The sequence below is a fragment of the Mesocricetus auratus genome, unplaced genomic scaffold (assembly GCF_017639785.1).
Source record: "Mesocricetus auratus isolate SY011 unplaced genomic scaffold, BCM_Maur_2.0 Super-Scaffold_100028, whole genome shotgun sequence".
Lineage (NCBI taxonomy): Eukaryota > Metazoa > Chordata > Mammalia > Rodentia > Cricetidae > Mesocricetus > Mesocricetus auratus.
The window spans coordinates 6910446-7487161 of NW_024429209.1; the positions used below are offsets into that span (position 1 = coordinate 6910446).

Consider the following 576716-nt stretch of genomic DNA (forward strand, 5'->3'; position numbering starts at 1 on the left):
GGAGGCCGAGTCCTGAGCATGATTGATTAGCTCCGCAAAGCCTGTTGAGCGGAGTTCCATCAAGATTGATGCTTTCTCCTCATAACAGCATTTCCAAAAAGTTTCTATTACATTTTGATTATGTTTATAGAATCTCGCTGGTCCGGGGGAAGATGCAATCTCGTTCCTTCCCAGTGTGTGTCTGCGCGGGCTGCCACAGTGCCTCGCCACGTCCGGCCTGCTTGGCCTCTCCACAGTGACCTTCGCTCACTGGGCAGCAGAAGGGACCCCCGGTGGCTTCCCAAGAACAAGTTAGAGGGAACTAATGTACACTCTCCTGGTGCCTAATGTCCAGCACTGCAACTCTGGCCTTGAAGGGCCAAAGGTCTAGAGGGCTCTATGGCTTAGGCCTGAATTCCTCAGATTTGAGGTGGTAACAGAAACTGCAGGGGCCTCATTTCCCAAGGACACGGCAAGGCCGTGTCAAATGTAATAAGCATGATGAAATACATGTTTAAATATTTATATGAGTGTGTATGTGTGTCCATTTTATCCCACAAGGGATTTTAGTGATGCTCAGGGCATGGTGAAGACTGAATAAAGGAGAAGAATTAGGAACAGAGAAATGCAAATGAGGCAAGAATGTCAAGACCAAAAGGGGAAATTGAAATATATGCAGCATGTAAGCTGCTACACCGTCTTTATGTTTAGACCTTTAACTTGGTGTGAGTTTCCTAACAGTCAATGTGAAAAAGGAAATAAATCAACTATTTAGTCCTTTTCTTGCTGTCGTTAGTAAGAAAATTTTTTTCTTAAGTTCCTTGGAAGAATTTTAGGATTTCCCCCCCAAATACTAAGGAATTTTTTATATTAGATTGGGGAAAGTTTACGCTGCTTATTTGCTCCTTAGTTTATTGGGAGGGAGTCATGAGCATGCCAAGGTGACAGGGGAGGTCAGAGGACAACTTCTACAGACACAGGTCTCTTCCTTCCACCACGAGGGTTCCAGGGATTGAACTCAGATCTTCGTGTTTGCTGGCAGGTGCCTTTACCCACTGAACTGTCTCTCTAGTCCTCTTCTTAGGTTTGTTATTGTTACTGTTGTTTCCTGGTGCTGGGGAACAAACTCAGGGCCCTGCGCATGTCTTCTGTGTTGTATTGTTCCTTAGCTGTAAATTTCATTGTGATATACCTTGGAAATAAACGGTACACTTTTCAAAAACAAAATTCAAAGCTCTAATTGAGAACTTCTGAGTTAAACAGGGTCCTCAAATCAACCTTTAGGTAATATAGTAAAGGGAGCTTCCCTTACGGAACCTAAAGATAGTTCTATTGAGGGCCTGACTTCACAATATATAGGCCAACACCTGGTATCTACCTCTTCCCACTTTATTTCCAGATGGGAGCTCTCACTCAACTTGGAGTTCATTTCAGCTGGGCTGGCTAGCCAGCAAACCCCTAGGCTCCTCCTGCCTCCACCATCACTGCCGCTCCGGTGCTGGGGTCACACACGCCCCTGTGTTCAGCTCTAACATGAGTTCTGGGGATCTGAACTCAGGTTCTCATGTTTGTGCCGCTACCACTTTACCCACTGAGCCATTTTCCCAGCCCCAAGGTTAACTTTTTAACAAATATTCTTTGAGTGGTTTCATGTATTTAAAATGCATGTGCTAGTTTTCCAGAATGAAACCAACATCTTTTCTGGCAACATCAAGAATATACAGTGAAGGCTGGAGATGTGGCTTAACAGTGAACAACACTGCTCTGTAGCTGGGTTTTTTGGGTGTCTTGTTTGTTTTTATTCTTTTGCTCCTTGGTGAACCCACCACTCAGCTTCCAAATAAATATACACACACAGACTTATTCTTTCTTATGAATGTCTGACCTTAGCTTGGCTTGTTTCTAGCCAGCTTCCTTAACTTAAACTGTCCCGTCTATCTTTTGCTTCTGGGCTTTTACCTTTCTCTATTTCTGTATACCTTTCTTTCTTATGCCAGCGCTGGTAGTACAGCTGGGTGGCTAGCCCCTGATGTCCTCCTCTCCTTCTCCTTGTTTTGCTCCTTGATCATCTCTTCCCAGATTTCTCCTCCCATTTATTTTCTTTGCCTGCCAACCCCGCCTATCCCTTTTCCTGCCTAGATATTGACTTTTCAGCTCTTTATTAGACCAATCGGGCATTTTAGACAGTCAAGGTAACACAGCATGGAAGAGTTAAACAAATGCAACATAAAAGAATGCAGCACATCTTTGCATCATTAAACAACTGTTCCACAACATAAACAAATGTAACACATCTTTAACTAATATTGTAAAACACTGACCACTCTTCCAAAAGACCTGTGTTCAATTCCCAGCACTCACATGCTGACTTACAACCAGTAAACTGTAACTCTAGTTCCAGGGGATCTGATTCCCTCTTCTGACTTCCTCAAGCATCTAATACACATGTGATCCACATACATGCAAGAAAAATACTCATACACGTAAAAGGAAGTAAATCTTCTTTTAAAATGTTTAAGACAGGCATGACTAACAGGCATATGAAAAGGTGTTCAGCATCACTAATCATCAGGAATATTCAAACAAAAATCACAAAGATGCATCACTTAACATCTGTTAGAACGGCTGTTACCAAAACAAAAAGGGTAACAAATGTTGGCAAGTAAAGTAAGTGGTAGTGAAGAAACTGGGACCCTTGTTTCTGAGGTAGGAATGATACTCTGATGTTAGCAGCCATGTTCTCTGAGTCATGTTGTCACTCAGGGTTTGAAAGAGAACAAGCCCCCCCCCCAACATAGGCTCAGATGTTTGAATATGTGGTTCCAGTTGGCGGTGCATTTAGAGAGGCTCAGGAGGTGTAGCCTTGTTAGAGGAAGAATGTCCCTGAAGGCAGGATTTGGGAGTTTAAAAACTCCCACTGTTCTTAGGTCTATATCTCTGCCTCCTTTGGTTGAAGATGTGAGCCCTCAGCATCCTGCCCTTGATGCTTTGCTTTTATTTGCAACCATGGACTCTAACCTTCTGGAACCAAAAATCCAAATAAACTTTTTTTCTACAAGTTGCCTTTGTGATGGTGTTTTATCACAGCAAGAGAAAAAAACAGCTAATGCACATACATTTGCAAAATATTTGAATGTTTTCTTATTCATACTTGTATGTATGAATATGTATGTAATCCGTATTTCACATGGTAAATTACTGTTTCATAATTTTAAACTATTCAATATTATATAAAAAAAGAAATAAATTTCCACTGGCCCTATGCTAAGATGAATGTCAAGTTTCCTCAGCCCTCATTACATGTTCTGTTTCTAGGACCATCATTCAAGGTGACCCCACCTCTCCTGATCACATGATCCCACTTTAACCAATCAGGATCATTTAAAGGATATTGTGTTTCAAGTGGGTGATGGAAGAATAAGAAGGACAGCGTCCCCTTGGCCCCATTGGTTATTAGAAATGAACTAATTGCACTGAACTATCTTGTTGACCACATAAGCACCCATACAATACTGATTTGGCTTCTTTTATGGAGACCTTGCTCAAGGCCTGCAGCTGAAGCTCACTGTAGAACACTCATCTAACATTCTCAATACCCTGTGTTCAATCACAGTTTAAACAAAACAGAGTATGCTCAGTTTAGCTAGCAACCAAAACATTCTTCTGAACAGACTAGTAACTATGACACCCACAAAAAAAAGAGCTCTCAAATTCAAGAATAAGACTCAAAAATTATCAGAAAAGTATAGCAAATCAAACTTAGCAATAGGTGAACAAGAGGTACCTAACACAGAAGTCAACCAATGTAATGTACCATATTAATAGAAAGAACAAAAAAAGGGGAAAAATCACACTATCTAATCTGAAGCTAAAATAGCCAATAAGATATAATTCCATTTCATAACTTTCTGTTTTGGTTTTTTTTTTTTTTTTGGTTTTTCGAGACAGGGGTTTCTCTGTATTGTTTTGGAGGCTGTCCTGGAACTCGCTTTGTAGACCAGGATGGCCTCGAACTCACAGAGATCCGCCTGCCTCTGCCTCCCAAGTGCTGGGATTAAAGGCGTGCGCCCCCAACGCCCGGCTTCATAACTTTCTTAAATTAACAAGTCAGATGTACAAGGGAACTATCTCAACATGATAAAGGTTACCCATTTTTTAAAATGGCCATCATCTTACCTAAAGGAAAGAGACTCATAACTTTTCTCCTAATATCAGACCTATACATTTACAATGAACAGCCAAAACATGAAATTAGGAAAGTAGTTACGTTTATAATAGTATGAAAAAAGAATAAAATACTTAGGACTAAGTGTATGTAGAAGACAATGAAAACAGCAAAACATTGTAAGACATTAAATATGATCTAAGCAAGAGAAAAGATATCCATAAAGCAATATTTTTGAGATGACTTTACTCTTTATATGAATTTGCAAAACTATTGCAATCCCCACCAAGGTTTCCATTGCCTCTTTTCATAAGCTGATAAGCTGATTGAAACGTGCATATATAAATTCAAAAATACACAGTAAAGCATAATAGAATCATCTGTGATGTAGCTCAACTGAGTTTTTGCCTAGCATGCAGGAAGCCCTAATTTCAGTCCACCAGCACCATATGAAACTGGGCTTGGTGGTGCACACTTGTAATCCCAGCACTCAGAAAGCAGAGGCAGGAAGATCAGAAGAGCATGTTCATCCTTTACATCATGAGTTCAAAGCCAGTCTGTGAGACATGACACTTTGTCTCAAAAAAAATTAGCAAAATAATCTTGAAAAAGGAGGCTCATTGGCTTCTTTTCTTGTTGTTCTGATAAAATACCCAACAGAAGCAACTTTAAAAAGTTTATTTTGTCTCATAGTCCAAAGAAGACTACAGTCCACCATGGTGGGAAAGCCTTCACAGCAGCTTGAGGCAGGTAAGATTGCACCCATTGTCTAGAAGGTGAAAGCTGTGAATGCTGATGGTTGGCTAACTTTCTGTCTTATTCAGTCTAAGACTCAAGTCCTGTGGAAAAGCAATAAGTGCTCTTAACTTCTGAGCTATCTCCCCAGCCTCATCACAACACTATTAATAACAGCCCAAAAGTAAAACAACACAAATGTCCATTCATTGATGAGTGGCTAGCAAAATATAGTATAGCCACATAATAGAATACTATTCATCTGTAGAAAAGGATGGATTTCTGAACAGTACTGCAATTTGAATAAAGCTTGAAAGCACACAAAGTGAAAAGGTCAAGTTTACACCATCATGTAGGACATGATCTCACTTGCATAAATGTTCAGGGGCCAGAAGCATTGCTCAGTAGCAGTACTATGCATCCTTAGAGTGCATGAGGCCTCAAGTTCAACTCCAATACAAAAAGAAAATCTAAATTTCTTAAACAGGAAAATTCACAGAATCAGAAAAGACATTAGTAGCTGCCAGAGGTGGGGGGGGGGTTGACGGAATGGGAGGTTACTGTCACAGGTTGTGGGTTTTCATGATGAAGAGATGAAGCTAGATCATGGGGATGGACACGGACTCCGTGAGCATACTAAAAACCAGCCAGTTGTACATTTGTAAAGCTTGAGCTTTATAGTATGTGAATTTATGTCCCAATAAAACTTATTTGAAAAAAGAGGGAGAAAAAAACACAAAAAAATAAAACCTAAACAGTAAAAAGGCAAACAACCCAATTAGAAAACCAGCAAAAGGCGTGAAGAAATGGTCCATCAAACAAACATGAGAAGATGGTAAATATCATTAACCAGCAGAAAAAAATGGCACTAAGAGCCTGAGGCAGGACAATAGTGAGTTTGAGACCAGGTGAGCTACATAGTGAGGCCCCGTCTTAAAATAAATGAGAATTCAAGAATGACTAAATTAGGTACCTGCAAGATGGATCAGTGTGTAAAAACAATTGAGTTTGACTCCTGGAATCCACAAAAAGGCAGAAGGAGAGAACAAACTGCACATAGCAACCTAAATGTCCTCTAATGAATGAATAGTTAAACCTGTCCTGATATATCCTTGCATAGGATAGTATTTAGCAGTAAAAAAGAGTAAATTATTAATGTTCGCCTTCCATGAACCTTCAGGGAATTATTTTGAGTAAAAGTCAATCCTAGGATTGGAGGAATGGCTCGGAGTTTAAGAGCACTTGCTGCCCTTCTAGAGGATGCTGGGTTTAGTTCCCGGCACTAACATGGCAGTTCACAACCTCTATGACTCAAGTCCAGGGGCTCTGATGCCCTCTTCAGGCCTCTTGTGGGTACCAGTCATGCAAGTGGTACACAGACATACATGCAGGCAACACACACACACACACACACACACACACACACACACACACACACAAACATTTGGGGGGAAAAAAGAAAGTCTTAAAAGGTTGCAATTATATGACTCCATTTGAGAAAATATGTTTTTTAAAACAGAGATGGGAGGTTGCTAGGGACTGGAGTCTGGGGCTTGGAATGCAGGAATAAGACAGGCATATCTGTCAAAGGACAGCATGAAGGAGCCTACTGTGTGTATGTTGACTGGTGGTAGACACACGACTCCATGAATGATATTAAATTGCATATAACTAAATTCACACATGCAAGTGCAGGCAACACTTGGGGAAATATGATGAGATTCACAGATTGCATAGATTACAATGTCCTGTTTGTGACACTGTGACCTTTAAGACAGCCCCACTGGGGAGTTCAAAAAGGACACACAGTATCTATTCTTATTACAACTGTGTATGATTCAAATATTCTTCAAAAATTAAGTTTTTATTAAATTTATGCATGGTCTGATCAAGAAAGAAGGGAAAAGGAAAAAGGGGATGTGGGAGGGAGGAACAGGAGGAGTCCATAGGGGTAAAGAGAAGAACATTCACCATGAATATATCATGTTCCAGAATCCAAGCTCTCTACCACCTAACTATTTTTGTTACAATTATTTATTATGTGTATGTGTGTTCACACACTCACCCCGGCATACACATCACAGTGCATGCATGGAAGTCAGAGGACCACTAGTTGGAGTGGGTTTTCTCCTTCCACCATACAAGTCATTAGGCATGGCCTCAGAGATAGTTTCTCCTTCCACCATACAAGTCATTAGGCATGGCCTCAGAGATAGTTTATCCCCATTTTATAGATGAAGAAACTGAGTTCAGGGAATCAGTGTCCCGTTCTGGAAGACACATTTTGAGGAGTCAGGACTCAATCCCTACACTCCGACTCTCCCCTCTGCTCCCATCCTTTAGCCAAACACAAGTATCAATCAAATGTAGGCAATGACTGCATTACTCAAGAGGAAATTGAAGCCAGACTGTAAGATGCAGTCCACAAAATTCATGATTTCTTCCTCCCACCCTGGCTCTTCTACTTGGTCCCTTTTTCATATGGATTGGTTTTTATTTCTTCATTTATTGCATACGCAAATTACAGATGAGAGCATCGACTACACAAGTCATTACTCAGAGTAGTATCTCCCCAACTGCCACTGGACGAGGACCGAACAGCTTGTGGTTAATTTGCTATATAATCACTGCCTGTGACAGGGGGGCAGGGCTGTGCCTGTGCTAATATTAGGAAAGGGGAAAGTGAGCAGAGAGGACCCCTGGGGTGTGGGAAGGAAGGGTGGTATTGAACCAGAGAGAAGAGAGGAGGGCTGCTAGGGTGGCAGTAAGGAGGCCTGCCTCACTTAGAGGCTTCTGGAAGGGCTGACTCCATTGCCAGATGACAAACGGATTCCTCCCATTCACCACTCTGTGGAAGAGCTAACCAGATCCCCATTGTCCTAACCTCTGCCATTTCCTAGTCAGTGAGGCTGCTGCCAACCCTCAGAGCAGGGTGTCTGTATGCACAGGCTGGAAAGGCCAGGATGGATGCCTGCAGAACGGGCCGTAGGCAGGAGGAAATTCACCAGCAGACAGGAAGTAGTCACCAATATTAGCGCACTGACAATTCAGAAGGAAAGAAGACCATCAAGCCAACTTTTAAAAATGAGAAAAGGGTGTGAACAAGCAGATCTCAGGTCTGGAAACTTAATTATGAGCAGACAAAAGGATGCACAACTGTAATCATAATGAAAAGGAATTCTCAGTTCAAACCACGGTGAGGCTCTTTTTTTTTTTTTTTAACCTGCGGGACTGACCAAAATCAAAGTGTTTGATCCAACATAGTCTGCTAGTCAGGGAATGAGAAAGCCAGCCCTCTAAAGGTTGCAGGGAGTGTAAAACAGCAGTTTGCATGGATGGCAATTCAGCACGCTCCATCAAAAGTTTTGACTCACGTGCCCATTGACCCATAAATCCCACTGCTCTGGAATGGATTCCACAGACATACTCGAATATATGTATGCAAAGTTGGATGTACAAGGCTATTCACTGCAGCATGGTTTATAATAACAGAAGATTGGAGACAGTCTGAATGTCCATCAAGAGGGGACTGCTCAGACAAATTGCAATACATCCTTAGGATGGAAATCTTTATGGCTGTTAAAAAAGAATGAGGCAGCTCTTTATGTACGGATATGAAACAATCTCCAAGATATATTGTTAAGTGAAGAAAAGCAAAGTGCTGAACAGTGTGATTAGAATGCCGCTGTTTGTGGGGGGAGGGGACGGTTATCTATACGCATATGCATCTCTACTTATATACACAGAGTGGCAGATATGTGCTTCTGTTGTGGGGACAAGGTCCTGGTGGCTAGGGTCAAAGGAGAGAGGTTTGTTAGTCATTATTCCTCTCTTTGCCTTTGGTTGATGGGGCCTGTGTGTACATGTCACCAGTTCTAATGGATTAGTAATAGTTGTGATAGTGCTGTTTCATTTTTTATTACACTGTATTGTGTATGTGATATGCATGTGGGCACACACATGCCATGGCACATGTGGAGAAGTCAGAAGACAACTTGCAACAGTCTGTTCTCTCTTTCTACCATGTGAGTGCTAGGGATCAAACTCGGGTCATCAGGCTTGGTGGCAGGCACCTTGTCCTGCTGAAGCATCTCTCCAGCCTGTGGTCTTTTTAGCCCTCTGTTGACTCGTCTTACTCAGGAATTAAACCTGGTCCTACCCTCAAGGCCTTATATGTTTGACCTGGCTTATTCCTCACTTCCTAAGCGCCATACCAGGCATGCTCCTGTCTGGGCACACGGAATTTCTTCCTTCTCCACAAGGCATGTTTTCCTACCTCACAACTCTTGTACTGTGTTCTGTGTCTAAGATGTCCTCCCTATACTCATTTGTTTCATGTACTCTTGCTCATCCTTCAAAGAAAGGAACCAGAATGACCCCCACCGTGTGGCCTTTCCTGGCTTCCCTCCATGCTCTGTGTCTCCATAGCACCGTAAAGGCCTCTGACCCAGAATAACTGGGGTGGTGCCTGGACAAGAGTCACCTGTATCTGACCCAGTTTCAAAAGACTCTTCCCTGTTTGGTCTGGTCTCACTAGATACTAGTACCTGCCAGCAAGGGTTTACCCAGTGTGTACAACGTCCCCAGTGAGTGAGAAACAGTTCAGAGTCTCAGAACACATCCAGGATGCCCAAAATGCCTCACCTGGCCATGCCTAGTGAAAATGATGATTTCAACGACAACAAAAATGATGGAAATTGTAATAATAACCAATGCTAGTGATGATAGTAATAATAACTACAGTACAAAACAAGCACTTCCTATGGCACAAGCAGTGTTCTGAGAACTTCCCAAGTGTCATGCAATCCAGTCTTCCATCATCCCTATGAACTCGAAGACTTCTATGTTGTCAGATCCTTCTCCATTTCCCCCATAGTCATCCTCGCTGCCATAATCAACTCTTATACCTATGACAGACAGGTATGGTGGTGACCCCACCTCCAGGCTATGAAAAAGAAACACAAAGGTCACTTAAGGGAACTAAAACCCAGTGTGAGAGAAAGATAGCTCCCTCAGTAAAGTGCTTCTATGCAAGCATGAGAACCAGAGTGCAGATCCCCAGAACCCACATAAAAAGCCAGATATGACTGCGTGCACCTATAATCCCAGCACTAGGAAGACAGAGATAGGAGTATCCAGGGGTTTGATGACCAGCCAATCTAGCTAGATCGGTGAGCCCCAGGTTCAGTGGGAGACCCTGTCTCAAAAAATAAACTGGAGGACAATCAAGGAAGGCACCCAGTGTTGACTTCTGACTTCTGCACATACACACAGATGCACACACACATGTACACATGTAAGTACATATATGTCACACAAAAAAATCAGAAATATGGTATTATTACCCATAAGCAGTTGCACTATTATTGCGTGTCAGTTAAAATGAAAGGATGGGGATTTTTAAAAGAATATTTGAAGCCAGACATGGTGACCCACACCTGTAATTCCAGAACCCAGGAGGCTGGAAAAAGATTGCCATAAGTTCGAAGTCAGCCTGGGCTATATAGAAAACAGTCTAAAAAAGGAGTGGGGTGCAGAGGTAGCTGAGTGATCAAGATGGTGACTTGCCTCTACATAGGAAGTCCTGGGCTTCCTACTCAACAGTATTGGGTCTACCCTTCCCAGAATGATGGAGAGAGGTGGGATATGTTCTGTGTTCTGTACCTAAGAAGCAGCTGTACAGGCAGGCAGATGCTAATAGTTGCTTCTCATGTGGATTTTTATCACATAGGTTTCTTTTCCTTCACATTATAATTTTTCACTTCTGAAAGCATGGGTGTCCCAGAAACTCGGGTATGTATCTGCTTTTCAGGGGACCAGGACATTCAAACTGGCTACACTACATTGGCTTCTAGAGCCTGAATGCAACTCGCCTACTTGCTGAGTGAGACTGGAGATGTACTGAGAGGGTCTTCTGGGCAAGTAGGAGTCTCAGTCTGAACTAAACTTTGAACTATCAAATTCCCTGGGCCTTCCATACACCAGCATCAAACTTGGTGGAGTCCCCCCAATAATCTAGTAATCTGAACTCTATGATCCCTGTTTCAAGGAGAAGGAAAACAAGTTCAACGAAGTGGAAAACCTCATTCATTCAATCAATCAATCATTATAATATCACCACCTAAAATGTGCCAAGCACAGTACTAGACACTGAAGAGAAAAAAATGTAAATGGGAAGAAAAGTTGGTAGCAATGAGACAAATGAAAATATATTGATAATAGTTATTCGGTGTATCTCTGAGAAGAATGTGGAGAGTGAATGATTGACTACTGCTCTCTGTAGCAAGCCTTTGCCACATAATACTGCAGTCCAGCATATATACCCAAAGACATTGGCCAATGTGAGTGTTGCTTTATCCATCCTGAACTGTACTTGCATGGTGAGCCTGTCCTCTGACCCTTGAGCCACAGTCATGAGCCTTGAGATCCTACTAATCCCAGGAGTCTGGAAGGACATAGATGGTAAGTATTGGATAGCTGAGCCACCAACTTATAAACAAAATAAACTTTTGATGCTGAATGTCCCTGCTAGTGTTATTATGCAGCAATAGTTCATTATTGAGCAATATGAAGGCTGAAAGTTAATGAATTAGTAAATCAGGCAATGAAGACTACATTTAGATGAAGAAGGGAGGAAAGGCAATATTGGAACAATATAAGTCCCAAGGGGGAAGGAGAGTTTTCCCAGGAAAAGGTGCAGCATGTGCACAGGCTCTGGGGTGAGGAGAAGCAGGGAGCAGAATGAAACCCCCCAGGATTCAGAAAATGACAAAGAGTAAGGAGAAGGGGTGGCAGAGGGAGGTAACCACAGAAGTCAAGAAAAAAACCTACAAGTGCAAGTAGTAAAAGTTCTCATTTCACCAGTCGGGGAGGAGCAAACCTTTAGTCCCAGCACTTGGGAGGCAGAGACAGGTGGATCTCTGAGTGTGAGGCCAGCTTGAACTACATGATAGTTCCATGATAGTCAGGACTACACAGAGAAAACCTGTATCAAAATGCACACACACACACACACACACACACACACACACACGTTCACATTTCAAAGGTAGCAGGAGTCTAGTGACAAGTGCTGAACATGGAAGTCACCTAGGGAGATCCTTTCTGATCATTCAATGAAGAACAAACGTGAGGCACAAGAGAGAAGAGGGGGTCGTGGATGAGGCTGCTACATTTGTCCAAAGGCTGATGGTGGCCCAGACTAAGGAAATAAAGAGAAGGGGACAAGTTGAAGGAGCATTTTAATGATAAGATTGGTAAGGCTTGGCAGACACGAAGGCACACACCTACAATTCCAGCACTCAGGATTCTGAAGCAGAAGGAGTGAAGGCTGGGACAGCCTGGGCTATATATAAAGACTTACATTTTGAAAAAAATGCTGGAGAGATATATCCGTGGGTAAGAATGCTGGCTGTGGCCAGGCGATGGTGGCGCACGCCTTTAATCCCAGCACTCGGGAGGCAGAGGCAGGTGGATCTCTGTGAGTTCGAGGCCAGGCTGGACCGACAGCCTCGAAAACAATACAGAGAAACCCTGTCTCGAAAAACCAAAAAAGAAAAAAAAAAAGAATGCTGGCTGGAAATTCCCCGGCTGCAAGTCTGCTAAAAATAATGAACTCCCAGTTCAGTGAGGGGCCTTGGCTCAGGGCAATAAGATACCTGATATCTTCCTCTGATCTCTGTGTGCACAAGCATTGCACCCTCCATAGACACACATATAACTCCAGTATGTTCAGTATGCTCACACACACACACACACACACCATATATACACAATTAATAGGACTTTTTTAAAAAAACAAGTATATGTGTGTGCCCATTGATTTTCAGAAAAAAGTATCAAGTTCTGTGGAGAAAATGAATTTTAACATTTTTTTAAAATCTTAATCTATATCTTGTATCAGGATCAAACATTAACTCAAATGTGATCAAAGAGTGAGGTTCATCAAACTTTTAAAAAAATCCTACTTCAAAGAATTCTAGTAAGAAAGTGGAAAACTAGAAGTGGGCACTGATGACAATTATCTGGGTGTGAAACTGTGACTAAATTTTTTAAAATGGAATTTCATACTTTTTAGGCACAACTGGGGTCAAACCCAAGTCATGAACTGAGTAATATGTCATATCCTCAGCCCCAAGTTGTTCACTTTGAAGGGATAAACTATAGATTATGTGAATTTTATTTCACTCTGTCATTAAAAGAGAGGCAGAAGTGTAGAAAACTAACACCATAAAACATAAGAACTATGTTATATATTTCTTCCTACAGTTGTTGGAGAAAATCTTTATAACTTTAGGTTAGACATAGTCACATGGGTATGACGCTCGGGGACAAGAAAAAGGCAAGGGCAGGTAAGAGCACTTGCACCACGCCTGAAACCTATGTCTGACCCCCGGGACCCACATGGTGGAAGGAAAAAACTGGCTCTCCCAAATTGTCCTCTGACTCCACACTCGTGAAGTGCTAACCACACACACTCTCACACAGAGACAAGCAAATAATAAAGGATGTTTAAAAGAATAGTTCCTATAAGAAAAACACTCGATGAGTTACATCTCATTAAAATTTACAACTTTTACTTTTTGAAAGACACTTTAAGGAGAATGAAAAGACAAGCCATAGGCCAGGGGAAATGTTTTCAAAAGACATACATGATGCAGACTTCGTATTCCAAATATGTAAAATCAATCCAAATTCCATCATAAACAAATGGTGCAAAAATTTTAGATAGGTAAATTGTAAACAAACACTTGACAAATAAGTACTTCAAAAATGTCCCTGTTATTACCTAAGAACACATCAAAACCATATCAGAAACTGTCATGGTCCTATCAGCATGACCAAAACTTAGTGGACTCCACATAAAATATCGCCAAGGACAGGGAGTGCCTTAAACTTGCGCATGATGACAGTAAGAGCATATACAATATGACACAACTAAACAAAAAAAAAATCAGCAGGTTTTCCAAGTGGTGGCGGTGCACACCTTTAATCTCAGCACTCAAGAGGCAGAGGCAGGCGGATCTCTGTGAGTTCCAGGCCTGCCTGGTATACAGAGTGAGTTCCAGGACAGCCAGAGCATGTTACACAGAGAAACCCTGTATCAAAAAAATAAAATAAAAAATAGCAGGCTTATTTTTGGTTTTGCTTTTGTTTTTGAAACAGGGTCTCACCCTGCAACTCTGGCTGGCATGGAACTCTATGTAGACCAGACTAGCCTAGAACTCACAGAGATCTCTACCTGCCACTGCCTCTTGAGTGCTGAGATTAAAGGTGTGCACCGCCATACCCAGCTTGGCAGGTTTTTAAATGTTTAACATCCACCAACATATGATCCAGACATTCCACTCCTGGGAAAATCAAATTATATATTCACACAAAGACTTGTACAGCAGTTTCCATAGCATCATTAGTTGTAAGAATCCAAAACCAGCCGGGCGTTGGTGGCACACGCCTTTAATCCCAGCACTCGGGAGGCAGAGGCAGGCGGATCTCTGTGAGTTCAAGGCCGGGCTGGACAGATAGCCTCCAAAACAATACAGAGAAACCCTGTCTAGTAAAACCAAAAAAAAAAAAAAAAAAAGAATCCAAAACCAGAGCAACCCAAATGTCCATCAGCGACTGATAGGTTAAACATGTTGTGCTATACCCACACAATGGAATACTGTTCAGCAATATAAAGGTGTCTGGCAATACTGGGACAGTCGATAAAGTGGGTGATAAAAGAATTATGAATGGGAAGTGTAGTGGGTCATCGCTCTGCCCATGACCTTGGGTTGTCTGCACCAATAGAAACAGTACTTCTTGTCTGTGATAGAGCCCCCAAGACATGCAGTCTCACTCTTGCTCTGGCTGGTGTTTGGCATGGTCTGACACCAAGTGGCTGAGAAGCAGCTCCAGTAGGATCAGTAGCAGCTTCTGCCTTGTTCTGTATTCAGTTTTTCTTCCCATTGCACCCCTTAATAAATTGCTTATTATACTTTTTGTAAATTCTTGCACCAGGCAAGTCCTACCCAGGTGGAGGCCATCCTCAAGGCCAAGGCTGACCAATGCAGCTGCCATCTGGGCCCAGATCCAGCCTTTGAGTTGGTTCACCCCAATATCTACTCCATCTATGAGCTGCTGGAGGAGCCGTCCTGCAGAACCAGATCCAGGAGTTCATCATCGCCACACAGCTGTTATCAAAGATGGCATCACAGAGCAGCCCCCAACGAGCCACAGAGACCCAAGAAGGCTCCCAGGAGAGAGGAGGAGGCAGCAGAGGAACCCGCAGAGACCACGGTGTTCCCAGAATAGCTAGAGAAGGCCAGGTCATATGGAAAGATGCTTTTTTAAAAAGTGGACTCATGAAATTGGAAGGAAAGAAGGCAGAACAGAGGCGTGTACAGGGGAGAATGGTTAAAGTACAGTTGTGGTGACAAAGGGTATGGGAGCGTTATGGGAGCATGGCTACAGTGGACAAAGAACATGGCATTAATAAAAAGAGCAGGTCCTCGACCTGGTGGGCAGCATGCAGCAGCATGGAGTTGCATGGAGCTGCTGCTGCTGCTGCTGCTGCTGCTCAGTGAACCTCAGGGTGGCGGGTATGGAAAGCAGGGAGGTGTGCTGCAGTCTGGAGCATGAGAGGATCCTGCCCCTGGATGCCCTGCCTAGGTCACTCTGGGCAACAGCAGGATAACCCAGACGAGGTTCAAGGATGATCCAGTGTTTGCGGTGCTTCGGAAACCAGAAACCTTGAACCAGACCAATGACTCATTGTAATGAGTATTCGCCTGTGAAGCTGTTCGGGAAAAATATGTGTGTGTGTGTGTGTGCTTCAGCATATACCCAAAGGAAACTCAATCATACCACAAGGACACTTGCTCAGTTATGTTCATAGCAGCTTTATTTGTAATAGTCAGAACCTGGAAACAACCCAGATGTCCCTCAACCAAAGAATAGGTAAGGAAAATGTGGTACATTTACACAATGGAGTACTACTCAGCTGTTAAAAACGACATCAAGAAATTTGAAGGCAAATGGATGGAACTAGGAAAAAGTCACCCTGAGTGAGGTAACCCAGACCCAGAAAGACAAATATGGTATGTACTCACTAGTAAGTGTATATTAACTGTAAAGTAAAAGATAAGCTACAATCCACAGACCCAGAGAAGCCAATTAACAAGCAGGGCCCAAAGGGTGGGGGGTGGGGGGACACGACACGGGGACAGGGGTGGGACACACATGACTCATGGATCTCCAAGGGAAGAGGAAACAGAGGAGCTGTCCTGGTTGGCCTGGGTGTAGGTGGACATGGGAACTTGAGGGATCAGATTGGGGTGGGTGGAGGGGGACAGTGCTGAGAGAGATTACTGGAAAGAGGGGCTTTACAGAGCCAGGTAAAAGCCTGATGTTAGGGAAACTTCCTCAAGTCTACAAGGACAGCCCCAGATAAGACTCCTGGCAGCAATGAATGAGTAGTCTGAACTGGCCATCCCCTGTGATCAGGTTGTCATCGGAGAGCCTTCATCTGATGGAAGCAGATTCAGATTCCCATGGCCAAACACTGGGCTGCACTCAGGGAGTCCTGCTGAGTGCAGGGCTGGCAGGATGGTATGAAGCAGTCTGGAGTTAGCACAGGCTCTGCTCCTAAACACACTGCCCAAACACATGATCACCCTGGCTCTAAATAGTTACAGGATATTTGAGATGGAGAATGGTCCATTTTCTGGATTGGACCTTCTTGTAAGCCCTCCATGATCTTTGCTGCCCCCAGAGACTATGTTGGTATCTGTAATCCATGTTATAGTCAGGGGCTATGCTTTCATTCATGGCCCTTGCTGGTGCCCTAGGCTGTTTTAATGCTCAAGGTCCATGTGGATGTGCGTGGTCTGTGCTGCCACCTGAGGTCATGTTATGTCTGTGGTCCTGCTGTGACTGGGAATTATGCTGATATCTGTGGCCTATGTTGCCACCAAAGACCACAGGGATGCCCATGGTCTGTGCTGTCCCCTGAAGACACATTGGTGTCTGAGGGTCATGTTGCTGCCACAGACCATGTCAAGAGTCATGCTGATGTCCGTGGCCCGTGTTACTACAAAGCTGTGTTACCACCGTGCTGCCATCCGAATCCATGTTAATTTCCATGGCCCATGGGCCATGTTAGAGTCCCTGGTTCTCACTGCTGCTGGATGCCATGTGGCTGTACTTGGCCTGTGCTGTTGCCAGAGGCCACGTTGATGTCCGTGGCCCATGATGTAGCCAGAAACCATGTAGAAGTCCATGATCCATGCTCCCATGGACTATAAAGGCGTGGAAGGCTCTTTTGCAGTGGTGTCAATGACTGCATACTGGGAATGAGAGTCATAGAAGGCTTCTGTGGCAACCTCTTTCCCACACCCCCAATCCCAAAGAAAGAAATAGTCTAGACAGGAAGCCATTGAAGAGAACTCTTAACAAGTGTGCTTAAGATGCTGGAGGGTAGCTCTTCACAGGTGATGGCTTCTGGCAGGGGTGGGGGCAGGGGAAGACCCTGTTTAAGAGGCGGCCACTGGGAGTTTGATCATGCTCCAGTGAGTATACGAGCAATGAAAATTGAACTTGATTTTCTTCTTCTTCTTCTTCTTCTTCTTCTTCTTCTTCTTCTTATTCTTATTCTTATTCTTATTCTCCTTCTTCTTCTTCTTTCTCCTCCTCCTCCTCCTCCTCCTCTTCTTCTTATTCTTCTTTTGTTTTAGGGAAGGTCACAAGGATAGGGATGTAGTTTGGGAGGGCTGGGAAATGAATATGGTCAGGGTGCATTAGGTGAAATTTCCAAATAATCAATAAAAATATTACATTAAAAAATAATTATGAGTGAGAAAGGTCACGGGGGGGGGGGGAATGCAGTGTGTAATTTCCATTTCTATAAAATTCTATAAAAAAGAAAGCACCTCTTTTTTATTTTGTTTTACATTTATTTAACAAAGAGAGGTACCACATGGAAGTTGAAGAAAAATTTCCAGGAGTTGGTGCTCTCCTTTCACTGTGTGAGTCCTGGGGACCAAACTCTGATCATCAAGCTTGGCAGTAGGCCTTTTAACCCACTGATCCATCTCATGTGCTCTCAAACTACTTTTCAGTGGTAGAAAATGAATCTGTTGTTGCCTAAGGATTGATGGAGATGTAAATAGGGATCAAGAAGCCTTACTTAGGGTCATAAGGAAACTTTGAGACTTGATGAAAATGTTCATTATCTTCAGGGTGGTGAGGGCCTCCAAGACATATCTGATGTTAAAAACCTTTAAATGTTTCTCAATCGTACCTCAATAAAGCTGTAAAAACCTAATAGTGCTCAGCCGTGGCAGATGAGGGGGAGAGAGTTGCAGGAGTGACCCCCAGCTGTTAGCTGAAGACACTGATGGATATCGGTGCTATATCCTGGAGTAAGACTATGAGGATGCTGAGGGAAGGTGGGGAGTAGCTGGGGACAGAGTGTTGATGTGGTAAATTTGTTATCTCTGTAGGCAGGTGGAGAAGATAGTTGTGTGTGTGTATTTGTCAACTAAGATGAGGACCTGTGGTTTGAGAAGCGAGTAAGGATATCAAAGCAAGAAGGGTGAACAGAGTGGAAGGTGGGACAGGAAATGGGCGTGGTCTGGGGTGGTAATCTTCAGGAAGTAGTGGGGAGGAGTAACTGGAGGAAGAAGGTCTCTAATATAGACACAGGGAAAGGTAGACAGAGTATGGGAGGAGTCACTCTAGGGAAGATTTCTTTAGGGCACACAATGGGGTAGGGGGTAGGGGGTGGAGGGTGAGAGGCCTCCTTGGAACCTACTGGATTTGTTAAGATGGTGACAAAAGTCAGGAACCTTAGAAAGGTTGGCATTGGGACAGGAGAAACAAAGAAATCAGCTTTATAGTGATCAAACCTTGAGGGAGACCCCACACAACTACCTGGATCTCTGAACTACCTCAGCTCCCCCAGGAGCACCTCTGTCTAGAAGACAGGCAGACATGAAGACAGACAGGCAAGTTTGGAAACAGCCCCAGGAGAGCAAGTGAGCATGGATACCAGGTTGGAATAAAGGAAAATGAGGCAAGAACAAGACCCATGAAGTCTTGAGAACCTTCTAGAACATCTCAAGCCATGAGCCCAGAGCAAGGTGTGCCCAGGTCTGAAAAAGATGATGTCCCCAGAAGGACACAAGGAAGAAGGGACCACACTGCTCCTGGCATCCACACACACACCTCACTGTGTGCTCGCCACTCTAAGAGATCAGAGTAATCACCCTCATTGGGCCTAGAAGAAACTGAGATGAACGCAAGTTAAGGGACTTCTCGCAAGGTCATAGAGCTTTGCTCTAGTCCCTGTCTGAAGAGTCGTGCTCTTCTTGGGGTCCTAGAATAAGGTCCTTGGGGGCCAGACTTGACCCTAGGGTGTCTGTGTACAGAGCTCCTGAGGCAGTTAGCATGAAGGAGGGAGTACAGCTAATTGCCTGTACAAATTAACTCTAATGTGCTCGGCATCGACATACTTATCTTTCTTTAATTACATTAATCAATTAATGAAGAAGATGGCTCCCTCTTATTATGATTTCCAAGGCCCATATGTTCTTGGAGCTCCAGCTGGAGCTTGGCTCTCCTCTCTACCCTTGGATGAGAAGAACAGAGGACAGGATGGACATCTTTGGAATAAATTGCCCCCAAATTTTCTGCACCCTGAAATTGAGGTCAAAGAGGGAAAAGGCAAGAAAATGAAAGTAACTGGTAGGTGTTCAAATGCTGCATATTCAAGACCCCTTCCCCACACTGTTCCCACTGGTGTTAGCCTGAGCAAATGGACTTCCTCCACGCTACCCAGGCATGCTGCAGCCCATGACAAGGCTAAGGACATCATTTGGAGAGAGAGATTGTCTAACATGCATAAGATCCTGGGTTCCACCCTCAACAGAAAAGAAGAGAATCTATGACATAGAAAGGCCGGCTCCCATCAATCAATGTCTAAGCCAGGCCAGTAGGTCCCAGCCACAGCCTGACCTCCTGACCTTCAGCCTTCCGAAGGCCTTCCCTATAATAATCCCAATTCCTGTCGAGGAATGATTAGCAAAAAAATGTTCACCTTCGGCCAGCCACATCTTTAATCCCAGCACCCAGGGGGCAGAAACAGGTGGATATCTGTGAGCTTCAGGCCAGCCTGGTATACATAGGAAGTTTCGGGTCAGACAGGGTTACATAGTGAAAACCTGTCACAAAAAAAATTAAATAAATAAATAAGTTGTTCACATTTAAAGTACACAACTTGGCGCTTGTGTGTGTGTCAATTAAATATCCTTGTTCTTAAACTTCAGCTGCTGTTGCCAGTGTTGTTGTAGATAACAACTCTGCCCATCGCCCCGACACACACTTTTAGTTAGGGGTAGATACCTCCTGCTGGTGTGTGGGCATGAGTGCACTCACTTGTGTGTGTGCGTGCAGGGGCCACAGGTGGACATCAGGCATTGCTCTGCATCTTGTTTCTTGAGACGAGGCCTCCCTGAGCCTGAAGCTCACTGTCTGAGTACATAGGCTAGTCAGTGAGCCCCGGGCTCAGCCTGTCTCCAAGCAGGTTTGTGACACACCCCTGTGTGTCTGCACATCATTTCATGCAGTAGCTTCCCTCCCTTTTCAACTGCCAATCTCACAGCCAGGCAAGCCTCCAGAATCACCTGGGAAAGACTTCGGAGGTCCCAGGTCCCCTGACTCAGCTCTGGGATGGGGCCCAGCCTCCTGGCATCTAAGGAGCCACCCAAGAGATTCCAGTTATTTCTCAAACTGAGGGCAATGGCTTGAGGAATTGTGTTAACTGAGCCTCTGAATCCTTTGGGTTTCTACTCTAATCACTTCTGTTATCTTTTCATAAAAAGACAATTAACTTCCATTTGTCAAGCGATCCCATGTGGCAGGGACTGTGCTCAGCACATCGTATTTTGTTGAATGCTTGCACCAAGCCAACATTCAGATGTCTGCTTTACGGAGAACTAAAACAGAGTTGGAGAGGCTGCAGAACTGTGTCTACCTGTTAAGTGGGAAATCCAGGGAAATGGGGCTCAGAGCTTCATCCTGACCCCATGCTCTCCAAACAGTACTATAGGCACTGTCACACCTGTATGGATATGGTATTGCTGATTATGGGTCCCAGTTACAAACACTCCACCCAGCTCGGTCTGGGGGAGACAGTGGGAACATCATGAGGTAATGCATTGCTGAAGGAGATGGATCACTCAGGGGTGGGCCTCGTGGGGGCAGATCTTGGCTTCTCTTCCTGCCCAAACTCCCTGCTTTCTGGTCAGAACCACACAAGAAAGATCCTACAGACACCAACCAAGCTAACTCAACTGCCAAGCCTCCCCTACCATGATGAACTGTTCCGAAAGTCCTTCTTCCCTTGACCTGTCAGGAATCCTGTCACAGCAATGAGGAAAATGAGTAGAAAATGGCCAGTATATTCTCCCCCTTAACCACGAGCTTCCCCTCACACCTCAACCCTCTCATACCTAGATGCCTTGTTCCTAACTAGTTTTCCCCTTTTCAGTCAGTTTCCTATATGCTTGGAAGCATGCGCACCCTCACAGGTATCATAGGTTTTAATTTTATGAAAATTGCATAATTCTGTTCGCTTCTCAAAATTCAAAGATGGACACAAAAGTTTCCTCTCAGAATGAAGTTTGGGTGGAGATAGAACTTCACAGGGACAGTTTTGTGTCCTTTCTGCTCAAGAGAGTTCAAAACCAACAAAAAAAATGTGACTTCAGGCCCCAATACCTCTGAAAGATCATTATTCTTTCACAAATGTGATTGTTGTTATGTATGTATATGTGTGTAGTTTTGTTTGTCTTTTGTGCGTCAAAAAACAAGGATTTTGGCTTTGCAGACGCTGCTGTCCCCTGCCGCCTCTTCCTGCAGCCATGGTCAACCCCACCGTGTTCTTCAACATCATGGTTAATGGGCCCTTGGGCCACATCTTGTTCGAGCTATTTGCAGACAAAAGTTCCAAAGACAGCAGAAAACTTTCGCACTCTGAGCACTGGAGAGAAAGGATTTGGATATAAGGGTTTCTCCTTTCAGTGAATTACCCCAAGATTCATGTGCCAGGGTGGTAACTTCACACACCATAATGGCACTGGCGGCAGGTCCATCTACGGAGAGAAATTTGGGGATGAGAACTTCATTCTGAAGCATACAGGTCCTGGCGTCTTGTCCATGGCAAATCCTGGACCAAACACAAATGGTTCCCGGTTTTTTATCTGCACCGCCAAAACTGAGTGGCTGGATGGCAAACGTGGTCTTTGGGAAGGCGAAAGAAGGTGTGAACATTGTGGAAGCCACAGAGCATTTCAGGTCCAGGAATGGCAAGACCAGCAAGAAGGTCACCATTTCCGACTGTGAGCAACTCTAATTCTTCTGACTTGCCCACCAGACCATTCCCTCTGTAGCTCAGGAGAGCACCCCCCTCCACCCCATCTGCTCAAAATGCCCTGTAATCTCTGCTCTCACTGATAATTCTTTGGGTTCCATATTTTTTTCATTCCCCTCCAAGGCTAGCTGGATTGCAGAGTTAAGTTTATGATTATGAATAAAAACTAAGTAAAAACTGAAAAAAACTAGGATTTATTAAACAAGTTATCTAAGTTAAAGAACAGTTTAATTTAACAAATTCACATTTCTAAAGTTTTTTTTAATTCCTCCTTACTTCTGATGTGTTTAACCAGCTAATCAAACCATCCCTTCTAGGCATCTGAACAGTCCATGCTAAGTCCCCTGGAAATGTGGGGCAGGTCCAATACTTTTCAAGAAGATATGACAAGCATCCAACATCTTTAGCAGAAACAATGTTCAAATCACACACAGAGAGCTTAGAGTGATCAAACACGGCTTGTCTGGGACAAACTATGGAGCTGGGAGTCCCAAATCCCAGGAAACAGTCAACACAACTGTATCACCTGTGGCTTACATATGAGCCCTATTCTCTTCACCAGCCATGGCCTGAGTCCAGGGCTCCCATAGATCAGAACACCTTGGCCAGAACCAAGGTCAAACAGAAGAAATGTCCCTTGGCTCAGCCTGCTGTAACAAAATGTCAAATGGCAACCAGTGGTGTGGACAGAACATGAGTCTTGCTCCCAGTTCTGGAGGCTTGGAGGTCAGGGGTCAACATGCTCAGGTCTGGCAAAGACCATCTTGTCACATGGTCAAAAACTCTGGTCTCTTCATCATTGTTAGATGGAGATAAATCCCACTCATAGGACCCAGTCACCACCCAAAGACTTTATTCCATAATATCTCATTGTGAATGCAGTCTTCAGTGTGTGAATTTGCAAGAATATAGACACTCCATCCAGAGAATGCTACCTGGGGACAGCAGAGAAAATAGCATGCACAAGGACCATGTCTCTTCTATAGCCCATCCTCCCCTCCGCCAGATGATTCTGGGGCAGGCATGTCTTCCTCAGAGCCCAAGCCTCTGAATACTGGAACTCCATTCCTGATTTGACCTCGGCTCTCCTGAAGTTGGGAGGGTGGGGAATACCCAGAGAGAGCCCAGCCAGCCCTACTTCCTGGGCCTACAAGCTAGTAGGACCACTGAGGCACCTGAACTCCTCAGTCCCCTTGAGAGGAGAAGCTTGGGAACAGGGCCAGGGGCTGACAAGATCATCCCTGATGACAAGCACCCCAAGCAGTGTGAACCAGGTGTAACCACACAATGGTGCTAGCTGTTCCCAGACAACTATTGCCTGCTGAGACCCAGGCCCACATTCAGGGCTGGCTCATGTGCCTTCCCTTCTGCCATTCCCATGGCATACCCTCCCTCCTCTGTTGCTCTATGGCCTTGGCCAAGTAACTCTCTCTGAGCATTGGTTTTCTCACTTACAAAGTAGTACCAATAATATCCCTAACCTCAGAGAGAGAAGCATTGAGCAGGACTGGAAAGATAGCTCAGCAGATAAAGGCATTTGCCACCTAACCTAAAGACCTGAGTTCAATCCCCAGAGTTTCACGGTAGAGAGAACCTACTCCCAAAAGTTAGTCTCCAACCTCCATTTACTCACAGTGGCAGAGAGAGAGAGAGAGAGAGAGAGAGAGAGAGAGAGAGAGAGAGAGAGAGAGAGAGGGAGGGAGCGAGGGAGGGAGGGAGGGAGGGAGGGAGGGAAACAGAGATAGAGATAGAGAGAGACAAAGACAGAGAGAGAGACAGAGACAGAGAGAGACAGAGACAGGGAGACAGACAGATAGAGAGAGACACAGACACAGAGAGACAGACAGAGAGAGACATAGACACACACACACACAGAGAGAGAGAGAGAGAGAGAGAGAGAGAGAGAGAGAGAGAGAGAGCGAGCGAGCTGGCATTGTCCTGGCACCCAGGAAGCAAGAGAGGCTGGGGACAAAGAGGTAGCAAAAAGCCCTACATCCTCCCTCCATCAGTCTCAAAGCAGGAGATCCAAACTCCAAAGCCTGTCTGGTTTGTTGTTGTTTGTTTGCTTGCTTGTTTCATTGTTTTCTTCAGAGTGGTACCAACCATCCGTCTTTTGGGGACAGGAGCAGTGCTTGGGGCTCATGGTATCTCAGAGACCTTTGAAAATGTTTTAATTTTCTTCAAAATCCAGAAGAAATGACCCTTGAGAGTAGGCAAAAATGTACTTTTTTCTTTCTCATCAGAAACAAATGAAGTATTTAGCGCCCCTGGAAGTCTGTTCTCAGAGGTGTCTCATAAAGACAGTAGTGTCCCGTGCCATGAATGTCCTAAGAGTCCTGACCCTGGAAGAGCCACCCCTACTGTCCCCATCAGACATAGGCCACTCTCACCTCTACACAGCAATGGCAAGAGCCCCCACCCCCACCGCCACCCCCACAGGCTCTATGGCCTGTTTTCTCAAGTCCTGCACACAGCAGCCAGGGAAATCCGTCACCACAGATCTGAACATAGCTCCTACTGTCCTCAATACAAACTCCTAGCACGGGTACAGCGACCTGGGGGGAGGGGTGGGTCTCTGTCACAGGCACTCCCCACTTACGGTGTGCTTTCTCCTCCTGGAATCTCCAGCCCACCGTTCAAACCCTGCCTCCCCTAAGAGAAACAGATGAAAAAAAAATGAGGCACATATCTATCCACTCATCACATTGGGATCTCGAGTGAGTATTCCTTCCAGATCCTCCTCCAACAACCATGTAGAACAGTAAGCCCACAGTGCTTGCACGACACAGCCAGCATGCGGACCTCCTTTGGCTCACCTCATCCCTAGAATCTCCCCATTATAAGTGCCCCCTGGAAGTCCTCTGATCCTGCCAGTCCTTCCTCTTCTGACAGGCTGGGAGTTTAGAAGCGGCAGAGGACCCCAGCAACAACCCCATAAGTGGTCAAATTCAGAGACATGGTCCAGGAACATAAAAGGCTGGTTCAGCCTTTGTCTGTGACTACACACCCTCTCTGTACCTCGGTTTCCCCGTCTGTTAAGCTTGGTTCAAGCTAAAAGGATTCTCCCCAGTAACTACCAGCATAGACCGAATTGCCAACGCAGTGGGAGAGCGCCACCTACTGGTTCCCAGGCCGCCTGCAGAACTACACCACGAAAAGACCACAGAACCAACCTTATAGGCAGGGGTACTTTCGATCTCCATAGAGCCACAGCTACCTCCTTCTTCTGGGGGGCCGAACAGGACTCCCTCCAAACCAGCCAAGGGGCTTCACCCGCGCCATCCTCTTACCCAAAGCCCCCAGGAAAGCCATGAGCCCCATGGCATCCTGCCCCTGTACTTGCCCATCTGCAGGGCAGCCTTCCTCATGCTGGGCCGAGGGCTGTAAGGGGGGGAACAATGATCCCTATTGTGACTAAATTTCCCCCTGAAGATCTCATTCAAGATGTTAGAGTGAGCGATCATAAAAGGAATTAATAGTTGATTCGCTGTATAATTTCCTAGTTCAATATACTTTAGTGCAGAGACTAAATGAGCCGTCCCGGCCGTTCGGTGGGGCCAGATAGCGACTTTATCGCTGGGATCTCAGGCTGAGGAATAAAAGCAATTCTTCTGAAGTAATTGCGTCTAATTAAAAGAAACATTTAAAAAGTGTAACCAAAAGGAATTCATTTCAAATGGAAAATTAATGCTGAAAAATAGCCCTGAGCTCTCTTGTCGCAGCTAATAGCCAGGCAGCCGCAGAATAATTAAACTGTTTTTGAAATGTCGATACCATCCTCCTCGGGAGAAGACGGGCACCAGTGAGCATGCTGTGGGCATCAGCAAAGGGAGTGACTTACCCAGCAGTGGCCAGCTGGGGACTCAGGGTCAGCACCTAGCTTCCAGGCCGGATGAGAAAGGGGACAGCTCCCGGGGACCAGGCTGGAAAAGGTGCTGTGGCCTGGGGATCTGAGTATCTCACTGAATATCCCAAACAACCCTGCAAGTCTCGTTAATTATAATTATGTTGTCAAAATTCAAAGGCAGATTCCACGGGACAAGATACCAAGCCCCAAATCTCAGCAGATTCAATATTCAACTTGAGTCTTCTGGTTTTCCTCCCCATGTCACTGACATGACTCCAACATTAGATGTCAGCAACCCGGCTCCATGCTTTCAAATGTCAGGGTTTCTGGTTCTGTCTACCAAGAACCTAACCTGATTCCCATCTATGTGACTTTGAAAATCCACTTTCCAGCTCCATTCCCAACTATCCCAGCTTCACTGATCTAGAGCAGTGGCTCTCAACCTCTGGGTTGCAACTCTTTTGCCAACCCTCTATCTACAAAAATATTTACATTATGATTCATAACAGCAGCAAAGATCACAGTTATGAAGTAGCAACGACAATAATTTTATGGTTGGGGTCACCGCAACATGAGGTACTTTTTTAAAGGGTTGCAGCATTAGGAAGGTTGAGAACCACTGGATTAGAGGCAGCCTGGGCAGTACAGGTGACTGACTCCCCTATGTACCAGGACCAGAAGTGTGGATCTAATCCCTAAGCATCCCACACTCCATACCTCATGACCTGCACTGAAGTCTCCCTGCCCACCGTGTAATGAAATCAGAGGGCAAATCCTACCTCACAAGCCCTCAGCTAGGGCCAAGCAGACAGAGAGGGACTAATGCGGAGCCAGTGCCCACTCAAGTAGGGCAGCAGACTTCAGAAGCCAGGACAACTATCTAGTCAGCCTGGGCTGTAGCTTCTGGTTTCTCAAACACTTAGGAAAGGGTATGGCAGAGGAGGAAGATTAAGTCTCAATAATTTAAACTTGAAAACCATCTTCTCAAAGAAGTTCTGCTCCAACCTGAATTCAGAAAGGGAAGTCACTATCTTCAAAAGCAAACCAGAATTGCTGAATAGACACCCAAAAAAAGGCCACTTTTCTTTTTCAAGTACCTAGTAACTCAAAGTAGGCTAAGAGTTGCCTGCGATCCATGATTAAGGGACTTGCTTTAAGGAAGTTTAATAATTTATAATCTGTAAATTGTTTATATGCTGAAGGATATCGCTAAAGACCTCTGGAATATTCCCCCCAAAAGTCTGTGCCCCTAAGTGAATTTAAGCATGCCCCAAACCTAATTCACACCAGTACAGCTGTAGGAAAAGATTTCTTTATACATATGCAAAGACTCCTAGTCTCCCTCTTTTCTGAATTGCAAATCCATACCGTTTCCAGAGATCATCACCCAGGCACCATCTGCTTTGCTGTGTGGCTAACCCCTGAAAAGGCAGCCGTGGTCCCTGAGACATTCGGAACCAGCGGAAGAAAACTACCTCCTGAGAAACCTGGCTCCCAGTGACTCCAGCAGCTCAGCCAAGTGTAAGGGATTTCTCCAGCACTCTTGGGGGAGGGCTGCTGCCAGCTGCCATTTTCTTGCCTGGGAGCTTTCTTTGTCCACAGAATGTATTTTGTCCACCTCAGTGGCAAGCCAGTGACACTGCTCCAGTGAGTGGTAACTGAACATCCCAGTTCTCCAGCGCCTGAATCCATGCAGGCTCACACTGTCCTGGGACACTGAGTCCAGTAGAAACTAATAACACCCCTCAATTAATCCCCACCCCCATTTCTTCCCTCCCTTGCCTGCACTGCCTTTGCCTTGTAATAGAGACTTGCATTTGAATTCATGTGTGTAGAGACAGACAGGACCACAGAGCCTTGGAGACCCACCTAAGCCTGACCCTGTGCACCGTGCAAGGATTTGAAGTCGAGTTACCTAGGCCATGTGTTCTCCAGCTGTGGGATTTAAATACTATCAGCTTTAGTGAGCCTCCTTTTTCTACTGTGAAATGGGAGCCCCTGCGCAGGAATCCTGAGAAGAGTGTTGACATCCTAGGAGTTAAGATCATAGCACAAGGGTTGATTCCACAAATACTAGTAAAAGACAACAGGCCATGAGTGTGGCAAAGGGTGAGAACAGAATGCCTACCCCTTTGCCAGCCCTCCCAGGGAAATGAGATGTAAGCAGACCACAGGGCTATGGGCTGACAGCAGGAATGGGAGGTGACTGCCATAAACTCTCCAAGCTTCTGGCATACTGTCTAGTACAGTAGCCACTAGCTACTGGTCCTACTAAAATTTACACTTTAAAGCTAGGCAAAGCCCATGCATGTGTAGTCCCTGCTCTTCCAGAGGCTCAGCTTGAGTCCAAGAGTTCAAAACCTGGCTGGGTAACATCATTTTAATGAGACAACATTTTAAAAGATAAACTATAATATAAAAGTATCTAATGGATATATAGATGTCATAGTTTTAGAAAATAACTGCTGAAACACTGCATGAAATATGTTATACTAATTTTACTCTCAAGTAAGATTTATAGAAATAAGAATATTCAGGGCTGGAGAAATGGCCTAATGGCTAAGAGCACTTGCTGTTCTTGCAGAGGACCCAGGTTCAGTTCCCAGCACCCAAATAGTGGTTCACAAACATCTGCAACTCCTTTTCTTACTGCTGCTGGCACCAAGAATGTATGTAGTATACATCCATACATGTAGGCAAAACAGTCGCACACAAACTAAAATGAATGAATCTAATAAATAAAAAAGAAATGTGAAAACTGAATGCAATGAACGTTTTAGGTGTGACTCTTCTTATTCATGTAGAGAGTGAGAATGATAAGCAGTATGAACAGTCTGGACATGTCAGTCAGTGGTGTGCCTTCCAGACACCTTCACAAAATAAAATGAGATTGCAGCCATTAAAACCAAATACAACTAAATTGTCAGTGTCTCGAGTCCTCTAGCCATACCTCAAGTATGGCTGCATGTGCTAGCTCACAGCTTTGCTCTAGTCAAAGTGGCTGGAGAATATTCCCCGCTAGCCTAGCATCAGGTAGGCCTGATCAGTGCTGCCTCTGCCTCTGTGGGGTTTGGGCAGGGTGCCTGATCTCCGAGTGCATTTCTCCTGCACTACACTCCCTGGAGAGGTGAGTGGAGGCACTAGAGCAACTCCTTGTCTGGAAGACTCTGAAGCCCAGTGATGCTGGCTGAGTCGCCTCCAGGTTGTTTTGCCCTGAGATTCTCTTAAGATCCAACCATTGCTAACGGTCCTATTTTTCTAACCAGGACCAGCTGCATCCATGCCACTTTGTGAGTCATCCTCGTGGGTGGTGGATGAGGGTTAGGGGCTTGCTGAATGTATGCAGACAGAAGCACAATGCCTATCTGAAAAGGCTCCTTCAGTTGAGTGGTGGTGGCTCATGCCTTTGAGTCCAGTACTTGGGAGGCAGAGGCAGGCAGATCTCTGTGAATTTGAGGCCAGCCTGGTATACAAAGCAAGTTCCAGGACAACCAGGGTAGTTACACAGAGAAACCCTCTCTTGAACAAACAAAAACAAAAGAAAGAAAGAAAGAAAGAAAGAAAGAAAGAAAGAAAGAAAGAAAGAAAGAAAGAAAGAAAGGAGGGAGGGAGGGAGGGAGGGAGGGAGGGAGGGAGGGAAGAAGGGAGGGAGGGAAGAGGGAGAGAAGGAGGAAGGGAGGAAGGGAAGGAAGGGCTCCTTACAGCCTGACTCCAACTATACCACATTCCAGTTGAAGACCAGTGTTTGTCAGCAGCCAGTAGGAAGAAAGAGGGGACAGGTAGAACACAGAGCACTTGGAGGGCAGTGGCACTGCTCCCTATGATGCTACGAAGCCAATCCAGGCTGTGGTGTGTTCATGGAAACCCATAGAACCTACTACTGGATCTGGAGAGAATCCTGGTTCACAGGCTATACTTGCTGAGGGACACTGGGCGTGGGGAGTTCCAATCAGGATAAGGGAAGATGCTTGAAGAAACTGGGCCATCCTTTGAGGGACAAGTGAAGAAGGAACATTCCAAAGCTCAATCATAGAAAATGGGGGTGGAGAAGATGGGGAAGGAGGAGAAGAAGGTGGAGGGAGGAATGAAAGAAGGAAGGAAAGATGAAAAGAAAAAGAACTCAGCAGGGTGGAAAGGAAGCAGGGCTTAGCTGGGCTTCCCAGTGCCCTTTGTCCCTGCCACCACCAAGTGTCCCAGGGTGGGCCACCCCAAATCTCACCCCACACCTTCCTTCCTCTGTTAGCTCATTCTCTCCCTTCCAGCACAGTCTGCTCAAATCATCCCAAACTGCCCCTTTATCACTGAGCCTCCCTAATTAAGCTAACATTATTAGAAGGTTGGGAAGGAAAAAAAAAACTCCCAAATTCTCTTTGCGTTTCAGTAGCTCTTTAATATGCGAGGCGACTAGAGAGATGAGCGGCCCCTAATTGCCAGTCCCTGGAGTAGCCGGTCAGAAAATGAATTGATGCGGGGTTTTTTTCCTTATGAACAATGCATGTAGCACAAATTGCAGTGGCCGTCACCAGAGATTTAATTACCAAATATCATTACTTTCACACATCATTTCAGATTTGGCCTGATCAAATCAAAGTCCGGGAGAGAGGGAGAGAAAACTGCACTCTTAGCAGGTCACTCGTTCAGGGATGGCTTCAGAGCAGTGTGGAGTGGAAGTGGGAACTCTCCTTCTGCCACCAAAGGAGAAGCAGCTGCTACAGGCATCCATGGCAAGGGAGATGCCCAAGGCTCCAGGGTTTGGAAGAGCAGGGGCTGCATATCTACAGGAAGTTCCCCAGGCAACTCACTCCAGGAAGAGAGCAGGCTGTAGAGAGCCCTGGGACCCTGCAAGTGAAAGGCAATATGGCAATTTACGGCCGTTGTCACTTGTTCATTCCACAAATATTTGTGAAGCACCCAGTGTGTGCCAGACACTGAGCCTGACCCTGAGGATACAAAATAGCATAGCAAGCTTTGCAGGTTTACACCCTGGTTGGGGAAACTGGTTTAATCAAATAAATTGATGCAGTGAGAATAAGGGGAGATAAGAGAGCCAGGCTTCCTGGTCCTTCACAGCATGGTGACCTTGACTAGGTCGCTCAACCTTGGGGTGTCTCAGTTTCCTCATTTGTAGAATGGGAGTTCTAACAGTATTTATCTCATGGTTATATGCAGAACTAGATGATTTGATATTTACAAACACTTGGCCCAGTGCCTGGTGTGTGGCAAACTCCACTGAAGTGTCTGTTAATGCATACAAGTGTAAAACTGTAGGGGTAAGAAGCACCTGAGTGGGCAGTGCTCTGATGGCCTAGAATAGTGGGACTCTACCTAGCCAGGGAGCGCAAAGAGCAGAAACACCATGCAGGCACAAACTGCCATGCAGAGGAGGGGAAAGTGCTCATTAAGGGAAGTGTTATCAGCTTCTAAATCAGCATGTGCAAAAAGTCCCTGTGGCAGGAGAACTCATTTGAAGAACAAGACCCTGGAGAGCAGGGAAAGGCCAATGTGGCTTGGATCCCAATAACCCACGTTTGAAGAAGCAGGTAGAATGGATTCTTGCGGGCAATAGGCAAGAGATCAGACTGCAAATGTTAACCCTGGGCATCAGAGTCTTGGCAATACTCATCTCTCGGGCAACTTCAGTTGTGGTGTTTATTACCAAAGTGTCCCATATGTCCCCCTTCCCACAAGAAGCAGGTGCCAATCAAGGAGAGTTTAATTCTTTTAAGTGAGTAGGATACCAAAAAACAAGCAAGAAGGTGTTACACCCCCAGAAGAGCAATAGTGAGAGGCCCCTCCCACATCAGGGCTAGAAAGGACAAGATAAGGAGTTTCACTAAGACCCAGAGGACAAACGGCACAGCAGCTATGGCTCCTGTCCCCAAACCCCTACCACTTTTAGTTCCCAGCAGGGATATTTCATTGGTTAGACCATCCAGACATTGGGAGATAAGGGAGTTTGTGATATAGTATCATCAGTCAGTGCCAGGACAGTGCTGGTAGAGGAGTTGACAGGAGACAGGGTGGCGGTCATGCAGACCATTCAGCACCCCTCCATAGAGGGAACACAGACTTCAGCGGTCAGCTCATGACAGAGGCCTGACTGGGACCAGCTCCTGCAAGCGATCCCCCTATGTCGTTTCCTTCTACCTATGGCTTCAGCTCAGCCATTCTCAGAAGCATGCATCCTTTATCTAAGACTACAAGGTCAAAGCTACTGTTGTTAGTGCTGCGATTGGAGCCCAACTCATTACTTACCTTTTATTCTTATTCTTTCATGAGTCTATGGGGGAGGTTTTCCAGAGGCTGCCTGCCAGAGTGCCTACACAGTATGACAAACAAAGGCTCCAGAGACAAGGAGTTCAAGGACAACCTGAACAACATAGTGAGATTCCCCCCAAATCGAGACAGTTTTTTTGAGACAGAGTTTCTCTGCAGTTTGGGGACCAGTTCTGGAATTCACTCTGTAGACCAGGCTGGCCTCAAATTCACAGAGATCCACCTGCCGCTGCCTCCCAAATGCTGGGATTAAAGGCATGTGCCACCCCTGCCCAGCTGACACACACCCTTTTTCTACCTGGGTTTTCTCCATACTTTGGACCTATAACAACTCACCACAATGAACCCAGAAGCAAATACAAGAATCTAACTGTGCATTCAGTCAGAAATGTAAAATCTCTCTCTCTCTTTCTCTCTCTCTCTCTCTCTCTCTCTCTCTCTCTCTCTCTCTCTCTCTCTCTTTCTCTGTGTGTGTGTGTGTGTGTGTGTGCATGTGTGTGTGTATGCATGCATGTGTGCAGGTATACATGTATGTATGTGCACACGCCAAGGATTGATGTTTAGTATCTTCCTTAATCACTCCCCCACCTTCTCTTTTTGAGACAAGGCCTCTCATCGAACCTGGAGCTCACTAATTCAGCCAGACTAGCCCCAGGGATCCTCCTGTCTCAGCCTCCTTGGTGCTGGGAATATAGGTACAGCCTGACACACCCATTTTGTTTGTTTGTTGTTTTATGCAGGTGTTAGGGATCTGAACCCAGATCCTCATGTTTGCACAGCAAGTGTTATACCAACTGAGCCACCGTCCCACCCCCTAATCTCTGCTTATATTGGAAACATTGTCTATATTACTTTAAGATTTGTGACTATTATTTTAAATGAATGAGTAGATTTAAAATTTTCTGCTTTAATTTCTAATGTAGTAAATGCCGGTAAATATAAATCGCATGAATAAAGGTTTTGAAGAGAGCTCAGCAATTTTTAGGTACATAAAGGGGTCCTGAAATCAAGAAGTTTGGGACCAAGATACTCAGAACAACCATCTGAGGAGGACATACCTTTTTCTTTTTTATGATGTATTTATATTTCTCATGTATGGGTGTTCTGCCTACACGTACATCTGTGCACCTCATGCATGCAATTCCTGCAGTGGCCAGAAGAGGGCATTAGTTCCCCTGGAACAGTAGTTAAACACAGTTGTGAGCTGCCTGCCATGTGGGTGCTAAGAATTAAATTCCTCTGGAAGAGTAGCCAGTGCTTTTAACCGCTGAGCCAGCTCTCTAGCCCCTTGGTTAACAAATAGAAAGCTACTGCTCAGAGAGGGACCCAAGACTCCTGGGGTCACACAGTTGGCTTGTTCTTGGCACAGCTCTCTGACACCAAAGCTCAGACCGCTCCACTCATGCATCAGAAGGGCAGGGAAGTGATGCATGGTGGGACAGCACCTGGCTTCTGCCACCTCCTCCACAGAGGGAAAGTGACAGGGATGGATTGATCTCAATGATCAGCTACAAACGGTCCCTCCATGTGGCCATGTTAATCAGCTTCCGCCAGCCAGGATCTGACCAGTTTGAAAGGTTTATAGCAACAATGCGGGGTTGATTTATTTCTCCTTAATATAAAAGTGATCAAGTGAGACCTGCATCTATCATCCTGTTTATCACTCAGGATGATTGATTAACTAATTACACTTGTGTGGCCTCTGGTTCCAAGTTTGGACAATGCGGGGTGGTAGGGTCCAGTGTAGCCCTCTGGGCTGCCCTGGCCAGGTCTGCCACCTTGCATTCAAGCCTCACCGCTTACACACAAGCAAGAACAAGCTCTCAGATCTGAGTGCCAAGGCTCTAGAGAGAGTGGAGAGGGGAAGAAGAGGAAGATGGATGGCTATGTAGTCCAGTCTTTTCTCATCTCTGAAGAAATATGATCTGGTAGTGTGTTCTGATGATCTGTCCTCAATAGCCATGCCTCCTTCTGCTGCACTTGGTCCCCTGCTAAACCAAGGGACTTCCAAGTGAGGACTGGGAGAGGATGTCATTCCGCAGGGCCTCAATGAGAGGTATCTGTTAAGTGAAGCTCCCAGACAGTCCCTCTTACCAGCACCACCCACATACAAGGGCTGGAGACAGGGAGACACAAGCCGCCTCTCCACCTCTCCCCATTACCAGTCAAATGCTGCTTTCAGGGCCCATGGTGGTGGTCGGTGTGGCTGGACCAAATACACCCTATGATCGTCAGATTCCCTCTAGCCCTCCTGAAGGCATAGTAGGGTAGCATTAAAACAAGTTGGCATCTTCCTTAAAACCTTAGATTTTGGGTAGGGAAAGCCAGACGGCTGCTTGTATAAGAACACAATGCAAGAGCTAATAAAATTGGATTTAAGTGGGTGGTATTTAAAATAGAAGCATTTTATGAGGACTTGGGAAATCACTCAACCAATAACTTACCCCAGCAACTATGTAGTAATCTCAATAGCCAACCAGAAACACACATGGCCTCCCATTCATTCCCCAACCTGGATGCAATTCGAAAGCCATAGGAAGAGATACACAAACCAGGACATTGTCCAAAAAAAGAGGCAGAAGTAATGAGAATGAAAAGGGTATCTGTTAACCTGCCAGGCCCCTCAAGGTGGTGGTGGTGATAATGACGGCGGTTTGACAATTGGGGAGGGGAACAAGTAGAGAACTTTCGAGACCTAGCTTTCTCAGCCCCAGCCTGATACTAGGGCAGGGTTCACTGTGCCATGAGAGCTGGCCTATGTCACATAATGTATTTAGCAGCATCCCGGCCTCCATCACTGGGTGCCAAGAGTGGTCCTTCCTCAGCACAAGGATCAAAATGTCCCCCACACATTGCTTCTCATCCCCAGGGATAAAATGTGAACCACTGGTCCAGAAGGCATGAGGGATGTTTAGGTAAGCAGGGCATCCAGGGCATAAAGCTAAGAGTGTAAGTGCAGAAGAAGTCTAGAAGTGTCTCCAGCCTGACAGCTGCAGTTGCCTCTGGGGAGTGTGGGTGGGGAAGACAGGGAAGAGGGAGGCTTTTGCTTTATGTGTGTCGTCTGCACATTTGACAATAACAATGTGTTGCTGCATGCCTAGTACCTACGAAACAGGAGGCTGGGAAGGGAGGAAGAGGAGGAGAAAGAGGAGTGAGGAAGGGAGGCCATGCCTGAGATTGGTTCTGCCACTGAGTTTCTATAAGTCCCTTGACTGCTTCTCAAAGTCTCAAAAGACCATTCCTTCCCTGTCCTCAGTGAGGGAGTCCCAAGGTGACCTGGCCCCTCCCTCCTGGCCACCCTTCCCTCCCACACAGCCCAGTCTTTGCACAAAGGAGAGAAGTGCTGGGGGCACCCGTTCCCTCTCTGCAGCTCATTATGCTCCTGAGGAGTTGGGGGAGGGGGTCTGGTCAGCTGCCCCAGCTCCACTCACGCTGAGGACTTAGTTGGGTTGATTAAATAATTACACAGGGTACTGAGTAATCACCACTCGAGAAGCAGGAGCACCTTCAGAGGGAGGCCCCATTAGTGATTTGGGGGCGTGTGAGTGTGTCTGTCTCCTGCCTGTGATAAAATTATCATCCGAAGACCTTGCCTGCAAAATGCATGCATGCCCCCCCAGCTCCTTCCATGCAGATAGCAGAACCCCAGGTTGGCAGCTCCTGAGGCTGAGGCTCAAAGAGATTTGGTGCCCACTAAGGTCCCACAGGGGTACGAATCCAAGTCCGGCAGGGGCCTGTGGTAGAGGTGGCCCTACGCCAGCAGAGGCCCAGGAGCAGGCTAGGGCTAGAGAGGGTGTATTTGTTGTCAGTCTTTAGTTTTGTGACCCCACTGGAATTATTCTGTTATTTGTTTATGTATTTTTGGAATACAAATCTGCAAACAGCCACAGGAGCTTTCCTAGAGTCTTGTGCCCAGATCTCATGGAGATGAGGAAGCTACCTAACAGTTGCTGTCCATGTGTTCTCTCTCTCACTCCCCACACCCCACCACTGCCCAAAGCCAGGGGCTGCTTCTGAGGAGCAGCAAACCCAGACAGTAAGGACTGGGACCCTCCAGTCACCAGGGCACATCTCCCAGTGAATACCTGGCCTAAAAAGAGAAATAAATGGCTAAGGCTGGATGTCCCCAGAGCCCTGCTCATCACAGATTCAGTTATTTACCCACTGGCTATTGGCTGATGACACTGTAGCAGCCCAAATTCATTCATACCTATTAACCTCTCCAGCAGAAGAGGAGTAGCCAAAGGGCTATTAAATTTAAGTGCTGGGGCCAGCAAGATGGCTCAGTGTTTGCCAAGCCCAATGATCTGAGTTCAGTCCCCAAAACCCACATTGTAAAAGAAGAGAACTGACTCCAGCAAGTTGTCCTCTGACCTCCACATGCACATCGTGATACTTTACACAATAAATAAATATCTAAAATCTTTAATTATGTGCTGGAGCAGGGAGGAGGGTAGGGTACCAGTAGAAACAGCCAGACAGTGGTGGTGCACACCTTTAATCCCAGCACTCAGGAGGCAGAGACAGGAGGATCTCAGTGAGTTTGAGACCAGCCTGGTCTACAGAGTAAGTTCCAGAACAACCAGTATTACTCAAAGAAACCCTCTCAAAAACAAAACAACCCCCCCAAAAAATGAAAAAGAAGAAAGGAAGGGAGGGAGGGAGGGAGGAAGGAAGGAAGGAAGAAAGGAAGGAAGGAAGGAAGGAAGGAAGGAAGGAAGGAAGGAAGGAAGGAAGGAAGGAAGGAAGGAAGGGCTTTCAGGAAGACTCCACACCTCATACCCCAGGACCTTGGCTCAGTCATGGTGCATCCTATTTGGAATCTGCTCTAAAAGGAAGATCTAGATGAGTTGCTGTGCCTGTGACCCTTGTGTGATGATAGCATCCAGGAAGAAGTGTGAGGTGGCCTGGACAGGATGCTCACAGCACCCTGATCCTTGGGGGGGGGATTGTTGAAAGTGAGTGGAACAATAATGCCAACACACTGAGCTAGGTCCCTGGGCAGTCACTTCTCACTATCCAGCTGCCTCATCCTGGCAGGATATGGATTATTCGAGGACAGCCTTTAAGGTTCTATAGCCTGACCCCACCCTGGTCTGAATGGTCTGTGTCCTGATCCTCCAACATATCAATAGACTGCCACACACACAGGCTTCTGCCACAAGGAGCATCTGTGAACTTCACCACACCTTCACCTCTCAAACCCTGAGCCTTCCTCTTTTGTTTCTTTCAGGGAAACACAGAAATGGGAAAAGTAACTAATCCAATGTTTAACCACACCTTGATGGCCTCATCCAGCCCCGTAGCTCATGTCCTCTGCCAGTCAGTAGCAGATGAAGACATCAGAAACATTGTAGATATGGGAGGGAAAGGGAACAGGCGACCCTAGACCCTGGAGGAGAGTGAACCACATGGTGATTTCTGATCACCAGTGGGTACTTCTCAGCCCTCAGTTCTTATTGATGTCTGGATTCTCAGTAGGCTTCACCCACACATACACATAATTAAAACCCTCCAACTGTCCTGAGCAACAAGAAGCCAGGACATAGCTCTCTGCTAGACACCTGGAGCCCCATGCATGGACAGCATGGAGAGGCACTCTGTCTCTCAAGGAAGACAATCCACACGGGAACAAAGACTATAGAGTGGAGCAGGGGAAATAGCTAAGTCAATAACATGGGCATAAGGACCTGAGTTCAGTCCCCAGCACCCTCATAAAAAGCTATGTATGGTGCCATACATTTGTAATCCTGGCTCTAGAGAGACAGACACAGGCAGATCCCTGGAGCTCACTGGCCATCCAGTCTAGCCTAACAGAGGAGTCCCATCAACTGCACAGGACTCTCAGAGACATCTACCATAGCTGCAAAGAGACTTCTCCATGGTGACATCACAGCTAACACTTCCTAAGCTCCTCTGGTGCAGGTTTTGGCCACTTCTTCCTTGTGGAAACTCAAGGAGGTCAACACTATTTTACCTGCTTCGTAAGGAAGACACTGAGGGACAGCAAAGCTAAATACTTATCCCAAGTCAAAGAAGGAAGTGACAAAGCCAAGACTCAGCCTTGCCACTGTCAGCCTGCAAACTTCTTCATCTCTCTCTGTTGGTCTCTGAAGTGGAAAACGAAGACCACAACAGTTCTTCCTCCCAGAAAACACTCTTGAGAAACAACACCCACAACATGGCATAGAATGGGTGCTCGTGCTCACACTAAAGCTCTGGGCTGACGCACAGCCAGGCCCGGAGGCTGTCAGACAGACCCCACGCTTGCACAAGACCATCTCCAGTTCTGAACTCTGAGCCTTTGGTGTGTTTCTTCTATGTTCCTCCAGAGGCTGGCCTACCCACTGTGTCGCCCAGTCCTGTGGGTGTAACTGCTCCCACTCAGAGAACAGTTTCCAGCCTGACATCACACAGAGGACAGAGCAGAAGGCAGAAGGGAACCTGCAGGCCTAAGAGGGAAGCCTGTAGGAAGCTTTGTGTGAGCGGATGGGTTAAGAAACTCCCAAGCAAACGATCACAGCGCCACCTGGTGATCACATGGTATTTCTCTTGTACAGGAACATTAACACACTCAACAAATTGAGGTTCTGGGCCAGGAGATGGCTCAACAGTTAAGAGTACTGGCTACTCCTCTAGAGGGCCTAGGTTCAATTCCCAGCACCCACGTGTCTGCTCAAAACTGTAACACCAGTCCTAGGGAATAACATTCTCTTCTTACCTGCAAGGGTGCCAGGCACACGTGTGATGCACAGACATATATGCAGCAAAAACATATGTATACATTAAAAAATAACAAAGTAATCCTAAATAAATAAATAAACAGGTCCTAATACCCACCTCTTTCATAGGTTGTATTCATCCATTGTGTTTCAAATTCTAACAACTGTCTAAAGAAAGAGTCATGGGCCTGGAGAGATGGCTGTTTAGTAAACAACTTGCTTTGAATTTAACCCCTAGAGCTCACATTTAAGGGTCCATGGCTTTAGTCCAGGACCACAGTAGATCTCTGTGAGTTCAAGGTCAACTTGATCTATACAGCGAGTTCCAGACCAGCCATGGCTAAACAGTGAGATTCTGTCATAATAATAATAATAATAATAATAATAATAATAATAATAATAATAAATACATAAATAAAACATCAAGCATGGTGTCATGAGCTTAATAGCAGCTCTGGGGAGGCAGGGACATTTGGGTCCCTGGAGTTGCTGGCCAGGCAGCCAGACGGTCTATTTGATGAGCTCCAGGCCAGTGAGAGACCCTATCTTACAACACAAGGTGGACAGTTCATGAGAAGCAACAGCCAAGATTGATCACTATCCTCCACATACACATGCGCGCGCGCACACACACACACACACACACACACACACACACATACACACACCATTTTTTCAATTTTACAAACATGCAGAAGGAATCGTTATCCTTTTTACAAACAAGGACCCAAAGATGCAGTTACTCAGAAAACCATTCATTCACTGGGCATCCAGCAAGTGGCAGGCGCTGGACCAGGTACCAGATGCTTTACTGAAGAAAGTGGCATGAGTCTCTGAATAAATGAGGCTTGTGGAGAAGATGGACATTAACCATATAATCATACAACAATAACAAGGGACGTGAAGGAAAGATATATAAATGTTCCTACCCAGTACAGGGGTCAGGGAAGGGTCCCCCATAGAAGTCAGACACTAACTTAGATCAGAGAGATTACAAAGAATTTCTCAGACAATGAGGCATTAATTTGCTCATTGATGGATGAAAGCAGTGTGCACCTCCCTTTGCCCTGTTTTCATTCTTCTCAACATATAAATTCCTAAAATGCTTGCCTTCCGATTCTGCGCAATTTTTCAGCTCTTTGCATGTCAATTCATTGAGGCCGTTCATTTTAACTAAGGAAGCTGTCAGCCTACTGACATCTCCCATCTGTACCACAACTTACTTTTCCAAGCCCCTGATGTTGACACTTGGACTGTTTCCAAGTTTCCATTCCTCTAGACAGTGCCACAACCAATGTCCTCTATGATCACTTTTCACAACATACAAGTCTGTGAGAATGCCCCTGTGGCCCCTGCCCATTTTTACTTTGATACTCACTGACATGACATTTGTGTGTATAGTGTGTGTGTGCAGTGTATGTGTGTGCATGTGTGTGTTCAGTGGGTAGTTTACAGTGTGTGTGTGTTGGTGTGCGCACGCAATGGGGGAATAATGCATGTGCTACAATACACATGTGGAGACTGGAAGACAACTTTCTAGAGAGTTACCACCATCTGACTTGTTGAGGCCATTTCCCTTGTGTCTTCTACCACACTGTGTACTCCAGACTACTTGCCTCCCCCCCATGTGTACTCCAGAGTATGCCCCCCTCAAGCTTATGGGCCATGCTCCTGTCTCCTCCCATCTCCCAGGAGGAGTGCTGAGAGTCCAGAAGCAGAACACCACACGGAACTTTTGTGTGTGCTCCAGACAAACCCGGATCACCATGTGTAAAGGGAAGCTTTTCTCTTGAGAGAAGCCTTCCCGCCAGCCTGGTTCTAGAGCCGCATCAGTCCCAAATAAACACACAGGAGGCTATATTAATTATGAAGCTGTTGGCCTTGCTTGTTTCTTACTGGCTAGCTCTGACTTAAGTAATTACCCCATAATTGTTAATCTAAGTATATCTCTTACCGGAGAAGTTTCCGGGCTTCCTACCCCATGGCGTTACATCTCGACTCTCTGTGTTCCTCCTTCCCAGAGTCCTCCTGGACTCCTAGTCCCACCTATCTAGATTCCTATTGGCTCAACAGTGCTTTATTGACATAATCACAGGGCTTCCTCCACAACCATGCTTGCACAGAATGCGCTCCGTCCGCTGAGCCAGCCATTTGCCATCCTCCTCCCACTTTCATTTAAAGTTTCCACATCAGACAGCTACTTAAGAAATGCAGTGTCGGGATGGTGAAGAGCGGAGGAGACACTATGGGGCCAGAAGGCACCGTCTTCTCTACCAAATTCATTCCCCAGAAGCTCTACCATTCACTCTGTAAGATCCATCTGGGCTGAATGGGACAGAAGCAGACGGGCAGTTGGAGCAGCACATCGTCTCCACCCTGTGCTCTCGCTGACTTGGGGTCGGTCCACTGGGTCTTTCTGATCTGCATCCAGACCCATCTTAACAGTATAAATCACTCAGTGCCCCCCAATTCCCATCAGAAATGCCTGTACGTTCAAGGCCAGCCTGGGATAGATATGTAAAAAGAAACTGTTAGAAAAGAAAAAAGGGAAGGATAGGAAAGGGGAGGGGGAAGGGGAGGACTGGGGAGGAGAGGGTATGACCCCACCCACTGCTAGCTGGAGAAGATGCCCCAGTCTACAAAGGCAGGTGTTTCCAAAGGAATTCATTCCATGCCTTTACACTGTAGGTGCAAGGGCAGCTGCTAGGAGGCTTTGAAAACCTCAGGATACAACAGGAGAGCTCAGGGCAAGGTCCATCGGAGAGAAACTCCCCACCCCACCCCCCCAGAGCCCAGGCAGGTACTCCAGCTTCTACCCCTTCGCCTGTAGCCGCAAGATCCCAAACCCAGACTTGGATCTACCATCTGAAACCATGGCCCTGAGCCCAGGCTAGGCTTTTTCTAGAACTACTCTGGAAAGGGGTGGGGGGTGCAGTCATACATCAGGCCATGTCTTCTTGGCCCACCATCCAGGTAGCCCTCTGTGGTGACTTGAAAGAAAATGGCTCCCAAAAGGAGTGGCCTGAGGTCTGGAGGGACCACTATTCCACACCCTCACAACTCCCTGCACCCACTGGGAGCATGTGTGCTTGTGATTTGCTAGTAATGTTCTACTGCTCTGCTGCCCACCCACTCCACCCCCACCACCACCACCGTGAAAGCAAAATAACTGGCCTGGCAGAATTGAAGACATTCAATAGGAACACTTGGATCTTTCAGTGTAAATGCTAGATTATTGAAACAGTGAGCCCTGATGAAATGGGAACCTCCCCAGGAATCACATGGTGAAAATAAGAACATGTGTCAGCCAGAGGGAGAACTGGTCTCCTACAAAGAGATTCACAACTTGTCAAATGTTCACTTTGCAGGATAAGTCTGAGGCCCAGACAAAGATGGTCAGTGGTGGGCATGGCTACACCTTGGCCAGGACTGCTCAAACTTCTGTTTAAACTTTAATCTCACTTCAGGACCACCAAGGTAGACTTGAGAGAGTCGCTGGATCTCTGCCTCTTTTCCCAATGTGACCACATTAAATCTCCTTTTACTCTTTTTTTTTTGCTATTAACTTGGATGTTTTAATTGGTGTCACAAGGACAGATGACCAAATTTGACCTCTTGGAGTACAGACAGTGACCCTAAATTCGGTAACTGAAGAGCCATGTTCACTCCTATAATCCTGCACTGAGCACATCCCTGGCACACAGTAGGTACTCAGAAAATGACTATGAAATACATGAAAGGGGAGCTTGTAACACTTTCTATGTACATGCCACCTGTCATTTCCGATCTTGTAACCCATGACTACACACAACATCATCAGATGAGCATCATCTAAGACCAGAAACCTCTGTGCTTACAGGTCCCTGGGACAGATACCAAGATGCCAGCAGGTCTGCATTCCTCTGCAGGACTCCCAGAAACATCCACTTTTTTCAGCAGGTAGAAGTGTTGACATAAAGTGTGGCTCACACATCAGAGGAAATAAGAATTTATTCTTGAGCCAAATATGGGTGGACATGGCCCAGGAACACAGGTTCAGGCTACTACCCCCTACAACATGCTCCGATGTGGATATGACTTATGATATTTTTTAGAGTTACAGAAGAAAATAAAGCCATAAGTCCAGGCATTTTTCATATATTACCACTGGGAAGGTAAGTCATAACAAATCCAAGAAGTCTATTATAAGTCTCAAATGTTATCTGACCACCCACTTAGATTTGGGTTGCTAGAAGCTAGTGATGTGCTAGGCTAATACATCAGAAAGGTTCTAGCCACGAAAGTGCTTGCCATCCAGGCATGGGGCCCTGAGTCCAGTCCCCAGAAGCCATGTAGAAAAGCTGTGTGCATGGCATGCACCTGTGATCACAGCACTCGGAAAGCAGAGACATACAGATCCTCAGGCCTTGCTAGTTAGCCAGGCTAGCCCATCTGGCAAACTCCAGGTCAGTGAGAGAAGAATCTTTACCCCAAACAAGGTGGGGACATCGAGATGGTTCACTGAGTATAGGTGATTGCTACTAATCCTGGTGAACTGAGTTTAATCCCAAGACCCCACAGGATAGAAGAGAGGAACAATCTCCCACAGTTGTCTTCTGGCCTCCACATACTCCCCCACTCTTTAGTAAGCAAATAATTATTTAAAGAGAAACTGATGAAACAAGGTAGACAGTCCTGAGGAACAACATCCAAGGTTATCCTCTGGCCTCCATGTGAAAACACACACACACACACACACACACACACACACACACACACACACATGTACACATATACACATTCAGAAAATGATGTTAGGTGAGGCACAGAGGCGGGCAACTAGTATTTAAGAGAACCTGAGATAATTTTAGCCTCACATCCACAGTGTCCAACTCTCCGCCACCATGAGGTTCCAACCAGTCTGTCAGTCAGTCTGCAACATGAGTGTGGCTTTCTTCTAGAACACTGTTTCCAGAAGCCACTTAGATTCCTTGACTTGGGTTTCCTTCCTTCCAGCTTCCAATCCTTCACTGCTGCATCTGCAACTGAAACCAAGACACAGTCTCTGCTTACGGAGAAGGACAATTCTCCTAGAATGGCTCAGGTGATGGGACAGGGCCACCCCAGGAAGCCAGGGTAACCACCCCACCTCCAGGTCCATGTCTGCAGAGTCCGTTCTCCTGTGAAAAGGGAGCAGAACCACAAATCCTGGGCACTAAGCCCACACAGGCTCTCTCTTGCCCCACACAGCCAGACCCAGAAATAGGAAGATGAATTAATGCCCTTACTCTCTGGTGTCCAGCCAAGTGGAATCCAAAGCTAAGTCTTGAGCTAGGGAATGTGAGAAAAAAGTGCACATTACTTATGTTTTCTAAAAATAAAGGTGTAGCTAGGCGTGGTGACACCCACCTTTAATCCCAGAACTCAGGAGACAGAAGCAGATGGATCTCTGTGAATTTGAGGCCAGCCTGGTCTACATAAACAAGAGCTATGTAAAAAAAAAAACAAAAAAAACCAAAAACCCTGTCCTATAAAAAACAAAGGTGTACATGTCTAGACAGTAAAGAAAGAAACGCTTTCCTTTTTTTTTTTTTTTTTTTTTTTTTTTTTTTGAGACAGGGTTTCTCTGTGGCTTAGGAGGTTGTCCTGAAACTAGCTCTTGTAGACCAGGCTGGTCTTGAACTCACAGAGATCCTCCTGCCTCTTCTGCCTCCCAAGTGCTGGCATTAGAGGCGTGCGCCACCACCGCCAAGCTTATTTCTTTCCTGTTATTATCATTATTTTAACATAAATATATCTTTTTAGGTAGAAAAAAAAAAGATTAATCTACTCCATGGGCTAAGGTGGGAACTGTGGCCTCTCTTCTGTGTAATAAAACATATGGCCAGCAGATGGCTGTACAGGCTCACAGCAGACCCTCCACAACCAATGCCCACCTCTTTTCTTAGGTGATGGAGGCACTTCTTCCCTTCTGTTCTCCAGAACCTGCCTGAGGAAGAAATGCCCCAGAGGACACTCAAAGGCCAGGGGTGGGGAACCTACCACATGTCCCTCTCCTGAGCCAGATGCAAGGATCAGAGGTCAAGTCTGCAGGAACTGAGTACAAGGAGCAGAATTGGAAGCCAGGCAACAGACAGGAACAACTAGCTCTCCGACATTTATCATCTCTTCCTGCCTGTGGTTCAATGTGCAACTGGCCACTAGACAAATTGATCCGAGGCTGGGTGTGGTGGTGGATGCCTGTAAATGCTGGAGACTGAGACAGGGGATGAACGGTTCAAGGTGTATCCTAAACACAGAGAAATCCTGTCTCAATCTCTCCTGCTGGGAAGATCATATGATGCTTAGCAGAGCTTATTAATCTCTCTAAAGCCCACCTAAGTGAGTGGGATCAGAGCAATCCAAGAGGAGAAGAACGACCATTATAAGTCGAGGCCAGAAACTGAGCCAAGAAACCCCCACAAAAGGTTGCCATCTTTTTTGTGTGCCGCATTAAAACCACATTTTTTTAAAGTGCTCTTCCAGTCTCTTCAGTTGAGGAAAATGACTTTGACATATACTACCGAAAAGTCTTGAGACACCAGGCATTGGTGGCGCACGCCTTTAATCCCAGCACTCAGAAGGCAGACGCAGGTGGATCTCTGTGAGTTCAAGACCAGTCTTGTCTACAGAGCAAGTGCCAGTACAAGCTCCAAAGCAATACAGAGAAACCCTATCTCAAAAAAAAGGAAGGAAAGAAGAAAAATCTTGAGCAAAATCCTAAATGAAGTTAATTCAAGCAAGAAGGAACAAAATAGCATTTCCACTGACAGGAAAAGCATGTCAGAGGGATGGCCTCAGGGATATAGCTCAGGGTTAGAGCATCTGACTGCAGAGAGATGGTCTCAGAACAGAATGGAACCCTAACCTATTTCAAAACAACTTGCAAGGCATTCAGGGTTTCTCTGTGTAGTCCTGGCTGTCCTGTCACTTGCCTTTAATCCCAGCACTCGGGAGGCAGAGGCAGGCGGATCTCTGTGAGTTTGAGGCCAGGCTGGTCTACAGAGCGAGTTCCAGGACAGCCTCCAAAACAAAAAACAATACAGAGAAACCCTGTCCCGAGGGGGGGGAAAAAAAAAAAGGTGTGTGTCACCACCTCCCGGCCACATTCTTTTTATGTTTATTTATTTATTGTGTACACACTTGAACAGATGCCTATCACAGTGCTAATGTAGAGATCAGAGCACAGTTTTCAGGAGGGGGTTCTCTCTTTCCACAGTGTGAGTTCTGGGAATAAACCCAGGTCATCTGGCTTGGCAATAAACACCTTTGCTCAGTGTGCCATCTCACTCGCTCAGTTCCTCATATCTTTGGAATTCTTCATATTTTAGAAATGGTCTTGTAGCTTCATTGTCAGAGCATATAGCTATTGCATGGCATATTATCTCCATCACAATTCTCATTCAGTCTCAGTAAAGTAAGTAACTATGTATCCTACAAGTAATTTCTTCACATTTTATTTTTTTGTAGTTTTAGTCATTTTGGTTGTATTTTTCTCTAACAGGTTTTTAGGACTCGTGAGAATTCTCTTTCTTCAGTTCTTTCATATCCAAAATTGTGTTAGCCAGATTTTTGCAACTGTGGTAAATATGGAAGAAATTGACTTATCAAGAGAAGTGGTTGACCCTGTTACTTTGGGTTTGTGTCAGGCAGCATGTTGATGTGGGAGTATATAGCGGTGTTAAACAAAAATAAAATAAAATAATGCAAGGCATGGCTGTATATGCTGCAGTACTGGGGAGTAGAGACAGGTGGAGCTCCAGAGCTGCTAGCCAGACAGCCAAAACAGTGATGAGTCTGACACCCACCCCACCCCCCATCTCAAAGCACAATCATGGAGAGCAATAGAGCAAATAATCCAATGCCCTGCTCAGGCCTCCGTGTAAGCACTGGCTCATGAGCTCTCATACTGAGATGATCAGAACACACACTCACACACACACCATAAATTGTTAAATGATTTTGGGATTGGGATTAGTAGGACAGAATTCACAATACTTTCTGAAATGGCCCAAGCCATACTTTTGCATTTTGTTCCATGTATTTATGTGAAGCATTGTTCTCAGCATTGACAATTACAAAATCAAAAGATCAACTCTGACTAACACTGAAGATGCCCTGACATATCACATTTTCATTCAAGAGTTAAGATATGCTCTTTTCCTGGAGTTCGGCTTCCGTTTCGGCAGCTGAAAACTGCTTGGCTCCTCTGGGTTTGGTATCTTGTGAGTAATTCCTACAATAAATACTTAGCTTTACTTTCAGTAACAAAAAAAAAAAAGAGTTAAGATATAGCCGGGCAGTGGTGGCACATGCCTTTAATCCCAGCACTCGGGAGGCAGAACCAGGTGGATCTCTGTGAGTTTGAAGCCGGGCTGGACAGACAGCCTCCAAAACAATACAGAGAAACCCTGCCTGGTAAAAAACAAAAAAAGAGTTAAGATATAACTGTGCACATGAAACATACAAGAAGAACAAAGGACAGCTTGGTATCATTCTTCAGGTACTGTCTGCCTTTGTTGGTTGGCTGGTTTGAGATTCTGAGACAGGGTCTCCCTGGAACCTGGGGTTTGCCAAGCAGGTTATACTGGCTGGTCAGGGATCCCCAGGAACCACCTGCTTTCACCTCCCCAACATTGAAATTACAAGAAAGCACCCTCACGTCCAGCTTTTTTTTGTGGGATTCGGGAAGGGGGTTTTACTCTGTTTTGTTTTTGAGAGGGTCTCTCTATGTAGCCTGGCTGTCCTGGAACTCTCGATGTAGATCAGGCTGGGCTCAAACTCACAGAGATCCACCTGCTTCTGGAGTGCTGGGATTAGAGGTGTGTGCCACCAGGCCTGGAACGCCCAGCTTTTTTACAAGGCTTCTGGAGGATCAAATCCGGGTCCTCATGCTTGTAGAGCAAGCACTTTACCAACTGACCCATCTCAAGCCAAGATTTAGCGCTTTCTGAGAAGGAGGAAAACAAAAAGCTCAGGTACATCCATTCCCAGTGTGTGTAATTTATTTTTAACTTTAGTAAGTGGTAAATCAGCCGGGCGGTGGTGGCGCACGCCTTTAATCCCAGCACTTGGGAGGCAGAGGCAGGCGGATCTCTGTGATTTCGAGGCTGGGCTGGACCAATAGCCTCCAACAATACAGAGAAACCCTGTCTCGTAAAAACCAAAAAAATAATAATAATAAGTGGTAAATCATAGGTATACCATAGGATTTCTTCATGATTTAGCTCTGGTAGATGTTTGGCTTGCATTCCTGTTTTATGTGCCTATATACCCAGGGCCTTGTAACAATTTCTCGTTAAGAAGCCCCATGGAGGTCAGAGGGAAACACAGAGATGACTCATCAGAGCAACCCTGCCAGGTGTCCCTGCCCTCCCCCTGATAGGTGACTAAGGGAAAACTCAGAGGACAGCCTGGGGATACACAACAGCAAAGCTGCCTGGTGGGGCCACAGCCAAGTGAATGATGTCCATCTGTGAGCTCAATGCACAGTTGCTGACACTCCCTGAAACTAGCCTGACTTCCTGGCCACCTGCTCTATGTGGGGGGATAGGAGGGGGAAGCACAAAAGATCCCTTGCTGGTCTTGGTGCCCAGCTGGGCAAAGTGACTGCAGGGGCTCGGGTCCCACACGCCCTGCAGAGAGCCTTGTAACTGAGCAGTTGAGCTGGCATTCTCTCAGGCTCCAGAGATGACAATGCTTGTGAGCTCACAAGCCTGTTGTGAAGTTTCACTTCTGGTTCTGGGCACCTCCCTGTCTATTCTGTCCCTAAGAGCAGCGGAGGACCCGGAGAAAGGCTCCCTCCCTGAAACCGAGAGGTCAACTTGGCCCGCCTCAGTGTCCTTCCTGGGTAGGGGCACGGATGAGCTGGGGCCAGTACAGAAGGAAGGCCACCTGCACTTCAGGCTGCAGCCCCCAACTGACTGTTTCATCTGCTGAGACCCCCAATGCTTGACACTCAGCCTTGGAGAGAAAGCAGGAGCGTAATATGCATTTGTTGAACAACTGAGTGGATGAACAAATTTAATAAACTGTTTGGATCTCATGTAGAGTCTAAACCTCACTTCATACTTTTTCTCTAAAACGAAAGCTCAAGAGGAGAAAATACAGCTCACATCTAGTATTAGCATCAGGACTAGATGGGAGCCTGTAGCAGGAGTGACTGTAGCCAGTGGATTGTTATAGTGATTACAGAAATGGAGGAGTAGTGGGTATGGGGGACAGAGAGGAGATGTGGGGACTGGGAGGAAAGGAAGGAGAGGAACCTTCAGAAATAAATAAGAAAGAAAGAAAAGCAATGTCTTAGGCTGCCAAGAAGGCTCAGCAGGTGAAGGCATTTGCCTAGAAGCCTGAAAACCTGAGTTCCAACCCAGGACCCACAGAGTGGAAGGAGGGAACCAATTGTTACAGGTTATCCTCTACTCTCCACATACTCACCCAGTGAATAAGGAAACGCAGTCTTAATTTTAAAAAGGTCCCCACATAGGCTCATGTGTTTGAACACTTGGTCCCCTGGTGGTGTGGTTTGGAAGGCTGTGGGACCTTCAGGCGATGGAGCCTTGCTCAGAAAAGTGGGCCAGTGGGGAGGGCTATCCCCACCCCACCCACTCTCTCTCTCTCTCTCTCTCTCTCTCTCTCTCTCTCTCTCTCTCTCTCTCTCTCTCTCTCTGTGTGTGTGTGTGTGTGTGTGTGTGTGTCTGTCTGTCTGTCTGTCTGTCTATCTGTCTCTGTCTCTCTTTCCTTCCTTGCTGCTTAAGCAACAGGACCGGCTAGCTGGTCTCCCACACTTTCAGGCCTGAGGCCATGGCTTCCTCACTTGAACGGATAGATTTGTAATAAACCCTTTCTCCCTGAAGTTGCTTCTCATCAAGTATTTTGCCACAAAGAGAAAAGTACCTAATACACCTGGCATACTTGGAGCCCAAGGTTCTAGCCCATGCACTGCAGCAACCAGGCATGATGGCACTCCTGGTACTCTAGCACTTGGGAGGCAGAGGCAGGACGGCCAGGAGCGCAAGGTTGTTCCCAACAACATACTGATTTCAAGGCCAGCCTGGGCTGCATGGTGAGGCCTTGTCTGAAAGAGGCGAGGGGGGTGGGTGGTTGAGATTATTTCTTCGATTTCTGACATGACCAAAGAAGCAACAACTGAGACCATCATTATTTGGGGCTACCTTCCAGCTCATCGGAATGTACAAAAAGGATTCAAAGAAAGAACTGATATGCCCAGGGGCTGAGCCATGTGTCCCCAGGGCACCAACCCCCATTTGCCTTCACTTCTGGCTATGGATCTGTGCTCCCCACCTCAGAGACCACGAAGGAAAAAGCAGGCTTCTCACCAGCTTGGGCATCTCAGTAGCTGCCAGTGTGGCTGTGACCCAGCAACCACTTATCCCTCTATAAAAACACTTCCTTGAGTTAAAAATGATAAATCTCCCCTTCTAAATGACAGGTTGGCTCCTCTTCTTTGAAGAGAGATGCGCATAACAAGTGATCAGCTTTCACGGCGGGGGGTGGGGGGAGGACCGGAACGGGACAGACGTGGGCCAAACACCAGGACCGGAGCCTAGTCCATTCATCACTGGCATGAAAACGAGGTCATGCCAGGGACAGAGATGTCTGCAGACCATATCCATTCTAAGCCATCACAGAAAGCTGCTGTCTGGAAACTGGAAGACTCAGCTCTTCCCTGCTCCACACACACTGAGCTGACCTCATATTAATTCCCTAAGGCAGCTTTGATATCCTCATCTGCTGTTCCTAAAGTGGTCATCTCAAGAACCGATTATTAAAAGGGAGTGGGGGGGAGCGCTGATCATTTTAGAGTTAAAAACGCAATCAGGAGTGAGGTCAATACAAACAGAGACACAGAGTTCCATGCTCTTGGAAACCATAGGCCAAAGATATGAATGAGCTACCTAACAGTCATCGTGAAAAGGAAAGTAGAGTGTATTGGGCGATAGATAAAGCTGGCTAGAAGTAATTGATCTAATAGGGATAGGAAACCGCCCATCCCTGTTAGAAAGACAGTGCTCCTGAGGTCTCAGAGCCCACAAGGTAGAATGAACAAGCACTGTCCTCACCAAGACCCAGCAGTCCGCCTCCTGGGCTGTTTCCCTTAATTCTCCTCAACAAAAACCTGCAATACAATGATAAGATCCAGCTTAGCAAAAACAGCAACCCCTGGGAAACTCTCCAAGGGTAAGCATTGAAGGTACAGAGATATGGGTTTCTAAGAAGCAGTTATACCTTGAATGTGGGTCTTAAAATGAACAAAATCTTTGAATTGGGTTTTGTAACTTTTTTTAGAATTTTTTAAAAATTTACTTGTGCAACTGTTCAGAAGGTGTCTGATTCCCTGGAACTGGAGTTATAAACAGCTGTGAGTGGCCATGTGGGTGCTGGGAACTGAACCTGGGTCCTCTGTGAGAGCAGCTAGCGAGTGTAATGGATATATTTATATCTGCATAAAGAATTAAATTTTGGCTGAATATTTGGTTTTAATATTTTAAATTACATTATTTATATTTATCTTACATAATATTTATTATTATTATATGTGCATATGTTGTTTGAGTGCTATGACATACATGTGGAGGTCACAGGACAACTTCAGAAGTCCTCCCCTTCCACTCTGGGATCCAGGAACTGAACTCAGGTCATCAGGCTTGTATAATACACGGTGTTATCCACTGATGTGTCTTTCCATTGGCCAAATATTGGATACAGAAAGATAAACGATGACTCTGATAAATGTTAAATTTGATTTTATAATAACCAATACTGACAATACTTCTTTATACAACTACACAGTGTAAAATGGCAGAAGTGTGTCTTAGGACTATTTCAGATATTGTCAAAAATTCTCTCTAATTCCAAACCAAAATTCATTTAACAATTTTTTAATGAAACTGGAGTCAGTCACTTAGACATCAATTTCAAACATTCTGACACAATGTAATACAAAGTTATGCTAACTTGGGGCTGGAGAGTTAAGAGCACTGGCTGTTCTTCTGGAGGACCAGAGCTGATACCAAACACTCACAAGATTGTTCATAACCATCTGTAATTCCAGTCCCAGGGCATCTGACGCCTTCTTCAGGGCTCCCTCAGCACCAGATGCACACATAATGCATAGATGTACATGCTAACAAAACACTCATAAAATAAATAAAACTTTAAAAATAGCGATAAACAAAGATAAGTTAATTTGATAGTAAACATTCTGAGGAATGACAATAGGGAAATACTAAAAGTCCTTGTTTTTCACAATTAAATCATTATGTTTCTATAAGAGCAGAAAATTAGCATGTGCTATAAAAAGACTGAAATTTATAACACAGAGTAAACAGTCTTGTCTCTGAGCTGAGATGTTTCAGACAATAGTGGTTGGCATTTTATGATTTGACAACATGCAAAGAGCAAAGTTCCTGTGTTGCATTCAGACTCAAGACTACAGTGAAGCCATGCAATGCAACATGGGCAAACGCTGCCAGCAAAGTCTGAATCACTGTGTATTTGACTTTGAATTACATTTTGGTTATTGCAAGTTCTAAACCCCTTTGCTGTTGCCAAAGTTTCACAGCCCCACATTTCATTTTACAACTTCACATGGAGTCATGACCCATAATTCAAGCAGTTGGAACTAGGAGTCACATTTGCAAGATGACTGTGAGTTGATTTTCCATGGCTGAAGATGAAGAAGCACTCTACACCTGGGTGGCATCATTCCATACACTGGATACCCAGACCAAATAAGAGAGGAGAAAGAAAAAACATAGACCAGTCCCACCCAGCATTCCCTCTCCACTTACTGCTAAGCCAAAATGTGCCCAGGTAAGGAGTCCCAGCTGCAAACCACCACTATCCTGTTTTTCCTGCCCTTTCGAACAATATCCCCTCAAACCATAACCCAAAAGAAGCCCTCTCTCTCTCACATCTCTTTTGTGAGGTAGTCTGCCATAGCAAAAAGATAAGTAACTAAAATAAGGGAGCCTGGGAAGTCTTCTGGGATGCCAGCAATGTGTGTAAGTTATGTGGATGCTTTATGAAAATTCTTCTAATACGGAAACCCTTATGAAGGTGATGTCAGGGGCCCCTCCTCCAAATCCAACTCCATATCCTTGGGACTTGATCATGGTGTGGACCCACGGTCCCTCTAAATCTTCTCCCCTGACCTTTTCAGCCATCCCTTCTAACCCACATCCATTATTTTATTTTTTTGTTGTTTTTTTGTTTTTGTTTTTGTGTTTTTGAGACAAGGTTTCTATGTGGCTTTGGAGGCTGTCCTGGAACTAGCTCTTGTAGACCAAGCTGGCCTTGAACTCACAGAGATCTGCCTGCCTCTGCCTCCCAAGTGTTGGGACTAAAGGCGTGCACCACCACTGCCCAGCTTTATAATTTCAGTTCTCATATTCCTCTACAGCACTTGATAGGTCTGCCTCTATCAAATTTAAGTACTCATTTTTTTATTTTTCGCATCTCCATTCTTTTGTGACTTCCCACAAGCACACAGAACAGCTCTCTACCAGGGACCCACAGCTGCTACACTTGACTGAGACCCAGATTAAGTCTCTGTGAGGGACCCCACAGCCTCCACACTTGACTGGGACCCAGCCAGTCTGTCTAGCCCATCTACATTCCTTTGTGACTCCCACCAACCTGCAGAATTGCTCTCTACCAGGGATTCCACAGCTGTCACACTTGACTGGTATCCAGATTAGGCAATGGCTACTAAAGACTGGAACACCCACTCAACAAAGACAAACCAGATACCTACAATAAGAAACACCACAAATGCAGTGACTCCAGATGTCTAGATCCCAGCACAAAACACAAACAGGAAGAACCAAGACGTTATGACTCCTCCAGAAGCCAGAGGTCCTATTGTAATATGTCTTGAGAATGCAATATAGTTGAAACATATGACAGGAACTTCAAAATAGCAATTATTCACTTGTCCAAAGGACCTTAAAGATGGCATGAAAAAATGCCTTAATGAAGACCATGAAAACCCAAACAGTTTAATGAAATAATGAAAACAATTCAAGATATGAAAGTAGAATTTAGCAAAGAAATAGAATCACTACAGAAAAGCCATGCCTAGCCAATAGCCTTCATTTAAAAATCTGTACTATTATGTCTGATAAAACCTTTTTTTGTTGTTTTTACGAGACAGAGTTTCTCTGTATTGTTTTGGAAGCTGTCGGTCCAGCCTGGCCTCGAACTCACAGAGATCCGCCTGCCTCTGCCTCCCAAGTGCTGGGATTAAAGGTGTGGACCACCACCGCCCGGCTCTGACAGCACTTTTAAAACTATTATTTTCATTTACAGTTTTCATACAATATATTTTGATCATATTCTTTCTTCTTCCCTGTGGTGGTTTGGAAGAAAATAGTCCCCAAAGGGAGTGGCACTACTAGGAGGTGTGGCCTTGTTGGAGTAGGTGTGGTCTTGTTGAAGGAAAAGGAAGCTGAGGTTGGTAGATCATAAGCTCAAGGTGAGCCTAGACCCTGTCTCAAATAAACAAAAATATAAAATAAGACATGAACTGAGCATGGTGGCACATGTCTTTACCAGTGGCTCTCAACTTGTAAGTTGTGACTTATTTTGGGTTAAACAATCCTTTCACAGGGGTCCCATAGCATGTATCCTTAATATTAGATATTTACATTATGGTTGATAACAGTATCAAAATTATAGTTATGAAGTAGTAACAAAAATAATTCCATGACTGGGGATCACCACAACATGAGGAACTGTATTAAAGGGTTACAGCATCAGGAAGATTGAGAACTCCCAGCACTTGGGAGGCAGAAGCAGGTTGCTCTCTGAGTTCAAAGACAGCCTGCTCTACAAAAGAAGTTCCAGGAAAGCTAAGGCTATGCAGAGAAACCCTGTTTCAAATAAACAACAGACATGCTGTTTAGGTAGACAGGCTCTCTGCCTCAGCTAGGATTAGAGCTTCATCAGAGACTGGACCAGGACTAAGATAAATCAACTGTGTCTGGATCAGGCCACCTTATTCCACAGTTCAGTTTGCTGTCCCAGAGTCTGGCTGTTCCAGAGTCTGACCACTTGGTGTCTCCACTGAACATGCTACTAAGCAGAAACCAGCACTTACTACTACATCTGGAGCCCAACCCTCCCAACGAGGTGGAATTGGTCAGATGTCTCAGCTCAGAGAAATACTGGGAAATGCCAACAACTGAATTTGAATGACAGCAAAGCTGACTGGTAGGGAGCTGAGATTAAGACCCCAAGGAACAGGGGGCAGCCATGGGGGGTAGACTAAGGCAAGTTTAATTTGAACATTCACCAAGCCCACACAGTTAGCTCCAACTCAGAACCAATCTGCTAGCCAAGATCCCCTTTCCTTGTTTATTGTCTGTCTCTCCCTCTATGATGGACAGGCAGGAAGCAGGGGCTTCATTTGTCTTGTAGAACCTAGCATCCCCAGGGCCTGGCTCAGAGCACATCACCAGCAGCTGTTGAATGAAACTTGGGTAACAAGGCAGTAGTCACATCACCCCTGCACAATAGAGATGGGTGGAGACTTCCTCTGAGTCTGGGGTATCAGGTCCAAGAACAATTGCAATTGTACATTGTGATGCTGGAGGAAGCCTTTATGGGGTGGGCACAGGCACCTGAGTGGAACTGAGAGCTTGAAGGTCTCAGTGGAGGGTGGAAGGGGTTAGTAGCCTAGCTAAGGGGCCGGACACTGGGAAGCTCCATTTCCCTTCTTTCAAAAGTAAACAACACGGTGAAAGGAAGGGGCAGGGATAGGCCCAGGGGAAACAGGAAATATAAACCAGCAGCAATTTAGTAGAAACCAACTTGGGCTGCCCCTGCAGGTCTCCACTTCCCAGCCACCTCCATCAAGTCTATGTGGATGATGAAGAACAGATGACCATCCAACCTGAGGCTTTCTGGGATCCTGAAAAAGACACTTGGAAAGAGATGGAATATGTTTGGGGAATGGGGATAGAAGAGCCAAAACTGCAGGGACTTCCTGGAGATAGGAGGGACAAAGAACCAGAGAAACAGACATGGACAACAGCACAGCTGCCCAAGACCCTCAGAGGATCTATTTGGGCACAGAAAATTTCTATGTGTGCTGTCTCAGCATGGCCTAGAGTTGACCAGCATTATCCATTAGAACTTTAAGCAGCGATGGAAATTTCTAGGGCTTGATTTTCTATAGTAGGATAATTATATACTGTATGAAGGTGTATTGCTGCGATTGGTGTAATTAAAAAGCTGAACAGCCAGTAACTAGGCAGGAGGTATAAGTGGGACTTCCAGGCAGAGAGAGGAAGTAAGAGGAGATAATTAGGGTGCAGAGGACACATCTGTAAGACATGGATGTTCAAGGAGATATGTTAGACATTCTAAGCCTGTAGGTCAAAGATGGATATTCTAACATTACAGAGGAACCTTGGATGACTTTCCAGGCAGCTAGATGTCTCTGTCATTTCTTAGTTTGGGAAGTTGCTTGCTGTACACCTCCTGTTTAATCAGGCAATATATCCTTCTGGAATCTTTGATAGGTTTGCCTAGATAGTTATAGTTTTACTGTTTTCCTTATTACTAAATTCAGAAAAGAAACTTAACATAAGCGATGTAAAGTTTGTAAGTTTGATAAACATAAAAGCTTAAATTGTTTATCCAAGATGTTGTAAGGTCTAAAAAGATATTTTAGGGTGGTAATACAAGTTATAATAAAAAATTATTTAGGAATAAAACTTTGAACTCATCAAGATATTATAGGTAATAGAATACTTTCTCCTAATTTGTCATACAAATGGAATGGACATTGTGAATGTAATTCTTACTTGATAATTGTTCTTGTTGTATATAATTTTACTGTATTAGAGTTGAAACTTTTCCTTTTTACTTAAACAAAAAGGGGGAAATGTTGTGGGATATTTGTACACTGTGTGAAGGTGTATTGCTGTGATTGGTGTAATAAAAAGCTGAATGGCTAATAGCTCGACATGAGGTATAGGTAGAGTTTCTGGGGAGAGAAAGGAAAAAGAGGAGGAATCTAGGTGTATAGGATACACCAAGAGAGAAAAGGAAACAAGGAGGTACAAGATGAAATAGAGGTAATGCCAAATGATAGAGCATAGATTAATAAAAAATGGGTTAATTTAAGTTGTGAGAGCTAGTTAGAACACACATAACCTATAGGCTGAGCTTTCATAATTAATACAAAGCCTCTATCTATATCATTATCTGGGAGCTGGCTGGTGGGACAGAAAAAGACTCATTTTATGTTTTCCAACATGGCAGCCAGGAGCTACAGAGGGTTCCTAGCTTCCATATTGGACAGGACAGTCCTAGATACCATCACCACTACTACCACCACCACCACCACCTCTCTTGCAATGAGCAAAGCTGCTCCTTGGTAGCTTTGTATCCTTTCTCCATCCTTCCGATATCTCACACTGTTGGAGAAATAGGCTTAAGAAACCTCATGTCTTCCTGTACCTCCAGGTACCATTAGACAATGTTAGTGGGCTTGAATTTCATGTAAAACAAATGTGTAAGATGCCTTTGGAGGCTAGGTATGTAGCTCAAGTGGTACAGTACTTAATTAGCATGCACAAATCCTGGGGTTCCATCCATAACACAACATAAAAAGGCATTGTGGTGCATGCCTGTAATCCCAGCACTTCAAAAGTGGAGGAAGGAAGAGCAGAAGCTTAAGGTTATCCTTGACTCTACAGTCAGTTTAAGGCCAGACTGAGCTACATAACACACAGTTTCAAAACAAAATATTTTTTTCTGTGATTAGATTTAATTTCTATCTCCAGGGCCCCTGTTGTCTTGTGGTAAATGTTTACTCTAAATAAACCCAGGTTAAATGCAGTCATGTGAGTGCTTCCTCTTTCTTCTTCCAGAGTTCATCTGAGCCTCAGGAGAGTTTCAGGTATGTGGCCAACACACAAGTTTTTGGGAAGGGGGATATGTTGTGGAATAATCTTTTGTATGTGAATATACTTCACTCTGATTAATTTAATGAAGCTGAGCAGCCATTCTCAGCATCCTTAATCATCAGAGAAATGCAAACCAAAATAACTCTGAGATTATCTTACACCTGTCAGAATGACCAAGATAAAAAACTCTGATGACAGCTTACGATGTGGAGGATGTGGAGTAAGGGAAATATTCCTCCATTGCTGGTGGGAATGCAAACTTATACAACCACTCTGGAAATCAGTATGGCAGTTTCCCAAAAAATCAAGAATCAATCTACCTCAAGACCCAGCAATACCACCTTTGGGCATATACCCAAAGGATACATACTCACACCACAAGGACATTTGCTCAACTATGTTCATGGCAGCACTATTTGTAATAGCCAGAACCTGGAATCAACCCAGATGTCCCTCAACCAAAGAATGGAGAAGGAAAATGTGATACATTTACACAATGGAGTACTACTCAGTAGTAAAAAAGCAGTGACATCTTGAAATTTGCAGGAAAATAGACAGAACTAGAAATACCCATCTTGAGTGAGGTAACCTAGATACAAAAAGGCAAATATAATATGTGCTTACTCATAAGTGGATATTAGACAGAAAGCAAAGAATAACCAGCTTACAGACCATAACCCCAGAGAACCTAGGTAACAAAGAGGACCCTAAGAGAGACATACCTGGATCTCCTGAGTAAATTGGGAGGTGGAGGCAGGGGAGTATAAGGGAAGAGGGGATGAAGGTAAGGGAATGGGGGAAAATGTATAGCTCAATAAAAAATGGCAAAAACTGGGAAGAAAGCTAGGCAGGATTTTCTGGGCAGAGAGAATGCTGGGAAGAAGAAGGGTAGAGATGAGAAGACACAGGTGAAGCTGGAAAGCAAGATGAACAATATGTAGATAAGGTAAGCAAGCCTTAGGGTAGCATATGGATTAATAGAAATGGGTTCATTTAAGTTACTTGGTGGTGCACATCTTTAATCCTAGTACTGAGTAGGCAGAGGCAGGTGGATCTCTGTGAGTTTGAGGCCAGCCCAGTCTACAGCGTGAGCTCCAGAACAGCCAGGACTGTTTCACAGAGAAATTCTGTCTCAAAAAATCAAAATAATAATATTAATAATTTAAGCTATAAGAGCTAGCTAAATCAAGCCTAAGCTATTGGTCAAGCTTTCATAATTAATCAGTCTCCATATGGTTATTTGGGAGCTAGCTGGTGGGACAGAAAAATCTGCCTACAGGGATATTTGGAAGCTTGGAGGCCACTGTCTGTGCTAGCATCTAACTCTGATCTAAGCTTTCATCTCCAAATATGAAATCATGGTCTATTTAGTCTCTGGGTTATAGGATTCCTACCACTCCTACAGGAACAGAGGAGCAAATCAGATTCCCTCCTCAGAGACCCACCCCTGCCCACACACCTCCACACCTCCTGCCCCTGGCAGATATAGTAAAGATAGCTGGTATTTGTCAAACATCCCTTATTTCCAGGTGTAGCATTTTAACAGCACTAGCCCAGTTAGTCTTGCCAAAAATCCATAGATTATATAGGCTTTGTTACTCCTTTCCATTTGAGAAACTTAGACATAGAAAGGTATAGTGGCTGGAAAAGCTCAAATAGAAAATATAGTCTCCTCTCCCTCACCCCCTCTAAGATTTACTTATCTGAGGCTGGAGAGATGTGTCAGTGGTAAAGAACATTGGCTGCTTTTGCAGATGACTCTGGTTTGACTCCTAGCACCCACATGGCAGCTCACAACTGTTAGTAACTCTAGTTCCAGGGGATCCAATACTCTTGGGCACATGCACATGGATGACACACACATACATATAAATAAAAAATATCTTTTGAAATAAATAAAATTGCCCATGGGGAAGGAGAGATTAGCATGGGAAAAAACAGGTATAGAAGCTAGATTAACTTGAGTGTACTTTAAGACTGGGCTATGGAATAATACAAATGTTCCATGTAATTATTAAAACAAAATTGAATTTTAAGTAATCCCTAGAACTTGAAAGGAAAATGGAGCAAATGTACAAAACTATGAATTAAATTGATGGTGGAAGTATTTAGAAAGGAATTATTTCAAATTACTTTTAAGTAGAATTTGATTATATATTCCCACCAGAATATACCCAAAAGGCAAGAACAAAATATGTTTTAATCTTAAAATGTCTCCCACAAGCATATCATTAATAAAATAATTTTATAGATATCATAATGTAAAGCAAATTGATATAACTATATCATTAAAAACCAGGTTTGGGGCCAGCAATGTGGCACACTGGGTAGAACTGTTTGCTACCAAGTTTGCTCACCTTAATTCAAGCCCTAGGACCCACTTGGAAAAAGGAAAGAATTGAATCCTGTAAGCTATCCCCTGAATTCTGCATGCTATGACACACCTGTGCATGTATACACACATACAATGTAAATAAATAAAGACGTATTTTTTAAAGCCAGGTTCTTCTTTACTGGGAAAGAGGAGGTAGAAAGATTGTAAGAGCCAGAAGTTGGGGAGAGTGGGACATGACAGGACTCATGAACTCACAACAGCTGTGGTTGCTTGCACATGACCTGAGCAAGATCAAGCCAGCCAACATCCCAGCATGGAGAGTAGAGTGACACACAAGCCCCAGCTGATAGCTACCAGGGAAGGGAAAGCCAGGTTTTTGTTTGTTTTGTTTTTATAGGTGTGACCCCTGTTAAACTGTCCATCCTCCAATGAATGACACCACATCCAGATGTATATGGGTGCTACTAACTGGACTTAGTGGGGTGTTTAAGCAAAAAAGCTATAATGTTTGGAAGAGGCTATGGAAAAGGGATCTCACTATGTAACCCTACCTGACCTGAAACTCCACACATAAACAAGACTAGCCTTGAATTCAGAAATCTGTCTGCTTCTGAATACTGAGCACTGAGATAAAAGGCATGCCTTGCCACCATGCCCAGACTAAAAAGCTAAAACTCAGGTTCTTCACAGGGTTGTAGATGGGGCTGTAGACATACAGGGCTATAGACAGAGGGGTTGTAGACAGACAGGGCTGTAGACAGACAGGGCTGTAGACAGGACTGTAGGTCTTTTCTTAGTAGTGTTTGATGTGGGAGGGCCCAGCCCTGTGGGTGGTGCCACACCCCAGGACCATGAAGAACCATGGTCCTCAACCTCTGCACCAGCTCCTATAATTCAGATTCCTGTCCTGATTTCCTCCAATGATGAACTGTAATATGGAAGTGTAAACAAAATAAACCCTTTCCTCCCCCTCCAAAAAATCAGGTTCTTGCCAGGCGGTGGTGGTGCACTCCTTTAATTCCAGCACTCAGGAGGCAGAGGCAGGCGGATCTCTGTGAGTTCAAGACCAGCCTGGTCTACAAGAGCTAGTTCCAGGACAGCCTCCAAAGCCACAGAGAAACCCTGCCTCGAACCCCTCCTCCCCCCAAAAATCAGGTTCTTGGTACAAGAGACAAGAAACATAAATACAACACGAAAGGCCAGGATGATGGTATAGATCTTAATCCCAGTTACTCAGCAGATGGCAAGCAGAGAATCGAAGACTCCAGGCCAGACTGTGCACCTTAGTGAGACTGACTCAAAATCTACAAGAACCAGTGACAGAGATGAAGATCAGTGGTAAACAATTACCTAAATGCACAAGGCCCGAAATTCAGTCTCTGTATTGCAAAAATAAACAAATAATCAAAAGTTAAAACACTATCATCCTAAATTGAAAGCATAAATGTCAATTCTAGATTGTTTACAATTTCTGCTGTTCTACACATTGAAAGGGAATAAAAATTCATTTTATTTATTTATTTTTTTTGAGACAGATTCTCTATATACCCCTAGATGGCCTGAAACCAGCTGTGTAGGCCAGGCTGGCCTCAAACTCATAAAGATCCACCCTCTGAGTGCTGGGATTAAAGACATACACCATTGCTAGGCAAGGTGGCACATGCCTTAATCCCAGCACTCAGGAAGCAGAGGCAGGTAGATCTCTGAATTCAAGGCCAGCCTGGTCTACATAGCTAGTTCCTGGACAGTCAAGGCTACACAAAGAAACTTTGTCTTGAAAAAAACAACAACTACCCAACCAAGACAAAGAAGCAAAAGCCAAGGAGTCAGGGGGCCAGGGGGTCAGGGGGTCAGGCAGTTGAGGGTCAGGGGGCCAGGGAGCTGGCTCCTGCCGTGTCTAGGCAAGAAAGGACAATTTCAACTGGGATAGTCAGATAGAAAAGAAGGACTGGGTTGTGTTGGCAAGAGCTGGAGACAGATGATGTGGGGCTGAGGGAAGGGGAGGAGAGAGGGGGAGAAGGAATAAGGGGTGCAGGTTTCTAGTCTGGACAATCAGGCAGGCAGATGGTGGTGTCACTCACTGACTGAGAAGGGAAAGGAGGAGGAAAAACAGGTCTGGAAGTTCAGCTTTGGAGCTGATGTTGTGAGTGAGTGCCTGAGGAATGTCTGGGAATGGATGCGATGTCTTGTTAAGATTATGGGGGCTAGGCTGGGGCTCAGACCTGACTTCCCCTCATCCACCAAAATCCAGGCGGAGTTTCCCCCAACTCCGAAGGCAATGTATATGTAGCTTCTCCCTACGATTATAGACCACTTCTCCCCTAAGTTGGCCACAGCACCAGCCCCTTTTAAACACTCAGATATCAGGTCAGATGTCATCTAAATAGAAAATCCATCCCCAGGATCCAAGCTACAGTCTGTGTCAAGACAGCTAAAGTTTCACACTGGTCTGATTTTGTCATGATGGTATTGCATAAAATCAACTTCCAGAAGAACGAAGGAAAGAAGAAAAGTTGGTTAACATGTAAAACTGGATTTGGAAAGAAAGAATGAATCCTCGTTACCATAGGGCTTCTATAGATTACTATAATAAACAATAACTCATATTTCAAAATGGTTGGTAAAGAGTTTGTATACATGCTTGAAGACCTGCATTCCATCCTCAGAACCCATGTAAAGGTAAAAGGAGAGAAGTAACTCCACAGAGCTGTACTCAGACCTCCACACATGTGCTGTGGCACACATGCCCCCCATTATGCTCACACACAAAATAATAACAGATACTTAATTTAATTTGAAAATGAAAACAAAATGGAGGATTCCTGAGTACTGACACATAAAGTTGATATCTGGCTCACACACACACACAAAGAAGGAGAAGAAAAGATTTTTAATATTCCTACCAAAAACAGCAACAATAACAAAAAATGTGAGGTAACTATCCTGACCGGATCATAGAATACATGAAATTCCAAGCATCAATAACAAATAAAAAATGTTAAGCTTCCAGAAACACAGCGCACATGGCAATGAACATTCATTTCTCACCCAGGAGTCTGTGTGTCAGCTGGGTCAGGCTGGGCTCCAAGCTTTGTGTCATGCACAGTTGCCTCACATGTCTGTTCGTTCTATGTCCAGCTGAAGGACTCCCTGATGCCTGGCGTTTTCATGGCCAAGGACAATTGCTCAAGAGGTGGAAAGGGAAATACTCAGTGGCTTGAAGCAAGTCACATGACTAAAGTCCAGCATCAACAGGGTGAGGAAGTATATTCCTCTTGAAGTGGGGAGGGCAAGGTGAAGTAAACATTTGCTAAGCAATAATACAATCTACCAAATGACCCAGTGAAACGCGCATTCTTCCATTTGGGCAAGAAACTGCTCTTGCCTTTACTGTTCGATAGACTGGACATGCAGGACCCACAGGAAAATGACTGCTGAACTTGATGAGACAGTCCTACAGGGCTCCTGCTTCAACCCAAGTTCTTTTTCTTCTCTTTCTCCTAGAGAGCCAGAACACAGAGCAATCCATCCCTTAGGAAATACCACCTTCTATGAATGAATGAGTGGAGAAAATGTGTCTTTCAAAGCAAAAAGATCTCCCCCCCCTCTACAAATGAGGAAGCTGGGGATCACAACAGGGAAGTGACTGGCCCCACAACATTGAAACCAGCCTGTAAGGCTCCTTCTGTTCAGTTCCCTACATATAAGGAATTGTGCAGCAAAAACACCACTTTCGTGGTAATCAGGGCCATATTACTCACCCTGTCCTCTCACTAAGGCTTGGTGAACAGATATAGAACCATTTGGCAAGATCTCTCTTGGAAACCAGGTAGTACTTTGGTTTGCCATTTCCAGTTTCCCAAGCCCCAAATGCTTAGTGTATGTTGAATGGATGAGTCAGCCATACTGTGAAATTTTAACTGCCGCTTAAGTGTTCTGTGAATTCTGTGGTCTGTCCCATGGGGGCCTACTCTAAGGTACAGACGGTGAGTGAGCCTGAATACCAAACACACAATGAGCTAAAAAGTGACGGGGGGGGGGGGGGGGTGTCACCGGAAATGTTTAAAAGGGCATGAATCAGATAAGCAATCGGCAAACCTTTTAAGTCATGGGTTACTTAAGACCTTAAACTGCTTTTAGGTTTGTGAGTTGTGTAGTGTAAATAACTCAGTGAATACAGTTTGCTTCTATAGGTATGAATTCAGGTATGTTTCTGCTTGGATAGGCTACAATCGGAAGTGGGTGTGGCATATGGATCCAATGGGTATTTCCCATCTGGAAATATTTTCAAGTTTATACTAGTATGCAAAAAGCAATGCCTTACTTGTTGGTTGGGAAACTCTTGAAATCCTCCTCCTCCAGAATCTACTCCTGCACATTTGCCGGAAGCCTGTTTTCAGAAACAGAGTCATTTTCTAGCCACTCCTAAAGTGGCCAAGGCAGTGAATACCTACCATGTGCCAAGTGCTGAGAGAGCCACCAGGGTGATGGGTGGGGAAACAGGTGGTGGACAAAGTCGGCTAGGCCCACATTCATCCCATAGCTGACATGGATGGCGCTAGACCATGAGCCAGACAGCGTGCTAAGTGTTCCTCATGGATTATCACGTTTAATCCTTGCAACAAGTTGATGAGGTCGGCGCTATTATTACACTGCTTTATAACTGTGGAAACCAAAGTGCAGATAGGCAAAGGAAACTGCCCAAGGTCACATAACTAGCAGATGTCAGAACTGACATTTGACTCTGGGCCTGTGCTCTGAAATGCCCCCTACACCGCCTCCTGTTAAGAGCTCGTCCACATTCCTGGAATATTAAGTGGTAGAGTCAGAAATCACAGCAGAAACCCTCATCCGCCAGGCAAGCCTCTGCCCTGAATTGATAAGTCACCTTTTTCTCTTCTAACCCTCCTCATTTGTGGCTGCTATGCTAACACGCTGGAGACTTTAGGGAGTTACCCTGAGCCTCCTTTTCCATGGCAGCAAAGAGGGACATTCCTACCCTAAGAAGCTGAAGGGGGCTCATTTTAGAAGACAGTATCCTCCTATCAAACATGGTAAACACTCACTCAAGATGTGTCTGTGTGCTTCCTGATTTCTAGGATTGGGTACAGTTAGCCAAGTGGCTCCAGGAGCGAATCCATCCAACAAGTCACTAGAACTTGTGAAGTGCTGGAGGGCAGGGGCAGGAAAAGGCCGGAGGCGTGCACTGGGTAAAATGTCAAGGGTTGCAAAGTGCCCACAGCTCTCAATTGAGGGAACACTGGAACAAACAATCCCCAGAAGGAGGCGGCTTGTTCGTCATCTTTCCTGTTTTTCCAGCTTGGCCCAGTTCCAAACCCTCATCTTAATCTTGTCAGGATTTTGGCCCTCTGCCCCAGGAAGGAGCTGCCAGAAGGCTCAACATGAGCCAAGTCTTCAAGGAAGTGATGTCTTTTGTGGGTCAGGAGAAAGCGAGCAGCTTTCTGGAAGGGAGAAGATGGCAAGGACAGAAACTGGCAAGAGCCGTCTAGCCAATTCCCCCTTGAGCAGCACAAAGGCTAAGGGTTAGAACGACGCAAGGTTTACTGATGGTGTCATTAGCAGGCTAGGGGTAGCAGTGTGTACATCCCCTAGCTACTCACCCACTCCTCGGGACAAAGCAGCCTTCTCTCCCCATTCCCTCAACTTCTTCCAGAAATATCTCTTTCTGCCTGCACTGGAGACTTCAAAACATTAGGTGTGGATCCCATAGACACTGGAAGAGGACACTGGCTGTAAAGACATTAGTGAAAAGACTGTAGCTTTATTAGTTACTTTTCCTATTATGAAAATAGATGCTGACAAAAGCAATTTAAGGGAGAAAGGGTTTTCTGGTGGTGTGGCTCAGTTTGAGGGTAAAGTCCATTGTAGCAGGGAAGTACTGGTAGTAAAAGGGCAGACAGCTGGACACAATCAGCAGTGGAAAAGCAGAGGAGAGGAATGCTCATGTTTATCTTTTTCTCCTTTTCATATTGCCCAGGATCCCATCCCAGAAAATGGTACCACCCACAGTGGGTGAATTTTCCCAGCTCAGTTAACCAATCAAGAGAATTCCCTCCCAGGCACGTGCAGAGGCCTGCCTCTAGCTGAGTTCCAGATCTCCTATGATAACAACTGAGATGGACCATTACACTGGCCATGTAGGAACTAGCAGTTAGCATGTCCCGAGCACCTTCTGTGTGTCTGTTCAGAGCTAGACACTTTTAACCTGTTATGTCATCTCATTGGCTCACTAGCCTTGAGAAGATTACACCCCCATTTTGTAGATGAGTCACCTAGAGGAGACAGCTCCTTTTCAACTCTACCCATAACTGCTCTCACGATTGAGCATGGCCGTTTGTGTACCCCTCATATTTCTGGAACTCTTGAGTTGATCTAGCATCTCCTCCTCCCACAGCTTTCTGGTTCCCAGTCACATCTTCCATATTCATAACCACGATCAACAGCGTTCATCTACTCATCTCCAAGGAGCAGCATGGACCTTGGGCTCAACTCTGACTCTCTCCCAGACACAAGATTTTCTCTGCTCCAAAATTTGTAGCGTACATCAGAATCCATGTTAATGTAATTAATGTTAATAACATTTTAAACCAATTTTTCAAAAACGCTGCTATTCCAACATGTAATCAATGTAAAAATTATTGACATTTTGGGGCTGGAGGCTGACTCAGCAGTCAAAAGCACTTCCTGTTCTTGTGTTCAGTTCCCAGAATCCCCATGTCAGCTCAAAACATCTGTAACTCTCCAGTTCCTGGGGACCTAGTACTCTGTTCTGGTCTCTTCAAAGACATCATGTACATAGTACGACATAGATGCAGGCAAAACAGCCATACATGTGCAATAAAAATAAATGCATTTAAAGCATTATTGATATTTTAGATCTTGTATGTATCTTACACTCATAGTCCATCTTGATTTGGACAATCCAGTAACATCACCAGTCAGTGGCTTCCAGATTTAACAACACATCTTTAAAGAATGTTTAAAGCTGGCTGACCTGTTTCCTGTTCTGTGGGACATTAATTCTGAGAAATATTCAAGGCATTCCACAGGGGGAAAACAGTAGTTTAAGTCAAATAAGTATTGAAAACAGTAACAAAGTGAAACCAAGTTTTCTACTTTAAGGATCTCCCAGAGTCTTCTCTGGGCTCATGTCAAATGTGATACTAGAAACAGAACAGAAAGCATGTAGCATTTCCCTCAGCTTATCTGAGCTCAGAGTTCTGTCTTCAGAAAACATTTCTGAGGACTGGTGTCCAGAGGAGCATACCCTTGCAAATGTGGTTTGGGGCATATCTTTGGCACAGTAGATCTCACGATCCCCAAAGAAAGAACTTGGAACTCAAGGAACCACCTCGAGTGTCAATGTACTTGAAACATGACTACTGGATTGACATACTCTGGGAAACTAGAGAAGACAGGACTGGAATCGGTTGGCAAAAGTTCCAGCATATTTAAGTTTAAAACAAAAAGGGTTGTATGTGCATGTGTGTGTGTGTGTGTGTGTGTGTGTGTGTGTGTGTGTGTACATGAGTACCCCAGTACCCATGCAGAGTTCAGAGGACAGCTTTTCAGGATGTTAGTTCTCTCCTTCCACCTTGCTTTTAAGGCAAGGTCTCTGGTTATTTCTGGCACTGGGCTGCACACTAGTCTGAGAGTTGTTTGAGCTATTGGAGTGCTGGTGTTACACAAATGTACCATCACATCACAGCTATCTTTTCTATTTTTTATTCCATTGGGTCTCACTATGTAGCCCTGGCTGACCTGGAATTCACTATGTAGAGTGGCCTCACTATGTAGGTAACCTCAAAATCACAGATATCCTTGCTTCTGCCAAGTGCTGGGATTAAAGGTATGAACCACCATGCCAGGTCTCATATCTGGCTTTTTGTGTGGGTAGCAGGGATTGAGTTAAGATCGCCAGGTCATTTCCCCATCCTCAGCCCATTTTTATGTGCAGTTTTTCATATTGTGCATTGATAGACTTTCATAAATTGCTTTTTTGATGATAAGCTGCACTAATCAACTAAGACAAAAATCATGTGACTCATAAACCCAAGTAAAACTTAACAGGCTAGTCTGAGATTTGAGTTGGGGAAGAGGGGGGTTAACCACCAGTCAGGTGTTTTTCCCATATAGAGTCTGAACTGTATGTTGCTCCCTAAAGAGCAACTAAAAGTTACTTGTGTTGCAGAAAGGTCCACAACCATCAAAATCCAGAGAGAAGAAGGAATTAAACCAGTTACCTTATAGCACCCAGGAGCCCATAAAAATTGTAGGTGGATGTACCTGCAAGCTGAGGCTTTTCTGAATTGGATTGTGTCCTGGTGCCTATCAGAGATCCTAGCACAGAGTAAGACACTCAGCAACTGTCTTCTTCCTTCTTCTTAGATTTCACTTGTGACTTTGGAACCAGAAATGCCCAGGCCCACTGTGAAAAGGACTTCTGTGTTCCATTTAGAGCCAGCAAGGGTCACAGAGGCAAACAAAGGTGGGCTAAGAATGGAAGCGGAAATGAAACCCAACCATAGCTCACATGTACTCAAGCAAAGAAGCCACCTGTGGTCGGTTGAAGTGTGGCTGGGGTAGAAAGGGTGCCAGAGCAATGGAGGCATTAAAGACGGCCGATTTCAGGTGGAGATGGGGGCAATCAGAGGTAACAGCAGTTAAGAATAACAAGCAATGTGTGGTAGGGTGAGGGCAGCGTGGGTCTAGGTAGGGGGAAGGCGGGCTTCAGGTGGTAGAATCGGGAAGTCAAAGAAAACAGCAGTCCATAAGCTACAACCTTTGCGCAGAAGTAACCAAGTCTTGATTTGGAACTATGAGGCACCGGCAAAGCATGTAGCTCAGCAGTTCTCTCATCTGGAAGACTGGGACTGTAATAGTTCCTTCCTCTTAGGGTCATCGAGAGGATGAAGTCAACTGATGCATACAATATCTACAGCTGGGCATAGCCAGGTGCACAGACACTCAGGAGGCTGAGACAGGAGGATTGCTTGAGTCTAAAAGTGCACAGCCAGCTTGAGCGGCAGAGCAAGAAGCCCATTTCAAAAACAAAATATTGTATACATCCTGTAGTTTGTTGTAAATAAATAACAAGTGTTGATGATATGAGAAGAAGAAACTTCTGGCTTCTGAAAGGAGCTGAGGTAGCCCATCTGGAGAGTCAACAACAACCAGAAATCCTGGGGGGGAGCAAGAGAGACACTCCCCGGAGGAGAGGCTCTGACTACAGAAACACATGGATGTCTATGCCAAGTGCTATGTGTAGATGTTCCATGTTCTGGGAGGAAGATGACCCATAGCATATTAGCTTCTCAGAGAACCTGATGGCACATGTGCATATACACATTTTAAAACTGCTTAGCTAAAAAAAAGGAAGCAGATGAGACAAGAGGCCTACACTCATGCATGAATGGAAATAGCGAAGTCCATGAGCCCAGGACATGTAGTAGGGGTAAAGAAAGCAGCAAAGGAAACAGAAGGTTTAGAGAACCAAGCCAGCTGGTAGCAGATGGGATAGGAGTTAGCTCAGTTATCATGTAGACCAGAGAAGGTTCACAGGGCTGTTGACTGAAGTTTGAGTGAGTTGATTGATGGATAGGTAGGAAAACTATGTTTCTGAGGGAATGGGGGGGATAATAAAGACCCTGACTGTGTTTATGTCCTGCTTGACACATTAGAAGTTTATTGGTAGCCCAGCCTGTTCTACAGAAGCAAGTTCCAGGACTGTCAGGCCTACACAGAGAGACCCTGTCTCAAAAAAAAAAAAAACAAACAAACAAAAATAAGTTTACAGCTGTCCATACTTTATTCATCTTTTCAATAAATGTTAATTGAGTACCCTACATGTGCAGGCACTGCTGTGAATGGTAGAAGTTTAGCATTAAGTTATGTAAGACTAGAGATGTGCCACCATTTGTAGAGTGCTTGCTTGGTGCACACAAACGCCCAGAGTTTGATTCCCTAGCACCCCATAAACCAGAAGTGACGGAGAACCAAAGCAATCTCAGAACTCAGGAGGCAGGAGGGTGAGAAGTTGAAGATCATCCTAGGGTGCAAAGGCAGCTCTGAGGACAGTCTTGGCTACATGAGACGGTACCTCAAAAACACAAAACAGCGAGGTGGTGGCGGCACACACCTTTAAACTCAGCACTCAGGGGCATAGTCAGGCAGATCTCTGAGTTTGAGGCCAGCCTGGTCTACAGAGCAGGTTCTAGGACAGCCGGGATGGTTGCACAGAGAAACCTTGTCTCAAAACAAGCAAACAAACAAACAAAAAAAAACCTGTCTTCAAAAAGATTATTTCTTATAGACAGGCACTGTGTCACTGCCTTTAATCCTGGCATTTTGGAGGCAGAGATGGAGGCAGGCTGTCTGTAAGTCCCAGGCCTGGCTGGTGCATAGCTAGTTCTAGGTCAGCTAGGGTTACATAGTGAGACCTTGTCTTAAAAGCAAACAGAAAGATTACATTGTAGTTGAGGGGAGTGTATGAAAAGCAATAAACAAACAGGAAGATATTTACATATATTTGAGTACTTGGGAGACAACACAGGAGTGGTGGGTGGCAAGAACTAAGTGGTTATCATCTCGAACAGAGTAGTCACGAGCAATGTCCCTGAAAATGAGATCCAAGAGGAAAGGGACTGGGGTATGGACATATCTGAGGAAAAGAGGTTGTAGGCAAAAGTATCCCCAAATGCAAAGGGCCCAGGGTGTCGGGCAAGCACATTAGAGATCCATATAGAGATCCAGCTGGCTAGTAGATGGTATTAGCAGGTGAGTGTCAAATAAGGCTGAGAGGGAGGTAGGTAGAGCAGGTCTGGAAGAGGGACATAAAGACTTTGACCTTCCTAAGTGAGATGGGAGTCACTAGAGAACTTTTAAGTAGCAGTGTGGATGCTGCATCCCGAAAAGGTAATGCTGGCTCAAAGGATCACTTGCTCTGGATGTAGGCATGGACCAGTGGGAGGAACACAAAAGCATAATACACCATTGGGAGGCTCCTGCATTACATGTCTCCAGGTGGAGAAGATGGAGATTTGGGTTAATGTGGAAACAAAGAGAATGGTGAGAGATTTTCAGCACTTGAGTATTTGAAGGTGATATAAACAAATTTGTTGACAAATTTAGTTAACAGCAAGCACCAAGGATAACTCTAGGTTTTTGTCTGAGCCATTAACAATAAGGAAGAAACAGGTTTTGGAGGAAAGAGAAATTTGATTTGGGGCACATTATGCTTCAGAAGCACAGTGGAAACCCAAATAGAAATGCCGGCTAAGCATCTCTCCACCTGGAGGGAGAGGAGATAGATGGAGTAACCTATCAATTACAACATGGACTTGTGGAACCTTGTAAGAAAACCCCAAGGACAGAGAATCCAGCCTTACATACTTGGTGGAAAAAAGACGATGTAAGGGTCTGAAAATTCCCTCAGTGACCTTGAATAATCCTCAACACAGCTCTTCTGCTGGTAGCACAATTTATTTGAAATGTATTTATTTTTCTTATACATTTGTGTTCAGAACCAGGAAACAGAACACTAGGAATGTATTTGCACAAATCTCTACAGAATGTCTACATCTAGGAGCAAACCAAAAGCAGACGCGGCTACCAGCTCTGGATGTTGGAGAGGCCCAGGGCTTAACTCAGATCTGCATTGTCCTTCTTTTGTGCCATTGATTCCTTTTTTCTTACCATTCTGAATACCAGTACCAAGCAGTTTTTAGTTGTATCTGTAACCAGAGCCCTGCTCAAAGATGTGGATATCCAGATGCTTAGCCATACTGAACTCTGACCCACAGCAGTACTAGCAGGGCCTGACATCAAACAGGCATGAAGATATGTTAGAGTAACTTAACTACATTGCATAAACCGACAAGGAACATCTGTCTTCCTCCCTTCAGATTGTCTTTCTCTAGATTCACTGCCAGAGGCCACTGCTGGTACCCAAAGAAGAGTCCTGAAAAGACAGAGATGTCTCCTGCAGGCCTTTTGGAGAAAAATATCTTTAGGACCCTGAAGGTTAACTAACCTGAAAAACTAGTCTTCTGAGTCAGTCCTTAAGTGCTTTCCTGGGGGTATGGGCAAAGAGCTGTGAGAGTGAGCTTGGAAGCGGCTTGTGGCTTGTTAGAGGCAAAGAAGGCTGTCTCCTTCAAAGGAATGTGTCTCCTCTACCTGACCCAGAGTCTCTGATGCTAACTGGGTTAGTGCTTTTTCAAAGAGGCTGGGATGATCCAATAGCTCTGAACTAGAAATTAGCAGACCCTGTCTCTTATTAGACAGCAGTGTGTCCTGTTCATCACACACACACACACACACACACACACACACACACACACACACACACACACACACACAGGCTACTCCAGTTACTACTGCACTACATTCCTCTCTGTTTATAGTGAAACCTTCTGAACTACTTGTTTAAACTTGCTACCTCCACTTCCTGATCTTCTACTCATTTACCAAGCCAGGCCCATCCCTAAAATAAGGCTGTATTTTCAGGCCCTCCCAATGACCTCATCTACTCAATTACTTCAGGTATTACTTCAATGCTGTCAACTTCCAGTCCCTCTCCTGAGCTCCAAAGCCGTGAGTCCTACTGCCTACCACACATCCTGACTCAGCTAAAACACAATCACTTTAAGCTCTACATAGGCAGAGCTGAATTCATCATCTTTTTCTCAAACCAAGTTGTTCTGGCTAGTTTTATGTCAACTTGACATAAGCTATAGTCATCTAAGAGAAGGAAGTCAATTGAGAAAATGCCTCTATAAGATGGGGTTGTAGGCAAGCCACTACAGCATTTTATTTTATTTTCTTCATTTTTTTTGTTTTGGTTTTTTGAGACAGGGTTTCTCTGTGTAGCCCTTGTTGCCCTGGAACTTCACTTTGTAGACCAGGCTGACCTCGAATTCATAGATATCTACCTACTTCTGTCTCCTGAGTGTTGGGATTGAAGGTACGAGCAACCACTCTTGATCTATATTTTCTTAATTAGTGATTGATGTGGGAGGGCGTAGTCCATTGTGGGTGGGTCTACCCCTAGGCTGGTGGTCCTGGGTTCTATAAAACAGCAGGCTGAGCAAGCCACGAGAAGCAAGCCAGTGAGCAGCATCCTCCATGGCCTCTGCATCAGTCCCGCCTCCAATTTCCTGCTATCTTTGAGTTCCTGTCCTGACTTCCTTCAATAGTGAACAGTGATGTAGAAGCACGAGCCAAATAAACCCTTTTGTCTCTAAGTTGCTTTTGGTCATGGTGTTTTGTTACAGCAATAGCAGCCCTAACTAAGATATGGGTCAACTCTCAGTATTCCTTGTTCTTGTGAATTAATTGTACCTCCAACCCCATGTTTCACTCCTCCCTGGTCTCTTTCCCAGACATACATAATCAATCACTGACATCAACCCTAAGCTATGAATACCACTCTGCCAGTTACTCTCCAATCTCATGACCGTTTGCTGACCAGGGCCATTGATATCATTTGTGTATGGGGAGGAGGGTTTGTGTGCACATGTGTGTATAAAGGTGAGAGTCATGTCAGGTGCCTTACTCAACTGCTCTCATGTTTCTTTTCATTTTGATTTTTGTTTGTTGTTTGGTTTTGAGACAGGGTCTTTCGCTGAACCTTTCCAGGATTACCCTGCTCTGCTTCCCTGGAGCTGGGAATGCAGGCATGTGCTTCCTCACTCGCCTTATTTTATACGGGTGCTGCAGATCCAACTCAGGCTCTTGTGCGGATGCTGCAAGCACTTTAGCACCTGAGCCAGCTCCTCAGGCCAACATCGTTATTTTTGCTTACATAACAACAACCACTTTCCTAAGCTCTTCTTCAAATCTACTTTTCATTCTATGGGTAATGCTATCTATAATGAATATTGATTATGTTTCTCTGTTGCTGGTGACTTATAGTGACTTCCCGGTGATGTGGGACAAACTGGTAGCCCCTGAACCCAATTCAAGAACATGATTGGGCCTTTCTCACGGATCCAGCCTTGTATCAGTCTACTTTTCTGTGCCAAGAATGAAATACTACAGACTGAGTAGCTCTATAAAGAAGAGAGGCTTTACTGGGCAGGGCCATGGTGGCCCATGCCTTTAGTTCCAGTATCGAAGCTCTCAGAAGGCAGAAGCAGGCAGATCTCTGAGTTTGAGACCAGCCTCGTCTTGGGAGCAAGTTCCAGGACAGACAGGGCTACACACCAAAACAAATAAATAGAAATTGAGATGGGTATGTGTGTATGTGCACGTGTGCATATGCTTGTACTTGTGTGTGTGTTTGTGTAGGTGTGTGTATATATGTGCTTGCTTTGGTTTTCAGATCTACAAGTCCAAGACCAAGAGGCTATATCTGGTTATGGCCTTGCTGCTAGAGTTCACAGGTTGCTTAGGGCAGAAAATGGCAAGAGGTGTGTGTGTGGGGGGGTGTGTTCTCCTCTTTTCATAAAGCTCCAAGGATTTAATCAAGGGGGCTCAACTCTAATCTTAATTTTATCTAATTCCAATCCTATCCTAAAAGCCCAACATTTAGCCAGGTGGTGGTGGTGGTGGTGATACACACCTTTAAACTCAAGCACGTGGCAGGCAGAGTGGGCTCAGATCTCTGAGTTCAAGGTCACTTTGGTCTACAGAGAGAGTTCCAGGCCAGGGCTATACAGAGAAACCTTGTCTTGAAAAGCCAAAATAAATAAATAAATAACAAAGATTTAAATCAAACCCACTTGCCACTTTACAGCAAGTCTTGGGGAATGCTCAAATCTATCCAAACTTTAGGTCTCATTTCTCATAGTCCATCTTGATACTCTGCTCCCAGCCACACCGAATATCTATCTAGGAGCTCCCCAAGTCTTTCCCACCAGTCCCCTTGGCCTCCAGTGCTCATTTCCCTCACACACCAACTTTTAACCTGCCAAATTATGGATCTACCTCCAGGCCAGAGCACAAATGTCACTTTTGGATCAGGGTTTCTCTAAAGGACTTCACAACAAACATACAGCACTTTTCCCCAAGTGTAAGTACTTGTTCCCTTGTCTGTCTTATATATATTTGTACTCCTTCAGAACAGGCGCCTGGATATTCTAGTTCACAACTTAGTTCTTTGTGCTAGGTGTAGTACTTGACTTACTGGTTTTTGCATATTTGTTGGTGTTTCTCTGAGAGAAGGGGGTAAGAGAGGGAAGAAAGAAGGAAGGGAGAGAAAGAGTTTAGTGAAGGGGCAGGATGTAACGGAAATCAGGGAGGGGGAGGCTGATATGTTTAGAAGAATGTCTTGGTAGATCCCACAGAGGTAATAGCTATATATGGGGTATAGAGAACAGGACTAAGGGTTAACTCAAGAGCATAACAAGGTTTTGAGCCCTGAGATGTGAGCAGGGCTAACGGAAAGGACAAGGAAGCTTAGAGAGAAAACTGAACTCAGGACCTGAGGGCTGTGGGATTATATGAATAAATATTTCAAAAGAGTGGAGATTAGAGACGTTCATTTGAGAGGCTGTAACACACAAAAAATAAATGACCCAGAGGCTGATATTGGGGTTCAAGCTGAAGATCAGCAAAGCAGTCAGCCACTAGCTCTCACCTTAAGCTCAGGCTGAAAGGACTGATCCATGCAAGAGCTCTTCATCAAGTTTCAAACTGCTGCCTCTTCTCAGTGTGACTGGAGAATGAAAAGCCTTTCTGAGACCTTAATCTGTCCTATACACTCCCCTAATGTTGGGATTAAAGGTGTGAGCTATAATTCGCTTTTAGACTGACTCACCTTTGTGTAGATCTGGGTGGCCTTGAACTCATAGAGATCCATCTACCTCTTAATCCTGAGTCTTAGGATTAAAGGTGTGTGCCACCATCTCCTTGCTTCTGGCTGCTGGGATTTAAGGTATGTGCCTGGCTTCTATGGCTTGTGACTCTGCTTTCAGAATCCTCAGGCAAATTTTAACAAATCATAAATAATATATCACTACAAGAGGCTAGTTGTGGACATCAACATAGGGCTATAAAGCTACCATGGGCAAATACATAGAGGGAATGCTGCTGATAGCTGGAAGAAAGCTCAGCTGGTAAAACACTGCCTTCTAAGTGTGAGGGCCTGAATGCGTGTTCCCAGAACCCACATAAAAGCTGGACACAGTGGCAAGCTTAGAACACCAGAGTCTGTATCTGCCTCCCACCTAGGTGTCTCCTTTCCAAGTATCTCCCATAAATGTGAGAACAGTTAAGAGAAGTAGGCAGGTATTGGCTGAGTGAGGCTGGGCTTCATGGGTGGTTTATTGTGCTTAACAGTTACTAGTAACTACTCCCATGTCCTACAAGGATTCAATAAAACACACTCTCAGAAGCACTTAGCATAGGAAAGATCTCAGAATAAGTCATCAATCAATGGGAGGTATTTTTTGGTTTTGCTTTACTTGCTCAAGATGGGATCTCGGCAGGGTGTAGGTGGCACAAGCCTTTAATCACAGCACTCGGGAGGCAGAGGCAAGCAGATCTCTGTGAGACTAGCCTGGTCTATAAGAGCTAGTTCCAGGACAGCCTCCAAAGCCACAGAGAAACCCTGCCTCAAAAAACCAAAAAAACAAAAACCAAAAACCAAACAAACAAAAGATTGGATCTCTCTTTGTAGCTATGACTGGCCTTGAACTGACAGAGAACTGCCTGCCTCTGCCTCTTAACACTCAGATTAAAGGTGTGTGCCATCACCCCTGGTTTCTGAAATACTGTTTTTGATAAGGTCTAGGAGGGCATCAGGAAGGAGGAAGCAAGTGAAGATACAGGGACTCCTGTAGGAAAAGATGTCCCTGGTAATAGCCAGGCTCCTGACAGGGTCAGAGGAGGGGGTGATAGAGGACTTGGAGGCTCTGTAGCAGGGGGATAGGAAAGGATGATGTTTTCAAAATCTGACCCTGGGTGTCACCATTTAGTTTTTAAGTGGGGCTTCTACTTCTGGTGGGTTTTTTGTTTTTGTTTCATTTCCCCCCTTCTCCTGAGGAGCCATGCTGAGTCAGCTTGGGGTTTCTCTAGCTCCCAGAATCTTTGGGTGTTTTCTGGAATCCTAGTGCCTGCCTTTCTACCTCCCACAGACGGCTGCTTCTCTAGCTGGAAGCAGTTAGACCCAAAAGGTAGCAGGATGACCCCAACCGCAGCACACCCTTTGAGGAGAGTCAACAAAAGCTGCTGTCACACTTCCCGGTGTGCTCCACTGTAGATGGGTCAAAATCCTGTTGTCTCCTTTATAATTCACATCTCCAGGCCCACTCCAAATGAACTGCTGTGGTTAGTAGAGAGACCCCAGTAGGTCTCCTAGCTAATCTCCCTGTCCCCATTGTCAGCACCACTGAACTGTCCAGCAGGGTTTTCATATCTTGTTTAAACTTAGCTTACCTTGCTGTAGCTCCACTGTTATGGGAAGGGCCCAGCTTCATTCTGTCTTATAGCCTTACACTGATTTTCTCCTCCATTGTGATCTAAAGCTATTTATACTGAGAATCCTTAGGGTAACAGTTGAGGAATGTGAATTTCTCATTATCAGATTAGAAATTTTTCCAAAATGAAGATTAGGTTCTTACTTGTATCTGTATTTACAAGGATCTTTCTTCCTCATAGTATCAACTATACTCCCATTCCTTAGGGAATACTGGCTAAATGAATATTCTTATCATATCAGGGATGTCTTGTGAAGAAAGACAACAGAGGGCTTGGGCCTGTAACCTCAGTGCTCTGCAACGTTGAGGCAGGAGGATGCAGAAAGAAATGGAAAATATACAAGTCCTACCCTTCACCCTGAGCCACATGGCAGGCTCCTAAATCCTAGCTATGGGAACTCTGCTCATTGGGCAATTCAGGGCTTGGATTTTTCTCATTGGCCTTTTCTTTTAATTAGATAATTTCCAGCCTTTACCGAGCAGCTGTTGTAGTACCAGCAGACAGCGGGACATTTCTTGTTGCTACTGGGATCAACAGCATTAAAGTCTTCCATGGTTCACCAAGCAGGTTCTATTTTGAGTGTCCAAATCTTAACAGGGCAGTAGATCTCTAGGCAAGGCATTATGACCAAGGGGGAACTGTTAGAAAACAATGTTGTCAGAGAGCCAGTAAAGCCAGTACTACACTAGCACCTTGATAGCAGAATAGCAGGAAGGCTGAGTGTGGTGGTGCACGTCAGTATTAAAGCCAGCACTTGGGACATTCAGGGCATAGCATCAGGAGTTCAAGGCTAGCCTCAGCTATACAGTGAGTTCAAGACCAACCTGGGCTGCATGAGACTCTATCTCCAAAAGTTAAAAACAACCAAATACATTTTTTAAAATGTCAGGAGGGGTACTTGGGTCCTGGAACATGAGGATCCCAGGATGGGTCAAAAGCACAGCTGAGGCCTTGAGAGTTCCCTGATTTGAGCATAGCTTGGAGTTGAATATAGTCATATTATCTATCACAGCTTACTGAAGCAAAAGGAGCAATGCATTTAAGGATACCACAAAGACATTACACATCATAATGAAGCAGAATCCACATCCCTGAACTCCATCAGGGTCTTCTCTCTGCCTCTTATCACTCCCCTGACCTCTCTTCTGGACTTCTCCCAACTTCCTCTGGCCTTGGCAAGAAGTGCTGTTCCTTAACATACATACCTCAGACCTGTTAGCAAGAAGACAGACCATTCTACGTTTTCCCCAATTCTATTTTTGTTTTTCAAGACAGCGTTTCTTTGTAGCTTTGGAACCTATCCTGGAACTTGCTCTGTAGACCAGGCTGGCTCTGTCTCCCGAGTGCTGGGATTAAAGGCGTGAGACACCACCACCCAGCTTTCAGAAATTTATTTATTTAACCCCCCCCCATACTAAAGCCTCAAGGACTTTAATCTGAGTGGCTCAGTTTAGGCCATTCGTGACAACTGTCAAAGAGGAACCACAGCACATTTGTGGCCGTGTATGTGGTCCCTCCAGAACCTTGCGAGTGTGGGGGAAAGTCCTTGGAAAGCAGAAGTTGTTCAGGCATCGTCACAAGTGTTTAATTCTGGAAGCCAAAAGTTGGATCAAACTTAAGAAAAAACCAATCCAAGATGCAAACAGACATGGTCTGAATGTTGAGCAGCCTCCCAGATCCAGTGTTCTGAGTTTATTCCTTGCAAAGGTGCCCAAGACTCAAGCAGCAAACAGGGGTGGGGAGCTTTTCTAGGTTCAAAGATATTTTAGAGGAACAGTGGTGGCACACACCTTTAATCCAACACTCAGGAGGCAGAGGCAGGCAAATCTGCCAGCCTGGTCTACAGACTGCTCAAAAAAAAAAAAAAAACAAAACTAAAAAAAAAAGTCCTGTCTCACTAGTCAGGGGCTGGAGAGATGGCTCAGTAGTTAAGAGAACTGATTGCTCTTCCAGAGGATACAGGTTCGATTCCCACCACTCATATGGCAGCTCACAAACGGCCTATAACTCCAGTTCCAGGGGATCTAGCAACCCTCCCACAGACATATATCCAGGCAAGGCACCAATGCATGTGAAAAATAAATAAATTAAAAGGTCATTCTGGAGACACTGAGGAATGCCTCTGCCATCTAGGTATGGACATATTGTCGGCATATTGAAGCAGAACTCTGAGAAAAGATCCATTTAACTTTAAATCATAATGATGTGTGCATTTGTGTGTGGAGTGCTCCTTTTGCTGTGACAACTATAAATCATCCACCTTTCACAAGTCATGCTTGGAGACAGGCCTACATCCTCAGCTTTCATCTGCTAGTATTTTTATGGAGGCTGAGATGGTCCATCAGTGAACAGTCAAAGCTGCATTTCCCAAACCTCATATATATTTGCCCTTGACCTTCCTGGAGTATGTCCTATATTCCCCCTCTCTGTACTATTTCTGGACTTTTTTTTTTTAAAGACAGTCTTATTATGTAGTCCTGGTTGGCCTGAAACTCACTATGCTAGGCTGGCCTCAAACTCACAAAGATCCCCTTGTCTCTGCTTGCTGAATAGTGAGTTAATTAAAGGTGTGGGCCACCACGCCCAGCTGGATATTTTTATTTGAACTTAATCACCCAACATTTTTTAAATCTCTAGCCCAAATAGTTATTATCATGCATTTCATGGTGGTAGTTAAGCTTTTTTTCTTCATATATGATACACATCAGTTAAATGATGACCTGTACAAGACCAAAAGTCCTCTCAAGCACTATGACCATGTGTGGGATCATTGGCTGAGGAAGACAGAGAGTGGCCATGTGGACACTGCTTGCCAAACTTAGAGGTAGAGACATTTCGTTTATGCCCAGATGATGGGTAGCCATGACTGTACTTAGTGTACCACTCTTGATCATTCTGGGGTCTGTATTCTGTCTCCATGTCTATCTGGTCTCCCTGGGAGGGACTTGGAAAGCAAATGAAGATTATTGAAAGTCACCAGGGGCTGGAAGCTAAAGCAAAGGAAGGTGGCACCTTTTTTCTTGAGGGCTGAATTATCTCGGTGTAACTGCAGTAAACAGGTGGCCAGATGCCTTCCCTGTTGGCCTGGGATTGCTTTCCACATGGGTAGGCTATGAGGACAGACACCAGCCAGGCCAAACTGGCTCTGGCATATGGCAGCAGAGAAAGAGCATTGGAATCAGGCAGACCTGAGTTTCAATAGACTGGATGATACATGTTATCTACATATCCCCAAACAAGGTCTTTTCGTTTGTGATAGTCTATTAAACATAATTATCACTGTTGTCCAGATAAAGAAACTGAAACTCAGAGGGCTAAACAACTTGTCCAAGGTCACGCGGCTAATAGGAGAGCAGAATTCAAAATCAGGCTGGGTTAACTTCCAAGTGTGGGCTCCTAGCCACTGAATTACTCTGCTTGCATTCACTTATTGAGTTGGACCCCTTCTGTTAGATAAGGCATATGTGTGTGTGTGGCACTTACAGGTAATATATGGTTTGAGTTTTGAAGCATTCACAAGAATTAACCCCAAGTGTTTACCACTCCATGCGTTTATGAATATTTTCCAATTGATTTATATTTTGCAGTACTGGGTATTGAGCGCAGGATGTGTTTGTGAGGCATCCAAGTGTTAATGTTACTTGTGATTGTAACTCACTTATCCCTAAGACAGCTTGATAGGGGTAGGTGGTGGTCCATACCTTAGGACCATGAGGATTCAGGGAAGGCCTTATAGTATGGTGCTCCCTAAATGATAGTGCTCCCCTTACCTGTCTCCCAATAGCATGCTCGGGGTACAACCCTGAATAGAACCAGGGCCCCATTTACCTGAAGGTCCAATTCCCTCTCACTTCAGTAAATATTCGTAGAATGAACAAATACAGTTGGGTCCTGTGACACAGGTTTGTATGTATGAACTAAACTTGACTGAAAATTTAAAATTTTTATAAAAGTGGGTGTGAAGTAATCCAGAAGTCTTGAGGTCTGGACAAAGGCTGGGAGGAGACTCCAAGCAATATGTCTTAGGGACAGTGGTGACCTAAAATCCCAGCAGCCAAGATATGCGAGGATCGAGTTTCTGCGGCTCCGGAGAAGCGGAAGCTGCAGACTCTCGGTCCCTGCCTGGCCCAGCTGGGTCCCGCCGCGGCCTTTAAAGGCCTACCACGTGGCTGTGCGGTGTCCCGGGTCCAGAAGCGTTATCCGTGCTGCGCCTGCGCAATGTCCAGAGTCAGCGTACCGCCTCCGAGAACGTGAGCCGGCAGCAAGGCAGAGGGTGGGCGTGATCGAATCCATATGCAAATTAAGGGGCGGAACCTGCAAGGCAAAAACCGGCTCTGCCTCCGGGACCTCGAAGAGACTCGCCGCAACCCTCAGCTTCTTTCCACGAGCTCTGACGTCGTTGACGTCCCATTTAAAAGCGGCCGCGCAGGCGCAGTGAGGGGAAATGCGAACTTAGGCTGTTACACAACTGCTGGGGGTCTGTTCTCGCCGCCCGCCCGCCCGCCCGCCAGGCAGTCTGTCAGCGTCGCCGCCGCTGCCGCCGTCGCCTCCTCAGCTGCTCGGGGAGTCTCGGGCCCGTGGCTGCCGTCGCCGTCTGCTCGTGCCTCTCGGGAACTCCGTCCGCCTGCTCAGGCCGCCCGGACCGTCCGTGTCTCTCCCCCGCGCTGCCTCTGAGCCCTTGGCGTTCGCCGCCGGCCGACATGAGCGGGGACCATCTCCACAACGACTCTCAGGTGCGACCCGCGGGGCCCCCGCCTCGCCGCCGGCCTCCCGCCTCAGCCCCAGCCCCGGCCGCGTCGCATTGACAGGCCCGAGTCCTCGGTGAAGGGCGGCCGGCTGTAGCTGCTTGGATGGCCGGGACCCGGGCGGAGCCGTCAAGTCGGAGTTTGGGGGGGTGGATGGCAGCCCCGGGGAGGCGGTTCGCGGGGCCCCCGGGTTCCGGGGCGCCGGGTGGGCCCGGTCCCCGGCCCCCAGCCCCGCGCCCTCGCCCGCCGCCCCGGGGCTTCATGTGCCGGTTGTTTCATCTTCCCTCCTTTTCTTTCCTCAGATTGAAGCGGATTTCCGATTGAATGGTGAGTGTGCCCCCCCGCCCCGCCCCGAGTATCCCCACACGCCACCCGTCGCCTCCCCCGCGCCGGGCCGGAGCCGGGCAGAGGACAGACATGGCGTCCCAGAGACTAAGTCCCGGCTCCTCGCTCACCGGCCCCATTGTTCCCATCGGGCCGTCCCTAACCCCCCTTTCCTGGGGTCCCAGCACCCCCAGATCACGGCCTTCCCCAGAGGGGGCAACGGAGACCCCGTATCGCTCGTCGCTGGGTCTCGGGCGGCCTTCCTCCGCCGGGATTCTTCCCGGGAAAGTCGCCTTGTCGACGGTCGGGACTTAGTCTCTGCGCCATTTTCTTTTTCTCTCCTCTCCTTTCTGTGGCTGTGTCTTTCTCTCCCTCCCTCGGCTCCTTCCTTGAGCCGTCCAGAAAGAGGTTTCTGCAGAGCACAGCCGTATGAATCGCCGACCTCACCCGAGAGGGAAGGCTTGGAGACTAAATTCTTTTTTTTTCTAAATAGAACTTTATTTTGGAAGTTATTCGCTTTCTGCTTCATGTTTGCTTGCTTTTTTTTTTCTGCTTCCAGAATGAAAGATTCCCTTAGGCAGCTGCTGGGTTTTGTGTGTTTTTTCCATTTTTTTTTAAATCGTGAGATGTTTATGGTAGCAAGTATGGTTCAAAAAAACTAAAGCCACCTTTTGTGGAGTTCTTTGTATTTTAGGATTGTTTTCCCAAGTTGTGTTCTTTGCATAGATAACCTCCCTTTAAAAAGTTTTCAAGTTGTCTGTGTCTGTCACCGAGTGTGAGTGTTGAACTTGAGCATCTTGATTTTCTTTAAAAAATTAAAAGTATTAGTGACTAGAACTTTGTGGCTAGGGTTCCCAAGGCAGTTTTTTGGTTTTTGTTTTTGTTTTGTTTTGTTTTTTTTAGAGACACAGTTAAGTGTACTTGTCTTGAGGAAAGGCTGCCGAGCTCATCTAGACCTGGTGTGCTGCTAGCCTTTACTATGGCATACGAGTTTTAAAAACATTTTATTTAGTGAAACAAAGAGTGAGTGACCAGTCCCCACTTCTGTTTTCCTGTTCATTCTTCTCCAAAGGTTTCATATTTCAGGAATCAAGAGTTAACTATCTTCATGGTTTTGAACCCTTTTCACTCTTTTTTTTTTAATATTTCCACTAAAACTACTCAAGGAAGAATATATTGGTGGGTGTCTCCCCACCACCCCTGTAGTAAGCCCACATTTATGGGCTTTTCAGCAATCCCATTGCAGTATAGTGGGAATTCCCACTGATTCAAATGGTACATAATTGTGTTTGAGTTTGGATTCTGGGAAACTGTAGTGGGAGAATTAATTGAATAGGTTTTCTGATGAAACATATTGGCCTGTCCAACTGAGAGCAGCCTTACATTTATATTTCTAAGCGGACTGTCCAAAAAGAGATGACACTGTGTCAGGAGAGAATCTAAGGAAAGCATTGCTTTTTTCTTGAGCACCTAATATATGCCAGATACTGTGCTTAGTGCTAGAATTGAACCTGTAACTACATCTTAGTCTTGTTCTCAACTCAGCCTATTGGGGGAGTCATAATTAGTTAATTACAAGGTAGGTGTTGGAGCATATGTGTACCCAAAATGCTTTGGGAGCGTTAAGGACTTAATTTTATCTGGGGGTGGGGAAATTTCTCAGAGTTGACTGAGCAGGGTGTTGTTCAAGACTAGGTGCTGAATGTTGTCAGGGGTTGTGCTGTTTAGTATTTGCCCATCCTATCAGGCTTTTAAAAGAGGGAGATGAGACCTCTTGAATTTAGAAAACCATTTTGTATTTAGTGATGAAACAAATGAGCCTTTTTCCTTTAAAGTTTAACTGCCATAGTACTCATCTAAATAATAGAAAGGAGCTATAAATATGTGCATGGTTATGGGCTGGGTATGTTATCTTTGCATTTTTATAGAGAATGAATTATACTGTCTCTGTTAACTTTTAGGATATAGTCACATTTTCCAACAATGATGTTTAATATTTATTGAGCGCTTAACTGTTGGGCTTGCATCTCAATTCTTTTTTCTGGCTCATCTAGTTTATTCTTTGGAAGAACCCTTATGAGTTAGGTACTGCTTATCTCCAGTTGATTGTTGAGGAAAACTGAGTATACTCTGAAGCAATGAACCTAGCCTCCATACAGGAATGATACTAGTATGAAGAAATGAAGTTTCCTGTAGTTAAGGGGGTGACTAAGTTCTTACAAAAATCTTAAAAGAAAGAGAAAAGTACTTTTGTGTACCTTAAGGTTCTGATGCTGTTGTGGGTATTGTCTACATGTAATTTCAGTAACTGCTTGTTCTGTCAAGTAGTACATTGTTAACTAGTGATTGAGCAAGTAAATATGAAAACAATTAAAAAAATAAAAACCAGTTTTTATACTCTGGCTTCTTAATGAATTGATCTTTATAGTCAGATGATATTTAATTAAATTTGATTTTAAGTGATTCTGAACCATCATAGTTGCAAGTTCACAAATTAAAACCACATATCCCTTATTTTGCTTGCCTGAATCCCCTAAGATATAAAAGAATTTTTCCCTACTGTGGAGCTCATTCTTTATGGTACTTAAAAATTACAGCCTTTTGTGTGAAATTTAGAACATTCTGGGCCATACGCAACTGCTATGAAAGTGTTATTTGTGTAGTATGTTTGTTTTTAAGATACTAACAATGAGCCTGGAGTTTCAGGAACACAGCTCATACTTCATACTTCCCTTTCACCTGAATGAAAAAGATTCCTTTTGTCAGTAGCACTAACCATAGTGAGGCTGAGTCATTATTACAGTACTACACAGGATGCCTAGCTGTACTGTTGATAACATCAGTTTTAAGGTGCTGGTAATCCTTCTCTGTTTCAAAGACTTGAAGTTACTGCCTGTCTTACTGGAGTTATGGAGCTCCCTACTCTCCCTGCATCAAAGTAAAATACTCCATCATATTATGATTTGACAACATGTATTTATTTTAGGTAGGCTTAATGGATTTAATTTGGACGAGGGGAATAGGTTTTGATCCTAATATTTGTGCTTTTACGCTTGCTGTCTGTTAGGTATGAGTTGGGGTAGGCAATGAGAAGGCTGATGATGTGGCTCTTAAATTGTCATCTCTATTTAAAAGCTGAAAACTGGTGATCTTTCCAGATGAAATCTGGAAACCTTTAGACTCAATCTGTACACATTTAAATAATAATATCAGCCTCCAGTGGAGTATTTCTTTTTATACTGCAGCTACATTCTTTGATGGACCTTTTTTGAAATTAGTAAACTAATACTATATCAGGTCTCACAGATTTCAGCCTGGGTATTTCTGGTAAAACAAGAAAATCCAGGAGTTATTAAAGAAGCCTGGAACAACCTCATGGGTAATATTTCTAACCATTTAGCTTCTACTTTTGTTTAGTAAGTAGATAGTGTAAAATAAAAAATAACCCCAAGTTGTTCCCAAAATTTTACGTAAAATCTCCCATTAGAGTGATGTGAAGGTGAGTCTGTTTCCTTCCAGCAAAAAAATCATAGATTTTGAAAGTTTGAAAGAGAATTGATTTATTCTGGGTATAGTGAAGTAATAGCTATTTGTATAAGTGGCAGTAATTTTTATTTTATAGTTAATCTGTTTTAAGGCCAGTATGCCAAAATTAGTCTGTAAGTTTTTTGTTTGTGTATCATGTGAAAATTTAAAAACCTGCTTTTTCAATCTGTAAATATGTTAGAAAAATTGTATATTAGTTACAGCAGGATTTGTCTTCTGTTGATTGTGGTATGGGAAATTATTTTGTAATTCTCTCTGAATGTGTGTCATTTTTGGAGACCACATTATTCTGAAGTTGTATTATACAGGTTGGGCATGAGTGCATCTACATTATAGATTTTCAATAACTTGCCATTTATTAGATGTCAAGTAAAACCAATGTCTCCAAACCAATCATTTCCCTAGAAGTGTGTTGTGTGAGGGATTGCATCTTTCTTCTATGAAACTATGTTGGACTCTAATTTTAAAGGTTCTAGGTTCACTTTAAATTGAATTACAAGTATAATTTCCTTGAGACTGCAAATGCTGGCAGTAAGTATTTAGTGTCAAACCCAGAGGTGGTTTGTGGGTGGTGTTTTTTGTTGTTGTTTCAATTTGAAGGAATGGTAAAAACATATTTGTTGGCATTTAAAAGTGGGAATCCTTGAGTGAAATTCTGTATTCTGGTTTAAATTATCTGATTATACCTTGATTACTTTTAATCTACTAACTTTGCAAAATAAAGGCATTTGGGCAAACAATTGAAATCACCTTAAGATGTTGAATTTAGGGTAGAAAGAAGTTCCTGACTGGGTGTCTGAATGGGTGTCTGCATGTGGGGAGTTCTCTATTTTCATTCTTTGTAAATCTGAAGTTTGAAAAGCACCTTTCTATTTCTGTGGCTTCAGGCCAATAGCTGAAATAGGGACCCTAAAACTGAAGCCATCAGTTTGAAAGAATTAGCTTTTTTCAAACTCTACTCTTCCTCTTGGCTATCTGTAAGTTCTGGCAGTGTGCAATGCTGATAGTGTGAGCCTGGGCAGTTTAAGTTTAGAAGGATGTGAAGAAGGGTGGAGGGCAGCACAGTGGCCAAGGCTTGATTAGAAAAGGAAATGTTTAAAGCAGAAACCCATGTGCTGGGCTGAGTGCTTATTTCCAGCACCCAGGAGGCGATCTCTTTGAGTTCAAGGACAGCCTTGTCTACAAACCAAGTTATAGGACAACACAAAAGGGGGGGGGCGACAACGACGACGGACACAGAAACACATATATAGAGTGTTTTGGTAGTGTTAGAGGAAATGTCTCAGTTTTCTGAAATGGCAAGTGGGTATTGTTTAATAGGGCGTCTGTTGCATATGTTTAAGAAATATCTTAAATACATGTTTTTCCATTCTCACCTCCCCATTTAGATAGCAATTGCCTTCGTGCAGATTCTAGAAACTGGGCTGTAATCAGTAAGCTTCCTAGTGCAGAGGTCACAGACTGTCCTTTACTATCTGCTGATAGAGACAGCCTGGACCCCATGCACCTGGACTTAGATATCTAAGAGACTTTTTGGTATTAAGACTGAAACCGGACTGGTATTAGAGGGTTGGTGGTGAAGAGAGAGCTGCTGTAGAAAGAAATCAAAGAATTCAGAAAAAACTCTTAAGTCCTTGTTCTCACTCTGAAACTTGTCCTGGCCCCTGGTCTTCTCAGCTAAACATTTTCTGTTCATAAACTGTTACAGATTACAGAATATATAAGAACGTGACTGTTCTTCTCACTGCACTTTGTAATATCTAAATTTCAGTGAGATTGCATGTATTCTAAAATGGATTTTTTTTTTTTTTTTTTAAAGATAGGGCTTCATTGTGCAGTCCTGGCTGGCTGCAAACTCGTTATGTAGACCTGGCAGCCTCTTCCTCTTGAGTGGTATAATTAAAGGCATGTGCTGCCACACCCCAGTAGATCTTCATCAATGTTAGATTTGGAGTAGTGCTAGTATTGGGATTATCCGTCATTGGTAGTTCCTGTTAATGTTCTAAATCTTCCTGACATCTACACAAGAATTTGTAGTTTATAACTAGAGTTGGTTACATCTTTTCCTACTGAACTTCCTGTTCTGTACCCATCTACCCATTATAAAAGGAGTAACTCCTTTTACAGCACATCAGGCTTATGCGTGATGATGGCTCAGATTTCATTACCCAGATTTCACTTCTCTGTGACTAGTTGAGCCTATGGAAATACAGGAAGCCTCAAGGCCCAGTGTAGAGAGTCTGCTTCTTCTCTGTGTGTCTGTTCACTATTCATTAGTCTCTCACATAAGGTACTCCTGTGCTACATGCATAACCATTTCACCCACCCTGCCACTTTGCCCCTGTACTCTTTTGGCTGGTTTTGTACTCTTTATTCCAGAGTTGCTTCTGTCTGTTTAAAAAAAAAAATAGGCTGTCAATACAGCTCAGCATAGAGTACTTGCCTACTATGTGTAAGCTGTTAGGTTCAGTCTCCAGTACTGCAAATACAAAACAAACAAAAAAAAAACACCCTAAATTGAAGCTTATATTAAAGAATTTGGTAGCAAAGTACATGTTAATAGATGTATGAGAAGATAGGTATTTGTGAGATAGTGAAAAAAATTACATAGTCAAGAAATTTCCACAGTGGCTTATAAGTCTAGTTAATGCTGAATATTGAATTGTCTTTGAATTTGTTATTTTTAAAATGCTATCTAAGGAAATAAAAGTCATTTAGGAGTGCTTCACTAGATTAAACCTAATAGATCTTAAAGACCTTATATCGTTGATCAGGAAGACAACAGACTCAGACTTAAATTAATATTCAATTGCTGGTAGGTTATAGTAACTGGAGAGTATAGAATGGGGTCTAATTTTAAGAAATCCTTAAAGTCTTCAAAAGGTTTTGTCATGGAAAAATGGTTCTTAAGATATATGGGAAAAACTAGGAAGATGAATCTTAATGATTATAGTTGTATTGACTGCAGTGTATAGGAAAATGCACATTAGGGTTGTATTTAAAACTTAGGCCACTTTTTCTTGCATCAGTTTTTTTCTAATGCATAAGATAAATAGGCTTTTACCCATTGTAGAGTATATAGACATAGAGAGTTTAAAGGAACTCAAATTTGAATTCTTGATCATTTGTTCAATAGCTGGATCTTTGAACTAGTTAATAGAATTTGGTATTCCAGTCCCTATTCTAGTCTTAACCTGTGAAGTGTAGGTCTGCTGTTTTTTCAGTCTTGTAAGGTATGAGTGCTTGTTAGAGATACATGATCCTAGTCCTACTCCTAGAAGTTGATTCTGTATTATACTGTAAATCTGTGTTAATGTGTCTTCAAGAAGCCCACATGGTCCTCATTGGTACTGGTGTCCCATAAAGAGAAATGGAAGTTCCTGTTAGGCCTTCACTATCTTAATTGGCTAGGATGTATATTTTGCTTCATTAGATTAAGATATTCTGTTAGTAAAGCTGCAAGGCTTAAAAGGGTGTGTGCTTGTGTGCACATGTGTGCATGTTGCTTGTGTATACATGATTTTAGAGCTGGTCATTTTGTGATAGATAACCAATGGGGGGGGTGCTCATTTCTGACGTCTCTCAGTCGTTATTAGTTGCTTATAGTTCAAGGGATTTTTTAAAAGACCAGAACAGTTGTTTTTAAATGTACATTTATTTATTTATTTTTCGAGACAGGGTTTCTATGTATTGTTTTGGAGGCTGCCCTGGAACTCACTCTGTAGACCAGGCTGGCCTCGAACTCACAGAGATCCGCCTGCCTTTGCCTCCCGAGTGCTGGGATTAAAGGCGTGCGCCACCAATGCCCAGCTTAAATGTACATTCTAGTTTAAGTAAATAACTGTACCAGGTGTGGTGGTACATACTTATAATGCCAATATGTGTAGAAGGTGGAAGGAAAATCAGGAGTTCACGGCCATCCTTGGCTTCATTGTAATGGGCCACTTGTGTAGTGTATGCCATGCAGGAAAATGCTTCAGCTTCAACAAGTAGGTCAGAATGCTAGATAGGGAGCCAGGACAAGGAATTCTCCATTGCCACTATGCAGAGGAGGCCTCAGAATGTTTTCAAACCAAGTTTCTAGCAAAATTCTTTCTGTCTAGTATGATAGCAGTTTGTCATATTAGGCTTAAATTTTATAGGGAGGAAAGACACCCCCAAATTTATTCCCCCTGAGGGGGTACAAATAGGAGGTACAAGATGGAAGATAGGTAAAAAGCCATGAGACAAAATATAGATTAATACAAAGGGGTTAATTAATATTAGCTGATCAGCTGAGATGAGAGACCCTTCCTTAGGGTCCTAATTTGTTCCAGTGATTTGAGTGGTGGTTCTAAGGAGATTTCTTGCTTCTCACCATACATCAGTTTGTCTACTATAACAGGTCTCTTCAGTCCCTTGTCATTAGTCAGATTCTCTGTGTTTCCCCAGTGTGAACTATTTTCTTGAGCCCTCTCACCTTCTGTCACATGGTGTCTAGCGCCAATTGTCAAGTGGGACATCACTGTCACTTAATGCTTCTGCATGTCACTGTCCATTCTAGTAGGTGGCACTGTGTTTTCATGGGGGCTCCTTGGAACATCATGTTTATCCAACCTAATCAAAGTCCTTAGGACCACGACACTGCCAGGCTCCACAGTTGTACTCCCTTGGTACACAGAGGCATCTTTGGTGGCAGAGCTGAAGTGCAGCATCTGTACCTGCTGTTTTCTATTGTGGTACAGATATTTATCCTGAATAGGGTGTCATGTCAGAGCATGGGAGCCTGGCCTGCTATAAGAACTCCATCTGTGCCTGGGCACCTGGCTTCCATTGGCATGCAGCCGCTCAAAGTTCATGCTCAGAACTTGGCTCGTGTAGCCTACCAGGCCAGCTCATGGCAGCTGGTAGCTCCTACAGCAGATGCCCAGGAATAGCCACAATGTTGGAGCTGTAAGACACCAACATGCAACACAATGCTGCCTTCCTCCAACCTTCCATTTTATTGAATTTAAATTAGTCACATGTGACTGGTTGCTGTCATTAAGACAACACAACTATAAATTAAATGTAGATACAACCCAAGAGATAAAGTTTTTATTTTGCTTGGAATAGGGGTGGTTGGGGCTCTGTAGCTTCTCAAGAAATTTGAAGACCAGTATAAATTTAGTGTATTAGAAGTCTGAATGAATTCCTCATCTATATGTTTATATTGCTTTATCCTAGATGATGTGCTAAGAGAATGTATCATTTAGAAATTCGGGCAGGTCCTCATTTTACTTGACCTCTTTAGTACTAAACAAAAGAGGAAATTTAAAAGTCCTGTGAATAGAATGAATTCTTATTTTATCTCTGTTCCTGAAACTATGAAGTAGTTTATATCTCTTATCTATTTGGCAAAATAGGTTGGCTTAAATTTACACTATTTCATGGACCAGCATCCTTTAAAAATGGTTACTGTTAGCTTCTAGCATGTTTCTTATACCAAGTTTACTCATTAAGTTATACTTAATAGTACTATAATCACTTCACTATAAATGATAGGGAATCTAAGATTGTATCTGCTATGTTAACTTTTAGTAAAATCAGATTAGAATTACGTTCCTTCCTGCATCCCAGTCACGGTTGTTTTCGCACTTGCATGTTCATGTTGGTGTAGGCTACAGCTTATAAATAATTGGACTCACGGCTAACTAAAACATTAATCTGCTGAAACAAAATGGTATTGCACCCTTGACAGTAGACAGACAGGTAAGCTCTTAACAACTTGAGTAAATTGTGTAAAGACTAGAAATAGGTCTATTTTAGTTTAGTTTCAAATATAATCATTTTTTGGAGATAGGGTAGGAAGGCTGAGGTGAAACAAATGGCAGATATTTAATCAATTGCTATTGCTCAGCAATGTTTGAAGGGCTCTGCATTACTCACTTCTACTTTAGAAATTTAGGCTCAGGTGTTAATTAGCTCACAGTTGTGTAATTTGTAACTAAACTGTAGAGCAAAGAGTTTAATCTACAGTTAGATGCCACAGTCTGAGTTAAATGTGAAACAGAACTGGGTGTAGGGGAGCCTGAGTGACAACTCTGGGATATCATGGCTGTAGTAAAAATATCCCTTAGACTAAGTTTCTGTTTGTGATGGCTCTTACGTAATTTGGTACTGGGCTGTGCTGTTCTTAAATGTGTCAGTGTGAGGGTGTCAGAAGCCCTGGAACTGGAATTAGAGGGTGTCAGAAGCCCTGGAACTGGAATTAGACAGATGTGTGCTGCCATGTAGGTGCTAGAAGTTGAACTGGAGCCCCCCTGAAAGAGCAGCCTGTGCTCTTAACCTCTGAGCCATCTCTCCAGCATCCCACTGTAACCTCTCTACACCCCCACCCTTTTTGAGACAGGGTCTTATTACTGTGTAGCTCTTAACTGTCCTGGAACTTGCTATGCAGTCCAGCCTTGCCTCAAAGTAAACAGATATGTTTGCCTTTGCTGTAATTAAAGGTGTGTGCCACCACCCCTAGCTTAATTCTTGGATTTTTTTGTTTTGTTTTGTTTTTTGAGACGGGTTTTCACTGTGTAGCCCTAGCTGTCCTGGAACTAGCTCTGTAGAACAGGCTGGCCTTGAACTCAGAGATCCGCCTGCCTCTGCCTCCTGAGTGCTGGAATTAAAGACATGCACCACCACCACCACCCAGCTAATATTTGGATTATTAAAGGTATGCATGTGCATGTATGTATGTTTGTGCTATGTTTCTAAATTTGTTCATTTATTTTATAGTACTGAGAATTGAACCCAGGGCTTCACCTACACATGCTACACAAGTGCTCTGCTGGTGAACCACATCTCCAGCCCATGGTTTGCTTTAGAAGTGCATCCTTCCAACTTTTTTCTCCTTTTCAGTTCCAGAACTCTTAGAGCCTTTCTTTAGCTAGGAACTACTGCCTGTGTCTTCTGACTTTGAAAGAGTTGTTAATTATGTCCTAGAATTTTGAAAACATTCTCAGTGAGAATTAATGTAAAATAAGAACTGTGTTATGGATTCACTTGAATTGGCTACTATTAAGGTGGATCTAGACTAAAAGTAAACCAACTTTCTTAAAGTGTACATTGAGACTGTTGGGAAAAGGGTGGAATTTTTTCACTGTTCTGACGGTAAGTTTCAGGTTTCTTAGTTTCTGGGGAGATTCACATATCCCTGGTACATGACCACACTTGTAAAGCAATAGAAAATACATGTGCACAGTATTAAGTATAATATTGATTTATGTAAACTCCAGCTTTCTGATGTGGTTCTATGGAAGGAAGAGTAAGCTTTAAAATAATGCTGATAAATACCTTTTTTAAAAATTAATCTGTTCAGTCAAATGGTTTCATTGTCTATTATGTTATTTTGTGGTACTCAGAGGCAAACCTAAGGCCTTGTACATGCTAGGCAAGTGCTAAGTGCTTTACCACTGAACTACATTCTAAGCCAATAGCTCTCAACTTTCCTAATGGTGTGACCCTTTAATAGAGTTTCTCATGTTGAGGTGATCCCCTGACTGTAAAATTATTTCATTGCCACTTAGTAACTGTAATTTTACTACTGTTATGAATTGTAAATATCTGGTATGCAATCCCTTTGAAAGGGATTGCAGCCCCAAAGGTGTCATGACCCACAGATTGATAACTGCTGTTGAAGTCCATTTATTTATATATTTATTCATTCATTTGTTTTGGAGACAAGGTCTTGCTATGTAGCCCTGGTTGGCCTGGAATACATTATGTAGGCTGGCCTCCAATTCACAGGGATCCACCTGTTCTGAGCTATTTGGATTAAAGGCATGTGCCACCAAGCCTGGGAGCCATTGCCTTTTTTGAGAGAAGGTCTTGTTAATTATCACAGCTTGGCCTCCAATTCTCAGTCCGCCTGTCTCTGTCTGCATTACCCTTAAGGGCCATTACATGTGGCTCTAATATCCATTATGTGAAATGGTTGTATATTTGTATGTCAGGAACAGAAATTTTTCTTTAACAAAAGTGCTGTGTGTACCTTCTTGAGGAAGGCAGCTTTTGATAGTTTATGCTGATTACACACCAGACTTGAGTACTTACTGTGTTTGAGGAGGAAGGTCATGCAGTTATAGCTGCTATAACGTCTCAAAGTCTGTTCATGAAAGTTGGTGTAGAGTCCAGGCCAGGCGTGGTGGTGCATGCTTTTAATCTCAGCACTTGGGAGGCAGAGACCAGCCTGGTAAATTCCAGGACAGCAAGGGCTATGGCGTAGGGGGAGGACTGGCTTCAAACATGGCTCAGAGTTTCCTTCTTTGCACCAGAAAGCTGTCTCTCCATTCTTTGTTTTTATGAAAACAAAAATTTCTTCTCATGCCTTGATTTGACTACTTTAAAATCTCAAAGATTATGAAATAGTTTTACAATTACTGTTTGTTGATTGTTTAGCATTCCTCTTCTACAAGATGGAATTGGTTTGCTAGGCAAATGTACCATTGAGCCTTTGCCACACACTCTCAGCCTGTATTTCCTCTTAGAAAGTGTTAATGTTGATGTTTGTATTGAGCATGACTGCATTAAAGTCCCTAAGAGGAATAGACTTTGTCAGGTGGACACCTACAGACTACAACTAAAATAATACAAGCATGCACTGCATAAGGTATTTTTAACTGATATTTTCTTAGAAATTTTTTAAATGCAAAACATTAATCTTGGGTGCACATAGAACATGTGTGTTATGTGTATATAAAGTGTGTTTATGGAAATGAGAACAGCTTTCAGGAGTTAGTCCTCTTCTACCTTGAGATGGGGTCTCTTGTGTTTGCTGCTGACTCACACGTTTCTAGGGGTGATTCTCCTGCATCTGCCACCTGTCTTGTCATGAGAGTGTTGAGATTACAGGTGCCTGCCTCTGCATCTGGCATTTTATATGGGTTTTCTGGTTGTGGCTAGCACTAGTACATGCTGAGCCATCTCCTTGGACCACCCTGGAAATTACTCAGACTTCTGAGTACATGATTGTTAGAGGAGCCCAAAATTCTATTTCTTTGTAAAGTCATTTTCGGGATCTCAGTATAGGAAAAATAATGAAGTATCTGTTTTATCTAATGTTGCCTTATCAGGCAAGGTGCCTAGGGTATGGTTTCTGCTTCAAGTGCACATGTAGAGCCTGAACTCTTTCTTTAACTTGTATGCAGTGTGACTAAGCTTCATAATGAAGATGATTAAATAATGCTTATTTATCAAAGAGGAGCATTTTTTGCTAAGGATACAGATACCAAGTTTATGATAAGCAGAGATGTGAAGCTCCTGAGACCTTTTCTATGCTACCCTCTCTTATGGATGGTGGGGAGTGTTGAGATAGAGTTTCTCTTTATATAACTTTGTCTTAGAACTCACTCTGTAGACCAGGCTGGCCTTGAACTCAGATCCTTGTGCCTCTCTGCCTTCCCAGTTCTGGGATTGAAGGGGTGCCAGCTTCTATGCTTCCTTAAGTAAAAGTTAAATGGTTTGCATCCAAGGTTATACACTAAATGAAAGAATAAGAATTTGATCATTTTTAACTGTAAAGTAAATGCTTCCTCTGTTTTTCAGTGCTCTGTGGTGGGGTTTAACTATGATACTATCTCATTCTTTTGAAAGGACAATTTCTCACTACTTCCAGGTAACTGTTGGATTCAAGTAGTCTTCCTTCAACTCCTGAGTCCCTAAAGGGACTATAGGTGTTCTCTACCTCAACCATCTTATTCTAAGGTTTTGCAAAATGTTTTGTAGGTTTGCTTTCTTTTTCATATAATTTGTGTGTTTGATTTTTGTTTTTGGTTTTTTGAGACAGGGTTTCTCTGTATTGTTTTGGAGCCTGTCCTGGAACACTCTGTAGACCAGATTGGTCTCGAACTCAGAGCTCCACCTGCCTCTGCCTCCGGAGTGCTAGGATTAAAGGTGTGCGTCACCAACGCCTGGCATGGTTTTCTTATGGAAAAGAAAACTTTATTTGGCCAGATGAGGCTAGAGGGAACTTGGTTTACAAATCTCTGGCTGGCTCCATTATCATTTTGAGATTAGGTTAGCTTTGTGAGATTTTCTTTTTCAACAGACCAAATTTTGTCAGATTTATTTGACTCAGATGTTTCTTATTTCTAGATATGTTGCCTTTTGTCTAAGAGGACTCTAGAACTACAAAATGAGTATTTCTATAATTTTTTAAATAAAACTTTTGGGAACCATATGGCTTTAGATAAACATAAATAACTGGGATTTAATTAACTAATTTGCAGTGCTGGGTTTTGAAGCCTAGGTTCTTATTCTTACAATGTATTAGACTTTTTAATATACTTCTGACAAGAATCAACTCCATCATTTCCTTACTGGCAGGAAGTATATCTTACTTAATTTTGATCAGTCATGAGAGGATGAATGTTTCAGCAATGATAATAATGACTAGCTGCTGTTGCCCATTTTAATTGCAAGTGGCCCATCTGCCAAGAGTTTAAAGTTCCCTTTTAGCTTCTAGTAAGATTTAACCCAAACTGCTTCTTCCACCTGAATTCAACCCCTGGGACTCATCTAGTGGCAGGAGGGAAATAGCTTACGAGCACAAAATAAGAAATAAATATAGAAAATAAAAGCAACAATATAATTACTCTTTGAAAGTTGATAATATAGAAATTCTGTTATAATTCTTAAGAACAGTCTTAATTTCCTCATTCTTTTTCTTAACTCTTTGTTGTGCCCTTAATGTTAGTCTTTCTTCTGAGATTGCTTCCTTTCACCTGTCACATGTGTTTTGGAAGTTTTTCTTTGTAACTTTACAGCCATCCTTTCATTCTCCATCTAGACTGTAGAGTTTAGAGATCCCTTGAAGGTAGCACTGATGGCTCAGAAGAGGAGGGGTCATGAGAGCACATGAGCTAGACATTGTGGAATTCTATTGACATAAGGATGCTATGTACCAGCTAGGTATACTTTATTTTCAAAAATGTCAAATTAAGCAAAATGCATATTTAATAAACAATACTTATTACCTTTGATGAAATGTGTATAATTTCCTTTTCATTAAAAATGGCCACATGGGCCCAAACTTGATGCAGGGGGAGGAGCTTAGTTTTGCCTCAACTTGATGTGCCATTCTTTTTTGACTCCCTTGGGAGGCCTGCCTTCTTCTGAGTGGAGATGGAGGAGTGGATGGGGGAGAGGGAGCAGAAGAGGAGGAAGGGGAAACTGGTTGGTATGTAAGATAAATGGGGGAAAAATAATTTTAAAAATGGCCACATGTTGAGAGTCTGCATGTTTCTGGCTCCTGTTCTAATGTTCCTTTCTCTTGTGTGCCTTGGCTCTTTAGGTTCATATATTAATTACATGGTTAGATTGTAAAGTATTTGAGTACAGAGTCCTCATCTGATCAGTCTTTAGTAGGGTGCTTTAGACTTAAGAATACGTGTAAGTGGTTGTAAATTAATTAGCCCTCACGATGTAAATCTGAATCTGATAGTACAAGGATCCCTTTTAGTTTGCACGCTAATTGGCGAATCCTGTGTAATGCTAGCTAGAAACTGCTTTTAAAGTGGGAAAAAGATGGGAGATCGTCATTGGTTCTTTCAGGTTTATTTATATGTGTGTATACATGTCTGTGACCATGGAATCAAGGCAGTTATTATGATCTCACCCAACATGAGTGCTGAGAACTGAACTCAGAACCTGGAAGTTTCTTTCCTTAAAGGCCTTTTTAACCTCAGAGAGGAATATTTTAGATAATAATAACAAAAGATGTTGATTTCTGGTCTTGTCTATTCATTTACTTATGTGTCTTTCTGGAGTAATTTTATTTAAATTGTAGTGAAGAAGTGTCATACTTTTTCTTTTTTTTTTTTTTTCTTTTTTCTTTTTGGTTTTTCGAGACAGGGTTTCTCTGTATTGTCTTAGAGCCTGTCCTGGAACTCCGCTCGGTAGACTAGGCTTGGTCTTGAACTCTCAGAGATCCACCTGCCTCTGCCTCCTGAGTGCTGGGATTAAAGGCGTGCGCACCACCACAGCCCAGCCTTATTTTCCCTTTTTTTTTTAAATGACTTTAGGGGTCTTTGTGGTTTCATTTAGCATTTTCAAATGCTAAGAATTGAAACAGGTGTTGGTGGTGTGTGTTAGCATGTGTGTGTGCAGCCACACATGCATATGTTCTGCATAAATAAGTGGAATGCACATGTAGCAACCATTGGGTAACTGAATTCACTGTGAATAAGATTTTATGGTGATATAGTACACAATGGTTGACACCATTAATTTCTTAGCTATCTGCCAAGTTTATTGCTGTTTTTCTTTGCATTTGATAGATATTTGGAGTGTCACATTGTTTTCACAAATGTTTTAGCAATATCTATTCTTTAAAGTCATTAGTATATTCTCTACAAACAAGTTTTTTTGCTATGCATGGGTAGAGTTCTCTGTGCTCTTACTGACTTTACTTTCTACTTCCTGCCTCCTCCTTTGATCAATGTCTTGGTCAGATGTCCCACTATTGCCTTAAATACTTGGCGTCATTTAGACACAAAGTCTCAGTTTTGGGGCATAACTTTCTGTTTTTACTAGGGCCTCTTGTTCTTCCAGCTCTTACAATCTTAAGATGAGAATTTTGTTATACTCTTCCTCTTCATTCTTTACACATGGAATTCTTAGAACTGATTTCAGCTTCTATTTTACTGAACGCCCTTGTGTAGAGTGCAGCCTTCCCGTCAGCCTGATTCCAGAGCCGCATCAGTCCCAAATGAACACACAGGAGGCTATATTAATTATTAAGCTGTTGTCTGTTTGCTTGTTTCTTACTGGCTATCTCTGACTTAAGTATTTACCCCATAATTGTTAATCTAAGTATTTCTCTTACCGGAGCAAGGGGACCAGACCCCTTTCTTATTCCTATGGCAGCTACATGATGTCTCCCTGTGTTTCTCTTTCCAAGAATTCTCCTTGACTCCTAGTCCCACCTATCTTGCTTTCCCTATTGGCCAACAGTGCTTTATTCAACAACCAATAAGAGACAGATTTACAGACTGGCTTCTCCCATCAAACTTGCATGTTTTTTCCATTGTTCTTAGTCTCTTTGCTATCTCTGTCTTCTGGGTTCTTACTAGCTAGTAATTTTTCTTTTCTATTTTCTTTTTTTTTGGATTTATTTATTACATATACAGTGTTCTGTCTACATGCCAGAAGAGGGCACCAGATTGAATTGTAGATGGTTGTGAGCCACCATGTGGGTGCTGGGAATTGAACTCAGGACCTCTGGAAGAGCAGCCAGTGCTCTTAACCTCTGAGCCATCTCTCCAGCACCCTTCCTTTTTTTTTATACACATGCCTTTCAGCTAGTTTCCCCTCAGTATGATTATTTTTGTCCTTTTTCAGATTAAAGTAACTGTCAACCTAGAGTAGAATACTCTGACCCTGGATTAATATTATCTATTAAACTATCTTTTGGCACCTAGAGTGGTGACAAAGGTCTGTTAACCCAGTACTCAGGAGGCGGAGGCAGAAGGATCTTCTTGAGTTTTGGAGACAGCTTGAATTATATAGCAAGACCTTATTAAAAAACACAAGGACTGGGGATATAACTCAGTAGAAAAACTTGTCAATGTAGATTTTGGATTTGATCCTTAGCCCCAATCCCAAACAAAATTATCTTTTGTTCTTTGCGTCCTTAGTGCAAATTCTCTCTTGTAATTAGGTTTTCTTCCTTTACCTTTATACAACAACAAAAAAGGATTAGAAAGTGAAGGCAGGTTTAAGGAGTCCATTAATACCCAGATAAAGATTTAACAGGTATTTATTTGGGTAACCAGCCCCTCTTCTTGGTCATGTCTGCATACCTGAAGCCACAGGTCCAGTGGTGGAACTAGATGCTACTGCAGGAAAGGAAAATGCTTAGAGATCCTGTTTATTATGTAAAGTTTCAAAGATACACACAGTGTGTAACAGGGTAGTTTGATGCTCCTATGTACCTGTCACTTAGCTTCAATAGCTGGCAACTTTTTGCTAATATTTTAACAGTCTTTATAGGTCTTGATCCCATCCCAATTTACTCAGAAATACATCTTCAGTATGTATCTTTTAGAGGTTTTTTGTTTTTTGGTTTTTTGAGACAGGGCTTCTCTGTAGCTCTGGCAGGTTTGGAACTCACTCTGTAGCTTTGGCTGGCCTTGAACTCAGGGATTGCTCTGCCTCCCAGCGGGATTAAAGGTGTACACTACCACTGCCAGGCTAGCAGTTTCAACTTCTCAATTTACCTAATATACATATCACCTCTTCAGTTACGTCAATAATATTCAGTTTTTTAAATGATTGTTTAACATCTGTTTTCTATGTGGGCAGTGCTACTTGTGTACTGATTCAAATCTACTTCTGTAGATTTGTCTTTAGATATCAAGTCTGCCTTGTAGAACTCAACTGAATAGATATATAGAATTCAGCAGACATTCACATATTACATTTTCAGTTAAATTGTATGGGGACTATGGAACACATGTTCTGGTCAGAAGACAACCTGTGGAAGTCATTTTGCACATAATTGTCAGGTTTGGCAGCAGGCACTTTTCCAGCTTTGCTACCTTGCCAGCCATAGAGATTTTAATCAAGAACTTTGCTTTTTTTTTTTTTTAAATCTGTAACAGCATTTGTAGCACAGTTTGAGAATATACTAGATAGACTTGTGTTTTTGGCTGTCCATGGATTTATTTACCACCTGCCCTAATTTTCTCCCTGGATAGTTTTCACAGTTTAAGAAATCATTTGTTTTCAAAGGTGTTCTTTTTAGGAAATGGTTTCCTGTGCTTATGCATTCAAGGGTATTTCCCACTTTCTCTTCTTGAGGTTCAGTGTGGATGGGTTTATATTGAGGTCTTTGATCCATTTTGGCTTGTTTTGTTCATGGTGATAGATATGTTTTTGTTTTATATGTTTAGCTTCTTTGTCAAAAATTAGATGTTCGTAGGTGTGGGTTAATATCAATCAGGGTCTTCCGATTTGATTCCATTGGTTCATCTGACTGTTTTTATGCCAATTTCGAACAGTTTTCATTACTATAGCTCTATAGTAGAGCTTGAAGTCAAGGTTGGTGATACCTCCAGATGATCCTTTATTGTACAGGATTTTGGCTATCCTGGTTTTTTCCCCTCATGTCGTCTTAAAAGACACTTAGGGTAAATGAGAATAGGAAAGAACCAGTGGGAGTGAGGATAAGTACAGGTAATGAAGGAGGGGATATCTGTATTTTATATGCATGTGCGAAATGTTATAATAAGGCCTAGGATGTAGCTCTGTGGTAGAGTGTTTCCTTAATACTAACAAAAAGTGGGGATAGACAATGTAATAATGAAACCCACTGCTTTGTACAATCAACATACATCAGAACAAAACAAAGAATACCTCTGTAAGAGAACTGGGGGTAGGGGAGGACAATTGATATTTTGGTAAGCAAAGTTCATATCAAGAGAAAAATTGATTAAATTTAGACACATTTTTAAAGACTGGTTATGTGGGCTGCAGAGATTACTTAGCAGTTAAGATCACTGGTGCCTCTTCAGAGGACCTGGGTTTGATTCCCAGCACCCACACAGCTCACAACTACCAGTTACTCTAGTTCCAGAGAATCCGATTTCCATTTCTGGACTCCACAGACAGGCACTGCATGCACATGGCACATAGATATACATGCAAGCAAAATACCTGTGCACGCAAAATTTTTTAAAAAGGCTCATTATGATAGTTCACTTTTATAATCCCTAACACTTGGGTGTCTGATGTAAGAAAGAGGGTATCCATCCATAATAGCAAGCAATACTAACAGAAAATATTCATAATATCCTAATACATGTGGCCAAAAAAATTGCAATTCAGAAATAAATAAATATATATATATATATATATATCTGTACAACTCAGTAGTTAGATGCATGCAGATTCACACAGACACACATACAAACACTACAGTGGGTGAAATTGGAATAGATAACTTGACCAAAGTATGTGAATAGTCAATAAGCAGAGATAGTCTTCATTAAACATCAGCTAATCATGAGAAAAACAGTGATTAAAACCACAACGAGGGGTCTAGCTCAGTGGATAAGAGCACTTGCACTTGAAGAGGACCTAGGCTTGGTTCCCACGACTCCAGTTCCAGAGGATTCAGTGCTCTTAAGGCTTCTACGGGGATCCAGCACAGACTCATAGTGCATTACATACATGCAGGCAAAACACTCGTATGTGTAAAATAAAAAAATCTTTGAAAAACACAATGAGGTAGTATATATATCTTAGTCACTGATCTATTGCTGTGAAGAGACACCATGACTAAGGCAGTTCTTACAAAATAAAGCATGTAATTGTGGGTTTGCTTACAGTTTCTTAGGTTTAGTCTATCATCATCATGTCGGGGAGCATGGCAACAGGCAGGCAGGAAGGAACTAACTTAGAGCTACATCCTGGTAAAGAGAAATGGGCTTTTGAAACCTCAAAACCAACCCCTTGTGACATACCTACTTCATCAAGGCCACACCTTAATATTTTCAAATAGTGCCATTCCCTGATGACTAAGCATTCAAATATATGAGTCTATGGGGGTCATTCTTATTCAAGCCACCACAATATCCCTTTCTGAGCAGGAAAAATTAAGACAATAGTGATTATATTAGCTAGGCATTGTGATGCACTCAAGAGGCAGGGGTGGGCAAATCTCCGAGTTTGAGGCCAGCCTAGTTTCATACAAAATTCAGGCCAACCTGAGCTGCATAACAAGACTTTGTCCTAAAAAGAAACAAAAAAAAAAAGCCAAGACTGATCATTTTAGATGTTACTGATGATTTGTAGCAGCTAAGAACTCTGATGATTTTGTCATGACATATATGATAGTACAACCACTTAGAAATATATAATTTAGCACTTTAGGTTAAAAGTACTTTTTTAAATATGACCTGGCATTTTACTTCATTTAGAAGCAAATGTCCACCAGTGTGAGTCATAAATTGCAGTGTACCCATATAATGGATGTCACTCAGCAGTAAATGAAACCATGGAGACCCATTAGTGGTAGAGTGCTTATCATTCATAAGTTCCTGGATTTCAGATAGAGCAATAGGATGTCTTTGTGAAATCTTCCACCAGTAGTATGTGCTATTATGGCCACTTTGCCATTTGACTTCTGTTTCTACGTCTGTTTGTTAAGGTAGGGAGGCAAAAGATAACTTAGGATTTCTTGTAACTGACTTGTCTCTTATGTTTGCAGATTCTCACAAACACAAAGATAAACATAAAGATCGAGAACACCGGCATAAAGAGCACAAGAAGGATAAGGAAAAGGATCGGGAAAAGTCAAAGCATAGCAACAGGTAAGGGATAACCAGGGCTCATCACTCAATAGGGAGTTGCCTACCTTGATTCCCATGGATAGCTAGCAGCTTGAGGTGAGGCCAAATAGCATGGGTAGCAAAGTAAGAAACTGACTGTATTTGTTGGAGTTGTTAAAAAGAATGCTTTGATAATTCAGGCCTCACTTGGGATGTTATTGTTTAGATCAAGATATATAAAGCAAGCACATTGAGTTTTCTTTCAATATACATTTCATAGTAACTATAGATATGTTGTAATAGGCTGCTTAATCAAACGTACAGAGCTTACCTTGGTAAAACATGATTTGATGTCATTGTTTCCTATATTTATATTTTAAACTTTATTTTAAAACTACTTGACTAGTTTGTCTTATTGTCAGTAGATGAGAAAATTTCTATCTTTTTGCAATAAGTTATAAGTTTAATATTCTCTAGTGAGAACATTTCTTCCCAAATCATGTACTCCTCCTGATTTTCCTACTACAGTCATTTCTTATAACTTGATCAGCTAATTTATTTTGTTTACTCTTTGTTTAAAGTTTGCTTATTTTATGTATATGAGTAACCTATCTGCAAGTATGACTTTATGTCAGAAGAGGGCATCAGATCCCACTATAGGTGGTTGTGAGCCACCATGTGGGTACTGGGAATTAAACTCAGGACCTTTGGAGGAGCAGCCAGAGCCCTTAACCTGAGCCATCTCTCCAGATCTCTATTTTGTTTACTCTTATTATTAATCTTAGCACTTAAAATGAATTTTGGTTCTTGTGCATTTTGCCTTCTCCAGTTTACATTTGTCCAGCTAATAGTAATATCTACCGAAGTAGATTTGAGAGCAAAGAATATTGCCAAGGATTAAAGAACCTTATTTCATGATATAGAGGATATAACCGTTACATCTGCTTCTGTAGTACTGTCAGAATCTCAAAATATGAACACAATATGAACACACATAAACAATTAGAATTTTGAATTAATAATTTTAGACAACGCCACCATGTCCAGCCTAGATTTAGACAGATTTTGGTCTTAAAATTTTCATGGAAATAATAAACCAGTAGTCTTTTTGCCCCTAAGCATTAAAAGAACTTAGCCTGAGTTTCTGTGACTGTAAGTCTCTAATTCATATGTGACTAAGTTTAGGAGGCCAGTTAAGCAGATCAGTGTTTAATCACAGAAATAGAAAGCAAACTATGGACAGAGTAGTCACATTTTTATAGTTCAGATTTTTAAAAAACACTTTGAAAGAAAAGGACTGTTTTTCTGGCTCCCAAGGTACTACTGGGCTTATAGTTTGGCCAGACAGCTCTCTTAGTCATTTGTAGTCAGATTTTCTTTACTACTAGGTGTGATATTGAAAAGCACCGTAAAACAAAAAGCCAAGTTGTGTCATTCACAAGCTTTGTCCTAATCCAAGTATTCAACTTCTTTGTTCCTTTTTGGTTGACTGTGGATAATAGTACCTGCCTTGGCAAGCTTTTGGATTTGTTTAGGAACGTGATAACTCATTATAAACTGTAATATGCTAAGTAATTAAGATAATGATGGTGACAGTGTCAGTTACTACAAAGCCTAATAGAAGATCGTGTAAATAAATTGCAGCTGTCAGTTTTTATAGTGGGATCTAATTCAGTAGCTAATTATTGATACATCTAATTTGGAGCTATGGTATTTTCAGTTATTTCTACTCTTATTGTAGTGAATACTAATCATTGCTTTTAAGATTTCATGGTGGAGGCAAATTTGTTTTTTTTTTTTGAGACAGGGTTTCTGTATAGCTCTGTAGACCAGGCTTATCTTGAACTCAGACCCACCTGCCTCTGCCTTTCCAGTGCTGGGATTAAAGGTGTGTGTCACCATGCCCAGCTCACAGAGACTACAGTTGAAACTAGCCCCTGAAAATAGTTAATGATCACACAAGGAAGAAAGGTAATGGCTAGAAAAAGAGGTATTCCTTCTGGACACAGTGGCACTTGGCTTGGGAGGTAATGGCAAGAAGGTTCACCAAGTTTCAGGCCAAACTGAGCTATAACTGTCTCCAATATAATAATTCTGAACCACTCATTCTGTTCATAAGTTTCAAATTGTATGACTTTCTGAATACTTTCAGGAAATACAACCCTGGGGCTGTATTCATCTCTATCCAGTATATATCCTGGATATCTATGTATTCTCATTGTGTTCATCAGTAGATCATATATCAAGACATTATAGTTCAGTTTACTTTTATCTAATGCTATTTAAGTGTGAGAATAGTGATGCAGCAATTAGTATATATCAAAACAAGCAGTAAAGTGTTTCTTGTAAGTGAAAGGTAAAGTTCTCAAAGGAGAGAGAGAATAATTATGTGCTGAGACTTACAGGAAATTGTTATTGTTGATTTAATCCCTCATATACCTAGTTTATAGATCATTTTATTATAGATATGCTTGTATAAGAAATACCAACCTCTACCCTACCCCTGTATATAGAGTTGGGTACTATCTGTGGTTTTCACATCCAAGGTGGGCAACTGTGGTAATTCTAAAGAGAAGAGTCCTTGTAATTTTGCTTAGTAGCCTAATGATTGTAACACGAAAAATAAAAGACCTAGAGACAGATATTGGGGTTCAGCTGAAGATCAGAGAAGCAAAGCAGCCAAGCTAGTAGATCTTATCTCTACCCAACTGAAATGGCATTCCTGTCCCCATGAATCCTCAGTGGCAAAAGGCTCTTCCTCCTCTTATTCCTTTCTCTGCCTAGCCATATCCTCCTGTCTCTACCTCTCTATTGCTGGGATTAAATGCGTGTCATCCCAGGTGCTGAAATCACCTTTGTGTGACCTGTAGTCAATGTGGCCTTGAACTAACAGATCTGTCTACTTTTTAATCCTGAGATTAAAGGTGTGTGCCTGGCTTCTATGGCTGTTTTGACCTCCAATGCCTTTAATGAATCGCAAATAGTGTATCACCACAAATGATAGTGAATATTAAGTAGCCACCATGCCTTAGAGCTTTTTGAAAACTAGCTGCTGCACTATTTTTCCAGAGACAACTTTGAAGTTACCTGGAATAGTTTCATTTAAAGCATTAAAGCTTTATTTATCTGCCTGCTTTCCTTGAAAAACCATTAATTTCATTCCTTCTGTAGCTTGGAAGCTAGACTCAGCTCTCTTGTAGGAGTACCCAAGATTCAATTGTCTGTGACCTTCAGGGTCTGCTGCTTTGTATAGCTGGCAAGCATCAATAGCTAAGTCTTATTCTCAGAAGATGAGTAGATTTCTAATAAACCTAATAGTATTTATTTATTTGCTTGCTTGCCTGCTTGCTTTGTTTGGGAAGTAATAGAATGGTCAAGTTCTTGACTCTGGAACCAGACTGCCTGAATTTAAGTCCTCATTCTTTCTCATTAAATGTTTTTCTCTGAGCAAGTTATTTGAGTTTCTGTGCTTTAATTTCCAGACATGTGAAGTGGAGATACCAGTACTATTTTCAGGGTTTTGTCGTAGCAAGATGTGTATGTATTATATGCTACTATTCTTCTATTTGCTAAATACTTTAATAGTCCATAAGGAACAGATTTTGATGTCTTCCCATAGTCAACATCTAGCTTCCCAGAATATCCCAGACTCCAGGTTTGCAAGGGTCCACCCCCATTTAAGTTTTCCTTATAAAAGTAAATAATTTTCTAATGCAAGAGAGAAATGCCTTATCTTCCTTGGTTCTTACTGCCATCCCCTTGCTTGTCTCAGGATTATTACAAAATTGACTATAATAAGGGTTGTAAAAACAAGTACAGCCATATGTGATGCATGCCTTTAATCCCAGCTGAAGGCTAGCCTACATAGTGATTTTCAGGCTAGACAGGGTTGCATAATAAGACTTCATCTCAAAACCCAAAATACACACATGTACTACACATGCACGCATGCGTAACATCAAAAACCAAGTATAATGCTTGATCAGAGGATAGTGTGGAGAGTAGATAGTCATTAAGATGACTGCATTTGTTTCCAGAGTTTGCTTTTATGAAAATTTATGTAGGAGACTAAGTGTTTAGACTTTGTTATAGGGTTTTTTCTTTATTATAATACTTTTTATTTTTTTGATTTTTCGAGTCAGGGTTTCTCTGTATTGTTTTGGAAGCTGTCCTGGCACTTGCTCTGTAGACCAGGCTGGTCTTAAACTCACAGAGATCCACCTGCCTCTACCTCCCAAGTGCTGGGATTAAAGGTGTGCCACCAACGCCCAGCTTATAGTACTTTTATAATAGAAGGTAAACATAGTGACAACAAAACTGTGTATATTATTAGGTATATGCCATCTAATGAGTCAGGTTTTAGGCTCAGCAATATACTTATATGTTAAATTCTATTTTAGATTTATTACGTGTACACTGTTCTGTTTTCTATCTGTATGTATGCCTTCATGCCAGAAGAGGGCACCAGATCTTGTAGATGGTTCTGAGTTACCATGTAGTTGGTGGAAATTGAACTCAGGACCTGTGGAAGGGCAGCCAGTGCTCTTAACCTCTGAGCTATCTCTCCAACCCCAAGGATTAATTTTTTTATACTGGTTATGGGATAAGTTTTTTGATACAACATTTTACTTTGGGCTGGACAGTGGTGGCACATGCCTTTAATCCCAGCATTTGGGAGGCAGAGGCAGGCAGATCTCTCTTGAGTTTGAAGCCCGTCTAGTTCCAGGACAAGCTGTTACAGAGAGAAACCCTGTCTTGAAAAACAAAACAAACAAACAAAAATTGCACTGTGGTAGAAACATACAAGAACACAGCAAGTAGAGTGATAATACTGTTAGTGAAGAAATGTGGCCACTGTGTTTCATCAGCATTTTCTGTGCCATTTAGCCTTTTTGGTTTGCTGATGTAGAAACCTGTAGTTTATATGTATAACTCATAAATAACAGCTAATGAGAGCTGGAGGAGAATGTAAATGAGGGAGGAATATGTTAACAAGGCAAAGTGGGCATTTCCTCTCCTCTGTCATACATAGTACCTGCATTTCTTCTGTACCTGTAGTCCTGTTTCTGCTAGTCTTCCCTTCCAGGTAAGATGCTTGTCTTAGCTGTGCTACTTTTGTGCATAAAGGTGGGTGTAACAGTGGGTAATCTGATCCATATTCTGTGACTTAATTTAATGCCATTACTTTTTGTACTGTATTTGTCTTCTTTATAGACAAATATCCTTTTAGGAAACAGCTTCAAAGGAAACTTCTTGGGCCTCTTGAGATCATTGCCAGTGAAACCTGCTTTTTCTGCTCTTGAGTTAAACAAGTGGCAAATGAGCTCATAAACTTATAGGTCTGACTATCCCTATTGGTTGGGCTTATTATTAGCACTCCTGCACCTGGGATGAACCCCCAATTCATATATTCATATCATTGAACTTGAGTTCTGTTTTGCTTAGCTATGGAATCCATCAGCTCCTGCAATGAGCAAATGCATTAACTGTTCAGCCAGGTATATGGGAGAAAACGACTGCATTGTTTTGCAGCATGTGGTTTTTGCTGCTAGTCTATGTTTCTGTCTGCATTTACAGTCAAAGGCATTTTACATAGTCTTGTTGGAATCTGCTAGGAGTATTCTGTATGTATACTTACAGTAAGTCAACAAATATTTTTTAATAGTTACACAATTTGAAATAACACAATTTCCTCTCTTGTTTAATTATTTAGATTATATCCATTTTCCCATTTTTCTTATTTTCTTTTTCCTTTTGGTTGCTATGATAAGTACTAAAATAAACATCTTTGTGTTTAACAATATTTCCATAAAAGAAATTTCTGAAGATAGATCCCATATGATAATGTATGATCATTTTAATGGCTCTTGCCTTATAATGTAATATTTTGCTTTCCAAAATAGGAATTGTGTTTTTACAGTGCTGCTAGTATGACCATCTCTGTTTCAAAGCAAGACTTGGAAATAATGAACATAGAACTTGTCCTTGATGGATCTCTTCTTATTATGTGGAAGAGGCAAGCAGGGCTTATAAACTTTATCTAGAAGTAACTAGTCCTTCCTTTGAAGCTAGTGGGACAACTTTCAGGATGTGGGGCCAGTCACTTTACAACATTTTGTCTTGAGTCTGGCGTAGCCACCAAATACATTTTAGGTAAGGTGGATTGAATCCTCCTACATTAGATGTGACTGTTGGAGACAGAACTGTCATTGTATTTTTTGATATTAGAAACTTACAGAAATAACACTAAACTTGCTGTATAGTCTATCATTTTTAAATAATGTTCTGAATTCAGTCACTTGTAGAGCTTCCATTATGTAGAGTTTATCTGCCTGCTTCTGTGGGGCCTAATAGAAAAGCTTAACTTTTCCCTTTTAATTTTGAATTTGTTTTTCTTTGATAAATTATCCAAAATCTTGGACATTCTTTCTCTGACAACTCTGGGCTTTCTTACTTGTTCTCTAAGACACTCCCCCACACCTTTCTGCCATGGAACTGCTTGTGACTTTTTCTGGACCTACATTGCTGAACATGCTGGCCTTATTCAACAGCATGGCTTTCTGTCTTCTTCTCTCTCTCTCTCTACCTTTCTCTGGCAGGTACCAAGATTTTCTACTTGCGTGCCCTAAGCTTCCTTCTGAGTCTGTTTCAAGTTCTTTTGTTAATTAGAGTAAGAACTCAAAAGTGGAGAACTCCAAATTCTCAGGTAATATGTGGCAACTATAAAGGAGTCCTAAAGAAGCTTCTGTGACAACAGGAAACAAGTGACTATGTTCAGGACTTTAGCAACCTTATTTCTAAGTTGCTGAGTCAACATGTTGAGAGGCACCATCTCTCAGGTCTCATTTGACCTGTGTCATCCTCACAGAGTCATGAAGTAAGGTTATATCATGAAATGTTTTTTCCTTTCCAGTTGTTTACTGTGCTCCTAATACAGCAGTGCAGTTACACACTGGGTATACTTCTTTGTGCTTCTGGTGCATCATGGGCTCCTGTCCCAGCAGCAGTTTTTACCTAGGAGCTGAGGGGAGATCTAAACAAAATCCTGATGATTTCTTTTGGTGTTTCTGGTTAAACTTTGTGAACTAACCCAAGAGGGACCTCTAATACAGCCAAGAGCCTTTAATCTTTTGTTGGGACTATCCAAGCATTATTACAAGTTTTCATGGTTATGTCATTTTAAGTTGATCTTGTGGTCTTAACTCTAGGCTAACCCTTTGTCTTATTTTTAACAGTGAACATAAAGATTCTGAAAAGAAACATAAAGAGAAAGAGAAAACCAAACACAAAGATGGAAGCTCAGAAAAACATAAAGACAAACATAAAGACAGAGACAAGGAAAAACGAAAGGAGGAAAAGGTATATAACTTTCCTTTAGGGGAAAAAGGGGGAGTTAAGATGTACTTTTATTTTGATCACTTTAGAAGCAGGTAATGAAAGTACCTTTAAGATACACACACACACACACACACACACACACACACACACACACACACACACACACACACACACACACACACACACACACATACATATACTGGTAGTAAAACAGTCTGTAGGAAGACTTCAGAGTTAGCAGGCGGTACTGTGGTTACTGCCCAGCCCACTGCTTCTTTGCATGTACTCACTAAACTTCCTACTTCTTCCCAAAAAAAAGACTTTAGAATCAACCTGTTGAAACTATAAAAATTAAATCATTTACCACCAGGTCTTTCACAATACAGTAAACCCGTTTATTTTATACTACAGCGAGGAAATAGTTTCTGGGGACACCATCTTTCTGTATTAGGGAAAGTTCTGATTTTTGGAAGAAGGCCTAAAGCTTTATTGGGTCTCCTTTTGGTGAAGATTGAAGATTCTGGGGTTGGGTATATACCTACTTGGTAGAGTGTTTGACTAGTATGCAGGAAGACTTTGGTTTGATTTCCAGCACCACCTATACCAGGTATATTGGTACATGCCCATAATCCCAGCATTTGGGAGGTGAAGACGGGAGGAATAGTAATTCAAAGTCATCTGGGCTACTGTGTGAGTTCAAGGTGATTTTTCAGCCTGGGATGTATCACTCTCTCAAAAAAAGAGAAGATTGAAGATTCTTGAATGAAAAGACTCAGACATGGTGAAACAGAATGTGGAACAAGACACCTTTGTTCATTCCTGACTTGCTGTCCTTAACTTTCCCTGAAGTAGCTAATTTACTGATTGTTTTGTGCCTTTCCAGAGAGACCGGTGGATACAGAGCTCTGAGGGGCATCCCTTTGTGTGTATGTGTGAAGATTTTTGAAAGATACATTTTTTCTGACAAGCATAAAAACGAAAGCTGAAGGAGATGGGGAAAGTAGATATAATAGTTCTGCCTAAATCAAAGAGGACAGGAGATAGACTAGTCCATTCTCTTTTGATTTGAGTTTATTTTCTCTGCATTGCCGGCAGCAAATTTTGAGTAGTGAATATATTTATTGGGGAAATAAGATTACTATTATTTTAAGATTAAAAAGTTGCTGCTGTTTTGGCCAGTGGTTGGTGGCTCACACCTTTAATCCCAGCACTCAGGAGGCAGAGGCGGGCAGTTCAAGGCGCCTGGTCTACAGAATGAGTTCCAAGACAAACCCTCCAAAGCGATACAGAGAGCCCCTGTCTCGAAAAACCAAAAAAAAAAAAGTTGCTGTTTTGGGGCTGGAGAGATGGCTCAGAGGTTAAGAGCAGAGCATTGACTGTTCTTCAGGAAGTCCTGAGTTCAATTCCCAGCAGCCACATGGTGGCTCATAACCATCTGTGCCCTCTTGTGGCCTACTGGGATACATACAGGCAGAATACTATACAAAATAAATAAATAATCTTAAAAAAATAATGCTTTTTTAAAAAAGTTGCTGTTTTGAGTAAGACCTTTCTCAGTCAGCTTCACCTAAAATTGTCAACACCAGTGTGGGATTAAAAGTCAAGGTCTTTAGTTGACCCACCATAGTTTTGCTAATGAGAAGAGTCAGTCCAGGATCAAAATGCTCCAGAATAGCCTGGCATGGCCTTAGCCTTCCTGAATAGTCAACCGCTGTGATTATTAGAACAAGACATGTATAATAGTGGGCCTATCAACATGTCTTAGAGGAGGCTAGGGACTCATGAGGCCTCATTCCTCCTTCAAGACTTGACATCCATTAAAGGTTATTAGAGGAAAGAGACATTTTCTCCGGTGGTGTAGGCACTAGGTGGGGTGCCTGTACTCCTGTAAGCAATCCTCATTCACCTCAATGAGACACCCAAAAAGAAAGAAGACAAGACATGGCAATGGAAAGGACTGGTTGGAAAGGGAAGGGGATCAGTGGAGCTCAGATGAGGAGCTACGAATACATCAGAATACCTTATAAACTTGTATAAATGTCATAACGAAATCTATTTTATGAATAATTAATATGTGCTAATAAAATTTTTAAGCCCTTCCCCCATTTGGCGGTAACATTCTTGAATAAGAGATTTGTTTTAGTATTTCATACTTTCAAAGCACTTACTGAATTGCTGTGGTTTTTACCTTGCAGATTAGAGCAGCTGGGGATGCAAAAATAAAGAAGGAGAAGGAAAATGGCTTTTCTAGGTAAGATCTTCTGCTATGGTAACTCTCACGGTGATGTCTATGCTTTTCCAACACATACTGTCCTAGCCAGCTTGATGGTTCAAAACAAAGTCAGTAGTAAGAGAACTTGACCTAGGCCAGCTTGGGTTTTTACAGTTCTAGTTATGAGACTGAACAGCATTTACCAAGAAAGTTTAGAAATGGGGAAGGCTGACAGGTTAAGATTTTTAAAAGTTGAGGTATAGGCATACCACAAAATTTTCCATTTTAGACTGTATATAGCTTATGGATTTTTAGTGTATCAACCTCACTATTCTTCAATATTTCAAAAGAAACTCCTTGATAGTAATTATGGAATTTCTTAGTCTACTGTGAATTACTCCTCCTTAATACTATAAGGCATATATATAGAACCTTATTGGACTTAATTTTAAGAATAAGTATATATTTAGGTAGATGCTTGTAAATTAATACTATCTATAGCTTGTTTTTCCTGTCTGTACTCATTCTGTTTTTTTTTTTTTTTCCCTCATTTTCGGTACCCTTAAGTAAGCTACTAAGTCCTCTCCAGATTGAGAAGAACATTTAAAATCAAATTATATATTCTTATGGATTTGTTAGGGATTTTTCAAAGCATTCACCTTACTTAACTGAGTCAAAGAGTTTTGAGAGATTTGCTTCTCTGAGTCTTAACTTTCAGTTTCATTTTGAGACTGTGCCATGTATGTATCCAGGCATTTCAGAGAAAGAGAAGCAGGTGCCCTCTGCGGGGCAGGAATATTTCATAATAGGTTTAAGAATGAAGAAAATAAAGTTGAGGAAGCATTCTGCAAGTTACCCTTGGGACCCTGTTTCTTAAATCAATTCATTGAGGCTTATGATTTGTAATCTCTGCCCAGAGACCATGCAAGGTTTTCGTTAAACTAAGATCTAAATAGATTCTTTGGACTTACTGTGTTGTCTGGAGTTCATTTCAGAGTGTGGGGGTTTAGAATGGTCAAGAGCATGTGCTTCTAGGCACTGGTCCCTGATTCACTTTGCTGCATCCACTTGCTAGATGCTTCACTAGAATTTTTTTCATTTTTGGTAAATTGTTTTAGAACTTCTTGAAGTATAGCAAACCCTTGCTATCTGTTTTAAAAGTCACACATGAATAACAATCTTAAGATTGAGCAGTTCCCTTGATCCAGTTGGGTATTGCAGTGTTACTTCTGTATCTCCAGTGCTTTGTAGTTGATTGGGAGTAGGAGGAGGAACAGATGTGAAGTGGCATTTTTTTTTTCTTTTTTTAATTTATTAAGTTTTTACATTTCAATCCCAGTTTCCTCTCCTCTTCTCCCTGTTCCTCCACTTACCCCCTTCCCAACCCCCCATCTGCTCCTTGGAGAGGGTAAAGCCTCCTCTAGGAAGTCAACTAAGTCATCTTGTTGTGACATTTTTTCTTAGGTATAGCCCTCAATAAGATTTCCATAGTGACCCTATCAGTTCACATCCTCACTAGCATTTGTTTTGTTTTGTTTTGTTTTGTTTTTTCTTTTTCCTTTTGGTAGCTGTTCTGACTGGGATGATTTTAATTTTTATTTCCCTAATGACTAAGGATGTTTGTTTTGGAGGCTGTCGGTCCAGCCTGGCCTTGAACTCACAGAGATCCGCCTGCCTCTGCCTCCCGAGTGCTGGGATTAAAGGCGTGCGCCACCACCGCCCGGCTTGCTTTTTTTTTTTTTTCTCTTAAATTTTTAGATTTACTTATTGCGTCTCTATGGTGCTCTATCTGCATGCATACATACAGGTCAAAAGAGGGCATCATATTACATTATAGATGTGGTTGCTGGGAATTGAACTCAGGACTCCTTAGAAGAGTTGCCAGTGCTCTTATCCACTGAGGCATCTTTCCAGCTTGGTGCTCAGCTTTGTCCGTTGTTTTTATTAGAATTTTCTTAAATTTTATGTGTATGGGTATTTTGGCTGTGTGGATGACTGCTGCTCAGAGTCCAAATGAAGGACTCTGGAATTAGAGTTACGTGCTGCCATGTTTGGAATTGAACCTGGGTATTCTGGAAAAACAGCCAGTGCTTTTAACTGATGAACCATTTGTCCAATACTGTTTAAAGATTGTAGGTGTGGGTACGTGCACATATGCCATGTGTGTTTGTGCCTGTGGAGGCCAGAAGATGGTGTTGTTTGCCCTATAGCTCAAGTTGAGGCAGTTGTGTCACCTGATATAAGTGTTATGAATCGAACTCAATCTCTGAAAGAGCAGCAAGTGCTCTCTCCAGACCCTGTAGTTTACTGCCTTTTCCCAGTTTATTTTTAAAACATAAGATAGGTTTATTGTTTGTTTTTCATCTTAAATTCATAGTCCTCTTGCCCCAGCCTCCAAAGTATATTCCTTATGGTTCTTGTCCTTCATCATTTCACACACAGGTAATTTCTGATCTTCTGTCTTAAAGTCTGTGCCATCTTTATTTTCAGAGGACATAGTCTTAGCAAAAGTTTTAGACATGTTTTTTTTTTGTTTTGTTTTGTTTTGTTTTGTTTTTCAAGACAGGGTTTCTCTGTATTGTTTTTGAAGGCTGTCCTGGGACTCACTCTGTAGACCAGGCTGGCCTTGAACTCACAGAGATCCGCCTGCCTCTGGTTCCCGAGAGCTGGGATTAAAGGCATGCGCCACCAATGCCCTGTTCTAGACATGTTTTGTATGAAGTAAGAAACCCTAAGCAGCAAGCTGGAACAGTAGAAGGTTTGACTTAATTTGAATAACTTTTCCTTTATTCTGGTACTTGTTTAACACCTAGCTCTTTGTTGTAATTTTGAATGACTGGTTATTTTTCCATGCTACTGAATAATTGCCATATCACCATTTTATCATACCATGCTTAGGCAGTCAGGTTTTATTTCTTTCCTTGTAGAGGCTTTATTTAATTTTGCTTTGTTAAAACAGGGTCATTTGTGGGACATCCTTCATGAAAGTTAAGAAAACAATTTAAATTTATTCCTCTGATGATTTGAGGCCTACTGACAAAGGCAGCTAACCTCTGGTGAGAGGAGAAAAAAGCTTAATCCTGAATCCTGATGTTATCCATTTACCTGTAAAACGAAGACAGTATTACCTAAGTAAGGTTTTGATAAGCTTGTAATAGAATACAAAAGTGATTGTAGAAAATACATGTGTACCTTAGCCTTTCCTTGGTAAGATGAAGTATGCCTACTGTCTCGGTTAGGGTTACTATTGCTGTGATGAAACATGACCAAATGCAACTGTTCATCACTAAAGGAAGTCAGGACAGGAACACAAACTGGGCAGGAACCTGGAAGCAGAAGTTGATGCAGAGCCAGGGATTACTGCTTTAGTGGCTTGCTTGATATGGCTTGCTCAGTCTGTTTTCTTATAGAACTTAGGACTGACAGCCCAGTGTAGTGCTACCCACAGTGGACTAGGCCTTCCCACATCAGTCACTAATCAAGAAAATGACCTATAGCTGGACTTATGGAGGCATTTTCTCAGTTCAGGTCCCTTCCTTTCATATGTGTCAAGTTGACATAAAACTAGCTAGGGCACCTACTTTGTGTTATTTAACATAATATAGTCATTCTAGTAACTAGAATCAGTAACTGTTTTGTTTTGGTTTTTTTCTCTCTTTAGTCCACCACGAATTAAAGATGAACCTGAAGATGATGGTTATTTCGCTCCTCCAAAAGAGGACATAAAGCCACTGAAAAGACCTCGAGATGAGGACGAGTATGTATTTCTTCTTGTTTGACTAAAGAGGAACATTTAATGAAACTTCAGTTTTAAAAGAATGTTGTTCCCTTATTAATGGAATCAACCTTGTTCATCAAAAATGAATGGATAATGAAAATGTCATATGTGTGTTGATAATAGAATGTAATACTCAGCTCTAAAGAAAATGAAGCTAAGATTTATGCAGGAATATGGATGGACTTAATATGTATAATATTAAGCATGGTCACATAATTTAGGAGGAAGAAAAACCACAATCTCATGAAATCTCTTGTGTAAACAAATGTATATGTTTAAAGAATACATATGTGTATCTCTAATGAACAAAAACTACATTGATTGGCATTTTGTGACTGATACTCTGATTTATGAGAATTAGGTTTGCTTATTAAAAGATATGCATATTTAGTATAGAAATTTCAAATAATTCAAAGTTAATGAAGGGTGTTTGAATTTTAATCAATTAGAATTTATCATCAGTTTTACACCACAGGTAAAAGTAAGAAAATTGGATTAGGGATATAACTCAATTGGTGGAGTGCTTGCCTACTACACAGAAAGCCATAATTGGTTCCAGTACCACACAAAACTGGATGTGGTAGTGAATACCTGTAATACCAGCATTTGGGAAGTGGAGACAAGAGGTTCATAAACTCAGTCATTCTTGAATACAGAGTGAATTGAGGCCAGCTTGGGCTACATGAGACTCTATCCCAATTTTCTTTTTCTAGGATCTTTCCCTTTTGATTCATATGGGAACCTTCAGTACAGAAATTAATGAAGTTGCTCTTGTTATTTAAGGCTCTTTCCTAGAGTCACCTAGTGATAATGTATTCTATTTGTTGGTTTGAGTCTATGTAGCTCATTAAAGTAGTCAAAGTATTTTGATGGAATGACTGGGGCTGTAGCACAGTTGGTGAAGTGTTTTCCTTGCAAGCATGAGGATCTGAATTTGATTCAGAGGCTGTATATAAATTCCATGTATGATGGAACATGCTTACAATCCTAGGACCAGGAAGGCAGAGACAGGAGAATCCCTAGGACTCCCTGTTTAATCAGTCTATCTTAATTGGTGAACTCCAGGCTCCTGAAAAACCATATCTCAAAAGAGATTGAGAATGTTCCTTAGGAGGTCAGCAGAGGGTGTCTATTGACCTCTGCATGAATATCAACACTCAGACATGTGTGTATCCAACAATTAAAAATCAAATATATTCACTATAGCAATGGCTTAGTGGCTATAAGTGCTTGCTTGCTCTTCTGAATGACCCAAGTTTGGTTCCCAGCATCCCCATCAGCCAGCTCTTTTTACATGGTGACATTTATCTATTCATCTCTAGCATTTATTTATTTATTTATATTTTTATTTAATGTTTTTGAGCTTGAGCATTTGTTTATGTACTGCATGCGTGCTGGTGCCCACAGAGGCCTAAAGAGGGCATTAGATCATCTGGAACTGGAATTACAAGACAGTTGTGAGCTTTCCTAAGTGGGTGCAGGGAACTAAGCCTAGGTCCTCTGCAAGATTACCCAGTGGTCTTAGCATCTAAGCATCTCTCCAGTCCTTAATCTAGTCTTTGTTCCACTCCAGTTATTGTAGTATGCCCAGTCAAGAATAACAGCAGTCACACCTGCTATGGTCACTTCCAAGAGTTGGGCGAGCCTAATCCTGTAGGTGAGAACTTTTGAGTCGTAGTTGCATTAACTGTATATTTGTGTTCCCTTTTCTAGTGCTGATTATAAACCTAAGAAAATTAAGACAGAAGATATCAAGAAGGAGAAGAAAAGAAAACTAGAAGAAGAGGAGGTTAGTAAAGGTTTTTGAGGTTTAAGTTTTTATAAAACATGAACCTTTTACCTTTTTTTTTTAATTTTGTGTGTGTATTTGCACATCATGGTGCACATGTGTAAATATGGACAGCTTTGAGAAGTTGATTCTCTTCGCAATAGAACTCAGGCTATTAGGCTTGATAGCAAGGGCCTTTAACTGCTGAGTCATCTCATTATTCCCAAAACAACTTTTGAGGCAAATGCGTTTTGGGAATTTATTGGTTTGTTATAATAGTAACAATATAGAGAAGGTTTTAGAAGCAAATGTCTGTGGCACTGAGTGTGCCAAGATCTTGAAATGACCTCAGAGTATCTAAGGTTATTCTTAGCCACCATTGAGTCTACTCTTTGTATATTCATATCTTATGTTGTTAACTGATACTTTAGAGAAATTATGCCACTTGTAGGTGTGCAGAATAATGTTCATAAGAAACATTTTGGTGCGCCGGGCATTGGTGGCGCACGCCTTTAATCCCAGCACTTGGGAGGCAGAGGCAGGCGAATCTCTTTGAGTTCGAGGACAGCCTGTTCTACAGATTGAGTTCCAGGACAGCCTCCAAATAATACAGAGAAACTCTGTCTCTAAAAACCAAAAAAAAAAAAAAAAAAAAGAAACATTTTGGCTTGTATCTCTGAAGATTTGAATAAACTTTTATGTCCAGTAAAGCATGCTCTTCCCTCGCTGTCCTAATTTAAAGTCCTTTAATGAATATCTTCTTGGTCATAGTATGTAGTCTAAGCCCTTGAGCACCACTTCTCAAACTGGCCTCTGCATCTTGTCCTTGCTTCACTTTGTTCATCCCAAGCTCACCTTGCTCCAGCCATATTGGCTGCCTCTGTTTGTTTTTCATACCAAGTTCTGTGCTTAAGAGCTCTTCTTTGTAGTACATGCTGTTCTTTCTTTTGTCTGAAATACACATTATTCCCTCCCTTCTTCTACTGGCTTATAATTGTCCTTAAAAATCTTATTTTAGTTCAAGTGCTTTCCTAAGGATTTTATTTGGTGTTATATTATATTTCAAATAGAATAATATAATTCTTTTGCTTTTTTTTTTAAATTTCTTGTGCTAAAAGGTTGTTAGCCAGCAATTCCTAAGGCTCTTAAATTTGGGCTTTTAAATAGAATTTTTAACTTTTATGTTCCTTCTGAGGTTAGTCAATGTTGTGGACAAAATTAAAGCACTAGCAGTAATAATTTAAGTCTGGATGTGGTGACACACACCACTAATCCCAGCACACAGGAGGCAGAGAAAGGGGAATCTGTAAGTTTGAGGCTTCCCAGGGACACTTAGGAAGACCCTGTCTTGGAGTGGGTTAAATAATTTGATCTGGTATTAAACTTGCAACCTCAGCACTTTGAAGATGGAGGTGGAAGGATTATAAGATCAAAGTCTAGCCTGGGCTGCAAACTAACAGTTAAATGCCATTTATCACAGTAGTGTTAAGAATTTGATATCCTTATCTAAATGTAACAGATATTTACTTCATCCTACACAGTTTTCCTATATATGTGTCTTTTAATTCTTGTGACTATTGTAAGAGATAACTCCATCCTTAATGGCAAAGTTGTAAACTTGAGGCTTAGAGGTTTCTCATTTGTTAGAGGTTGTATAGCTACTAAATTGTATATCCAGGATTTGTTTTCATACACTGTGGGTCTCTAGAGCCAATACACTTGTTGTCATGTTATCTTGTCTTCTTTGTGAGAGTGTGCTGGTCTTTTTACTTCACAAGAAGGAAGAAAAGTCTTCAGTGAAATCATGTTTAAAATATTCATGGTATAATGAGCTAAAGAGATAATCAGGTCCTGCAGTTAGAAGGCTGTAGTTTTTCAGATTATTCGTGTCTGCATAGCAGTGTGTGGAATTGATAGTAGTCAGCCACTCTGTTCTCATGTAGATAATCAGTATAGACTGATCCCTCATACAGGGTAATACTATATAGCATTTGCTTTTGTCTTCAAAATCATCTGCTTAGAGATTTAAATTCATCCCTACTTTTATGGAGTTACAGGATGTTTTCCAGTTATTTCTATTAGTCATTTCTTTTGGGTTGTTTGCTTGTTTTGATTTTTTTTGTTGTTTGTTTGATTTTAAAATAAACTTAGGGTCTCATTATGTTCAGCAAAAGCTACATAACCTTAATAAAATGGCATACTGATTTCAGAACTACCTTGTGATTAATAGGGAGCAAACCAAATGGTTTCTAGCTGGGCCATTGTAGACAGAGGTTTCTGTCCTGCCTGGTCCCTCAGACATTTAGTCTCAAATGAACATAGAGTCTTAATTATAAACTGCTTGGCTGATGGCTCAGGCTTCTTATTGGCCAGTTCTCTCTTAATTATTAACCCATTTCTATTAATCTGTATATCTCCACATAGTCTTGGCATACTGGGGAATGCCCGAACCTCTTTCTTCCTCAGCAACTACATGCATGGCACCTCTCTGGCCTCTCACTCTCTGCCTTCCTCTTCCCAGAATTCTCCTACTCTGGTAACCCTGTCTATATTTCCTACCTGGCTACATCCTGCCTGTTCATTGGCCAAAACAGCTTAATTCATCAACCAATAAGAGAAACATTCACAGCATACAGAAGGACACCCCCCCAAAATCAGGACATCCTTCATTACTATATAAAAGTTACCAAGTAGAGTCTTACATGATGTTGAAAATGTAGAACAAGGAAATTCATTAGAACAAATCAGATTCTGTTGAGTATGGCTCTCTACCTATTAAATGTCATACCTTTGTTGAGCTTGATTTTAGATTGTCTTTAATGGTAATTTTTACTCTTAGGTTTGAAGCTTTTTTTTTTAATTGTTACTTAGCCTCAAACTCAAGATCCCTCTGCCTCTGTCTCCCAAATACTTAGAGGATTAAAGGTGTATGCTATACCCCTTGCCCCCCTGCATATTTTGTATTTTAAGATAGATTCTCTTATGCTATGTCCCAGGCTGGCCTTGAACTCCTGTGACAAAAGACAGTACTTTCAACTGTGAACTACTTAACGATGGCACAATTTAAGAACATTGGTACCTGTTGATCCTAGTACTGGGGGGGTGCGGGGGAAGGAAGACATTCTTCGCCGACACGTTGCTTCTCATTCATTGTTTTTGTTTTTAACACACTGAGCCCATTTAGTGCTTCCTTAGAGCGTGGTTGTGGGACCATAGTTACCCTCTTTTTTGGATCTGCATCCTTGAAGTAAACAGACTCTCCTTAGCAGTAAAGGTGGTTTGTTTGTTTGTTTTTGAAACAGACTCTTGCTGTGTATCCCAAGCTAACCTAGTACTTGCTAGGTGGCACTGGTGCTGAACTCATGACAGTCTTTGTGCCATAGCTTCCTGAGTGGCAGAGTCAACAGGTGTGCACCACCAGGCATGACTGATATTCTTCTATTGTGCCACTGTGAGCATTCACAGTTCACAGTTGAGAGTATTCTGTCTTTTGTGTGTATAAATAAGCAGCAGCACTCAAGTCAAAGAATTCCCTTTCAGGTAGAATACTAAGTAAATTTTTATTGCATAGCTTTTCTATACTTTATTAGATATGAAGAAATTTAAAATGAGTAGGTTGTTAAAGTAAATGAGGGAAATTCCCTAGGATTACTGTTGGAGTAATGCTTTCCTCATGTGGTATTATTTCTGAGTAATCATTTGTCAGAGGAATTGGGGAAATACTGACTCTAGTGCAAATTATCAATACATTTTTATCGGGGTAGGTACTAGGTATAAGATCTTCCATTTTCATCATTTGGTTTTGTGTTTTTCAAAACAGGATTTTTCTGTGTAGTGCTGGCTGTCCTGGAATTTGCTCTGTAGACCAGGCTGGCCTTGCACTCAAATCTCTGACTGCTTTTGCCTCCCAGGTGCTGGGATTAAAGGTGTGCACCATCTCTCATCCAGTTCTGCATTTTTTGTTTACATTTTTTCTTTTGGGTGACTCCCCAAAACAGTTTCCTGGTATGTAATTGGTCCTGACTTAAGAGTTCTCTGTTTCTTTGTAGGATGGCAAATTGAAAAAACCCAAGAATAAAGATAAAGATAAAAAAGGTGCTGAGTCAGATAACAAGAAAAAGAAGCCGAAAAAGGAAGAGGAACAGAAGTGGAAATGGTAACCTTTCAGCACTGGGTTAAGATGTCAGGGCTCACTTTGATTGTGCAGCATAATTAAGCAAAAGTTATTAAGAGGGGGAAATACTTAAAAAATTCTTAGCTAAAATAAGTTTTTGAGTCCTGATGAAGTAATTTCCTAGCTCATAACCAAGTGAATCTCAAAACTAGTTTCTTCTCCTTGCATAGAACAGGCTGTAGAAGTAGCCTATGTATAGAAATGCGTTCAGCATAGGAGGAAGGCACAAATGCATTCATTCATTCCTTACAAATTATACCTGCTAGTGGTGTAATATCTCAGTGCATGAATACCTACCCTCTGTAATGTTAAATTAGGCTAAGCTTACCTATATGTATGCTGAGAATTATTAGTATACTTTGCAGTGTCTTTTTCTAAGTTCATTATTGCTATTAGAAATACAATTACTCTCCGGGCGGTGATAGCCCATGCCTTTAATCCCAGCACTCAGGAGGCAGAGGCAGGCGGATCTCTGTGAGTTCGAGGCCGGGGAGGACCGACAGCCTCCAAAACAATACAGAGAAACCCTGTCTCGTTAAAAAAAAAAAAAAAAAAAAAGAAAAAGGAAATACAATTACTCTCATGAATCATATTTGGAAAACTGCTTAATAGGAAACCTCCACTAGAAAATCTTGGTGAATATTTGTGTAATTGTAGAAAGGTGAAGATCTTTTTGACGCAAAATATAAACAAGCCAAAATGAAATTATTAATATAACACATCAAAAACTAAAATATTCGGGCTGGGATAATAGAGAAGTTGGTAAATTATTTGTATCACAAGCATGAGTACCTGAGTTCAGATCTCTAGCACCCTTGTAAAAAGCAGAGCATGGCAGAATACATCTGTAACCCCAGTGCTGAGGAGGTAAAGATGGACAAATTCCTGGAGCTTGCTGGCCATCGAACATAGCTGGATTTGAGAGCTCCTTGTTGAATTAGAAAACCTGTTTAAAAAATAAGATAAGACAACCATGAGGGTATCTCTAACAGTGGAGCCACTGTTTATCCCTAGTACATAAATGGACTTTGGAAGTCCATTCCCTATGAAGGGTTACTATTGCAGCCCAGATACACGAAAGAAGGCCTTGGCCCTCCCCCAAATGATGTGACAGTCTTGGCTGATCCCCCATGGAAGGCCTTACTATCCTTGGGGAATGGGTTGGGGGGGCAATGGGGGTCATGAGAGGATGGGAGGGGCGAGGGAATGGGGGTATTGATATCTAAAATAAGATTGTCTCTAAAATTAAAAAAAAGTACAAAAAAAAGCCATGAGGAAGACACTTGAGATTTTTCTCTTGTACACATAAGCACCTGCAGTCCCACAGATGTACACACATGTGATCACAAACATACCTACAACCAATTGTTTATAGAGGGTATGTGATAGTCAGAGGACAACTTCTTTTGGAATACAGAGGGTGTGTGATAGAGGATAACTTCTTTTAGAATCAGAGGTTGTGTGATAAGTCAGAGGGCAACTTCTTTTGGAATTGATATTCTTTCCCCTTTATTGGGTGTTGGTGATCAAACTCAAACTTGCCAGGCTATCAGGGTGACTGACCTCATAAAATGAATTCCTTCCAGACTCAATTGTTTGTATTTACTCTCTAACTTTGATTATTTATTTAGAAAAGTGATGTCATCAGCAGCTCTGAGAAATGGGAAACAGCAGTGCCCAGGGAGGTGTTAGAGAACAGTTGAGCAGAGATGTAATCCTATACCCAGTGGCATGTTGTGTGACATATTGTTAGCTAAAAGGAGGGTGTATAAAAGGAAGATGACAGAGCTTGGGAACCCTAGTCTTTATAGGGATCAGAGCTAAGCAACAAAATACATGTGTCTAGTTGTTTTTTTGTTTTTTTTTTTTAAGCTTTTATTTCATTTTTTTCACTGATCTTTCCTAGAGTTTGTTCACAGAATAGGGTACATATGGCAGGTTGCATCTGCCTCCCAGTGCTTGGATTAAAGGTGGGTGCCATCATACCAGGCTTTTATGGCTTTTAGTAAAATAATCTTTAAAATAAATGATTATGTAAATTAGGAGTTTTTATTGGGAATCATGGGAATGGTTAAGTGAGTAATTTATCAGTCATTGGATTTCTCTGGCAGGTGCTCAAGAAATGTAGACTGGATTTCTTTGTTAGTAGGAACTCCCTGTGGTTATGGACCCTAATGTAGATGGAGTCTTACCCTGTGTATAGAATCAGGTGCCTTTGAGGGCTTTGGAGTCCCAGTTTTACTTTCTGGGGAACTGAAATCCTTATTTAGTTTTGCCATACACTAATTAAGAGATCAAAACTATTGTTTTAATTCTTATTTTGGTTCAAGGGGGAGCTGGTTAGCATTTAAAGGTTGTTGATTTAGAAATGAACATTTTTTTGCTGTAGATTATGCATGCTTTTACCAAATCTCATTGTTCAACTTACCTTAAACACTGTCCGGTGGCGTAGTGTAAGATGCAAGAAATGGAGCATTGTTATGTTTCTCTTTACTATCTCAGTGAAAGAATTAACACTCCAAAACAATACAGAGAAACCCTGTCTCGTAAAAACCAAAAAAAAAAAAAAAAAAAAAAAGAAAAAAAGAATTAACACACTACTAGCACTGCACGAGTAGCCTTTCTCCAAAGTCTGACCACAAAAGTAAATTACTCTTTCTTTCTCTGTTTCATTATTATGGGAATGGGAAAATAGCCCAGATCCCTGTGACTTTCTTTGATGTTTTATGTTTTCCTCATGAAGATGTTAGATGTGGTGTTAGTATGCTTTCAATCCATTCATGCAATGCATTTAACTTATGTGACCGTGTTACCTTTATAGACTGCATAAGGTTTCAGCTCTATGTTGGGTTAAGTACACCTTTGTCTCTGGACTGACCTCATAGAACCAAGTTCCACTTAGATTTAAGAACTATTCAATGACCTAAAGAGACTGCTCAGTGTTTTAGAACAAACACCTGCTGATCTTACAAAGGACCTGTTTAGTTGCCTCATAACCGTCTGTAACAGCCCTCTTCTGGACACTGCATGCATGTAGTATACATACATACATACATACATACATACATACATACATACATGTAAACCCTCACATACATAAAGTCTTACAAAAGGAAAAACAAAAGCATGCATGAATCTATAGAAAGAAACTTATTGTTGCTAAGTGAAATGTCTTTAAAGACAAAACCAAAACAAGAACCAATTAATTCTAAACAGATGATTCTTTACCATAAGACTTGAAACTGCCTGGTTTGGCACTACTGTTGGGTTGGAATTTAAATGACATTTCAAGGAAAGTTAGGAATATAATATTGTAAAGGAATTAGTATTAAAAGACCAGGGCTCATGGGTCATGTCAGTGATAATGGAAAAAGAAAAGGAAAGGGGAAAACAAAACCTTAAAGGAGGGTATGTATTGATATTCTTCTCTAATCTAATCTGCCCTTCATTCTAGATAGCTTCCAGAAATCTATAGTGTTGGATTTTTTATCTATAATTTTTATTTTGGTCTTTTGAGAAAAGTTTGTCTGTAGCTTTGGAGCCTATCTTGGAACTCACTTTGTAGACCAGGACAGCCTTTTAACTTATAGAGACCCACCTGCATGTGAGCAAAATACATAGACACAATGTAAATGAAAATTTGTGGTGGGGGAGGAAGAATCAAACTCCCTGTAGTTGTCTTGGCTGGCCTTTTTTCCTGGCTCAGTTTTATATTTTTCCTCAGCCTTTCATGTTTCTGGAACTGTAGGGCCATGGCCTTATGTTCAATAAGGAATTCTTTGGGTACTCATAATATTAACCCTTTATTGGATTTCCAACTTAGTTATTTTCTTTCATTGTGGGCTGCCTTTCATTTTTGTGAATATACCATTTGATCTACAGGTATTTTTAAGTTTGATGTAGCCCAACTTATGTGTGCTTTTGTTTTTACTTTTGTTATTATAGCCAAATTCATTGCTATAAAGCTGTTCCTTTTAACTTTCTCCTAAATGTTCAAATGCATTTTCACTCTTATATTTAGAATTTTAATTTCTTGGTTCATTTTGAGTTAACTTTTGTATACAGATAAAGGACTTGCCCAGTATCATTCTTTGCAAACTCCATTGTTTAGAATCTGTCCTCTAACCATTGGATGGTCATAACTCTTGTTGATAATTACTTGACAATATATGTTGACTGCAATTTTATATAACAGTATTATTACAGCTTGATGGGATTCATGTAGTTCTTAACTCTGTGAACTTTAAAATATTGAACTTGGAATTAATTAATAGCAGAACAAGCCAGGCAGTGGTGGCACACGCCTTTAATTCCAGCATTAGGGAGACAGAGGCAGGCAGATCCACTGGGTTTGAGGCCAGCCTGGTCTACAGAGAGTTCTAGGATAGCCAGGGCTACACAGAGAAACCCTGTCTGAAAACAAAGCCCCCAAACCAGAATTTTGAATTTTGCCTCAAGTGTCTTATTAGATAGCTTGATATATTCAGAAGTGCCTGTAACTCAGTGTGCATTAGTTAAGCTATTGTTTCAATCCTTTTGTTACATTTGAACTTTTTTGATTGTTTTGGTTTTGTTTGTTTTCTATAAACAAGGTGGGACTAGATATGTAAACTAGGCTATCCTAGAACTCAGTTCTGCTTGCCTCTGTCTCCTGAGTGCTGGGGCTAAAGATGTATGACATCTTGTCTGTCTATGTTTTGTACTTTTCCCAAACTTTCATCTGCATGTCATTAGTATAATAATGCCTCCTTTGTATACCACTGGGGCATATTGTTAAGAGTACTATGATAGAACAGTTATCCCCATTTTCATATTACCTAGTTATTGCTGGGTTCTTTGAGTGATGGTCTTTAATCTGAAACTGTTCATTCTTTCATCTTGCTTGAAATTGCTGCCTTTTTCAGTGAGATGTAGGTTATTCTTATCCAGCCTTAGAAAGAGTATCTAATCAATTGATAGGTAAGGATCTTTTTATTATGTGATCACTCAGTAAGTCTTTGTTTTTGAAAGGTGGGAAGAAGAACGCTATCCTGAAGGCATCAAGTGGAAATTTCTAGAACATAAAGGACCTGTCTTTGCTCCACCATATGAGCCTCTTCCGGAGGGTGTCAAGTTTTACTATGACGGTGAGTTATTTCAGGTTGTCTGAATTTGGCTAAGAAGAGTTTGCTTCTGTTGGGATAGTTACTTCACTTTGTTTTATTGACCTTGTGTGGTTCGGGAAAGGAATCTTGGGTTTTTAATTCATAAGTTCCTATTTGCTGCTTTAAAAAAATACCATAAGGGGCTGTTGATGTCTTATCTGTAATCCTAAAAAGCTTTATCTTTGTGGCTTATTGCCATCCTATGACCTACTCACTGAAGGTTTTTATCTGAACTCATTTTCTAGGAAGCTGTTCTGTTCTGTGGAGTTGTAGAAAAGCCTTACTTGAATAGTAATTTTATTTTAGTGACAATAATATATGCCAACAAACTTCTTATCACTAGAAATAGTATTTGGCAAAGGATTATCTGCGTTCATTCAACATGTAGGTAGAAATCATAAGCTATATCACTTCACTCATTTTGTGTAGTACAACACTGCCTTTGGCTGAATTTTAAAGAAATGGTCTGCTTAGGTCTCTTGTTTTTGTTTGTTTGCATATTTACTCACCTACCTATTTATTTAGACAGCCTCATTTATCTATTTATTTATTTAATGAATGTTTGAGTGTTCTATCTGCATGTACAACTTTATGCCAGAAAAGGGCATCAGATCCCACTATAGTTGTCACCATGTAGTTGCAGAGAATAGAACTCAGCACCTCTGGAAGAACAGGTAGTGCTCTTAACTGCTGAGCTATTTTTCTAGCCCAAGACATTTTCTGACTACATAGCCCTGTCTGGACTAGAACTTGATAATGTATATCAGCTGGCCTTGAGTTCAGTTGATTGACCTGCCTCTGCTCCCGAGGCATGTGCCACCTTACCTGGCTTATTTGGATCTCTTGGAACTTTCCATTTTGGCTGAGAGTTACATCATTTCTGTTTTTGTCCTTGAGTTGAGAGATTTGAGAGTAGTCTTTCACAAACCTTTTACTGACAGTGTATCAGGTAGTAATGTCCAACTGACTCCTTCACTCCCATAGTTCTGTCCAAGCATGCTAGAGTCTTGTTATTCAAACCCTAAGTATGCTTATGATTCACCAAGTATATCTGGGCTCCTTTACTAGCTGAGGGGTAGGACAGGGTGCTTCTGAACCAAGTAGTCCTTTCACCAACATGGAGAAACATTGGATAGGAAAGCTACTGAGATATACCTGTGGCAAGCATGCAAAGTTATTTGGTATGTCTCTTTGACCATCAGCAATGCTTCAGAACCATAGATGTCTGTGGGTTTAGGATGGGATATGCTTATTAGCATCCAACATTTCAAATCTGTATGTCACAAAGTTTTGTAAAATGTAAACTATAGGCCGTGCGGTGGTGGCGCATGCCTTTAATCCCAGCACTCGGGAGGCAGAGGTAGGTGGATCTCTGTGAGTTTGAGGCCAGGCTGGACTGACAGCCTCAAACAATACAGAGAGACCCTGTCTTGTAAAACAAAACAAAACAAAACAAAAATGTAAACTACAACATGACACTACAAAGTGAAATGTTTAGGGCCAACAAGATGACTTTTTCAAAGCCTGAATACCTGTTTAATCCCTAGCACCCACATGATAAAAGAAGAGAAGCAAATCCTGCATGTTGTCAGTGACTAGCACACTGCACACATACATACATCCAATTTTTAAAAAGTGAAGCTTGGATGCTCCATATTGTTAATGATATTATGTGACATTACTTGAGGATTTGAAACAGTGTGTATGAAACAAATTTGTTATAAACCTGGGTCTCATCCTCAAGATAACTCATTTCTTTCTTTCTTTTTTCTTTTAATTTAATTAATTAACTAATTTTGAGGCAGGGTCTCACTACATAGCCTTGGCTGATCTCAAGGTCCACCTGTCTCTTCCTCCTGAGTGCTGGAATTAAAGATGTGCACCATCGCACATACAAACTCTCCCCCCCCACCCTAAAATCTGGTGGGGGCGAGAGAAAGAAGTAAAATTTCTTTCTAAATACTTTTGGTTTCAGATGTTTCAGGTAAGGGATGTTCAATTAGCTTTGACCAGAGGGCTCATTCTGTATGTTAGGAAAATGTGTTTATTGAATACGCTTGTATTCAGACCCCCAAATCCTAGCAATAGACTACTGATTCAATCTGTTTAGGAGCTAACAGCATAAAACACTTCATGGTCTGTCTGCTAAACAGTTTGATCAAAAAGCACAAGACCTCCTATACATTGGATACTCTTAAGAAATTACTTAAAGTTAAACTTCCTGATGAGGAGATGAAGTCTAAGGCCTTGAAAAAGATAATTGCTGGTATTTTGTAGCCTGTTCTGGGCTTACTATCTTTAGAAAACTCACTCAGAAAAGCCTCACTATGAAGTTCATGGTGATGATGGATGGAGACTAGATCCCTTTATCTTGGGATTCTTTTATTTTTCAATGTAGGAAACTAAGGCATGGAACCAGCTCATTGTTGGCTGTGGTCCCTTCCATTTTCTTGGCCCTCCACTACAGGAGCGCTGATGTTTTCTCTGCTTGTGCTTCTGGGATTTCCTCCCTGTGTTTGTCAAACTCCTACTTGTCCAAGCAGATAAGTAAGTACTGGTAGGCAAGACCTGGTTGCTGAAGCACAGAATTGTAGCCTCTGCTATGGACCTTCAATGTCAGCTTACTCAACAGTTACCATTTCCAGGAACTTTGCCTTTCCCATAAAGTACTATTGCTGGGAACCTACACACCCTCCGCCCACTGCTCTGCTGTAGCTCCTTAGTTAATCTTTCCATAGTCTGTTTAAAAAAAAAAACCAGTAGCTTTTTAAAAAATTGTTACAAAGCCAGTGAAATAGTCCAAAGACCCTCACCCTAAAAATAAAAACATTATTGAATATTTAGTTCATGTGAAACATACCAGGAAACATTATTTTCTTTTTTGTTTTGTTTTGAGACTGTGGTTCAATAGCCTAGGCAAGCTTCAAACTCACAATTCTCCTGAATGCAATAGGCCAGTGACACCTTGGCTTTTGGGTTTGTTTTTTTTTTTTTTTCTTTTTATATCTATATGAAGCATGTTGCAGCTTTGCTGGCTACTCTAGTTCTGACTTGAGGGTGGGGTGGGGGAGGAATAGGAAATAGGAAACCTTGAAGTCAAAACAAAAGCTTGAAAGGACTAAGGAGGAACTACACCCACCATCTATTGGCCCTTTAAATTATGTCTTCCAAGCTGACCCGGTGCTACCACACAAATTTCAGTTTTGTCCTGTATTCCCTGTGTCCATATAGCCAGGAGGAGCACATTCAGTTGTTAAGAAAAAAAAAAAGAATGTCTTCTGAATTGTACAAGGAGTAGGCTTCTGGTTAAGTTTTAGATTTCTGTAATAAATGTGAATCCTTTCGAATTATTAGTACTTAGTGGGATTGCCTTTAATCTCATTAGGATGCAGCCAAATAATATTATGGCATAGATTACTTCTTGGGGGGGTTGTTTGTTGTTTTTTAAAAAGATAGAAATTGGGCCTAGAAATACTATTATCTTTGAATATTTGGTAGGTTTAACTCCTAAGTACTTTCCTTTCACTGACAGTTATGATCTAAGTAAGGTACACAAAAATTATGCTTTCTTCAGAAGTTCCTTATCAGTTTAGTGGCTTTCCTTGAGAACACAGAGACTTTTATAGAGCAGCTTTTACATATACTTACATGCTGCCCAGAACTAGCCACACCTTGTACTGTGGATTGATTGGGATTTCCTGAGATATTTGAGTTCCTGGTGCTGTTCCAGTGTTTCACTCACTCTATGTGCACACTAGTGTTGCAGAAAGTGCCATTTCTGCCTGGAAGGATGGCTCAGGGCTAAAGTACTTGCAATGCAAGCCTTATGGCCCTTAGAACCCACATCAAAGTTGGATGAAGTAGCATACTTTGTAATTCCAGCATATCCCCCCAGAGAGATGGGAAGTGGAAACAGAAGAATTGACATGAACTTCTGTGCCAGCTAGCCTGGATAAGTAGCCGTGAGCAAGATAGAAGGCAAAGACTGACACCTATGTCTCTGACCCCTACATGGGCACTGTTGCACACATACACCTGACATATAGGAACACAAACATATACACACAATGCAATTTCTGATTCTAGGTCTAGGATTGAGGCACAAAACTTGGTATTTATAGCAAACTTGTGTGTGGTACTTTTGGTCTGTGAACCCCACTTTGTGTATTAAGGTTCTAGAGGAAGGTCTTATTTCGGCTTTTTATGTGGGAAATCTGGGCGTGCCTGCTATGAATATATATATATATATATATATATATATATATATATATATATCATATTCCACCCACGTAACTTTGAAGAAGAAAGATGCCTATTTCTTTTCCCCACAATTCCTCTCTTCCACTCCCTGCCCCTATCCTTTCCTCCCCTTCCTGAACAGAGGCTGCTTAGCTTAGCAGTGGCAGGAGTCCTTCTGAGGATTTGATTTTTAAAAACCATTGAAGAGGTGTAAAGGACCCTGCTTGCTGAAAGGAAAAGGAAGAGTGGCTGGGCCTTCCCCAGGTCATCCCTGTCCTGAGCAGGCACTTGGGAACAATTAACTGGCATAGTCTCCAAAAAAGACCCAGGTAAATATCTACTAAGGAGAAGGAGAAGTTTTATTAAGTAGATATATGACAGTATGTTGCTCTGTTTTTATAATTATGTGTCAGCAGACCTTTGTACACTTCGGAGAGGTAAGCCTTAATAAAGATGTCTCCAGTATTCAGTACACATAGAATTGAATGATGTGCCTCATTGATTTGGATCATTTTCTTCCCTTAGGCAAAGTTATGAAGCTGAGTCCCAAAGCAGAAGAAGTAGCTACATTCTTTGCAAAAATGCTTGACCATGAATATACTACTAAGGAAATATTCAGAAAAAATTTCTTTAAAGATTGGAGAAAGGTATTATTTCCCATGTGTTCATATTTTAGTAGTTCACAAAAGTGCTGACTGGGAGGTGTAGCCCATGCAATAATGTTTTGATGTTTGTCTAAAAAAGCAAAATAGAGTTTATTGTAGTAATGTATGTCTCTTGTTTCTTACTATTTTAATGGGGTTTTGTCCAACAATAGTTTTTTTTCTCAGCTTTTCATGTGACTGCAGGAAGGAGTTGATCAGATAGGTTAAACAGAAAACCTTCCAACTGAACAAAGGAAAGTTTGTTTTTGCAGGGAATGTCCTCTGCTGTCTTTGCACAGCACTAGTCTGACCTTCTATTCTATTTTGTTTCATGTTAGCTTATCTGTACTGTTAGCCTAGGTTAAAAATTGTATTATTCTCCAGTTGCATAATGTGAGCAAAGGCTGAGTTAAAATTTGCCATCTAAAACTTAATTCAGTGGCTGATCGAAGAAGAGGCAGACTCCCTCGGTTAAGTACTGAGCTGAACTCAAGAAAGCCAGTAACAGAGAGGGAGGACTGATGACCAAAGGGATTAAGACTGGGCTGGTTTAACCCCCAGAAACAGCTGACCTGACAAAGGTTAACTCTTGAATCCCAGGCATCAGCCTGGGAATCCAGCATGGGACTGATCAAGACCCCCTGAATGTGAGTGTCAGTGAAGAGGCCTAGGTAAAAGCCTTGGGCAGCAGATCAGTACCTATCCTGAGTATACACACAGACTTTGGACTCCCATCCAACAATGTGAGGTGCACTCTCACCCTGAACTCTTGGGGAAGGGTCTAGGCCCGGCCCTATATGAAATGACAGACTATGGACACCCCCATGGAGGGCCTCACCCTCCCTGGGGAAATGAGGGGATGGGGGGGGTTGGGGGCAGGGCACGGGAGGAGGGGAGGGAAAGGGAGAGGGACCTGGAACTGACTTGTGAAGCAACCTTTTTTCTTATCTAAATTTAAACTGAAAAAAAAATTTTACCATCTAAGGTTCTCTAAAAGCAAATTTAATAAGAATAGAAGTAGTAGTCCTACGGGAGAATAAGAAAAAGTATTTCTCTCCTTACTAAATGTTTCTCAGGTTGCTGTTCCTATGTTGGGTGCTCATGAGTTTGTATTTTTGTCAAGAATCCCCAAAAATGAGTAATTTTTCTTCATGATAAGTCACTTCAAATGTTTTTATACTAAAAGATTACAGCTTATTATAGAACCTCACTTCCCAAAAAGAAAACACCTTACTGAGATTGGCTACCTTTCTTAACACCTTTGACTTTAAAAAAAAAATTACTTTGTTAACAGATAAATAGAACTTATTAATATATTTACATTCTTTTCATTCAACTAGGAAATGACTAATGATGAGAAAAATATGATTACCAACCTAAGCAAATGTGACTTCACACAGATGAGCCAGTATTTCAAAGACCAGTCAGAGGCACGGAAGCAGATGAGCAAGGAAGAAAAATTGGTATGATAGAATTTATTAAACTCGAAAATTTTGAATAGTAATTTAATTACTTGTCTAATTTTCTTGGCTCTTATGACACAACATTGATTTCATTAATTTTATATTTTTCTGTACTAAAATTCACTTAGTAAAGTCTCGTTACTTTTTTTTTTATTTTATTTAGATTGAGCTTTGTGAGGACAGCAGTAGCAATCAGTAACTTTACTGCTATAGTGTTTAGTCTTGGGGAGCCCTGTCCCTCTTGGCTACGGGTACACAGGTTTAAGACATGGATTAATACTGGCCATGTACCTACCCATTCTTTTGAGGTGTTTTGGTTTGGTATCTAGCCACTGCCGTCCATCTCCATTCTCCAATGTTGGTCATACTCATTGTGAAAGATCCTCTAGTATCTAACATGTGTTTTCTCTGCAAGCTACCTGTTTTCATAAATGGATGTATCTGTTTATTTTCATATTCTTTGAATAGTTGAAACAGAAACTATATAACCTTCAAGCTTAAAATATTTTCTTTTTAGAAAAAGTTGCCAAGCCCTAATTTAGAGGAATCTAAAGTAGGTTTTTTTTCTTTCCTAACCATGGTCCAGAAGATAAGGATTTCAAAGAATTTTTTTGTACTTCATGGTGCTGTAGTTTTGGCATTTTAAAGGATTTGTAATTTAAGTAACTTAATGTTTATTTTGGTCCATACTTCTATTGAGTTACTCTAACTTGGCAGCTATCTGTGTTGGTGCATGCCTATAATCCAAGTATCCAGGCTTGAGGCAAGAGGATTACTGCAAATTAAGTTCCAATCTGGACTGCAAAGCAAGAACAAGGTTGTCTTAATAAAACAAACAAACATTACATTAGGCTATTCATTGTAGATTTTATCTGTAGTTTTTTCCAAGTCACTGAAATTTGGTCTATTATTTACTTAGAGGATTTTTAAACTTTTAATTGTATGTATGTACATGTATATGTGTGTGGATACCCTTGGAGTAGTTGAAACAGAAACTATATAGCCTTCAAGCTTAAAATATTTTCTTTTCAGAAAAAGTTGCCAAGCCCTAATTTAGAGGAATCTTAAGATAGTTTTTTTTGTTTGTTTGTTTGGTTGGTTTTTTTTTTTGTTTTTGTTTTTTGTTTGTTTTTTGTTTGTTTTTTTGTTTTTTTTGCTTTCCTAACCATGGTCCAGAAGTTAAGGTGTCAGATTGCCTGGAGCTGTTACATGTGGTCGTGTACTTCCCAGCATGGGTGCTAGGAACTGCCTTAACCATGGAGCCATCTCTATCTATAACCCCAGTGTTTTTTAAACATAAAGATTACTTTGGTCTTTTGCTCATGGAATACTTATCCAAATAACAGTGCTTTTATAAACACTGCCTTGTCTAGGCCCCTGGCAAGGGCACCTGTGGCCAGTAAGCTGAGCAGGACTTGGTTATTAAATCACTTCATAGAATTCATACATCTATAGGCAATAATGTTGCACTCTTAAAATTCCAGAACTGGGATGAACTAAGGCAGGAAGGGTAGCAAGGTCCTGGCTAAAAGCCAAAAACAATAACAAGGAAGGAAGAGGAGAAAACCCATCACTAATCACCATATATAAGGTAGAGGAGAATGGTTAGAAAATGAGGCTGAACTCCTCACATATACCCAAGGATCACTCACATAGTATAATGTATGGGACAGGAGATTCATGTCTGTAGTATGAAAAATAAAAGACCCAGTGACAGGTATTGGGGTTCAAGCTTCAAGCTGAAGATCAGAAAAGGAAAGCAGCCAGTCACTGTCTCTTACCTCTGTCTATTCTCAGACCAAAGGGGAAATCCTCAGATTGCTCTCGACTTCACTGCTCCTTAGATTCACTTAGACTGCTATGTTCTCCTCAACATGGCTAGAGACTAATTCTGAGACTGAATACCTCTACCTTTTATACCTCTCAAATACCGAATTAAAGGCGTGAGCTCTGATCCCCTCTCCGGTAATCCAGAGTGGTCTTGGACTCAAAAATCCATCTGCCTTTCTCTTGAGTCCTGGGATTAAAAGTGTGTGCCACCACTGTATGATCTCTATAATATGAAGCTGACTTTACTTTATAAATCCTCAGACAAGCTTTAAATAAATAGTATATCAGCACACAACTCAGTTTGAGAATGTCTCTCTAACAAACATAAAGCCCCAGGTTTTCTTCACCCCAGAAAACAAACAAACAAAACTTTATACTACATACCCAATTAAGGATCTGGAGACAGGAAATCTGAGACATTTCCATGGGAAATGCTATTCAGTTAAGTAGCTCTGGCAGTGTTCTTTAAGAGAGAAAGAAATTGTATGGCAGTTTGTTTGTGCATATTAGGCCAGTGTTCTATTCCCGAGCTATATATACAGCCCATAGTATGAATTTTTATTTTTAATCAGAATTTGATTATAAAGAACTAAAAAGAAACAAATACCACACACCAAAATTAACCAGACCCAAAGTCTATTATGTCAATGAAACAATGCTCATTCTGAAGGTGTAGGTTAAATTTTATACTTTCACTATCATTCATATATATTCATTTATATGAAAGTGTAAAATTATATACATGTATAATTTATATACACAATATATTTAAATATATAATTACATGTATAATTTTATGCTTTCATGTACATATCTGAAATATGTGTGTGAATATGTGTGTATATATACACATATATACATACATATATAGTTGGTTTTTTGAGACAGGGTTTCTCTGTGTATTCCTGATTGTCCTGGAATTTTCTCTGTAGTTTGTAGTCCAGACTAGCCTCAAACTCAGAAATATGGCTGTAAAATATATTTTTTATGTACTTATCCAACACAAAACAACAACAATAAAATTCATAACAGAGTTGAAACTAAAAGGGGAAAGTTAGCTTTATCCTTTCTGTGACTCATGTCTTCTTTACCTGCTTTCAGTCCTTCCAATTACACATTTACCTCTCCTTCTTCATAGTATTAATTTTTTTTTTAAGGTTAACATTCAAAATGTTTGGAAGGAACGGGGCTGCCACAGCTCATTTGGTACAGGGATTTCCTGAAGTCCTGACTCTGCTCCCATGCTTTTTTATAAAACCATGTATGGTGGTGGACATTCTTATAATATCAACTCTTGGGAAATGGAGACAAGAAGTTCAGAAATTTAAGGTCATTCTCAGTTATATAGAGTTTGAAGATATCCTGGGATACCCTTAAAACTAAACTTAAATTTAAAAATAACTTTCAAAAATCTATACCTTTTACAATAGAAGATAAATGGTTGAAGCAATAGCTTTGTGGTAGAGTGCTTATCTAGTATACGTTAGCCTTAATTCAGTCCTGCAAAATACGAAGTAAGAATCTGTTAACTATGTAAAGTCATTTATTTTCAATAGATCTTTTAGCAGTTTATTATATATATAAGTTTAAAATCCAGCAGACATTTTCCTTTATTTGAGTTAGTTTCTGTGTGAATTTTATAATTTACCTTGACCTTTTTCTCACAAGATGTAGAAATAAGTCTTAGTAGGCAGGAATTTGGATCCATTTTGAGTACTTCCTTGCTCTATTTCAGAAAATTAAAGAAGAAAATGAAAAATTATTGAAAGAATATGGGTTTTGTGTCATGGATAATCATAGAGAGCGGATTGCCAACTTCAAGATAGAGCCTCCAGGGCTTTTCCGTGGTCGAGGTAACCACCCGAAGATGGGTATGTTGAAGAGAAGGATCATGCCCGAGGACATCATTATCAACTGTAGCAAGTAAGCACAAAGGTTCATTTTTAGGGGCAGAAGTGAGACGCAGACTTTTTCTCTCAAGGTTTGTGGGGATTGTTCATAGTATTAAGATCTGTGAAAACAGCTTGATAGTTCCATGGATGAGTTTCCCAAATTTTGTTTAGAATTGTGGAGTGGTGGTGGGGTTTTGGAAATACATACTTAGCAGATAGGTCCCCTTCTGGTTATGAAAGGGGACATGGTTTGTCACTTTTGATTTCATTTCCCTTCTACATGATTATTTTCACAGAGATGCCAAGGTTCCTTCTCCTCCTCCAGGACATAAATGGAAAGAAGTCCGACACGATAACAAGGTTACTTGGCTGGTCTCCTGGACAGAGAACATCCAAGGTTCTATTAAATACATCATGCTGAATCCCAGTTCTCGAATCAAGGTAAGCATAACTATAGGTTATGCCTCTTGGTGAGGCTGATAATCTCCCTCTCTTTTGCTTGAGTTATAGTGTGCTTTCCCTATCTTCTGTCCTGAAACGAGGCAAGTGCTTTCATAGTTATCATTACCTGTTAACCCCCCAAAGATATTTCAGTTTGTGTCCTATTGTAATTTTACTCACCAAAATTTTCTGAAATCCTATGTTCCTTCCATAGTGTATTTATGGTAATAGCAGTTGTTCAGGTGCAGCTTTTGTCTTCACGGTTACTGCTTACTATCTGGTGGTCAGGATGTGAGAAAAGTACAAATTATTTTCTCTGAGTATAGAAACAAGCTGTAAAATGTAGAGTTTTATATACTGGCTTTCTGAGGTCTCATGTAAGTTCCTTTAGGACCAGTTTATAACTGATGTATTGCAAGTCCACCATATGCTATCTTACACACTTACATGTTGTTTTTAATTGTTCAACTTATTGAGAGGGACTATCTTGGTATCTTGTTGGTCAACTAGCTGTATACTCTGCTCTGGAAAGAGCTTCCTCCATCAGACCTTACAGAAATGTGAACCATAACAAAAGAGAACAACAGACAAGGAGTTCTGTGTAGTATAGAACTGTTTTCCATTCAAAAGTTCGAAGCTAAAAACTTTTGAAACCCTTGTTTATAAGGATTTAGTTTCTGTTGTTAATATCTGAGAGTCACGGGTAACAAAGCTATATAGAGGTTGTATACTTTCTAGCTTACACCCTGTGGTCTGACATATGTCATTACTCTCATTGAAAACTACCATCTGGATATGTTCTTCAAATCAACTGTTCTGAATAAATAATCAGGAAGGAAAACAGAGAAAGACAGTTATTATTCCTTTCTCCTGTAATTAGCTTGTAGAGCTACAGAAGTAGATAGACCATAGTTTTATTCCTTTACAAATTGTGTAAGGATCCAGTTGTGTTAGAAGAAAGGTAACTGTTCTTATTAGTATAGTAGTTATTAACCTGGTGATGGTGGCGTTCTCAGCAAGATAAGACCTTGTAGAAATACGTAGTTATTAACCTGGTGATGGTGGCGTTCTCAGCAAGATAAGACCTTGTAGAAATACGTATGTTAGTGGTTATGGGTTAACACTTAAGACAGAGCTAGCCACTAAGAAACCTTAGATATTGGCCAATAGCATTGTAACTAATAGAGTCTCTGTGTGTTATCTGGGGTTGACACAACACTGGGACCAGGCTGGCGGGAAGTTATTGTAACAGTGGAGGATCTTATGCTTGCACAGGGATTTGTGCCAACATGCGTGTGTGCACATTATCCCACACCACAGTGTGCATGTACCACCTACACTACAACTACAAAGTAGTGGTGCTTCCATAACATTGTGAATATACTAAATGTCACACTAATGGTAAATTCTATATATATTTACCACAGGCAGAAAAATCGTCAATCTATAGCATTATTTTAGTGTTGAATGGCTTTTTCATGTAAGTTGGCATTTAATAACCATAACAGACATATATTCGTGGTTCTACTTTGTAGATGAATAAATTTAGTCTGTGGGAATTTAAAAAAAAATGTGCTTGATCTGATATCTGGTAACTTTGTCAGTCTTCTTAGAAAGTAATTTAGATCTCTAGTCTCATGCTCTCCCATGACATCCTGCTGTTAAATTGTGGCCAATCTTAAATAACATGTCAAAGAAAAGACTGTTCTGTTCCAGGAAGAGAACCATTTAAGAACTTTAAATGGAAGGGTGTCGTAAACATAGGTTACCAACTTCAGCAAGATTAGTAGGAATGATGTGTAATCACACCAATAAATATAAACTATGACAACTGCTGCTGAGCAGAAGTAGCAATACCATTTAAGAATATACCTCGGCCAGATCATCTTTGTTTCCAAAAACATAATATTTAAGGTTTGATTCATGGGGTGAATAGGAATCTCATTTGTCCCTGGAAAGAGAAACAAAGGGAATTAGCACTCTAGAGAGAGGATGAGACCTTGTGAAAGTCTCTGCCATGAGAAAGAGAATATTAAGAAGGTCAGCATAGTTGGCCTAATTTGAGCAGAAAAGAGTCATGAAGAAGGCCTCACAAAGCCATAATATAGGCTGGGACTTCACATGCAACATTTGTTTGTTTGTTTGTTTGTTGCAGCATCCTAAATCCAAAAGGAAGCTACTGACCTAGATTTTAAAGAAGAAATAAGGTTTGACTTACGACATTGTGGTAGCTTTCACTGTTTGGTAGGGCCTGGATTGGACAGGAAATTAGGAGACCTAGATGGCTGTTTTCTTCAGGCAAGAAACTGAAGACACCATGGTAGATGATGACAATGGGAGTGGAGAAAGGGGAATAGATTTCAAATATATGGTTGCTGTGAACTCATAGGCAAAGATTACAATGGATTATAATTTTCACAAGAGTGAGATCCTTGTTAGGCAACCCAGATCAGCATCTTGAGAGCCAAAAGCCAGCCAGTCTTACTGGACAACTGCAAAGTACACATTTTTACAGGTTTCTAGACAGTGGTTAACTAAGGTAATAAACTTGAGAGTCACCCAGAGATTGTCCCTGTCTAGATGCATGTACCCAAGATAGAATACTTGAGTCAACTGGGATGAGATCCCAAAAAGAGTTGTTACAGTTCTGGAAAGAGGTGGTAGTGTTGGGGCCCAAGGGGGAAAGAGTTGGTACTTGTGGCTTCTTGAACTTGCTCTCAGTCCTGTCTTAGGCTATCTTCCACTTAACAAAACAGGAATATCTTCAGAGGTTGGAGTTTGATAACACCTTGAATAGTTTTTAATTATGTATTGCTACCCAGGGAAGCAGTCTTTGTTTGTTTTTCAAGACAGGGTTTCTCTCTGTAGCTTTGGAGCCTGTCCTCAAACTAGCTCTTGAACTCACAGACATCCATCTGCTTCTGCCTCCCAAGAACTGGGATTAAAGGCATATACCACCACCACCCAGCTGAGAAGCATTCTTTTAAAAAATTTTTTTTTCTCTTAAACAAAGGTTCCAGCTTCAGGAGTTTAGGGTGTTGTTGTTTATATTTATTTTTACTTCATGCATTTATTTTTATGACTGTTTTGCCTGCATGAATAGATGTGCACTGTGTAATGTGCCTCGTGGTCAGGGAGTACTGAAAAAGGCATCAGATCCCCTGAACTAGACATAGGGAACAGTGTTAAGTGGCTGTGTGGGTGCCGAGTTCCGCTGTAAGAGCAGCAGTGCTTTTAACCTCTGACAATTTTTGAGTTTTATTTTTAATAAACTATTTCAAATATGTAAGAATAGACATAATAAATTTTTGTCCCTAATATCTGACATTGTCATATTTTATATAATCTGATATGCTGGACATGGTGGCACAAGCTTTTAATCCTAGTACTCAGGAGGCAGAGGGATCTCTATAGTTTAAGGCTATCCTAATCTTCATAACAAGTTCCAGGCTAGCCAGGGCTAAGTAGGAAGGCCTTGTTTTGTTTTTTCTTTTGAATTCTGATAGATTTCACATGCTCTAGTGGATGCCACCATGCCATTGCACACACGGATCTATGGGTGGCACTAACTGTACTTAATGATTTATCATAAAAGCAAAAACTTGAAGATGGTAATGGGTATGGAGGGCTTGAAGGAAATGATAGATAAGATCATATTTCCATGGTATACATGTATGAAATTTCAAAAATAAAGATAAAAGACTAGGCAATTCACATTAATAGTAATAATAAGAAGAAGCTGGGCATGGTAGTACTTGCTTATAAACCCTGCACTGGGGAGGTAAAGACAGGAGGGATTCCTGGGCCTGGCTTGCCCAACAATGTAGCCTAAGTGGTGAGTGCCAGCCAGTGAGAGACCCTGTCTCAGAAACAAGCATCTGAGCAACCAGGCTGAGTTTGTCTTACATGCGCAAAGTGTAGTGGCAAATGGCATCTTCCTCTATTCAGCTTCCTGAGAAGGGTTAAAAAGAATTCCTGCTCTCCATCTTTGACTCATCTGCCTGTGTTATTGATTGGATAAGTATCTATATTTATAAGAGAAAGTATGGTGGTCACTGGTTTATAACTGTCACTAACTAGTTTTCTCTCTATTATGGAGAGGTTGCCAACTAGGGAAAGAGGAGAGGGAGTCAAAGACTCCTGCAATAACTGTCTTGTTTTACCAAACTGCTTTTCTGTTCCATATCAGTAATGTGCTGGTGGTAGCAGAGTCTGAGGGAGCACATCTCTGCCAGTGTTAGGATAGGACCTTCCACAGTGGTTTTGGTGTGACTCTCCTTGGAAGGCCTACGTGGATATTTTCTAGAAGCAGTCCAAGAAGGCTTTAAATGTATTATCATTTTATAGGCTGTTCAGGAGCACTGAAAGCAACCAGAGCAGGCATAGATGAGGGCCTGCTCTTTTCCTGTTAGCCTTTTGCAGGGTAGTTTCTGTTCCTGTCCCTCATTCCAGTGTGAAGGGAAAGCTGCTATAGAAGTGTCTTGCTTAAATTATCTAACTTTTCTCAAGATAGATTGATGCCTGTGTGTGTTGGAAAAATGAGGAAAAGTCCACTCCTGGCTAGATAATGTATTTTGGTGAGCCTTTCAGGTGTCTTGTTGTGGTTTAAGTAACAAATTGTGGTGGAGATGAGGTGTATCATATCCTTGTACAGGAGGACAGTTTATATTGCATTTTTTCTAATTCATTCTCTTATTAAATGTCAAGTTGTGCAAACAATACACACACAATTGTGTGGAAATATTGATGACTCCTTAGCACATCCAAATAAGCATTGCTATCTGAGCTTGTTGAGATCTGGAAGTATGCCATTTTGTTCCATGTACCCCCATTCCTCTATGCACAGAGAGTGGTTACCTTGACCACTGTTCCTATGTCTCAAGGATTTCACCAGGTCCTATGGATCAGGTCCTTTTGTCTCAGGTGGAAACCAAGAATATATAAAAAGAAATCATTCCCACCTCCTCTCCTTTGCTGTAGGATCAAAGAAGAGTAGAGATTCTTAGATTATTTCTTATTCTTCAATTCTATGTGTTTATTTTACCCATGTGTCTGTGTGGGGGCATGTGCATTTGAATACCCACAGGTGGGAGACATCAGATTCCTCTGAAGCTGGAGTCACAGACAACATGGATATTGAACCCATCTGTCTCTAAGCCTTCTCTTCAGCCCCAGATTTTTGTGTTCTTAAGAACCTGTTTTCCCTGTGTTAGTGTCAAACTCTTTTGCCTATGGAATTTTCCTGATCTTTCTCATGTGATATTATTAGTCCTTGCTTGTTGGTCTGTTTCCACTCAGGATGATAGCAAAAATTATTATTTAATGTTGGTCTTTTTATGGTATTTATTATTTATTCTTTAAGAATTTCATACATGCATACAATGTATTTGGATCACCCCCATCTTCGCCTACTCCCAGAGTACACACACACACACACACACACACACACACACACACACACACACACACACACACACACACACACACACACAGTCCCACCCTCCCTTCCTCTCAATTTCATGGCAACTCTTTTTAGTAACCCACTCAGTTGAATTAGTGGTGGCCATATATGTGTGAACTGGGCCACTCACTGGGGCATGGGAAAGCTACGAGGAACCACACCTCTATAGAAAACTGATAGATCAGCAACCACCAAATTTCAGTAGCTCCTCAGCTACAAGTTAAGGCTTGTGTATTCTTCCCCATATCATGCAGGAATGTTGACTGGCTTGATCCTGTGCAGGCAACCACAGCTGCTGTAAATTCCTGTGTAATGGCACTACCATGTCCAAAACACACTTTGACCCCTGTCCTTCCTGACCTGTGCCACTTAAAGAGTCTTTCCATCTCCTTTTCCAATGCTTCCTGAACCTCGAGGTCAGAGTGTGTGATGTAGAGGCTGAGCATTCCACAGACACTTGTTCTCTGTACTTTGATCAGTTGCAGCTTTGGTACTAACAAGCTTTGCTGGTTGGGTGGGGGCCACCAAGAGCTGCACTAGTCTATGGGTGGAGAGATACATATTTAGAAGACAGCTTGATACCACATCCATTTAGCAAAATCATAGTACATTCACCCCTCAGATGTAAAAGTTCCCCAGCCATAGGTTCTTGGTTAAGTTTACAGTACCAGGTATGTGTAATATTTTCATAACACGTTATGGACTTTAGGATCAGGCATCAAACTTTTATGCCAAAAGCTCCATTTAAAAAGGTGTAGTGACACACGCCAATAATCTCAGCACACAGGAGGCAGAGGCAGGTGGATCTCTGAGATCAAGGCCAGTCTGGTCTATGGAGCTAGTTCTGCAACACCCATGGCCATACAAAGAAACCCTCTACTGAAAAAAAAAAACAAAAACAAAAAAAGGAAGAAGGAAGGTGTTCCCAGATTCAGTCTAACCAGATACTGCTTTTAAATGTAGAAGTTAGAAAATAGTGAGTAATTATAACTTTGTGGAAGTCCTTGTGTTCCTTGGTAATTACATGTTGCAGCCTTAGGTTCTGTTTCTTTGATAGTTCCATGAAACTCAGTGGGTGTCTTGAATTTATTAGAATTCAGTGCCAACAGAAAACTGGTATTGGTTCTGAGATTCGGGAGCAAAGCCGTGGTGCTTGTGAGGAAATGGGGATGGTACATTCTTTATGTTGACAGAAATCAGTTTGGGGGCATGGTTTGTGGGCTTCTCCCAAGAGTGTGAGCATTTATAGGTTGGCAAGCTTTATTAGCAATTAGCCACGAGTCAGTTGTGCTGAGCAAAAGTAGAGCAGCATGTATCTTGTCAGGTTAAATACCCCAGACTTTCTCTTCAGTTCTGTGCTTTTCAGCCTTGCTTAAACTCGGGTTGCTGTTCTTAGTTTTAGAACTCTGACTATTCAGTGTGTTATTCTACTCTGTAAATTGGGATGGGGGTCTCCACAGGGTGAGAAAGACTGGCAAAAATATGAGACTGCTCGGCGGCTGAAGAAGTGTGTGGACAAGATCCGAAATCAGTATCGGGAAGACTGGAAGTCCAAAGAGATGAAAGTTCGGCAGAGAGCTGTAGCTCTGTACTTCATTGATAAGGTGGGAGCAGGTTCCTTTATCTGAATTGGACAGTTCTGTTTGAAGGTATAGGGAGTGTCAGGTCTGTAAGTATAGGGGTCAGGGGCATGTATCTGCTGTGTCAAATCTATCTCAGTAGAAAAAGTAGATGTGGATACAAAGGCATTCACAGTATGTTTGTTGTTTAGTACTACTCATCTTTGTAATGGAGGATCTGCATAAATTGAACTTTTTGGAGCAGGGTGAGGTTAACTGTGATACTTTCAAACGTTCACCATTAACCCATAATGCAAGAGTGTTTATATCAAAGTCAAGCACACATACTTATTTGTATGCAATCAATTCAATAATTCACAAACCACTGCTTATCTACTAGTCCTGAATTCTGGTATTTTTTTCTCCAAATAATTTTTATATAAAAATTATAAACTATAAAATTGGTTAAACAAAAAGTGTGATTTTTGTTGTTGTTGTTGTTTTGTTTTTGAGGCAGGTTTATCTGTAGCTTTGGAACCTGTCCTAGAACTTGCTCTGTAGACCAGTCTGGCCTCTAACTAACATAGATCCACCTGTCTCTGCCTCCCAAATACTGAGATTAAAGGTATGGGAAACTACCACCTGGCCAAAAGTATGATTTATTACAACTGCAGTTTGAAAGATGGTGCTATAGAGTTCAGTATCTTAGCTCTCAAGGGTTGTGGTATTTTGTTTTTTTTTTTTTCATTTTTATACTACTTATAATTTAGGCCATATTTTGAATTTCCATAAAATTCATAATAGTTTTTAATCTGACTGCCCAAAGGAAAAAAATGTCCTCATTTGTTGCCTTGTTAAATTTTTTTCTCTTTTTCCCTCTATCTCCATTCTAAGGATAGAGAAGAGAAACTTGGTCTCTGAGTATCACTGTGGCTTTTTTAAATGAGTCATAACATTGTAGAATCTGAGTTTCTAGGCCTTGCAGACTGATGTTTCATCCACAGAAGAATTGGGGGCTTCTGGTTTGGGGTTTCCTAGAGATCATATATGGTCCATGTCTCTTCATTGCTGCTCACCTCTTAACAACCCCATTCTTTCCTGCACAGCTTGCTCTGAGAGCAGGCAATGAGAAGGAAGAAGGAGAAACGGCAGACACTGTGGGTTGCTGTTCACTTAGAGTGGAACACATCAATCTACACCCAGAATTGGATGGTCAGGAGTATGTGGTGGAATTTGACTTTCCTGGAAAGGACTCAATCAGATACTATAATAAAGTCCCGGTTGAGAAACGAGTAAGTTCATGTGGCCTGTGCTCTCTGGCTTGCTTTTTTACTTATTTGCTCATTGTACAAATATTTATTGAGTGCTTTTTGTATGCTCCACATTTTGCTTGGCTCTAGCAAAAAGGATCTCAAAGATACTGCTTGGTGTGTTGTGTGCTTCATTTTTGTTCCATTCATTCTGCAACCATCTCTGGAAGCAGTTTGTACCAGTCTACAGAGAGTTAGCCCTTACAGCAAACTAACTCAGCATAGATTGGACCCAACCACTTCAGTGACTTAAGCACTTCACAGCATCCTCTGGTCATATCTCATACCCACCTTGTGCCATTACTTAGCCCCAGGCCAATTCCTAACTGAATAAAATAATCTTTGAGTTTTCAGTTCTCTGAGCCCATCACTGTAGAGCTTTTTGCAGTTCCATAGACCCATGAGAGGCATATGGGTGCTTACTACTCTTAGCATACTAGATAACAATGCATATCAGTTAAATCATACAACTGGGTAAGCATAGTTTGACCATTAGGGAGTGTTTTTGTTCTGAGATGTTTAGGGCTAAAGGGCTATAATACATACACACAAATGGCTCAGAACAGATACTTAGATATTTATATAAATTTACACATACTAATCAAGAATTTCAGTATAGTATATATGGGAGGTCCCTGTACCTTTTCTGTTTTGCAAGTTTTTGTGAGTTTGAAGTTATTTCTAAAGATTTTAAAAAATAATAATTGGACTTATTTCTTTTAGGTTTTTAAGAACTTACAACTATTTATGGAGAACAAGCAGCCTGAGGATGATCTTTTTGATCGACTTAATGTGAGTAGGCACAGGGTACAGGTCTAGAGTCCCAGGTAGTCTCAACCACCTGAAGACAAAAGTTGCTAAAGGATGCTTGGGCTTTCAATTTAGTCTAGCTCATCAATGACATTCTACATAATCTGTAACCAGGAACAGATACTCTCTGCTTCAGATTCCTACCAAAGTCTTAAGACAGAGGGAGTTGAGGCCTATTGTATCTTTGCCTCTTTCCTGCATCCCTTTCATGAGATACCCAGCTGCCCATGCTAGAGATCTAAAACTCTTTACTTGATTTCTTTCTTTTTTTGTTTGTTTTTATATTGGTTTGTTTTTCTGAGATAGCGTTTCTCTGTGAAACAGTCCTGGCTGTCCTGGAACTCACTCTGTAGACCAGGCTGGCCTCGAACTCACAGAGATACGCCTGCCTCTGCTTCTAATTGCTGGGATTAAAGGCATGTGTCACCACTGCCCGGCTTCTCACTTTCTATAGTGGGAGAAATCTTTATAGAAATGAACAAATGTGTTGTTTTAAACTGCTTAAGATTTAAGTACTTTACTTTGTAGGGAAGGTATCATGCAATTCTGTATTCTGGAGTTGTTTCCCTATTTGGTTAACTTTCTCCTTGAAGGACAGGGTAGTAATTTGTCAGAATGGTGACAACATTGGCACAATGTTTGATTTTTACCCCAATTTCAATATCCTCTGTATTGCTTTGTCTTCTGCAGACTGGCATTCTAAATAAGCATCTTCAGGATCTCATGGAGGGCTTGACTGCCAAGGTATTCCGTACGTACAACGCCTCCATCACGCTACAGCAGCAGCTTAAAGAGCTCACAGCCCGTAAGTAGTTACTCTGCAGAGCTAGTGTGCTAGTGTCTTTCTTTTGAGCTTCACGGTTTCCCTCCAACCTCTAGAAGAGACTTTTCTGTCTAAATTAATCCTGGGACCTTCTTCCCACTTCTGCCCCAAATTCTAGATTAATCTCATAGAATGTTACAAGAACTTTGCTTCAAGAATTTGAGGAGGGTAAAGTCACAGTTACCAGAAAATATGAGAGTAAATCCTTTTCCTAAAGTTCGCTATTTTTTGTCTTCATAATAGCATGTAATAACTACTCCTAGGACTTTAATAGTTTCTTTTTCTGCCTCTTCATTTAAGACGCATTCTCACACTGTACCTGAAGATTGGCCATATCATTATATGCTCCAAGCTAGCCTCAAATAGTAACCCTTCTGCCGAAGGCACTCTACAGTTGAGATTATAGGGATGAGCCATCATTCCTGGCACCTGAAACCTGGATTTCCACTGTCTTCTGTAAATGTGTCAAATGAGTCAGAGAAGGGTATAGTGGAGATCAGTACTTTAGGGTGTGAATTTTCATTTTATTTTTAAATTTATTTATTTTTATTTTATGTGCATTAGTGTTTCACTGCTTTTTTGTCTAGATGAGGGTGTCGGGTTCTCTGAAATTGATGTTACAGACAGTAGTGAGCTGCCATGTGGGTGCTGGGAATTGAACCAGGGTCCTCTGGAAGAGCACCCAATGCTCTTAATCACTGACTGAGCCATCTCCCCAGTCCTAGGGTATGATTTTTAAAAATTGCTTTAAAAAAATCAAAGTGAAGTCAGATCCCTAGAACTAGAGTTACAGATGTTAGTAACTCAGGGGTATTAGAAACCAAACCCAGGCCCTCTACATGAACATCAAGTGTTTTTAACCACAAAAAAAAATCTCTCCCAGCTCTGCCATATGGCTTTAAAATACATAGCTTAAGATTCCTTCATCTTATTTTCCTATAGTCTTTTTCTCCCAGTACAGCATGCTTTTCAGGCTATGTTTGGATGGTAAGTAGTATCCGTGGCCAGATTCCTGAGGTGGCCGGGGAGTGTAGATTTCCCTGTAGTATCTGTGATATCAGAGACAAGCTGGGTATAATAGTTCAGGAGCCCAGTAGTTGAGAGATTACCTGGACTACATGAGACCTGGTCACAAAATCCATTAAGTTAAAAAAAAAAAAAAAAAAGGCTCAGAATTACTCTTGTGATAGGAACTCATTCAGACTTGTGTAGACATTTCCTTTCTTTGACTCAAATTTTAACCCTGTACCTTCAGAGAAAGTTAGTTATGATAAGCTGAAGGCCGGTACAGATATCACAAGATGAAGTCCCTAGAAGATATTTGATGTATACATTCTTGGCCTACAAACTGACTGTTACTATTATATCTCTTTACAGCTGATGAGAATGTACCAGCAAAGATTCTATCTTACAACCGTGCCAATCGAGCTGTTGCAATTCTCTGTAACCACCAGAGGGCGCCACCAAAGACCTTTGAGAAGTCAATGATGAACTTGCAGTCTAAGGTATGGTGGAAGTAGCAAAGGAAGTCATTTGAGATATCATATGAAAATGCGAGGCTTCTGGAATCTGACCTTGTGTGGGCTGGGATAACAGCAGGCTAGTCTGGGTCTGTTCTGAAGAAAGATCTGTTTTACAGATAACGAATGGAGATAACTGGATAGTATCATAGTATTTGTTTTTTCCTAAAATGTTTGTGCTGGGGACACAAGTTCTGTAGTAATTATTTGTTTTGAAATGCTAACTTTGATGAACCCCTGAATTGCTAATTGTCATCCCTGTTATACATAAAGAAAATGGAAATAAGAGTGCAGCTTTGTGGTAGAGTGCTTGTCTGGTATATAGCAGGCCCCAGGCTCCATTCCTAGCACCACAAAAATAAAGTCTTAATGCTCTAGCTAATATGGAAGGCACACCTCAGTGGTAGAGCCTACTTGTGCTTGTATACCATACATGAAACCCTGGGTTTGATCTCCAAGGTAGAAGCAGGGAAAGGGAAAGTAAACTCTTGCCTGTCAGATTGTTTCAAATTTAAAAGATAGTCAAGCAATGGTGTTTAATTTCCCCCTAATCCTAGCATAACTGTTTTATATCTTGAATTCAGAAGATCTGACTGTATCAGGGTTGTTCCCTATAGGAACAACTCTTCTTCTCTCTAAGCACTGACTGCTTAACTATGCATCTGAATTCCCTAGCCCACAATGAAAATTTACAGATACTCCATGTTAAAACAGTTGCACAATGGAAACCAGTTATATTAAAATATAGTCTGTTGCACAGGAATAAATAGGTGGTCTTAATAAGTACTATACATTTAAGATAATTAATAAAAGTGATACTTTAAGAGTTCTATAACACTGTTATATATAATTGGAAAGTAGTCAGCATCTGTTGGTAATAGTCACATGACAAGTTATATTTCTTTGGGTTCTGGTCCACAGTCACAATTAAAGAAGAAATAATAAAAGTCAACTAGAGAGTAGCAATTGTTTTTTCCACCCAAGTATATGGAAATTCTGCACTTGGACAACTCAGTTTTAGAAACTGCTTTGTAGTGAAATTTAACACACATTATAGGCTCAGAATATTTTTCTCTTGAGATTTCTATAAGATGAGTACCTAGGCATAATGTATATAAATCTAGAGATACAACCTAGATACTTTGCTGCAGCTGGCCTGAAGGGGTCCATGTAGCCACAGTAAGTGAATATAGATCACAGAGCTCTCTAGTCTGTGCATAGTGTCAGCGAGTCAAGAACTCTGCAGATTGCCATCTTAGCATTGTTTTTGTCCCTCTGTTAAATGGAGATTCTCTGATACTGCTTAATTTCCTCATGTGTTGTCATTCCAAGTTCAGACGAAAGCATAAGTACTGGAGTGCTATTTCCTCAGTTCAGTAGATGCTATCTGGGCCATTGTTGCTCTTACTCTAGAACCCCTGTTTGAGCAGTTCAGGAGGAACCAGTTGGTGAACCATCGCCTATGCACCCACAAAGCAAACACATGCAATCAATACAGTTTTGGATGCTTTGAGAGAATTTGACATAGCTTGCCAGCTCACCATTCACAGAAATGATTAAGACTTTGGTGTGCTGCATTTCTAGCCTAAGAAGCATCTGGCTAGTGGTAGCTGTGATGTTTTTGTGTGAAGAACCAGTTCCAGTAATTTTTTTCAACGACATAGATATTGGAAGGAAGCCAGTAACAGTAAAACAGATTTAATGATTCACAATGGTGGACTGTTTCTAATATTAGGCTGCATTTTGTGTGGGTTGTTTTGCTTTTCATGGGGCCTCAGTCAACAATAACCCAGCATGTGTAAGTCAATATGTATTTACTCTGGGATATTCTCTTGACCTCACAGGTCATCAGGGCAGTCCCAGGGATGGCACTGTTTGGAAGCCAGCAGCACAAACTCAACAGCTTTAGCTCCAGCATCCTAGTGTTGCCCACGGCTGTTTCTAAGCAACACCCAAAGCAGAATTTAGCTTTTCAAGGGTTCCAATAACCAAGAAAGGATAAAAATGTTCTGTCTTTTCTTTGTAGATATGGATTCCATAAGATTTCTTTTGTGGAGGAAAAATCTGCAGTCAGTGCTTTCACATCTCTCTTCTTGAGTGATGACTAATTTTCTTCTCACTTTAGAATCCTACTTTCTAAAACAGAAAGCCAAGGCTAGGCCATTCCTAATTAATGCTATTTGCCATTTTTTAGTTTTCTAGATATTCTCTTTAGTGTACCCTTGCTTTTCCTCAAAGCTGACAATTCCTTCCCAGAGTTGACAGAAGTGGGAAATGATCTGCTCTGCCTTAGTAGATAAGAGTAGCCAGCCTCAGTATTTAGTTTCTCCTACAGTATTCTTAAAAGGAATGGTAAAGGCCAGGCATAGTGACCCACACCTGTAATCCCAGCACTGAGAGTCAAAACCAGGCATCTGTGAGTTCAAGGCCAGCTTAGTTTACACAGTGAGAACCTGTCTCAAAAAATAAACTAACAACAAAGGAATACTAAAGCCTGGCAAAGGATTCATTTGAAATAGCTGCCATCTGGGCCCTCATCTCTGTTCTTTAAAGCTGAGTGTTCCCCTGAAGATTACAACCAGATTTTCAGATTATTCTTACAGAACTTCACATTGTTTAAAGTTCACTGAAGAACAGAAATGAATAGCAAACAGCAGTTGAATTGTTTTCTGTGGTCACTGTCTATACCTTGTCTTCATAAAGCTACCCTTGTGTTTGTTTGTACACAGAAAATACAGACAACTCCCAGGTTTTACATTTTAAGATTGAGCCCTTCTTTTCCCTCTGTTATTTTATTTCTAACTTTACTGCTATTTTTCTCTGCCTAGATTGATGCCAAGAAAGACCAGCTAGCAGATGCTCGAAGGGACCTGAAAAGTGCTAAGGCTGATGCCAAAGTCATGAAGGATGCAAAGACCAAGAAGTATGTATCTGATACTGTACCAAGGACTGGCTAAGAGAGAACAGTTGACCTCACAGAGGCCTGGGTGTCCCAGCTGACCTAGCTTTTTTTTCTTTGAAGGCAGGGTCTCATTATGGCTATCTTTGATCTCACAATCCTCTTAGCTTCCCAGGATAAACTACCATACTGAGTTTTTTTTCAAGGGTAATTTCTTGGGGGAAATTTTCCATGCTTTTTCTCCTCTAAGTGGCATGTGAGGATGCAGTCTGTTCTTGTCCAGAGGTCAGTCTTAATGTATGACTGCTACTTTTCCAGGGTAGTAGAATCAAAAAAGAAGGCTGTACAGAGACTAGAAGAGCAGCTGATGAAGCTGGAAGTTCAAGCCACAGATCGAGAGGAAAATAAACAAATTGCCTTGGGAACCTCCAAACTCAATTATCTGGACCCTAGGATCACGGTGGCTTGGTAAGCATTAAGCCTGTTTGTAATGTTCCTACCTTTGCTTAAGGAAGGAAAGGCAAAAAGTCTCTGAGAGTATTGCTGGCTTCCTTGTGCCATGTCTGAATGTCTGAGATGCATACTTCTGGAAGAGCCTGCTGCTCTGGTTGCTGAGCCCCACCTACAGGGACAGCAGAATATCCTAGATGGTCCCAAGAGCACATGCATGGCATACAGAAACCCATGCCTGTGTGTGTGTGCGCGCGTGTGCGCGCGCGCACCTGCAGAAACCAGAGGAGTATACCCTGTATCCTTATGCCTTGGTTCCATGAGACAGGACCTCTAGTGTCTCCACTCTACAGGGCTGCGATTATAGTGGCTCACAGCATACCCAATTTTCCTATGGGCACTGGGGACCCAAACTTACATCCTTCTGTTTCACACAAGTGTTCACTTATTGTATCTCTCCCTGTCTTTTGTTATCCTGAGAAGGTGGGTATGACAGGAATGGACTCTCCTAGGCCTCTATGAAGGAAAAATAAAATTCATGTATATTTTAACAGAACTTTTCAGTGACAAAAACATCTTTTTTGAGATTAAGTCTCACTAAGTAGCTCTAGCCTTGAACTAGCTCTGTCTTTTGAACTAGCTGTGTACTCCAAGCTGGCCTTGAACTTGGAGAACCATCTGTCCCTGCTGAGTGCTGGGACTAAAGGCATACACTACCACATGTTGTGCCTAGTACCCGAGGATGCCAGAAGAATGTGTCAGATCACCTGGAACTGGAGTTATGGATAGTTGTGAACTATTGTGTTTGTTCTACAAGAGCAGCAAGTGCACTTTAAACACTGAGCCATCTGTCCAGTCCCCTCAGAAATTTTGCACATGAAAGAAGAAAGTAAGCAGGACTTGGTAGTGTATGCCTATAACCCAGCACTCAGGAGGCAAAAGCAGAATGACCTATGTAAGTTTGAAGCTAACCTGGATTATATAGAAAGAGTCTGTCTCAATAAATAAATAAAAACAACAACCCCCCCCCCCAAAAAAAAACTCACAAAAAGGGAAGACAGGCAAAGTAAGGAATTGAGAATATAAAACCTAGTAGCCTACAAAGAGGTAGAGAGACCATTAAGTAAAGGCACATAGAGTCTCTATTTTGTATGGATACATAACCCCTCCCTTCCTTATCCTTTCATAAATACTCATACTGTACCATCCAAACAAATGGATTATTATGTTATTTGGTTGTGAGCCTATCCTTTAACAACTGAGCCATCTCTCTAGCACCAAATGGATTATTTCTGACTGTGTTTAATTAGCTTGAGTTGTTGAATTCTAAACCATAGACACAACTTTGTATTTGTGTTGCTTGGGTTAATTTTTCATTAATTTTTGCATGTGCACATGCCATAGTATACATGAGGAGGTAAGACGACAATTTGACAGGAGTGATAGATGCCTTTCCTGTATGGGTCCTGAGGCCCATTGGTCTTTAGACTTGGTGGCAAATGACTTAACCCTGCTGCCCTAGTTAGGGTTTCTATCGTTATGATAAAACACCATGACTCAAAAGTAGCTTTGGGAGGAAGGTGTTTGTTTCAACTTACAACTCTCAAATCACACTCCATCACTGAAGGAAGTTGGGGCAGTGACTCAAAGCAGGTACATGGAGGCAGGAAATAAAGCTAAAACCACCACAGAGGAATACTGCTTACTAGTTTGCTCCATGGCTTACTCAGTCCGCTTTCTGGGTTGGACCTCTAACATTAATTATTAGTCAAGAAATGCCCTATAGACTTTCCTACAGATAATCTGATAAAAGCATTTTCTCAGTTGAGGTTCCTTTCCCCTGATAGTTATCTAGCAACCAAGAACCCCGCTGAGCCTGGATTAACTCTTGAGGCAGTGTGAGAGTGGTCACAAGTGTGGGCTTTAGACCAAACCTGTTTAAAATTCCAGCTGTACTTTCTTGTGGCACAAGGACACTACTATTTATCTTCTCTGCATGGTGGTTGTTTAAAGTTCTTGGTTTGTATATCTGTAGTAATACCTAGAGATCTGTTGATATTAAATGGGGTAATAAAATACAAGTCCTTTGAGTATTTTTGGTGTACCAGAAAATCCTGGGCCTCTGCTCTGGGCTCTTATAAAAGTACACTGATCTCCTTTCTTGTCTCTACCTTTATTTTTACAGGTGTAAGAAGTGGGGGGTCCCAATTGAGAAGATTTACAACAAAACCCAGAGGGAGAAGTTTGCTTGGGCCATTGATATGACCGACGAGGACTACGAGTTTTGACGAGTCTTGCCAGGGGTTCTATGAAAAGGGACAGTGTGGTTTGAGGAAGATGGATAAACTGAGCCTCACTTGCCCTCACACCTGAGGGAGAGGCCACAAGTCTTAACAAACCAACATCTTTGCAAAAAGATAGACCTGGAGATGTTATAAGGGAGAGCTGAGCCAGTTGTCCTATGGACAACTTATTTAAAAATATTTCAGATATCAAAATTCTAGCTGTATGATTTGTTTTGAATTTTGTTTTTATTTTCAAGAGAGCAAGTGGATGGGAATTTGTCAGCATCCTGCCAGGCAAATTCAGTTTTGCTGCAATGTTTGGATTCTCTCAGCTACTGTATGCGAAGTCTGATTATATTGGTGCGTTTTTACAGTTAGGGTTTTGCAATAACTTCTATATTTTAATAGAAATGAATTCCTAAACTCCCTCCTCTCCCCATTTCAGGAATTTAAAATTAAGTAGAACAAAAGAAAAACCCAGCGCACCTATTAGAGTTGTCACTCTATCGTCATGGGAATCAGTTTTCATTAAACTTGAAGCAGTTGTGACATCGGCAGTGTTTTGGTTCAGACACCTTTTCACAGAAAAGCATGATGGGAAAATATTTCCTGACTTGAGTGTTCCTTTTTAAATGTGAATTTTTATTTCTTTTTAATTATTTTAAAATATTTAAGCCTTCTTCTTGATCTTAAAGATCGTGTAGCTTGGGGTTGGGGAGGGATGAAGGGCAAGTGAGTCTAAGGATAATGAAATAATCAGTGACTGAAACCATTTTCCCATCATCCTTTGTTCTGAGCATTCTTTAAGAGATCCATCATTTTCTTTGGAAACCCCAGTCTTTCATTTGAAAGACTTTATTGTATAAAAACTTCCACAGGTCAGTAAATTTAGAGGAAAATGAGCATTTGGTCCAAGAAAAAAAACCAAAAACCCCAAAAAAACAAAAAGGAAAAATAATCAAGATTTTAGGGCTTTTATTTTTTTTTCTTTTGTAATTGTGTAAAAAATGGGAAAAAAACATAAAAAGCAGAATTTTAATGTGAAGACATTTTTTGCTATAATCATTAGTTTTAGAGGCATTGTTAGTTTAGTGTGTGTGCAGAGTCCATTCCCTCATCTTTCCTCAAGTATCTTCTATTTTTATCATGAATTCCCTTTTAATCAACTGTAGGTTATTTAAAATAAACTCCTACAACTTAACGGAAACTTAGTGTCTGCCTCTTTGTGAATGAGGCCCCAGGCCAGAGTGAAGGCTCGGGGCTGGGATTTAGTGCAGTGTATGGTCTATTCATTCAGGTCAGCAAGGGTAGGTCCCTCTCAGGGAATGATGGGTATGGGGCTTGACATGGAAATACATCTGTCCTGATGTGGAATGAAAAGTATCAAAGTCTCCGTCCATAAAAACAGACCCAAAAAGAAAGAGGTACAGTAGTCTTTAAGAACTACAGGAGCCCAATGTGGGCAGTGCCTATTGAGCAAGACAGGGCCAAGATTATTTGGGAAACAATTGTAGAGAAATTTCCACATGTATTAGATAATAAGTAGAAGGTAGCTTGAGATCAGATCAGTCAGCACTGAGTACCAGGTCTTAGAAGCCTCCCAGGTGGAATGAAGACTCCCTGCATTGATTGGTTGAAGGTTGTGTCCATTCCCAGAGCTCTGGGTACCCAAAAGTAGCCATAATCCCTACAATGTGAAATTTGGGATGAAAGGGTGAAGTCTTCAAGCCAAAGGGAAAGTCAGAATGGGTCACCAATTGAAGGGCCTGCACCCAAGCTTGTTGGCACGAGCAGTCAGAACCACCTTCCTTAATGGTCTCAGTTGTCACTGGTGCTGGGCCCACAGCCGAGAGAGGCAGTACTTAACCCCAATCCCAGGGAATAAAAACAGTAAACATTGCTGGAACAAAGAGATTATAGCCAGGGAATTGTGAATTCTGTAGTGTTGAGTTAACCGGATAGAATATAAAAACGGAAGGTCTTCAGTAGTCAACTGATAACTCTCTGGCTGGCAGTAAGAAATGACCCTTACTTTGGGGACCTGAGCAGGGCCTAATAACTAGGCTGTCAACTCCATGCAGATACTGAGCAGGAAGGAGTACCTACCTCTGGCAAAGTCCCACCTGCCAGGTCTTCTGATAACAGATAAAAAGGGACATCTCGGGTAGTGGTGGCGGGCCTGGGTGAGTAAAGCCACAGAATGGGAATCTCAGTTGATCCTGACTAGGACTGAGAAGTGGCTGCAAGGTTGGGATTGGGGGAGCTGATGAGGCAGATGAAGTATAAAGGCTCTGAAAGTTGTTTGAGCTTGAAGATAGAAATAAACTTATGTCCTTGCTGGCAACCCAGTACCTCTCAATTCCAGCGCATATTCAAGAGGAGAAGCCAGATGGGCAGCATCTAAGAAATTCCCTTCTGTGGTGCCCAGTAGTAAGCAAGGAGGAGTGGCTTCTATGTGGCACCCAAGTTATACATGTCCCCTCCCTTTATCATCTGTACCTCGAGTTTATTGTCCCTGCCAAAAGCTGTGAGACCTAACAACTGCCACATTTAAAAAAATGCAAAGAAACTTCCCAACCCCCAGCCTTTCCAGCCACCACCTCTCTTCCTCTGTCTCATAAACAAGTACCTGCCATGAGTCATCCACAACACTCTGTCACTCCCCACCCACTGCAACCTGTGTTTGCCACAGTCCCCTCCCTGAATTCTACCCTTGGTCACCAGTGATTAAGCAACAAGGAGAAAATGCACTCTTTCAGTATCTTGCTTAAGCTCTTTGTGAATGGGATTACATGCTATTACGTGCACATACCCCCCTGTCCCCCGCCTTGGGTTTTCCAGACAGCATTTCCTCTGTGTAACAACCCTGGCTGTCCTGGTACTAGCTCTGTAGACCAGGCTGACCTCAAACTCACAGAGGTCTGCCTGCTTCTGCCTCCCAAATGCAGGGATCAAAGGCATACTCCACCACTGATAGGCTGTTACTATGTTTTTTGTTTTTTGGGTTTTCAAGACAGGGTTTCTGTATTGTTTTGGAGGCTGTCCTGGAACTCTGTAAACCAGGCTGGTCTCAAACTCACAGAGATCCGCCTCTGCCTCCCAGTGCTGGGATTAAAGGAGTGCTCCACCGACGCCTGGCTACTTTTTTTTTTAAGCACTACTACTGAAGTGTAGTTTTACATATAAACTCAGCATTCTACAGTGATTTTTGGTAACTACTGAGGTTTGACCATCATCACGAGTCAGTTTTATACTACTTTAATCTGATTAAGATCCCTCATGCCCATGTGCAGCTAATCTACACTCCTACATGTACCCTCCACTGGTCATTCTCTAAACAATGTCTTTTTGTGGACATTTTATTTGAAAGAAGTCACATCATTTGACTGCCCCTTCTAAAAATGCTTCTGGCTCTTGTTTACTGGTTTTAGCCCTATTTCAGTCAGGTTGTTGCTGAGGCACCTTTAATAGTAGGTCTGTAGCTGCCATGGTTCTTGTTTCAATTGGCCTAGCTGATTCCAGTCACACTCTTGAGCTCTGCACGCACTGTTAGTCACACTTCTACTGGGATGCCCACTGGAACCCCGAGGACAGCTTGGTACTTGCTATTCCAAGCCTATTGGACCTGGATTTCCTGTGTGTGAAACCCAGGCTACAGGTTCACTGAACCAGGCTCAGCCTTAACCTCCTTTCTCCCATTCTCACTTCTAACAAGTTGTCAACTTTGAAATTCTTTCCTAAATACTACTTAAGCTGCATATGGACATTTTCTTAGAGATTTTTTAAAAATTAATTCTAAGAAAGAACTGACTTTTATTTTAGACTTTGCAAATCCCTCCTATAATAGGACACTCCATACTTGTTTTGAACAAAAGAGCACTTCTAGGAGAACACATTACCCTGAAATGACCTCAGTAATGCTGGTTCTGGGTGCTTATAAGTAGTTCCCTGACAAATCAGTAAACAGAAGAAGAAATTTAACAGACTTATTAATTATTTTCCACAACCTCAAGTAAGCAGCCTTTTTAAATTACCAAATAGATTTTAAAAATCTTTTAGAAAAACAGTGAAATCTTTCTGGAAAACAAGTGATCAATTCACAATTGCAGAAGCTGGGACAAGTGGTGTAGCTCAAAGGTAAGCCTTGGGGTCTGTCTCCAACACCATAAAAGCAACAACAAAAAACCTTCAACATAACTCCTAAAGCTAAGTTGAGGCTCACTGTACTTACTGTCCTGTCTATATTTATATTGAGAATAGTTACATTTAAAACAATGCAGTGATTATTCTGAAAAGCCTTAGCAAGTATCTGTGGAAGACATGTCATTGTCATATTAAGCTAATTATGCTTAGATTAAAACTCCCAGTGACAGCATATCTGCCCTATTTACTGTCTGGGTAAAGTTACAAGGAGTATATTTTTCAAACTCAAACTTCATGTTTATGATGGGTACATCTTGGGGCTGGGGAGAGGCCTTGGTGGTTAAAAACACGTTACTCTTTCAGAGGACCTGGGTTTGCTACCTAGCACCCACATGTTTGCTCACAACCTTCCAAGCAACTCCAGTTCCAGGTGATCCAATAGCCTCTCCTCACTTCCATGGGCACCTGCAACACAACTGGTGTGCATACATATATACAGACAAAGCACTCATTTGTAAATTATTTTTCAATAAGCCTAGGCTTTCAGAAGCAGTGAGGGCAATGAGCTTGGCTGACACATTGGATGATTCTCCTTGTGGTTGTCATGGTGAAAAAGATTCATGCAAAGTTTACTACTAGGACCGTGAGTTTGGAGAATCAATACTCATAAGTAAGTGGTTTTCAATAATGCTATCCAAAGTATACATGTCACTAAACAAACGTGGCTTTTAAATCATGAATTTCTAAAATCTTGGTACTTCTTTGCAGAAACACTCCACGAAATACTTCAGGGTGACCTTACTGTGAAAAGAGGAGGCTGTAGCTTCATGAATACACAGTACCTCTCACCTTGTTCTCTCCCCACCCTCACTAGAATCTAAGGCCCTTCTTGCTCGCAGCACCCTTGTCATACGGAGCATGGCATGCAGGCATTTCTGTAACCACTTCTGGAACAGGCTTGGTCTGTTCCTGCATGCTGACTCAAAACCTCTAGAAGCCACAACAGGAGTGTGCTGTAAGAAGGGGCGGGAGAGTAAAAGCAAGTCCCCTGTGGCCTCAGTTTCCCCTCTATCTTCAGAGCCACACTTCACCTTAGCCTGCCATTCCCGGATGAGGAGAGCTGATGGGAACAGTCAGCAGTGAGACAGCTAGGGTTGTGCAGAGAAGGCTGTTGGGAGCTGTTGGGACAGGTGTAACTTTTAACATGAAGCTCCTTTAAGGGTCTGAGAATGCAACTTGAAGGGACCAGGAGGTTATGATAGTAGAAGAGGTGGAGCCATAGACAGATGTGGGGGTCAGGACCAATGTGTCTATACTGCAGCATGGGTGACGTTCAAGGTTCATAGAGTTGTGTGCCCCTAACACAGTAAGTAGAAAGAAGAAAAAGAAGACAGCTTTATGCATGGATTAACCAGGCATTTCAAGTCTGTAGTCTGTCTCCCTTTGTAAAAAGAGTGTCACTCAACTATGGTTTTGAATTATGACTTCTATAGTTGCTGAAGGTCATTCATTATAAGGAACAAACTACAAGTGTATTAGTACTTGGTACCAGCCTGCTGAGAAGAACATCCTCTGGTTTTCATTCAAATATATATCCATGTGAGAATCTTTATGAAAAATTTAATTCCAGGAAAATTTTATCTCCTTTCCAAGGAACCAGTTACCAAACATCAAGTAATCATTTTAGCTACTAGAAAGCTCAGCCACATTTGGTTCTCAATCACAGCTGTTCTATCACCATGTCAACCATATTACGATCCCTCTTTTATAATCATATTCCCATTTCAATAACAGTATTTTTGCTCTTTTGCGTTTAAGTACTCTTTTTTTCTTTAAGAGCTTGATGTACCTATTGGATAGCTCAATTTGTGGGAAGTTGGGAAGGCCTCAAGTTTAAAGCCAGCCTGGGTTATACAGCAAGACTTTGCCTCAAGAAAAATTCAGTCAACATAGCACTATGCCTGGTTCCCATTCAAAGAAAGACTTGCTGTTACTTCTCGAAGAGGTGTCAATAGAAAGCCAGCTGCCAGTCTCTAAGATCACAAAGATCACGAGACTGAGGCTGAACTTTCCCAGAACAATGAGCATCCATCTGAGCCTAGTACTGAACAACACAAGTCCCTAGAGGTTGGTGGAGGTTGTGCCTACTCCTATTTCCTTCCTGTTCCCTCTACAATGCTGACCTCAGGGCTGCTCCCTAGTTAGTATTCTACCCTCTAACCTATCAGAGTCAGCATCCTAAAGAAAAAAATCGCAACTTAGCCAGCAGGCATGATTGCTCACATTTGTAACGCCAGCAAGGCTGGGAGGCTGAGGCAAGACAGTTGCTAAATTCAAGATAGCCTGGGCTACAGAGACTCTGTCTCAAACAAAACAAAACCCAGTTTTGGCAACCAAGCAAAAAATAACTAAACGCAAAATAGACAGTGAGATGGCTCAGTGGGTGAAGATGCTTGCTACTGAACCCAATGATGTGAATGCAATCCCTAGGACCCACATGATAGAAGGAAAGAACCAACTCCCAGAAATTGTCTTCTGACCTCTCTATATGTGCCATGCTTTGCATACACATGCACATATACACAAGCACACACAATAAATAAATAAATGTAAAAAAATAGAAAACACAGTTGGTAACAGTGTTCAGAAAGAGGTAAAGAACCAGGGAAAAAAAGGTGGTATTACATGTTGGTAGCACAGCAGTGACAGAAGTCCAGCTGCCTGGGTTAGTGTTTATCTCAGACACCTGTTAGCTGTGTGACCCTGAGATAGTGCCAAACTCTCTTGAGATCCTCCTGCATCAGTCTCCAAAGTTCTAGGACTTGTGTGTGTGCCACTGTGCCAAGAAAGGTCTCAGTTTTGTTAAATGGGGATCCATAGAAATCTCATAGAGCTGTAATTAGTCATGTTGGCAATATGCTTATCACTGTTCTAAGTGGTTATTGCATATAATATCTATGAGATCAAGTCCACAGGCCAGAGGGGCAGCTAGGCAGTCTCTTGGACTCCAGGCCCAGGCCTGGTATATGCTAAGCATGCTGAAGCATGAGTATTTCCAGAAAGAAGACTAAGTGGGGCTAGTCTGGGTGATGTCATAGGTGAGTGCCTTGCGTGTGTGCCAGGGCTGCTCCTCCCAGACAGCACAAATGCATACATTACCAGTGACAGCTACGAATCCATGCTGAGCTGGGGGAAGCCCACACTGGCCACACCCTGTGTGTATCCTACTTTTCCAAGCTTCCTTTGATGGAAGGAGACACCTAAGGCCTGGGAAGCTACTAAGTCCCAAGAGGAAATGGGGCCCTGATTACAGACCTGACAAACAAATTGCTGTTGGAAGGGATTCACGTAGCCCCTGGGGGTCTTGTTACATATACAAGAGCAAAGCTTTGGGTTGGACACTGGGAAGATCCCAGAAAACAGATTTTAAAAGCAAATTGAAGTCTTATAGGCTGTTGGAGTTTGCACAGAAAGCTCAACAATGGTTATAGCATGGGGGGGCTTCTAGGAGAATCAGCAAGACCAGGGAGGCAGGAAGGCCCTATTCTACTCCATCTGTCTTCTTAGTATCATCCTGGCTGATCACTCTCTACCACCAAGTAAACCCCAGGGTTCTTTCTGGCCTAGAGCCTTTGTACATGCTATTACTTTTGCCTGGAAGTTACTTTCCTCCAGCCCACCCTTAAAATGCATTTGGTCATCTCCTTACATCCTCTGGCCTCTCTTGAAGTCCTACAGACAGACATTGACATGCTTCTTCTCACCTACACTGATTGGCCAGCTAGTGGCTAACCACCAGGGTTTACCTCAGCCAGTGGTTCTCTTGTGGAACAGAACACATGGCCTCAGGTTCCCATTTGTTATGTGACCTCACTTCAAGTCGTGGTGCTCTGAAACCTTGAGTAGAGGATAATATGAGCATTAGTTGTGCAAGTCAGGGTCAAGCAATTGGGTCAATTCCAGTTCCCTCCTTCCTACATTAAAGGCCTGTCACTAGGTGGCAGTCAGTCCATCTCAACTATCCCATCCCTTAGGACAAAATTCCTATTATACTGAATTCTGAGTTTCTTGAGGACCATACTAATGGGAAACAGCACACATGTTGCCACTTCAGCAAGGCAAATCTGGAGGTGGCCCAGTTGGGTGGCTTATCTGAACTCATACATTCACAAATTCTAGTCTCATACACCCCAGGGAAGTTTTCTGTGTCCACTGGACGTTCTGCGGAACTTCTAACTTCTGAAATGCAGACAGCTGCATGGTAGGTGCTCAACTGTCTGCTCAACACTGGGCAGACTGCATGATCAAGGGCTACCCTCAGGCTTACGGGTGCTGTTCAGAGAATGGTCTTAGGAAAACAGACTTTAAGTTATTAAACACATCATAGACAGCAGTGCCATGTCTGGAAAACAGAGTGAAGGGTCGGTGGTGAAAGATGAAGCAGGAGAGGTAGGGGGAGACAAGGACTGCTGGGCCATGAAGGGAGTGCTGATTTGAAGAGGGGTGGGAATTCTTGTGCGTAGTTAAAAGGAGCATGATTTAATTCCATTTTAGTGGTAAATCCTGAAGGACAAATGCAGGCAAGACCCAAAAGGATTGTGTACGCAGAGAGATGAGGCCTGAGGATCATGGGTAGAATGGAGAGAGCCCCAGAGTCAGGCGAGAAGAGCCTCAGTGGATTACCTAGCGGGGAAGCAGAGGCAAAACGGCTCCTGGCAAGGTCTGAGGCCTTTCCACCTCAAGGGTTTACTGCCATGTAGAGAAGATGAAGCCATGTGATGAGGATGACAAGGATGTGGCGCAGATAACGGGATGCCAGGGTCGGGAGGTCAGGGGAGATCCAGGATTGGCGTCACCTGTGTCTGCGCAGAGGCGAAGTCACCGGAAGGGTCGGCTCGACCTGACAACCGGCCCAGCACTGAGTCCAGAGGAAAGCAAGCTTCTGGGGCCAGGGATGACCCGCGCCTGGGCAGAAAAACAAAGCTGAGGAAAACCCAGGACGTCGAAAAGCCTCTGCAGGTAGGGTGCAGGTGGAGCGTGAGGCAGGCAGCGGCCCACACGCGAGGCCTCTAAGGCCACGGGACCCGCGGCCGAGGGTCTCAGGACCCGGCCCACGCCTGCAGGGCCTCTGCCCAGGAGGACATCCTCGAAGGCCACCCCAGGACCAGTCCGCTCAACCCTCCAAAGAGACGCCTGTGGTGAGGGGGCGGGGCAGGCGTGCTGTCACTCACGGCCCATTGACCAATCCGCGGGTGCGCCCCTCCCCGGAGAGGGTGCGAGGAGGGTCCGCCCCCGCCGCCGCCGCCGCGGGTGTGAGCGGCCAGCCTGGCGCGGCTCCCTCCGCCCGGCAGCCCGCCCAGGTAACCGGGTTCGGCGGGCGGGAGGGCCGTGGTCGCGCCGCACCCTCACTCCCCAGGAGGCACGCACACCGCGGCGGGGGCCGCGCGGGATGGCGGCCGTGTGCGCGCCTGATTGACGGGCCGCAGCCTGTGGGCGGGGTTGCGTGCGTGACGGGCAGCCGTGGCCCGCGCCGTACCAGGCCCCGCGCAGGGAAAGCCGTGCCGGACCGAGGCGCAGGTCCTCCCGCTGAGGCCTGCCCGGGGGGCGTGGGGCGCAGGCGCGGCGGCAGGCGGGGGTCGTCCCCGGGAGCGCCTTTGTTCCCGGCGCGCCGAGGGCGGAGCCTCGCCCCGCCCCGCCCCCGCGCTCAGTCCCCGCCCCGTGTCCGCCCGCAGGAGCCGCCACCGGGTCCCGCTTGCCTCCTGCGCCGCCGCCTCCGCCTCCGCCGCCCCGGGCCCGCCAGCCTGCGTCGCCGAGGTCGCTGCAGCATGGCGGGCGCCGCGACCCCCTGCGCCAATGGCTGCGCACCCGGCGCGCCCTCCGAAGCCGAGGTGCTGCACCTCTGCCGCAGCCTCGAGGTGGGCACCGTCATGACTTTGTTCTACTCCAAGAAGTCGCAGCGGCCGGAACGGAAGACCTTCCAGGTCAAGTTGGAGACGCGCCAGATCACATGGAGCCGCGGCGCCGACAAGATCGAGGGGTCCAGTAAGTGCGCCCCTGTCCGGCCTGGCTCGCGCCCGCCCGCTTCTCAAACACTTGGGCAAACTTTCGGGCCTCGCGCCTCGCGCCGGGTCTCCGCCTAGTCCCTGGTGGTCACTCTGGGCGGGGGGCATCCGGGTCTTGGATCACCTGATAGGACACCCCCTCCCCCAGGGGGGAGTGTTCCAGGCACTTTGCCCTGAGGCCTAAAAGTCCTCACTGTCTGGACGAGTGGAGCGGGATTCTGGCCCCTAGAACCAGACCGCTGTCAGCAGCGGTGAGGGAAAGCCAAGGCAGGAGCCCCTTACCCAGCCTGAGAACCTGGGGCACCGGCAAGACTTCCTGCCCACTGCTGTTTCTCCGGAGAGTGCTGCTCCAGGATGAGCACAAGAACCTTGGGAATCCCCATGTAGAACTCAGGCAGATGTTGGGGTAGGGCTAGATTTGGAGCAAAGTGGGGCCTACTCATCTCCCTCTTGGAGATGAGGGAGAATGTGGGCCTTTGGGAGGGTGGGAGTAGAAAAGCTGAGAGAAAACAGTGGCTGCCTTTTTCCTGGAGGCTGCTTTTGTCCCAAGTCTGAGTTTTGGAGGTCTGTGTCAATAGGCAGACACCCAGAGCCACAGCCGGGACTCTTGGTAAAACTACCTGGCTCCTTTGCCCTTGCAAGCTTGTAACAAGGAGCTTGGACTCCGAAGGGCTCCCAGGGCCTTGGGGTCAGGTACTCTCAGGAGCTGACAGCCCTTTGTTTTGGATGTTCTAGTGACCTCAGGGGAGCCCAGAGTTGCTCCCCTGGTTTCCTGCCTCAGCCTTCCCAGGCCTGAGTGTGGCGGGTTTACATGAGTCTCTGGTGGGAGGAGTGAAGAAGAGGTTTTGAGAAACCTCAGCTCTTCTTAGAGTCATTTTTCTTGACTCTAAGAGGCTGGCTGGGCACTCAGTTATGTCCTCTCAGCTGAGAAGATGATGTATTTGCAACTCCAGGCTCTGAGATGGTTCTTGCAAGAACCCCAAAGAGACTGATTGGAGAGACCTAGTCTCAGAACTAGGTATGTGTTGGGGTGGGGGTTGTCAGGAAGTAACAGCGGAGGGAAGGTCCCACAGATCTTCCTGGGTAGGTGTATGTGCGTATAGATGGGGAGGAGATGAGGAGGAAGGAAGGTTTTTGTGGTAAGGCAGCCATCCTCCACTACAAACTTCAGATCTGACACAGCTACCAAACACAAGTGGCACCTAGCCATCATCAGGACCTCATCAGCCCTGACCTCCACTGGGAACATTTCAGCGATTCAGGAAACCATAGTTTCCAGTGCGGGGATGGACACTGCAGACAGTTCAGGGGATCCTGAGAACATCACCCAGACACCGGGTTGCAGACAGGACCACCTCTTTTACATTTGTAGTATTTCCTGTGTTCATGTGGTGGGTGGCATTAATTCCCTAATAGCTAGCGCTATGGTAACAACTGCATTCTAAACCATGTAGGTGACCAGTAGGCAGTAAGTGCAGCCCAGTGGTTGAAGACAGGTATGCATTTGAAGCATGTATGTTAGCTTCATGTCACTCAGTCTCATCCTCTGAGCCATGGTCCCTCTCTAAGTTAGAATATTTACTGTAATTGGTCATTCTTGGAAGTAAGTGAAACAGTTGATGTAAAGTAAGCGCTAAATTAAATAGTAATAGATTTTAGCTGAGACATTGCAGATGTTTAAAAAAAACAGCTGTTTGTAGCAATAGGCATGGTAGATGATGCTGTCCTCCTAGACCCTGGGATGGTGTTCTGAGGGAGGTCTAGTGTGGCTCTTAAGATCGTGGAGGGAAGAGGGCTGAGAGAGGGTTACATTTACGTGACTCACTACTCACTAAAAACGATGAAACCATTTTATTTTGCCACACATCATTTACCCATCCACTCAGCCTTCATGTAGAACATGTTTCTGTAGAGAAAGTGTTCAGAGTTTTGTACATTGGATGTCTTTGTAAGTTGGGGCCTGGACAGAAAGAAGAGGTTTGTCTCACTCAGGTCTTTGAGGAGACAGGGATGCAGAGGACCTCATTTTCCCAGACCCACAAGGGTCACCCAGAGATAGGCACATTTTCATTGGGCCTGGCCCTTTGCTTTTGGGGGCCCAGATTGAAGGCTGGCAGGCTGTGTGGGCCTCACACCTTGTGAGTGGAGCTTCCCACTGAAGCCCTGCCCCACTGAAGCCCATTTGCACCTCACTACCTTGGTCCCCATCTTTGCAGCCTTCTGCAGATTGTGAGAAAGATTGAGTTGCCAGCTGGGTCCCCTACCACCTGCTCAAATATCTCTTGCTCATATGCCTCAGATGTTTGACTTTTTCCTGATGAACCCTAACCCTGCCTGACACCAGGCCATAGAGAAAGACTACCACCCATGGGCCTGAAGGACAGACTGCCATTTCCTAACTTGTGTTCTCGCACATTGGCACTTGTGAAACAAGTAGGCACCTTCTGATGTGAGGCGGCAGCTTGACTTGAAAGCGGTGCAAAGTGCTTCTGTATTGTTGGTGTGACCAGAGTTAGGCTGGTGTTTGGCATTTATGTTGCAGGATTTCAGTGAGTTAAAAGCAGTCATAGACTTCCTGCCTAGTGCTAAAGAGACTTCTCACTCTGTCTGCATGGCCAGTCTTTACAAGGACTGCGTTCACAGGCTGTGTTGGCAGCCGCCCTTGACCCCATGTTTTCTGTAGCCTTTGTTGCTCCTTGTGAGGAGAAACCTCCATGTTTAAACGGTATTTACAGGCAAAGACTTCTTGAGCACCTGCACCCTAGACAACCCTCTTAGGCTCTGGCTCTGTCGTTTCCCATATAGTGCCTCTGTAGTGAGATGGTGCAGACCCATGCTTAGGGAGGTCGACCAGGTGAGGACCACTGTAGCTCCAGGTGGAGACTTAAGGTATGCTGTGATTGCTAGATGTGGCCCCTGCGGTTGTGGCCATCTGACCATTGAGAATAGGCCTCTGCTTTCTGAAGACGGGCCCATGGTACCTGAGAACATTAAGGCAGGTATCCTCAAGGATCCCTTTGTGCCGGCTCAGTACCCCCAGTGAGAACACCAGGAGCATGAGCCTGAATCTCAGAGCTAGCCATCCCTGCCATGTGTTTCCTTTTTTGACTCATTTTTCCAAGGGAAGTCAGACCTCTTACTGTTTCCTCAGCACCCCAAGCTTGCCTGGTGTGAGTTTCCAGATCCCCGTCCAGGAGGGACTGTCTTGCAAAGCTGAGTGAACCCTGTGCTAGGAAGCCCAGTACCTCCAGCTTCTCCCAGAACTTTGTGTCGGGAAGGGGTAGCCTACATAGCAGCAGAGACTTGAGTTAGAGTTTAGAGATCCTGAACATCAGCATTGCTTCAGATGGCCCATGGAATGATGGGTATTTGTTTGTTCAGTAAACATTGCTGCACACACCTTACTTGACTGTGCAGGAGACAGGACCAGAATGCAGTGATGAGGAAAACGGCTGAGTGCAGAGTTGAGTAGTTACCTGCACTGCCCAAGAACTCGGGCTGCAAGGGTTGTTCTGTCCACAACTCACCTGCTCTGTGACCTCCACTGTGTACTTACCCTTTCGAGCTTCTCATCTCTAAACAGTACTGATTTCAAGGTTCCTGTGAGGAATGGAGGAATATTTGTGTAAAGTACTTGGTATCAAATGTGGCAATAGTGTACTTGCTTAGTGTGGAATCTGACAAGAGAAATGAGACCCTAGGAGAGCCAGGTTAGAGGGAGAGTAGATGTGTCTGTTGTGGTCAGAGGTGGTACCTGGCCACCAAGTCCTTTGATGAAGGACAAGAAGCTGCAGTTCTCAGCAGTACCTCTGTGATCAGGGCTTTTGCTACCCTGGGCATTTGCATGGAGAGAAGACAGTTGACTGGGAGCAGCTGCTTGGGTGAAAACGTCATGTTGGTTTGTTTCTAAGCCAGTTCAACACTGAATTGGCCTCGCTGTCTGAATGATAGGGGACACCCAGTCTTCCAGGAAGTGCTCTGCCACAGCCCAGAGTGGTAGGGCTACATCCGCTTCTACTGTCTCTTCTGCATCTCTTCACCGTGTCTCCTTTCCAGTGGAACACGGTGTCAAGGATGTGTATCCTAGGCTGAATGCACCGGAGGAAGTGGTGAGGCCTGAGGTTATAATAGAAGCCTGCTATTGGGTCTTGCTGTTAGGAGACTGACTTTCCCCTCTCTGCTCTCTCATGAAGAGAAGTCAGTGTGCACCTTAGGAGAATCTTTGGTCTTGCTGTTAGGAGACTGACTTTCCCCTCTCTGCTCTCTCATGAAGAGAAGTCAGTGTGCACCTTAGGAGAATCTTTGGTCTTGCTGTTAGGAGACTGACTTTCCCCCTCTCTGCTCTCTCATGAAGAGAAGTCAGTATGCACCTTAGGAGAATCTTTGGGGGTGGCAGGGTAGGAGGACTTGAATGTTTTGGTGTACCATGTAGCCGTGGTGTCCTTGGACAACTAATCCTGCTCTCCTGGCAACTGAACTGTGACTACTCAATGTGTTCTTGTGACCTTGGGTAAGTTACTTTTTAGCTTATCAGACTGTTCTAAAACGAATTCTTAGCTCAGTGTGTCAGGTTCAGGGCCATCTTGGCTACATAGTGAGTTATAGAGCAGCCTAGGCTGCAGAGTAAGACTAGTCTTAAGAAACAAAAGGCAGGCAAACAAAAAAATTCCTTCTCATGGAGTTACAGCTTAAGGCTAATGAAGTAAGACTGTATGAAAGCATGAGATTTTGTGAAAGGCCAGCACAGCATTTGACACCTAGGGACTCTTAGTTCTGCCTTGCCTTTCTCTCATCTCAGCTAACAGCAGGGCTCTGCTTTCCAGCGGAGTGTCATTGTTATCTAGGGTATTCAGAACAGGGCATCAGAAGGATCTGGTATTAGAATAATGTTCAGTGAGTGCATGGTGTGTTTTCTTACCCATAGCTCCTTCATCCAAGGAAAGCAGAGATTGTTGTCCCTATCACAGAGAAGGAAACAAAGGTTCTGAGAGTGAGGTCATGGAGCAAGGTCATAGTAAAGTGTGGGATTTATGATTCTTGCTCTAGTATTGTTTATTCTCCCTCTCTAGGAAAGTAACAATAAGGTGGACCATTCTATAGATACCAGACCTCTATTCTGTACTCTGGCCAGATGTGTTTACCCAGCCCAGGCTTTTGTCTGTGGACAAGCTCACTCATTGCCTCCATACCAGAGTCTCCAGCTCTTGTTCTGGCCATGGTACTTAGATAGCCAGATACCTAGCCTTCCCAGACCTTCCCCTCCTACAGCGAAGGTCCTGTCTGACATGGAGGCCAGAGCACCTCATCTCTGCACTTGCCCCACTGGTGCGTGGTAACGACCCATCAGCTCTTGTATAAAGGGAAGGGTCATGAGGCACAGTGTTTCCTGTGCTCCCAGAAACTCCTTTCCAGGCTCCCCTCACAACAGACTCACTCCAGCGTGCCTCCCTTCCTGTGCTGCTACACCAGTTCATCAGGTGTTGGGAGGGCCTGGCTGCTGTGTGCTGGGCACACTGAACTAGGTAGGGTTGCTCTTCATGTCAGCTTAGCCACTTTCTTTAAGAAGGAAGGGAGGGGAGAGACTGGAGAGAGATGGCTCAGTAGTTAGAGCAGTGGCTGCTCTTCCAGAGGCTCCCAGGTGTAGTTCCCAGTACCCATGTGGTGTCTCACAGCCATCTTTAGTCTGTCCTAGCAGGGAATCTGATGCCCTTTTCTAACCTCCATGGGCAGTGCATGCACGTGGTATAGACATGCATTCAGACAAATATTCATATATAATAAAAACAAATCTCAATAAAAGGAAGTCTGGCTTCCTTGGGCCTCATTGGATCACTGAGCAAGCAAGGCACCACGTGTCCACTGACTTCTCACTGGCAAGCATTGTTAAGTCCAGTGCACATACAGTTAGGGCAGAGACAGCCAGACAAATAATCACAGGGTGTGGTGAGTGCTGTGAAGGAAATAGGCACGGGCCACTCTGTCAAAGCATGGCTGACAGCATGCTGCAAGGACAAAGGCCTTGACCTGGGGCTGGTGGCAGAAAGGTTCATTTGTCCTGTATGCTACATGTACCATCCATGTCACTGTCTTTGGAGTGTGGCCTCAATGTTCTAGGTCAGCCCTGGGGTGCAAACCTGAACACTGGGCAAAACAGGCTAGAGAGGAATTTGGAGCCTTGTGGTTGGGAAGGAATGACTTTACTTTCTATGTAAAGCTAGGTACAGTGTGTGTGACCATTGCGAGACTGTCTTATCATTTAGACTTTGAAGCGCTTATAGAATGTCGCTGCCCTTAGGCCTGCTTGAGTTGCCCCCTGAATATCGTCTGTTGTGGCCTCAGTGTTCCCCCTAGAACTGCAGAGTTGGAGTTTCTTGCAGCCTCCCAGCATGATTGCTTCCACAGCTCCTTTGCTTCACATGTGGGGCTTCCAGAGAGTTGGGAAGCCAGGCTCCTGGGGCTTCTAGAGAATCTGCTTGTTGGCCACTAGAGAGCAGAGCAAGAAGTACTGGACATGGGCTGAATACTGGGAGCTGTGGGAAGGGGAGGGCAGTGCAGTTATCTCAAGAGTCTCTACTTGCATTCCTGACTCAGGCCTTGGTGCTCTCCCCCTCTCCTTTCATGAAGAGTGTTGAGGTGGTGCTGGGCTAGCCTTTGAGAGGTTCTAGTGGCTTTGTGCCCAGGCACAAGTTTTAGCACTCTGCCCTCACCTCCTAGGAACCAGGCCCATCCAGGGGGGAGCAGGGAGGGACTCCTTTTTATAGCCCGCATAGAGGCCTTGTGTATAGGCTCTGCTGCTTCCTTCCGGGTCTGGCCCTTCCCGTGTTGGCCAGAGGCCCTGGCTTCAGCAAAATTCAGGAGTAGATGGGGCGAGGCTTCTCCAGCAGAAGACTGGCATCTCCTTTGTTGAATCCAGGTTAGGCAGACAGAACTTGGGAAGCAAGAAAAAGAGATGGCCCAGTCCTTGACCTTGAGGAGTTTGTAATCCAGAACGTGCCACAGGTTTAAAACCCGGGCTGACAGGAGACAGTACTGTCTTAAAAAGTGCTGAGGGTTGAGCTGGAGGGCCTAGATGTGGTCGGCCTCTCTCTGGCAGCTCACCCTGCTCTGTAGAGTCCCTTCCTTATTGACTGAGACATCAGCACCAGGCAGAGGCTCTTGTGGTGCTTGGAAGCAGAACATAGACGCTATGAAGAGTATCCTGGCCGGACCAGTGAGAGAGTGCGGGTAACCCACAGCCAGTTGGACACCACTTGTTTGTGGATCTGATTTTTCTTCAGCTCCAGTGGGGCATTCATTTTGGGATTCGCTTCCAGGAGATACTGCTGAGTTGAAGTCTTATAAAGCGATTCTTGAGGACATGTGTACCTGAGGGTCAGACTGTCTTTGGCTTAGTCATAGCTGTGGTAAGACTCAGGTTTTGGCAATAATCTCTGACTCTGTAGGTAGATGTGGGTTTGTGTTGGGGAGATTCTAGCCTCAGGCCCTGATAGTGGGCTGCAGTTATTAGGTTGTCTAAGAAAGAGGAGAAGGAAACCTCAGCTGGCCACAGGTCCCACGGGTTTCTCAGTCTTTGGAGGTAGGAGACCAGCACAGCTCACCCTGCCCCTTTGACAGGGTGGGGTATCAGCCGCCCCACAGGCAGTGGCAGCCCTTCTCTGAGGCTCTGCAGGCTCACTTAGCAGTTCACATGTTGGAGCAGCTCTTTTCTTCCCACCCCAGGCCCTTCTTCACCCACAAGTCATGGAGTGTAAGTGCTTGTCTTCTCTTGTCAGTCCCAGCTGGGGTTGTGGCCTTTCTTGGGACCACTTAGCATATCTACCATGGAGGTTCAGAAGGTAACAGTGGCATTTGTCAGGGGTTTGTGACAGTCCTCTGGAGTCCAGCAGTGACATGAAAGCACCTGGTGCCAGACTGCTCCCAAGAGGCTGTCCTGATTTCTGCTCTGAGAACTGGTCTGTACTAGAAGCATGAAGTTCTGTGTTGGGATGTGTGTTGGTGGGGGATGGGTGAGAGATTACTAAAACTGGGGGTGGGATCACAAGGTCTCGGTGTCCCATCCTCCCATATCCCCCCCCTCCCCCCCGTCTCTCAAATTTCAAAAGAATCTAAGCTAGGCTTCCTAGGAAGACGGAGAGCGAGTTCCCCTATGGGTTGAAGGTAGAGACTAGATATTTCTCTGGGGCCTTGCTTCTTTAGGAAGCAAAAGAGGGTGGCTTGGGCTGTTGGGACCCAGGGAGTGTGATCTGTGCTATGGAGGGCCTAGGCCATGCAGCCCTAAGGTAGGAAAAACTTCTTGGGGTATAAAGAAATAAGACATCTGCATCATAAGACATCACTTGATGACTTCTTTGTCATTGAGAATTAACAGAATTAAATCTGTTAGATTTAAGCCTGGCCCTACTTGCACAAGCAACAAGTGAGAAAACTTGCTAAGGAGTTTTGCCTAGGGACGCTCCCTGCCCCCCCTCCACCAGCCCCTCTCCCTCTTGAGTCCTGTCCCCTTAAGTCTGAAGCTACTGTGCTTTGTCTGTGAGAGGGAGATCCCAGATTCTCCTCTCACCTCCCAAGCTATTGCCTGTCTTCTGCCGTCTGGGAGGGCCTTGCCGAGAAGGGCTGCAGGCATCGAGGCTGTGCACTCTCACTTAGCTGCTGGGTAGGAGCAGGTTGGTCAGCCAAGAAAGACTGATTATAGTTTCTTTCCTGGCACACTTGTTAAGTTCCTGCTAGGATGGAGGAGTGAAGATGATAGACATGGTCCATGTCCTCAAGGAATTTACAGAAAACAGCCAGACAGCCCTAAAACACACATGAGAACTGAGAGAGAGATAGCTTAGTGGGTAAACACACTTACCATGCAAGCCTATGACCTTTAATCACTGGAACGCATAGTTGTCCCCTGGCCTCCCCAAGTACATCACATGCACACACATAATAATAATAACATTTAAAACAATATGGGTAAGACTTTGATTCTAAGAGTGCCACACAGCAGCATGTATGGTGCAGCCTGGAGTCCTGCCATCCTCCCCGTGTTGTTCCCACTTGGCTGCTTCCCACAGGAGTCCCACGGCAGCGCAGAGTGCAAGCCCAGGGCACATGTAGTTTGGCACTGAAATATCTTTGGCTCTGCCACCTCGCCAACTGTCACCTTGGGTAGGATCATTAACCACTCTTTGTTCAGTGTCCTTGCTTGGGAAATGGGAACTGTAATACTTGCTTTATAGTATTAGTTGTAAGGATGAAAGAACACAGTTTAATTGAGAGTTTTATGTAATGTGCACAGCAAATGTGCAAAAGATTACACTCTTGATGCTGCTGCCCTCCCTACCCAGCAGGGACAGCGACCTCATCCTCTGTGCTTTGCAGTTTCTGAGAAATGTCTGTAGGCTCTGTCTAACATAGTCTTTCTAGCGTGGTGCAAACCTAACCCTTCCTCCTGTGGTCGAGCTCTTGCACCTAGCATGATGTCCTTCTTAGAGTTGCTCACTGTGGATAACAGAGTCAGCTGAACTTGGAGGGTTGGATTGGGGTTGATGAGAAACAAAGGAATCAAAAAACGTGAAAACATGCATATGTTTTCAGGTCAGGAAACAACTTGAGGGAGTTGGTTCTCTCCTTCCACCATGTGGGTCCTGGAGATTGAACTCAGGTCATCAGGTTTGGCAGCAAGTGCCTTTTCCTGCTGAGCAGTCTCACTAGACCTGAGAAAAGGGAATCTTAATGGGTGGCTCTGAAGTTTTCAGTTCATAAGAGAAGACAGTATTTGGTTTGAAGTTTGTCTTTGGTTTAGGGGTGTGTGTGTGAGCAGTTGGAGTGTAGTTCCTGCCAGACAGGCTAGCGCTGTTGTGTGAATCAGAAGGCATTACAGCTGTGGGCATGGCTGTCATTGAGGAGAAGTCTGGCTCATGTTTGGTGGGGGTCGGCCTGTAGCTCACAAGTAAGCAGGAAAGTCTGGGCACTGTTGTGTGGAAAAAGTCAACAGTAGAACACCAAAGAGAAGGGAGGTTGTGCACACATAGCACCACAGATGTCTCCCTGCTGTTCCATTCTTTGCATGACCTCATAGTTATCTGCTTCCCCATCTGTTTCCTCCTCAGGCTGGGATTTTTCTGAAGGGCAGGAACTCAATGCCTATTGATATGTTTCCCCAGGACCCAACTCAGGGCCTGGTGTGAAATAGATAAATGTCTGGTAACTAGTAGTGATGGAATGAACGAGTGAATGAACCTCACTCAAGTGGTGGTGAGGTCTCTGCAGGCTCTGTGTTCTGTATGGGCCTTCTTCCCCCTCCTCCCTTCCTTTGGGACCTACATAAGCTGTTACCACTTGAAATAAGCTGTGTTTTAGGAAAGAGGGCTCCCTACCTGGGCAGTGTGAAGCCCTCTGTGGCCTCCTTTTTTCCCCTGTATATCCAATATCAGAGTTGAAACTATCATGGGGACACTCCAGAGCCCCATCTGCCATGAGTCACCATGTGATAAAACCCCTTGGGCTCTCCATTCCTCATTTACCTAAAGAGAAGAGTCATCTAGAATCGAGTCTCTAAGTGGCTTGTGTATTGGTGAAGATTGTGTACTGTACTGTGCAGCTGCAACCTGAAGCAATTTGTACATCTCAGTTCAGGGTCCCCGGGTCCTGTGTAGGGATCTCATGGACCTCTATCCAGCTGTCTGAATGGCTGTTTCCTGTTTACCAGGGTAGGAAAGAGGCTGAATTTAGTTAGGTCCAGCTGCTCTTCTCAGTCAGGGTGTTGGAGGCAGTCTTTTCTGGTGTAACCTGGTTTGGCTAGGATTCCAAGGAGGGGTCACTGTTCCTTCCATCCATAGTTGCTAATGTGGCAGTAGCCACTTACTGCACAGGCACAGGAAGGACAGTGTGTCTTGGTGCCACCTTCCCTTTGCCTTGTGACCCTGAGACCCTATATATGGGCAATATCTATCTGTGGGGCTATTTAGAAAGTGGCTTTGTCAGAGATGGGGAATGCTAGGACATGAGTTCTTGGGTCTAAATTAAGGTTTTGGGTTTTGTGGCTTGGTTCCTATGGCCTGTGTACTGAAGAACCCTAAAAAGAGCTTAGTGCCCCCATTCTTTTTATTCCCTTCCTCTAGTTTTCCTAAGTTATAGACTACGTACCTGTTAACCATCTCTGCAGTAGAGATCAGTAAGGCTGATCTCTAGTCTTCAGGGTCTCAGTCAGGAGACTGTCCATGTGTTGAGAAAGACAGAGAAAAGAGGAGAGGAGGGGTTGGAAAGGAAGTAAGTTGCCTTTCCAAAGTCTCTGGCCCCGCTGCACACATTTTGATCTTACAAATTTAGTCTTGTGTTACTGCCTCAGATCTTAGAGATGGTTCCAAATTCCAAGCAACAAACACATTTCAACTCCTAACAAAGCCAAAGTATAAAAGATTGAAATGGTGGGGGCAGATCAGGGCTGATGCCCCCAAGTAGATGTTTGGGTGGTGGCATGTGCGCCCCTCACTGGTAACCCTTGTTACTGATATCCTTTCTTCTGGACTGTACCACTGGAGTATACATGCCTACACTGAGGGGAGTGTGCAGGCTGGAGTACTATGGGGCTCAGGAAGCAGGATCTTAGCTCATCTTTGCATATGCTAATCAGAACATGAGTCCTACTCCCCCACAAAGAGCTCATCATGTATGGCCCAGTTGTGAGCTGGGAAATAGCTGCTTGGATTCTTTCCCTGGTGGCCTTTATTTTCATAAAACTCGTAGTTTCCAGTTTGCCCGCTGAACAGAGCCCTAGCAGGCTTCTGTGTTCATCTTCTCTAGAGCTATCTTTCTTAAGCCTCATGTCAGTAATGCCAGGTACAAAGACATGTGTTTCCTAGCAAGGCCCTTACAGTGGAGGAATTCACTGTTTTCTAGTTGGGAAACTGAACCTGAAAGAGTGGGGGACTGCCAGAACCTCACAGTTGGGCCCTGTGCTTCTTGGTTTTCCTTGCTGGGCCTGGCAGCTTCAGGTAATCAGGGTAGGCTTCCTGAGGGTGTAGAGTAGGCAGATCTCCACTAGGGGCACTAAGGAGCGCAGATCCCCAGCATTCTGCCTGGTATACCAGACTATCTGGTCTCAGAGCCACCATGTGCTGCTAGTTCTTGGCATAGGTACGGGTGGTTCCTCATAATCCAGATCCCTTTGAGAAGAGCTTATCATGGTAGCTCACATCTGTGATCTCAGCACTCTGGAGCCTGAATCTGAAGAATTGCAAGATCCAGGGCTGTCTCAAAAAAGAAAGAAACAGAAATAACAAAACAGAAACCAAGTCTTAATTTCTTTATAAGAGTTTATGAAGATTAAGTGTGAAGAACTGGGTGTCCCTTACTTCCCAAGCAGCCCAGCTTTCCTAAAGCCTGGGAAAGCCTTCTTGCTTGGCCTGGAGCCCTGGACTTGGAGAAGTTCATATACGGGAGCTCCTGACAGGCCATGTTAGCTAGGCTGCGCCCATTCAGGTCAGGGTAAGCCCTCGATTGCGCCATTGTCATCATGGTCCTCTGGTTGTGGAAAAGTCTGCTCTTGTTTTTAGAGCATATCATCTTTTCACTCCTCAGCCCCTGGATATCAGGGACCTCTCAGTATCCTGGATTTTCTTCCCAGTGTTCCGCTAAATACTCTTCTCCCATAGTTTTTAGGGAGAAGGAAATGCTGGCTCATGGGGCTCCAGACATCAGGAATAAATATCCAAGCATTTGTACACACACACACACACACACACACACACACACACACACACACACACAGGTCATTCCTGACAGACAGAAAGTCTCACCCAGACCATGGCTGGGTTGGCAACTAAAGCAGAGGCTATGTCTGATTAGGGAGTCTTCCCTGTGATGGCAGCTCTGTCTCAGATAAGAGCAATGGCGGTTTGTTCTGGATGCAGGAGGACGGGTAGCGATAACACAGGATGTGCTTTCAAGGGTCTAGTTGACTATTTCATTGCTGTCAGGTCTTTCTCAGTCTGCTTCTGACTTGATAGACATAGAGGGTGTCAGGGCCATGCTGGCATCTCCTTATGGGAGGAAGAGCAAGGGGTCTGTGTGACTAGTGTGGCTTAGGGGTGGTGTGCCTGGCCTCTCTGCTCTATGCTTGCCTGGTCCCTATTTAACCATATGCCACTCTAACTTTAGACTGAACTCTGTGCAAATATACCCCTAACTCAGAGCACCCACTGGCTTTGTGCACATATGCACAGATATACATGGGGGAATCACACGTGGCCTAACTGTGAGCTTTGGACAGACTTTATAGCTGCCTGTCTGTTGGTATACACCTTCTTGCGTATACAGCCAGTGGCATCTGGTAGACAGCAACAGGAAAGGCCCAACTATGGGTCATGTAGACTGTGTGTGTGTGTGTGTGTGTGTGTGTGTGTGTGTGTGTGTGTGTGAATGAATGTGTAGGAGGGGAATGATAACTTTGCACTGCAAGAATTAATATCTGTTTCAAAGGGCAGAGTTTGTCGTAGTTGTGTGGTATATGATTCAGGCATTTCCCCCAATGGAAGTTCTTCCTCCCACATATAGAAACTGTTCTCCAGTTGTGGATTTGTGGCCCAGCTCTCCCCACTCTGGTTCTAGAACCAAGTAGAATGCCTCCATCTTACCCCATCCCCCATACTTTTTCACTTCACTGAATCATGTGCCTGCATTTTTCTCATTTTTGCATTCAGTCACTAAGTGGGTACTGGAAGAGCTCTGCCTGCCATGGAGTATGAGGAACATAAGTTTTCACAGCAGTATGAGGCATTGAGAGGGTGATTAATGCAGGATGGAGCTTCTCATGGGATCTTCCGTGGAAGAGAATCCAGGCGGAGAACCGGGCAGACCAAGCTCCAGGATGAAATGGGGCAGGAACAGTTGCTGTTCTTGCTGTAGGTCTGGCTTGGTTTGGAAGGATCACAGAAGAGGGCAAGACAAAAAGCTCCAGATGAATCTCCAAGCCCTATCATGAGAACTTCAAAGGTTATGAAGGGAGGGTTAGCAGTGATACCTCAGGAGGGGAGTGAATGAACCTATAGGACCAGGCGTCCGAACAATGGTTTGTGGTTCAGAAGAGTCAAGAATGGGTAGTTGGTGAGAATTATGCCCACTAACAAGGAAAGTCAGGGCTTCCTGCTGGAGGATAGACCTGAGGGCTTTGCTGGGGGGACAGTATTGGATCCAGGTACAGCCAGTGCTGGTTGTGGTTGCAGAGCAGATGTGATGTCACTGTTCCAGGTGGTGCTACTGTGGCTGGCTCAAGGGACAAGACAGGTAGACTGTGAGCTGTTGGTTGGGGCCTTTGGGATGTTCCAGCCGTGCTGGTGTTTGAAACTATAATCTAGTCAGAAGGAGGACTGTAAGAACATTTTAAGATGTTCCCAAGCTAAGGGGAATTTCTCCTCCTGGACTATTTATTTTTGTCCACGCTCCTGGCTCATTCAGGGATGGTCTAGGTGTTCAGTTGGGGCAGCTGTGGCAGGACCAGATCTACAAAGACTCAGAGTACACACCTGGCACGTGCTGGCCGAGGAACCACACCCTCCATGTGGTATACTTAGCGCCTGCTCTTTAAGCGTCACTTTGGTCTGTTGCTCTTACCACCCTTCAGAAGTGCCCAGCAGTTGTCTCTCTGCCAAGACTCACAGTTAGCCTGAGTCCATGTAGCCTCCCACTCCACTGTCCTGAGAAACTGAATCAGACCCCTAGCTCTTTAGTTGGTGAGACTGCAATTGGGAGGTGTTAAATGTGTCACTAGCTTACAGTTGCTCTGTCACTCCAGTTAGTAGCCCCATGCACTTGCCTCATCTTTGCTTGTGAGAACAGGAGCAGTTGAGAAGCCCTTGGTAGCTGAGATAAGAATGCCAGCTGTGAGCGCAGGATGCCTGGCGTTCTTGAACAGCCTTGGCCTTAGCCAGAACTAGGCCTTTGCTAAGACTGGTGTGGGCATGTCTTTGGGGTGTGGGTCATTTCAGGATTTGCCAGTTTTCTGGGCCTGATCCAAGGTTCTGTCTGGGATTCTGAGACCAATCTAGACTTGCCCAGCCTTGCCTCTGGGACTTTACAGTTGGGTCTGTGTGTATATTGTGTTAGAAAGAGATCCACAAGAAACTGCCTTGGATCCCTGTTTCTGCTTTTGGAGTCCAGCTTTGCTCCAGGTACAGGTTATAGGCTATACTCCCAGCAATGGAACAAAGATAGGGAAGGGATAACACATACACTTACCTCCCTGTCCCCAAAGAGCATTAGTCTTTAAAACACACACACACACACACACAGAGAGAGAGAGAGAGACAGAGAGACAGAGAGAGAGAGAGAGAGACAGAGAGAGAGAGAGAGAGAGAGAGAGACAGAGAGAGGGAGACAGAGAGAGAGAGAGAGAGAGAGAGAGAGAGGAGACAGAGAGAGAGAGAGAGAGAGAGAGAGAGAGAGAGAGAGAGAGAGAGAGAGAGACAGACAGAGACTCACACCACACCAAACAAAAAACAAAGGCCTACTTTTAGATAAGCCCAGTTCTCTATCACCTAGGATAACTATGAGTGGGATTAGTCTGTCTCTTTGTGGTCCATTCCCTGAGGGAGGAGGGTGTGGAAATGACTGAGGAAAGTACACCAAGCTTCCTTTGATGCTGGCTGTGAGAACCTCAGCCTGACCTTGGCCTTTACTACCTTTCCAGTTGATATCCGTGAGATCAAGGAGATCCGCCCAGGGAAGACATCACGGGACTTTGACCGATACCAAGAAGACCCTGCCTTTCGGCCAGACCAGTCACATTGCTTTGTCATCCTGTATGGAATGGAATTCCGCCTGAAGACCCTGAGCCTACAAGGTGGGAGATGGGCTTAGAGGAGGCAGGGTGTAGGTAAGGGGAAAGCCTGGCTGCCCTTGCTCTTGTGGAAGGATGTGCTCTTAGCTCAGCTTATGCTCTGCTCACAGCCACATCTGAGGATGAAGTAAACATGTGGATCAAGGGCTTAACTTGGCTCATGGAGGATACATTGCAGGCAGCCACACCCCTGCAGATTGAGAGGTAAGACTCATCTTCATGGAGTTAAAACCTGATGATGTCTTGGACCAGATGAAAGGAGGCAGAGACTTGAGACCTCTCCACAGAGGTCTTCTTCCCAGGCTTTCCCTTAGTTGGAGAAGGGACCCTCATCTCAGGCTTCTCTTTCTCCAGGTGGCTCCGGAAGCAGTTCTATTCAGTGGACCGGAACCGGGAGGATCGGTAGGTGTTAAACTGGGGGTGTGTGCCTGACCAGTGGATAGAAGCACCCAGATCAATTGTGCATTTGAGCCAGAGGGCCCATAGACCTGAGCTGCCTGGAGAGGGACCAGGAGCTCTGACACACGAAGTTCATTAGAGTGCTGGCTCTGGGTCCTGGAAGGGTGGCTGGCAATGCAGCCAGAGGAACCAAGAGTGGGAGGAAGCAAAGACCCAGTGACATGCTCTCTATGTAACTGGTACTGTTGTGGGGCTCTCTGAGAGTTCCCAGAGGCAGGAAGTCATGGGAGGCACAGAGTGACCTGCTCTGGCTTCGGGTTTGTTCAGTGTCCTCAATAGGGTTACTATTACTGTGATGAAACACCGTGCCAAAAGCAGTTTGAGGAGGAAAGAGTTTGACTTACACTTCCACGTCACTGTTCATCACTGAAGGAAGTCTGGACAGGAACTCAAAACAGCAGGAACTGATGTGAGGCCATGGGGGAATGCTGCTTACTGACTTGCTCCCCACGGTTTACTCAGCCTGCTTTCTTATAGAATCCAGGACCACCTGCCTGGGTTGCCCCCTACCCACCATTGCCCCAGCCACCCACAATGGGCTGGGCCTTCCTCCACGTATCACTAGTTAAGAAAATGCTCTGCAAGCTTGCTTACAGGTGGATCTCATGGAGGTATTTTCTCAACTGAGGCTCCCTCTTCTCCCAATGACTCCAGCTTGTGTCAAGTTGATATAACACTAGCCAGCACACTCAAGATCACACTACTGAGTTGAGAACTGTGAAGACACTGTTCCACCATTCTGGGTGGAAGATGAGAGGGCTCAGATTGGGGTAATAATGGTAGGAGTTAGTTGGATTTGGGCTATATTGTTTAAAATTATATTTAAAAAATTTCCTAATCCTTTGATTTTTGGATGTCTGAGAGAAGAATCAGAGGTCAGGATTTTTGACTTGAGCAGCTGGAAAGTGAAGTTGCCATTGCTGGGACAGGAAGACAGTGAAGGAACATATTTGGAGCTGAGGGTTGAGTGTGGGTGGGAGTTGTATGATGCATAGTGGATGTCCAGGTAGAGATGTGGAGTCACCAAGCAGGTAAAGTGGGTTCATATGAGGAGTTAGGGCTGTAACATAGGTGTGTGCAGGTGAAATGGAAAGTCTTGGGGGTAGAGATGGTCACACGAGACCCAGATAACAAAAGGGAAGAGGCTCAATGGCTGACTCCAGACTAGTGCCACATGAGACTAGGACCGGGGAGTGAGTTTACCCTTATGTTTGACAACACTGTAGGAATAGTAGCTTCAGCTCAGTGATGAGCAGTTCAGGGGCATAAAGGGAGTGAGTGCAGATGAGTCTTGTAAAAGTTTCACCATGGGGAGGAGGAGGCAACAGTTAGAGAAGCTGGTAGGGGAAGACAAAAGGAATAGCTTGTTTGTATGCAGATGGGAAAGGGTGGGAACCAAAGCTTCTGTCTCCTTGTTGGAAAACAGGGTCTCTTGACCACAACTTGACTGATTGGGGGTCAAGTGCCCCAGTGCCCCATACAGAGCAAACACTGACTCTAGAGCAGTGGTTCTCAACCTGTGAGTCATGACCCCTTTGGGGGTCAAAGGATCCTTTCACAGGGGCTGCCAAAGACCATCTACACATCAGATACTTGCATTATAATTTATAACAATATCAAAATACAGTTATGGAGTAGCAATGAAAATAATTTTATGTAGGGGTCACCACGACATGAGGAGCCGTGTTAGAGGTCACAGCACTAGGAAGATTTCAAACCACTGCTCCAGAACATTCAACCTTTAGTGTAGATCTGAACCCTTAGAGGATTTTGGTCCTTCCATCTTGTTCATGCTGTTGACAGGTCCTTGTCCTAGAGGGTAGCTCTCTCTGGCTTTTCTGGAGCCAGCTTACTTTCCAGCCTCAGGAGTATGCCCAGGCAACAGCAGTTACATGTGGCTAATCATGCCCATGCTTTCTTCCCTGCTGCTTATTCTGGGGTATAGATGAGTCTAAGGGCTGTGGGTCCCAGGGTACTCCAGTAAGTGGCAGACATCATGAGTGGGCACCGCCCTGCTCTGAACAGGCAAGTGAGGCCAGAGCTGGGCAGCTGCCGGAGATGGCTCATCCTTCCCCTCTGCCTGGCCTGCTTTCCTGAGCTGGGTCACTTCTACAATAGTGAGCTTTTCTTTATTCACAGGCAGAAACTGAGGCCCAGAGGCAGGAAGGGACTTCCATATGTCACACCATGAACTTTGACCCAGTGTTGCCCTTAGGACTGCCCTAGGACTGCAGGTTCCCAGAGTATAGCTGTTTATTTGTCCAGCCTCAGGTGGGCTCAGCGTACAGGTCAGAAGGATACCCTTTTTTTCTCAGTATATCAGCCAAGGACTTGAAGAACATGCTGTCACAGGTCAACTACCGGGTCCCCAACATGCGGTTCCTCCGAGAACGGCTGACGGTAATGGACACATGGGGCTATCTACTGGCAGGGCAGGGTGTGGGAGGCCAGCAGCTGCCTGATTGGCAGCTCTGCTCTGTGTCATGTAGGACCTAGAACAGCGCAGCGGGGACATCACCTATGGGCAGTTTGCTCAGCTGTACCGCAGCCTCATGTACAGTGCCCAGAAGACGGTGCGTGAGCCTCTTGCCCTCCCCTGTCCTTGCCAACTCCTCTACGTCTCCTAGCCCTGTGGCCCTGCCTTGGGCCTTTTGGGTGCCATTGCTCTAGCGTCCTCCCCATCCCTGGGAATCTGTCCCCTAGTCTTTTCCTAAGAGCCCCTTTCCTGCATGGTCTCTCAGGACCCTCCCCCTTACCAGATTCTGTTTCCTGCAGATGGACCTCCCCTTCTTGGAAACCAGCAATTTGAGGTTTGGTTTGGACAGTCAATTGGGGTTGTTCTCTGGGTGGTTCCAGATCCAGGTGGAGAGCAATTGGGGTGGGGGTGAGGCATGGTGAGCCATTGGGTGTGTACATTAGCTGCAAGTTGCAAGGGGCCCCTTGTCTGTTGATCAAGTCAGCCAGCTGCTAGGCACTCCTGTTCTTTCCCTGCAGGACTGGAGAGCGACCGGAGCTCTGCCGAGTGTCCCTTTCTGAGTTCCAGCAGTTCCTCCTAGAGTACCAGGGGGTATGGCTGGGCCAGGGAGTCAGACTAAAGGGTGGGTTCATCAGGTTCATCATTGGAGCCTTCTTCCATGACACCCTCTACCCAGCAGGAGCTGTGGGCTGTCGACCGGCTCCAGGTGCAGGAATTCATGCTCAACTTCCTTCGAGATCCCTTGCGAGAGATTGAGGAGCCATACTTCTTCTTGGATGAGGTGAGCCCCATGTTTCCCACCACTCCGTTAGAGAAACAGGTGGGGCAGCCGGAACGCTCCTCTGCCCTAGAAGCTATTGCAGCAACCTACTGCCTGCTTTGCCAGCACAGTTGGGCATGAATGCTCTCTCGTGCACTCACTTGTATCCCAAGTGGCAGCCAGGACACACTCTCTTTCTCCTCCACATTCATTCCCGTAGTTTGTCACCTTTCTGTTCTCCAAAGAGAACAGTGTGTGGAACTCCCAGCTGGATACTGTGTGCTCAGACACCATGAACAACCCTCTCTCTCACTATTGGATCTCTTCCTCGCATAATACGTGAGTACGCCTTTTTTGCCCAGCCTCCTCTAGGGAGGAAGGCCCACCAGACCATACTTGTCTCTCCTTTCTTATCCAGATACCTGACTGGGGACCAGTTCTCCAGTGAGTCCTCCCTAGAAGCCTATGCTCGCTGCCTGAGGATGGGCTGTCGCTGCATTGAGTGTGCGTTGGGGCTAGAGGTTGGAGAGGGAAGGTGGGAGGTCTCCCTGTGTGACCATGGTGATGTTCCCTAGTGGACTGCTGGGACGGCCCAGATGGGATGCCAGTCATTTACCATGGGCATACTCTCACCACCAAGATCAAGTTCTCGGATGTCCTGCACACCATCAAGGAGCATGCTTTTGTAGCCTCAGAGTAAGTAGGTGTGGAAGACATGGGCAGCCTCCAGAAGGTCCTCCCACTCCTACCCCTTACAAAACTTGACCCCACTCCTGTCTCTGCCGTTCTTGCTCTAGCCAACTTCCTGAGTTCTTGCCTCTGCTCCCTGCATCATTGCTTAGCATTCATATTCATCTCATCCTTGAAAAACATTTCTGTAACTGGTCTCAGGTCAGCTCATTTCCCTTCACTGCCCAGAAAAGAGTGTGTCCGCTATGAGCTGTTCCCTGTTGCTAGCAACCACCAGGCCTGCAGTCCCCAGTCTCTCAAAGCATGGAAAGGACCCTCCCACTGCATTTGAAGGCTGCGTCTCATCTTTACTGACTATTTGGTGTAGGATGTCTTTTCACAGGGCAGCCTCATAATTAGCCCAACTCAGGGGCTGCCTTCTGCACCACTTGCTACTTCTTGGTTCCCACAGCCTCCTAGCTATTTCCTGATATGCCTTTGCACGTGGCCGCCTCTCTCCCGAGGTGTCCTGTGGATAAAGTACCCCAGGCCCTTGCCTCCCATCATTTCACTCTGTAAGGAACTATTTGGACTGAGGTTCTTTGTACTTACTCCTTACCCTTCAGATACCCAGTCATCCTGTCCATCGAGGACCACTGCAGCATTGCTCAGCAGAGAAACATGGCTCAGTACTTCAAAAAGGTGCTTGGCGACACACTCCTTACCAAGCCTGTGGACATTGCTGCTGACGGACTTCCTTCCCCCAACCAGCTCAAGAGGAAGATCCTTATTAAGGTGTGGTAAAATTGGTAGGAGGATCCCTGAGTTCAGGAAGGGACTAGTTGTGGAGTGATTGTCATGACCTGGTCTGCTTCCACAGCACAAGAAGCTAGCTGAGGGCAGTGCCTATGAGGAGGTGCCGACTTCTGTGATGTACTCTGAGAATGACATCAGTAACTCCATCAAGAATGGTATCCTCTACTTGGAGGACCCCGTGAATCATGTGAGGTCTAGCTGAGCCTGGACACGGTGGGGCTGTGTGTTGGACTCTGGCTCACAGGTCTGTGATCTGTTCCAGGAATGGTATCCCCACTACTTTGTTCTGACTAGCAGCAAGATCTACTACTCTGAGGAGACCAGCAGTGACCAGGGCAATGAGGATGAAGAGGAGCCCAAGGAGGTAGAATTGTTCAGGGGTGTGCGTTGAGCTGGCTGAGAACTGGGTAGTCACTGGGTGTCTTTGCTGTTGTCCTCCTGTCTAGGCCAGTAGCAGCACAGAGCTGCACTCCAGTGAGAAGTGGTTCCATGGGAAGCTCGGGGCTGGGCGCGATGGACGGCACATTGCTGAGCGCCTGCTCACTGAGTACTGTATTGAGACTGGGGCTCCTGACGGCTCCTTCTTAGTGCGAGAAAGTGAGACCTTCGTGGGTGACTACACGCTGTCTTTCTGGTAACCCACATCTGCACCATACCTGTGTTTAGTCTACTTGAACTAGACGTAGTTCAGCTTTGGCTCTAGGTTTTCCTTGGAACATAATTTTTTCCTGTACAGACATGTGTGCACTTAAACATGTATGTTTGTGTTTGATCTGTATGACCTCCTATAGGGCTGCTCACTATCCAAGCTTCTTTGGAGAATTGCCTCCCTCTTTGAAACTTTATACCTTGTCTAGTTATGTATTCTTTGGAGCTCTGACCTGTTTGTCATGCCTCTCTCATCCTGTCTTTCCTCAGGCGGAATGGGAAAGTCCAGCACTGCCGGATTCACTCCCGGCAGGATGCCGGGACTCCTAAGTTCTTCTTGACAGATAACCTTGTCTTCGACTCTCTCTATGACCTCATCACTCACTATCAGCAAGTACCGCTGCGCTGCAACGAGTTTGAGATGCGCCTTTCAGAGCCTGTCCCACAGACAAATGCCCATGAGAGCAAAGAGTGAGGAAAGGGACAGGGAGGTGAGTGGGGTATGGGTAGTTCTAGTCAGGGCCTGACTCTGCTGGTTTTCAGGTGGTACCATGCAAGCCTGACCAGAGCTCAGGCTGAACATATGCTGATGCGTGTGCCCCGTGATGGGGCCTTCCTGGTGCGGAAACGCAATGAGCCCAACTCATATGCCATCTCTTTCCGGTAAGGTCTGCTGGATGGGTGTGGGTTCTGACTGGGTCAGGGTTGACTGCCATGCTGACTGTCCTGTCATTGTGAAGGGCTGAAGGAAAGATCAAGCATTGCCGAGTACAGCAGGAAGGTCAAACCGTGATGCTGGGCAACTCTGAGTTTGACAGCCTGGTTGACCTCATCAGTTACTATGAGAAGCACCCCCCTGTACCGCAAAATGAAGCTGCGCTACCCCATCAACGAGGAAGCACTGGAGAAGATTGGGACAGCTGTGAGAAGGCCGGGGTGGGGGTGGGGGAGCAGGGGACATAACAGTGTACTTAGAGGACACCATAATTTAAGTCTCTTTGTGTGCTGAAAGAGAATCCTGGGGTTCACAGGGAGTAACTGGGAGCCATAGTGTATAGCTAGAATGAGTGAGACCTGAGCTGTGCCTGGGTGTTCAGGCAAGATCCTCTTGAACCAAGGGGTGGGTAGCAAGGTCTGGCAGCTTACAAAGGGAGAGGTGTGCACACATGGGCTTGGTCTGGGTGTGTTGGGCAGAGGGCAGGCTAGGTACAATTGTATAGATGCCGCAGGCCTGCAGGGAAGCTCTGGAGGGGAGACCTAGGTTTTCCAAGGAAGAGGGTTTGCTGGACCTCTTCCTGACCTTGGTGCTGATGACAGCTCAGCGGCAGGCAACTCAGGAGGAGGTGGCATTTGAGTCTCCAGGGGTCAAGGTGATATACCTCGGATAAGAGTGCCAAAAGGAGGGTGAGGCTGAGTCCCTACAGTCACCTCACTCCCTTGGGGTTGGGCGAGTCCGGTAGGTCAAGTGTCAGTGCATGGGGCAGACGGCCTATAGAAGAGGGCCAGCTGTGCTTCAGAAACCAGGCAAGTGGGAGCTAGCAGCCGCTTTTACCTCAGTGCCGGTCATTAATAGATCACAATGTGTCCTCTTTCCAGGAACCTGATTATGGGGCACTATACGAGGGCCGCAACCCTGGCTTCTATGTGGAGGCAAACCCTATGCCGACTTTCAAGGTAAATATCTGTCCTTGACACAGAAAGCCAGGAGGAAGGAGAGCTCCCCTTCTGAATGGGGCTTGTATTTCTGTATTCCGGGCCCCCTGTGGTGTGGAGAAGTGATGGCTGTGGTTTCCCAAGACTGAAGAGGTTGTAAGAGACGTGTGGCTCTGTTCCCTCAGAGTGACCTCCATGTCTTTCACAGACAGTAGAATGGGCTAGATGGCACACTGGACAGTCATTCCCTTCATCATGGAGATCTATTAGACAGGCTCTTTTGGTTTTGACCTTTTCTTTAATGTGGCAGACTGCCCTATCCCTGTTCCCGCTCTTCAGCAGCCAGAGTGCCATTAGAGAGGAGTGAGGGTCCTCACTATGTAGGGAGGTACACAGAAACACACTTACTCTTATGGGCCCACCAGCCTTACTCCTAGGAGCAGACCCAGGGCAGGGCTCCAACGGTTCCACATCAGTGGCCAGGAGGTTCCCTGGAGAAAGTCCTCTGTCTTCTTATCCTGCTTGTCCTAAAACTTCCCATAGAACAGCATGGAGAACTATGTCTAGGAATACGTGCTAACAGTGATCCCTCCCACTGGCATAAGCCCAGGCACATGTGTGTCTACATGTGCTGCACTGGGTTAAGGGATGGGGAATGCCCGCCCCTCTGCTTTGCTCCCACAATCCCATTGTCTCATCTCTGCAGTGTGCAGTAAAAGCCCTCTTTGACTACAAGGCCCAGAGAGAGGATGAGCTGACCTTCACCAAAAGTGCCATCATACAAAATGTGGAAAAGCAAGATGGTGGCTGGTGAGCCAGGCCCTCCAGGCTGGAGAGTCTGTGGTGTGGTGGCATGGGAGTCCAGGAACTCCGTGGAGCTGTCCCTGAGAATACTGTGACAGTATCCTTTGAGAGTATCTGTCTCATGTTCAGTAGCAGTGTCTGACTTATGTGTGGGAACCCCCCAAAAAGATCCTGTGGGAGTTTGGGGTGGTTGCTTGAGTCAGTACCTTGTGGTTCCCACAGGTGGCGAGGGGACTATGGTGGGAAGAAGCAGCTGTGGTTCCCCTCAAACTATGTGGAAGAGATGGTCAACCCAGCTGTCCTAGAGCCAGAGAGGGAGGTATGTCTTGAACCACACAGTGTCACAGGTTTCCCCGTCCCCAGGTTCTCTTTCATGTGTCTGTCACACCCAGACCTTCCTGTCACATGTGAGCCAGTTGCACGCCCTGTATGACCACACTCTTAGTCTTCATTGTACCTATGTCATACTTGGCTGGTCATGAGTATATCCAAAAGATAGTTGCACACATGCAGAAATTCCCTCACTTATGCATGCAGTAGCCATGCTGACTATCCTGCGATTTTGCTTCCTACAGCACCTGGATGAGAACAGCCCACTGGGGGACTTGCTGCGGGGGGTCTTAGACGTGCCAGCCTGTCAGATTGGTGAGCTCCAATTCCTGTCTCTTGATTCCTCCAGCATCAGGGTGTCCTTGTGATTCCCCCTGCTCCTGGGGAGGAAGCCATTGGCTGAATCCCCAGAGGCTACTCTTACAGGCTAGAAATCCCAGGCTCCCTTGTCATCCCCAACTTTTATCCTGTATACTTACCTGTGCCAGATACAGTAGAATCAGAAGTTGGCAGAGATGCTGAGTACAAGCTGACATCAAATCCTAATGGTTTTGGCCACAGGGTTTTGACAGAGGATTGGAGATGGGGTAGGGCAAGGGTTAGAAGGCATGGCCCCAAGGAAGAGGTATGAGTCACAACTGGGTTGGAGCCTTGGTTCCACAACAATTACTACGATATGTCTGAGCTACAGTATCCTCTGTAAATTGGATCTGTATACCAGTCTTACCTGCTTATAAAGTGTGGTAAGGAAGAAATGGAATGAATTTGAGCCAGTGTCTAAGGCAGTGGTTCTCAACCTGCTGATCATGACCCCTTTGGGTGGGGGAGGGGTCGCATATCAGATAACCTGAACATCAGATATTTATATTACAATTCCTAATAGTAGCAAACTTACAGTTTTAAAATAGCAACAACAATCATCTTATGATTGGGGTCACACAACATGAAGAGCTGCACCAAAGGACTGCAGTGTTAGGAAGGCTGAGAACCACTGGCCTAAGGTCTGGAGCGAAGGACAGAGAGCATTCCTAGCCCTGTATTATTTTACCCCAAACAGCCATTCGTCCTGAGGGCAAGAACAACCGGCTCTTCGTCTTCTCCATCAGCATGGCATCGGTGGCTCACTGGTCCCTGGATGTTGCCGCTGACTCACAAGAGGAACTGCAGGACTGGGTGAAAAAGATCCGGGAAGTGGCCCAGACTGCAGATGCCAGGGTGAGAACTGCCACAGCGTGGAAGGTGCTGCTGGAGCCTGTGAGGACAGCGTGTGGGCCTGCCAGGGCGCCAAGGCCTCCAGCTCCTCAACAAGCTCCTCTGGGGAAGGCAGCACACTGCTGGCTGCTGATGTGGCCTGGGTTAGATAAGGGACCCACAAGAACAGACTCAAGACACAAGTGTCATGTACTTAGGAAGTCTTGGACAGGAGATACTCTGGGTCACCTGAGTGAGTCTTTATAAGGCAAGAAGAAGAGAGGTGCTGAGCTGGCAGCAGGAATAGAGTCAGGCTTAGAAGAGATGATGTGGTGAAGGTGGGAAGAGGCTTAGGTAAACATTTGTGACAGTTTGTGCCTGGAACAGCAGGCAGAGAGATGCAGTTACCCACAGTAGTGAGACTGCTGTGCTGAGGGCTGCAGAGGTGCAGTAACAATCTGTAGGTAGCCACTGGCTTTAGCAGCAGCAGCTAACCTAGTGACACTGTTAAGATCTGTTAGTGGCATGACCATGTTGGATAGAAGTGAGTAGCAGCTCAGGAATCTGGAGTGACTGGATTTGGAGTTTGTGGATGCTGGGTAGCCTGCATTTATTTGGAAGGACTAGCTTTCTGGAGGGAGCCTGGCCTCTTTGGCTGAACCTGGCAAAGAAGCATCTGCAAATGTCTAGGGACTTGTGCTTTGAGGCTGTTCTCTAGTGCGTTTGAGGAGTAGATCTGTGCCTGGTTTGGAGAACAGATACCTTGAGTCAAGCAGGGAAGGGTTGAGATATGGAGGATATTGTCAGTGTGTCCTGGAGGGCAAGGCCCTGAAAGGACCAGTGGCTGGAAGGCTAGATCCCATGTTTAGGCTAGAGAGAGAAGGTAGAGTGTAAATAGAAGAGCCGCTGATTGAGGAAAATAGACATAGCAGAGCCGGGGTGTCTGAGCAAGCTGCAGCCAGGACAGGTCTGGAGGAGGAAGATTGTGTTGCCATGGGGGAATTGAGTTGGTAAAGATCATTTTAGACACAGACATTGCCAAGTGGGCTTAAAGCCTAAGTGCTTCAGGGAATCAGGAAACAATGGTCTTGCTGCAGGATGAGGCTGGGTAAAGAGTGATCAGAAAGCATTACTGAGAAGGCCTTGCCTACCGTGAGCTTCCTGTGAGGTCATCTGGGACATAAGTTATGGTGAGGCTTCCATCCCAAGAGGGTCAGGGAACAAGTGTGTCCCTGGAGACAAAGGAAAAGAACAATTTTGGGCTGAAACTGGGAACCAGCAGTTTTGTTTACCGTCTTCTGGTATTTGAAAGGTGCAGGGGGAGGGGAGGGCCCCAGAACACCTGAAGTGTGGGTGTGCCCAAGGCTGGCAGGAGCTTCTTCTCTAGTCTGGCTTTGTGTGTCTCACCAGCTTACTGAAGGGAAGATGATGGAGAGGAGGAAGAAGATTGCCTTGGAGCTTTCTGAACTTGTAGTCTACTGCCGGCCTGTTCCCTTTGATGAAGAGAGTAAGGAGGGGCCAGGTGTGGTGTGCATGTGCCCAGAGGGCTAGTGGTATGAGAGCGGTATTTAGTACTCTCTCACACACACACTGCCCAAGAAGCCTGCTCTGTAATCTTCTCACTGTTTGGCTCAGAGATTGGTACAGAACGCGCTTGTTACCGGGACATGTCCTCCTTTCCGGAAACCAAGGCTGAAAAGTATGTGAACAAGGCCAAAGGCAAGAAGTTCCTTCAGTACAATCGGCTGCAGCTCTCTCGGATCTACCCCAAGGGTCAGAGGCTGGACTCCTCCAATTACGACCCTCTGCCTATGTGGATCTGTGGTAGCCAGCTTGTAGCACTCAATTTTCAGACTCCAGGTGAGGGGGTCCTAGGTGGGTGGGGAGAGACACTTAGGGCAGTTTCACTGGAACACACTGCAATCCCACTCTTTCAGACAAGCCTATGCAGATGAACCAGGCCCTCTTCATGGCTGGTGGGCATTGTGGCTATGTGCTGCAGCCAAACAGCATGAGAGACGAAGCCTTTGACCCCTTTGACAAGAGCAGCCTCAGAGGTCTGGAGCCTTGTGTCATCTGCATTGAGGTGGGTGTATTCATCTGGGTGCTGCAGGGTGGGAAAGAGTTAGGAGGAGGATTGATATTAGGCTTACGAAGAAGTTGGGGACAAGGTGGGTTAAGCATAAGTGGGGAAGGGCACAGAGCCAGAGGTAAGCTGCATTTTCTGTCCTGAGTAGGGGAAGGGAACTCTTGAGCTTGAAGCAGAACTGTCTTAAGTGGAAAGCCACTTCCAGGGCCTCTGTGAGGATTGGGATCCCAGAGGTGTCCAGGCTGACTATAGCTAGTTTCTACACACAAGAGTCAGGCTGTCCACTTAAAGCTAACCTTTGAAAAGTCACTACCTGGCCGGAAGAGTCTGGCCAGAGTGGCAGAAATCAGGCTGGAAGGGGCATGTGATGAGCTCCCTGGCACAAGGGTCAACCCAACCATTGCTGTGGGAATCAGTAGGGGTGGCCTGAACAGTCTGGAAAGAATAAGGACAGCCTGTGGCCAGCTGGACACACCTAGAAGTATAGGTGGACATGACAGCTACTTCCTAGACTTTTTCCCCTAATGAGAAATAATTTAAAAGGTTCCCACGTTGGAGCAGACATGGTTTTAACATGAAATGGACTGTAAAATGCACATAGTACTTGGCTAAAGCTCAACTTTTTACAGCCAACAGCTTGCTCTGGATTAGAACAGTGAGGGGCCTAATGGGCAGCACCTTCATGGCCCAGCAGGGGGCATACTGCCTCCATGGCACATTTGCTCCCCAAGCCTCTGCTGTGAGAATGTTGGGAGGTGGAAGACAGTCATTACCCCATTTTTTCCTGTCTGCCTCACAGGTGCTGGGAGCCAGGCATCTCCCGAAGAATGGCCGAGGTATCGTGTGTCCTTTTGTGGAGATTGAGGTGGCTGGAGCAGAGTACGACAGCACCAAGCAAAAGACAGAGTTTGTAGGTCAGTCAGCCCTTCCCCCATTACCAGTCATTCTCCTGGAGTGATAGAGACCCCTCTCTACCAGTCACCCCAGTCTTTTGATGTGACCTGAGCTTTTGCCCTTGCTTCCACAGTGGACAATGGACTGAACCCTGTGTGGCCAGCTAAGTCCTTCCACTTCCAGATCAGTAACCCTCAATTTGCCTTTCTACGCTTTGTGGTGTATGAGGAAGACATGTTTAGTGACCAGAACTTCTTGGCTCAGGCAACTTTCCCAGTAAAGGGCCTGAAGACAGGTGAGGAATCTTCCTTGACAGGATGTTCTTTGGTCTTGCTGTCAGGGTGGAACTGACCCACTTGCTTGACACTTGTGAGGCTGAGAGCCAGGCTTTTTTCCTAGGATACAGAGCAGTGCCTTTGAAGAACAACTACAGTGAAGACCTGGAGTTGGCCTCCCTGCTCATCAAGATTGAAGTTTTCCCTGCTAAGGTAACCTCAGCAGAGTGGGCTGGTCCAAGCAGCAGACCACTCTGCGGCAGAGTGAGCAGAGAGCCCAGACCCCCTCCCCTGAGGTGCAGAAGAGACCTCAGCTTCTGCACACTTCCCCTTGCTGAGCAGGAGAACGGTGACCTCAGTCCCTTCGGTGGTACATCCCTGCGGGAACGGGCCTCAGATGCCTCCAGCCAACTGTTTCATGTCCGGGCCAGGGAAGGCTCCTTCGAAGCCCGATACCAGCAGCCATTTGAAGACTTCCGCATCTCCCAGGAGCATCTCGCAGACCATTTTGACAGTCGGGAACGAAGGTGAGGGAGGTGAAAGGGAAGTTGGTCAGTGTGGGAATTGGAGGAAAGATGCTGGAGCCAGAAAGAACAGCACTCTGGGTTAGGTCAATCCTTTGGCAGCTTTTTCCTATGCGGAAAAGCAATAACCGTGTCTTTGGGTTGTACTATCTGGCTACAAGGCCAGTAAGGACATTTCACTTCTGTTCAGGGCCCCAAGAAGGACTCGGGTCAATGGAGACAACCGCCTCTAGTCGTGTCCCCACCTTGTTGGAGAGCAGCAGGTGCTGCCCACCTTGTGGAATGCCATGAACTAGGTTCTCTGGGAGCGGCCCACTGTAAAGCCTACCTAGTCTCGAAGCCTGGATCCTGGATTCCAGCGGTGAAGGCTAGACAAAACCAAGCCATTAATGAGATGTATTGTTTTGGGCCTCCATTGCCCAACTCTGGGTGAAGGCAAAAAACTGTACTGTGTCTCGAATTAAGCACACATATCTGGCCCTGAATGTGCAGGTGGGTCCTTCCATCTTGGGCCAGGACCAGGGCCGAAGCCCCTTGGAGAGAGAGAAGTTGCCTCAGTTGGTGGCATAGGAGGCTCCAAGGAGCTGCTTACATTCCTGAGAGTGGAGGAGGAGGAAGAGCCTTGCTGGGCTAGGGAAACAAAGTTTACATTGTCCTGTAGCTTTAAATCCACAGTTGGTCAGGGTGAAAGAGTAGATGCCCTGCAGTTTGGCCCTGGAGCCAGGACAGAAGAATGCAGGGCCTAAGGAGAAGGCTCTGCCCTGCCCAAGGAGGAAGACACAGCACAAGGGCACACTGCCCATGGCTAGGGATGCCACCCAGCCTGAAAGATACAGGGGATCATGATAAAAATAGCAGTATTATTTTTTCTTCTCAGTGGTATTGTAACTAAGTTATTCACTCCTTCCTCTCACCCTGGAAGGGAAGCCACAGCATAAAGCCTTTGGGAACAGCTGCTCTATGGGGTGGTTGTATTGGGGGTGCAGGAAGAGAGAAGAGCAATGTCTACCTTGGTGAGCTTCTTTGTTTTATGGCAAGGAAGACTCAGTATGCTTTCCCTTGGGAATGAAATGGAGAATAGGCAGTAGGTACCGAATGAAGCCACTGCTAGGTGCAGCTTCTGTGTAGCCGGTAAAAAAGATGCCAAGGAGATGGGAAGGTTGGGAAGGCAGCCTCACCTCTGAGAACAGAGGCTGGGCTTCAGGCCCGTGGGCGCAAAGGTGCCTCAGCATAGCCAGCATTCAGCACACGCAAACCCACTGCCCACATTTGGGCTCAGGGTTGGCCATTTGCTAGTTCTGCTGCCCTCTTAAGATCTGACTGCCAAATAAATCATCCTCATGTCCTTTTTCTTTTAACTCGTTTGTTTCTTGGGGTCTCAGGAAAGCATGGTGATTGAGACTAGAAGCAAGTGTGGTATGGCATCCTGGAGCTCTTCCCCCCAGCTCTGAAATGGGAGGTCACCTCTGTCACTCATCTTCTAATAGTACAGTGGAAGCTCACCCCACCTAGGAACAAGTTCAGTCTATTGCATGGAAACCTATTTCAAAAAAGTAGTGTTTGGGTATGTGCTGCCAGTTGTTACTCTACTTGGTCCTCTAACTGCCAGTCTCTGTGCCCACAACATGCTGGGGATGGCCTGTCTCACCCTAGGCACACTGCTGGAGTAAGACCAACACTACGACCCAGTGAACTGTGCTGAGCTGGCTGCTGGTTCAGGTCGCATAGCACTAAGTACTTGAGTGCTGGCTGGTCTGTAGCGGTCATCTAAGCAGTAGTTCTCAACCAGTGGATCACAGCCCCTTTGGGGTTGCATATCAGATACATTATGCTAACAATTGCAAAATTAGCAACAGAATAATTTTATGATTGCAGGAGCAGGGGTCCCACAACATGAGGTACTGTAAAGTTTTCCTATGCTATCACAGACAGGAGGGATCTTGCCACACACAGGAAACAGTGGTGGTATATATCAGAAGCTCTGAGTCTGTGGCCCAGGAGAAGGTAGGAGCCACGTCTGCTGGTCCTCAGTGTTGATGTGTGACAGTTGTGCTTGGTGCTGAGCACTTTAATTATCAATCCATACCTGCATTTCCTGAGCAAGACTTCCGGGAGAGGCTCAAGCCGTGGTTCACTTTGTCTTGACACCTTAGCGCATTCCTTTCCACTCAGGTTTGGATGTAAGGGCCAGTTTCATTTCCTGAATCCTTCAGGTGCTCCTGACTTCTGTTAACTGACCAAGAAAACCCAGCAAAGGGGACAAATGTTGGTGAGGGAGAAATGACCTGGGTCTTAATGTCTGGGTACCTTGTGGCTGTCTTGCCTGATGCCGGCAGTGTTCCTCCATGTGACAGCTTGGGTAACTGCCTTCCATCCAATCCATGCAGTGCTTAAACACATGCTTGGGTACATCTGAGAAATACTGACACTGGGCTTGGATGGGTATTCACAAGCTCCTTGGGGCATGAAAATGAGTGGTCAGGTTGAAAACCACTGGCTTGGGCAGAGGAAATCAAATGAGTGGGGTTGGAAAGAAAGTGGTACCAGGAATACAAGCCAAGAGTAGTGTTCTTGTGTTTGGCTAGCAGGACAGTGGCGAGTAAAAAGGGATCACTAAGGAGCACTTACCAAGAGATCATTGCCTTACAGCTTCAGGGGCATTCTGTCTCTGCCACAGCACTGAAAACCCTGGGGTTAGGAGGCAGAAACAGTTTGTGACCTTTACAAAGAAAACTCATTTACAGGTAGCCGTGCCCTTAGATTGGCAGGGTCATGTGTGTCACTTCTGAGCAGACTCACTCTGAACTTCAGCTGAGGACTGGGACTAGACAGCCACTTGTCATTCAGCTTTTCTGTTATCTCTGACCACATCAGATGTATTGAAGGGTGGGGAGTGAGTGTGAGGTTGGTTACCTTACCAAACTAACTTAGTGACCAAAACAAGCCCAGACCTGCCTTGCATTTTAATGAAATGGACCTGGTCCTTAGAGGCTTCCCCAAAGGATGTATACCCATGCGCCAGCCTGTTTCTTATCGTGCGCTCCTAGCTGGCTGCTGCTGCCATCTCCAGCCAGTGTGTTCTGGATCTCCCCACCAAGAACTCAAGAGATCGCTCCATGATATTACACTAGTTTCGTCAGCCCAGTGACCTGCCTTTAGATCCAACATAAAGCAACTCCTTTAGGACCCGAGCTGGCCTTGAGAAACGGCAGCCTCTGATGCTCTTTAACTGATAGCCTTGTTCTTTCCCAGGTTGGTTTATTTTGGGAGCCCCTTTTCCTTATGTGATATGATGGGCCAGTTTGGTCATCCCAACAAAATTCAGTTGCTTTACATCTTAGAAGTGTGGGTTTAATCCTGGTCCTCTAGAAGGCTCCTGGGTCTTCCTGAATAGTGACAAACTCTCCTTACCAAACAGCAAATCTTACTGACAATTCTCACTAGAAAATGAAAGGAACACAAGAAAACTTGCCCATGTCCTATGGCTTTAAGATCAGACTTGGTTGACTCAGCACAATTTTAAAACTCCACAGTTGTTTCACATGGAAGCCATACAGTGAACTCAGCAAGGCAGAAGACAAGTGAATTGGAATGTTTTCCCAATATTTACCAATTTTAAAGTCAGACTTGTATAAATAAATAGATAAATAAATAAAGGGGTTTTTAGCTTTTTATTACTCCCCCCCCACCACCACCACACACACACACACACACAGTCAGCAGATAAGAAATGTCTGTACAGTTTTATTTAGGAACAGTCAAAAGATTGGAAGTACCACTGAGGCCCATTCAAACTACATAAGCAGTTTTGTTCCTCATCCCATCCCTTACCCAAATTTGCAGATACAAAATCTAAGAAAAGTGCAATTTGCATCTTAGAAATAGCAGCATCCCCATGGGGGACCGTAGGAGGCCCAGAGACTCAGCCCCAGGAGGTCACCTCCACACCTCCCACCACATAGCCCACACCAAAGGCAAGGCCAGTTTCTATTCAGGTGTTTCCTGGGTAAAGGATTCATTCACACACTCTAGCCAGGTGTGGCCCATGCCTACCTGTACCTTAGTGCTTGGGAGGCAGAGGCAGGAAGAGTGTTCAAGTTTGAGGCCAGCCTGGTCTACAAAGTGAGTTTCAGGCCAGCAAGGGCCACATAGAAAATCCCCACTCCACAAAGGCCCATGTGACAGAATAAGCTATTTCTTGATTTGCTCTCATAGCTGGTCACAGTAGCAGGTGACCTGCCATTAAACAGGCCAGCTGCCCCTCACTTAGCACCAGGATAGTCACTTCAGCTGTTCCTGGGAGACAGGAAGCACATCAAAGGCAGACTGTTTAAGCATTCTCCATCACACTGCTCAGCACTCTGGTCCCTAAGAACAAAGCCATCCATACTGAGATCAAAACAGGTTTGGAGGACTAGGAACCAGAACATTATCAGCAAGGACTCTGCAGGCCCTTGGCAGCCTTCCCAACTCCCCAAGGGCTATGTCAAGACAACTCAAAGAACAATAGTCAGCAGGGGCCAGAGAAACGTTGGCCCGTTTACTCTGTTTAATAACATTATGACACAGTCTGACCTTCCTGGCAAAGCTGAACAAAGCAGGCTACTTAGAAGCTTGGGAGAGAGATCACTGCCCTAGTGGCCACTGCTGCCCTTGGCCCACCCAATTTCTAAAGGAACAACCCAAGTCATGCTGGAACCCTGCTGAGGAATGGGTGCTGGCTCTCACTGCAGCCAACTGCATCACATGGGGCCCTGACCCTGAGCCAAAGAAGCTACAAGAACAAGACCTTTCTAAGCACAAACTGCAGGTTAAAAGCGACCACATTCTAATAGCCAGATGTACAGTGTTGCTTCTGGAACTTGTTTGAGAAGGATCAAGCCCTGGCAATTCTTTCTATATTCAGTGTCTGAGCAGGCTTTATCATAGACATTTTACCTTCAACTCCAGTTGTACAGAGTAATTCTGAAATGACCCACCTTCTATAGAAGGGAATACATGTCAAAAGGCATTGACAAGAAAAGCTATTAACACACAGGGGCCCATCTATATGCACAGTACACCAATCTCGTGACAAAAGAGGCACTGCTATCAGGTCCCTCTCAGGTGTTCTGACTTGCCATCTGTCCACCCTTGTAAACAGCAGGAAGACACCACACAGCAAAGTCCCTGCCAAATAGCTGTTCTCCCTCTGCTCTGCCTGGATCCTGCCAGAGTAGGAGCAATGTCTAGCTCAAGGAGGGCAGAGACTTTCCAGTAGTAACTACACTGAATCCATTCTGTCCTGCAAACCACAAGTCTGAAAAAGGAAGCAGGTACCTACTTCTGTCCTTTGGCAACCAGTCTCATTACCAACTTCTGGATTCCCACCATTGCTCAGACTTCAGAGTACTGCTAGACCCTGACCTAGAAAAACATGCATTGTTTTTCAAGTCTGGAGGGCTAAGACCCTAAGATTGCTGCCTAGTGTTGACAAGCATTCAGACCCCAAAGCAGGTTCTCAGTCCTAACACCATACACCCTGTGAGCTTCATAACCAAGTGCAGGTTCTGGACTCTGAGTGCGCCTGGGCTTGTCACTCCATGCAGCCACCCTTAGTGGCCAGGCACTAGGAACACAAAGTCCTGCAAAAATGGATTCTTAGGACGCAGTTCAATTTGGATGTCTAGCTAATAAACCAGGGAGCAGTCGAAACAGCAAGCAGTATATTATCAGTTGTGGCACATTACTCAGTCAATACCAAACTCAGACATTCCACTGAAGACTCCCAACAACCTCATTAGCCCTGGAGTATACAGCTCAGTCATTTACCTGCTTCACTGAACTAGGGCAAAGCATACTGCAGTGTGGGTAATTCAGGTTGAAGTCTCAGAAATGCCTATGCTTAGAGAAGACCTGTGGGCTTCAGTGCTAGAACACATGAAAATCACTCCCTAAAGGTCTGGGCAGGATGGTGATGAGCAGTGAGCTCTTGAGAAAAAGAAGAAGGTAAGTCAGGGATGCTGAAGAGTCTTGAGTAAGGAAAACCAGACAACCTGCCAAACCTTGGCCAGGATGACCTAGTCAAAGACCTTCATATATCTAGAAGACTCCTACAGACAATAGAACCTTGCGAGTGAATGCAATACAAATTCATCTGCAAAAGTGGATGGAACCAACATTCTTCCCTGGGGAACAGAAGAAAGGGTGGGGACTTTAAGAAAGATATAAATTCTAAGTTTTGTTTTCTTCTTGGCTGGTTTCCCAGGAAGCTCTTTTATGCACTTGGGCTGTGATAGTGAAACTGGCTGAGTTGCTCCAATCTGAGGGTTTTGGTCCATACAGAGACAAGGAAGATGAAAGGCAAAGGCTCAAGACAGGGACAACACAAGAGACTAACCAGAAAGACTGTCTCCCACTCTCCACACAAGGCAGCTCTGTGACAGGTGAACTAGGGCCAGCAGGGAGAAAGGGATACAGGTGTGGCATAGCTACTGACAGAATAAGTCAACTCTCTGAGAGCCATCTGGGCCTGGAGAGTGCTGCTAAGTTCCTGGTAGGCCACACCCAAGGCCAGCTGGGGACAGACTGGAGGACAGAGCAGAAGTTTACCTGGTCTCACCCAACTCTGCTTCCAGAGGGAAGGGTGCCTCAGGCTAAGGTATTGCCCACCTCAACTGCTGTCACTCAACCAAGAGAAAAGAACAAGAACAGTCACTACGACACCTCAAAGTGCTGACAAGCCATTCAGGGAAAGGACTCCCCAAACTAACACACGCAACTCCCAAAAGAAACATCTCTGATCAAAAAGTTACAAATAATATGCAAAGCCTATGTACAAGTTCAGATTTCTGTTAGAATGGGGTCTGGTTTAGAACTGAACTTACAATCTTATATAAGCAGGAAAAAAAAAACCCCATAATACAGGCAACAAAACTGCCTCTGGTAAGTCCAAGTGAGTGTAGAGGATGGGGCAAGACTCATCTTACAAAGCAAGCTTTGTTAGAAGCACATTCCATCCCACTTCTGCAGCCCACAGCCAGCCTTCTACTGCAGGCACACAGAACAACTTGACCTCCAACTGTAAAAGGCCACTGTGATCTGCCACATAGTAGCCATAGACCTGGTAGCTGCCAACTCAAACCCTACTCTGCTGTCAGTGCACTCATGCTTGGCACCCAAAGCTCTTCCCTGAAGTGCCTGCTCCGCAACCACCTCCCGCATCATTATCTATCACATGTAAGGTCCAAGCCACATTTTCCCTCCCCCATCCCAAACCCAAGAAAGAAACAAGGTCCGTGTAGTCTGTTATATTTCTTACCTGGGCTGTCTTGCCATTACCAGCTCTGAGAAAGGTGTGTTGGGGCCAGTGATACTGCAGCTTCCCATCCGGAAGACTGCCCAGTGCCTGCGACCAGGCTGCTATGTGTCCAGAATAGTGTTCACCAAGTAACTTAAGTTTTCTGTTCATGTAAATCGTTCAGACCTTTTATAGGGTCTACCATTCAGCTAGAGCAGCAGGACTTTAAAAGTGAAGCCAGCAGGCATCTGGGCTCAGGTAAGACACGGGCGCTTTTTTAGACAGGAGATGGCTTCTGCTGCTCCAGCTGCCCAGTGTTCTGTCATATCTTCTCACACAGACTACTTTCCCCCTAGGGCATCCACATGCAGCTCATGTGTGCATCAGGTGTATGTTTTTAGAAGTATCAAACAGGTATGTGTACTGTATATATGGGTATGTAAATCTGAACGTACTTTCAGATGTTCTCTGAAGGGAAGCAATCACTCACCATTCTTTCCAATTCCTCGAGGTTTGGGGCCAAATAACTTCCCTCCTCAAACAGAAAGGATACAAAAATAGGCTGCAAAACTTGCCAAGTAGTCAAAAACCCCAATCTGAGACAAATGTGAGGTCACCCCTATGGGGACAGAAAAGGCAAGAAAAACATAATGGTTTCAGGCCTCTGGGTTACAAAGAAAGCCCTCTTTCCTAGAAGGCTGAAGGCCACCATATTCACCCTCAGACTTTCCCACTCTTGTAAGGGGAATGGAGAAGCTGACTACTGATTCTTGGTTAAAACTCCTGCCCTGCCTGTGAGTCTCCTGGTGGAGTTTCCAAGAGGTAAGTGGGGTCATGGATGGCACATCCGGTTTGCCATCTTTGTCTCTCCCCTGCCCTGCTTATCCACTGCTCTCAGAGAAGTCAGCCTTGGAAATACTAGGGCTTTAATATTTAGTACAGCTCCATAAGCAAGTTTTCCATTGTTTCAAAGGCACCTTTTCTAGAGATTTTAATTCAAAGGACACGACGCTTAGGCAAAAGTAGATAGAGAGTTCTCATTTCCCAGGTTGGGAATATAAATTTAGAACCTTAAAACACCTTGCAGGAACCTATCCAGTGATGTCCAGCACCTCTGGATCATAAAGCCAGCAAATGGTCAGGCCCTTAATGGGTAGCAAGGGCATGCTGCCAGGAACTCCCACCTGCAGGTCTTTGTGTTCAAGACCACTCCAGCTCTGGGCATTTAAAAAAACTCCCAAGACCTTCAGGGTTACTCTTCCTACCAGTCATGTGTACTTCCTTCTGACCAGCAGGAGGCATTGGCAACACTGTGGTGGCCAAAGCCACAGCAACCGGCTCTACCTTGCCCACTTTCCTTTTGCTGTAAAGGCATCTGAATTGAAGGGCTGGAGGGGCATGTAGGTCAGTACACTGGGCTTTACAACAATGGTTTCTTTAGTTGATCTGATAATGGAGAAGTTGGTCCATGATTCAAACTCCATGAAAAATCAGAATTACGGTTAACTAAAGAGAGTAGGAAGCATCCAGTGGTAATCTCATATGTTCAGAACTGAGGATAACAGTGTGCTCTATCAATCAGAACAAAGGCAAGCCTGGCACAAATGTGGCTTGCCTCCACTTACTGATGCAGAGATCTCTTCAAGAGTTCTGTTCCATGAGAAGGCAAGTGGGGCTGGGCCTAAAGCAGTTCTGTGCGTGCCTGTGACTCCTGCTGCTGCAGAGGATGAAGGCCCTGTGGTCTCAGCTTCCCAGAGAACAGACGTGGCATTATTAGAGCTGTATTGCTTTGCTAACCCAAGTTCCTATGTATTGAGAATGTCTGTAGTTGGATTCTTTATTAAATGCATGTAGGTATCTGTATATGCTAAAAACTTGATTCTGGGTCTAGGTCTATGCAATCTGAACCACTTTGTCCCTGGGAGGCAAAAAGAGGTCCTGCACAGTGGAAGGACGGGCTGATGAGAACCCCTTGCTACTTGCTTCGAAGTGTCAGGCAGAGGGTGGTTAGGGTGGCAGCAGGTTCTAGGCTCAGTGAGGCCTCCAAAGGCTCTCTTGGGCTCCTGGAAGCTGGCCATCAAGATGATGCAAGGCAGGTTTGGCCCTTCCACAAGGCAGACAGCATCCCAGACTGGCCGATCCTTCACAGTATCCAGATCAAATTCAGTCTGTTTCTGAGGAGAAAACACATGTTTGTCACTCTATGGCAGCTACAACTTGTACAGTTCCCAGGGATGCATAGTCCTATGCTGGTGGTATCACTGGTGTTGGGGATTCCTTAATTCCATAAGTAATGCCATGCCACTGTCCCCTCCAGCCCAAGGAACAGTGAAAGAGCAGAGTGTGGGTTAAGGACAGGGTGTTGGCTGAATCTGACAAGGCCTTTAGTCCATCACTACAGCCACTGACCCCTGATGTCTGCTACCCCTGTATTCTAACAACTAATTCTGTCTCCTGGCCCCGAGGAGCCCTGACCTCTGGCATCTTGGTAACTACTGTGCACCCTCCTCATGTCTTCAGTCAAGGTCAGGGCAGCTGATCATAGGGGTCTCATCCCATATGAACAGACAGAGCCTTTCCACTGAGGCTGGCAGGGTAGCATAAGAAGCCAGGGTGCAGATAACAGAGAAGCCTTAGAAGCAATGCTTCCACAAGAGTATGGCTACCCCTGCCACTTCTTTGTTCTGCCATGTCTGTTATTTCCACCCACTCATCCCTTCTCTAGCTTAAAAGAAAAAAAATGTTGCTACAACACACCTAGCACTAAGTTTCTCATTACAGCCATACTAAGGGTATGACTCAGTAGTATTATGTACATTTCTGTTTTGAACCATCACCCTGTCTCCAGAAAGTTTCATCACCACAAACAGAAGCTCTGTACCCATTACATAGTAACTACCTTTTTTCCTCCCAGAAGTAGCCTACATTGGACCATCAATTTTCATAAATTTAGCTAGAGACTGCCAATAATAGAATTATAAAATATTTGTCTTTTGACTGGCTTATTTCAACTGGCATAGTGTTTTCAAGTTCCATCTATGTTGTGCAGTGTATTAACATTTATTCCTTTTTATAGTAGAATCATATTCCATTATATGTATATAGCACACTTGTTTGTCCATTCCTGTGGCAATGGTCACAGGTTGTTTCCTCCTTTTAGAACTTGTGACTACTGCTGTTTTGAGCATTCATGCACAATGTCAGCGCAGGCTCTTTTCAGCGCTAGGAGTGAGACTTCTGGGTCAGATGAGAAGCTGGTCTTCAGCTTCTTGAAACTTGCCGAAGAGTTTTCCAAAGTTTAATCGCTTTCCATTCACAGCAGCAGTGTACCAAGAGCCCATTGCCCCACACCCTCACCAATGCCTGTGGTTTTCTGTTTGTGTACATGTTAGCAATAGCTAGTTTAAGTGTGAGCTGGAATCTCACTGTAGGTTTCATATACATTTCCCTAAAAACTAAAAGATCTTGGTCATCTTTTTAAAAATTTTGTCTTTTAAAAATTATTTTTGCTTCCAGTGCCTAGAGACTGCCAGAGTTTCCCCTCCCGGCGGGAGCCTACACACCCCAGTTTCCTGGTCTTCTTTTCTACCCACTGGGCCAGTGCCTGGGGACCACCAGTGAGCCTTCCCTCCCAGTGGGAGCCTACAAACCCGAGGTTCCTGGTCTTCTTCTCCACCCACAGGACCAGGCAATTCAGGGTCTGTTTCTGGGCCTGTGCTCCAGTGCCTGGAGACTGCCACTGAGTCTCCCCTCCTGGTGGGAGCCTACGCACCCCAGATTCCCGGTCTTCTTCTCCATCCACAGGACCAGGACTAGGACCAGGAAGAGGAGAACTACCAGAGTATTGGACATACACCCACTGAAAGGGAACTCTGGTCCCCTAACCAACAGGCCAGTAAGAGGCTCTTTCTGCACCCACTAGAAGAAGGGATGGGAAGGAGACAATACAAAAACAAACTCAGCAACAGAAAAACAAATATGACACCACCAGATTCTAGACACTCCACACCAGCAAGACTCCAACATTCCAATGCAAATGAAGCAGAAGAGAATGACCTTAAAAACAACTTCATGAAAATGATAGAGGCCCTCAAAGAGGATATGGGAAAATCCCTCAAAGAAATGGAAGAAAAAGCAAACCAAAAAAATGCAAGAAATGGAAGAAAAAACAAATCAGAAAATGCAACAAATGGATGAAAAGACAAAGCAAAAATTGCAAGAAACAATTCAAACAGTGCAAGGGTTGAAAACTGAAATAGAGACAATAAAAAATAACACAATCTGAAGGAAGGCTGGAAATAGAAAAGCTGGGCAAACGGTCAGGTGCTACAGATGCAAGCATAACCAACAGAATACAAGAGATGGAAGAGAGAATCTCGGGTGTTGAAGATACACTAGGAAAAATTGATTCATCAACCAAAGAAAATATTAAGTCCAACAAATCCCTAACACAAAATATCCAGGAAATATGGGACACCATGAAAAGACCAAACCTAAGAATAATAGGTATAGAAGAAAGTAAAGAAAACCACCTCAAAGGGATACCAAATATATTCAACAAAATCATAGAAGGAAACTTTCCTGACCTAAAGAAAGACATGCCAATGAAGGTACAAGAAGCTTACAGAACACCAAATAGAGTGGATCACAAAAAAGTCCCCTCACCACATAATAATCAAGACCACAATCATGCAGAATAAAGAAAGAATATTAAGAGCAGCTAAGGAAAAAGGTCAAGTAACATATAAAGGCAAACCTATCAGAATTACACCTGACTTCTCTATGTAAACTCTGAAAGCCAGAAGGTCCACGATAGATAGTCTACCAACACTAAGAGACCACAGATGCCAGCCCAGACTACTATACCCAGCAAGGCTTTCAATCACTATAGATGGAGAAAACAAGATATTCCATGACAAAACTAGATTCAAACAATACATATCCACTAACCCAGCCCTACAGAAAGTTCTGAAAGGAAAACTCCAACCCAAGGAAGTGAACTACAACCAGAAAGACATAGGCAATAAATAGATAATCCCATCTAACCAACAGCCAAAAGAAAAAAAAGGGGTGGAATTCCACATATAATTCTACCACCAACAACCATTCCAAATCAAAGAAGAGCAATCAATAGTCATTAGTATCCCTCAATATTAATGGTCTTAACTCATCCATAAAGAGACACAGGCTAACAGAATGGATTTGAAGATGGAACCCATCCTTCTGCTGCATACAAGAAACACACCTCAGCCTCAAAGACAGACATTACCTCAGAGTTAAAGGTTGGGAAAAGATTTTCCAATCAAATGGACCCAAGAAACAAGCAGGGGTAGCAATCCTAATATCTAACAAATTAGACATTAAAATAAAATCAATCAAAAGAGATAAAGGAGGTCATTACATACTCATCACAGGAGAAATCCACCAAGATGAAGTTTCAATTCTGAACATCTATACCCCAAATAAAAAGGCATCCACATTCGTAAAAGAGGCATTACTAAAACTCAAATCACATATAAAGCCCCATATGCTTCACATTCGTAAAAGAAGCATTACTAAAACTCAAATCACATATAAAGCCCCATACACTTACAGTGGGAGACTTCAACACCCCACTCTCACCAGACAGAAACTTAACAAAGAAGCAAAGGGGCTATTAGAAGTTATGACCCAATTGGGATTAACAGACATCTATAGAACATTCTGTACAAATAAAAAAAGAATATACCTTCTTCTCAGCACCACATGGAACCTTCTCAAAAATCAACCACATACTTGGCAACATATCAAACCTCAACAGGTACAAAAAATTGAAATAACTCCCTGCATCTTATCAGACCACCATGTGTTAAAAATTAGAATTCAACAACACAAATTGCAGAAGCCCTACAAACTTATGGAAATTGAATAATGCACAGCTGCACCATTCCTGGGTCAAAGAAGAAATAAAAAAAAGAAATTAAAGACTTCCTAGAATTCAATGAGAATGAAGATACAACATACCCAAACCTATGGGACACTTTGAAAGCAGTGCTACGAGGGAAGTTCGTAGTAATAAGTGCCCACATGAAGAAACTGGAGAATAGTTACACTAGAGAATTAACAGCACAGCTGAAAGCTCTACAACACAAAGAAGCAAACTCAACCAGAAGGAGTAGATGCCAGGAAATAATCAAACTAAGGGCTGAAATCAATAAAGTAGAAACTAGGAAAATGATACAAAGATCAATGCAATGAAGAGTTGGTTCTTTGAGAAAATCAACAAGATAGACAAACCTTTATCTAAACTTACCAAACGGCAGAATGTGAACATGCAAGTTAACAAAATCAAAAATGAAAAGGGGGACATAACAACGGACACTGAGGAAATCCAGAGAATCATCAGGTCATACTTTGAAAATCTGTACAAAATCAGAAAATTTAAAGAAAATGAACAATTTTCTGGATAGCTATCACTTGCCAAAATTAAATCAAGAACAGATAAGCAATTTAAATAGTCCTATAACACCTAAGGAAATAGAAGCAGTCATCAAAAGTCTCCCAACCAAAAAAAAAGAAAAAGGTCCAGATGGCCTCAGTACAGAATTCTACCAGAAATTCAAAGAACAGTTATACCATTCTTCTAAAAGTATTCCAGGCAACAGAAGCAGAAGGGTTTTTGCCAAACTCTATGAGGCTTCAATAACCTTGATACCCAAGCCACACAAAGACACAACTAAGAAAGAGAACTTCAGACCAACATCCCTCATGAACATTGATACAAAAATACTCAATAAAATACGGGCAAATCAGATCCAAGAACACATCAAAACAATCATTCATCACGATCAATTAGTTTTGATCCCAGGTTCAACATATGAAAATCCATCAGTTTAATCCACCGTATAAACAAGATGAGAAACAAAAATAACATGATCATCTCACTAGATGCAGAAAAAGCCCTTGACAAAATCCAATATCCAAGATAAAGGTTTTGGAGAGATCCAGGATAACAGGAACATACCTAAACATAATAAAAGCTATATACAGCAAACCAGCAACCAACATCAAACTAAATGGACAGAAACTCAATGCGATTCCACTAAAATCAGGAACAAGACAAGGCTGTCCACTCTCTCCATACCTTTCAGTATTGTACTTGAAGTTCTAGCTAGAGCAACATGACAACAAAAGGAGATCAAGGGGATACAAATTGGAAAGAAAGAGGTCAAACTTTCACTATTTGCAGATGATATGATAGTTTACATAAGTGATCCAAAAAACTCTACCACGGAACTACAGCTGATAAATACTTTCAGCAAAGTGGCAGGATATAAGATCAACTCAAGAAAATCAGTAGCCCTACTATATACAGATGATAAAAGGGCTGAGGAAGAAATCAAAGAAACATTACCACATACAACATAAAATACCTTGGGGGTAACGCTAACCAAACAAGTGAAAGGCCTGTATCGCAAGAACTTTGAGTCTTTAAAGAAATAAATTAAAGAAGGCATCCGAAAATGGAATGATCTCCCATGCTTTTGGATAGGTAGGATCAATGTAGTAAAAATGGCAATCCTGCCAAAAGCAATCTACAGATTCAATGCAATCCCCATTAAAATACCAGCACAATTCTTCACAGACCTTGAAAGAACAATAATCAACTTTGTATGGAAAAACAAAAGACCCAGGATATCCAAAACAACCTTATTCAATAAGGCAACATCTGGAGGCATCACCATCCCTGACTTCAAGCTCTATTATAGAGCTGTAGTCCTGAAAACAGCTTGGTATTGGCACAAAAATAGACAGGTAGACCAATAGAATCAACTTGAACACCCTGATATTAACTCATACATGTATGAACATCTGATTTTCGACAAAGATGCTAAAATTGTACAATGGATAAAAAGAAAGCATCTTCAACAAATGGTGCTGGCATAGCTGGAGACTGGCATGTAGAAGATTGCAGATAGATCCATGTCTATCGCCATGTACAAAACTTAAGTCCAAATGGATCAAAGACCTCAACATAAATCCAGTCACACTGAACCTCTTAGAAGAGAAAGTGGGTGGTACCCTTGAATGAAATGGTACAGGAGACTGCTTCCTGAACATAACACCAGTAGCACAGACAGCAAGGTCAAAAATTAATACATGGGACCTCCTGAAACTGAGAAGCTTCTGTAAGACAAAGGACACAGTCAACAAGACAAAAAAGCAGCCCACAGAATGGGAAAAAAATATTCACTAACCCCACATCTGACAGAGGGCTGATCTCTAAAATTTACAAAGAACTCAAGAAGCAAGTCTCCAAAATACCAAAGGATCCGATTAAAAAATGGGCTACAGAACTAAATAGAGAATTCTCAATAGAAGCGTCTAAAATGGCTGAGACACACTTGAGAAAGTGCTCAACATCCCTAGCCATCCGGGAAATGCAAATCAAAACAACTCTGAGATACTATCTTACTCCTGTCAGAATGGCTAAAATTAAAAACACCAACGACAGTTCATGTTGGGAGTGCCAACTCGTACAGCCACTTTAGAAATCAGTATGGAGATTCCTCAGAAAAAATGGGAATCAGCCTACCACAAGACCCAACAATTCCACTCTTAGGCATTCATACAAGGACATCTGTTCCACTATGTTCATATTAGCTTTATTTGTAATAGCCAGAACTTGGAAGCAACCTAGATGCCCCTCAACCGAAGAGTGGATAGAGAAAATGTGGTACATTTACACAATGGAGTACTATTCAGCAGAAAAAAACAATGGAATCCTGAAATTTGCTGGCAAATAGATGGCACTAGAAGAAACCATCCTGAGTGAGGTAATCCAGGCACAAAAAGACAAACATTGTATGTACTCACTCATATATGGATTTTAGACATAGATCTGGGGAGTGCCAGCCTACAATCCCATGGCCAGAGAGTCTGGGAAACAGAACCTTCATCCAATGACTGATGGAAGCAGAGGCAGACTCCCACAGCTAAACACTAAGCTGAACTCAAGGTATCCAGTGACAGAGAGGGAGGACTGATGAGCAAAGGGATTAAGACGGGGCTGCTTTAACCCCCAGAAACAGCTGACCTGAACAAGGGGTAGCTCTTGAATCCCAGACTGATGGTTGGGAATCTAGCATGGGACTGATCAAGTCACCCTGAATGTGGGTGTCAGTGAGGAGGCCTAGGCAATCTATGGAGCCTTGGGTAGTAGATCAGTATTTATCCCGGGCATACAAATGGACTTTGGGTGCCTATACCACAATGAGGGATGCACTCTCACCCTGGACTCTTGGGGGAGGGTCTAGGTCCTTCCCTGGATGAAACGACAGACTATGGACACCCCCATGGAGGGCTTCACCCTCCCTGGGGAAATGAGGGGGTATGAGGTGGGAACCAAGCCCAGGTCCTCTGCAAGAGTAGCCAGTGCTTTTAACCACTGAGCCATCTCTCCAGCACAAGATTTTAGTCATCTTTTTATGAGCTTGTAGCTCTCTCCTTAGGGGAAATGTTTACTTAAATAGATTTACCCATTTTAATGGCTTATTGTTGAACTGTACTTCTATGTATTGTGAATATTAATTCTTTATCAGATGTGTAACTTCAGGTATCTTCATTTACCTGTCAGCTGCCCTTTCACCCTCTAGCTCAGTGGTTCTTAACCTTCCTCACGCTGTGACTCTTTAATACAGTTTGTGCTGTGGTGACCCCAAGCATAAAATTATCTCATTGCTAACTTTCATTGTTATGAATCATAATGTAAATATCTGATATGCAGGATATCTGATATGTGACTCTCAAAGGGGTCATGACCCACAGGTTGAGAAATTAATGCACAAAAGTATTTCACTTTATTATTTTTTTTGAGACAGGGCCTCATTATGTAGACCAGGCTGACTTCAAACTTTCAGTCTTCCTACCTCAGCCTTCTGAATGGTGAGATTGCAGGAATATACCACCCCACCTTTAAAATGATTTTAAAATTTGGTTTTGCTGTCCAGGCTGGCCTGGAATTCATAAGCCTGTCTCTGCTTCCTAAATGCTGGGTTAGAGGTATGAACCACTATTCAGGGAGATCTCTGTAGGCCAGCCTGATCTACAAAGCAAGTTCCAGGACAGCCAGAGCTGTTACACAGAGAAATCCTTCCTCAAAAAAAAAAAAAAAAGGAAGGAAGGAAACCTCTGCCTGATCTAAGGTCTGGAAGGTTTTTATCTGTATTTTTTTTTCTAAGTATCTACTATTTCTAATTAGTTTATAATGTTTTCCTTTTTCCTAAGCTGACCTGGAACTGACTATGTAGCCTAAGCCTAGCCTCAAATTCATAGCAGTCCTCCTGCCTCCACCTCCAAGAGCTGGAATTAGACATGAGAAACCATACCTAGGTAAATTTATATTGTTTTTAAAGTCTTCCATTTCCTTGCTGATATTCTGTCTGATGTCTGCCTCTTTTTGTTTTGTGTTGAGAATGTCTCACTATATTGTCATGTCTGGTCTTAAACTCTTGAACTTAAAGGATCCTCCTGTCTTAGGCCTCTTATAGGCATATACTATCTTATCTGTTTTCTTTGTGATTTTTATGTCCACTATTGGAAGTATAGTGTCGTGGTGGTGCATGCCTTTAATCCCAGCACTTGCGAGGCAAAGGCAGGTGGATCTCTGTGAGTTCAAGACCAGCCTGGTCTACAAGAGCTAGTTCCAGGACAGCCTCCAAAGCCACAGAGAAACCCTTTCTTGAGAGAAACAAAAACAAAACAAAAAACCCAAGGAAATATAGTATTAAAGTCTCCAAATACTTTTGCTTACTTCCCCTTTAACTCTGTCCATCTTTATATACTTTGGGACTCAAGTGTGTATATTAATAACTGCTAAATCTTGCATTAGACCTTTACCAAAATATAACATCCTTGTCTGTCATGAATGCTTTATTCAGACACCATAAGAAAGCCACCTTCCCTTTCTCTGAACTTACTCTTTGTGTAAAATATTTGAGGCAGAAAGTATAGGAAACAGTTTAGTTTGGGGCCCCATTCGGTTTTGATTATGCATACACATACATACCTCTCTTGTAGTAATGCACATATGCTTCTCCAAACTGCACCCGACAACCTCAGAAACCTCAACACACCCCACCTACATCAGGGTACATGTACTCCCATTTAAACTATGGTATGCTCCCTGCCCCTAGTAATAACCAAATGTTTTTAACAGTTTCTACTCAAGTCTATTCTCAACTTATCTGGGTATGAAAGTAGAAGGGCCAATCTGGCTTGAATTGGTTTTGGGTACATGTTTAGATGTAACCATGTCTTCTAGTAATCTCTTATGGAGAATCTCCTACTTACCATTTTATGTCTCTGCATAACTGGGTGGGCATACGATTAAAAACACATGCATTATGGGAAGGGACATGCAGAGAAATGATTATCTAGTCAAATATACCAATTAAAACAGAGAACCACCCAAGTGTACCAGTTAGTAACCAGCTCCTCCTTCTCTTGAACCCCATAAAGGAAGCCTAGAACAATAATCAGGGATCTTGACAGTGTTTCTCTGGATAACCTGCACTGTCTCTCTGCTTCAAAAGAAGTTATCTTGCTGCCTCTGCATATCTGTATGATCCTTGATTTTCAGTTCTTTGGAGAAGAAGCAGAGAGCCTGAAAAGACCTTGGTGAGAACTTCAACCACTGGTAATTTTTTTTCATCCTTTACCTTCCACTTCTCTTGTGTCCTTGTATTTTCAGTTAGTCGCTTATAGATAATATATAGATGACTCCTGTTTGGCTTGATCCAGTCTACCAATCTTTGTCTTTAGAATAACTTAATCCAGTGATATTGTATGTGATTACTAATAAAGAAGGATTACTCCTGACATTTGGCTACTTGTTTCTATTTTTCTTAGTTTTTTTTCAAACCTCCCTTACTGCCTTTTGGATTGACTTATTTTTCTCTGTGTGCTCAGTTTGATTCTCTTCTTTGTATTTTTGTTGTTTTCTTGCTTAACTTGGGGATCATAAGTAACTTGGACTTGAAGCAATTTAACCCGATACCATTCCGTTTCCATGTTATTCAGACCCCAGCCCTGAGTATCTCCTCCCTTGCTGTTTACTGCATTATTATTATTTTTTTTGGTTTTTCGAGACAGGGTTTCTCTGTATTGTTTTGGAGGCTGTTGGTCCAGCCTGGCCTTGAACTCACAGAGATCCGCCTGCCTCTGCCTCCCGAGTGCTGGGATTAAAGGCGTGCACCACCAGCGCCCGGCTTACTGCATTATTATTAATGACTCAGGCTTCATCTTCCTGTTAACACATATTTATACTTTACATTTTAAATCATACAGGGAAAATATAAAATGCAAACCAACTAAAAGTGTAACGATACTAGAATTATATTTATTTATAAAACTACTTTTAATGATTATTTTTTCTTGTGGCTTCAAAATCCTATTCAGTGTCATTTCATTTTAGCCTGAAGGAGTCTTGGTAGCATCCCCAGAAGGACAATCTATCAGCAATGAACTTTAGCTTCTGTTCATCTGGAAATGACTTAGCTGCTTTCCTCTTTCAGGAGTTCATGTTTATCTATGCCCCACAAGCCCCTTTAGTTTCTATGGTCCTTTTTGCTTTCTGTACTTCTGGGTAAATCATATCTTCACATCCTCTGACCACTTCCTTCTTGCTCAAATCTGTTTGTTGCTCAGCCTCTCTAGCAAACTTTTCATCTCCGTGATTATACTGTTTTGATTTGGAGTATGGTTTGCTTTTATAGTTTGTACCTCTAGTTAACAATATCATTGTTTTCATGAATTTTCTCTCTGCTTTTTCCCATGGTTCCCAGTATTTCACTGAACAGGGGGGTAGTTACATTAATATCTTTAAGCAGTAATTCCAATGCCTAGACTTCCTCAAGCGCAGTTATCTGTCAAACTCCTTTTCCTGTTAATGGACATACTTTCCTATTTCTTTTTATGTTGATTTCTACTGCAGACTGGACCTTCTAAGTACATTAGGTGGTAACCCAAAATTTAATTCTCTTAGCCTTCAGAACTGGTGTTTTTTTCTCACTGAGGGCTGGAGCCATCTGAGATTTTTCTAAACTTCCAGTCAAGTGAATACTCCTCATGCTGTAGGGTCAGGGGAGTTTCTGGTGCTGTCTCTGTGGGAACCTAAGATTCTTTAAATAATGTCTGCCTTATAAAAGGGGAAGGACTCTTTTTAAATACTCAATGCATATGCTGTTGGGTCTTAAATAGCTATGAACCCTACAAACTACAATACCAATCTGTCCACTAGTGCAATAGTGGCAAAACTGTCATATGGGTAAACAACTGCTCTTTCTGGTTCACTCCAGAAAAGGGAACTTGTGTTTGGTAAAACTTATGGCTAAGGAAGTCTTAGGTCATAGCTAACCTGTCATGGCACTGAGCTGCCTAATAAAATGGCTGCTCAAGGTGTTAAGAATAAGTGATGCTTGAGTGCTCAGCCCTAAACAGAATGTTTATACTACCCACTTTAAGGCACAGGGATCATCATAGAGTTGAAGAGAGAAAGAATGTAAGAGTCAGGCCACATGGAGAAGGGCTGTGCAATGCTGCCTTCTGTGCTTGGCATAGTCAATGCAGTAATAACTTTATAGTAGCTACCTTCAACTGATCTATATAAGGCTGGACTTAGGATGCTGGAGAGATGGCTCAGCAGTTAAAAACACATGATGCTTTTGCAAAGGACCTAGATTCAGTTCCCAGTACCCACATGGCAGCACTCAAACATTTATAACTAGTTTCAGGGTATCCAATGCTCTCTTCTGTCATCCAAGGGCACCATGTGGCACACAATATACATGCAGGCAAAACACCCATACACATAAAATTAATTCTTTTAAGTTGGGGGTGGAGAATGGGCCTATCAACAGTCATGGATTGGGGAGGGGCTCACAGGGTATGCTGAAGTACTGGCTACGGATGGATTCTGGAAGAGATGTGGCTATTGCCTCCAGTTGTGTGCCCACTGAGAAGCCACTGGTTCAAATGGACAGTTCCAAGTCCATGGTCACACAAATGATCTTGGTTTAACTCAGTGGATCACCAAAATAGAGGGGCATGAATTTGTGAAAGTAACTGGGACGTAGAGAGGGTTACTATTACAATAATCAATACACTTTATACATGTATAAAATTATCAAAGAACAAATTCAATAATTGTTTAAAAAAAGTATAGAGGCACATTCTGGGGGATGAGGGTAGAGGTGTGTCATAAAGGTAGATCTATGACCAGACAGCCTAGTCAATAAGCTGCAGATTCTGTAAGCAACCTTTTCTCAAAAAAAAAAAAATAGAGAGCAATAGAGGAGAAATGTCCAATGTGAACCCTGGCTTCCACACTGAGATGCATACACACACACACACACACACACACACAGAGAGAGAGAGAGAGAGAGAGAGAGAGAGAGAGAGAGAGAGAGAGAGAGAGAGAGAGAGAGAGAGAGAGAGAGAGAAAGCACTTTCTTTCTTCAATTGCTCACTGGTGGCAACCCTTCCTTCAGCAACCAGCTACTTAGAGAAATCTCCTTTTCCTTAAATAAATGAAGCAACAGCATAGTATTTCAAAAAAGGTTTTGAAATAAATTAGAATATTCAGTGAAGGGGTAAGAATTCTGTGGCTTAAGTAGAAAGTAAGTAGGCCAGGGGAACTAGGGTTTCCTAGGTTAAAGCAAACAAAATTGTCTAGGCATTGCATGCAAACAATGCAAGTGTCCAGGAAATACCACAGGATCTAAGAGGCAGATTGTTGTGCTTGGTTAGGGCCCCCTACAGAAGCAGCAGTCTCCAGGGACCACCTGCACAGCTGTCCAATCCCACAGCCACTTTCTAGTTACCTCTGCCCCTTCTTGATCCAGCTGGTCAGGCTACCATTTTAGAGACCCCAATCATTCAGCTTCTGTCACACTCTTCTCTCCAGACACACTTGTTCTAGCTGCTCTAGGATGGGGCATTTCATGAGGAGACAAATGCAAAGGGATAGTAAAAAGGAAGAGTCTGGAACTCCAGGACCAAGAATATAGAAAACCAATACCTAAGATGTGACATGTCTATAGCTTCACAACTGTGTCTTAAAATATAATGTTTCTTCTGAATACTAAAACACCACCATCCATAAAAACCAAAGGGCAAAACTCAAGCTTTGTATTTTATATTTCTTAAAACAAAAGGTGATTTTTCCATTATGATAAACATTTCTTCTATATCAGGAAAAACAATACAAACCTAAGATTTTCCTTAGGGAAAAACAAAAGCACTCTGTGGGGCTGGATAGATGGTTCTTCAGTTAAGCACACTTGCACTATTGGAAAAGATCTAGCTTTGATTCCCAGAACCTACACGGCAAATCAGAAGTAACCCCAGTTCCAGGTGAGTCGATGCCCTCTTCTGACCTTTATGGGCACCAGGTACACACACGTACAAATGAGACCATTAAAGATTGCCAATTTGAGCTAAATTTCCTCTGAAGTCCTAACCCTGTCTTCCACACAGTGACTGGGATTTTTGTGACTCGGATGACATCTTAATCCATGCTAAGAAATGACTAGAAAAGCATGAGTCCCTTTAAGTTCACTATGTTCTCTCCCCTGCATGGATTTAAAACAAAACACCACCACAAAGAAACACAAGAACCAAAAAACAAAAGTCCACTTCTCAACCTTTTACTTCTGTGGCTTCTACTGCCAATTGTTCCCTGGAATTCACTCCTCAGCAATCAGTCTGGTTGTCAGGTAGCCTTAGAAACAACAGTACCTGTCCCCTGTGCCCACTCTGTGACTGTGTCCTCCCGCAGATTCAGAGGAAGGTCATGCATGAATCCCATGAGCTCCTTACCGAGCTGACGTCCAGACTGGGGATTCAAAGTGGCAAAGGGCTCTGAGCTGGCCTCAGGAGCACTTGGCTCCCATGATTCACTGTTCTCAGACATCTCTGAATAGGCATCACCCAGCACTCTGTGAACTGCCACAGGCTCTCCAGTTCCAAGGCCCTTGTCCTCACTGCTTGTATCTGCCACAGCCCTAGTCTCTTCACCCATTTTCTCAGCAAACCATTGCTTGACCTGCTGGGCACTCATCTGGGTCTTGTCACAGAGGGTTTGCAAGTCTTCCTCACACAGCATTTTGTGTGTCATGTAATAATCTTGCAGTAGCTCTCGGTTGCCAGGGGCAATGACAAGCAGACCTGGTGGGAAGTTGCCCCTCTTATAGTCTTCGTACCACTTGAGCTGGCCATTCTTCAGGGCATACCTGCTATCTCCGAACCAGCGTACCACCTCTGGCCGGGGCAGCCCTGTTTGGGCCATAATGGAGTCATAGTCTTGGTTGCTCGGCCACTGTGTCTGAACAAAGAGCTGCCGTAGTAAGTGACGCTGCTGTGCCGTCTTTTTGTAGCTCACTTTACCTGGTGGCTGTTCTGCTAGCTTGTTCAAACCATCTTCCTCAGACTCGCAGACACCCAGCCCTGGAAGCTCATTCTTGCCACTGGCTTCAGTGACCCGCAGGTTCTTGAGGTTGATTTTGATGGGGCTGACCTTCCTCTCTGCCAATGTGTGCCTAAGAAATATCTCAGGAGAGCCATTTTCACCAGGAACCCTCATCTCACTAGCAAACTCTTCATCTCCACCCTCATCCTCAGCACCTTCCTCTTCCTCCTGAGGCACCTGCCCGTCAGCCTTCTTGGTCTCCTCAGAATTCACTTTTTTCCGTCTCTCTGAGAACCAGCCATCAATTTCCCTTCGAGTCATTTTGGTTTCACTTCTTAGGCGGTCCAGCTCTTCTTCAGGGGGAAGTGGGTTTTGTGCAAAGCTGTTCTCCAGGACTCGCAGCTGCTCTGGAGCTCTCTCTTTGTATTTGGTTGGTGTGAAGTCTGGGGTCTGATGCCAAGATTGTCGTTTGGTGGCAGGGTGGCTTGCTAGTGAGGTTGTTGTTGGGATACAGGCCACCTCCGGAACTTTGGATGACAGGGAAAAGGGCACCTCTGGCACAGAATCAATGAGAACAGAGCCATGCTCTCCAGGCATCATGGCCCTGGAGCCCTTCAGGTTCCGGCAGTGATATCTCCGGTCACTGAACCACTTCCGTACCTCTCTGGTACTGAGGCCTGTCACTTTGGTCAGGTGCTCTACTTCACTCTGCCCAGGAAACTGGTTCCGGCAGAAGCTTCCTTTCAGAGCTGACAGCTGTTCATGAGACTTCTTATTTTTGTAGATGTTTGCATCGAGGAAGGCTTGGGACGTTATGCTGGGGCATGCTGTGAGGAGTGACTGGGCTGCATTGACTACCTTCACAGCTGATGTTGTATTTGAACACACAGTGTTAATGGGTGCCACAGTTGGCTTGGGAACAGATGCAGTTGTCAAGGGGAGAGATGAGCTGGATGCTTGTAAACCATTGGTCATCAATGGCTGAGTGACCAGGAGGCCCCCTGCTGTGCCTTCTGGCTGACCCACAACATGACCTGGGAGAGCCGCCTGGATGAGGTGCTGTACATTGCCAGTACTGGCAACAAGGGGGGTGTTTAGAACTGTGATGGTGGGCTGAGGCACAGACTGGATGACTGTATTGAACATCTTTTTCCGGGCATCTTCAATCTCCTCAGGAGACCAGCTGATTCCTTGCTTCAGCCTCTGGGCTGTGAACCAGATTTTAAGCTGTTCTTCTGGATACTTGGTCACCACAGTCAAGTAGCAGAGCTCAGCTTTGGTTGGGTAGGGGAATTTGTGGAAGGAGTTCTTCAGAAAGCTGTTGGAGTCCATAGCTGCATTGTATGTTGGGATGCTGCTCAGGGGGATCATGACTTTCGGAAGAGCCTTGGATGTAGGCAGGGGCTGGTGGGTATGGTGCTGGGAGTGCACTTGGGGCTGCTGCTGCTGGAGGGAGAGGAACTGTGCTATGCCAGCTGGCAGTACTGGCACTGTTCCTATCAGGGGCCCATTGGCAGCATGAGGGGGCTTGGATGCCTGACTGACTGGAGCTGCCCCATTGGCAAAAGTGTGGTCCCCCTCTTTAACCTCTGCCTCCCCAGCCAATGGCTTTGGCAAGGTCTCACCCACAGGCTGATTGGGAGCATTTTCTTTAAGCATATGGATTTTCTTGGCTTCAGCTTTGCCTTTCATTATCTTCATGATTGGTGTCTTGGTGATAATGATTTCAGCCTGCCCATCAATCCCTTCAGTGGCAGACTCGCCTGCTAGGTCAGATGTGCTAGTACTCTCAGGGACATCCTGTTCTACCACCACATGATTGTCTGGCTTGGTCACATTCCACAAAAAGCTGGCTTCTCCTGAGTGGCACTTGGCATTGTGCAGGGAAAGCCCCTCGGGGGTTTTTGCCAGGAAATTGCATCCTGTACATACAAAATTTGGGTCTTTACTAAAGTCTGTGTGTTCTGAGTTCATATGCCCCACAAACTGAGTCATGTCCTGGGACTTGAAATCACAGTTTTTACAGGAATACACATAGCCATCCAGAGTGCTCCGGTGCCCGTTTGCCAGGGCAGAACCATCAGTGCTGCTGGGGTTTGGGACTGCCTCACTGCTAGCATCAGGTGCCTCTGAAGGAAGATCCTGCTGGAGACCTTCAGACAAAGTGTCCACAGGCTGAGCCTCTGTGCTGGCACTCTGCAGCACCATAGTCTTAACTGGGATCATGCATGGGATAGTGGACTTCCTCTTGCTGGCCATGGTGGCACTAACTGTGGGTGATCAGCAGGCAAGAAGGCTGTGCAGTATAAACTCCAGTTACTCTATGAGAGCCTGAGAAGTGCTTCTAAGGGTGGCTTTATCAGTTATTTGCAGAAAGCCACTTTCCTTGTTAAGCCTGAGGAAAAAGAGAAAAAATATGATGACAATCTTGCAATCTCTGAATCTGTGTTTCTCAGGTCCCCAGTCACATACCCACTGCTTGCTTTCTATCTTATGGGTCTTTTCGTAAGAAGCTCATGTGCTTCTCAGCTGTGAGTTCTAAGGCAGAAGTTCCTTGGTAGCTGGGAAACAATGAGCTGGGATGTTCTGTACCATTTGATAAGCTTAAGTTATACAGTTTTTCTTTGTTTCTTTTATCCCCCTTATCTTTGCATTTAGGAAAGAAAGCCACCCTCACCCTCTTTGGACCTAAAAATTAATTCTGACCATTTGAACTGAAAACAAAAGACCCAGTGTACTTCCTATCTAAACATTTGGGCCAACAAGGATTTTTCTTTTCATAGTCTTCCCACATATAAGAATGTGACAACGCCTCTGTCTCCTTCAAACCAGGCCCAGAGACCAAGTCAATTTCAGTCAGGCCTGGCCTTTTCTGCCCATTGTCCTATCACCTGTATTCTCAACCAAAGTTGTGGTTCATGTACCTAGGACACTGTCAATTAGGTAAAGCCAGAGAGGGTCAGGATACCCACATAGACAGTTTGGGTATAGCAACTCACAGTGAGGCTTCATCTTGGATTCATGTAACTATTCACAAGCATGAACCTCCTTGTTTTGCATTTTTTTCATTTTTATTTCTTGTGTTCTTTTTTTGTTTGTTTATTTTGGTTTTTTGAGACAGGGTTTCTCTGTGTAGCTTTTGCTGTCCTGGAACCCACTTTGTAGACTAAGCTGAGCCTTTTTGTTCTTAAAAACAACAACAAAGCTACTATTAAATCTTTGATCTGCTTGAAATTAAACTGAGGGACTTACTCATATGTAAAATAACTGTAGTGGCTATTTCATGGGACACTCTGAGAAGGTGTTTTTGCCCTGTGACCCTGCCCTGTTAACAGAGTCTGCTGCCATCAAGGCCTCCTCTTGAGGAGGCACAGTCCTGTCTCTGGTACATAGTCTCTTGTTTCCAAATGTTTTCTCTTCCTACTAAACCTAGCTGTCATCTATATTATATTTTCTTTCTAAAACTCTGGCCTTTAAAATACACACATACACAACACACACACACACACACACACACACACACCATCATTAACTTCCTTTAGCATATGTTCCAGCTATAATGACAGTATAGTAATTGATTAAAATAAAATTAGTATCAGTGTTTGGATTTGATATAAAATGTGGAGAAAGTTTAAACATCTTGATTCAAATTCTTAGTAAACAAAAAGAATAAACTATTTTTTTAATTTCTAAATCTAGCCTGATGATCATGATAGTAAAAGTAACAGCTATTGAAAAGGCTATGATAAGATAAACACACACCCAGATCTAACCACTTGTCACTATTTCCACTACCACCCTACCAATATCAGGAACAAATTTACTGAATTTAACTACAAAGATACTAATAGCATGTGAAGTTTAAGAAAATAAAACTACCTAATAATAATTTGATACCCTTCTGTGTCTAAATATGCACATTTACAATCATAACAAACATATATATTTCATTTTCCTCACACTATCGTACATATTGTCATTGGCTTTCATGATTAAAATGTCTACTAATTGCCTAATAATGTATTGCATTATTATCCCTATTGAACCTCTTCCCACCCTTAGGGGTCACAATATAAGGAAAAACTCTGCTTATACAGGATACTTTTCCTTTCGTAAGTATTTCCTAGGGGGTAAATGCACACAAGTAGGTTTATTAGCCAAAAGTGCATAATTTCTAAGTTCCTTTAAATGGAATTCGCAAATACTTCTAAGTAAGTGCTTTATGTAAGAGCTAACTTAAAATGACACTCAATGATGCTTCTTTAGTGAGCACATCTGCTTTTTTATCAGTTATGAAAGGCCTCAGACAGAAGGAAAGTACAAGTGAAAGAAGAAAACAAAAGATCAACTGAGATTCACCAAAAGTAAAACCAGACTTCAAAGGTCACTATCAATAAAGTTAAAAGATGCGGCTGGAGATGGAGATGGTGTTAGAATGCTATCTTGACAGTTGTGAGAGGCTGAGTTTAAGCTCCAACCCAAAAAGGGGCTTTAAAAATCATATATCTGATATGATATACCTGGAATATATATGAAGATATTTTACAACTTAAGAAAAAGACCATCTAGTTAAAAATGAGTAAAAGATTTGGTCAGACTTTTCCCCAAAGACATACAAATGGATAAGTACATTTAAAAGTGTTCAACATTGCCAGACTTGGTGGTGCACATCTTTAATCCTAGCACTTGTGAAGCAGAGGCAGGCAGATCCCTATGAGTGCAAGGCCTACCTTGTCTACATAGTGAGTTTCATTCAGGACAGTCAGAGTTACATAGTGAGAACCTGTCTCAAAAAACAAAAACAAATAATAGCAATAAAATAATGATCACCATTGGTAGCTAAGGACACCTAAATCAAAACTACAATGAGATTCCTCTGCACCCTACCAGGACATCTACAATCACACTGCAGAGAACAAATACTGGTAAAAATGTGAAGAAACTGGAGCTTTTTCACTGTTACTGGTAGGAAAGTAAAATGGTGCAGCTACTTTGAACAAAAGATTCTAGCAGTTCTTCAAAAAGCTACATACTTAGTTGCCAAATTTACCTAGCAATTCCGATCCCGGGCAGATGCAAAAGAGAATGAACATCTTGCTCACACCGAAGCTTACACAACTTTATTATCAGCTCACCGTGGCATCATTTACAACAGTAACAGAAAAATAGGTAAATTGTGAAACATCTATCTAATAGAATATTCTTCTGCCATAAAGTCTAATGGCATCTTTCTGGTTTTTGTTTTGTTTTACTCTTTTGAAGCATAACTTGGGCTGGCATCAAGCTCATGATCTCATTCTCCTATGTATTTGTCACAACATCAGGCAGGGGGGAGGTTTAGTACATATTGAATCATGATAAACCAGAAAACATTATGCTAAGTGAAAGAAAGCATCCACAAAATGTTCCACAATTGTTGTTGGTTGTTTGTTTTCTCTTTATTCTTTTGGGAGGCCGCCACCCAGCTCCCAAATAAACACATAGAGGCTTATTATTACTTGTAAATGCCCGGCCTTAGCTTGGCTTATTTCTAGCCAGCTTTTCTTAATTTAAATTATCCTACCTACCTTTTGCCTCTGGGCTTTTCCCTTTTCTTATTTCTGTAATCTTACTTTCACTCTTACTCTGTGGCTGGCTGGGTGACTGGTCCCTTTTCTCACTCCTTGATCTCTCTTCTTTGCTCTTTTTCTCTTCTAATTTTTCTCTCTGCCTATCAGTCCCACCTATCCATTCTCTGCCTAGCCATAAGCTGTTCAGCTCTTTATTAGACCAACCAGGTGTTTTAAACAGGCAAAGTAACACAGCTCCAAAGAGTTAAATAAATGCGACATAAAATAATGCAACATATCTATCTTTGCATCATTAAAACAAATGTTCCACAGCATAAACAAAATGTATCACATCTTAAAATAATATTCCACAATGCATAATGCATTATTCCATCTATATATAACATCTACAAGAGTAAATCCACATAAGACAGAAAGTAGACTAGTTGCCAGGGGCTGAAGGGCAGGGAGAAATGGTAGCTGTCCATAGGTATGAAGTCTCTTGGGACTAGTGTACTAAACATACACTAGAAAACAAGGTAAAGTGGTTCTGGGTTGATGGCTCAGTGGTATGAGTGCTTACTAATCAGCATGAGGACCTAAGGTGGACCCCCAGCACCCAGGTAAAAAAGCTGTAAACACCTTTAAACCAAGCACTGAGGAGGGCAGAGACAAGAAAATCACTGGAGCTTGCTGGTTAGCCAGCCTAACTGAAAAACAGTGAGAAACTCTATCGTCTGGGGTAACAAAGGGTTTGTGTGCAAATGCATGAGTGTATGTGTGCATGTGTGCGTGTGTGAGGCAGACAGAAAGAGACAGAAGTAGGGACCAGAAAGTCACAGCCTTTACTTCTATAGAAAAGGGTCATCACCCACACTTTTTCTTTTTGGTTTTTCTAAACAGAGTTTCTCTGTATTGTTTTGGAGGCTGTCCTGGAACTTGCTCTGTAGACCAGGCTGGCCTCGAACTCACAGATCTGCCTGCCTCTGCCTCTCGAGTACCGGGATTAAAGGCATGTGCCACCAACGCCCGGCTCATCACCCACACTTTTAATGTTATAATTCAAGTGACAGTTTTATGACATTCTGTTATTACCATCTACCCAGAATAAGGGTGAATGTTAATGTTTGTTAAGCATCATGCTTGGCAGGAGAGAAAAAAGAAAGAAAGGGACCCATGAACTAGAAGATGCACCACCAGCCAGAAGAGAGCTTGGGATCACCACAAGCCCAGCCAGCTAGCAGAATTCAGGACCTTGCCTCCATGGCACAAATGCAAAGGCACAGGGCTAGTACTGCTATTTGTGATAGGGACTACCAGATTTCACTGAGAAGCAGGTAAATAATGTCTCCAGTGCTTTATTTATACTGATCAAAAGTAGAGGAAGATGAGAGAGAGAGAGAGAGAGAGAGAGAGAGAGAGAGAGAGAGAGAGAGAGAGAGAGTTCAAGCCCAAGGTTGACATTAGATATCTTCTTTGATCACCTTCTACCTTTATATACTGAGGCAGGATTCAACCAGTTTGCTCCAGGAATACCATTTCCATTTCCTGTATGATGTGATTACAGACAGCTGTCACACCCATCCAGCTTTCATGTGAACTAGGGGAATTTGAACTATTGGTCTTCATGCTTGCATGACAAACATTTTACCCAATAAGAAATCTGGGTAAGACTGGATATATCAGCAACACACAGCCTGGTCTCTACACAGGGAATTCTAAGACAGCCAGGACTACACATAGAGACCCTGTCTCCAAGAAGAGAGGGGTTGCTTACAAGATCTACACAAGTTCAAGCAAGACAAAATCCCAGCACAGAGAAGGGAAAGTGAGCACAAAAATCCTACCCTTAACCAAGAAGCTATTTGCCATTGATACCTGCTGGAAGAAGCAAAATTCAGCACACCATAGGCAGGCCCCATGCTCAGAAGTAGTTGGCCAACACACAATGGAATCCATGGTTTTGTATGCTCTTTTTGTTATGTTTTGCTATTTTTTTTCTTTTGAATATTTTGCTTTGATTTTTTTTTTTGGTTTTTACGAGACAGGGTTTCTCTGTATTGTTTTGAAGGCTATCAGTCCAGCCCAGCCTTGAACTCACAGAGATCTGCCTACCTCTGCCTCCTGAGTGCTGGGATTAAAGGCGTGCGCTACCACCGCCTGGCTTGATTTTTTTTTTTTTTTAGAGACAGAGTGAGAAAACATGAAGTTGGGAGAGTAGTAAGTTAAATTCTATTTTTGTTTTTTTTAATTTATTTTTCATATATGAATGTATTGCCTGCTGGTATATATGTGCATGCCTGGTATCCAAGGAGGTCAGAAGAGGGAATCAGATCTCCAAAAACAGGATTTAGGTGTGGTTGTGAGCCATTGTGTAGATGCTGGGACTTAAACCTGGGTCCTCTGCAAGAGCAGCCAGTGCTCTTAACCTCTGAGTCATCTCTCCAGCCCCAATCCAAAAATTTTTTATTTTTGTTTCTTAGTGGCAATCAAGAGAACACTAACAACAGGATTCAGGGAGAAAGTGCTATGTTCAAAATAAATAAAAATTTCATTTGTAAATGAATTGCATCTTATTTGGACCTTGATTCTAACAAAGAACAGAATGCCATTTTTAAAAATTATTTTTATTTTATGTGCATTTATTAGTGTTTTGCCTGCATGTGTGTCTGTATGAGGTTGTTGGTTCTTCTGGAACTGGAGTTACAGACAGTTGTAAACTGCCAAGTGGGTGCTGGGAATCGATCCCAGGTCCTCTGGAAGAACAGCCAATGCACCTATCTGTTAAGCCACTGCTCCAGCACCACCCCCTCAGCCAATTTTTTAAACAGTCAGAGGAACATGTGTTAGTGTTTTAGCTTATTATCACATTAAAAACAATTTTAAAAAATACTCAAAACCCAGTGGTTTAAAGAAAACATAATTCTGAGTAGGCTTAGCTGGGAGATTCTTTTATTCATGGACCAGGACATGGTGTCCTCTCTCACATGAGTCATTCCCTGACTGGGATGGTTAGGACAGGACTCACTCTTCTTATATGACAGCTTGGGCCTTCTCACAGCATAGAAGTAAAGAATAGTCAAGACTTCTTGTATCTTGGATGACTTCTAAGAGAGGAAGTTGCCAGTTATCTTAAGAGCTAGATCTGGAACTGCCACTGTCACCTTTGGCACACTCCACTGGTCAAAAATAAGTTATAAGGCCAGTTCCAACTAAAGGGTAGGAGAAACAGATTCTACATGGTTGGAGGAAGCATCTAAGTGCCCATACAGGGAGCAAAGGTAGTATTTTTTTAGCCCATCTTCCAAAATTGGACACTGTATGGCATTAAAGGATTACTTCTAATGTCTTTGTATGTAACATTGGCATTTCAGGTATGTCAAAAGTTTCAAATTGGTTAATATGACACACAAAAATATTTATGAGCAAAAGAATTCATGATATAGTATTTACTGAAGGGGGAAAGAAGCATAAGAAAAAAAATGGGAACCAGGTATAAATAAAAAACCCTCACCATTCAGCATATATTTCATATTTTCATAATAAAAATAAAAAGTGGCATATACAAAGTTTTTATGATAAGCAAAGCCTTTATATCAACTTCAGAAAACAGTTTTGTTTTAAATGTCTATCTTCCCTTTCTTGGAAATTACTAACTTTGGCCATGACAACCAGATACCGCCACCCACCTTCCCACTGCCCAAGCCAACCCTACATAAATTGATTATTTTCTGGGAATTTTCCACATGACCAAGAAAACCAAGTTAATGAAAATTATACCATTCAGAAGACATGATATTGTCTCTCCTGCTCCATCCTAATCGCCTCCAGGGGATCATTACTGTTCCCACTCTCTTTTAACACTGAGACACTACTAAGCAAGAAGGGGGATAGGATATGCCCCCTCACAGCAGATCCTCATTCTAAGTCCATTTTCCTTTTAAGCTGTATTTACCCTGGCTGTCTACTAAACAGCAAATGTAGTCCATTTATTTTCACATTTCCTTCCAGGTGGCTCAAAGATTTTACAAACTAAATTAATTACTCCAGTTGGTTTGGTGGGTAGTTCTCATTATTTTTCTTCTTCTTGTCATCTTTCACTTTTTCTTTCTTCCACTTTTTTTTTAAAAAGCATTAAAGGGTACCTTAGGGTTACTATTGCAGCAAAGAAACACCATGACCAAATGTTACTTGGGGAGGAAAGGGTTTGCTTGGCTCATACTTCTACATCGTAGTCTATCACTGAAAGAAGTTAGGACAGAAACTCAAATTGGGCAGGAAACTGGAGGCAGGGGCTGATGCTGAGGCCACTTACTGCTTACTGGTTTGCTCCTCATGGTTTGCTCATAGAATTTCTTATAGAATCCAGGCCCACTGGCTCAGGGATAACACTACCAACAATGGGCTGGGCATTCCCCATCAATCACTAAGTAAGAAGCCTACAACCCACTCTTACAGAGACAAGTTCTCAGTTGAGGCTCCCTTCTCTCTGATGACTTGAGCATATGACAAATTCACATAAAACCAGCCAGCACAATATCTGTATAGCCAATCTTACTTTTGTGGTTTTATTGCTTTGTAGCCTAGAAAAGGCTTAGGTGCTGAGGCCTCTTTCTCCTCCTCCCTCAAGCCACTTCAGTGTTCTAAGGTTCTTCAAAGACAGAGCCAAGTGCACACAGCAGCCCCCAAATGCTTCGTTTGACTCTGCCTTGTTCTACTGCTTCTCAGGACAGTAGACTGAACATGGCCATGATCCTGAGGTGTTCTGGGAAATGTGGAACTTTATTGATGAAATACAGTTGGTTCCAATACTTTGGCATAAGATCTGAAGTAGATTTTGTAGACTTATCCTGGCTCTTAAGTCATAAGGCTGATCAACCCATTGAGTGGCATTTAATATTGGCTGTCAAGAGACAATAAGCTAACAGCATTCAAAGTGCTACTGAAGAAGTGAACATTTATTTCAGTGTCTTGGGCCTTCAATTCCAGGGTGCTGAACCCTGGGCTCTTACAACTTTTCCCTGTGCTCAGGCCTGGGGCAGTACCCTCTTCTGGATGAAGGACTTGGAACTCTTTCAATAGAGATGACAAGAGAAGTCCCAATAGCTTCATTCCCTTTTTGACAAGTAGAATCAATTTAAAATTTGACTTGTTGAGTTCACTTAAAAAGAGAACCAAGATGGCATTAGGAAAGACTAGGAAGCAAGATTGACAGAGAGAGCTAGTTTAATGACAAGAACTAAAAGATAAGGCTAACTGGCAATGCCTGCAGCTGCTGACCCATCAGCATCACAGGACTGGGGAGGGAGGACTAAGGAGGAGCACAGGTTTGTTCCTTGATGAACTCTCACATTTGCATCATTGACAAGAGCCAAGAGGTAAAAATAACCTAATGCCCACTGACAAAAGACTAAAAGAGAATGTGTTGGATACAGAGGGTAGAATATTTAGTCTTTAAAAAGAAGGGCATTGCGAGACAGTATTGCAACATAGAGAAACACTGAAATAGCTGAGTGAAATCAGCCAGACACCAGAAGGTCAAGAGTTCCCATACCTAAGTAAATTCCTGATTAATAGTGTTGGTAAGATGATCAAGATACAGATTGCATGTAATTCTCATTTGCTCCAACTACATTCTGAAATAGGACTTTAACTCATATAAACTATAGTATGAGCCAATACAGATAGTACTGTAGTTATTAGAATTCTTAACCCCATTCCTAGATCCTATTCATCCATGAATTTAATAACTAAAAGCTATCATTGTATGTCAGGCATTATGAACATGGTAAAATTCACAGAAGGAAAAAGGCAGAAAGTTCAGAAGTGTTAGAAATGCCTGTTTGAATGCCCAGATGGCCTTGTGGTGAGATAATCCCAGCCTGCCCAAACCAGCGGAGCTTCCTTAGCTTGCTGGGTAAGTTCACCCCAGATTTCTCCTCCGGGAGGAGAAAAAGGAAACAGTACTTTGATACAGATGTGAGGAGTAGTCATAGGAGTTGTAAAATGGTGAGCAGAGGTCCCAATGAATTCTCTTCTGGTTGGGCCGTGTCTTGAGTGCTTTAGTTTCCAAGTGCCACATTCTGAAAAGATGTGCACAAATTTGAATGTGCTCAGAGGACTGAGGATATAATTAGCAATAAAATGTGCTCAAAGGATTGGTCCCGAGAGAGATTGAAGAATGAATTGAGGGTGCTTACCCGGTACAGGAAGTTACTAAAGGGTGAGATAATGACCTTCAACTATGAGACAAGTCAAATACAGAAAAATCTTGTTGGTCATGTAGTAGACAAATAACCTATTCTGTACCTACAAGGGGCAATCAACTAAGACAGCAAACGTCACAGCTGTGGTAAGCTTTGAGTCCTGGTGACACAAAAAACTATAGAGGAGATCATGTGGAAATATAGCCCGGAAGGCAGCCAAGCTTCGCAAATTGCCCCCTTCTTCTACAACGAATGCCCTGAGTCCCTTTAGAGCTATGGTTTTAGCTTAGAGGACAACACAGGTAATATTTGGGCATTTCATCTTGAGGGGCAGTGCCCATGCATAGTACTACAGAGGCTATCAAAGAAGCTTGCCAGAGTTGATGTTTGGGGTGTAAAGGAATCCTACCTAGTTTCCGATCTCCCACATATCTGCAATGACCTGGGCCTCGATCTCACAAGCCTATTACTTTCTTACTTGTTACCTTTAACAACTAATAGTCTCTGAAAAATGTGTTATTTTAGCATTTAGTTGATTTTAACTTTTTTGTTTTGAATGCAAATAATATTCATATTGTTCAAAAGTTAAGAGGGTTCATGGGGCCAAGCTTCTCTGGGTCTCACTACTTCAATTCTTCAACCTAGGAGCAAACACTGAATTGTTTCTCGTGTATTTTCTATAGTGATTTTAAGTGTACACACACACAGTTTTTATCCTATATTTGTATTTTAAAAACAGATTAGGATATCTCTTGAAGGTTAGTTTATGGCAGTATAAAAAGTACTCCCCTGCTTCACAAGTGTATATTATTCCACTATCTAGATACACTATAGTTGATTTGACTGCTGAGTGCTTAGGTTGTTTCCCATCAATTGCTGTCCCAGTGCTGATCACGTATTATGTGCTTGATATATGTGTGGGCTTATTAACAGGATACGTTCCTAAACGAATAAAGGAGAGAAACTTCCATTTTTGTTTTCAAACTGGTTGAGAATGCCTGTTTTTGAAGCCCTTATCCACTGAACACAACTTCAGATGTCTCAGTTTTTCTCCAAATAAGTAAAAGAGAAGCAAATAATTCAGTTTTCCTCACACTCTGACAAAATGAAGCACTATGTGTCTGATCTCGGGGACTTTGTAATAAGGTCATCGAAGAGAGTCATCAATGAGACTAAGCCCGGGAGGAGGATGGACACAGGATCTGCAGGGGGAGCCAGGGGAGGGTTTTTATTTTTCTAAATGAATGTTCTTCAGAGGTTTTTGTAGGCATGCCAGCCTACAAGTTATTTAGCCTGTAAATTATGTGGCCTACACTGGAAAAATTCAATTAAAACAAAACAAAACAAGTGTAATTTCAGAAGTAAAACCACATTCAGAACCATTTATAATGCTTTTTAAAAATTTTAGTTTAAATTTAATAAAACAATTTATTTACTTTTGTATTTGAAACAAAATTTAGGAATCAAGTCTGTTTCCCAGTAACACATTTACTTTGAAAGCAGCTTTCTCACACCTCCACAGAACAAGTCCTGGCCACTTGCCTCTTCTGCTGCCCTAGACATGCTCCCAGCCCCACCCCAATCCCTTAAGTCTCATCCCACTTCCTGTATTTTTTTCTGTGGGTTTGAGAGGGTTTTGGCAAAGATTAGAATCTTTTCACTGGGGATACTGGCATTTCACAGCCTCCCTGTTCATTAGCAGTCTGACCCATTAGCTCCCTGAAACACTGTGAGGAAACCAGCTCAATCTAGTTTTCCCCTAGAACAGAAGCCCATTATCAGCAGCTCAAATCTCTGTTTGCATTTTGCATGGCACTTAGTAGTTCCAAATGTGTTTTGGTTGATAGTAATACCATCTTCCTAGACACTAAGTTGAAGTCTCAGTTTCCATCCATGTGGATACAGCACACATATCCTATACTTTCAAACATGTTTCCAGAACCCAACTACTACCCCACGTTGCTCCTGTTTCTCCCAACCTGATGCCAGCTACTGTCACCTCCTGCCTAGACCACTTTCAAACCCTGATGGATGTCCCTGTGTCACCTCTGGCTTTCCCTAGTTTATTCTCAGTACAGCCATGGAGCTATCCTGAACGGAACAAAGAGATAGATCCTGTCAGTGCTGTAAAGTTCTCCCTTGGCACTACTGTCTCAGAGAAATTTTAACATCACAGTGCACTGCCCCACCCCCACAGTTCTTTCATCTAGTCACTTCCTGCCCTCTCTCTACCACTGCTACCATTGCAACATCCTAATGCCAGCTGGTACTTCTGCCTGGAATATGCTTCCCCACATAGCCTGATGGCTCACTTCTGCATGTTCCAGTCTACGCCCCAGTGCTGGAGATAGAACACAGGGCTTTGTATGTTTGAGGCAAGTGCTTTTCCATTGAGCTACATGTCCAACTCCAAGCTCTTCTATTAGGACTAAATGAGTAGTCACTGTCTGAGACAGTGCCAGTGACCAGGCCCAAGAGTAAATACTGAAAACAAAGCAGATACTTTCCTAAAAGTTCCCCCTGGAGGTGACATATATTTTTACATTTTATTGGTTACACCTAGCCTTGGGAAGACAGGCAATTCCATTGTATCTAGGCGAACAAGGCCCAGGGTATTGGTGAGTAGCCTGATAACCACAGAAGACTATTGGTTTCTTGAGTTCAGAGTGGCATAAACTTAGCAAATCAAATCTACATGAAGGTAATTTTATGTGTGTTCACTACACAACACCATTCTAAAACACCTTTACATTTTTTGCTTTCTGATAGAGACTATTTTAATCACCAAGTAGTGATACGTTGACTGTCACATCACAGAGATGGCTGGTTGAACTGAGTCTTTCAAGTACCCTTACTCTGGGGCCTCTGTATTTATAAACCATGCTCACCCTTCTGAGCCTGAAGAATAACTTAGCATGCACTTTAGAGGTGATAACATCTGACTGGAGTAGGCTATTTCTGCTGGTGATTTGACAGTAACAAGAATTGAGGGATAAAAAACAAGGAGAGAGCTTTAGCCCTGATCCCTCAGTTGAATTATGAGTTTTAAATGCAGAAAGTATTAAGACCTGTGAGCACTCTGTGGTGGTTTTAAAGAAAATGGCCCCCAAAGGGAGTGGCACTATTAGATGTGGCTTGGTTGGAGTAGGTGTGGTGTCAGAAGAAGTGTATCACTGTGGAGGTGGGATCTGAGGTCTCATATATGCTCAAGACAAACCCAGTATCTCAGACCACTTCCTGCTGCCTGTGCAAGATGTAGGACTCTCAGCTATTTCTCCAGCACCATGTCTGCCTTCATGCTGTCTTGCTTCCTACTATGACAAAAATGGACTAAACCTCTGAACTTTAAGTCACCCCGATTAAATGTTTTCCTTTGTAAGAATTGTCAGGGTCATGGTGTCACTTCACAGCAATAAAAACCCTAACTAAGACAGAAGTTGGTACAGGGGACTGGGGGGTTGCTGTGATAGGCCTGGTCATGCCTTTGTTTGAAGGAATATGGACCTTGGGACTATGAATTAGAAAAGCAGTAGAATGATTTAAGTACTTATTAATGGGTCATATTAGAAGGAGCATAGAAGACAATGGTGCTGAGTGTGAGGTTTCAGAGGAGAATAATAATATGTGGCCTAGAGATCATTCTTGTGATATTCTGGTGAAGAATGTGCCTATCTTTTGCCTTTATCCTAATAGTCTGCCTGAGGCTAAAGTGAAGACTCTGCTGTGTGGTTATTAGTGTTAACTCCAATAAGAGGCGGATCTCTAATTTTGAGGCTAGGCTGGACCAACAGCCTCCAAAACAATACAGAGAAACCCTGTCTCGTAAAACCAAAGAGAGGAGAGAGAGAGAGAGAGAGAGAGAGAGAGAGAGAGAGAGAGAGAGAGAGAGAGAGAGAGAGAGAGAGAGAGAGAGAGAGAGAGAGAGAGAGAGAGAGAGAGAGAGAGAGAGAGAGAGAGAGAGAGAGAGAGAGAGATGGAATAAGAGGAACTGGTAACCTTAGGGCAAGATCACAGCCAACTAATATTCCAACTTGAGAAAAGGAATTAAAGAAAAGCTTAGCACCCAGTGTGGTGGTGCATACCTTTAATCCCAGCACTCCAGAGGCAGAGGCTGGAAGATCTAGTTTGAGGCCAGCCTGGTCTACAGAGCACATTCAAGGGTAGCCAAGCTTAGGCAGTGAAGGAAACCATGGAAAACAGAAAGCTGGTGAAAATGTAATTGAACAAGGGGGCCATGTTCCAGCCCCAGCATGCAGCAGAACTTGGCAACTTCAGCCACACAGTTCTGGCTTTAGAGCTAAGGATAGAAGAAAGGGGTTATGGAATTTGCCTCCAAGATTAAGGAAAGTCACTGAGGCAAGGCATGTGCCAGAGGTGTCCCTGAATGGAGGCCTAGAGTGGCCAATGCATGAAGTTCAAGCCTGGATTGCCTGGGAGACCACAAGATGTTAGAGATGCCAAAGTTATGAGATAGCTGTCAAAGAAAGCTGCTAACAGAGAGAGGAACTAGCCTAAGTGAAAGAAGTGTGTTGCAGTCAGAAAGGTTGAAAGGAGTTGGAGATCTGAAGAACATTTTGACATCAGACATGGGGATGCTGAGTTTGGAGTTTGCCCAGCTGGTTTTCAGTCTTGCTTTGTCCACCATTTCCTTACTATGTTCCCTTCCCTGTTTTGGAATGATAATGTATATCCTGTGCCATTATATGAAGGAAGTATGTGATCTGCTTTTTGATTTTAATTTTACAGGTCTTTACACTTCAGAGGTTGCCATGAGTCTCAGAAGAGACTTTGAACTTTACACTTTTAAATAAGTTTGAGACTGCTATAGACTATGGGGACTTGTGAAGTTGGACTGAATGCATTTTTGCATTATGACATGGCTACAAACTTTTGGGGGCAAGGGAGTGAAATGTGGTGGTTTGAAAGAAAATGGCCCCCAAAGGAACTGTGGCCTGGTTGAAATAGGTATGGTCTTGTAGGAGGATGTCATTGTAGAGTCAGGCTTTAAGGTCTCTTACATGCTCAAGTCACACCCAGTATCTCAGACTATTTCCTGTTGCCTGCACAAGATGTAGGACTCTCAGCTATTTCTCCATCATGTCTGCCTGCATGCTGCTTTGCTTCCCACCATGATGACAATGGCCTAAACCTCTGAACTGTAAGTGAGCCACCACCATTTAAGTGTTTTCCTTTTTTAAGAGTTGCTGTAGTCATGGTGTCTCTTCACACCAACAGAAAGCCTAACTAAGACACATTCAGAGAGCAAAACTAACCCAGTTCTGGGCTTGGCAATTCTTTATCACTCACAGACATGAGGATGGACAGATTTGAACTTTGTGTAAGCTCTTTATTTTCAACAGAACTCTTGACTACTCCAACCAGCAGATCTGCTGTGTTGTCACAGTTTTACCTGTACACACTGCTGTAATAAGATGTTTTCTTACCTGTGCTGTTTACTGTAGAATGCTCCTGACTCACATCATCTTCTTACTCTGTCTTACTCTGTGACAGAGTTCTCCATGTAAGAGGAAAAATACAGCTTGTCTTCTTTTTTATTATTTTATAACATTATTGTTACATTTCTTGATTCTCCTGTGCATGGGCATACATGCCACAGGAATAACAATTTGTGGGAGTTGTTTCTTTCTTCTACCATGTTGTTCCAGATACTGAACTTGTTAGGCGTAGCAGCAAGCTCCTTTATCTGCTGAGCCATCTTAATGGACCACAGCCCATCATTTGGTAAACAGTAATAATCATTGTAACACTGTCAGACCCTTTATGCTGGTTAGCTTTATGTTAAATTGACACAGCTAGTCATCATAGAGGAGGGAACCTTGATGGAGAAAATACCTCTATAAGATTGTGCTGTAGACAGTTCTTTAGGGGATTTCCTTAACTAGTGATTGATGGGGAAGGCCCAGCCCATTGTGGGTAGGACTAACCCTGGGTTGGTTGGGTTCTATAAGAAAGCAGGTTGAGCAAGCCATGGGAAGCAAGTCAGTAAACAATAGCCCTCCATGGCCTTTGTATCAGCTCCTGCCTCCAGGTTCCTGCCCTTTTTGAGTTACTGTCCTGACTTCCTTCAGTGACAGACTATGATGTAGGAGTATGAGCCACGCAAGTATTTGGCCATGGTGTTTCATCACAGCAAAAGTAATCCTAAGAAAGGTACAAAAATCTAAGACTCCAACAACTGTTTACTTAAATCATTTTCAAGCCAGAAGTAAAGCAAACATACTCCCATCTCAACCATTGTCCTACATGATTGTAAACATATGTACACATGCACAAACAGATACATACACTCAATCAACAAGAATCTAGGGACAGTGTTGGGAGTGAGTTCACACAGATACACACACACACACACACACACACACACACTCAAGTAGGCCTCTTTTGGATAGTGTTTGGGTGAGTTAACTTTCTCAGCAAAGTAAGATATACATATTTCCTTTCTCTGAGATCAAAGGTGCCTAAATCACAAGTTTCTACTGGGCACAGTAGCTCCACTTGTAACCCCAGAACTTGGAGGCACAGGCAGGAGGATCATGAGTTTGAGGCTAGCCTGGGCTATACAATGATATGCTTCTCAGAAAAAAATAGTTTCTAAGAATTTCTCTTAATTGTATGTCTTTAAATTTTATGTGATGGGTGGGGGAGATGGCTCAGTGGTTAAGAGCACTGGCTGCTCTTAGAGGACCTGGGTTTGATTCCCAGCAACTACATGGCAGCTCACATTGCCTGTAATGTAACTCCAGTTCTAGGGAATATGACTCTAGCATCTGGCTTCCTCATTATCAGGCATGCATGTGGTCAGCATGCAGGCATTTGGGTAAATACACAAAACATAAATGAATGTTTTAAAATGTTTTGATATTATATGTCTGCCTTAAAAATCTGGCAAAAGTTATATTTGTTTATCTGCCTTTAAGCAGAAGGTATATTGGGTTGTTATTGTTTCTATGATAACCTTAAACAAACAAAACATCATCTGACTTTACTTAAAATACTACTAAATTTCCATAAACCCCAGAAAACAATCCCTTAAATGACCCTCTCCTATCCCTCCTCTCTCCTATAGAGCCAGCTAGCTAGCCACAGTCACATTTATTTAACTTCCTTGCTCAGCCTTTGGCTCATTGTAAGCACCATTCCCTCTTCCTATTCTGATTAAACTACTTGCTCCCAGGTCACCGGTCAAGTGGCTCTTCCCAACAACTCTTTTGCAGCTTTGATCTAAGTCTCTAAAGTCATTAAGGACCCTTAGAACCCCAAAGAGGTTAAGATCCAGACTGTGTGGCCTCACCCATGCCAGGACTTTGAGTTTTCTATACCCAAGTGACTTAAAAACACTAGCTCCATCATTTTCATCTACCACTAATAGATTCCTCTCTGATCTTAAGAAAACAAAAAAAAAGAAAGAAAAGAAAAGAAAAAGATAATCATACAGGCTCCACATTCTAGAGCCTGGATCTTAACTGTTGTAGTCAGTTTGGGCTACTGTAACAAAAATATCATAGGACAGGGGGCATATAATTAGAAATTAATTTCTCCCAGTTCAGGTAACCTGCATGGGAACACACAAGGCACTCTCAATGTGGGTGATAGTTATGTGGCTTGATCTGTGGAGCGGGCTCTTTTCCCCATTTTGTGGGATACCTTGCTCAGCCTAGATACAGGGAAAGGGCTTGGTCCTGTCTCAACTTAGTATGCCAGACTTGGTTGACTCCCCAAGGAAGGTCCTACCCCCTCTGAGGAGTGGATGGGAGAGTAGGAAGGGAAAGAGGTGGATGGCAAGAGAAGGGAGAGAGGAGAAACTGGGGTTGGTATGTAAAATGAAAAATAATTTTTAAATAAAAAATTCTTTTATAATTTTGGTTGTGAGCCTAGCCTTTAACGGCTGAGCTATCTCTTCAGCCTGCTATCACCATGCACAAAACTTAAGTCCAAATGGATCAAAGGCCTCAACATAAATTCAGCCACACTGAACCTGTTAGAAGAAAAAGTGGAAAGTACCCTTGAAGGAATTGGTACTGGAGAACACTTCCTGAACATAACACCAGTTGTAGAGACACTGGGATGACAATTAATAAATGGGACCTCCTGAAACTGAGAAGCTTCTGTAAAGCAAAGGACACAGTCAACAAGACAAAATGGCAGCCCACAGAATGGGAAAAGATATTCACCACCCCACATCTGACAGAGGGCTGATTTCCAAAATTTACAAAGAACTCAAGAAGTTAGTCTCTAAAACACCAAATGCAACAGGCTAGACTGAAAAAGTCTATTAACCAACATTTCAAACCAATCAGCACCTTAATCAAAAGTATTTAAAATGTATCTCAGTGTAGAGATAGAGAAAATAGACCCTAACAGTCAGCACACTGGGACTGATTTGGAAACATGGGGACTAGCCATGGAAACAGGATGGTAAAAACCACATTCCTTATCCATTAAATGCTGATGGCTAGTCCCTACCAGAATTGAGGCACTGAAATGAGCCTTTGATGTAGTTTCCACAGAAAGCCACCAACATGATTAAAGGGTTAGAAAATGAGATTTATGGGCCATGGCCAGAGGAACAGAGACAACTTTGCCTAGACAAGAGAAAAGGCCGAAGAGTGACTTAATAACCATTTCAATCATTGTTATTACATAGACAACAGTAACCAGCTGGTCTCCATTTCCACTAAAGAAAGAATATTGAACAGTACTTAAGCTGAAACAACAACAAAAAAGTTGTCTAGTTTTAACAAAGAACCTGACAGTTAAGAACTGAAATACAGTTAAACAGACTCAGGGAGTGTGGGGGTAGCATTTCTGAACCCATTTATTATGCTGGAAAGCAGCAAAAGAGAAGGGTGTGTTCAGGCAGTCCTTTGATGAGAACTTACTCTCAACAAAGGACTGCCTGAACACACCCTCAAAACATGTAACAAACAACCATAAAAATGACAAAGAAGGTATGAACATTGAAGCACAGCACCCTCTTGTGTACATAACTGTCCTTCAGTCAAGGAACATTCTTGAAATTGTACTTTTCAAAATCTGAGATGCAAATATACAAAGTTACTAACAGGATTCATTTATCACTATAGCTTGCATTACCAAGAACTTACTATATACTTCCTTTGAAAGTAGGAAGTACCACAAAGGCAACCTCAACTGATATTACCCAGTCACCTTTTAAATGCTGCATTCAGACTTTGGTACATCAGATGTACCAACAGCTGCACATGAGCATTCCATGTTGACATATGATAATACCATCTGCCAGATAATATGAATTTGCCAGCATTTTGGATATATTTATCATGTACAAATATAAGGAAACCACACACCCCTGTTCTGTTGTGGTATAATACAGTCCTTCCTTACTACTCTCTGTGTGCTACCACAATCTTCTCGAAAACATATTATATCAATACCCTACAACCTGGGACCATTTTCTGCCATAGTTAGGGTTTTTATTGCTACAATAAAACACTATGACCAAAAGAAACTTGGGAAAGAAAAGGGGTCATCTACACTTCCAGGTGACAGTCCATCATGGAGGGAAGTCAGGGTAAGATCTCAAACAAGGCAGGAACCAAAGCAGAGACCAGCAAGAGAGTGCTGCTTACTAGCTTGCTCCTCATGGACCTCTCATCCTGCTTTCTTATGTCATCCAGGACCTGCCCAAGGGTGGCACTGCCCACAGTGGGCTGGACCCTCCCACACTAATCACTAATTAAGAAAATGCCTGATTTGCCTTAAGACCAATCATATAGAAGCATTTTTCTCAACCAAGAGTCCCTCTTCCCAAATGACTCTAGCTTCTATCAAACTGACATAAAACTAAGCAGTGTACTACTCCCTGCATCCCAAATACCAACAGGCTATGTTTACATCTGCCTAAGCTATATGCTCCAAAACTTTGCCCATTATCTTTTTATTTTTGAGTATATGAGACACTTAGCAAGCTCAAAATGCCCATAAATAATCCAAGAACCTCTGCAAATGACATGATGCTAGCAATTAGGAGACTGAGGTTAAAGAATCATCAGTTCAAGGCCACTCTTTAAAAAATATTTTTTTATTTATTTATTTTTTACATGTTTGAGTTTTTGTCTGCAAGTATGTATGTGTACCACATTCGTGCCTGGTACCCACGAAGGCCAGAAGAGGGTATTGGATACCCTAGAACTGAAGTTACAGAAGGTTGTTAGGAGTTGAACCCAGATCCTCTAGAAGAGCAGTAAGCACTCTTAACTGTCGAGCCATCTCTCCAGTGCCTAAAAAAAAATCTCTCACTGTCCTCTCCGTATTTTCAGTCATTGTGGTACGAGATAGGAAGTTCACTTTCATGACATACACACTTCTTCATGTGACTCACCTTACCAAGAAGATGATGTGTCCCAAACGACATATTCATAGTTTTGTGGGGAAGACAGATAGATGCAGGTCAAAACAAGCTCATAGTTCTAAAGGATAATGGAAAAGGAAAAAGCAATGGAAATACTAGAGAACAATTAGCAAGATGTCCCTCAGGACATCAGGCAGAGTTCACACATATGGGAACAAGTTCAAAGAATGGGAAGGAGTTGTACAGGAGGGAGACAGAAATGTGTTTTATGCTAGATGTAAAGGCCCCAAGGTTTAAAATCAGCTAGTCAACTTTGGGAGAATGGAACCATGCAACACTTTCCCCATCCAGCCATCTCCTTGGGGAGACATAAGAAAAAGACCTGGGAAACACTAATCTGCAAGTAGTACAACATATACCTAAGAGACAAACAGCATAACAATCATGACCTACACAGGCTCTGGTTCCACAGCAGTGAGCCAGGCAGTGGTGGGGAATAGTGGCAAACACAAAGTGTGGTTGGAAAGGAATTTCTCTGACATCCTTCTCAGTGCTCTTCTGTGGCACAACCAGCAGCCTCATCCCAGGTCTATCCTCTGCTTCTGTTGCACTGGCAACCCTGGAATTGTACTTTCAAGCACAAACTTACTCCCCAACAGGATTTGTCTGCACAAGATCTGTGAAGTTTTAGGACTCTATCACACTATGCATGTGGAGCTCAAGAAAAGTTTGAAGGCTAAACTAAGCCATTTCAAGACCATAACCCTGCACCTATAAACCAAACACTACCCTCTGTCTAGTTGACCTTCCTCAGAAGCATCTATCCTTCTTTTGGCTAAAACTTTTCTTATCCCTCTATTTAATATTCATAAACCATCCTCCCTGCTCTAAGTGAAGAGAAGGGATAGATATTACTCTTCAGTTTAGAGTGGCCTTTGTCAAACTGAGAAACACCAAACCCAAGAGGTTAACAAGGAAGTGTCTTCTTGAGCACCAGGGAGAATGTGAGAGTCCTACCTCCCCAGAGAAAAGAGAAACCCAATCCAATTACTGTAAAAATAGGTCACTTCTTGAATAGATGGCAGCATGCCCATTTTGTTTCTGACTCCAGTGTCACAAGAAAGGGAATGCCTACTCTTAGAATAAGTGTTCCATGACCAGCTGGTCACCTTGGCCTGGCCTTCCAGCTGGCATTCTAGAAGCAGTACACAGGCCAGGGCACTGTGGAGCTCAGCAAGCCTTTGTCACTGCTGACATGAAATAGGATAGTTGGTAAGGCTTTCCTATTTTGTTTGAACAAGTTGGAAGAAAGTTCAAGGCTGTCCTGTAAGTCTTTCCTCAAACTTAGCAATACTTTATTGGTAGGGGTACAATGAATAGAGTCCAACTAGATCACTTCTGTGTATCCAGGGAGCCTTGACTGGTAAGGCATCAACATTCTGCCTCTGTGGGGGGGAAAGTTGGGGAGAGCGTGGCTGTGTTTTGTACAAAGGGTGGGGGAAGCTAAGAATTACTGATGGAAAATACTGAATACTGGTAGGACAATAAATAATGAACACTTTTTTGGAAGAAACTTATATAGTGCTATTAACCTTTGTTCACTGTGAAAGACAAATGACAAAAAAACTGAAAGTTTGGTAGGTTTAACTAAGTTTGTATTAATCAATCAAAACAAGTAAAGTCAAGGCAAGTCATTAATTCGCAGAATTATGCTCTCACAAACAATCTGTGCCTTGCAAAAGTGAAGTCCCTCGAGCCCCCAGGTTCCTTTTTCATGGTCAGAGTTACTGACCTGTTAAAAATCGAAGGTTATATGTACCAAATACCATATGGATTCCAAGTTGCAAGTAGAAACCCAATTTAAGATGGCTCATAGTAAAGGAGGGTTCTGGCACATGTAAGGAAGAAAGCTCAGTCTTGGGTGGCTTCAGTTTGATTTAGGAATTCTGTGATAAAAACAAAGGTTTCTATTTTGTTAGTCATATCCTAAGGATGGCTTCCCTAATCATGGCTAGCAACAGTCCCAGGCTTCAAGTCCCTCAACATCCAGGTCAGAAGGAAGGCTGGCTTTGGGAGTAGGCCTGTTACAAGACTGAGGAGCAGGTTTTTTTCCTCCCAAACTCTCTAGCAAACTTTCTGGGTTTTCTGGATCATATCCAGACTTGAAATCTCCTTCTGGTGCTAGTGCCACTGGATTCATCCTGGGGTAACACGGGGTGACATGATTTAGTTAACTAATCAAGACCCAAGGCTGAAGCTTGGAGTGGAGTGAGACCAATCATTTTCCTTTGAAGATGAAAACAAACATGGTTTGCAGCTGCAGAAAACAGGGAGGTAGACGGGATGTGGTGAGAAAGACAACTAGAAAGTTTCCTACCCTTCACCTGATACATAATTTGACCCTCACAGTCCTAATATTGAGAGAATTATACTTTGAGTGGTATTATTTTCACTATTTAATAAATATTTATGTCTGCACAGAGGCAGTTACTCCTGAGAACACTCAAGTAGAAGCATGCCCTGGAGTTCTGTGTAAGGGAAAACAAGCCAAGGTACAATGAAATGCTTACATTGCTCTCCAGAAAGCAGGGCACAGACAGTAGGTCATTATCAAGCGATGTTGTATCAGTAGATGGCTCAGATGATGTGGTTCAGATGCATCCCTTCAATGATCTCAGTTGGGACCTGTAAGGTAAGACCTGGTCTATCTTAGACTCCCTCTTAAGAATCAGATTTCTGACCCACAGAAACAGCTAGCCTAAGCAAGTAGGAGCACATGGATCCTAGTTCTCACAGCTGGGGAACCAGCATAGGACTGAACCAGGTTCCCTGAATGTGGGTGTCAGTTGGGAGGTCAGGGCAGTCTATGGGACTTCTGGCAGTGGAACCAGTATTTATCCCTAGTATACAGACTTTGGGAGCCCATTCCCTATGGAGGGATACTCTCTCAGCCTAGATACATGGGTGAGTGCCTAGGCCCTACCCCAAATGATATCTTTGAATACCACCCATGGGAGGCCTCATTCTCCCTGGGGAGTGATTGGGGGTGGGATGGGGGGCTGGTGGGGACATGGGAGGACAGGATGGAGAGGGAACTGGGATTGGTATGTAAAATAAGATTGTTTTTAATTTAAATAAAAAAGAAATGGAAAAATAAGAATCAGATTGCTCAAAATGAGTTCAAACACTAAAAATATGACCTCAATGGTTTCAAACTATTGTTTTTTTCAGACAATCCTCTCCATGGTACTTGTGTGTAAATATATGTATCTGTTTGAGAGATACTGGATATTTAGCTCAATGCCAAGATACATCGCAAATGCGGGAAGAATTCAAAGCTTACAAAGTGCCTATCTTCAAGCAGTACAACCATTACCACCACCATTCGCTAACAGAATTACTGTAAGCCCTCACCAACTTCCTTACATTTGTTTTCTCACTTGACTTGAGCGTTACAGTAATGCCATGAATTAAGTATCAACACAACTTTACATAGTGAGACACAAAGGCTTCAACAACTAAGTAATTTCACTTAGGTTACACAAGTAAGAAGCAGCAGTTGGAACTCAATACCAGGCACCCCAGATTCCAAAGCTTTTATGTTTAACTCATAGCATAGTACTTCTGGATGACAAGAAGAGAAAAACAAACATCCTCTAATAATGAATAGTACAAGAAAGTATATTACAGTGCAGAGATAAGTCCTGAGATATAGTGACTATTCTGGGAAGTCAAAGAAACAAATAGGGTGAGGAAGTACTCCATGTGTTTCTAGTAGCTATGTGACCTCTGTTGATGCTAATGCCTAACCATGCATATCTATCTCTGACCTCTGACCCTTCTTTAGATACTGATAAAGTTGAGGATAAACATTCTAGGACTTAAGGCCTTTTCATAGCTCTCTTTAAGGAATCAGCTCTTTCTCTGATATGCACAGACTTCTCTGTTCTATAGATGTAGCCATACCCAATGGGATTAACTTTGAAATTCTCTGAATAGGGCGGTGGTGGCACATGCCTTTAATCCCAGCACTCGGGAGGCAGAGGCAGGCAATTGTTGTGAGTTCGAGACCAGCCTGGTCTACAAGAGCTAGTTCTAGGACAGCCTCCTAAGCCACAGAGAAACCCTGTCTCGATTAAATAAAAAGAAATTCTCTGAATAAATACTAAATGGGATTTGAATATATGATTGTTATAGCCCTTTGAATATATGAAAATGTTTTTTGATTATGTTATCAATGTCACAAGCTTGCTAATACTATGGAAAGGGTAATTTACTATAATATTTGTCTGAATAAAAGGTAATACCATCCCAGCATGTAACATGCTAGTCTCCATGTTATGGAAATTTGTGAGCAGCGTCCCTTTCATGCTGCAGCAATTTTACAAAACAAATGACTTCAGTCAACCTCAAGTCAATGCAGACCTCCTAACCTTCAGGATGTGTTTCTAGAGTCCTAGTATTCCAAGAAAGGGAAAATGTTTCTATAAAAAAAAATGGCAAGCTAGGTATAGTGGCTTAAGTCTATAATACTAACACTTGGGAATCAGCACACTGCTAAAGCCTGGGCTGTATAAGATTCTGTCATAAACCAAAACACTAGTCACATAGGGTTGAGTGTCCCATGCTTCTATAGAGTAAGGAAAGCACTAACACTTTTTTAAAAAATTATTCATCTATTTATTTCACACCCTGGCTGCAGTTTCCACCCCCATCCTCCCTTCCCAATCCCTATCCCCCACTATCTACCACCCCCCAATCCCCTCAGCTTCCATCTCCATCAGCACTAGCATTTTTTAGTATTTCAACAGCAAAAGGGATCACAGTCATTAAGGTGAATGTTGGGTAGCTACGTGGAATCAAGGTTACTACTACTGGACAATAACAGTGTCATTTTCTGTGTCTATCAATTACCTACTGTCTGAAACACTGGCTTCATTTTCCAGTTCTATAACACACTTGATATGATAGGCTCTTTGCTAATGTCTTCTCATAGTCTTAAACAATCTCAGGAAGCCAACATTGTCTCTGTCTTCCTATGCGGAACCTAAAGGTCAGGAAAGGTAGAAGCTATGAGTTCTTTGTTCTTTCCTCACAGTGTGCCTTACTCTTCTAATGCCAAGGTTTGGGCCCTTGGAATATTTTTGTTTTTTATGTATAAACATTATATAACAATAGCATATTGGATTTGGTGGATGATCATCTGCATTCCAATCAAGCTATTATTTTGCTTTCAAAAGAATAAGCCCTTGTGAGGGGGCCTATCAAAGCAACAGTGGTTAAGGGCTGCAATGAATGGACACAGCAGGTGGGAATCTAAGAGAAGACCCACTCCCAATTGGGTAAGGAATGAAGGAGACTCTAGGCTACAATTCACAATTCCAGAGAAGCTAGGTAAAAAAAGGGACCTTAAGAGGCACACATGGAGGGCCCCAGGAAGGGAAAATAGTTAAGATCTCCTAGGTAAACTGGGGGAGGGGTAGAAGGAAGAGGATGGGGGATGGGAAGATGAGGGATCAAGAAGACAGAGTTGGGGGAGGGAGGGAGGAGAAAAGCAATTTAAAGAGATATCTTGACAGACAGGGAGCCATTATGGTGGTAGGGAGAAACATAGTGCTAGAGAAATTCCCAGGAATCCACAAGGATGACACCAGCAAACACTCCTAGCAATAGTGGAGAGGGTGCCTGAACTGGCCTTCCCTTATAATCTGATTAATGACTACCCTAATTGTCATCATAGAACCTACATCCAGTAACTAATGGGAGCAGATGCAGTGACCCATAGTCAAGTACTGAGCTGAGCTCCTGGAGTTCAGTTGAAGAGAGGGAGGAGGGATCATGTGAACAAGAGGGGTCAAAAGTATGATGGAGAAAACCACAGAGACAGCTGACCTGAGTTAGTGGGACCTCATGGATTATGGACTGACAGCTGGGGAACCTGCATGGGACCAAACTAGGTCCTCTGAATATGGGTGACAGTTATGTGCCTTGATCTGTTGGGGGGTGGGGCTTGCAGTGGCATCAGGACCTATCCTGGTGCATGAACTGGCTTTTTGGAGCCCATTCCCTATGGTGGGACACCTTGCTCAGTTTTGATACAAGGGAGAGGGGCTTGGTCCTGCCTCAACTTGGTGTACCAGACTTCGTTGACTCCCCAAGGAAGGCCTCCGCCCCGTCTGAGAAGTGGATGGGGATGGATTGGGTAGGGGGAAAGGAAAAGTGGAGGGAGGAGGAACTGGGGTTGGTATATAGAATGAAAAAAATTAAATTAATTTAAAAAAAAGAGGTGAAGCCACCCAGGGAAAGGAGCAACTGCTGAGATTAGAAAACTCCTTAATGCGACAGATGCTGTGTCTTCTCAGCTCCAATACACCATAAACATTTTGCTCCAATGAGCTAGTACTATTTGTGTACAGTTCTGTGCACTGCAGTGAACTAGAATTTCAGGCTGCAACTGGGGTTCCTTGTTTCCAGTGTTCTCTTATGCAACAAGCCTCACAGCTATCAAGGAAGCAAGTGAGAGTTAACACTGAGGTAGACAAAGGACCAGGAGGCCCAGCTGTCTGAATTTACAGCAGTATTAATGAACACTCGCTTACATAACTGCCTCTCCTGCTATGCTCATTGGCCACTAGAGTAAAGCAGGGCTGGCTTTCCACTCCTGAGCTATATATAATCTAGACTTTAAATAGGGGAGTATGCTACTGCTACAGTTCTGCCACATTAAACAGTAAAATCTCCCCTAAAGACTCAGAATTTTATCAGTGATGCCACACAAGAATACAGGCTGAGTATTGAGACACTTATTTTGTTCGGGGGGGGGTAATTTGAGACAGGGCTTCTCTGTGGCTTTGGAGACTGTCCTGGAACTAGTTCTTGTAGACCAGGCTGGTCTCGAACTCACAGAGAGCCGCCTGCCTCTGCCTCCTGAGTGCTGGGAGTATTGAGACACTTAAGTTTAGATACTTTACCCAAGTTTTCTATCTTGACAACATTCATTATCTCTTGCTCCACTGTGAAATTGGAAAGGGTGATTCTGAGAAAACAGCTGGCATAAGCACAGCCTCGATGCTAGAACTGTGAGTTTCCAGTCCCAAATGGTTGTGCATTTCACTCTGGCACTTAACAGGGAATGGTTAACGAGTCTCCAGGAGCCAGGTTTGCTTTTGCTTCTTCACTGTCTATTTCCTAGGATCTAACCATGGAATCTATGTCATTTTGACTAAAAGATGAATGAAGGAAACAGAGAACTATTTATTTGTCTTGGGTTGACAAAAGATGAACTCTACAGATTATGCCCCCTTTAAGATACAGTTACCTGAAAACTGTTTTTCTGAACCCTTTTAGAGCATAGATTTATTAAACAGAGATCTCCAACCCATTTATTCATGTTAGTCCTAAGTAGTTCTTTAGTTTCTGAAGGCCAAGGTTTGTTGTTCTCATAAATTGTTACACATACACTAAACATTGAAACATATATTTTACAGCTGCTGAGATGGTTCAGTGGTTAAGGGTACTTTCCACCAAACCTGATGATCTGAGTTTGATAACCAAAATCCACATGGTGGAAGGAGAAAACCAAGTCTGGACAGTAGTCTGCTGACCTCCACACTTACTGTGGCACACATACTCATATACAAAACAAAGAAGTGTTATAAAATTCAATCAATTAATCAGTAACTTTAAGTTATGTACATTCATGTTTTGTCAGTTTCATTTGGGTCCTTTCCCAAAGCAGTTCTTACACAAGGGTGAGATTTTAAGAAAAAAAATCATGCTGGTGTTTTACATTACAATAAAGAAAATCAGACATTCTAAATGTTACTTGTAATAGCATTAATTAGATGACGATTTCTAGGTGTAAACTCTTAGAAAGAATGTATACAAGGCTGGACATTGTGGAGCAAGCATGTAAGCACGGCACTGGGGAAGCAGAAGCAGAGGCAAGAGAATCACTGCAAGTTTGAGGCCAGACTGGTCAACATAGGAAGTTCTAGGTCAACTAGGAGCATAGCTCTGTCTCAAACAATCAATAAAAAAGAATATGTATATATTTTGAGGCTTGTTGAACACTGGGTTGCTCAGTTGTATCCAGGCCCATCCAAGAGTGGGCATGTCATTATGTTTGGAGTGAGTTAAAGCTGGGTTCCAACTCTGATTCTGTCTGCTTCCTCATGCAGGCCACTTGGGTTTGGGGAAAGCATTGAAGCTCCCAAATCCAAGTTTTCATTGGTACAATCTCTAAGTAAAAACAGCACTGAGTTCACTACATTAGACATGACAGTGTATGCGAGTCACTGACAGCATGTTAAGAGTCCAGCAGACTTCCTTCCTCCTGTCTCCTCCCTATACTCCTTCTCCAACAAGGTCAGCCCTAAGCAATGTCCTCTTCTTACTTGCTGTGGAGACTTCAGTGATCTACACTACCTGCCCTGTCCTCCCCATAAAGTCCTCTAAGTCACAACTACATCTGCCTTCTCAGGATGAAGATCACTACTCTACTGATTCCATACAGGAACCACTTCAGCCTGACATCATGATCTTTCCTTAGTTTGGCCTAACCTGACACTTCTAAGACCAAACCTCCCTTTTCTCACCAAATTCTGCCCAAGTCAATCTCCAGCTTCTGGCATTTCTACAGCTCTACTGCCTACAGGAGAAAATCTAGACTGTTTCATGCCATGACTGAGATGCATAGTGTACAGTCTCTAGCCAGTTCTAGTTTCACTCCCTTCCCTACTTACTTCATCAGATTTAAGTGTAATCTACCAGAACCCCAAATCCCAGATGTGTCATTACTCCCAAATTTTAAATCCATTCCTATTTGCTCAGACACTTTTTAAATTTCAATTAATTCATTAACTAATTAATTAATCAATCAATTTTTGCTTTTTTGAGACAGGGTTTCTTTGTGTGATAGCCCTGGCTGTCCTGGAACTCGCTCTGTAGACCAGGCTGGCTTTGAACTCAGAGAGATCCACCTGCTTCTGCCTCCCAAGTGCTGGGATTAAAAGCATGCACCACCACGGCCTGACTCAGAAACATTTTTTAAAGAAAGAAAACTTCTTGAGAACATTACAGGGAGAAGCAAGTTGGGCAGTAACCAGAGAAGATCTAGAACTTTCCCATTGGCCACCTGGCAAACTACTAAACAGTCTCCAAACCTTACTCAAATGCCCTCATTTCTATCATCCACTATGTCAAATATTGTGATTTGTGTGTTTTCTGTTACCAGAGCTGCCTCATAGTCATGTAAACATGTTTCATGTTTTCTTCATTGGCTGTCATTAATATCCTCTTTCAAGGATGGGCCAACACTCAGTCTTGCAAGATGCATCTGTATGTTGAGCAGTAGCTGCTCCCATCCTGATAGGCAGATCAGATGAAACGGAGGGAAACATGCCACACAGTCTGAGGGAACAGTGGAACAGCAAAAGAGAACTCCACTATATTCCTGTTTAAATAGTTAAAATGTTCATGTCTACCAGAGCACAGGAAGGAAACCCCTTTCATGTGGTCACAACTCACTCTAGAAAGTTGATTATATTTACCTAAAGCCAGTGGGGCTCAAAAGCATGTTTCCCTCCCCCAAACCTCCTTCACTTGTGAGTCCCTTGCTCTGTGGAATGAACACGGGCAATCGCCTTTGCAGGTCCTGCAGATGCCAGTTTATAGCTGTGTTTTTCTGCTCACTGAACTGGCTCATTCCTTCAAGAGAACAAACTGTTCTGCGCTGAAGCAGGAATTGGCTGGGTTCTAACAAAAAGATTCCCCCCCACCCCCAGTGTTTTTGCAAAAGACCCAAGTCAATTTATAGCCAAGTAACAAAAGGTCAGAAAGGTTAGTTAAGCAATGGGCGTAATTCCTGTGTGTCACAGCCAATAAAGGAAATGGGTGGGAATAAATAGTATGCAATTTTAACCTGAAATCATTTGTGCAAAACTACTATTGTAAACTACATAAAATGGTCCCTGACTTCCAATATTAGGAATTTCTGATTTTTCAAAGGTACATTTACTGTGGAAGAACTAAGATGACCTCAAATCCCTCATTTGCAAGAAAAGAATGTAAAAAACACATTTATTAGAAAAATGTTTTTCAGTGCATAAGTTTAAATTTTCACATAAAAATGAAATAATTTACAGTTAACTGATAGATGTAATTTGTTTGATAGCATTTAAAATAAAATTCCTGTCAACAGGTAGATGACATTGATCAAAAAGCTAAGAAAAACCCCTATAAAACTAACAGTCTATCCATCTTCTAACTTCCATAGAGGTATGAAAACTTACTGTACTATTTATCAAGCATATGAACAAGGAATGGTTAGGCTGCCTTTAAAGCAGCATAAAAAACACAAACAGCTAAGCAAGGGGAAGACACGAGAAATAGCCTCCCATGGGCCTGAGGAGTAAGAAATCTTTTCAGACCCTGAGGCTACTGGACAGCCTCCCCCACCCAGAGGCCCTTCACCCACTTTATAAAGTTTAAAGTTGTAACCATTCAAAATAACCATGTTATCCAAAAGATGAATGACCAAACAGAACAGTGTCATGAGCCAGACCCCATGAGTTCACTTCTTGTCTACCTCCCATAAAATACAATGGGAGCAATACAAGAACCAACTGAAGGAAGCGGAAAGACAGGAAGGAAGGTGAATAGTTAAAAACCCAGGAATAACACACAGCTGGGCATGTTATGATATCCCTCCATCATACAACAGAAAAAGGTGGCAGGCTTAAAGTTTCCCAACCTCCAACCTAGCAACAGAAGGCAGCCTAAGACTGAATGGGAGCTCTACTGACAACACCAGGCCAGCTGCCAACACCAACTAGCAGGATGCCTCAGAAAGGACCAGATGACAATAAATCAGTCTAGGGAAATATCCTCACCTTCTCTACAGGGCCCCCAAGAAATACCCTTCATTCCAGTGGGACAGGGACTTTCTCTCCTACATACTGGCACCAGGGAGCATGGCCTGGGGAAACTTCTTACTTAAGATTCTATCAATAAGGCCCAATGGGGTCTGCCAGCAGCACCACAGGAACTAAGCAAACTCAAGAGTTAGCAGTCTACTGGGACTGCTAAACCTAAACAGGGTGACCCAACAGCAGACTTAAATAGAACCCAGATTCTCCCAATGTTATAGAAAAACTGTTCAAAACAGTGAAAATCACTGGTCATAACCAGGACCAGGAAAATCCCAACCTGAATGAGAAAACATAACCAACTGATGCCAAAGCAGCCATCAGAAAAACACTTCAGCAGGCAATTACAAGGGCCCCTCCTCTTTCTAACAAGATCTCCCACAAGCTGTTTTCTGACCTCCATTTATGTGCCATGGCATGCACAGCTCTCCCTATAAATAAACACAGGATTTAAAAACCTATAAACAAACACTGACTTCTACTTCATGATCATACTGAAAAAAAAATAGAAGGCGCTCAACACAGCTTACTTTACCTCTTATACCTTTTTCTATAGTTTTCATGCATTTCCTCATTCATCTATTAAATCTTACTAGGCCATACTGTAATGTTGCCTAGTACAAATTGCTCAACTCCAACCCCTCTGAACTTCAGTTTCTTCACCTACAGAATGACTGTGTGTCTTATGGGCTTTGTGTGAGGATGGGGTGAGGTAATATATAACACAACCCAGTGCCTGCCACATAAACAATACTCCATAAACACTAGCTGTTGGTATGCCAATATGTCACACAGTGGAGAGCATGGGTACCACTACATACATTCCAATAGTGCTTAAAAGACATGAATTCCAACTTCCTGCCTGGCTTCCAACGCCAACCCTTTTGTAGCCTTGGTCAAAATTTTTAACCTTTCTGTGCCGCATTTCCTCATCTGTGAAACAAGAAAATGTGCTACTCCCATAGCATTATTATGACAAACAATAATAAAGGTAAAGTGTTCAGGTGATGGCTAGAATGCTAACCACTGATATTAAGAAGTTCTGGGCACCAGGGGACAGAAAGATGAAATCACACATCTGGGTCACTTCAGGATAGGAGATGGCCACATCAGTAGTCATGATCATCACCTGTCACGTATGTGTGTGCTACAGGAGAGGTACACACAGTCATTCTGTAGGTGAGGGAGCTGAAGTTCAGAAGATACATGGCAGATGATGAACATAGACTTTGCCCTGAAAAATGAGCATTCATTCAAACACTCCGAGACTGGACTACAAGCTAACTATGTCAACCAGTAATGGATCCTTGATTTTTCTTCCTGCTTCAGCTTCTGAAGTGTGGAGTAATGAGATTACAGGGTGGGTCTTCATGCCTGACTCTGACTATATCATTGATATCGAAAAACTAACAATTTATAACATCCATTTTTTCCAACTCAAGGTATGAAGCATAGCTCTACTAAATAAAAAGGCCAAAAGCCTCTGACATAAGGGCCTGGGAAGAGACTATTAGTGCTGCAGAATCAGGTTGCTAGTATGACTCTAGTTGGTTCACTGCTTTGAGTGAGGTTACAGCCTGGATTCTGACCCAGGAGATTAAATTCAGGAAGAGAGAAATGTCCACACAGCAACAGAGAGAAGTTGGCTCCCTCTGGATGCTGCCAGCTGGCCACACTGCCTCTTATTGCTCACTGGGCCTTAGTAAACACTTTTGGATTGTCATGTGCACTGAGCAAACCCACTAATATCTTTAACATCATAGTCCAAGGGGAGCGCTGGTTTTATGATCAAAGGGACCAAATGCTGCTTTAAAACTATATAACACTGACTATACATGAAAGTATCTTTCCAACACTGCTGGGAGGAAGTTAAAACAATAGTCCATTTTAGTATTAAATAAAAAAACACATTTATAGCCATCAGAGTGGTTTAGTGAAGACACTTTTAAGTAAGGCAGATGAGCTGGCTGATGCAAGTTAGGAGAAACAGTTTCATTGCCTTCCAGCCCCTTGAGGACAGGACTGTGACAAGCTTGCTTGCTGTTGTATTAACAGGAACTAACACAGTGCCATGCATGGAATTGTTGCTCATAAAACACCAATCCAACCAAGTATGTCTAACTCAGCTTTGTTAAGTTCTGAAATATGATTTTTTTCTTTTAGCTCAGTAAGAGATTAGTCAACTCACAACTAGGTAGGAAAGAAATGGCTAAACACCAAGTAAACTCGTTGGAGACAAAGTAGACCTCTCCCTATGACAGGAGACAATGATTTCTTAGAGCCTCATTCTTATGTCACTCACCCAGAGACTCTGGGAAACAGGATTCCTAGCTAGGCTGCTGCCTCAGAAACGATGAGCAAAGGAGCAAAGAATGAGCTGGTAAAACCAACAGAAACAGCTGACCTGAACAAGGGGGAGCTCTTGGACTCTAGACTGACAGCTGGGAGGCCAGCATGGGACTGATCCAAACCCCATGAATGTGGGTATCAGTGAAGAGGCCTGGACAATCTATGGGGCCCTGGGCAGTAGATCAGTATTTATATCTGGCATACAAATGTGTGTCCATACCACAAAGAGGGATGCTCTCTCAGCCTGGACTCTTGGGGGAGGGGGCCTAGGCCCTGCCCTGAACGAAATGACAGACTCTGGATATCCCATGTGGGGATAGAGTGGGAGGCTGATGGAGGGGGTATGGGAGGAGGGGAGGGAGAGGGAGCTGGGATTGACATGTGAAGCAAGCTTGTTTCTAATTTTAAAAAATGTAATAGATAATTTTTTAAAAAAAGAAACAAATTCAAATCTCCTTAAGATCTTCAATCTGCATATCTAGCATGCTCAACTTCACAGAAACCAGGATGTCTACATGGGGCCTGACTTCTCTCTTCTCATGGATAAACCAGATGTTCTGATAGATCCCTCTCTTCCAATTCTAAGACTCCATGAAGACTCCTAATCTGCTCTCCCTATAGACCATAATATAAATATTTCTATAAACCTCTGGCTTTTCAGATTTTTCTATACATAGTGATTTAGTTTGGCTATTTCCCAATGGCAAAGGAGGGACTTCATATGCTTCCAGAAGACAGTGTCTTGTCACTTCTGCGTAGATGTGTACCAGTTTTCATGTCATCTTGATCTCAGCAGCAAACCAGTATTCAGAAAATTCCATGAAGCCAAAAGAGATCTTTGGACTCATGATTCTGTATAAATGTGGTTTGGAAATTTGTTTTCTCCCATAAGAGCATTATCTTGTAATGATTAAGCTCATGATCACTTTGTTCTATAAAGTGTTCAGCGGTATCTCCCATCAGCATGGCCTTTCATTACTATATCCTTTAAAAGGGTCTACAAAAAAAAGGGTCTAGAAAATTGGATATATTAGAAAATGAGCCTAGAGGCAAGACCATGGAAAGTAACTGGCAGCATCTACTCAATCACTGACAAGGATTCAATCCTAAACTTTCTTTTATATTCTTAAGTCAGTTTCTACCAAGGACTAAACAATTCTTCTAACCTCATGATAGATTTTTCACTTAAAAGATAAAGAAGAAGACAGGGACAGATACAGGGATTTTTTTAATAAGGGATATTATATAGGTTTTTAAAAAACCTTTTTTGATCAAATTTTAGGCTTTTTGAAAAACTACAATAGTTCCATTTCCATACATTACTGACGTAGTCTACCCAATATTAGCATCTTATGTAGCACAGTATATTTTAACAGAACCGGGACAGTAACATTGGCATAATACTAAACTAAAACCATATTCAAATGACACTTCATTTTCCTGCCAATACCCTTTTTTTTTATCCCAGATTCCTTCCCAGAATCCCAAGGCATTTAGTTATTTCTCTTTAGTCTCCTGATGTATCTGACAACTAACTCCCTCATTTATTTCCTTTTCATCCATATTCTTGATACTTAAAAAACTTATTCATCAGTTATTTTATTGGTTATTTCCTTGATTTGGGTGTAGCTGCTTGTTTTCTTACCATTATACTATTACAATTACACATTTTTTGGGCAAAATCCACAGCAATTTTGTCTTAGTACATTTGTGCATTTGTCTTAGTACAGGGTAGATTATTTGACATATTACTGATAATGCTGGCCTTGGTTACTTGGTCAAGCTAATTTCTCCTCTATGTATTTGCTGCCTTTTGTTAAAGTACACATGTTGAGGTAGCTTATTTGAGACTATGAAACTATTGCTAAAGGTCTTTACAGGAATACTCTATATTTAACAAATTTGCTCGTTCTTCTTAAAACTAAGTTATTGACTGGAAAGATGGGTCAGTGAGTAAAAGAACTCTTAATGCACACCTGAAAATTTGTGTTTAATGTCTAAAGTCCACAAATAAGCAGAAGGAAGAGAGAACCAACTCCACATGTACACTATGCCACATACAGACATATACACACATGGACAAACACACATACACTCACACAGTAATAGTTTTTAAAAATTGAACAAGACTAAAATGGCAAAAGGAAATGACTTCAAGAGTAGAAAGAGCTAAAGAAGAGGCCCACAGGGTCTCATATATAATTAGCAATCAAAAGAGTCACCCCAGAATGTCTACAACCTAGAAACATCTGAAAACACAATGTAGAAGCACAACAAAAAATGCTTTCAAGTAAACAAGTTAAGCAAGCAGATGGCACAAAAGGGATCAGGCCCTTATTTTTATAATATCTAAAGTCTAAAGACAATCTAAGAGATACAGACATCAAAGGGTTTAAAAACCTGAGCAAACCAGAATATCTCTGACATATGTGAACAATCAACCATGAAGCCACAGTACCCTAGACCAGATACCCTTGTCATTTCTCTGCTACCGGGATGTTCCCAGGGTATCACTGAACCCAGGACAGGCTGGTTTGGGTACTGTGTGGGAACTGAGCATGCAGGCATAGCTTTTAGTTTTCAGAAAACCAGTGGCTTAGTATGCCCTTATCCTACTGTCTCTGAGTATATGCTCCTGCTAACCACTGCCCCTTGTAGGCAATTATCTCTTGCACACCATTTCTTTTCTTCTAGCAGAAAAGCATGAACTTGGCTTGCAATCCCACTAGCTTGCCTTGGAGCCTTAGTTTCCTGGCTCACAATGCAGAGTAATAATTTCCATGCACAGGGCTCTTGAGGAGATCAAGAAAGCCATCTGAATGGCCTTAGCCACTACATGCTGAACATTAAAATGCTCATTATGTTTTGACTTCCTGCACATAGAGTTTGGCCTTTTCCAAGGGCTTGTTTTATTCTCTGCCTAAATGTTCTACTTTAAGGGGCTCATACCTACTGTTAGGACATCACATTCTCCTTGAAGCAAGTGAGTACCATACCGTATCTCCAACCTCTGCTGGTTCATTTGAACTTCTAGGTGTTTCCCTAGACATCAGTAAGTTTGAAAATATATTCTTTTCTGCCTGTCTCCAAATTTGTCTGTCCTTTCCTCATACACTCAATACCAGCTGCTCAAAAGTTCTATCTATCATTTCCTTCTACAAAACTAACAAACAAAAGCCTTTGGTGACATCCTTTAATTCCCTACACAGATACCAGTGTTTGTAGATTCTACTTCAAACAATCTATTTTCTCCATCCCCACTGTGGGCTCCTTATCCAAAAGCCCTAACTTATCATCTAGCAACAATCACAGTTGCTTAGTTGACTTTCCTTCTTACAATTAGCTTAACAGGGTCACCTCTCTAAGAACAAATTCAAGCACAGTTTCCCTCATATAAGACTTCTGATATGCAGCCCACAGGATACAGACTTCAACTTGCTGGGCAGGCACTCAAGTGTTTCACAATTGGTTTCAGTCTCCCCCTTGTCCAATTTTATCTCTAGCTACTCTTCCAAGAACAAGTGTGTGCCTTCCCTTTTTTCTCTGTTCCACCACTACCACCACCACCACCACCACCACCCCACCGCCAAAACAACTCTCAGAATTTCTATGCCCACAAACAAAACACCCCCACTTCCCACTCCCTATCTCAAATACACCTGATATAGCACAGCTTTTGCAACTGTTGTTAGGTTTACATCACATTCCACCACTTCAGCTTAGACTGATGATCTAGAAGGCAGGGACAGATCTATGCTTCTTTTCCTATCTCCTGCCCTCACTCACTGTATCACTCGAGGTAAGACCCCAGTAGTTATTAACTAAATGTATCAGATTTTTTAAATAGAAGAAACAACTAATGTTCAGAAGAAATGATACACTTTAGAGACTATATATAGAATGTAAAGGAAAAGGAAAAAATAATTGGTAGACAAAAGGACATACAGACAAGGGTTAGGAAGAGAAGATGCCAAGAAAGGGAGAAACTGAATATGGATGGAATGGAGTATTCCTGCTTCTGCTCTGATGAAATGTACATAAAGTTACAAACATTCACTTTAGCACTAGCAGAATTCAAAAGATTATTCACCTCTAAAATTCATTTCAAGGATAAAAGGAAGAAAATAATATTCTATGAAAAGGAACTAATATTAAAATGAATAAACAGATTCAAAAAACAGAAAAAATGTAATAGCTATCCTACAATGAGAAAGTATAAAAGATCAGACACAAGAACTCCAAGAAAGGTTAACACAAAGGTAAAACACAATATTCTGCTTACAAGAATTTCCTAGTGAGCCTAGGAAATGTTACAAAGTCGCTGTATAAGAAATCGTACTGGGAGGCTTAGGCAATCTATTGGGCCTTGGGTGTAGATCAGTATTTATCCCTGGCATACAAATGGACTTTGGGTGCCCATCCAACAATGAGAGATGCACTCTCACCCTGGACTCTTGGGGGAGGGACTAGGCCCTGCCCTATATGAAATGACAGACTATGGACACCCCCATGGAGGGCCTCACCCTCCCTGGGGAAATGATGGGGTGTTGGGGGGGTTGGTGGGAGGGCGTGGGAGGAGGGGAGGGAAAGGGAGAGGGCCCCAGGATTGACATGTGAAGCAACCTTGTTTCTAATTTAAATTTAAATTTAAAAATAAAAATTTTACCTCTGCTTCCATCAGTCACTGGATGAAGGTTCTAGGATGGCATATCTGGACCCTGCCCTGAATGAAATGACAGACTCTAGATATCCCCTATGTGGAAGTGGCGATAGGGTGGGAGGCTGGGAGGGATGGTGGGGGGATACGGAAGGAGGAGAGGGAGGAGGAACTGGGATTGACATGTGAAACAAGCTATTTAAAATTAAAAAAATAAATTTTTTAAAAAAGAAATCATACTAAAAAAAAAAGAAATCATACTATAGGCTATTTAAAGAATAGAGACTGGAAAGATGATTCAGAAATTAGAGTGCTTACTGTTCCTGCTGTTCCTAACTGTTCCAGAAGGCCTAAGTTTTTGGTTCCTAGCACCCACAAATAGGCCTCTTACAACTCCAGCTCTAGGGGGACCAAGCACCCCCTTCTAGTCTCCCTAAGTACGCACACACAACGACACACACACACACACACACAAACACACACTAAATCTTAAAAAAGAAACAGAGCCCACTTTAATTGCAGGATTCAGGAGGCAGAGGAAGGAAGATCTCTGAGTTAAAAGTCAACTTAGTAAGCATAACAAGTTTCAAGCCAGATAGGACTACACACTGAGACCTTGTCTCAAAAAGGAAAAAAGAAAAACAAAACAAGTATCTATTTTAATAATCCAAAAAATAACAAATAAAAATTAAAAATTAGCCAGGCGTTGGTGGCTCATGTCTTTAATCCCAGCGCTTGGGAGGCAGAGGCAGGCAGATCTCTGTGAGTTAGAGGCCAGCCTGGTCTACAGATCGAGTTCCAGGACAGCCTCCAAAACAATACAGAGAAACCCTGTCTCGAAAAAACCAAAAAAAAAAAATACAACTAATGTTGTAGAATGTGTGTATACTATGTGAAGATGTACTGCTGTGATTGCTGTAATAAAAAGCTGAAAGGCCAAAAGCTAAGCAGGAGGTATAGGTGGGACTTCTGGACAGAGAGAGAACACTGAGAAAAAGAAGGGATGAGTCACCAGCCAGACTCAGAGGAAGCAGGATGGGCAGAACAGAGACAAGATAATGAGCCTCATGAAAGAATTTAAAAATAAGGGTTGATTTAAGTTATAAGAGCTAGTTAGGGGAAAAGCCTAAGCCAAGGTCGAGCTTTTTATAATTAATAAGTCTCTGTGTCATTATTAGTGAGCTGGCTGCACAAAGAAAGATCCAACTGCACATAGTATATAATGTGAAGGTTTGGATATCTACACAGGCCCTAAAAAAGCAGTCTCTCAGGTAGGCTCAGAGTACAGAGGCACAGACGACACTGGGTAGAAACTTCTGCTTCAGGCAGACACATCAAATTCCCAGAACTGGGTCAGGTAAATGTGGCTCTAGGGTCAGGTACTCACAGCCATGAAGCTAGGAGGCAGAGCCAGCCACCAGTGCCACTTCATATTGGTATCCTAACAGTTTAAGATTTGTCTCCTGTGGAAAAAGAACACCCACAAAAAGCCAGGCCCAGACACAATAAAACCTCTAAAAAGGTACAATATGCTCAAAAGGTGCTTAGGTGCTGGGGGAGAAAGGGAAAATGGGTATAGAGAGTCATAAAAAATAGTTTAAAAATAATAAACTTGGGAGCTGGAGAGCATGGGCTGCTCATCCAGAGGACCTGGGTTCAATTCCCAGCAAACACATGGCAGCTCACAACTGTCTGCAACTGTCTGACACCCTCACACAGACATACATACAGGCAAAAAATAAAGATAAATACATTTAAAAAAATAACAAACTCTTTAAAGAAAGAGTAAAGTAATGTAAAAAAATAAAAGCCATGTAAGGATGAGAAATAGAGCAACACAGGGAGCTTAAACTTTATGTTGTACTTTGTTAATTTTGAATTTTTTGAATGCTAATGAACAGAGAAAACAGATGCTGAGAGACATTAGATTATGAAAGGGATTGATAAATTAAACAAGCCTATATAATTTAGTGATGTCTTGGTTTCAGAATGGAAGTCAGAAAATGTGTTGTGTTGGGGGAGGGGCTGTGCTTTTGTTTCCAAAGGAATACTCCTTCAAAATTAATAGATCAGATTTGACCTCCTGAGGATCTTGGCTACAGACATGAGGGGGGAAAAGTCAAGAAATAATAAAGGACAGGTGACATGTATGTTGATCCCTCAACATGGGAACAGCTATGAGACTGGATGAGACATGATAAATCTTATTGGTTATAGAGTCCTCATGACTTATTATATTACAGTTTGGATATGCAATCCAAATGGACTTACAAAATTGACAGATGCCTTTTACCTACTCAGACAGGCAGCAAAAAAATCATCTTTAGCTGTCTTGTGCACACCGCACATTCCATACTTGTGTTAATACAGATATATATGTTACCTCTTAAAGTTAATATGTTTTCAGAAAAAAAAGGACCAGGCACCAAAAGACAAGCAGCCTAGGTGATTCAGCTTCGCACAATGCCTCCCTTGCAGTTTCCTTAAAATACTGCATCTAGAAGAACTTCAAAGCTGCTGAGATGGTCCAGCCTTACAGACTATTCCAGCCAAGACTTCAGATAAGCTCTACACTCTCCCATCACACAGAGACTAAACAAAAAAATAATACAGCTTGCTCTCCCAGGTCTTGACCATTGTCCCAATTTTCTCAGCATCCCGTAGAGATGCCATCACTCCCAGACAACAGAAAAAGTCTAAGAACACAATGCCCAGTCTTCAAGATGTGGGGTAGGATGGTTTTTGGTCATTCAATGGATTATGGATGTTTATCATCATTTAGAGTGGTTGCTTGCAAGTTGTTGTTGATCATGGTTATGGAGAAAGCTAAGCAAAGGAAATTAGATTCAGGGATATGTTTCTGAAGGGGAAAAGGGTGTATTTAGCATAGAAATTATAGTAGAAAGGGTAGACTATGAAATCTATTTTTAAACTAAAAAAATTACTAGTCTCAAATATTTTACATTGTATGGATTTTTATATATTGGTACAAATTTAAGGTTATTTTTGTTTTAACATACTGTACATAGGTTTCTACTCTTGTTTAAGGTACTGTACCTATGCAACTCATTTTAAAATTTAATGTAAAGTTCTAGTCCTTAAAGGCTATTATTAAAAACCATTTAAGATAATTAAGAAATGTAGGTTAGTAGTTAGTCATCTCTAACAACCAAATTTGGGTCATATTAGATATGTTTTCAAGGTCAAACAGGTATATTTTAGATAGACAGATGGTCTTCAAACACTTTGGAGAACTACAGTATACGGCATTTAAGATGTTTTAATAATATAAGGCTGGTCATGACAGTGTGACATGTCTGCTCCTGGCAGCACCAATTTACTTTAAAAAAAAAAAGATGATGAGCATCAAAGAACCTCATGTGTAGTTTGCCATTCATTGTGGCAAAGTTAGCCACTGGGCCAGAAGTTGCCCTTGCCTCAACTGCTGACCGTATGCTGTCCAAACCGGGCAAGCAGGGCACCAAAGAAAATGACTGTCAAACTTTGCCAAGACAAGGTAAGACAGTCTTTGAAATTCCTGCTTCACAAAAAAGTCCACCAGATATTCTAGGCCTGTAGGCTGAAGATGGATGCCCCAATTTTGAAGAGGAACCTTGGAACTGTCCAGACAGCCCGATGTCTCTGTCATTTCAATAGTTTTGGAAGTTGTTTACTTTGTACTTCTTTTTTACTCAGGTTATACTATATCTTTCTCATGTCTTAGCTAGTATTGAAGACTAGATAGTTATAGTTACAGTTTTCCTTGTTAGGAAATTCAGAAAAGAAACTCACAAAAGAAATGTAAAGTATATAAGGTTGAGAAACATAAGAACTTAAACGGTTATATTTAAGAAAATGTTTTGAAGTCTAAAAAGATAGTTTTGGGTTGGTAATACAAGTTAGAGTAGAAAGTAGGCTAGGTACAAAACTTTGGACTCTCCAAGTCAGTATAGACAAAGGAGTATCTTCTCTGAATTTGCCAAATGCAAATGGTCTAGACATTATGACTAATTCTTCCCTGATAATTGTTCTTATTGTATATAGTTTTACTGTATTAGAGTTAAAACCTCTCCTTTTTACTTAGACAAAAAAGGGGCAATAATGTGGGACATTTGTACACTGTGTGAAGATGTATTATTATAAATGGTGTAATAAAAGGCTGAATGGCCAATAGCTAGGCAGGAGATACAGGTGGGACTTCCAGGCAGAGAGAACATTCTAGGAAGAAGAAAGGTAGAGTTGCTAGCCAGACAAAGAGAAAGCAGGATGGGCAGAATAGAGATGAGGTAACGAGTCTTGTAGAAGAATGTAGATTAAAAATATGAGTTAATTTAAGTTATAAGATCTAGTTAGAGAAATTTCATTTAGTGGCTGATCGAAGAAGAGACAGACTCCCTCGGTTAAGTTACTGAGCTGAACTCAAGAAAGCCAGTAACAGAGAGGGAGGACTGATGACCAAAGGGATTAAGACTGGGCTGGTTTAACCCCCAGAAACAGCTGACCTGACAAAGGTTAACTCTTGAATCCCAGGCATCAGCCTGGGAATCCAGCATGGGACTGATCAAGACCTCCTGAATCTGGGTGTCAGTGAGGAGGCCTAGGTAATCTATTGAGCCTTGGGCAGCAGCAGATCAGTACCCATCCCGAGTATACACACGGACTTTGGACTCCCATCCAACAATGTGAGGTGCACTCTCACCCTGAACTCTTGGGGAAGGGTCTAGGCCCTGCCCTATATGAAATGACAGACTATGGACACCCCCATGGAGGGCCTCACCCTCCCTGGGGAAATGAGGGGATAATGGGGGGGTTAAGGGGAGGGCACGGGAGGAGGGGAGGGAAAGGGAGAGGGCCCTAGAACTGACTTGTGAAGCAACCTTGTTTCTTATCTAAATTTAAACTGAAAAATAAATAAATAAATAATGATTACCCCCCCCCAAAATCTAGTTAGAAACAAGCCTAAGCTAAGGCTGAGCTTTCATAATAAGTCTCTTACGCTATAAACTAAGATGAAAATAAAAGAATTTCAAGGAACTTAAAAAGAAAGTAATTACATTCTTTGTTTTGCTTTTGAAACAGACTATTGTTTATGTAGCCACGGCTATTCTCAAACTGGAAGTGATTTTCCTGCCTCTCAGAGTGCTGGTTATTACAGATATGTTTCATCATGTCCACTTCTAAGAAACACCACTACTACTTCAACAGGAGTCACTGTGGGAACTGAAGGAGCTGCTGCCTCAGGGAGAAACTGGTGAAGGAAAACTTTACATTATTACAATATTTTCTATTTTAAAAAATATTTTCCAGCCAGGCGGTGGTGGCGCACGCCTTTAATCCCAGCACTCGGGAGGCAGAGGCAGGCGGATCTCTGTGAGTTCGAGGCCGGGCTGGAACGACAGTCTCCAAAACAATACAGAGAAACCATGTCTCGTAAAACCAAAATATATATATATATATATATATATATTTCCTTTTATTTTTTAGGTTTTGTTTCAAAGTCAGGTATGGTGGCACATCTTTAATCCTAATACTCCTTAGGAAACTAAATCAGAATTTTACATTCAAGAGCATCATGACCTTTATAGCAAAACTCTGACTCAAAGAAAAAAAAACCAAGAAAGTTTAACATTTCTTTTGTTGTTGTTTGTTTTTTTTTCAAGTCATGATTTCTCTGTATAGCCCTGGCTGTCCTAAAACTCACTCTGTAGTCCAGGCTGGCCTCCAACTCAGAGATCGTTCTGCCTCTGCCTCTCTGCCTCTGCCTCTCTGCCTCTGCCTCTCTGCCTCTGCCTCTCTGCCTCTGCCTCTGCCTCTGCCTCTGCCTCTGCCTCTGCCTCTGCCTCTGCCTCTGCCTCTGCCTCTGCCTCTGCCTCTGCCTTGTGAGTGCTAGGATTAAAGGTGTGAACCACCACCCAGGAAAAGTTTAATATTTCAACTAGGAGTATCTGTGAATAAACAAAAAGTGATACTAGTAGTAAATATAATTACAAAAGAATAATAAACTTGAGAAAATAGCACACAAAAAGAAAATTTAAAAGAGATACTTTCGATGCATTGTTAAGTGTGGGTTAAAACCAAATAGCTGGGCCCCATGGCTGTGCTCCTGTCCCCAACACTTGCAGACTTCCACTGCTCAGTTGCAGGCCACACTAGTCAGAAGAACTGGTACAAGTCATGTCAGTCTGAAGAGCAGGTGCAGGCCAAGCAAGCCAGAAAAAGACAGGTAAACTCAAAAGACTCCCTGATAGACCACCATACCTCACCCCCCCAACTTAGGCAAAGATCTCCTACTGCACCAAAGTCCTAGCTAGCCACTAGAAGTCTAGCCACAAGTTTGGACAGAGACTCCCTACTGGATCAGAGGTCATGTTAGCTGCCAGAAATTCAGGCCTCAAAGACCAGAAGACCAAAGAGGAAACAGAAACCAAGGAACAAAATATTCATTCAACAAAGGCAAACTCAGAAATCAGCACCTAGACCCGTAATCATCCCAAACCCAGATGCCTAAATGCCAGTGTTAAGAACACAATCAACAAGAGAATGGGCAATATGGCACCACCAGAGCACAGCTATCCTACCACAGCAAGTCCCGAATATTCCAACACAAGGGAAGCACAAGAAAATGACCTTAAAACCAACTTTGTGAAGATGACAGAGGAAATGAAAAAAAAATCCCTTAAAGAAATCGAGAAAACGACAAAAAATTGGAAAAAGTCAATAAATTCCTTTAAAAAAATGCCAAGAAAAACCAAACAAACAAGTGAAGGAAACAGTTTAAGACATGAAAATGGAAATAGAAGGGAAATAGAAAACACAAACCGGAGGAATTCTGGAAATGGAAAAAGTAGGTAAGCGAATATGAACTACAGATGCATGCACCACCAACAGAATATAAGACATAGGAGTGCGAATCTCAGACAGTGAAGATACAAAAGAAGAAATAGATTAATTGATCAAAGAAAATGTTAAATCTAAAAGATTCCTAACAGGAAATCTTGGGTACTACGAAAAGATCAAAATTAAGAACAGTAGGAATAGTAGAAGAATTCCAGCTCAAAAACCCTGAAAATATATTTGACAAAATTATACAAGAAAAATTTCCAAACCTAAAGGACACACCTATAAAGATACAAGAAACTTACCGAACACCAAATAGACTGAACCAGAAAAGTCCCCTCATTACATAATAATCAAAACACTAAGCATACAGAACAAAGAAAGAATACTAAAAGTTGCAAGAGGAAAAAAGCTAAGTAACATATAAAGGCAGACCTATTACAATTCACCTTTCTTGTCAATGGAGACTCTAAAAGCCAGGAGGGCCACAGATGGTTTTAGCACAGAAATCTACCAGACTTTCAAAGAAGAGCTAACACCAATCCTCAAACCATTCTACAAAATAGAAACAGAAGGAAAATTGCCAAATTCATTTTATGAGACCACACTCACCTTGACAGACAAACCACACAAAGATTCAAAAAAAGAAAGAGAATTACAACCAATTTCCCACATGGGCATTGATGCAAAACTACTCAACAAAATACTTGCAAACCAAATCTAAGAACACATAAAAAAAAATCATCCACCATGCTCTAGTAAGTTTCATCCCAGAGATACAGGGATGGTGAAATATATGAAAATCTGTCAATGTAATACACCATACAAACAAACAGAATGCAAAAAAATCACATGCTCATCTCATCAGATGCTGATAAAGTCTTTGGCAAAATCCAACACGCTTTCATGCTACAAGTGTTGGAGAGGTCAGGGATACAAGTACACCTAAACACAATAAAAGTAATATACAGCAAGCCTACAGTCAACATCAAATTAGATAGAATCTCAAAGCAATTCCACTAAAATTAGAAACAAGACAAGGCTGTCCACTCTCTCCATATCTATTCAATTAAGTACTTGAAGTTCTAGATAGAGCAATAACACAATTAAAGGTGATCAAGGGGATACAAATTGGAAAGGGGAAAATCAATGTATTTGTAGGTGATAATAAACATATTTGACCCCCAAAATTCTATCAGGTAATTCCTATAGCTGATAACACCATCAACAAAGTATGGGGATACAAGATTAACTCATAAAAATCAGTAGCCCTCCCATACATAAATGACAAAAGGGCTGAGAAAGAATTCAGGGAAACAACACCCTTCACAATAGCCACAAATAATACAAAATATCTTGGGGTAACTCTAGCCAAGCAAATGAAAGATCTGTATTACAAGAATTTCAAGTCTTTAAAGAAAGAAACTGGAGAAGATATCAGAAGATGGAAAGATCTCCCATGATCATGGATGGGTAAGATTAACATACATAGTAAAAATGGCCATCCTACCAAAAGCAGTCTACAGATTCAATGCAATCTCAATAAAAATTCCAACACAATTCTTTACAGATCTTGAAAGAACAATATTCAACTTCATATGGAAAGACAAAAAACTCAGATAGTTAAAGCAATCAATATAAGAAAAGAACTTCCGGAGGTATCACCATCCTGATTTCAAGCTGTACTACAGAGCTGTAGTAATAAAAAAAACACATAGTATTTGGCATAAAAACAGACATGTTGATCAATGGAATTGAACTGAAGTCCCAGATGTAAATCAACACACCTATGGATAGCTAATTTTTGATAAAGAAGCCAAAAATATACAATGGAAAAAAGAAAGCAGCCGGGCAATGGTAGCACACGCCTTTGATTCCAGCACTCAGGAGGCAGAGGCAGGCGGATCTCTGAGAGTTCAAGACCAGCCTGGTCTACAAGAGATAGTTCCATGACAGCCTCCAAAGCCATAGAGAAACCCTGTCTCAACCCCTCCTCCAAAAACATCTTCAACAAATAGTGCTGGACGAACTGGATATTGGCATAAAGAAGAATGCAAATAGATCCATATCTATCACCCTGCACAAAACTCAAGTCCAAATGGATCAAAGACCTCAACATAAAACCAGATACAGTAAATGAACCTGATAGAAGAAAAAATAGGTATAGAAGCACAGATTAAGATACACGGGAATAGCCCTGAACACACAGGAGACAACTTCCTAAGCAGAATACCAATAGAACAGGCACTAAGATTCACAATTAATAAATGGGACCTCATGAACCTAAAAGCTTCTGTAAGGCAAAGGACACCATAGAACAAAACAGCAGTCTACAGAATGGCAAATGACTTTCACCAATTCCGTATCTGACAGAGCTAATATTTAAAAAATATAAAGAACTTAACAAATGATATATCAACAAATTAAATAACATTTAAAAATGGTATACAGATATAAACAGAATTCTCAACAGAGGAAATCTTAATTGGTCAAGAAACACTTAAATGTCCAACATCCTTAGCCATCATGAAAATGCAAATCAAAATAGCTTTGAGATTCCATCTTATACTTATTAGGATGGCTAAGGAAAAACAAGTGATAGCTCATGCTAATAATGATGTAGAACAGTCCTCCTTTGCTAGTGTGAGTGCAAACTTGCGCAGCCACTTTGGAAATTACTATGGTGGTTTCTCAGAAAATTGGGAATTGATCTACTTCAAAACCCAGCTATACCACCCTAGGCAAAGACCTAAAGGATACTCAATTATACCACAAGGACACTTACTCAACTCAACTATGTTCACAGCTACTTTATTCATAATAGACAGAAACTGAAAGTAACATAGATGTCCCTCAATTAAAGAGTGTCTAAAGAAAATGTAGTCCACTATGGCATATTACTTAGTTATTTAAAATAATGACATCATGAAATTTTCAGGTAAATGGATAAAATGAGAAAAAAAATTATCCCGATTGAGGTAACCAGACCCAGAAAGACAAACATGGTATGTATTCATAAGTAGATATTAGCTGTAAAGAAAAAGATAATCATGCTACAATTCACAGACCCAGAGAGGATAAGTAACAAGAAAGGTTTATGGGTGATGCAAGGATCACTCTGGGAAGGGGAAATAGAATATATTTCCAGGGCGAACTGGGGGGCAGGTGGAGTTGAGAACAGGAGGGGCCAGGTGGGGGAAAATACTGGGAGAAACAACTGTAATTGTGGGGTTTTGGGAGTGAGGTAGAAACCTATTGTTATAGAAACTCCAGGGAATCTACCCCAGTAACCCTAACAAAGGCTCCCAGCAATGGGGGCATGGAGTCTGAACCAGCCATCTTCTCTAACCAGGCAAGGCTTCAAGTGGAGAGAGATATTGAGATACCAACACAGCCACAAAACCTTTGGCCTACCCTTTGTCCTGCCTACAGAGTATTCTGGAACCAAAGCCTATCATAATCGATATCAAAGAGTCCAGAGAGACTTCATCCAGCAACTGATGGGAGCAGATGCAGAGTCCCACAGCCAAATATGAGGAGGAACTTGGGAAGTCCTGCGGGGGTGGAGGTGGGGGAGGAAGAATTGGAGGAACCAGAAGGGTCAGGGATACAAGAACAGGGTTCACAGAATCAACTTACCAGGACTTATGGGGGCTCTCAGAGAGCAGGGAGCCTGTAAAGGTCTGACTTAGGGTCTCTGCATATTATGTTATGGCTGAGTACTTTGGTGTTCTTGTGAGATTCTGAACAGTGGGAGCAGGGGCTGTCTCTAACTCCTTTGCCTGCTTGTGGGACCCTTTTCCTCCTACTGTGTTGCCTCATCCAGTCTTGATGTAATGGTATGTATGTACCTGATCTTATTGTAGCATGTTATGCTGTGTTTGGTTGATGTCCCTGGGAGGCTTATACTTTTCTGAGGAGAAGGGGAATAGGAGTGGATCTGGGGGAGAGGAGAGGTGGGAAGGAGAGACTTGGAGGAGGGGAAGGAGCAGAAACTGCAGTCAGGATGTAATATATGAGAGAAGAATAAAAATTTAAAAATGAAATAAGAAAACAACAAAAACAAATAGCTTATTTGTGCTGCATTTGGAGGTGGAGGCCAAAGCTACATGAGACTTATCTTAACACCACTATAACCACCAAAAACCCTTTTTAAAAAAGATGTTTAACAGTAATAAAAACTAAACATGGCTATAACACCTTAGGCATTACAATCTTGTAATGGATACAGCAAGAATTTTGTTAAGAGAGAGACATACTTCTCGTCCTTGGGAAAAACATTTTTCTCACTTCATCATCCTCTCCAGGTCCCTCTTCACTTTCTGCATTGCTGTGCCATCTTTAAAGAGTCACTTATTGCCTCTGCAGTTGCAATTTAGTCCTGTAAAAGAAGCATCATGCCATTACCTCTTGAGAAAGGAAATCATGTTCTAGGACACCCAGTTATCTATTCTCATTAGTCTTTCCTAATTCATTTTCACAATTCTGTACATTGTAGTGATATTTTGTTTATGATATACTAAAGCTTACCCGAAGATCAGAGTGCAAAGCTAGCCACAGTCACAGAGGCCAGGCAATGGTGGCACATACCTTTAATCCCAGCACTCAGGAGACAGAGGCAAATGAATCTCTGTGAGTTCAAGGCCACTAAGGGCTACATGTGAGTGAATCAATCTAAAAGAGAAACAGCTAACATCTTTGATCCCAGCACTTGGGATGGCAGGCTTTTAATCCTGCACCAGGGAGGTGGAGACAGGAGTGATATGGCTGGGTGGGGAGAGGAATATAAGTCAGGAGGAGACTGGAGCTCAGTGCAGTCCGAGGAGCAGTGCAGTCAGGAGCACTCTGAGGTTTGGTGGATTGCCCCTTCAGTCTGAGCATTGGTAGAGGTGAGAATTCTTTAGTGACTGGACAGTTTGCTTCTCTGATCTTCAGCTTTAACCTTAATATCTGTCTTTGGCCTTTATTATTCATGTTATAGCACATATACCAGGCACACTGAGAAAAGCGAGGTTATCCAAATGCACATGGTGATTTACAGCTCCTACAAGTGCTGCTCAAACACTAAAGTGAGCTCTGACCTCTTGAAGCAGAGACTGGAGCATATAAACACAGGTTAGTGAGCTGAGCCATCAACACAATATGATTCATATAAATCTCTGAATCTCCCTGTCTGGCTAAGCTTCAGGTGACTTGGCAGCTATCATCAGCTGATGAATATGTGGCCTTACAACTTCCAGAATGGACAACCCAAGGATGTGCTAATTTTTTATGTTCTTCCTTCAAAGTTCCAAGGTTTTCCTAAGTATAAACTCAAGTCTCTCTCTCTCTCTCTCTCTCTCTCTCTCTCTCTCTCTCTACACACACACACACACACACACACACACACACAGTTCATATTCTTCAGTTCTAGGCCAAGCAACTATTTTCACTTTCTCTCCTCTCTGATCCTTGTATCTACATCATTCCTTTGTGCCCAGGAGCAATGTTAGGCACATGGTAATTCTTTGTGAATGAATAAAACAAAGTCTTTTCAACAAAAAACGACCAAAGATACATTATGAGGTCTTAAAATTACTTAGAAAAGTCTTTAAAACAATGCTCTTTAGTTCTATGTTCCTTTACCAAAATATTCTCCTTGGTTAAAATGCCAATTATCAGTAAAATGGACCCAAAGTAAGAATACTAGTAAAAGGGCATGAAATTTCCAACATCCACACCTTGTTACATTACAGGGGTCAGGACTGCGAACATCTCTGGATATGAACAGGTTTGACCCTCACAAACAAATCACGTAATTACCAGCATTCCTTCATCCTTAACATGCACTCATGTCTTTCCCACTGCATCAACGCCCTGCTCCAGGAGCTCCAGCTACAATGTTTACCATGACCTTAGTACATAAATTCTACCGTTCTAATTGCCCAGATGATGAAATGGAGACAAAGAGGAGTTCAGTACATTATTCTAGCCATGTAGTGTATGCTATGATGCTTTTCACAGGCAGACATTTCTGAGCAAATTTAATTTTAATTTTCCAGTAAGTTAAAGTTTCATCCCTATTTACTTTTGTTTCCCTGCTCTGCTGGGATGTTTTCTTACAGAAATTGTCACCAGATTTTTCCTAATTTACAATCTATTAAAAACCTAATTGATAATTCTCCAATTTTTCTTATTTTATAAAATTATTCTATAAACATTAGAAAAAGAAAATCTGGGGGCTGGAGAGATGGCTCAGTGACTAAGAGACTCTTGCAGATGTCCTGGGTTCAGTTCCCAGAACCCACATGACAGCTCACAGTCATCTGTAGTTACAGTTCCAAGGGATCCAGCATCTTCTCCTGTGGGCACCAGGCACACATGTGGTACAGACATACATGCAGGAAGACAAGACACTTGTACATATAAAATAAAAATAAGTAATTTTTAAATAAAAGAAGAAAAATCCAATGATGTGAAAATCAGAAGCAATGGTTATCGTAAGTTGTTACACAATGTTTATCAAATTGCCTCTAACTTTATAAAGTTACAAAACAAGCAAGACTTGTCTTTACTTTCCAGTTCAGCTGTCTGGTACACAATTCTAATAACGTATGAAGCTTTCAGCTCGATTCACTACAGACCAATTGAATACTGTTCGCTTCATAGCTCTAGAATCTTAGCCTGGGTGGTGTATTTGGGTCATAAAAAGCATTAGTTGGGAGTACACAAGATACTAACGTAAACACATTTGAAAACGCAAGGACTCAAAAAATAGAGCAGTCACTATGAGCCAGAAGACATTGGCCTCATTCATGAAGAAAAACTTCATGACTCACACACATGCACTTGTGTGTGACAAGCTCTTTTCACCTTTAGCTCCACTGACAGAATGCAACTTAAAATCCATCCTTCAAAACCACAAAGCAGGTGGAAGATAAATCAACGTGCTTAAGTTTTGTACAACTCTGCTCCATTGAACTGAAAATAGGCTTTCTTATACAACACCGATTCTATTGACAACAAAAATATTCACATTGGTTGTAGAGTAAAAAAAAAACTAACATTTCAACCAACATAGTACAGAAAGAGCCACAAAACACCACTGCAACTGCATTTATTACTAAGTATTTGAAAACATCTATACACTTTCATAAAACCAAAATTTGCTGCATTTCCAAATAACACAAAGTTGTTTCAAACATGTCTTTCCAAGCTGATCAATGTCAGACCAGACTACATTTAAATAACTCAGTTCCCATGCAAGGCAGAAGCTTTCCAAAGTTAAGAAAATAAAAATGATATATCAAAACTATATTCCTTAATTGTTATTACAGGAAGAAACTCACTTGGGACCATCTATCTTTGAGATTAACCACCCAGAGCTAGAGAGAATGTCCCAATGGAGCACTACTACAAAATCACATGGATTCAAACAGCCCCAAGGTAACTATGACAGCAAGCCATGGTCATTTGTGAGATCACAGAAAGTGTATGACATAGTTTTTAATTGAAGCAAAGTTTGTAATAATGTATTAACCATTTTTGAATGCACAACTCAGTGGCATTTAGACATACACAGTATTGAGCAACAATTACCTCTACCTAGTCACAAAATATTTTCAACAATTCAAAATGAAACCTCGCACTCAAACAGCTCTAGTACCCCTCTCTAACACCTAGAAATCATTAATTTGCTTTGTTTCTTCGGATTTATTTCTTTAGGTTATTTCTTTTTGTGTATTGTTCTGAACTCACAATGTAGCTGGACTAGCCTTGAACTCGTAGAGATTCTTCTGTCTCATGATCCTAAGTGCTGGAATTACAAGGTGTGAGTCACCATGCCCAACTTCTTCAGAATAACTCATATAAATGCAATCATGCAACATGACCCTCCATGTTTACCTTCTTTCACTTAACTCCGTGTTTCATCTAAATTGTATTGTGACACTACTTCATTTCTTTTTATGTCAAAAAAACCCACCTGTATATTATTACAATTTTTGTTGATTCATGTATTGGTACTCATCTTTTGACCACTGTTAAGAGTATTGCTTTTAATATAGCTACTATAAACATTAAATATTTGAAACCATGTTTCAATTACTGGGGCATAAATACCTAAGGGTGAAATTACCGGGTCACGTGATAATTCTGTGAGCTACCAAACTGTTTTCAACAGAAGCTACACTGTTTTACATTCTTACCAGCGAAGTACATGGTGAGAACTCTTCACATTCTCACCAATACTTAAAACTTTCTGGATTTCTGTTCTGCTTTGCTCTCAAAGTTACAATCATCCTATGGATATGAAGTGGTATGTCACTGTGGTTTTGATCTGCGTTTCCTTAATGACTAGTGGTGCTGAATAGCTTTTCATATGTATAGGCATTTGTGTATCTTCTTTGGAAAAAATGTATTCAAGTCATTTACCTATATTCTGATGGGATTGTTCTGTTGCTCAGTTTTAAAGTTACAGATAGGTAGACCCTTAGGAGATTTTCAAAGTTTTCTCCTGTTCTTTAAGTTATTTCCATTTACTTGATAGTATCCCTTGGTCAACACAAGTATTGAATTTTGATGTACTCCAATTTGCCAAAATTTGTATTCATTGTTTGGGTCCAAGATAAACAAGATTTATCCATGACCATTAAGATGACTCAGAAAGTAACAGCACTTGACACCAAAGCCTGACAAACTTAGTTCAAGCCATAGAACCCATAGTGAAGAGAGAGAACAGTATCCTAATTGTCCTCTGATCTCTATACTTTTGTCATGGCACACAGATGCTTATGCTCACATACACATACAAATAATATGTTTTAAAATTTAAAGATTTGCCTTTGGGATTGGAAACCTGGTTCAGCACTTAAGAGCATTTGTTACTCTTGCAGAAGACCTGTGTTTAGTTCCTAACACCCCATATGGTGGCTCAGAACTATTCATAACTCCAGTTCCAGGGGATCTAATGTCCTCTTCTGGCCTCCATGGGCACCATACATGCATGTGATACATGTATATATATTCAGGCAAAACACTCACATACATAAAATCTTTTTAAGAGACTTGCCTTTATGTTTACTTGAGAGAGTGTCATAGTTTTTACTCTCATAACTGGGTGTTTGATTCATTTAACCTTTAGCATATGGTGTTTGGATACTTTACTGTTTTACATAAAGATATTGAATTGTCTCTACACCATTTAGTGAAGATATTATCCTTTCACTATTGAATGATCTTAACATCATTTTCAAAAATCAATTGACCACACACATGGGTTATTTCTGGGTTCTAGTTTTATTCTACTTATCTATAACGCTTGTCCTTATGTCAGTACCACATTATTTATTGCAGCTTCATAGTGAAAGTTGAAATTGAGACATGTAAATCTTCCAACTGCATTTTTCTTTTTTTTTTTTTCTTCTTTTGTTGTTGTTTTTCGAGACAGGGTTTCTCTGTATTGTTTTGGAGGCTGTCCTGGAACTTGCTCTGTAGACCAAGCTGGCCTCGAACTAACATAGATCTGCCTGCCTCTGCCTCCTGAGTGGTGGGACTAAAGGTATGTGCCACCAACACCTGGCTACTAGCAGTTTTAACTGTGAACTATCTCTCGGACCCCAAATAAGATTTTTTTATTTAATAATAATAAATTTAATCAGCAACAAAAGATCATTTCTAGATCTAAAGCATTAGACTCTTACTTCTCTGATAAGGTGTGTGTGTGTGTGTGTGTGTGTGTGTGTGTGTGTGTGTGTGTGTGTGTGTTAGAAGATCTTATATTTCAGTATTTCAATCATGAAACCTGTTTTTTGTATAATATTTTCATTCTTGCTCTTGGACCCCAGACCGACAGTGGGGAGGCCAGCATGGGACTGATCTGGACCCCCCAAATGTGAGTGTCAGTGAGAAGGCCTGGGCAACCTATGGGGCCCTGAGCTGTGGATCAGTGTCTATCCCTGGTATACAAACTGTCTTCATGTGCCTATAGCACAAAGAGAGATGCTCTCTCAGCCTGGACTCTTAGGGGAGTGCCTTGACCCTACCAAGAATAAAATGACAGACTCTAGATATCCCCTATGTGGAAGGATTTGACAATAGGGTGGGAGGGGGGGGAAGGGGAGTGCGGGAAGAGGGGAGGGAGAGGGAACTGGGATTGACATGTAAAACAAGCTATTTAAAATTAAAATAAAAAATGATAAAAAAAAGAACTTCATACAATGCATTTTGACCATATCCATACACCCTGCTACTCCAACTCCTCTCAGGTCCACACCCATCTTGCTTTTTTGTTTGTTTGTTTTGTTTTTTGAGGAAGGGTTTCTTTGTGGAACTTGCTTCATAGACCAGGATGGCCTTAGACTCACAGAGATCCTCTTGCCTCTGCCTCCCAAGCGCTGGGATTAAAGGTTCATCACTACACCCAGGTCGTCTTGCTTATTTTTAACAACACATGAAGTCCAATTTGTGTTGCTGATAAACGCACATCCACTGGAGCATTGACAATCTACCAGGAGCCACACCTTTAAAGAAAACTGGCCGGGCGTTGGTGGCACATGCCTTTAGTCCCAGCACTTGGGAGGCAAAGGCTCTGTGAGTTCAAGGCTAGCCTGGTCTATAGAGCAAGTTCCAGGAAGCCTCCAAAACAATACAGAGAAAGCCTGTCTCGAAAAACCAAAAAAAAAAAAAAAAAAAAAAAAAGAAAGAAAGAAAGAAAGAAAAATTAAACTGACTCTCCCTTACCTGGAAGTCAGCTGGCTGTCAATAGTTCCTCAGCTGGAGGCTTATGAGCTCCTCCCAACTCCATGATTGGCTTGATTTTTGTGCAGGTCTTATGCAAGCACGATGTCTGTGACCAAGACACTTTAAAAAAATCATTTATATTTATGCAAATCTATGTGTATATCTGTGCATTTATGCACACATGTACATTGGATCCCCTGCAACTGGAGTTATAGGCTGTTTTGAGTCGCCTGATGTGGTGCTAGGAACCAAACCCAGGTCCTCTACAAGAGCAAACAAGTGCTTTTAACCTCTGAGCTATGTCTTCAGCCCAAAAGAAGACTCTTTAAAAAATGTTTTCTTAAACATTTTGGCTGAGGTCTATTAGAAAACAATCATTTGACATTATAGATATTCCTTGGACTGAACACAATCTGTTTCTTGTTCTCACATCAAAATTTAAACTGAAAGACATGTGGTAACATAGGAAAAAATAACTTCAGTGCTTTCTAAGACTAGCAACTTCAAGGAAATTGTATAGTCCCCAAAGCACAAGTCATTTGAGACTGGAAGATTGAGTCTGTGAAGCAAGGGATTGCTGCTGCACCTGTGTCTGTTGTCAACTTCTCAGAGGCTCCAGAACCAGAAAGTCCTCCTGACACAGTAGGTGGAAAGGGCTTTCTGTTTGGACCTGCCACTACCTAATGAGGTCCTGTCTTTAGGGCTGCCACCATTACTTTCCCTGTAAGAGTGCTTTCAACAAGATAACTTAATTGTATCTTGCCCCTCATAGTCCTCTACTCTAGTTGCACCCAGTTCACCTGAACTTAATGTCAAGACTCAGGAACTGGTGGAACATGAGGCTCTCCGGTTGGTGGTGGAACAAAGGAAAAGAAAGATTTTATTTATATCTATGTAAATGTATATGTATCTGAACATGTGTATGCACACAGAGTTATAGGCTGTTGTGAGCGGCATAAACTACAAGAAATGAGTCTAGGCTTTTCAAAAACCCACAACTCAGAATCTCCAATCTGGGGTAGCAAAAAGTACCCTAACCTAGGGCAATTAATTGAATCTGTGCTTTTCATTTCAGGGGTCAAGAGTGGGATTTTGTTTTGCTCTTTAATTTCCCTTCTGCTTGAAGGGTAGACAAGGGCTGCATAGTAGGGGTTTCAAGCACTATGTGCTCCTCAACCCAGAAGACTAAAGCAGAAGGGACTCTGATCAGGCACTCAGGGACACTTGCTGCAGGACTGGCTAGGAATATTACCAGTTTTGTGACAACTGCTGTGATTTGACTCCATGCACTGGTTTCTCTATTGGATGGTAACTGGGATAGCCTCCTGAACCTTAGCCCTTTCTTTCTTCCTCCTTTTCTTTTTCTTCCCACCCCCTTTGATTTGCAGGCCCACTATTTCGTGTTTAAAAGCTGAATTGCTAATGTAGCCATCTGGGACTTTAGTTTTGTTCTCTGTCCTCTGTGGTGGTCCTTGTTTTAAGTGTCTGAAAGCCAACCCTTTATTGCAAGGCAAATGCCTGGTTTGCAAGTCCTACCAGACAGGAAAAGGGAAGCAGATGGCATGCTGAGGTTTATGAAACAGCTACAAATTGCCCAGCCTCAATTTTAAAGTAGCCAGTATCTGAGCAAATCCATGGTCAACCAACATGAGAATGAGAAGATTATAGTAAATATGCAGTGGAACACAATTTTAAAAAAAGAGTATTTACTTAATACATATATCACAGACTGATCTCAAAATTATATTGAACAAATGATGCTTAGACCTAAAAGAAAATATGTAATTCTGGCTTAAGAATTTTAGGGAAGACAGAAGTAATTTCTGGTAGCAAAAAATTTAAAAAGATTACATGTGAATAATGACAAGAGATAATATGAAAGATCTTTTCCAGGGTGACAAAAATGTTCTATATAATATGGCTTGGGATGGTGATTACCCTTTTCAAAACTGCACAATTAGAATCTACATGTTTTCTATAAGTAAATTACAACAAAACTATTAAAATTTAAAAGTTCAAAGATTTTTTTAAATGGCACAATGGCAGTTTTTCCATTACCATGTGGTTAACATTCTGTAGTAGAGGTAAGATGTTTGAAAACTATGTATTTTTATATCTTAAAGGCCATTGAGGTGGTTCTATGGGTGGAAGTATCTGCCACCAAGTCTGACAACCAGAATTTAATCTCAAAGACCCACATACTGGAAAATGAGAACTGACTTCTGAAAAGCTGACCCCTGACCTCCAGAATCATGTTGGTTCATGTATGCACACAAACACATACACAATGGATGCAATTAAAACTAAAATACATGGGACTGTAGAATTTAACAACAAGTGGTTAAAAGCACTTGTTGCAAAAGGCCAAGGTTCGATTCCCAGCACCCACATGGAGGCTCATCATCTTCTCAGACATCTGGTATGCATGTGGTACACAGACATACATTAAGGCAAAACATATACATAAAAATAGCAATAAATCTAAAATATAAAATGCATATATATCTTTAACTGAAACAATGATTCATCTCTTTAAAGTTGTATGGAAGTTTATCATAATTATTTACTCTATGTTTTAAGGGGTATGCATGGGTGTGCACATGCAGAGGCCAGAGGTAAATATCAGGTTTCCTCCTATACCACTACCCACTTTATTTTTGAGATAGTTTCTTTTATTGAACCCAAGGCTCAGCTTTTTCATTTAGAATGGCTACACAGAGTCCAGGTGTCCACCTACCTAGACACAAACCCCAAAACTGAAGTTATAGGTGAGCACCACAACACTCAGCTTTTATGTGAGTACTCTGGATCTAAACTCAGGTTTTCATTATTGTGCAATCACTATATCCACTGAGCCATCTCCCACTGAGTCATCTCCCCAGACTTCATTTAATAAATTCTAACTCAATTACATGGGCATTTCTTTCAAGTTTCTTCTACCTCCCCTCCATGACAAATATTTTAGGTATGTTTGAAAGTATAAAGCACAGTATAGAGGGCAGACACAGTAACTTGACTTTATAATACAGAAAATAAAGCAGGTTATAAAGCCCTATGTATTCTTTTTTTGTTTTATGTATTTATTTAAATTAGAAACCAGCTTGCTTCACATGTCAATCCCAGTTCCCTCTCTCTCCTCTCATGCCCCGCCCCCATCAAATCCCCCACCCCACCCCACAACCCTCTACCAAATCCCCACTCCATTCTTCAGGGAGGGTGAAGCCCTTCATGGGGGATCTCCAAAGTCTGTGATACCATCTGGGGCAGGGCCTAGGCCCTCCCCCATGTATCCAGGCTGGGAGAGCATCCCTCCATGTGGAACGGGCTCCCAAAGTCCATTGGGATGCCAGGGATAAATACTAAAGGCATATATATTCTATATGGCAAACTGGGAAAAATGTATTTATGACTATAAAAGGGTACTCTGTGATGGTCAATTTTCACTGACTGGCTTTAGAAACATCTATATCTGTAAAAATGCATCTCTGGGTGTTTCCAGAAACAGATCATAATGACTATCACTTGGGATTTACAGTATGATGGCAGTAATTAGGTGAAGAGAAGGAAGGGGGAATGCCCTTAAGGCCTATCTCCTGCCTTGAACTCTTCCTGTATTTCCCCTTTCTGCTTTCCATCTACCAATAACAGTCTCTGTCACACATCACAGCACGATATAATGCCAGATGTGTGGATCCAAACCATCATGATTGACACCATTGAAACTGTCCTAATTAGGGTTGATATTGCTGTGACCAAAAGGATCTATTTTACTCACTGTTCCATATAATAGTATCATCAGAAGCAGTGAGGGCAGGGACTCAAGCAGGGCAGGAATCTGGAGACAGGAACTCATGTAGAGGCCATGGAGGGGTACTGCTTACTGGCTTGCTCACCCTGCTTTCTTATAGAACCTAGGACTTCCAAACCAGGGATAGCATCACCCACAATGGGCTGGGCACTCCCACATCAATCACTAATTAAGAAAATGCCCTACAGCTGCTTCTTATGGAGGCATTTTCTCTGTCGAGGCTCCCTCTACTCCAATAACTCTGACATAAAGCTAGCCAGCACAGGAACTGTAAGCCAGTATAAATCCTTTTTCCCTTAAATTGTTTCTGCCAGAAATGCTGTTACAGCAGTGATAAAACTGAGTCATAATAAAAGTAAAGGCATAAATAAGAGATAGCCAAAGAGATGGCTGATTGGTTAAGAGCACTGAATGCTCTTCTAGAGGACCCAGGTTCAATTTCTAGCACCCACATGGAAGTTCACAACTGTCTATGACTGCAAGATCTGACTTCACACACACACACACACACACACACACACACACACACACACACATGCGGGAAGAATACCAATGCACATAAAAAATAAAAATTGAAGAAATTCCGAAAATACTCAGAGATCAGTACTGTCAATATTTGATCTCTCCTCTCTCTCTCCCTCTCTCTATCACACACACACACACACACACACACACACACACACTTTAACCCAATGTATATAGTAATGCTATTTTCATTTTAATGTGTATAACAAACACTTGTTATTGAGTATTTTTACTATGCTTATCTGGTTAAGCATTTTCATGTGATTATTATCATCCATACATTTCTGTGGGACAAGTTGGCAATATAAGAACTTCATTTTAATAACAATACACTTACTTTAGAAACATAGAAATAAAGACCATAAGACTGTATAGTAAAGACACATAATTCAAACCATAATAATAATGATGACTGTGAAGTCTCACTGTTCTTTTTGCTATGGTTCAATATGCTATTGGTCCTTTCGCACACAAGCATCATCTCTGTCATTGCAATATTTCCTTAGTGTCACCTTGTTTGTTCAATTTTGTTAGCTGCATAGATTTATCATAGTTAAAAGTTACTACTGTGATGGCTATTCTTGATTGTCTACTTGAGTATATATAGAATTAACAAAAACCCAAAAATGTAGGACACACCTCTGAGGTATTTTTGCTTAATTTGAAATAGGAAGATCTGTTTCTAATCTTGAACCTCAAGGTAGGAAGACATGCCTTTAATCCAGATCTTTTGAGCTGGGGAAACCCACCTCTAACATGGATCACATCTTCTGCTGGAAGCCTACAAAAGGACATGGAAGAAGGAAGCTTTTGCTCTTTGTCTGCTTGCTCTTGCTCTCACTAGCAAGTCCATTCCTTCACTGGCATTAGAGTCTACTTCTTCAAGTTTCCAGTGTATATTGAAGACCAGCTGAACAACCACTGGATTCTTGAACTTTCCATTTACAGCTGGCCATTGTTGGATTAGCTGGACCATAGCCTGTAAGCCATTCTAATAAATCCCCTTTGTGTGTGTGTATGTTCTTGGGGAGAGAGAGAGATTCATTCTGTATGTTCTGTTACTCTAGAGAACTCTGATTAATAACATGTTTGGTATTGGTTTTTAATATATTGTGTATCATTTTACAAGTAAAAGACTGTCTTAATCCATGATTTTCTTAGGACAGGCATCAAGAATTTAAATTCTTGACTCAAAGCATTTCTATAAACATTTGAAGACCCATCTTGCCAAGCTACATTGTGCCACTTTCCATTCCATAAGGAGTATATGAGAATGTCTTTTACACTCCTGCCTGCATACAATGTCCTGTTCTCTGTATTTCGCACACTCTCCATTCCTCATACACTCCCTACAATCACATCCACACCCATTCACACAAACACACTTTGCTACCTTGATACAAGAAAAATATTATCTTACAAGTTCAAAATCATTTTTCATTAACAGAATGATTTTGTTTTTCCATTTGGTTAAAACATCCATTGCTCCTCTTCTGTGGCTAGTAGGATAATTCCTTGGACATTTCTCAGGATAATAAAAAAAAGTGTCAGGAATTTCTAATTCAGCAGTGCACCAGTGTATGCAGGTGTTTCTACTAAAAACATGCATGTATGAGGCCAGAGGTGGACATAAGGTGTCTTCTATCACTCCTGACCTCAGTTTTTGAGGTCTCTGAACCTGGGACTTAACTGTTTTTCAGTTTTACCAACTGGCCCTGATATCCACCTGTATCTGTACCCATGACATGCCAGCTGGGGTTACAGACACATGCCAGCCCCAAACTTTCTATGTGGTTAATTGGGATCTAAATTCATGCTGCACAGCAAGCACTTTACCAACTTAACTATCTCTCCAGGGCCCTCTTCCATCTCTTAAAATACCTCATATAAAACACTAGTTACTATAAGGATATATTGTAAAATATAAAAGGATGATGGAGTGGCACAGCATAATAGGAAAATGTTAGCAGAACAGAGTGATGACTGAAGGCATAAAAAAACATATAAAAAGCAACCAAGATTATGTAGAAAAAAAAACATCAATCTGAATCAAGCAAAAAGAAAGGACTCCTAAGACTGTGTGTTTACCCACAGAACCCTGGGGGAAGCAAAGCTATATTCAGACAGTAGAAGCTGATGTTGAAATAGAAGGGAGACCAGGATTGCCAAGAAAATAAAGGTCTGGGGAACAGTTGTATCCTCTAATGTTCTCATAAGGACTAAGTTATTATAACAGCACTATACATTGAAGGTGGTTATTAGCTGTGGAGGCCACCCACATAGGTGCTAAGACTACAGAGTGAAAAAATTGCAGCACAATGACAAGACACACACCCACTCAGAAGGCGACTGACTCTGAACAGAGCACTTATTAGGACAAGGGCACCTGTAGCTTGAATTTACTTCTGAAAGAATGGTACTTAAGTTGAGAGAAGCCAATTTGGTTACCACTCTAATCACACAAGCAGCAGCATCTGGGAGTTTCTTAAAAACAGCAATTATCTAGACCCCACAATTTAACTGAGCAGTACTGACAGGAGTGGGCCCAGGTGTGTATATTTAAAAACTCTCCAGAAAATTTATTGCTATCCTAGTTTGAAAATTTATCTGTCTCTGTTCCTCTCCCTTCCAGAGATGCCTGCATCTTCTCATGTAGTACTAGTCTAGACCCTGAGACACTGTAGTAAAGGTCAGAGTGAATAGACTTGGCCCTATGGGACACCTAGTTACCAGGGGTTTCTTCAACTCTGGCAAAGTGAATATTGTTGCCATCAGTGACCCCATTCATTGACCTCAACTACACAGTCTACAAGTTCCAGCATGACTCTACCCATGGCGAATTCCATGGCAGAGTCAAGGCTGAGAAAGGGAAACTTGTCATCAACAGGAAGGACATCATCTTCTTCCAGGAGTAAAGTTCATCACATTTGGTGATGCAGGTGATGAGTATGTTTAGAGTCTACTGATGTCTTCATCACCACGGAGAAGGCAGGGGCCTACCTGAAGAGTGGAGCCAAAAGGCTCATCATCTCTGTCCCTTCTGCTTATGCCCCCAAGTTTGAGATAGGTGTGAATCATGAGAAGTATGACAACTCACTCAAGATTGTTAGTAATGCTTTCTGTACCACCATCTGCTTAGCCTGTTAGCCAAGGTCATCCATGACAACTTTGGCATTGTGGAAGGACTCATGGCCACAGTCTATGCAATCACTGCCACCCAGAAGACAGGAAGGCTCATCTGAGAAGCTGCAGCATGATGGCCATGGGCTCTCCAGACTATCATCCTTACATCTGCTGTCACTGCCAAGGTTTTGGACAAGGTCATCCCAGGGCTTAACAGGAAGCTCAAAGACATGGCTTTCTGTGTTCCTACCCGCAGTGTGTCTGTCATGGATCTAACACGCCACCTGGAGAAAACTGCCAAGTTTGATGACATCAAGAAGATGGTGAAGCAGGCATCACAGGAGCCACTAAAGGGCATCCATGGCTACACTGAATACCAGGTTGTCTCCTATGACTTTAATACTGGCATCCAACCTTCTGCTTTTCGAGATGGGGCTGACATGACTCTCAATGACAACATTGTAAATCTCATTTCCTGGTATGACAATGATTATGGTTTCAGAAACAGGGTAGTGTACCTCATGGCCTACATGGCCTCCAAGGAGTAAGAAGCCCTGGACCACCCATCCCAACAAGAGCACGAGGAGGAGAAAAAGGCCCTCGGCTGCTGAGGAGATCCTGTCCTAACTCAGTCCCCTATTGAGCATCTTCCCTCACAGTTTTCATTCCTAAACCACAGAGGAGGGAAGGGACTTAGGGAGCCCCATTCTCTTGAAAATCATCAGTAAAGTTCACTGAACCCTCCCCCAGCAAAAAACAAAAGAAAATTGCTTACCAGGATCTTTATATACAAATATTAATAGAAGCCAAACTAACAATCAAACACTAAGAAAACCAGTAGATTAAAAACTAAGGACTGGGGCTGGAGAGATGGCTCACCTATTAAAGGCCAAACTGTGAGGGCTATATGCACAGTTTGGTACAGTATTTCCTTAGCATACACAAAGCCCTAGATTTGATACTCAGACCATATAAAACTGGACATGATGATACATGCCTGTAGTCCTAGCCTTGGAATTGATGCAAAAGTATTAGAAATTCAAGGTTATTCTTGGCTACATAATGAGTTTAAAGCCAGCCCGGGCTGCAAGAGATGGAAATAAGGAGGACAGACATTTGGGTTCAAGTAACAGAGAAGGAAAACAGACATTAACACAGTAGACTAGGTTTCCAAAAAGACCACTCTAGATGAAGTGTTGGATGGTAGTGGAGGCTGGAATATGAGCAGAAAGAGAAAGCAGATGGCTGTTGCATTGGTGTCACAGTTGGCTGCTGGCAACAGAGAGGGCTCTCCGTGTGCTGGAAGCAGGAGGTATCAGCAGGCTTCTGGTGGGCTGCACATAAGGAACAGTGTTTAAGGACAAATCTCAACTTTGTGGCTTTAATTACTAAATCCAGGACAGTTCTGTTTTACCAAAATGGAGATCACAGGACAGTTCTGAAGACTTCAAAGAAACTTAACAGTGCTTTTGCTCAGGACTGACTTTTTTTAGATCCTGCAAATATTAAAGGCAATCATATGATTTATCTTAGCCTCCCTACCAAGTAGCAATCCTCAATACTTATTTTTATGTACATTTAACACAAGAGTAATGTCCCAGATGTCTACTAGTCTTTTAATACCTCCTATGAGTTTCATATATCAGATATACCCTAGAATCCTAAATCCATTACATACAGAAAAGCAGGGATAGTGAAGATATTTAATAAAATGGCAATGACACATGGCTACTTTTCACTAATAGTTCCTAAAGATTAGTCTTAACAGCTAGCAGTTGGTGTGAGTATACTAAAATGTGAAACACATCACAACTAGATGTCCCATCTGGTTGTGTAGCTGTGTGTCTACATACATTCATACAGCAGTGGTTTTCTATACCATGAAATGACACATCTCTCCTCTGCATCTGTCTAGTTTGTAGAGATCTCCAGAGTTCATAGTGCAGGGCTTCAGCTCTCCACTGTGAAACTGGATGTCCTGTAACATCAAGATTATTCACCACAAAGGGCAAAGGTAAGTACCTCTTCCAGGAAGACTAGTTAATAAACACTAACAAAACATATCTATGAGTCAAAGGCATGCCTGAGGAATCACAATCTCAAATTTCTAAATTACAGTCTACTCAGACACAGTTCCTCTTAGCAATAGTAAAAAGAAAATCATCTTAAAGGTTTTCAGGGGACAAAGGGCCAGAAGAAAGGTCGAAACAGGAAGCTTTTTATTCTCTACATACATACATACATATTTTTAGGTAAGTATATGTTTGTGAATTACTTGCATAACTTTCAAAGAAAAATGTGATACAATTTTGTCTCCCTAGAGCAATAAAAATAGTTTCAACTACAAACTATATAATGCTTATTGCATAATAACTTTTTAAAATACAGCTGTTGATCAAATAAATTAATTTAAGCACTGTATTTGGTATTTATAAGACACCAAGCAACATACTATACTAGACTCTCATACTTTAAAGGCATTAAATGTTCTGTGCTCATCTATGCTGTTCCAGTTGCTTCAGGTCTCACCTTACATGCCAACAGTTCCCAAATAGCTTCCTATCACCATAGGCCAGCCAGCTGCACACTGCACATCAGCTCTTGGATAACCTTCCTCTAAAGTTCTGTTTGTTCCAAACCAGAATCATTCTCTCCTTCAGAACGGATCCATCTCCTCCAATGCCCACCTCCGTGTATAAGCAATAATGAAACCTCTATCTTTTCACTATCTACCTAGCAGTTTACTTTCCTGAGATTTTCTTTAATATGCTGGCTATTCAGTTACATCTGTTCAAAAAAACAGCCCTTCTCACCAAGACTCCAGTCTCCAAGCTCTCTGCATTCCACTCTCTATACTGTTCTGAACTTCTTTTCTCCCTTTCTCCCTCCATCTTCTCTTCCAGCTTTTGAATTTTGCTTCAGACGAACTATACTGCCCATGATGGCCTGAAACTAGAAATCTTCCTGCCTCAGATACCTGATTGAGGGTGTGTGCAGGCTTGATCTTTCCTGATGGAAAACTGGTCAGTTGTTTTCCGCATGTAGCAGTGTTCATGTTCCCTTAATCAAAACCTCAACATCAAATCTATGAATATTGCCATCTGAATCCAGGCTCCTCTCCACCCTTTCCAACCTCATAGTCCACCAGTTTAATCACTACCAAGCTCTAGCTCTGCCCACCCACCCCCACCTTGCATAGCACATTCTTGCCAGATTCCTCAGGGTCCTACCACATGTTTTTCCCCCGAGTTCTTGGCGCACTGCTTCCTTTATATGCACTCTCACTTCTCCCTTGGTGTGGTTCACTCTTACTAGTCCTTTAGATTTCAGCTCAGGCCCTTCTTTATCTAAACATTCCATATTACCCCTGCTTCTCCTCCTCCAAATATTGGTTTGGTTGTCCTGTTAACCTGTTTTCATCACTCTGGTAGAATCCAGTGTTCTGACCTGTAATTTCCTCTTATTCTTCTCATTCACACATTACTTGAAGCCCAAGGTCCTGTCTACTGTCCTTTTCTATGGAAGACACATATCAATAAACATTGCTTATACCTTTTCTTCCCATGACCACCTCATTACTGTCCAGTGTAGATGGAAAAGGGATGGATAAAAGCTAGTCCTACTTCATCTCCCCCTTTACCCCCAAATTTTGCTGTGCCAAATGTTTCGTTGTTGTTTGGTTTGGTTTGGTTTTGATTTTTCCAGACAGGGTTTCTCTGTGTAACTCTGTAGCCTATCCTGGCACTCGCTCTGTAGACTAGGCTGGCCTTGAACTCACAAAGGTCCGCCTGCCTCTGCCTCCCAAGTGCTGGGATTAAAGGCATGTGCCACCAATGCCCAGGGCCAAATGTTTTTAAACTTTGCAAAAATAACCCCCATATCATTAATAATGTGTTCATTATAAACCTTTTTATATATATATAAAGGACATCCAGCCTGTTGGACTCCTTTTCCCTTAGAGAATGGGTAGAAGTGAATTATATTCTGGGCATTATTACACTCTAGTGACCCATGGACCAAGAAACTTGCAGAAGTGGAGCTAGGGATGTAGCTCAGTTGGTAGAGTGCTTTCCTAGCATGCAGAAAGTCCTGTGTGTTTGACCCTCAGCACTGCACAGACAAGAACAGACTAGGCTATGAGGCCTTACCAAAGGAAAGGAAAAGGCTTTCTGATCCTTCCCCTTCCAGGAACAGCCACATCTTCTCACTCAGTGTCAGATTCATCCATGAGACATGATGGTGAAGGTCAGAGTAAATAAATTTGGCTGTGCTGAGCATCAGGTCTCCCAGGCTACCATCAACTGGCAAAATGGATATTGTTGCCATCAGTGACCCATTGACCTCAAATACATGATCTACAAGTCCAGTATGATTCCACACATGGTAATTTCCACAGCACAGTCAAGACCAAGAATAGAAAACTTGTCATCAATGAAAAGACCATCTTCATCTTCCAGGAGAGAGATTTCACCAGTATCAAATGGGTGATGCTGGTGCTGAGTAGGCCATGGAACTTACGGGTGTCTATCATCAAGTAGGTGAGGGCCCACTTAAAGGGTGGAGCCAAAAGGGTCATCATCTCTGCCTCTTCTGCTGATGCCATCTGGTTTGTGATAGGTGTGAACCAGAAGAAATATAACAACTCATACCAGATTGCCTCTTGTGCCACTAACTGTGTAGTCCCCTGTTGCAGGATATTTTTTACACTGTGTGAATGTGTTGCTGTTTTACCTTGCCTGCTTAAGGCACCAGATTGGTTTAATAAAGAGATGAATGGCTAATAACTAGGCAGGAGAGACTAGGTGGGACTTCTGGGTAGAGAGAGGAACTCATGGGGATGAATCTATACACACAGGAGATATCAGCAAGACACCGAAGAGGATAGGTAACTGACCACATGACAGAATGTTAATTGATACAAATGGGTTAATTTAAGTCTTGAGAGCTAGCTGGGAACAAAAACAAGCTAATTGCAAACTTTCGTAATTAATAAGTCTCTGTGTCATTGTTAGGGAGCTGGGTGTCTTAAAGTCCCACCATACCCCTGCTAAGGTTCAAGGTCATCAATGAACAACTTTCATCATTGAAGAATTCATGACCACAGTTCATGCCATTACCATCACCCAGAACTGTGAGTGTCCCCTCTGAGAAACTGTGACATGATTGCCTTGAGGCTGCTTAGAACATCATCCTTACAATAACTAACTCTGAATACATCCAGAAATAAGTGGGAATTTCACTAGTATAGCCTTCTACAGTTCTATCCCTAACTGTGGATCTGACCCACCACCTAGAGAAAGCAACCAAATATGATTATATCAAGAAGGTGGTAAAGCAAACATCAGAGAATCCACTAAAGAGCATTCTGGGCTACAATGAGGATCAGTCTTGTCTCCTGTGACTTTAATAATGACATTTGCTCTTCCATTTTTGATGCTTGATGCTGGAGCTAGCACTGCCTCCAAAGACTACTTTGTCAAATCAATTCTTGGTGTGTCAATGAATTTGGCTACAGCAATAGGGTAGTGAACCTCATAATCTCAAGCTCTTGAAAGAAAAAGAAACCCTGGACTACTTACCCCAGAAAGAACATGAGAAAAAGATTCTCAAATGCTGTTCTAACTCAGCCGCCAACACACTGAACATTTCCCCTCACAATCTCTATCTCAGAACCCCAGAAGAAGGGAAAGGATTTAGGGAGCTCCACTCACACATACTATCAACAAAATCCATGTGTTCCCCAAATAAGAAAGAAGAAACTTCCAGAAATATTTTTAAATGATTGTACCCCACACTTCTTACTTGAAAAACAGCACTGGGACACATGTTTATGTGAATGAGAAAACTATAACTTTCCAGAACTGTTTCATTTTTAATTTCTTGTTGGATAAAAACTTACTAATTTGCTTAAAAACACTTAGTTATTCTTTGAATTATGAAATTGTGTTACAGGGAACTGTAAATGAGACATTCATATATGAAACATGACACTATTAATTATCTTTATATAAACTGTGAATATGTACAGAAAATGTAAGAATCATGCAACGTCTTTAAGGTGTCACAGTTTCTACAAAGTTTTTGTGTGAATATAATATATATAATTAAATATTATTAAAATATATGCATAATATTGTTTTCCCTAATGGTATCTATAAGTTCTTTGTATTTTCTTGTGGAATTTAAAAATATAATTCCTTAAGAAATGATAGTTAAAATTTTAAATATTTATAAACAAATAGTCAAACATAGTGGTATCCTTTAGTTCCAGCACTAAAAGGTGAGGCAGGCAGAATTGGCCAGTTATGAATCCACCTTACAGAATGAGCAGGTCTTGACAAAACATTAATTTTTCTAAGCTATAATAAAACCTTGATCTTTTTTTGAAGCTAACACTCACATCTTAAAGGAAATGATGCTAACATTAGTGTCAGGTTACCTGACTCCTGGATATTACTGTCACCAGCATCTAAAAGGTTGCTGCATAACCACAGACAAGTTGGCTAACATGCCTGGGCCTTAGTTTCCTCATTTAAATAGTAAAAGAGAGGAATTCATTCACTAACAAGATGATACGAAGTTTAGTAAGAAACCATCATCAAGTTATCTTCCAGGGAATCCTGGGTTAACTTAGTACTTCAATGAAGACAGAAACAGTGTTGCAGTTAGAGCATGAGCTCCAGGGTAATGCCTGTTTCCTCTTGCTCTGGCCACGCTGTCCACTAGATACTATCACCTGCATATGTTTCTCCATAGCCAGTGCCACCATCAGAAAGTTACAGAGCTTTTATAATGTGAACTTTTTCACTTATAGAACAGAGACAGCAGTGATGCCTATCTCAGAGTTGCTGAGGACTGAGAAAGAGAATACTTATGAATGCATAGCAGTCTACCTACAATACAGCAAAAGTTCATCAGTATTAACTATTGGTATAAGTTTTTAAATATTAACCTTACATTGACATAAGTGTTGGGGAATATTATTTTCATGTGTGTGACTTTTGTTTATGCTGCATTTGTTTAACTCCATGAAGTTGTGTTACTGTGCCTGTCTAAAACACTTGATGGTATAACAAATAGCTGAATGGCCAATAGCGAGGAAGGGACAAGGATAAGCAGGGCTGGTTGGCAGAGTATAAGCATAAGAACAATGAGAGAACAAGGGGAAAAGGACGCCAGAGGCCAGCCACCCAGTAACCCAGCCACCTATGGAGTAAGAAGGAAAGTAAAGTACAGAAATAGAGAAAAATAAAAGCCTAGAGGCAAAAGGTAGCAGGGATAATTTAAGAAAAGCTGGCAACAAACAAGCCAAGCTAAGGCAGGGCATTCATAACTAAGAAAAAGCCCCTGTATGTGATTTACTTGGGAGCTGGGTGGTGGGACCCCCAAAAAAGGCAAAAAGAGCACACCCAAAAAAATCAAACAATACGTAGATAAGAAAAATTTACAACATCAGAATAGTAGTCACTGTTTGCGATGTACTTTTTGTGTATTCGTAAAATCTTTTACATTAAAAATGCAAAAAAGGCCGGGCGGTGGTGGCACACACCTTTAATCCCAGCACTCGGGAGGCAGAGGCAGGCGGATCTCTGTGAGTTCGAGGCTGGGCTGGACCGACAGCCTCCAAAACAACACAGAGAAACCTTGTCTCATAAAAACCAAAAAAAAAAATGCAAAAAAGGGGCTGGAGAGATGGCTCGGAGGTTAAGAGCACTGACTGCTCTTCCAGAGGTCATGAGTTCAATTCCCAGCAACCACATGGTGGCTCACAACCATCTGTAATGAGATCTGGTGCCCTCTTCTGATGTGTAGATGTACATGGGGGCAGGGTGTTGTGTTCATAATAAATAAATAAATCATTAAAAATGCAAGAAAGAATAAAGACCAAAAAAGCAATAATTTCTATTACCCCAAATTAGCCATTTATAATTGAAAACATTTGGAGAGGTAGCTGTTGTCAATATGCATCCTATTCCTTCCTTTTACATTCATTTGTCTGCTACTTTAGGAGTTTAATAATGATCATTACATGCTAAATTTCTCAATATTTGTCTGGAAAAACTATGTCACCTGTACTCTCAAATGATAGTTTTCTATCTAATGACAGTGCAGCCTGAATAATGGCTGAGATACTTAGTTCTTTTCTTCATAGAAGTGGCATGTTACATTTGCTTATGCCTCACTCTCTGAGTTAGGCAGACTTTGAGATGGTCCCTAATGATCTCTGCCTCCTGGTATTCATGCCCTTATGTAACCTCCTCTGCTGCAATGTGGGTCAGGCTTACTGACTCACTTCTAGCAAATACAGCAGATGTGGTGGAATGTCATTTCCAAAATCCGGTTATAGAGAGGCTCTGGCTTCCATCTTGGGTGTTTTCTTTTCCTCTTCCTTGGATCATGTCTACTAGGGGGAAGTCAACATGGAGTCATGAGACAACCTGATAGATGGGTGCTTGTGAAAAACTAAAGCTAACAACAACCTTTAAATTTAAAAGTACAGCAAAGCAAACACTTTTTTTTAATTTCATTTGAGTTTAACTTTAGAGCCTCTTATTCATGGACTTAAAATCTCCATGATGGTAGTAACTTTTACTTAGTGTCATCATCCCTTAATCTAAAAAAGTGATTGGCCCACAATAGTTGCTAATTTTTTTCTAAGCAAGCACACAGTTTAAACTTATGTTAATTAGAAATATACAAGACAAAAAAGACCTTAAGATTACCAAAATTTGCTGGAAGGACAATATATAGAGGTTTATAGGCAGAAATTAGCTTACAAAAGACTAGTCTTAGCAGGCTAGTACATTATCTGGAAAAACTACACTGGCACAGGTACAGTTTTGCCATAAGTACTACCAGTCCTGTTTTGTTGTTGTTTTAAAGATACAATTTTAAAATTATGTGTATGTAGGGGATGCATGTTTAAGCAAAGCCTTGAGGTATACAAAAGATGTCCAATTATGTGGCGGTTTGAATGAAAATGCCCCCCACAGACTCATAGGGAGTGGCACTATTAGGCAGTATGGCCTTGTTGGAGTAGGTGTGGCCTTATTGGAGGAAGTGTGTCACTGGGCTCAGGCCTTAAGGTTTTAGGTGCTCAAGCCAGGTCGAATGTCATCTCTCTTCTGGTTGCCTTCATATCTGGATGTAGAACTCTCAGCTACTTCTCCAGCACCATGTCTGCCTCCATGCCACCACGCCAGAGAAGTGCTCACTCTTAACCACTGAACTATGTCTCCAGCCCCTACCAGTCTCACCTTATTCCCCCTTAGTCTATGCTTAAATAGTCTCCATTATTAGAAATGTTAGAAAATAGGCCAAGAGCATTTTGGCACTAGAAATGTAGCTTTTTAAATACTTGTAAAGTTCTTTGAATCTCAGGGCTCTGTAATATTGTTTATTTTGGGTATATACTTTGCAATTATTTAGACCCTTGGAAGAAATCAGAGCACTTTTAGACAGGTTAATGAATATATCCTAGGAAATATTCTCAAACATATAACCATTTTCAATCATCACTACATCACTGTTTAATAATATATTTCCAATTGTATTATTCAATGTCAAGTCTATGAATGACTGGCTCCAAATTCAATGTCAGTCCAATAGAGAGAAAAAAAAGATACTCCTTGTTTCTCTTCAAATTTGTAAGGAGCTGGTTATATCATGGCACTGTATACAGAGTGGTGTCTCCCATTTGTACACAAAAGAGGTCTCTGTATTCCTTGGGTAGCATGCCAAGGTTATGATCATGCTGTACCAATACAGAGTTTGGATATGTCTACCAAATGTTCTAAAATTTGCCTTTTTCCTTTCAACAGTTTAATCAAAGGTAGTTAAGACTGTCACATTTCTTAAACAATCCAATGAGCTCATGAAAGCTTTTTGCACCCCAGGTGTAACTGCCACAGAGAAATGACCCTATCTTACTTGTTCACTGAATTCCAAGTACCTATCAGCAAGACGACAAAAAAGAAGTAGCAATTTAAAAACCTGAGTAAAAAGATTAAATAATTTTATTTATGTAGAAATTTATTTCCATCCTAGGTGCAACTGTAACAAAAAGATAATTGTAGAGTAAAACCTAGTAGTAGGTCCAAAGATATTTTGAGCAATCTGGGCCAACATGAATTAACTAAGAGGTTTTCAAAATGGCCCACTGGAAAAGAAAACACAAAGTTCTGTTATCGTCTTTAAAAATCTGCTTAATCATGCCAGGTGGCAGTGGCGCACGCCCTTTATCCCAGCAGAGGCAGTAGCAGGAGGAGCTCTGTGAATTTGAGGCCAGCCTATTCCACAAACAGAGTTCCAGGACAGCCAGGACTATTACACAGAGAAACCCTATCTCAAAAAAACAAAACAAAACAAAATCTACTTAATCTATAATCACAACTTTAAATATTATTAAAAGACCTTAAAACTCCAGTATCTCTACAGCTGGACATGGTCATATATACACCGGTAGTTATGGTCCAGGAGTCTGAGATCACCATCAGTGAGACAATAAAACCCTATTTCAAACACCAAAAGAAACCTATATAACTCTAAAGATAAAAACAAACCTATATATCTACAAAGAAGTAACAAATGAGAATCAGTTTGCTTTGCTAAATTTTGACTGTATGCCAGATACCATTAATAATCAATAATCTATAAAGCCAAATGCTATGTTTTCTAAGTTGGATGAAAAGAGAAAGAGAAAGGTGAAGGACTCTCTACCTTAGGTTACACAGCCACTATACATAGTGGCAGGGCAGGGATTTTAAGCCAGGCTATTGCTCTTATCCACTTGGCTACATTAACAAAGCCAACATTTCTCCAATTACCAAGTCTCCATGGTAGGAGGTCTAAGTGAACATGAAAAAAAAAAAAAAACGGCTACAGGCTCTCAATAAATATTACTTATTTTTCCCTTCTTCAGTCTCGTCTCCTCTAGCACATTCTCTACCTGGAGGCCTCCCTCTTGACTTTTGTATAAGTTGACATGTGACACGAAAAATAAAAGACCAAGAAACTGACATTGGGGTTCAAATTTCAAGCTGACGTTCAGAAAGGCAAAGCAGCTTCTTACCTCTACCTCAGGCTAAATGGGCTTATCCTGTCTCCATGAGCTCTCATCAAGCCTCAGACTGCTAACCTGTCCTCAGTATGCCTGGAAAATGAATCCCTCATACCGAACCTTGCTCCTGTTGTTTATACCCCTCTAGTACTGGCATTAAAGGTGTGAGCTATAATTCTCTTTTAGACTGAGTCAATCTTTTGTAGATCTTGATGGCCTTGTACTCACAGAAAGCCATCTACCCCTTATCCTGAGTCCTAGGATTAAAGGTGTGTACCACTACCTCCTAGCTTCTGGCTACTGGCATTAAAGGCGTGTATCACCACTGCCTGCTCTCTATAGCTTGGGGCTGACTTTGCTTTTCTGAATCTTCAGTCAAACTTTAATAAATCACAAATAGTATGTCACTACATTCAAGTCTGAGAAACTGAGAACTACCTCGCAAAGAAGAATTCTCTAAAGCAACTAGATTAATTCATTAATCAAATCACAATGAACGATACAAAATAAATATATGTAATAAATAGGTCTGCATCTTAGCATAGAAATTTTTTCGAAATAATTTTTAAAAGTATTGGTAGAGTTGGGGATGTAACTCAATAGCAGACTTAGGGCTTAGAATACACAACGTTCTCTGTTCCATCTCCAAACACACACACACACACACACACACACACACACACACACACGTGTGCATTTATCTTAACAAAGAGCAAACAGAAAACACTTTTTTCTCAAACTAAAACAGTTAAAAGTTAGAAAAACAAAGGACATCAGTGCTTCTGACCTCTTATCCTGTGTTCTAAAGAAATCATTTGGCTAATCTCAAAGGCCGCCATCTGTATGAGTATCTTTTCAGTTCAGGAATGTTAGTTATTTCAACAATGAATCCATTTTATACAAATTCCAATAAAGTAAAAAAAACATCAATGCTACTAACATTTCTTATAAAAAAATTTTATCAGTAACCGTATGCTTCATAATCAAAGGTTTTAAAGCTATCTATTTAAGCTAGAGAAATAGCTCAGTGGTAGAGTGCTTGTCTGGCATGTTCAAGGTCCTGAATTCAATTCTCAGTATCACATAAACAATGTGTTTAGTCTTTTTAGTAACCTTCTGGTATATGAAAATATTTCCAAAACTCAAAACAAAACAGAACCCCAAAACAGTATACATGGATCTTTATCAAATGTCCAAATGACAAGCAACTTGAAAAGATACTGAGTATGTTGGGCATGAGAGCTGTTCTGCTGGAAGAAAGAATCCAAATGAACTTGAACAGAAAGGTGGACATCCCTTAAAAAGGTAGTGAAATAGTATTCATCTTGTTTTCTTTATCTAGTGAGCATCAGAAAGAATCTTCTGAGGACTTGGATAGGAACTGCACAGCCATTCAAATATTGACATATTTGCACTCAGGAACTGTTTTACCCCAAAACTCCACCTTGCTACACAGAGTAAGATCCAGGAGCCCCACAGTATCAGCTTAACCTTAGAGAGAATTTGTTACAGAGATGTAATCTCAGGCTGTACTCAGACTTACTGAATCAGAACCTGCATTGTAATTAAATTCTGAAAAGCATGGAATTTGGATGGAGGCTTCCACAATGTTCCTTTTGGGACTTCCCTAAGGTTGAGGATACAGAATAAAGATCCCATCAAACCCCAAGTAACACTAAAGTAGAAAGAGGCAAAGTACACAAGTATTGTAAAATGCCAGGTTTGACACCAGCTTATATAGAAAGACATTAAGTAGCCAGGGATTTGTGAACAAAATAGTGTAACAATGAACACTTGAATGTACTATTGTAAATCACACCACTTCTGGGAAATCTGGCCAGGTATGTTATAGTGACTAATAGCCAACAATGGGAATAGACAACGAGGAGGAATAGACATGTGGATCAAAAGAGTCTATCATGAGGAATAAGTGACTTAGAAGACATTAAGCTACAGAAGAGCTATGTGGAGTCTATAGTACTATTCACACATTTCAGGACTATCTCAAGACTTTTCATTCTGCAAATGTGTTTTTGAGCATCTGCTATGTGCTGGGCATTATGCCCAGAATAAGGATATAGAGATTCAAAGCCAAACTACTCTGATTTTTTGAAGGTTTCTGCTTAGTGAAAGAAATTTGACTGTTATTCTGGAAAAGAGAATTCTAACCAGTCAAAAGACATTCAAGGAAGCCCCTTCTGTCTAGGTTATAGCTTTTACAGGACTGAACAGACAAAAGTGCCTCAGCATCCCAAAACAGGGAGGAATGGGTAAAGGTAGAAAAAAAACACAGTGCAGGGGACTAACAGACCAAGGTTAATATTCAAGGTGTATAAGATACCTGAGGACAATATCATTACTCTAATATAAGAGTCATTAAGAACTGTCACATTCAATTTAGCCCAGAACAATGTTTTTAACTTAACATCTCAGATTATCAGCTAGATTTTTCATGTAAATGTTAATGATGTTAAGTTTCCCTTTAGTAATCAATTTTAAAAACCTAAGTCTTAATAAAAACTCCACGTTAACATTTTTTTGGAGGGGGTTGGTTTTTCGAGACAGGGTTTCTCTGTGTAGCTTTGGGGCTTGTCCTGGAACTCAATAAGTAGACCAGGCTAGCCTCGAGCTCACAGAGATCCTCTTGCCTCTGTCTCCCCAGTGTTGGGATTAAAGGTATGTGCTAACACTACCCAGCTCATCCCACTCTTGAAGTTCTAAAGAAATGCAGATCTCTCCCCACTCTCAGAGAGGGAGGGTAAAACTAGATGCCTGTATAGATAGGCAATATGTCAACAAACAACAAGTTCTCTCAGGAGAAGACTATGAATGATTTTTAAAAGTTTAACAAGTTAGCGCTGGGCATTGGTGGCACACACCTTTAATCCCAGCACTCAGGATGCAGAGGCAGGTGGATCTCTGTGAATTCAAGGCCAGTCTGGTCTACAGAGCGAGTTCCAGGACAGCCTCCAAAACAAAACAGAGAAACCCTGTCTTGAAAAACCAAGAAAAAAAAGTTTAACAAGTTAAAAAAAAACTTAAGGTAAACTATAAACCATTAAAATAATTCTGCAGGTTTCATAGCAACATGGGAAGCATTTATAGAGATAACTAAAAAATACAAAGTTGTACAAGTCCAACCATGGAAAATTATACATATGAGATAAAAGTGGGAAAAGAGAAAAAATTAGTTATTTTCAAGTGTATTAGGGTATTTTCTTTTTATTTAAAATTTCCTTTCAGGGAGCTGGAGAGATGATTCAGTGGATGACCATTTGATGCTCTTGCAGAGGACCCAAGGTTCTGGTTCAGAATTCACATGGTAGCACACAACCATCTACAACTCCAGATCCAGGGGATCTGACTCCCTCTTCTGACCTTCAAGGGCACCAGGCATGCACATACATACATGCAGGCAAATATGTACATATAGAATAAATCTTTTAAATTATTTTTTTAATTTTTAATGAAAGTGAGACATCTCCCCAGCAACATACTTAGAATTTTCATGCTATTGTTGCTTTTCTTATTTTTTTAAGATTTATTTACATTTACTTTATGTGTATGGTGTTTTGACTGCATGTATATCTGTGACCTGCATGTGTAGAGTGCCTGTGGAGATCAGAAAGTGCTCTTGAACTAGAGTTATAGACTGTTGTTAGCCACCATGTGAGTTCTGGAAACCGAACCTAAATCCTCTGCAAAAACAGCAAATGCTCCTAACCACTGTTGACTCTCCAGGCCCACTGTTGACTCTCAATACATACTTTTATAATAAAAATTCAAGAAACAAAATAAGAATAGCTCATTATTAAGTATAATAATTTTTCATTAATAAGAAATAAAATAGCAACAGTGATGTAACTGATCTTTATATTTGATTGGCCCTTATAAAGCTCTTAAAATGGGCTGGAAGATTGTTTAGCAGTTAAGAGAACACACTTACTGCTCTTCCTGAGGACCCAGGTTCTATTCCCAGCAACCACATATAAGCTAACAACCATCTGTAACTCCAGTTCCAGAGGATCTGACGCCCTCTTCTGGCCTCCTTGAGCACTACATGAATGTGGTGCACAGAAATACATGCAGGCAAAACATAAAGAATTTTAATTAAATAAATATTTTAAAGCTCTTTAAGTTTATAAGCAAGTAAAAATAATGGCATTCATGTTGTTGGTAGAAGTGGAGTAAGAGAGAGGAAAAGGAAGGAGAAGGAAGAGAGGAGGGGAGCTTGAGCATTTGTGGGAAGTAAAAAGGACTTTGTTCAGCAACCGCCCATGAACTCTGAGTAAAAGCAAAACTAAATTTCTGGATTCTATTTTGCTTTTCACCTTATTTGATCTTGCTTAACATCATCATGCCAAGTTGAGTTTTTTTCCTCTTCTTTTTCCTTGTCCACAGTTAACAGACTTGAGGGGAGAAATTACACAGCAGCTCCATTACGGTTCCCTGCCCCCTAACAATGCCTTAAAATAGAGCTTTCCAAGATGGGGTAAATAGCACCCATCAACACCAGAATCACAAGGTCTGGCTGAGACTCAGGACCACGGTACCTGGGTTCAAATTCTCTACATCTGTAACAAGAAAACAGAATATTTACCCTAAAAGATAAACTCATTAAAAAGTCCCTAGTAGCCGGGTGTTGGTGGTGCACGCCTTTAATCCCAGCATTCAGGAGGCAGAGGCAGGTGGATCTCTGTGAGTTCCAGGACAGCCTGGTCTACAGAGCAAGTTCCAGGGCAGGCTCCAAACAATACAGAGAAACCCTGTCTCGAAAAAAACAAACAAAAAAGTCCCTAGTACATGGCGATGCTCAAGAAATGTTCATTTCATCCTTTTATCCCAAAGAACACAAATCTTCCCCTTACTGTAAGACTTCCTGAGTTCTTACGCCTCATATTATCCATGAGTCTTCCCCTATCCTGTTAGGTCTTGGGGGGTCAGACTTTGGACCCCAATTGATTGCTAATACGAAGTCACAGAAAAAGACCAAGAGGAGTAAGTAAGGGATAAGGCTAGGGGAATTCACTGCATTTGGTCTGGTTGCACACCTCATGCAAAAAGTACAGGATCCTCTCAAAGAACTCTCCTCCAAACAAAAATCTCTTCTGGCTTCTTATAGGCACTTTCATTCATCGTTCCTTTTCAGGTGGGGTAGTAACAGCGCCTCCATTACCATAACCTGAAGTTGCTATAATATCCCTACTGTTTCCTCTACAGGCAACCTACACCCTTTTTAAGTTACCTCTCCTGGAATTATTCTGAGTTAAGAATGCCAACATTTCTTTTCAAGATTCCAATAAAATCCCATGCACAGCATTCCAAGGGAATACACACTTGCCCTAGTTTAGCTCTATGCCTCTACAATACATCAGACTTTGTCTGGTTTAAGATGGGGTTATAAGTCCTGGAGTGACTCTAGTCACTCAGGATTGAGAAAGAGAGATCCAACCTCTTTTAACTGAATCTAGAAGCATAGCACATCAAGGGCCTCGACTCTATCTGTCAGCACCCACCATGTGCATGCTACTCCCCTAGATGGCCTGGTACGTTGACAAGAATCAGCCAATATTTTTAAAAGTGACATTCCAATGAAGAAGATCAGAAAACTAAACACTGTAAAAAGCACAAGAGAATGAAAGGTGTGAAAGAAGTCGTGGGAGACAGACTGAGAGCTTGTTGTCTATAATCCATGGAGCAGTCTTACCTTTTTCAGCCTCCTTTTTCTTCCTTACTAAAATGAGGTCAGTAACATTATACCTGAATGATATTATTATTAACATGGGGCTTCTGCATGGTACTAATAATATCTGTAACAAACTGGTCCTTGTCATCAGACTCAAGTGATATGTGTTAATGAACTCTAGCTGGAAACCAAATTCTATAGCTTTACTGGCATTTTCCTCTCACCCTCAAATTTTAAAACATTTACTTTCCTTTAGATGTAAGTATATTACAAGATTACCAAATATAATAAAACACAACAGGAAACTTGCCAGTTAAAACTCCTGAGATAGCCGGGCGGTGGTGGCGCACTCCTTTAATCCCAGCAGAAGCAGGCAGATCTCTGTGAGTTCGAGACCAGCCTGGTCTACAAGAGCTAGTTCCAGGACAGCCTCCAAAGCCACAGAGAAACTCTGTCTCAAAAAAACAAAGAACAAAAACAAAAATAAACTCCTGGCCTGCAAGATGATTGAGCAGATAAAGACACTTGCCATCAAGCCTAATGACTTGAGTTCTATCCCAAAACCCACATGCAGGAAGAAGACCAATTCCTCCAAATTATCCCCAGGTCTCTGCATATGTACCATAACATGTGCACACACATAAAATAAATGTAATTTAAAAGTTCTCTAAGTAAACATTTGGAAATCTATACTGACAGGAATTCCATGAGGTTGGGTTTCAGAGAATAAGAAGTCAGCAAGTGATTAAGAGAGCAGAAAAATCTATTAAGATTTTAGGGCAATCTATTATAATTACAGTGTGTAGAGCAAGAAGGAAGGTTACATCTGAAGAGATTAGACATTCAGAGTGTGGAGATGAAGACCAAGGTAAAAGGGAAGATGATAGCTCTAAGTATCTAAAGGGTTGCATGTAGTCAAAAGACTAACTATGCAAAGTGGGTAAATCAAAGTTCCCAAGACAGAAGCTTGTTTCCTTTAAGGAAGACTGCGCTAGAGCAGGTCCCTACATATGAGGAGTTCTCAGCATGTCACCAATGGACATACTTGAAAACTCTATGGTCACTTCCTGAGTGTCTACAATTCTAATGTCTAGTTCAGACACCAGAAAAAAATATAAGTGGTAATAAATAGAACAAGGCTCACATGTTGCCAGCATTTCTTATCAGGATAACAACAAACACTTGAGAGAGTAGAAGAAGTGCTCTGAGTTAGTCTGCTGTGTTATAGAGGGAATTTTACTCCATTTGAGAGGTATTCTATGAGCCCTGAAAATTGAAAAAAATTCAAGCCAACACTACACTTAAAAAGCACAAGTACAATCTGCTGCACTATTTTGAGTAATGATGCTAAAAATTTAATCAAAGGCAAGATTACTTTCTGTTCTGTTTAGAAAACTAAACATTAATGTGTGTGTGTGTGTGTCATTTTCTAAAAATTGTAGCCACTAGGAAGAAAGAGATTCAACACTGAATTTTCTTTGTTCTACCCATCCCCCCCCCAAAAAAGTAGAGTGGCTTTAGAACTAAAAGACAAAAAGAAAGGATTCAAAATAATAGAAAGACATGAGAATGAAGCATGAGAGTTCAGTGACATTAACCAACCCAACCTTAATGAACTTCCAAATGTTGACTTGGGCACTAACTGACACAGCACCATCTCTGCTGATCTGTTCTCTTTCCCTCTCCACAATGAGCTAGTTGGCAGGAGACAAGGACATAAAGGAAGAAGCTCATCTTTCATCCAGTTTGTTTGCTGTTTTCCACGGCTATCACAATTCAGCACAGAACATTAGTGCCCATCACCATGGAGGCAATTGTAACATCAAACCCAGAACTGTGAAATCACAAAATACAAGACATGTACAAGTTCTAGAGAGTGTGCAAGAGAGCAGAGATACCAGTGAGAAACACAAGTCTTTACAAGTTCTTTTGAAACAATTCAGATTTTTAAGTCATTTTGTTCCTTTCCAAATATAAAGACAATTTCCGACTATCTCAAATTATACTAATTTCTTCTGTTCACAGAAGATATCATACCCAAACTCCAGCCTTCACACTCAGTGAGAAATGAATGCTCTATTAAAGGCTATGCAATTAGGAACAGATATCTTCATAATGAAGTGTGGCCTTCACCTGAAATGAAGAGAGCACTCTTTGGCCTAGATCATCAAGTATTTTGTTGTAATCCTATCCTTCATGCACTATCAGTTATGCAGACAAGTAAATCGAGTGCTAAGTGCTACCGTAAGTTTATTACCCAAGAGAAAGGAAAAAGGGGGAGTGGTACCTAATATGGCCAGAGGGGTCATAGAAAGCCCTCAGAGCTGAGGGTACTGAGACTGAGGGCACTGAGACAGAGCTGGCAATGCTTGATGAAGAAGGTTCATTTTTAGCAGAGAAACATAGGGAATCCATCATTTCAGGACTGGTCTGAGAACTTAGGACCTGTAAAGCCACAGGCCTGAGGGTCAAATAATAGACCCATTAAAGGGGAAAGGCTGGAACTGCTGCAGTGAATGATCTGGACTTAGCAACCATAAAAGATCCTGGGTAGCCCTTGCCTGAGACATTTCAGGGAGTTACAGAGTTAGAGGACAGAGGGCTGAGCCACAGGAGGGAAGCTTGGCTTAAGACAGACTGAGCTAACAGGAAGCACAGGATCACATGTTATTTTCCAGCCAGCACGTCTTCTCTGAGCTCCCAAATGGCCTTTGAATTCTTCTTTTTACCTATCTACTACATTGAATTTATATTCTGGCCTCCTCTCTACCTATTCTTCATTCAACAGCTAGACGGGATGGTCTTTTCAAAACACAGAGTTCATCTTACCCATCACTCAAATGTACAATGGCTTCCTGCTGCCCTTGGAGTAAAATCTCATCTTGTAAATTCTGGGATGAGCTAGGTTCTGCTTCCCTCCCATTTTCTCATCACCTCTCCCTCCTACCTGATTTTTACCAACCTGGAATGCTCTAAGCAGGTTGTCACCTTAGGACCCTTGCTCAAGTCACTTCCTCAACCTAGGAATGCTTTTGTTTTCTTACTCTCTGTCCTTCAACTAAAACAGCCAAAGAGGAGATCATCTGTAAAGATCTTCCTCTACCCTATGCCCAGGGGTTCACCTCCAGTCACTTCATCTGTGGTTCCAATTGTTCTGTCATCCAGGTAGGATTTTCCTAGTTCTCACCACTACAAACTTAACTCATTTCTCTCTGTTGCCTATTAGTTGTGTGGGCTTTAAAGGGCAACAGTGTCTGTCCCCAGAGCTATTCAGAAGGTTATTTCAGAAGGGATCTGAACACCCTAGCTCTCACTTCTCTCCTGACCTTTGCAACCACCTGCCTCCACCCAGGAGCCAGTCTTAGGCTCTCCAGCCCTTCTCAATCCCTATCGATCCAGGCAGAAGAGCCTCTTCGTTCTGTCTTGACACTGCACAGGCCGTGCCTCACTCTTCCTGGAGTCCTTCCACCACTCTGTGCAAACATCCACACAACCAAATTCACTTCCTATGCAGCCACTTCTCAACCTTTTCTCGTTTGGATTTACTCGCCAGCCCCCACCCTAAGTCTGGTGTATAAAAGCCTCCTAGACATTCATTCTCAATCTCTTCCCTCATGCTGTTGGCCACTGATACCCCAAAACAACTTAGGAAACCATGATTTGAAGCCAGCATATATTCACAGGACTTGGTCTCCTCTTCCACACGGTTTGGATTATAAACGAGCACAAATATGTCTATTATTTTTGGTCACTGGGGTTTCAACAGTGCTGTCTATTATCTAAGCAAGTGCTTCTCATACAAATTTAGTTTAGGTGTCTGAGAGATGGTAGAAGATATAGTGGTAAAGAAGAAAATTTATGCAAGAGCCTGGTGTAAGGGTTAGGAATAGCCTAATAACACAGCCTCTATAAATTACTAATCCTCATCAAGAAACTCTAAAATTGTTGTTACTATTGTTGTTGCTATTACAAAGGGTTCTACATGAGTTAGAAATGAAAATGACTTAGAGAGTAAGCCACTAGTTAATGGGGGAGCCAGGACTGAACCACAGTGCTTGACTCACAGTCTAAAGGCATTTTGACGACAGCATCTGGTCTCTCAAATCCCATTCTAGTGTTATATCAGAGGTACAAAGGAGCTGGGATGAAGGGAAAAGGATAAGTAGTGTGGTAGAACAAATCAAAGACTGTGGGAGTCTTTAAGTATCAGTCTTTGGAGTGTTAACTTTCATCCAACAGACAATGGGAAGCAATAATCAACTCCCACTTCCAAGTTCCACAACAATAATTTGATACATTCTCTTTCCTTCAAAGACTTCACTGTACTATCTGCCTTTAATCAGTTAGTGCCAAAGGCCCACCCACTTGAGAAACAAAATAGCTTTTACAAGGGTAAAACTTCAGTTCCCACTTTCCACAAAGGCAGCACAGTGATCTGTCTACCTGGTTTTCACTAACCTGCCAAAGGAGTGAAGACTCACAAGAACACAATTAGTGTGAGAGAATTCACTCTAACAAGATTTCTTTTTGTGTGCAGCAGACCACACACACAGGAACCACGCACAGAGCCCTCATCCAGGAATAGCTCCCCTGAGCACTGCTTCACAGCTTTTCAGTTAGTCCCTTTGTACTTAGCCATCCTAAAGCAAGGGAGATCCAAGAGCAGCTAACCCACATCACAGGGCTCCATTATCAACCACTCCATTATTTTGGCTTTCCGTTTACCACACTATATAATCACAAACCATATCATGATGTTTCCTACAACAATGGACTGCATATATTATGGTGGTCCCATATGATTATGATGGAACTGAAAAATTAATTCATGGGGCTTTTACTATACTTTCAGTTTAAACGCACAAACACTACAATGTCATAGTTACTTCTATTCAAAACAGTAGCATGCTGTACATTTTTATAGCTTAGGAACAACAGATTATACATTGTCTTAATAACTGCTCTATTGCTGTGAAAAGACATCATGACCAAGGCAATTCTTAAAAAGGAAAGCATTTAACTGGAGGCTTATCTAAGATTTCAGGGGCTCAGTCACTATCATCATGGCAGGACACATGGCAGCAAGGAGTATGGAGACAGCAGGCAGGTGTGGTACTGGAGAAGATGCTAAGAGCTACATCCTTAGCCATAGGCAGAGAGAGAGAGGCAGGCAGGCAGGCAGGCAGGCAGACAGACAGACACTAGGTCAGGTGTAGGCTTTTGACCTCAAAGCCCACCCCCAGTGACACACTTCCTCCAAAAGGTCACACCTCTTTGTAACACAAATAATAAAAACCCAGAGATAAACATTGGGGTTGAAGCTGAAGATCAGAGAAGTAAAGCAGCCAGCTACTAGCTCTTAACAGCTACCAAGACTAAAATGGAAATCCTATCTTCCCTATGACTGGAAACTAAATCTCACATGAGACCCTTTGCTACTTCCTTATATACCTCTCTAGGTTTGGAATTAAAGGCATGAGTTCTTTTAGACTGATTCACTCTCCTGTAGCCCACGGTGGTCTTGGACTCACAGAGATCCAACTGCCTCTGTCTCCTCAGTCCTGGGATTAGAGCTGTGTGCCACCACTGCCCAGCTTCTATAGCTAACTAGTATGGCTGGCTTTGCCTTCTGATCTCCAGTGGCTTTATTAGATCATAAACAATATATCACCACACCTAATTAAAAAAAAGTTCTCTGAGGCTAGAGACCCCCCCACACACACACCTTTTTTTTTTAACCCCAAGATGCCTGGCACATATCAGGCATTTACAAAAATTGCTTTACAAACTGAATACTCTTAGTAATTCAAAAATTATAAAAAGAACAACAGCAGTTCTCAAGGGTTTCTGAACTCTGAAAAGAAGTGTGATACTAAAGAAATATCATCAAACTGCTTGTTGACTTTGTTCAGTGTTTCTCTACTTTAGAAGAAATGTTTTTTCTAAAAGGGAAAGAATACTGTGATTTCCAGGTTTTTTTTTAAGATGGAATATTTTTATTTTAAAACTGAAAGTTCTGATTAGTTGGCTTTTGCTAAACTTCCACTGCCATTATTTTCTAGGCCTCTCAAGCGTGGAAACAACTGGGTCCCTCAAGTTCAATGGTAAAAGCAGGAGAGAGGAGGGAAAGGGAAGGAAGGACAAGGAAGGGGGAGGGGAGGGAAGAGAAGGACTGGGAAGAGTAAAACTCATGACTGGTAGATGTGGAGGTTACTGGAATGCAGCTGAGATGGTAACTGGCTTCTATGTATCAGTAAATAGAAATCCAACACAGGACAGAGCAAATCAATGTTTTAAGTTCAAGGACCACAGCATGCACTTCCTACAGTCCTGACTGCATTCTTTCCCCCCAAAAGTGTTTATGTATGACAACCCAAGTGGTAGGTATAAAGTTTAGTCTTCTAATAGTACAACTCAAGCTCAAAAACTCCTCACTAGTAACAGAAGGTTCTAAGCAGTCAGCCAGGAAGCTGACTTTTTGAGTTCCATTCCTAGCAACTATTAGTTAGCAGTGGCCCTCTTGTCTTGGAAAGAAACAAATTTTCTTAGTAGAAATAAGAGGACAGCATGGCTACTGGTATCACGCTACTAAGTATCTATTCATATACATCCTTAAGAATAAAATTGCCCTTATCTTTGGTGTGTTATTAAATAAATGTTTTTGTAATCCACTAACTTCAGAGAGAGAATTGAGTTGCATAAGTTAACATTATGGATCACTAAATCACTAAAACGTGCTAGTTTGTGATTATGTAAATTGCACTATTCTTTCCTTGCCTTAAGAACAAACCAAACCTGAAGAGCCATTTGTGTTGAATAGGATAACAATAATGATTGAGCATCCTCCAAACTGTCAATTTCCAGTTAATTTATTAAGCAGTGTTGTTTCTATCCTTACCTGGGTCCTTTCTTGTTTTCAGTGTGGGTGCCTCTAATGAATCATTTCCTAGCTTCTGCTATTAGGTGAACTGGAGAAAATGAGCTACTGAGAGTCAAGGCAAAGGCTCACTGCCTCCAATGTCAACTCTTTTAGACCCAGCAGTAAACTTTCAGGTTCATAGTCTCTCTCTCTCTCTCTCTCTCTCTCTCTCTCTCTCTCTCTCTCTCTCTCTCTCTCTCTCTCTCTCTCTCTCTCTCTCTCTCTCTCTCTCTCTCTCTCTCTCTATCTCTCTCTCTCTCTCTCTCTCTCTCTCTCCTAAGTCTGTCTCTCAGAGTCTCTCTCTCTCCCCCCACCCCTGTGTGTGTGTGCGTGCTTGTGTGTGTGTGTGTGTGTGTGTGTGTGTGTGTGGTTTAAAAGTTTCATGTAGCCCAGCCTTGCCTTCTACTTTACATAGCCCAGGTTAACTTTGGACTCTGATTCTCCTGCCTCATCTCCTAAGTGGTAGGATTATGGGCAACCATATTTTTGAGATGCTAGGGATGGAACCCAGGGCTTTCTGCCTGCTAGGACAGCATTCTACCAAATAAATTACATTCCTAGCACTCCCATGTTCTTAAATCACTATGAACACACTGCCCCAAAACAACCTATTTATAAAGAAGTGGCAGGAATATGTATATGGGAGAGGAGTATTAAAAATATATACTCAACTTCCTCTCCTCCAGATAGTTCCATGGGCCTAGGATAGAGCCTGATATCTCTTTTTTTTAATGTGGTTTTCATATATATTCTAGAAACACAGTAGGACATGTCACTAAGGCAGACCATTTGAATTACAATGAACTGGGCCAATGCTGACTTCTCCCAGGGACCTTACAAGTAGTACATCTTCTGGGTCAAGTTTTTAACATCCTCCTTTGGGCAGAGCCCACCAATAATTTGAGGCTCCAACAAACTGGTTTTAACATCTGTTGGCCTCTTCCACTGTTGGGACACCTTAACTCACTTCATTCACTGAAGACCTCATTCTTCCTTCTCTCAGCTCCATACATCCTGCCATCCTTCTAATGACTTCTCTAACATTATAGACAACTAAAACAACTCTTCAGTTGCTCAGTTATTTAATCTCCTTGACTTCAGCCATCTTCATTGAGTTCATTTCAATGGTTCATGTCTGTGGCAAAACACAAGAGTCTCTCATGCCCACTAATTAACTGTTCCAACTCTGAAATTTGTCATGCACGTGTCACTCTAACCAAATCCTGGTATTACTCTATCACTCTCAAACATTCATACCTTGACTTCATCAACAACTCTAGTTCTTTTCTCCTTGCCATGTAGCCTTGGCACCCAATCTGTCATGTTAATCACTTTCTGACCAATACACTCAGCCTACCTGCTTCACTGTCCTTCTGCCACTCACCCTTAGCAAATGCCAACTCTGCCTCAATCCAATCCTTCTTTGCTTCCCAAACTAAGCAGTGAAATGCTACCCGTGTCCCAATTAATCCATCATCTCCTAACTTGATGCTGCCTAGCAATCACAGACATTGCTTCAAACTCATTCTCCATCCTTCTGACCTAAATTGGTTGCCAAAATGTTCCCTTTTTCCTTTGGTTTCTCTCTTATTCTAAGCAAACAACTCCATTCTCTATTGGTCAATTTCTACTGCCTGATGGGAGATGTCTTTCTGTAAATATGTTTCTCTCATTGGTTGATGAATAAAACACTGTGGCTAATAGGGCAGAAAGATAGGCAGGTCTAGGATATGAGGAGGATTCTGGGAAGAGTAGACAGAGAAGAGTCATCATGTAAGCCTAGGGAAGAGAAGACTCAAATAAGGTGTTCTCTGGTAAGAGTAGACCATGTATAAATACATAGATTAGTAGTTATGGATTAATAATTAAGACAGAACTACCCAATAAGAAGTCCTAGTTAATGGTCAACAGTTTGATAATTAAGTCTCTGAGTGTTCATTTGGGGCAAAGCAGGTACAGGACCAGGCTGTCAGGAAGAACCACTCTGTAACAATTGTCAACTTGGGTGGACTAGTAAAAAATTAAATTATCAGTGAAGCACACATTTGAGTGGGTCTGTGAGGGCCTTTCCAGAAAGGATTAACAACAGAGGAAGGATGTTGATGAATGTAGGCAGCACCATCACATGAACTGGAGTCCCAACTTAATTAAAAAGGGGAATGGGGAAAATCAGCTTTATGACAAAATGCACCTTTCTTGACTTCCTGACTACGGACCCAATGAGACCAGTTGCCTCACACTCCTGTCACCATGCCATCTCTCCATGAAAGACTGTGTCCCTTCTTAAACCGTATTTTTAACCAAGTATTTGGTCACAGCGTTGAGAAAAGTAACTTATACAAAAAGTGTAGAAGCCATTATGCTGTCACTCACCCATAAGCAATCCCACTAGAAAATACAGCTATGCTCAGAGAGTCTCATCATGAGGGCTGCAAACTTCATGATACCTGAGCTGGCCAGGTAACAGGTTCCATTCATTTAATTACTTGAAGTAAGTTCCCTGGAGGAACTGGAGCATTCCTGAAGCAAACAGTATGCTGGTGGGTAGCCACCATGTGGGTGCCAGGAACAGAACTCAAGAGTAGCTAGCTCTTAACCACTGAGTCATCTCTCCAGACCCCTAGTGAGTAATTTTCTAGAAAAAGGAATATAAAATAGGCTCTTGAAAGTTCTCTCCTGTAAGAATCTTAAAGACTGAGATGAGTTTTAAAAGAAGTAAGAAGCTATCTTGTCCCTGAGCATAAAATAAGCTTAAATTCAAACATAAAATTGTCATGAATATACAGAATAATGACTCAAAACCAGGGTCAGCAAAAGGACACAAAAGTATTAACTGCATGTCTTTCATCCTCAACCAAACCATATTTGTATGGGAGACTACAAACCTTTCCTTCCTTATAATTGATTTTCTTATGTGTGTAATTCTGTTCCTCACAATGACTCTCTGAGACGAGAACTGCCTTTTTTTCTTTTACATTTACAGTTGAAAAAAACTTAAAAAAAAAGGTCAAGGTGTGGGGGGTCCATGCCTTTGATCCCAACACTCTAGAAGCTCTATGAGTTTGATGTCAGCCTAGTCCACATATTGAGTCCCTGGCCATCAGGACTACAGAGTGAAGACCTGTCTCAAAACAAAAAAAGGGTGAGGAACAATTAAGACACCCACCCAAAGTTCAATTCTGAACTCCATACCCACATAAACACATGTATTAGCTCCTACACACACACACACACACACACACACTTTAAAAAGTCCCAGAATTACATACCTATAACCCAAACCTTCTCAGTTCGTATCTCCCATACATCCTTAAAAACACTAACATGAGCAGTAATTAACTATAAAGATCACAGCACTCCGCATATTCATTCACCCCTATATTCATGTCAAAGGGTAGAGGTGGTTAAAATGAAAGGAGGAAAGATCATGTGGATTACAATCCCAACTCTACCACTTTCTCAAATGTGTTACTTTAAACTTCATTTCTTCAACTACAGAGAAAAATGGTAACTTATCATTGCACCTTAACAGGTTCTTCCAATGATTTAAAGTAATGTGTGAATATGCTTAGTAATGGACCTTGTACTTAGTAACTCTCAAAAAGGTTAATTGTTAAAATCATTATTCAATGTGCTTGAAACATTGACCTATAAGATCCTACAAAGAGCCTTGCCAAAACCAAGGAAAAACTGCCCTCATCCACGTACATCTTTCAATCTATTGGGAAAGGGAAAAGAAAAGAAGAAAGGAAGGGAGGGAGGGAGGGAGGGAGGAAGATGAATTCTTGGGATTTTAGTGAAGTGCCTGTCATGAAATGTCTATGTACTGAGAAGGGACAATGAGAAGGAAGTTAGTATACAAGGAGCCATCAGTAACTGCTATTCTGACAAGAAGGTAAATCTTAGCTGAGGCTAGATGTTTGTGAAGGAAGGACCTTTTAAGAGTACCAGGCAGAGAGAAGGATTCATATAAACAAGAGAACTTGGCATATTTGAGGAATTGAAGGTGTTCAACATGACAAACATAAGCAATGACCAGAGACTAGAGAAGGCAGTGGTGGCTGGCTGGCATCTCAAAGTAAGCACAGATGTGATTCTACATAGTGGGTAGCCAATCAACAAAGAGGTGGCCCAACCTTTCCTGTTAACAGGTTTACTCTGGCTGCTGTAGAAGTAGGCAAGAGTGAAGCTACAAGCCTAGCTAAGAGGCACTGACAGTCATTCAGCTGAGAAAAGAGCATGCCAGGTTAGGAAATAGGAGAGAGGATCTGAATTATTCTGGAGTGGGCATGAGGGATGGGTCAAGAATGAAGACTATAAATGTGGAAGCTTGAGAGGAAGACCAATAGACCAATTTGGGAGTTTTGGATTTAGTTTAGTGTAGGATGCTTGCTTGGCAAATTCAAGGTCCCAAGTTATATCACTATCATGAGAGAAGAGTAAGGAGAGCAGGAGTGCTGTGGACATGTTAAGTTTGAGATGAGGCAGCAAGCAATAGGAAAGTTTGATAGATGAAAAAGTAAGCCTCAAGTCAGTAAGAGCAGGAGGCCTAAAGAGGGAGTTGTCTCCATGTAGGGCATACTAAATACTTGGTGAGATTATCTGGGGTATGAATATGATAAGAAAAAAATAAAATTCAGGTGTGGTGATCACATGCTTTTATTCCTAAAACATAGGAAGCCGAGGCAGGAGGATTACAAGCTCAAAATATCCTGGGATGTACAGTAAGTTCAAGGGCAGCCTCAGCTATATATTATAAGACTCTGTCTCAGAGAAAGAGAGGGAAATCTGAGACTGAACAGAATTAAGCAATCTCTACAAAAACACACAGACTTGCCCACAAATACATTTGCAACAAATGCCCATTGAAGAAAGGGAATAAATTTTAACATATTTCCTACAAGTCCTCAGCTGAGTAAAATTTCCACTTAGGACATATACACTACACCACCACCACCACCACCACCACCAAATTCTTACATATCTGGAACATATGCATCAAAAGGTAGTCTATGATTGCTTGGCCGAATTGTTCTAGGCATTTTTCAGAGAAAACAGCAAGTAGTCATGTTGTGTCCCACAAAAGTCACTAAAAGTAAAAGCAGCCTATCTGAAGTTCAAACCTTTAGAATTTTCATCCAACATTCTACCCTTTTTAAAATCAAAATCAAGAAAAGCACAATGATAAATTTTACTACAGATGCTGTTTCCTCCTGAAAGATGAAGCTGGCACTTTCAAACAGTTCAAAGGTCACATGAAAAATAAAAATGCTCAAAATTCAAGGATTAATTACAAAATTTAAAAAAACAAGTAAGCAAGTAAGTGCATCTCCAAAGCCATCTAAAAATGATAGGCAGAGAGATAAAAAGGACAGCACTGCCAAGAACGTAAGTAAATATAACAGCTACTCCCCAAGTGAAAACACAGTGAAGCTGTAATTACACCTTTGGGTATCTAAGGACACAAAAAGCTCACTATGCTCTTGAGGCTTATACTATTGCTTAGAATGACCAAACTGGGACACTTTAGGCTTCTCAAAAAATTCCAGTGTGACACAAAGGATAATACATAAGAAGGAAAGCCAAGCAGGGCATTGGTAGCACGCGCCTTTAATTCTAGCACTTGGGAGGCAGAGACATGTGGATCTCTGTGAGTTTGAGGCCAGCCTGGTCTACATAGCAAGTTCCAGGACAACCTCCAAAACAATACAGAGAAACCCTGTCTTGAAACCCCCCCAAAAAGAAGCAGCCAACATTTGCCCACAATGTTTCTTCCCTCAACTGCTTACGTTAAAGTTTTTTTAGATTTATTGGCTGTATTATTTTATGTGTATGATTGTTTGCATGTGTGTGTGTATGAGAGAGAGAGAGAGAGAGAGAGAGAGAGAGAGAGAGAGAGAGAGAGAGAGAGAGAGAGAGAGAGAGCACTATATGTGCCTGGTATCCATGGAGGTCAGAAAACTGTCAGTTCCCCTGAGGCTGGAGTTACAGACAGTTCCTAGCTGCCATGTGGGTCCTGGGACTCAAACATCAACCTTCTGCAAGAGCAACAAGTACTCTTCACTGCTTAGCCTACTCTCCAGCCTTTTTTTCTAATTGTATTATTTTTATTTTATGTGTATGGATGTTTTGTCTTTGGGTGTATCTATGTATCACTTGTGTTCCTGGTGCCCACTAAAGCCACTGGAAGGCACTGGATCTCCTGGGGCTGGAGCTGCAGATAGTTGTCCATATGGGCGCTGGAAATTGAACCCTGGTTTTCTAGAAGAGCAGTCAGGCTTTTAACTGCTGAGCCATCTCTCCAGTCCCTAAGTCTGTCATTCTTTTTAAGATCCTGCGGCCCACCTTATAAATTTTTCTAAGATATGTTAAGGAGAGGAAAGTTGCAAAGTTTAAGAGTTTATTATTACATCCCATGATATAACTATCTAGAAGGCTACCAGAAATGTCACATGAATAAATGACAACTAGCATTCCTCTACTTATCCACTGAGCAAATATTAAGTACCTATAGTGGGTCAGGGGCTGTTCTAAACCCTGAGGGTATTTCAGTGAAACAAGGTCTCACGCTTATAAGAGCTAAGGAGACAGACAATAGCCAACAAATAAATAAGAGCAAGTGGTGATAAGTACAGCACAGAATGGAGACTGGTGACAGGATTTTGTAGAGTTGTTGGGGGAAACCTAAAGACCTAAAGCTAAGGAAATCCATCTTAATTCTATAATAGCTAGGCCAGCTGTGTACACAGACGAACTGTAAATGCAGAGGCACTGAGGCTGGGAATGACCCAAGTTGATAGAAAAGTAGCAGAGGTTGACTTAGCCAGGTTGGAGACTGGAGGGGCGAAAGCAGAGAACTCCCACACCTGAATTTCTTTTTAAAGGAATCACAACGGGAAAATAGTTACTACTAAAGGCGGGACATACCTCTCAATCTATTTATAAATGGAAGGAAAAGTATACAATAAAAACCATATAGGCTGGTGGCACTTTTATACAGAGAGAAAGAAAACACATATAATTGGGAACAAAAAGATAAATGCCAAACAAGTTTACTGGACTTTGTGTGATAAGGGTTTTCCCCTTTACGCTTTTGTTATTCAAGTTTTCCGCCTTAAACATAAATCAGAAACAGAAAACAAAAATGGCTTCATACAAAAAAGCAAGTATACACATACACACACACACACACACACACACACACACACACACACACACACACACACACACACCAAAGCCCCAATCACTGACGAAGCTAGTCTGAAATCTTACTTCAACTGAGGGGGGAAAAAAAACAGAACTTTTTTTTTTCCCAAAAAACTTCCCATGCAATGTTTGCCTGTCACGAACCACTGCACAATTCAAGAATGGCCCAATGTATCAAGGTCACAAAATAAACTTGGTTAATGTTTATCATTACATGGCAGCCCTGTCCCTTAAAGCAACTTTGATACCATCTCCCCAAGGCACACACACAAAGGCCCTTTTCGCTCATTTCCTAAGTGTCTTTGATACTCTTTGCTGTTTCTGGATTTTTCCACTGAACGTCTCTTAGAAGCAAATTAAGCCCGAATCAGTTGTTCCAGCTAATGAAGTGTGCTTTTGGCTCTTTTCTCCTCGGTTGAGAATTATCCGGCAAGCTACCAATTGTTTTAGAACACATATCTGTTAGTTTTGAAATACATTTGCCGCAAACAAACCAAAAAAAAAATCAAGACAGCAACATATGAGAACATATATATAAATGGAAAGTGCCGTATTCCTTTTTAATTAAAAAACTGTGTGGATGCCTCATGAATAAACATTTTAGGTTATCTAGATAAATATATGTGTTGGCATGACACCGATAAAGGCAGAAAGGAACATGCCTTCTCTTCGCTAACCCCCTACCCCACCCGAATCACGTAACAGTTTCTCTCACAGGGCACAACACCACAGCAATCACTGTTCATAAATGCAGCTCCAAATGACTCAGGCTCTCAAACACTTTCCACCTCAGCCCTGAGCCCGGCATCGCACCCACTCCTCAGTCACTTCCAACAGGTTTCTCTGAGCGAATACCCGAAACTGGCCAGGCTTAACAGGTCCCAAACTCTGCTCGCACGCCCATCTGGGCACCCCGGAACCCTGGTGTTTCCGCGTGGGGAAGGAGGATTCTACTGTACCCCTGAGTGGTTCGAGTCCCGACGCTCTTTTCCCCAGAGGCACGGGTGCCAGCCGCCACGCAGCCCCCCCGCGGGAGTGCGGGACACGCGCGCCCACGGCCAGGCCTCCGCTGCTCGCTCCGGCCCCGTCTGCAGCTCTGCCCCGCGCGACCACCTTGACCCGGGACTCGCGGACGCCGAACCCTCAGCGAGCGCGGCGCTGACAGATGGGGAGGGCGGGGCGTCAGGGGGGAAGGGGCGGGGCCGCTCGGAGCGGGGGTGCTGGCGGCTGACAGGGCCGGGCGGGAGCCGGGCCTGGCGGGAAGGCGCTCGCAAACACGCAGGGGCTGACAGGCGGGGAGACGCACAGACGCCGGGGACTGACAGCTACGGGGACGGCGGGCCTCGGCGGGCGCTCACCTGGCGACGGCGGCACCGGCGACCCGGCCGCTCTCCCCGCGCTGCGGGCCTCCCTCCTCCCTGGAGGACGGGCGGGCAGCGCAGGCCCCGCGGCGGCGGCGGCGGCAGCGACGGCGGCGGCGGCGGCGACGCCAGAGCTACGGACGGCTTCTGTGGCGGGGACGAGCTGCACCAACCGACTCTCGGCCTTTCGGCTGAGCTCGTTAGCGCTCGGACGCGTTCGGCTCCGATCGGCCCTCCTCGATTCGGCTGGGGGCGTGGCTCGCCCCCTCCCCCGCCCAGGTCGCCTCAGGCGCTAGGGGGCGGGGCTTTGGGGATGGGCGCGAGCCCCCTGACGTCGCAGGAGCGCATGCGCCGGCCAGCTAGCCGTCGTCGTTTTCTACCGGGAGGACGAAGAGGGAAGAGGAGGCGGGCACTGGCGTGGATGCTAAGGCCTTGTGCGTTCCCGGCCTTTGTGCTCCATATCCTGGTCTTTCTGGAGAACAGTCTGGGCAAGGGTCCCAAAGTCGTGCATCCATCCTATCTCCTCAGTGCAGTGTTTACAAACTACCAACATTAGGTTTCACTGCAGGTTATAGTATCTTGTTTACTCAAATAGTAGCCGAAACGAATTTACGGCCACCGCTTCCCTAACACTATTTTAGGATACTGGAGCTGTCAAACACCTGCTCCCATCATGTACATTATTCGCAGCTGCTGTTGGCCTGGCGTAAAATCTTGTTTCATATTCCAGACATCTTTTTATAACGGAACCCACATCTGTGGGCAAATGTGTTCAGAACCTAACTTCGAACTCAGATTAACAAATAGAGCTCTGAAGACTGAGTGGGTCCCAATCCCAAATCTGCTTATGTCTAACGTCAGTTGGCCACATTCTCTTATCCACAAAAGACAACAAAATATTAGGGTATATAGGATAAGCGAGAGGATTAAATGACAGTCTATATAGAGCTTTCAGTACCGTGTCTTGGTCTTTAGTGTTTAAAACAAGGCTGAATTTATAGCTGTGTGTGATGGCCCACCCCTGTAATCTCACTCAAAGAGACTGAAGAAGGAGGATTGCAAGTTTGGGGTCAACCTGAACTATATAGCAAGTTTCAGACCCACCTGAACTACATAGTAAGACCCTGTCTCAAATAACAGCAGCAACAAAAAGGCTGAGTCTATTACAGTCAGTAAACATAGGTTTTAAGCGTGAGCAATGTGTCAAACTTAACGTGTCCAGAGTCAAACACTAAAACTTGCACCTGAACATATTGCCTATGGTCATCGCACAAGCTTCCTCATGTCAGGTGCAGTGTTTTTAGTCACCAGGCCAAACCATCACAGCCACCAGCCACCACTCTTCCTGTATCCATCATTAGCAAGCTTGCTGGCCCTACCTTTAGAAGTCTGTGCTCCAGGAAAACTGCAGGAGCTTCTTCCCTGCCTGCTCTCCTTCATTCCAGCCTGTGCTCAACACGGCAGCAACAGGGATCTTGTTAAATCCTATGTCTAAATATGTTCCTTTCCTCCATTAAAACATCTGGTGGCTCCTATCTTGTACACAGTAAAAATCAAAAGCTTTGTTCCAGGGGCTCAGAGATCCCGTGCAATCTGCTCTTTCTTCTAACAAGTGCATCGCCTGTGCAATCTGCTCTTTCTTCTAACAAGTGCATCGCCTGTGCAATCTGCTCTTTCTTCTAACAAGTACATCGCCTTTTTCTCCTCACTCCTCAGTCAGCCACACTCGCTTCCTTCCTGCTCCTGGGCATCAGGGAGGTGTGTCCTCACTTCAAATTCTACTCAAAAGATGTTTCCTTCGATGGATATCAAGCCCAAACCTCTATCACTCTGTCTCTCTTTGTTCTGTTTTATTTTTCTTCCTAGCCCTTATAACCTCAGGGTTTGTCTCTCATGTCCCTCGGGGAAGGAATGTTTGTTTTGCTTATTTTCAACATCTGGAACATGAGCAGACATGTTCAGGAACTCAGTAAGTATTTCTTGAATGAATGAGTATACAGAATATGTTGTGCTCCGATTTATTTTCATTTATTCAACCCACCTTTCCAAGCACCTTTTCTGACTCAGCCAATGCGGGGGTAAGAAAGACATTCTCCAAGACACCAAAGAACCCCATATTTCAGAAGAAACAGAAATGCAAAGATATGGTTCTGGGAGGAAATATGCAAATGCAGATTGCTTTGGAAAAACAAGGCATAAAGGGTATAATTACCAGTGTGTGGTAAGCATGGTAGTATTTACATGCAATCCCAGGTATTCAGGCTAAGGCAAAATGATCACAAGTTTGACCAACCCTGGCAACTTTAGCAAGACCTTGTCTCAACATAAAAACTAGAGAGAGAAGAGAGTTGCAGCTGTGATGTACAGTGCTTGCCTGGCATACTCAAGGCTTTGAGTGCAATCTGGTGCCAGAGTTAAAAAAAAAAAAAGCAAAAACTAACAACCAAAGGCCAAAGAAAAAGGTATAGGCAAATATGGAAAGGGCTCCCAATGACGCTGGAAGCTAGAAGCTGAGTCTGGAAGTGACTGCAGGCAAAGGCAGTAACCAGGATGCACATATTAGTGTAGGAAGATACGTCAGAGGAGGAGAAGGAAGACAAGGACAAGGAGAAGTTGTTGATGGTATTAATCAAAAAGGCAAATTAATTTTCTTCAAAAGAGAAAAAACCACTGAGAGGGCTCAGCAGGTTAGACACTTGCTGCCAAACCTGAAAATCTGAGTCTCCTCCCCAGAGCCCACACTGCAGAAAGCAAGAACTGACCCCTAGTTTTCTGCCCCATAAATAAATAAATAATGCAATTTAAGAGTTGTTTTAATTAAAATGTCCTAGGAAGAGATGGCTCAGTGAGTAAAGCACTAGCCATACAAGCATGAGGGTATCAGTTTGGATCCTCAAAACCCACTTAAAAGGCGAGCGTGTTTGAAAACAAAGTGGATTTGGGTCATAAGCCCAAAGGACTCCATATCCTACCATGAAGATGCTTGCACAGCCATGTTTTATTGCTCCCCTATTCACCACAGCAAGGAAAGGGAGCCAGATGAATGCATAGTGGAAATGTGGTTCATATACACAATGGAATTTTACCCCACTGAGGGAAAAATGAAATTATGGAATGTTCAGGAACTCCAGGGAGCACCACTCCCAGACCCCTGTCCCTGAAAAGTCTTCATTTCCTGTTCCAGACCTGAGTGTTCACTCACGTCCAGACATTAGGTGGGAAGTTAATGCCAGTTCCGGCTACAGTGGGAACTCCAGGCTTCTTGGGGTCTCACTGAGACATGGACAGTGTCATCTATGGTGTCTGCAGCATGAGCATGCAGAATCTAAATTTTGTGTGGGGATTGAGCCAAGGTCCTGTTGACTGAACCACCTCATCAACCCCCAGGGTTAACTTTATTGCTGTTTAAAGTCCTTTTTCCTAATGTCAGTTGGCAATAAAGTCTTGTTCTCTTGGGGGAAAAAAAAAACAAGAAATGTTCAGGAAAACAGGTGGATCTGGATAGTATATTAAGCAAAGTAATTCAAACTCAGAAAGAAAAAAAACCCTCATGTTCTCTCTCAGATGTGGATCCTAGCTTGTAAAGTATACATGTATGTATATGAGAGTAAGGGGTCTGGAGAGAAGGCTCAGCAGTTAAGAAATAGTACTGCCCTTGCAGAGGACCCAAGTTCAGTTCCCAGAACTCATGTCAGGCAGATCACAACTGCCTATAATTCCAGCTCCAGGGAATCTAGCAACCATGGAAACAAACCATCACATAGCCATGCACATATATACATAATTTAAAATAAAAATAAGGGCTGGAGAGATGGCTTAATGGTTAAGAGCAACTGGTTTAGATTCTCAGAACCCACATGGCAGCTTACAACCACCTGTAACTCCAGTTCCAGAGGATGCTACACTCTCTTCTGACTCCTGAGGGTACTCCATACATATGCTACACATACATACACACAGGCAGTCATACACAAAATTAAATTTTTTAAAAATATTTTTAAACACATCAAGGTCTGGAGGATCTAGAATCTGTAAGAGTAGACTGTGGGGGTCCCAGGGTAGCCATGTTCCTCTACAAACCTTCTCAATGATCAGTTCTGCCTCATGAGAAGAGAGGTGGTCCCAAAATGGCTGATGGGCCCAAGAATATTTTGCAAGTCCTAAAAAGAACATGTATGGGACAAGACAGTAAGTAGGCTGTAGAAAGTGTCACATGCCTTTGCTTTTGGCAACAAGGTAACTGAAGCTGAGCTTTCTGCCCAGAAAGAACTTGGTCTTGAAAGAACTATAGGTAACATAACATGAGAGAATATCATAAAGAGGGATTGGGGAAACAGCTCAGTATCTAAGGTGCTTGCTGTATAACCATGATCTTAAATGCAATCCATTGAAGCCAGGTTAAAAAACCAAGCCTGGGTGCTCATACTTGTAATCCCCACAGGGGAGAGGCAGAGACTGGTACATCTCTAGAACTCACTTGCCAACCACCCTAGCTTACTCTGTGGGCTCCAGGTCAATGAGAAACCCTATTTCAGGAAAACATTGTAGACAGCTCTTAAGCTTGACCTCTGACCACCATACACACACACACACACACACACACACACACACACACACACACACACACACACACTTACACAGACTCTCAAAGAAGGTTGAGCCAAACAAGCTAGCCACAAAAGATCGCCTGTGAAAAGTTCATAAAACTCATAGTCTGATAAAACCAAACATGCCTTTGTTGCAGAACAAGCTTTTTGAACACTCTAAATATATATTACTCTCATTGGTTAATAAAGGGCTGACTGGCCAGGCATTGGTGGTACATACCTTTAATCCCAGCACTCAGAAGGCACAGGCAGGCAGATCTCTGTGAGTTCAAGGCCAGCCTGGTCTACAGATTGAGTTCCAGGACAGAGTCCAAAGCAATACAGAGAAACCCTGTCTCGAAAAACCAAAAATAAATAAATAGTTGAATTTCCAATGGCTAGGCAGGATTTGGGGGCAGAGAGAATGCTGGGAAGAATGGTGGTATAGTTGGTTGTTTTCTTTACCCTTTGTACTCCTTTTGGGGAGCAGCTACCTAACTCCCAAATTAATACACACACGAGTCTTATTCTTATTTAGGAATGCCCCTTGGCTTGGCTTGTTCCTAGCCATCTACCTTTTGCCTCTGTACTCTTACTTCTGTATATCTTACTTTCACTTTTACTCTGTGGCTGGCTGGGTGGCTAGCCCCTAGCATCCTCCTTTCTTTGTTCTTGCTCCTTAATCTCTCTTCCTTCCAGATTTCTCCTCCTATTTATTCTCTCTGCCTGCCAGCCCTACCTATCCTTTCTCCTGCCTTGCTATTGGTCATTGAGCCCTTATTAGACCAAATCAGATGTTTTAGACAGGCAAAGTATCACAGCTTCACAGAGTTAAACAAATGCAACGTAAAAGAATGCAACAAATCTTCGCATCTTTAAATAAATGTTCCACAGCATAAGCAAATCTTAAAATAATATTCCATGACAGGGTAAAGTCTCAGGAATCAAGAGTGAGATGCAGAGAAAGCAGGAGCTATACATGCTGTACTGAGATAAGGTACCAAGTCATGTGGTAGAATACAGATAAAAATATGGATTAATTTAAGTTGTAAGCACTAGTTAGTAACAAGCCTAAACTATTGGCTGGGCATTATTAATTAATATTAAGTCTTTGTGTGATTATTTTGGGAGCTGACTGTCAGTCCTGATGAAAACTCCACCTACATGCCTTTGCCCCGAAAACCTTCCACTACTTATGACTACAGAGAAACTTCTGTGATACAAAATGTATAACCATCCAACTCTTTGCTGGAACATCTACTTAGAGATGAAGAGAAAAAATGGTCTGGGAGGTGAGTGAACAGAATAAAGTTATTGGTATAGCTCTCTGTTATAAAGCAGAGAACAGGAGTCCATCATGATAACATTTGTGATGTGTTAATCAAGTCAAAGCTAGGGAGCCATTTCTACTGTAATAAACATTCATCATACTCTGAAGATGATGATACAGACACAAGACAACAGACACACAAAAATTCTACAGTATAATGTACATTAGCAAAATGTGTTCCCAGATACAGCAGGGAATGTTTTCTTTTGTGTTTTGTTGGTGTTGCTTTAGTCTTTTTGAGACAGGGTTTCCCTATGTAACTGTCCTGAAACTCACTTTTTAGACCAGGCTGGCCTCAGACTTACAGAGGATCTGCCTGCCTCTGCCTCCTGAGTGCTAGGATTAAAAGTACATGGCACCACTGCCTGGCTAACAGCAGGCAATGTGCACAAATAGGAACAACCAGTTTTGGAAGCGTTGTCTTAGTCACTGTTCTATTGCTGTGAATAGACACCATGACCAAGGCAACTCTTATAAAGGAAGCATTTAATTAGGGACTCGGTTACAGTTTCAGAGCCTTAGTCCATTATCATCGTGGCAGGGAGCATGGTAGCATGCAGGCACACATGGCTCTGGAGCTAAGAACTTTCCATTTTGATTCACACATAGGCAGAGAGATTGAGCCTGGGTCTGGGGTGGGCTTTTGAAACCTCAAAGTCCATCCCTAGTGACACACTTCCTCCAACAAAGTCATACCTCCTAATCCTTCTAATCCTTTCAAACAGTTCCACTTTCAGATGACTAAGCATTTATGTATGCGTCTATGGTGGCCATTCTTTTTTTTTTTCAGATTTTATTTATTATGTATACAGTGTTCTACCTACATGTTTACCTGCATGCCAGAAGAGGGCACCAGATCTCATTATAGATGGTTGTGAGCCATCATGTGGTTGCTGGGAATTGAACTTATGACCTCTGGAAGAGCAGCCAGTGCTCTTTTTTTTTTAATTTTTTTTTTTTTGGTTTTTATGAGACAGGGTTTCTCTGTTTTGGAGGCTGTCGGTCCAGCCTGGCCTCGAACTCACAGAGATCCGCCTGCCTCTGCCTCCCGAGTGCTGGGATTAAAGGCGTGCGCCGCCAACGCCCGGCTGCAGCCAGTGCTCTTAACCTCTGAGCCATCTCTCCAGCCCCATATGGTGGCCATTCTTATTCAAACCACCATAGTAGTTATTCTTTCATAGTTTTTCAGGGTATTCAAACATTATTTACTCTTATAACCATGGGATTACAGTATATACACTGTATGTGCAAATATACTGTATAACTTTTTAAATTTTGACAGTAGGTGTTAAACATCTGCCCATTTGTGTGTGTGCGCGTGTGCGCGTGCACACACGCGTGCATTTCATATTTTGAGGCATGATGGATACAACCATTATCCTAATCATGGCCTTGCATACCCATGTTAAAGCTCAAATTGAACCCTCTAAATGTGTGTGGTTTACTGTACATTAGTTATGCCTTAATAAAACAGGAATATTATTTAAAATTTTTTCACTCTTTTCCCCACTTTAACTCTGTAAGCTCCATGCATGCTACTCTAGGTACAGCTAATTTATGGGGTTCTTGGGAGGGGTTGTTTGTTTTTACTACTATGCAGAATTTCAAGGCACACGTTTTAGTTTCATTTCTGTTGCTACGATAAAATATCCTGACCAAAAGAAACCTAGGGGAGAAAGGAGATTTTTGCCCCCACATATAATTTCAGGTTGCAGCCTATCATGGGGAAGTCAAGGCAGCTAGTCAAACAGTCATACCACATGCAGTCAATGGCAAAAAGAACTCAGTGCATTTAATGCATTTAATGCCTATTTGCTTGCCTGTGCTTGTCTAGATTTCCCCCACAGCCCAGGACTTCCTTCCTAAGGAATGGTGCCACCCATCAAGTAGGCAAGACCATACCCACGGATATGCCCAATGTACACGATCCCTCATTAAGACTCTTCTTCCCAGCGGATTCTAAGCACCAATATACATCTACAACATTCTGTTTACTCAATCCCTAGGGCTCCTTTTGCTTCAAATCCCCGACCTATCTCCAACACTATAAAAATAATCTCCTTTTATTTTTACAGATCTGAGTAAACTTTCTCAGAGACTATCCCAGAATTGAAAATGCTTCATTATGAGCCGTGTGCATATTTGAGTTTTTACCAAGAACTGGCTTATATTACAGAGGGGCCGAACAGATTGACAGTACCCACCATGTGGCTGGAGAGTTAGTTCTCTGTATTTGGATTTCAGGCCTTCATACTGCAACTAAGGGATGGACCCTGGTTTCTAGTAAGTCCCACCCATTTCAATTTGGCACTGGCCTTATTATCACTGACAAACAATTCTTCAGGCTGTGACCATTCCCTGGTGATTTAACAAATGGATTTTCTTGCTTATTTTTACTTGTTTTCTAAATTGTATTTCTGGGGAAAGGTGCAAGCTAGAGACGGAAGTTGTTTGTTCTGTCCTCCCTGGGCACTCTTTGGCAACCCACAAAGGTTCCACCTTCATGAAAGAACTACTCCTTGGTGCTTGGGCCAGTGTCCTAAACAGCAAGGAATGCAGTGACTCAGCTAGTCACTCAGGGACACTTTAGTGAACAAGGCCATGGCAAGGAAATCATTACAGACAGCTGGACTGTAAAAAGCAAAAATACTCCACACACCAAACTCTACAAGCCAATAGAAGCCAAGTGAGTGTTCCATGATTCAACAGGCCTGTTTTCGCCACGTGGCTCATGCTCATGGTACGTGGCACCCAGCCCTGGCTTGCTGCTGGCTGCTGCTCTGAGCTCTGCTAGGAAACGACAGAGCGGGATCTCAGGAAGGCTGTGAGTGCATTTTCTCCCCACTCTGACTCCCCAGTCTCCCTACTTGTCTGCTGTCCTTTTACCCTCTTATCATAGCCCTCAAAATCAATAATAACAACAGGCTGGAATTTATCATTTCACAGGCTGGCAACTTAAGTTGGTAGGGACACAAGGTCAAGCAACCAGTATCCCCTCAAGGCCCCGAGGCAGGCAGACACCTGACAAGCCTTGCTCCCTGGGGTAGGTTCCAGTGTCCTGGAAAAAGCAGCCAGTGGCAGTAACAAGGGGGGGGGGGCTGAGACTGGGACGGAGGCAGGACAGTTGAGGATGTGATTACAGGGTCACTTATTTTGACTGGAGGCCTAGTGTGTGCCAGACACTGCTCTTCAGATAAATCAGTGAAGACACACCAAACATCTTATCCTCCCAGGGTCCACATTCCTGTGGAGGGAGACAAACACCAGCTATCATCAGGAAGTTACAGTAGCGCATGGAGGAGTGATACGCATGCGTGCAGGCATGCGTACTCCCCCGGAGGAGTTCCGTTCCTGTTGGTGATGCTCACTTGTGTGTGCATGTGTAGAGGCCACAGGGTCCTCTCCCTCCATTGCTCTTCATTTTACTTTTTGGAGACAGTTTCTCTACTGAACCTAGAGCTAGATATTCAGGCTATATTGATTGGCCAGAGAGCCCCTGGGATTCTCCCGTGGCTATCCCCACTACTGCTGTCTGTCCCTCTGCCTCTCCCGCCAACACAGCCGTTCTGTAGCCAGAGTTACAGACACATACTGCTTCTGCATCCAGCTTTCCCAGGAGGATGGGGCAAAGTAAGCACGTGACCTACTAAGCCATCATCTCCCCAGACCCATGGAAGAGATTCTGGAGGCTTGGTAAAACAGAGAAGGGATACAGCTCGGGAGAGACAGAGAAGGCTCCACTGAGGGGACCCTTGAATAGTTGTGACGTTGGTGAGAAAGCCACATGAGTTCCAACAGAAAGGTCACTCTTGGATGGAGGAAGCACCAGTGCCAAGAGCTGTGAGCCATATGGCAGAAACAGCCTGCTAAGTCACAGGGTGCTCAGCTGTACTTACTGCCTTGTAGAGGTTGCTGTGTAGAGTCTTTTTGTATTGGGTGGTTGGTGAGTCTTGAAGGATTCTTTTAATTTCATTTATTCATTATTTATGTGTATTTGTGTGACGATATGTGCACCACATATATTCAGTGCCCACAGAGGCCAGATGACGGTGTGAGATCCCCTGAATCTGGAGTTACAGACCATTGTGAGCTGCCATAGGGGTGCTGGGAACTGAGCCCTGGTCCTCTGGAAAAGTAGTAAACACTTTTAATGACTGAGCCATCTCTCCAGCCTGTGAAGAATTTTTCTTTTTTAAGTCTCAGGCCAGGCATGGTGGCACACACCTTTAATCCCAGCACTGTGGAGGCAGAGGCAGCTGGGTCTCTGTGAATTTAAGGTTAGTCTTATCTACAAAGCTCCTGGCCAGTCAAGGCTCCATAATGAGATAATAAGACCTTATCTCACAAAAAAGGGCTCCCATATCTCTCCCAAGCTTGACTGACACACTTTGTAGCTGGGGAGGACCTTGGTTTGTTTTTTGCTTTAGTTTTTACCTTGAATTTCTGATCCTCCTGCTCTACCTTGCTCAGTTTTGTGGATTGTTGGGGGTTTGAACCCAGAGTATTTTGCACACTAAATAAGCACTCTCCTGACAGTTGCATCCCCAGTTTGCTGGAGAATTTTCTTTTAAGACACAGAGGGCTTCACTTTGCACAGTGGCCTTTGGTTTTCCTCTTTCGGTCAGAAATTACCATCAAATTCCAAAAAGGCTCAGCCATCTGACGTCTTTCCTGAGAAAAGCAGTTGGAGCCTGGACACTGCCAGGCAGTCCTCAGCTGGCACCAAAGGCTTTTCTTTGGCAAGGGTATCAGAGGCAGAGCCCAGAAGGGGTGGAGCCAGAGAAACTGCTTCCCAGGCCTTTCCCCTCTGCTAGCCCTGGAAGAGCAGGCCTCGCACCCAGAACATGGGCTTTGAACCCTCTTAGCTGCTGGTGGATGTAACTGTGAGTTGATCTCTGTAGATGCCTTAGAGGGCAGAGGCTCTCTTAGTCTAAGAGATGGAAGGGCCCAACACCCCTTGGGTCTCTCCTCACCCTCCTCCTCCCTCTATTTTCCGAAGCGCTCCCTTTACCTAGAAGCCAGAGGGCTTCCACGGTATCCACAATGTTTTTTCCTTTGCTCTTAGGGCAGGGAACATCACAACCGCCTTCCTCATCTTGCTTCACTAGCACTGAACTACTTCCAGGTAGCAGCATTCAGCCTTCCTAGAAGGTAGGTCCCACAATGCCCACTCATCTAATTTCAGGCCTACATATGTGTTAGAGAAAGCTCTCTGTGACCCTTTCAGCTGGCTATAGTATCCTGCCGCTGTACTCATCTTACATGGCAGTTGCTTGACTGGCATCTTCTTAGACCTAGCATCCATGACTGTGAAGTCCATATGGTGTGCCCAGGGCCTGGCCCAGCCCTGATGTCAACACGTCACAAACAACCTACCTGACAGTTTCCACTCTGCTTTAATCTCTGCCTGCATGGAGACTTCATTTCTTACAAATCTCATATTAGATCAAGCATCAAATCAAGGCTTCGGGAGAGAAGGGAAGAGGCTTATATAAGATATTAACAACTGCCAACTCTCCTCCCAAGTTTCTGACTCACTAGGTCTGGCAGGTGGGTAGGCAGAGAATGTGAATTCCTAATGCGTTCCCAAGTGCTACTACTGCTGCTGGCCTAGGGAACTCACTCTCAGTAGCACACTCTGAGGCTGGGGAGGTGGCGCAACCAGCAGTGCTTGCCTTGAAAGCCTAAGGACCTAAGTTTTTTTTTAAGCTAGGTGTTGATAGATATGGTGGCATATGCATTTAACTCTAACTCTAGCACTCAGGAAGAGAGGCAGGTGGATCTCCAAGAGTCTAAGGTCAGCCTGGTCTCCATATTGAATTCTGTGCTATATAGTGAGAGAAAGAGGACAATGAAGCCGGGTGTGGAGGTAGTGTGTTTGTAATCTCAGCTCTGGGGAGGCAGACAGTTGGATTCCTGGAGCCAGTGAGAGATCCTGTCTCAAAAAAGGTGGACAGCACGCTAAGAATGACACCTAAGGTTGTCCTCTGTCCTCTACAAGAATGTGTACACTAGTGCGTTCCTTCACTCACAAATATATACACCGGTGTACACAATATAAACAAATAAATACACTGAGGTAGTTTGAATGTAAGTGGCACCCGTAATCTCACAGGGAGTGGCACTATTAGAAGGTGTGATCTTGATGGAATAGGTCTGGTCTTGTTGGAGGAAGTGTGTCACTGTGGAGGCAGGCTTTGAGGTCTCAAATATGCTCAAGATACCACCCAGTGTCTCAGACCATTTCCTGTTGCCTGCGAGATGCAGAACTCTCAGCTACTTCTCCAGCACTATGTCTGCCTGCACATGTCCTACCATGATGATAATGGACTGAACTTCTGAAACTGTAAGTGAGCCACCCCTATTAATGTTTTCCTTTATAAGAGTTGCTGTGGTCATGGTGTCTCTTCACGGCAATAGAAACCCTAACTAAGACATGCATGAAGCATTATCTTAGAGCGCCTGTCTTTTCACTGGTAAATGGAATTATTATGAGCTCCTGTGTGCCGGGTCTTATGAGAGGCCAATGAGACAATGAGAATGAAGAATTCAGCATGGTGCCTGCACCCAGTAGATACTCGGTGAACACATGGACAGAGGTGGGAAAAGGTTTAAGCAGATCAGCCAGGTTTGCAGAAGAACTGAGGCCAGTGAGTCCTGGTCACACTATGGAAGCAGCTGGGAGCCATGTGTTGTTCTGGAGCTGGAGAGACTATTGCTGGGAACTTACACGGATTCACCAGATTTAACGACAACAACGAAAAATGAAAGCATGAGGTTAATCTTGAATTTCAGATAGACAACCAATGTTACATGGGACATACTTACACTAATAAATGTGTCTGAAATTGAAATGCAGCTAGTGGCATTTGGTTCTATCTGCTAATAGCAGCCACACACCAGTTGCCTGCCTCCTACCCCAGAGCCTGCTCCCTGAGGCGAGCCAATTCCAGCTACCCCTGCATCCGGTCCCACAAGGACTGGTGGAGGCTCTGCTCCTGGCAGACAGTCCTGCCGCTTATGACATGTGATCACAGCTGCAGGCCTGGCTCAGAGCTTCCATTCACCTCAGGCTGGGTTCACCCACAAGGAAGTAGTAGGGCAAAGTAAATAGTCATGGGCCTGCCTGGGGATTCAGAAGCATATAGGCCACCAAATTTCAACAAGAAGGCAGTCCTGATGACACTACTCTTAGATTGCTAAGAAACCACCAGCCGCCAGTGGTATAGGCCTCAGCTAGCACATGGACCCAGGAAGAGGGGGAAAATGGCCTAACTTTTAACTCCAGGAATAGGCAACTGCAGTACACACAGTACTTTCAGACTAAAGGACACCCCAGATGTGGTGACTTAAGCCACAAGCTAGAGCAGGGTAGTCCCTGCCTTGGGCAGCTTGGCTGGGCGTTAAGACAATAAGACCACCTGAGGCTGCCTCTCACCCCCTCACACCCCTCCAGAATTTCCAAATTCCAGATGATTCAGAGCTCCAAAAACAAGGTGGATGGAAATTCAATTTCTGCAACAATCTTTATATGAACTTTTCCCGCTCTAACAAAAAGCAAAGAAAACGGCATGTACTTCATCTTCAAAACTGTGAGATTAAAGCTGGTCACGGTGCTGTGCACCTACAGCCAGAGCCGCTAAAGGGGCTGAGGCCAGGAGTTTGAAGTCATCCTGGGCAACAGAGCAAAATCCTGCCTCCCCTCAAACAAACAGGCAAACACAAACAACAAACAAGTCCACATAAAACAAGAAAGGGCAGGGGATGGCTCAGTGATAAGAGCTCTTGTTATGCAAGGATGAAGAAAAGTTCAAATCCCCAGGACTCACATAAAAAACCAGTCATGGGGATTGGAGCCGTGGCTCACTGGTTATGAGTGCTGACTGCAGAGCTCAGGTGTGGGATTCCCAGTACCCACGTGATCTCTCACAGCTGCTCTAATTCCAGTCCCAGAGATCCACTGCCCTCTTCTGGCCTCTGTGGGCACTGCACCCAGGTGGTTCACAGATACACATGCAGGCGAAACACCCAAACATACAAAATAAAAAAATAAAATAGCCGGGCGGTGGTGGCGAATGCCTTTAATCCCAGCACTCGGGAGGCAGAGGCAGGAGGACCTCTGTGAGTTCGAGGCCAGCCTGGTCTACAAGAGCTATTTCCAGGACAGTCTCCAAAGCCACAGAGAAATCCTGTCTTGAAAAACCAAAATAAATAAATGAATAAAAAAGAAAGCCAGGCTTGGCACATGCCCGTTGTCTTGGTGGCTAAAAAAAAAAAAATACAGTCATGGCTGTACATGCCTATGTGACACAGAGGGAGATCCAGAGACATCACTGGCCAGTTGAGCCCATAAAGCAAGCTTCTAGTTCAGATGCAGACCATGTCTCAAGGCATTAAGGTGGATATCTGCTCGGGCCTGCATATGTACTCAGATACCCCCCAAACACACACACACACACACACACACACACACACACACACACACACACACACACACACACGTCTTGCACTGTGCTCAGCATTTATTTAGCTCAGTAAAACTACATAGGGTGGAAATCTCAGTGCCTTGAGGTCAGGTCAGCTTTTGTCAAGGGCATGGGATTTAAGTATGCAGCCAAGACTGAGGATCACTGATTATCAAATCTTCACAATATAACCATGCAAGGTAAATTTTATCACCATTTTACAAATGAAATTAAGGATCAAAAGGAAATTAAGGACCATTTGAGAGCTGATGCCCACCTGGCCTATATAGGTACATAGTGGGGCCCTGTACTTAGTTGTTTGCTTGTTTGTTTATTTATTGAGACAAGGTCTCTCTACATAGTCCTGATTGTCCTGGAATTCACTTTGTAGACCAGGCTGGCCTCGAACTCAGAACTTGCAAAGATCAGCCTACCTCTGAGTACTGGGTTTCAAGGCATGCATCATTATTTTTTTTAATTTCTGTTTTTATTAATTTATTTTTTATATTCCAATTCCAGTTCCCCCTCCCTCCTCTCTGCCCACTCCCCCTCCTCCTCCTCCCACCTGCTCCATGGAGACACCCATCTTTAAACACAAAAAAAGATAAATTCCAGCATCAGAAGTCCCAGTCTGGGACCCTTCCTACCTTCTGTTTCAGACTTCTTTGAGAAGTTTCTGTTTCCCATGGTAGCCTGTACTGGTCTAGGCACCTTAACCAAATGAAGCATATGATAATAAGTTCTATGGCTACAAGGCCCAGAGATGGGGACCCAGCCCATTCTTTGATTAAACAACCTGCTATCTGGGATTCCCTAAGGATGATCTCTCCAGAGGATGGAGGACCTCGGGTCTCATTCATCCTAATAATTTGATTGGCCAATTGAGGAGTATAAACTTTGGCAGGGGTAACACAAATGTGCGCCAGGGTAAGCAAACAGGTTTAAGGATGTAAAATTCCTACCTGAACTAAGTTATTTAAGGAGCTCTGAGTGCTGAGAGCCTCTCTTACATCCCCTGCTGGTTTATCCACTGTGCTGGCTGTAGTTACAGACCAGCAATAGCTACAATCACCCCAGCAGTGATGCCAAAGTCTCCTTTTTGCTGCATTAGGGCAAGCTGCATTTCTCCAGAAAAATACACTGGCATAGGGGCGATTCCAGGAACAGGAACCACCAAGGCTGATATTTCAAGTGGCCGTGTCCTGTTCAAATACCGAAAAGGGGCTTTTGCCACTCATCACAGTCCATACCAGCGTTCAGTTGTTTTAATGGGTCCTTTTTTCCCCAAAGGGAAAAATTGGCAAAATGAATTCTGTTGTTTCAAGGTTTGTCAAGGGCAAACTTCTAGTTATCCAGTTCTTTGTCAGCTCTGGGGTGAAAACTCATGGATCCAAGAAGTTGATGTAGCAGGCCTGTCGAGAAACTGGAAATCTCGGACTGTTTTCTTTCTTTTCCGGGCTGTAAATTCGATGACATCAAGGGTCAGGAACACTGGTTTAGGAGATCTCACTCAACTGGCTTAGGCAGGCTCCCATGGTCTCAGGTCCAGTTTTTCTCTGCTGCATGCATCTCACTAAATGTTCTGGCAGTCGCCGAGCTTTATTCTTTTCCTGAAAGAAAACACAAACACGCCTTCGACCCCAAATTAGGGCAGAATTGGATCTTCTCCACTGTCTAGTGTATGGATATCTCCGTTTGATCTGATCAAAAGTCACTCAAGTTCCATCACGCCAGAATCTGTCTGCAGCAGATTGCTCACTGACATCCACATTTAAAAAATTAAAATAAGGAGTGCTTGATTTAATGAATCATGTGGGGAGCTGGGGGCATTATTCCCCCTTTTTATTTTTTGAAATTTTGTTTGAACTGTTTGCTACTCTATAGAATCTTTTATAAAGATTTCTTTGGCTCTCGGACCATGTTGTAAGCTTTTGTTATTTTTCCACTGACTGAGGACTCAAATCATCAACCTTTCCTGTTAAGACATTGACTGGCTGGATGATCTTTTTGGCTATATCCAAAGCAACTTAGATAACTTAGATAACTTCTTAACTATATCTGAAGCAAGTTAAAAATCCTTTTAATCATATCCAAGGCAATTTAAGCAGTTCACACTCATGCATTCACAATCCTTGAATTAAAATCAAAGGTTGAAAAAGTCCTGTGTGCCCCTCATTATCCCTCCATTTGAGAAGTTCTGAGCTATACTCAGGGGCTACAGCAATACCTACTCCTTGTAATTCTGTAGATGCAGGGTGGAGAGGCCAGGCTTTTGGCCAAAAGTTTTTAGAGATGACTCACAAAATTGACCTTAAATTTGTATCAATAACCAACCCTGTATAAATGAAAACAAACATAAACAATATTTGGAAATGTGGGCATCCTTCTTTCCAAACTACTCCCTGCTGTTAGGGGGCACTGAAATAACATGGGGATCATGACCAAAAAAACAGAAAACCTATTGAAGTCCTTGTTTTTGTGGTCTGCAAGGCTGCATCATCTCAGCTGTTTTAGCTGTTGGATCACCTGGGCCACTGCTTCAGGTGGTCTTGCTTCATCCAACCATACTAGTCTGGAAGGAACCGAACCCTCAGCTTTTTATTTTCTGTGGAAACAAAAGCAAAAATTCTTTTCCCAAGTAACCTGTCCTTATATTTAAATTTAGAAGTCAAAGCATTTTCAAAATATATAAGTTGGATTAATTCAGAAGCATTGATAATCAAATGTCGTTTAGCAGTTGTTGTTCCTTCCTTAGCAATTAAACAATTCAAAGACAACACAATAGCACACAGTATCCAGACTCTCCGTGTATTTTCCATTGCATATACTTTATCTTTTCCTTTTCTTTCACTTAATACCAGTACTTTGTTTACTGTTACCCATTTTCAATTCACCCAATTTCAATCCATCCTCCAACCGAGAATGATCCTTCAGGCAAAAGCCTTAAGATTTACTCAATCCACCCTCCAACTGAGGGCGATCTCTCAGGTTCCCCCTTTCTTTCCCGACCTTGGTGTCGGGCTAAGGCCTGGAGATTTAACCTGGTACCCCTAACTTGGTACCCCTTTTCAGTACATCCTCATAGCCTTACTTGCTGGCCAGCCTTTGAGGGCAATCTCTCAGTTCCCCCTTTACTTTCCTGACCTCAGTGGATCTGGAGAAGGCTGGAGATTAATTCAATACACCTTCTCCTTAGAAGGTGATCTCTTAGGCAAAAGCCTGGAGATTTAACCATTCAATTTTACTGTTAGAAGTCGAGGTACCACCTGTTTTCAAATCTTTTCTTTCTCAAGTCTCTCCTCTTCTGAGTCTTCTTTCTGGCTGATCTATCCCGGTCTTTCCAAATCTCTCTGGCTCTCTGTGGGACCTCCAATTGTGGCGCCCACGCCACAAGCAAGTCCAAGTTATCAGGAAAAGAAAGACAAGACGTCCAGCTGTTTGTGCATGCTGCCTCTATTGCTGAGAGAGAGAGAGAGAGAGAGAGAGAGAGAGAGAGAGAGAGAGAGAGAGAGAGAAAGAGAGTCTTTATTCCAAGTGCTAAGAGGTCTCTTCTTTCTTGTAGAGAGGGAGCAGCCTTATATAAAGGTTTACAGCGCAGTGGAAAAACCCCAGGTGGAAGAGAGCATGTTTTCCTCCTGCTAGATGTTGATGTCAGAGGGTCAAGGCCCGGACAGTAAGCCAGGACTAGAAAACAGGAAGCACTTGGACTGGAAAACAGGTTGCACTTGTAGGCTGACTGCAACTCACAGAGGCCCTTTGGGGCTGGGGCCCAACACCCCCTCCCTCCTCTCCACCCACTCCCCCTCTCCTCCTCCTCCCATCTGCTCCATGGAGACCCCCATCTTTAAAAAGATTAATTCCAGCATCAGATGTCCAGGTCCGTCCTGGTCTGTGACCCTTCTGTCTCAGACTTCTTTGAGAAGTTTCTGTTTCCCAGGGTTTTACCATCAAGTGCAGTCATTCCATATAGCTGCCACAGACAATCTTGTGGCATGTCACAACCCTCCCTACACTCCCCCCCCATCACACTGAGATTAATCTGCTTTCAGCAGGGCTCCTCTAAGATAGCAATCAGACCCTGCAGGATGGACAACCAAAGCCAGTCATTTCTAAACAAGCTCTGCCACCTTGGATCCCATCATGGCAACAGCTTCTCACCTCCCAGACCTTCCGACAGCTGGCTTTTCCCAGTGCCCCACTGCCACCCCTGTAAGCCTGCCTTTTATGCCTTTACCTTCAAATAAATAATAGCACAAAACATGTACTTAGAGCAGCATTTCTTGAAATTGTGGGTTGCAACCCTTTTGGGGGTCAAATAACCCTTTCACAGGGTTGCATATCAGATATCCTGCATATCATATATTACATTACAATTCATAACAGCCGAAAAAGTATAGTTAGGAATCAGCAACAATAATTTCATGGTTGGAGATCACCACAACATAAGGAACCGCATTAAAGAGTCATGACATTAGAAAAGTTGAGAACCACTGACTTAAAATGTGTGCACAAAGTGTGCACCGGCTTCACAGCCGGCCTGGGACACCTTGTAAATGTGGATTACAGTTATCCAACTCCAAGGCAAGTGCCTTTACTGGCTGAGACTTTTTTTTAAAGTCTGTTTTGTTTTGGTTTCTGGAGACAGGGTATCTCTGTACAGCCCTTGCTGTCTTGGAACTCGCTCTATAGACCAGGCTGTCCTTCAACTCAGGGATCCACCTGTCTCTGCCTCCCAGTGCTGAGATAAAGGCTTGTACCACTAGGCTGGGTTGACTGAGCCATCTTTTAAGCAAAGGTTGCATGTGCTTTTCAGAACTAATGCCATCAGCTTTTGATCTTTTCCGGCACATCTTCTTGGCAGGGACTGACTATACATACTTACAGGTAGTCACAGAGGTCTTTGAGTCAGGAAAGGCAATGAACAAACACTGCTTCAAAGGGAATAGCCACTCCATGCATTTATAGCCTACACATCTGCACATCTGCTCTGCTTTTGAGACTTTTGGATGGCGAGAAAGCATGACTGGGTGAGAAGGCTGGTCACCATCTGCCCTCTGCTGGACCGTGGTGGTATTGAGTGCATTGCCCTTCCACTGACGTGTCTGATGGATGACGGAGCAGGCATTTATTGCAATGGCCCTGAGCTCGAGAAGGTGATCTGTCCACAAAGAGTTCAACTTCAATTGAAGAGGTCATTCAGAGCTGTTTGGTGTAGCGGTGGTAGCCCTGGGTTTGATATCAGCGCTGCAAAAACAAAACAAGGTTGACTTTCATCGAGCAAATAAGAAGTTACAACTGTGAGCACATGGGCAGTTGGATCTCAGCTAGAATGCGGCGTGGAGGGCCAAGGAACGCTGCTTCAGGATGGGAAATCCGAGCACCAAGCACCTCACAAAGACATTTCACTTACTCTGGCAAATCCTACAAGCAGCTTCCCTCTTTTTGATTATAAAGCGAGAACCGCCTTCAATTCGGTAGAAGATACACCCAAGGTCACGTATCCAGGAGGAAAGGAACAGGTTCCAAAGTCCTTGCGTCTCCGGTGTTCCTGTGGTTCCAGCTGGCGGCCAGGCTGGGCACGGATCAGAGTCCTGAAGCCCGGGGCTCCCCAGTCTCCCTGAGAGAAAGGTCGCCCTTGGGTGTGAACATGGGACAGGGGCGGGGTCTCTTCCGATGTGAGGGGTGGAGCCAGGACCGGGGGACAGGGAAGGCCGCACTTGGTTGTTGGAAGGAGTGGAGCCCGGATCTCACCGGGTCCCAGAGAAGGCGGAAGTGCCGGGACCTAAGTACTTACCTGTGGAGTCTCTGCGTACAGGTAGAGGCAACGACTCTGGGTCCCGGACCTCTAGGGGAGGAAGGGGATTCCTAGGTAGGAAGCTGCCTAAACCAGGGAAAAAATTTCTCTCCCACCCTGTTCTTCTATCTCGCTTCATTTACGTTCTAGGGCCAGAGTCCGTTCACCTGGAGCTCGGGGAAAGCGTAGGCGGAGGGACGATGGCCTCACTTCCTCCCAGCGGCTGCGAGCTCCCTGAGTAGTCGAGACGAGGGAGCTGGAGATGAAATGCTGGAACGCTTTATGGAGGCTACCCTAGACTGAGGGCTAGGAGGCACTTTCCCTCTCTGGGGCAACAGAAGTTGCTACCCTATGTGGGGAATTGCAGTTTAGTGGTAGAGAACTTCTCTGGGATAGGAGGGACCCTAGGTTTCAACCCCAGCACTGCTATAAACAAAGTAATCATCTGCCAGGTGTTGGTGGTGCGTGCCCTTAATCCCAGCACTCGGAAGGCAGAGGCAGGTGACTCTCTGTGAGTTCCAGGCTAGTCAGGGCTACACAAAGAAACCCTGTCTCGAAAAACAAAAACAAAACAAAGAAAGATTTATACTCCTACTCTCTTTGGTGGCAGATGCAAAGTCATTCCCGCATCATGAGGGCAGAGATCTCAGGTCCAGGGCAACTGGTCCTGGCTTCCCTATGGTAGAGGTAGATTGGTCTGGAACCTTGTGGATATTTCTAGCCTGAATTGAGCAAGGTGCCACAAGGCCTGGAGTTCACCTGTCCATCTTGTAACTAGTAAGGTCCCCACTGTTCCGGATGTTGAGTGCCAGCTTACTGTGTCTAAACTGTTAACTGCAAGTAGGGGCTGCCCTACTGGACTGCCCACAACCTGGGTGAGTGGGACTGCCATGATGCTTAAAAAGATGCTGGTGTTTCTGCCAGATGGCACACATGGGCACAACACATATTGTACAACGCTGTATGCAATTATCAGGTATTCATACCTACCTGATATTATCCCCACTTAAAGAAGCTGAAATCGACACCCAGATAAACCAAATGATTTGCCCAAAGCCACAGCTAGTAAGTGTACAGATTAGAACTCAGGCACTGTGGTGTTCTCATCCACAGTGCTCTGTTGCCATCAGAGAGCCGCGTGTCTGGTAACAAAGTCTTAACCATAGACAGCAGGAAAGTCAGGGAAGGGACAACTATATACGGCAGCAAGCAGAGCTCCCAGCTTGAAAAAGGCAGAAAAGAAGGTTCTCCTAGGGGTGAATGTAGGTGTGGGGGGAGACCACTTGGATTTTAGTTAGAGGTACTCAAAAGTCTAAGCAAATGGGATTCTAGACTCCTTTGACATGTGAGTAAGATGGCTCTAAATTAAGGCCTATATTGTACAAGGGAAACTGAGGCCAGCAAGCTGCTTGCCTTATGTACAGATCTGAGTAACTCTAGTGACACCGCCTCCCATGTACTCATCTCTGCCATACAGCTCTTCCTCCAAGGAGACACCTGGCCTCTAGTGCCCCTTAGAGGCATTTAATATCAGGAGACAATTTGGCTGTCACAACCTTGGATGGGAACTGGGGGGGGGGTACTGGTATCTAATGGTCAGAGACCAGAGATACAGTCTTACAGTGTACCCTGTTCTACAGCGCGCACGCTACACACACACACAGAGTAAACCAAGCCTGCCACCCTACCCAGGGCTTCCCATACTCACCCCTTTATTCTTGGAAACTCCTGGGTCTTGTCTGCTTTTCCTGGACTCACTGGTCTAGTGACCTGCTCAACAAACAGATACCTGTCCTGCCAGTCTGTCTCCTTAGATCTGTAGTCACTGAACAGAATGAAGCTTTCCACCCAGGGGCCAATCATTAGGTATTTGCCAACAAAGCTGTTGTTGGATTTGAGTGGCATTAGGGAGTTTAATTTCACCCTATTTTTTACTTAGCTTCATGCTGTCTAGGCCAAAGCTTTATTATCAGATGCCCAGATCATGAATGGTCACAGGGCATTGTGGGTAAGGGTACCAAACTGCCTGGGTGCTAATCTCCACTCTGCCAGTGACTAGTTGTGACTCTGGGCAGGTCAGTTCATCTTTCTGATTCTCCATTTCCATCCTCTGAAGTGCACCACCTGGTTGACACAGAGAGAGGAAAGCCTGTGCTCTGTCTGGGATAGCAACATTCCTCCAAAAATGTTACCCACTGGGATCCGTCATTTAGACTTCGCCAAAAATCCAGCTATGGCCTGAGAACACTGAGATGACTCTTCTCAACACTCAAAAGGATGCAAGCACCACGGGGGAGGTTGTTCTGATGTACATGTGGACCCATGAAGGCTGTTAGACCTAAATTTCCACATTTCTAACAAAGCTCCCCAGTGACACTTACGCTGCCAATTCATGGACCACATTCCAAGCCCAGTCCATCACAAAGCTATGCAGAGGTGGCTGCACTCTCTGCAGACAGCTGTGGTGTGGTTTGGGGACTATGGACTAATTAAGGCGTCAAGAGACCTGAGTCAGCCTCTTTCCTGCTCCCCTGCCCCTGTATATGCTCTATTAGGCCCACACAGCTTTGGTAAGTGGCTCTGCTTCTTTGAAGGGTGATCCTGAACCCTTGTCCTCCAGGTATTGTTGTGTAAGATCTGAGAGAGAAGGGTGACATGTGGCAGTGTCTTGGGTCCAGTTCTCAGTTCTGGCAGCCAGAGGAGCAGTAGGTCACTTATCTGGAAGCATAGCAGGTATAATGGGCTGAATCTGGAGAGGGTGGCATAGGGCGAGGGGACACTATGTCAGCTTGGTTGACTCTCATTATAGCCCTGGCTTTTCTTTGCTGCCACGGAAGCCTCCTGCCTTCACTTCTCCCCACCCTGCCTGATGCAGGAAAGCTGGAGGGACCAGTCTGGCTAGGATGAACAACAACATTGGCCCGAATGTGCATCTGAGTTATAGTCTGAAGCTAGGGACTAAGGACAATGGCCTGGAGACCATGAAATGTGGCCGTGGGCCTCAGATGGACATATTACCAGGAGAAAATGGGGTGGGGGTGCAGGTTGGAGTGCTTCCTTAAGCTACAGAGGCCTTATTTAGTGTCTGGACTAGTAATAGGGCTCAGTAGAGGTTTATGTGTCTGGAGTGTGTATGCAGTTTCTAGGACCAGGAAGCAGCAAGCTGTCTAGAACCATTTCTCAAATGGAAGACTTCCTTTAGGATACCATCTATTACCTAACAAGGCTAGCTCTATCTGGAGGCTCTCCCCACTGCCCACAATGTCCTGTTTCCATGGTGACTCTTTCTATTTGTTTCTGCCAAGGGTTCTGGACATGAGTCCCACAGACCTGGACTTGACCCTCAGGTTCTCTCCTTACAGGTGTGAGACCCTGGGCGAGTCACCCCACCTCTCCAAGCTTCTGCTGGTTTACAAACAGGAACAATAACCCTGCTCTGCCAGCCTTGCAGGGCTGTTGTGAAGATGAGATGAGCCGTGCCCACGGAGTGCTCAGGCATTACCATGAGTCATAGCATTTAGAGGCACGGGCACCCAGCTATCGTCTCACCCTGAGTCCTTATTTTTACAGATGTAGAGACTGGCAGTAGGAGACAGCAGGCTGCCCAAGAGCCCCACAGTAGGTCGGTGGGCCAGCCTCGGCTAGTAGACCTAGGTCTTCTGGAGATCGTCCCATCCCACAGCTGCTGCCGCTGTACAGACACATTCTGTCTTCAAGGGCTAGACACCACTTAAGCTTGGGCATCGCAGCTGTTGGCCAGCAGCAGCCATGAACTACGTGGGGCAGTTGGCAGAGACGGTGTTTGGAACAGTTAAGGAACTATACAGGGGCCTAAACCCCGCCACGTTGAGTGGCGGCATCGACGTGCTGGTGGTGAAGCAGACAGATGGCTCCTTCCGCTGCTCACCCTTCCATGTACGGTTCGGCAAGCTGGGTGTCCTGCGGTCCCGGGAGAAGGTGGTGAGTGCTTCCGCCCGTGGTCTGGCTTCAGCAGGGTGGGCTTTTGAAGGCTGCATAATCACTGCTGTCCCAGAAAAAACTTGGCTTCTGTAAGTGGTGGAGGTGGGGTGTGCCTATCCCATTTCCCTTCCTTTGTATTTTCATTGAATTTTCTTTTAAAATTTATTTTACTGTATTTATTTTATATGTGTATATATATGTGTGTATATATATATATATATATATATATATATACCTGATTGTATACATACATCTGTGTGTGTGTGTGTGTGTGAGTGTGTGTGTATCCAATGTTGGGAGTCAGTTCTTTCCTTCCACAATGTGGGTTCCGGGGATTGAACTCAGGTCGTCAGTCTTGGTAGCAAGTGCTGATTTCTGCTGTGCCACCTCACTGGCCCTCACTGATGTTTTTGGCTTGGTTTAGGGCCTTGATCTAGAAGATTCTCATTTGCCCAGGTAGGAAGCCCAGTGGAGTAGAACCAGGTGGCTACCTGGCCTGGCTCAACTTACTAAGACCTCCTCTGTGGCCTCCCTAATCACCTCACATCTTCAAACCCAGTCACATTACCTTTAGGAATGGACAAGTTTTTATATGCCTGGTGCTAGCAATAGAATAGTTTGGGACAGTAAACAGGAACAGATAATGTGGCCTTGAGGCCAACTCTGTGGGGACAAAGGTTAGTCCCTTAGGAGAGCCACATCAGCTTTCTCAGGTTCATGACAGACGTCATTTAGCACCTGGGTCCATGTGTGAGCAGCACTGTAATAGGCCCAAACCCCATTCAAGTTGAGGTGACTGGATTTTTCAGAACCTTAATAGGAAAGTATAATCTATGAAAGACAGTGTACCTTGGAGATAAGAGGCCAGGCTGAAGGGCTGGGCCCATGGCTGAATTAGTAAGGGCCTTGCCATGCCCTGAGCTGAGGTTCCCAGCAAACTTTTCCCACATAAACAGCAAGGTGCAGAAGATGTCTGTAATGCTAGCACCGGAGAGGAAGAGGCAGGTAGATCTCTGGGGCTTGCTAGCCTGCCAGCCTCACCAATTAGTGGGAGACCTTGTCTTAAAAAATAAGTGTAACTGAGTGTAGACACCTGAGATTGGCCTCAGGCACCCACACATGCAGGCACTCACACAAATATGTACATGCGCATATGACACCACACACAGACACACACAGAACACAGCAAGGAGATTGGGGTGTAGTTGAAGACCTTTTGAGTTTCATAGACTCTTGGTGGGAGGGCAGGTCCTTACAAATAGCCTACCCCCCAATACACACACACACACACACACACACACACACACACACCAGTTTCCTTATCTATAAAATGGACATAATGATAGGAGCTACTACAAAGGTTCTTGTAAAGTTAAACAGGAATTTCTATATAAAACACTCCACTGTAAGGGGTAATTCTAACCATTATTCATATAGTCAACACCTGGGAGCTGGGAGGAAGTAGGGAATGAGGTCACAGCAGTGCTCTCCTGGTGACCGGGTGGTAAGCAAGCAGCCAGCACCACAGACTTCTGAAGAGAGCTCCAGCCAGCTCAGAGCTGGATGCAGGCAGGAGTGTGTCTCCAGTTGCTGGATCAGGACATGAGGACCACGGCTATGGTCACTCAGTCCCCACCCATCATTTCCATTGCAGGTGGACATTGAAATCAATGGAGAGCCCGTGGACCTGCACATGAAGCTGGGGGACAGTGGCGAAGCCTTCTTCGTCCAGGAGCTGGACAGTGATGAGGTTTGGATCAACGCCTTGGCTTGTGCCAGACTTCACCCCTTCCCTGGTGCTGTCCCAGGAGGGAACCTGGCGTCTGTCACTGTCCCTGACCTCAGGGATATCTCTTCAGCAGAGAACTGATACACGGGGTCACTTGAGGCTGGCTTCATGATCTGTCACAGCCCAGAAAAGGGGACCTACTCTGGTTGATTCTACTTCCTGGGGAAGGTTTTGAAGCAGGAGCCCTCTGGTTCCCTGGGGGAGTGGAAAGTTGGCCTGACTGGGAATCTCAGAAAAGATGAGGGCGAGGAGACTGCAAAGAATAAAGCCTGGCTGTTCCAGTCTGTGTTGGTACCATACAGCCAGAACACAGCACTGGGGGCGGAGTGGGTGAAAAGAGGAGTGTTCGCAGAATGGAGGCCGGGCCTAGCCCAAGCCAACAGAGCTTTAACTGTTTGAATGTGATAGGCTTTACCTGAGCCCCTGCTGTATATCAGACACTATGCAGCAAACTCAAACAAGTGACTCCTTTACCTTCAAAAAGAGTTCCAGCCAAGGACTGGAGAGATGGCTCAGAGGTTAAGAGCACTGGCCAGGCTCTTCTTAGAGGTCCTGAGTTCAATTCCCAGCAACCACATGGTGGCTCACAACCATCTGTGCTGAGATCTGGTGCCCTCTTCTGTCATATAGTCATACATGCAGGCAGAACACTATAAATAAATCTTAAAAAAAAAAAAAAAAAGAGTTCCAGACAAGCCTGGAATACAGGCACATGAATATCCAATGATGCAGCCTCATAGTCATGCAAAGAATTGCAGTCTGGGCAAGCTTCCTAGAGGAAGTGGCACCTAGCTAAGAGAAATGGGTGTTACCAAGAGGCAGGAGAGACTAAGCCCCTGCTTCTGCCTGTTCTGATAGAGCTGCCTGGACTGCTGCCCCACCTCCCAAAGGGGTTTTGTGGCCAGCTGGGCTGCCACCACCTCTGCTCAGGCCCCATGCCTGTCCCTAAATGAGCTCGCTGTGGGGTTCTGGGTAACCTGATGGCTCTAGCACCTTCAGCTCTGGTTCTCCCCCCAGGAGGACGTGCCTCCTCGCCTGTGCACCTCGCCCATCCCATGGGGAGGCCTGTCAGGCTTGCCCTCAGACTCCCAGCTGGGCACAGCCAGTGAGCCTGAGGGCCTTGTCATCACTGGGCGGAGAAAGAGGAGGCGCAGGAGGAAAGCCAGGCGCAGGGAGGATGCTGTGGACTCCAGTTCTGAGGAGTTGGAGCCCGGTGCTGAGAGTGAGCTGCCCTTGCAGGAAAAGCCAACACCAGAGTCCCCAAGGTGGGTAGGAACCAGGTGGAGGCTGTGGGCAACACTAGCCTGGCTTGAAGCATTTCCGCTGATAATGCTATGCAAGTCTAGACAAGGGCCTTGGCATCTCTGGGCTTTACTGTCCCAAGTCCTGATAGCCAGGTTGCCATGCCCTTGCCTGTTACTGAGCATTTCTCTGTGCTCTCTAAGCAGTGCTCAGGAGGAAGAGGAGTCTTCATTGCAGCCTAAGGACATCTACCCTTACTCTGATGGCGAGTGTACCCCACAGGCCAGGTAAGTGTTCAGTGGGTAGCAGGCGGGCGTGAACCTGGTTTCTGCTTACATCTTTATGTTGACTAATGCCTCAGAATCCACTCAGTGGGTTTGTGGTCCATCTGTATTTCTCTTTTGTAAAACATTCACGTTTGGCTTATGTTTGGCAGTGCTTGGGGTCAAAGTCAATTTTTAAATTGTAGCAAAATATTCTTCACATGAACTTTACCATTTTAACCAGTTCAGAGTGTACGATTCAGTGGCATGAAGTCCGTTCACAGTGTTTCACAACTGGAACTGCACTCTAGTTCTAGAACTTTCCTTCATGCTGGAAAGAAACTCCATACCCACTAAGAAGTCACATCTTTGGGGCTGGAGAGATGGCTCTGCACTTCAGAGCACTTGCTTCCAGGGGATACAAGTTCAGTTCCGAGCACAAGTATTAAGCAGTTCAAAACTGCCTGTCACTCCAGCCCCAGGAGATCTGATGGCCTCTCTGGCCTCCACAGGCACTGCACTCAAGTGCACACATACACATAAATAGATCTTTTAGAAGTTACATCTTGCCATCCTATTTGTTTTGACTTTTTGAGGGGGGTCTCACATAGCCAAGGTTGGTCTTGAACTCCTTATGTAGCAGAACATGATGCTAAGATTGCAGGCATGTGTTACCACATCTAGCCTTAAAAAATAAAATTAGATTGCCTTCTTATTGATTTATAGGAGTTCTTTATATATGTAACATAAATATATATACATACATATATGCACATATATATTCTTGCAATATTTTGGATTCAATACAGGCATAAATACCTGTTGAAAATTTTTTTCTATGTAGGGCTAGGATGGGGAGTGGTTGAATAGTGGTTGTCTCTGAATGCTTGTTCTTTGCAGCCTTCCAGCAGGTGACCTAATGTCCCCCAAGAGTGACTCCGAGCTGGAGCTGCGGTCCTTGGAGCCCAGTCCCCTGAGAGCTGAGTCTCACATGCAGTGGGCCTGGGGGAGACTGCCTAAGGTGAGTTCCTCCATGCTGTCCCAAGTCCTTGCCTTCCAGGAACTCCCTGGCCCTCTGCGTCAGGATTAAAGTTGCTGGGATGTGAGTCTTATGCGCTCCCATTCACCAGGCTGTGTCTCCCTGTATTTGTCTGATCGAAGGTGGCGAAAGCTGAGCTGCTTGAGTTGTCTAAGGTCCTTGACAGTATGGCCGAGGCAATCTCTGCTCTTCCTGAAGAACCGGAACCTAGCACTTCGTCTTCCTCCTCTGTGACTGGTGTGGACACTTTGAGACCCCCAGTGCTTCCGCCCAGGGCCAGCACTGAGACAGCACATCCCGATGCAGAAACGCACTGTGAGGAAACTCTAGTGGATTCTCCCCTTGCTGCCCCAGAGAGTAAGGAAACCAAGACTCAGAATTCCAGGGGTGCGGGTCACCCTCCTGCCACTAAATCCTTGAGCTGGACCACTCTGGAGAGCCACATTCCCTCTGGACATCCAGAAGGCTCCAAGGGAAAAGGTGAGTGGTGGCTGGGTCCCTATTACCACATCCCTTGCCTCAGGTTATGTCCTGAGTGGACTGTAGGACTTTTTTGTTTGTTTTGGTTTTTTGAGACAGGGTTTCTCTGTGTAGCTTTGGAACCTATCTTGGCACTTGCTCTGTAGACCAGGTTGGCCTCTGTTGCGGGATTCCTGCCTGGGTCCTCTCGCTGCTTTAGCCTCCAAAATAACACACGGAGACTCTATTAGTTACAGTGCTGTCGGCCAATGTTCAGGGCTTCTCATTGGCTAGTACTGTCTAAAGTATTAACCTATGACTACTAATACATATTTTTATAGGGACTTACCTTTCCAAGGACGGCATCCTGATGTGTCCTCTCTACCCGGGATCATATGGCAACTCCCCACTCTTGACTACATTTCCCAGAATCCTCCTCGACTCCTAGTCCCATCTATCTTGCTTCCCTATTGGCCAACAGTGTTTTATTTACATATATGCAGATGGACTTCCCCATCAGGCCTCGAACTCACAGAGATCCTCCTGCCTCTGCCTCCCAAGTGCTGGGATTAAAGGTGTATACCACCAACACCTGGTGAACTGTAGGACTTTTGAGCAGCTGCTATGTCAGGCCTTGTGCCTAGCCAGTGTTCATGGGAGCCCAGCCCAATGGAGGAGGCAAATGGAATATGTGTAAACAAGGGAGGGAATGACATAGACCACACAGAACAGAGCCATTAGCTCAGGGATGGGAACTGTAAAGTCACATGGTCATGGAGGTTCTCCCTGAATAGTGAGAGCTGTAACTGAGACATGGGAAACGAACACTCAGCCATGGAAGGAATGAAAAGAAAATTCTAGGCAGAAGAAGCTGCATGAGTTAGGCCTCCAAGGTGGGAGAGATGTTTCAGGCCCAGGACCTAAGACAGCTGAGGAGGGCTGGTGCCAGGGTAGGAAGGCAGGCTGGCCAAGCAAGGCTAGACCATTCTCAGCTCCTAGCCTGTCTTTACCAAAGAGTGGTAGGAAGCCCCCCTGGACTGAATTGTCCAAGTTGGTAGCCATTGATTTATAGGAGGCGAAATAAAGTTAAATAACTAAGGGCTGGGGATGGTGTACAGTTGATGGAGTGTTTGACTAACATGTAGGAAGCCAGGGTTCGAGCCCCAGCCCCACACACATTGTGTATAGTGCTACAAGCTTTTTTATTTTTTTATTTAATTTAAATTAGAAACAAGTTTGCTTCACATGTCAAACCCAGCTCCCTCTCCCTCCCCTCCTCTCCCACCCCCTCCAACCCTCCCCTAACCCCTTCTCTAATCCCCACACTACTCTCCAAGGAAGGTGAGATCCTTCATGGGGAAATCTCGAAAGTCTGTCATATGATCCGGGGCAGGGCCTAGGCCCTCCCCCATGTGTCCTGGTGGAGACTGCATCCCTCCACATGGAATGGGCTCCCAAAGTCCATCTGGATGACAGCGCTAAATGCTGATATATTGCCTGAGGCCCCAAAGGATGCTGAGGCCTCCTCACTGACATCCATGTTCAGGGGGTCTAGATCTGTCCCTTGCTGGCCTCTCAGCTATCAGTCGGGGGTCCATGAGCTCCCCCCTTGTTCAGGTCAGTTGTTTCTGTGGATTTCCCCAGACAAGTCATAACCCCTTTGCTCATCAGTCCTCCCTCTCTGCAACTGGGTTCCAGGAGTTCAGTTCAGTGTTTAGCTGTGGGTGTCTGCCTCTGCTTCCATCAGCCACTGGATGAAGGCTCTAGGGTGGCATACAAGGAAGTTGTCAATCATGTTATCAGGGAAGGGCATTTGTGCTACAAGCTTTTAATCCCAGAATTTGGGAGATACAGGTGGGGAGGAGACCAGAAATTCAAGGTTGTCCTTGGCTACATAGTGAGTTCAAAGCCTGCCTGGGGTACATGAGACCCTATCTCAAAGAAACAATGCATGGGGTCAGTGAGATTGCTTGGTGGGTAGAGCGCTTGCTGCCAAGCCTGACAACCTGAGTCTGATCCTTGGGACCCACATGGTGGACAGAGAGAACTGACTCCTGCAAGTTGTCCTCTGACCTGCACACATGTACTGTGGTCCTGTGACCACTACATGTGTACCATGACACACATGTATCTACACTCACACACAAAATAAATAAAAATGTTTATTTAAAGATACTAATAGGTGCCGGGTGGTGGTGGCACATGCCTTTAATCCCAACACTCTGGAGGCAGAGGCAGGTGGATCTCTGTGAGTTCGAGACCAAGCCAGGCCTATCGAGTGAGTTCTAGGACAGGCTCCAAAACAATACAGAGAAACCCTGTCTCAAAAAACAACAACAACAACAACAACAAAAAAGATACTAATAGGTAAGAAAAATGAAATAAATTATTAAAATTAAACAAACTTTAAAATTCTACTCCTCTGTGACACCAGTCTGTCTGAAGTGTGTGCTTAGTAGCCACATGTGGCTAATGGCCACAATATTGGACAATACAGAGATGGCCCTTTCTGTCATGGAAGAGTTCTGTTGGGCAGCACTAGCTTAGGACATTCAGAGGCAAAGGGCCAAGTGTTGTTCATGCTATTGAACCCATGTTTAGTGGATGGCTGTCCCCTCCTTCACCCTCAGGTCCCCTGAAGAGAAACTACCACCTGGGCCCCAGTGACATCTACCTGGATGACCTCTCCTCCCTGGACTCTGAGAACGCAGCCCTTTATTTCCCCCAAAGGTGCTGAGCTCTGGGGGGCAGGGAGTTTGGGATGGGGGCCTGTGGAGCCATCAGCCTCCTATCAAGATCCTGGGAGGAAAGGGGAGACACCTCCATCTTCTTTATTCATACCATTGCTGGTTTCTTTGTCTTCAGTGACTGTGGGATGGGGGTCAGGAGGTGGAGTGAGCCCAGCCACCAGAAGCTCCTGGAGAACCCCAACCCTGAGCACATAGAAGAACCCACTTTGGATTCCGTGGACAAAATAGCGCTGTCCCTCTGTGGTGGACTGGCTGACACTCGCGACATCTCCCTGGGTATGTTCAACTATGGTGCCAGCCACCCCAAGGATTAGTGCAGAGCTAGGGACCAAGGGAGGATGGGGAAGATATTCAGGGATCAGAAAAGGGACAAAGGCTCCTAGGGATGAAAGGAAGTAAGAGGAGACCAGATATAACACCCAGGAACCATGGGAGGACAGCCCTTGGGGCCAAGGAACAACAAGGAAACCCTTCACAGCAGGGTAAGGAAGGCTTCTGAGAGCCCAGAGACGTCAGGGAAGACTTTTGAAGCTGGGGCAGCACAGATGTGAGGCTGACCTTCCTGCCATTATCTGCCCTGTGGTGCCCACTCTGGACCAACATCTTTGTGACACAAATGCTTGATAGTAAGCCTTGACCTAGCCTATAGAACCTGAAGTAGGAACAGGTGTAAAAACCATGGGGATGGGAAAATGTCGCTAGGTCAAAGACCTGGCCAACAGGAGGTATATAGGAGAGTATGGAGGAGGGTCATGTGGGACATGACAATGTTAGTCTCACTCTCTGCCTCTGTGCCCAGAGAAGTTTAACCAGCACATGGTATCCTATGAGGACCTCATTAAAAATCCCGGGCTCCTGGATGACCCAAACCTCGTGGTGAAAATCAATGAGAAGTGAGTAGCAGGTTGGGGATGGCTGATGGTCCGAGATACCTACTCTCTATACCCTCACAGCTGCTGTAGTTCTAACAACTTATTCTGTCTTTCTAGGCATTATAACTGGGCTGTAGCTGCCCCCATGATCCTTTCTCTGCAAGCCTTCCAGAAGAACTTACCCGAGGTAATGCATAGACTATCACTAGGGCCATTGCCTTGAGGTCATAGCCTTGGTGAGAAAGCAGATGGTGAACAGAGATGGGCCTTGAGGCTTATGCCTACTAGCTACTGGATCCACTCTAGAGGCAAGAAACAGAGGTCCTTAAAGTCTTGCCCATACTGTGTGGACACAGCCTATCATTCCCAGGGTTGTCAGCCATGACTGGGTCCTATTGGGTGTGGATTTTTCATCAGAGGAACTCAGGTGGAATCAGCAGGATAAAGTGCAATATATGACCAAACTGAGATAAACAGGAGAGTTTGGGATCTGAAAGATGGGGCCTGGGAAACAGGGTTCCACCCTGCCCCTCCTCTGTGCTGGACTGAGAGGCAATTGCTCCCTTGGTCAGCCCTAATCTATTGAGTACCTAGTATGTGCCATTTCCAGCCTGAGGAGCTATGCGCCAAACAAACCCAACCCCTAGGAAGACACAGTTGATCCAAGACTCGTCTGGCTGAACATCAAATTCAGCTGAGTGCTGAGGATGAGCAGCCTTGGTGTCATGACAACTTACTATGGGGTGTTTGCTGAATAAGTGCCACTAGCCAGATAAATGGGTGACAGTGCTGAGCAGGTCAGGCAGGGAACAAAGTGTATACTGACTCAGATGGGGGAAAGTGTTTATCTTCCTCCTCAGAACTCCACCTTGCCTTCTGGGGCCACCTGCCCTCTCTTTGAGGTCAGTTCCTTCTTGGACAGTGGCAACCTGTGGCTCTGCCTGCCCTCTCTGTCCTCTAGGAGGCACCCAGGGCCCCACTCTGGCCTTATCCACCTTTCTTCACTTAGTTAGGCTTCCTCAAAGGTTAAATGTTGACAGCATCCTTTAGTGACATCTGGCTCTATCATATGGCAACCGAGTTAGCATCTGGAGCCTATGGGAAGGGAGTCACTCCTCATTTTATCCAGACAGACCCACTATTTGAGGCCTTTGAGAGACCCCCCACCTAAGCCTGTTGGCACCCAGGCTGGTTGATCCAAGCTCGTGTCCTTCTGACTTGAGTTTTGTGACTTGAATCTGTAGAGCGCTGGTATGTCATCTAGGCAGGCCTTGCCCTGGACTTTGCTGGGTTATCTAGCATGCGTCTAGTCAGCTTGTTTTCTCAAGGTAATGCTGTCCCAGTCAGATACTGATCAGGATACCAAGTCAGGGATAGGCTCATGGGTTAGGATTGCTGACTTCAGGAAGTTGCTTGTGTCTGTCTTTGGGATTAAAGAATATCCTGACTACAGTCTGTTCCCAGGGCCACTGGGAGGCAACATGCCTGGGATACCAGCTCTTAAGACTCTCCCACTGCACTGTTCCCTTCAGGGCTCCAGTAGGGCAGGGGCTCGTGAGATCAGCAAGCTAAGCCAGAGCCAGGAGTTCTGGTAACACAGGAAAGGCTCTTGGTCTCCTCTGCAGAGTCCATTTCCTTCAGCCTCCAGAAGTTGACAGTACCGTGCTCTAGGTTGGGCTAAGATTCTGGGCTCATGGAGTTCCCAGTGACAACATAAGATAGGTTTATGGGGTACAGAAAGAACTTGTGGCCATCGTCTACCCACAGAGCACTGTGGACAAGCTTGAGAAGGAGAAGATGCCCCGGAAGGGTGGGCGATGGTGGTTTTCCTGGAGGCGCAGGGACTTCCCAGCTGAGGAGGTAGGTGGGTGGCCAGTGATCATTGGCCAGGGCCAGCACAGGGTGGGAAGCAGAATTTGCTTATGGAAGTTATTCCCACAGCACCGTGCCCAGAGGGAGAAAACCGCAGCTAGGCAACAGCAGGGGTAAGTTGGACCTGTTGGCAGGGCTCAGGGCTGGAGCCTGGTGAGAACCACCCTGGTTGGGGGGGGGGAGGGTCCAGAACTTCTTCCACAGACATGGTGGTTGTCAATTCCCAAGCATTTCATTTTCCTGAGAAATGTTCCCATCTCCCAGATGGGAAAGCTGAGACCTAGACATGCCAAAGGTCCCTCTGGTAGGAAATGGCAAAGCTGAACAGGTATGCAGACTCCTAGCCTGGGTAAGGGGCTGTTGTACTGAGGGGAGGGTCAAGGGTCTCTCTTCCCAGTGCACAGGGGACTTGCTTACTTGGTTGGTTTCTCCCTCTGTCTCTCTCTCCCTCCTCTGTCTGTCTATCTATGTCTGTGTCTCTGTCTGTCTCTCTCTGACTCTCTGTCTCTGACTCTATCTCTCTCTCTGTCTCCCTCCCTCCCTCCCTCCCTCCCTCTCTCTCTCTCTCCTTTGCCTTGGTAGTGACCCAACCATTGAAGTTTGGGGAGAGAGTGGCCAAGGGTGGGTCAGCTGAAGCCAAACAAGCAGGACTGAGGATCTGTTCCAGCACACATGTGTTCAGGAAAATATCTCCAAGGTGGACATCCCAGGGGGGGCCTACTAAAGCTATGTTGGGGTCTCCTTTCCAGCTTGGCTCTCTCCTCCCTGGGTAGACATCCCATATAGGTGGCACTTGAGGGGAAGGCAGTCTCTAGAGGGACAGGCCCTGGGTTGAGAGTAAGCAAAAGAGGGGCCATTGGCTGGGGGAGATGGTTCACACGCCAGTAATGCCCACAGAGAGAAGACAGAAGTCCTAAGTAGTGATGACGATGCCCCAGATAGCCCTGTGATCCTTGAAGTCCCCCCACTGCCAGCCTCAACTCCAGGCTACATTCCTACCTACAAGAAGTCCCTGCGACTGTCTTCTGATCAGATCGTGAGTGTGTGTGTCCGTCTGTGTGTCCCTGTGTGGAGGGGCTGGGCTGTGTTAATTCTACCCAAGTGTGTCGCACAAGGCCATGATGAGATGTGGTTCGGAACAGCCCACAGTCTCCTCCACAGGCAGCTTCCCTGGTGGTCTCTGCTTGAACAGCGATGGGGGCTCTTCTTCATGGGCCAGCTCATTCCTCTCAGAAGCTCGATGGGGAAAGTCCTCTCATGTCCTAAAATAACTATCTGTAGTGTCCCTTGGACACCTCATTGAAGTCACCCTTGCTGACAACAGCTCTTAAGATCTTGACAACCCCTTCCATCTGATACTGTGTGATTCCCTGAGATCTGTAGCTGGTGGCTCCACTGTCAAGAAGGCATTCAGGGTTTGACTGGTGTGGTACAGGGTAGCAGCCATTTGCCTGGTACCCTAGATACTTGTCTACTCTTGGATCAGCAAGGACATGGAGGTCACCTAGCTGTGATAGAGTGCAGCCACCATCATTATCACTGGATCACATTTAGGGCTAGGTCTCCCTTTTGGGGAATATTGACTCAGGTATCCTGGCCCCAGGAAGAGGCTTCCTATAATGAACCCACAGGGTCCCATCCTTTGGAATAGAGTATCTCCTGTCAAGACCAGCCCTTGCCTTGGGGCTGACCTAGAAACCCAGGCAGAGAGTCACAGACATGGCCTGTCTAATATTTGTGACATGGAGGGTCCAAGGGAAGACAGGACTCCTGTGCCTGGCACTGTGCAGGTCCCTGGGCAGCACAAATGCCTTCTGCCTGTGTACATGTATCATGTGTGACTATCATGAGACCCCCAGAAAGGGTTCCTGAACTGAGAGGAAGCAGAGAAAAAGACTCATGGGGATCAAAAGCCATAGTCAAAGTAGAGGGTAGTAGGGGATCATAGCTTCCCTCTTTGTTGTCCCCAGCGGTGTCTGAACCTGCATGAAGGAGCTAACGATGTGGTCTTCAGTGTGACTACCCAGTACCAAGGCACCTGCCGTTGCAAAGCCACCATCTACCTGTGGAACTGGGATGACAAGGTGGTCATCTCTGACATAGATGGCACCATCACCAAGTGAGGCCCAGCTTGCTATGAGGAGCCTGGGGGAGTGCCTGGGGAATTACCTCCCTTTGTTCTGGGTGTGTGGGAGCATTGTGAAATGCCTTCTTCCAGGTGGCTGAGATACCCACACCCATGCTGCGTGGGAGCCATTTGGGTAGCCTAAATGACCTCTCTTCTCTGGCTACAGGTCGGATGCTCTGGGCCACATTCTGCCCCAGCTGGGGAAAGACTGGACACATCAGGGCATCACAAGTCTCTACCACAAAATCCATCTGTGAGTGCTGAGCTCTGGCTGGGCCGGGGCTCCTATCTGGAGGGAGGGAGTCAGGATATCTTAGGCCGCCATAACTTCTTCCCTGGGAAACCAGTCTTGGATACCACAAGAGCCCATAATGGAAGTAGCCTAGGAAATCCATAAAACGTTTCTGGTCCTTAGTTCTCTTGTGAGCCGTCTACCTGCTGACCTTAAGGTAGCAGGAAGCCTGTAAAAGACAGTCCGTGTTCTAGCTGGAACAGCTGCTGAGGTCACCTTCCCAAGTTCCCTTCCTGCAAAGCCCTCTGGATTTGAAAGCCAGAGCCCCAGAGTTGAGCTGGGCTTACAGCAAGTGGGCAATGGTAATACAGAGATTGTCTCTGTCTTTCTCCCCCTCTCACTCCCAGAAATGGGTACAAGTTCCTGTACTGCTCAGCACGGGCCATCGGTATGGCTGACCTCACCAAGGGGTACTTGCAGTGGGTGAGCGAGCATGGCTGTGGCCTTCCTAAGGGCCCCATCCTGCTGTCTCCCAGCAGCCTCTTCTCTGCCCTCCACAGGTAATCACCCTCACACACTGACGTCTTGCAGGGAAAGGCGGGAGTACGTCCAGCCTAGACACATTTGCTCATGGGTATCCAACCAGGCTGGGTCAGACATGTCTTCTGACCCTCTGGTGTCTCTTTCCTTTTCCCTCTTCCCTATCCATGGCCATTCCAGAGAGGTGATCGAGAAAAAGCCAGAAGTGTTCAAGGTTGCCTGCCTGAGTGACATCCAGCAGCTGTTTCTGCCCCAAGGCCAACCTTTCTATGCTGCCTTTGGGAACAGGCCAAATGTGAGTGTCCCCCTCCTCCCTGCTTTAAGCAGTCTGAGACACTGTCCTAACCCTTTCTGTCTATTGTAGGATGTTTTTGCCTACCAGCAAGTGGGCCTCCCTGAATCTCGAATCTTCACAGTCAACCCCCGGGGAGACCTTGTTCAGGAGCTCATAAAGAACCACAAATCCACGTAAGGCCATATGTCCCCCATGCCCAGTCTCTCCCAGGACCCCAATTTCACCTCCTCCCGTGGATGAATCCTGGGCCTCACCAGCTGGGAAGGCCACTGCCTTGTGACAACTCAGACTCAGTGCAGCCCATTCTGCCCACAGGTACCAGAGGCTCGGGGAGGTGGTTGAACTTCTCTTCCCACCCGTGGTGCGTGGCCCCAGCACAGACCTGGCCAACCCTGAATACAGCAACTTCTGCTATTGGCGGGAGCCACTGCCACATGTGGACTTTGATGCCCTAGTATGAGCCTACCCAGGGCTGACCCAGGACTGACAGGGTGCTAAGGACACCAAGTATTAGAAGATGAGTCCCATGGGGCCAGTCCAACAAAGGGGCAGCAAGTTGGTTGGCAGTCAGAGATTCTCCCTTCTTGAAACACAAATGCTGTCTCTTCGGTGTGATTACTCAGTACCAGGGCATCTGCCACTATAAGGCCATTTACTTGAAGAAATGGAATAGCAATGCAGTCGTCTGTGGCACAGATGGCACCATCAAGTGAGGAACGTGGGGAATCACCTACAGACTATGGTTGTGATTAGGATCTGCCTCCCTACTGGGTGCGGCAGCTGCCCCAGGCCTAAGTAGAGCCCTGACCTCCAACAATTAAAATGTGTCACTAGACCCTTGCAGGATTCTCTATCCCCCTAGGTTAGTGTTTTCAACCTGTGGATCATGACCCTTTCACAGGGGTCACATATCAGATATCCTGTGTATCAGATTATTTATATTATGATTCATAATGGTAGCAAAATTACAGTTATGAAGGAGCAACGTCAGTATTTTGGCTGGGGGTCACCATGACATGAGGAACTGTATTAAAGGGTCACAGCCTTAGGAAGGTTGACAACCTCTGCCCTAAGTATGCCTGTCTCTGCCACTCTGTGGCCTTGTCTCAACTTGTGATAGAAGAGAGGATGTGGCCTCATGAGACCTCGATGGACAGGGAAGGGTGTCAGCAGCAGACCCCTTCTCAACCAACAATCACCCCTTTCTCAGGGTCTGGCTGAGGCTCATCTGGAACACTGACAGCCCATCCATTCCTGGGAGCCCAGACTATCTTCCACAGCCAGATGTTACCGTGTCCCTATCTGCCCATAGCTCCTGATCCATGTATCACTCTTCTCTAAATACTATGAACTCTCAGCCCCAAGCCTGGATGGTCCAGGGGCCCTCTTACAAGAGGAAAGAGGGACTTGGGGGTCCCAGAAGGGCTCGTGGATAGTGGTTCCTGCTAAACCTGTCCCTGCCAAACCACTGCCCCTGCTGCTTGTGGCCCCTTCCTGGCTTCAGCAGATGGTATTTGCTAACCATCCTGCTCTGGCTTCAACTGGTCAGTCTAGTGTCATCCAAGGCACGGTGGGACACAATGACAGCAGTAGCTCAGGACACCGCCCCCCCGCCGCCCTAGTGAAGAAAACACCTTTGGATCAGTTCAAAAATTTAATCCCAACCTGCTTCCCAGCCACATCAGAGTGGGGGACCAACCTTGAATGTCCACAAGCCAGAACACAGGGCTGTGTGGGAAAACAAACAGCACAGCAGGCCCAGGGGAAAACTGAGGCCTGGGGTCAGCAGACATGGTCAGTCTCTAAACACTTGTGTTTTCTAGCTGTTTCTTGACAGCTTCCTGCCTCAACTTCACCCCAATTTGGGAACCTCCTGGCAAGGCTTGGGTGTTGATAGGATGCTAAAAAGCAAGGTTTGGACTCCTATTCACCCAGCCACAGCCCCTTTCTCAGGGTCTGCCTCAAGACTCCAAGGCTGCTCTTGGCCAGAGGTACTGACCTGAGAGGCAGGGAGAAATTTTCCTCTACCTGGAGAGGACCGTGTGGGTGTATTTGTGAATTCAAAGAAAAACGATAGATTGGGATGGGTCTCCAAACAGTGCTTGGATCCCTTTTCTTTGGGAGTCTACAGCTGCCTACACCCTCACTATGAGGCAAGATCAAAAGGAATACAGAGAACCGGCTGGGCTGCTGGGCTTTTTGTTCTGTCCTGAAGAATGTGTGGGGAGTTGGAAACCTTGGGTGGCTTCTGGTCTTTGTTCAGAAATAGCACATATGAAGCTGCCAGACAGGTCCAGTGGGCATCATCTCCTTACATACCTAAGGATGGAAGCCCAAGGGACAAGGCAGGAGATGACTCCAAGGGCTGTGACTGGTCCCTGGCCGGTAAAGGAAACAGCAGACAGGTTTGTCAGTCTTGGCCTGGAAGCTTTGCACAGTTGCTAACTCCAGTGTGTCTGCAGCAAGAGAAAGTGCAGACATTGCTGTGTGCCATCTCAGAAGTCCTTTTTCTTCAGGCATGCGTGTTTGTCTTGGCTCTTCTGAGACAGCATCTTGTGTAACCTGCCTTGACTATTATCCTGAATTGTCCAGTCTACAGCACAGAAGGTGGCTTTAATGGCTGTGACAGTCATGCTGAGCTGGACCAAGGCCATTCATCCAGTGGCCGCTGGATGGCCAGGAAAGGCTGGAAGGTGCTGCTGGGTGGGGTTGGTCTCTGGAATGATTGATATCCCCAGGGTTGGAGGGATCTGGGCTTTAGATTCTGTCCAGCTATCCTAGTTAGCTTGTCCTGGCCTCACCTCAGCCAGCTGGGCTCTGCAGTCCAGCAGGTCGTCCCGGAGTCGGGCAATGTCCTGCGTGTGCTGGGCCAACGTGTGGTTCAGCTTGTCTATGTGACCCCACAGGCTCTCCCGGGACCTCAGCTGCTCAGGAGGCAAACTGTTCAGGTGGGCAGCCAACAAGCCCAGCCTCTCATATGCCCCCTCCACTTGAGCCACCCGTTGGTCAAAGTGGCCCACTGTGTGCTGGAGTTCCTGGGCTGTGTCCCGGCAGCGGCTCAGCCCTCCAGCCACATTGGCCACACCAGCCTTGAGCTTTTCCAGCTCCCCCCGCAGGTTGAGGACCTGCTTGTGGCCAGCCTGAAGCCGTGAGCCTTGACTACTAACCTGTTCCTGGATGGCGTGGACTTCGGCTTCTACCCTTCGCTCTCGTTCATCCAGGGATGTGTTGGCGGCCAAGAAGGCATCAGAGTACTGGCTGACAGAGTCACTGAGGCCTGTGAGTGACTTGCTCACTGAGTTCAAGTTGACCTTCAGCAAAGTGATCTCTCCCTGGAGCGAGCTGCCTGTCCCTTCTGCCAGCTGCCCCTGAACTTCGGCAACTGTGCCGTTGAGTTGTTGGAGCAGAGCGGTGTGACTGGCCACCTGGTGTAGGAGGGCCTCAGTCTGGCTCTGCCAGGCCTTCACCTCAGCCACAAGGTTGTCCAGGATGGCTGAGATGGTACGTGGGGTGCATGAGGTCTCCAGGCTGACCAGCCGTTGTTCCAGCATGGCTAGCTCTGTCTGCACAAGGGGCCGTGCTGATCTGTCTGGTGTGGCACTGTTGTGGCTTGGCTCTCCTGTCAGAGCTGCCAGGCGCTCCTCTAGGTTCTGCACTCGCTCTTCCAGCATAGACCCGAAGCCACCGACACCCCAGCCCCCCATCTCCATTCTCAGACAGCAGCCTCTTGCTCCATTCTCCGTCCCGTTGATGGTCTCTAGGCCCTCAAGGAGCCCGTCCACACCTCCCTGAAGCATAGCAGCGGAGAGGCGTGCAAGCTCATCTGCAGCCAGGGTGCTGAGGCCACCTTGGGCCTCAGTGACAGCCTGCAGGTTCCTCTCAAGGCTGTCCACACGGGCACTGATCAAAGCCAGTTGGCTGCAGCAGATGCCCCCACCAGTCAGAGTCAGGCCCTGCAGCTGAGTGCCCAGCTGTGAGAGCTCCCGACGCAGGGCCAGCTCCCGGCCATCAAGGCTCTGGTGCAAGCGCTGGCTGGCTGCTTGGCCCTCCTCACACTGCTGCCGCACCTCCTGCACGCGCAGGTCACACTCACTTTGGATACCTTGCAGCTTCTGCTCAAAGCCATCCAGCAAGCTCCCCCAGAGTCGTTGTAGCCGCTGGTCCACATACTCCTCCAGCAGCGCCAGGGAGGTCAGTGGCGATGGTGTGGCTTCCCGCAGCCGCTGCAGGTGAGCCTCGTGACCGAGGGCCAGCCCGTGCACCTCATCTAGGAGCTGCACCTTGGTCTGTAACGTGTTACTCACCTCTGTGACCTTGCTCAGGATCTCACCCAGACGAGGTATGAGTGGCCCTCTGCCTCTGTCTTCTGGGTCCACCAGCCCCTCAGGGATGACCCCAAAGCCTACAGGCGCAACAGGAGCCCTGGGGTCACCAGTAATCCTATTGGGATCCTCCTGGCTGGCCACCAAACCACTCAGAGTGCCATATGCTTGTGACAGGCGCCGAACATCACCCTCCAGCTGTTGTAGCCGCTCACCAAACAGCCCTTGGCCTTTTCTTCCTAAGGAAGAAGAAAGACCCCAGGAGCACCCTGGCCCTCCAGCCGTCATCCTCACCCCTAGACACAGCTCCCTCACCTTCATGATGGGATCTGGGTGGGGAACACTGGGCCTGACAGTCTTGCCCCACATGAGTTGTACCTCTCCCCACCTCCACTCCCAGCTCGATGAGAGCTTAGCAGCCTGCATCAGTTCCCTCCCTACTCTGCCACCTAAGAAGCTTGACTCCCCTCGGAGGACATCCATGGACAGACTCACCATGCCTTGGGGACTCTCTGCTGTAAGAGGAAGGTCTGGGGCCTGGGCCCAGCTGCCCTAAGGGAGTCTGAGGCTCCGGCTCTTGGTGTGGTGGGGTAGCTCCATGGTCTGTGAGGTGTTCAGGACAGCCTGCTCCAGTAAGACCAGGACAGCAACGCCAGGCCAGATCTGTCACAGTCTTGTAGCCAATCTTGTATCTGGGTCTGAGCACTGAGCGGTACCTGGGTCAGAGAGGACAAGGCAAGGGAGTGGCATCTTGTACCTGTGGGCCGAGAGTCCTGCCCCTAGCTGGCATTCCAGACAACCTTTGAATGTCTCCACCCCTGGGGTGGGAGGACAAAACCATGCGGTGGAGTAGATGGCAGAGGCCCTGAGTTGTGGGGGTGAAGGACACAGAGAAGCCCCACTCATCACTGGGATGCTAGAAGGGATTTAGCCCCAACCTTCCCAAGACGACTAGGTCCCCATCAGCTCCTGCTGCCATGTGAAATTCCATTCTGGCTTTAACGGAGCCTCTCCGAATCCTAACAACCCTCACGCTCCTGGTATCTGGGAGAGTCACAGCACCATGGCTGCTTGGGCAGCGCCTTTCGCTGTCCTGGGCTACTCTTTTCACACTTGCCATCCTTCTCCAGCTTACTCAGGGAACTGGGCTCTGTTCAGAGGCTGATGTGAATAGGAAGGGAAAGCCCAAAAGTGCAGGCAGGGTTCATCAGGGACTCCCCCTCCTTCACCTGACCAGCCATGCGCCTGTTCACTCTGGTACAGTGGAGCAAAGAGGTCTGGTCTCACACACACACACACACACACACGCACGCACGCACGCACACACACACACACACGCACGCACGCACGCACACACACACACGCACACACACACACACACACACGTATTTAAAATCTCCAAAGGCAATTACATCGCATCGCCTGTGTGACCTGTCTGACCGAGTATGCTGGGGTCTCTGACTTCTACCTTTTGGTCACCAGAGCCTTCCTTGGGTGTCTGCTGGGGGGGGAACGCTGTAGTATCGACCTATCTTCTCCTTCCTTGAAGCTGCCTCTGTCACATCTTCTTAGCCCAGCCTCCCTCGTGGACCCCTGAGGTTTCTGGGCTCTAAATTAAGCCTGTCCTTGTCTCTATGGGGGAAATACCTGCTGCAAGTTCAAAATTTGGGGGTCTTTCATGGCCTCTTGCAGGGACCTGGCCCACTCTAGCTGGCACCTGTGGCTCAGGTAGGCTCTTTGAAGTCTAGGGTACAGCAGCCCTTTGCAGAAACGGCTGTTCTCAGCTGAAAGCAGTACCTGGCATTTACTCACCTGATGGTGGAGGGGCAGTTGGGTCCCCACCCACACTGGCGGTACTCAGCCTTTACATAGTTCTCCGCTCCCTCCTGGAGGATGCAAGTCACATTCCTGTGCACCACATAGGCACAGAGGGACCTGGAGGGGAAAGAGCCCTCTGGAATTTTTGGCCGGAGCTCCCACCTGTTGGTCTCAGGAGACCCCGTATCTCTTTTTATCTATTCGTGTTCCATAGAAGCCTGGACATATGTCTGTGGTCCAGATCTTCTGGGCTGGGCCCAGTTCTACTGCTGATGCCTGATCAGTGTCCTTGATGGTGGCTGCTGAGCCAAATGCTCGACTGAACCAGGAGATCCGGGTGCCTACCCACCCCTCTGAGAAAGCCTTCCCAGCTTCTCCCTCAACCACTCTGCCTCTTCTCCCACCCTCCAACTCCTCCACTGTTTCTAAACTCCTTACGTTGTCCTTCAGAGAGCGCAACTTGCTTTGTAATCGGGCTTTCCTTTTTCCTCCCCCTGAAAAACCTCTCTGACCTCGGCTTTGCCATTTCCTTGCATTCCCTCCTTAGCTTCGGGGCTCCCATAATGTGGCTGTGGGCTGAATACTCGCCCACAAGATCTTAAATTCCACTGGAATTCAAATTCGGGTATAAACCGACCACTGTGGAAGTCTGTCTGTTCTAAAGAACAAGCCCGGGACCCACAAGTCCTCACCAGCTCTGCAGTTCAACCACCTTGGGGCTCCCACAGGGTTCCTGCGGCCAGACTGCAGGCGGGAAGGAGCGACTACCTTACAGTAAACGTGGTCCTATGTACAACCACACGAGTCAGAGTAGAGACAGAAGGCGTCGGATGGGGGAGCCCAGCGTGTTCCAGACGCGGACAGCCCTGCCTCCTCTCCCTCCACCTGGTCCGCTGCGCCTGGAGTTTGCTCACAGCGCAGCTGGAAAATGTTACTTCGCTGGAAAGGTTTCCACGGGCACTGCCAGGATCCCAGCCGCCGCGCCAGGCCCCCTCGGCTGACTTGTTCTTCGCCAACCCCGCAGCCTCCTGGAGCGTGGGGCGAGCCCGCGCAAATGATCGCGCCGGGGAAACCGCCCCTTCGGTGGCTGGGGTACCGGGTCTAGACGCCTCCGCGCGCGTCCTGGCAGGTGGGAGTGGCGGCGCGCCACGCGGGGGGCACCCCTCGGGTTCCCGCCACCGCCCGGCCCCGCGCTTACTTGTGCGGCCCCGGGCGCAGCCGCGGACGCCATCCGGTCGTGTAGAGGCTGTAGCGGGAGGTACTAGGCTGTGCTGGCCGTGCGAGGAGCGGGGTGCCCTTGGCCTGCGCCCCTGAGAGCAGCGCCGCGACGGCGCACAACCACACGGGCAGACGGTGGCCCATATCACTCCGTCTCCACTCGGCCCCGCGCGGTGCCTTCCGCGGGATATCCTCCACTCGCAGCCCGGCTCCCGCCTCCACTCGCGCCCCCCCGGAGCGCGCTTGTTCGGCCGCCTGGAGCTGCGTGGCCGCTGCGTCCCGCCGAGTGGCCGGGGCTACTCACGGCTGGGGCCGCGCAGGGGAGGCGGGAGGCGGGCTCTGCACGGATTAGCATAAACTTGGGGCCGCGCCGCGAGCTCCGCCAGCCCCCTTCCCGTCGCCAGCCCCCGGCCCCAGATCTGAGCTGACGCCCGAGCCGCCCCCCCGCCCCCGCCCCGCAAACACGAGCAGGCGGGATGCAGGGCGCTGAATTTCAGGAAGGTCCCTAAACATGCACAGTCCCTGGGTACTCCTATGGTACTAGGCAAGAAGCAGCAAAACCTTGAGGCCTCCCTGCTAGGAATCGCCCAGATCCGCTCAATATCTAGCTGGACACACACACACACACACACACACACACACACACACACACACACACACACACACACACACACACACACACACACACACACACACACACACACACACACACACACACACACACACACACACACACACGTCTTAAAAGTCTTACTTGCACATGGATACTGCAGTCCAGGCTCTAGACCAGAGGTGACCGTATTTAGGGGCACATCAGGAATGCTTTCCCCAGCCACCTCCCTGCAATAAGGTTCAGACTGTCCACGGTCTATGGGTGCCTCCCAGATCTGATAACTGCGGATTTTCCTTCCCACCAACTTTTACAACCCGGGTAGGGTGATCAGGCTGCCTGTCTGGGTTCAGTGATGGTGGGTCAGCACTGTCTATCTTGGGTCAGAGCTGCACCAAGCACCCATTTTCTCTCCAACCCTGCCAAGAATAAACTCACACTCCCCCATCTACCACGTTCCGTGTGTCTCCAATAAAAGCCCAAAATTAGGTGGGCCACAGTCTGGCGTCTGCTTCACTATTAGCTTCTAGTCAGAATATTGCTATGACAGTCTCATAAGACACCACCTGAAGTCAGGCTCCCTGCATATTTCATTCGTGAAAATGGCTCTTGTAATCTAAGAATTGGTCTATAACAGTCATTCTTATTGGACAGCATCTTGTTAACTGCCTTCCCTGCAAGAGATGCCTTTTGAATACTGATTCTGCCACTCAGAATGACCACTTCTTTCTGGTGCTGTCTCATTCCCACAGGACCACAGCCCTCTGAATCTGAACCTTTGGTGTGTTGGGGGGTTGTGCATGTATATGTGTCCCCATGAGTATGAGCCAAGGGCAGCCTCAGGTGCCATTTGTCAGACACCACTCACCTTGTTTCACTGTTCTGAGTCTGAAGTAGTCTAGGCTGGTTGGTCCGTGAGCCCCAGAAACCCAATTCCCCCTCTCCAGCACTGCATGTACAAGTTATTGCCACCATGCCTGCTTGTTTGTTCTTTCTCTTTTTAAACCTGTTTTTTAGGATCAAATTGAAGTTTTCATGCTTACAGGAGAGCAAGCATTCCACTGACTGGGCTGTCTCCCTGACCCAGTTTCCTTGTAAAGTAACTGTGAGGGGCCGGAGAGATGGTTCAGCAACTTTGTAAAAGCACTGCAGAGGACAGTTCCAGAGGACCTGACATCCTCTTCTCACCTCCGTGGACACCGGGCATGCCGGCAAAATAACCACACATAAAATAAATGATTTTGTAAAAAGTTAACTTTGAGGTGTGCGTAAGCACATCTGAGGGAAGGTGACAAACTCCGGGATGCTGGAAAGAGCAGTTCTGAACCCACATCTATGCTTTCCAGCTGGTCCCCCAGGGGAGGCAGCTGACCTAAGCCAGGATCATTGTCCTAGCTCCTGACCCCACACAGGTGACTGCAATCTCCTTTCTAGAGATAACTACCAATACAGGTGGTGAGAAATAACAGCATTTTATGAGACTGGATGCTTAGTGGTTAGCAGCGATGACTCCCAGGCCTCGTATGGTTGTTCATAAGTATCTGAAACTCCAGCTCCAGGATAACCAATGCCCTCTTCTGGCCCCCTCCAGTACTAGGCACACACTGTGGTACACAGACATACTTAAAATAAGATAATAAATCTGACAAAAAATAGTTTAGAAATGACAGCGATTTATTGTCCCATATTTCGGGAGGCTTACTATCCAGAATCAAAGCATTAGCTGGGTCGTCCCTCTAGCGAGGAGTCGTTCTTTGCCTCTCCCGGCTCTGGTGGCTCTGAGCAATCCCTGGCTGTGTCTGCAGCACTTTCATCTCTGCTGTAGCCCTTCCCTCGCCTTCCCCATGACCCTCTTCTGTGTTTCTGTGTTCTTATAAGGACAGCGGCCATTGGGCAGCCTCGGCTTAAGTAAATATATCTTCGAAGACCCTATTTCCAAATAAGGTCACAATCTGAGGATCCGATGGAACTAAATTTTAGCAGGATGGGGTTGTATTCATGCCACAACAGGGGCCTTTGGAGGTGAGAAGACACACCAAGGCATGCAATGCCACAGCTGTGCCAGTTAGGAGGAAGTAAGGAGAGTGGCCTGGAGAGAGGGCCCCAGAGCCATTCTGTGACAAGCCCTGAATTCCTCTATTTGCTTCTAATATCCCACCATTTGAGCTAGCTTGAACAGGTCAGGCAATTTTCCAGATACACCCAATGCCTCACATTTATGAGAGATGTTAAGAGCCATTTTGCAAGTTTGGGGTGCTCATGCTCTTGAAGCCATCGACTTCCTGCTTTTCAGAAAGTCCCGCATGTGAGGGGCAAACGAACAGTGCCCAGTTCCTCACCCTGCTGGGTGCTGACTGCTTGGCAGCACCACTCAGCTGGCTCTGGGAGAAAGCTCCCCCAGCCCAGAAGCTGTGATCTTTTTCCAAATGGCTCCACCCCTTCCTCTCACTCCCTTCCCCAGCCCCAGATGTGGGGCCCACAACTCACAGGAAGGAGGCTGGACCCTGTTTGAACTTGAGAATGTCCCTGTAACAGGGGCTAGAAGGACAGATGGGTCTTGCTTCCCCCTCCCAGGTGGCTGACATCAAAAACAGGCTCCTTCTTTAATTGGAACAGTTTGGGGAGCCAGTGCCTGGGCCCCATCCCAGTGGAGGAGGAGGACACCGCACAGGGAGATGCTCAGGGGCTTGGCTGAATACAGTCAGAGACTGGGGTCTCCCTGTGGATGATGAGGCCACTTTGCATCTGCCAAACAGGAAACCTAGGGAGGCCAGAGGCAGGAGAGGGAGGCAGACAGTTATGTCTTCCCTGACTCAAACGGGAGCTTCTCCACCTGGATGGAGACTCCAGAGGCATCACACACAGAAGAAGTTTCTGTTCATATGACATGCACAGGCACCTCCAAACACAATTCCCAATTAGCTACACTGTCTCACAGATACATCTCTACCCCACAGAGGCACACACATTCTCTACCTTGATAGCCCTGGCTAACGAGCATACCCAGAGATGCTGTCAGCATAACCCAAGCATCCTAGACAGACGCTTGCATTTGGAATGCTTCAGTGGTGGAGAGGGCAAAGAGAGGGGTGAGACCCTCTACTGGACACTGGAGCTGCCTTGCTTCCTCTGTGAACCTCCTCCTGGGGCAAAAGAAAAGAGAAGATCCCAGGAAGATACAGAGAGAGGAGCTTATCTGGTGGTGTGTGAGCCTGGGGCCCTGATGCTTTTTTGGACCCACCCCTTCTCTGTCTCCATGCCATCCTCAGAAGTGAGTCTCTGTATTCTTTTTAGCCTCCCTCTGTCTCACCCGGGGGTATATGGCTCCCTGTTTATTCAGAGCTCATCACTTAAGATCATTGAAAGCCACAGTTTATAGAATGTAGCTCTTCTTAAAGAGACAGAAATAGGAGCTCAGATTCTGCCAGCTTTCTGGCATGAGTCCTCACTGCTGCAGATGAGTCTCTGCTGCTCAGAGAGGCACAGCCCATGCTCCCCTAGGCCAACTATGGAAGTACCTACACTAAGGTATGTGTTTTCGACTCCACCCAGACCGTCACCCACACTCACTGTCCCTTCCCACCCTCTTCTTTCTGCATACATACCTGGACCTCTGTTAAAAGATTCTTTGTCCAGCTCGGCTCTCTCAAAGCCCACTGTAACCCATTTGGACTACACATGCACTGTCAAATTTACACGTGTCTATGGGGCAGCTGCTTGCAGTGGTGCTTTCCAGTTACACAGAAGTTACTTGTTCAGGACCCTGAGTGGGTAGATGGACAGCCCAGAGGTGAGGACCAGGGAGAGAGTCCAGAAATCATGACATCTGGACTCTGTAAAGCCCAGATGAACTTTCACGGAGTAAGATGACTTAGAAACAGCTTCAGCATTGTGCAGTGCGGATGGGGTCTCCATGTGAACACATGCAAGCCAGATGCATCCATTATGCAAATCATATGCAAAATACATGTGTGGGCCTCCCAACTTGCAAATACCAGATGTGACCCTTGGGGACTCTGAACTGAACTAAGCACTGTTGTAGGGTACAAGCGTGACCCTGCTTCTTATGGTTGGCAGGGGCAACTGAATTCAAGGTTACTCACACAGAAGCGGATGAAAGCAGCAGGGAGTCTCATCTGGGTTTGAATTTCAGCTCATCCTCTCACAGGTTACATCACCTGTTTGAGGTTCCAAGACTCCTGCGAGCCTGTACTCCCACATGCAAAGTGACCGTTATGAGGACTAGATAGGAATAATGGCCTCCCAGCTGGGCACACAAATGCCCAGTGAGTGGAGCAGTGTTCAGTGGAGAGTCTCTCTCTGGAGAATGGGCATTTGTCCCTGTGACAGCTCCGCAGTGTTCCCTCAGGCTGTGGGCAGGGCCCTCCCCCAGGGCAGCAGGCACATGGTGGTTGGTGATTGTTAGTGTTGGGGGAGTCAGCATCCTCACTTCTCAGTCCTTCAGAAACCTGTCAGGCCTCACTCCACAGGGGAGCTGTCTGTAGCCTGCACACACCCCAAACTCATCATTATACCCACCCATTGTCTTGTAGGTGTGATATAGGTCCCTTGGTGCTGTGAATCATCCTGGCTGATGACGGGTACTTCTCCAGGGAATTCTAGAACCTTCCTCCATACAATCATCTGAACCAGGGACACAAAAGACAGCCTCCTTGCTTTAGGGCATAGGTTGGTAGTATGGCTTTTGCTACAAAGCCCCTGTCTAAACTCTGACATCCATTCTGTCTTCCTATCTTGTTTCCTTTCCTTGAGTGTGTGTGTGTGTGTGTGTGTGTACAAGTGTGAGTGTGTGTATGATTATGGTGTGTGTGTGTCTTGAGAGCACCTTCCCCCCTACTCTAGTTAATCACCAGAACCTAGATCCCCGTCTCAGATTCTGACTCCAGAAACCTGACCCAATTCAGGGAGATAGAGAGGTAAGCAGAGGAGTCCTGACCACTCTGTGTGGTCAGGGACCACAGAGAACAAAATGTTAGCTGTCTGGGCTTAGGGAGTGAAAGGTTATGTTGTAAAACAGGTCATACAGAAGTCACCATGTTAGGGGAGAGCACCAGGTGGTGTTCATAGCATGTACATGACCAAGACATAGGAGTTTGGTGTGATTGGTGAACACTGCAAGACTGAGTGACTCAGGTCCCAAGAGAGCTTGCTAGGGACAGACAAGAGGCATCTCGAGCATCCTAAACGAAGGGCCACAAGTTACAGCTGGGAACGACACATGAAAGAGCTGCCACTGCAAATATCCCAGGCTGTGGGTACAGGAGGCAAGTGGCCAGTGAGGCAGCCGCTGCCATTCTCAGTTACTAGGCCATCAGAAACCGTCAGAAGGGATGCCAAGGCTACACCTCATAGGCTTCCAGGGTAAAAAGCCAGCAGGCCCTGGAGGCTGATCTGCGGTTGTAGGTGTAGAAAGACATCTGGAAGGTGCTAGGAAGAGGGGACACAAAACTCTGGGACTGGAACATAGGTGATGGGGGTAGGGGGCGGTCAAGTTCAGGGAGAGGGACAGGACCCTGCCTGCATTGTCACCATCCTTCAAGCAAAGTCAGAGCCAGACTGAGTCATTAGGGAACAGGTGTATGGGGGTGGGAGGCTGATTCCAGTCAGCGCTGGAGCTGCTCCCTGTCTGAGCTGCTGGCATCTGTCTAGGGCTTGGGATGGGAACAGAGCTGCCCAGGCACCGAGTTGGGGATGGTTGGGCCCTGGGAATGGTTTCCGCCCATCCTCTTCTATTCACAAGCATTGGAGTAACAATGTACACAGGATTATCAGCCAGAGAAGAGGCGAGGCTATGTGATGGGAGGATGTAGAGAAGCCAAAACAGACAAGAGAAAGGACTGCCCTCGGGGAGAGGGCTTGCTGTTGCCATGGAAAACTCATGCTTGGGCAGACAGAACCTGACCTTCACTCAAAAGCTGTCCTTATCGGAGACCTGTTCTGCTTTGACCCCTTAATTGGCTGGGACATCTGCTGGGCACTGTTTTGGTGTGGGAAGCACAGACAGGCTGCCCCCACCCCCACCCCCAGGCTCTGCTCCAGGGGCTCTGAGGCTAAGAGAAGCAGAGGTGGAGGAGAAGCTGCCCCAGGAGGGATGGCTGGGGAGAAAGGTGTGCTCTGGTCAGGGCGAAGGGACTCAGGTGGGTACAGACCAAATGCAGCCTGGGGACCAGAGGTGGTGCACAGACACTCTTGGGGTTCAGCCCCATAAATCCACCGCCTCCAACACAACACAGTTTGTTTGCCCCTCTGTTGTGCTGTGATCCATAATAGATGGGCAGTTCCAAATCATCTGAAAACTGGACCAATCACGGGTTTAGACTGTCATTTTGTAACTGGGGGGTGGGGGTGGGTTGTGCATAAGCCAGCTTGACTGGATCCTGAAAGAGCTGCTGCTGACAGCCATGAAAGCCATTCTGGAAGGAGAGCTGTCAGGCTTCAGGGGGCTGACTGGAGGTAGTTCAGGGCTGAGGTCGGCACCAGGACACTCTCATCCCCTGTGCGGCCCCAGCCTCTACCTCATGCTTAGGGATAGATGATCTACTTGGCATCTATTTAGAAGGGCTCCATGCCAGAGCCTGGACTTGCAGACACCCACTGTCCAGCAGCCTGGGTTCCAGCTACCTGCTCCTGCTCCCACCATGTGACCTTCTGGGCCTCCCCAAGCTTGAGCCTCAGCAAGGAGGCTCATTCCTGGCTACTCTGGCCTTGGCTAACAGCCCCAGTTCTTTAGGGAAAGAGAGGTCAGGAGGCTCCCACAGTGGGATGTTATCCCATTAGTTCCTACTCTGCTCTGGGTTTATGCTGAGATTAGGACACCTTGATCCCTGGGTGCCTCCCACTCCCACCCCTCTAGTTGTCCCCCATGTCTTCATCCCATCTCCATGAGTCTCCCCTTTCCTCCCTCCTCACCTCCTCTGCCTTAGCCTTTTCAGTCTCTAGACTGGCAAAGCGCTGCACCATTGTCCAAGCTATTCACCATGGAGTCCCTGGGCAAGCGCTGAGGGGAACAGAAAAGTTGGCTATAAGGATGTACTGGTGTCCATGACCAGGCCAGAGAGGATGGCAGGAGCAGAAAACATCTGGAGTGATTTGGAACAGCACTGACAGCCCTGGTGACCTGTGAGGGGCTCCAGAGTGACCTCTGGGTTCCTGTCCCTTTGCTGAGACGGGAGAGAGAGGTGGCACAGTTTGGAGGGAAGTCAGGAGCTTCTGCAGCTACAAGGAAGGGTTCAGGAGGAGCTGGAGAAAGGAACTGCAGGTTTCCGTAAGATACCCTAGAGGAACCTCCCCAGGGGCAGCAGGCTGTGTCTATAGCCTTGGGTCCCCTTTGGCCACTGCACCTCCCAGTTTGTTATGTTGTGGTGAGCTTCAGCTTCCAGTTCTTGAGGCTCCACCACTGGCATTCAGGTCTCCTACTGCAGTCACAGGTGGTCCCGCTGGCGTCCTGTCTTCCTCTCAGACACTTGGTAAAGGCCCTGGTCAGAGGGCAGCCCAGGCAGCTGCTTGCTGCCTCCAAGGCTGTCTCTCTCTGTTCCACTGGCCTGGCACTCCATTCCCACCCCACCCCCTTCTCAGATCCGCCCCTAGTTCTCCCTGGGTGTCCTTCTCAGGGGCCTCCACATCCCTAATCCTCACTCTCCCATAGTCAGGAAGAGTCTTGATTGCTCATTATGTTTGGAACCCAAATTGTCAGCCAGTAAGAAACTAATTTCCCCAATTGAGGCATTCTAATGCTGGTTGGGCTGCATTCCTGGGAAGAGGGGAAGTGTCCCACTCTACTGTGGAGAAGATTGTCTTAAGAAGAGTGGAATCAGCAGGGTGGTGGTGGCAGCAGCACACACCTTCAATCTCAGCACTCCCAGAGGCAAGAGGATCTCTGAGTTCCAGGCCAGCCTGGTCCACAGAGTGAGTTCTGGGACAGCCAGGGCTACACAGAGAAAACCTATCTCAAAAACAAAATGTGCAGGATGGTGGTGGTGCACACCTTTAATCCCAGCACTCAGGAGGCAGAGGCAGGTGGCTCTCTGTGAGTTAGAGGACAGCCTGGTCTACAGAGTGAGTTCCAGGACAGCCAGGGTTACACAGAGAAACCCTGTCCCAAAAAATGGAGGAGGACGTGGGGGAAGCGGAGGAGGAAGAAGAAGGAAAAAGAAGGAAGAAAGAAGAGGAAGAGGAAGAGGAAGGGGTAGGAGGGAATGGGAGTTTCCAATGCAGTGAAAGACAGAGGCAAGAAAAAACAAAAATATTTATAACAAAAACAAGAATTTTCAAAACCTGTCCCATCTCTTTTATCAGAAGTCAGAGAGAAATTAATTTTTCTGCAGAAGTTCTGAACAGGGGAATGAAGGTCTCCAGAGGCATTTGTGTGGCAAGAAGCTATCTGGGGACATAGCAGGTAATATCCAAGGAAAAGGTATTGAGGAAGATAATCAGAAAGGTGCTCAGAGACACGTGGAGACAGACAGCAGTCAAACCAAGGCAAGGTGAAGTTTCTGAACCTCATAGAAGCAAGCCTGGCCTGAATCAAGGGAAGGGTGGGGCCAAGAGTCAAGCAGAGTTGAGAGTTAGGAATTCAGATGAAGGTTCATGGAAAGCACTGGGTTCAGAGGGGTGGGATGTGATGGTAGATGTCATTCTGTAAATATGTTTATCTTATTGGTTGATGAATAAAACACTGTGTCCAATAGAGCAGCAAGATAGGCGGGTCTTAGGAGATGAGGAGGATTCTGGGAGGTGTAGGCAGATAGTAGTCGCCATGTAGTACGCCATGTAGTATGCCAGAGGAGTAACCAGTCCCCAGACCTTTCTCCAGTAAGATAAGACCATATGGAAATACTTAAGATTAATAGAAATGGGTTAGTAATTAAGACAAAGCTAGCCAATAAAGCTCTAATCATTGGCCAACAGACTATAATTAATACAAGTCTCTGAGTATTCATTTGGGGCTGAGGTGGTTGTGGGGCCAGGCTGGCATGAAAGAGTCGTTGTAACAGGGATGTGCTGAGATGGAGAGTTGAACTGTTTCTAGGCAGAAGGGTTAGAGAGAGAGTAAAGGAGGGAAGGAGGGAGGAAAGACGGGAGGGTGAAGGGGAAGAAGAGAGAGAAAGAGAGAGAGAGAGAGGCCTTGCAAACAACAGACCTGGGTTCAAAGTTCAAGAGAGAAGGCAAAGGATGAGGGCCAGCAAAGCCAAGAGGCAGAGGCCGCCTGCAGATATGGTGTGGATTTTGGGATAGAGTTAGGGGTGATGGTAGGAATTGGGAATGGTCTCCACTGCTCATGCTAAACAAGAGGTGAGGCTTTCTCCTGTGATTTGAGGTGGGGTTGGAGTGATATTTAAGTGGGAGTCAGGAGAAGTGAAAGTCTGAGCAAGGGCTGGACTACAGCATCTGCTCACAGTTCTTTGTAGCTTGAGGGTGGAGACAAAAATCACGTACTTATAATACATATGGAGGGGCTGCAAAGGCAGATGGGTTGGGGATGGTGATGGCAGAACCTGGCAGGAGTGAAGATCAGGACTCATAGGAAACAGAATCAGCAGGAACGCATCACCTGACATACATATGTAAATTACAAAGCTCGACTCTGCTGTTTGTTTTATGGCTGCTATGGTTTTGAATATGATTTTCTTGCCAAAACCCATGTTGAAATTTGTTTGCCAATGTAATGGTGCTGGGAGTGGGGCCTTTGAGAATATTATTTGGGAGATTGAATTCAGTTCTCTGGGGAATGGCTGAGCTGACACCATGAGAGTAGCTGGTTATAAAATGCCCCTTTGTCCCTCCTTTCTGTCATACCCAATGGCCTTCTGCTTTGAGGAGAACCATGTTACCCTTTCCCAAGCTGAGCAGCTACCAGGACCATGCTCTTAGATTTCTATACTGTGAGACAAAATAAACCTATCTGCTTTATAACCTTCCTAGTCTCACAGAAACCGATCAAAGATACAACAATGGCAAAAAAGTTTTTTTTTTGAGCCACATTTTCACTGAGAAAGAAGGAAAAAAACTAAGGAAAATAGGAACATCTGGGAACAACTCTGTTGTTGATGGCATTTCTATGTATTATTTCCACACCACCGCCACACCTACTATTTCCACCTGTCCAGTTGGCCTACCTAGGTTATTGCTGTTCTTGCAACATTTCCTAATGGGTTTTACTACCTAAAGTCTTGCTGAAGAGCAGCTCTGATTTGATTAGTTTTAGAACAGTCTCACTGAGGCTGGGGGATGGCTTAGTTGGTAAACTGCTTGCCCTGCAAGCAAGAGACTTGAGTTTGGGTTCTTAGCACCCATATAAAAAGTCAGGCATGGTGGTGTGATGGGGAAGTCCTTCTGTGTTTATGTTTGTCTTATTGGTTGATGAATAAAGCACTGTTGGCCAATAGAGAAGCTAGATAGGTGGGGCTAGGAATTGAGGATTCTGGGAAACAGAGGCACAGTCAGTCACCATGTAGGACTCTTTCTCCAGTAAGAGAAGACCACAAAGAAAATACTCAAGATTAGCAGTTATGGGTTAATAATTAAGTCAGAGATGGCCAATGTGAAACCATAGAAAACGGTCAACAGCTTCATAATTAATATAGTGTCTTGTGTGTTATTTGACCCAGGCAGCTAGTGTTACATATGGCGTCCTCAATGTTCAGCAAGAATGTTCACATAAATCTTTTTTTTTTGTTTTGTTTTTGTTTTTACGAGACAGGGTTTCTCTGTATTGTTTTGGAGGCTGTCGGTCCAGCCCAGCCTCGAACTCACAGAGATCCGCCTGCCTCTGCCTCCTGAGTGCTGGGATTAAAGGCATGTGCCACCACCGCCCGGCTGTCCACGTAAATCTAACAAAAGCTTAAAAGGGATTTTAAAAGCAAAAGAACAGAGAGAAGCATGGCTTCTTGGTAACAGCATTTCTCGAGTGGGATCTGTTTTGTTAGAGACAAGCAGAGACTTGCATGGCAAGTGTTGGTGGTAAACTTCATCTGCCATCTTGGAAAGACAGCAGTTAAAACAGCAGCGGCTTTTAGCAGATAAAAGACATGTGCAGAAAAACATAAAGATTTAAGTCAGATTCAGATAAAGTAAACCTCTATAAGGTTTATTAGTGTGTTTAAAAATATATGTAGAATTGGAAGAGAAAAAGAAACAGGATAATGACTGGGTGTGGTGGCGCACACCTTTACACCCAGCACTCCAGAGGCAGAGGCAGGCGGATCTCTGTGAGTTCGAGGCTGGGATGGACCAACAGCCTCCAAAACAATACAGAGAAACCCTGTCTCTTAAAAAAAAAAAAAAGCCACGTAAAGATAAAAAATACATAGAGAGTCTGGATACTGTATGCTATTGTGTTGTCATTGAATTGTTTAATTGCTGTGGAAGGAGCAACAACTGCTAAAAGACATTTGATTATCAATGCTGCTGAATTAATCCAACTTATATATATATATTTTATCATTTTTTATTTTAATTTTAAATAGCTTGTTTTACATGTCAATCCCAGTTCCCTCTCCCTCCCCTCCTCCCGCACTCCCCTTCCCCCCCACCCTCCCACCCTATTGCCAAATCCTTCCACATAGGGGATATCTAGAGTCTGTCATTTCACTTTGGGTAGGGTCCAGGCACTCCCCTAAGAGTCCAGGCTGAGAGAGCATCCCTCTTTGTGCTATAGGCACACGATGACTGTTTGTATTCCAGGGATAGACACTGATCCACAGCTCAGGGCCCCATAGGTTGCCCAGGCCTTCTTGCTGACACTCACATTTGGGGGGTCCAGATCAGTCCCATGCTGGCCTCCCCGCTGTCGCTCTGGGGTCCAAGAGCTCTCCCCTGTTCAGACCAGCTGTCTCTGCTGGTTTTGCCAGCCCATTCTTTGCCAATTTGCTCATTACTCATCTCTCTCTGTCACTGGGTTCCTTGGGTTCAGTTCAGTGATTAATTGTGTGTTTGCCTCTGCTTCCATCAGTCACAGGATGAAGGCTCCCGGATGGTTATAGACATCAAGTTCATTATCAGAAATGGGCATTCGAGGTGGTCTCTCCACTATTGCTTAGCTTGCCAATTGGTGTTATCCCTTTAGATCACTCGAGGTCACTCTGGTGCCTGATCTGTCTTCTATCCTATGATTCCCTCTTCCCCCTATTCTACCCCCACCCACTCAACTTCCTGTTCCCCCATGACCAACTCTCTTCCTCTTCACCCCCTCTCTTCTTCCCAGGTTCCACTCCCCCCCCACCCCTCGCCGTGTAGCCCATCCATTCAGAGGATCTTGTCTCAATCCTCTTCTCTTGGGTACTATGCATATATGCATATCTTTTAGGTTCTTTCCTGTTTCCCAGACTCTCTATCAGTGGAAGTGCAGACTAGCACTATCCTGATCCATGTCTAACATCCATATATGAGTGAGTACATACCATGTTTGTCTTTTTGCGACTGGGTTACCTCACTCAGGATGGTTTCTTACAGTGCTATCCATTTACCTGAGAATTTCAAGATTCCATTGTTTTTTTCTGCTGAGTAATACTCCATTGTGTAAATGTACCACATTTTCTCTATCCACTCTTCAGGTGAGGGGCATCTAGGTTGCTTCCAGGTTCTGGCTATTACAAATAATGCTGCTATGAACATAGTGGAGCAGATGCCCTTGTTGTATGAATTTGCCTCATTTGGATATATGCCTAAGAGTGGAATTGCTGGGTCTAGTGGTAGATTAATTCCCATTTTCCTGAGGAATCTCCATACTGATTTCCAAAGAGGCTGTATGAGTCGGCACTCCCACCAGCAGTGGAGGAGTGTTCCCCTCTCTCCACATCCTCTCCAGCATAAATTGTCTTCCGTGTTTTTGATTTTAGCCATTCTGACAGGAGTAAGATGGTATCTCAGAGTTGTTTTGATTTGCATTTCCCTGATGGCTAAGGATGTTGAGCACTTTCTTAAGTGTCTCTTGGCCATTTTAGCCTCCTCTATTGAGAATCCTCTATTTAGTTCTGTACCCCACCTTTTAATTGGATCCTTTGGTGTTTTGGAGACTTGTTTCTTGAGTTCTTTGTAAATTTTGGAGATTAGCCCTCTGTCAGATGTAGGGTTAGTGAATATCTTTTCTCATTCTGTGGCTTGCCTTTTTGTCTTTTTGACTGTGTTCTTTGCCTTACAGAAGCTTTTTAGTTTCAGAAGGTCCCATTTGTTAATTGTCGACCTCAGTGCCTGTGCCACTGGTGTTATGTTTAGGAAGTGGTCTCCTGTACCAACTCGTTGAAGAGTATCTCCCACTTTCTCTTCTAAAAGTTTCAGTGTGGCTGGATTTATGTTGAGATCTTTGATCCATTTGGACTTAAGTTTTGTACAAGGCGATAAACATGGATCTATCTGCAGTCTTCTGCATACCAGTACCCAGTTATGCCAGCACCATTTGTTGAAGATGCTTTCTTTTTTCCATTGTACAGTTTTAGCTTCTTTGTAAAAAAATCAAGTGTTCATAGGTGTGTGGGTTAAAATTAGGGCTTTCGATTCGGTTCCATTGGTCTACCTGCCTATTTTTGTGCCAATACCAAGCTGTTTTCAGGACTATAGGTCTATAATAGAGCTTGAAGTCAGGTATGGTGATGCCTCCTGAAGTTCCTTTATTGTATAGGGATGTTTTGGCTATCCTGGGCCTTTTGTTTTTCCATATAAAGTTGATTAATGTTCTTTCCAGGTCCTTGAAGAATTGTGATGGAATTCTGATAGGGATTGCATTGAATCTGTAGACTGCTTTTGGCAAGATTGCCATTTTTATTATGTTGATCCTACCAATCCAAGAGCATGGGAGATCTTTCCATTTTCTGGTATCTTCTTTGATTTCTTTCTTTAAAGACACAAAGTTCTTGATATACAGGTCTTTCACTTCCTTGGTTAACATTATCCCCAGATATTTGATGCTGTTTTTGGCTATTGTAAAGGGTGATGTTTCTCTGATTTCTTTCTCAGTCACTTCATCATCTGTATATAATAGGGCCACTGATTTTTTTGAGTTTACCTTGTATCCTGCCACATTGCTGAAGGTGTTTATCAGCTCTAGGAGTAACCTTGCGGAGTTTTTTGGGTCACTTATGTAAACTATCATATCATCTGCAAATAGTGAAAGTTTGACTTCTTCTTTTCCTATTTGTATCCCCTTTATCTCCTTTTGTTGTCTTATTGCTGTAGCTAGAACTTCAAGTACAATATTGATGAGATATGGAGAGAGTGGACAGCCTTGTCTTGTTCCTGATTTTAGAGGAATTGCTTTGAGTTTCTCTCCATTTAGTTTGATGTTAGCTGTTGGTTTACTGTATATTGCTTTTATTATATTCAGGTACGTTCCTGTTATCCCTGATCTCTCTAGTACCTTTATCATGAAGGGGTGCTGGATTTTGTCAAAGGCTTTTTCAGCATCTAGTGAGATGATTATGTGGTTTTTCTTTCGCAGTTTGTTAATATGGTGGATTACATTGATAGATTTTCTAATGTTGAACCATCCCTGCATTCCTGGGATGAAGCCTACTTGATCATGGTGGATGATTTTTCTGATGTGTTCTTGAATCCGGTTTGTGAGTATTTTATTGAGTATTTTTGCATCGATGTTCATGAGGGAAATTGGTATATAGTTCTCTTTCTTAGTTGTGTCTTTGTGTGGCTTGGGTATCAAGGTAATTGTAGCCTTGTAGAAAGAGTTTGGCAGTGAGCCTCCTGTTTCTATTGTGTGGAATACTTTGAGGAGTATTGGAATTAGCTCTTATATATTTTAAAAATGCTTTGACTTCTAAATTTAAGGACAGGTTACTTGGGAAAAGAGTTTTTACTTGTGTTTCCACAGAAAATGAGGAGCTGTGGGTTCTTTCCAGACTAGTATGGTTTGATGAAGCAAGACCCTCTGAAGCAGTGTTCTAGGCAGTCCAGCATCTGAAACAGCTGGGATGATACAGCCATGCAGACTACAAAAACAAGGACCTCACCATGTTTCTGTGTATTGTCATGATCACCATGGTATGGACAGCGCTCCCAAATAGCAGGAAGCAGTTTAGAATGAACAATGCTCAAATTCTCAAATATTATTTATAACTTTTTGTTTTCATTTTTGTTTGCTTATAAATGGTAATGATCACAGTCAATGTTAATCTCTTTCTAAAGGGAATATGATACAGAAATGAATACTTTGTATTGGTATGGATTTTCATTTATTGATACAAATTTAAGATCAATTTTGTGATATATATCCTTCTCCTCTTATTTAGATATTGTGTTTGTACAGCTCTTTTAAAATTAAGTACAGATTATAGATAGCTACCTATAGTAGTCAAAACCTATAGTTAGGTTTTCTTTTAGATATACGGAGATGTATTTGAGATAGATATTCTTCAAACCTTTCAAAGACCTACAGAATATATGACATTTAAATGGTCTAGGCTTTTTCATGATAGTGAGACACAACTACTCCTAGCACACCAATTACGTCTGAGAGGAAGATGAGCATCAAAGAAACTCATTATAGAGTTTGTTTTCAACATGCAAGATTAGTCATTTGGGCAAGAAACTGCTCTTGCCTGAACTGTTTGACTGTTGCTATATAAACTGGACATGCAGGACCCATAAGGAAAGTGACTGTTGAACTTGAACAGTCCTAAAGGGTTTGTGCTTCATGGAAGAGTCTGCCAGACTTTCTGCAGCACACAGAAAAATGACTGACAAACTGCCAATGCAGGTAGGCAGTTTAAAATTTCCTTCTTTGCTGAGAAGTCTGCCAGACACACAGGGGTCTATGGGCTGAAAATGGACCCCGACATTACAGAGGAATTTCAGGTGACTGTCCAGGTAGCCAGACGTCTCTGTCAATTCTAGTGTTTATATATTATCCTTCTGTGGTCTTTGATGGAGTTGAAAACAGGTAGTTATAATTATAGCTTTTCTTAGTTATGATAAAAGATAAGCTACATATAAGACTTTAGAGTCACATAGATAGGATAGATGATAAAAATACTTTCCTTAAATATTACTAAATGTTAATTAATTAAATACTGTAACTATAGTTCTTACTTGATAACTGTTCTCTTATATATAATTTGACTATGTTAAAGTTAAAACCTTTCTTTTTATTTAGACAGAAAAGAGGAGATGATGGGGGAAGTCCTTCTGTGTATATTTTTGTCTTATTGGTTGATGAATAAAGCACTGTTGGCCAATAGGGAAGCAAGATAGGTGGGACTAGGAGTCGAGGATGATTCTGGGAAACAGAGGCACAGGCAGTCACCATGTGGGATGTGAGAGAAGTAAGAGGTCTGGACCCTTTCTCTGGTAAGCAAAGACCATGTGGAAATACTTAGATTAGCAGTGATGGGTTAATAATTAAGTCAGAGCTAGCCAATGAGAAACCATAGCAAACAGCCAACAGCTTTATAATTAATAGTGTCTTGTGTGTTATTTGGGGGCTGAGACAGCAGCAGGACCCAGGCAGCTGGTGGGAAAGAGTACACATTACAGTGGTGTGTACCTATACTTCTAGTATTTGGGAGGCAGAGACAAGAGGACCCCTAGGTCCTGCTGGCCAGCTGCTCTAGCCAAGTTGATAGGCTTCACATTCCCCTGCCTCAAAAACTAATGTAGGGAATCATGGAAGAAGACAGCTAATGCTGACTCTGGACTCTGAGTGTACACAGACACCGTACACATACATGCAAACATATGTATTTCCATAGAGGGTTAAGTGAGGAAGGCTCACCCTGAAATGGGTGACACCATCCCATGGACTGGCAGCCTGCTTTGAATAAAAGGGGAAAGAGAAAGCTAGGTGAGCACTGGTGTTAATTTCTCTGCTTTCTGACCTGCTCAGAAATGAGCAAGCAGACACCATGTTCCCCCGTTACCATGCCTGCCTGGACACACTGTGCCCTGAAATAGGCCCTCCCCCACTTAAGTTGTACCATGTCAGGTATTTGGTCATAGAAATGAGTAAAGCAACGAATACAGGTTCCTACTAAAAATTCATCTGTCCCAGTCCATGTCCTGCTACTCTCACTACAAACTTAGTAAATTATAGACCGGGAGGTCGAAGCCTGTGTCTAGGTGAAGGCCTTCTTGCTGTATCTTAACATGATGGTAAGGGAGAGAAGGAGAAAAGGAAAGAAGGGAGAGGGGAGGAGAGACTGGAGGAGGGAGGGAGAGCTTGCAACTAACCCAGTCCTGTGACAATGGCCTTATCTGTTCATGAGAACATTGCCCTTCCCCATGACATAATCACCTCTTTAGTACCATCAGAGTGACAACTACATTTCAGCATGAGGGTCACCTCCATCCCCATACGTCAGAGTGAACCGAGGGCCTCAGACAAGCTAGGTAAGTGTTCTGTTGCTCAGCTCCATCTGTTTCAGATTGTTGTTTGTTTGTCTTAGTTTTCATTTTTGAGACAGCATCTCACCAAGTTGTTTCAGTTTGGTTTTACAGCCCAAGCAGGCTTTAAACTTGCTATCCTCCAGCCTCAGCTGCCACCAGGCTCAATGCACGTTTCTCGGGGGACAGCCAAGTCACAGCACCAGCTCATCATTTTTCATTATGTGGAGCTGGTTAGGCATGGATTAGTGGCTCATCTTACCCTGGCTTCCTCTTGCTGCTTTCTATTTCTTCCTGCCTAGATGGGTGAATGGCAGCCTGGCCACTATGGAATGGTTTCTCAGTAGGATGTGGAAGATTCATATAGGTAGATTTGTCCCCCCTTCCTTCCTCCCTCCCTCCTTCCTCAACTTCCTGCATGTGTGTAGGTGCACATGTATCCCATGCTGGAGACCAACCTCGGCTGTCATTTCTCAGAGGCTGTGTATCTTGTTATTTTTTGAGTCATGGTCTCTCACTGGCCTGGAGCTCACCAAGTGGGCTATGCTGACTGTCCACCTGTGTTTATCACTCCAGCATGGATGACAGGTCAGCATTTTTTCCCTCGGGGGGGGGCTGTGGCTCCAGCTCAGGCTCAGCTGGCACTTTGCAGACTGAACCTTACAGAGATGGCTAGCACTGCAAGGAGATGTCTACTTTTGGTCTGCTCTCCACCTCCCCCCCCCAACACACACACTGCCCTTCATTATTTGCGACTTGTTCTCTCCACTGGGAAGCTTATGTGAACTTTTCCTTTAATCATGGAATTTCGGGCTCTTCCCTGGTGTTGCCTAGTTGTGAGTCTTTTTTCCATCATTTCTGCCTGGAAACCAGTGAGCCTTCCAATATGCAAAGCCCAGGGCGTTCTTCAAACCATGGAAACTTTTCCTTCCCACTTAAAGAAAAATATGGCTTCTACTGCATTTGCTTTCTCCCTTCTAGGATGCTAGACTTGTGTTTGCTCTGAGCACATGGCGCCTGTTTTCTCTCACACTTTTGCTCGGGGTTTTGCACCATCAACTACATGTGGGTTCCCACATTCCCACCCTTTCTCCAAGTCATTTGAAATTTCAAACCATGTCTCCTGAAATCATGGTTAGGAAAGATCTTTTTTCCCTCCCTTTTCTTTTTCTGCCCTTTTTCTTTCTGACAAGGTCACATTATGTAACTGCTGGCTTTGAACCTCTTGCCTCAGGCTCTCAGGTGCTGCGGTGACAGGTATGTGCCACATAGACCACCAGGCTTAGACCCCCTCCCCCACACACATACCACATTTCTTCCTTTCAGTTGTGAATGGTATCTTCCTATGACTCCCACAGTATGCTCCCCTTGGGTGCTTCTCTTCTTCTAACTTCTGGATTCTCTCCACTCGACACCCATCTTCACCTTGTCTCCTGGGGCTCTCATCATCCCCAAGGCCATGTCCAGCTGACAGCCGAACTGTGCCTCCCTGTGCTCCAGGACAAGTGCTGTGCTTTGGGGAGCAATACAGTGGAGCTACTGGGACCACCCAGGGCTCCCGGCTCTGCCTTTCCTCTGCTGGGTCCTGTGCCAAGTTCTCCCCTGCAACTGTGGAGATCTGATTTGCACCCAAGGCCCTCTGTGCTGAATGTCCCTACTGTCTGGCACAGAGGGAGAGTAAATTCTGAGCCTGCCCCACCTCCTAGGCCTTGGCTGCTGGCTGACCCTGGAACTCGGCCACAAGAGCAGGTTTGGAGCTGGGAAAAGAAGACCACGAGACTCCCAAGTTGCCCTTGTTAGAGATTATAAGTACAGAGAGATTCTTGGGTTCACATATTTTGGTATGATCCATCCTCTAGCACTGTCATAGTAATATACCAAGCTGGGGATATGGCTCCATGGTGCAGTACTTGCCTAGCATACGTGAGGAAGGCCTAGGTGCAAAACTTAGCACCAAAGGAAGAAAAAAGAAAGAAAAAAAAATCAGGAAAAGCAAATCAGTGAAGTGTAATTGATTTGACTGTAGCCCTTTGTCGGGTCAATGACAATGCACACAGAGCAGCACTAAGTGGAAACCAGGCGGCTTGGGGAACTCATCTTTTGATTGTGATGATGGTGCCTTTGGGGAGGGAAGGACAAATAAGTCTCCTTTCAGCTCTGCTCCTGGCTGTACCAATAAAAGTATTTCAAACCTCTGGAGGCGGTGAAGCTGAAGAGTGAGGAGGCAGCAGGGAGCTCTTCCCTGAACAGCACATGAGGAGGCCTCTCCATCATCATCACCTGCAAATGGACCACTTCAGATGTCACAGGAAGCTGCCATAAATGACTCTTCACATTCTGTGGATGACAGAGGAGCCAAATGCAGTCACCATTTCCAAAGATGAATTATCTTTCCTTTCAAATTTCCTTACCTCATGATAAGGGTCCCAAGAATTTTTCTCCAGCTAGCTTCAAAGTTAAACCATAGGCTTTTTCCCTGTCTTGAAAAGCCAAAAATGATCAACCCTCGAGTGAAATGATGAAGTTTCCGAGGCCACTTGGGATAAAGCAGATAAACTGTGCCAAAAAGTAAAGCCTAAGAACTTCAAAGTCAGAAAACATTTCAGATAAAAAGAATTTCTGGAACAAAACAAATGAAGACAGTTTGGCTTCTCTGACTTTAATGGGAAAAAGGCATTAAATTAGGATTTGTAATAAAGGGTTGGCTCCTACACTTCCCTTTTTCTTTTCTTTTGAGACAGGGTCTTACCTTGGGTGGCCTGGAACTTGTATTACAGACTTGACTGGTGTCAAACTCACTGATATCCTCCTGCCTCTGTCTCCTGAGTGCTGGGATTAAAGTTATGCACCATCATTTCCTGTAATTTCTAATTCAACCATTCACACTGTTAAAAAGGATCATATCAAAGTGAAGCAATTTGGGGGGGGAGGCCCCATTCAGATGGAACAAAATAAGACACAGAAATAGCCAAATGTTGTCTTGATTTGCTTTTGTTGCTGGGTAAAATACCTTGACAAAAGCAATTTAGGGAAAAGGAGTTTATCTTAGCTCAGAGTTCCAGGTTAAAATTCCTTTCAGGAAGTCATAGTGGCAGGAGCTTGAAGCATCTGGTCAGGTTGCATCCATAGTTACGAAGCAGAAAGGATTGCTCAGTGCTTAGGAATACTAGCTACTCTTCCAGAGGACCAGGGTTCAGTTCCCAGCACCCACATGGCAGCTCACACCTGTCTGTAACTCCAGTTCCAGGACTTCTGACACCCTCACACAGAATACATGCAGGCAAAACAAAAGTAGATTACGAAACAAAGAAGCCAAAAGGAACGTATGCAAGCATGCTTGCAGTCAGCTGGCTCTCTGCATTCCTATACAATCCAGGATCCTTTGCTTAGGGAATGGTGCTATCCTCAGTGGGAAAGAATTCTAGCCTCAATTAATTTAATCAAAATAACTTCCTCCAACTCCCTGACATGCCCACATGCTAACCTAGTCTTGACCATCCCTCCTTGAGATCTCCCTTCCTAGGCAATTCTAGACTGTGTCACATTAACCACCACACACATGTATAAAATGTGGGTACCCCAGAAGCATTTTGATCTCACATCTGAAAGTGTGTTTCATGAAACATACCACTTCTCCTATGATCTGCAGATCGATTGGTCCTGGCTCTTGGTGGCTTCACTGTCATTGACACCCACCTCCTTGCTCTCAGCTATTATATGTGACAGTGAAGAAAGCTCCTTTTCTCCCGTTGTAGCTCTGAAATCCACTTCTAATGCCCTGTCCCTGGAGAGGCCCCAGACCTGACAGCTGTTGAACAGAACAAATCATGAAGTACATAAAGCAAGCATTTAGCAACCAATTGTTAGTGCCCTAATGCCATAGGGGGAAATATTAACCATCAACAAAAACAGACATCATGGATAAATCCCAGGAGTCTTAGGCAAGACAGCCCCCCTTCCCCCGCCAGTATTTGTGTATGTGTTGTGCATGTTCACAAGCCAGAGGAGGATGCTGGGCATCTTCTCTATAAGTCACTTTCTGTCTTACTCCCTTGAGACTGAATCTGTCACTGAACCAGAAGCTAGTCATTTTTATCCAGGCTGGCTGATCAGCAAGCCCTGGGGATTCCATCATGGCTTCCTTCTCCAGACTGAAGTTATAGGCACACATGGCCATATCCACTTTTAGCTAGCTTTTTTTTTTAATTTTATGAACATTGGTGTGAAGGTGTCAGATCCCCTAGAACTGGGGTTACAGACAGTTGTGAGCTGCCATGTAGGTGCTGGGAAATGAACTCGGGTCCTCTGGAAGAACAGTGCTCTGAATTGTTGAGCCATCTCTCTGGCCCCCACTTCCAATTTTTTTTTTTTTTGGTTTTATGAGACAGGGTTTCTCTGTATTGTTTTGGAGGCGGTCGGTCCAGCCTGGCCTCAAACTCACAGAGATCCGCCTACCTCCGCCTCCCGAGTGCTGGGATTGAAGGCGTGCGCCACCACTGCCCGGCTTCACTTTCAATTTTTTAAAACATTTTTTATTTGTATATGCATGCGTGCGTGTGCGTGTGCGTGTGTGTGTGGCAGGTAGAGGATAATTTGTGGGAGTCAGTTCTTTCCTTTCACTGTGTGGGTCCAGGAGATAAAACTCAAGCCAACAGGCTTGGCAAAAGCACATGTACCCACTGAGTCATCTCACTGGCCTATGACCAGGTTTTACATGGGTTTGGAGAATCTGAATTCAGGTCCTCACACTTGTACACCATGCATTCTTACGACTGAGCCATCTTTGCAGCCTCATCTTGTTTTCTGACATGGGGTCTCTTGTTGGGACCTGGGTTTCACTAATGTGACTAGGCTGGCTGAGCCTCAGCCATCTATCTACCTGCCTCTGCTTCCTCAGCATGAGGAATACAAGCATTTGACACCACACCCTGATTTTTACATGGCTTCTGGGAACTGAGTTCAGGTCCTCATGATTGCTATGCTGACTGGCCTTTCTTTCAGCTCCTGCTCTTATTTATATGAAATCTTGAAAAGACAAGCCTAGTATCTTAGTTTGTTAGGCATGCCAAAACTAAGTACCACAGCCTGCCTTAAATGACAGAAATGTGCTTGCTCTCAATCCTGGAGACTAAAGTATGCAATCAAGGAGTGGGCTGAGGGTTCCCCTCCACCCCTAAAGGGAAAAACCCTTATGTCTTCAATAGCCTTCTCTGAGCATAGCTGTGTCTTACCGTCTCTTTACTTAAGGGCACAGTCACAGGGATTAGGGTTTATCGTAAACTTCATTTTTATTGAATAGCCTATCTTCAAGTACAACCACATTTTGAGGTCTCGGAGAGGCACTGAAGACATCAAACATCCAAATTAGGGGAATTCTCATCTATGGTGAAAATAAGCACAGTACTTTCTCTGGGAGAGGTGAAGTCGCAGAGCGCAGGAGGTGGGGAGACTGAGATGCCCTGTGGGTTAATGATGGACTGCTTATGAAGCGAGTGTCAAACTCACTGAAACCTGGAACACAAAGCTTGTGCATTCCACTGTTTGCCAGTTTCACCTCAAGGAAACCCAGAAATGGACTGCTGAGATGGCCCAGTGGGCAAAGCGCTTGCTGTGCAAACCTGACGGTGCACGTTTGGATCCCCAGAACCCACATCAAGCCCAACACAGTGACACACATGTCTGCGATTCCAGTGTGTCCCTAAAGGGAGATGAGAAGCAGAGAAGAACTGCTGGGAGCTCCATGTGGCAGTGAACAAGAGACTGTCACAAAAATGGTGGAAGTCGAGGACTGGCACTTGAGGATGCCCTCTGACCTCCACATGCTTGCCTCAGCACATGTACCCTTGCATTCACACACACTCTCTTACACACACCTGCAGGCACATAGCAAAACCCAGAAACAAGTGATAGGCATGCAGAGTGTCAATGGCTTAAAGTACACTGTCACCTACAACTTGCTTTGGAATTGACAGAAATGCACAGTCACCTACCCACCATTGCACATGTAGCATGTATACATGCTTGTACTGTGTACAACTTGTTAAGATCTTTTCTATAGTCTTGCATTATAAACTGTTGGGGGAAATTTTTAAATTAGAACTTCCATTTGGAAATGCTAGCCAGACATTTCTTTACAACTTTTTGGGATTTATTTATTTTTTTTATGTATGAATGTTTTGTCTGCATGTATGTATATAGAGTACTTGTGTGCCTGTGTATCTTCAGGAATGTGGGAGTTATGGATAGTTATGAGCCACCATGTAGGTGCTGGGAACCAAACCCAGGTTTTTTGCAAGAGCAGCCAATGCTCTCAACCATTGAGCCGTCTCTCTAGCCCCTAGCTAGATGTTCTTAACTTGTTTCTTTTGGTTTAGTTTTGAGGCAGAATCTCATCCAGTCTAGGCTGGTCCTGAACACATTAAGTAGCTGAGAATGACCTTGACCTTCTCATCCTCTGGTTTCCACCCCCCTACATCCCCCTCTGGCCCCCAGATTGGGGTTACAGGTGCACAGCGGTTTTATGTGCTGCTGGGGGCTCATACATGCTAGCAAGCATCCTACTGATTGAGCTACACCCTGAACCCCAGCCAGATGTTTCTAACATAGCTTCTTTATTGATAGATCCTCTCAGAGAGTACCACTTATGCCCCCACTAATGTGTCCAGAGAGGATGGGTAGGGAGAACGATTTGACAGTGAACTGAGGCTGCTTGGAGTTCTATGGCTAAGGGTGGTCAGGTTTGTAATCCTGCAGATTGATGCCCAGAGTGCTGCTGTTCAGAGTCAGGGTAGAGGACGTCTCACACCCCCTACTGGATTCTGTGGGCACTGCATACCCATTGAACACAGCTTCACAAGGCAAAATACATGTAACAACAATAAAGTAATAAGAAATTAATAATTCAGGGTAGTTCATGCTCTGTCTTTCTTTTTTCATCTTTCTCTCATTCCCTCACTTTCTTGGGTTTTACTGTGCTGCCCAGGATAGCCCTCCTCCTTGGGTTCCTGGAGTAGCTGGGAACACAGGGGCTTGCATGTGTCAGGCAGGTGCATATATGGAGGGCAGAGAATCTTCTGGAGTCATTTCTCTTCTTCTACTCTGACTAGAGACAGGTCTCTCTTGTTTCTGCCATGTTGCATTCTCCAGGTGAGCCAATCTGCCAGCTTCTGGTGATTTTCCTGTCTCTACCACCCATCCACCATAAAAGTACAGGATCACCAATTCACACCACCCATCCACCATAAAAGTACAGGACCACCAATCCACACCACCCATCCACCATAAAAGTACAGGACCACCAATCCACACCACCCATCCACCATAAAAGTACAGGACCACCAATCCACACCACCCATCCACCATAAAAGTACAGGACCACCAAGTCACACCACCCATCCACCATAAAAGTACAGGACCACCAATCCACACCACCCATCCACCATAAAAGTACAGGACCACCAATCCACACCACCCATCCACCATAAAAGTACAGGACCACCAATCCACACCACCCATCCACCATAAAAGTACAGGACCACCAATCCACACCACCCATCCACCATAAAAGCACTACTAGGGTTACCAAGTCACACCACTAAATCTGGGAATCAAACTCAGGTCAGCAGGCTTGCAAGCACATTTACCTATGGAGCTGTCTCCTGGTCCCTGGAGGCTTGGGGGAAAAGACATAATGGAGAACCTAGATTTACTGGCAGGTAGTACTGGGGATAGGCATGTGATTGATATGGAGATGGCAGCACAGAGTAGGTATGCAATTTTCTGGGTAAATATTCAAATTAATTTGGAAAGGAAGCTTGCAAAAATGAAGACAGCAGAAGCACTGTGTGGTGGGGGGTCTCTTTCCCTGTCTGTGGCCCAGCCCACCTCTGGCCCCTTACCTTGAGAAATAGATCCAGGAGAGGCCACTTGGTCCCTGGGTTCCTGGACAGCCAGGGGAAGGGCACTGTGCCACATTCTTAGGAGCAAGCATATCCAAAAAAAATTTCTTTTTCTAAAACTTAGTGCTAAAGGGTTCCAGATGTTCGTTTGTTATATAATGGGGTTTGTTTTAATAGCATCAACTTCCAGATGTGCAGGCTGGAATCAAGAAGCCCACTGGCCCCCGGAGGACACAGTGAGCCAAGCTGAGTGATGCCTAGGGGAGAAAGATGACTACACATGCAGACCAGGGCTGGGAGACAAGCCGGAGGTGCCTGTTTACTGCCCACTTGGCCACTCATTTGCCCAGCAAATGTCCCAGGACTCAAAGGCGGGGAGGGTAGCACGGGTTTCTATTCCAACCTGACTCTGAGCAGGGATCCCAGGTGATAATCAGAATGGTGGCCAGCGAAAAGTTTGGGTGCTCTTGGTAGTCACTTAGCTCGAAGAGACTTTTTTTTTTGGTCTTAGAATGTGAAATAGAGAAACACACTTCCACCTGAAGGAAGTCAATATAAAAAGAGAAATGAGGTGAGAGGAATGGAGCGGGGTGGGGGGAAAGGGAGCTGGAAAGACTTAGTCTTTTCTCTTTAAGCAAAGTAAAAATATCAGGGTGCACATGTGCCAGCACGTGTGTGTGCATGTGTGTGTGTGTGTGTGTGTTTCTGACTCAACACCTTTCCCCAGTGCCTGTCACCAACTGGGAAGCCCCTAGGCAGCCCAGACTCCGTTTTTTTCCCCCTGGAACACTGGGAAAGAGCCAGCGGTGGAGAGCTTACTGCCTCCTCCAGAAGTTCCTTCCATGGCCCCACAGCGCCAACAGATTGAACATTCTTCTGCTACTGAGCCAAAGTGGCCCCTGGGTGACCCCCAGAGCTGGTCCAAGCTTGCTTCCTGGGCTCTGCTAAGTACCAACTCCCTCTCCTACCTGCTGGCCATTGGCGTCCAGCTTTCCCTTCCTCTCAGGAGGCTGTGACTGCCACAGCAGATGCCTTAAGACTGAGATACTCTCAGGAGGATGCTGACAACCCAGGGGAAAAATTAGTGTCTGAACATAGCCACAGAAGAGAAACACAAAAGGGGAAATCTACCCCACAGACAAAACAATCTAATAATCTGAAAGAACAATTCAGTTCCAACAAAATTCCAGTCAATGAGGAGGGGCATATACTATGAGGCTCCTGGGGAACATAGTTATAGAATAGTCGCTGTGTTTCTGAAGCAAACAATGAGGCAAGCCTTGTGTGGTCAGAGGCTGAAGTGTGTGGTAAAATTCAGATGTTTTCAACAGTTTGTTGCTGGCACAAAGACACAGTTTGGTAGCAAACCCAAGGTCCCAAAGAAGACCCTTTACAGCTGACATCACAGAATGGACGAGAAACAGGCTCTTCAGACTACAGTGAAGGGGGCATTTCAACCACAGTTACCTTTAGGGAGAGGGGCTTGGCACAGGCAGAGCCAGCAGTGAGTGAAACAGAAGGGCTTGCTTCTCATTTTCCTCCTCTTTGTGTATCTGTATGTGTGTGGAGGGGCATGTAAATATATACATGTGCGCGCACGTGGAGGCCATCTTCCTTGGTTGTTCTCTACCTTATTTTCTGTCGCAGAGTCTCTCGTGTGAACTGTGAGAGCTTGCAGATTCAGTTAGTCTTGCTGACCAGCTTGCTTGTGGGAGGTCCTGCCTCTGTTTTCTGAGTGCTGGGATTACAGGTAGTCTGCCACACCTAGCATTTACAGGGTGCTGGAACTGTGAACACTAGTCTTCGCATTTGAGTGGCAAGGGGTTTATTTCCAGGCCTACCTTCCCAGCCCTGCTTTCTTCCTTTTTGTTCTTTTTAGACGGTCTTGCTATGTAGCCCAGACTGGCCTTGAGCTCCAGATCCTTCTCTTAGCTTCTGCCTCCTCAGCATTGGGATTAGAAGTGTTCCACACCTCTATTTCTTAATTTGTATTTTTCAGGCTTGATTGGCTTTTCCAACCTTATATGTGTGTTGCTTTAAAAAATTAACTTAAAAATCATGTTTGCATGTTTGTCTATGTGGAGGTATGTGCACATGCGTGCAGGTGCCTAAGGAGACCAGAAGAGGGCATCAGTAGGTTGTGAGCTGCCTGTTGTGGGTACTGGGCCAGAAGATGGTGTCAGAGCCACCGGAAGTAGAAGTACAGATGGTTGTAAGCCACCATTTGGGTGTTGGGAACTGAACCTGGCCCTTTGGAAGAGCAGCCAGTGCTCTTAACTGCTGAGCCATCTCTCCACCCCATTTATTTATTTGTTATTTTTGCCTGTATACTTATTTTTATATGTGTGCATGTGTGAGCAATGGATATGTGTGGTGGTCAGAGGATAACTTGGTAAAGACAGTTCTCTCTTCCTATCATATGGTTCTTGAGAACTGAATTTAGGTCTTCAGGTTTGGTGGCAAGCACTTTTACCCACGGAAACAACTCACCAGCCAGAGGTAATGCATTTGTATTCTAATATATTCCCTAGAGATGATGAGTCCTTTTAGATTTCCTCCTCTCTATGTCTTGAAGGAAACTCAATTACAAGTTATGGCATAGTAATAAGCAGGCACATAATAAGCAAGAAACAGTTGGCATTTTCTTGGGGAGGTGGGAAGAGAGAACTCTTACTTTCTAAGACAGACATTCCCATGAGGTTCCCACATTTCTTCTCTGATTCTTTCTCATTCTTCTTTTCTCTAGATAGCAACTATACCTTTAAAACTAAGTTGAGGGGAAATGACATTTTGGAAAAAAAATAAACAAATGATTGCAGAATGATGGATTACTCAGAAAATGGAACAGGATAACTGGCTAAGAATTTGGAAAAAATAAAGTTAGATTCCTACCTTATACCAAAATAAACCACAGATGGCTTAAAGGTTTATGTATTAGGAAAAATGAAATACAAAACTGTAAAAGAACTCAGATACTTAGTGTGAGGAAAGAGAGTATCTGAACATGGTGATAGACTTACAAATTCACAGCATGAGGCTTCTTTCCATTAAGATAGAGAAATAGAGAGACAGAGACAGACAGAGAGATGACTTTAAACAGACCCCAAGCCAAGGATCAAGGAGAATCTAACCACAGAGGCTATGACCATGCAGCTTCCTAGGATGAGCACAGGAGAGTGGGTTGGAGACGGCAGGTCCAGCTAGAGTTGGGTGCCCTCCACATGATAGGGGTCCCCAGTTTCCCTGGCAATCACACCGCCTCTGGTGCCAGTGGCTTTCCTGCTGAAGCCAGCACTCTTGCCTCCCTCTGCCCAGAACAGCCCTCACTTTGCCAGCCTTCTTCATACATCAGGCACCAGGCATTCCCCTAGTTCCTAGGTCCCTGACTTTTGTTTGTACTGGTCACTCTGCCTGGACAAATTCCAGTTCTCCTTCAAGGCTCGGCTGTTATCTTGAAAAATCATTTTTGATCCACTATGTCTCTCAACCCAAGGAACTCTACAACAGTGGTTACAGCCCCAGCTTATCATCCTGGGCCAGCACTTGCTGCATCTGTTGTCATTTTTTGCTCACCTGCATGGGGCCAGGGCCATATTGTAAAGCGCCCACTGATAGACACTATGTGGAAAGGTCTATAATTTTTTTCCTGAGACAGGGTTTCTCTATTTAACAGCTCTAACTATCCTGGAACTCACTTTGTAGACCAGGCTGGTCTCAAATTCACAGAGATCCACCTGTCTCTGCCTCTCGAGTACTGGGATTAAAGTTGTGCACCACTACCACCCGGCTAAATCTTAAGTTAATAGTATTTAGAGATGGGGCCTCTGGGAGGTAGTTAGGATCCCCATAATAGGAACAGGACAGCAACCCTGGACTGACACATGCTTGCTGTCAGCACCATGATCTTGGGCTTCTTATACTCCAGAACCATGAGTTAAACACGCCTCTTATCCAGTCTGTGGCCAATGACAGTGAAAGAAAATGGGCTTGGGCAGTCCTTGTGTAGGCTGTGGTCTGGACAGGTGTCCCCATGAGATGTCTTCTGCTCTCTTTGGGTCTGATGTGTGTCCACCTCCCACATGCACCCTTCCACACGCATACACAAATGGGTCGGTGAGATGGCTTGGGGGGGTTTAAAGAGCTAATAATCTGAGCTTGACTCTCAGAACCCATTGTGGGAGAGAACTGACTCCCCAGAATTGTCTTCTGACCTCTACACATTCACTGTGGCATACCCTCTATCCCTGCCACCTCTCTATGCCTCTGTCTTGTCTGTATCTCTGTCTCTGTTTCTCTCTCTCACACACACATTAATGATGATTATTAATGGTAAAATAATTTTAAAAAATAAAGTGGAGAGTGACTGAGGAAGACAATGTCAACCTCTGGCATGTGCACAATTCTATATAAGCCCACACATATCACACACACACACACACACACACACACACACACACACAGTACACTGATGGGTATTGTTACCCAATGCACTTGAACTTTTGAAAGTCCCCTCTGTCTCTGGGATACACAGTCTCCAGGGATGAGTTGGCTGGGAAGCAGGGCTATGCGATAGTAATATTCCCAACTCTGTGGGGGCACAAGAGAAGAAATGTGTGCTTTTGTGGGATGATTCCAACTCACTAGAAGATGCAGGCATGTGTGACACAGAAGGTTTGTGCACAGTGAGGGAAACCCAGATGCAAGCCGACAAAGACAGATGCTTCTCTCTTTCTTCCTCTCTCTCCCTCCCTCCCTTTCTCTCTCTCTCTGCTTAATCCTAGAATCAAAGAGAGCATGGGAGGCACTCAAGAGAACACCTGATGACTGGACTGAGTTCTAGAACTCTCTGAAGCTGCTTAGCTACTTAGGGATGATCTCCCAACACAAAATCATTTTCTGTTTTAGTCCATTTTCTGTCTCTGTAACAGAATGCCTGTGACCAGGTAAGTTTATTTAGTTTCCAGGTGAGCAGGCTAGGTGTCCTGACAGCTCTCGTGAGTCCCTTGACTGTGTTGTACCTTGGCAGAAAGACCAGGAGGGTTGTACGGAAGAGGGAAGGAATGAAGCTTATCTTATCTTAAAAACAACAACAACAATCTACTTCTGCTTCCACTAGCTCTGAGCAGTATCTGTATCTTCCTCAGGGCAGGCAGAGGTCCCCACCCCAATGCTGTCTTTCAACGCTCTTACCTTGGGAAACAGATTTCAGTTTGAATTCAGAAGAGGACAAAGCATATCTGAAGCACAGCACTTTCTCCAGATGGGAAAATGAGGTTGCTCCTGTCAGCCTTCAGGGCATCGGCTCCAAAGGGACAGCTGTCCAGTGAGGCCCAGGTCAGGGAGAGGTGCCTTCACACTTGATGATGAGGACACAGAGGGCCCAGAATACCTCAAGGCACTCCAGCAGGGCCCCAGGGCCAGGGAGAGAGGGAAAGGGAGGAGGGAAGCTCCAAAGGTGGCTGTCTCCTCCCTGGTGTCAGAACAGTGGAGAGAGTGCAGGGGGCTAGGAGGGAGTGATGGGGCCTGAGAGGGCAGGGCAGCTCTCCCACAGGGTACTGTGCACTCACAGAGAAGGCCTGGGTTGATAAAGAGGCCTTGGTTTGTATCACTTGTCAGAAACTCATATTTAGGGCTCAAACATGTTTGGTGTGTTCTCAAACCCACCCAGTCACGGTGACAAAATCAAGGTTCCCTGTGAGTCTTTCTAACTCAGAACTCAATCTTTTACTCCACTAAAAAAGTGAAGCTATAGGTTTATGACAGGCGTGCCGTCCAGGCTAGCCCAAGGTCAGAAGTCAGAGTAGTCAGGGCTGGGAACAACAGGCTTTCTAGGCTTTGTGCTATGCTATGTTCTGGGATGTGTGGCAGAACCTACCAAAGCCACCAGCCCCCTGCTTACCATCCATCCTATCCCAGGCCTGGCTTGGCACTTATCCTGGAGGAGGCTGCAGCTGCCCCCACAGCCTTATTCCCAGCAGACAAAGCCATTTTCTCTCCCAGCACCAGGTCTTGACTGCAGGATGCATCCCAGAATCCAAACAAACAAAACCTACCGTGAAGGAAATGGTTCTCTCTCCCTCTCTCTGTGTGTACATTGGCACATATACATATATATACATACACGTATGCTGGGTCCCAGCGGGCTGGATGGACAGTGAATGCCCGCCCTTTCTTAACCTCTTGGGTCTGGCATTGTTATCTGCAGTGTGAACCTTTGTGCACATCTTTGGAGTGTTTCTATCTGTATATAAAAGCACATTTGTGTGGCTCTGCAGATGTCTAGGTCATCTGTGCCTCTCTCTGTATACATTAGCTATGTGAGTATATATTTGCAAAGTTTGTTATCCATATAGCCACATTTGTCCCTAAACATGTTGGGGTAGGTGAGTTCATATACATCACATGTGTGTCTATAGGGGGTGGGAACACTTGGTCCTAGGTGTCATCTCTGCTACCTCTGTCCACATCTACTCATCCTCTCTAGTGGGTGGGCTGCTTCTGGGGGCTCTGCAACAGACAAGGGCTCTTTAAATTGTCTCTTCTTTTTCCCATCTCCTGCTTCCATCTCTGCATTTGTGAGCAATCTGGCCTCTATCAGCTCTGGGAGGAAGACAGGTTTGTACATCTTGGTCTAACCCATAGAGTTTTCAAAAGTTCCTTGGTTTCCAGCCAGACTTTTTATTGAAAGCCTCATGGGGAACAGAGTAATAGGAAGGTAGGATCCTGCCTGGGAGACTTAGGACCCCTTAGACTGAATGGGAACATTGGTACTGAACTCCAGCCAGGGAGAGGGCCCTGAAGCCTAAGGCTGAGCTTAGTCCAGAGACCTCCTGGCCCAACAAGGAGGGTGCAGTACCTCATGGCTCTGTGCTGGGGCAGCAGAGCTGGAGGGACCTTCTTAACTGAACAGACATGGGAGAAGAGGCCCATGGAGGTTTCTCTCAGGCCATGTGTGATCCAGGCCCCATTTAAGCATCCTTCAGTTTCTGCAAAGAAAATCCTGGAGTCAGCGCCACTTGTAAGCAGCTGGTAGCCCTGCTGGCTTCCTTTAGCTTCACTGCCACAGGCTCTGAGGGCCAGCTGCTCCTTCCCCTAGCCTGAGGGGGAACAAAGCACCTCCAGAGGATTCCAAATAGCAAAGTAGGGTTTTCTTAGCACTTATTTGACTTGGGTGCTGGGGGCCATGGGCTCATTTCTCCCAGTCCCACTGAGGCTGCTGTGATCAGGGTCTTCCCCTGTGTTTGTTCAGGGTTTTATTCCAGAGTCCCAAGGGGTTCAAGAGGATGACTGCCTAGGGGGGGAAGAAAAGATCCCGAGCAGTAGGCAGCTCAGATTGCAGTGGCAATGCCTCATTGGCCTGTCATGGGAGCTGGTATGAGAGTTACTGCAGCCATGTAAGAAGGGTGGCTTTTGGGACCCCAGGGAAGAGGAACTGGAAAGTTGGCCTGGAGCAGGAGGGACTCTTGGATGCTGAAATAGACATAAAATCCAAAAGATGCTGGGACCTTGTGCTCAACCCCTGCTGCATCCTACCCACCACTTCCCTCCCTCCTTGGCCATCCAGCTTGTCTGTCTGGAAAGTCTGAGATCTGCAGTGGAAAAGTCTGCATCAGAGATGAGGTAGGAGTGGGAGAAGGCACGCTGGGAGTAGCGTCTAGGCAGCTACAGTTGTCTTGGTCTGTCACCCTGGTCAGAGGCAGGAAAGAGGAGGCATGGGGTGATCTCCCTCCATCTCACTACAGGCACCCTGCTCCCTGTACTCAGCCCTGCAGGGGACTATACTAAGACCTTTCACTTTTTGCCAACCATAAGGATCCTGGAGGCCAGACGCCCCGGGAGAAAATCGAGGGTGCAGTGGTGGTCTAAAGGGTGGTGCCATTGTCATGTACTCCAACAGGGCCTGAGTTGTGGGGCCAATGACAGGTTAGACCCAGGGGACTTTGTTAAGCTACTTGTCTGGTCTGTGTTGCACTGAACCCTTCTATCAACCTGCTTTTAAAGCCAGGGGACATAGCAGTGCAGGACAGGGGAGTCACCTCCCTCTACACAGAATCTGCTTCTGTATCCCCCTATTGCCTGCAGATTGTATCAGGCACCTCTTGGCACCCATGGGTCTGTAATCACTCAAACAGCCAATGTGTTCTGTGAACTAGGCTCAGCCTGCAGACATTATTTGTCTGCTTCACACAGTGTGTAAAGGAACTGCCTTCATACATTTAAAAATCAGGGCACTTAATCATATGCAGGCCTTGTGACTGCAACTGCTGTGAATTCATATGTGTACAGCCTTGTCACGGAAGGGTGACACTCTTTCATAGCCTCACACCCCCACCTCTGTAACTTCTGGTTCCAGCATGGTTGGGGAGGTGCTCCCGAAGCCCCACCCCTAGCAGAGGCATTATTGACAGATAGCTGCTAGGGGAGAGAGAGTTTTCTTCAGGGATGTGGCTACTTGTAGGCTGCCCATGCTCCAGCAGATGGTCCCACACCCACACCCACATTAAAAACCACTAATTGGGCTCAATGGGTTAAAAAGAGACTATGAAGTTGGAAGGAAGACATGGCAGGTAGGGGTTTGGGAGAAGTCAGAGGGACATGTAGGTGGGTAACTATGAACAAAATACATCATATACATGCATGAAATTATCTAAGAATGAGGAAAATGTATTTTAGAATACAATAAACTTTAAGCATCTGAATTTCCATGTTCTGTTGAGTGAGGTATGAAGCAACATAGAGCTCACATCCCTATAAGGCAGCCTCTGGCTATCACTGGTACCAGATAATGAGTCAAATGTCAAGGTTCTGGTCTCCATCATCTCCTGCCACCTTAAGTCGCTTAGTGGTTAAGAGCAGTGGTTGCTCTTCCAGAGGACCTGGGTACACTTCCCAGAACACACATGGCAGCTCACAACTATCTGTAAATCCAACCCTCAAACAGACATAGATGCAGGCAAAACACCAATGTATATAAAATAAGTAAATTCTTAAAAAATCTAAAAAAAATATCCAGGCAGTGGTGGTGCATGTCTTTAATCTCAGCACTCGGGAGGCAGAGGCAGGAGGATCACTGTGAGTTCATGGCCAGCCCGGTCTATAGAGTGAGTTCCAGGACAGCCAAGGCTACACAAAGAAAACCTGTCTCAAAACAAAACAAAACAACAAAACCCCAAACACCAAAAAAACCCAAGTCTCCATGTCCTCTGGGTATGCCATCTGCCTTTAAGTAGCAAGCATCCGAGTTCACAAACTCGGTTGTACCTAAAGTGCCTGTGAGGCATAGAAGGCCCCTGGATGGCCACATCCGTTTCTCAGCTTCCTGTGAGTGTATCCACAGAGGTGAATGTCCACAGCTCCTCACTTTGTCCACTGTGATGAAAGAGCATCTTTCTTTGTGGCTATGACATGGAATCAATGTAAGTCCTTCCTCCCAAGTCCATCTATTGAAGCCCTAACTTCAGTGTGGCTATATCTGGATATGGGTCTTTGGGAAGGTGATTAGTGTTGCATGAAGTTTTAGGGGTGGGATCCTGACTTGATAAGGATCCTTAGAAGGAACACCAAAGAACCTTCCACCTCCACCTGCCTGTTCTGGGTACCCACCATGAAAAGGCAGCTGTTTACAAGTCAGTAAGAGTGCTCGGCACAAACAGTCTGGCATTTCAAAACCCTGATCTTAGACTTCTGACCTCCAGATGGTGAAAAATGTGTTTACACTGCAAGACTAAGCAATTCTGTTATGGCAGTGCAAGCAGACTAACATAGATCCTCTAAGAAGTCTGTAATTTTGCACACCAGGCCTGACACAAATCTACTAAGCGGTTGATGGGGGATTCTCCATCTTCCCTTTTGAATGCTGTGGTATTTCCTCTGGGACCACTTTGGTGGCTGCTATCACTGTATGGCCAGTAGGTGAATAAAACACTCGGTATCTCAAGTACTTCTACCCGGTGTTAAGTCTGAATGGGAAATGACTACACAATCTAATCACTCTTTGGGTAAGTCTTATCCCCCACTTAATTCTTAGATCCTCAAAGGCAGGGTGCAGTCAGCTTGCTCCACTGTAGAAGAGCACATAAGTTTCTAAGCCATCTGAGTCCAGTTGGCTGCAGGGAGCTCAGGGGGTGTTTGCTGCCTTTGTTGTGGGTTATAGTGGGGGTGGTGAGCTCTTACTTCTGCTTTGATGTCAGGTTCACCTGCTACACCTGTCTCCCTGTACGGTTTCCCCGTGGTCCACTCTGTTGATCAGCCAATGCTACTTATGAGGACTCTCATAGTTTCATTGTCAACCTATGGTTTTGTCTCCTGGTTATCTCCTACACCCTGACTTTTCTCCTCATCAGTTTCTAGGTCTTCTCTGCAGCAGTCTTATCTCTTGGTAGCATCTTCAAATTTGCCTTCTTTTGGCTCCCCACAAAAGACAGGAAAAACTGGAAAGGGTAGGGTAAACTCTTCCTTCAAAGTGAAAGGATGTTGAAGGGTTTTGCAGGATGCTCAGGAGGGCTGCCTGGGGTCTAGGGCTTGTAATGTGAGTCTCCCATTCTACTATTTGAGTTCATGAGTATATTTTAACTGACTTAACACTGAGTGTATGATGGTCAAGGGCCAGGGAATAAACATCTTAGGCTTTCACTGTTGTTACAACAGCAGTGCCAGCACAAAAGCAGCATAGATAACCTGGAATGAGTGTGGCTGAGCACTAATAAACTATATATGGTAATTAAAATTTAAATGTGATATAATCTCCATGTCCATGGAATATCCCTTTGGTTTTTACATAATTTATGCATGGAAGTCCCTTCTTAGCCTGTGGCTACAGTTAGCTGGCTCCACTCTAGAAAGGTATGTGAACCTGTGGCTTCATGCACAAAGCCAGAGTAAGAACACTACATTTAGACTATCTCATGTTCTTGCCTTTCTGCTCTCTAGTTGTGCCACTGAAGGCAGGTGGTCATCTACTTGAGCTGGGTTCTCATCTGTGGATCATATGCTGTGGTAAATTCATGAGTCTCAAGCCCTGACCCAGTGATCCACAGAGGCACCAAGGTGTGCTGTGGTCATCGTCAGCTACATGTAGTTCAGCTGCCTGTGGTGAGAGGACAAAGGGAGGAGGGAAAGCAGTGTTGGTTTCCCTTTTGTAGGCCCCTCCTCCTCAGGTCCTTCTGGCTGAGCAGGTCTCAAGCCACATCTCACATGGCTCCTTGGCCCTAGGCTGATGAGGCCAAACATGAAGATACCCAGATGTCTCCAGATTACAGCCCAGCCCAGAGGCCTCTCAACATCAGCACAACAGGCTAAGAACTACTTCAGTGTCTCCCTACTGGCCTCCAGGCTGATACTGGTAGCAAAGGGCAGCATGAGCCAGTATGGTTCCCCCTTCTTCAGCCTCCTGCATTTAATGCTACTTTATGTGCTCCAGAGCATGACTGCTCCCCGTAACTCCCCACAGTCAATTTAGGGCTCTAGAATCAATCTGGATTCTCAAAGTCCGGCTCTGTCACCAATCAGCTGGCTGACTGGATAACTTGTTTACCCTCTCTGGACCTCAGGTCTCTTATGGATACAGAGATAATGCCAAAGAGATATTGTGGAGACCAAGGACAGAGCCAGTCAGCATTCTGAGTAAGCCCTGGTAGGGTGACAGAACCAGCTCTCTCTTCCCGGCTCTACCAAGGGCTTCTCACCCACCCAGAACACAGGTGATGCAGAAAGCAACCTTTCTCATGTGTGGGCTTTGGGGTTGGGCCAGGAAGTGCATGTCCTGCAGTGCTTTGAGTCCATCAGCTACCGAAGGGAGTAAATACCCAGGACTTGACTTTGCCGGTTTCCATCAATCCCATTACAGACCCTTCAGGAACTCACAGGAGTGTAGCTCCTTCATCTCCAGGGAACCAAGAGGTCTGTCTGCTAGGGACTCCACATCTCCTTTCTCACCTCAGCTTCTGCGTTTGTCCTCTGGGGCTCAGGCAGGAAGGCTGGGTAAAACTGATTTGTCACTGCCACTCAGTTTCCAGCCCCATACTGACCTCATGAACTACTGTCCCAGTACGAGACAGTACTTAATTCACCCGTTTCCCGTTTTATCCCACAGATATCTCGTATAGGGACCACTAAAGCAGCTAGGAGTACCATGTCCTGGGCTCTTGCTGTTCAGCTTGTATATTTCAGATGATGTGTCTGGAGAAGCTGAAAACACAACCAAACTAAAACCAAGTCCTTGGATTTAGTGAAACCAAATTCTGGCTCAAAGACAGTCTTTGAGGCTTCCAGACCAAGCAAATGAAAGAAGCCATGAGACGTAAAGGACTCAGGCCTAAAGCTCTTCAATGAGTGTGGCTCTTGTCTGCCCTTTTCTCCAGTGCCAAGTTTTCAGCTGAGTTCTTCAGGATTCTGGTCTCCAAGTTGAGAGGTCCTACACTGGTATCACAGAAGCCAGGGCTGCGTTGTTGTCTTCTGCCAGTGGAACCACGAGCTCAAGCTTCAGCTATGCCTCTTTTCACAAAGATAGCCTGGCAGCTGGTTTTCATGAGGCAGGTTAGATGTAGTCTCCTCCTAAATGACACTCAAGTACAAATGAGGTTGTTATGAGAAATCAAAATACTAGCAAAGTATATTGACTAACCCCTGCATTGGGGGTGGGGTGGGTTTGTCTGGGACAGGGGCTGAGGCAAGGAACAAGACTCTACTAGTGAGTTAGTTCTTCTCTATCTAATAGAGCCCTTAACTCATCATTAGAGATTTGAAAGGCCATTCATTTACTGTATGTACAAGTGCACGTGTGGGGACAATTTTAAGGAGTCTACCATGTGGCTTGTGAAGATCAAATTTAGGCCATAGTGCTTAGCAGCAGGCACCTTTTCCCACTGAGCTAACTGCTGGTCCTCCATTAGAGATCTTAAGCTGGTGACCATACTTTCTCACTTGAAAAACAGCAGAGGACCCTGTGGCCTCACTCCATCAGCACTTGTCCCTTCATGTGTAGACCTCTGTAGGGACTCCACCCACAAGCGAGGTTGGGTTAGTGTCCTGCTCGGTCCTCACCCAGACCCACTTCTTTTCCTCCAGCCTCACTGATAACCTTTTGGAGGCAAGTGCGCCCCTATAGTTCAGGAAACAAATTCTTAAAGAGACCAGGTGTTCCTGTATCTTATGGGACACACAACCCACAGCAGTCCAGCTCCCTTAGAGAGTCCAGGTTAAGGTGAGACTTGAGTATGGGTTTAAAGAAGTGCCCTTAGGAAAAGCCTTTGAGCTGGGTCTGAAGGAGGTCTAACTCCTTTCCATTGCACAATTTAAGCTGTGTTCTGGTGGTAGGGGGATGGGTCAGGTCAGCCCCCATGAGTGACGTCCAGAAGGAATTGGGTACCTGGAAGGACTGTAGATTCCTGGTATACACATGATACACTCATAAAATGCCCAGATAGCTAAACATCCAAGAGTTAGTGAAATCCTCAATACAAATCTGAATTTTAAACTTCCCATTTTAAATTCAGGATCAAGACCACAGACAATTTATTATGAGAGACATGGGTGAAGAACGACCAAGGGACGTTATGGCTATGAGTGACATGGAATTAGATGAAGAGGCTCAAGTTTGCTGAAGAGAGTTTAAATTTGGCTTTTGCTCTCGGAAACGTCAAAATAATCATAAGGAGCACTTGTGCCTTACAGAGCAAATAATCCACAGTGTCAATTTCATTTTGCAAACAGTGTCACAACAGCAGTCAACAGAAGCCTAGAGAGTTAACATACAGGTTTGGTAAGATATAACAAGGGATTGTGCATGCTGGTGGTTAAGTCAGGTCCACAATGAACCCATGACCTACTTGGAGGTTTATGTGGCAGCTGGGGAGAACAGCTTTCCACACAGAACAACACGAGACAACAGGAAGAGCAGACTCTGCTGGGCGACTATAATGATCATCTGCAGTAAGGCTTTCAAGATACAGGAGTTTTTATAGCATTTGTATTTTAAGGATTTAGGGCAAATACATTTTTTTTCTACTTGATAAAAAGAAAATTAGTACTTAAAAGGTTCAAAAATATATTGATTGAGTGCTTCTTTTACATAAATAAATTATATTGATTTTTAGGATTTAACAGCTGAAAAACCCTTTCTGCTTCCACTGGAGGCAAAACTGAACAGAATGTTAGTTCAATAGCGAGCAGCATTTCTAAGAAATCTGTTGTCAGCATCACAGACCTTCTATACTACAAACACATCATTAAATAGCATTTATTCAGTTCTTGGATTCTTCTTTCTTATAGATCAGTTATAGAATTTCTAGTTTATATCTATGATTCATAAAACCGGGACTCTCCTTTTTGAAAATACACCTGATTGGTTTTTTCAGTCACAATTTAACAGACTTCTTTGAGATGCTCATTTTAACATTTACATAATTTATAACCCCAAATGTATAAAAGACAGTGACAAAATCATTATAAATAAATAATGCAAACTGAAATAGCATGCCAGACTTTCAGACCTTCTGATAAATTAGCAAAACTGTAACAGAAACAGGAAAAAAATAAACAACAGTCAATGGTGACAACAAAGTGAATCTGGTAGTTGGACACCTGCTGCCTGTCCAGCCCTGAGAGCCTCAAGCATGAGCTGTCCTTGAGGGAGACCATCAGGAGGGACATGATGTAAGGGGAGAAGGGGGAGAGAAATGGAAACGCAAGTGCCACTGGGTGGGCTCTTTCTTCCCTGCTCAATTCTTCAACACGGAGAGGCAGGAGAGAGAACGCTGCTGACTTAACAGAACCTTGCCTGCCTGGCGATTTGTAATTTGGGCCCAAATCTAAGATAGAGTAGAGAGATAATGGGGAGGGGAAAACTTCACAGTTGTAATGTAAAAGGTGGTATGCATGTTTTGTCACACCACGCCAATGACAAAATCTAGCATGTGCTGAACAATTACCTTCCACATGCTCCAGAAAGCCTGACTCTGGGTGACAGAACACAAAATAAAATCCAGCAGGTTTCTTAACACAGAGGGAAATGAGTGGCTGAGTTCCCGGGGGTAAGGTGCCAGCAGTGCTAGTGGACCAGGTGAGCAGTGCCTTCCACTTGCTGCAGTAACTCAAAAGTGTCGAAGCTTCTCTCATTCAGTGGGGATGATGTGTGCACTGCTTAGCTGGCCAGTATTTCCTCTTGCTGCATGAGGAAATACAACTATGAGGGGGAAACTGCATTACTATAAGGAAGGTTCCTGTTTTAAAGAAGCCATCAGTATGTGCATTTTCAATCATTAGTTTATATGCTGTAGACTACCCAGTAACCATGATAAAACAGAGACACTTGAACTAAGAAAGCACATACCAGCACTTCCTATTCTGTGCCTTCTCGCTTCCGCTCTTCCTATTCAACTGCTCCCAAAAGAAAGAGCTTGCTGTCTCTGCTCTTTGGCCCCACAGTGAATCCCTAGGCAGCTTTCTTCTGCCATTTTCTTCCTCAGATAAGTGGGACTTGAAAGAGACGGGGGGAAGGGTATGTCACTAAGTACAGTATCAACTATGATTGCTGGAATGAATTGGATAAAAGAAAGAATTCTGTGCCTCCTAGACTAGGTAGATGACACTTATCTAATGAAGTGGCAAGACCCTGCAACTATTAACATGTTACCATAATTCTCAGACAGGAAATTAGGTAGGTAATATTACTGATGGAAACACAGGTTCTTATGAAGGTGAAGTGAGGGAAGTAACAAACCTTTATGGGATAAGAAACTTACAAGTCACAATAATTTCTTAAATGAAAAAGTTCTAATTGGTGTCATCATTGGAGTCTTTGAGCCCCCCTTCCCCAGCCTGTGCCACATGTTCTCTTTCTGGAGGCAAAGATGTAGTGGACTCGGTGCAGTTCTGATCACTGTCTGGCTCCCTCTCACACCCGGAAGCAGGTTCTGGGTTGGTGTTATCCCCCTTTGTTTTCTTCTTTTTCCTCTTCTGGCTCTCAAGGCTGACCATTTCTGAGTGTCTGCCCTGCTGCATGGCTGGCAGAGTCATGCCCATGCCAGGGGAAAGAAACATGGATGGGTAGATGAGTCCAGGAGACACCCCTGGGATGAGAAATGGGTTGAAAGCCACAGGACTACTAGTAGTTATTGTGGGTTCAGACTGATCAGAAAATGGACCAGGGCCTGGCTTATCTTCAACCAGAGTGTCTGCTTTTACATCACGGCCACTCAGCTTGTCCTCTGTAGTTTTTTCAGTGGCTGAGGCACCACTTTTTGTTGTGCTTGAGAGAGATGCTGACGCAGTGGTCGTGCAGGTGGTTGCCATGGGTGTGTTGAGTAGTCCACCAACACCAAACATTTGGGGCACTGCGGCCATGCCTGGCAGCATCATGGGTAGCATGCTCAGGGTGCTTTTAACCTCTTCACCAGTAGGCATGGTAGCAAAACCAGCTGGGAAGCCCACCAGCCCAGTGAGAGGAATGCCTGGAATATTTCTCACATTCTGCAATCCCACCAGGTCCATCCCTGCAATCAGCCCATTCATGAACAGTGGTCCCATTCCAGAAGGAGAGTCTGCAACAATGGCTGGAGCTTTTAGGAGTTCATTCCGAGGCCGCCTCCCCCTCCTGCGGGGGCCTGCATCTCGAAGCACAGGCTCAGCTAGAGTGTGATTGAATTTGCTTTCTGGGAGAAATCCCTGAAAAAGGACAAAGAAACATTGGATGCTGAAAGTTACCAGATGGCAGGTGGTGGCTGCAGCTGTGTATTGGCATGGCTCATTCCCAACTCACACAGGGCTCTAGTGGAAAGGAGTATCTCCTGTCCACAGACCCAGAGGGGATTGACTCGTAGAGGCTGAGAGCATTAACTGGCAAGGAAGCAACCAGATGCCGCTGCCCATCAGACAGAGCTTTCAACACTCACTGGCAAGAGCAGTTTCTGTTGTACGAGAAACTGGCAGAGCTAGGAACTAGAGACCAGCACTGATGATGCCCCAGGTCTTTAATGGCCACAATGCTTTCACTGGAACATAGCAGTCATCTTTTCATAACACAAGACTGTACTGAAGCAGCAGAGGGTGTGGAGTCAGATGCAGTCAATTTTAAAGGCTGACTGGGCAATACTACAGCTGATGCCGAGGCTCAGAATGGGTCAGCTTTGGTTAAAAAAAAAATAAAAATAAAAAAGACAGTGACACTTAAAGTCACAGAAAGTAAAATGTTTAGCATATTGTCCCCCCTCCCCAGGAAGAAGCACTTGTTAGGGACATGGCATGCTAACGATGTACATGCCCAATCTTTTCTGAGTTCCTGGAAGTTGGGATGAAAAGGGATGTACACACAGACTGTAGAAGTGAGGACCTTGAGCACTGCTGAGCACATGCCACCAAATAACGAAGGCTTTGGTTTCCCTTAAGGGAAAGCACATACTTTTCTTCTTTCTGGGGTTCACTTGAAAAAACTTTCTTTTCTTTTTTTTGAGATAGGGTTTCTCTCTGCAACTCTGGCTGTTCTAGAACTTTCTCTGTAGGCCATGCTGGTCTTAAACTCACACCTGCCTCTGCTTCCTGAGTGCTAAGATTAAAGGTTCTCCAGTTTTTTTAAGTCAGTAAAGGGCTCCACAGTTAGCACTTCTGCTCCTCATTTGGCACTATACACATGGCCGTTCCTCACCATGCCTTATCAGGTGGGACCACAACACAAAACCACAGATGAGCACATGGCCTTGATGGTGGCAGGAGGGCACATGGTGACAGGGGAGGAGAGGCTGCAGCAGAAACCTGCTCCCTGGGGGCTCACGCTCTGCTTATGAGAGGAATAACAGAGGTTACTGTGATCACAATGGCTCCATCCCTGACCTTGTTTTGCAGCTGATGTGAATCCCTGTAAAGAGAAACCTGTTTCCTCCACAGGAAAAAGTGATCTCTCTCCATTGGCTGCTTGCAGTCCCTGCACCTTTCTCTGTTGTTCTGTTAATTTATCATGTAATACAGAGCACAGGATTAAAACACCCTCTAGCTGTCCAGCTACAAAAGGGTGATACAAAGAAAACCCTTTGTGTTGGCAGTTGCTTTTTCCCACACACACAGGAAGGAGACGCCCCGTTGCTCTGTGTATCCTCCTAGAGTAGTGTCACAAAGCTGGCATTCACATTACAACCTTCTTTGAACTCTAGCAAGGGTGAGGCCAGGATGGTCAGAGTGCCAGTGGTAGGTCTCGTGTCACTGGATGTGTACTGTGGATACAACGTCAAGGCGGTGTGGTAGAACCACCTGCATCGGTGCTGATAAGTCCAGCATTTCTCTGGGTGGATCTGGTGCCTCTTCCCGAGAATCTGGAGGGAGTGCACAGCAAGGATCTGGCAGGGGAAGCTGGACTGCACAGCTGCCCATCTGAGACTCGGAGGCAGCGCTCTGCCTGTACTCCTCAGTAGAGCAGAAAAGGGCGGGAGTCTCACTGACACACACCAAAGGGCCAGAGGAATCCTATTATTAAGGCCGGAGCCTTAGAATGTGAGCTTGAGCAGGTAAGCAGTCACTTGATGAGACTGGTGTAAGAACTTTACTCATACCTCTGGCATGTCCCATTGCTTTCACTGCCTCTCTTCTCCCCAAGCCACTAAAAATATATAACCGCCACAATACTCAACAGAGCTCTGCTTAAAGGGTAGTGATGGCTGCTGGTGACACTGATTTTAGGTTTAGTGAACTATGAGGACAGGCGCAGAAAGCCCTAAGAGAAGCTATTAGATAGAGTACATCTATTTCCCTACCGGTCAGCCCTTCAGATGGTGCTCAGAAGGGGTGATGGTGACAGGAAGAGCAGCAGCAGAAATGCCACATGACAGTCCCCAACCCAAGGGCTCCATCACCTCATCTCAACTCATTGTCACACACTGAACCTGGATGACAGGGTTACATCCCAGAGAACTAACAATTCACAGACATGTGACTCAAATGTTTGAGTCCCCAGGGATGGCTATTTTTGAAGTGCTATACCTGTCCTTCCAATTTACCAAAGAATATTTCAGAAAAAACAAAACTAAACTAAAAATCCAGTTATCATGGACAAAAAGCTTTATGACGGCAACAGAGAGAACTTTTTAAAAAGCCTTAGTTTACTATCATAGAGTTGGAAGGAACCTCTTAAACAGCGACACCAGGAGTCTTTCCCTTTCAAAACTGAGTGGCAAGGACTACTGAGGGCAGACCTGGCAGCAAATGAGTAGGAGAGAGAAGCACCCATGTTCTTTTCATACTACACCAGGCCATGTGCCTTTATTCCCAACAGGATCAGCCACCATCAACATGCCAGGATGGTTTGTCCTGGAGTGTGCTAGACAACTGCTCACTCTGGTATTCACTAGACATAAACACACGGCTGTTTATTTCTAAAAGGAAATCATAAGGCCTGCACGACGGGGCCTAGCTAAAAGGATGGTTTTCTTCCAGTCTGTCTTGAGCTCACCGATGCAAACCACTTTGCTCTATACTATGCCATCTTGGTTCCTTGCTTGTCCATAAGCTCTCTTGCTAAGCACAACTACATCTCAAGGCTTCCCTGAGGTCCCTTCTCTGCAGCCTGCCTACAGCTGAGAGCCAGGGAGACGTTATCCTTTACATGACACATACTCTAATTCTTCCCATAACTCTACAATGTGAAGGCACATTCCACCCCCAAGGTCTTTCTACTTAGAAGAACACAGGCCCAGCATTTGATAATAAAATCTTGTTGTTTTCTAACCATCTGCTCTAAGAAAGATCTTTACCATAATTTAAACCACTGATTCCCAGTCTTCCTAATGCTGTAATCCTTTAATACAGTTCTCCTTAATACAGTTGTGACCACTACATAAAATTATTTTTGTTGCTACGTAATAACTAATTTTGCTAGTGTTATGAGCCATAATATAAATATCTGACATTTGACCCTTGTGAAAGGGTTGTGACCCACAAGTTGAGAACCACTAATTTAAACTGAGTTCCTTGTCCAGGTAACTCATTTATGACTCTGGCCTCCCTGGTCCTGCCCACTAAGTACAGAGGGCTCTTCAGGCTCTAGGATGTCTGAAAACATCTCCTCTCAGCCCTTGTTAGAGTCACAGATTCAAGAATCACACAGGGGCCTCTGAGAAACCAGAGCTTGAGGGGAAGGTGGAAGCTGCTCTTCTTTTCTAGGTCTAGAGAGCAAAAGAAGCCCAGGCTAAAGAGAACGATTCATGTATAGTGTGGGACGCACTGACAGAGGAAGTCAGCCCGCACCACTTCCTGTGGAAGAGAGCTACTTCAGCCACCCAGAAGCTGCCCACCACAGGCAGGCATCCCTCCCAGCAGCACTGCGACCACACACAGCAGCCAAATCGGACTTTGGCAGTTCTCCATCCTGGTAATTATACCTTGGGGAGGGGGAGCACCTGTTTCCTCCTGTAGAAGAGGCCTGGAGAGAGCACATAGAGAGCAAGAGTACTTGTGTTCCAGCAAGAGTGGGGGCAAAGCTGCCTCCCCGATGACTGCCTGAGATTCTCACCAGAGAACAGCCTCATCAATAGATGATGACATTTGTTCCAACCCTTAAACTCTTGGTAGAAGCAATACAAGGATGGTGACCAAATCAGTCTTTTTTTTTTTTTTTTGGTTTTACGAGACAGGGTTTCTCTGTATTGTTTTGGAGGCTGTCAGTCCAGCCTGGCCTCGAACTCACACAGACCTGACTGCCTCTGCCTCCCGAGTGCTGGGATTAAAGGCGTGCACCACCACCGCCCGGCCCCAAATCAGTCTTAATATTCATACAAAGGCTATCCAACAAACACTGGGTAAAAAGAGACCTGGTAACTCAATGTTTAGAAATCCCCAAAGCAAAACAAAAGAGCCAAATAATGTCAGGTCTAAAGGACATTTCTGGAATCACTGGAAAAATTCAAGTGTGACTCTGACAGCACATTCTATCAATACTCACATGTACGACAGTGGTGATGATTAGGTAGTTGTACCTGTAACAAACAAATGAAGACCTCTCGAGACACTAAACTCGTGTACAGATGTAGCTGATAAGTAGCCACTACAGCCTGGGCATTGTAAAGCTGAGTCTCACTGCCCTTGGTGTTATATGGACTTCACTAGACAAACTGCAGCATATACAGTAGAACCAAGTTCCTTATGGCCTTTTATCTATTTTTAGAAGGGAAAGGGTTTCCACCTTGGGCTTTGTATGTTAAACTCCACCCTCAAAGCTGGGGAGCAGTGAGGGTTTTCCAGTGATGAGATCATGAGGCCAACTCCTTATGAATGGGATTAGTGCCGCCATAGGAGATCCCAGAAGAGCTTGTTTGTCCCTCCTCCATGTGAGGGTGCAACAAAATGGTTGTGAATATTGGGCCCTCACCAGATAGTTGACCTTCAATTTCTCAGCCTTGAGAACTATGGGAAACACATTTCTGTTGTTTATAAGCTTTTGCTACACCCATTGAATGGTGTCAGAGATCCTTTGGGAGAGAAGAGGCAGTATGCTCTGGAAGCGCTGTGGAGAGTCACTGCCCACCTATGTGTTGGGAAGGCTGAGCAGTCCCAGGGGTCAGGCAGACAAAAGCTTCCTGTTCTGGCCTCAGTGTAGCAGAGGAACTTCAGAGGCAGGGAATGTGTTTTTAATTCATAAAGCAAGGAGACGCACTAGAGAGGAGGCTGGCTTGCAAGATTAGAAATGGGTTTTGCTGGCAAGAGGTCAGTGCTTGCCAAGGAGCGATGAGCATTAATTTCCAGGGAATATGAGGGAAACTGTTGGGCATGTAGAAAGAAACAAAGCCAATGGCATGTCTGTAAACCAACAGCTCAGGGATTATAACAAGGCAGGAACTGGGGGTCTTCCCCTGACCTTTCTCAAGACACTATGTGCTGAGTTACAGGGGGAAGACTGGGCAAGGTAGATAGCATAGAAACAGAAGCTGGGTCAGCATGTAACACAAGTTCCAAGGATAAAAATGGCCTTTCTGAGAACAAAGCAAGGAAAGGAAATGGGTAGATAGGGAGGACACCTTTCTAATGTGACAGATCTGAGGGACTAACCAGGCCTGCCCTGAAGTAGCTGTGGCAACAGATATAAATATATATGAATGAATGAAGGTGTTGTCTGCGGAGCTTCTGGGTTAGTGACAAATCCTTTTTGCAAAGAGGACATGACTAGGGTGGGCAGTGTTTGCAGCTAAAATAAGAAATTACACTGGCAATCCCACAATGAAGCTGATGCAGGGTGAATGTTGTAGCTGGCTAAAGGCTGCAGAGTCTAGGAGAGCTTGAATGTATAGAAAAGCTGGGGAAGAGCAAATGTCTCTACAGAAATGTCCAGAAGTTCCTCTCTGGGATGCACTGAAGATGAAATACTCATGGTGAGCCAGATGGTGGTGACGCACATCTTTAATCAACTCAGGAGGTAGAGATAGGTGGATCTCTGTGAGTTCAAGGCCAGCTTGGTCCAAGACAGGCTCCAAAGCTATACAGAGAAACCCTGTCTCAAAACAAGAACAATAACAAAAAACAAAATGTTCATGGTGTACAGTGGGCCCACTGGCAAATATTTCTTAAGGGAAATATCACTACCACCCCCTAGAGGTTAGGACTTTTCTATTTCAAACGCATCCATCTGTAAACTATAATTAACACAGATTTGTTAGACTCCAAGTATTCTGCGGATGTCTTTGAAGCTAGTTCCAGTCTTATGAGTCTATAATAGGAAAAGGGCAGTGCTTAGAGTCAGCTGTTTTTCATTGCCAGCGCAGAAGCACTAGGAAGAAATGTCTTACTTAAATGGTCATTAAAAACTTAGGTAAGACATGCACATTTCCATCACGGCATCTTAAATTGGAAACAACAGACTGATGTCCAGGGCTAAGATTTTTTTAATCCTTTTAGGAATGATTTAACAAACTGTTTAGGAGGCGAAGATGGAAAACATAAGCTTAGGAGACACAGCTGCTGTGGCACTTACTGCAGTTTAAGCTCTCTGAGATGGCCTCTTGTCCTCTGGGAAAAACGCCATCCAGTTACCCATTGCTCAGCAGGACTTTCAAGTGTGCAAGGCATGGCATAGTCAGCATGGTTCCCTTGCTCCCACACCCAGTGCCCTTTTCCTACCCTCAGTCCTGGCTCCTTGGGGACAGCAGGAACTCTCTCTTCTCCACTCAGAGAGCTGATGTCTAATTTTCCAGGTTCTTTGCAGCGTGGTCTCCTCTGCTTGGGTTTGTCTGAAAAACTCTAAGGGTAAATGGAGAAAGATGTTATCAAACATTCTGCCACAGTCTGACATGGGTGGTGCTTTACACAGAACTCTACCACCACCAAGTCTTTTTTTTTTTTTTTTTGGTTTTATGAGACAGGGTTTCTCTGTATTGTTTTGGAGGCTGTCGGTCCAGCCTGGCCTCGAACTCAGAGATCCGCCTGCCTCTGCCTCCGGAGTGCTGGGATTAAAGGTGTGCGCCACCACTGCCCGGCTTACCACCAAGTCTTACCTAATGTCTCTCCTCGAAGTATCAGGCCTCAGAGAGCAGACTAGAGAACAAGAGTGGCCATGCCCTTGGATACTGCTGAAGTAGTGCTTAGCCTTCTGATACTCTCTTCACTGTTAAGCTGACTAGCCAGTTCTGGGAGGTAGGGGGTGGTTGCGTGCGCGTGCATGTGTGCGTGCATCTATGATTTGTGCTCTTGTCTCTGTCTATGTATCTTATGAATCACCAGTGCTCAGGAGCCCTCCTCAGATTCCTAATTGGGAGGACACAGAGCAAAGGTATCAAGGTGACTTGAATGAAAAAGTCTACCAGGGCAACTGTAAGAATAGAGCCTCCTGCAGACGTACCAATTAACTTGGAAAATTTGAGAGCAGGATGAGAGATACCATAATAGATTGAGTCATTACAGGCTTGAGGAGAGAGCTGACACTAGTGAGATCTCCAGAGATCTACAAGGATAACACCAACTAGCAAACTAAACAATAGTGGAGACACTACACTAATAGCCCCTCCTTGATGATAGGGTTGATGACTATCCTATATGCCATCCTAGAACCTTCATCTAGGGATTGATGGAAGCAGAGACGATACCCACAGCTAAACACTGAGCTGAACTCCTGGAACCTAGTGACAGAGATGGAGGAGTGATGAGCAAAGGGGTCAAGACCATGATGATGAAACCCACAAAGACAGCTGACTGGATAAGGGGGAGCTCTTGAATCTCAGACTGACGGCTGAGAGGCCAACAGGGGACTGATCTAGACTCCATGAATGTAGTGCCAGGGAGGAGGCCACAGAAATCACTGGGGCCTTGGGTAGTAGATCAGTGTTCACCATGGTTTATGAATGAGCTTTGGGAGCCCATTCCAAATACAGGGATGCTCTCTCAGCCTAGACACATGGGGAAGGGCCTAGGTCCTACCCAGGATGAAATGACAGACTTTAGAGATCCCCCCAAAGAGGGTCTCATCCTCCCTGGGGTATGATGTGGGGATTGGGTGGGGGGCCTGGGGGGTAGTAGAGGGGCAAGGGAGGAGGGGTGGGAGAGGGAGCTGGGAATGACATATGAAACATTCACATTTCTAATTTAAATAAAACATATATTGAGAAAAAAACTTGGAAAATTTTCATCAAGTGGTAGAGTTTACACAATCTAAGGATTTGTCTGTGAACTTATGACGCTGTGTGGTCACTTCTGGGGAGATGCAGGGGTGGGGGTGGAATGACATTAACTTAAGCCAACTTTACAACTTTTGCATGTAAATCTGTTGGTATGCTCTTACAATTTCTGTTACTGGAGAATTTAAACATTAAAAATCCAAACAAAAAGATAATCTTTAAAATGATATTCTCGACAGGTGGTGATGACACACGCCTTTAATCCCAGCACTCAGGAGGTAGAGGCAGTTTGAGGCCAGCCTGGACTACAAGAACATATTTTAGGTCAGCCAGGGTTACAAGAACATATTTTAGGTCAGCCAGGGTTACACAGAAAAACACTTTCAAAAAAAAAAAAAAAAAAAAAAAAAAAGAAAGAAAAGAAAAAAGATTCTTAGTCAACACGGATTTCTTCCAAATAGTTTCCATCTTCTAGTTTCCCTTAGCAAAAACTTCCCCAAATTTTCAGTGAGCTAACAGTGGTCTGCGGTAGTAGCAGCCAACACTTACTGCTCCAAAGCCAGGAACATCCAAGGAGTAGTCAGCCTGCTGCCGCAGCCAGTCAAGTAGGCTCTTGCTGGGAACAGCTTTCTCAGCCTGGTTGCTGGATGCTGCTGTTGGCTCAGAAGCTGGGGAAGCAGCTCCTGGCCCTTCAGAGTGTGTAGTGCTCAGGGTAGCCTGCCCTGCATCTTCATGAACTTCCTAGATTAAGAAAAAGAAATGAGTAGATGTAGAACTCATGGCAAGATGAAGTGTGTCTCTGAAACACTAATCTCTGTATTACCCATGCCAATCATGGTCTCCTGTAGAACAGTCGGTATTGACTTCTCCATCTGCCCACCCTTACCATCACCACTGGGAGCTTGAGTTTTAACCCACTGACTCCTCACTGATCTGACACATGCCAGGTGCTCACCACTGAAATGCCTTCCGCCTGGTCTACTCAGCAGGCTTGGCTTGTTCTAATGTTGCATTCCTTTGTCATCGTCACTCACTGTTCTAGAAACTGCCTTCCTCTGTCCAGCATTTTGTTCACATTTCTTACATCCCAGGAAATTTGATGCTAGGGTTTGCTTACCTTTTTCTCCTCTGTGGTTTGAATGTGTGTCTTATTCAGCTCTGAATCACCAACACCCATAAGGTCTGATAAAGCCCTACAATGGTGCTAATAGTGCTAGCATCAACAAATTTAAAAATTTCCAAGAGAAGAAAAATATTTATTTTTTTCAAATAGTAACTCCTTTGGGATACTATAAGCACTACAGGAAAATCACTGCTTTGTATTTCTAGAAGAGAAGCACATGCCTTTAACAGGGAGAGAATGCACTCTCAGCATATAGGTAGCTGGGGAGGTGGTTTGGTAAATACAGAGCTTGGCTTATACACATGAGGATGTGAATTCAGTCCCAAGAACCCATGTTTAACAAAAAAGTCAGACTGGGCAGGAAAATGGCTCAGTCATTAAGAGCATTGGCTATTGTTCTGGCACCTACATGGCAGCTCATAACTATCTGTAACTCCAGTTCCAGGGGAATTCAATACCCTCTTCTGGGCTATGTGGGCCAGGCACACCTGTGGTGCATATATACACACTGAGGCAAAACACTCATATAATGTATAAAATAATAATAATGTGTATGAGTATTTTGCCTCAATGTGTACCACAGGTATGTCTGGCACAGAATAAATAAACCTAAACTCCCTCACCAAAACACAAGACTTAAAAAATAAATAAATAAGCAACAACAAAATCCTAAGTGGTGGCACATGCTTGTATTGCCAGAGCTGAGACGGTGGAAATGGATGGATCCCTGGGGCTCACTGCCCAGTCAGTCTAGCCAATTGACAAGTTTCCAGATACTTTAGAGAGACTAGAGTACAGCTCTGTGGTGGGCCCCTTATCAGTGCCAGACACCATAGCTAGGATCAGTCTTTCATCTCCCACATCTCAACTCCAGGAGAGTTTCACCATGCTGAAAGAATGCTGCCTGTCACCTGGCCTTGTTTATTTGACTGCCTGCCAGTGGCTCTTTTTTGAAACACTGGAGGATCTGGGTTGCTCCTATTTGAAACAAGACCCTTCAGCTTACTTTTCCAGGCTGTACCAGTGGGTCAGCATTATCTACTCTAGAAAAGATGGAGGCATATCACAATGATAAAAAACAAGGACAACTTAAGTAGGTGTAAAAGGTCCATAAATAAAATTGGTGTCTGAGGAATAAACTCTTTGTAGGATGGTTTTTACCTAAGAGACTCATGTACCCACCAGAATTCCAGCCTGAAGTGTTTGCTCCTTCAAAAAGATTAGGTCCATCCCTCCTTCAATGTGTTTTCGCCTCCCTCTCCGTCTTCGCATGGCAGCGTCATCTCTCCTGAGGCTTCCATTGACGATCTGTCCAGTTACTGGGTGGATTAGGCCAGCTTGCAGAATTCCAGACAAGTCCATACCTAGGGCTCCTTGAAGTGAACCGATAGCCCCAATCTTAGGGGTGCTGGTGCTCACGGGGAAAGGGGATGTGGCTCCTGGGGACCCTTCTGATGAGCAGGAGAGGTCTATAGCTGATTCCCCATGCCAGCCATTGAGAACAATGGGGGGATGCCCATGGGTGGCAGAGTATTGTTCTAGGCTCCGAGTTTTGGCATCCCTTTCCACCTCAAACTCATAGGGACGTCTGTGCTTTTGTTCATCTTTTGTGAATACTGGGGCTAAGAAGCTCTCCTGTGAACACATGGCAAAAAGTTTTATTGTTAACTTTTGTGGCCAAACACCAGCTCCTTCTTCTGGCCTCATTTCCTCAGGCCTCATATTACTTCCAGTTATCTTCTCTGTGACTTCAAGGCTCCTCAAATATGAGTGCTAAATCACCAGATGGCTTATTAAATCTAGAGTCTACGTTGGTGGATATATGCTTTTAACAGGCTTCAGACTACATTTGTAGTCACAAGCTTAAATCCAAAGGGTCTCAGCCTCAGCTGCCCATCAGAATCATTTGGGAAGTTGTAACAAAAGCAATAATATCCAAGGTGCGCCAGACACATCAAATAGAGCCAGCAGCTTTTCAAGGTCCCTGGCCGAGTCTAATGCAGTCCAATCAGACTCAGTGTGCTAACAACTCCTGAACCACTCACCTTCCTTCCATATACACCCTCTTCTGCCTTGACTTCACTCCTGGTATCTGTTGCTGCCATCCTCTTTCCTCTAAGGGGAAGACACCTGTCCTCTCTTCAAGTCATCATTGCCAAGTTTGTTCCTTTTTCTTTTTTTAGCCTGAAGCCTTGCATCATCCTTACTTGGGGTGCTACTCTTCCTTCTTTGCTTCTCCTGACAACCTGCAGGCTCTAGTTTAGGTATAAAGTCCTGCTTTTATTTCACTCTTCTTCGTACAACTTTTAATAACCCTCCACAGTCTACAGAATAAGGTCCAGAGTCCCAATTAACACTAACTACCTGACTGAAAAACCAAACCAAAACCCCCTAATACTTGCTGAGTAAATGCCTCAATGGAAAGTGGGGGTGTGGCTACTATTCTTTGGTAGACCACACCAGCCATAACCTCACCTTCTGGATCTGGGCTGCCAATGCTGCACCATTGCTGAAGCCATGCTCTGCTGCTTCTGGCTCTGAGAGGCTGTTTCGAGAACCTGCACTGCTGTTTAAAACTGGCGCGGGCAGTGCACCCGAGGGCTCATACTGTTGGCTGGAGGGCCACTTCCCCTTTAACACCACATGGCAAATATTATCTAGGCGGTTAATTATCACACGATCCTGGAGGAAAAAAATAACAGCTGAGTTTCAAATTACCCAAGTCTGCAAAATCCCTGAGAACAGAGCCAAGTTTTTCACAAGATGCTGACCAGAAATGAATACTCACACACACTCACTACATAACCTATAAATGTCAAGGTTTGAACAATAAAGAATAAATCTGAAGTGCTATGACTGAGGATGACTTGACACTTTCCTTTTATGGTTTAATTAGTTTGGTGAATACTTTTTCTTAGTGCATCATTTTCAGTGTTCAAATGTATATAGCTAAGTTTCTCTGGCAGAAGTATAAGGTTTAACACAAAGGAATCAAAGCTTGGAATGCCCTGAGTGAAGGATGCAAGCTCTGAGAGATACCTTTGGCCATTCTGAGAAGGAATAGAGGGTTTTCTCCTGCAGCAGCTGAGCAATGGTGGGAGCGCGGACTTCCTGTGCCTCTTCCCCAAGGTCTCCTGCCATGCCTGATGTCGAACTCTTACTCTCTTCCTCAGAGTATTTCCCTGGGTAGTCTGGAGAAATAGGTTAAAGAACAAACAAACAACTAGATATTTGGGAAATGCTAGTGATGTGAGGGGTCTGGACATTTAAATCTGTCTCTTCAGTTTTTAATTAGTCCATTCAAGGCTAATTTATTTTAAATTAACTATAAATTGTTATGTCTTCTATTTCCAGGAGACCTAAATTAGTTAAAACACAGGGGCAAATCCTGCTTATGACCACTGAGGTATGGTGTCATCAGACTACTTAAACATTCCTTGCTTGTTTAGTGGACAAGATGACACAAAACACTGTAATATTTTGACAGTTGAAAAGACAGTCTATGAGGTATGAAATGTGATAGACCAAGAGGATGATGCCAAGAAAGGATGAAGTCATTGACTTCCTAACAAAGGCGAGAGCCGTGATTCGTATAAAAATAAAGCAAATGAGTTGGGAGCTTTATTGATAGCCTAAGTAAAGTACACAGATTTCTGCTGTTTTAAGACAGGATCTCACCATGTAGCCCTGGCTGGCCTGGAACTTACTGTGTAGACCACATTGATTCTGAACTCAGAGATCTGCCTGCTTTTGTCTCCCCAGTGTCTGGACTAAAAGTATGTGTCATCATGCCAGGCAAGGTCAACGTTAACTGTGTAGCCTGGAATCTCAAAGACCTACTAGTTAGTAATGACAGAGAATGAACAGAGAGCAGGGAAATGTTCAAGGTGGAAACTTGGACCTCGTTTCCTGGTAAACTGACAAGAAATGTGTAAATTTTACTTCTGACTGTGAAATGAGCCTCCCAGAGAACCGCAGCAGCTCTCTCCTATGAGCAGTTCTGCTAGGACTGGGGGATTTAAAGATAAACAAGACAGCAAGGGCCTAAGCCCTCAGGGTTCTCCCTGGCACACAGGGGAGATAGGAAACCATGAACTATAAAGGAACAGCCACAGACTATGGTAGTGCTGTACAGGGAGCAGACACACAGAGCATAGTGGTTCACATGAGTAATCCCAGTATTCCAGAGGTTGAGCAGGAAGACTAGGACGTTGAAGCCAGCTAGGGTTATACAATGAGATCCTAATCCCAAGACTATAACATCCAAAAACAAAACATGATATGATGATGGGGAACAAATGGGAAGGCTTATACTAAGTAGGTTAATACACAGGAAACAGCTGTGCAGGTGAGGAAGCAAAGGGGGAAGGGAAAGGCATGCTAGGGAACCAAGACAGTTAGGAGTGGACTGAGCATGAAACTGGAGGCAGGAACCACCTAAGTTATCCTCTGTCCTATAAACTGTTGACATAAAACTGGATTTTGCTCTGGAGTCAACAGAAGCAGCACTGAAAGGTTTGAAGCAAAGGGTAGACCCAAAAGGAGCATCAGTAAGCTACTGCTCTTCCAGGACTGTCAGATTTCTAGTTTCCACAGCAGTCCAGTAATTATCAATTATTACAAAACTACCAACCAGCCTCACCACCCCTTGCAGAAAAAAATAACATCCCTGTCCACTAAGTCACATTTACCCTGTGCTCATCTGTCTGAATTTTCAATACCTCACCTTTTTTTTTTCAGTTCAGTTTCCAAGTCCTTACTGTAGCTACTAGATAAATTTTAACTTGGGTTCAGTACCAATAGTTACAATGACAAAAACTTAAGGTTGGAATTAAAAAAAAAAAAGCTATATAGGTTGGGGAGATGGCTCAGTGGGCAAATCCACTGTTCAAAGTTACTATGCAAGCATGAGGACCTCAATTTGGATCCCCAGACCCCATATTAAAGCCTAACCCCAGTGCTGGGAAATCTGTGGAGACAGGCTGATCCCAGTGGCTCATTGGGATCTTACTGAAACGTGAGCTCCACATTCAGTGAGAGACCCTGTCTCAAAAAACAAGGTGGAGAGTGATCAACTTTGGCCACCAAACAAGAATGCATAGGCGAGTGCACCTGCATATACACCTGCAGTGGCGGGGGGGGGGAGGGGACAACGGGGGGGGACACACATATATGTACACACATATACTAAACACACATACACAAATAAAATGAAAAACAAAAAACAAAAAAAGCTACACAACCCAAGATAGTCAAGTTTTTTTTTCTCCCTTTCATAGAGGTCATGCTTGTCTCACTCCTGGCGTACCACACCCAGTACCAGACAATGGCAATAATAAATAATCTACTTCATTCTCCCTCTTAGGCCCTCTTGAACCTAAGGAAAAAAGTAAAAACCACTGCTATTGTTCACCAGAGTCCCCCATCACTGTATGGATGTGCCCACAGAGCATAAAGAATTTCAGAGTCACCCAGAATTGTTAACATCTTGAGAATTCCTTTTTTGAGGCAGGGTTTCACTGTATAGCCTGGCTGGTTCTGAACTTAAGACATCTGCCTGCCTCTGCCTCCTGAGTGCTGGGATTAATGTGCGTGCCACCACATCAGGCTTAAAACTCCTAACTTGAGTCCCTATTTAATATTTCCCTATTTAGTAGGATCAAAACTATGTCTTCAGTTATTTGTAACTGCTATTTTTATTTGTGTTTAGTTCTAAGAGAAACCTAACACAAATGCCCTGACATAAAGCACAGGGTTTTGACGATGACACGAACAACTGCTTTCTATGCTCACCTCAACAAAGGCCAACTTGACTTGTATTTTTGGAGTTCCTGCAAATTAATGGCACCTGTATTAGTTGCAGGTCTCTGAGGTCCCAAAGCTGCTCTACTTCAGCTAGCTCAATACATCTAGTGCAGGAACAAAACATTTCCCTGGGTGCCAGTTTGCATCTTCTGCATACAAACACACAGTCCCTGCTAGTGAATATGGTTGATGCAGTAGAGGCACTGTGACTGGAATTACCCCTAGTTTTCTGGGGTGACCAAGCTGAACTACTCTGCTGAATTTCCAGATCAAGACCTTGTACCTCTTGGGATCACCCACACAGTGAGGGTGGGCAGGTCCATTTTGGGAGTTAAAACTATTGACTATGGCTCCCCCCAGCACCCTATGTATCCCATCACATGAGTATAGAGTTCTGCATACTGTACCTTGACTATGACAGGTTCCATCTTTCTCATAATCATCTTTATTCTCAAAATCCATGTCCTCTGGCTTGGGCTCACTTCTTTCAGGAACATACACGGGGAAACTCTTTCCTCCCTCTGTACTTTCTTTCCATGGTTCCTTTAAAAGCTCATGCTTCAGCTTAAATGGCTCTGTTGGAATAATAGCAGGCTCACCTTCCACTGTAATACTATTGGCTTTGCTTCTGTACAGGTCTGGCGGATAAGCCTTGTGTTTCTCTATTCCAGACTCCTCACTCCCCAGACCACGTGCCCACCTTTCCATGTGTTTGCAGTGACACTGACTGACTGAGGGAGGAAAGGCTCTCTGTGGTCCAGGAGTCTGGCTTACCACCTCTAGGCTTCCTTTCTTGGCTTCATCCTGGTGGAAGCAGAGGTTCTTACCCTTTGGGATGTTTGCAGTGGGCTTGGTGAAGTGCAAGCTCTCTGGCTTTTCTACAGTGCTTGCTACTATGGCTAAGGTTTCATCATCATTTTCTTCTTCTTCCTCATCACTCTGGTTCTGACTCAAAATCAACTGACTTTCTAAACTCCTGTTTTCTAATAAGTCAATTAATTGCTGATCTGATGAGAGTTTTCTTCGGGAGTCGCAGACGCTAAGGCTGCACAGATCTACAAACCCACTCTCATGTCCTGTGTCTAAGGTAGGGGAAGCTAAGCATTTGGCCTCTAGGTGGCCCATGCTTTCAGGTCTCCGTCCTGTCTCACTGCAGCAGGGTTCTCCTTCTTTTGAGATAGATATCAGCAAATGTTTTCCATTCTTAATGTTCATTTTAGCTACTCCTGCCTCTAAGCTGCTCATGAGAGAGGAGCCTGAAGTCACTTCTGCCTCAGTGCTAGCAGGCTGGCAGCTCTTATCTCTGTTGACTGAGATGGTGACAGTATCTTTCCTGGACTGTGTGTTGGTACTTGGGGTTTCCTGAAAAGAGCATGGCTCTTGGCTGAGTCCTGTCTTACCATACATCATATTCTCAAAGGACTCAGGAAGCAAGCTTTCATCATGGTCAATAGAAATGACCTCCTGAACCTTGGAAATAAAATTTTCACATGTTATGTCAGATAAACTGCCCTCAGGCAGACAGAGAGGATCATCTCTCCTTTCCATTTTCACCAGATTCTCTGGTTCACTTTCCAGAGACTCTGAAGTCCTACTCATTTGTGTGTAAGTAAGAGATTCATATAGTTTAGAATTGGTCTGGTAAAGGCAACAGAGACTTCCAGGAGGCTGGGTGTCAGTTCTTTTGTGTTGGGCATAGTTTCTATAGGCGTCTAGGAAGGATAGCTGGGGGTCGTTCATGATGTAATAGTCAGTGCGGTTGAGCCCATGTTTGGCAGTGCCGATGAGCAGGTCTCGATCATGTTTCCCACACTCCCACCAGACTGGGAGGTAGAGGCTGGGCCTGCAAAGCTGGAGGCGCTCATGCAGCTGTGGACACCTGAGCACTTGCTCACGGACTTTTCTCAACAGTTCAATGCGGTATAGAGTTTTTGCTGCTCGCTCCTCAGTGATGGGTTCAACATAGATGCTGGTGTCAGAGGGACCTGGAGAGAAAGATACACAAAACTTAAAACGTAGGGCTGCTATAAATACTCCCTGGACCCTCAGTATGTTGGTTTTAGGTGTGAGCATCTACTAAAATAGGAAGCTTAAAGACAAATGGGCACAGAGTAAAAGGAGAGGAAGAAAACATCAGTCCTACAGACAAACAACAGTTCCTACTTAATAAGTCAATGCTACGTACTCTCACTAGCTCACAATGTATTCTCCAGTTCTCAAAAAAATCCTGATCATGTCTGTTTTAAAAACAATGAAACAGGCTAGAAAGCCATTTTGCTTAAGGTAGCAAAGCAGCATTGAAATCCATGTCTCAACAATACAAATTCGAGATCTAACTCTTTGACTTGAATGAGCAACTTTAAAAACCAAGCCACACCTGGGGCAGAGGCTCAGCGCTAGTCTCTGCTTTCTTAACATATGGCAGGCAACATGATCTAAGACATATGAAGCCGAGGAAAGACTGGAGAGAAGCTGTGTTAAACTCCAACCAGGTGGAAACATCAAGAAGGTATGCCTATTGGACCAGATGTTTAAACGATAGCCATTTATTTTATGTGAGTCAATAAACAGAAAATACTTAAAGTTCCTAATGTCTCATTTAAAGATAGCACGAAGTGCAGAATAGATCTTGATTTATTTATTTTATGTGTATGGCTATTTTGAATGTATGCAAGTATAGGCACACATGCATGCTTGGTATCATCAGAGGTCTGAAGAAGGTGTCAGATCTCCTGAAACTGGAGTTACAGATGGTTGTGAGTTACCATGCGGGTACTGGGAACTGAACTCGTGTCCTTTGCAAGAGCAGTCAGTGCTCTTAACCGTTGAGCTACCTCTCCAGTCCCTAGAGCCTGATCTAAAAAAACAAACCCTATACTTTGGAAAGTGTGGTTAATGTTAATCTAGTATTTCTGCAAGGTTTTAAATGAATAACTTTCACAGCAGTTATACCTTGGTATTCGGAGATTTAAATTAGAAGCTCACAGACCTCTGACAACCTACTCATCCTTATCAGAATTCTTGAGATAGATTTCAGTTTTGTAATTCAGCTATAGTAATTCTGCAATTTGAACCCTAACACGTTCTCTTTACAGTGACAAGAGTTTTCTCACCATCATCTTTCCACGTGGGAAGACGACACACACTCCGGCACATGGCTACAAAACTATAAAAATAGTGCTCTAGGCTCTCATCTGACTTCTTGTCCAAACGGGAAATGATGCGAAACTGTGTCCAGTCAAAGGTTTTCTTTTCCTGGTCATACACAACACCAAAGGAAGACACTGTTCTGTAGAAGTCAGCTTGTTCTCTTCTAGTCCACCTGAGAATTAATCAGAGAAAAAAAAAGTGAACTGTTTTTTTTTCCCTGTCTTTACAGAGTCTTGCTATGACAGCTGGTCTTGAATTCAAGATCTGCCTGCTTCCTCTTTCTGAGTGCTGGGATTACAGGTCTGTATTACAATGCTTAGCCTGTCCTTTAATTAAAGAAGCAATAATCATTTAATAACACACTGTAGAAGCCTGTAAAATCCAAAGTGCATGTAAAATAGTATTTTACTATTTACCTTTGAGTCACTTGGGTGGAGAGCCTTACACCACACCCCCAAAGATTTGAACTGCTTTCAAATCTTCAGCTTTTCCTTCTGGTATTGCTCTCTCTTGGCCACTAACTTTAGGAATTTTCTAGTTAAGCTTTCACTTGTAGAAGATAAAGACTAAAAATATTAATGTATTTTGTCTTTTACTGATTCCCTCATGACAACACAGAACACAGACTCTTGGATCTTTCTGCCCCATCTCAGTCAGCCTCTCTACCTTATACTGGAACTGAGAAGGCAAGTGCTCTGACTCCCCATTTCCCTTAAGCTTTCTCCCTACTACTATGTGGGCAGGTGGCCTATGTCCATAACCTTTTCTGGGACACAATGGTTCTCAACAGGATTCAGACAGTGACTTAGAGGGCAGGTAGATTCCTGTCACCAGACTTTATGATAGGTTCTTGGGTATGATCCTCTACCCTAGCTGGGAACAGAGATTTAGGTGAGAGATTAGTGGAAGAATGAGAAAAAGGAAGGGACTCTGCAGCAGTGTCAGACAGACTTCCAAATTTCATGACCTCAGAGGGGAGTAACTGAATTTGCTATTTTTTAATTTGCTGGGAGCTGCACCAGAAGAAAAATGATATCAAAGTCTGAGAACTGCAGCTCTGTTGTGTTCATTCCTGTACTGGTTTATGGCAGCCCTTTTAGATTAATTCTCATTACGTCAAGTAACTACAAGTAATAAGCACTTTCTTTATGGCCTTGTATTTTATACATATTTATTGATCTCACAATCTTCATAAAGACAAAATTATAGGAAGACAGCTTTACCAAACTACTTTTTTTGTTGTTGCAAGAGTCAGGGAATTTGAAATGGTATGACATATATGAGTATCTTGTTTTAAAGTCTGATTTTGGTAAGAATATCAAGTTAGAATGTCTTATGATTAAGCATTGTGCACCGAGGGTCCTAGATCTACTAGCCTCCCCATGTGGTTAAGAAATTCTGAAGGCAATCTGTCACATGGGAACTAACCCACATATCTCCAGCTATCAGTCTTTGCCTTGTCTCCTTTACCCAGGGACCAGTTCGTTTAACATGCTTTCTTTCCTTGGCTATTACCTTTTTTGGGCTTCCTTGCTGATGAGGTCCATTTCTGAAGATCTCCTGAAAACCTCCTCCTGAACCCAGTATCCTTGATTACCTGGGCCTAGGATTTCAGGTCGGCAGAGCTCCTTGCGATTGCAGCGTTGGTAAATAGTGACCAGACGCCGGAGTCGAGCAGTGAGAGCAGATGAAACTGGCCAGGGTGATTTGTCTGGGTTGGAGCCATCCTGGGCTTCAAACATCAGTGAGGATATTAGTATTTACAAACGCAAATACAACAATAGGGGTTTTGCTTTGATTAAATACAAAAACAAGAGGCTTTAGTGACTTTAAAGAGGCTGCTTTAACTAGCCAGGAGTGGGGCTAGTTGGAAAGGCAGTAGTTTTGCTTTACATTGTGGTCAGTGTTCTGAATGGCTACACACCCCTTTCTGAATGGCAGAGTCACTCTACAGAAAGGAAAGAGCAAAAAATCTGTTGCCTTCTTTACATAGAGCCATGGCTTCTGGGTAGCTGACCCTTCCAACTACCAAAGCCCCAGTCAAGTTTGAACTCAGATACAGAACACCCCATATCAGTGAAATGACAGTCTCTTCTTTACTATCCAGATTCCATCCTAAAAACATCTGTTAACTTTTGCATTTTGATGTCAAATAGAGGAAGACAAGAGACATGTGTCACTCTAGGGAAGCTTAACATAGGTCAACTTACTTGGAAGTCTCTTTAAAGATAGCATTGACTTCATATACACTCCACAATAACTATGAACTGAGACCTTACTTTTCTTTGCCTGCAGGACACAGTCTCACCTGCCTGGCTGTCATCCTTCTTTTCACCAAAAATGCCATCACTTCCATCACTGGGGCTCGCCTAGGGATAAATGAAGCCATTGCATCAGCGAAACTGCAGCCCAGAAGGAACTACCTGAGTGAGAAAGGCTCTGCTGCAAGGACTAGGCATGCATAGGGGAGCCTGTGGACATCTTAAGACCCAGACAGGGCCTCACAAACACAACCTTCTTCAGCAGTTTGTCTGAAGTGCCCTCCCCCCTGCTTCTTCCCACAGAGAATCAGGTTAAGGGATACCAAACTCAATTACATTTTATAAGTACCATTTCTGTTTTAGCTGCAAATTTAAATATCAGCTTTACCACCATCACTCTCAATTTAATATGGTCATCTCACAAAGAACATGCTTGCATTTCTGTTTTTCACTGTGAGAAAGTGTCAGGCTAACTAACATTCATTATGGAAATGGACACTATTTTTATAAAACATGCCAAACTGGGCCCTGGCAATGTAACACCCCAGGAACTTAAAATGAAGAGCTGAAGCTCCAGACAAATCTGGAGTAAGAAAAGAGGTACAAATCTGTCATGCCAGTGCGTTCGTGAAGTTGCAACAAACAGGTTGCTTCACTAGCTTATCCTGTCTCAGGGGTGAAACTTCAGTTTCTTCACAGAAGATGATTTGGGACTGGGAAAGGAGATACCACTTCTTAAAATGCAGAAACATTACTCTTTAGCCACCATCTTTTGACCCAAATGACAACACTGAATGAGCTCAGGATTCAAGGTTATCATGCCACAACACTGGAAAGAGAGAACTAAAGTCAGCAGACCACAGTCTGCACTCATTTTTGTGCAGCCCCAAAATGTTATGTTTTTAAGAGGGTATGAAACAGGAAGATGGCTGTGACAATAAGTGAAGTGGCTTCTTGTTCAGGATATTCACTATTTGGTGTTTACTGAAAGCATTGGCTGCCTCCTGGACAGGTGACAGGTGCTCTGACACAACATTGAAAGTGACAGACACTTATAGCTTCCAATAATTAAAACTCAAAACATTCTTTTAGGCTCTTGAAACCATGTATGGATCTGAAAGAGAAAACTCTTGAGAAGACAAAGAGGAATAGTCCATTTCCTGAATACCCATTTCTCCTGTATAGAAAACCATCTATAATGAGATCTGATGCCCTCTTCTGGCATGCAGGCAAGATATTGTATATATAATAAATAAAATCACTAAAAAAATATGTAGGTTTGGGAAAGAAAAGAAAAAAGGACAAAGTCCTTCAAAAAGAAGTTGAAAAAACAAAACAAACAATCAATCAAACAAACAAATAAACAGAGTAGCTGGGTGAATTGGTCCATGCCTTTAATCCCAAGACTCAGGAGGCAGAGGCAGAGGCAGGCAGATTTCTGTGATTTCAAGGCCAGCCTGGTCTACAGAGTGAGTTCAAGGACAGCCAAAGTTATACAGAGAAACCCAGTCTCAAAAAGCCAAAAAGTAAAAGTAAGAGAAACAGAGTAATAAAAATGTCACATAAGATGGAAAATACATACTTTGGAAAAGAGGTTCTGGTTTTGTTTCCACAAAAGATGAAAAGCTGTGGATTCCTTCCAGACTAATACAGTTTGATTAAGCAAGACCCCCTGAAGCAGTGTCCCAGGTGATCCAACATCTAAAACAGCTGAGACCAGGCAGTCTCAGACTACTAGAGCCATGACTTGGCCAGGGTTCTGGGTTTGCTCAGGATCCCCTTGGGATTGACAGTGTCCCCAAACAGCAGGTAGCAGTTTGAAGAGAACTCTGCCCACATTCTCAAATAGTGTTTATAAATGCTTGTTTTCATTTGAGGTCGATTATAAATAGTTAATGAACAGTCAATCTCTTTCTAAGGAACAAAAAAAGGGAATAAGATGTAGAAACGAATACATTGGTATGGATTTTGGTTTAATGATACAAATTTCAGGTCAATTTTACTATATGTATATTTCTACTCTTGTTTAGGTATTGTGTTTATACAGCTCTTTTAAAAATGTAAAAATTTTAAATATAGACAGTCACCTATAATAGCCAAAACTTATAATTATGTTATGTTTTCTAGATATACAGACATATATTTCAAATGGGTAGGTATTCTTCAAAACCTTTCAAAGACCTTCAGAATATGGCATGTAAAATGGTTTATTAGAGTTTTTCATGACAGTGAGGCATGTCTGCTCCTGGCAGCACCAATCTGCTTCAGAGAAGATGATGCACATCGAAGAAACTTCACGTGCAGTTTGCTTTCTTTGTGGCAAAAGTAGCCACTGGGCAAGGAAGTGCCCTTGCCTCCACTGCTGACAGCATGCTGGGCAAACTGGACACAAAGGAGAATGACTGCAAAACCTTGCCAAGATAAGGTGGACAGCCCTCCAGAAAATCCTGTTTCACAGAAAAGTCTGTCAGAGATGCTAGGCTTATAGGCCGAAGGGAGAGATGTCCCAAATTGCAGAGGAACCTTGGATGACTGACCAGGCAGCGAGATGTCTCTGTAAATTTCAGAATTTATGTATTATCCTTCTAGGGTCTTTGATGGAGTTGAAGTCAGATAGTTATGGTTACGCTTTTCCTTAGTTATGATAAAAGTTTAAGTTGACTCACAAAGATAGATGATAGAGTATTTTCTCTTGGACTAAACATTATTAACTATAATTTTTGCTTGATAACTACTTTGTTATATTTAATTTTACTATGTTAAAGTTAAAACTTTCCTTTTATTTAGACAGAAAAGAGGAGATGATGGACGATGTCCTGTATGCTGTAAATATGTTTTTCTTATTGGTTGATGAATAAAGCTGTTTCAGCCAATGAACAGGCAGGATACAGCCAGGCAGGAAGAATAAGCGGGGCTACCAGACTAGGAGAATGCTGGGAGGAGAAACAGAGAGAGTCATCAGAGAGATGTCATGTAGCCTCTGAAGGAGTAACATGCCATAGCATTATGGGTAAGCCACTGCCTTGTGGAAATACATAGTTTAATAGAAATGGGTTAATAATTGAGAGAGCTAGCCAATAATAAGCTTGAGCCATCAACCAAACAGTTTGTAATTAATATAAGCCTTTGTGTGCTTATTTGGGACTAGTGGCTGAGGTACTGGGTGGGTCAGAAACTCAGTTTACAACATCATGGCAGCCAATGAGGGCATGCCCAATAGACTCCCAGTGTTTACAACATCATGGTAGCCAATGAGGGCATGCCCAATAGACTCCCAGTGTGGTGTGAAGTAAGTTCATAGCTTTCTCCTCCAGTCTATCCAGCAATTTCTGCTCAAGTCAATAAACACGAACTATCCTTGACCAAATGCTCAAGCAGGAAAGCTTTTGGTATTAGTAAGTGCCTTTTTCTGTAGCCTGTCTTCTCTCGTAAAGCATTTCTTCTTAGCAGAATGATAGGGAATGGCCAAATAGCCATTACACATAACTTTGATACACAGGAAGCCAACAGGCCATGGTACACAGAAGATCTTACAACTGAGCTCACAGGCTAATACAAGCACCAGTTTCTGCTTATATGAGGGAAAGCATGTTCATCTTAGAAATAGGAGCTGATTTCAGGTAAAGGGCCCCAGAGTGCTTACAACAAGGGGCAGATAGAGCACAATTTCTCCATCACAAGAACAGAAGCCCTCTATTTTTTTGGCTTTGGGAAAGTTGCTCCCCTCTCTCTGAAGCACTTTTTTTCTTTTTTAAAATGGAGAAAAGTCACAGTTAGCTTTTACAAGGTGGTAGGGAGTATAAATGAGTACAAGGATGTGAGGTGTTTAACCACATGCTGGCACAAAGCAAATGCCTAACAGTTGGTATCTGGAAGACAGGGAGTACTAACAAACAGTCCAACCACCATTTCTATCTTTTACTTGAAGTGTGTGCTCTTATGGAGACTCCTGAGTATAACCATCAGCAGTAATAGCACCACCAAGGTCTACTGAGCCAAGGGAAACTGCCACAGACTCTAGTCAGTACTGCATAAGCATTTTCTTTATTGTTAACAACTAATCTAGACAAGGGAAAATATGGAGTGGAGGAGCTGTTAACATTATCCAATTGCAAGTAGTCATCAATGGTGAAGATGAGAGAGATCAGAGATTATTACTGTGTAGTCACTGCTACACAGGTACTACACACAGGTAACTAACTGCTGTGCTGTTATTCTGTGGATGAATAATACACTGCCCTTTGCCCAAGCACTGAGGCCAAAAACTGAAAGGGCATAACTACATACATGATAATTCCTTACTGAGGAGTGGGAGATATTTCCTTACTCAAAACTAGGAGTCCTTTGCTTATGGTTGCCGCTCTATGCCTGGCTGTCTCCCAGATTTTATCTTGGCATGGCTGAGGTGGCTACAATGCAGACTTGGTGGGCTATGTAAACAGGGGATTTCTTTTATGCCCTCACCAAACCCCAGCGCCAACACAGCAGTTAGCCAAATAGTTAAAGTGTCAGGAACTACACTAGGCTCCAGGGCTATAATAGTGAAAAAGACAGAAACTTTATGCCCCAGAGTTCTCTGTCTGGTGGGTGTGAGGGACAAATAGGCAGTGGCTCCGCAGAACCCTAAGCAATGGAGAACATCAACCAGTGCTGCTGGTAGAGGTCTAAGAGGTGGTTCTTGACCTAGACACTGAAGGGTGTATAGGAGTCTGCAGAACAAAAGGGCTCTCTGTAACCAGGCAATAAAAGGTCTGAAGGCAGAGTCAAAAAGGCCCTACTGGGGTTTTCATTTTGCAGGAAACTGAAGTATCCTCTTTTTGCATAAACTTGGTGCAAAAAGTATACTGAAACAAATGCCATAAAATTCAAGTGTTCTGTTATGGATACAGCAGGATTTAGAAAGAGGTGAGCAGGTGAGAACATTGCTCTTGTGACCTTTGTGACTATGTGAGCTCTAATCCCCTACAATGAGGATAAGAATGACCTCTTACTGAAAGGGAGACATGTTTGTAAGTATGAACAAAATTTACACACAAATAATACTGAGTTCAGAGTACCTTCACCTCCTTAACCCATAAGAAATGGATTCTTGTTTAGTTCCTAATTAAAGTTTTCTCATAGTAGGATTTGACCATTTAAGGCATCAAATTTTCTTACAAGGTTTTCTTTTTTTTTTTTTTTTTGCTTCTCCCTGGCTTCCCATTGGTTGCAACTTCATCATATTACAGACTTCCTATTTTGGAAAGTACAGGAGACCCAGTTCAGATATTTGCAGTTGGAACTGCAGCCCAGCAAAGACAGTGCATACCCGTCACAAGATACTGTACTAATAAAAGCTGTGCAACAGAAATGTTACTTTTCCACATAGCATACAGACAGGTTTGATAAAGACTGGAGACCATTCCAAACCCAAATACACTTAAAACTGTGTGTGTAGGTTAATGGAACCCGGCTGCTGTAACATTGCTGCTGGTTAAGTGTTTACTGATCACAAGTACCAGAGGCATTAAAATAGAGAGATAGGAAAAGAATGCTGTATCACTCCTATAGTCCCTCCTACCCTTGCAAATCTCTCAATATCATGTTTTGAGGGAGCAATTAGTGTGTACTCTTGAGGTGTGAGAGTAGCAAGCTGGAGATCTTTGATAAGAAATATAAAGGAATGCGGGTCTGGACCTGACAGGTCTGCTGTGCTCATGAACTCAAAGCCACTGTGGTTGGTTGGTTAGTGCAAACCAGTCAGCACTAACACAGAGAGGGAAGGGGCTCAGGCTCCCACCCCTCACTGAGGGACTACTGACAGCTGATGGTTTACAGGGGAGGGAGACATTTTTCTTTTAAAGGGTCAGTCTCCATTAAGTTGATCATGTTGTAATGAGTGGCCCTACCCAGAGTACATGCTCAGTACAAACTGGACTCATGGGTTATTAAAAAAAAAGCATGAAGGTATAAAATGGATCTTGAAGTTATTAGAAGAGTGGGGAAGCTGAATATGATCGAAATATATTGTATATAATTCTCAAAGAATTAAAAAAACTATATTAAAAATACCCCCATCCCCACCCCAAGACACTTAAAGAGATTAACAAAGTAGCCAATGTCAAGAATTCAAAATCTCACCACAAAGGAAACAAGGTTTTCTGGTCTCTGTAGGAACAGGAAAAAACTAAATAGAATCCACAGAAAGAAGTGGGAAAGACACACTGGTTCAGTGTGAGGCAGTATCATCCAGCTAAGTAGTGGCTCTCCTTCCACAGCAGGGGGCACAGCCCTCTTTCCCCTCCACAGGCAGAGATACTGAAAGACTGCTCAGGTATGTGCTAGGGATCTCATCAGTGTGAAGACTCTGACTTTCTTTCAGATGGTTCCCTTTATTCCCAGGTATGTTAAACTGTCCTTGTCAACGTCCTACATGACACGCTAGGCTTCTTAACTGCTTCCCAAGAAAGAAATGACTGCCCAGTCAGTTACTTCAGGACTTCTAGAAAGTACAGGAGATAGGAGTTAACAGGTCTGCTTCAGATGCCAGCCTTCCCTTCCATGTACAATGTCAGTCTGTGCACTGGGCGTCAAGTCATATCTGTTTAGAATCTATCCATCTCACATTCTCTGAGAAGCCACTGCTGGTTCTGCCTGCTTTTAATTATATTCTACTGCTAAGGTTCTGAGGATCTGAAGGATGAAGAAATAACATAACCACCAATGACACAGACTGAGACGCAGGCAGTTTCAGGACTGGGCTGAACTGTAGTGGAAGGTAAGTTCCTTCTCGTGCTCCAATCTCTCCCTTCAGTGCCCTCACTCTACCTGACAGCTATTCTGGGAACACCAAGCAGTCTGGATAATGTTCAGAGTTAGGCTAGGCTGCAGTTGATCGGCAGCTGTCTTTCATATGAGCTGCTACTGCTGACAGGAAGGATTCAATGTGCGCCCCTGCAAGTTTCCCTTTTCCTGATTATGAAAATTCTCTCCAAGACCTTTATCATGAAGGGGGGGTTGGATATTCAACTACTAACTATTAGATTTTCACAGTCATTTAACTCAGAGGCCATTTTTTTTTTGTCAGATGTCATATAAGGATAAAAATCGGCAATGTGCCTCCTTTACACTGTTGAGGGAGGGAAAAAGTACTTCAGATTGAGGAAAGGTCTGTATTAGGTTTTAATTTCCTTTCTTTGGTACTCGAATGGCTTCCTTCCTTCCTTCCTTCCTTCCTTCCTTCCTTCCTTCCTTCCTTCCTTCCTTCCTTCTTTAGTTTTATGAGACAGGGTTTCTCTGTGTAGCTTTGTAAACCAGGCTGGCCTCAAACTCATAGAGATTCACCTGCCTCTGCCTCCCAAATGCTGGGATTAAAGGCATGTGCTACCATCACCTGGCTCAAATGGTTTCTATGGGCTAACAATCCTAAATCTAACATGAAATAATTATTGGTGAAAGTTAGGAACTGGAACACAGAGCTAGGTTTTTAACAGTCTAGGGCAGAGCCCCAGCTCCCTTCTCTCCAATAGTGTAAGGCACCATCCTGACTCTCTTTAGTTCACTGTGTCTCAAACCTTTGCAAGACAGAAGACAAATCCTTGAATAGTTTATCTGGGAAAGTGGTGCTATTACTAGGAGCAGAAGAATCAAAGATCTGACAGAAGATGTGTACAAATAATAAAGAATAGAACAAAAATATCTCTAACTGTGTATCTGGGGAGTGGCGACTCCAGCAGTGGGATCAACTAAAGACACTGACTTGAAAACTTCAGACATCAGAGTCCATGGCATTCACGAAACCTATTTGCTCTACTGCTCAGAGAGTTTGCTCAAATGGTGCTGGGGCCCAGATGACGTTTCAGGCTGTTTATAAAAAGTTCCAGAAATTCATTTAGGATATAAAAAAGCCTTCTGCTCCTGGGGCATGCACATGAATCACTGTAAGCACAACTAAACTCCTGACCACTCTGTAAAACAAACAGGAAACTGAAAGGTGAAAGGAAGAAAGCAGAGTAAAATAGAACAACACAGAGGATTTCCTTTATAAGTCCCAGACCTAGTAAAGAAGACAGCTATTTACAAGTGATGTAGGGTGTAGATAAAAAGCAAACAACCCAACAAAAGCGTATTCTCTCTAAAAAGGACCAAGAAAAGAACAAGTTTGGAGCACAGAAATGTTAGGTCAGTAACTTATGTCTATCCCAACACCGCAGGAAAAAAAAATGGCTCATTCCAACAAAGGTCATGTGAAGGTCCTAGACTTCTACCTTCTTCAGATGCTAATGGGTCACTCAATTTGTCTGGTGGGATGGTGACAGAAAAAGCTAAGAAGATGTTAAGATTTCATCCCTGATACGAAACAATGGGTTCTCTCATTCTCATCCATGGTATTAACAAGGACCAATGGGAAAACCTCCACTTCTTTGCAGTGGTACCGAGGATATCATTTGTCTATAGTATCAACAGGAGCAGACCCAGAATATGGAGGTCAGCTTGAAGAAACTAGGTGACTCTTAATTCCTGCTCCTTTACCAGTGATGTGTCAGAGCAAGTCAGATCAATAAGGTTTAAATAAGATCTACAGTCTCCCCCATGTAATACCCTAAAATATTCAGAATTCCCTTAAAAATATATATATATCAAACACCAGGAAGATCTCGAATTTAGAGAAAAAGAAAATAATGTCAATATCAAGTTAATAGTGCTTTATATATCTGACATAAGAATTAAAACCATGAACAAGCAATTCTAAAAATATACACAAAGCCAAGTTTTATAATAGAAACAAAGAAAAGAGCTGGGTTTGGTGGTGCATGCCTTTAATCCCAGCACTCGGGAGGCAGAGGCAGAAGCAGAGGCAAGTGGATCTCTGTGAGTTCGAGGCCAGCCTGGTCTACAGAGTGAGTTCCAGAACAGCCTCCAAAACAATACAGAGAACCCTGTCTCGAAAAACAAACAAACAAACAAAGCAAAGAAGAACCAAAGAGCAATTTTAAATCTGAAAAGTACAACAAGTGAGGGGAAAAAAAATCACTCAGAAAAAAAAAATCCTTAACAGGAGACTAGAAGAAGAAAGAGACAATCAATTAAAGATAGAATAAGAAAAAGTTCATGTGAGCAAGAAACAGATTACAATAACCAGAGGTGTCTGAGACTGTAATTATACTCATTTCACTTGTGTCTTGAAAAGGAAAAAAAATCAGGGACAGTAGAAACTAGAAACATACTTGAAGAGAAATGCTCTCAACTTGGCAAAAGATAATTCTATGGATTACTGACAGTGAGTGAACCCTAAACACGATAAACTGAAAGAAATCCTGCCCAAACCAGTTACATTTGAAACAAAAAACAAAAAACAAAAAAATGAGGGGGGAGAGGAAAGATGTGTTGAGACAAAGGATACTTTATCTAGAAGGGAAAAACAAGCAAACTGCCTGATTTCTCATTAAAACTACAAACGTCAGATGACAGACGCACAGCATTTTTAGAGCTGAAGGAAAAGAGTCAATAATACAGACTCTTAGATAAAGAAAAACTTAGGACGACTACCTTCAGTCTGACCCTAAACAAAGACGAAAAGAATTTCTCTACACAGAAAACAGAAGAGATATTCCAATACCAGGAAGAAAGAACACTGAAACATGGAATGGCAGGAACTCTTCAATGCATAGTGTCAGATATGGCCTTATCATTGCACAAAGGAAATACTTAAGACAATGTAAGTAGGAAAAGAGTGGGCTCCTGGGGCTGAGAGGCTGGAGAGAACTGACTCCTACAAGCTGTCCTCCAACCATTATAAGTACCCTAACCCAATTATATTACATAGGGAAGGGTAAGGGACAAAATGAGACCTTCATACTTCATTTGAGTTGGGAAAACATGGAACCAGTGACTTTGATATTACATGTGTAATAAAACATAAGTACCAATAAGGACACAAAATCAATATGTAGTTTTAGGCTACATATGGATATTTTAGTAAAAATGGGCTATATGCTGGACAGTATGACAATAAAATTGTATTACTCAGAAACACCTTTGTCATGTATACAACAAAATCACTTAGTAACATAATTCTCACAATACATCCCGTTATTAAATGATGCTTCCCTAAAGATAAGTAAGAAATGGGATAATAAAAAATGCTCAAGAAGAAGGCAAGACAAAAAGCAATAAGAAATAGAACATAAATAATAATAGGCCCAAGATATATATAAATGTTCACACTAGATAGAAATGACACAAATACATCAAATGAAAGAAAGACATCCAGAGACAATACATTAAAAACATTTAACATTAACTAACAATATGTTATCCATAGGATACTCACTTCAAGAATAAGAGCAATTGAGAAAGATTCTGACTTGATGGTGGCACACACCTTTAATCCCAACACTGGAGAGGCACAAGCAAGCAGATTTCTGAGTTCAAGGCTAGCTTGGACTACAGAGTGAGTTCCGGGACAGCCAGTGTTACACAGAGAAACTGTGTCTCAGAAAACCAAGAGAATGATTCTGGATATCAGCCTCAGGCTCCCCATGCATGCATATTCCTCCACATATGAAAACACACACACACACACACACACACACACACACACACACACACACACACACACACACACACACAAAAGAATTCAGTAATACATAAAAGAATTAAACATTATGATCAAGCAGAGCTCATGCTAGTGTTATAAGGTTGGTTCAATATTTGTCAACTAATCATGGTAATTCCCCTTACTGATAGGCTAAATAAGGAAACAAACAAACAAACAAACAAACACTTTTATCTGCCAGGAAAAATACCATATGATGACAAAATTCAATATCCACTTATGTTTAAAAACTCAGGAACTAGGATTATGGAAATGCCCTTCATTTTTGATAAAGAGATCTATGAAATAATCGACAATCAGCATAATTATTTTTAAAATTAAAAATATTTAGTTATGACAAAAGGTGGTGGTACACACCTTTAATCCTAGCACTTGTAGGCGGATCTCTGAGTTTGAGGCCAGCCTGGTCGACAGAGAGAGTTCCAGGACAAACAGAGAAACCCTGTTCCAAAACACACACACACACACACACGCACACACACACACACACACACACACACACACACACACACACACACAAAATTTTACTTATTTTATATGTATGAATGTTTTGTCTGCATGTATGTATATGTACCATATGAGAACCTAATCCCTGGAACTGGAGTTAGGGATAGTTGTGAGCCACCATATAGGTTCTGGTACTTGAGATCAAGCACTCTTGAACACTGAGCCATCTCTTTAGCCCCAGTTAACATTATTCTGATAAGTATCTTCCTCCTAATATCAACACAAGGCAAGAATATTTACTCCAGTATTCTCATTCAATCAAGTGCTAAGCATATCAGTCAGTAGGAAACACATTTTATAATTTAGACCAGAGAGGAAGAATTAAGGTTCAAAGAAACCTATGAAAAGGGGTCTAGAATGGATAAGTGAAATATTTAAAGAATGCAGGGCAGGCATAAAGCATATATTGGACTTCTGTACCTTACAATGAACATGGGGATACAGAAGTGATCTAAAAAGTCTGTACAATTACCCCAAAGAAGAAACACTAAAATATAATCTAAAAAAACATGCACAGGGCTTGTGCGTATTGATAAAAGGAATAGAAAATTAAATGGAGAGATGATGACAGGAAGCAATATAGCACAATTTCACTATACAGTAAAAATTTCAATTCTCCTCACTGATAAGGTTTAACGTAATTCTTACTAAAATTTCAGAAAGTCTCTGAAAATAGGTAATTTTAATAATTAAACACTTTTTTGTGCGTGCGTAAGTGCACATATATGGTAGTCAGAGGACAACTTGCAGGAGTCTCTATTTCTACCATGTGTGTCCCAGGGACTGAACTTAGGGTTGGTTGTGAGCACTATTAGTTGCTGAACCATCTTACTTATCTAGATAATTTTATTATAAAATTGCAAAGACAGGCACAGGATAAGTAAAGCTCAAACAATTTTGAAAAATAATGCAGTGGAAGGGAATCAGTAGGTTCAATTTTAAGACTTAGGACACGGTTACAACTATTCAGAGTGTGTACTACTGACAGAGAAAAAGAAAAAGAGATCACAGGGTAGAACCCAGAATCCTGAAATGGAACTTCATAAACATGTCCACGAAATAACTGGGTTATTTCAAAGGTACAAAAGTAATTTGATAGAAAGTAGTTTAAACACTCATGGAGCAATGGGATGTGAGCAGGTTTAAGAAGAATCTTGATCTAATTATCAACATTTAAAATAGAATTAACCTAAAATGGATTACAGACTTTTTGTTTTGTTTTTGAAGACAAGGTCTCTGTATAGCCTTGACTGTCCTGGAACTCACAGGAATAGTTGGCATTACTAGCCATTGGAGAAATGCACAAGGGTATTACTACACAAGCATCAGAATGGACTCATAGGAAGCAACAATATCAAATGCAGAATGCAGGGTGTGTAAAAAGCAGATCACTTATTTACTGCCAGTAGGGCAAAAAAAAAAAAAAAAATGGTACAGCTACTCTGAAAAAAATGTGGCAGCTTCTTAAACAAACAAATGCACATTATATAAACAGTGCCATATCCATGTTACAGAATAACATTCAGCAACCACCCCTACCCTCACCCCCAACCAAAAACAAAAACAAAAAAGGAATTAACTATGGTTGGAACAGACAATAACCTATATAAATTTTCAGATTTTGACAAGTGGAAAAAAGCCAACTGCCCTTTAAAGGTTCATACTGCATGATTCTATTTAAAATGGACAAATATGAAAATGATCAATAATGGTTATCAGGGACTAAAATGCAGTTGAAGGGGAAGACAAATGATTAGGAGACGGTGACAAGTCATGGAAATGTCCTGTACTTTGAACCTATCAATATCAATATCGCCATCCTGAATATGAAAATAAACATGATCTTACAAGTTGTCATTATCAGGGATACTAGATACAGGGAACACTAGGTTTCTCTGTACTCTATTTTACATCTATATCTTAAATTTGTAGCTATCTAAAAAAATTAAGGATGCAAATGCAGTCAAATCTGTGTGCTTGGAGTCTCTGTAATAAAGCTCTGGGGTGACACAAGGCAAGGGCAGCAGTGCAATCCAACTCCCCAACCATGAGGTGCTCTCAGCATCAAAGAGCATGCAGGACCAATGCAACAAATCTGACTCACCGTTTGCTTCTGGAGACCATCTAACTTGTCCTCAGCACTGTCTTCTTTATCTATGTTGCCTCTAAATAAAAGTAATTATATACCACTTAGGAGTTATATTACTACCAGAAGAAAGTACTCCCAATCACGGCTAAAGGGGAGGTTAGCAAGTATCTTTTTCATAGGCACTCAAAATCATAAGATTTTTCCTTTCTTTTCAGGAAACCCAAAAGACACTAAGAATAATAAAAACTACCACCAAAGAACGTTATAATATAGGTGAGCAAGGACCTTACACGAGGGTGAAGCCTCATGATCTACCAGGTACACTTTGAGACTGACTGTTCAACAATGATACATACCATCATTGAAAAAGTGATAACAGCCACCAAGAGCTGTCTGCACATACAGCTCTGAAAAAGAGAAGACTCTAGTCTAAACCAATAGTTGTGCCAAGTAAGTGTCCAGCCCTAAGCACAGTGGGGTGACCACTCCCACAAGGCACTTTCTGGGAAGACAACTCTCTCTAATGCTGAGAAGGAAGGACAGTTCATCCTCCTGGTATCACACCTGTGGCTCGGTCAGTTGCTTCATGTCTCCTGTGAGTGTTAACTACTGATGATGCCTGTTTCCATGATTCTTCATTGCTTAACCTAAAAAGCAGTCAGCTGCCTTGCTGCTGCCTTTGATGCCCTGGAGCCACCAAATAGAAAAGCTATGAACTACACACAGGCACCTTACTCAGCGAGTGTTTTTCCTGAACCAGCTAATTTAACCAACACCAGGATGACCAGTCACACTAGGCTTTTATTATCCTGTCCACAGAAAATGCCTTAAGAGCAGAGAACATCAAACAGCTAAGCATTCACCAGGGTTACTGGCAGTGCCATACTATCATGGCTAGGTCTAACCACAGCTTTGGGCAATTTAAAGCATGTCATCCTTAGTAGAGGAGATATCTGGCCAAAGCTGACAACACACACCGAAGAGAGAAATGCTGCTTTCTAAACCTTTGCATATCTTGGCAATCTATAGGATTTAGCTGTTACTTTCGGTTTCCTGAGAACTTACACATTTGGAGATTATGCTAACAAAGAGAATGCTTCTAAATTTGTGCACATCCATTCACTATGTTGAATGGCTACAAGTTCAAACAGTGGCTTCTGAATCTGCATTACTCAGGGGTTATGATCCTTGAATAACACCAGCAATCAGCTAAGGAACTTCACGCTCAGGAAGTCTGTACTTGTGCCTGTGTAGCTTTTTGTCAGCTAGAAGGCCTCTGGCCGGACATGAGAAGACTGGCTAACAAGTCAGGCAGGACAAGCAGTCTGGGGAATCCATGAAGGACAGGGATAGGAATCTGGTCCAAAGAATAAGTGAAAGGCATTGTAGGATGAACCAAAAGACACAATTTGAAGGACATGGTCACAATACAACAAGGCTTAAGAGATATGTCAGATATTGAAGGAAACCTGTGGTGGTTTGAATAAAGAAATGGGCCATCCAAGCTCAAGTCTCTGGAAACTTAGCTCCCAGTTTGGGAAGCTTATGAAACCTTTAGAGGTAGAGCCCTGCTGTGGAGTAAGTATATTACTGGGATAGGCTTCGGGGTTTACAGCCTGGCTCCACTTCCTGTGATCAACCAGCTTCCTGCTCCTGCTGCCCTATGTCTTCCCTCTCCATTATGGACTATCTCTCTGTAATATTGAGACAAAATAAACGCTTTATTCTGTAATGCTCTTGGTCACGTATCTCATGATAGCAACAGAAAAGCAATGAACACATAAAGATACAGAGTCCTGGATGTATGTGGAATAGGACACAAGTTGGTGACAAGGCATGTGACATCAGAGTACAACTATGTGGCTTCTCACCTTTCAGGAATGTCTGAGGTTCCGTCTGTAACACCCTGCTCTGCAGACAGGGATTTCTCATCAGGCATCCCGACTTTCTCTAGGAAGCAGAGTGCTGGGTCAGCCCGCATGGCGTTGTACCTCTCATAACCTGAGCAGGCAATGAGAAGTGTTGGAAGTCAGGTTAGAACACACCAGATCTGCCCCTGACCTAGACATTCATTTTGTCTCCTTTATTTAGTAGAAACCAAGGCAAAACAAACTTAACAATGCTTTTTAGGATTAATGCTAGCTTATGAGACCTCCTAACTGGGGAAGACTCTGGAGCTACTGCAACCTTCTAGGTGTTTCTTACTAAAGCTGAAGCTTGCATAAACATTGTGTTTGTAAGCAGATGCAGGACCAGACCGTTCTCAATGGTTTGCTTTGTACAGAGAAGCAGATAAGCTACTTTGCAACTTCTTCCTATTCCTCAGCTCTGAGACCCTGTTATGTCCTAAATGGGCTTATTTTCACACAGTCCAATTCTATACATGAGTTAGAAAAGGAAGTGGAACAAAATGGTGATGTAAGTGCTGAATTATGAACTGTACCACAATAACTGTTGACTGGGTTAACAGACCTGGCCCAGTGTTGCAAACCCAGTACAACAAAATCCTAATACACACTTGCCAGGGCTTTGGAATTACTTGTCACAGGTTTGAAGCAAACAAAAGGAGTATTTTGACCCAGAAGATGGACTATAATGACAAAACAGTAAAAGAAAACACTTTATATGTTCACATGTGGAAGCTAGAAGTTGACTCCCTCTATCACTCCTTGTTTTTAGTGACAGGGTCTCACTGAACCTGGAGCTCACCAACTAGCTAGGGTGACCAGTGATCTCAGATCATCTTTTTGTCCCTGCACTTTCCCCAACCAACAGTGCTAAGGCTGCAGGTGAGCACTACCATGCCCAGCTTTTATGTGTGTGCTGAGGATCCAAACTTAGGTCCCTGTGCTTACATGGCAGGCACTTTACCCAATAAGCCACCTCTTCAGTCCTCCTCCCCACAAATTGTACTTTTTGAGAAAGCCCAAACAGGCGGATGTGTGGTATTTTACTGAATTTAACATAATCTTTTTTGGGGGGTGTGGGATGTGGGTTCTCCTGAAGGTGGTATAGAATAAAATGTAATCTTATAGAAGACCCAGTCTATTGTCATACCAAACTATTTTGGGAGAAAGTCTTTCAGGGAAGGGAAGACTCTTAGAATGTTTCTCCTCACAGATATCAGTCACTGGTTCTATGGCATGTACTGAGCCCATGTTATTGGTGCTGGAAATGCAGAATGCTAATGAGAACAGCTTGGTTGTTAAGAAAAGTCTTTGTCGGATGGGCCATTCTGCCCTGGCTTGGTGATGTACTGTGTCCTTCACTAGCATGCAACACCTAGTACTTTCCTACAAGGAGCTACAGGAACTTGACCTTTTCATTCTTTCCTTTTTAAAAATTTTTTAGACTTATGACCACTGCAAGTCTCTCTGAGGAGACTTAGGGTCTTTAGGAATAGAATCTGGTCTTCCTCCTCATTCTGAGTTTTGTATCTAGTTCAGGGTCTGACATTATACTCACTCAATAAGCAACAAGACTAGAGGAACTTGTTTTCCTGAGATCCTTTTTCTTCCAATTACTGGTATGGTAAGAATAATTATTTTGCCCTATCTCTGTTGAAGCTTACATCAAAATTAAACTTTCCCTAATATGCCTATTTTAAAGAGATTTCTGCTATGGTCTGATCCCCATGAAGAGGTGATTATCAGACAATGAGATGGTGAGAGCATTCCTTTACTTTCCCATTACCATTGAGGGACGTTTAACTGTCCACAAGCATTCTGCCTCCTTGATCTATGCATGACACAATGGCAATGAGAAAGGATGGGGTCTTCCATGTTCCAATCTGGGTAAGTTTCTACAATGTATATTTGATCTTGTCATGTGTGGGCTTCACATCTAGAGTTGGGCCCTGTATTTCTATTTCTTCATTAGCTACAAGATTGGAGATGAGGAAGACTGATTCAGTTTCCTAGAAACCCCTAACAGTGATCCTGAAAGAAAAACTAGGAGTGGTAATGACAAACCAAAGACCCAAGCAGTCACATGATAGGTACTTGAGGAGGTAGAGGCTGCCTACCGCCATTTAGAGTAAGTTTATAAGAATATGTTTGGAAATACCAATATCATCTTGAGAAAGATTTCATGTACCCAGGCTATCCCAAAGGGGCAGTTTTCATTTAGTGCACGTGTGAGAACTATTTGGAATATTATGCAGACTAGGCTTAATGCAGGGCATTCTGGGTGCGGGCTAGAGTCTCAACTGAAGACTCAGCCTATTCTACTAGAGGTGGTTCCAAGATAGAACCTTCTCATCTAAGTATGGCTACACAGCAGGTTGTCTGGAGACATACCCACAAAACCTTAGGAGATGAAAAATTACAGCACTACAATGAACACTCAGCAAAGGTATAGAGGAAAGGCATGTGGGCTTTGTGGTACATGATCTGGAAAAGTGAACAATCTGAAATAATTACCAGTCAATGGGAAGCAAGAGCAGACTATTTTACAAGTGAGGATGGGTACTTGTTTCTATTTTTCCAAGCTATTAAAAACATTAGTTCTCTTTAATTTCTTAGTTAAGGAAAAGAATTAAAGATTGCCCAGCATATATTTACACCAAGATGGTAAAGTTATACACTAAGAACATAAGAGTTCTGCTGGGCGGTGGTGGCACACGCCTTTAATCCCAGCAGTCGGGAGGCAGAGGCAGGCGGATCTCTGTGAGTTCGAGGCAGGGCTGGACTGACAGCCTCCAAAACAATACAGAGAAACCCTGCCTCGTAAAAAAAAAAAAAAAAAAAAAAAAAAGAACATAAGAGTTCTTCAAGGCCGGGCGTTGGTGGCGCACACCTTTAATCCCAGCACTTGGGAGGCAGAGGCAGGCGGATCTCTGTGAGTTTGAGGCCAGCCTGGTCTACAAGAGCTAGTTCCAGGACAGCCTCGAAAGCCACAGAGAAACCCTGTCTCGAAAAACAAAACAAAACAAAAAAAAGAGTTCTTCAAATCACCTTAGAATTCTGCACAAAAATGATCAAAAACCTAAACCAAACACTTGTCTTCATTCCCTAATTCCTCAAGGGTACCTACTAAGTGCTACACACTAGGGCAGACACAAGGATGATTAAGAACAAATGAGGGGGGTCTAGGAAGATGACTCAATTGGTGCTGTGATTTGAATATGAAATGCCCTATATGGGCTCACATGTTTGAACACTTGGGTCTCTAGCTGGTGGCACTGTTTGAGGTTACAGAACCTTTAGAAGGCAGAGTCTTGATGGAGGAAGTATGCCATTAGGAGTGGGCCTTTTTCTTTTGACTACAGCTGCCCCTTTGAAATTTCTCAGTAACATATTCACAGTACTGTTATGAGTCACACATTAATTGGGTCAAGACTCCGGATGGGCAGTTGTGAGGTTCAGCTTTCTAAGAATTAGACAATGGGATTGTTGGAAGTTTGCAGGAATATGTACAGCCTAGTGAAGATTGCTTAACTCAGCTTTCTGGATAACTAATCTGGAAGGTGTCAATTTTCTAAAACACACCATGCTTGAACACGCCAATGAGAAGGGACTTATCAGCCTCAGCATCCCACCAATCCACTGGGATCTCCACATAGTCAATGTCCGGCAGAAGCACTTCCAGCTCCCTGTGGAGAGAAGGGTGCAATCTCAGTGTTCCTGACCCAATGCTTAAGTAAACATTAAAGATGATCCAGAAGGCAGCAGCTCAGTATCTCTTATTGCTCACAAAGTTTTTTAGCATAAGTACTAGGTTCCCAGGCTTCACTTGACACTCAGAGAACCTAACACCAGCTGACTCTGGACTCTGTGTGTAAAGCAGTTCTGATGTGTATCTTAAGAACCAGAGCAGTCTTGGATAATCCGGTCATGAAAAGGCAACATTTCTCCCAAATGACCAAACTGAGATATGAATGAATCCTTAATATTATCTAAACCATCTTGCCTCAGAGTTGACACTGGTACAGTCTGAAGTATAAAGAGGGCCTTTCAGAAACTAAGTGGTCCATTAGGTCAAAACTGACCATACATTGCACTTTTCTAGCCAAAAGGAAGGACATAATGCTCAGACTCACACACCAGGATTGGCGAACAAGCCAGGATCAGCAAGCCTGTCACGATCAGCTGCTCTGGGTTTCAGTCCGTGTTCTGAGGAATACGTGAACCCTGAGCTCACTGCCTTCATTCATCTGGGAAGTTTTCTTTAAAGATTTTGGGGCTTGGATGGAGGAACACTGACCTGGATAGCTCCTCCGTCCTCTCCCCATCCATCCCTGGGATGGTTTCTCCGTAGAATTTGACAACTGTCCAATATGATTCTGATTGTGACTGATATAAGCCTGACTATTCCTTGACTGGCCCAACTTCCTCTATGAGGTTAGTGTTCTGGCCTTGGCTTTCCAGAAACCCATTGGTCTACCTTCACAGTGCCAAAGGAAGAACAACCATTTGGGGATGAGTGCTGTTTATATGTTAAGTCTAAACAGGACCAGTGACTGACCTTTCTTCTCTACCTGTTTACTATCTGGGTAGCTGTGGGTGGAAACAGGGATCTCTTGAAACAACACGCTGGATCTGGTCAGTCTATGAGCAGGCAATTTACATAATTTATTTAATTATGAGAGCTATGCATGATATATTATTACCTGGCAGGAGTTCCCTCAAATGCTTTATCAGCAGCTTCTCCCAGTATTTCAGCTTTTAGGTAGTACAGCATCCGAACTCTCAAAAGCACCCTATGACAGATGAACACATTAACACAGTACTCTGGAACCTAAGACCGAGAACACATTACCAAATCTAGATACGGAAATGAATAAGCATTCCTGAGTAGTATGAAGGGGTATACCAGAATACACCAAAGAATAAGACACCAGGTATCAATGCCAGACATTACTAGGATCACCCCTTCGCCAACCAAGAAAACAAATCACTTTCTCATTTTCTTGCTAGACCATTCTGCTAGGCGTAAGTCAAGACAGAGATATTCAACGACACCTCCCTTACCCCCATCTTTTCACGTGGCCACAAGGACCACAGAGGTAGAGTTGGCTTCTGAGAGGCTAGTCAGCAAGTTAACTAGTTACAGAAGACTGAATCTGTTTAAATGGTGGTATTTTCAGGCAGTTTTAGTCATTCATGGTGAGATGAATACTTAAAGGGCAAGTGTTTATATTTTTACGGCAGTAAGTCTTTTCCTGAGGTCTACACTCACTTTGATTCTGCAGAGGCTGCACTTAGGCTCCATAGCAACGTACCAGTTGTGTTTCAGACAAAGCAATTAAGTGTATGTTAGTCAACTACTACAAGCTACACTATACCATGCTTTATGTTGTAAAGTATATAGTGAAGCAAATGATTCAATCATGTGCTACAGGCACCTAGAAGTCCACTGCGAAATGAGGCCAACCACAAAGGGCCACAACAGAGAAACTGACAGCTGAGGCCCAGGCTAAATATACACAAACCCAGGATGAAAGTATGGAGAGGTGCAGTGGAGAACACCACTGCTGAAGAAATGCTTCATAATCAAGCTAAGCAGCAAAGCGGTCAGGAGGGAACACTTGCAGTTCACTCATAATATCAGTCAAGAGTGGAGGTCAGACACTGAGGGAAGAGCCTATGTACAATGGCAGTACTCATAGAAGAACTGACTTCCAGATAACTTGAGTGACAAGAGGGATCACATATATTATGGACAATATCCATCATTTTAAGGAAGAAAAAGCAAGTTATATGTTTACATATGCCAGCATTACAGGGTTCTCTGAAGAAGCAGGCTGATGGGCTGTCTCTGGGAAAGGAAATGGGAGGAAAAACTATTTTGACACACACACAAAAATTGTCATATGTATGATCTATTCAAAAGAATGCAACTTAGAGGTTTTTAAATAAAGCATACTTTCTATTAGATCTGAGTTGAGTAGAAAATGGTCCTGTGGCCTGGCTCAGAAGCAGAGAGAGGATGTTCTGACCGGTTCTGGAAAGCTGGGTTAGGAGCCTCTGGGTACAGAATGTACTGCAGGAGTAAAGATTGCTGAAGGAGGTGGGGGAGGGGTGTGAAGAGAGTGCAGACACAGTTTAGAATCAAAATCCCCTCTCCTCTTTCCAGAGCTTGCATGGGGTGTGAAAGGATGTCCCTGTGGATATCCCAAAAATCTGAGCTGTGTGAGCAGGGCTAACTTTGGGAAATAGAAGGGGCTAACTCACTTGTTGCAATGCTGTTTGAGGTGTTTCTTGTATCCATCATCATGTAAGACCACCTCAGGGTTGCAGGTAGCTAGCCAGTCTGCATTCTTCAGTTCTGGGAGTAAGAGCTGGTTTTTTGTCTTTTTTCCTTTCCTCCCTCTGGGGACTGGGGCAGACAACCCTGAAATGGAGAGATAATGATACAGGATAAGCCAAAAGGGCTTTACCATGGGCATTAAATCTGGGCTTTGTGCAGAAAAAGCATGGTGGGCCCCTGGTGACAGACTTATCCTCAAGTCCACAGAAAGCAAAGTTGTCAGGAAGATTTAATGAATGCTCTGTGAGACTCAGGGAGGAATAACCCAGCCTGTCCCGTTTGGGCTCTTGTGGTCTAGTAGGAAGGAGGAGAAGACTTGAAGGGAAGCTTTGGTTAAGGATAGAGAAGTACAAAAGACAAACAATGCCAGAAGTGACAAGTACAGAATGGTGAATGAAAAAAGTGAGCCATAGAAGATGAGGTGAGTCCCCAGTTCAGGGAGACTCCTGATGGACTCAGGTAAGTGAGCAAGGCCACATGTAGGAAATGGCAAGAGAGTCCAATTGCCCTTATAATACAACAACACAGGCAGCAATGACCCAAGAGAACTCACAGCAAAGCTATTTCATCTCTTACCTGAGTGGTTCTGGAGGGTCTGAGCTTGTCCGTCTTTGGAAGGTGTGATTAGTTCCCAAATAAAACTCTTGATCTTTTCATCTCCTTTGTAATGCTTGACACAGTACACCAATAGGGCCCGGCAAATCATTTCCATGTCTTTCTCATTCAGGTGCCACTTGAATCGTCCATGAGTCAGGATGTCCTTCCACCGGCCCCAGCTGATGGTAAGCATACAGAAGGTGTTGGAGGAAGGGCCACAGACACCCCCTCCACACAGCGGGAATTAAAGAGACAAGATGTTCCTCATCCTCTTACAAGTGTATTAGTTACCCCAACAGTTTTGTCCTGAAAGGCCTGTAACTCTGACTGCATGCCACTTGTCTCTAAGGCATCCTGCATCCAGATCATGTGTCTGTTAGACTGCTAAGTCATGATGGTGCAAATTTCTGGGGGCAGAGGATAAGTTTGGAATTGAAGAAGAGCAGCTGCAGTAACCACTGCATAACTATGCCTTAACTGCAACGTTTGTTGCTCTGACTCCTCATAATACATTCCTGGATGGGAGAGGAAATCAGTACCGGGCAGCAAATTGGTATCAGAGATTTGCTGTGACATTCATTTATTTGAGAAGATCACAGTAGGTCTATATCACAGCAACATAGCACAATAATGAGGGGAATTCTGGTACTAAGCACAGTTTTCTTTTGCTCCTGCAGATTTCATTAGCTGGCACCCAGAGGGAGCTAAAAGTTCACTGCACAAATCTTAGGGACTTAAAAAAAAAAGTGGGAAAATAACAGCACCTCCCTTCCCACTAAGCAGAGGCAGTACCTACCCAAAGATGAGTAGGTTCTTCTCTACCCGGAAGCACTCGGCACGGAGGTAGCGCCTGGCTTTGTCATTGAGGCGCCTGGATCTTGTGGGCCTTTCGTCTGAGTCACTGTCTAACTCTGAGAACTCCATAAGCTCGTCCTCCTCAAAGGAGTTGTAGTGTTTGGTCTGCTTCCTCACACGTGGCCGGTCAATCACTAAGCTTTCCTGAAATGGAGAAGACTGTGGGGAGGAGGCCCCTCTTCTCTTTACAGCACCCTGCTGCCATTCCTCAGGGGACATCTGAGGTAGAACCACCCCATGTCAGTCCCTGGCAGGGAAAGCTCTTTGCAGTACACCCGCTGTCTCTATGACCACAAACAGAACAAGCACAGGGGATTCTTTCTCAGGGACTTCGAGCTATTGTTTCTTGGTCCCCAGTGCTGTCTATCATCATCTGCTGTTTCTGCCATCATTCTAGCAAGTAAAGACCCCATGTGCCCAAAGTGGCAGAATGCTGTTTCCAAGAAAGACTGGAGTGGGAAGCCCCTGCTGTTCTGTCCAGCATGGAGAGAACAGTCTGAGCTCCAGAGACAGGATAGGGGAAAGGATTCCATCTACTCAGAAACTTCCTGAAGAAAATGCACCCTGCTGCTTTCATTATCCACCCCCTTTAGTTGTATCTACTAATCTTTTGCTAAAAGACAAAATTCCTAGTTCAGGAATCTCATTTCAGTGGCTCCCCTGAACACACCAATTGCTTCTTCTCTAGTCCCACTATTTCTGCCCCTTATCCAGTCTTCCTACATGTCTTCCGAAGGCCAGATGAAACTCCAATACTTTTCCACACAATCCAGACAGTGAATTTCTAGCATCACCCTGCTCAGTGACCTTGCTTATTACTATGGGATGCTGCCATTGCTTTTTGCTGCCTATAGGACAGGACCTTGTTCTCTCCCACCACTGTCCTGCCCAAACAGTGGCTTGATTAAGAGACTCTTTATGGTACTACAAGCAGGCAACTATTGGAGCTCAGAATCTTAACAGAAGAGAAACATTCCAGTTGAAGAAAAGAAGCCAGGATAAGCAACCACCCACACTTACAACAACTACAACAGAAAAGTTACATGAGTTCTTACTGATTTTACTAAATTATAAGAAGGAACTGTCTCCCACAGAATACAACCTACCCTTGAAGAAAAACAGGAAGAAAGGCTAAGGACTCATCTTGAAGTGAGGCAATGGGCTAAGGGACAGGGGAAGAGGAACTAGCATTTTATGGGTATCTCACAGCTGGCCAGGTATCAGTGCCAGTCATAGGCACAATATGACTATGACTCTGCCACTGGGGCTTCAACATTTCCTTTTTCACTTGTATGGGTAAAGTCAAGAGTGTTGTATAAAGGCACAGTCTAGTAGTTTTATTCTGGCACCCATGGTCTCTCTCATGTACAAAATGGAAAAACTCAAGACACTGAAAGAAAAAAATGGAGGTAAAGCCAGCAGGTGTTTTCTTTCATTCTTCCTTTGGATTACTAAGAGGAAAGGTTGCTTTTAGAGAAGTATTAAATCTGGGATCAACTTATTTACAAGTTGCATCTCTAATTGCATTTTTCTAACTTCTTGGATGCCCAGCAGACTGTGTATTACATTAGTTACTGTAAAGGTCTACCAATTAACATTTATCAAGGGCTGTCTATGTGCCACCATTTTTAAAGTACATTGCAACAGCATTTCATCAAGACTCAGGAGTAAATAGTGACCTGAGCTATGCAGGCACAGTCCCATGCAATCCCAGTTAACTGTTCAGTGGGACAGAATAAGTCGTACCTTTTCATTATTTGCTTCAGTGTCTAATTCAGCTATTTTAGCCCATTTCTGCCAAAAATTAGGATCATCCAAGGAAATATCTGTTCTGTTTCCTGAAGCGACAAAACTAGCCTGTGAAGGAGACAAAAGTTAACAAACTGGGTTTGAACAAAATACAAACAAAACTAATTCCAAATGCACCAGAAACACAAAAGCCATTCAAGTCAAAACAAAAAACCCTAACAGTACTTCCAAAATCTCAAAACGATTCAATTTTCCCTCTTTTAAAGACTGAGTAAGGAAATAAAAATTTCCATCATTTTCCTAAAACTTAAAAGTTTCAGAGTAAAAAGACAATCCCTTTAGACAATAGCAATGCAATATTATTACCTGGTATGTAGCTGTCTTCAAGAGCAGTATTTATTTGCTCATTTTCTTTTTTGATACAAAGTATAACCAAGCACACTCTAGGCTGCCTTTAAACTTGCAATTCTCTTGCTTTGTCAGTATATTGAAAGATGGAATTATATGTCTGCACTTAAACACACACACACACACACACACACACACACACACACACACACACACACACACACACACTGAACATGCATGCACACCACACCCATGTTGAAAAGATGGTACTGGCCGGGCGTTGGTGGCGCACGCCTTTAATCCCAGCACTCGGGAGGCAGAGGCAGGCGGATCACTGTGAGTTCAAGACCAGCCTGGTCTACCGAGCGAGTTCCAGGACAGCCTCCAAAACCACAGGGAAACCCTGTCTCGAAAAACCAAAAAAAAAGAAAAAGAAAAAAGAAAAAAAAGATTGTACTGGGTTGATATGAGGTGTTGAATGAGATGCAGATTACCTATACTTCCCCTACTGTACACAAAATGTTCTCTTGAACAAGTCTTGACCTGACACAGGAGACTGACCACAACAGGTCATAAAGTTCCATGGGAATTAGCAGAGCCTGCTGCCATGACAACCTAACAGTAATTGCAGGTTCTAAACCCAGTGACCTAAACAACAGAGGAAGGTGGTCCTGAGGTAATAAGCTGGGACTCTATCCATGTAAGCTGGGCAGTGGAGGCGCACACCTTTAATCCCAACATTCGGGAGGCAGAGGCAGGCGATCTCTGTGAGTTTGAGGCCGGGCTGGACCGACAGCCTCCAAAACAATACAGAGAAACCCTGTCTCGTAAAACCAAAAAAAACAAAAAAAAACAAAAAAACTGTATCCACGTGAAGTGAAAATATCTGCTTGAATTTGAGGAATGGATGGATGGTACAGTTGAGGTCCATTCTCCAGATGTCCACTCAATGGTTCTGGGGCAGATCTTGTAAAGAATAGACACAACAATGTATAGACTAGTGTCTATCTGTCCCTGGCCCTAGCTCCTCTTCCTCAGTCTGTGACTCCAAGTGTCTACACTGTCAAGAGACTGCATTTGGAAGAACAGAAGCCTCCTTAACAAGCTAAAAGAATAAACAGTGATCCTTTCCCTTCCACCCAAATGACTATGGGGAAGAGGTCATGTACCTTGGCAAAAGTGGACCCTTTCCCCTCCGACTGGATGGTGATGGTGTGGGTTCTTCTTTGCAGAATCTGATCTATGTCTTCTTCACAGAACTTGGAGCCTTCATCTTCCTCATCCATTAAGGCCCCATAAGCACCTTTCCGGAGCAAGTCCTCCACTTCCATTTTTGAGAGCTGCTGTACCTGAAAAGGTTACCAAAGTGGAAATGCACAGGAGAAAAACAGCTTCAAATGTGGTTCTCATGATTCAGGATACATCTCCTCTAGTAACAGCACACATCAGAAAGATAACCCAGAAATAACAAGCTCAGATGAAAGTGACCTAGCTACTTTGCAGGGGAGGCAGGCAGGCAACTGTCTATAGGGAGCTCAGTAGTAAAGCCTAACACACAAGCCAAAGGCCTAACATTCTTCAGGACACTGGCTATCATCAAACGTCATAAGCTATTAAAGTTATGTACCACTAAAGAGGATATACTTAACATCTTATTTTAGTTTGAACTTTTATCTTTAGAGCCTCCAGATGTACCACATGAGATGAGAAAAAATGATTTATTCATTATTAAATAAATACATTTGTATTGGAAATGACATCATTCCTTAACTTAAAAAAACAAAAAACAAAAAAAAGGATCCTGTACCAAGTGTGATCTTTTAACCACTTGTTGAAAACAGGAAATGGAGTTCAAAACACCCTTTCCTGGTTCTAATTAACAATCTGGTTCTCTTTATTTCAATCACAAGAGGGAATTCCACAGCTCCCAGGAAGGGCAATTTGGAGTACTATAGTTACTAATACCCGCATAGCTACGGATATAGAACATCTGCACTGACGTTTTTAAACTCCATTTCTGAAGCTCTAATTCCAGAGATAAAGGAGACATGCTACTTTGTACTTAGGAAAATTAAAGAATTTTGGCAGTAATTCTTAACCCTCTCCAATCCAAAATTGCATTGCTACTTTTTTTTTTTTTGCAACTGGGTCTTAAGGTACCCAGGTTGGCCTTGAAAATTCCATGTGTAACTGGCCTTGATCACTGATCCTCTTGCCACACTTCCCAAGTGCTTGGATTATAAGAATGTTTATTGTGTCCAACTAGAAAAAATGACTTTAATTGCCATACTTCAAGCTAATTTGTTCATTTATTATTTACTATCACACATTGAACACCTTTAAGGTACTGTGCACCGCTTGGGGTCATGGAGACAGAGACAACACTAACCCCATTACATCAAGAAGCTCAAAGCAAAGTCAGTTTTGAGAGATGGCTCTGTGATTAAGAGCACTTGCTGCTCTTGAAGAGGCTTGGCTCCCAGCACCCATACGACATCTAACTATTTGTAACTCCCGTTATAGGAGATGGGAAACCTTTTCCTGGACTCTGTAGCCACCAAGGTACACACGCATACATTCAGGCAAAGTCTGGGGTATGAGATAAGTTAAGGTAACAAATAAGTTATAAAAATGTTAGGCCTTTGGCTCATATATATATAAAGAATGTTGAACCTACCAGTTCTGATGGGTGTGTTAAAATTTATTGCAATGTTATTATTGAGCAGTCCTACCACACAGCTGCTCCCAGACTGCCTTTATCCATTCAGAAAATGCAGGGACTACCTCCAAACTATTTCCTACGACAGGAGATCACCCAATTATGCTGTGGAGGACTGACTCAAAATGATGAAAAGGAACCCAGAAACAGCTTTCAGAAGAGGAAAAAAAAAATCCTGACAAGTGCTCCTTTCTTGTTTGTTTTTGAGACAGTCTCATTGTTCATCCCTGATTGGTTGGTACTCAGGGAGCCATCTGCCTGGTTCTGGGATCAAAGGCCCATGCTGCAGGACAGGTACGATGTACTCACTCCATTGGTGCTGCCCTTTCTGTTGATGTCCTGAAGGATAGCCTTGTCCAGGCCTAGCTTCAGGCTGGCCTTGTCAAACATTTCCCGCTCGTAGGAGTTTCGAGTAATTAGGCGATATACCTTCACAGCTTTGCTCTGGCCTATACGATGACATCGGGCCTGAGCCTAGGAAGGAGGGTCACACATTGTGTCACTATGCATACTCACATTTGCACACAAACACAATGACAGTAGCCCGTGTGGCAAGTGGTCAGTTGGTGTCATTTGCCATGTCTGGAGTCACTCATTTCTTTACCAACTGGTTCACCGACTATGATGTGGTAAAACAAAACAATGAGAAAGACGCAGCTGATCTCCCTCCTGGCTTGTGGTCGGCATGCAGCCATCTTGTGAGGGGCAAGTCACCTCAGGACACTATTCTACCTCTGGGAAATGCCTCAGAGGCAGTGGCACTGTTTTTCTTCCATTTTTAAATTTCACTAAAAAAATTCAAACATAGCCAAACCAGAGAAAAGCGTAGCAGACCCTTGTGGTTTCCTTTCTACCTCACTCCTACCCTCCCTAATGGTAAGGCAGCAAATCTTAGGCAGCACTCCTCATCTTCACATAGTTTAATACAGAATTCTAAAGGCAAGACACACCACCCCATCACCTCTACACCTAAAAACAATTCTGTCTCCCTCTTACCCCCACCTCCCCCAGCACTGCAGATTAAACAATGGTCCAACAAATGGCAGGCAGTGTTCTACCTCTAAGCTACACGCCCACCAAAGCAAAACAACTCCCACTGCCAACCAGCCTTTCAGCATTCCCACTCAGCTGTTAATGCTATGTGCTGGTTTTCTGTTTTCCCACCTTGCTTGCTATATTTGTGCTGTGTCTGAATGGGTGTTTTTGTCCTTTGTATTTCTTCTAAACTGAAGTTATACCTCGTGACCTGATTAGGCTAAGATCTAATTTTTGGCTACGTATCTCACAGATGGGCTTTCAAATTCCATCAAGAGGCACATGCCTGTCTTGTATGGACTTGAAGACCACTGCGTGTATCCATTTCTTTATTGGAGGTTATTATCACCTTCATTAATATTTTGGCTATCCTAATATACCATTATTAAAGAAAAGTTACACATTTGATTCTTTCTCTTCGTTTATTCAATTTCCAAAACAGTATCTTCTAAACTGATTAATAAGGTTTTTATTATTAGTTCTTTAAGGAACACAATGAAGCCATATGCTGCAATACAGTTGTTAGGTCTTACTGCACTGTAGTCATATGGCCAACAGGAGCCTCTGCAGATTGATGCATGAGCCTTTACAACACTGACCAGTAGACTATGGAAAAGACTCACTCTGTGGTATTAGGATGGAGGTATCAGTATGAATCAATAATCAGGGGTGTGTGTACACACACATTTTAAAAGAACACAAATATCTATGTATTTATGCCTACTAATTGTACCAAAGACCAAAAGCCTTTAACAGTTCCCTTGCTTTCAACATGTTCCACAGTTCTTTGTGGTATTTCCTGTATAAAATCAGATTCAACTATTCTTTAAAAAGGAATCCTGTTGTTTTTTTCCTTCAACAAGAAATGCTCACTCCTGCAATCAAGCAGAGAAGGGTGCCATTGACAGTGACCAGGAGGGATGGTCATGCCGTATGTGGGAAGCCTGCAGGTACCCCTGCAGAAATGATGTGCTCTGGCTCTCAAATGAGTGAAGACAGTGGCAAAAGAAAATGACAGCCTCAGAGTCCTATTTCTGTCTCATGGTCTTTCTTGTGACCCAGCATCTGGAACTGAATAGCAAGCAGTAGGACCCAGGGCTTAAATGCCAGGCTGTTAAAGGAGGCTAGCATCCCACTGAATGCGAGTTTGAAAGTCCAGGGGAACAGAAAAAAGGACAAGTCTAAGTTGAGATTCTTAGGTCTGGCTATCAGGTAATTACCCTGGTTAGAATCAGATCCTCCCCTAACTCTATAGCTGGAAATGACACCAGAATCCTTTAGCAGTGTTCCAGTAGCATGACAGCAGAAGCCCATTAAACACATTGTGATGGCTATTACTGGTTGTCAACTTGATTATATCTAGAATTAACTAAAACCCAAGCTACTAGGCATGCTTGTAAAATATTTTCTTAATTGAATCATATGAGGTACAAGACCTACTCTAAATCTGGGCAGTCCACCACATAAAAGGACATGGAAGAAAAGAGCTTTTGCTCACTCCTGCTGGCAAGTTAACTAACTTCCCATGTTACTTAATATTGACTCTATTAATTCTGCTCCTTTAGAGAACACTGACAAATATGCATGTATATCTATTACAGTCTCAAAAAAAAAAAAACCAAAAAGTACTACTACTACAACACAAGACAGCACTAACTACTGAAAACAGCGTAAGTATTTTTGATGGGAAAATTTTTTCAGTGGGATGTGTGTGTGTGTGTGTGTGGGGGGAAGAAATCCAAAACACACTGTGCTCCATGTAAGGAAAATAACAGTTGAGGTAGGCAGTCACACATGGCCATAATTCTAGCTACTGCCAGTTCAAGGCCAACCTAGGCAACTTAGCAAGATCCTGACTCCAAATAACAATTAAAAAGGGCTAGTGATGTAGTCAGCAGTAAAATATATGCCTAGGATGCATAAGGATAATATCCCTCCCTTACACAACACACACACACACACACACACACACACACACACACACACACACACACACGACCCTTAAAAGAGACTTCTACTGCAACTGTAACATTATCTGAACATCAAAATGAAGACACTAATGAATTATAACACACTGAATTAAGGAGCTCATGAATGCAAAAAAAAAATCAGAAAAAAAAACCCTTTGGAGCAGCATTTCAATTAATGAACATGCATCAAGCCAGGATGTCAGAGTATCAGAACTTTGTAAGCACCAAGTGACAACTGGTTCAGGAAAAGATAATTAACAGAAGTTAACACCACAAGTGAAACTTTGGCAAGAGCAGGCACTGTCCTAGTGTATTTCTCCAAAATAACTTATAAATTCCAAAGGGAAAAAGAACTCCTGAGTAGGGAAAACAAAGTGATCAAAGTGAACATGACCAGACCACTCATTTGTGTTTCTGATATCCTTCTCTGAGAAGAATATCAGAAACACAAATTTGGTACCCTGCCAATTCAACGGGGTACCAAATCTGAACTTATTCTCGAGCAAGCAATCTCAGTTAGAAGCAGTCTACAGAACAGCCAGCTTTCACTCAGTAAAACTTCAAAGAAAAAGAAACTTGAGGAGATGACCCAGATTAAAGGAGGCTAAAGAGTGAATGTAAGCATCAATTCTGGATTGGGAGAATGATAGTTACAGAAGAGCAGGAAAGAAATGACATACATTTCGATATGGACTAGATGGATGGCTAAAGAGTAATGCTCTTATCTTCTGATTCTGAGAATTACACTATGGTTATGAAAGAGAAGGCCCTTGTACATATGGAACAGAGACACAAGAGTTTAGAAAATAAAAGGGTTTACTGCCATACTCATTCTCAATTGAAATGTTTGTTTCAGAAAAAAAGAAAACTGAAAAACAGGCAAAAGTGATAAAGTAAATATGACAAAATGCAAACCTAGTTGTGAAATCTGGATAAAAGTCTATGAGAATTGAAAATAAAAAGTATGTAAAACAAAAAATGAATAAACATAGATACATAGAATTTCTTGCTGGGGACTATGCTATCTACCAAATACACAGAGAGACTCAATTGTTTATTTTGTTTTTGAATTTCAAGAATGGACTTTCCAGCTGGGTGTGGTATTACAACCATGTGAACCCAGCTCTTGGGAGGCAGAGACAGGAAGATTATGATTTCAAAGCCAATCTTTGCTCCATAAGGAATTTGAGGCCAGCCTGGGGTATATGAGACTTTGTAACAAAAAAAAAAGAAAAAAACCAACCAACTCACCAACCTGATGTGGAAGAATAGAACTAAACTAAGAAACTTCAGAAAATAATTTTTGTACTGTAACATTACAGATGAAATAATGAAATAACTTACTTTATATAAACAAATTTTTTCTTCTTCCTTTTTTTAAAAGTTAGAAGCAAGGTTGTTTCACATGTCAATCCCAGCCCCCTCTCCCTCCTCTCCTCCCCCTCCCTCCCCACCAGGGCTCCCAGTCCCCCACCCAATCTCCACTCTGACACCCAGGGAGAGTGAGGCCCTCCATGGTGGATCTCCAGAGTCTGTCATTTCATCCAGGGCAGGGCCTAGGCCCTCCCACAAGGGTCCAGGCTGAGAGAGCATCCCTCATTGTGGGATGGGCACTCAAAAGTCTATTTGTATGCCAGGGATAAATACTACCCAAGGCCCCATAGATTACCTAGGCCTCCTCACTGACACCCACATTCATGGGGTCTGGATAAGTCCCACGCTTTCTACACAGCTATCAATCTGGAGTCAAGAGCTTCAGCAAACATGATTGTTTTTTACAAAATATTGGTCAGTAATCATGGTATTATTTGATTTTTATGCCAGACGTGAGTGAATAAATATGCTGCTATGATGTGACCAAGATGTCTCTTTGCCAGAGAAAAAAGATAGGCCACAAAGAGCCCCACAATGGTCTGGAATCAGAAAGCTCATTATGAATGGATATCTATAGTATAAATAGTTTTGTGTGGCATGAGTGCTTATGTTAGTGTATGTACATCTGTCTGTATCCAGCAGTGGTTATACCCAGTAGACAGATCTAACTTTCTGTTTTTATTTATTTACATACTTGAGACAGGTCTCATATAATCCAGGCTGATGTCCAACCTGCTATAAAGTTCAAGGCTGGCCTTGAACTCCTGATTTTGTCTCCAACTCCCAAGTGCCAAGATTCTAGGTACACTAGACACTAAACATCTTCCTTAAATAACAAGAATAGGGATTTGTGGAGAAATAGCCAATTCCAAGACCCTGTCTAGAAAAATGTTAACATGAATCTGAATAACTTGTCCAAAAAAGAACAAGTGATATGAATGAGTGGGATATAAATAACACGAAGGCAAACAATGAGAATAGTGAATTATAAAATAAACAGGTGTACTGACATATGCCTGTAGTCTTAGTTACTCAGGAGGATTTTCTGAGCCTAGGAGCTGTAGTCTGTTTGGCTGATGCAGCAAGACCCCAACATAAAAGAAAACAAACCATCACCAACAACATAACAAACAGTATGGTAATACTGACTGTGGGGAAGTCTGTTGATGGATGTTAACGGCAATGGGGAAAGTATGAGAATCAGTGTATTTGTAAAACCACAAAACATCTACTCACAAAATATACAACTAATTTAAAACAGTAAAAACTATTTTATAATTGAGAGGCTTGGAAGACAGCATCTGAACCAACTCAAAATCATACCACAAGCAAATGAACATAAGACATCTTGTACCTCACAGGAGGCAGTGACAAGGACACCATCATGTCTATGATATTCTTGCCTAAAATGCATAATCTTACACCTTAGAAAAAATTGGGCAAATACAAACTGACAAGCCAAGAGAAAAACTCTAAAAAGCTCATAAGTTCCTTTCAAAGTGTCATGGTCATGGAAGTAAGGAAAGACAAAGGTGCTGTCACATTGGAGGATGCTGAGGGGACAAGACTTCTGATGGAAAGTGATTCTGGATAGAATAACATTCTCATTCATGGGGGAACTGAAGGAATACAAACAGCCTGTGGGTTCCAATAATGCATTATACTATAGTTGTGTAAGATGTTAACACACAGGAAGTTAGGTAAAAAGTAAACTGAAAGCAGCATTTTGAGACTTTTTAAAAAGCTCAAAATCAATTTGCACAATAATGATATAAAATACTTAAAGTGGTTCTAAAGTCACAATTTTAAGGCATGCTTGAGAAAAGTGGCTTCTGTCACATACAGTGTTTCCTAGCTCCCTCTACAGGTAACCATTTAAAAAATTATACAAACTGTTTTGTTGTGTTTTAGTTTTACCTTTCTTTGGTCAGCGAGACAGAGAGACAGATACAAATAGCCCATTAAAAATAAATTTAGCATTTAAGACCAGTCTAGTCCATATACTGGGTTCTAGGTCAGGCAAAATTAACACAGTGAGACCCTGTTGTACTCCCCCAATAAATAAATAAATGCTAGCAGATACACACATACTCCTCTTTTTTTTTTCATTCAACAATATATCAAGATAGATCCATAGAAGTCTACAGAGATATTCTCCTATTCTTCATTCAAAGGTAAGTATAATAGTTTATTTGACTTTCTAATGAAAGTGGAATTGGTTGATTTTTGCTGTATATTTAGTGATAGCAAATCTTTGTTTTGTAGGACTGGGAAAGTTGGTGGATAACTCTGGCAAATAAAGAAGGTGATCAAAGGGCCGACAAGATGGTTCAGTGGGTAAAGGCACTTGTCACCCACCATGCCTGACGACCTCCAAGGTTCCATAGGAGAGAAGAAATCCCACAAGTGTAGTGTCCTCTGATCTCCATTGTGGTGCACATTCCTCCTGTGGTGCACATTCCTCATCCCAATAAATAAATATGGTGAAAGTTAATTAAAAAAAGTGATTAAGGTAAATGATACAGTTTTTAGGGCACAGTGTTTCTCAACCCTCCTAATGCTGTGACCCTCTAGTACAGTTCCTCATGTTGTAGTGACCCTGTAGTAACATTGCTTTCTAGTGGTCATTAAGCACTGACACTTTTTTTTTTCTGGCTTAAGTGGGTTTGAAGGTAACTACAAAAGAAAGTTGAATAAATATTCCAGACAAAGGTCTGTAAGAGGACTATAACAGCCACACTATATGCTTTTGTAGCACACACATTCCATTTCTTATTCATGCTTAGAACCCAATTTTTATATAGGGCAGAAACATGCCCAACTAAAGGCACTTAAACATTTACAGCAATGGTGGAGTTGTTTAATCCAACCAGGAGATAGAACAGTCTACAGGGACATCTACAGGTCTGCAAGCCTATTCAAACACATCACACTTGACTGCCTTCTTTTTCCTGCCTCAGGTTGAGACCAAGATGATATTAATCATAAATACATGAAGGTTCGTAGAACAAAAAGAAAGAACATGGGTCCTGACCACGATGAAGACTGCCCCAGACGCCTCACCTCTGGACTTCTTGTTAACCAAGAAAACAAGTAGCTAAATGATGTCAGCAGACAAACATACTGCTTTATTTCCCAAGACAATTTACCTGAAAAGACAACAAGATAAGTAGCTCTTGTCATATTTAAGACACTTGTCATTCACAGGTATACACACAGGCAAACACCCATAATAAAATAAAAGCGTATGGTGGGGGGAGGGAAGGAGAGGGAGAACAGGCTTGTCATTATATGGTCAAATTTCAAAGTATTTCTTATTTTTCTAATCAGAACTCAAAACATACAAAAGAAAGGTAGAGAGAAACATTCAGAACAGGACAGCAACAACAGCAGGGCTCAAATGAAATGCATCAGCAAGCCCTTCCAGGCTCCAAACTCTGGCGATCCCAGCTTCAGGTGAGTTTGGGTCTCCGGGGGGGACACTCCCCATCCCCTGCCCAACACCCATCCCCTCAAGCTTCCTGGGGCCTCTCCTGGCATCCAGAAGACCCGCCCACACAGGAAAGACATCAGCCCTTCCAGGCCCCAACCTCTGGTGACCCCAGCTTCAGCTTAAGCTTCAGTGTCAGCGTCCCCAGCTTCAGCTTCAGGATGGAAGGAGACCAGTGGAGACAGAAAGACCCCACCAGCACCCACTGGAAGAAAAGATAGGAAGAAGACAGAATAAGAGCTCACTCAGCAATAGAAAGACCAACATGACTCCACCAGAATCTAGGGAACCAACGCCAGCAAGACCTGAAAAGCACTACATAGACGAAGCAGAGGAGACAGACCTTAAAAATTATTTTATGAAGATGATAGAGACCCTCAAAGAAGAAACTAGGAAATCCCTTAAAGAAATAGAAGAAAAAACAAACAAAAAAAATCCATGAAATGGGGGGGAAAAATTCAAGAAATAAACAAATCTCTCAAAGAATCTAAAGAGTACCAAGAAAAAACTAAACAAATGAAGGAAACAACTCAAACAGTTGAAAGATTGAAAGCTGAAATAGAAACAATAAAGAAAACACAGAATGAGGGGATGCTGGAAATAGGAAAGTTGGGTAAACGATCAGGAACTACAGATGCAAGTATCACCAATAAAATACTAGAGATAGAAGAGAGAATTTCAGGTGTTAAAGACTCATTAGAGGATATACAGTCGTCAACCAAAGAAAATCTCAAAACCAACAAATCCCTAACATAAAATATCCAGGAAATATGGGACACCGTGAAGAAGCCAAACCTGAGAATAATAGGTATAGAAGAAGGCGAAGAAATACAGCTCAAAGGTACAGAAAACATATTCAACAAAATCATAGAAGAAAACTTCCCTAACCTAAAGAAGGATATGCCTATGAGAATACAAGAATCTTACAGAACACCAAATAGGCTGGACCAGAAAAAGAAGTCACCTCGCCATATAATAATTAAAACATCAAACCTACAGAATAAAGAGAAAATATTAAGAGCAGCTAAAGAAAAAGACCAATGACATTTCTTAAGCTTTTGTGTTACAGGGAACTATACATCGCCTGCTGCCACTGCTGCTGCTGCTCAAGTACTGGAGGTCTGCCTCCGAACATAACACCAGTAGTAGAGACACTGAGATGACAATTAATAAATGGGACTTCCTGAAACTGAGAAGCTTCTGTAAGGTAAAGGACACAGTCAACAAGACAAAATGGCAGCCCACAGATTGGGAAAAGATATTCACCAACTCTACATCCGGCAGAGGGTTGATTTCCAAAATTTACAAAGAACTCAAGAAGCTAGTCTCCAAAACACCAAATAATCCAATTAAAAAGTGGGGTACAGAACTAAATTGAGAATTCTCAATAGAGGAGGCTAAAATGGGTGAGAGACACTTGAGAAAGTGCTCAACATCCTTAGCCATCAGGGAAACGCAAATCAAAACAACTGTAAGATACCATCTCACTCCTGTCAGAATGGCTAAAATCAAAAACACCAATGGCAGTTTATCCTGGAGAGGATGTGGAGAAAGGGGAACACTCCTCCACTGCTGGTGGGAGTGCCAACTTGTACAGTTACTTTGGAAATCAGTATGGAGATTCCTCAGGAAAATGGAAATCACTCTACCACAAATCCAGCAATTCCACTCTTAGGCATATACCCAAAAGATGTATATTCATATAACAAGGACACCTGTGCAACTATGTTCATAACAGCATTATTTATAATAGTCAGAACCTGGAAGCAACCTAGATGCCTCTCAACTGAAGAGTGGATAGAGAAAATGTGGTACATTTACACAATGGAGAACTACTCAGCAGGAAAAAACAACAGAATCTTGAAATTCGCAGGCAAATGGATGGTACTAGAAGAAACCATCCTCAGTGAGGTAACCCAGTCACAAAAAGACAAACAAGGTATGTACTTACTCATATATGGATTTTAGACATGGAGCAGGGGATTGCTAGCCTACAATCCACACCGCCAGAGAGGCTGGGAAACAGTGAGGACCCTAAGAGAGAGAAGAGACACACACACGGTACCCCAGAGACGGGGAAAAGATCTCCTGAGTGGATTGGGAGCATGTGGGGAGAGGAGAGGGAGCTGGAAGAAGGGGAGGAGAGAAGAGGAAGGGACAGGATGAAATGAGGGAGCAGGAAGTTTGAGTCAGGGAAGACTAGAGGGGAGCAGGATGAGAGATGCCATAATAGAGGGAGGCATTATAGGTTTGAGGAGAGATCTGGCACTTGGGAGATTTCCAAACATCTACAAGGATGACACCAACTGGCAATCTAAGCAATAGTGGAGAGGCAACTTAAATGCCCTTTCCCTATAATGACATTGATAACTACCTTATATGCCATCCTAGAGCCTTCATCCAGTGGCTGATGGAAGCAGAGGCAGACACCCGCAGCTAAACACTGAACTGAAGTCCTGGAAATCAGTTGCAGAGAGGAAGGAGTGATGGGCAAGGAGGTCAATACCAGGCTGGTGAAGTCCACAGAAGCAGCTGATGTGAACAAGGTGGAGGTCATGGACCCCAGATTGATGGCTGAGGGGTCAGCATGGGACTGATCCAGACCCACAGAATGTGGATGTCAGTGAGGAGAGCTCCACAATCTATGGAGTCTCTGGTAGTGGATTAGTATTTATCCCTAGTATACAAATGGACTTTGGGAGCCCATTCCACATGGAGGGATGTGTTCTTAGTCTGGACACATGGGGGAGGCCCCTGATGATATTACAGACTTTGGGGATCCCCCATGGAGTGCCTTACCCTCCCTGGATGGTGGGGGGGAGGGGAGGAGAAGGAGCTGGGATTGACATATGAAGCTGCTTTCTTTCTAATTTAAATAAAAAAGTCTAGTTACTAAGTGCCTTCAGGCTTTTGGAAGCTAATGTTTTGATCCTGTATTGTTCACTTATGTCTATTTTTTGAACTGGTTCTAATCTAGAAATGGGAGCAGGATATAATGATTTACTGGGCAAATCAGACTCCAACCAGATAAAGGAAATAACAGATGATATTCAGTAACAATCTTTTATGAATATCTAAATTATAAAATATTCCTAGTCAGGCACAGGAGTTGAGAGGAAGATCTGAATTCCATGTCAGTCTAGGCTATGTAGTGAGACTGTTGTCTCACAAACTAAAACCAAAGCCCAAATCCAAACCCAAACATCGAAATCACCTCTCCCTCTCAAGAAAACAATTAGAGGAAGGAATGGATACACCCGAACAGTGAAAAGCCTAAAATGAAACAGGACAATTTTCTGAAGTTCAGTTCTGTTCTCCAGCCATAGAAGCTGATGTGTCTAGAGACCTCCCTTGAAGCTGTGCTTAGCACTACAGAAAATCATGAGAAATGGGTCCTAGTAGAAGAGGATTACGTAGGGTGGAGATGTCCTTGAAGACACTAGGACCAGTTTTGACTCTCTGCTTCCTAGCTACCCATGAGTTGAACAGGCTGTTCCATCAGGAACCTGACACCATGATGCGTTGTCCTGCTGCAAGCCTGAAGGCAACAGCGCTAACTGACCACTGGCTGTAACCTTTCAAACTGAGTCAAAACAAATTCTTCAAGATGACTATCTTGTATTTGTTTCATTAGCAAAGCTCCCTTAGGTCAGACTCAGGTGCACGTTGGTAGAGTCTAGTCTTCCTATAATCATGCTTGCTTTACTTTCAAGGTACTACAAGATTCATTTGGAATCATCCATCTGCAATCACGGCTTCCTGTATGTCCTGACTTCAGACAACTTTGGATTGGTCCATTTTACCACAGTAAACTTACATTTCTTTCAAATGAACTGCGATCTCTGGGGCTCTGCTGAAATTTCCCTATGATACATGTTAAAACCCAGTTCAAAATGGGGTCTCTTTTCCATGGTTTGATATTTTTATCAGGCAGTATAGGTGGTATGCACCTCAACCCATTCCTAGACAAATGTTTATGACTAATCTACTTTGCAAAGGCAATACCTTAAAGAGTTGTTGATCCATCTATTAAAAATATTGGTATGTATATATAAATAAAATGTACAGAACAAGAGTAATACTTGGGAAAGGTCTAGTAGTTTTCATTAGTGTTAGGATCTATCATTCTACCCACCTTCACAGGTAATTTTAGCTGCATTCTTGGCATCATAAGGTGGTCAGAATCTCCAGATTCTCCCCTACTTTATATTAAGCACCAGCGTGCAAGAGGAAACATGAGAAGCGGAAGTATAGTTGTGCATATTGAGTGCATTATTCTGTAGGTAGACTCGAGTGCAGTAAGACTGCAGGAACCTTGTTTCACCTCCAGAATCAGACTTAGAACTTGAACTATGCCTCTATGTATCATTATTATCTTTACAAATCCATCAATGTAGAGAGATCTCACGTATCAAAAGACTGACCATGTCCATTTGGGCATGATCAAAGGTACATGGAGGGTAGGAGAGATGAAGGGAAGAAGGAAGGGGCTCAACTGCTCTCTTGGGGCTGCAATCGAGGTTGGAGACCAACAGAGTGCTCAACTCAGTTCTCAGCTTCTCATGTAAGTGACTTTTCTCTCTCTAATAAAGTATCATATGAGCCCCCTTCCTGGTATACGCAGTGTGGTTCATTTACCATATTTACCTGGTATCCGAAGTCCCACCTCTCCCCAGTGCGCCTCGGTGCTATCCCAAAAAACTGCGCACGGCTCCCATTGTTCCCTCAGCTTTAATTGTTCCAGTTCCTGCTAAGAAAGGTGTTCCCGGAGACAGCTACACCACAGTCCAGGAGCAGCAGTCCAACAGCCACACCGTGTTCTGAAATGGCTTGGCATGGCATCCTCCTTTGATTTGTGACCGAAACACTGCAACTTCAGGGAAGTCACAGAGCAATCTTGCAGCAGCCATCTTAGAGGAACCAGCCTTCCTAAGCTGCTGCCATCATTTCTCCACTATTGTGCGAGCTCTCATGGCCCTACCTCAGGTGGTGCGTTTTCTAGTTACAGGTTTCCTAAATCTGCACAGGTTTTTTTCCCACCCCCACCCCACACCTTTTTAGCAAAATCCCACCTGGTAATTTCCTGTACAAGTGGCTTAGAATTTTTCAGATATTACTTGGGAAATACCGAGATTTCGCAGCAGAGCTGTGTTTGGCGGTATACCTGGGCCATTTGCTGGACAAGCATAGTAACTGTAGGTAAAAACCCTCTCCTCAACCCAAGTTAATTGGAGATGAGTGTTGCATTTCAGTTCTTTAAACTGGTGATAAGATTACCTAATCTATACCACAGCGGATAATATAACAATGCAGAACATTAGGGATCTCATTGCTTAATTCCTGAATGACATCATGGGCAAGAAATATGACATGCTCCAAATATATTTGTGTCTGAGGCTAATGATTAGCTTCATAATACAAATAGTAGCATGAAAGAGATGCCTTAATATCAGGGCAGGAAGCAGGGAAATTATGCAAACGATTAAAAAATTAGAGTCAAAAATTCAAAATCTTGAGGTCAATGGTAAAATGTCTAACAAAGTAGGTAACTTGGAACTTAAAAATACCACTTACAAGACAGAATTGGCTCCATGTCTACTGCCCTCATGGACAAAATAGAATCCAATCAGGAGGACATTATCAGGCTGTCAGAAACAACTTGTACCATGTGTGATGACTCATTTAATAGAATTCAAAGATTGCAACATCACATTGGTGAACTTACTGAAACAATTCATTCTATGTCTGAGGATGACAGGCTATCAGATAGAACACTGTTCTTAGAAGGCAACGTACATGCCATTCAAGTAATATCTAAGGATGAGAATATTAAATGCTTGGAATCACATATAATGATAAATCCAAGAAATGAGCAGACTCTATGAAGTCCTTAGAAAAATTTTTGACCCAGGAAGTTCAAACACTCAGAGAAACAATGGTCAATAGGCTGCAGGTTTTAGATGACCTACAATCTGATACATCAGATTCAGAAGTACTAGCAACAGGTTATGACAGAGGTTTTCCTACATCTCTCAGATGCCGGGAAGATATTCCTAAGGTTGTTATGGCATCTGTTATGGCCTTCCCAGTATGTATGACTAAAAGAATCAGCAACAAAGAAGCATCCAAATGGTTTCATTGCTTACTAGTGAGAACTGATACAGATGAAGGACCCGAAGGGAATGTAACAAGCCACTGTTTCTTATGGTATTCACTCATCTTATGTTAGAGAGTTACTGAATTCTTGGGCGAGTGCAAATAGGGCGACCCCAAAGGACTGGAGACAATTGGCCTAAGCAGTGCTAGAAAATTCGTCTCAAATACAATGGAAAGCTTTATGGAAGGAAGAAGCAAAGGCCCTCGAGCTTCAAGGCCTAAAGAAAAGTTATGAAGCTCCCCAAGATAAGATTCTTGGTAAGGGTGCTTATGCTGACCCACAGGTTCTGAATGCGTATGACAAATACATCTTGTATTTGTGCCATACAGCAGCTCTGAATCCTTTGAATAAGTTTCATGAACCAGGAGATAACATAGAACCTTATACCAAGGTGGTACAGGGTCCAAGAGAAAAGTTCACTGAATTTTGGGAAAGATTGTGCAGAACAGTAGAATTACAGGTAACTGACTCAGATTATACGAGAATACTTACAGAATCTTTAGCTTATGAGAATGCAAATTCACAATGCAAACAGGTATTTCGGCAATTAAAAATCAAATCAGCATATTTGGACAAATGGGTCTTGTATACAGCTAATATTGGGTAGAAAGATGAAGATACAGAAGCTTGGGTAGGAGAGGCAATTTCTAAAGGTCTGAAGAGGCACCAAAATGCCAAATGCCTTAAGTGTGAGTAGACAGAAACTTGGGAAGGAGAAGCAATCTCTAAAAGTTTAAAAATACATCAAAATACAAGATGTTATAACTGTGGTAGAATAGGACATCTGAGAAGAAATTGTACACAAAGCATTCCTAGAAATAATGCTCCTCCTAGGAAAGAATCAAACAGAAGACCTCAGCATTCTGGATTATGTAGGAGATGTGGCAAAGGCTGACACTGGACCAATGAATGTAGGTAACCCTTTAAAATCAGGCAAATCCTGCGAGGGGGGTGCCCACTCTCGAAGGCCCCCATGTCAAAACTGGTCCAGTCATAGAAGATCCACTGCCTATTGTAAAAAATAATACTGCTCTGGATGATAGATTAGCTACTCAGAATAAACCAATAGTAACTGGAGGAAACAAAAAAAAAACCCTAATGTATATTTTGGCAACTTTTATACAGGATCACAAACCAAAATTACCAGACATTGTAGCCGGGCGGTGGTGGCGCACACCTTTAATCCCAGCACTCGGGAGGCAGAGGCAGGCGGATCTCTGTGAGTTCAAGGCCGGGCTGGACCGACAGCCTCCAAAACAATACAGAGAAACCCTGTCTCATAAAACCAAAAAAAAAAAAAAAAAAAAAGACATTGTAGACTTGTAGACATTGACACTGATGTCACCATCATAACTCAAAGATCCTGGCCTCCAAGATGGCCCCAACAAGAAGTAAATATTCAATTCTTAGGGATTGGAACCCTATCTCAAGTAAAACAATGAACCCGAGGCCATATGTTGCAGACATCGCTATAAATCTCTGGGGTCGTGATCTATTTCAACAATAGAATATCTAGATTAATATTCTTCCTGTATCAGATATGAATCATAAACAAGCTCTTGACGATAGAAAAAATACTCTAAGCACTACAGAAAACAGATGCTAAATGTATAGACTGTACAAAAACAGGATGCTAGTGCCACACTTACAGAGGAACCAAAAGCCTGTCTGGGTAGGTCAATGGCCTATGACCTCTGAGAAGCTAGAGGCTTTAGAAAAGTGGGTTCAGGAACAGCTAAATCCTAGACATATTGAAGAATCTATCAGTCCATGGAATTCTCCTGTATTGGTTATCAAGTAGAAGTCTGGTAAATGTAGGCTGCTTACTGGCCTGAGAGCTACCAATAAAGTAATTTAGCCCATGGACTTTCTGTAGCCTGGGATGCCATTACCTTCTCTGATACGTAATGGATGGCCAATTATAGTAACTGATCTAAAAGATTGCTTCTTTACTATACCTTTACAAGAAAAACACAGGGAAAAATTTGTCTTCACAGTGCCTACCTATAACAATTCTCAACCAGTTAGGAGATTTCAATGAAAGGTTTTGCCACAGGGAATGTTAAAATGTCCTACTTTATGCCAGTATTTTATGTTAAAAACCTTTGGAAATAATTCGAAATTTTCATAATCCATAATTTGTCATTATATGGATGACATACTGCTAGTTGATTAGAAAGAAGGAACATTGGAAAAGATGTTTGAGCCAGCAAAGGAAATTTTACCTTGCTGGGGATTACAGATTGCCCCTGAAAAAATACAAAGAGGAGATTCTATTAATTACTTGGGTTATAAAATAGATGTACAGAAAATTAGACCACAAAAAGTACAAATCAGGAGAGATCTTTACCAGACACTTAGTGATCTTCAAAAACCACTAGGAGAAATTTCTCAAATACAGACAATTATTGGAGTAGCAGGGCATGGTTTAAAAAAAAACTAAAAATGGTCCTAAAAGAGACAAGGATTTGAATAGTCCACGAACATTATTGGCTGAGGCTGAAAAAGAATTAGAATGGGTAGAAAAAAGAATACTAGAAGCACATGTGGAGACCGTGTGGATCCAAAACTAGACTGCATTCTGGTTATTTTACTATCTAGAGAATATGCCTCAGGGATTTTGTTGCAGAGGTTATCATACTAGAAAGGATATTTCTGCTACATAAACAGAATAAAAAACTGAAGATATATATATATATAAAAGACCTCTGATTTGATTTTAAAAGGTAAATTAAGGCTTCATCAACTAACTGGAAGGGACACAATTATTGTACTTTTAAGTAATGAAGCAATTTCCTCCTTATGAGAGGATAATGAATATTGGCAAAGGGCTTTCAGTAACTTTTTGGGAATGATTAGTAACAATTACCCCAAAACAGAGAGATCAAATTCATGAAGAAAACAATTTGGATCCTTCTACATATTGTAAGAAAAAATGCCAATCTCTGGAGTTCCTACATTCTACACTGATGCAAACAAGTCAGGAAAGGCAGGTTAAAATCAGGAAATACAAGTAGTTCAAAGTCCTTACAACGCTGTATAAAAGGCACAGCTGTATGCCATTGTCATGGTACCTATGGATTTTACAAAGTTTCTCAATATAGTTACTGGCTCTCACTATGCAGAGAGACTCGTCTTATACATTGAGATCACTGAATTTATTCCTGACAATACAGGATTAACTTCATTGTTTATACAATTGCAGGAAACAATCAGAAATTGAACTCATCATATATATATATTTATACCACATCATACGAGTCTGCCAGGTACTCTGGCACAAGGTACGATGAGATTGATCGTTTATTAATAGGACGTGTACTAGAAGCTTCAGAATTTCATAAAAACACCATGATAATAGCAAAGGCTTAAAGAAGGATTTTTCTATCACTTGGCAACAAGCCAAGGAAATAATGAGAAACTGCCCCACCTGTTGTTCTACAATCAAACTCCATTACCAGCAGGCAGTAATCCCAAAGGTACTCACAGAATGAAATTTGGCAAATGGGTGTTTCACTTTCCAGAATTTGGAAGTTTAAAATATGTGCATCATACTATAGACACATTTTCAGGGTTCCAATGGGCTACTGCTTTTAGCTCTGAAAAGGCTGATTCTGTTATCACACACTTCTTAGAGGTGATGGCCAGTTATGGGTATACCTGCACAAATAAAAACTGAGAATGCTCCAGCATTATGTCTCCAGCAAATTGGAACAGTTTTTCAAATATTATAACATAAAACATGTAACTGGTATACCTTACAATCCTATAGAACAAGCAGTGGTTGAGAGATCTAACTGCACTTTAAAAGAAATGCTCCATAAACAGCCGAGGGAACAAAGAACTCCCCAAACAGATTATATAATGCTTTATTAACATTAAACTTTCTTAATGCTAATGAGAAAGGACAAACAGCTGCAGAAAGACACTGCAGTACAGAAAAAACTTCTCAACTAAATCAGCCAGTGTATTTCAAAGATGTTATGACCTCAGTTTGAAATCCAGGATATGTGTTACATTTGGGAAGGGGTTTCACCTTTGTTTCGGCAGGAGAAGAAAAGCTTTGGATTCCATCAAAATTTATCAATATTTGATCCAAACAGGAGAAACCTCAGGAGGAACGATGACAGCCCATCCACAAAGCCATATTCTATGATGTGTAAGGAGACCTCACAAAAGGAATGGGAAGTGCTTTGTTCTTGTCTTCACAGGAAAAGCCATCTCCAAACAGCAAGAAGATACTAAATGTGTGAATACCTAAAGAGAGGATAGCTACCCAAAGTATCATCAAACAAAGAAGCATCTAATGTTTGGTATCAATGTCTAATTCTCTTATCTTTATCCTTATAATATCTGCTCTGTTTACTTCTTAATACTCTTTGGGTCCCAATTCACTTAAACCAAAGCTGGCTTTGTAGTTGGATTTTACTCTCCTCTAAATCCAAGCATATTGTTAAAATAAAATTCAGAGTTTCTGTATCATATGAAGGAGCCAATTGATGTAAGGCAGAAGAAAACAAAATCTAGGGACTGACATGTGTCTACACTCGGTTCTTCTCTGAAAGTCTAATTCCCTTGAATTTACCATCTTCCTTATTGTTGCCTTTCCTGGTACGCATACATATAAAAGTTGAAATTTCTTTGTTGACATTAAAGTATGAGTTTTCCACAGAGAACAAGGAATTTCCTAGCAGCAATCTTCAAAAACTTCAAAAAGACAATGGGGCCCCAGTTCATTGACTCCACCTGATCCAACTTGATGTGTCTGCACTGACAATTACCATCCTGAAATTGGTTTGAGAATACACCGCTCTACACAACTCCAGACTAATTAACTGATATGGTGCACCTTCTACAATCTGGCCAGAGCCTCAGACAAGAGCTTCAATAAACATTAGAACTTCACTCAAGAACTTCAATCAAGCACCTCCCATCAAAAGAGACTGAGTATAAATGTTGTAGCTAGTTCACCTGAGACTTTGACTACACTACCATTTTCTTCCTAGAGGATCTGGTAAGGTTATCGTCATCCCATTTCAACAGGAAGTAATTTTGAGAATACTACACCCCCTTTCTGTACTGTTGATATTACAGGATAATTTACATCTGGTAGGGTTAGTTTTCAATTATTTAGGGTTGGATTGGGACGGAGGTGAACAGACTTGGGCATTTCAGATAAGTTTAAGGTTTACATCGGATAGATATGTTTAAGATAGGATATATGTAGATTATAATTTGTTTATCATTCTATGTAAATATGCTTTATATATATTTAGTTTTGTTTCAAGTCTAAATATTTTCTTTAGACTAGCAGGGGAATTGTAGGGAGAGATCTCACGCATTTGTAACACTGTGACCAAATGAGTGTGTTCACAGGTACGTGAAGGGAAGAAGGAAGGGGCTCTCTCTTTTGGGGCTGCGATCAAGGTCAGAGACCAACAGAGCACACAGCTCAGTTCTCAGCTTCTCATATAAGCGACTTATCTCTCTCTAATAAAGTATCATATGACCCCCCCCCTTCCCGGTATCCTTGGAGTGGTTTGTTTACCATTTTCACATCAATCATTTCCCAATAATTATCCAGTTCCTTGCCTTTGAAAGACCCTATATTTTTCTTCTTTTTTTTTCAGCTAGTTTGATGACACATTAAAAAGAGAAAAAAGTAATTCCCACCAAATTATGAAATCTTAATAATAACCAATAAAACAGAAATAGGTGAATCAGAAACAGAGAAGCGCCGGGTGTTGGTGGCCCATGCCTTTAATCCCAGCACTCAGGAGGCAGAGGCAGGTGGATCTCTGTGAGTTTGAGACCAGCCTGGTCTACAGAGCAAGTTCCAGAACAGCCTCCAAAACAATACAGAGAAAGCCTGTCTCAAAAAAACCAAAAACCAAAAACCAAAAAAAGAAAGAAAGAAAGAAGGAAAGAAAGAAGGAAAGAAAGAAAGAGACAGAGAAGCTAGTCTGGAAGACCAAGAGTAAAAATTAAAACCCTGACAATGACATAGACTGTCATTATTGCTGATTCCCTCATTCATTATGTTTTTGTGATGTTCTGACATGCAACCTTAGACCTTATGTAGTGTTTGTCTTCTTGGTGTCTTCATTTAGGTTGAGTGTTAGAGGAAGCTCAAAAACTTAAAGTACATTGAAAAACTTCAGTCTCTAGCTTCACTAATACTCATTACCTTTTTATAATTTCCCAAAAGTACACATCAAAAACAGTCATTCCAAAGTGTCATCTCTCTTCACATTTAATTCTGGGCAGCTCAACCCACTTCCTCTGGTTGCTACACATCTAAGTCAATTATCTTAGATGATTCCACATCTCCACTAAGTTTGGTATTCCCACTTTTTGCTTTTCTTGGTTTTTTACCTACTTAGTTGCCAATGATTATACTCCACTGGGAGAGCAAGGTGATTCCAAAATGTTTGCCTATGCCTTACGCTTCCAATTTCCCCTCTGGAAATTCCAAAAGGAATACCCAAACTGGCCACTCATTTTCAGTTTCTTCTATTATTGTTCTCCTTGACATTTTGTCCTACAATAACTTTAATATTGAGTAAGCATTGCAAAGGAGCCCAGAACTTCATGGCTGCCAAGGGCTCATGAAGTGATCTGTCTAGAGTTTATGAATATTGGCAAAGTGTCTGATTCTAAATATTGTGTGGCTTTGGGGGTTTCTGTTGCCAACTTATTTATAGTCACCATTGTAACATGAAGTTGACCAAAGATAATATACATGGGAATGAGCTGTATTCAAATAAAAGTATTAAAAAAATAGATGGTAGGGATAAAGGTAATACTTTCCTAATGTTTTTGCTTTAAATCTTTATTTTTAGTTTCAGGGAATTGAACCTAGGGCTTTACATATGCTGAGCAAGTGCTCTCACACTGACCCACATCCCTAACCCCAAATTTGGTTTTATAGATCAAATACTAGTTTCTGCCTTTTAACTTTAATGTTCAGTATATGTTATTTCTTCAAAAGCTATTTACCATATTTTACAACCCACCTTTGATTCTAACATCCCTTCACCAGGACAAAGAACTGACAACCAATTATTTATAATCACCAGTTTTCTTTGAAGTCAAATATTGCACATAGTGTCATACAATTTACTTTGTGATAACGGTACTTTGCCTACACTTTAGTCAACTTTATCAATTCAATATTTAAAGCATTGGCTTTCAACTGGTAGATTGTTTCTGTCACAAAAAATATTCCTTAGAGGCTCATTAAATGAAAAGGACAAAATAGAATGACTTTGTGGAAGTGAGAAGACAGAAAAGAAGCCAACCCCTCAGTTTAATACACTCTTCCCGGTGTCCCTTCCCTTGCAATATCATTTAGGGTCCCACTTAAGTTAAATGAAACAGTAGTCTCCAAACTTTCTTGATCAACAACCTATTAGATTTTGAGCCATTTATTCATCCTTCCCACCCTGCACACTAATAATCTTGGAATATTTGCTAATACTAAAATACATTAGGATGAGGTTAATCTTGAATAATAATGGATGTGAGTCTATCTTCTAATAGTTTTCCTGAGAAGTTAGAATATTTTTGTCTGACTCACACTACATAATCTGGTAGCTGTCACTGAGTTTATTTTGACAGAGCTGATGAACTCCAAATAGAGGCACTACTCTTTTCTTTCCGTTCATTATGCTTGGTTTTATAACATTTATTTTATTACATTATAGTGTATGTGTGAGCACGAATGCATGCATAAACACACATGTGGAGGTCAAAAGGACAAACTGAGGATGTTGGTTCTCCTCTTCAAATCATATGGGTCCCAGGGATGAAACTCAGGTTGTCAGGTGTGGTGGCAAGCACCTTTACCTGTTGAGCCATTCACTGTTTCCTACACTTAACATGTTTTGCAGTAATTTTTGTAAAGTCACATATGATTCAGTTTGGTTACAATAAGAAAATAGAATCTAGTAAGCCACTAAACCAGACATATATAACCTCCAACATACTACATCAATGGAGAAGCAAACAGCCTAGTATAGTGTCTGTCTGTCATACTATAGAGCCTTCCCACCTTTTTTCTTTTTAATTCATTTACTGCAGATGACATGTGACGTCAAACAAGCTGAAGGGAAAATGCCAGACACATGTTTGACAATAACAGTTCTATTCCGTGTTTGTGTATCACTGGGAAAAATCACTTGATTTCGACCAATGGGAGAGAACTACTCTCTCTCTGATTAGTGGGAAGGTTTGATACCTACTTTTCATTTAGTTTCTTCTCCTAGCCAAATCCCTAAAAGTTAATACCATAGCATGAAGCAGAGCAGACAATCTATAACTAAGCCAGACTTTGTTATGACATTCTGAGTGTCAAGGAAGGTAACATAAAGAGCAATCATCCTAATGGTCACCTGTAAGTCATTTTGTGGGTTCCAGTCAGAATCAAATATGATGCAGGTATCAGCAGCTGTGAGATTGATCCCCAGGCCTCCTGCTCTGGTGCACAGAAGAAAGACAAATCGGTCTGAGTCTGGCTTACAGAACCGGTCGATGGCTGCCTGGCGCAGGTTTCCTCGTACTCGTCCATCAATTCGCTCATATGTGTACCTGAGGGAACCCAAATGAATGAAAGCCCAGGTGTTAATCAAGGGTCAAAGAACAATCAGGAAGTTACTGCCCAATGGCCTTAAATCCCTCACTTCTTAATTTGGACCAAATGACAACAATCTCTAAGAAATCCCACCCACTACAGAAGAAGCAGAGCAGATTAAAACTGCATTGAAAAAGGTCTTCCTTGTAAAATAATTTTTTTAAAAAGTCAGTCATAAATTTAAGGATGACTACAAGACAAATTCACCAAGTATTAACCACCAAAAAGTTGTACAACTAACTCATTCTCATGAATTTCTCAGTTTATACTTGCAGAGAATCTCATCCTACAATTTCGCTGGCAGAAAAGCAGATGTAAGCCCCAACTATGGATGTCAGCAGTGCTCATAACTGGGGCTCACAGTTCACTTCAGTCTCCATTTGCTCAGGGTATAATAGGAAGTGGTAAAGAGTCTGCACTGTAAGACCTGGGCTATGAAATGGCCGTTTCCATCCTGTCAGATTTTCAAAATATTAGAGATGCAGAGCAAAACCTCCCTGTGTGCAGTCAAACAATAGAAAGGGTTTCTAAGATGTGTTAGGGACAGGAAGACTAAAGAAGAAAAAGACAATGGAGTGAGGTAGGAGGGCACCTGCTGACAGATAAGAAAGATTTGGATAGCATGATGGGGTAAAGATAAGAGGATAAAGAACAGGAAATAGAAATGTTCAAGGGACATGTTGCTACTGACAATTCAGAAAACAGAACAAAACACAGGTACATTTATATTGGATACCACAAAATAACAGCAGTAAGACTTAACAACAATCATCTTTTTCCTGTATCCTTCTATATCCTTTCTATTTACTCCATTGGCAAGCAGTAAATTTACAGGGACAGTTACTCTGGCACCAAAGCTGACAAAAAAATTGATAATCAAGTATAAGTACTAAGAACATTCTGAGAAAGAGACCGAGCCTGGGGGCTCAGTGGTTTGAGTACTGACTGCTCATGCAGAGGACCTGGGTTTGATTCCTAGCACCTACAAGATGATTCACAAACATCTGTAACTCTTGTTCCAGGGTATCTGACATTGTCTTCTGACCTCCCTGGGCACCAGGGATGCACACAGCACATAGACATGCTTGTAGGTAAAAGATCTGTATCCATAAAATAAAATAAAATAAAATAAGTAAGCCTGAAAATCTGTTTTTAAAGAAAAAGACCAGGTCAGGCAGTGGTGGTGTATGCCTTTAATTCCAGTACTCGGATACAGAGGCAGTCGGATCTCTGTGAGTTCAAGGCTAGCCTGGTCTACAGAGGTAAGTTCCAGGACAGGCTCCAAAGCTGCAGAGAAAGACTTTCTTAAAAAAAAAAAAAACAAAAAACAAAAAACAAGCCATCTGAAACCCACCAATGCCAAGACCATGAATTGATTCAGAATTTCTTGAACCCAGTGAAATACCTGGCAAAAGTAAAAAGACAGACAATGTGGGCTGATGATTCTGTATGGGGATGGCTCTGAAAACAAAATTCAGCAACATAGCTATAATTTTTATCTAACAAGAGCTATACAGACACTAGTCAAAGAAATGCACAGGAAGAAACCTAACTGATAAAGACTTACACAACAACAAAGCAAAAAGCAACACTATCTTTCTCTCATACACTCACAAGGTAACCATTCCAACAAGTGTGTGCATGGTTTCTGTTGTTTTCTTTTCTTTTAAAATTAGAATGTATGCAAGAAAAACACTTTATGGGAGCCACAGTAACAAATGACAAGAGAGACTGAGACTGGGTTGTTAGAAAGGCTGACCAAAGAGATTTTTGTGACATAAAATGAAAAAGACTAAGGACTAGATGTATGTATTTTAATCTAACATTTGTAACCACCGCAATACTGATAGAGGTAAGTTCTTAGATGTCTGTTGTGTACCAGACACTGCAGTATATACTTGATTATGCATCCCTACATTTAATTCTTACTACAATCCTATGAGGCATTTCTATCATCACCCTTACTTCCCATCTATGGAAACTTAACAGCAAGGCAACCACACAAACAAATCAGCACGCTGAGTCTAAGTTGGTAACCAAGTTGAAGTCATGTTGGTTCTTAGAGTAACTAACCCACATTTCAATGCTGGACAGAGAAGTTTGCTTAAGAACTAAGAAGAACAATCAGAGACAAGTTAGGGACACTAGTAAAGTTTGGGAACTTGTAACTTCACAAAACATACCTAAGTATCAAAAATGGTGTGATAAAGCAATGCTACAATCTTTACTGGGCTATGTGTGATGGGGACAGAAGCAACACAGAACTTAGGGAAGACAAGGCTGGGATTCTATTAAATGACAGCCTACTTCCCTTCTATGTCAACATGCAATGCTACAGGGCCTTCTGAAAAGACACCCCTGAGCATCAAAGAGCCAGAGGCCTACAGATCCTGGTGAGGATGGAAATGGCATAGCATTCAGAAAGGAAGAAATGAAAAATTAGGGGTGACAAAGCTTGGACATCACCTGGGAAGGCACAGCAAGGGTGGGTTGTCTCCATAAAGTAGAACGTGTTTGGTAGCTATAATGTAGTAACAGTTTTAAGAAATGTGTGCAGAATGGCAAGGACAATGATTCTCATTCTGTCACTAGTTTGGAGGGAGTGCTCTCAAAAAACAAATAGCTAAAAATGGATAATCTGAACTCTTAAATCACTCCCTTTATTTCTGGGCCAGATCTTCTGGCTATGACCCCACTTCTGTATCATGGCTGTCTGGCATGAAATTAAATGAGGACAAAACCAAACTGACAGATGGAGCAGTAAAGACATTCAAGAACAAAGAAAACCTTGAAGGATAGTAAGTTCGAATGACGAAAGTAGATACAATAAAATTCTCCATATTAACAGCAATAAACCCTCAGTGACAACTATATTTTGAATTAAATCCATATGAGTTTATGTCAACAAGAAGCAGGTGGCACTCTGGAAAAACCTCTAAGGGTCTGGCTAGGGGTGGGGATGACATGTTTTTGGCACAAGAGCTGTTGACCTCAGAAAGCCTGAAGGGAGTACTCACATTTATAACCTCCATATGCATTTAACATTTTTAGTATAAAATGCAGTGCAGTAACATATAATCAAAATTGGTCATGGGACACTAGAAGCTGTGCTGTTCTGTTCACTGTATCTATAACCAGGTTTCAACAGGAAGTTTAGATCCATTGGCTTCCTCCAAGAGAGAACAGCATGTCTCAATAGTACTTTCCAATAGATTTCGATCATGGGAGTTCAGAGGACATTCTTAACTTCCTAATCTAACTCTGAAGAATTATCTATGCAATGTTAAAAGTTAGCATATCCACAGCTAAGTCTGTCCTTTCTTTCAGTATTCTTTCTGTGAAGTAATTTATAAGGACAAACACAGTCTTCCAAAATGGGACCATTTGCTAAGACCTACTCTGATTTAATTGGTTGCAAAGATATGTAGTGGTAACTATACTAATACCTATGATTTGGCAAAGTTTTATCCTTACAAGTGCATTCTTAAAACTCTATCATCATCTTCAGATCACTGATGTATTACAGTGACAGAGAATCTAAGACACTGTGAGGAGAGCAGGGAAGTTCCTGCACAGAATCTAAATAATCCCAACAACACCAGACTTCTCCCTTTCACAAGCATGGAAGTTAGGTGAAGCAATTACGGGGCTAGGAGTAAAGAGCTGGCTGCCAGTTAGTGTCATAAAACCTTAGCGTGCCATTGAGGAGACAAACAATTCTTTCTAAGCTGTTGCCTTAAGTCTTTCAGAAACTTAAGGATGTGACACCTTCAAGCATGCCCGTCTCCTATATTAGACAATGAGAATGTTACATTAATTTCTTAGCCTTTCCTAGTACTACTGTAATTCTATTTCTTTCAACTGAAGTAAATATAAACAAGCATGGGATTTTTCTTAAGTAAAACAGTAACTCCACATTATAAAAGTCATGAATCTATTCCAGACAGCTAAACTTGATACTACCTGATACTAAGATAAACAATGGACTTTAGTTAATATTTAAAAAGACATTCCTTTTCTCTAATGGTGAATGTTCTGTTGTTGCCGGTGTTAAAGAAATGCACCACCTGCCTATAGTGCTGACAGAGGATGGCTCACCTCCTCTGGATCAGATAATCTTCCAGGATGTCAAGACAGCGCACCATCTGAGAGAAGATGAGCACTTTGTGGCCGCCTGCGATCAGCTTGGGGAGCAGTTTATCAATTAGCACCAGCTTCCCAGCTGCCTGGATCATGGCCTGCAGCTGGAAGTCAGAGGCCTCAGAGCTGTGGGCTTTCCGGAAATCTTCCAGAATCTTTTCCTCTGCCCCTGAAAAATAATGAGCAAAACTATTGTTGAATAAGATGTGATTAAAGATGTTCTTTTGGAGAAATAAAGGAAATCATAACTCCTGGACCACTAGTCAGATCCTGGGTCTGTACCCTTAGCAGTTACTTTGCTGGAGCAGGAAGGCCTTGCTTTCCTGAGAACTCTCTCTAGGAAACTCAAAGTCCGAGATGACAAGTTCTAACCCAACTTACTCAGGTAAAGAAAATTATCCATAGTTAGCAAAAGACTTTCATAATTCTTGTTACTGCAAGGTTAGCTAGAAAAGAATCCAACTCATATCACTACCAGAATTCCTCAAAAGTTTCACTATCTTTTCAACAAACTCCAAAACCAAAGCAAATACCCAAATCCTGGGCTACAGAGATGGTTCAGTTGGCAAGACATGAATTCAATCCTCAGTACCACATAAAAAGAGGGGTTAGGTAGCAGATGCCTGTGATCTCATCATAGGGGAGGAGGTAGAGAAAGGAGGATACCTGGGGCTTCCTAGACAGCCAGTCTAGCTGGATTGGTGAGTTCTTGATTCAGTAAAAGACTCTGTCTCAGAAATAAGGTGTGGAGTGATTGGGGAGGACACTTGATATTGACCTCTGGCCTACACCTACACACACACACACACACACACACACACACACACACACACACACACCACATATACACATACCCCACCTCCACACTTCCAACTAGTCAGAGTGACTAATACGACTGAATATATATGCACACTTTTAACTCATTTTTGCATCATCATTCATTCAAGTAGGTAACACATTTCTCTACTCTTAAATTTAAAGTTTGGGTTATATTATGGGTCATAAGGACAGCAAACTGATGGCTAATGACCACTCTCTGTCAGGCAGGTCTACAGAAGCCCTACAGAAGCAGAGTTTGTACAATTTAGATCTCTCATCCCTCCCTGATCCTGTTACATATTGTGCAAAAAGACAAAAATAAGTTCTAGTACAGTGGTTCTCAACCAGTGGGTCACAACCCCCTTGGCGTCGCATATCAGATATTCTGCATATTAGATATTTACATTACAATTCACAATAGCAAAATTAGTTATGAAGTAACAACAAAATAATTTTATGGTTGCAAGTCACCACGACATGAGGAATTGTATAAAAGGGTTGCAGCATTAGAAAGGTTGATAACCACTGGGTCAGTGTATAGGCCTTTGCTCATCACTGGCTTTCAGCAGAGGCCCATGCCTGTCCTGAGTTACTGCTCTCTACTGCCCTGACTCACCATTGATCAGGTAGGGGTGGTTGCAGCATTTTCTCAGCTCCATCATAGTATTGATAAGATTGGGCATGTTGTGTTGATTTGCGCCTTTGGTTAGGAAGGAAAAGTTTTTCTCCAGGATGGCACGGTAGTACTTTTTCTGGATATTGGTCAGTTCTACTTCGATGATGGTCTCTTGCTTGGGAGCAAGGTTCTTTTCCACATCATCTTTCAAGCGCCGAAGCATCATTGGTTTTAGGATAGACTGCAATTTCTTTACCTGTTTAGGAAAAGGACAGCCATTTATTTGCCCCAGTCTGGACTAAATTATCACTATGGTATCTCAATATTCACTAAAATCTCCTCAATGTCATCACTGTATTGAGGTCATAAAAATGACATCAAGTGGGAAGCTTACAATAATATCTGGAGGAAAAAGGGATCTGGTTTCAATCCACAAATTATCAAGAACCTTTGTGGCAACCTCTCAACAAGATTAAAAGGGAGAAGATAGGACCTGGTCTCTAGATGGAGGAAACAAAACTTCCTTGCTTTTCCTAACACACACACACACACACACACACACACACATGCACAGAAGTTATATGAAGAATATTTTGTCTCGTTAGATGGTACAAGTGATACATTAAGATGAAAGATTGAGATCCTGAAAAGGACAGAGTTAAGAACCAGAGGCTGTTTGAAAATGGAGTTATCCTATGCCTTTTAAGTAACAGCAGCAGTATTTGTGTTTAGAAGTAGGAGTGTGTGTTAGTGCTGTATAGTAACATCATCGGAGCTATCATATTTGGTTCACTTCAAGCCTGACAGTGTTCTTTGCTATAATCTATAATATATGTGTCTAAGAGACCACACCTATACAAAGATCCCATTCACTAGACTCTTCCAGGAAGACAATGACAGTGTAGGTAATTCAAAGGCAAAGCATTTGAGTTAACCTACATAAAGCTCAAGTGTGATACCAGTAAGATCAACCCTGATGATAGTAAAATAAAGACATGAGAGCATAAAAGAAATTAAGTTCTAAAGTCAGGAAGCGCTGGCTGTTCAGTGTTTCTAAAAGGGTCAGGATTTGCTGCAGCACTGCTTCCTAAAGAAACACAACATCACTTGTGGGATAGATAAGAACAGATACTTACTGAAACAGGAGTTAGATGATGATGCATATGTTTTTGTTGGAAATACACACTTTTGAGAACTTACATGAATTGTGTTTCAAAATAAAACATTTCTTTATAAAATAAGTAGAATGATGATTACCAGAGAGTGGGTTTGGGGGATGTTGGTCAAAGGTCACATAATTTTAGATAGAACAAAGTCAAGAGAGCTACTGTACAACATGGCAACTACAATTAATAACAATGTATTCTTGAGGACTGCTGTGAGAGTGGATTTTGAGTATTCTCACCACAAAAAGATGATAATGTAATGCATAGATTAAAAAGCTTGATTCAGCTATTCTACTATGTATACATATTTCAAAATGCATATATAATTTCTGTCAATTAAAAAGATATAATTAAAAAATACAAAATAAATTAGCTAATGTATTTTTTTTTCTAATACCAGTTTTAAGCCTAACTTTTTTTAGACCTTAATTTTACTATCCAAAGGCATTTAGGAATCTTGTTCCCCCAATGGGTAAAGAATTACTATGTAAGAGCCTAAAGAGAAAAACAGTGCTAGCTAATTGTTAAAGGTTGGGACAAATTTCAATCTGCCACATGCTGGGGTCAGCTTTTGCCCTTCGCTTTGTTCATACCTGAATCATTTAGAGTATACTATATGCCAGACACTTTGCTGGTCAATACAACAAACAACTTTGGAGAAGATGTGGGCCTTGTCCTCAAGGAGATCATTGTCTAGGAAGAAGAAAAAATGCATACCACAAATTAAGTGCAATGGGAGAAGAGGATGCATTTCCAATGGTCCAAAAATGGAGAGTGGGTTGGAATTGGCTTTTGAAGGATCAACAGATATTGAGATGCAGAGGAGGAGAATTACATGTGATTTTTTTTCAGTGTTTTCAATGAATTGCATGACAAGTAAAAGCAACAGATTGGAACCAGAGTATATTTACATCAGTTAGTGGTAGTCTTAAATCTTTTTGGTCCCCAAATTTTTGCAACAACACACATTTGCACAGTTACTAGATCAATTAGCAAAGCTATGTTTTTATTAAAATAAAAGCCTTGTCAGACGTCTCTGTTACCTTCTTGCTCTTCAACCTCCATTTCAAAATCATTGCTGATTTTACTTTGTATTTAAAACTGTTTCAGTCCAATCAGATCATCTGTTACTACTGTGTGAATTTCATGGCTCTGAATATTGAGCTCCCCCTCCCATGTAAAGTAGCCACTTTTCTTTCTTCACCGTTGGAAATTTACCCTTAAAAGATTCTTAAATTGTACCCTCTCCCTTGTCATTCCAGATTCTTAATGGGTATGACCTTTCCTTTTATATTCCCAACTCTTATTTGTTCCTCTTACAGCATTTTAACTTGTCTGACATGTTCTTTTAATTCTTAGTAGAGATTTCTATCAACAATAGATGACTATTAATATTGCTTTAAATTGGGTCCAATAAACTAGACAGTACTAGATTATCAAATTACAGGTAATCAGGACAAAATTAGAAATATTAGTTACTTCACATATGTGACTGCCTTTTTTTCTCACACTGTGTAATGTATAACCAAGAAGAGCGGCCCTGGAAACATGCTGCAGCTATGGAGCAGGAAAGATGAAGGAATGGGGGAAGAAGACAACAGCATGCTCCTGAGGCCAGAGCTACAGACATCACTGAATGCATTCAGTGATGCAGGAGGCCAAATAGTTCTTATTAGCAATAAGAACTGCTAATAATTAGGTGTCTTCCTCAACATAAACAAACAAATATACAAAACAAAGGAGGCAATGCTCATTTTACAAGAAAGTAGGAACTTTAAAAAAAAATCCTGTCCCCGTAATGACTTGTGTTTTCCTTAATTTGAAGGGAACCACCATACTGTCTCAATCCTTTAGGCCCCCAATTACCTGTTCTTCTGTTTTGAGATCACCAAACTCCTCTAAGAAAGCAGTCTCTGAAGGAAACTGCGAGGGTTCCAGAAAGTTAAGCAAACTGAAGAGCTCTTCCACAGAGTTTTGCAAGGGCGTTCCTGTGAGCAGCACTTTGTGTTCCTGTAAAAGTAAAAAACAGATTGTGAACCACGTTGAAGCCACAAAAACAGTGCATGCTTGTGGTGAAAAATTAGACAGGGCATTTGTGCTAAATTTGGGGGCAAATCTTTAATGAAAAGGTAGGGTGCCAATGCTGTAAAAGAGTAGTCATTAACAGATCAAATCCCCTCTCACATCAGTAACTGCAGCAGCAGTTTCATGGTAACCAGAACAGCCATGCTTTCACTCAGAATCATTAGGTGCCTGCCTACCCCTGTCTCGAGGCAGTTGTGTTAAGACTATCATCTCTAGTACCAGTTCATTCAGGGATCCAGAAACAACTGCAAACATCTCATGTTTCCAGGTTACAAATTTCAAGGAATTTAGCACTTTCTAGGTCCCTCTGGGAATCAATTGTGGCAAAAAGGATATGCAGAAGGTCATGGGATGCTCCCTCCACTTGGGATAGACGGAATTCATGTTTATTAGGTAAAACACTAGCTAGTTCTCACCAGGGCCATGAGCTTTAGCCCCTCCAGAAGTTTGCAGTTCCTGTTCTTCAATCTGTGGGCTTCATCGATTATCACACAGCTCCAGTGAATCTTCTTTAGCTCTGGGCAATCTGCCAGAATCATCTCAAATGTTGTGATGACGACATGGAACTTGAAGACTCCTGATAGGGGGTTTCCCTGAGGGTAACACAAACCAAAGCAGAGCCTTACACCATGGCACTGAATTCTACTAGGAAACTTGAGAGAGAACAGCACAGTTCAATGACAGATGAGAAGCCAATGTGCCCTGTTTTCCCTTACATGAGAAAGGAGAAAATATAAGAAGGAATCAACCATTTAGACAAGAGAAGACCTCAGAACAACAAGAAAACAAATTTTGAGCCAGTGTCCTCATGAAGGTGACAAAGATGAAGGGCAACAAAGGAACTTTTAGTTTCTAAATCACGATGCTAAGGAAAGCAGCCAAGATGACTCATGCATTATTTCCAGCCCAGAGTCTACCTAAGCTATGCATACCTTGAACACTCCAGGAAATCCTCTGTTACTTTTCGGACTTATATAATTTTACCCTACACCTCAGGTTCTAGCACAGACTCTCTAACAGCACTGTGCACATACCTGGTGCAAGTGCTGTTAGACAGGGTACACATTCATGCTTGTCTAGATGCCACCATCACATCTCAAGATCAGAGCTGCCTAATGTTAAAGCAATATAAATTTTTGCCCAAAAATTCCTACATTATCTGAACCCCCTGGTTTTCCTCTAACTGATCATTTGATTTTTTACTTTAATTATGAAAACTAGTGCCTGGTGAAAGTACAGAATCATACTTAGTAAATTGATTACATACAACAAAAATACAGAAAATAAACTTGTTGTGTTTTCAACACAAAACTCATTTTTATCATTCCCTATCTAATCTGTTCATTTCATCTACAAATTCCATGAGCTCAAATTCTAAACACCATATACTTTTTTTTTAATAAATAAATTTTTTGAGGCAGAGTCTTACTATGTAGTCTTGGCTGGCCTCAGTCAAGAGATGTGCTTGCCTCTACCTCCCAAATGATGGAACTAAAGGGGTGTTCCATCACGGCTGGCCCTTATACTTCTTATTCTCTTTACTGACTACATTGTAGCTAAGACAAAACCTTCTGCACACATAGCAACTTCAAAGGCTAATCAATAAAGCTTTCAGTGTCCTAAAACAGATCTCACATGTATATACCTCATAGGGACAAGAAAGCATCTCTTCAACCTGTGTTTATCATAGTCTTACACAAAATACCAGAGTAAACAAGAAGACAGTCTCAGCAACACAAAACTCCACAAACAAGCCAACAGCAGCTTGAGATGCAAGACTGAAACTCCTGAGGACAAGAGGCAGAAAGGCTGTTGTGAAGTCAGGAGTCTCTGGGTCTTCTGGGTCAAATGAGGCTCACCTGTGCATCTCTGTACACCATTTCATACTGCTGAATCATCTGCCTGCTGATCTGGCTGCCATGGTATACAATAGCGTTCATCTCCGTCCATGTCCGGAATTCTCGCTCCCAGTTAGTGATGGTGGAAAGAGGGGCAATGATGAGAAAAGGGCCATGGATTCCCCTGACGAATATTTCTGAAAGGAATGTGATGGACTGGATGGTTTTCCCTAGGCCCATTTCATCTGCCAAAATACAGTTTTTTCTGCAGAGAGTAAGAAGTATGAGTAACTCATTACCAATATAGGAAATTAAAGAGGTTAGTAGTAACTAAAACTCTGACCTTTGAGATTAGTGAAGGCTTTACAATTTTGCAGTGATGAAACTAAGGCTAGTTTTGTAATTATTCATACTTTGCCTATGTGCCAACTTATGAGAAAATTTAAGACAAAGTTATTAGAATAGAAAATAAAGAGTATAAAACAATATTAGCACAAAAGGAAAATATCTGTAAGGTGGACTTTTAAAATTTTTAACTTTTAAATTATTTTTAGGTTAGCATCACACCACTGCATTTTCTCTTATCATTACACTTGGATCCTTCTTGCACCCAGCCCCATGCTATTCTCCATTCTCCCTACAGAGTCCTTCTTTTCTGCTTCTATGTCATACACATTCTTATTCCTTCCTCCTTTGTCTCCTAAGACCTCATTCTGCCTCCTCATAGTTCCTTTTCTATAGTCAGGTTACACACACACACACACACACACACACACACACACACACACACACACACACACACACACACACACACACTCGAGCCTGATCTTGAATTTACAAGAGGGACCACCTATGTTTGTTTGTCTAAGACAGTTTTTAAAGCTTCGAAGTTCCTAGAAACCCAGGTAAAGATGGGAGTCCCACTGTGTAGTCTTCGCATGTTATCAAAGGGGAAAAGTTTAGCCTATATGGCCTTGTCATGAAAGAGTAAAGAAATTGCTATCTGGTGATCGGAAGCAAAAGTGGTGGTACTGGAAGAGGTGTGACCACAACTGGTCTCACTGGCTCACTGTTCAGATGTGTGACCCAACTCCCTGTTCATTTAGTTGGGTAAGTTATGCTCTGGGTCACAGAGTAAGGAGCAGAGGCTATTCTAGAATACCAGGACACCAGAGAACCTTCTAAGTGTGCCTTGCATTACAATGCATTAACTTAAAAATATTGATTGTGATATAATGTCCAGTCTTATGAAAACCTCAATTTATCTTTCTCAAATATCATCTGGTTCCTCTAGATTCTACCACAAACTAGAATACAATAACTCATAGCTGAGTGACACTGCACAAATCCAGCACATCTGTGGCACCAAACAATTAGCAAAGTGAGCCGAGAATCGATACCTGTTCCCTTTCATGGACTTTAAATTGAGGAATATCAGGTATAAAGACTTACGAGGTGTGGTGGCACATAACTATCATTCTAGTACTTGGGAGAAAGAAGCAGGAGTCAGGAGTTCAGGTTTTCTTAGGCTGCAAACTAAATCTGAGGCCACCTGGGTCACACAAGGCCCTATATCAAAACACTAAAACCCAGTCAGACAGATAATGCCCACCCTCATAGGATCTTAGTTTTATTCTTCCTATCCTTTTGATCAGACTATGCCTCTCTATCAACACACATTCAATGATATTGACTTATTTCTCATTGTGTTGAGGAAACAACTGACATAAAAATAAGTTTTGGAATGATTCCAAACTGGGAGCAGTGCTGCTCTTGCCATTCCTCTAAGTCTAACTCAACAAACCTCAGGCTAAAGCAACAAAACATCTGCAGTGTGTGAACACAGGCTGGTTCAAGGTCCCTCACCTGTTGTACCAATTGAAAAGAAGCCAGTTCATCCCCTCCAGCTGGTACTCCCGCAGTCGGTTACTGTTCTTATACTCACGAGACGTCTCCAGCTTCTGCCAAGCATCAGAAGCAGGTCGCTCCTAGAGAGGAAGCAGAGAGCACAATGTACAGAAAGAAACCTAACATGGAAAAGCATGGGCAAGTTAGCAAATCCCAATGATGCTCGGGGGGGGGGGGGGAGAATGATGGGATTCAAACTGCCAAATTTTCCAAATTTTGCCAGATTATGAATACTTTTATAAAGTTTACAAACAGTAACAGATCAACATAATATCTAGTGTCAAACATTGTTGCTAGGCTCTTAGATGCCATTCTCATCTACACCTTAATTTTCTGGCAAGCTAGGATTTGTTGGGTTTCATGGTTTCGCTAACAGAATTTAGAATTTCATTTTTACTTGTTTGTGTTTCCTGTGTGAGCTCAGGAAAGGACAATGGGTAAAACACTGTGTCAATTAGTTTCTAAAGTTAGCACAATAAGAAAAATCTCTTTATAATCAAATTACAAATTCTTTAATTCCCCTTAAACAAAATACAGGCTTTTTGTTGTTTTGTTTTTGTTTTTCAAGAGAAGGTTGCTTTGTATAGCTCTGGCTGTCCTGGAACTCACTCTGTAGACCAGGCTGGCCTTGAATTTAAAGAGACCTACCTGCCTCTGCCTCCTGAGGGCTGGGATAAAAGGCAAGCGCCACTACTGCCTGGCCAAGTGTTCTCACTCTTTTATTTCTCCACATGAAATACTCGTTTCTAAAACTCAGTCATCTTGTGAATACCAATGAGATGCCACATTATTGTATATGAAGTTTAAAAAAGTTATTTGTAAAAATAGATGTGTGTATCTATCTGTGTGTGCTTACATGCCCATGGGTGTCCAGAAGGCGGTGTCAGATCTCCTGGAGCTGGAGTTACAGGTGGTTGTGAGTTGCTGGACAAATGAACTCATGTTCTCTACAAAAGTAGCACATACTCTTAACCCTTCTTCCAGCCCCTTATACATTGTTTCAAAATAACCATGCAGCTTTATCTAGATTGTTCATTCTTTTTCCATATACTGTTTGTCTAGAACTGCAATAAAACCACATTTTTAATCACTAAAGGTATGTATCTGACAGGGAATTATTTTTCAAAATGGCCTTTGCCAAGGTTTTAGAAATGTCCTAATGGGTGAAGTGCTTGTCATGTAAGCATGAACACCTGGATTTGAATCATTAGTACACTCACAAAAAGCCAGGCATGGCCATGTACAACGTATATGCCAGTGCCTGGTAAGGAGGGGTGGAACAGAGATGGGTGGATCTTTGGAGATCGTTGGTCAGCCAGTTTAGCTAAGTGGTAAGCCCCACTCCCATTAAATGATAAGTATTGAAAAGCAATAGAGGAAGATATTATATGTGCACATATACACATAAAATGCTTTTGGGACTGTATCTTACTATTCTGTATAATTTTAAAATCAAATTCTTTTAAATTACTATTAGAATTTCAATTAAAATGACAGTGAGTACTTATTTGGGAAACTATTTAAATCTTTATTGGGCTTTTATATCCACAAATTTTATTTATGCTTCATTTTTCGTATTTACACAAAGTCACAACTTTTTAGCTTACAGAAAATTGAGTCTCTAAAGTGAAATTTAAGATCTTAAAAAATAAACCTTAGCTATCAGAAATGAAGATACTAGATTTTTTTCATACATTTTAGTCTTTTGTAATTTTACTTTGAATTACTACAATAAAGTTTACACCTAAAGTATGATGTTAACTAAAGATAAGCCATGTCATGTGATATTTGAAAAATAACTTCCATTATGTCACTTATACTTGGAGGTAAGTATAAGATTTCCATGACCTTCCAGAAAAACAGATTTGACAGCTCACTTAGAGATTAGTTCAGCTATGTTAGACTAAGCACTTTGAACTGGGACTATTGAATGCTAGCAATAGCACATAGTTATAGGTGTTTTTAGAAATAAAGGAGGAAAACTTATTATGCCAATATATTTTCTTTCTATAGAAAAGGGACTGAACAAAGACATCCCTGTACTAAGCAGCTACTCTGTTTCTTTTACAGAAATCATTGTCCTAGTCACCAAGACAGGTAAGGTTTAAATTTCACCACCCATAGTGAGAGCCCTTTAGCAAAACGTACTATATTTTAATGTAATTTACCTTTATGTATAAAAAGACAGATTTGATTATATTTTTAGCATCTATTTCAATTTAGAATTTTTGAGATAAAATTTCAAAATGCACATTTCCAGTGTGAACAGATAAATCAGGAAAAAGAGACATGTATAAAAGGATACTGTAGTTCACTGAGAAAACTGTAGCCTCACACAAGCATAGTAGTGAAGGATGATGAAATCACCTGACAACACCTGAGAATTCCTAGCTTCTGCCAAAGACATAGTCACTGTGGGCTATGTTGAGAACACAGATTGGGATTCTGATACTTGTAGGTGGAAAATTAGCCTCAGAATGGACCTCTGCTCCCATAATGCTTTCTTTTTGTATCATGCTTCTCACCACAATTAGTGGGTGCTGTATTTCTCCACGTACATGTACTCTCTTCATTAGATTAGGCTCCTGGTCAGGGCCTGTATATTGTTTTATGGTACCACACACACGTCAACCTTTAACATGCTTAGCATATAACTGGCAAATTAAAAACAGACACGAGTATACATGAGAAGACTGAAAGGGAGCTAATCAACCATTTAGACAACACACTATGTGCTGTGTGAGTTTCTAATCACAAGTGTGCATCTTCAGATGTTTCTACTATTTCCAGTGCCATAACACCAAAAACAAACACTACTCTTAAAAGGACTCTGATAGGGAACTACACTTAATCTAGTCTTCCTAGTCCCACTAGCAATGCAAAAACTTAGATGTAAAATTAAGTAACTGGATATTTTTATATAAAAATGGCAATGTTTTTTAAAATCAGAAACAGATTACAAAAACCTACAGTTACCTTCTTTAACAATCGATCCTCCCAAATTAGTTCTACCCTAATAAGACTCTGACTCCAATTCTGCTTCCTTTTAATTACTGGTATTCCATGTACAAATGACCCAGAATCAGAAAAGCAAACAATAAACCTATTTCAAAATTCTGTACCTTCTCTTTGAGGTTCCAGGGATCTATTAAGGCCCATTAAGAACTACTCATCTTAATATTCTAGTAGAGCAGGGGTAGGGGGCTACAAACAAACAAACAAAAACAAGGGAGCAAGAGATTCAAAATAGGGAATAAGAAAAACACTGTGCGGAGACTTGACTCCCATCTCTCTTCCCCATTCCATGTTACTGGTGCCAAAGGACAGGTGCACACCAAGAATTCTGAGCCTTCACCCACGCTTCTTACATGTTACACACACTCAAACAGTTCAGAGCTAAATATAGGTCAGGATGCAGATGAAGTTTGTCAAGGAGAGGGAGCATCAAAGGTAAGATGCCATTTGGGAACTCAGTCAAATATGCATCATAATTTTTAAGTTCAAAAATGTATACACTGCAAGAGGTGTCAGACAGATACACAGATATATTACCACGTGCTTAACTTCAGGGAGAATTTGTAGAGATTCAAATTCTTTAACTTTTGCAGGATCCACATCTTCTTCTAATTCCCATGTGCTTTCTTCATATGGCAGGGAGCACCACTTCACCAGGTAATGTGTTACTTCCTGGTGGGAAAATAACAAGAAACTTGGTAGTCAACCATTCTTTGCCAGTCCCTGAAAGCCCACCCTGCATGAGAACACATGAATGCCATTAGAACAAAAACCATTTATTGGTAAGTTGTGTGTGTGTGTGTGTGTGAGGGGGGTTAGTGTTTCATGAAGGCAAATGGCAACACACCTACCTCCCCTGTTTCTGCATCCTTGGTGTGGGCCACCTCTAAGATTCGATCGATTTCTATATAGTCTGGGTTGAACAAGTCTTCATCAGGCTGAGGCAAACAGAATACAGTTAACATGTGTAGCTTTCTCCCCTCAACTCTTAACAACCAGGTTTTATTTTTAAGTTGCCCCTATTCTGGACTCTTATGAGAACACACAGACAAGAGGAGTACTTGAGAATAAGTCATTTCACAGACATTTTTGGAAAACTGTCCTCAAATCCTGCTTTTCATGACTAAATTTAAAGGATCCAACCACTGTAGTGGTTGAACCATGGCCAAGTAAGACCTTCTATAGTAATATGCAAAAGTCAGCTGAAATGCTCCCTTTGCCTTATATATAGTTCATTGTTCCCTTGGTGACTTGGAATGGCAATTTCTTTTTCCAACACCAATAAAGTTCTATTTCCTGATGTAAGTGATAGTTACACATTTTATTTTGCAAAAACCCACTGAGATGTATACTTTGAATTTATTTACTTATGTTTATACACATTATGCTTCCAAAAGGGCTGGATTAGATCACATTTAAGACTATTTATGCATCCCAAGTTCTACAAACTACTTTCAGTTAATCCTTATAGAATAAGTGCTAGAAGTACTTATGCCTCCATGAGTGGAGATGTTGGGCAAAGGCTATATATGTATGTATATATGCATGCATATATATATATATATGTATGTACTTATCACCTATTTATAATGGATCTTCTAAGATCAAAGTATAACATAACAGCAGCTAAAAATACTGTTTTGGACACCATCTTAAATATATTAACTATACACACACACACACACATATATGTACTCATGATGTGTATGCTCATCAAAGCACTAAATTATACCCCTAAAATTATAAATATTATTAATTATATCTCCATAAGGTTGAAAAACAACAACAGCTGTCAATTTGAAGTGTTCTTCAAGGCATGTATTAAGAGTCCCTCTATATACATATGAGCACACTGAATCAGTAGTGGCTTATCCAAGTGGTCCAAGGCTACCCCCTGTCTTGTGTGTGTACACGGTCTGGGAGAAGTCCTAGAAGTTTGAATCCAAACTCTGACCAATACACACTACATTTCCAAATTCTGCACTGACTCAGTCATGTTTCCATCTCTGTGTCACAATCTCCAGCTATAGCAAAGCCCTCACATCATGCTGAAGGATGGAAACACTAGGCATAACAGCACTCGTCACAATGCAGCCCAAGCAGAATGACTTGGCATGCAGCAAATTTGTGGGTAGTTAAACTGGCAGTCCAATCATTTTTTTCTACTTTAAAATTATAAAAACGCTGGAACACTAATGTAGGCCATTAGACTTACTTCTCTATTTTACTCAACCTAGACTATGCAGACAAGCCTAAACTCTTTCTCATTGCTCATCTGACACCAATGTGATGATAAGGAAGTCTGGCTTTCCAGAGTGGATTTTGAGTCAGAAGGCACCTACTTCTGTGGTATATGTGAACTCTAGAGTGGCGTCTCAGCTCTGTGTTAGATATCTTATAAAGCAGCTGGAAATAATGAGCATGAAAATGGTCAATCCCAAATTCAATCTCTATTCATATCACAAATTATTTATCATTTATTGAAGTTACTAATACAAACACCAAATAGTTGAAGTCCTTCCACTATTACTCATCCTCAATTCTATGATGTACTTGAATCTTCTCAAAAGCCTATTCCTGGAACTAGAGATGGTTCCACAGTTAAGAGCACTGGCTGGTCTTCCAGAGGACCTAGGTTCAATTTCCAGTACCCACAGTGCAGTTTACAATTGTAACTCTAGTTCTGGGAGGTTTTATGCCCTTTTCTGGCCTCTGGTGCAAACATACTCAGGCAAAGACCAATCTACAAAACCACCACCACAACAACAACAACAAAAAAGGCCTTTTTTTTCCTACTAGTAAAAACTCCTGCTATATTATTCTAAGACATACTCAATACACTTTCCTGTCTGCAACCAAGGAAAAGTTACTCTCACAGAATTATCAAAAAGACAGAAATTGTGCAGTCTTCATTACTAAGTTTAGATTTTATTTATTTATTTTTTAAAAGGGTAAGTGCAGAAGGGTCTGAAGCAAGGAACTGGTGTAATGAGCACTGACCCCATGCCTACTTTCAGTGACAAACAGACTGTCTGTCTCACAAGGCTTAAAAATGAAAGAGCCAGACATGTAAACAAGTTACTACACTGCAAACCCTTGCTAAAATAGAGGTGTGAAAAAAAATGTTCCAAGAAATACAAGAGACTATCCAATGGGTTCACAATGGTCCTTCTTATTTAGTAATCACCTTCTTTTCCCCAACTCTGTATTTCAGAGGAATGTGCCAAAACGCTTCTCATGAGCTTTAAACCACCACAGAGAGTCTGGGTCAAACTGTTATCTTACTGGAGGGTGTGTGATTTAACCCAGAGCATTGGGCATTCTAGGAAAGAGTGACAGCACTGGGCCAAACATCCAGCAGTAACTGTGAGATTACCCTGAAGCAACTTATCAATAGCAGAAAGGACCACAAAGTGAATCACAGTTGGGCAAACAGATGAGCAATTTACTATAATTGATGGCATTTGAGTGTACTCTTAGGCTCTAGTAAGGCTACTTTTTTGTTTGTTTGAGACAGGGTTTCTCTATGTAGCCTTGGCTGTCCTGTATGTAACTTGCTCTATAGACCAGGCTGGACTTGAACTCAGAAATTGGCCTGCCTCTGTCTCCCAAGTGCTGGGATTAAAGGTGTGTGCCACTACTGCCCGGCTGTATTATTTTAGGAATAATTTTATTGTCTCTTTCCATCAAAAGTTAATTGTATAAAGTTATATATTACACATAAAAAAAAGGGAGGGAAGGAGGGAGGGAAGAAGGAAGGAGAGAGAAGTGTGGTGCTGGAGAGATGTCTCAGCAGTTAAGAGCACTGCATGTTCTTCCAGAGATCCTGAGTTCAATTCCCAGCAACCACATGGTGACTCACAGCCATCAATAATGGGATCTGATGCCCTCTTCTGGCATGCAGATGTATATACAGATAGAGCACCATATACATAAAATAAATAAATCTTAAAAAAATAACCTATTAGCATTCCTTCAACCAGAGAAAGATGATATAATAACCCCATATTTACTCAAGACATTTTCTATGAATTATTATTATATTTCTTTTCTCTTGCACTCCAGTATGGAATTGTCCAATGTACTGTTGGAGCCTAGCATTTTTTTAAACTAACGACAGTTTATAACACTAAGTATATTTTCAAAGCACCAATAATTTTCTTTACTATCATTCTCGCTAAATGTATATAACTTAGCAAATGACTATTATCTAACATTGTGTTTGCTTTTAATTAACAGTATAAGAAACTTTTAAAATAGCTAATTCTTTGTTCTTGATGATTTCCTTTAAACACATGACAAAACTAGACTTTCTGGGGAAAAGGACACACAGATTTGGGGCCAGCTGATAGGTCAGACCTAATCACAGGAAGGACAAGTAAGCTGTGTCCCTTCACTGTTCTCATCAACAATGGCCTTCAATCCCAGCAACTGAGAGGTAGAGACAGGTGGATCTCTGTGAGTTCAAAGCAAGCCTGGTCTACAAAGAGAGTTCAAGGACAGCCAGGGCTGTTACACAGAGAAACCCTGTTTTCAGAAAACAAAACAACAAAACCCAACAACAAAACAAAATGGCAACAACAAAAACAAAACAAACAAAAACCCCAAACTGTAAAATTCCTATCTTATTTGGACTTCTTTTGGTTTCTAACAAAGCTACACATTTTGGTATGCCTAATGACCAGCATTTCCTTTTCCCTAAATTCCTTGCAATTTGTCTACTTACGTTTCATGTCTGGTACTTTTCTTATTAAATCTGTATGGCATATGCCTGGGTAGACACATAACTTATGTGCATGTGTAAATACAAACATTCTTCTGCTGCACAAGAATGTATAACATGCAAGTATACACACATACGTAATTATGGAAGATGCATATATAAGCAATAATCATATTTTCTATTTATGTGAGCTGTTAGTTGTGTCTTCTGATGCATAGTGACCTCAGATCTAACGCTTAAACTCACCAGTCTTTTCTCTTGTTTTGAAGTTCTCAAGCTTAGTTATTTTCTAATATTTTTGGTTTACATTCAAACTTCAAGGGGTTTTTGGCCATCAATTGTGTACATATTGTTCTCACTTGAGCTGTCAGTTTGTAAAGTTTAGTGAATGAGGGACTGTTATTCTCTTTATCAGCATGCATATCAGACTTGACCAATAGAAATATATAGGACTTCACGCTAAATATTTAGTGCAGAAAGAAAAGCAGCAATGAAATAAGTCAATACACATTGCTTTACCTCAGTAAAAATGTGCTTCATCTGGGCCTGTTTGTTCCTAAATCTCTTGATCTTCTGTGCGATGCGGGGATCCTTTTCCAGCTCTTCCATTGTGGCCCATTTACAATGTAAATAGGAACTATCCAAAGACATACAATTGTGAGACAAACACAGCAAAATACTACTGAGGTTTCAATAAAAAGCATCATACACAGAAGTAGCAGGTGTCTGTTGTGATAATGCTGGACAGGGCTTAGAAAGACCTTGCCCTAAAGAGCAATCATAAGATTGTTTTCAAACCACTAATTTCTCTGCAGGTTCCACCAAAACTGGCTCAGAGGAGAGAAAGGGGCAGACTTGATAGGCAAACTATCAAATACATATCAGTGAAAGTGGACAGGTAGCAGGAAGGAGAGAAATCCAAAGGAAAAAATAATTATATATAAACATATATATTACAGAACAGCTTTTCCACCTTGGGTACTCAGAGAATTTTTTTAAAACACATCAGTCCTTAGGGCCCACTCTGACTATAAATCAAGTGGTCTTGGGCAGAGTGAGGGCTTTGATAGTTTTTAAAAGTCTTCTGGGTGATTCTATGTGAAGCTAAAATGAGTAACATTGCCTAAGGTGAACTTGAATCAGTCAAAATCATGCCATACGGGCCAGTTTCTGAAACTATAGAAGATAATGAAGTATCATGGGAAAGTTTTATTCATATAAAATTCAAATACATGTAGAATATCAAATAGACATACAAATTTCTATACTTAACGTAGAACAGTTCTAGGTCAAATGGAGGTTCTCCTGGGTGAACCTGTAACCAACAATAAACAGTTATCAGCCAATACCCCAGGAAGTTCACCCATATAAGCCAAACAAAACAGGTGAACCAATACCTCTGCCTCATTTCAGCAGGGATTTCTGGAAAGTATTTCTTATTATCGCAGGTCTTTTCTTACAAACTAACTGCTAATTGTAATCCTAACTCTAAATTTTCCAAGAACTAGATGCACAGCTACTCAATAGAGTAGACGGGTATGAAAAGGGACCTTTGCTGACTTCTTTCCAAGGTCCACATGGAAAAAGTTTTCAGTTCAGGCTAGCCCAGGAAGCAGAATGTGAGGACCATGGCATGGTGCCAAAATCTCTGGATGGCTTACCCTGATTTTCTCTCCACATGGAAACAATAGGGAGGTTTACACTGAAGTAAAGATAAGCCACATCTACACTGGCACCAACACACTGCCTCACTCAAAGAACTTTCTCACCTCTTCTTGACCCCTAGGGACTTTTAATAGGCTACAACAAAAGAATAAAAACATCTTTGTTGGATTCTATGGGAAAAACTATCAACTGAGCACTTAAGACATTAAAGAACTTAGTGTCCTAAAACCCTCCACAAGAACAATGTTCTTCACAAGCTCTCACACTAGCCAAGGATGAACAGAAGGCAAATTCTTCTCCACAGAGGTGGTGTCTATTAGTAACAGAAAAGCATGAAACAGGAGCCACCAACCTCCTGGACAGTCTTAGATGCCAGGATCTTCTCAATGATGTTTGCATCGTCTTCTGGAGGCTCCTGAAGACAGAGATTAAAAAAAACAATAATAATAAAAAGTTAACAGTGTCTGAGAGAATAACTCTAAGAATGAGGTCAGAAGATTTTCTGAGTTCAGGAATTTTTTAATTTTGGAGTATCTGTATAGAGTACTCCCAGAATAGTTGTAATTCAAAATACTGAAATCTACAACTCACATTGACACTCAAAGGTTTTAGATCTGAGAACACTCTGGACCAGGGATGCTCAGCTTATCATACGTATCTACTGCTTCATTCAGAAATAACAGCACAGGGCTAGCAGGACAGCTTGGATGGTAAAACTTCTTGCAACAGAACCCTAACCACCTGATTTGGGTTCCCAGGTCCCACAGTAGAAGACGACGACTGACTTCTGAAAGCATGCTCTGACCTAAAGTCATCACTCCTAATCAATCAATCAACTAATTAACTAACTAATTAATTAATTAATATGTGAAAGTCCAGACTCCCTAGGAAGTTCACAAATACTGCAAAGCTAGAATTCAAACAGTAGGGTTCTAAGTTCTGGACAAAGCCTTTATCGTACAAGCTGTTAAGACTAACAACCAATAAAATTGCTCCTAAGATTTCCTATTTTTGTAAAACTTACACATTTTGATGCATAAAATTTTCTATAATAGAAAAGAATTGTAGTACCCAAAAGGTGGAACACTTTTTAAGGATTTGGGCAAGGGCCTGAGGTTTGGAATGAAGACAAAAAACAGAGGGTCATTCTTGCAAGGAGAATACCGTTTATTACGACAAGAGGGGAACATTATATACCAGTTTTTACCAGTTAATAGGCATGATGAAAAACTACCAAAGCCAAAAGTTCACGTTCCCAAAGCCCTCCAACAACAAGGATAGGCGGATAACAGAAACTTACATTCAGGCAATAAGGATGGGTATAGGTAACAGGAACTTACATTCAGGCCTTATTAAAAGGAGGGGAACAAGAGGTAAGCTCCTAGTCACAAGCTGGTCAGCAGATCCCTACGGGGAAAGGGTCCAACAAAGAATCTTGGGGTGAGGGTAGGTGCAGTGACTAAGGGCACCTGTTACAAAACTTAATCAGAGTTTGATAACAGGACACAAGAGCAGAAAGAACTAACATTCACAAATTGTCCTCTGACCGCCATCCCTGTACCACAGCATGTGTATGCACAATATAAAGAAGGAAATAAATGTAATAAAATAAAGAGAAACTTGGCGCCTTACATTCCAATCAAAAGATTCCAATCAACTAATACCTACCAACTACTGACTTCAGCAAAGTCAATGACTATCTCTTTATTTCTGAATAATTGTTGAAGTGGTAGGAAAAAATATGTATCACCAGTTTACTAGAATAAAACAGCACATGATTTTTTTAAACTGTAAAATTAAGGTATAAATAATTTCTATTAAACTGCTATTTCACTGACAATCCCAAATGAAAATCGATTCCAAGGTTCCTTCCCACCCTAGTCATACAACCAAAATTCCCAGGCCACCAATCTCCATGAACTCTTAAGAGCATTCATGGTACAAAAACATCACATGAAAACCAACAGTCTTAGGAAGGATAAGCTTATGTTTAGCTTCTTTCTGGACTTTGTACAATCTCCTTTCAGTGGTTTTATATGTTCTATGACCTTTCCAGATCTACTTTAATCTAAGACTTGAAACAGTACAGAAAAGAATGTTCACCACAACAACCTGACCAATTGGAACATTCCAGAAGAATGAGTGTGCTGCTTATCGACTCCATATTCAATTATTCCAAAGCCCACATCACTATAGAAAACATATTTTTCAGACTATTTTAATCTTTGTCTGTCTGTCTGTTTCTCTGTAACTTTGAAGCCTGTCCTGGAGCTCGCTCTGTAGACCAGGCTGGCCTTGAACTCACAGAGATCTGTCTGCCTCTGCCTCCCAAGTGCTGGGACATAAGGTGTACATCACCATTGCCTGGCTACATTCATTAATTCTAATGGTTTCCAGATTCTTTTGAATTTTCTACAGTAATTCATCTATAACTAACATCAGTTTTTATGGTTTTTGTTTTTTGTTTTTTTTTGTTTTTTTTTTTGAGAAAGGGTTTCTCTGTGACTTTGGAGGCTGTCCTGGAACTCACTCAGTAGACTAGGCTGGTATCGAACGCACAGAGATCTGCCTGCCTCTGCTTCCCAAGTGCTGGGATTAAAGGCGTGCACCACCAACGCCCAGCTAACATCAGTTTTATATATTCCTTCGTTATCTTTCAACTGTTTGTTTCTTTGTGTGTGTGCAAGTGTGCATGTGTGCAGGTGTGCATGTATGCATGTACATGGAGGTCAGACTGATATTCTTGATCTTGGTTTTGTTTTTTGGGGGTACAGTGTCTCTCACTGAACATTCCACAGACCAGCTAGGATGGCTAGTGAGCAAGCTTCCAGGGTCTGCTTGTCTCTGTCCCTCCCCTAGGTTACAAACCAAAAGCCACTGTCTTTATTTCAGTGCTGGTGATACAAACTAAGCCTTCACGCTTGTAAGCAAGCACCTGCCAACTAAGCTATCCCCACAGTCCCAACATTTTATTTCTTCTCTGCCTTCCTATGATGGCCAGGTCCTCCAATGTGTTTGAGAATGTAAATGACTATATAAAGAATCATCTTACTCCCAAATTCTGAGTGAATATATTAACTATTGCATACATGTTTAATGCTATTAGCTATAAACATTTCCCTAATAGTTCTTGAAATGTCATCTTTTGTTTCCAGAGTGCAAGATAAAATCTTTTTGGTACAATTTATCTTCATATACTTTTCCTGGTTAAGGTTCATCAGACTCTGAGTCTATTGGCTAATATTTTCATCAGTTTATTGAAGTCAGTCATTAATTCTATCTTCAAATGCTGCTCTGCTCCAGTTTCTTCTCTGCCTAGGAATACAGTCAGAAATGCCTTTACACTGACTCCTGCTATTCTCTCATGCTTTGCTCCGTTGGAGCTATGCTGCCTTTAGAAAACTTCATTAATGTCTCATATTCACTAATCCTATCTTCAAATTCACTAATCTTATCTCTACTGTATCTAACTTTATTTTAAAATCTGTCCACTGTATTTTTTCATAATTCTAGATGGATGACTTGACTGCCATAAGAGACCCAATTCTCTACCGGAAATTTATCTTGCCCATCTTTCCCATAATATATCATCCACAATTAAGTGCAAGTTCTGTTTTGGTTACCTAGGAACATCTAGTTATTTTTTATTCTATGCTGGACACTGAGGATAAAGAACAGTTCCAAATAATAGTGTTTATCACAATGTTTCCTGTCTTCTCTTAGACAGAGGAGTAAAGGGGACAGATGATCCCATCTAGTCAGTTGAGCTGGGTCAGGACTGGGAACTAAGATTTATTCCAAAGGAGGAAGGCAAGAGAGGAAAAAAAAAAAAACCCAAACCTCCCCAAACTATTCAAATGATTTTACTTTTCCTCAGGTACATGCATCCACAGTCATACTGAGAAAGGCTGGCACACATGCCCCACAGAGAGTTTCAGTTGAGCCTTGTATTCTATAACCCTAAAGAGGTTAATATATAACAACTATTTCAACTGAAAGCCAGACTTTTGTGGTATGATATCTTTTTTTTTTTTAAGAGAAGCATCTTGCTATGTAAAATAGGCTGCTCTCAAAGTTACAATGCCCCTGCTTCAGCCTCCTGGGTGCTAAGATCAAATATCCAAATACAGGGCTGGTAAAATGAAACTAAAAATGTCTACAGTAAGAAGACTTTAACCAAGTATCTTGCTCGATCTGGAGGCAACACAGGAAGCTGGGCACTTCACCAGAAGGCAAACTCAAATTTTATACTTTCACAGTACTTAAGTCCCCAAATTTTCACTAAGGTAGAACAGCCCCTGCTTTGGGACTTTGGTACTTCCTTTAAGCCCCAATAATTTCCCCAGCTCTGAATTCTCAAATCACTGTCTGGCTCTGAGCACTTGTCTTCAACCTAGATGCAGTCTCTGACTCTGGGCCAATCCTGACTCTCTGGTCTCAGAACTAAGTGTCTTCAGAGAAGACAACCAGCAACTGTCAGTTCACCTAAGAACTGTGCTTCCCTGCCTGTAATCATCAGCTCATCTAATTCCTATGTCCAAGCTACTTGATGTCTTTAAAAAAACAACCTTATGTTGGTTTGCCATAACCCAGCAGGCAAAATCTTCTAATATTAACTTACATTAACAAGGTGCATGAGGCTTCGGTTTAAGGTTTCTTTCCTTCTAATCCTTTTTTTTTTTTTTTTTTACTACAGTAATTTCGAAGTGATCTCATCTAGCCTCATGATTTTAAATACTAGCTGTATTGTGATGCCTGCCAAATTCACACATACAGATCAAAACTCCTTTCCAGACTACAGGCTTATATTCTAATTATTTCTTGCATCCTTATTTAGGTATCTTAAGGTACTTTAAATTAAAAATTTCTAAAAAATAACTCTTGGTCTGATACATTAACAAGTCTCCAGCCCCCAAGTCCTAATCCCAAAATCTATAACTCTTTCCCATTCGAGTTAAAGGAAACTACCTTCTCAGGTGCTCAAGCCAAAACTCCTGATATAATCTTGAACTGTTTTCTCTCCTCATACCCATGTGTGGTAGTCTGAATAAGAATGGCCCTCATAGGCTCATATATCTGTATGCTTAGGCCCTAGTTTCAATTATTTGTAAGGATTAGGAGATGCAGTGTTAGAATAGGTATGACCTTGTTGGAGGAAATGTGTTGCTGGGAGTGGACTCTTGAGGTTTTAAAAAACCATGCCAGGTCCCCTTTCCTTCTCTCCTGACCACTCTCCCACCCCTGCCTTCCGCCTGCAGATCTAGATGTAAAGCTCTCAGCTACTGCTACAGTGCTACATAGGCTGCCATAATATTAATGGTCTAACCCTCTAAAACTGTAGATGTTCAAGTCCTATTTAGCTTGTATTAGGAAGCATCCATGCACATACATGCTATCAACTGCTTCAAATACCCTTTTATTTTTACCTAACAAAGAGAATAGGTAACAGGTTTTCTAATGACAAGATAGATTCTTAGCAGAGTATTTTACTAAGATCAGAACTAAGGACACGTTAATACATGGATGAGGAAAGCACTGCATTTTACTCTTACAGGGCTTAAAACATTCATCGTAGAAAACTTTCAAGTTCAAAGGAGTTGGAAATTCAATTCCAATATAATTTCTCATCATTGGAGATCAGCACCAGAAAAATTAATGTTCTGTCTTTTAAAAAGCACAGTTATAAGGAAACATTTAAGACATAACCAACACTCAGGTAACAAAACAGAAGTCCTCAAGTCTTTGGCCCACCAGAATAAAATAACTACAAACTTCTCATTTATCTAAATTTCTTCAGAATTTTGCTATCCATGAGCACCTATAAATGACAAACTTTTTAAAAAAGTTATATAAATGGACTTGAATTATAAAATATTAAAAATTAAAAAAAGAATAAGTAGTGATTATCAAACCACTATGAACCAAGCCAAGTATGGTGCTACACATCTATAATTCCAGCACTCCCTCAGAGAGGCTGAAGCAGGACTGTGTTATGCCTCTGTTATACAGAGATGTGTTGCAGGATATTCTATCACAGTGTGAATCCAAGTTTGCATATGCGTTTGTATTAAATAAAGTAACATTGGGTCGGGAGGTGGAACCAGCAACACGTTGGCAGAAAGTAATCAAAGAGAATCAGAGGGAGTCTGGAAGACAGAGACACACAGGAAGTAGTAGGGAGGGACTTTGAACGTGGTAGTTTCTTTGGTTTGGCAGAGGGGAAGGAAGCACTCTTTCTGAGTCACAGGCAGAAAGGGAAGATCAGCTAGCTGCTCCTCAACCCCTCTGAGCTAGCAAGTTTTTTACCCTGGCCTCTAGCTCCAGAGCTCTATTGGTAAATAGAATGACAGAGATTTATTTAAAAACTACAGTTGGTAACAGCAGGAGGAGGTCCATAACTGCAGAGACAATTACTGGCTGAAACAGCAGTAGATTCAGGTATAGTCACTGTGACCATGGAAAAACAACAGAGATGCCGTCGGATAATAAAAAACAGGGTTTTTCTTTTTTCTTTTCTTGCCCATCTTAATAAAAGGAAAAGGCAATTTTAAAATGTGCATTCCTAAAATACTTATCAAAGAAAGAAGGAAATGAAGTATTAGCATCTCCCCCCTCTAAACTTAGTTTGCGTATAAGCAAGATCACGTGTGTATAAACATTCATTCATTTTACACAGATATAAACTAAATTTGCCTGCCAAACACTCCCATAAAAAACCATCTGCTCTTAAATATTTCCTTTTTTCAAATCATCCTTCAGAGAACATTTTAATTCATACCTCTGTGTATTAGAGACTCATATCATTTAGAAATTTTATTCTCAAAGAAAATTTCACAAATTTAAAATCTCACTTACTCCCACCACAACTAATCATGCCATGTAATTCTTTTTAGCAAGCAATAAAGATGGGTCTAGCAAAAAGTAAAACTCATTTCAAATTGTTAAGCTTTTACCAAATGCCACAGAGAGCTCAAAAGTGGTTCTGAGCTTGACCCCAGCGCTCCAGCAATCTCATCAATGGAAGACATGATGAACACACTTGTCTTTGAATGCCTCAGAGCAAATGCTTAGTACAGCAGAAACTGCAAGTCTGGTAAGAGTTTACAATTAGGCACCAATAGCAGATGGGACACTATTTAAGAGGACACTAAGGACACAGTATGTGTTTCTACATGGGATCTTAACAGTCATCCTGTCTTCCTCAGACTCCTTTAACTCTGTCTCTATCCTCAGTTCATCATGTCTGATATCAGCAATTAGGAAGTGTGAAAGAGTCATGGAATACCAGCAATTCCTCTAGTATTTTGGGAAATCAATGTGGCACCAGATTAAGAACAGAGATCTGCAGCAGGGAATTGAGAAAGAATGCTGTGGTAATTTGATGACACTCACCTGAGCAGAAGACGACAGCAGAGGAAACTGCCTGAAGAGAACACATGTGGAAACTGGTTGTACTCCATGAAGAAAAGAGAAGACAGGAAACCATCAAACCTGCCTATCCTTAGTTAGGGTCACTACTACTGCTGTGACAAAACACCACAACCAAAGCAGTTTAGGGAGGAAAAGGTATGTTTAGTTTACAATTCTATCACTGTTTATCATCGAAAGAAAGTGAGGACAAAAACTCAAACTGGGTAGGAGTGTGGAGGCAGAAGCTGATGCAGAGACCACAAAGGAGTGCTGCCTGCTGCCTTGCTCCCCTGTGGCTTGCATAGCCTGCTTTCTTGTAGAAGCCAGGACCTCAAGTCCAGAGGTGGTCCCATCCATAGAGGGCTGGGCTCTCTCCTATCTATCACTAGTTAAGAAAATGTACTGCAGGCTTGTCTACACCTTATGTACCAAGGCATTCTCAGCCGAGACTCCCTCTTCTCTGACTCTAGCTTGTATCAAGTTGGCATAAAACTAGCTGGGCGGTGGTGGCACACACCTTTAATCCCAGTACTCAGGAGGCAGAGACAGGAAGATTTCTGTGAGTTTGAAGCCAGGCTGGTCTGCAGAGTGAGTTCCAGGGCAGCCAGAGCTGTTACACGGAGAAACCCTGTCTCAGGAAAACAAAATGAACAAACAAACAAAAGACTAGTCAGCACACTGCCTAATAGTGAAAGGAGCCCAACAGTAAAGAGCTCAAATCAAGGCCACGGTATGGAATCAGGGACACAGGTACAGAAACACCGAACAGTAGCAAGGGACCTGGCAGAAGGAGGTCTGTCTAAAGGCCCAAGTGACTGTGTTATAGTAAAAAGTATGAGCACCACTAAGAAAAATAATATGAGAATCGGAAAATGAAGAAAACATGTGCCTGGCAAAGCAAAATAATCTTTTCTGTCATTTAACTTAGAAGTCAAAAAGAAAATATAGCTGTTTGCCTAATGAGCTTGAGTATATTCATTCATTAAATACATATATACATAAAATAAAGTACAAGGATATATATTAACTATGAACACAAAGCTGTAGCTAAGTGGAAATTATGAAAAATTAAAAGATGATTCTGTTTGTAAGTTATTAATCCAAGTAACAGGCCAAACAAGGGTGATACTAAAAACAGCGTAGCATATACAATGAAAACCCATCACAAGCTGTGAGTGGCTCAAGAGTTCCAGCTAACTCAACACTGTAAATAAACACAACAGCGACAAAGTGCTGTGAGAAGTTTCATCTCAAGAACGCTCCTGGAGCTTAATTTAAAGACACAAAGCTGTCTCTGAAGCAGCTCATGGTTTAGGAGGGGAAAAACAACAACAAACAAAAAAGAAGTTAGCAGGTATTCAAAGGACAGTGACAGGGTTAATTACATACAGTAGAGCAGGTGAGGGGAGCAGGGACATCCTCAGAAGGGAAACCAAATGCAGTCTGTACCCATGGGGAAAGACCAGGGAAGAAGACTCCAGCCCTGCTGTGCATGGCAAAGGCCAGAGAAGGAGATCCCAGTTTGTCATGCATGCAGAAAGGTCAGAGAAGGAGAATCCAGCCTACCATGCATGGCAAAGGCCAAAGGAGGCCACTGAAAGCACTAAAGAGGAGAACCCAGAGAGTTACATGGCAATGGTATGAGCTGATGCTTTATTCAAATTAAGTCTTGTAAAAAAATCTGCTATCAGTAAGATCAAGCAGTTAGTCAGATGTCACTGAATGGACTTTTTTTCTTTAAATGTGGCCTCAGCTATTCTAAAGACCAGGGTGGCTTCTCAAGTGCCAGGAGTAAACATACCCCAGGTCCAGCACTCAAAGGGTCTTACTGGAAAGGCAGAAGAAAAGTCCCAGCTTCCTTAATGATCTGTTGTGCCCTGAGGATTACCCAGAATCCTAGAGAGAATCTATGTATTGATGCTTTTTGTTAGCTTGAGAAATTAGAACTCTCTCCAAGAATTCCACATGTAAAAACAATGCAGAAGAAGCTGTTTTGGTTCTGCAGCAGCTACAGCTGATTCTGAAAACCTCTCAACAAGCTGCCCTCTCGAGACTCAGGAAGCTTTGACCTTAGACTTTAGATCACATATTCATACGACTGCCACTTAGAACAGCAAAACTGATAAAGCATATCAGGCTCTTTCTTGCTTAAATTTGGTGAAATTTTGGGACACAATTAACACAAGATCAAATTCTATCTCTGTTTCTCCATATAAAACTCTCTTTACTAATATATTTAGAGAGAAAAGACTTGATAAAATTTCTGAGATCATCTGTCAGATTAGCAACTGCTACCTTCAGACAGTTGAAAAGTCATAGTCATACCTGAAATATGATAAATGGTTTAGGATAAATTACTTCTATTACAAAATAAAATCCCTTGTAGTGTTTTAACTACCAATTAAACCATAAAATGTCCAAGTCCAAATAAGGCAACACATTCCCATGACTCCAAGCAGTCTTGCAAGAACTGTTTTAACTATATTTGAAAAGTACTGCAATGACACACACATAAGTGTTTATTCCTATCAATCACCATGTTCATTGGCTGGATAACCTTAGCAGGGGAATTAATCATCTGAGCTGTCAGCCTCTACCTATCTACGACCTGGATCATTCTGTGCCTCATTTCTTAACTGTTAAGTTTGGACAATACGTGCCTGCTTCTTGCTACTTTCCTTGTAAAAACTGAAGAAAAGACAAGTGAGGTAACATGAGGGTGCTTTAGGCTGGAGGAGTGGTGGCTGAAGGCCAGGAGTCACCAGCTTCTGTAAGAACACAAGCATCCGCGAAGGATGGGTACCTACCTGCCTTGCTGCTACTATGCATTGAGCAGTAGGTTCTGCCAGTCAGCACCAGGGTTCCAGAATGACAGGCAGACTGTGTCCCAGAATGTGTTACTGGCAACAACTCCCATGCTACACCCACAGCATGATTCTGCATTTCCCTTTCTTATCTTCTTTAAACCAGATACTTGGCACAGACCTCCTCAATTAACACCCCCCAAACCCGCATTTGCTTGTATGTCTGCAATCAAATCCCAGTGCCATCATTCTCCTCAACAAATGCTCCACAATGGAAGAAAATGCAACTTAAATGCAGATAAGGTCATTCTGTTCTTCTCTCTCTCTAACTGAATCTAAGATATAAGGGCCATACACGCTAGATGAGCAAGGCTCTGCACAGTGTGGCTCCTTCTACCTTTCAGCCCTTACATCTCATCACTGCACAAATCACACCCCTGCGGCCAGCCATGCTTATCTCCACTGGTCATATCATAACCTACGGCTGACTATCAGGAAATGTCTCTCAGGCCTTCATCTTCTGAATGAACCCGTATCTACTCCAGCTTCTGTGTGGTCACTATGTCCACTATACTTGTAGGCTGTACTGATCAAAGTGTTAGTAAAGCCATATGTCCTTCTACCATAAAGAGCTCTGTGGTGCAAACAATCATCTGGATATTTACACCTAAATCCCAGACACTGGCCTTGTAGTAGGCTCACAATAGGCATCTTTCAAACCACAGTTTCAACTACAATTACGAGTTCATTTGATTTCATTATCTGATGGGGGCATGTCCCTTTGTATATATGTTTCTCTTACTGGTTGATGAATAAAACACTGACTGGCTAGTAGCCAGGCAGGAAGTATAGGCGGGGCTATGAGACAAGGAGAATGCTGGGAAGAGGATGCAAAGAGAGGCCACCAGGAGACACTATGTAGCTGAGGAAGGAGTAACAGGTCTGGACCCTTCTCCAGTAAGTTAAGACCATGTGAAGATACTCAGATTAATAGAAATGGGTTAATAATTAATAGAGAGAGCTAGTCAATAAGAAGCCTGAACCATCAGTCAAACAGTTTTTAACGTCTCTGTGTGTTTATTTGGGGCTAATTGGCTATGGGACCAGGCTAGAAAGAAACTCCAGCTACAATTATCTAGACAAAAATTTACTAAGTGACTTTGCTCTAAAATTTTCTATTATTATTTTATGTATATAAGTATGTCTGTGCACTATGTGCATACATGATATCCAAGGAAGCTAGAAGGTGGTATCAGGTCCCGTGGAAGTGGAGTTACAGATGGTTGTGAACCATCATCTGGGTGCTGGGAATCAAACCTAGGACCTCTGGGAGAGTAACTAGTGCTCTTAACTACTGAGCTATCTCTCCAGTCCAAGACTTACTTTTTAAGGAATTATAATATATGTTAGATGACACCTGTGTGGAGGTCAGGAGGCAGCTTGTGGGAATTTGTTCTTCCACTGTGTGGGTTCTGGGGATCGAACTCAGGTTGCCAGACTCAGTGGAAAGTGGTTTTACCTACTGGGTCCTCTGGGGAGTTTTTGGGAGGTAGGGTCTCAACACTACAGCCCAGGCTGGCCCAGAACTTGCTACATACTCCAAACTGACTTCAAACTGATGGTTATACTCTTACTTGAGTCTCCAGAATGCCAAGTATAGATGTTATTTAACATATCCAGCAATAATCTTACATTCTAATAATTTTTTAAAAAATTAGAAGACACACATTTCAATAAAATTATCAACTGTGGTTATATCATGAAGGAAATAAGCAAGAAACAATCACTGGGATGAGAAATGGAGGTGCTATTTTAGATAAAAGAGGCAAGAAAGACCTTTCTACAGAGATCACATTTTATGTGAAACTTAACTGAAAGTGGCTCACTTGTATAGTGTTGGTAGAGAGCATGATAACAGGACAGCACAAGTCAGGGCTGTAGATGGGTAGATGAGGTGGCTAGCATTTCTTTCTTTTTTTTATGTCCAAATTTCATATTCATATATGTATATATACATACATACATACATATATATAGTATTTTTTATTTAACTTTTTACACATGCTACTCTCGGTTCCCTCTCCCTCCCCTCCTCCCCCCGCTCCCCCATTCCTCACAACCCCCAACCCACTCCATCTACCCTCCGCTCCCCAGGGAAGGTAAGGCCTTCCATGAGGGATTTTCAGAGTCTGTCATATAATCCTGGGCAGGGTCTAGGTCCTCATCCATGTGTCCAGGCTGAAAGAGCATGCCTCCATGTGGAATAGGTTCGGAGAGCAACAAGAGGGAAAAACCATTTCTCTAGAATGGCTATCTCGTGAAACAGGGAGTGTAATCATGTGGATGTTGTTGAGAACAAGGAGTCTGAATTTTATTCCAAATGCAGTAGGAAACACTTGAAAGGTTACCACTAGTTACAGCCATCTAACTTATACTCCAGTGAAGAGACATAGAACAACTCTTTCAAGTAGGCCAGGATGTCTTTTCAACCAAGATCATGCAAAGGATGTACCTCTGCCTGCCAGGCCAACGTAGAAGCTGAGAGCGCAGATGTTCGGCCAGCTCCCAGAACAGCAATTGTTTCCCCATCATCATCCACCACCTTGAAGTCAAGATCCTCATTGTATTTTCTGCGCTTCACTTGCCGTCCTGAGCGCCGTTTCTGCAAGACAAACACATTTATCAGAGCAGCTGTGAGTCAAAAGCAAAAACTTTCACACTAATATCATATACATTTAATAATAGGCCAAGCATGATTTTGTCAACTTCCAAAAGTTTTTAAGAACTAAATTCATGCAGCATGGGATCTAGCTAAGTGAGGGAGAAAGTGATAGTATGACCTCTGAATTGCCTGATCCATTAAGACTGTAGCCTGAAAGTCCAAGGAGATGTGCTTTAGTCATCAATGGTAGTAATGGTTTTTATTCTTCCTTTCTGGGACTTTAGGTCCCAAACAACAGGGATGGTAGGTGACCTACGAATTCTGTCTTTGACATCCACTCAGATTTTCTAGTTTTTACTTACTTTTTTTCCAAATTCACTCAGCCACCAACTCCTAAAAATGTAGTATGGAAAATTAATACAAATTTTATTGGGACTTAGACTGAGACTCTCATACACTTAAAACAAGGAGATATCTTAAGTGTAACAAAATAACAAGTCACATGAAATGAGGCATCCCTAATAAGCACACAGTAAAGCACGGCAATGATGCCCATCTCCACCTATCACTGGTTCCAAGCAGCAGGAACACTTTGAGGAACAAGTCACAGGTAGCACATCTCCATATACTTAAACCTTATATACAGCAGGTCAAACAAAAAAAGTAAAACCTCAGTTCCTTTAAACAAACAAAAGGTATCAGTTCCTTTTTCTTCGAAAAGACATTTTGTAAGCATCTCTCCATGTTGCTATTACTTCTTCATTATATCGCCTCTATGATATCTAACATCATTTGAGGGATTCTTAAGCAAACAAAACTTTCACTTTCCTATTTAGAAATCACTATAGAAATCATCATCCCACAAACCTTTAACTCACCAAATGTGGTCAACTCAGTATAGTTGCTATTCTGCCAGCATGGTCACCTAACAGCCACCAGTTCCAGCTTACAGGCTGTGAGGTGACTCTTGCTTTGACAGTAGACACTCTGACTGATGAAGACCAGACTGTTACAAGCAATGCCTGCTTAGAGTGAACATCAATGAGAAACTCAAGGGGGCTCACCAGTGTGGTCTTATTCTGAATGATATCCCAGTTCAGATACACTGCTGTGGATATTGGAGGAAATGATACTTTCAAATATTAGAATTCAAGCCCTAGAGAAGGTAACTCAACCTAGAAAAGAACATCCCACGATATTAAGGGCACTCTGCATTAAGAACTTAGTTAGATGGGCAGCTCCTTGTTTCCATGTTTGGAAACTTCCCAATTATTCTGTATATAATATACCTCTTACTGTCAGCACCAGGAACAAGGATGTCCTGTATATACTAGTCTAGCACTCTGAATATTGCGTGTCAAAACAGGTCTCTGAACTTTAATTTTCCACATCAACTGCCTCTAAGATTGATGTGTTACTTTATGAGACAGCAAACACTAAACTCTGAGAACTTAATAATGTAACTATTAGGCTTGGGAAACAGCCTGTGTGTGGTCTATGTGCTCACCCACCAAGACAGTACAGCACTAGTGCAGCTTGTGCTTCCGTATAACAGTAGTAAGCTGGGGACTGACACAGAGCAGCACTGGGTGAATGTCAAGACTTGTCCAGCAGCTATAAACTTCAGCAGGTCCCAGTCATAGTTGTACCTGGCTGTCTGCAGACTCGATGGGTTCCTCAGGACTCCGCAGGGATGGGTTCGGCAGGTTCTGATCCAGCTCTAAACTTTCCACAGTGGTTTCATTTTTCCTTTTTCCTTTCTTCTTTCTCTCCACTGGGGTTGGTCCTTGCTCCTTGCTATAAACGCATTCAGAATTAAAATTGTTGGGCAGTTTTGAATGTGCATGATTAAAGCTACGAAATCATACCCTGGAATTCTAGGACCAATGTGGAATTTAATGGAGAATCTGTACTTATTGTGCCAGAAATGTAGAGAACCATGGTTAGAAACTTATCTGCATGGGATGAGGCAGAATTCACTTTATTCACCCCTGTAATGACTGCCATAGCTATGATTAATATTACAGAAAAGAGTAAGAATTTCTCTAAAACCTCACTTTGAATTTAAGCCAACATCATTAACTAGGAAGTCTGACTGCTTCACAGACATTAAGAATCATCAAATTGCACTACTCCTTTAAGACACACGAGAAGAGCAACCTCCTTAATCTATCATCCTCTTCTTTTGAGCGTGTGTTATGCAAAAGAATGAGCACTAAGGACCCAAACCAAGCACTGCCTTTCTCTTTGTGAGCACTGTAGAGTTCCCCTATATCCAGTGTGGTGATTTGAAAGAAAATGCTCCCCACAGGGAATTGCACTACTAGGAGGTATGGCTTTGTTGGAGTAGATATAGCCTTGTTGAAGGAAGTATGTCACTGTGGGGGTGGGCTTTAGGTTTCCTATGCTCAAGCTACAGCCAGTATTGCAGTTCACTTTCTGTTGCCTGCAGATCAAGATGTAGAGCTCTCAGATCCTTCTCCAGCACCATGTCTGCCTGCATGCTACCATGTCACACCATGATGATAATGAACTAAACCTCTGAACTGTAAGCCACCCAAGTAAATGTTTTCCTTTATAAGAGTTGCCATGGTCATGGTGACCCTTCACAGCAATAGAAATCCTAAGACATACAGTCCAGAGTGTTATATGGAGGATTCCTCAGATATAGGCAATATATCCTGTAAGGACCCACCAAGCCCCTGACCTGCCTGTATGGTAAAATCTTTCTTACATTTGACAACACATTGGCAATGTTTTAAGTACTAAACTTTGCTATTTCACCAGTCAGTCATTAATTATGACACAATACTTAGAATTCATATACCACATAAAAATGCCCAGATCCGCTGCAGATGGCTCAATAAACATTTGCTAAATAGATATTTTATACGATTTTTTATCTCTCTTCTCCTTCCTAGAGGATCTGATTAGGCTCTGTATTTCTATAAGTAGTCTTATGCCTTATACAACACAGAAATCCTTCAATTAATTTTTAAGCAAGTCTTAAAAATTTATGGAATGGATAGATGGTATCATTAATGGATGGATTATTTGTGGGAGGGGGGTTGAAGAGATGACTCAACAGTTAAGAGCACTATAGGCTCTTCCAAAAGACCCAGGTATGGTTCTCAGAACCCACATGAAGGCTCACAACTGTCTGTAACTCCAGTTCCAGGGGATGTGAGACCCTCTGCTGGCTTCCAAAGAAACTACATGCATGTGATACACAGAAAGTAGAGATAAAACACTCAAATACAAAAATTTTCAAAAAGATTGTTTGTAGTTGGGGAGATTTGGGAAAGTTTACTTGGAAAAAAGACATGTATCGCTTGGCAGTGGTGGCCCAGGCCTTTAATCTCAGCACTCAGGAGGCAGAGACAGGCAGATCTCTGTGAGTTCAAGGCAGCCTGGTCTTCAAAGAGAGATCCAGGACAGCCTCCAAAACTACAAAGAAACCGTGTCTCAAAAACATAAATAAATAACTAAATAAATAAATGAAAAAAGACATATATAGAATTCTGAAAGACATTCAGGAGAAAAATAGTAAGAGTAACTAACAATGACTGCAGCTATACTTATATTCAGTACTGAAGGCACAATTCTAAGTTTTCTATGTGGATTATCTCCTTCATACCCCACAAACTATCAGGCAGATAGTTTATTCTCATTTTATTGTGTGGAATATAAAATATATTGAGTCTAAGTGAAATTTCCAGAGTTTCAAAGCTAGAAAGCAGTGGAGATAAGAGTTAAAGCCAAGAAGAATCTGTACATTCCTGGAGAGCCACCATGGCATTCTTGAGTTAACAAACAGCTGTGTAGTTGGGTGACAGTTCAAGTGCACAGAAACACTACATGAGAGAGCTGGAAGGAAAAATTTAGAGAGCACTAAGCCATAGAAAGAGTTTACTTGTCCCTGTAGGAAAGGGGCCATGATGGCAAGCAAAAGCAAGAGGATAGAAAATCTATGTCAGATACAGCCAATAAGGGCCAAGGCTAAGATGATTTAAAAGACCCAGAAGGAGTAGCAGCAAGTGACAGAACGTGGAGGTCAAGGAAAGAGTTAGTATTACTGGTGTTTTCCATTAGGAAAACTAGTTGACATTAGGAGCGATAATGAAGTGGTATTTGGAGACAGAATAGGACTGAGGTGCCTGTTTACAAAGGGTAGGCCCAGAATGCTGGCCAATATATCAGTCTTGAATATCCTTCACTCTTCACAGACCCTGCAACTAGGCTAGGGCAAAGTCAACCCATTTTGAAGTCTCAATGCTGAAGACTGGTCTGTTTACCTACTGGAAAAGTTCACAACAAAAACTACTCCAATCCAAACCAAGGATATGACTGAAACTCAATCCTTTTAGAGGATAATAGACTTTAATAAGGGATTTGTACCTTCAAATGGTTAAAAAAAAAAGCAAAAAGTTCTAATTCTAAATTTTTAAGATTCTAAATTTTCATAAAACTCTCACTTCAGGTTACAAGGCTTTTCACACAGCAATTCTTTTCACTAGTGAAAATACTGATGCACTGTTCAAATCAATGAAGAGAGAAATAACACACAATCCTCTCATTCCAGACTGACCTATAAAAACAGCAAAGGTCCTAATGCCAGCTGTAGGACAAGGACTGACACTCAGGTCACATGAGTCAAGGGTACTGCTTTTTCAAACAACATAATTTTTACTGACTCAATTTTATTCCTTCAGGAAAATATAAAAACCTCAACTCTACTTCAATGTTACTTGAATCTTAATAACTAACAGAATCAACAAAAACATTCTAATAAACATATAAAAAGCCAAACCTATAGTTATTGGTGATTTTACTGCTGTCTTAAAGTTTTCATACTTAATTGTTTGACACAAATTTAAAGAAGGCTATGATATTCCCAAAGTCACCATTACAAACACATACTCAGAGACCCATTGACTATTATATAAAATCTGAGTCTTTGCTCCCAACATCTTAATTTTATTTATTAAACACAACTTCATTTATTTTTGTCCAGATGTTCACTCTTCATTTAAAATGTATATTTATGAAGCAATTGTGTGTATATATACACTAGAATACATATAATATACACTATATATACATATACACACTAGTATATATATATATATATACATATACATGTATATGTATGTATTTATTTTGGAAACTTTCTATTATGTAAAAATATACTAAAAACTGCCAGGCTCAATTCATAATTAAAGAATAGAACCTCTTCAAAATAGGATATTTTCTTATGAGAAATGAGTGCATTTTCAGGAGCACATTGAAGGATGAGAGTGAAACACTTCCAAAGTTAAGCCTCTAGACACTTTTTTAGCTAGAGGCTGGAGGATGTGAAGCTGGAAGAACATCTCAGCAGACAGCAAAATGTCTCCTGAACCTGTGTGTTTACTTGGGGATAAACAAGCTATTCCATTGAGAGAATCTTCAACAAAAGAATCAATTTTGAACTGTAAAAATTCTTCCTGGGGCTCTTCTGATAAAAACAAATATGAGGAAGAGATTCTTTGCAAGCCTGAAAATGGAATTTTTAAATAGCACATCAAGAAAATATTCCCTGAATTCAATCTTCCAGGACATTTTATTAATAATTCCCATGTTTCCACTATTTCTAGATAGTTTTGGTTCATGAACATGAATACTTGCTTACTCACTATCAGGTACCTTAAAAATAGTAACTGGCAATAGCTAATAGAATTACAGTGTTTGCTTCCACAGTGTAGGAGAAACTGTGATCAGCCTACCAAGCCAAAGTTGTGTCGGTCCATCCCCCCACACACACACATACACACCAGGCCAGCCTGCATGCACATGCGTGGCAGGCACTTCCTCTCTGAGCCAAACCTTCTGAAGAAAAGACACCTGATCCAGAGACACCAATGAGGAAAAGACAACACAGTAGAATCAGCCGCCTGAGCCAACAGGCCCTTGGGAGGGGGTATAAAGGCAGGTCTAACTTCCTTAATAAATAAGTAGCATGCTCTGCTACTCACTGACTTCCAGTGGCTGAGTCGCTGGTACTACAAGTTGTCTGTGCAAAGTAACCCACAATACTGTAGCATACACATAAAACTGGAATGATAGGGATTAGCACAGTCCTGTGCAAAGATGATGCACAAATTAGTGAAACATTCCATACTTTAAAATGCTAGAAAAAGATCAATAATATCCAGCTATACCACTTCAGGGGATGTCCCCAAAGAATTCTATATTCTACTACTGAGACCACTTCTGGGCATGTCCCCAAAGAATTCTATATTCTACTACTGAGATACTTAATTCATCCACGTTCACTGCTCTACTCACAATAGACAGGAATGGCAGCAGTTTAGATATCCATCTACTAAAGAATGGATAATGAAATGGGGCAAAGGGGTGTTTCACATTGAGTGAAGTCATTATGTTTGTTTAAACTGGGGTGAATGTAGAAGCCAGGAAGCTAAAAAAAGAGTCATGAAGTGGGCTGCAGGGAAGGGGGTTGTAGAACACAAGTAGTACAAAGGGGAAAAAAGGGGGAGGTTAAGCTGGGGAGGATGAGACAGGACAAAGGAGGAGGGAGATAACACTAATATTAAAGATGTTTTTAAAAGCCATATGAAAACATACACACATACATACATGCATATGCACATGATCACACACACACAGAAGCTGTTTTTTATTTTAAATATTTTTAATTGATAGGGTACCCTAACAGGAGGATAACATTCAGAAACAGGTTATCAAACAAAAAGTTCAGTGTCAGCCATGGGATAGGGCCCTTCTTATAGTTGGTCAAGAGGGATCTTAAAAGACCTCCTTGCTCAAACAATACAGACTATTGCCAATGCTCTTGGTCAGAACTTGATGGAAGACCTCTACTGCTGAAGACATCCTCTAATTTGGCCACAAGATATGGAGAAACCAAGTTGGTACTGCCCTGAAAGCTTTTTCCCTTCTAGCTAACTATAAGGGTTTTGGAAGGTAATATGCAGTATGCTGGGAGAGAAAAGTTACTAGCAGTCTTACCCAGCTGTAAACTCTGTTGAGTTATACAATAATGACCAGCCTGGCAAGATATGCCGACTGGTGCAACAGTGGTATGGATGTTATGGGGTTAGCCAATGGCTTTCTAGCTGGATTTAAGACCTGCTTCCCAGGAAGGAAATCATGCCTGTCTCTGAAAATGGCCAAAAACCATAGCTGTTGAGGTCATAAGCCTCAAGGGAAAACTTGCTACTATGATTTTGCTAGATGGATATTGTATCAACCTGTTTTCTAAATACCTATATCTTTATATGTGTACTTTAGCACAGCTCCAACCTCTCAGAAAGAGAAGCTTCTTTTTGCAGCAGATTGCAATTAATGCAGACATACATACTGGTTAAAGCACAGAGAGCAACTGATAGCGGTGTGTTTGGCTCTAAATGAAACATCTATATCATAGCCTCTCCCTTCCCAAGACTCAAGGAACATTGTAGAAGAGGCAACAGAGAGACTGTAAGAGCTAGAGGTCAAGAGGAATAATACTGTAAAATTGTGTCTTCTGGAGACTGTAGGGCTATGGCACTCATGAACTCACAAGAGCTGTGGTTGCCTGCTGTTCCGGTTAGCACTTTTACTGTCAACCTGATAAAGCCTAGAGTCCCCTGAGAGGAGAGCCTCAAATGAGGAAGTACCTAGATCAGACCAGCTTGTAGGCTTATCTGTGACAGACTGCCTTAATATAGGAGGGTCCAGGCCACTGTAGGTAGTTAGTTCCATTTGGCTGTGGGTGAGTTCCTTTGCCAGAGGCAATGCTGTGTGGAATAGCAAGCAAGCCTACCTTCAAGTTACTATCCTGAGTTCCTACTTTGACTTCCACAAACAATGGGCTGTAATCTGAAACTATGAGCTCAAACACTTTCCTTCTGTATTTGTCAAAGTCATAGCAATGAAAATAGAAGGCCCTTATAATACCTGCCCAAGACTAAGCCAGGAAACATTCCAGCACGGATGGGGAGGGGCTCATCACTACCTCAGGAGCTACTAGCAACTGAAGCTGCTGAGAGAGGAGGTCTGTTTTCTTCAAGGTGTAGTCCATAGTAAGGTGCTCATGCTCCAGTGGATGGTCCCAAAGCCATGCACATGTGGGTAACACTGATTAGGTAAAAATAAAAGGATATGAACTTGGAAGGGGCGTGTAGGATGAGATCTGGAAGGAATTGAAGGAGAATGGAGGATGAATATGATCTGAAAATACACTGCATATATGCATCAAAATAATCAAAATAAATAGAAATAAAACTATATACATATGCATATACTATTTGACTCAGCAGTCTACTCATAGAAATTTACTTAATGATACCTGCAACAATATGGAAATATTGTTTCATGATTTGATAACTGCAAAAAAATGAGTATCACTTTAAAATGAAAATCACCTAAATGTCTACATAAAAGAGATTGACTAAATTAGGATACATAAACTGGACTACTATGTAGCTATAAAAACAACTATTTTATAAACTGATAATGGAATGATTTCCAAGATTCATTAAATAGAAAAAACAAAGTGTAAATAAAATAGTCTCCTTTGGTGTTAAGGATAAAGTGAAAACACATGTATGTATGTAGTATCATACGAAGTATAAGACATAATCACTAATTATATGCACTGGATAGAGGAGGGACAATGGAAAGAGGGAGGGATACTGGAAAAAGTGTCACCTTTCCTTTTTAACATAGACTTGATGTTCTGAGATATATTAAAGTTGTACTGCTAAGAAATAAAAGCCATCAGAATAAAATAAGTTCACATGAATGAATCCCATTAATTCAATAAATAATGTAACAGTATCATATAGAGGGGGAAAGCCCACGTCAACCCATGGATTATGCTGGTATGTTGAATGCTAGGTCCTTGATAAGAGGCAGTCAGAGGTCAAGCAACCCAATTATGAGAGCTCTGATTCATCGTCAAATTCTTCCTCCATGGCAGTATTCTCACTTAGCCCTTTAGTCTTACTTTCTCTCCAAAGAAATGAAAGACCCCCAGTATAAAACAGAGCAGACAGGAGAACCTGAAGCATCTCACTATCAGAAAATAAAAGATGAAGATGTTAAGATTGAAGATGGAATGTCAAAAAGTCACTGGAGACAACCTGATGAAATCTTGCTGCCCCAGACCAAGACCAAGACCACATGAACACCAAAGTAACTGAGAACAGCAAAGAAATAAGTACTTGAAAGCAGTGGAACCCTGAACTGACAGCAGCTAAATACAACAAATAAATAAGGGAAACAGGAAAGCTGTTATTTAATACATCTATATGGTGAATGAAGAAGTAGTCAAATGAAGGATGAGGAGGAGGAAGAAAGAAGGGAAGGAGGGAGGGAGGAAGGAGGAGGAGGAGAAGGAGAAGGAAGGAGGGAGGGAAGAGAGGGAGGAAGGAAGAAAGGGAGGGAGGGAGGAAGGAGAAGGAGGAGGAAGGAAGAGAGGAAGGAGGAGGGTGGAGAAAGGTTGTGTTGTAACCACAACAGAAAAGAGGGGTCCAGTCTGAAATCACCAAGGGGGTGATATTCAGGGTTACAATATAAGAAGGAATGAGATATCTGTACAGTCTTAATAAGACTGCTTATTTGTTATAATGGTATAAAATTATAACTAGAGAAAAGACATGTAAGAATAACAACCTTACTCTCAGCAAATATACCCTGTAGTTTTTAGTAACAAAAATGTATAAGGCATGCAATTTAACCTCAAACGTCTCAGGGGGGAAAAAAAGGCATTTATTGAAGTAAACTATTTTATGTAAACATGTATATAAATTTTTAAAATGGCTTCTATACATGATATACTTTGTGCATGTGCATGTACCCTCAGGCCAGAGCAGGACTCAGCTGTGTCTTCCTCCATTATTCTCTGCCTTATTTCCTGAAGACACTATTACTGTTACATGAAGCCCACCATGTTTTTTGTTTTGTGTTATTTCCTGCTAGGATGGCTGTTCAGTAAGCATCCAGAATCCACCTGTCTCTGTTCCTGCCCAGATATAACAAGCACAAGAAGCCATGCTCAGTTTTTCACGTGCATGTTAGGCATTTGAATTCAAGTCTTCACTCAGGCACAGCAAGTACTCTCTATCCACTAGGACAGCTTCCCAGCCCCAAAATAACTCTTGAAAATTTAGTAATTCTAGTGGGTGTTTGTATGTGTGTGTACATGTGCCAACGTATGAGTATGGAGGTCAGTGAACAACTCATGGGATTTGGTTCTCTTCTTCTACAATGTGGAGCAGGGCTCTAAATCATGTTACTAGGCTTGGTAACAAATGCCTTTACCTGATAATCATTTTGCCAGGCCCCCAAATGAGTTAGATACCTATTGCTCTGATGAAATGGATACTATATTTCTTTTTTGTGTGTGTGAAAGAGATTAAGGGATTGTATACTCAATACTGGTCCCCAGATAGGAAGAAAACATACAGCTAAGGATGTGCTATGATATTCTGTTCCCTTTAAAACTGACTGGTCCATAGATGACAGCTAGGACAACTTGGGAGTTCTTTGAAAAAATAATTTTGGACTATGTGCACCTACACACAAACACACACAGTAAAATAAATCTTAAAAAGCAGTGAGTGGGTAGGACAAGCTAATGTCTTTTCCTCTACAACAAAGTTGTGGTAGCCATAACTCTAACCAAGAACATATAGAGAGCAACTAGAGACAAAAAGAAAGAAAAGCTTTGGAACTCTCAATCAAACCTGATTCTGTAAGCCAACACATCCCCAATTACCAGTTTTTAACTTATGCTAGTTTAAATTGGATTTGCATTGCTTGTGACCAAGAGTTCTGAATAATAAAAAAATCTTCATAATCCCTGTTTAACAGCATTGGAGGCTGAGCAAAGCAACCTTACTTCTATACTCTTCCCTTTTGTAGCTTCTAGTCGGAAGGAAACTAACTTGTAGACAAGGAAGGAAAAGGGAAGATATAAGATTTTTTAATGTCAAAATACTTATTTTGGGCAACAAAATGAAACCTGATTTTATAATGAAACATGTATCTACTGTAAGAACACACCCACTATACAATTAAAATATACAAGGAACTACCAACATACAAACTACACCAAATTCTAAACCTGCCTCTCTTATATTCTACATGGCTTCATGAACTAAGATTTCCAGGAATCTTTACTTGCTGTAGTTGATATTAGATAGCTTTCCAAACAGAAACAAACCACAATATCAAGTACTGGACAGACAGGATTTCTTACACTTCTTCCCCAACCCCATTTCAGCTCCCAGGTCTTTTAGAGACATGTGTGTTAGAAAGTCTGTGCTGCATCTGGAGGTAAGAAGACACATGATATGCCACAGCACCATACAATTATAGGTCTTACTACTCTGCCCATGGATCTAAGGCAGTGAAAGAGTCTCTCAAAGCACACTATTTCAAAGTAGTTCCTCACCACATTTTAAAAATTAAAACCTTATAAAGCGAGAATTATAGCCTTAGCAGGCAAGAATGAGTGACAATCATGACACTGAGAACAGTTCCTGACCCAGTCACAGCATCCCTTGATAAGCAGAGACTCGAGATTCCAGTGTGGAACCTCTATTCCACTGGAGAAACAGTTCCCAAGAGTTTCAACCCAGCATCCCTGCAGGCTTTGATATTCCCAGCAGTATGCTCCTAAAACACAGATACTACCATGAAAAGGCTCATTTGCACATTTCATTCAACTTTCATAGTACCCAATTTAATTCCATCTATAAATAGAGAACAGATTTGGCACAGAAAATAAGGACACTGGTTAAAAGGCACTTGTTTTGGTACAGATGCAATCTGTTGTAGACAAAATGGAGCCAGATCTATGCTGCCTTAGAGGCTTTCACTGCTAAATCTGCAGCACCAAAACAAAGACCAACATATGCTGGCGATAATAAAAGCTAAAAAGAACCACAACTTCTAAGTTGAAGATGTAGTGTTTTACCAATTAAAAGTAACTGAAGATACCAATTCAGACAGTATAGGGGGGGTTTCAAGTGCTCAGTGCAAGCAGTTCCATGCACCACATCCCACTCCCCAAACTGGCTTTGACAACAACCTAACTAATATGGCCAGACCTCTAGCTAGACATTCTTGAACATTTAAGCAATAGCTACTGAAATCCTACAAAAAAAAAAAAAAGCCACTGAATTCAGATCTTTATAACTCTATTATTCCTGTCTGTATTTGATTTTTTTTTTGAGTCCTTTTTTCTTTTTACTATGCAAAGCAGACTGGACTGGAATTGGTAATCCTCCTGCCTTGACCTCCCAAGTACTGGGATTATAGGTATAAAAACCATAATGTCTAGATTCAGGTAATGTTGCCTTAAATTTTCATAAATTGTTTTCTGACCATTTATTTATAAACCATTCAGAGTTGGTTTTCATTGTTTGGGGTACGTACATATATGTTGATGAAACGTCAACATCAGGTGTATTCCACTATTGCTTTCCATCTTGTATTCTGAGACTGGGTGGTCTTTTACTGAATCTGCGGCTCACTGATTAGGGTAGGAGGGCTGCTCAGTAAGTTCCAGGGATCCTTCTATGCTCAACTGCCAATGGTGGGGTTACAGACATGTGCTACAACACCCAGCTTTTTATGTAAGTACGGAAGCTCTGAAGCTGGGTCCTCAGGCTTCTACAGCAGGCACCTTACTAAGCTATCTCCCAGTCCTAACCATCCTTGTCTTTTAGATAGCACATCTCTCCTTGATCTGGGAGTACTAATTTAGAATCTATACAAGTTCTGGATGGCACAGGAATACAGCCTCAGATCTCCACACCTACAGGCAGGACCTCTGAAGTGACCATCCCTTGTGCCACTTTTACGGTACAGGCAGGAAAAGGTGAGAAGCTATGACTCCTGTGCTCTATTCTTGTGGAGCAGAGTTACTGTCAGTAATATTAACTCTTTCTTCCACTTCTGGATGCCTCCAGTGCTCCCAAGAGCTGCCAGCTCCCCATGAGGGAGAGGCACTTCACTTCAGCTGCAAATACAGCCTCTGCCTGATCTAAGCTGGGACTCCCCAAGCCCCTGCACACAGCTATTTATGCACTAGTATGATAAGACAGTGCTGGCCTTTCCTGTTGAGAAATGCTAGAACATCTCTCACCTCTGAAGAAAGTATTCCCCTTTGTTCTCCTAATTGTTTGAATGGGCCCTGAGAAGGGAAACTAAAGGGGGAACTAATGAAGCCCCCAGAGAACAAATGTCTTGTTCTTTTTACTTACGTCTTTTCTCATCTACTAATTCCTTTAATAACTGGTTCAATCCTCACCTCTTCCAAGAGACTTCCCAGGCTAGAACTAAAACATACCTAATCTTCTAAATCTTTACAGCTATTTTATATACAACTGGATCCGGTGCTTACATTTAGTGACACTTCTGTCTGAATAGAGCTCACAGAGCTTTCCAGCAACAAGCTCACACATGATATTTATGTGACACTTTCTTTTCCTTTACTCATTAATAATAATACGCTCAATAAAAATGCCTATAAACACAGAAAGATGCAGCAGGCACTAAAACTACAGAATAGTAGATAAGTGGGGATTATGAAGCAATACATTTAGTATCTATTTTCTTATAGACTTGGTAAATGTCTTCAGTGTATCAGACACTACCTTAGATGGCCTTCGGGATAATGAGTAAGCACTCCAGGTGCTTCTGAAAAGAACAAATAAATAAAAAACCAGCAATAGGTCTGGTGTGGGGACCCACAACTTAGATTTCAGCACTCAGGAGGTGGAGGCAGAGACAGGCAGATCTCTGAGTTCTAGGGCAGTCTGGTCTACAGAGCTACTTCCAGGACAGCCAGCACTATGCAGAGAAACCCTGTCTCAAAAAACAAAACAAACAAACAAAAAAAAAACCAAAAAAAAAAAAAAACACCACCACCAACAAAAAAACCACCAATGGAAAATGGCCAAAGCTCCAGAAGCCATTAAATTACTTCCCTACTAACCATAAAGCCCAGTGGATTCCAAGGTCCCTACTCAAAATTCATATAATCTTTACCTCTCTTTGTATTTATCTTCTACCAAAGAGAAACATGGGAGATGATGGCTCAATGGATAGAATACCTGCTTTGCCAGTATGAGGATCTCCAGAAAGGAGCAGAAGTAACCACCTATAATCCCAGTGCTCCTACAGTGAGATGGAAAGAGACAAGAGAATCCTCTGAAGCTTATGAAGCAGTTAAATTTCGCATCTACAGCAACAGACTACAAGGCTCTGCCTCACACAAGATGGAAGGTAAGGACCAACACCAGACGCTGTCCTTGGTGTATCCCCAACACACGCTTCTCAACAAAAATAACTTTACCAGTAGAATCTATTGCGCCCAAACTGGTTTCAGTAAGCAGGTATCTATTCTAAACAAAGAAAAAAAGGCTGGGCTTTATTCTGTGACAGCTGTCCACTCTTCCTGATCCACACTGGTAGTTGATACAGTAGTACTAGGCTATCTCCAATGTCTCTTGTAGTCACAAGGCATGGGGTTTAGAGCTTTCTAGAAGTGATCAACACAGATGAGAAGTTGGCAAAACTTTTCTTCCACGATGCTACCAAGCTTAGTGGATTTGGGAAAATCTGTTCTATGTTGACAAAGCAAAAAAAAAAAAAAAATGGGGGAAAAGGCTGAAGCAGAGAATGGAACTGATCAAACCAGCCATATTTCCTCTTTTTGGCTTTTTGTACTTAGCAAATGTTAAGTGCATAAATTTAAGTATGTTCCATCCCCACCCTGATGAAATTTTATCTGGGGCTACATTTCTCAAAGGATAGTTAAAAACCTGCTGCACTTTCATTACCAGGAGACTTCAGGTCTGTAATTTTCTCAGGTCTCCACCTAAGAAATCATCTCTGGGGTGTGATCAGAGAATCTACATATCTTAAAAGCTGTCCCAGTTTTCCCTAGACACAGCAAAGTATGAGAACAGGAGAACCAGGTAGACAGTCTTCTACATGGGCCAGCATACTGATTATTTCTTGCTTTTCAAAGAATACAGAGGCTAGAAAGGCAGCTTGTTTTACAAACATGAGAATCTGGGTTTGAATTCCCAGAACCCACAAAAAAAACTGGATATGTCTGTGTGCACCTGGGGGTGGGGGTGGGCGGGGAGAGAAAGATGGCTAGCCTAGCCTAACCTAAAAGGCCAGTGAGGGTTCAGTGAGAAATTCTGCCTGCCTCAAAGCATTAAAGCAGAGACCTGTCATATTCCACTGTGGTCTCTACATTTGTGTGCATAGATAAGTGTACTTGCAAACTCAAAGGCATGCACAACAGAGGGGGAGGGAGGGAGGGAGGGAGGGAGGGAGGGAGGGAGGGAGGGAGGGAGGGAGAGAGAGAGAGAGAGAGAGAGAGAGAGAGAGAGAGAGAGAGAGAGAGAGAGAGAGAGAGAGAGAGAGAGAGAGAAATAAGTCATTCCGACAAGCAGAAATTTCAAAGCTAGGCTCTCCCCTTAACCAACAACAGAGCTCCACATCCCAGTTTCTAACAGAAACCTCCTGCTCAGTCCTAATACTTGACCTCCTGTTCAGGAGCAGATGATAAGAGCTGCACACTAATTCCTCAGGTACTCACTTCCTCCACACTGAGTAGGAATACCGGAAAACCACACACACAAGCAGAATGCTGGTCAGGCTGTGCTTTACAGAGGGAAGCAGACTTCTGCAAAACAAAGACTGTAAGGAAAAAGGAAGTTCACGGGAATGTGGAAACATAAGATGCAAAGGCTGCCGTTGAGAACAGCAACTAATGTGCCACGTACTGTATGTAACCTAGAGAAACCTTTCTCAGTTGCTAAAAACTAGCTTCCCCAGAGAACTGGGGATCTCTTATTAATTTCATAACTCCACAGGATCCAACAGCTACTGGTCTATGTGTCAACATATGTATAGTACTATATGTAAAATTGTACACATACACTGTGTATGCATTCTTACAAAAGTGATCCTAACCGCCTATGAAATAAAAGTATGATAATAATAATACAAGCAAGTTATATTAAGTGAAACTTTAATTTTAGAGCCAAGGAAATATCATGGTCTAACTCAGCTTCCTGGAGGTGTTTTCTTGCTTAAGCTTTATATCCTTAAGGGGTCAAAAATCACCTGGAGAAAGGAAAAAAATATTGTTCAAATAAAGAACAATTTCTTTCCCTATTTTGGAGTTTTGGATTTGTATCCTGAGAGTCTTAAACACTAATCACTATTAATATCAAACTTAAAAAGGAAAGTGTGCTAGACACTACAATCCAGGATGTGTTCAACTGTCTGCTTGCGGCTTCTCTCTGAAAGCAAATGGAATCAATCAAAAGAAAAAAAACCAATCATAGTTGGCCTATTTTAGTCCTTGAAAGAATACCACTGAGTATGCAAAGTGAGAGTCTGCAGGAAAGGAGGGATCCCTGAAAATCTCTGACAAGGGATCTTCTACTTTCATTCTTGACCTTAGTCACGTGAATCTAAGAGCTGACAATAAAGCTCGTAAGTCTGCTCTCCTGGAAGGCACTTACCTTTCATTATTCTCTCTTTCTCTTTTTCTTTTTTCTGGTTTTTCAAGACAGGGTTTCTCTGTATAGCTCTGGCTGTCCTAGAACTCGCTCTGTAGACCTGGCTGGCTTCAAACTCACAAAAATCCACCTGTGTCTGCCTCCTGAGTACTGAGATTAAAGGCTTGTGCCATCATTATTATTTCTTACATATTTCTATTTTTTAAATTATGTGCATGTGTCAGACCCCCTGGAGCTAGAGTTACAAACAGGAACTACCTGACACGGGTGCTGGGAACTGAAGGAAGGTCGTCAGCAACAGGAGTTGGGCTTTAACTTCTGAGCCATCCATCTCTTTATTTTAGAACTCCTATCTTCAATTAGAAAGCAGAAACACCATCAAACATTAATGAGTTCCTAAGGTATCTAACAAAAATCTTATTTTCAGGTAGAAGTGTTCTTGAATGCAAGCAAATTAAGTATGTAGAATATTGTGCTTGTATCTGACAAATTTCTTTGGTGATCAGGCCCTGGAGAAAAAAAAAAAGGACAGAAAAGTATGGTGGTCCTGAGCTCAGACATTTAACGTTTACTAAGGAAACAAGCCATACATACACCCAAACCAAAGTTAATCACTGAGAGGATCTGCTACAGACAAATATGTAAGACAAAGAACTTGGAGGCCAGAATTTACAATGTATATTGGGAATGAGTTCAGAAAACCCATTTCTCTGTGGGTCTCTACTCTCCAGAAACTCTCTAGGGTTGAACTAGATCCTTTTCAGTCTGCTGAGATCTAAAGCCCATGATTTATAATGAAAATGGAGGCTCCAAGACCTAATCAAGTTCAGAAGGGACACATAAGCACATTAATTTGGGGGAAGCTCCATGGAAGAGCTGGGTTTTGCATTCAGACTTAATGAATGGAAAGGAGTCAGGATACTTGGAGGAAAAAGAACATTATGCCTAGGAGAAACAGCAAGAGCAATCTACAAGAAAAATGAGTACCTTCAAGGGTTTATGAGAGCAATCTAACTGAGAAGGTTGCTGCTAGAATTAAAGGTAGCAGGAGTCAGACCTCCAAACTCTTGAGTAAGGGAAAAAGGAATAGGGTATGCTATAAAGGCAACTGTAGCAACCAGACGTTTCTATGCAAATATAAACTGAAGAGGAAATTCCCTTTTCTTGTTCCTATATTTTCATGAGGAAAAACATACTTTACTCTTCAAGAGTACAAGACTGGAAACATTTCTCTAACTGGGGACCGACCTGACTGGTAAGCCTCAGAAACGGGAGCATTCCTGGCTTAATGTTGCCATCCTGATGGGAAATGTCATTCTGAAATCTGTCTCTTATTGGTTGTTGAATAAAGCACTGTTGGCCAATAGGGAAGCAAGATAGGTAGGACTAGAAGTCGAGGAGGACTCTGGGAAGGAAAACCACAGGAGTCATCATGTAACTGCCATAGGAGTAAGAAGTCCGGACCCTATTCTCCGCTAAGATAAATACTTAGATTAACAATTATGGAGTAAATACTTAAGTCAGAGCTAGCCAGTAAGAAACAAACAAGGCCAACAGTTTCATAATTAATATAGCGTCCTGCGTGTTCATTTGGGTCTGATGCGGCTCTGGGACCAGGCTGGCAGGAAGGCTTCTCTCAACACCATCCCCTCTCTACTTACAATTATAAGAGAACATTTAACTGAAGTAACCAACAAGAAGCCTGATTCCAGCCACAAGGCAATGGGAGTTCTTTGGCCTAGTTATCAATACTAAAGCTGTCCACTGGACTTCCTTCTTTATGGGCTACTTCTCAGCTGATTTAGAATGGAGACAGAGGAAAAAGGGTTTGATTTAACACTGACAACATAACTGAAGGAGAGGCTAAAAGTCTATAAATCAGGGGCCATGCTCCTGCAGTAATCCAAGCAACTAATGAATCATTTATAACCATCAAGTCTTACTCCGGGTTGAAATCAATAACTACGCAAATAAAAACAAGTACTTGAGTCAATTTACAAGAATAAATTATACACACACACGCACACATACACAATTGAGACTTAATTACTAACAAATTTTTTAAAAAATAAATTAAATACCCTTTCATAACCAAACCTGGTTATACTGACTGGTAGAATTATTAATTAAAGGAACCAAAAGAAATTTTTACAAAGATACAAAGGAAAAGAAATCAAAGGCTAAACAGTTCAAAACCCTATCTGGACTATAAAGGAGAGTATTACTACAAGTTAGTGTATACAGCCCTAAAACACAAACAAAGCCTTGTAACTTGTCCATGTTTATAAAGAGATAGCCACCCTTATCTACCTGTCAATATCTATTCAATGAATGCCTCCTGGATTTCTAAAGCTCAAGAGCTCTCTGTCATTAACAGGCTGCAAAAGGACAAGTAGTTCCCCAACTCATTCTTTTATTTGGTTTAATTAGATCAAAATGATACTCTTTTAGTCTAATGCTGTAAGGTCTTCATCAGTCAGAATCTTGATTTTGTCTTTATATTTGATATTGAAGTTTATCCTATGAAACAACTCCCTATTTTCCTGAAATGGAATTTATATAAATATCTACTTATTAACTTATTTTAAATATTATATAATGTTAGTATGAATTTCTTTAAGAAGTTAAAAAAAACTGTAAACATGCGAGTTGAAAAACTAAGAACATTGATGAGTCCAGATACACATCTTTCCACTGTCCCCCAAAGCACAAAGGACAGCTTCTATAGTCACCCCAATTCTCAAGCACTTACAATTCATTACAGTTTTCGGTAACTCCACTAGTCTGACTTTCCTTCTTCAAACATTTATCTTAAAAAAAATAAAACATGTAAGCTCCCCAAAGCAATGTACAAGTGAATGATTGGCAGAAGACAAAATTACTATGCCACCCCACCCACAAATTGGAGATCAGAGAGTCTTTCCAATGTTAAATGAGAAATAAAGCTTCTATAGTTTCCACTAATCTGAATACCAACTTTCCCTGCCCTTTTGGCCTTTCAAGGTAGACAGTATTTTTTGGCTATTCTCTGCCAGCTACATCTCTAGGACCCATCGGCCTTTAAGCAAGCCTTTTTGATAGATAAAAAATGAAATTCCCATAGGAGTGAATATTATGGAGCAACACTTAAACTTGGACTAGAATTATCTGGTCCTGACAAACTACTGAAAAGTAAACCAACCACAAAGCAAACTACAAGTTGAAGTACTCAGCCCTTAACACTTTGTAAACACACAGCTCCTTGTGCTCTGACCCAACACAGATGTTTGGTGGCCTCATTATGTTCTCAACATTCACACCAACCTCTAAGATTTCATGGTCTGATGAGACAGACAAACACCTTGCCTCTGTATTTAGACTTCAGAAACTTAAGTTCTTTGAGTTAGGGATTATAATTTTTTGTGTTATATTTTCTCAATAAGTCTAAATACAATGTTATGCAGAAATAAGACAGCAAATACTGATTTCTCTGTGTGAGATGTGCAACTACTGCATATTCTCTCCCGTTACACATTATATGGCCAGTATGTTCTTCTCTGGCTTCATTTATTCAGCATTGTCTGAGCAGCTATGGAAGAGTCAGGGACTGTGCCAGACTCTGCACTAAGGAACTAGATCAAAAATGATCCTGTAATAGAGCTTGGAGCCTGGGGAGGAAAATCAGTTCTCTTGTAGACTAGGCTGGCCTCAAACTCAGAGATCGACCTGTCTCTGCTTCCTAAGTGCTGGAACTAACAGTGTGCATCACCACCACCGCTGAAGTTATTTTCTTATACAAACTGAATACCAAGAAATTACATGACTAAGAGGTGAGAAGAGGTTCATTTTTGGTTGAAAGCTAATAGGACATAAAGAATACATCTCAAGTTTTGTAAAGAGCACATCTTGGCGGTTCCTAAAAGCAAAATGTTTTAAGTATAATTTCAGATATTAAATTAGAAAACAACACTTTCCATTAATGCCAGGAATTATCCCCCTCACTGTCTCATGTAAGTGAGGTACAAAGCTTGGACCAGCAGAGGTATAGTCAAGTCAGGCCCAGGAGTTTGGGCTAAGGGCAAAGAGGCAGTCCCATGAAGGCAAGGACAAGGAGGAAAGTACACACCTGGCCTTCTTGGACTTTGCCCTGGATACATAGTCAGTGCAGCTCCTCTTCTCTTTAGCCTCCTTGATACCAGAGGCCTCCCGGGCCTTCCGGGGCTTCTTCACACCATCTTTCTGCTTTGCCTCCTTGGGCTCCTTGACCCTCTTCGGCTCCTTGGCCCTCCTGGGTTCTTTTGGCTCTTTCGGTTCTCGTTTCCTCTTTGGCTTAGGCTCCCTGTCCTTGCTTCCCTTCGTTCCCTCTTGCTCCCCTAGATCCTTTTTCTTTCGTTTCTTCTTCACTCCAGTACCTCTGCCTCCACTATCTTCCATCCCATTATGGGATATCAATTTTCTAGAGAAAAAGGTATCAGATTCCTCTTCAGTAGTATAAAGGTCTTTCTGGGGCAGACAGTGATTGGTAACATCTTCGATTTTCTCTTCCTGATCAGTGCTGCAGTCAAATGGCGATGGTGATTTGTAGTCAAAATTGACAGAGGCATCCGACATTGGGGAGTGATTCAAAGCTTTTAACTTGGCCAGCTGTGAAAGAGAAAACAAGCACATTACTCCTTCACTACTACATACAAAGAGTGCTATTAGGTTTGAATACATGGGTTTAGTAAATATGTGGTGAGTACCTGAGTTCCTACTATGTATTAGTTCCAGTACACTAGCCTTGAGAGACAGCAGCAAGCAGGACACAGCCTCCTGTGGCCTTATGCAGCAGTGGCAATGGTGATGATATGTCACAAGTAGTATATGAGCCACTGAGAAGGCTCAATAGGAAAGGTGCTTATGTTCAACTTGGGACCCATGTTCAATTCCCAGAACCCTTCTTTGTAAAGGTGAAGAGAAAACCAATTGCCCTTTATCTCTGTATGTGCAACATGGCATGCACACACACACAAACATATCACACAAATTCTTAATTTAATATATAATAATTATCACACAAACATTTGAAAAACTTTATGAGGAAATCTAATATTATTTCTAGTAATGTATCTAAAACAGGCATGTATATAATAGTTTTCTACAAAAAACCTTCAGATGCCACCAAATCCTAGGCATACTGCAGAGATCTGCAATGGGATTTATGCTACTCACACACAATGCTACTATTCAATATGTTGAGACCTCCTGGCCATGAATGAAGGTGGGTTCCTGGGGTGAGAAGGCAAAATTCACGTACTCCTTTATCACTCAAAACCCATTCTTATTAGTCACCAAGAAGCATCAACGCTGAGCTGGGCTGATTTAGAACAAAAAAATGGGATCACTCTAAGTTTTCCATTTTTTTTTGTTTTGTTTTGTTTTGTTTTTACGAGACAGGGTTTCTCTGTATTGTTTTGGAGGCTGTCGGTCCAGCCCAGCCTCGAACTCACAGAGATCCGCCTGCCTCTGCCTCCTGAGTGCTGGAATTAAAGGCGTGTGCCACCACCGCCCGGCTAAGTTTTCTATTTTTAATGTTACTTTATTTGTGTATGCACGCACATTCGAGCACACAGGTCAGTATAACTTGTGGGAATTGGTTCTCTTCTTTTATCATGTGGGTCTTGGGCACTTAACTCAGACTGTCTGGGTTGGTGGCAAATGTCTTTATCTGCTGAGGCATCTTGCTGGCCCACAAGTTTTACTTTTGGTAATAACTAAAACTAGGCTTGATCTGTATTTCATTGAAAATACAGAAATTTCATTAAATTGAAATACATTGAAATTTCATTAGCTAGGAGACTCAATCCCAAGTACCTTTGGCCACTTGGGGAAAAAAAAAAAATCAAACTACCCAAATAGGAAAAGTTTTACTGTGTGACAAATGCCAGCCGAAGTATGTCACAGGTGCTACAGTAGCACTAAAAATGGAATTTCAAAGTCACTTTTGAGTGCCATCAAGTAAAAACATAGTCTCCCACTGTGAACAATTTTGTAGAAACAATACTTTGGAGGTGGTTATTTCATCTCGCACTCTCAGGCCTCATATTCTAAAAAGTACTTGCCATTTCATAACCAACGTAAGGTTATGCTAGCTCTAGGGATAGCACCCTTTCCTTGAACTAGAACAAAGAATGACCTAGGGAGAGCCCAGGAGGGCCAGCTTTCCAATAAGATGGTAAAACTGCATTCTGGTGATAGTTTAGAAACAGCACCATTGCCGAGCATTGGTGGCACAAGCCTTTAAACCCAGCACTCGGGAGGCAGAGGCAGGCGGATCTCTGTGAGTTCGAGGCCAGGCTCCAAAACAATAGAGAAACCCTGTCTTGAAAAACCAAAAAGAAAAAAAAGAGCACTACATATTTGTGAAACTGAAAATAATTTTTTTAAAGTGGGGGAACAAATTTAAACAGTTATTTGCTTACTAAAGAGGCTTTCAAAACCTAAAGACTGAATTCCACCAAGATAGGTTAGAGTGACGTGTCTCTTTGCTTGCCTCATGACAAGGTCTCTTTACTCATGGACAAGGCTTTCCAAAAAGGATGGAAGTGGGCAGTAACAGAGATAATTAAATACAGAGAAAATAACTACAGCAGCTACTGAGATTCACTGCACATGTCATATGGAGATACCTTCTCTCTCCAGAGGAAGAGGTTAGAGAAAATGCATTTAAAATCCTTTTGACTCATGAAGACAATGTTTTAAACTGGTCTTACAGGGCAATTTACTATCTCTCTTGAATATGCTGAAAGCAGCTTCCAATGTTGAACAAACTGAAGCTCTGATTAGTGCTAGCCCTGCTCTGCTAAGAAGTCTCAAAGACCAATTGCTCATTCATCCACATTATTACCACTGTTCTTATTCTTCCTCACTCACTATTTTTAACCAAGACTTGTGATTCGGCAATCGTTCTGGTTGTAAACACCTTCCTAGATCTGAGCTCACCTCCCCCCCTAGAAGACACAGACAAACTGCACTAGGAACATGGCAGCTGGCTAATTCCACCATGATTATTCCAGTTCACCTTTTGCCACCACCAAAATTGAGTGCTCCACCCTAGGCTTTCCCTTTCTCCCTTACTACCAGCCACTTCCTGAATCGACATAGAGTTACTCTCTTCTTCACTGTTCAGCTCTTTGAAGCAAATTGGCTAACCCTAGAGACCTCACTCTTTCTAAAATGCTCAAATTCTTTGATAGGTCTGATATTACTTGTGTCCCTGTATTTCAATACCAGACCACTACCATTCCATTCACAAGGAAAATCCTGGTTCTTCTGGGGGCATGCACCATCCTACTTTAACTGCCTTTCTATAATCAGACAATACACATTTCTTTAGAAAACATTTAAGTTACTGTTGAACCTGGCCTGAGGTAGAACTTAAATATTTTTTGTATAAAAAATGTGGAAAACTCAGCAATATTTCCTTAGTGAATAATTCACGTTCATATTCACTCTAAGGAAAAAAGTATGGTCTAACTGTCTGAAGGTCTGAGATTCCCACCACTTATCTGAATTACTCTCCCCAATCTATCAACTTTGTGTTTTCTTGAGGACCTAAAAATGAAGGCTATTCCTGCTCAGCTCTTGTTAATGGAAGCAAGGCTCTCACAAAGTCACCAGGTCTACATTACTTCTTGGCTATACCTCCAAGTTTTAATATTACACTTTTAAAAACTAGATTAATTGATCTAGATTACTAAAGTAAAGCTTTTTACCCTTACTACTTGTATATACCACATCTCATGTTTGTCATATTAAAAAAGGATTTAAAAGAATCAGCACAAGTCTGTTTTCACTAATGTGGGGTTGTATCCCCTTACAAGCTGGACTCCAGTCATTACAATTCACACCTTATTTCCCTAGCTAACTTCTGCCTGTCTAGTATTGTCTGGTAATCCCAGTAATTAAACTCCACACACTTCTTAGAGGCAGTTTAGTTGTTTTTATCAATACAGATAAAAAGACTGCAAGAGATTCATTTTCCACTGTTCTTTTTTTTTTTTCCAACATTTCCTCTGGCAATGCAAAATCAATTTCTAAAGCCTTTGTTCTTGATGTGCCACCTGTTACATCCCTTCTAGTTAATAAGAAGCATGATTGTTTATTGCTGAATTTGATTAATTTGTAAAAATCTATCATCTCATTTTAATTTTCCAATAAAATTTTGAACAAGGAAATGAGAACTTTTAAAGATCAGAATATATTTACATGCCATTTTTCTTCAAAGAAGTGGAAAAACTAGAAGAAATGAAGTTTTTTTTAAAAGAACTAATGTTTTTAAAAACAGACTTCCCCACTCCCCTTGCTTCTTTCTCCCGAAGATCTTGCACATGCTGAGCAAGTGCTCCACCACTGAGCTATAGCCTAAGCCATTTTGGTGTTGCTTCTAATGCTTCACAATCAGGTTAAAGTAAGCTTGATGGATATTCACACTGTTACACATCAAACATTTGCTTGCTTCTGACATACCAAATACTAAGTACTTGACTATCTCATTTGATCACTTTCCACACTGTGAAAAACAAGACTGAACTTGTTCCAAGATCCTAATTGATATAGTGGGAATTTCAACACCATTCTATGAAAACTGAAGCTCCTTCTATCCATCCCTAAACTGTGTGATACATACTAAATCCTAGAGCCTACTGATTGTTTTGGTTCCAGTATTCCATTTTCATGTGCTGAATTTCTTGCAGTTCAATAGTCCCTAAGACCCGGTGACAAATACTGAAGGAAAGGACCAGTTCCTCCTATTTATTCAACCTGATCCCAACACAGCTAACAGTAATTTTCAAGTACAATTCACACTGCAGCAGGGCACAGTAGGGTAATTCTATAGTCCCAGCACTCACGAGGCTGATGCACACTGATCTCAAGCTCAACACCACCCTGGACAACACACACAAACTATTCTTCTTTACCAAGACTATCTCAAATACAAACACAGAAACCAACAAACCAACCCAAAACAGAAAACACCCTATCAAACAACAAAAATTCCATTCTGTTCATTAATTACTACTATTAAGTTTAAAATAAAAATACCACTTACTAAGGATACATAATAACTCACCTTAAAGAACGTTTAAAAATTAAACAGTCTTAAGAACTATAAGCCTGCCTGCATATCATAAATAACAATTTTGAGGGTTTGGAGTATAGTCTACAATGCATATAAATGGTCCTTTTTTGTTTGTTTGTTTTTGATGGATGTGTGGTTCTTTCCCCTCTTCCTGATCATAAATGCAACAGTTATAAAAGATTTTGCACACAGCTTTGGATTCCTGTCAGATTGTACCCTAGGACAAATTCCTGGCAGGTGAAACTTTGCTATGGTGCTTACCTACAACTTCCAGCTCATTGTAGCACCAGGACAGAGAAATCCAATGTTTAGGTAACAGTACTGCTTTTCCTGTGAATAACTGACACCAATTAGAATAACTTCTCCAAATCAGGCTCTCCAACAAGGGCCTTCCAGAGGCCCATATCACCCTGTCTCTGACTAGGGTTCCAAAGGAAACTGGAAAGGAAATGTTGGCTAGCCCCATCCAACCACTTTGCGTGGGGTCCCAGTTAAAGACAGGAATTCAGACATCATCACCCCCACTGCTGGATTATTATCCAATTCCATAAAAAGAAAGGCCACCCATCAGACAGACTGTATAAGAATCAAGCTATGTCTCTACATCTCATTTCTCTAAGCTGGTATTCTCTAGGTTCCTTCCAATATAAAGTCATCAGAGACAGAGAAGTATCAACTGAGGAGAAGAGATATCTATACACTCTATTAATGTGTCACACAGGCCATAGTTAGAAGTATTTTATAGATAAAAGAATGCTTCTAAGGCAATGAGGTGTCTCTGAGCTCGAGTTTGAAGCCCCAGAGCTCCCCAGAAAGGAGAGAAGTGACTCCATAAACTTATCCTTTGACTTCCACACACAGCCTATTACACATATATATATATATTATATACATAATATATATTATACTTCATGTGCATGCACACACATAAAATGTGGGTAAAAGTCTTTTAGCAAACTAAATATCAAAAAAAATGATTTATATGTAAAAAACTGTAGAGAACTGATCACATCACTTAGTAAAATCTAAAAAGCTGTTCTAAGAGAGGCGTCATTTCTATGGGGCTAATTTTTACCACTCTCATTCACAGTTTCATTACATTTCTCCTCTACGGACATGACTGAAGCAAAAGGTAAAAAAAAAAAAAATCATGCATTAGAGCTCTGTTACTCTGTATAGAATGGAAAGCAGAGGCAACAGGGAACTACCAGAGATTAAAATGTGATCCCACACTGCTAGCCTATCCTCTTTAGTAGATGTAAGCTACAACAAATGGATAAAACACCTAAAAAAGAGACCACTTACCTGCTTCTCTTTCTTCTGTATTTTCATTTTCATCAATTAAGGGAAGGTATTTATTTCTACAAAACATAAAAAGGCAAAGATTATGATAACTGTCCAACAATGCCCAGACCTCTAAGTCTACACCAGACCCAACTTATTGTTCTAGATGGGGTGAAGTAGAAGAGATACTGTTTTTGTAGATCAAGTAAATTTATAAAATTTGACATATCAAAGCTACCAGGCAACTAAAAGCAGAAATAAAAATAAACGGTATAATTTTATTGGTGGGAATGAGGAGGAAAGGGTACATACAAACAGGTAAACTTATCCTTTGGGGGAAATAAAAGTTCAATACATAAGGTTTACCACAGATAAATCATTCTAATAATAGAAATACAGACCAAAAAAAAAAAAAAAAAAGACCTCAATGGTTTAAAGTAACTTTGTTTAAGAGTGGGACAGGGGTTGACATTGGGTAGCAGATGGCACTTTTTCATCTCATTTTCCTATGCTACCAGATGTTTTAAAACCATGTAAATATATTACTTGGCAAATTGTATTACAATAGTTCATTGTTTAAAGGACTGCTTTCATTCTACTCAGGTCTTAAGCCATCATTCTCATTCCAAGCACAATTTGTCCATGATATGACTTGTGAGACCCTATGAGTCCAGCACTGGTTTCCCAGGACAGGAAAGAACCCTGGCCCAGGAACCCTGGTCCTGCTTGCATCACTAACTACAAGTCTACTTACAGGTCTCACACTCCTCACATACAAATAGTAGAGCCAGGCTTCTGGCTCTAGGCTAGATTTAGAGGTTGCCTAACACTTTACGAGAGGCATACAATCACATCAAAATGAATGTGGTATGTAGACATAAGCAGACCTTATGAGGTGGTGAATATACGTTCCTTAGCTCAACTTAGTTATTCCATATTATATTTATAAATCCTAAAGTCACTTTATAGTTCATAAATATATATAACCACAGTTGGTCAACTTACGACAAAACTTTTTTAAAATTGAAAGTTTTCTTTGAAGTCTAACTTGTTAAGCTGTGGGCTCTGATGACATAGAATAACTCAATGTGGAGTTCACAAAAAAATTGACAACAGTGAAAGGTTTCTGAATTGCAACTACCAAAACTTAGTCAGAATCAAATGTATACTGAAGCAGTATTGCCTACTACACTGCAGTCTTGGCTTGAAACACACACATTTGCTCCTCTGCACTGCACATGCCATCACATTACACAGCACCAATGAACACAACCACGATGTTATGCAGTGCTAGACAACTGCACAGGTTCCTTCTTACATCAAAGCACAATGGCTTTATTTCAGAAAACTAAAACTTTAGTATTTTTCTATTATCATTTCCCAGCATATAAACATCAAATTAGTGTATCTTTGGATTGTATTGTTTTAGAATTTGATTTTTTTAAAGTGCTGCTTGAGTTGTTGACTCGAGTTTCATTTTTTAAAAAAGGTGATTTAGCAAATTTTGGCTTCTGATGAGGGCAAAATTTCCAATTATTTCTGCAATGGCCCTAAACATTTTTGTCAAGTTGTACTATGCATTTATTGAAGCAGCATTCTTCTTTTATGACCATTATAAAACCAAACTATTGCTCAGAGTCTAGGGTGATGACTTAGTGCATGAAATGCTTATGTGCAAACACTAGGATCTGAGTCTAAACCCCCAGAACCTTCAAAAGCTGAGTGCAGTATCATGTGCTGTAATTCCAGAGCTCCTGTGACAAGATGTGAGGTAGAGAAGGGGGAAGCCTCAGAAGCTCATAGCCAGCTAGCCTGGAGAATACAACACAGCGGTTAGCAACAAAAAGAGACCCTGCATAGACATAGAACAAACAAAAAGGAACCTTGCCTCAAATAAGAAAGTGAGGACTGACATCCAAATTTGTCCTCTGACCTTGACACATGCCATGGCATCCATGTGTCTACACACATATACACATGCATACAAAGAAAAAAATCACCTCTAAAAAACATTGAAAATTCCCTCTGTCTTTTAGTCTCATATATTCAGTAAGGACTTAATTCTTTATGTAAAATTAAGCAAGTACAACCATCTCATTGTTATGTAATTTGCTTTCATCTTTATAAGGGGTAAAATTATATGCATGACAAAAATGGCTTCAAATTAAATTCATTATAATCTATTATCAATAAATTTTGACTTGTGTATCTATTTTATATACCTACAGTCTGAAGCCACAGTTGGGCAAAGTTTAAGATTATCTGCTCTAGTGGCTTATCTATGAGGGTGCTGCTATTTGCCAAGAGCACCATCGCACCATCGCCAAAGAGGTAACAAGCTGGAAAACAGGCAAGGCGGGGAGGAAGGGGAAGTCCCACCAGTATATGATGCTTCTAAGTAAGTCAGTCAGCTCTGAGGCAACAATTATTCACCCGAAGACAGCCATCGATTCCAGAGAAAGAGCAACAGTTGTGAATCACAGCAGGTAAAACGTAAAAGAATATTCTTCCTTCCCTGCATTTCATTATAGTTCTAATTGTGCTAAGTTTTTCCCTTTCATTTCAACTTCAAATCACTAGACTCAGGAATGTATCATTCTGAGCTACCACTGCCATGTATTCTTGATTATCCCAGAAAAGCAGTATTTTCAACCTACCTCACAAACTACTACAAATTCTAAAATTAAGTTTAGAAAGTAATTTCAGCCAATAAAAGGGGAATTATCATTTCTAGACATATATACTAAAACTTGTGCATAATAAAATGAAACCATTAGAAATACAGAAAAATTCTTAAAGTCCACAAAATAAAGATGTTACTAACATCACACTGTGTTATGTAGATACTTCAAAATATGTTCCTGAGCACCTCACAATTTGAACAACCTCTCTTAAAATACCTCACTTTTTAAAGGTGTTTTGATGACACACATTAAAACACAAAACAAACAAACTCCACAACTAATCTTTCTGTAAAGCTGAATGCCATGTACTAGGAATGGTTTTTGCTTCTACACACATGAGAAATGGTTTTTACAGCCGCTATTGCTGTTTCACCATCATTCAGAAATTGTGATTAGATCATGACTCAATAAAGAACAAATCAAACAGCAATTTCAGAATCTCAACACTTAATTAAAAAGCATAATATAATACATTTCTGAAAGCCCTGAGTGTATAAACCAGGAAACCTGTCTCAAAGAAAAACCTAACTTGTAAATCACATGAAAAGTAGAAAGACACTAGAACCCTCTTCACTGGATCCCAAAACTTTTAAGTGCACCACGTAATTACCTTCTCCGAAAAGATATATTGCTGATAACATAAAAGTTCCCATTCCCTCCTATGCTCACCATTCGATAATGCTTCTATTAAGAAAAAAAAAAGTGAGTGTCAGGTTCTAGTAAGAACTTATTGCATTACTTTCTCTAGTTCAAACATTCTTTTCAGTAGTGTCTCTGCCATTTTCATATTCTTCAACACTGTACTATGCACACCGAAAAATAAATAGAAAAACATCAGGTTCATGAAATTCAAAAATTAACCCACAGGTATCATTTAGTTTTAATTTAAAAATAAGTTTATTTTATTTTGAATTGAAAGATAAATTGTGTTTATTTTTTAAAGATAAATTTTAAAATAAATTTATTTTGTTTTTAAAGATAGGGTCTTACCACCCCTTACACTGCATGGAGGGCCAGGACACGGAGGTAGGACAGCCCAGAGACCTGGGATAGACTCAAGCACAACTGGCAAAAAAAAAAAAAGTCAATAAAATGATTCCTAATGATATTCAGTAGAATATTCATAGATTGGTGCTTAGCCCAATGGTCATCAGAGGCTTTACCTAGCAACTGATAGAAGCAGACACAGAGACTCACAGCCAAACATTAGGTGGAGCTCAGGAAATCCTGAGGAAGAGGAGGATGAAGGATTGTAGGAGCCAGAGGGGTCAAGGATACCATAAGAAAACCCACAGAATCAACTAGCCTGGGCTCATAGGGACTTGACAAGGGAGCCTGCATAGGATTGACCTAAGCCTTCTATATATATATGTTACAGTAGCTTGGTCTTCTTGTGGGACTCCTAACAGAGGGAGCAGGGGCAGTATTTGACTCTGTTGACTGCTTTTGTGTCCCTTTCCTCCTATTGGGTTGCCTTACCCAGCTTAATAGAAGAGGGAGTGCCTGCTGCATCTTGATAGACCATGGCTGGTTGATATCCATGGGAGGTCTACCCTTTTCTGAAGAGTAATGGAGGAAAAGGAAGAAGAATGGATGGGGTGGGTGGGAGATTGGGAGAAGAGCAGGAAAGGAAAACTTTGATCAGGATGTAAAAATCAACAAAATAAATATTTTTAAATAAAAAAAAAGAAAAAATTTTAAAAAAACAAGACAGAGTCTCACTATAATAACCATGGTTGGTCTGGAACTCTCAGATCTCTGCCTTCCCAAGCACTGGCATTAAAGTAATATAGCACCACACTCAGCCCCAGCAACAATTTTTAAAACCACACATTCTAATAATACAATTCAAAGATTACTAATTTGATACTTACATGCTGAGGAATGACATGAAAATATTAAGTCTTTGTTTTCTCTAATTAGACCATTACACTACTAAAAGAGCAGGAAACCACACTTACGCACAGTGTTATAACACAACAGTCTTGACTCTCTACTGTGGTGTTTTGGGCAGCATTTGAGGGCATTGTGGTGCACAGGGTGAAATGTGTGTTGTGTTCAGAACCACAACCGCAGTGAGGCTGCATGCAAATGCACATGTACTGCCAGACACATCTTGGATTCATTACATATTCAACTCTGAATTAATCTGTCATCATTCTATGTGGGTATGTGCATGTGGGTTCCAGCTGCAGGAGACCAGAGGTGTTGGATCCCTGGAGCTGGAGTTCCACGAGGTTGTGAGTCACCTGATGTAGGTGATTGGAACTAAACTCAAAACCTCTGCAGAAGCAGTATGTGTTCTTAAACAATGGGCCATCCCTCCAGCCCCCAGAAACTTTCTACTGCTGAGACATTTTGGGGACCCTCCCCAACACACATTCAGTTACATAACCCACAGTTTAAGAACTCAGTTTTTCAATCACAAAGAGGATCCAGTAGGTGAAAATTCCCTCAGCTCCACCCCTTATGATCATTAGTGTTAATTAACAACTGTTGACAGAATTTAGAATCACCTGGAAAATGGGCCTCTGGCACGCCTGTGAGGAATTGCCTTATTACATTAATTGATGCAGTAACACGCATCTTAATAGTGGGTAGCATTATTCCATGGTAAGGAACCCTGAACTGCAGAACACCGACAAACTGTGCACTAGCTTGCTTTCAGCCTTCTGTTTCCTGATTTGTGGATGTTATGTGACCACCAGCCTTCAAGCCCCTGCTGCCTTTATTTCCCTGGCATGATACACCTTGAACTGTCAGTCAGAATAAAAAGTAACTAAGACATAACCTATTTACTCTCTGCAACACAAACTGGACAAGGTTATTTATGTTTCACTAGGCATGAAGCAATCTATAGGTGTTATTAAATATCAAGAATTTGAAGTATCAAAAAATATAGTTTAAAACCAACCTCTAAGAGTGATTAGGCACGCAGTCCCTGATTATCAATGGTGACACCAGCCTCAGAGATTTGGATAATTAAAGAGGATGGCAATCTATGGTGTCTGCTACTCACTGAATAAAAACTATATGACAGTCAATAGTGCTGCCAACCCTTAAGGTCAGGGAGGGTGGTGGCATTCCTAAGGACTAGTCCCTGAGAGTCCACCCCTGACAAAGATGACATAGTTAATCTCCAGGAGGAAGATGGTTTGAAACAGGTTGGAAAGAATGATAAAGGACCAAAGTACAGTGACCACAAGGAGGAGAAGCTGAATTTTTAGAGGAGTTTTAAGACTTTAAAAAGAATATTTTTTAGCACAGATTCATTTATACCCCTTAGGCAAGTACTATATATGGATTTAATAAATGACGGTGGTAAACAACTATTGGGATGGTAACACTCCATCTTCCAGGGAGGGGGCACTTCTGTTTTATAAAGTATTAAATTCAAGCTTACTACATGTATTATTTTGAAACAGCCACAGAGGCTGGTTATCAGCCCCCTCAGTTACATTCATTTCCTCCTAGAGTCTCAGGGCCTCCAGAGATGGATGCCTTTTCTGTTCTCTTTAGCAGAAACAGCACCTCCCCTTTCTTAGTCTCTCATCTCATTGTAATCCTATTTCTTGATACTTGCTTCTCCCTGGTATTTTACTTTTGGGTTTTCTTTGAATTAACATTTGGTTAATTTTTAAACATTCAGTAATGTATTTTTGTGCGCTGGTGTTTTTACTGTATTCTAAGCTTATAGTGTCCGGTAACAGTGGAAGGCTGTTCAAATGACTAGTCATTTTTGCCTTTCAAAGACGACCACATGATCTAATAGGCATGCTTTTGTGCAACTATAATAAACCCAAACTGGTGTGAGGAAAGGCTTTTCTGCTTTAAAACTGTGGTTGACAGTTGCATTTTGTATTAAAGGTAGTCCAGTTACATATATACTGGAGGGCTTAAACAATCTGTGAATATGCAGTGCTGAGATTAACTGTCTTGTACATGTTACACAAGTATTTTACCATTGAGCTACATCCCAAACCTTGGGTTTTGATAAAGAATCTATGCAGCCTAGGCTGGACCATAACACTCCCTCCTGTCTCTGCATCTTGAATGCTAAACTCTGTCCCACCACATTGGGCTTTTCCCTGCTTCCGATGATGGGACTGGTATTCTATAAGCTATATCAAGTAGCCCCACCTATTAGGATGTACAGTTAGTAAGTACATTAGACCTTCTTATGTATAACTTGGTCGGATCTTTGATGTTCTCCACTACCTGCCAGAGATAAGATAAACTCATGACTATAGTCAGCAATTATTTGCATCTATAGGATTAAACCAACAGGGCAAACACATCTGTTCTCACGGCTGCTGTGTATTTAGTAAATCAATAGAAACATTAATGTCATACATGGATTTATCACAAATGGAATAAAGGGAAGTTATCACTGAATGAGAAACTTCTAAGGCTTAGATTTTAAAAATCTACCTTTTCTTCTGGATTAGTACCTAATTAGGAATACTTGTCAAAGGTCACTCATGAGGAACCACTAGTGCTATCCCATTTCCAAACTTTGATAGCCCTTTCAGAAAAGAATATGTATTACTACCAACATTAACTTAAAACTCCACTCTTGGGGGCTGGAGAGATGTCTGAGCAGTTAAGAATACTCACTGCTCTTGAAGAGGATCCAAGTTCAGTTCCCAAATACCTCACTGAGTAACTGAAACTGCCTGTAACTCCAGTTCCAGGGGACACTTGTACAGGCACCTATATACTCATATACACACCAACCAGACACACATATATACAAATAATTAAAATAAATCTTTAAAAACTGCTCTTCAAAAGAAAAATGTTCAAGCTGGGCAGTGGTGGCGCACACCTTTAATCCCAGCACTCAGGAGGCAGAGGCAGGCGGATCTCTGAGTTCGAGGCTGGGCTGGTCCGACAGCCTCCAAAACAATACAGAGAAACACTGTCTCATAAAAAAGAAAAAGAAAAAGAAAAATGTTCAAAACAGTCCATGTTAAAAGCTCTGCTCTCCTGAAGATAGACAGCATAAGCACAGAGAATCATGATTTTAATCCTTGTCTGTGAAAAAGAAATCACCAGCAGTAAAGGCAGTAACGGAGGACACCTGGAAACTCTTGTTACTGAACTAGATAAGAGGTTTGCTGTAAATCAACTGTGAATTGCAAAGTTCCTCTAACTGGATCAATATCCTCAGGCTATTTAATTACTACTGACTTCATTCAGTGTCTTCTGTTGATATAATTGTTTTCTATAATCCTGACATGACACAAGTGTATAGAAACATTTCAGTCATATCAGACATGACACAGTGTATAGAAACTTCAGTAATATTATGTTCACAGAATCAGAACTGAATGTGCATACCTGTGTGCACACAGTCAAATTTTTCATTTTTATTTTTTATTGTGTGTATGGATATGTGCATGTGAGTGCAGGTGCCCACAGGTCAGACAGGATTTTAGATCTGAAGCTGGAGTTACAGATTCTGACACACCTTGGGCACAGAGTGCACTTTTAGTTACTAAGCCAACACTCCAGCTCCATAGTCCAAAGTTTTAATGAGACCGTTTGCATAGCATGTGGATAAATCTCAACCTCAAATCTCAGCTCATATCTTCAAACTAATTTCTTACTACTAATCTGGTGATAAAAATTCACATGCTTGGTTGAGCAATACTATAGACAGCACCAGAAATAACTAGACTCTTCCAGAGCTATCAAAATCACATCAGGGCATTTAAAACCTGCCTTTGTTTCCTTCCTCTATCTACACTATACACCATAATGCCAACTGGTGATAACTAGGAATGAACACATATGTACACAAAACTGAAGAAAACAGTCTGCTGATAGCCAAGCCCATTCAAGATTCGGAGTCCTGAAAATTCAAATGATAATCCCATGTGGGAAGACAAAGGTTTTACAAATGACATTCTACAGTCATCCTCTGAAGGACCCATCAGTAACATGGTGCCTTTGTCTCCTAATACTTTAATGCCTTCAGTAGAACAGTAACAGTTATCTAAGTTCTGAATACAAGCATAACTTGGGCAATTTATCAAATCTTCCTGGGTCTCTTTCAGTTACAGAATATGTATAAAAACTATGTGGGTTTTTAAAAAGTTATTCCATTACATCAAAATAAGTCACCTATGCAAAGTAACTTCAACATGCCAGGGTATCAAAAATGACTTAAGATATTTCTTCTTTGTGTTTACCAAGAAAGCATATAAAAAATACAAAAATTTCTCAACTCGGAATACAAATTCTAAAAAGCTACTTGAGGCCCAAGATAACTCAGAGGGTAAAAATATCTGTTGCCAAGCCCAATGACCTGTGTCCAACCCCTTGGACCCTCATGATGGCTGGGAAGAGAGAACTAACTCATAAATTGTCCTCTGACCTTCACTTACATGGTACAGTATGCACACATGTTGCAAAAAAAAATTTAACTAAGCCGGGCGTTGGTGGCGCACGCCTTTAATCCCAGCACTTGGGAGGCAGAGGCAGGCAGATCTCTGTGAGTTCGAGGCCAGCCTGGTCTACAAGAGCAAGTTCCAGGATAGCCTCCAAAGCCATAGAGAAACCCTGTCTCGAAAAACAAACAAACAAAAAAATTTAACTATCAGACATATTTTTAAAACATAGCTGTAAAATAGAACTACTGATACACAGATGAACCTCAACTGTAACTATACTGACTAAAAGAAGCAACTAAAGAGGGAATACTCTGTGATTTCATTTATATGACATCCCGAGACAAAAGCTGAAAGCCATGACTACATGGCTGGAAATTAAAAACATTCCGAGGAATATTCAGTAAATACAAAACTACAATTAGGACGCGTGCAAAAGATGCAGAACTATGGCAGAGGATAGTTCCACTCCTGACGAGAGGGAGCAGGAAGCAATTAGGACAGCTTGAAATAATTATTGTTCAGGAGGACACTAGAACACACCTCAGACAATATGGATGGATCTTTCCAATAAAATTACACAAAAAAGAAACTATTTTATACAAATTCATGAGATACTTAAGCATGGATAAAGACTTGAGGAATGCAACTATAATTCTGTTCATTTAAATTCATAAAGTCTTCCATTACAGTTTTGAATTTTCAAGCCATTCTTACAGAGCAATTTATGGCAAGAAAATCTAACTGGTAGTGATCCAAGACAACTATGCTACATTAAAGTACAGTTTCTAAAAATGCAAGGTTTTACCAAGATGTCTTTGCTTAAAGAAAATAGATTCTGAATCAGTTTTACAGGTGAAATTCTGAGACCTAAATATTTTCATATCTTTACCAAACCACCTATGCAAATCAAGGGAGATGCTTCACCCTGACAAATTTGGACATAGCAGTTTCCCATAAGCTGTTCAACCTTGGGCCCTGGGGCCCTGCTGTTTAATAAATGACAAGAACAATTAAACTCTAAATTTTGAAAACCATTTCTCAAAGCTAGGAAACAAGAAGGACCCTAAGAGGAAAATACATGGTACCCTAGAAAAGGGGTAAAGGACAAGATCTCCTGAGCTAATTGGGAGCATGGGGGGAGGGGAGAGGGAGTTAGAAAAAAGATGGGGAGAAAAGGTGAGAGGAAGACATGAGGGGAGTATTGGGCCCCAGGCCCCACAGGGTCTCTGTGGGTTGCTTGTCAGCCAATAACCACAGGTGCATCCTATCCTGGCTTACAGCCCCAGCCTTGCCCCATGGGCATCAACCTCTAATTATGAAAACATGAATTCTTACACCTGGGGTTTTTCCACTGTGCTATAAGTCTGTATATAAGGCTGCTCCCTCCTTGCAAAACACGCACACACGTGTGCATGCATTCTCAGCACAAATGGCCAGGCGTCTTGACTTTCATTTAAATCTCCAGGCTTTCGCCCTTGCCCATGGCACAGGCACCACAAGGGAGCAGAAAGATTGAGTCAGGGGAAGAATAGAGCAAGAGATACCATAATAGAGGGAGCCATTATAGGTTTAAAGAGAAATCTGGCACTAGGGAAATGTCCAGACATTTACAACTAACATCTAGCTGACCCCAACTAACAATCTGAGCAATAGTCGAGAGGTTACCTTAAATGCCCTTTTCCGATAATGAGATTGATGATTACTTTATAAGGCATCCTAGAGCTTTCATCCAGTAGCTGATGGAAGCAGAAGCAGACACCCACAGAACTCCTAGAATCCAGTTACAGAGAGAGAGGAGTGATGAGCAAAGGGATCAAGACCAGGCTGGAGAAACCCACAGAAACAGCTGACCTGAACAAGGGGGAGCTCATGGACCCCAAACTGATAGCTGGGAAGCCAGCAAAGGACTGTTTCAGAACCCCTGAATATGGATGTCAGTTAGGAGATGTGGTTAATCTATGGAGCCTCTGGTAGTGTATCAGTATTTATCCCTAGTACACGAATGGACTTTGGGAGCCCACTCCACATAAAGGGATACTCTCTCAGCCTAGACACACGGTGAGGGTCTAGGCCCTGCTCCAAATGATATGACAGACTTTAAAGATCCCCCATGGAAGGCCTCACCCTCCCTGGGGAGCAGAAAGGGAATCGAATGTGGGGGGGGCAGGAGAGGAGGGGAGGGAAAAGGAACTGGGATTTACATTTAAAACAAGCTTGTTTCCAATTTAAATTAAAAAAGGAAACAAACAAAACAAAAACAAAGACTCCCTCATTCTCAATCCCTCCTTTCCTGAAACCTGTAAACAGAGTTCTAAGGTTAAGGGGCAAGCATGACACAGGTGCTCCAAGACATGAAGCTATGACAAGGCTCTGGCAGAAGCAAATAAAGACGGCTTTGGGAGGAGGGTGAGGGAGCAGCTACACAGAGCCCACCTCCCACCCCAGCTCAGCACTAAGTTTGAAAAACAAAAGCTATTTGTTTCTCCAAAACTAAAAGCAGAAACTATACACAGTATGACAATGTTTCAGAGAACACTGCCTTTATAGGTGTACCTAACCAAACCACCAAAATCTCCTAATTCCAACCTACATTACATGTAACTCATTTAATTTGTATCCATATTAGTACAGATTGACCATTCATTTTAAATTCATAGTATACTTGCAAATAAAATATATTAGAACTGACTCCCAACACCTAAATAATTATTTAGACATAACAATCAACAATGTTTCAGATTGACACAAAACACTATCTTTTGGGACAACTAGTCTGAGGAACAACAGAATTCATGCCAAGAGAGTCACAAAGAAACACCAGTTACATTCTTAGTAAACTCTCAAATCAAAAGACAGTTTATAATATAAACTTAATTACAGTTCTGTTACCCTCAACAGAAGCCCCACATTTCTGGCACCTCCAACACCCTAGAATTCCCCACTGCAATTCAGGTTTCACTTCCACAGCTTCTTCATACGATGTCTTGTCACCGACTCCCCATGAGAATCTGACCCAACTACATACTGCCTGGCTTCTTAGACTTTCCTTAACAACCCTGTGCAAGCCTCTAAGACTTAGTAATAACTCTTACATTCTACTTGTGTACAAACTGACCACCACATAGATGACACCAGGTCTTGACACCAGCTTGAGCCAAGTTCAACCCCTTTGGACCATAGCTGTAATAGCCTCTGATTGTCTAGACAATTAAACCTAGGAAAACATTTCCCTAGGCTACCCTCGTGAATAGAGCACCCCAGGAACCCTTACTTTTTAAAGGACAGTCTTTCAAATGAATTTTCCATCCTGGGAGTCTAGGTAAGGTCATGCCCTATTCCTGGAGGTTCCTCAAAGCACCCTTCCTGTAGAGGACACTAGTTTATTTAGCAACTACTTTTGTCAGCAACTTAAGGGTGCTGCTTTCCTGGCCATCTAGGCATTTCTGCATCAGTTTTTCTTCCAATTCTCACTGTAAACTTGGCTAAAAGCAGCCAGTAACAACCACAACAATGCCATGCTATTCTGAAATTTCCACTACCAAATTAATCCTTGAATTTATCCTCACTCAAAATTTCAGGGCAGGGAGGGACAAAACAAAATATACTAGAATTTAGCAAGAATTAACTCTAGTCCAATTCACTGGCCACAGTTCTACCAGCATTCTGATTTTCTGAACTCCCAACAGAATCTCCCATTAAGCTCTGCTGATAGCATTCAAGAGCTTTCCTAGTTTGTGTTTCCAAACTTTCCAAATTCCTCGTTAAAAAAAAAAAAAAGCAAAACCAGTTTCGCCACAAAGCTGACAGAAACTAAGGAATGCTTTATTTTGGCTCCAGTTTCCATCTCTGAAAGCTTCCTGAGGGTTCCATGCCAGGGAAGGCAGGCATGGTAGAGTAACAACAAGGAGGTGGAAGGTGGACAGGCGCTCTCGCAGCCATGGAAACAGTCAAAGGCTTGCCCCTATTTACTTTCTTTGCTAGCTGCTTCACTACCTGAAAGTCCCACTGCCTCCCCAAGCAGCACCAAGAGCTGAGAACCAAATATTCAAAATGTAAGCATGTCTGGGAAATATCTGATTCAGAGTGCAACAGTAACTGCATGGGTACAAAAAAAAATCTCCAAAGTTGCTACTCAAGAGTTGATAAGAAGTATAACAGTAGGGGGTTAGGGAAAAGGCTCAAGGAGGACTTGCTGTGCAAATGTGAGGATGAGAGTTCAGATGCCCAACCTGTGCCTTGAAAGTAGTCCTTAGGCAATCACAAGCCAGTGAAGTTTTGCTGGATATGCATGATGAGAAACAAGGAGGTGCATTTATGAAGAAAAAAGTTATTTTTTTCATAATTTTCAGTTTTTATAGGCACACATAAAGATCTTCTGTCTTTTTTGAGGTGTGGGTCTTGCTATAGGACCTGGCTGACTCTGGACTTGAGATCTTCCTGCCTCAGCCTCCCAAGTATGAGGTATGCAACAATGTTGCCCAGATAAATTTACGATTTTACTGATCATCTCTCAAAGTCTTCTCTCTTGAGTTTCATGGCTTTCTTCAGAGTTCACTAAATAAGTAATCACATCATGTTAATATTTGGGGGTCATTCTTTTCAGTTTGCTGTCTCCTATCTTCCTTTATGCTCTCTAGCTAACATGAAGAGCTCTGCTTCCTCAACTTTCCTGAAGAGGCTGCACTCTACTGAGCCCTATAATTCTATAATTCTATAGCCTCAGTCCTTAAAATGCGTGTAGAAAAACCTCAGTAAACAAACCCACCATAGAAACAGAAACAAGTTCCCCATCTAACTAAGTTTTTTCTCTGGGTACATAGGCAGACAGGTAGGTAGATAACAGAGAAAAAGAAAACACAAATGGATTGTTTCCTCCAACAAGATTTCCTGAGAAGGGAGACTACACAGAAGCTGGAGAATGACTCAGGAAATCCACAGCTGTCAGAAGTAAAAACAGTCTTAGCAAAACATGCCAAGTACTTACAGTCTTCACAGTGAGGAAAAATTAACTGAAATAATCATTGTCAAAATTATAGCCTAAGTACAATTAAATATATTTTTAAGCCCAACCCAACATAGCACAGCTCAGATCAATCCCACAAAACCTTTCCTGTTAAAAGTTCACATGCACACACATTGTGCAACAGTATACAAGCCCATCTCCTTCACCATCAAACTGAGAAGGCTTCCTCATCTTTTTCTGTAGTTCACATCCCTATCAATGACTACCGTCTGTTCAGATCAAAAGGTTGGTATGACAGTTCAGATTTTGGGTAATCTAGTAATTTTCTTATCCACACCGCTTAACCTTTTATCAAATCAATACAAAGCAAGCATAATTCAAATAAACCATAAAGCTTTTAAAGCTGTAACAATTCTGTAATAGAATACACCCACCCAAATTATTCACTAATCACACCCGAATTAACATTTCATAGTGATAAAGTAAAAACAGAATCACATCTAACAAAAGAGGGAAAAGGATTGCTCATGTTTGTTAAAATATGAGAACATTACTTTGACAACAACACACATAGATTAAAACAAATCAAACCACCACCAAGTCAGGGCCAGCAAGATGTCTCAGTGAGTAGGGGCACTTCCTGCCAAACCTGTTGACCTAAGGTGGATCCCTGGGACCTACACAATAGAAGAAAACAAACACCCACAGTTGTCCTCACCTCCATATACACATCATAACATACATGTCTGTTGTGCGATATTTGTTTACACTGTGTGAAGATGTGTCACTATGATTGGTTTAATAAAGAGCTGAATGGCCAATGACCAGACAGGAGAGATTAGCCAGGGAGAGAAAACTATGGGAAGAAGAGAGGCAGGGACACCAGCAAGACTGAAGAAATTGTACATCTGGTACAGAACAGAGGTAACTAAGTCACATGACAGAATGTAAGTTAATAAACATAGTTTAATTTAAGTTAAAAGAGCTAGTTGGGAAAAGCCTAAGCTAGGACCATGTTTTCATAATTAATATTAAGTCTCAATGTCATTATTTGGGGGCTGGCAATACAAAGATAATCCAACAAGAAAGCTTACTGCACATACACACATATACATGTGCTATGTCTGTAGCTATTAAGATACTAGCTATAAGCCAGGCGTTGGTGGCGCACGTCTTTAATCCTACCACTCGGGAGGCAGAGGCAGGCGGATCTCTGTGAGTTCGAGGCCAGGCTAGACCGACAGCCTCCAAAACAGAGAAACTCTGTCTCGTAAAACCAAAAAGAAAAAAAAAAAGATACTAGCTATAGACAGCTCAGGATAGTGGCACACTGTACAATCCCAACACTAGCTAGCTGAGTTCCAAGCTGCTGTGGCTACGTACAGGAATTCTGTCTTGAAAAATTAAAACAAAAATAACAAGACACTAGCTGCTGGGCTGGAGAGAGGCTTGCTGGTTTAGAACATGTACTATTCTTCCAGAGGGCTCACAATCACTTCTAACTGCAAATCTGGGGCATATAAGACCTCTGACTTCTGTGGGCATCTGCACTCCTGGGCACATACTCCCACACAGAATACATAACTAAAAATAATAAAAGAATACTATCTATCTGTAGGCCTTCTGCTACAAAGACGTGTCCTAAGATCTACCTCCGTGGCTGTGTGCAGAGCAACCACTTTATGAAGATAAACAGGGTTCAGAGGCTATAGGGTACAGACTGGAGCTGTTTGCCATGGTCCTTCTACCTCTGAATTTTAAAAACAATGAATGACTATAATAATAATCCTACCTCCAAATCAACATGCTTATCGGTAATGTGGGGAAGAGTAACACAGTGTAAAACCAGGATACACAAGCAAAACCCCACAAGATGGGGAGAACAGCCAGTCTCCACAACAAATAAATTGCATTAACCTCTAAAAGGGGGAGGCTATCATCAATTTAAAAACAAAACAAAAAAACTTCAGAGATATGTCAATTAATCAAATGCTGTCTGTGAACCTTATTTTGACTCAAAGAATTAGCTGTAAATAGCCATGTTTGGAAAGCAAAAATGAAGAAAGTTTTCAGTTTAGGTAACAGTAAGAGATTAGGGTTAATTTTGTAGGGCATGACAGTATGATTTTTTTTATAAAGTCATACCTGACAGATGTGCACACTAAACAATTAATAGATGAATGATAGGTTGATGGAACCTACCTTTTGAGAAGGAACAGATAAAAATAAATAGCAAAATTCAGTGTATTATTCTACTGCTATGTCATTTACATTTTCCTTAAATTAAAAATATTCTTAAGGAAATGTTCTTAAGGACTAAAGAAAGGATAAGAATCTAAACCCCTATATTTGGCCACCATCCAACAGGCATGCACAACTACAGAGAGCCTAAGTATGTAAATCAACAAGAGGCTCATGCTAATGGCCTTCATCAACTATATAGGAGAGGCTCTGGGTGAGCTTCTTTGTCAACAGAGAAGTATACAGCCACTGAGCCAGAAGTCTTAACAAAACCAATCTCTCCCAACCTCTATCCAGAGAAGTTATTCAAGGAAGCTGAACTAAGACATGTTAGTTTTAAACACAGCATATGTTAAGTTTATTTCCAAGTCTTTAGGAGTTCATCTCTGTGCCGTTAAAGTTTCTCCAATATTCATATAAATAAATATAATTGCACAAAGTTGAAGAAATCACCTTTTGTACAGTAAAAATACCACCATGGTTTAAAAAAAAAAGCAAACTTAAATAAACCAATTGCTGCTTCATGTCCACCGCTCTCCACTTAGCAGAGGCTTTTAGTATGACCTCATACTAGGTGTTGGTAGAGTTGGAGCATTAACTGACTGTATCACAAACTTGCAGGTCAATACATTACCTATCTTCTTTCAAAACGTCACATAACAATTGCACTTATACAATATTAGAGGGCACCACTCAAATGCTTTGACCACTATTAAAATACAGATTAGTTCAATAATCCAGGCACCAAAGAATCTCTCATCAGGCAAGGGAAGTAATTAATCAAAAGTATTTTATCTTGCAAAACTTCTGTCTGCCACGCACTTCGAGTATCTTTTATCAACCTATCATCCCCTATTCTTGGCTCTTGTATGCAGTTTGTAACTTGAACATAATTTGGTTAGTGATGGTGGTAAAAAGAGAACCTATAAAATCAAACACATGATGTTTAAAGAGTAACTACAGTGTTAACATATAACAGAAAACAAACTATATACACTAACATATATTTGATTGCAGGGAAAATCATCTGGGGATCAAGTTCTCTTGGGTATCTGTTTTGCTGCTGTTGTTTGAGATCTTACTCTTTTAGGAACAGGACAGATTATACCATCCCAGAAACAGAAAGGAACATTACCACCAGCAAGATAAAATTAATTAGCTGAGATCCCTCTGCCTTTAATATTACAAGCAAAGGTGTTACTTCCTTAATTAATACAGAAGTAGCTATATTTATCCACACTAAGATTTAGATGGTGTTCGGTTATTAAAAGCTCTTCTACTTAAATTGACTTCTAAGAATCTTAGGTTGGATTTGCCTTTCTAACATTCACTGTTAACAGTTAAGATGCCAGAAGGCAGCAAACTTTACATAACAATCTCACAAAATAGGAACAATTACAAGCTTAATGAGAACCAAAGGAAGAAAGGACTGGAAGATCAAGCACCCCCTAACCCCTCATCTCTAATTCCAGCACTAAGGTGTCAGAAGCAGGAGGATCAGAAGTTCAAGGCTAATGACCACATGAGATCTTGTCTCAACACACACACACACACACACACACACACACACACACACACACACACACACACACGGAGGTGGGGACAGAGAGAGACAGAGAGAGACAGAGAGTGTTGTGATGTTATTTTTGGTTGTCCAGTTGACTACATCTGAAATCAACTAAGATCCAAGCATCTAGGCATGCCTGTGAAGGATTTTCTTGATTAGCTCATATGTGGTAGAAAGAAGTAACCAAAATCTGGGCTATACCTTTTGATGGCAGCACACAAAAAGATCATGGAAGAAGGAAGCTTTTACTTTTTGTCTGCTTGCTCCCACCCTTACTAGCAAGTTCATCTATCCTGCTGCTGAAGCTTCCTTCGATGGTGTTATATCCAGGACTCTAGCCCCAGACTCGGACTTATGAGATATCCAGTTGGTACAACTACCAGATCCTTGCCTTTCTGTCAGGAGACAGCCATTTGACTACCTAGACCACACCCAGTAAGCCATTCTAATAAGTCAATTCTGTTCCTTTAAAGAACCCTAATTCGATACCTAAGCTAGGATGTAAATACAGGTAGTATGGCTCAGGGTCCACACTATAACATGAGCATGTGCTTTCCATAACAGAACAATGTTAGCATCATCACCATTAGAAGTTTTAAGAATAGAAAAAAGGTAAACCATTAGCAATGTACTATATATATATAGCAAGGAAGACTCCATAAATGTTAAGTGCCACTTAGTACCCAAAACATACCTAAATAAATACTAAAAATAATTTTAATCATAGCCTTAAAATTGTTATAAGCAAATTTTAAGCTGTCCAGGATCATCTGGCAGAGGCCAAAGGGTATTGGATTTGCTTGCACCCACCGAAAGGGAACCCTGGTCGCCTACCCACCAGGAGAGGAAGACACTCTTTCTACACCCACTGGAAGAAGTGATGGGGAAAAGGCAATATAAGAACACACTCAGCAACAGAAAAACAAATATGACACCACCAGAGTCTAGAGATTCTACACCAGTAAGACCTGACCACCCCAATGTGGACGAAGCAGAAGAGAATGATCCTAAAAACACCTTCATGAAAATGATAGAGGCCCTCAAAGAGGATGTGAGAAAATCCCTTAAAGAAATGGAAGAAAAATCAAACCAAAAAAATGCAAGAAATAGAAGAAAAAACAAACAAAAAATTCCAAAAAAATGGAAGAAAGGGAGGAAAACACGAAGCAAAAATTACAAGAAACAATTCAAACAGTGCAAGTACTGAAAGTTGACATGGAGACAATTAAAAAAAAAAACACAGTCTGAAGGAATGCTGGAAATCGAAAAACTGGGGAAACAGACAGGTACTACAGACACAAGAATAACCAACAGAATACAAGAGATGGAAGAGAGAATCTCAGGTATTGAGGATACACTAGGAGAGCTAGAAAGAAAATTTCAAAGAAAATCTGAAGTCCAAGAAATCCCTAACACAAAATATCCAGGAAATATGGGACACCATGAAAAGACCAAACCTAAGAATAATAGGTATAGAAGAAGGGGAAGAAACCCAACTCAAAGGGACAGAAAACATTCAACAAAATCATAGAAGAAAACTTTCCCAACCTAAAGAAAGACATGCCAGTGAAGGTACAAGAAGCTTACAGAACACCAAATAGAGTGGACCACAAAAAAAAAGTCCCCTCACTACATAATAATCAAGACCCCAAGCATACAAAATAAAGAAAGAATACTTAGAGCAGCTAAGGAAAAAGGTCAAATAACACATAAAGGCAAACCTGTAAGAATTACACCTGATTTCTCCATGGAAACTCTGAAAGTCAGAAGGTCCTGGATAGATATTCTATCAACACGAAGAGACCACGGATGCCAGCCCAGACTATGATACCCAGCAAAGCTTTCAATCACTATAGATGAAGAAAACAAGATATTCCATGACAAAACCAGATTTAAACAATATGTATCCACTAACCCAGCCCTACAGAAAGTTCTGGAAGGAAAACTCCAGTCCAAAAACGTTAACTACAACCAGAAAAACATACAAAATAGATAATCCCATTTTACCAATACCCAAAAGAGAAAAGGGGTAGAAATCTACATACAATTCCACCAAGAACAACCATTCCAAAACAAACGAGAACCAGCAATCAAAGGTCATTAATATCCCTCAATATTAATGGTCTTAATTTGCCCATAAAAAGGCACAGGCTGACAGAATGGATTTGAAGATAGAACCCATCCTTCTGTTGCATACAAGAAACACACCTCAGCCTCAAAGACAGACATTACCTCAGAGTTAAGGGTTGGGAAAAGATTTCCCCATCAAATGGCCCCAAGAAACAAGCAGGGGTAGCAATCCTAATATATAACAAACTATACTTTAAACTGAAATCAATCAAAAGAGATGAAGAAGGTCATTTCATATTCATCACAGGAAAAATCCACCAAGGTGAAGTCTCAATTCTGAACATGTATGCCCTAAATACAAAGGCATCCACATTCGCAAAAGAAACATTACTAAAACTCAAATCACACATAAAACCTCACACACTTATACTGGGAGACTTCAACACCCACTGTCACCACTAGACAGGACAACAAGACAGAAACTTAACAATGAAACAAAGGAACTAATAGAGGTTATGACCCAATTGGGTTTGACAGACATCTATAGATCATTCTATCCAAACACAAAAGAATATACCTTCTTCTCAGCGCCACATAGAACCTTCTCAAAAATTGACCACATTCTTGGCAACATAGCAAACCTCAAAAGGTACAAGTTGGAATAACTCCATGTATCTTATTAGACCACCATGCTTTAAAGTTAGAGTTCAACAACAACATAAACTGCAGGAACTCTACAAACTCATGGAAATTGAATAATGAGATATTGCGCCATGCCTGGGTCAAAGAAGAAATAAAAAAGGAAATTAAAGACTTCCTAGAATTCAGTGAGAATGAAGACACAATATATCCAAACTTATGGGACACTTTGAAAGCAGTGCCAAGAGGAAAGTTCATAGCATTAAGTGCCCACATGAAGAAACTGGAGAATACTTACACTAGAGAACTAACAGCACAGCTGAAAGCTCTAGAACACAAAGAAGCAAACTCACTTAGGAGGAGTAGACGCCAGGAAATAATCAAATTGAGGGCTGAAATCAATAAAGCAGAAACTAGGAAAACAATACAAAGAATCAATGTAACAAAGAGTTGGTTCTTTGAGAAAAATCAACAAGCTAGACAAACCTTTATCCAAACTCACCAAACGGCAGAATGTGAACATGAAAATTAACAAAATCAGAAATGAAAAGGGGGACATAACAACAGACACTGAGGAAATCCAAAGAATCATCAGGTCATACTTTGAAAACCTGTACTCCACAAAATTCGAAAATTTAAAGGAAATGGTCCACTTCCTAGATAGATATCACCTGCCAAAATTAAATCAAGAGCAGATAAGTAATTTAAATGGACCTATAACACCTAAGGAAATAGAAGCAGTCATCAAGTTTCCCAACCAAAAAAAGCCCAGGGCCAGATGGCTTCAGTGCAGAATTCTACCAGAAATTCAAAGAACAGCTTATACCAATTCTCCTCAAATTAGTCCATGCAATAGAAGTAGAAGGCAGGTGGATCTCTGTGAGTTTGATGCCGGGCTGAACCGACAGCCTCCAAAACAATACAGAGAAACCCTGTCTCGTAAAACCAAAACAAAAAAAAACAAAAAAACCCCACAATGCCAGGGTCATTGTTAAAGAGTCCATTAGGTAAAAATGGGTTAGTAGGTCCATCCTAATCAAATCTAAGTGGTGTTCTTATACAAAGAGGAGGCGGAGGAGATTTGAACATAGACTCGAACAAGAAAAAAACATGAGAAAACAAGCAAGAAACAGTTCACTCAATCCAAGAGAGACTTCCTACAAAATCAATGCTGCCAGCAGACACCTTTATCTCAGACTTCAGAACCACCAGAGTTGTGAGCCATCCAGCCTGTGGTATTTTGTTATGGCAGCCCTGGCAAAGTGATGCAATGGAGAACATATTTTGCTATAAAATCCAGTGAGTGGGGGAAGAAATGTTACACACAAATCCAATCTTATGGGATTTTTTTTAGTGCCTTATAGAATATCAAGACATCTCAGTTATTGGAGGGGAAATGTTTGTCCTCTGCTCCAGTGACCACCCATGTTCACCTCTATCTCTGCACTATTTGTATCAGGACCATATTTGAGGCTGCCAATGGCTCCAGTATGGGCGAAAGACAAACTTAAATACTGATGCTTTCTTCAAAATTTCTTCCTAATATGACATGTCTGGCATTTTTATAGTTCTAATTGCTTCCTACAGGTTTCTGAAGACACCTTGCTACTCCATACAGTCTACCAATGCAGGAGTGATCACCCTTGAGTGGACTGGAAAATTCCTCCTGACTCTGTGACAAGAGAAACTTCTACCCCAGAAGGTCTTCAAAAACCATTTTTATGCCTAAAAGTTGATCAACATTTCATTACTGTAATTTTTTTGTGGAAGGGCATGTCTCCTCGGTTAACTGGCATGTTCTCTGCTGATCCCAGGGTGGTAGTTAAACAGTGTATGTATACATATACATACACACACACACACACACACACACACACACACTCACACGCATGCATGCACTCACACACAGACAGGCACAGAGGCACAGAGGCACACACACACACACACACACACACACACACTTCTTTTTTCAAAAGCTAGTTATGGAAATGCACTTAGAAGACAAGACAGTGAGTTCAAAGTCAGCATGGGCCACATAGTCTCATGTAAGAGAAGAAAAATCTCATGGTAAGAGAAGAAAAATCCAGTCCAACAATATAATCAAAGACAGGTTAGAGCTAAACTCTAGGAAATATCACAACCTGCCACACAAGCAAGAAACTTGTTTCACATAGATATATTGTATCAGAAGATTCTACATAGGCAGCATTTCCTTCTGCGAACTTGCCAGAAACACAGTATCTGTCTGTGTTTAGCTCTACTACTGAGAATAAGGTCTTAATGGCATTTTAAAACACTAGGGGGCGGTATGGAACTTTAACAAAAATAAGCACTAGCAGTGCCGAGTATTGAGGTGCATACCTATGACCCAAGCTCATGGAAGGTAAGTCAGTCTGGCAACCTGGGAAGAAGACTGTCTCAAAACACCCAGCAACAACAAAAATGTTCTAGACATACTAGCAATATCAGCAAAAGAAAGCCTCTGCCTATGATTTTGGGAAATCCCATTTCATTTTTCTGTGAGTACCTATTAAATTCTTATACATCCTTCCAAACCCAAGTGAGATGTGACTTCTTTGGGGATGTTCTTTCTAACCTCTCTCCATATTCCTCAATGTTCCTTTTACTTTTTTACATATTGTTTCATTGAAATCTAAATATTAGTCTAATGTACATTAGTCACGTCTACCTCCCCTGTGACATTTGTCACCCTAGCACCAAGCAAATGGCAGGAATCTCCCAGATCATGGAAGTGTCTGCAGAACTGACTTGAAACATGACATACTATTCAAATGTCCAACTGAAGATTCTCTCAAAACTAGTGTGATTTCCCTGATAAAGCACAGTCTGTACTAAAGAAGAGGTAGTGGAAAATTTTATTCTCTAGGATGTTGCTTTCAGGTTGTAGCCACTAGCTCTTACAGTGAACTTCAGGAAGGCATCCTGAACACTAAATGACTTAACTGACAATTATAGGATCCCCCAGGTAAGTTACAGTCCCAAAGGTATGGCACATCAACACAGTCCCTGAAGCAGCAGCTAACTCACCTCAAGAACAACCTAGTCCTATAGGATGTGTAAACACAGGACTTAACATGCAGTGAGACTGAGGCAGAGAAATACGCAAACTTGCAGTTGCACAGAGAACAATTTTTACTTGAGACTTACTGACAGAATTGTTGTTCAGGGTGGCATCAACACCAGGTAGGCCAAAAAAGGGATTTGGAACATAAGTGAATTTACTTTGGCTAGAATGTAGCTTAATCATCTTTAAAGAATACTGAAAAGGGCACCCATGGAGTCAATAGCTAACTGTAAAGTCCCAATTCTAAGTTTCATCTATGTATAGTACTCTGAGAAAATGCAAGGAAAAACACCTAGGGTTACTCAGCAGCGACTGTGTCAGTCAAATCTCAAGATGGTTGCTTTTGTGGTAACTCTGCAATCAAAAGCAAGCTATGTAACCTCCTAGTGCCTCAAAAAATGGAAGTAATAGCAGAGCCTTTAATCTCAGTGAAATTAATCAAGGACTAAATAAGATAATACATAACTAGTGCTGGTATCCCTCAAGCACTCAAAAAAAATGTTTGCTCTTTATTTCACAGCTCTGGGATGGGACACCAAATGCCTTGGTTTTATCTGGTTCCATGCCTGCCTTTCTCACTGGGGCCGGACCTAGCCCCTAGCCTTTTTACTTCTGGCCTCCTTGCTGCGCATCTGAGTCCTCCCGGCATGCTCTGGGGAAGGTGTTTTAAAAACACCTCTTCTCTGGACCCACTTTTCTTCTATTCTCTTAAGTGAAAACTTGTTACTTTCCTTAGCAGCTTCTCTCTTGTCAACAGACTAATGACAATAAAATCAACCTACTACACAAGTCTGTGATGGCAAATCTTCATTGCCATCTTTACTGGCGATTGGAGCAGCACACTCTAGGTGTGTCTGTGAGGAGACTCCACTTTGATTTACAACTGGGTAAATCCCTTGGTGGCCCTGTAAAAGGATGGCATTACTAGCAGTGGTGAAGGTGGAAGGTGGGGGCAGTGGAAAGGAAGCAAGTCACTAGGGATGTGTCCCTGCACATCCCAACCTCTCAAATAATGAGCTAAATAAAATAAATACCTCCTTTCTTGTTCTGTCAGGTACTCTGGTCATAGCAACGAAACAGTAACTCAAATAACTGGTCAGGAGGTCTCTCAAATATTTTTATAGATGGCACTAGCTAAATAATGAGAAGATTAAATATTTTAAGCTCCAATATCAAATGTGAGATTAAATTTTCCTCTCTCAAATCATCTCCTCCCTTTGCTGTCATTCTTTGACTGCCCCCCCCATTTTCTTTTAGGGAGGAAAGGCACCAAAGTCATAGACCAAAAACCCCCTTTCTCCTTCTGTAAGGTCAGCTCTAATGCCTGTTAACTGGAGCAGATTTATAAGGAATCTTTTTAAAACTTTCTATAGGGCTGGGGAGATGGCTAGGTAAAGGACCCACGTTTGGATGCCCATTCCCATGTAAAAAGCTGGACATGGCAGCATGTGCCTATAATCCCAGCACTGGGCAACAGAAATAGGAAGACCTCTGGGGCATCCTGGCCAGTCAGTATAACTCAGCTAGTGAGTATCAGGTTCAGTAAGAGACCTGTCTCAAAAATAAGGCAGAGTTATTGAGGCAAACATGCAACATGCATGCTATATGCACAGTCACAAACACATACACTCAACATTGATCTCTGGCCTCCACATGCAGGTGCCTACACCAACAAAAGCTCTATTCAGCTTTCCCTTACCATGAGTTTCCATTCTACACACCACAAAAAAAAAAAAAAAGCGAAGCTGTCAGTTTACTCAAACTGAAGGTGTGAGATAAACCTCAGCCCACTGACAATAGTAAGCACAGTGGTTCAAGGTTAGGATCCACCCTCCCTCTCTTCTGGCAGAAACAGGTAGTCTCTAGAGCAGCTATATCCTGACACTATTCTTACTTGTGGTTGTCAGATTTCTGCATGAGCCACAATGAGCATTATGACTATTTTCTTGAGGATCACTGAATAACATGCTGTTTTTTATATGTAGTTCATGAGCTTGTAGTGTTTTTGTTTTTATTTTTAAATGATTAGGTCTCTTTTATCCCCCCTTTAAATATTCCTTCATATTACATATTTTTGTGCTTGTAAAGGAGACTATTTTTTCTTGTTGTTTCTAGTCTTAATGCTGTCTGTATCTCACTCTCAGTTTCTTCTGTGATACAAACCTAATTTGAATTACATACTGAGCAGGTCCACCCTCCTGTCCCACAAGTACAACAGAGCTGTATGCAGTTTGAAAGTGTTTTACACTACACAAAACATAATTCAATAAGACTACTTCCAAAGCTACTAGAATGCATCACACACACGCACACACACCCCAGACAGACAAGACACTTGGACACATTAAAAACTAAAAGAAAAAGGTGAAAAACTTATTCTAATGATAACCAAGTCAGTTATGAAAATCTTTTTCCAAAATGTTTATAATACTGAATTTTTAAAGGTAAGCACACAAATAATTAAACAGTTTTAACCCTAAATTGGAAAGTAATTATTAAAACAAAGCCTCTCCCTGTCTCAGGAAGACATGAAAATTCAAGTATATAAGTTTCCACTTGAGAATTTTGCCTCCATCTTCTAAAGCCAATTCTTGGCCTGCAGTGGAGAAAAAAATTTTTTTCCATTTCTGAAATCCTAGGATACCAGATAAAACTAATCACTACTGAATGTTAAGGACAAACAATACCTCAACCAATGCAGGATATGTGACTAGATCCTAAATGGGAGGAATGGGGGTGGAGAAGGGGACACCATAAAATATACCACTGTGTGAAATTTCAATAGGGGTTACCTATCTGTTTCTTGTCATGTTTCATGAGTGCTTGTATTACAGTTCTACAGAAGGACTTCAGAACAGATATAAACCGTTCGGTTACATGCAAATAATTCTCACATGGTAGAACAAAAAGAAAGGCAGAAAGTTAAAAGGCAAATTTGGCAAATGTTAAAATAACAAGTGAACTAAGTACACAGAAAAGGGGTGTCTTGGGCAGGGTTCTCTAAAGGAACAGAACTGGCACAACAGACACACAGACACACACGATTAGAATGGCTTATAGGCTATGTGGCCCAGCTAGTTCAATAATATTGCCTGTCTACCAACAAGAAGGTTCAAGAACCCAGTAGTTCACAAGACTAGATGTCTCAGCTAGTCTTTAGTATACACTGAAATCCTGAAGAAGTAGGCTCTAATGCCAGCAGAGGAACGGACTTTCCAGCCAAGAGTAAGCAGGAAAAAAAAAAGAGCAAGTGCCCTTCTTCATGTCTTTTACAAAGGCTGCCAATAGAAGGTGTGGTCCAGATTAAAGGTGGAGTTTCCCATCCCCCCAAAATCAGATTAAAAGTGGGTCTTCACACTTCAAATGATTTAATTAAGGAGAAGAAAAAAAACCCTAACAGGTGTACCCAAATGCTTCTGATTTAGTTAATTCCAGATATAGTCAAGCTGACAACCAAGAATAGTCATGACAGGCACTATTTTGTATATGTTCTATCTTTCAAGACACAAAAGGGGGTACATAAATGCCTTCAAATGTAAACATGTTTTTAAGTCTCCATGCTCCAATTCTCCATTATAATGGAGAAGACCAACTTGACCCAAACTGGCTCCTTTAAATAGTACCCACATCACAATTTATTTGTCGAAGAGAATATTTCATATGTAAAAAACAAGTCAGCCTCTACATCTGTAAACAAAACCCCGGGAACAAGATAAATTAGAACTGAGGTGCTGTTTGGAAACTATACTTGCCACATGCTAGATAACTTTATCTGGATCCAGTATTTAAAAAGAGTATCAGCAATATGAGTTTTACACAAATGTCAGGACTTAAAAGAAGACTTTCCTATTTTTGTTAATACAGAGCTAAAACAGATAAACCCAAACCATTTGAGACCATAGTCATGGATAATCTTCAACTTAGGACCCTTCCACTTTAACCTTCCAAGTGCTGAAATTACAAGTTTGTGCCACTCTACACAATTAACTAAGCCATTCTAACTTTAACCAGAACTACAAGACAATAAAACTGACCAAGTTTCTTTTCCACCTACTCTCACCCCACAGGCAGTTCTACTTAAAAATAAAAAGGAGATAAGATGTTCTACCTATTCAAATAGGAGCACTTGAACAAAGGAAAATTTGCTTACAAACCTACTATATACTCATCTCTATGAAAAATGAACTTTGTGCCCAAGAGGACCCCTATTTTGTTAGAGAAGTCAAGCACACAGGAAAATAAAGAATAATGGTTGGCTCTGTCTTCTCCTGTGTGGCTCCTGGCTAGGCCAATCCTGATTCATTATTTATTGGCAGGACATTGGAAATCGGTATTCTCAAACTCAGGTGTACATTGGCATTGTCTAGGTAGTTACAAAAAACAAAAACAACTAAAAGCTGGGTCCCTCCACCACCAATGTGTTCTGATTCTACGCAGCCTATGTACTTACATTTTTAAAAGCTCTTAAAATGATCCTAAAGTGCACAAGGCTTGAACACCACTGTTCTAAACCAACCTCTACTATCCAAGCATGGAAAAAAATAGCATTGGTTAAAGCCTCTATGATGTATCCCTGCAAGCACAAGATGAAAAGTCCTCACCACAATCTTTCAGCATCTCAATTTCCTACACCTCCCACCTACAGACTCCACAGCTCCCCTACCAATGTTCCAGCCACAACTCACCATGCACTTTTGAGATTTTTCCCCAAGTGAAACATTCTTCAAACTCAGACACTAATCCTGGGTACTAATCATCAAACTCCAAATCAACTTCCAAGAACTTATTTAAGAGTGTCTGCCTTGCAAAAGCCTTAACTAACTCCAGGTTAAGCCCCTCCCCACTTTGATGGTTACTCCCTCTTGTTATACCAAACCTTGAAAATAACACTACTTTTAGGATAGTGTTTGCAACAGCTTACCTTTCTGCTTCCTCTAACATACTAGACATCCCACAAGGACAGAGAGACCATATGCATTTATCTTCAAATCCTTGGGACTCAGATATGGATGAAAATCCAAAAAAATATTTTTCAGTAATTGTTTACTAAATAAATGAGTAACAATATGAGAGAGAGGCAGTTCAATGGAAATCCCAAATTGGTTAACTATGCAAAATATTTCTCTGTGTGTGATGAAAGAGGCTGCTTTTCAGGCAGATATAGGAAAAATACAGAAAGGGAGCACTGAGATTTTTCTTGTCTCAAATGAAGGAAAATACCTAGAGGAACTGAAAATGCAAGGGATAGAGAACTACAAGTGTGGGAAATCCTGTCTTGTCCCAGGAAAAGACCGCTCATGGATGCTGTAGGTCTCTTCAAAGTTTAAAAAAGAATTTTCAGAAATTCATTGTGGGTTTTTTAGTCAAATAGATCTATTCTGCCTCATTAACATTTCATTTTACAGTTCTACGTGTTCAGATGTCACCAGGACACAAGCTCTTGAGGAGCAGAATTGTTGGTTTGTCTACTGCTGCACTCCAGGTTTGCACAGCAGACATACAGATATTCAGTGTAAATTACTGAACAGGCGATGGATACATGTACTTCAATACTAGGCCCTCTAATCCTAATCATCCTGGGCAGAAAAAGATTAGAATTCCTTTTCCACCTGGGCCACACACAACAAAAAGAGCATGACCATGATAAAGGATGATGAAGTTCATGTCCTTTGTTTTTAAACATGCTTTTCTCTCAGTTCACTAGCCAACCCCTGTTCTCAGGCGTGTTTCCTCATTCTTTTTTGTTGGCTTGTTTTGTTTTTTGAGACAAGGCTTCTATATGTAGCCCTGGCTGTCCTAGAACTTGTTCTGTAGACCAGGCTGGCTTGGAACTCACGAGATCCTCCAGCCTATGCCTCCCAACTGTTGGGATTGAAGGAGTGCGCCACCACTGTATTTCCCCACTCTTAATACACTGTCTGTATTTATATTCCTAACCATACGCCCCTGGTCCAGTTCATTGTCTTGGGACACAAAGGAGATTTTGGGAAACTTCAGCAGGTGCCCTAGGACTCAGATCTGTACCTCTAACACTTCTGCCTCCCTACCAATCTCCATACACCCAATCTTGCCTGCCCAACCAGCCCATTCAATGTCCGCATGTAACTTACCCCCCTTTTTTTTAAGCTCCCATAGTCCCTGTTTTGTGATACGTTCCACAAGCTACACTGCAACAGAACAATTGTCTATATGCAGGTGTTTATGAATATCTTGTATCTTCTTTACCCTATGAATTCTTGACAACAAGTTCTAGGATCCTCCCACCTAGCATAAAAGGTCTTGCAGAGAGTATCACCAGAAATTTCTTCTGAAAGGGGTGGGGGTAAAACAAAAATATTAAACCTTTAACTAGAAAGATTATCAATGATTTCCCCTAAATCCTTATAATATATCCAACCCATATCATGATTGCAATGCCAGGTACTGCTCCCAGGCTCTTCACATAAAATAACTCAGTCTTCAAGCCCACCACAGGACATAGATATTACTTCCACATTAGATGAGAAAACTGAAGCACAGGCAGGACACATAGGAAGTAAGTAGCAGAGCTTCAAACCTAATGTTATAGCTATAGACTCCATATCCTTAACCACCATTCAGTACAGTCTTTCTGACTATAGCTATCCCATCCATAAAGTCCACCATAGCTTTCTGAAACTCCCAAAATACTAGGGATTTGAAGGGTATACAATTATGGCAAGGAGCTATCTTTATCATGTTAGGAAAGGCAAAGTTTCAGAAGGCAGCAAAAAAAAAAAAAGTAACAGACTACAAAAAGAAAGGAGTGGGAGCTTTTACAGCACATCACTGGGCAGGCTGAACTACTAGTAAGAGGTAACTCTGGACTTAACTTTAGTCAAGGCAGGGCTCATATTCCATATGTAATAGTGAATACCAAGATCCCAGAGCACTGAGAAGGGTGGCACACTGCAGTACCGAAAAATGCAGGGTTTGAAAGTTAAATCACTGGGTGCCCAGGTTTTTAAAAGAGAAAACAGAGTAAAAATCTACAAAAATAGTACCTCCCAGTCTGTCATAACATCTTCAACATTTTATTTTAAAGAGGATTTTTAATCACTCACTCCAGTCAAGATGGCTATCATCAAGAAAGCTGATGGGAGTGGAAAATAATACAGCCAGTATGGAAAATCAGTACAGAAGTTTCTCAAACAATTAAAAATAGAACTACAATGTGATCTAGTTACACTACTCCTAAACATATACCCGAAGGAGTTAATCTACCACAGACACTTGTATACCCATGTTTGCTGCTGCTCTGTTCACAACAGCAAAGAAATGGAACCAGCCTAGATGCCTATCAACAGAAGAATGGATAATGAAAATATAGTACATATACAAAATAGACTACTCATCTGTAAAGAAAAATGAAACTTGGAGGAAAATTGACAGATCTGGAAGGTATATTTAGTGAGGCAACCCGAATTGAGAAAAACAAAAATTCATGCTGTCTCTCATATGGAGATCCTAGCCTATAATGTGTACACACACACACACACACACACACACACACACACACACACACACACACACACACAGGTGTATGTGTGGATAAAGTCTAGAAAATCTAAGGAGACCAACAGGGAGTAATTAATATTAGGTGATAAGGACAGGCAGGGGCAAAAGGACACATGGTACATGAAAGGGAAAAATAACTGGGGTGGCACCTAACACATATGCTACTTTAAAATTTTTCAAGTGTAAATATTATGTAGCTTACAGATTTATTAATTTCAAAGCACTCCTTTCTCCCATTTTCTTTTTTAATTAATTAATTTTATTAGTATGAATGTTTAGCCTGCATTTATGTCTGTACACCAAATGCATATCTGATGCCAACATAGGTCAGAAAATGATGTCATATCTCCTGGGCCTGGTGTTACAGATGACTGTGAATCATATGAGGGCTGAGAATAGAACCCAGGTCCTCAGGAAGAGCAGCAACTGTTCTTAACTGCTAAACCACCTCTCCAGGCCCAATCTCCCCCCTTCCCCCTGTTTTTTAAATTTCCTATGTGATTTTTCAGGACCTAGCCTGTGGAGGTTAAGGAGGAAGCTCTATACTATAAAAAGAGAACTAAGAACCACCACAGACCAATGCTAAGAATTCACAAAATACTAACATAACTAGGACCCCATTTCATTATTCATGCAATGAGGTTAGACTACATGTCCTCAGAAATACATTCCAACTCTTCTACATGGTGAAAACTGAGAAAGTGCTTTCTTTACTTTCTGAGAATCTAGTTATAATGCCAATGTTTGCAATATCCAATACTCTTCAATCACAAGCTAGAAATAAGTGCCATAACCACACTCATGATGGCAGCAACAGACCTCAGTTCAAAAGGAACACAAGGCAGGCATGAATATCCAGGGAAGAATCCTGCTGGCACGAAACACTACAAATAGATACAAAGTAGGTAAAAGTGCCAAGAGTAGGTATTATGGGTAAATCAGAAGATTCATATTTGTGTACGACTTACGCAATCAGTCATGTAACACCATCTTAACAGGGGAACATACTTGAAGCAAGGAAAATTACAAACATTTTAAGTATGGGATCTGTCAGATTATTAGATTGCAATTCATCAATGGGCTTCCCAATTCTCCAAGACCTCATAGTGGGCTAGGGATGTAGCTCAGCTGGTAGAGTGCTTGTCTAACATGCAAGAAAGCCTTGGGTTCAATCCCCAGCACTGCATGAAACCAAGCATGCTTGCGTATGCCTGTAATTTCAGCACTCGGTAGGTGGAAGCAAGGGGGTTCAGAAGTTCAAGGTCATACTCTGTGCAACTGGGCAAGCTTGAGGCAAATATGGGATCTCTGAGACCTTGTCAGAAGATGGAAAGAAGGAGGGAGAGGTAGAGAGAAAGGGCAAGAGAGAGCCACATAATTCCAATACATGCAGATACCTAGAATTTTAATCCTTTTGGAAGAAAAGTTACACAAAAGCCGGCCAGGCATAGTGACATACACTTGATATAGATCAGAGAGCAAATGGCAGAAATATACAAGGAGACTCTCTCTTTTTTTTTTTTTTTTTTTTTTTGGTTTTTACGAGACAGGGTTTCTCTGTATTGTTTCGGAGGCTATCGGTCCAGCCCGGCCTCGAACTCACAGAGATCCGCCTGCCTCTGCCTCCCGAATGCTGGGATTAAAGGCGTGCGCCACCACCGCCCGGCAGGAGACTCTCTTTTAAAAATGCAAATAAAAAGAAACTGAAGTAGTGTATTTCAAAATGACAAGTTCCCAAATCAGTACTACTCAGGTACTCATGTCATTTTCAGTTAAACAGACACTCTTCCCTACCACATCATAACACACTGGGCCCTTAGAGTATATAAGACCTGCCACTCAAAAGAATTAACACATGAGAAAAGTGCCATAACCACAACAGACAGTTCTGTGTTACAAAGCACTCTATGCACAGCTCTACATTCTCTTTAAGGAACCTTCAGACTAGCATTCTGAGCCTGGAAAACACATAGGACAAGTCCTTGCTGGCTTTTTCTGTAAGAATCACTATCTAAATGATCAACAATTTCCCACGTGTGACGTACACGTGTTTAATAAAGCTGCTGTTTAATTAGACTCATTTATTATGACTAGACAGCATTTTTAAAAGATGATTTGACATTTGGATCTTAACAGTCAAATTTGACTTGGATATAATCAAACTTCTATCCACTTGCCAATCACAAAATAATTTGCAGTTCTGCTGGGGATACTGATCAATATACTAAAATCAATTTTATCCCTGGGCTTCCAAAGTTTAAGATTTGAGGTACAAGCACATGTGGCAGGGAAAGGTATATATATATTCCTGAATGAGCAAAAGAAATCTCTTTTGCCAAATACTTTTTAAAGCATACTGCAAAGGGGGCAGAGAAAATCAGTTTTTCAAAGGAGACTTGGGGAGTATGATCAAAAATGGTTTCCTTTACAAACTGTAAATCCATCCTTGTACTCAGCGTATAAATATACTTGAAAGAGAAACCCTATGACCTAATGAGATGGAAACCATCATAACCAGCACTATTTCTACTGAGAACTGGAGAACTACAGTACTACACTTCAAATGCTGCTTACCTTAAATCTTATTAAGAAAACATGTCAGAAGCCATGCCGAAGGAGAGCATTCATAGTAGGCACAGACAGAAAGGTTAAGAGCCCTTGCTGGCAAACCTATTAGCTACCTTGTTGTTTCTCAAGCCTCATGAAACACACCGAAGCTTATTTCTGATCCAATTTTCTGAACTTTCCAATCAACTTTCACATAAAACCAGACAATATAAATAGGTAAATAATGTCAATTTTAATGATATAACTTTCTCACCTTCATGAAGGATAGTCTTATCTCTTATTTGCCTTTCTAGTGAAAAGAAAAATACATGTACTCTTGCTGCAATGGGGGGGTGTCAGAGACTAAGGGTCTAAAGCTGTGCTATTCTATATCAGTGGCATTAGCCACTTAAAGCTTCAATTAATATTAAATAAAATTTAAATTCTCTTCAGTCACATATGAGAGTTTTAAAAGTATACATGCCTAGTAACTCATGTGGTATTTCCATCACAGCACAAAGTTCTATTAGGGAGTGCTATTTTAGAACAAGTTCTCAAATGTCAATCTTCATAAAATTCTCTGATAAATTCCTGGTTCTCCACTACCTACTTCACTTTTCTGACATTTCTAACAAGCTTCATGGCAGTGCTAAAGTCGCTCAACATTGGCACAAGTGCTCTCTACCAGTAAAGGGCTAGTTTTCATTTTTGTTCTCTCCCCATCAGTCATAGGCTAATACTTCTATAAAATATCAGAAAAATGGGCTGGGGGGTCACATCAAGCAGAACAATGTAAGTCAATACTTTTATTATTAGATTTAAGAGGTAAAATACCATTTCTAAGGAACTACATAAAAGTATCTACATGCTTATTACAAGTACTGTATATAACTCAACCCAGGGACATAACAGTTCAGACCTGCACAAATCTAAGAGCTATTTAAAGGAGTCAGATCTATAAAGACTCATTTTATATTTTTACCACCATCTTTCTGAAGTTTGTCATTAATCTTTCATAACCTCCATAAGTTCCTCAAAGCATTTTTACCATTCAAGGCAAAATTGTTAATTCCATTAAGTAGAATACCCTTAAATCCTTAACATGGTACCTTACCAAATTTGCTTTAAAAGGCAATTTGGTGATGGCAGTGTCAGGATGTAACTGTCCCCCTAGACCTCCTATATAGAAAAGTTGAGCCCCAGATGGTTGCATTGCTTTGGGAGGATGAGGTGCCTTTAGGGAGTGGAGACTAGCTGGAGGTGGCAGGCAGCTATCTTGGGGACTTACTGGGTTCTGCAAAAAGATGTTTCTGCTTCCTAACTAACACCAACATAAATCACCCCTCACACACCTGCTGTCACAGCCACAGCCTAGCCACCAAGCCTGGTCTACATGCCTTCCCCTGTGCCCTGAATTAAAATAAATTCCTCCTCCCTTATTTCTGTCAGCTATTCAATGTTACAGTAACCAATACAGATATCATTTATAGTGTGAGCTAATCCTGTCACATGACCAGCAATGATGTTGGCCTAATGATTTCATGGGAACCTGACAGTTGAATGTGGACTGCTAAAACTGCAAAAATTGTTAAGCCAACCTACACAACAAGCAATAATAAAGTGTCTGATAAATTATATAAAATTTCTTTCAGTAAACCAAACCTATAATCTAGACTCAGCTTATCGATAGTCTTTCAAAGGACTTATGAAAACACTGACTATATTTTCTTGAAACCAAAGCAACAGCCCAGGCACACTTCTTTGCTCCTTTCTGCATTTTCTCTACAGGGTCATTTTTGTTTTTTATTTTTTGTCTTTTTTTATTTTTAAATTTAAATTAGAAACAAGGTTGCTTCACATGTCAATCCCAGCTCCCTCTCCCTCCTCTTTTCCACACCCTCCCACCAGCCCCCTTGTCCCCCCTCCCTGAATCCCCACTCCTTTCCCCAGGGAGGGTGAGGATAGTCTGTCATATCATCCAGGGTAGGACCTAGGCCCTCCCAAGAGTCCAGGGTGAGAGAGCATCTCTCATTGTGGGATGAGCACTCTAAGTCCATTTGTATGCCAGGGATATAAATACTGATCTACTTACCCAAGGCTCAATAGATTACCTAGGCCTCCTCACTGAAACCCACATCCAAGGGGTCTGGATCAGTCCCATGCTGGCCTCCCAGCCATCAGTCTGGGGTTCAAGAGCTACCCCTTGTTTAGGTCAGCTGTTTCTGTGGATTAAACAAGCCCAGTTGACCCCTATGCTTGTCAGTCCTCCCTCTCTGTCACTGGGCTCCCTGAGTTGAGCTTAGTGTTTAGCTGCCAGGCACACTTCTTTACTATGCATACCTAGAAAGAACAAGCCATTAGAGCAATGGTTCTCAACCTTCCTAATGTTGTAACCCTTTAAATCAGTTCCTCATGTTGTAGTGACCTCCATCCATAAAATTATTTTTATTGGTATTTCATAGCTAATTTTACTACTGTGATAAATCATGTAATTATCAGTGTTTTCCAGTGGTCTTAGGTGACTCCTGTGAAAGGGTCCTTCGACCCCAGAGGGGTTGTAACCACAGATTGAGAACCACTGCCTTATAGGAGTCAGTGACCTTTACCAAACCATCTAGCCTATATATTCAGAAAAATAAACTGATTCTTCTCTTCAACTTGCATTCCAGTCCAATAAATTGACTCTATAAGAATATCTATGAAAATCCCAACTTCAATGACTTGCCAGAACTGCTCTTTTGAGTCTCTTACTGCTCTGGACTTGTTTTATCAGTTTATTTTTAATCACACAGTAAGACCCAAGAACCTTAAAAACAAGACCCTTTTCCACAGTAACAGCTGCTTTTATGGAATCTAAAATATGTACTTGATCAATTAGACATATCTTCAGAAAACCCCACTTAGTGTTCATAGAAGTTGTAAAACACTATATAGAAGTCTTGGGATATGAGAAAAAGTATTTTGTTTAATTCTAACAAGAACCTGTTTGGCTTGTTCCTTCCTTAAGCATATGTGAATAAAGACAAGTGCCTGGGCTGTTTACTTTGGGTTCAGGAAAGAAAGGAAAAAAAAAACCTCATCTATAGACTGAAGCAATAACAAAAGAAAAAGACAGAAAGTGTCATACACTTTTGTCACAACCATCCTGCTAGCCCCTCTGTAGAGGCTGATGGCTGACACTGAGAAGTCCAGAACCCTCTAAGACTGTCTTACAGCTGCCCCCTTACTTCCCACAACCTTAGATCCTACAAAGGGGAACCAGCATAACCATCTTCCGGAAGAGCACAGGGAGTGAAGGCAGTCTAGGGATGATCCCTGGGAACGCTGTAGAAGTACCTCCCCAGTCCAAGGATGGGGGATGGATGGAGGATGAAGCTGCACATGACTTAAATCAATGAGTCTCAGTTTAACTTTTGGTACGTGGGTAGAAAAAGTGGGGAGACAATATGAGAACCACAAATAACAATAGATTTGCATACTATTCTTTGGCCTTCAAAGATAAACCAATGACTGATGAAAAAGTTACAACCAAACTACAAAAACTTCTTCTCCATCTGAAGCCAGTCCTTCTAAATAAACAATCTTGGTATTCAAAAAAAAAAAAAACATATCCAGCTAGGCATGATACTGTGTCTTTAATCCCAGCAGAGATCTCTATGAGTCAGAGTCCAGTTGCTCTACATAGTGAATTCCAGGACAGCCAGGGCTACGAAGTCTCAAAATAAATAAATAAATAAATACAAATCAAACACAGATACACATTTCCAAAAAATAAATAACATGGTCACACAGCATACACAAAATCTAAAATATATGAAAATTTTAACTACTTTATAAAAATTATACCTGTAAAACTAGATGAATATTCCTTATTTTAAAAAAAAAACCTTAAAGAACGCACAAGAAAAGGAAACATTCCCTCCAATTATTTATAAAACTCAAGTATGCCAGGTGGTGGCGCACACCTTTAATCCCAGCATTCGGAGGCAGAGGCAGATAGACCTGTTGAGTTCCAGGCCAGCCTGGTCTACAGAGCGAGTTCCAGGACAGGCTCCAAAGCTACACAGAAAAACCCTCAAGTACACATTCATCACTTTCCCTTTATGTTTGGAAATGCTCCCTGAAAAGATTCTACTTCCTAATGCACCTAAAATTTTCAAGTATTATCTTAAGTTCTAAAGTAATGGCTAACAGCACCATGTAAGTCTGCTGAAGATAGAGCTTTTTCCTCATTAAAACACTGTAAGTCAGGAGCTTGAGAGATTGCTCGGAGGTTGGCAGTTAAGAGTAGTTGTTAATCTTAGAGAGGACCTGGATTTGATCCCCAAAGGACTCATAGGTAGCTAGAAACTACCTGTAACTCCCAGTACTCACATGGTACACAGTCATACACAAAAAAGGAATCTAAAAAAATTTTAAGACATTCATGATTACAGAGAGGAAAAAAGATCAGAGTTTTAAAAACTTCCAAAAGGAGCTTAAATCATGTCACAACATGCCTTACAAATTCTAAAGTTCCCAGGTCAGAGTAAGAACAGCAAAGGACATAAAGAATATTGAGAACACACAGACTCTACCACAAGCTATAGAAACCAACCAACATAGGTACTACAGACAAAAATATTCTTCTCTGAATTTTATCCAAACAATTTAGTTCAGGATGGGAGCAGCAATGAATATTTTAAAATAACTCTATTTTACTACCTTCAGGACTTTTATGGAAGTAGCAGAATTTCTCATGAGGGTATCAACGCCTCCACAACACAAACCAAAGAAAAGAACATTCTGGCACGGAAAAGTAACTGCATTCTCCCTCTGCATGTCATGATTACTGTGTACCAGACCATCTCTAAACTCCTAAATGTATTACAGGAAAGGAGGGCGGCTGGGCCTTCACTGTATTCCCCCAACTGCAGTGATCAATTCTTGAAACAGAAAAGTAAAACTGGATGCATACTTATGGAAAGTATGTCCACTGACCTAGCACCACATGACTAAAACAAGATGGTACACCAGCTTCTAAAGCAATCTTTGGAGTTGCTTTGGAGCTAAAGGATCTAGATTCAAATTCTGTCTCTATCCTTTTCTAGTTTAATGGTCTTGAACATGTTACTTCATTCTGCTGAGCTGCAGCCCAGCTTCATGAAGTGGCTATAGAGCAAGGGTACCTTATATCCCTATGGCCTCAGCACCTAGGTGAGTGCTAGATATACACAAAATATTCAATCAGTACTGGTTCTCTGTTGCTTGTCTCACGAATATGGCACATCCCACTGCAAATAAATGATCCTTGAAGAGCAGACACCCAGCCCTAGCTATTACGTCACGTATTTCAGAGTTTGCAGTATTATAGTCTAGTAATGAAAAATGCAGACAATCCCATGAAACCCACTATAGCTTTTTACTTGAACTAAATCACAGCTTTTATGAGGGATGGAGGTAGAAGAAGCTCACTAAATATTTACTAAGAACAAAATTATCTCAGGGTTTGCAGCAAGTAATGCAAAGTGGAATCAAGAAAGCAATTTCTTCAGGGGATGTGAATATTGTCACTGTCCTATATACCAAAGGTACTTTTGCAGGGAAACTCTCTGAATCCTATAACATTTCAAAGGGCACATGTGAGACCCACTGGTCCTTACCAACAGACTTCCCATCAAAGTTGGAGAGCACAATGACAGAAGAATGTCTGAAGTTACGAATGGGTTAACACAGAGAGCATAACAAGCTAGACTTGGGATTAAGCCATGCTTCCAAGAAAACCAAAAGTTTTTGAAATTTAAATAAACCAAAGAATCTCCACAATATGGTGGCCTCGGGGCATATTGTTTCTGATAAATCTTCTGCAACGTTTATCTGACAAAATCTTAAATTGGATGTAGTACCTAAAGAGATATAATCCTGCTACATATGTTCTTTGCTATTTAAGGCAGTTATAAGTAAAATATACCAATAAATAAAAAAAAACAAAACACCACACACACACACACACACACACACACGCACACACGCACGCACGCACGCACGCACACAAAACCTCAAGTGGGTCTTCCAAAAATGGAAGGCCTAACTCTGGTTCTCTCACACCACTTCTAACTGGTTTTTCAACCTCTAGCCTGAATTCATATACTAAGGAGGAGAGTCTCCTACTATGCTACGATAAAAAATAATTACAAAGATATTTGAAAATTGGAGTAAAATCATATCCAGTTTGCAGGGCTATACCGAAGCTAAATGGGAAAAGAAATACATATATAACTCCAGGGAAACTGTACCATCTCAGAAACACAAATCTCACTTCACTACACCAACACAGACTACACACACCAGGAACAGCACCTCAAAGTTGTAAGTGGAGATTCCAAAGAAGCAGGGTGAGGAGAGGAATACATACTAGTCAGTAGCTTTCTATGTTTGTGTATGTGTGTGTGTGTACCTGTGCACTTGGAGACCACATGTCAATGTTTCTTCCTCAATCTCACCACCTTAGTTTTCAAGACAAAGTCTCCCCTGGGGCTTACCAGTTCAGCTAGGCTGGCCAGCAAGCCCCAGAGATTACAGAGCCAGCCACCATGCCTGACTCTTCCATGTGGATGCTGGAGAATAAAACTTAGAAAAGTGGCAAGCATTTTTACCACATGAG

The 576716-nt window shown here is 42.7% G+C and overlaps 6 protein-coding genes, 2 long non-coding RNA genes and 1 pseudogene across 25 annotated transcripts in view; 5 read left to right on the plus strand and 4 right to left on the minus strand.

Moving 5' to 3' along the window:
- The first annotated feature begins 21783 nt into the window (after positions 1-21783).
- LOC106022197 lies at positions 21784-22274 on the plus strand (annotated as a pseudogene).
- An 8234-nt stretch (positions 22275-30508) lies between these two features.
- On the minus strand, positions 30509-69041 carry LOC110343265. 2 transcript variants are annotated; one of them, XR_005871655.1, is made up of 5 exons: positions 68739-69041; positions 66053-66182; positions 44405-44447; positions 43994-44161; positions 30509-30978 (listed from the first exon to the last, which is right to left on the minus strand). It is a non-coding gene; the product is annotated as an uncharacterized LOC110343265 (long non-coding RNA). The 2 variants fall into 2 exon arrangements; XR_005871656.1 differs by lacking the exon at positions 44405-44447.
- A 13249-nt stretch (positions 69042-82290) lies between these two features.
- Positions 82291-157014, plus strand: Top1 (DNA topoisomerase I). The gene is made up of 21 exons (XM_005082647.4): positions 82291-82603; positions 82918-82942; positions 103707-103809; positions 111003-111126; positions 113301-113356; positions 116979-117074; positions 118809-118884; positions 122913-123019; positions 128048-128163; positions 132946-133067; positions 134405-134527; positions 138093-138280; positions 138546-138690; positions 145612-145755; positions 146817-147002; positions 147744-147812; positions 148521-148635; positions 150031-150158; positions 153002-153096; positions 153391-153540; positions 155708-157014. Exons 1-21 carry the CDS (start codon positions 82571-82573, stop codon positions 155808-155810), a joined length of 2304 nt encoding a protein of 767 aa, XP_005082704.1. The 5' UTR covers positions 82291-82570; the 3' UTR covers positions 155811-157014.
- Positions 157015-165694: 8680 nt separating this feature from the next.
- On the plus strand, positions 165695-196781 carry Plcg1 (phospholipase C gamma 1). Its single transcript, XM_005082646.4, is given in 33 exon segments — positions 165695-165992; positions 181686-181838; positions 181946-182039; positions 182190-182237; positions 184610-184694; positions 184784-184867; positions 185070-185104; positions 185289-185361; positions 185450-185551; positions 185751-185869; positions 185949-186034; positions 186106-186226; positions 186826-186994; positions 187080-187202; positions 187278-187379; positions 187462-187649; positions 187934-188134; positions 188207-188326; positions 188404-188515; positions 188517-188585; positions 189260-189337; positions 190023-190126; positions 190343-190439; positions 190696-190765; positions 191508-191665; positions 193052-193148; positions 193277-193501; positions 193579-193727; positions 194530-194644; positions 194758-194919; positions 195024-195112; positions 195242-195426; positions 195614-196781. Coding segments are annotated over 33 exon segments (3873 nt in total). The 5' UTR covers positions 165695-165775; the 3' UTR covers positions 195657-196781.
- A 2366-nt stretch (positions 196782-199147) lies between these two features.
- Zhx3 (zinc fingers and homeoboxes 3) lies at positions 199148-316522 on the minus strand. Of its 8 annotated transcripts, none has more exons than XM_005082644.4 (4): positions 316031-316248; positions 270286-270407; positions 218561-221544; positions 199148-204876 (listed from the first exon to the last, which is right to left on the minus strand). In XM_005082644.4, exons 3-4 carry the CDS (start codon positions 221406-221408, stop codon positions 204866-204868), a joined length of 2859 nt encoding a protein of 952 aa, XP_005082701.1. In that variant the 5' UTR covers positions 221409-221544; positions 270286-270407; positions 316031-316248; the 3' UTR covers positions 199148-204865. The 8 variants fall into 8 exon arrangements, with proteins under 8 accessions (XP_005082701.1, XP_021090088.1, XP_021090087.1 ...); XM_021234429.2 differs by lacking the exon at positions 199148-204876 and adding an exon at positions 243826-243940 and having other exon boundaries at positions 217862-221544; positions 316031-316249; XM_021234428.2 differs by lacking the exon at positions 199148-204876 and adding an exon at positions 243826-243954 and having other exon boundaries at positions 217862-221544; positions 316031-316249.
- An 8634-nt stretch (positions 316523-325156) lies between these two features.
- Positions 325157-355029, plus strand: Lpin3 (lipin 3). 7 transcript variants are annotated; one of them, XM_040732821.1, is made up of 21 exons: positions 325157-325172; positions 327414-327499; positions 340178-340567; positions 342222-342317; positions 343374-343621; positions 343805-343885; positions 344762-344882; positions 345023-345380; positions 347990-348089; positions 348225-348385; positions 348909-349002; positions 349099-349168; positions 350749-350841; positions 350923-350966; positions 351751-351889; positions 352824-352972; positions 353148-353234; positions 353621-353773; positions 353934-354048; positions 354118-354221; positions 354364-355029. In XM_040732821.1, exons 3-21 carry the CDS (start codon positions 340376-340378, stop codon positions 354506-354508), a joined length of 2550 nt encoding a protein of 849 aa, XP_040588755.1. In that variant the 5' UTR covers positions 325157-325172; positions 327414-327499; positions 340178-340375; the 3' UTR covers positions 354509-355029. The 7 variants fall into 7 exon arrangements, with proteins under 7 accessions (XP_040588755.1, XP_040588751.1, XP_040588752.1 ...); XM_040732816.1 differs by lacking the exons at positions 325157-325172; positions 327414-327499 and adding exons at positions 336527-336628; positions 339228-339340 and having other exon boundaries at positions 339970-340567; XM_040732820.1 differs by lacking the exons at positions 325157-325172; positions 327414-327499 and adding exons at positions 336527-336628; positions 339228-339340.
- Positions 355030-355689: 660 nt separating this feature from the next.
- Positions 355690-361694, minus strand: Emilin3 (elastin microfibril interfacer 3). Its single transcript, XM_005082642.4, has 4 exons — positions 361387-361694; positions 360183-360305; positions 358866-359086; positions 355690-358609 (listed from the first exon to the last, which is right to left on the minus strand). The coding sequence occupies exons 1-4, from the start codon at positions 361548-361550 to the stop codon at positions 356826-356828; spliced, it is 2292 nt and encodes a 763-aa protein (XP_005082699.2). The 5' UTR covers positions 361551-361694; the 3' UTR covers positions 355690-356825.
- Positions 361695-392127: 30433 nt separating this feature from the next.
- Positions 392128-401594, plus strand: LOC121134532. Its single transcript, XR_005871622.1, has 3 exons — positions 392128-392203; positions 399352-399794; positions 400754-401594. It is a non-coding gene; the product is annotated as an uncharacterized LOC121134532 (long non-coding RNA).
- Positions 400756-576716, minus strand: part of Chd6 (chromodomain helicase DNA binding protein 6) — a 177951-nt gene continuing 1990 nt past the window's right edge. For 2 of the 4 annotated variants that reach the window (XM_040733013.1, XM_040733014.1), the window contains exons 2-37: positions 536365-536420; positions 530065-530582; positions 511047-511194; positions 509248-509397; positions 496874-496936; positions 496113-496171; positions 495376-495493; positions 490985-491071; positions 490671-490805; positions 487077-487198; positions 485232-485475; positions 483789-483965; positions 483154-483297; positions 480122-480377; positions 478645-478855; positions 474308-474503; positions 452198-452362; positions 450339-450518; positions 448819-448929; positions 447014-447216; positions 446197-446396; positions 445545-445704; positions 443981-444070; positions 442860-442963; positions 439242-439371; positions 437386-437446; positions 424225-424285; positions 423432-423648; positions 421880-422088; positions 419174-420751; positions 416001-416152; positions 415437-415643; positions 414144-414596; positions 412388-412579; positions 410349-410468; positions 400756-403922 (exon numbers count right to left, since the gene is read on the minus strand). In XM_040733013.1, coding sequence (XP_040588947.1) covers positions 403032-403922; positions 410349-410468; positions 412388-412579; positions 414144-414596; positions 415437-415643; positions 416001-416152; positions 419174-420751; positions 421880-422088; positions 423432-423648; positions 424225-424285; positions 437386-437446; positions 439242-439371; positions 442860-442963; positions 443981-444070; positions 445545-445704; positions 446197-446396; positions 447014-447216; positions 448819-448929; positions 450339-450518; positions 452198-452362; positions 474308-474503; positions 478645-478855; positions 480122-480377; positions 483154-483297; positions 483789-483965; positions 485232-485475; positions 487077-487198; positions 490671-490805; positions 490985-491071; positions 495376-495493; positions 496113-496171; positions 496874-496936; positions 509248-509397; positions 511047-511194; positions 530065-530582; positions 536365-536397 — 8145 coding nt within the window. In that variant the 5' untranslated portion in view covers positions 536398-536420 and the 3' untranslated portion in view covers positions 400756-403031. Of the gene's footprint in view, positions 403923-408180; positions 408215-410348; positions 410469-412387; positions 412580-414143; positions 414597-415436; positions 415644-416000; positions 416153-419173; positions 420752-421879; positions 422089-423431; positions 423649-424224; positions 424286-437385; positions 437447-439241; positions 439372-442859; positions 442964-443980; positions 444071-445544; positions 445705-446196; positions 446397-447013; positions 447217-448818; positions 448930-450338; positions 450519-452197; positions 452363-474307; positions 474504-478644; positions 478856-480121; positions 480378-483153; positions 483298-483788; positions 483966-485231; positions 485476-487076; positions 487199-490670; positions 490806-490984; positions 491072-495375; positions 495494-496112; positions 496172-496873; positions 496937-509247; positions 509398-511046; positions 511195-530064; positions 530583-535320; positions 535389-536364; positions 536421-576716 lie in introns of those variants that run through there. The other 2 variants (XM_040733016.1, XM_040733015.1) reach the window with 2 other exon arrangements.

Coding starts and splice junctions, on each gene's coding strand:
- Zhx3 (XM_013122487.3), bottom strand. CDS start 221,408: ATGGCCAGCAAGAGGAAGTCCACTATCCCATGCATGATCCCAGTTAAG.
- Emilin3 (XM_005082642.4), bottom strand. CDS start 361,550: ATGGGCCACCGTCTGCCCGTGTGGTTGTGCGCCGTCGCGGCGCTGCTC. Junction 360,306..361,386: donor CTGCGCCCGGGGCCGCACAA/GTAAGCGCGGGG, acceptor TTTCCCCTCCAG/GTCCCTCTGTGCCTATGTGG. Junction 359,087..360,182: donor AACTGCCCCTCCACCATCAG/GTGAGTAAATGC, acceptor TCTCTGACCCAG/GTACCGCTCAGTGCTCAGAC.
- Lpin3 (XM_040732821.1), top strand. CDS start 340,376: ATGAACTACGTGGGGCAGTTGGCAGAGACGGTGTTTGGAACAGTTAAG. Junction 343,622..343,804: donor CCAACACCAGAGTCCCCAAG/GTGGGTAGGAAC, acceptor CTCTCTAAGCAG/TGCTCAGGAGGAAGAGGAGT. Junction 354,049..354,117: donor CCTTTGGGAACAGGCCAAAT/GTGAGTGTCCCC, acceptor TGTCTATTGTAG/GATGTTTTTGCCTACCAGCA.
- Top1 (XM_005082647.4), top strand. CDS start 82,571: ATGAGCGGGGACCATCTCCACAACGACTCTCAG. Junction 82,604..82,917: donor ATCTCCACAACGACTCTCAG/GTGCGACCCGCG, acceptor TTCTTTCCTCAG/ATTGAAGCGGATTTCCGATT. Junction 123,020..128,047: donor GAGGAACAGAAGTGGAAATG/GTAACCTTTCAG, acceptor TGTTTTTGAAAG/GTGGGAAGAAGAACGCTATC.